Genomic DNA, 530447 nt, shown 5'->3' with positions numbered 1-530447 from the left:
TGACATTGATGAAGATTCAGTTCAGATTTAATTAAACATGCAACAGAAACCTTGAAAATATTCTTGCCAAATCTACACCAGACACTAGCAACCTATTTTTAAGCAAGTTGCAATTATCCGTTAGGTTTCAGCTGCCAGGATTTAATACTTTGGTGTGATCATGTGAGCATTGTTCAAAATCTTATGATAATTAAGATCTTCATGTTATCAGCAGGTCCAAGTTGTAATTAATATTTTTCAAACACATCACAGATTACATCAGATTTCTGGGGGAGATTGTATGCAACCAGTTCCAGAACGCAATACAAAATTACTGAAAGCCAAGTATGAATTCACAGGAGAAAGTCTCTGCAACTTATAAGGACAGTTTTAATTGCTGTGAACATAAGACTATTTTAGGGCTTTGGTAGTAGCTGGACTGACAGCGCTGGAATGTGAGGTTATTAGTGCATAGAATAGATGCAGCACAAACAGCAGCAGATCAAATTTGCCTACACTGTACTGTCTGTGCCTCAACACTGACCTTAGAGGGGCCATCTCTAACAATGCAAGGATGATTCAGTCTCTCTCTCCAATCAATCCTCGGTCTCAGCTGAGGTTAACACTTAGAGCCCTGCTGGATTTTATGATTAAAAATTGTGTGTATGTAACTTCTCCCTTTTTGTTTCACTTACCTTACTGAGAGCTCTTCAGAGCAGAGATATGTATTCAGGTGAGCGTATAGTACTGCGTATGACAGGGTGTAGATCCTGATTTGAGGCTATGGAGTCTATTGTAGTACCATTAGTAAACAATGGAATTAATATACCCTTTCATGCTGGAAAAAACAATCTGGTATGTCACAACATACTTTCTTACATTTACACAGTCAGCTTTGTGTTAGTGGAATTGGGGAAGTGGGTGAAAAAAGGGTTTACTTTTTAAGGATATTTTGAAAAAATGGATCCACTAATTTGTATTAAATATTGGTTTTGAGAGACTGCAGAGTGTGTTTTCCATTAATGTTTTCAAGGATTTCCATCAGGCTGTTCCCTGGAATCTTACACCAAGATTTTCAAAACATATTTACACACCTAAGTGAACTGATATTCAAATGTTTTGACTATCAGAGCTTACCTTGATTTCATGGGCAGCTATTGGGTGCTCAGCACTTGTGAAAATCAGGTGACATATAGGATCCTAACTTCTAAAAATCTTTCTAAAAGTCTTGGCTTTACCAACTAGTTTTCTATTTTTTCCTCATAAACTGTAAGGAATTTTAAGCTTGAACCTGACAGCAGAGGGTAGGTGCCTGATTGAGTGTTGCTCTCTCTTCTTGCTCCTCTCTGTCATGGCATCCTGTCCCTTCCAAAATGCAATTCCCAGGCAGGGACTAACAGTTATACCACACCGCACAATGAAATGATGCCGTCAAAGCTAAAAACATTTAATTAAGATTTAAATCAAGATCTCCTTGTCAGTTATTCTCAAGAGTGACCAATGATTTTGATTTTAAAATTTAATCCTTTTGCATTATTGAACCTGTTCCTGGCATGGACATAATATGTAGTTTGATAGGTCACGATATTGTCTTCCTTGCCACGCTTAGAATAGTTGAAAGTTTCTGAAACTGAACCTACTGTTGAAATGGTGCCTTTTTAGTTCGTAACTGTTTTATCCCGTTGCCTTCCTTTGCTTGAGAGAGTGACCCAGGGTGGAGATGTTGATTCATTTTAATATTGAACACATCAACAGGGCCTGAAAATAAAATTGGCATGTAGAATTAATTGTAGTTTTTCGGTTAGGATGCAGTTTCGAATATTAACAGCCGGTAACATTTTAATCATTCTGTGAAATCATTTATTAGATATTCATTTCAGAAATGCATGTTACTTCACTTTAACTGTGGTCCCTGTGGTTACATTTTTTAATGATGTGGGTTCTAACTTCTATTAATAATACCTAGCTTTTGTATATTGCAGGTTCCTGTGTGCAGCACATTCAGTTTTGGTGATAGAGCTTACTGATTTTTTGAATTGCACATGAAATAACTTTCCTTTATTCTATATTTATTTAAGCATATTTCATAATAATTAAATTGTATATAAAATGTGATTAGTATTGAATTGGTTTTGTTCTTTTCCTGCATACAGAATTAAGGCCTTTTAAAAACAAATCTGTTTATTAAATGAAAACGACAGAGGAAAACTGCACACTACAATTGTTAAATGCAGACTTACTCTGTATACCTTTTCATAATCAATGCCTATCTTATGAAAAGGAATCTTGTAGAAACAACATGGTCAAGTGGTTAAAGCACAGCTGGGAATCGGGACTCCTGGGTTCTTTTCCCAACTCTGCTCCTGACTCACTGTGTGATCTTGTGTAAGTCACTTTGACTTACACAAGATCACAATTCTTTCCATCTCTAAAATACTGATATCTCCCTACCTCATAGGAAGGTTGTGAGGATTAGTTAGTTAATATTTATGCACGGATTTGTAGATCTAAAGTGCTTTGCTAAATATTTTAAGGGGCAAAAATAAAGCAATGTTTTTAGTGTCTTCAGTGCAGCATTTTGGTGCTTGCATAGAAATGGCAAATGTCCCAATGTCATGACTAGCAGAGATTACTTATTTGTTTTAAATCGGATTAAAATCAATCATTAAAACCCCATTTATATCCAGGTTCATTCACTGAAGAATAGTTCCCTTGGAACAGGCATTTCCCTAAACACCCCCTTTCAGAAAATAATGGCTACTAGGAATTCCAATATTGGAATAAAAACCTATGGAAAAAATTGCCCTGGAGTCTCTTGCTAGTGATAAGGTGAAGCTAATTGTTCAGTTATGTGCAAAAATTGCCACAGGAGGTCATTGTACCCTCAGCTCTTATTTGCTGAGCTGGCTGGAAGAGCATTAGCATTTCAGCAGAGACTGGCTTTGGAAAAGGTAGCAATGGAAAAGGTCACTTTCTTGCTGTGCCAGAGAAAAGGCATTAACTGATTAGTAAATACTTCACTGAATGAGGGAAGTGTTTTTTGTGTGAACCAACAAAAAAGAAAAGAAGCCCTATTGGATTAAATACGAGGCTATCAAAGGCTGAGCTAGTGGGAGCTGTTTTGACACCAGAAGGTCTATGCAGCCCCCAGCTGGTTCTGCTGTGTGACTGGATGTTAATACATGGATAATATTAATCCTGGTGTGTCGTGTGATAACAATCTTCTAGTGCTGAACCATCAGGCCTGAATGCAGGCAACAAACAGTACTAATGCTGGCAGTATACTGGCAAAAATTAAGCAATTAGGAATGCTATTAACTGAAGCTACACTTTGTGGGCCAAATACAGGCCTGCATTAAGTAAGTAAGGCTCACCTGGAAGGATGGCCAAAGTCAACAGACAAAATGTAAGTTTCACGTTGGGTGGAAGTCGTAAAATTGTAACTTACGTTAGGTTTACATTCAGAGAGTGCATAAAATGAGTGTAATTCTCTCATTGAGGATGAAATCCTGGCCCCCTTGTCAGCAATGGGGCCACGATTTCACTGTGGGGGTGTAAGGAGCATCACAGGAAAGGAACTAATAGGACAGTGAAAGGTAGAAGTGGCCATCAACTACACCGTTCATGAACCTTCCTGATGGTTGCTTCTCCTGCAGTTCCATCCTGAGTGTAAGTTATACTTTTCGGTATGACCATGGAATATCAAATCAGTGCAGGTATGCTCCTTAACTATTTAGTATACCATGTGCTGGGAAAAGACTCCATGCTTATAAAACTGCATTGACTTTACTAAGAGAACTATTTACAGAAATGTTGCATCTGTATGCATTCTTGCCCTGTGCACACAGACTGAGTTCTTGGTGCCTGCTCTCTACTCTTCCCAGCAGCATCTGTGCTCCTCCCTACAAGTTCCATTTAGGTTGCTACATCTTTCCACTTAACAATTTTTGTTGTCTTTTGTGCAAGTGTTTGCTTACTTGCTCATGCCAGTGGTTACTAGTACATGGCCCACAGTAGGACAGGGACTTTACTGCCAGCCCATTGTGATCTTTTAGGCCTCGCTCTCTTTCAAGTGCTTTTGTCTTCTAACTGGTCTCCTGTTTGTTATCACTAATGGTGGCAGTCTTGCTTCCACCCTATTGCTACCTTCTTTATACTAGATATCCTGTTGGCCCTCTGTATTGCTCATATACCTTGTTTCTTCTGACTCTAGGTCAAGCCAGCTGATGGATGGGGGTCATTTTATGTCCTTCTGGGCCTGGCCTTGTCCCTGTCTGTTGGGATGGGCTTCTACTCAACAGTTATCTTTGATTTCATTTCTGTTGCTGTCCTGCATCTAGTTACCTCATATGGCATATATCACACTACAACTTGGCCTTGGACTGTTGTCTTTTGTATTGCTCTGTGTGGATATTTGATAGTTGGACCTAGACTTGCTCACCTGTGCATAGTGGCCTCAGGTGCTTGGCTCCTTTGTTGTGACAGGCTGCCTGCCTAGCTTTGCGTTCTCTTAATCGCTTCTGTGATTGATTGCTATTATTCCTCCCCTGGACTGGAGCAGACTGCTCTTCAATGGAAGAAGGGTATTAGTTCTCCAGTCCATCAGCCCCTCTGCTAGGCTACTATCTAGACCCTGGGATGAAGTATTGTGATGGTCCAACGTTGCCAGGCAGAGATCCCTTCTTGGTTGTCTTTGCTGCTGACTTTGCCTTCCCCTGCTTTGTGATGTCTTGTGCTCAAGTTCCCATTTGATGCTGAATCATTTGAATTTTGCTGCAGTGCTTATTATAGTCCAGTGTGTCAGGTACGCCAGACCTTGCAAAATAAACCTCTAGTTTTCTGATCACAGTTCTTGCCTGAATGTCTTCCACATAGTCCACCTCCCAGAAAATGGAGTAGTAATTTACTGTGACAAGATAGTTCTTGTTTTTAAAAGTGAACAGGTCTGTTCTGATCTCTTATCAGGGTCTGGCTGGGATTTTATGGTTTTGTCTGCATTACAGTTGGGAAGTGTGATTCCCAGCACGGCTAGACAGACATGCAGTGGCCCAACTCAAGCTAGTGCAGTGAAATAGTAGTCCGGGTGTTGCAGCACGGGCAGCGGCTCAGGATAATCACTTGAGCTCAGACCCAGGGGTTGAGCAGGCTTGGTCTTAAGTGGCTAGCCTGAGCTGCCGCTTCTGCCGCAAGGTCCACACTGCTATTTTTAGCACACTAGCTCAAGTTGAGCTAGCATGAGCCTGTCTACTCGCTCTGGAAGCTACCTCCTAGCTGCAGTGTACTTATACCCCAGGAGTCTATCATGTCTCCTGTTGATCATTATGCTCTTTGCTCTCCTCACGCTATTCCATGTATTCTCTCAATTGAGTATTTGTGCTTCGCCAGTAGATATACGCCCTGGCTCATCTCAGGCTTGCCTCTATCCCCATGTGCAAACAGTGTATCTGTCTCATGATGCCTACTCTTAAATATGCTGGGATGACTGATCAGAATGCTTTAAACCAAATGCCATCTTGAGCGCACATCTCATCCCGCACCTGCTGGTTGGGGGTGGTCTCCAGGGCTGGCCAGATCACAAGGAGCAAGTGCTTCACGAGTATGATCTGTTTTACTGCTTGTAGCACCCCATCCTGGTTGGTGCTTTGTTGTGCTGCCTGGGGCTTCCCATCGGAGAAGTGAAGGTAGTGAAGCATATTGTTAGACTGTCTCTGATCACAAAGCTGTACTCTGGAAGATGTGCCCCGCTCAGTGCATCTGCCACCAGTAATGAATTTTCTGGGCAGTACCTTATCCTTACATTATAGTGCGGGAGTCTCAATAACGTGCATTGTAGTTGCTTGAGTATACTTAGTAGTGGTGTTTCCAGGATGCTTTCTAATGGCTCGTGGTAGGACTGTACCTCCCCTTTGTGCCCAAAGGTAAACTGATGGAATTGTTCCATTCCAGAGATCTCAGCCAGTAGCACCTTTTCTATTCGCATATTGCTTTTGTGTCTGTCAAGGCTCTGCTAGTAATGTGAGTATGTACTCAGGATCCCAAGTGGGCTTGAACAGCCCACACTGCTGCATCTTCACCGCTCTTTTTAATGTGCTAGCTAGGTAAAAGCTACAGTCACACCTCTGATTGCAGTGTAGACGTACCCTTACTGTGTGGCTGTGGACAAGTCACACGTTCTCTGTTTCCATATCTGTAAAATGGGGCTGTGAAGATTGAACCACCTACCTAACAGTGGTGTTGATTAACTATTTAATATCTATACAGTACTTTGAACGTGCAAAGTACTGTAAGAGTGAAAGGGTTGTAGCTACAGGGCAGGAAGAGTGAAAGAGAATGTTCTGCAGAGAAGGGTCAATGTTTTTAGGAGTTCCTTAAAAGTGGAGAATGAAGGGGTTGAGAGGAGTGAAGTTAAGGGTCACCACAGCAAAGAAGCAATTGCCTATCAGCCAAAGCTGCCCTGGTCATGTTAAAAAGTGGGTAGAGCTGAGAGCATAGATATCCCTCAGGACAAGACTGAAGGAGGGAATCTGACCTAAAAGTGGAACTATTTTTATATACCCAGCGTACAGATAGGAGAGAACTATTAGAGAAGATGCTCACTGAAAGTGAAAAGAGCTTGTTTTATTCACTAACCGGACCAGAGCTGCAGTCAGGCCAAACAATGATACTTTCCTCGTCCTTACAGGGAGGTCAGTGTGCAAGAAAAGAACCCCCTGACCAAATTCTTCCTCCTGCATCCACTGAAAAATGCAGGGTTAAAAAAAAATCCCCAACAAAATTGTGAAATGTACTTGTCGTTTCAGGCTTCTGTTCTGGGTTTAATTCAATCAGCCCAGAAACTTCAATCAATCTTTATTCTGATTTGGGGAGTGGAGCAATCTGGGTCTTTGGGGGAGCGATTAAGATCAATGCAAGCTTTGGAAAAGCATGTGAAGGCAAAAATTGAGATAATATATTGTTAAATTGATTTAGTGTCTTTATCTGACTTATGCCAGCCACTTCATTGACTTAAATGGCATGACTCTCAATTTATGCTGATGTGAGACCAGAATCAAGCCCTGCATAATTGGTACTTAGATGAACTTGAAAGTAAGATTAGAGGGGGGGCATGGATCAGCATTCACGTCGCACTCCCCATCAGTGCCTGGCCTGGGCTGGAGAAGCTAATGATCCAACCAGCAGACTACATTCGGTGATGAATCCTGTTCACATGCCACCTGAGGTATGTTGCACATGTATTAAGAAGGGTGACTGGACAAGAAACAACAAATAATAGAACATAATTTCTTATTTAAAGAAGGCGTGAAGCTTACAGAAGGCAGACTATGTTCTCCATAAACAACATCTTGCTCCTCTTGAGGGAAAAAAAAAGGGGGGGGGGGTGTGGAAGAGGTTGTAAATGGTAAAATGTTTGCATTTGCTGCGGATGCCAGATGGTGTGGAAAGGGGGAACCCTGGCTTATCTTATTTGTAGGGATTTCTGTACCCTTTCATCTAGGACACTGGGGATAAAGTATCTAGGGTTGTCACAGCCCTTGGATTCTGGGAAGCCATCTCTGAATGATAACTGTTCGTTTTGCTGTCTCTTTGTATTTGGTAGTGGTGGGTTGGAATTTGTATTTTTAATTTGTGGGGAGGAGGATAAGGGGGTCTTTGTATTTTTAGGTGGTATATATTCTTTCCTGTGAAAGCTTGACAGTGAGAGGAGGTAAGGGCTAGGTACTGGAGCCTGCTTCGTAGGGTTGTAGCTATACAGGTGCTGATCCTGCAGTCAGACCCAGATGGTAAAACCCCACTGAGGCTCTGCATGAGCCAGAGGTCTGCCCCCATGGATCCAATTGCAGAATCTGGGCCGTAGTTTGCCGTTTTGTTTTTTCCATAGTCTACAATAAAACAGTTGGGTACAGTAAAGGGGCACAGAGTATTGTAACATTAGAACATGATAGGTGTAAAGAATGGGATTTTCAAAAGTACTTGTGTTGGCCTATTTTGGTTCCCTTTTTAAAATCAATGGGAATTTTTATCAATGACTCCAGTGGGAGCAGAGTTAGGTCTGACCGCTTTTGAAAATCCCACCCCAAATCTCCAAACTCTGGGGGATAAGTTCACTCTTTGCATGAGCCAGCATAGCTCTGTTGACTTCACTTGTGCACCTTTGACAGCGATTCAAGACTAGTGTTAAGAAGAATTTCTTTTGGAATTACTAATTGTGTATTTTTCCAGATGTACCTATGGACACAGTGCGGGGAAAAAAGAAATGGCCCCATTCTGCTATCTGAATTGCAGAAACTGATTTAAATTTGAGCAAGACCCAGGAATTGTTGCAGATTCTTTATAAATGTAATTAAATCCACAGTAGCACCCTAAAATATCCTCCTCGATGCTACACCAGATGCTGGCAACCTTTTCTTACCAAACTATACAGTAATTAGTCTTAGTGTTTCAACTTCCCAGAACTGGAGACTTTGGAATAGTCTTCGTATGTGATTATAAAATGGGTAAATCGGACCTTATTGGATTCTCTGACAAATTCAAATGTCCTGTTTATAGTTGTTGCTTTTCTGAGTTACACATATTTATCACCCAACAAAATGTATTACAAAAGTAATCTTAGCTAGCCTCTCAGTCCCCAAAACGTATAATAAAAAAAATTAGCAGCGTTCAACCAACTACTAGCTAGCAAGGTAACTTAAATGTTGCCAAATGGCAAGGGACCTGTAGTATCAGCTATTTGCCAGAAATTCCCATCAGTGGGCATGTCTATATTACATGAAGGAGTAGAATCAGTTGGATAGCTCCCTTACAAAATTCCTGAGGGCTGACTGAACATGTTCATGTTTTATTTCAATTATTACTGCAAGTTCATGATGTCTTTACCTGGCCATATATATTAGGCTGAATCCACCCTGAGTGCAACTGCATTACAATTAATGGCTTCACACCAGGGATGCATCTGACCCAATAATAAGAATTTATTTGGTGGTGGTATTTGATAATTCAGTGACGGCAGCCAAACCATTTCAAGATTCAATAATTTAACCATCCCCTATATAGTGGGATAGAAACACTTCTCTTAATCCATTGGATGACCCATAATTATCAGCCATATTCACACTCTTCTAGTGAGTTATGTTAAGTGTAACATAATTCTGATTGCTAGTGAGAGCTAAGAGGACACTGGAGTGCTATCTGTTAGCTGTAGTAATAAGGGATCAGATAACAGCAACTAGTCTCTAACTCTAGCCTCAGGATAACCAGTGAAAATGAGATGGTCATGAATGAAAAAGGCCTGGTTTTACACCTGGCCACAGCAGCAGAAAGGGGAGGGTGGACGGCTGTCTGAGCTGAAGAACAATTGCCCCGCAGGCTGGCACAGCATGGGAGAAACATGATAAGAGGTAAATGACTAGGTGAGGGTAAGGAGAAGAGAGTAAGAAGGAGGCAGTATAATGAAGAGATGAATGATGCAATGGTAGGTCACGGATAGGTCTGTGGCATTGGATGTCATTGAGGATAATTCAGAGAATGGGAATACACAATGCAGACCATCTGTGGCGCTAAACAAAGTAATATGAAAAGATACACTGGTTTTAGGAGCTCCAGTAGTGAGCTTGACTCGGCTTTCACTTTTACACTTGTGTAAATCTGGAGTAGCTCCATTGAAATCAATTGTTACGTTGACGTTAAACTATTATACACATGATCAGAATTAGGCCTGATGTTTTGTGCATAGGTATCTATAAAAAAAATTATAGAAGATTGACTAGCTCCTGGAGACAAAAGGTTTGCAGATGTTATAGAGAAGGCTGATGAATTAGTCCAGAGAATTGCAGATGAGCTTGCTGAAGTTGTGCATGTTGGAATTAACATGTGATCAGAGAGACAAACAGATATTGAAAAGGAAGATTGAGATATTCTAAACTAATCTCACTTGCACTAGTTTTACAGCATTGTAATGGCATCTGTTTCAGAGGAATTACTCCTGATTTGCACCAGTGTGAGAGATCAGAAACTGGGCTAGATTTCCAGCTGAATCAGTGTTGTTCTACTGAATTCCATGGAGTTATGCTGATTTACACCCACTAGGGATTTGACACTATATTTCCATTAACTAAGAAAAAATGCAGAGTTTAAGGTATTTGCTCTCTCTCACTGGCATAACTTAATTGATTTGCTCCCAGTTTACATTGGGAGAGCAAGAGGAGAATTAGGCCCACACAACTGTATTTTCTTGCATATGACTGGTAGAAGTGAAAAGCTCATAGGTTCTTGAGGGTCCACAGATAGTTCTGTCAGTGATGTCTAAAAATTCAAAACCTTTTAACCAATTGTGACCACGTTAGAGGAAAAGTAGAGTGGTATAAGAGAGACTGGGGTCATGACTGCATGGGACCAGATGGGCTTGCTGTGGATATGGAAAATTACCTGACTCTTTCTTTTGAACCAAAAATATGGAAAATAATTAATTTAGAGGAGACTTATTTAAATGTCAAGATATATATTCTCCCTGTTAACATTCTAAAGGGCTGCAAGATGGTGCAGCAAAAAAGGGCTACGTGTAAAGGCTAGGAGTTTTCTACACGTGTAGCCAACTAAAAGTACAATATACTGGCCTGGAGTTACTGGAATAACACCCAATTGAACAAGGAAAATGCATGCAGATTTCAGATACCAGGACACTCAGGTGTTAATAGCTAATATTTACATTTGTAAATTTCAAAGCACATTACAGTTCAAAGATGTTCTAAGTATTAGTATTTCCCTTTTTACAGATGGAGAGGCTGAGGAACAGAAAGATTGAGTGACTTGGCCCATGGCACACTGGAAATGGGAACAGAACCCTGACCTGACTCCCAGCCCTGTGCACTGGACCATATTATGTCCTTTAAAAAGTGACTCCAAAAAAGAGGAAGATTGAGAGATCACTTGAGATGGGGTGGAGGGAACAGATAAGGTGACAAAATGTTGTGTGACTGTGTATGGGAGGTAGAGCCAGTGTGCTAACTCACTATGTGCCCTAGGGCAAGTCATCTAAGCTTCAGAGGTAGCAGACTGTGTTTCAGGAAGCAGGTGGTTTTGAGTTCTAGTCTGGCTAATTATGCAGTTTGGACTTCTGTTTTGGGACCCGAATGTGTCAGTTCATTGAGCAAACAATGAGAGAAACCATTACAGGGGATCTGGGTTCCTGAGTATTCTTGATAGGCTTGCTCTCAGGCTGTGTATGGCAAAAACGTTCATGTGCTCAGCCTCCTGGAGAGGGCAGGCTCAAGATGTATTATGTATTTGCTTCCCACGAATGGAAGGATGGATCACTGGTGAGGGCACTAGGCTGGAACTTGGGAGGTCCAGGTTCACCACAGGCTGAGTCCGACGATCTAGCCAGCTTTCTATCCACCTTATAGTCCATTCATCCAGTCCATACTTCTTAACTTGCTGGCAAGAATACTGTGGGAGATTGTATCAAAAGCTTTGCTAAAGTCAAGGTATATCACGTCCACTGCTTTCCCCATATCTACAGAGCCAGTTATCTCATCCATAGAAGGCAATCAGATTGGTCAGGCATGACTTGCCCTTGTTGAATCCATGTTGACTGTTCCTGATCACCTTCCTCTCCTCCAAGTGCTTCAAAATGGATTCCTTGAGGACCTGCTCCATGATTTTTCCGGGGACTGAGGTGAGGCTGACCAGTCTGTAGTTCCTTGGATTCTCCTTTTTCCCCCTTTTTTTTTTTTTTTTGAAGATGGGCACTATATTTGCCTTTTTCCTGTCGTCCAGGACCTCCCATAGTCACCACGAGTTTTCAAAGATAATGGCCAATGGCTCTGCAATCACATCTGCCAACTCCCTCAGCATCCTCGGATGCATTGCATCCAGCCCCATGGACTTGTGCATGTCCAGCTTTTCTAAATAGTCCTTAATCTGTTCTTTCACCACTGAGGGCGGCTCACCTCCCCACATACTGTGCTACCCAGTGCAGCAGTCTGGGAGCTGACCTTGTCTGTGAAGACCAAGGCAAAAGCTTTGAGTACTTCAGCTTTTTCCACATCATCTGTCACTCGATTGCTTCTCCCGTTCAGTAAGGGTCCCACACTTTCCCTAACCACCTTCTTGTTGCTAACATACCTGTAGAAACCCTTCTTGTTACCCTTCACATCCCTTGTTAGCTGCAACTCCAATTGTGCTTTGGCCTTCCTGATCACACCCCTGCATGCTCGAGCAATATTTTTATACTCCTCCCTAGTCATCTGTCCAAGTTTCCACTTCTTGTAAGCTTCCTTTTTGTGTTTAAGCTCACGGAAGATTTCTCTGCAAAATGGATGCGAGACAGAATGAAGGGCTGGATATGACTCTTGTTTGAACACTGATCACTTGTCCCTGTTGTAAGAGGATGAAAGCTTTTTTAGCACAAACACCATTGCCAGGGATTTCTATAACACTTATCACTTGTGTTTCTGAGTACTTAAGGTGAAGGAAAACAACTGCTCAGTAGAAGCTTGGAGAATAATTATTTTCACTCCCAAACAGGATAATGGAGTTGGCCCTTTTTAAAAAAAACTTTGACCTAGTTTCGCTTTCCTTTCAGAACAAAATTACTTCCCCCTCCTCCCCCTGACTAACGCTAACTAAACAAGACTGGCTGTAAACTAGGATTTGTTTGTTTGTGACCATGCTGTACAGTAGAACTCTGGAAATGTTTAATGAAGGCCGATGTAACTTTGTTTTGTTCTGACATTCATACAGTTTAATGTGTTTGGATTCTGCTAGGTTTGAGAATGTAGCTGAGACTGTCAGAGCAAGAGCAAGTGACTTGGCCTCATATAACACAGTGAGTAAGGGGACAGTGGGAAATCCAATCCATTTCTGACAAATTCTCTAGCACTTTGAAGAGAGCCATGCATCTAGCTGCCACTTATTTTCCTAAATTTCCAAGGTGGAATTTTCAGAAGTGCTTGGTATTGGCCTAACTCTGTTTCCTCAATTCAGTGGAATCAGAGTTAGGTCAACGTTAAGTGTTTTGAAAAATCCTACCTTAGAAATGTAAGACAAGTGCTTTGAGATCTAGGAGATCCTAATTCGCTATGTAAATTAAAAGTATTATGGAAACCAATGTCTTAATTTCTAAAAGCATACATCACCATAGTATCTATGGATCTGTCATTCTAAAATTGCTTTACTTCTCTGGCTTTGGGAATTTGATCTAATTCAATGCTGTTAATAAAGGAAAGGGGACTATGATTTTTTAAAAATAATTAATGGATTACTTTATAATTCATGTAAAAGTTATTTCTTTATAAAGACTAGTACAATGATTGCCTTTTTTTGAATGTCTGATCAGTCTTTCCAATGTAAGAACTGTTCTAATTATTGACCACCATCAGTGTGCTCAATGCTGTATGTAATCTTACATAGAGAAAGGCATGGTCCCTGGCCCACAGCAATATGCTGGTAAAACTGATTTTAAGTGACTCAAGCACTGAAGCTTCCATCACTTCCAAAGACTGCCAGACCTTGCTCATATGAAGTTTTACCTATTGTCCAGCTTGCTAATTGCATTTTCATAACTTCTGCCTGTGCCCTTTTTAATCTTTTGTTATGACTCCCTCCCTGCAACTCCTTCCACATTTTGTTGCTTTTCTATGAATTTATTTCCGTTTGTTGATTCTTTTCTGGCTTGAGCCTCAAGTGGTCACTTTGAACCACTTGATGATTTCTGGTGATGCTTTCTGTTGTGACAGTCTTTCCAAGCCCTGCCTCCCAAACTGTTAATTTCAACCCTTCACTTCCCTAGGGTCAAATCCTGTACTCCTTACTTGGACAATTTCCCATTGACTCCACTAGAAGATTGCCTGGGTAGAAGTTGCAGGATATGACTAGTGGCTCCCTGTTGCACAACCTTCTCATCAAATTTCATGTCATTTGTAGCTGAGGTTAGTTTCGGGAATTCATGTTTTCATATGGGTTTTTTTTAATCACCCTGGAGAAACTGGTTATTTTCTCCTCCTGATCCAGGAACAAGTACTCATCACTTCCCATCATTTACAGGAGCTGGTGTAGATGGGGTTTGGGTTTCACAACCGTTGGACACAGACTTTTTTCTTCTACTGAAAAAGCCTTCCAACACTCTCCTTCTCTCTTAAAAGAAAAATGCAGCCTGTGTTGATATGCTGTTTCACTATTCTTTAGTCCTTGACTCTGCCTAATACAGAGCTGTCTTCTAGCCTGCTTCTCCAACCATTGTGTGCTTTGATTTACTCCCTCTGCCTACCAAGAGACATGGGATTAATTCTACTCACTTGGCCCTTTCTGCATGCTGGGCCAGATTTTCAAGTGCTCAACACCCATCATTGGGGCTGGATTTTCAAAGATGCTCAAGCATCCAGCAGCTTCCGTTGAGCTGCTTCATTTGGATGCCTAACCGAGAGATGCTGAATCCTGAGTTCTTTTGAAAATGTGGTCCTGCAACTTCCAACCAAGTTTGTAATCAGTTTGTGACATGGTTGACTCCAAACATGGATTGTGTCTACATATAATTTAGCTACTACTCAGTAACCACAGCAGTCAACCATGGCTTTGGCTTAGGCTGTCTCATAGTTGCCTTCTGCTATGCAGATAGAACTCTTCCTATGTAATCAGTCCCATCATATACTATCCTGCATTCATCTCTGTGATTGTTGTCAGGGCACTATCCCCTGCTGAGGTCATACTGTAGCTGTAACTTTGCCAAAATGTGGTTAGGAACCAGGTAGCTGGGGATATCTTAACTTGAGTGGTGCTAGGATGTGGAAAAAGCTGTTCTGTGGATACACCTCAACCCCCTTTGCTTAACTTGGACAGAAGATGGTGCCTCAGGGCTTGTCTACACTGGCAAGTTTCTGCGCAGGAAAGCAGCTTTTTGCACTCAACCTGCAGCTGTGTATACTGCCAAGCCACTTGGTGCGCAGAAACTCCTCAGTTGCAGCGCTGCAAAAAACCCACCTCGAGGAGAGTCGTGAGGCTGTTTGCACAGAGGCTCCAGGGCTCTATTGCCGGTGTAGATGATGCTAGATTGCTTTCTGCGCTGTAATTGGCCTTGGGAGCTGACCCCTAATGCCTCAAGTGACGGCTCTGCTCATTGCTTTGAACTTGGCTGCCCTGGAGTCATGCACCCCTCCCCTTTCAAAGCACCGTTTCTGACAGCTGTTGCATGCTGTGCTGATCTGCTCTGGGACACAAAGCAAACCATTAATGTGGAATGCTGGTGCTGTTGAACACAGAGGGGTGTGTGTGTGAGAGAGAGAGAGAGAGAGAGAGGTGGGGGCTGATGTTGGGATTTTCCCCTGCCTCAGGACTGGTTGCTTCCTGCCACTGTCTGAACTTACAAGACAGCATGCTGACACACATTCTGTCCCCCAAAACACACACACTCTCTCTCTCTTCCCCCCCCCCATACAAACACACACACACTCCCTGTCACACACACTCTCCCCCCCCCCCCTTCACTTGAAAAGCAGCTGGCAATGTAGTCAGATGCCCATGGGATTAGGAAACCTGCATCATGTGACGCTGTCCCTGCCCCATGAGGCATTGCAAACCCTCCCCAAACCATCCTGTGGCCAGTTACACAGTGGGAGAGCTACCATAATGCACTGCTGTCTTTGCCATTGCCAGAGTTACTAATGTGGATGCGCTCCAGCGTCACAAGGAGCACAGTGTGGACACACAAAAGTGGTTTAATTCCAGCAGTTTAATAAAAGTGGTATAACATGTGGTGCAGAAACTTGCCAGTGTAGACATATCCACAGCCTGGTTAAAAAAACATGGGGAGCCATGGAGAGGGCCTTGTAATGATGCATCTCCCATTGACTTCGGTGAGAGTCATGTCAATGTACCTCAGAGCAGAATTTGGATGAGGGTTATGCAAGACACTGACTGTATGAATAGATTCCTTTAACAAAATTAGAGGCTGTCTGAAGTCTTGGCTCTCTGTTTGAACTTCCCCGAAGGGGGAGGTTGGATCTGCTGTTCGCATCTGGGCCTCTTTCTACTCCAGCCATAACCTGATTATTCCTCAAAAGCAAAGACTATTTTCTACTATTTTTCTTGGCTGTCCTATCGCACTCATCCCATGCTTATTTCAGTTTATTGGGAACTGTAATAGGGTACGCTATTCATTTGGGTATCAAGAGGACTGTGGGCACTGGGGTCCGCTCTTTCTTTCCCACACTTCTTGTCAGGATCCTGGCACCGCACAGGATTTGGGATGTCAGGGCAGCTGGAGCTAACCAGGCCCCAGCTAGTTTATATACCAGGCAGGAAGAAGCAGCAGTGGGCCCACGTGGGAAGGAGGCTGCTTTGATCCCAGGAGAAGCGGAGGGTGTATCAGAAGGTCCAAGCAGGAAGGCTTCTCTGTATTTTTTCCCGGCGGGGACAGGACTGTATGCAGCTCAAAGGAGAGTCTGGGAGGGTCAGCTACCCTACAACCAGAGCCTGCATTTCCACCAAAGATGCTAAAGGGGGGTAGCAGGTCATTGTTTCTCCATGCAAGAAGCCAGCACCAAGTAGTGGGTGGGGGTTACTGAGAAAAGTGCTGTTGCAGTGCAAGCCGGGTGGAGGGAGACTACGTGGGGACAGAGGGTCATGGTTTCTGTAGCTTCAGAAGGGCATTCTCTTTCCAAACCTTTGGAGGTTCTCCCATTGCTAGGTTTTTGTTGTGTTTGGCTATCGTGAAGGAGTTTGCCGAGTGCTGCAATGTTAGTACTGTGGTTTGTGTGTTTGTTTTATTCCCCTCACAGACACAGTACACAGGCTGACAGGAAACAGGCTGACTAATCTGCTGCCTCAACTCAAAAGATAACCAACAATACAAACCGTTCCAGCCTCTGCTTCCCTTCCTTCAGTCTGACAGCCTGCAGTTCTGTTTTAAAGTCACACAATTTGCTCCCCCCTCTAGATCCTGTTCCATCATCACAGACTGGAGTGGGGAAGGAGTTTGCTATGCTAGAACCAGCAGAAGGGTCAGGGGAGCAGCCCAGTACAAGTAATGTAGCAGAGCTTCCTGCATAAACTGACTTTGCTGCCTATATCAGGTGCTAGAAGAAATCAGCCAGCTTCTGGTGCTCAAGGGCAGGGTGGGGCTCTGTCTCCTGACAAGCAGCCAGATCCCTCCCTCCTCCATGCCTGTAGAGCTGAGAACAACTACAAACCCATGGAGCCTGCTTCATCTGGCAGCTGCTCCCCCATACCCCTTAACAGCTGACGATGTTTTGGGACCTCAGTTTGACCCTCAGACCTGGCTGGGTCTTATGGACACAAGATAGATCCTTATACAGTCTGGTTCCACCTCCCAGATGTTCTAGCTGCTTCTGCCCCCACCTAGCTGGTGTTTGTATGTGCTTAATAAAGTGTAACTGCATGTGAGTAAGTGTTGGTCTTCCCTCCACAAGCCAAAGGAGCCAAAGCTGGCTGGCTGGTATGGAGTTGAGCAGGTGTGCTCCAGTGCAGTTGGTCATTTGGCTTTGAACAGAGCAGGTGTGCTCCAGCTGGCTGGTGGGGGGGGACTATTGTGCGAGGAGAACGTGTGCTGCCCTATGAACCTTGAGGAAGGTAGAATTGCATCTTAGGTTGCACAACTCCTGAGTGATACCACTTGAGGAAAGGACTGCTGATTGCTAGGGAGTATAAAACATCTATATAGACAGGCTAGATCTGAGAGATGGGGTGAAGTAGATCATGCTGATATTATAGAAGGGTTTTAACCCTGGAACCTGTCAGCATTTAATTACAGTAGGGTTTTAAACAGCTTTTCTGTATATTAAAACATAATTATTATTTGTATTGCAGTAGCACTCAAAGGGCTCATTGTGCTAGGCACTAGGCACCTTTCTGTAATTAACTTATGTAGTTCTCACTCCTGGTTTTCATGCAGCTACTGTGACTTTTTAAATCACTCTTTAGTTTTAAGTCTTAGAGCTAATAATAAACTCCTCTTTAATTCCCATAGTGCTGTGACTATTACAAGAAACCTTGGAGGAATTTAGCCTGACGGTGCTCCACCTTCAATAACATGTTACATCAATTCTGTACTCCTGGGGGAATTCTGCACCAAACAAAAATTCAGCATATTTTATTTATCAAAATACCACAATATAATCATGCTAGTTTCAATTATTTTGATAATTTATTTCAAAATACCTGTCAGTAAGCGTGTCTGTAACAATACAGGCAACAAAAAAGATTCAGGAAATGTTTTTTGATAAATAGATTCCTTACTAGGCATATTAATACAGAACTTTAAGTAATCATTCATTTAAACTACTATACAGAAATGTATTTCCTACACCCCTCAGAAGTAGTGCAATGGCTTGGGGGAGTCGAGGGTAATGAAGGAGCTAAGAGACATGCAAATAACTGCTGGGAAGGAGTCTGGAAGTGAAGCTGAGGGTTGTTGGGTGTGGGTAGAAGTGTAGAACAGTGGGGTTTTTTTGCGGGGGGTGGGGGGAATTGTTGGGGAGCCTCACCCATGCAGACCCTTGGCTGACCCCTAGCCTCTCCCATTCATTCAGGAACATCTTCCCTGTTCCCGTGTGTCCCTGCAACCTCACTTCACATTCAGCCAGGCATATCTGCCCCTGTGTCCCTGCATGCACACACCCATCCCCAGGTGGCCCTGCGCCACCACTCCCATTCAGCCCCGGCTCAATGTTATCACCTCTCTAGCTCCTATGCCCCTGTCCCAGTCTGTCTACCCCTCCACTAGCACTTCTGAACTCCACTGTGTATGACCCCTTCAGCAGCCTTGTGTGCCCCACTCTGTCCGTCCCCACCATAGCCCATTCCTTCTCACCTGGCCCTGTGGGCAAGATGCTATGAGGAAGGCAGCCTCTGCTCCCTCTCTTCTGTGGCTGGCTGGCTGCTCTGGCCTGTGAGCCAGCTGCCCTCTCTTCTGATGCCACATCAGCTCCTGCTGGGCAAAAGGTGTAATTGCAATATGACCCCTTTCGTGGCTTCCCTTTGCCTCACCACCAGAATCAATTATTCTGCAGGGGGTGAAAAATCTGCAGAGGGCATTAATTTTGGGCTTGTGCAGTGGCACAGAATTCACCCAGGAGTAACTCTGGAAGAATCAGGGGGTTAACCCTTTGCCTGTAATAATTTATATTGCAAGTAGAGCAGCATAAACAAACTTAAATTACCCTCTGACGAAAGAACAGCATTTGTATAGGGGCTTAATGGAGAGAGGAGCAGCTGAATTCAGAGCAAACTTTCCTCTCTGAGAAAGAATGAGAAGTGCCCCTGCTCAAGGATAAAACTTGGAGCCATCTACTCCAAAACCACAGGCTATTACCTCTTAAACTTAGGTGATTTGCCAAAGGTCAGTGGCAGAGATCACCCTAAAAGTCACACTGCTATTTGAAATGTTTTTGCCTATTACCCTGACAGCTCAGATTTACTGTAAGTGTAAGTCAGTGCAGGCTGACCAACTGGATCAGCAACGAGCACTGGTACAGAGACTCCGCTGACTCCAGGCCTGGCTTGTGAGAAGCTGAGACCATGCGCAGGTATCCAGCAAGGCTACTAAGCATAGAAGGTGCCACAGCCTGGGGCTGGAGGGATGCTTTGTATTGTGTGTTTCTCACATGCGTTAGAATGTCCTGTTATACAATTTCTGAAAATTACTATTTTTTCCCTCTTCTAACTGTGGCAGCATTGGTTATGGCCCTGTGTGCTCTGAGGGAAGCTAAATTCTCCAGCAAATTGGAAATTCCGTGGCAGATTCAGAGAATTTAAAAAGTTGATGTTTCTATTAAATTAAAAATGAAAAGGACAAATTCTCCTACTGCAAATATCCCTTCTTTTATTTATTTTGATGTTCAACTGAATTTACCTTATGCTGTCCCCAAATGTTCAGTTTGATACAGAATTTTGAGCTGACAACATAACTGAGTTGTAGAAACTGTAAGTGCCTCAGAGAAAAGCATGCATCTTTTCCTTACTTGCTTTTCCCCCTGGTGACCTGGCTGTGGTGACAACATTGTTTTTTTCTGCAAGGGATGGGGGTGGGTGTACCAGGCCCTACGAGGCCCCCTGCTGGAGGCCTGGTGATCCTAGCACACCCTACCCCAGGAAAAGGAGCAATGAAAATGGGTCCTCCAGGCCTGCCTAGAAAGGCTGCAGGGAAGCAGCCAATCAGAGCATAGCAGGCCAAGTTAAAAGGAGCTGCAGGGCATGAGCAGATTAGTTGCTAGTTGAGACTAGGAGGGTGAAGAAGGAGTAAGGGGCTGTGAAACTCCATAGGTAGAGCGACTGGGACAGGACTGTTACAAGCTATCTAGGCAGGGGCCTGAGAGGAGACCCTGAGAAATCAGAACAGAGACTGAGAAATTCTCTAGGCAAGGAGGTCTGGGAGAGAACCTGCTCAAACAGGGACTAGACAGAGAACCTAAAAAGAGGAAGGGGCTATATGGGAAGTGGCACAGGGATAACAGCAGCAATTTGTGCAGGAAGCAGCACATGGCTGCTATTTATAGGGTCCCTGAGTCAGGACATGGGGTAGTGGGCTGGCCCCAGTCCCCCATCTGTGTAGGCAAAGCCCCGAGAAGGGGATAAGGCTTGTTGAGAGGCCCAAGTGAAGGGCAGGACTTAAAGGGGTCAGTGAGAGCCGCTCAGGACTTAGAGCCTCCAGGGAGAAAGGAGGCACTGTTCTATACCAGGACAGACATGGACTTAAAGCTAGCCTGGAAAGTGCTGAGAACTGAGCCCAAAGACAGAGCTAAAGATACCAACATGGGCACAGTGATAAGCCCTGTTGGCCTTTTGTTACCCTGGAAGGGGTTTGTTTGTTCGCACATGTTGACTGTGAGAGACTCGGCCAGAGGGCTGAGCCAGTGAAGACCCTCCTGACGAGCAAAAGGGGGTACCAGGAAAAGGAGAGGGCAGGATCGCATGCAGCCAACAGTAGGCACTCATGAGAGGTGAGTGCACAGTCACACCACCTCACAACCCTTGACCGCATCCTTCCACCCCTCAGCCTCCCTGATACAATATCCCCCCTACACAAACATGTTACTGGTTACTGATGTTTCAGCAGTTAACTACCTTGCTGACATCTAAATTGCTACCCCAAGGGTTCAGAGTAACGCTGTTTTGTGATGAAAAGGTAGTTCACACTCTTCAGAGCTATTTTTCAGGCTGTCTAGTGTAGTGCTGTATTCTGTTCACTTGAGTTTCTTCACGATCGTAAAGACAAGAAACTTAATTCTTTTTAATGGAAGCTTGGATTCTGCACCAGGAAGTGGCAGACTGTATGGGAAGTAATCCCCAAACCACCCATGCAGGTACTACAGGTACAGTCCTACCATTGACCATAAGCATGTCACAACATCCCTTGCATTGATTCATTATTCCTGGGTCAATTCCACCTTCTTCCAAGGTATAGAAGGGAAACAAGTAGGTCATGTTGAGAGACTTGTACAGTTCTCTGTCTTTCAGGGCTGTTGTGTGGAGGTTGCTGATGGTGCCCTCTGTACGAGCATCCGCGCTTCACTGGTTATGGTTGTTAGGATTTAACATGACATGAATCCTATGTTTGACAAGTGCTTAAAGATTTAGCCCATGGGGAAACTGTGGTAGTTCTCTCTTGTGTGTCTGTGCCAGGGACAGAATTCTTGCTGCTCTCCAAAAGAGAGACTATGGCCTAAACTTTCAAAAGTGGCTACTGATCCTGGGCGCCTCCCTTTTGGGGTGTTAAACTGTGATGTGCCTGGGGCTTTATTGTCAGAGATGCTGAGTACCTGCAGCTCTGATAGAAGTCAATGGCAGCTGGAGCAGCTCTGCATCTCTGACAATCAGGCCCAGGTGTTGCAAGGTAGGAACCCGAAACTGAGGTACCCAGAATCAGTAGCCATTCTTGAAAATTTTGGCCTAGAACGGGGCCACTGGGTGGCACTGTGATCCAGTGGTTAGTCCTTATGAAAGGCACTACAGTATTCTAGAGCAGTGCTTCTCAAGCTATCTGCTGTGGGGGACTAGCAATTTTTTTTTTCCCCAACGTGCGCGCAGACCGGCAGCAGATGGCTCGCGGACCGGCACCGGTCTGCGGGCCACTACTTTGAGTAGCACAGCTCCAGAGTAATGGCTGAAAACAGTACAGCTTGCAACAGCAACACTGAGGAATTACTGTAGCTCACGAAAGCTTATGCTCAAATAAACTTGTTAGTCTCTAAGGTGACACAAGTTCTCCTTTTCTTTTTGTAGAAAACTAGTTCTTTAAATAACAGTAGAGATTGAGCAGTTGTGATCTTGATCAAGATTTTTTTTTAAAATGATATGATTTTTGGTTACCTCAGCCTTAGGGTGCCCAAGTGAGACACCTGAAAGTGGCCTGACTTTTCACCGGGGGCTGGAGGTGCTCAGCACTTTCTGAAAATCAGGTTCTTCAAGTTGGACATCCTAAATCACTAATCATTTTGGGAAATCTCGTCCCTTGTTGGTAACCCTGGTTGTGACAGTGGCTCTTTTGACCTTGTGGATGTCACCACATCTCTGACCCTCCATTTCACCCTCAGTTAAAGGAGGAGTCACTAGCAGTTACCCAGACGGTGGGATGTTACAAGGAACAGTTAAATATTTGTGAAGTGCAATATAAGTACAAAGTATTATAGTCTGTCATGGCAGAGAAGGGGATAGAGCTCTCTCCCACCCTTATGCTGAATCAACGAGAATGTGTAGCTTCACAGGGGAAGCAACAGTGACCTTTTTTCTTTTTTTAAACTATCCCCAAGTGTGGCTTTTCGTACAAGAGGCTTTTTTGCATATGTCACTGCCAAGAATGTTCATTATACCCACGATATTGTGAAAAATTTAAATTTCAGGGGTGTGAAATCAAATTGCAAAATGAATTGGTAAAAAAAAAAAAATTTGGCCTGTCTTTTTCCTGAACAGATTTTAAAGCCATTTCTGAAAGATGAGCATGCACAAGAACGGGGCAAGTGTCACTACTTTATTTGTGACATTAATTTAGAAATAAGCCATTGTATTACATACACGACCCTATCCCATGTTCACTGCATTGCATACATGCCCAACCATATACCATACCCACTGCCTCACATGCATTGCACTGAAGAAGCTGTCCAGAACATTATTGTACCTGTTTTTCCCTTGGCACGTGGAGTAGGTTCTAACTGGGCCTTTCATCTTATGATAGTTGTGGAATTGCCAGTTTAATTAAAAAGTCCTGACTCTGAGCAGCTGAAGCATCACATTCACGTCCATGCAAAGCCTTAAAAAAGCCATAATGTGCTACCGATAGCCAGAGGGTTAGCAAATTGTGCCTCTGAAGCTGAATGATTACATGGGGTAAGTTTCAGAGTAGCAGCCGTGTTAGTCTGTATTCGCAAAAAGAAAAGGAGAACTTGTGGCACCTTAGAGACTAACCAATTTATTTGAGCATAAGCTTTTGTGAGCTACAGCATCCGATGAAGTGAACTGTAGCTCACGAAAGCTCATGCTCAAATAAATTGGTTAGTCTCTAAGGTGCCACAGGTACTCCTTTTCTTTTTATGGGGTAAGTTGTTGCTCTTGTTGCCTTTTAAAGCGAGGTGCCAGCAATTTACCAGCCACCTCTCATTTCTGAGGGTGTTACTGGGAAAGGATACTGCTTGTTCCATTTCTTTACAAATGTGATTTAGTACAATAAGGCACTAATTCTTATTTCCTCATCAACTTATAAAACTTACATTTTCCCCTCTACATCCCTTCCCCTCTTCCCCAAATGAGTAGCTTTGGCTACACCCGCCCACATCTCTGTGTTTTCCATAATGTTGTAGATGAAGTGGGCATGTCTAACTTCCAGTGTAAATAGCTTAATATTGATATGGGACAAGAATTTAAATATAATATGTTTAGTGGGACAATGGGGTGATGGGTTAAGATCCCCTCAGCTGCCTAAAGAGACTAAATTAACACTTTGGCTAGGACATGGATTGATTTAGCACATCCTCAACTGGCAGGGCTTCTGTGGAGCTTCTCTAAAGCAAATTAAAGTTGATCTCCGGGCATAGAAGGTGGTATTGACGGTGCTGCCTGCTTTCTTCCTCCGCACCTAATAGTGCATCAGATCTTGCAGGTGAAGTACTGTGAAATTTTTATATAGGCTTGGCAGTATTCAGTTTTTATTTTTTTTATAATTTTAATGGATAATATTGATGTTTGTTTTAAGCATTTTAAAAATTCCTCTCATTTAAAATGTCACCGCTATGCAAAATTATGGGCTTTAGCCATTTTTTTATGTTTATCAATTTTAAACTTTCACAGTTGTGGGGAATTATGGGTGGGGTCAGACCATAAAGAGAGTCACATCATAATTATTTAATGACACTGAGACTCAACAAGTAAAGCTTGATAACAATTAAAACACAAATTGTCAACATCATATGTCGAAAAAATACAAAGCAAATATCCTTAAATCAAACTCTAAGTTCTTAGGCAAAGAAAATACTGCTCATCTATGTATTTTGATTATTGTTGATGGACATAGTTTTTCATTGGTTTGTGTGCGTATAGTGAAATCAACATTTAGCAATAAAAATCTAAACCTTCCAAGCCTAAACTTATACCTCTCTGTGTCAGCAGGAGGCCTGGCCCATACAAAAATCTTCCCCATGTACACTGGTTGCTGGTTAGCCTAGAGCTGTGTGGCTTTATAAATGGCAGTGAATGGAAGTATAAAGAATTTAAATGTGATATGGGTTCCATACTTTGGACTTGTCCTCACGTAGAATAATGCAATTCAAATAACAGTGCATCAAGTTTAGTAATGCCTTATATTTAGTAATAGCCCTATATTTTGGTGCTTGATTTCAACTGCACACCAAAGGTGAGTGCCAGTTAAGGGAAAATGGATAGCAACATCACAATCCTACGCAAAACAGTCTGTGTCTTAGCCATTGCTGACTACCACTGAGAGATCAGATTTGGAAGAGTCGATACACAGAGTCCATAACACATTTACGTTGTGTTGAGAAACATGGCATGATTCCAGCAATATATGAGAGTGGCAGTTCCCATGCTGTGGTTCATGCAGAACTTACTGGAGGTTAGATCGCCTCCTTGTTTACAGCTACAAAATTCCTTGTCCTAAACTGCAGGTACCTGGGATGAGTGTGAATAGCAATGCCTCATATTCCCAGGGGGGGGTGGGTGGGTGGGTGTGGGCAGGAGTAAAGTTAGGGAGGTTCATACAGTAGTATCACCTATGAAAATTTTATCCAGTAATATATTTCTATGCCTCTTGCAGCTGTAAATTATAGCATCGCGAAAGTAGTTGGCACCAGGATTAGCTAATATATAAGGGTTGAAAGATTTCTAAAAGGAAATTTGAGTAGGCAGGATTAGAAAGGGAGCACCACGATATGGGGAAGGATTGATTTTCAGCAATCAGTGGTTTTAAGATGGGCATGCATGAGCACATGCACAAAATGACTTTTCTGCTTCAACCTAAATGCTGATTTATTTCTTTTTTTAATTAACCCCACAGTTAGCTTTCCTTGCTACTTCGTGGAGGCCTCGCAGGAGCTGCATCATTAAGGCTGGGGTGAGACTTGCACTGTAAAGCAGTGATTAAAGCATTTTGTTAGGTATGAATAATGTAGCATGTTCTCACCAAATTTATAGCACTAAGAATACAGAATTAATTTACTGGAATTGACAAATAGTTGTCTATTTACATTGCAATGTTTGTTATTAAATGGATTTGTTGACAAATGTTTATAAAATGCAGTGGGGCTATAGTATATACAGAGCCTATAGATTCTATAGGGCCTATTACATCCAATTTACACTTGAAGACAACTTTTAGAAGCATTCAAAATAAAATATCCTTTTAAAAAAATCCTAGGAAATGAAATAAACAAACTTTGTTAAATGACAGTGGTTGCTAGGTGCAATTCAAAAGGGGACTTTAAGCACCTTCTTAAAAACTCAAAATAGCTTACACTTTCCATACTTTTATATAAGGTTACAGAAACTATTTGGGCACTAATCTTAACACTTGATCCCTGCACACAGACCATCAAACAAAAATATTCTCAGTGACCAGCACCCAAACCACCTTGACCCTGACCCTGGATTGATGTAGTATATAGCCCAATCCAACTTCCATTGATGTCTTTCCATTGACTTTTTAATAGATGTTGGACAGGACCCTTATGTGCTAAGGCTTCTGCTCAAGGAAGGAGGGGCGGGAATCCATCCAAATACTCCACAGTAGAGGTTCCCAAATGGTTTTTTTTTTTTTCTTTTTGCTGTGCATCCCTTGAGAGATTCTTTTCCCATGGGTGGCCCTGTTCTAAGAAGCAATAATTCTGCAGATGCCTGGGGTCCGACAGCCCATCCCAGTGGCCTCCCGTACTGCTCCGTGGCCTGCAAGCATCCTCTCACTGGGACATTAGCTGCACAGGTGTTTCTTCATCCTTCTTGTTCTTCCAGCAGCAGCACGAGCTGACATGGGAGACTCAGCTAGTGAGAGGACTTCTTACTTTATCAACATTATTTTGAAGAAACAAGAAAAAATTAACTCCTCAGGTCCCCCTGATAACCTGGCCATGCCCCCAATTTGAAAACCAAGGGTCTACAGTACAGTTACGGATGGACACCTTTCTCTCTTCTCAGGCCTGTGCAATCCTGTACCTCTGTCTTTCTTCTCTTCTTTTTGCTCTGGCCATGGTGCTGAATGGCAGGAGAAAATATTTGGGCCAGCTCAGAACAATAATCATGGGCACCTGGATTGGACACTAACCTCCCACCAGAAATTGCTGGGAGGGGAGATCACTCAGCACATCACGGGTGTTCTGGGTGTGCACAGCTGTCTGCCTATTTGGTGACTAGCTTGCCTTCCCAAGGGTATTTTGGGTTCGCCCGCTCCCTTTCGTCTAAATTGTGTTTGACATGGAGACTCTGGATCCTTGTTTAAAGGCTTAGAATGAAGCATAGCTGATTGAATGATTGAATCACTTAAGTAGATGGATCTCTTTGTTGTGCTTGGAGGGCCAGTGTAAATCAAGCAACAGTAAACAGCTCTATCTGAGGAAAGACAGCAGTGTCAAATGGCTGCTTGAATGCAATGGGACTTGAAGGCTGTAAGGAGTGCCATAGAGAATGATTGGGACATTGGAATTGTGCCAGACCTTAGTCTGATGTAGTAGAATTTCAGAGCACTAATTAGAGCCAGAAGTACAAATTCTCTGCCAGTGTAAACTGATGTAGCACTACTGACTTGAATAGAGCTCTGCCAAGTTACACTAGCAGAAAATTTGACTTCGAATGTGGAGAAGCTGTTTAGCTGGATGTTTGAGGTTAGGTCAAAGGGAAGAGATAAAATACTTTGACCCTCTTGTACCCATGTCCCAACAGGAATCAATCATAGAGACAGATTCAGAAGGCAGAAAAGCAGTCTATAACTCTGAAGCACCCCTCCAAAACGCTTTATAACTTGTCTGTCCTCCTGTCTGACCTAATTTTCAACCTGCCTGCACACACACACGTAAGTCTTAAGAATAGGGACCGTTATGGTGGTGTGAAGAAGTGTGTGGCTTAATACCTGCTGGTAAAAGGGACTTTGCAAGGCAGATCTTCTGAAATAGTCCCTGGGGAGCTCTGTTGTGATCAGGAGGCAAAAAGCACTCCTCTGTATAAAGCCCTGAAATCAGAGGGCACTGTCTTAACAGCTTCTGTAGGGTCTGAGCATGAAATAAACAGACGCCGAACACTATCTATTCCCTATGTGGCTTGCGAGGAATGGAACTGCCTGAACCAACTGCTCTTATACCAGCACTTCTTCTCCAGAAAGCTGAAAGTGCTGTAGGTAACACATGGAGTGCTCTGCCCACCACTAAAAGGCAGCTACATGTGGGGTGAAATGCTTAAGCTGTTTGACAGTAACTAACAAAACTACATAACTGTGTAGAGTTAGACGAGGAACTCTGTATGGGATTTAATGGGGAGAATTCAGATAGCTGGAATGCAGCCAGCTGAGTTAGATTGTGGCCAGGGCACTGGAGTTAACAGCAGTACCCTTGTAAAAGGGCTCTGGAATCTAATCTCTACAAGGGCCAGGAACTAAATCTTGTGGCTTCTCCCCTGGATAGCACCCCCAGCTCGCAGGAGGGAGCTGCATTTCAGTGATGGTCAAAGGGATCCATAGTGCCCACTTCAAGCTGTGTCTACACTTAGGGCTTGTTTTCACATACAGTGCTACAGGAGCACAGCACCAATGTAAAACGTAAATGAAGATGCTGCTACCCCGACAGGAGAGCTTCTGGAACAGCCTTCCAAGGGGAGCAGTAGGGGCAAAAAACCTAACTGGCTTCAAGACGGAGCTTGATAAATGTATGGAGGGGATGGTATGATGAGACTGCCTACAATAGCATGTGGCCAATCTGTGACTGCTAGCAGCAAATATCTCCAACAGCTCCAACTGGCAGAGACCCTGGGTTTGTTTTTGTTTTTGTCTTCCTCTGCAGCATGGGGCATGGGTCACTTGCAGGTTTAAACTAGTGCAAATGGTGGATTCTCTGTAACTTGAAGTCTTTAAATCATGATTTCAGGACTTCAGTAACTCAGCCAGAGGTTAGGGGTCTATTTCAGGAGTGGGTGAGTGAGGTTCTGTGACCTTAGATGTGCAGAGGGCCAGACTAGATTATCGTGATGGTTCCTTCTGACCTTAAAGTCTGAGTCTATAAACCCTCTCCTGTTGACATAGCACCGTCTACACAGGAGGTTCGGTCAGTATAACTACCTTGGTATGGATTTTTCACACCCTGAGTGATGATGTTATACCGATATAGGTCTGTAGTGTAGACTTGGCTTTAAACTGCTACAGCAGCACAAATGCACCTCTTCAGTGTAGACACCACAGTAACGGGAGGGGTTCTTCCATCAACTAGCCCTGTCTACACTGGGGGTTAGATTGGCTTAACTATGTTGCTCAGGGGTGAATTTTTCACATTCCAGAGAGACATAGTTGGGTCAACCTAACTTTTTAGCGTAGACCTGGCCTTAGTGTTGTTTGATACCAGTTTTGTTCAGGCTGACTCCAAAAGAAATGTGCCACTTATCAAATCACAGATCCCACTTCTTGTGGAAGCTGTATGCTCTTTTGAGAGCTTCCACCCTGTGGTGGGGTCCCTACTGCACACAATGCCTGAGTAGAGAGAAAGGGCCAATTAACCCTGTCACAGGCTGCACCTGGAGGAGAATCGAGGCTAGGCAAGAAAAAGGATTTTTCTGACCCCAAATGAAGTCATTCTGGAAACTGAAGAAGAGTCTATTAGAGGGGGAGAATGTGTACAAGGGCGGGGGAGAAAAGAGCAGAATCAGATGATGATCTCAGCAAAAGTGAGGAAGAAAATACACCAAAATGATGATGATGTAAAATCCCTAGCCAAAGAAATAAGATTAGGTGATAACCCTGTAAAAGCAGCTGACTGGATTAAAAAAGCATAGGGGATATTGGAAGAGCTAGGAGGCTGCAAGATGCAGATCTTTCAGTTGAATGTAGAAACAAAGAGCAAGCTGATAAATTGCTAAAAACTAAAATGCTGGGGCAAGTTAAAATAAGTTGCCAGCTACTGAAGTATTTCACTGAAATAAAGAGGGTAATATATGGAGTGTCATAAGCGTTGACCAGTGATGAGAGAACCAAAAGCATAGGAGAAGATTTAAAGGGTTAGTGAGCAAGCAAGCAACTAATTAGTAAAGAAGGAGGAGAAAGCAAGTCATCAACAGCTGTGCTGATTACATTTAAGGAGAGGCTCCACCTGAGAAAGTAACAGTAGCGAGTCAGATATTCAGGAACCATGCCATGTATTCTCCCCTAAGGTGTTATAAGTAAGGCTGCGATTTTGTCGATTTTGTCGTGGAGGTCAGGGAATCCGTGACTTCCAAAGACCTCTGTGACTTCAGCCCCAGTGGCTGGGAGCTGCAGGATCCCTCCGCCTCCCACAGTGGCAAGGAGCTGTGAGGTACTCCCGCTGCCTGAGGCAGCAGGCCCCCAAGCTCCCCGGCTGTTGCAGAGAGGGGGCAGGGGGATCCTGGCAGCTCTGGGGGGGCAAGGCAACCCTGGCAGCTCCCCTCTCCCATGGGGGACAGGACGATCCTGGAGCTCTGAGCCCCCACGGGTACAGCTGCCCAGCCCTTTCCATTTTATCATGGATATTTTTAGTAAAAGTCAGGGACAGGTCACGGGCTTTGGTGAATTTTTCTTTATTGCCCATGACCTGTCCATGACTTTACTACAAATCTCCATGACAAAATCTTAGCCTTAGTTATAAGTGCCAATGGTATGGGTATGTAAGTCTCAGTGAAGGGAAAACAAGATGTGGTAAATGTGGGAGAGAGCATTCCTGTGAAAACTGTATAAAAGGGATAGAGCATGGGCGGGGGGTATCATAGGCACGGGAAGGCTTTGCCTTCCCGAACAGCCTGATGTCCCCCCACCCGTGCTCCACCCCCAGGTCCCAGGCAGCCTGCTGTTCCCTTTGTACCAGAGGCTGGGGCAGGCAGGCTGGGGGCTGCGATGTGCCCCTGGGGCCATGCCACACTGCCCGTCCTCCCGTTGCTGGGGCTGCGTCACCTGCTCAGCACTGGGGCTGGGGGCTCTCCTTTCCCCATGTCATTAGTACCTACATGTACCACAACCACTGACTCCTTCCCCCCCCCCTCCCCCGAGCACTACACATAAGCCTGTCTAGCTGCAATTCAGACTAAGAGTAACCATATCCCAGGTCTTGTTGGGACTGACAACATAGTTAGAAGCTCTGACAATGAGAAAGCAGAAACTTTCTGAGGGGGTAAGTAATGATGAAAAACAAAATTAAGTTTTTCACCAGATTAAAAGACAATTAATTGTAGAGAATCGTGATCTATTATGTAGTTGGGGTAAACTTGAAGATTCTGTACCGTTTGAGTTAGTGTGGAAGGAAGCAGGAATTGCAAGACAAGGAAAAGCTGAACAAAGTCAAAACTTTTAGTCATGGGAAAATTTAGTTACGGATGGAATGTGGCTTTAGATTTATTTTATAAACTTAAAGGTAAGAAAGAGACAGTAGGTAATAAATGAAGTGTACCAATACATAGATGAAAAGCGGAGTCGTTTTGGTCAAATATATACAGATGGGTCCAAAAAAGAAAAAAAAACAAAAACAAAAACCAGGAAGAGTAGGGACAGCATATTATATATTGAAATTGGGAATTACTACATCTAAAAGAATTATCTGACTATGTGGCTGTCATGAAAACTGAACCAGGAGCAGTAATGCTAGCATTAAATTGGATCTGGGATGTATGCCCAGCAGCAGTGGTCCTTTTTTATTTTTTTTCCCCCCCAGATTCAATCTCTGGCCTTATGGCAATAAAAAAGGGCTTCTCAGTATATAGATGTGATTTAATCAACAAAATTATATTTCTAATAACAGAGTTAGTACAGGTGGGGATACAGGCAGCATTAGCTTGAATCCCAGCCCATATTGGGATAACAGGGAATGAAACGGTGGACAAAACAGCTCAAAATGCCTTAAGAAATGGAAGGGCTGACATAGAAATACCCTTGAGTAAACAGGAATTCAAATCCCGAGTACAGAAAAAGTTAAGAGGAATGGTAAAATAATTGGATTTATGAAAAAGGAAGATTTTTTGAGAGTTGAGGATTATAGCATACTTCAGGGTCTGGACAGGACGAACGAAGTGCTTTGGTGTAGACAGAGTACTAACTGGCTATTGTAGCTTAAACACAAACATTGTTTCAAGTAGATGCAAAGATGCACTCAGTAAAAGGTGGAAGAAACAACTGATCACCAGTTATGGTTCTGTCAGGACTTTGAAGAAAGCGAAAAGCTTTTTGAGGAATTCAAACGTCTTAAGGTAAAAAAAAAATAAATTATTTGTTTTTTAGTTAAAACGTCAAGGACATGGAGTACTATTAAAAAAGTACTGTTACGTTACCTGCAGGACACAGGGCAGACCGGGACAATATAAACTGCTAAGTACTGAGGAATTACAGTTGATAGTCGCTATATACTATTCCAGGGGTTCTCAAACTTCATTGCACCGTGACCCCCTTCTGACAACAAAAATTACTACATGACCCCAGGAGGGGGGACTGAAGCCCTGGGTGGGGGAGCCAAAGCTGAAGCCCAAGGGCTTCAGACCCAGGCTGGGGGGGGGCCTGTAACCTGAACCCTGCTGTCCAGGGCTGCAACTGAAGCCTGAGCCCTGCCACCCAGGGCTTACACTTGAGCTCAGGTTTTGGCCCTGGGTCCCAGAAAGTCTAACACCAGCCCTGGCAACCCCATTAAAAGGGGGTCACAACCTACTTTGGGGTCCCGACCCACAGTTTGAGAACCGCTGGATTATTCAGTCAAGTTTGCTTTGTCATTTAAAAAAAAAATCAAAAAGAGGGGGGAAAAAAGAAAGGGCTGCAATGTGAAGGCCTGCAGTCACTCAATGGACTTTGAGTGGGAAAGGTGGAAACCAAGGGAGAATAGAAGCCCTGGGATCTTGGTCCTGAGGGAAGGCTGTACCCAGAGGAGGGTCGAGAAGGATCTGATAGAGGCAAAGTAAGAAGCAGCCCAGGGAAACAGCGGATGGTGGGAGATGGTGCAGACCTTGGCCACTGATTGCAGGGTCCTTGGGCTGGATCCAGCCCCTGAGGAAGTGGCACAGTCTCGGCAGTGGAACAGAAAACTGCCTGAGGCAGATCATCCGGTGGGACTTTGATACACTAGAAAGGGAGGACTACAGTGACCTGGACAGAAGGCCAAGCCACAAAGAGGCCAGCACCATGATGGAGGGGGAGTAACCTCACTCCAGAGGCTCAGAGAGACATAGGGGACAAGCAACTGAATGAGGGCATGTCAGACTTGTCTAAAGCTATTCCCCGGATATGGCTACTAGAAGGCACCACAGCAATGAGTAGCCAATCCTGTGACGGAATATATCCTTGCGTTCGCACCCTATTGTAATAATGTTTGTACAAGATATACCTTGTGAAGTATCATTTAAAAACTCATAACTTGCTGATCTATAATATCATGGCAAAATGCACATAGCAATGTTATATATAAAGTTATGAGCATAAGCTGAAATCATGACTGAAATATGCTTCCCAGGAAAGTCTGGGGAGTGGCTAAACCAGTTTCTCAGAGACAAAGGGCAAGCTGATGCCTCAGCCAGGACTGGGCAGTACAGGACAGATATTTCTGTGGGGAAATTTGAAAGTGTGTTTGGGTCACCCTGTGGTAATCTCTGAGGCTACTAAGAGCCAAGGTGCGGCTGTCTGGCAGTAGCTCACAGACATAGCTGGGAGTGACTTACATGCTGGAGCCTGTTTGTGACCAGGCCAGGTTGAAGGCTAGTGCAGCCAGGCATTGTAAAGGGCACCCCAGGTCGCAAGGCAGGTGTGACACCGCTCACTACTCATTAGTCTGGATTGTGCACTGGTATGTCACAACAGCCCAATACTATTGTTATGCATTATTATTACAAAGCCCCATTTTTGGACCAGGACCCTGTTGTCCTAGGCTCTGGACAAACCCCAAACAGCAAGACAGTTCCTGTCCCAAAGAGCTTACAATCGAAGGACTGACCCTGTGAATCCTGCTTAACTCACAAGAGTTAATGGGCTCACCGCTGGGGTGTACATGTACCCCACACTAGCCTGCCATGCACTAAGTGCCCATGTGGACCCTGCTGCTGCCCACTAACAGTTCCCTAGTGCACTCTGATGCACGCTGCTTTGAAAGAGGAGTAGGTTAGTGCACGCAAGGGAACTGTTACTGCCCAGCAGCAGGGTCCACATGGGCACACACTGGGTGGCACCCTAGTGCAGGGCAGAGCTACATCCCAGCTCACCGTGAGTTAATTGTTTAAGTAGACAAGCCCTTAATATCATGGATAACTGTATGTTTTTGGGGAAGTGGTTGTGGGGGTTGTGAAATACTTGTGTTTTCTGACAATCAGTACAACATCAAGCTTACAATGAACAGAGCTAAATTGCTCTAATCGCAGTATAAAATGCAGATAGCATATTATTGAATAGGCTTATTGCTCCAGAGGGCATAACATTACCTAAGAAGCCAGCATGATTTACAGATGTACTCTGTTGAAGAGGGTTCATGTGATATCCATCACAAACAGCCCCCTGTTACTATGACACAATCAGCCAAGATCAAATAGCAAATAAACATTTCATAAGTCACCAAAGAGATCAAGGGACGTGTATAGCTATGGGATGGAACTAGTAGTGGTGTGTGTGGAAAAATAGCCTCAGACTAGATGCCAAAGGCCAAAAAGCAAGACAGAGGCAGGCAAAGTACACTGAAGATTCCAAAATAGGACCAAGTGAGGGGTGATGTGACCTTTAGGGGCCATTTAGTCAGGAGTGGATAGGCAGCCCGGTTATGAGTATGCTAGCAGATCTCTCATAAAGAATCTACACATACAGGATTTTTTTATTTTTTTTTGCACTATGATACATTAGCAGAAGGAACAGGGACCTTCCCCATCACATGCAGGTTCTGCAGACTTTTCTCGGAAAGAACTCCCAGCAGAAATACTGGAGACAATAAGTTGTTTCAGTAGTGAGTTGCTTTTTTCATCCTCTCCTAACTTATTGGTTTGTTTAGGTGACTTCTCTCCTTAAAAACCTGACCACAATGTTAACACCTCCCATCTTTCTTTGCGTGATGCAGCATTTCCTTGTGACAGAGCAACCACCTTCATTCCCTAAATCCATTCTGGTCATCAGTCAGTTTTTTCTCTTGTTTGTTTATACTGATTTATTCTGTGCCCATCCTCATAGCCTCTGGGCACCCTTACATTAAACTTAAGCCAAACTATTTAATGTCTGAAGTAGCAATCACTAGTTGCTCTGCTGCCTAACCTATCTTTCTCCTAGATGCACCTTACTTTTTCCCACATTCAAGAAAATGTTTGGGTAATAGATAAGCTTTGAACTGTGTCCATATTTGAAAGGTCAACAAATATGACAGACTGATAGAAGAAGTTATTTCCAGCAAACCACAAACTTTCCTGGGGCCCCAGTCTCCCAAAGTTCAGATATAGGGACCCTCTGTAAGAGGGAAACAGCTGAACTCAGCTGTTGGGTTGGTGCATAAAGACTGAGGCAGTATCTTCAAAACACATAAGTGATGTAATGGTGTCTGCCTGAGTTTTCAGAGAGCCAAAAACAAATAGCTTTGGAGGGGGTGAACTTCCCCATTTATTTCAATGGTGCTCACTCAGATTCCAAAGATTAACTAATTTCACACTTCATTAACACCCATAAGAAAGGAGAGAAAGTACCTACTATGAAGATCTACACAATCTGTTCTGAGGGACTGTTCATTTTGGATGGGCCTTTCACTACAAATGGCAGGCCTGAAGGGATTTCATTGGGTTTATTTTCCTTAAGTGGGGCTCAGTTTTCAAAAGTTGTCTATTCTTCTAAGTAATATTTACATTACACCACCAAGCTACTGCCAGAAAACCACTGATTTATAGGTGATGTGAAACCCTTCTCTGCATTTCTGTGGCTTAAGTTTCACCCTTACTGCTGTTTAATCTGCATTGTAACAATTGCACAAATGTAAGAATTGTGTATCAGCTAAGAAAAGTAGCATCCAAAACCATTCTAAAATGTCTAGCCTTGGGGTTGTTTTTTTTTTGATGGTTTTTAAACCCTTGTGTTTGAGTTTTTGGCATCTCTTATGGATTACTCATACCCCAACTGTGAAAAGAAATAGTACAGGGCTAATTATTATCCATTTTAATAAGATCTTGGCACAGTACATTTTAATGATTTCTCATGAAATAAAAAAGAATTAACCTGGTACCCATGATGACTGATCTCAGAGTGAAATTAGTTGGCAGGAAGGGTTGAAAACTGAAGATGGGAAAGACGTAACATTTGGATTCAGATTGCCTGGGGAATTTTGTATGACTCTCATTTCTTACCTTTCTATAATTGTCTTTAGAATGCTGTTTAAACAGTTGTAAGGGTGGAACTAAATGCCACAAAAATGCAGGTAAAAGTTTCACACACTCCTTAAGGCCTCAACGATTTGGAATTCAGCTAAGTAGACAACCTTCCCTTTATAACCAGCTTCCCACTACTTACCTGAAGTTGTCTTCAGATGGGGTAAGGGAATGGGAGCCTTGCCTATGCTGGCCCATCAAATGCCTAATAGATAATTTACATAACATTTGCATAGTCATAATCTGTTGCTCTTTCCTCCTCCCATGCGGTACCTTCTTCTCATACTGAAGCAAACCCACTGGTAACTCTTAGGAGAGATTTCAGAGGAACAGCCGTGTTAGTCTGTATTCGCAAAAAGAAAAGGAGTACTTGTGGCACCTTAGAGACTAACCAATTTATTTGAGCATGAGCTTTCGTGAGCTACAGCTCACTTCATCAGATGTATACCGTGGAAAATGAAGTGAGCTGTAGCTCACGAAAGCTCATGCTCAAATAAATTGGTTAGTCTCTAAGGTGCCACAAGTACTCCTTTTCTCTTAGGAGAGAGACTCACAAGTTAAATACTTCCACTATGCAGCTCTCTCCCCGTCCATCAATTCCACTCCCCCATAGCCATCAGGTATTCCTCTCCACACATGGCCAATCCTCCTGCTCCCCTGCACCGCTTCTCTCCAGCAATCCATTCTCTCCCTCCACTGCACAGTCAATGCCCCCCAAGAACCAACCACCAGCACAAAATTGGCCCCTCCCACATATCAATGTCCCTTCAAAATACTTCCTCTCCCCAAAATCAACTTGCCTTCCCCTCATCCCCCATTTAATTAAGAACATAACAGCCATACTGGGTCAGACCAATGGTCCATCTAGCTCAGTATCCTCAGACGTTAAGGCCCGAAGGAACCAACTTGATCATCTAGTCTGAGCTATTGTGCATTGCAGGCCACAGAACCTCAGCCACCCATTCACTCCTGTAGTACACCCCTCTGGGCTGCGTTATTGCAGTCCTCAGATCATGGGTTAAAGACTTCAAGTGACAAAGAATCCACCATTTTCACTAGGTTAAACCTGCAAGTGACTCGTGCCCCATGCTGCTGAGGAAGGCAAAAAAAAAAAAAATCCCCAGGGTCTCTGCCAGTCTGACCCAGGGGAAAATTCCTTCCTGACTCCAAATATGGCGATCAGTTAAAATCCTGAGCATGTGGGCAAGACTCACCATCCTGTCTTCGGACAGTGGCCAGTGCCAGATGATTCAAAGGGAATCAACAGGACAGGGCAACTTTGAGTAGTCCATCCTCTTTTGTCCAGTCCCAGTTTCTGGCAGTTTGAAGTTAGGGACACCCAGAGCATGGGATTGTGTCCCTGGGCATCTTGACTAATGGCCATTGATGCACTGATCCTCCACGAACTTACCTAATTTTTTTAACCCAGCTATACTTCTGGCCTTCACAACATCCACTGGCAACTAATTTCACATGTTGACTGTGTGTTTTGTGAAGGAGTGCTTTTGTTTTGTTCATTTTAAACCTGCTTATTATTTTCATGAGATGACCCCTAGTGTTATGCAAAAGGGTAAATAACAGTTCCTTATTCACTGTCTCCACACCATTCATAATTTTTGTAGACCTCTATCATATCCTTGCGTAGTTGTCTCTTTTCTAAGATGAACAGTCCCAGTCTTTTTAGTCCCTTCTCATGTGGAAGCTGTTCCATGCCCCTAATCGTTTTTGTTACTCTTAACTGTACCTTTTCCAATTCTAGTATCTCTTTTGAGATGGTGTGAGCAGAACTGCACGCAGTATTCAAGGTGTGGCCATACCATGGATTTATACAGTGGCATTATATTTTCTGTCTATCCCTTTCCTAATGGTTCCTAATGTTCTGTTTGCTTTTTTGTAGGCCACTGCACATTGAGCAGATGTTTTCAGGGAACTATCCACAATGACTCCAGGATCTCTTTCTTGAGTGGTAACAGCTAATTTGGACCCCATCATTTTAGTTGGGAGTATGTTTTCCACTGTTCATTACTTTACATTTATCAACATTGAATTTTATTTGCCATTTTCTTGCCCAGTCACCCAGTTTTGTGAGATCCCTTTGTAACTCTTCACAGTGAGCTTTGGACTTAATTATCTTGAGAAATTTTGTATCAACTACAAATTTTGCCCCCACACTGTTCAGTTGTCTCTCCAATTCTGCTCCCCTGCCTCCCTCCACCCCATTGCTTGTGAAGAATTCAACTCCTCATCACAAATGCCTTCCTCCCCACAGCCCATAGGCAGGGAGACAGAAGTAGTGAAAGCATATTTGTTAGAGAAAGTGGGGTTTTGTTTCTGGAGTGGGAGGACATTTATTGAATGCAGGTGTTTGAAACTAATAGCTACTGGTGAGTACAGGGAGGTGAAGTACGTATGCCAACAAGAGAAGCTCTTCACTAAGCACTACAGTGGCGCAGCTGGGCCAATAGTGCTATAAGCTAGAAAAGTTCTCAGTATCATCTTACTCACATTTCTCCTCCCTTAAGGTAACAAAGACTTATTCCTACCCCCCTTAATAGGGCAGTGTGACTCTCTGAACCTCAAAGTAGTATCCTGGAACCCCCATATTCACCCCTGTGATATTCTATGTTTTGTACAATGCATGCCCTGCGAGGTGTCATTTTAAAAGTCTTGATCTGTTGAACATTAATATCCTGTTGGATTGTAAGTGCTATTGTTATATGTGAAGTTATGAAGCATTGCTAGATCTGTTACTGAAATATATTGTGAGGTTGGGAAATGCCCACAGCCAACCTTTCAGTTGCAACAAAGGATGAGCTAGACATGTGTTGATGGCCCATTAAAGGGAATCTACTCTCCCAACGACCGTCCCAGAGACTTCTCAGAGAGAGCATGTATGCAGTGGGGACTGCCTGACCCTCACATCATAGGAATCTGGAAGAAAATTTAAAAGAGGGGAAGTGACATCATAAATAGGCCTCTCTCCTCTCAGACCTTTGTCTGGAGGACAAAGACTTTGAACTGGGGAAGGGTGGTCCCAGGCTGGAAGGGAGTCCCAGCCTGTGTATTAAGGAACTGTAACATTGTACCATCCATCAGGGTGAGAGAAGCTGTTCAGTTCAACTCTTGCTTAGACTAGAAGTTTAGGATTTAGAAAGCATGCTTACTTTTTATTTTCTTAAGGTAACTATCTCTGACCTTTTCTGCCTAGCATTTATAATCACTTACAATCTATCTTTCTGTAGTTGATAAATCTGTTTTATATTTTACCTAAAAGAGTGTTTTGGTTGAAGTGCTTGGGAAATCTTAGCTCATCCACTACCCTTTTGTCTGAGTGGTGAACTCGGTAATGAGTTTACACTGGCCAGGCTTCTGATCAGTGCAAGACGGTACAGTTCTAGGGTGCAAGGCTGGGGGGAATTGGCTGGAGCCTCCCTATTGATGGTATATGAGCGGCTGGGAGATCATTCCTATAACAAAGTTGGGTGGGTCCCTGCCTGTGAATTCTGTGAAAGTACAGTCCCTGTCAGAGGCTTGTAGCTTGACATCAGTGTCACAGTGTGAGAGGTTTCAGAGTAGCAGCCATGTTAGTCTGTATTCCCAAAAAGAAAAGGAGGGCTTGTGGCACCTTAGAAACTAACAAATTTATTTGAGCATAAGCTTTCGTGAGCTGCAGCTCACTTAATCAGATGCATTCAGTGGAAAATACAGTGGGGAGATTTAAATACACAGAGAACATGAAACAATGTGTGTTATCATACACACTGTAAGGAGACTGATCACTTAAGATGAGCTAATACCAGCAGGAGAGCAGGAGTGCGGGGGGGGGGGGACCTTTTGTAGTGATAATCAAGGTGGGCCATTTCCAGCAGTTGACAAGAACGTCTGAGGAAGAGTTGGGGCGGGGGACCACAGTTTGCAAATTAATTCCAGTTCAGCAGTCTCTCGTTGGAGTCTGTTTTTGAAGTCTTTTTGTTGTAATATTGCGACTTTTAGGTCTGTAATCGAGTGACCAGAGAGATTGAAGTGTTCTCCGACTGGTTTATGAATGTTATAATTCTTGACATCTGATTTGTGTCCATTTATTCTTTTACGTAGAGACTGTCCAGTTTGACCAGTGTACATGGCAGAGGGGCATTGCTGGCACATGATGGTATATATCACATTGGTAGATGTGCCGGTGAACGAGCCTCTGATAGCTTGGCTGATGTGATTAGGCCCTATGATGGTGTCCCCTGAATAGATATGTGGACACAGTTGGCATTGGGCTTTGTTGCAAGGATAGGTTCCTGGGTTAGTGGTTCTGTTGTGTGGTGTGTGGTTGCTGGTGAGTATTTGCTTCAGGTTGGGGGGCTGTCTGTAAGCAAGGACTGGCCTGTCTCCCAAGATCTGTGAGAGTGATGGGTCATCCTTCAGGATAGGTTGTAGATCCTTAATGGTGCGTTGGAGAGGTTTTAGATGGGGGCTGAAGGTGATGGCTAGTGGTGTTCTGTTATTTTCTTTGTTGGACCTGTCCTGTAGTAGGTGACTTCTGGGTACTCTTCTGGGTCTGTCCATCTGTTTCTTCACTTCCGCAGGTGGGTATTGTAGTTGTAAGAATGCTTGATAGAGATCTTGTAGGTGTTTGTCTCTGTCTGAGGGGTTGGAGCAAATGCGGTTATATCGTAGAGCTTGGCTGTAGACAATGGATCGTGTGGTGTGATCTGGGTGAGAGCTGGAGGCATGTAGGTAGGAATAGCGGTGAGTAGGTTTCCGGTATAGGGTGGTGTTTATGTGACCATCGCTTATTAGCACCGTAGTGTTCAGGAAGTGGATCTCTTGTGTGGATTGGTCCAGGCTGAGGTTGATGGGGGGATGGAAATTGTTGAAATCATGGTAGAATTCCTCAGTGTGAGAGGCAGCCCAGGTTGGTGGGTTCAGAGGGCTCAGCAGCCTCACAGTCAAGGTTGCACCCCGGGGACCCCATCATCCCCCCCCCCCTGTCGTTTTAAGGGATTTTCTTTTAAACCTGGCTATAATAATTAGTTCTTCCCAACATTTTATCTTTTGCTTGCCTGTGCAGTGCGTTGGGGTTTTTTTGTTTTTTTGTTTTTTTAACTGAATGCTCCAGCAATTAATGTATCATGGCGGAGAGAATTGGTTAACTATGTAACTCAAGAATTTTCTGTGATAATGTGGCATGATACATTTAATTCAGTTTGGAGTTCTGTGACTACCTTCGCTAGCTCATCAACATTATAGCAAGCAATTAACTTGTCCCTTCTTAATTTTTTGGGTTATTCTGTTTTCCTTTGGAAAGCCATGGTGGTATACTGCTAGATTAACAAGATTCTATTCAGGCATAAAGTCGAGATGATACAGTTACCAATCCAATAAGATAAAGTGCTTGATAAAATAGGTATTGTGGAATAAGGCTAGGGTAGGGTGACCAGATGTCTCGATTTTATAGGGACAGTCCCGATTTCTGGGTCTTTTTCTTATATAGGCTCCTATTAACCCCCAACCCCTGTCCCGATTTTTCACATTTACTCTCTGGTCACCGTAGGCTAGGGAAGGTGCCAACTGTGAAAATACCTGGTAAAAGTACACAGACCCAGAGCCTGGATTCATTAATCAATCAATCCTCCTTCTTTAAATCATAATGCCTGTTCAGGATATGGGCGGGGTGGAAGCAAGTAAATCCCTGCTCTTGTCTTTCCCCAATGTTCAAGCATGTTTTTTAGTCATTAAGTACTATTTAGAAAATGGTACATTCTAAATTCAGCCTGCAGCCATTGCTGATACTGACAAGAGTTCTAATGCCTAAACTGCAGGTTGCCATTCCAATTCCATGGAAATTAGCATCCGATGGGGGAGAGTGCTTTGAAATAATCTAAAGCTACTTCTAATGGAATGCAACTAGCTCTGGCTGGAACAGCTAGAACTTAATTGTCAACGAGCATGCAATGCTTACTCAAGCACGTTAGGCATGAAATACTGGCGATACGTCTCTTTTTAAAGCTAGATGAACCATAAAGGAAAAATAAAGTGAAGTGGACCCATACCCCCCTTTCTAGGGATCCATCTTAGTAGGGTAGGGAGGAGCATAAATTCTACCACTGCCAGGGCAGGTGCTGATGCAGGCAGTATGTGCAAGGCAGGCAGAGGTGGGGACCAGAGGCAAGGAGAGACATCTGCTTGTAAAGAGGGAGCTGGGTACAGCTGCCTTCTGAACAGTCCTGAGAGTGCCAGTAGCTCCTCTGGGACAGCATAACCAGGCACATGTCCAGGCTTCTTCTTAGCAGCCAGGAGAAAAGAAGCCCATAAGTCATGCCAAGTGCAGGGGAAAATCACTGCTCAGCCTCTCTCCGGTTCCCTAGTAGGACTCTTTGCAAGCACTTATGTACTTGTATATTGTAAAATACTTCATCACAGGAAGCTATACAACTACATAGCTATATTATATAGAGTTATTGACCACCTGTTAAAGGGGGATTCTTGCCACTAAACCAAATATCAGGATAGATATAATAATGTAAACTTTTTAAAACAAATGTTATGTTTGAGATTTTTTTCCAGCACCCATTGCTACGTCCTGGGACATTGTTCTGAAACTTCTGACAGATGCCAACAGAAAAACAGCCAGGTGCTTGAGGGGATAGTCACATCTTAAAACACATACTGTCAATAGGAAGAGCTGCGTCCCCTCAGAAGGGGTGGCCCAGGGCTTTGTTGTTAAGTGGTAGTGCAAATAACCCCCTTGGGCGCTGGGAGAAAGGACCTGAGTAGGGCATCTGAGATCGGCGAGGTCACTTCAGAGGCCCTGCAAATACAAGCCCCCTGAGACCTGCCTTTTGCCCAAAGGAGGAGCAGGTTGTGGTGAGTGTGAGAGAGAGACCCTTGGCCCTGAGGTTTGAGCCTGCTGAGTGGAGAGGGGTTGTTACAGGGAGGAAAAAAAATTATTTTCCTTAACCTCTGAGGATAGGACAAGAAGCAATTGGCTTAAATTGCAGCACGGGTGGTTTAGGTTGGACATTAGGAAAAACTTCTCAGCTGTCAGGGTGGTTAAGCACTGGAATAAATTGTCCAGGGAGGTTGTGGAATCTCCATCATTGGAAGTTTTTAAGAGCAGGTGAGACAAACACCTGTCAGGGATGGTCTAGATAATACTTAGTCCTGCCATGAGTTCAGGGGACTGGACTAGATGACCTCTTGAGGTCCCTTCCAGTCCTTTGATTGTATGTTTCTTCAAAACCCATTTTATTAGTATGGCTTCCAATCAGCATTAAGGATGGAACTGGCCTATCGCTGTTCTCACTAGAATCGCTATTTACCAGCTACTTCAATGGCAACAGAGTTGGCTCACACCAAGTGCTTGTGAAAGTCTAACCACAAAGGCTTTGGAAGGCAGTGGGGTTAAGAAAAGCTGGGTTGTAGCACAAAGATCGGGTGGCTTGTAGAATAAGAGAATCCTGTGCAGGAAAGAACCCTCCTGTCTGAAAGAATCCATGTTGGTAGAGAAGGGTGGGGGAAAAATCCTTAATTAAAATAAACCACAAAAGAGGAACGTCGAAACTACAGGGGTAACTCTGCAAAAGGAAGATTATCTGCCGCAACCCTACAGAAACAGCAGATGTAGGAATCCCTCACTTCTGGGATCAGGCATCTACAGTTCATGTTTATCGAAGAGGGTTGTCCTCACAGCATTAACTCTTGTATTATATTTCACGCATTGCTTCACGTTGACTCCATTATCTCAGATTACATGCAGGCAGCACAATCCGATGCATCAGAAAAGTGGCACTCCTGCTTGTTGCCATGTATTTCTTTACAAAATCCCACTAGAGAGGAAAATTCACTGGGAAAATATTCCTCACAGATGCCACCTGTGTAAGCAGTTCAGAGATGGGTAAATGAAGTGAAAGGAAAGGCAAGTCTATTGCCATCAGTTATTTAAGGAAGGGTTGTCTAGTGGGGAGGCAGTGTAGTATAGTGGGTATAAACGAGGACTAGGATTCACTAGACCCTGCTTAGCGGGTGGCCTGCTGGGTGACCTTTGGCAAGTCACATCACTGTTTTGTGCTTCAGTGCCCCCATCTGTAAAATGGGGATAATGAGCCCAACCTCCTTTGTAAAGTGCTTTGTGAATTACTAATGAAAAGTGCTATGTAAGAGCTATGTGGTGGTGGTGGGATTAGGAGTGAAATCGTGGCCGCCTTCAAGTCAGGCGTAGTTTTGACATTGACTTCAGTAGGGCCAGGATTTTACCCCAGTGCTCCAGATTTCTACTTCAGACACTGCCACTGAATAACTGTGGGCAAATGACTTAACTTTTCTATTCCTTGGTTTCTGTATTTATAGGTAGAGTTAATACCTACCTTGTAGTGCGGGACTAGCATCTGTAAAGCACCCAGCAATCCTGAGTTGAGGAGTACTCTATACTATTATAGAAGTGGTATCAGTGATTCCAGGGTTAAGACTGTGTTTAATCTTACGGTGCAGATTAAATTTTCTGGAAGGTTGGTGTTTGAGTTTATTTCACTAGTTTATGAGCTCAAAGCATTAAACGTTACTCCTTTTTTACATTTTAGGGCAGATGTCTCATTTTTCCCCCCCCAGCTTTGTTTGGACACTTGAAATTTTAGGTGGCTGTAGATCTAAACAAAGTCTCATGCTTTGGTGAGCATTTTTTAAAAGTAACTTTATTACAAACAAAATTATGTGCATTATTTGTCATTCTTTAGTTTATAAGCCTGCCATGGAAGCCAATGGATAAAACATTATTTGTGAAACACTGAGAGATAAAATTGTACACATTAAAACTCTGGCATTTAAAATCTTAACACTCTTCTAAGAGGAAGAAAAATACATCTGGTTAGCGGAGCTCAGAGACTTGCAGAAGCAGGGAGTTTAGAAATACAGTATTCTAGCAGCACCTAGAAACTCTCCCATCGACTTACCTTACTCTTCTCGGTTGGGGGTAGAGTACAGGGGTACTGGACTGGAGAGCGATCTGCTGTCGATTTGGTGGGTCTTTACTAGAGCCGCTAAATTGACCGCTGGTAGATTGATCTCAGAGTGTTGATCCCGGCTGTAATGTAGACATAGCCTTAGTTTCAATACCACTAGGTGATGGGATCAGCTTGCACATGAAGAGCTTGAGGCAAATAGTAGTGGAGGGAAATTCTCATTCATCCTGACCATCACGCCCTCTATTCATGGCTACAGAAACATTGTTCAAAGTTTTTTAACCTCCCCCCGCCACACACACACCTACTTGCTGGCTTTTCCCACTAAAACTGTTTTTTTACTGGCTACGTGACTGTATGCTTCACGTGTTCTCCCAAGGTTGATTAGCCAAATAAAGCAAAATGTCACAATGAGAATATTTTTGATCCCTTACACCCTTGAGAAGAAGGGGGCCAAAACAAATGGTGTAATAGGCCTCATTTTCAAAAGAGTTTCTCCAGCCTGGTTCATGCACGCTGGCCTCTGATTGTCTTTTATGAGCTGGGTGTACATGTAGCGTGAGTATTTGTGCTTGCTTTACCTATTGCACTGAGAAGTGACAGTGACCAGCTGGGTTTGAGGCTGGATTGGAGATGGGTAACTAAACTTTGTTTAGGATTGGAAGCTGCAATTCAAATTTAACTGGGAATGAAAGCAGCAGCTAAGAGTCAAAACCTGAAGCACTAAGCTCTTCCCACCACAGCCCCCCTGCAGATTTTTAATATTCCAAAGGGCTTGCTCAGTCAATATAACCCTCTGCTCTGGCTAAAAGCTCTTCTGTACCATCTTCTATTACTTTAATTCATGAGAGTCCTGTGTCCCCATATAAAAGTTTAAAGATCATGTCACAGCAGATACTTGGGTCTTTTCAGCTGACTGAAAAATCCTTGTGTCTCACCATTGAAAGAGTGCAGGTATTCAAATGGAAATACCTATCTTATCTTGTACTATTTCTGGCATATTAGATACTATGTAGATTATTAAAAATTGATTCAGTTTGATTTAATTTACATCCTGTATATTATCTGGCCAATGCTAGCATATTACAGTGACTGCTTGGAGAGCATCAAAGTAATGGTTTGTTGTCACTGGCAATGGTGTTACTGAGCCAACTTTTCGATCTGTTTTAACCATTAAGCTGAGTGGCTTGCCATGTTCCTCTGCACTGAACTTCATGATGGCATGATAAACTGAATGCTTGATGTGTGAGAACAAAATTACACCTCTATTTCCACCTAGTGTTTCTCAGAATAGTATAATTAGGGTTTTAGTAATCAGAATTTAAAAAATGATTTAGTCCTTAATCTGTAGCCATAACTGTGTGATTCTAACCTGCAATTATGGAATGGAACCTTTGGCAGCATGAGATGCAAAATTGGAACTGATATTCTGAGAATTATATAAAATAAAGCTGGGTAGTGCGTTGGTGCAATCTGTCTGTCTGCAATAGCTACACATACCAGAAACAATGAAAAGTGGAAGGTAATAATAGATCTATGAAATAGGCTCTATTTCTGAAAGGAGATCTAGCTTGAAAAAATAGGGGACAAATGTACCTTTGAGTCATTTGATGCTCCCTCTTAGAGAGGCTAAGAAACGTGTAGCTACAAAACATGCTGTAGATCTTAAATTTGATAAGATGGGCTTTATTGTATTATAATTGTGACACTCTTAAAGGGCATGTCTAAACACAAACATTTTCCTACTCCTGTAGAAATGCTAGCAAGTGAAAATATGCACAAAACCTTTATGCATATAAGCTGATTTCAGATTTGTCAATCAAAGAAATGTACAACTCTGCACAAAGAGAGTGGAGACATATTAAATGCAAAAAATAAAAACCTGGTTAATGCAAGGTTATGGCTGAGAGTTTAAAGGCAGAGTCCTTTCCTACACAGCTGTGCAAAGTGGGTGTAAAATGCTACCACTGGTATAAAAGTGTGAAGAATTCTCATCTGGTAGCATTATTATATCCATTTTGAACACAAGCCCCATGAGTGAAAATGACTTCCTAGGGCATTGATGAATCAAGTGCATATACCAGGAAACTTAGGGCCTGAGTCTCAGTTGCACTGAGTAGAAACGGCCCCCTGAGATGGCCTCTTGCACAGGGGGCTTCCTTGGATGGTGCAGAGCAGGCATAGGGGCTCCATACCTCCCTACTCCCAGCCTCCACCGTAGGTGGTGGATCAGGGTATGACCAAGGAGAGTGGCTGGCAGCATGCTCTGCACTAAGGCAATAATCTCTCCTTCCTAGAGCCCTGATAAGCAGATAATAAACTAGAGGAGCCCTGACCCTCCTCTAACTTTACCAGAGACCAGGTTGGCCCCTGAGTGGTCTTGCAATACAGGAAACATAAAGGTGGCTCGAGACACACTTTGTTTCCTCTTGCCCCAGGCACAGGAATGGAATAACAGAAAATCAGGTCCCGAGTTCCTAAAGTTAATTGTAACTCATCCACTGAAAATAGAGGCTCAGAATGAAAAAGTGCCCCCTCAGCCATTAGCTAGTGTCCAGACACTGTTTTTTCCTGAGCAATATTGACAGAGGTGAGCAATAATAATGGGCTTGTTGGCCTCTTACCAGCTGATGTTCATGAAAACCTCTGCTGCAAGGTTTTTTGTTTTGTTTTTAAATTTGATATATGATAAGTGAGTCTTAAAAGCCTCAGAGTTCGGGTTGACTTCAGATAACCACCCACACTCAGATGCTTTCTGGATTTGCAAAATTTGGCTGGAAATCTCATAGCAGCCTTTCCTGTTGTTATTTCTGTCACCTCCTGGTTCAATTTGGAACATGGGAAAGGAATGGGAGTGTACAGACAGGCAATGGGGGCACAGCCTAACCCAAAATTTCCAAAAGCTACAAAATACATTTTCCCTATATTTCATTGAAGGGCAAATTGTGATTTACATCACCACTCTCTCTCTCTCTCTCCCGTAGCAAAATGCAACGCCAGAAAGGTTGAGGAAGGTAGTGCTGCATGAGGCTCAAATCTTGGTATTGCCAATAGTGCCTCAAGAACCTGCCTTGTTACCATGGCCGTTGATCACGCCCATAAAACCGCTTTCTAAGGGCACTGCTGTGGTAACCTCCATTTGGTGAGGCCACGGCAGGATTATAGCAGTTAAACCTGGACTGCAGGGAGGTTGCAGGGAGGTTACAGGGAGTGGCCACATCCTGGGCCCCCTCCCTCATGGGGTGGGCCTGAGCGTGTGCATGAGGAGCTGCTGCCGAGCCCCTGGGCCTGCTTCATTCTCCACCTCCTGCCCTGGCCTGGGTAGCAGTGGCGCCAGAGTGGCGGCTCCTGCTCCCTGGCTCTGCTTGTGCTTCTCACCGATAAATACGGTAAAAGTTTTTAATAGCTATTAAATTACAGGTTGGGAAGGGGTGGAAAGAACTGTTTTTTCTGATTTGTGCCTCACCTTGTCTAAAAGGTCATGGGGGGTTTTTTGAGGGTGAGGGGAAGGCTTGGTATAGGAACACTTCAGAAAGGTTTGGTATGTATTTAGGTGGACTTAGAGATTTGGGGAGCTGATTTTTAAAAAATAAAACTCAAACCAGTTTGCCCATCCCTGCAATTAATATAATGAAGAAAAGTGTCCTTTGAAGTGATTTCAAACAAAAATGAACGTTCCTTGGAATCGTCCCATAAGTTGTGCGCGAATGCTTGAGGAGATGGAGCAGACAGCATTTTAACGTTAGGAAACAGGATTGAGTAGGAAGGTAGAACAAAGTTTCTTGATTTCATTCACAATAGAGTAAGGAAAATACCCCTCCTCCCCCTGGGCCCATTCTCCTTACTGTCCATCCTCCATATCCCTACCACATTGGATTCTATCTACACCTCTGCCTTGGATGTCCCTCCATGACAGCTTCCAGTCTTCTGGCCCAGGAGAATTCTCCTGGTTACATTTAAAACACTGGTCGAAGGACGACAGGGAATGACTGTGCACTGACCAAAAGAAGGACTAGGTCAGAAATTCTCAGATTTCTTCAGTGTGGGAACCTCTCCTAATGTTTCTCAAGCTCCATACCTCCCCCGACCCTGTCAACCCCCTTGACTAATTTTAAACTTGATAAGTTCCTTGCCCCTCCTTCAGTGGATTCCTGTGTTGTTGTGATGGCTTAGGATCTGGCTTGGCTTTCTTTAGTGTGTGTTTTTTGGCAGCTGCAAATTGGCCTGGATGATATGATTTGACCATATATATATATGAGTGAGTGATTTGTATTGGGCAGGGTGACCCAGAGGTATCCACTCCAGGCACAGCCACTCCACTTTGCTGTTTGTTTAGCACCTAGCCCAACGGGACCCTATCCTGATGGGCCTTCTGGGTGTTACCGTATTGCACGTGTTAAATACTACTTACAAATGGCAGGTAGGAATGGGGTTAGCTAGACTGGGGAGAGGGTTGGCTGGAGTTGCTGCCAAATAAGCCTAAGGACATCACTAGTGCTGAAGTCTCTGTTGCTGCTGGCTGTGCTGTATCCTTTATGCGGGGGAGGAGGAAATAGAGGTCTTTCCTATCCCAGACTGCCTTCCCCTAGCAATGCATTAATTGAAAATAAAAGAAGAATCATGTCTTTTTTTGTTTACTGAAAGGCTGTCCATGCCCTCAGCCCCCCAGGGGTGGGTGAGCCTCATGTTGCTCCACAGTGAAGAGCTGGCAAGGTGCCCTGAAGGAAGTCCTCTCCCTTGGTGGAAGCATGGGAGTTGGGTTGTGGGGCTATGAGGGTGGGAGGAAATGCAGGGATCTCAGGGCTCTGACAGATGTAGATGATCAGCGCGTGTTTATCTTAATGAAACGATGTGCAAGATTCTCCAAAGGAAATATTTTATTCTGGCACTTTGTAAGCAAAAGAACAAAGGCGTGCCCTTTGACAGCATCACTGTTTTCATGAATGTGCTATACCAGAACATCCTGTCCCTCCACGTATATCAATAGTCGATGGTGTCCTATTAGAGTCATGCAAAGCAAGCAGAACAGAATGTTGTCTCAGGGCAATGGTGTCCTATTGCTACGTAAATGTTGAAGTGAAGTCTCAAGTTTATTATTTTTTAAGGCAGAAGATACCAGTTATATGAATTTTTATTTCCGACAATGCTTTTATTTCTGTTATGCCGGCTGGCTGATGTGGTGTTGGCTATTTTGCTTTCTGGAAGCTGGTGTAATTGAGTCCGGCTGCTCACTTTGTCGTGTGTGTGTGGCCTTCTGCAGTATGTGTGATTGCTGTGGGCAATAACCAAAGAAACATCTATAGGTGGTTGAGACAATGGATAGATTGGGCCAAATTCTCTTCTTGGTTACACCTGTGCAATCTCTTTGAACTTGTTTGCCAATGGTGCCCAGAGGTTGCAGAGCCCCTCAGTTCTGGGAAGGAAGGCCAGTGTGTTTCAGGGCAGGACCAAGGAAGGTTTTAGCATCTGAGAGTATCTGGATGCAGGCGTGTGGTGACGGGACTCCTGCTTGACAAACACTGTGCAACCAAGCCACCTTTCCCTGTAACACCTGCTGGTTGGCTTTCTAGTCTCACCACACAGGCATTTAGTTTCTTCCCATCTCTCTCCCCAGCTGCCAACCTCCCTGTCTCAATTTGGATCAAGCTGCCAGTATGTTGGGCCCCCAGTGTGGTATCTCCAGCTGCTGCCTTTACATGATTAGCTCCCTAGCATGGGATCCTGGTCTTCTGCTGGAGTCAGAGCCCCTTCCTCCCCCACGCACACACAGGAATGGGCCTTTCTCTGCTGATCTGAGTTGGCCCTCTCATCTCTTCAAACTTGGGATGAATTCCTGAGCCTGTGGACCAGCTTGAATTGCATCATCCTTTTCTCTCTCCTCCCACACTTGTGGAAGCTGCTCTGCCATAACTCTGCTGGGCTGCGAGCAGTGTGCGGGAAGAGCAGCAGATTCTCAATGACACGCTTCCCTCTTAGCCTAGCACATATCTGAGCAGCTATGCAGCAAGCAGCGTTGATTTCTGTTTTATGCCTTTGGATAGTGAGAGTAGGGAGTCAACATCAGTAGGGCTCCATTGGGATCCTGCTACTTGGATAGGATGAGAGAGGGATAGTCACTGCTAGAGGCAACGTTCATTGGCACCCTACCGTCTTAGATTGCAGATCCACAGAGTCCCTGGGGTTTGGAGGCTGCATTGCCAGGACAAACAAAGTGAACCTCCCAGGTTTCTGGCTCCCTTGCCCCCTTTCTGCAGGAGGAGAGAGTATGGCTCTTCATTAATAGCAACTTATATTGTTTTAAATGAAATAATTCAATGAACTCCTTCCCATCTCTTTGCTATTTGTGCCATGCTTACTTTTCCCATTTATCTGAACTTGGACAATGAAACTAGATTAGTCAGTTCTTCACTTTTGATTTGCATCTCTTTTCTACCCAGCTTCACTCCTGAGGTTTCCCTGTGCTGACAGAATTTGGCAATGTTCTTTGGGTTGTAGATACATCAGGGGAATGCTGTTTGTTTTAAAAATACTGTTTCCATTAGAATTAAACAAAACCAAACTTTTTTTTTTTAAGCTTTAGATCTTCAAAAGCTTATTTATACAGAACCTACATTTTAGGTCAATTTTGTCTGACAGTGTCCCCTTTCAGTGTTTTATTTAGAACATGTTTGTATAAAAGAGCCAAGAAGGAGTGCGAGATGGAAAAAGAAAGATGAGTGACAGGCCTGCTACTTTCAGTCTTTAAGAGGAGATTGTATACATCAGGAAAACACCATCAATGATGATCCAGAACATGAGAGTGAATAATAGATTTAAACTCTTCCCAATGAACTTCACAGTGAAGTTATATAAATCACTGTAAATTATATACAACATAAAAAGATAATGAGTTAAGAAAGCAGACAAAAAGGGCAACATGGTAGAGGTAAATAGAATACCAAATGTATAGAAAACCTTAGGTGCACCCACTTACCTTTTCTCATAAGACCAGAAGAGGGCACCCAGTGATATTAAGAGGCAATACATTTAAAGCCAAACAAAAGAAATACTTTTGTACACAATGAATAGAGCCTGTGTTATTACTACAAGAGGCAAAGCTGCACTGGATGGGAAAAAAGGCATAACATTTACATTAATATCTGTAGTTAAATCAGCTAAGATATTATGTATTGGGGATGACAGCTCATGAACTTTAGTCCTTTAGTTAACCCCAGGGAATTAATGGTTAAGGAAGAAATTTCCCCAGGGGTATGTTATTGTATAACAGTCTGTAATGGGAGTTTTGCATCTTTCTTTTCAATATCTGGTAAAGGCCTGCCTGAGACAAGAGATTAGGAGGATCATTGTTCTGATCAGACATAGCTGTTAGTATGTAATTTACCCGATAGTCAGGGCTCCACGAACTTTCTTCTTAACCCTGCCTTCATAAACCGAGAGAACCACATCTTTATGTCGAGGCCCTAAGACTCAAACCAAACCAAACCAAAATGTTTATCAAGAGCATATGCTCATTATCCTAGCCAATTCCTCTGTAAATAGTTTATTACATAATATGCAGTAGCTATTACAGCAGGGTTTTATTTTGTTTACTAAGGGCTGTATACAACTGCCTAGTCAGCCCTATGGTGCTAGTGCTGGAATTATCTACATCTCTGCAAAAGTATTCAAGGAAATAACATTAGATATTTCATTCTGCCAGACAGTTTACCTCTGGATACCTTGCTAGTGGCTGTTGAACCAAAAGTCAAATCCAAGAAGAGGGAAGCAGTTGCAGGAAAAGGTCGGGGCAGAGGAAGAGGGGGACTAGGCGATAACTTCTCTCACACCACAGATACGTGTTACAAACTTCTAAGCAGTCTGATATTTTTTGTACAGATTTTGTTTACAATAATCAATTTTTAATGAACACGAATGTGAGGGGGGAAAAAAAAAAGATAATTACCTGAGTGGTAATTTCTGATCTGGAATCTCATTGTCAAGTTTGAGTCCTATACCTCAAACCAGGACTACCTTGTACAACTTGTAAATAATCACATGAGGAAGTGAGTACTGATACAGCAGAAGGCAATATTGTATCATCTTTCTGGTATATGGGGACTTGGCACCACATCATAGATTTGTATCCCTTTTTCTGTCAGGGAAGGAAATGGTCTCAGGCTAAGAGAATATCAGTGGTCTGACATTCAAGCTACTTTTCCCCAGAGGGCAGTGAAGACTCAAATAGAGAGGTGTGGGTTCCAATTCCAGGCTGGGAAACAGAACTTCCTTTTGTTAACATATTCTTTCCCCAACACCACCTGTCTCCATCTACTTCATGGAAGGATTCCTTGGCCAGAGGGGTAAAAGGGTGATTTCCCAAATCCTGTTTATTTAGGGTAGCCCATTGGAGGCTTTTTATATAAGATACCGGTGAAGTTGGTGGATTGGCTCTCAACACCAGTGTCTCATCAGAACACTGGAGATGCTCAACACCACTGGGATCACATGTAGGGTAGAACAGATTTCAGAGTTTTAGCCAGGGAAGAGCTTTTGGAAACTTCTTGGGGGAGGCAAAAGCTCTTCTTTCTTACTGCACTGTAGTAGCTACTTCACTAATATTATTTATTATTCATATTGTAATTAAGTGGTGACCAGAGGACCAAGTCAGCATCAAGGACTCATTGTACTAGGTGCTGTATAAAATCCTATGAAGGCCTGGTGCTGGCCCCAAAGAGCCACATTCTGTCAGGGATGCTAAGAAGTGTTCCAACGTGAGGAAGAGGCTGAGAGGGACAGTCAGCATCTTGACGATAATTTGAAGGGAAACTGGGCAAAGGAATAAATCTTCCTGATATACATATATTTACTATGGAAGTGAGATGCTACAGTCTCTCCACCTTGATCATATTGGTAATGTGGGGGTGGGGTTGATTTTGAGAGCAGGCTGAGGTTAAAGTCCTGTTACTTTTCCCCTTCCTGAGACAATGGAGAGTAAGAAAGTACCAAGAACCTCTACACTGAACTGCTTGCTATGTTCATTTGTTATGAGAGGGCAGAAAAAGGAGGCAGCGCAGTTAGAAAACCTAAAGGTACCTGAGAATTGGCCTGTTCTGTTCTTTTCACCCCACTCGTGTTTTATTTATTAGCAGCATGGGTATTTGTTGTTTTGGTATCCTGATAGTTGTGGGTGGAGGAAGTGTGTGTTTGTGTTCTGTCCTCTGATGCTTTTTGGGCATATAAACAAACACCCTTCCTTTTAACAAAGTCCTATGTTTTGGCTCGATGACCAAAGCCTGGTTTGGTCTCTCTTCCTCTGGCGCTGCAGCAGGGGGATAAAACTTACAGTATATAAAACTGGTTACTTTATACATTGCTGTAAGTGGACCTAGTGCTTTAGCAAGTCTACAAGTCTCCTCATTCGGTGTATTTCTGTATTTCACCTGGAGCTCATCCCACTCATAATACAAAATTAGAGACAAATGGGCTTTCATTCTAATTCCATGTCCATGTGCCTTTTACTACAGTTCATCATTTAACAGGATGGTAGATGATGGAATTATTAATATGGGGGTAAATTCTCCGGTGCCCCAGGTTGCATATTGTATGGCACATTCCAGTAGCGGGCTCCAAAGCTGCAGAAGCAGGACTTCAGAAATAGTAGTAATAATTTAGAGACAAGGTGGCGAGGTAGTATCTTTTATTGGACCAACTTTGGTTGGTGAAAGACACAAGATTTCAAGCTCCATAAAGCTCTTCTAAGCTCCTATAAAAGATATTCGCTCACCACCTTGTCTCTAATATTCTGGGACCAACCTGGCTACAACTCTGCTAATAATAATCCTGTGGCCTTCTCTTCATTGAACAGTCTTCTAGCCACAGCAGAGGAGTAGGAGGCATTTTCCCAAGTACCAGTAACTACTGAATTACAGGTAAGGTAAATTGTTATGCCCCACCTAAATTTTACAACTAGTACTGCCACCATCCCTGCCCTGAAGAGTTTACAATTTCTTTGTCTTTTTTTCACACGATTAAATTCTGCAGGGAGGTCAAAGCCATTTTTGCACCATTCCACTCTCTCTGGTGTAATGTTTCCAAAAGGTGATTTTAATCCCACTACAGAAGCAACAGGAGAGAGACTTTATTCTTCCCAACATATAGAATATGGCAATCAGACCTTAGCATTAACAAATATGAAGGTGTTTGCAAGGATTTTTCAGACCACCAACCAGGCCCACAGGTCACATCATAAACCTAGCAAAGCAGACAACCACTGCGTATTGTAGAGACAAAACCACTGCTAACTTTGAGTTCAAATCCAAGAAACCCTATTTCAGCATAGGGTCAGAATGCCACACTCCAGTGATCAGCTGCGGTATAGCAGGCCAACATTTACACAGGCAAAGGTTTAAGTCTCAGTACACTCCTTTTATATCCATGACGACACCGTATCTTTTATTAACACCCCCTCCTCTGATTTGTTTTTTAATAATTAATAATATTTATTACCACACATGAATCACCCAATCAGTTTCACTTCCTTAAGTGTTGTAAAATGTTTGATTACTTGCAAGCTCTTAAATAGCATATTTCTTGACCTAGAACATATATCCATAAAAATAAATGGGTCTGGTTTAAATCAAACTGTTTTAGACAAAGTCAAAAAACTCAGAATTATGGATAGGGTGCCTTCCTTAAATCATCTGTTATCCCTAGTTATTGCAGCACATGTAGTAGATGAATATGCTCTGCCTGAAATGTTTTAAAACGTTCAGTGTTGAGAGACTTGCAGAACTGAGGCATTCACTGAGGGTCAATTACTGAAGAAATAGAGTCCTTCACTGGGGCTGCCTGCGTTCTGAGTGGATGTGGGTTACACAAACCCGTAGTGTGTTAACTTTGCTGCAAGCCATTTTTAAAAGTCAGTTTAGAGAGGGTATGAAAGGTGCCCGGGAGAATAGTCCTATAGAGCAATAGACAATACACATGCGTACCTAAAGTTTCAGACATTTTAAAGGTTATCTTGTATTTGAAAAATAGCATATGATCATGTAATTAAGCTGTATAGCAGTGATTCTCAACCTTTTAGGTACTGTGACCCCATGTTACAGCAGAAAAGTTTTTTGGGACACATCTCCCATAAGTTTCAGGCCTTCCCTCCCACCCAACCATACAAATAAGACAGGGTAGTCACTACTTGTCATGGAGTGTGGGGGAGTCAGGGTCCTGCACCCCCCCACTTCCTGCGATTCACTGTGACTCAGCCAGCCAGTAAAACAGAAGATTTATTAGACAACAGGAACACAGCCCAAAACAGAGCTTGTAGGTACAGAAAACAGGACCCCTCAGTCAGATCCATCTTCGGGGGTAGGGAGCCCAGACTCCGGTGCTGGGCCTCCCTCCATTTTCCCAGCCAACTTGAAACTGAAACCCCCTCCAGCAGTCTCCCCCAGGCACACTCCCCCAGCTCCTCCTCCAGCCTTTGTCCAGTTTCCCAGGCAGAAGGTGTCACCTGGCCCCAATCCCCTCCTGGGCTCAGATTATGTGCTCACGTATCATCCCTCCAGTGAAGTCACACCCTGATATCCCACCACCATCCAGCACCAATGCAAACAGTACCAGTAAAACTCACACACAACATTCCCAGGTCAATACTCCCTACTCTGTCACACTACTCCATGAAACCTGATTATGTCCCCCATATTGAGATGCTCTGCTGTATGTAATGTAACTCTTGTGTGTGGACTAGCTGCTATTGTTTTGTAAGGATGTGGGGCATTGCTGCAATCACCAATGGTCCTCCTCCTTTTTAGAAGTGGGATCCTGGACTGTAGACAGCAGTTCAAATAGTGCCACGCTGCAGTTTACAGCAGGTTCTGGTTATTATAGGATAATGCAATTGTTAAATATAAGCTCTTGTTGATTTAATATGAAGACCACCCTACTTCACTTTGGCATTTCCTGTCTTCTGAGTACTTAACCTTGCAACCTTAATGTTCAATTACAGTAGGTTTTCTGGAACATGGAACAAGACCAGCTGCCAAAGTGACTGATCGAAATCCTGTATTCTCCATAGTAATCCCCTCAATTCATTCATAGTAATGAATGAAGAGACCACTCTAGGATATAGGGCTGTCAAAGTGCTCCGGGAGCAGTTTCTTCTCAAAATGGCACACTGTATTCTTGGTTACAAAGCACATCAGTATATAGCTAAATCTGTATAGTTCCTGCATGTGATTCCACTTTAGCAGAGCAGCATGGGATTTTAGCCACTATGAGGGCCTGGTCTTGTACCACTGAAGTCAATGGGAACTTTGCCATTCACTTCACTGGGCATGGGATCAGCTTTCTTAGTGAGTATGCAGATGCTCAGAATTAGGCCCTTGAAACAGGGTGCTTACAAAGGGCTTTAGCTGCACTTTACATTGAATGGTGTTCACAGCTAGCCAAAATACGTTGGACTAGGAGAATACACAGGACCTAATCTAGTTTTGAAAGCAAATAGGTTTAATCACATTATGCCCATAAAAGACTGTTATCTTGGTAGCAGGTTACTAAGAAATACTGCTCTGTTTAGATTTTCTTTCAGTAATGGAGGCAGGAGGTTAAAGGGATAGCTAAATTTCTGATTCTTGGAGGCTCAAACAATAGCAGACAGTACAAATATTCCTGAGACGCTGAAACACATCACATAGGTCCTTCTCAGAGGACTATATTGACTGCAATGTCTAGGTGCAATGGGAAAAATTCACCTGGGGATTTGTGTACTGGAAACCAAGAAATAAAATCCTTTTATCCTGTACCACACCCAAGGAAATTAACTGATTCATAGATATTAAGGTCAGAAGGGACCATTATGATCATCTAGTCTGACCTCCTGAGTAAGATGGGGGCCACAGGGAGGTGGCCCAGGGAAAGGCAGTTAGTTAAAGGGATGGGGCACATGGCTGCTACTTAGAGGTCCCTGGGTCTGGACCCTGAGTAGTGGGTGGGCCACCCAGGTTCCTCCTCCCCCGCATAGCCATTGGGGAAGGCCCAGGGCAGGGCTGTATCTGGAACTATTACCCCCAGAAGGGGCCTGAACTGAGATTGTCTCAGATGAAGAGCTGAGGTCAGTGAACTGAGTTCAAGAGGAGTGGTTCAGCTGGAGAGCTGGGGTCACTGAGGAATAAAGTGAAGGCAAAGAGTCTCCAGGGAAGATGGGGTGCTGCTCCATCCCAGAGCAGGAACCTTTGCCAGGTAGCCAGACTCCAGCTGAGGGTATCATGAGGGGCCCTGTTGGATGGACTGACTAAGGACTGAACTAGGGAGGGCTTAACTTCAGAAGTTAGTTTATTAAGGAGGGACACAAAGTTAAAGTTTGATTTGATCTAGATTTTTTATAGCACCCTCATCACTGTAGGATCTGAGCACCTTCCTGCAGCGGGTTAGGTGACTTGACTAATCTGGGAGTGGCTGGCTCATTACAGAAGCAGCTTTGCCTCTCCTGGAATTGACACCTCCTCATCTATTGTTGGGAGTGGACTACATCCACCCTGATCGAATTGGCCCTGTCAATACTGGTTCTCCACTTGTGAGGTAACTCCCTTCTCTTCATGTGTCAGTATATTTGTCTGCATCTGTAACTTTCACTCTATGCATCTGAAGAAGTGAGGTTTTTACCCACGAAAGCTTATGCTCAAATAAATCTGTTAGTCTTTAAGGTGCCACCGGACTCCTTGTTGTTTTTATGGATACAGACTAACACGGCTACCCGCTGATACTTGACTAACCTCTCTCTCTTTTTAGATGGTTTTCTCTCATCTGAGACTGGAGGAATGATAAAGAGGACAGGCAGCACCAAGAAGGGCTGGGAATTCTGCATGAAGGCTGCTGCAGCCTCTCCTTAACCTCCACAAATCCTGTGTACCCTCCTGCTACTGACTGCAGCTGCTTCTCTGGTTTTAGAGCTGGCCACTCGGTCTCCCCTTATGCACAGTTCATAAGGGCTACAGGAGGAGAGCGCTGCTCCTGAGCACTTTAGGAGATACACGTCTGAAGAAGGCAGATGCCATGTGACGATCCCAAGCTTTGCTGATGGAGTGGGATTTTGCACCACGTGGCAGCTTCAGCCTCGTGGTCATCCCAATTTTGATGTTCTTTCTGCTGCTGGTTTCCTGTTTCCTCACTCTTCTGATGAGCCACAGTCTTTACTACTGTAGAGTCCTTGAGCTTAGAAGCTGTTGCATGCCTCACTTCACCTCTGCCTGGACAGTAAATCTCAGCAGAAGACCCCCTTCTCAGAGAGAGAGAGAGAGAATTTGGGAAGGTTGGTGATCATTTTTATCCTTGCTCCTGTTTCAGTCTGGGAAGAGTTCTCTAGCACTCCATTAAAGGGGACTACGGAACCTTTGGTGCGCACCAGCAGGGTCTACGTGGACCAATTAATGTGCAATATATTAGTGCACTTTAGAAATCACTCCCCTGTAGTAGTCCACTCTGTGTGTATAAGTATGTATAAGTGTATAAGTCCAGGAACAGGGACCTCTCCTGTATAAACAAATTGCACAGGGAAAGGGGTGAAGTCAACACTAACTGAGTAACCATTTCTGGCATTTTTCCAGCATTTACTGGATAAACACCAATTTGATTTTTTTGTATTGGGGGTGTCGTATTGGGTGTTCACCTAAAATCAGAAGCCCTACCTATTCTACATGAGGCTTTCCTCACAATGTAGTCAAGCCGCACAAGGCTCCTGGTACAGTTGAATGTCTTGTTATATGTTGTTATCATTGCCATGCTGGAAATTAGAGACTGCTTTACTAGCACTTAAGAAATTTCTTTTTTCCGACGAATATTATTGTGGACTAACCAATTGGTGTTTCTTGCTTTAAACTAAATGATTGTGTTTTTTTTTTCTTCCCCTTTTGGTTGAGATGGTAGGTAGGCTGTGTATTTTCAGTGGTACAGTGGCTATGTTAGGACTATTGTATATCCTCTAGTGCATTACAGCCTGTAAAATGAGAACCCTTGAGTCTAGTTCTCTCTTGATACTGGCAGATCTCTGATCATGCTGCTACAGACAACAATCACTTTCTTATAATCACAGCTGAAAACCTTCACCGTTAGAGTTGTGGAATGTTGCAGTGGTGGGCAGGGGTCTCCTGCTTGGTCATCCTATACAGTCATTAATGTCCCTGCAAAAGTTCTTCCCTTTTGGTGGAAAACTGATAAATAGGGTACCTGTGAAAATGATTTTTGCATGTGATGGTAAAAGGAACAGGTATAAAAAGCCAACCAGCAAGGAAGAATTTATGTAGAGAGTGCCTTTGTCTTACTTCTTTCTGGGAGTGTAATGTGGCAGCCAGCAGCCCATTGTGTTTAAAGAGAGAGGGAGTGGGTGGAATGGGAAATGTAAAATTTTCTGATTAGAATTCTGAGATTAAAATAGGATTTTTTTTTTAAAGGTCACACTTGTTAGGCATCCGAATGGGGGGTTTGTTGATCCAAATGCCTTAGTCAGGTGAAGTAATCTGGGAACTAGATTGTGTCATATACACCTATTTTCCCCAGCATAATGCCAGCATTCACAGCTGCTGAAAGGTGGCCTTTAAAAATAAAAAATGAGCTTTTGGAAAAAATACAGATCCTTCCACACCTGCCCTGCTTGAGGCTATTGAATAAAGCTAAACATTGCAGTTTTCAATTCTTTACACTCAAATACTACATCACTGTATTAGGAAGGAAACACGCCTGCTATAATTATGCATGGCATGCTGGGGTCAGCAGCCCTTGAGGCTAGACCTTGAACCTCTTTTTGATTTTTGCTTATCTCAGTAACGTACCTTTCACTTGCCTTCCCTGTATCTTGTCATCTTTCACTAAACCATTGCGTGGGTTCCTGAAAACCAAGTTTTTTAAAAAAACCTGTCACTAATCTAGATGTTTAATTACCATAATTAAAAAATGATGTAAAAAATTAATTCTGCACCAGTATCCTGTACTCTCAATAAAATGCTGCCCGAGGGGGAGTGTTAGCTTCCTGTCCTTTCCACGTTCACCCTGTACAGTCCCTCCTGTAGAACTCTTCAGAACTTTCCAAGCAAGATGCACCCTCACGACCACCCCACCTTCTCAATAGGGTTGACACCTCCCCAGATTTGTGAAGGGGAGGAGCAGGAGACAGATTTGCATTTCCCCCCGTGTTCTTGTGCAATACTAGCCTGCAGGGTTTCATATTCAGAATTTTATGTAAGGGGGGGGGGATCTGCCTGTGTTAGGGGATGTCACACTTTTGTCCAACGTTATAAAATATGAAAGGTGTCAACGCCCTCCTCCCCCCCCCCGCACGCTTTATTGTGACCGCTGTTGAATGGTCTCACCAGAGGTAGCACTTAGTCCCTTGGGAATGGCATGGCTTGTAGGGTTTAGTAGCTTTAGAACATGGGGCAGCAGCTTCCACGTTTTGTTCGTTGTTTCTTTTCTGTACGCGCTTGATTTAGCAGGAAACTTTTTCCATTCTGGATAATTTCCCATGGGGGGGTGTGTGAACAAAGCCCCCGCGGTTGTGCAGTGTCTTAGATCCCACCTTTCCGCATGCCAGGACGAGAGGCATGTCTCTCCCCTCTGTTTTGCAAGGCTGTGGTTTGGTCACTTCACTTCAGCCAGCGAAGTGTGTGACTCTCGTCTCTTGTCGTCACCAGGCTGACATGCAATTGGATGAACTTAACGTGCTCCGACTCCAGCTGCAGGGGCCCCTCCCCGGGGGAGGTAAATGTGTCTCCGGGGGGAGAAAAAGGTCCGAGGCGCTGCTGCTCCTGCAAACCGGACCCCCGTTCCCGCCCGCCTCTGTTGGCCCTTCCCCAGGAAGGGAGCAGACGGCGGCCGGCGCACTTGATCCCCGGCCGGAGCCGGAGCCGGAGCCGCGCCCGGGAGAGCGGCGGGCAAGTGAGTGAGCCTGGAACACCAGGAGCCCGAGGCACCCAGACTCCGCCCTGGCCCGCCCGGGGCCCGGTGACGCCGCGCGGCTGCGATGGCACGCGGGGAAGGGGACGGCCCGCGGCCACTCTCGGCTTTAAAACGGGAGCGGGGAGGCGGGCGCGGCTGGGCAGTGCTGCAGCGCGGCGCTCGGACGCCGGCTCGCCCTTCTCCCGGCCCGCGGGCTGCCCAGCGGAGCGCCCCGCTCTCCGCCCCGGCTCTCGGCTGCCGCCGGCGGAGCTGCGGCTCCCGCGTGGGCAGCCGCCCCCGGCCCGGCCCGGCCCGCCGCCACGCTGGAGGAGCGGCGGAGGACGGAGCCGCGGAGGTGAGCGCGGGCCGGGGCCGGGCGGGGGGCAGGTGGGCTCCGGGAGGCGCTTCCTCCCCTTCCCCCCCGCGCGGGTTTCCCGCCCCTGCAGCGGCGGGGTCCCGGTGCGAGGGGCTCCGCCTGCGGGGGGACGGCGCCCGCGGTGAGCCGGGTCCGTGCAGCCGGGAGAAACCGCCCCCGCCCCGGTTCCTTCTTTGCCTGCCTTTGCTGGGAATTACCGGGCAGGGGCTGGGTGCGTGCGGGAGAGTCGCGTGGCCCCTGCGTCTGACACACACCGGGGGGGTGGGTCTGCTGGATCCACTCCCGGCAGCGTGCGCCCCAGAGCCGTGCGGGTCCCGGCTGGGGCAAAGCTCGGACAAAAGGAGGAAAGAACTTAACACGTGCATTTTTCATGTGTTTTGCTGCACGCCGGGCGTTTGCATGTTCGAAAATAAGTACAGGCGCTGATGTGTCCGAGAGCAAATGCATCTCTTGCACAAGAACGTGTGCGCGAGACTTGGCGTGCAACTGGCTATGTGTGCGTGCATGTGTGTATGCGCACACAACTTATGTGTATATTACTGAGGTATACAAGTTGTGGCCCAGATCCTGCACCCTGATGTGCACCCCCGGACCCTAATGGCCAGGCAGACTCAGCTGTTGAAGTCAGTGGGGCTCTAAAAGAGCGAAAGGGTCCGTTGGCACAACTCGCTTTGTGGGAACTGGGGCTCTTGTCTCTTGCGTGTGTACAGTTATTTTATATCGCTTTCCACAGTGGTTAAAGCAATTCTTCTATTAGCATTCAATTTGGCATATCTCTGATGAATGCAGGATTTTACTTGCATGAAGGAAACCATAGGCTTGCCCCTCTGAGAACTGCAGATGCAATCTCTTTTTCTGTGGTAAGTTTAACTGAAAGTAGCTGTCTTGCACTGGCAAAGAGTGCTGGATTGGGCCTAAAATGGGAAATGCATACTGCTAAGTCTGACTTTTACATTGGATAGAAACTTGAGGAAATTTTTTTTAAAACATCTGTGTAAAAAATGACATTGAATTTTATTTGGAAACTTCTGATAAATCAGTAAAGCTTACTAATTAAACTGTCAGCAAGAACCATTTCAGGCAAATCGTATTTCTTTAAATGTTCTTAGTATCTCATCTGGCATTTTGCTAAATGGGAATATTCCACTGCCATAAACTAGCTGAGCAATGTTTCTTGTCCAGTCTTCTCTCTCCTTTCTTTCTTGAACTTCCTGCTAAGAATTTTTGTCCTCAGGTGTTCCACTCTCAGTAAAGAACAGACATGGAAATGAATGTTAAATCATCCTTTCGTTCTCATAATCTTGTTTTCTGCTGCAACGTTAAGGATTATTCTATGTTTCCTTTGTTAGGAGGGCATTCTTTTAGCACCAGTATTTAACATTTTTTATAGTATTTCATAATAAATGTCCTTAGAGCTTCATGGCAACTTTGTTTAAAAAAATATGGAACATATCAGGCTTGATGCTTTAAGGAAGGTACTTACCACCCCTGAAAAGTGACAAGGATGTTCAGCTTTCACTGAAGTCAGTGGCAGTTCAGGGTGCTCAGCACCTCTAGAGGATTGTGCCCTTAAGCACCGAAGACCTGATATTGCAGACACTTATGAACTGAGTAACTTTACTCATAGACCTAGTTCCATTAACTTGGAGGGGACCTCTCATGTGTCTAGGTATTTGCGGTGATCCTAAGGCACACTGGTAGTAGCTTCACTGGATTTGTGTTAAGACATATTCCACAGAGTACAGACTCTTAGAAATAAGAGACTGAGATGTACAGTTTGCTTTGTATCTAAAAGCTACTTCATGCTTACAACATGCTTACTACGTAGCCCTGGTCTACACTGGGGAGGATCGATCTAAGTTACGCAACTTCAGTTACGTGAATAACATAGCTGAAGTTAATGTACTTAGATCGACTTACTGTGGTGTCTTCACTGTGGTGAGTCGACTGCTGCCACTCCCCCGTCGACTCTGCCTGCGCCTCTCACGGAGCTGGAGTACAGGAGTCGACAGGAGAGCGCTCGGGGGTCGATTTATCGCATCTAGACTAGACGCGATAAATTGATCCCCGCTGGATCGATTGCTGCCCGCCGATCCGGTGGGTAGTGTAGACATACCCTTAGTGACTTAATTGTTCCAGTTATGCCTATTTTTCCCATAGTTAAAGTTGGCTTGACGAATTTAGCAAAATGTTAAAGAGCCAAGCATTTTGTGTGGGAGAGAATTTTGCTTCTTGCTAACATGCTATCTTGTGCAAATATATCCAGTTCTTATTTTGTTTGGAAACCAGAAGTTATCTGCATATAAAAGAGGTAAGAGTCTCTCTACTAGAAATAGCTTAGTTGTAATTACCTTTAGTTCCCATTTAGATGCAGAATCTTAAATGGAATTGTGTGGTTTTATATATTTTGCACTGCGGGTTAAGGGACTTGTTCATTTGCTGTGGTCCGTCTCTTTCAATATCTTGCATGTATTTCAGTGCAGAAGTAAGTGCAGTGTCTTTCACAGTGACTTCTGTGGTTTTGTTGTGGAATCACAGAAATGGAAAGGCTCCACATCATGTCCAGGCTTTTGCTGACATTAAAGGATATGGCTCTAGGCTGTTTGTGGATGGCAGTACAACCCTGAGATTCAAGTGGTGCCTTGTTTCTTGTTCCTTCTATTTTTTTCAGACTGAAAACATGAAACAGTAACAGATTTTTATTTCACTTCAAAGAAAAACAAATTTTTTCCCCCTGATCTCCGCCACTTTCATTATGTGTGAATTTCCACTCTCTAAAAGAGTTGGTGGAGCTGACTGCCTGATACGTTGTTAGTATCATAAGTTGAAAATGTGGTGCAAGGAGAGCATCGGGGTGTGTTGCTTTTTTTTCTTTTTTCCCAAGGGGTGATGCATTAAACATCCCGTCTTGTTAGTTTTGTATCAGCTGGAGGGCATTTTAAGTAATTGGGTTTTAAAAGAAATACAGTAGGGGGAACCTTCCAAATACATTCTGATAATCTTACTGTCTGTCCATGTATGGCAAATACTAAAACTGCTGATACCTTGTACTGATAACTAAAGAGGAGATTTATGCACAAAGTGCACATTTATAGGAAAATGTCTCTTAAGAGTTGAAAATGTGTTCATTTGTAAATCATGTTGTTGTTCTCTGATTTGCCTGCCTGTCAATGAGGGCGCCATACTCAAGTATGAGAAGTTTCTTTCAGTGAACGCAGGTTACGTTTTCATCTCAAGGGGTCCCTGGCTGCAATAAGAATTTGAAGATGCATTAATATGACATATAGGATATGTCATATTAATGCATATAGGGTTTTAGATAATAATGGATATAGGGTTTTTTGTTAGTTTTATGAATGGAAAACTGGTTTTCTTAAGAATAAAAAGACATAACTTTTTTCTGAAATAGTAGAATGACTATCAGGCAGCTATTCTTAATAGATAAAATAAGTCATTTAGACTAAGATTTACTACCTGCCTGTTAGTAAATACAAAATATTTCTTTTGTAGACAATGACTTGCTGGACTAGCTATTTTCTCAGGAAGCTGGCTTTAATAAGAATATTTGCATCTGTACTCACTTTCATTAATGATCTCTGCAGTTTTTTATGTGCCATTCAGTTAGTGCAGATTGATGCTTCTTTGACTGAATCTTAAGCCTTTTTGTCACAGTTGCATAGGTAAAAGGATTTGTAATTATCAAGCAAACTAAGTCAGTTGTATCAAACTACAGCATGCACTTTGCCCATCTGTTGCAGTTCTGAATGTGACCAGGGATAGGAGGGGAGATATGATGCAAATGCCCCTCCATTTTGGAGTTTGGGTTATGTGCCCCTCTGAAGATACTTTATTGAAAATCAGTAGCCCCGATGCCTTTTCTATGGCCCTATTCCTTCCAGTCTGTCACTGTGCATCACAGATTATGGTGGCTTAATTGTAACAGATGGCTAGATCCTTTCCCTACTCTGGTGGCCTGGCTTTGAGGTATTTTTCTTTGTATATTAGCTTCAGAATCTGGACTCTTGTAGCCTGATTCAGTGTTTCTGTAATTGCCAGGATCAGGTCCATCTTACTATTCTGTGTCAAGAGCAATCATCAGCTGCTGTGTGGCTTAAAATTTGTGCAGAAAACTTGAAAAGTGCGAAATCCACACAGCCATGGAACTTTAGATTTAAGATTGCTAGAAGTAGAATGTCTGGATTACCTCATGTCACTATACTAATCTTGGTTTTGGATACAAAAGTGTGATGGGGAACCACATCTGCCTCTTCTATTTTTTTTTTTAAAAATACACACTCTTCTGTAATAAAGAAAACTAGGGTGGAGAGAAGAGAAATCCCTCTCTTAAACTTGTCCTATTCCTGAGTGGCTTGATAACAAAATAGAAATCTGCACCACTGGTGTAAAGATTGAGTGAAATCCTGACCCTATTGAAGTCAATGGGAGTTTTGTCATTGGGTTCAGTGAGGCCAGGTTTTCACCCTGAACCTTCCTCTGATCTATCCTTTGTCTTATCTGTATTTGCTTTAGATTTCAATTTCCTTGGGACAGGGGCATTCCTTCTTCTTCTTGTTAGCACAGTGCTGAGTCTGCTGATAGCACTTGGTTTAATAATAATAAAGCTGTAAATAAGAAGTTAGAGCTTTGTACTATTCAGATGAATCTGTACTGTGCTCTTTCCTCTTAATTATTTGCTAGCATATAAATATGTATCTTGAACTCTTTAGAACTTATTTACTCAGTATTGTATGATGGCTTCAAAGGAAGAATCTTGGTCTGTCAAGGCTTAGTATACAGACCTTTTAGTTCAAAGATGCATCTCTGGGTCAGTGTAGGTGCTGAGAATGCATTGTACGTTCATATCGGTAAATTGCTGTACGTGAAAACTAAGTACTCATTTTAAAAACCAAATACCTTGCTTACTCTATTGTAAAATAATAAAATTATTGTTGTTTTGAAAGGCTTTAGGGATTATTTTATTTTTTAATTATACATGTGCATCATACCTAACTGGGTGTTCTTCCTTTCAACAACGGGTGAATTTTATTATTTGCAAAAGTAAGGGTCTAAGAAGTGCACAATACTTGTGTGCACTATACCTGGTGTGAAGGTTAGGACTACAACAGAGTGTAAAAGAGAACTAGATAAATTCATGGAGGTTAAGTCCATTAATTGCTATTAGCCAGGAAGGATAAGGAATGGTGTCCCTAGCCTCTATTTGTCAGAGGGTGGAGATAGATGGCAGGAGAGAGATCACTTGATCGTTACCTGTTAGGTGCCCCAGAGGGAGTGAACCTGGCATTGGCTGGCCACTGTGGGAAGACAGGATACTGGTCTGGATGGACCTTTGGTCTGACCCAGTATGGCCATTCTTATGTTCTTATTGTATCCTATTTATCTGGACCATTCATCTAAATATTGACTTGAAACACCTCAGCAATTCTGGTACTGGCTGATAAGTGAGGATTAGGGATATGTTAAATAAGTTTAAAATAAATGAATAAAATAAGATGTGTGCAGTGCCACTAAGTAAGTTAACTATTTGTGACCTTTATTCCCCATCTATCCATCTAATCTTTTTTTTGTCTTCCCTCATCTTTTTATGTTTCTACTCAGATAATAAAAGCTGTTTGAGAAATTAGAAAAAGAAACTGAACAATCTTCAGTGGGGCACCAATCACCATACTGAGTTTTCAGTTCACAAATAAGACCCTAACATTTTAGAAGTGTCTAGGGGATCTCAATTTCTAGGTGCCTATCCTGAGATACTGTAAAATTGATTTTTCCAGAGGTGAATGCTCCACACTTTCTGAATATCTGGCCCCTGAGCACTGAACATCATTACTTTGTTCTGAAAATGTAACCTAATTTTTGCAGGATTTTTGTTACATTCAGTGTTGTAAATGCTTACCATGTAAATTTCAGGTTAAAACAGTCTCTGATGGCAAGATGTATATATTTGTTACTATTCTGAGTTAGATAACCTGTCCTCAAAAGCTTCTCTTTCAAATGTCTGCAAAGCACCATGTACACCTATGGCAATTAATACGTAATGTGTGAGATTATGCTTGAAAGATGAAACTGTTTTAAAACATTTTCAATACATGTCTTAACAATCAAACCATGTTATGTATTTTGATTAACTTCTCTATAAAACCAGAAAACATCCTTCTTCATGCTTTCAGGGTGTATTTGTTTGCTGGAAACCAGAGTCTTCCATTCAGGTGCACCTGGCTAGCTATGCTGCAGACAAATATAAAGTTTACACTTCAAACTGCTGCACAGATTCCTGCATTCCTGGGACCTACATAGACCACTGTCCTTTGGATTGTGAGACTAACACTCACTATAGGCCTGACCCAAACGCCACTGATGCCAATAAGAGACTCCCTATCAACTTCAGTGAGTTTTGGATCAGGCCTTAAACTAGCCCTTTCTTTCTTGTAATTTTATTTTGTAAATCAGTGGATGACAGGGGATGGATCACTTGATGATTGCCTCTTCTGTTCATTCCCTCTGGGGCACGTGGCATTGGCCACTGTCAGAAGACAGGATACTGGGCTGGATGGACCATTTGTCTGACTCAGTATGGCCATTCTTATGACTTAGAGTTAGGAACAAATCAAAGATTGCTATGCTTATTTCACTTATGATTGCAGGCATATGCAACTGTGAGATAAGCTACTTGTTATTTCACTCCCAGAATACTTAAAAAAAAAAAAAAAAAAAAAGTTTAGAAGTGTGAGCAGATTTGGATTTCTGCTTTGTTACAATTTAAAATGTTTGTCAATAAACTCTAGAGCACCTCATACTTTAAGTAATTCTTAATTGTCCTGACATCAAAAAATCCTAATCCATGAATATCGCATCTGGATGATGGATTGTGACTCCTGGAAATACAGATTTAAGACTGCGGATTACTAAAATCCCTTTACTTCTGCCATTTATCATAATTATAATTTCATTCAATTCTAATATAGTTGTTGCCTTAATAAAATGTTCTAATTTAAAATATTCTGAGATTTTAAAATGTTGTCTTGAAGCTTTATATAGTGCCCTTCTTCCCCAAAACAATCTGACTATCTTGAGGTACAGTCTATGACTTTTTTGTGTGTGATTAATTCTTTATTGAGTTTCATAAAGAAGCAGACAATGTAAGGTACAGAAAGGTAAATGATTTACAGCTTGTATAAGTTTTCAAATACTGCATGCTTCATGGGATCTCCATGGAATTGTGCAGCTTTGACAAGTTATAAAATGGCAAGAGCAGACAATACAAACCAGACAATACTGCGTAAACGTAACATGTTAGGCTGGGGGTAACAGTAATACAATGGGAGAAGACCTATATGAATAGGGTAAGAGGGTACTGGATGGGAGGGGAGGCGTTTAGAGGTATGGAGGCCTGGCATTCTTTAAGTTAGCTCAACTTTTCTATCCAAATGTACCTAGAAACAGGGTCCGAATTTCTTCAGATTCATGTAATTGCTGTCTACTGCAATGAGCTATTTATTCTTTGGCTGCTAACTAAGACAGGTCTGCATGCCACGCTCTATTCTGGGCATAAACCTGCTCTTCCATTTTTGTAAAATCATGTACTTGTTGATCATTGCAACCCTCAAGAACCCAAGTCTTTGTGGTGGAGTTAAATCCAATTTAGCGGGTCAGTCTGTGGAATTTAATTTCCCTTTGGGGTTCTGGTAAGGAAAATGGAGCGGTTTATGATCCAACCATAGGTTATGAAACAAATTACATTGCATTATAAATCAGTGCAGCTCATCTAGTTTCCTCTGTTATCTTCTATTTTTTTACTTTATTTAATTAAGGACCACCTTTCCCGTTTAGCCTAAATTGGGCTCCATAGTTGGGGACTGTTTTGAACGTGCACTTTGTCACTTTTACATCAAAGCTCCTGCCTGCAAATCTAGGACTTTGATATTCACCTTACCTAAATGGTGAGTGACTTAGGTGGAAAACTGTGCTTATAAATATGGAGTCCACTGTCTGAAATCTGGCTCTGAGAGTACAGTGCAGAGTGTAACCTTTTATTGGTTACAGGTTATTGCTACTAATCTGATGAATTAACTAAAATTTGATATGACTCCACTGAAATTCAGTCCCTACCGCTTGTACCGGAGTTTAGGTTTTACATTTTTCTGTATGTTAGCGCAGTGAGCCAGTATTAAGTCATAAATCCTAGTTGTTTGTATGTGCAACTGATTTGGATGGCTTTTTCCATGGTTTTTGACCCTTGTATTCTGCCCCTCTGGTTTAGGTCACTACTGCTTCTTGAAGAAAATGGCAAATAGATTATTTTGGATGATACTGATAACGTTATATGTTTCTGTGTAACCTCTAGGCAAAAGAAATGGATCTGAGCCCTAACTAGTATATTTTCAATAACATGTCTAGCTTTTGATTGTTTCTCATTGTAGGTACAGAAATAGAATTTAAATACCCTAAATAAAGTCATTTTCACCATTAGTGTATTTTAGTTTTTATCATCTCTGGAGTTTCCTCATCTCAGTGTTTCTAATCTTAGAATTTAACCTTGATCAGAAAGTTTTGGTTATCTGCTTTTTTTTATACCTGAAGCTATAAAACTAACTCTTCAGCTACATTATTTAAACCCTTATACTTGAAAGCCAAGCATTCTGGGTCAGTCACTGAGGTTGCTAAATATAATTGGTCTCTGTGTGTAGGTTGGAGTTGTATAATGCTTGCTTAACAGCCAAATGACAAGTAATGTTTCAGTCTATTGAATCACCTCTCAGTACACTGGGATTGGGTAAAACCCATGTGAGCTAAATGTGAATTCATATGAATAAGTGTTTGAAATAGAAATTTCACACACACAAATTTAACTTAAACCCCATGGTACACAGATGTTTTTGTAACCACAATGCTGTGAATTTTGCTTGTTATAAAATTAAACTGACACAGGTTCCATTTCGGACAATTGCTGTCCTCAGCTGTGACCGCTATCACCACTCTCGAACAGTAGCTCTGTCATACTGACTATCCTCAGGGATTGTCTGTTTCTAGCCAGAAACAATAATAGCAGGAAACAAAGATATGTAGTCATGCTCTCCAATACTTAATGAAGGCATTCATTTGGAAGTCTTGATGGCACAAACATAGAGTATATAGTGTCCTGAGAACGGCATTATATGTATTATGCAACAGCTCATGATCTATATGGGTGATGGTGTGTGACTATCCTGGATGAATTGTAAATGATGTGATCTACAGTAGCAATACCTCCCCGATACCATCAAATGAACTGTATAATGTTCTTGAAATAGGGGCTCCAAACAAATCAGGGAAATGGAATTTTCACACAGTAAGCACTTGTATAAACAAAACTATGTTGGGAAAGTCAAGGAAGTATAGTACAGTAGTCAAATTGGCTGAATGTGCTAGAGTGCTTTATTCATAATGTTGAAATAAAATGGGCTCAATTCTGCCACCCTTACTTATCCTTATTGGCACTACTCACATAGCCCCCAATCCAGAAAAGTGTTTTAAGCATCAGCTTAAATTTAAGCATATAACCCTATTGGAGTTGGGAAGGAATTTTCCCCCAGGTCAGATTTGTAAATACCCTAGGTTCTCCTCCCTCTCCCCCCACTCCTTTCCGTGACCCAAGCTGAAAAGGTCTCTTGCTGGTCTGGGCTAGAGTAAATGGTGGATTCTCTGTAACTTGGGATCTTTAAATCATGATTTGAGACTTCAGTAACCCAGCCAGTGGCTATGGGTCTATTGCAGGAGTGGGTGGGTGAGGTTCTGTGGCATGCAGGAGGTCAGACTGGATGATGACGATGGGCCCTTCTGGCCTTAATGTCTATGAGTCTGAGTCTGCTGCTGATTTCAGTGGGACTGCTCTTGCTCAAAGGGAAGCCTGTGTTGAAATGCTTTTCTGGATTCAAGCCTCTCTGAGCAGCCCCATTGAAATGAATGTATGAAATGCCTGGCAAGGGAATTGAATAAGGGTGGCAGAAATGGGCCCTTAGTAGGCATAAAAACGGTTCTCTTGACCAACATTTAGACCCTGCTATAAATTGCCTGTTTTCTGAGTTTGAAATTCCCTTTAATGCTGATGGCCTGCACATGGTCCTGTGTGTCACATACCCCTTAATTGGGGGCTAATTGTGGTGTGAAAGGTGTATGGGGCCTTATGCAGTGAATTTCACTTTGAAGACCGATCAGATGGCATCAGTAGTAATAGGAAAATATTTAGTAGCAAGATTTTAAGTTAGTGCTTTTGCTTTATTTCTCTAATACATAAGTGACACATCATCAGAGCAAGTATGAAAGGGGAAAATTAATCTTGTTTCAAGGCAAGTAGGCTAATTGCAGAAATACGGCATTGGGATGAATTGGGGAGTCTGTCTGTGCACCACTTTGGAACTGTGGATAATTTTATGAAACTGTGTTATGGAAAGCCTATATGTATGTGGACTCCCCATCAGTCAGCAGAGTTGTCATGCCTCTGTCAGGCCATAAACAATGGTGAGTGGTCAGCACTCAATAGTCACCTATTCAAAGTAGAAGATCTCGGGGCAATCGGTTTGCTCTAGCTGGGAGAAGACATTTTCTCCTCTTGTCTGAAAGGAAGGGGTTCTGAGAGCAGTGGAAAATTACTAAAAGCCTGAAGAAAAGAAGCAGGTGACCCCAGCAGAAGTCTATAAAGTGATTCACAGGGGAAACTGGGGAAAGAGAGTCAGATTAAGATGAGATGGCTGCAGGGGCAGGATAGGGGAGAAGGCAGAAGATCCTGGTGACCTTCTAGATGGCACACTCATGGTTCCCAAGTGATGGGTGAGCTAGTGAGGGACATTGTGTGTTAGGATATTTTATTTTGTGCTTTGCAAGATTAAGTATAAATGAGCATAAAGGTGTTAGACTGGGGTGGGTGGATGGACTGCCTCGCAACTGCTGTGGGCAGTTAACCTGTATCCAGAAGCTTTGCACCTTTGGGGTGGACTTCTGGGAGACGGGTATGTTTAAGTACTGGAGAGTCTGAAGGGTCAGTGCTGCACCCAGAGGTGCTAGGCAGCTGGCCAATGGGTTCCAGCACTTGGGATGGGGATATGCCAAATAGAAGGACTGCTCACTGAGAGTCTAGTGAGCTCAGACTGGGGCAGTGGCTAGCCTCTGTTCAGGAGCCAGGAGCTTGAAACACCCAGAGCACGGGGCTTTGATTCTCCTCACAGCAGTCCTCATGCATGTCCAGGAAAGGGCCCACTAGGATCTATGACATTGCTATGCATAAAGATTTCCCTATAGCTGCACACACGTTTTTTGTTTAGAGAGTTTAAAAATTAGTATCGGCCACCGCCCTTCCCTACTTTTGTCTGAATATTAACAGTGATCAATATGAAATATAAGTTATGATTGTTGGACTCATCTGATTTATGGAAGCAAGGACAGTCTGATTCAAACAACACATCTGTTTTCCATGTGATGGAAAACATTTTCAGAGCTTCTGTGGCCTTTGTTGGACAGTGTATTTTATATTTAGTCTTAGACTCATAGAAGATTAGGGTTGGAAGAAACCTCAGGAGATCATCTAGTCCAACCCCCTGCTCAAAGCAGGACCAATCCCCAACTAAATCATCCCAGCTAGGGCTTTGTCAAGCCGGGCCTTAAAAACCTCTAAGGATGGAGATTCCATCACCTCACTAGGTAACCCAGTGCTTCACCACCCTCCTAGTGAAATAGTTTTTCCTAATATCCAACCTAGACGTCCCCCACTACAACTTGTCCACATAAATGGATTTTGACACCTTTTTGAGGAGAAGCTGAGTTCCGGTGCTATCTCTCATTTCAGTCAAGAGTGATTTCATTTAGTGTGGTAGGAGAAAAGGCTTGTATTGTGATTTTTTGATGTGAAAATGCTTCCTTTTAGTTAATGCATTAGTGTGTGTCTCTCTCTCCTTTTTCAGTTTAATGTGGATAGCTAGCATAACTGGAAAGGATTAATATAAAAAGTGATGGAAAAACATTTTAATCTGAAAACCAATCCGAAGGATAGATTGCCTTTTTAAAATAGTGCATTACACAGATTAAAACATACCCTTTTTTAGAGAAACATAGGGTTTTGAATCCAAAGTGAAGGAAGAGAAGAACCTAGTAAGATCAGGTTAATTATTTGTGTGACTCAGAAATGTGACTTAAAACAATCCTAAAATGTTAAGTGGAAGAAGGGGGAAAGCACCACTTTGAATTATATTTTTTTGAAACTGACTTTCAAATGGTTACTTCAGAGAATGATCCATAGCACATTGATGTCAATGGAAATTTTTCTTCGACTCCACCAGGCTTTGAATTGGGCCCTTGATGTTCTCTGATCCTGCATCACAGACAGTCCAGTTTGATTGATTTATATACAGCTCTAGTAAAGCCAGACCTTGAAAATACAGTTATATGTGCAATACACATAAATTAATAGGCACATTACTTTGAATATCATTTAATATTTTCAAATGGGAATGGCGTACTAGACTCTTGAGCAAAATCATAGGCCCTTAGGAATCATTGCAAAACAAAACCTCTTTGTTCCTTAAATTTCGTTTGGGTCACCACCACCTCTCCATCAAAAGTTCAGTGTTTAATTTTGGTTCAAGATACAGAATCAGAAAAACCACTTTGTGGAAATCCTAGTCTACATCTTGTAATATCTTCTCCAGAGACTGAATAAAGAGAGGTCTTGTTTGTAGCTTTTACAAGTAAGTTAGGGGAGCTCAAAGTCCATGCAATTCACTGAAGATTAGCTGTACATCGTATTTTTTATTAAAAAGCAGTGCAATATCAACTCTTGCAAATCATGCTCAAAATGTATACACTGGTGAGCATCCTGAGTACTGTGTGGTTCTCAGGTGATGGTGAGATATGTGGGTCTCTGGGGTTGGTAGATTTCTGTACAAGTAAAACCAGCTGTCTTACACTGTTTTTGCTTTTTTACTCCTAACCATCCATTAAGACACGCTTGTCTTAAGTCTTCCTGGTGCAGTAATGGCTTGGGTTGCAAATATCTTCTGTTAACCAGAACAAGGGATTTAGTATTTTCTTGGGGCCTGATCATGTGAGGTGACAAGCACCCTCAATTTAGCAGAGGCTGCTTAATATCTTCCAGGAGATACTTGATACCTTTCAGGATCAGAACCTGGCTTTGAAAATTCCAGTGACAGACTTGAAGTCTTGAACTGTGGTATCAATCCAGCTTTTCTGGCTCTAGTCCAAAGATAATCGTTCCACTTAGTAGAGCAGTACAGATGCAAGATAATGGGTACAGATAACCAGGATTTAATATTATATTAGAGTATTTTCCTTTTACCTCTAAAGAGCTGTATTCTGATTAGATGTTCCTTTATAAAGCAGTTCATTGTTAATAGGTGTCTCCCAAAAACTGGCATATAGTATTACAAAGCTCAGATGGAGTATAGCTGGCTGTAATCTGGCAACAAATTTCAGGGTGCTACCTGCAACTGGCATTTTCAGATGTATATGTCTTCACCAAGGTCACCTGTTGGTAACTTTTACCTCTCTTGATATTTTCAAAAGCACAAAATTAGGAATCCAAATGCCATTGACGTTCAGTTGGAGTGGGGCACCGAGTTCTCATTTGTACATTTCAAAATCTCCCCCCTCTATTCTTAAAGTAGGTTCCAAGGTAAAGATGGTCAGCTGAAGTTTGTGGGAATTAATTTCTGGGTGCCCAATATTTAGATATCTATGGCTAGTGGTATAAAATATTTTATTGTTATGAGATTGGGATGATCCTATTAATTATTCGTGTGGCAATACCAAGAGCAAGTTACATCAGTTCATTCCAATTAAGTGCTGATCGCATGCTTCTGACTGTATGACCTGCCCCCAACCCACTAACCCATTTCCTTGGTAGTTACTGTAACATTGCAAACACAACAGCTTCAGAGAGTTGCCACTTTCTTTGTAATCAACATGCCAGGGAAATACTTCCCTGGTCCTCCAAGGATAGAAATGGAAGCATTATTTCGCACCATCATGTGTTCTGTATATGCCACATGGATTATAGAAAAGAATATTTCATAATTTTTTTTTTTTTTTAGAACTGTGGTTCTCAGACTTGAAGACCTACTTTGTCACATCTTAAAACTCAAAAGTACTTGGCCTGGCAACCTCTACAATTTTAATCAGTGTAGTTATAATGGGTTCTTAGTCTAACATTGTACTTTAGATCAACCTGCATGCCATTTCACTATTGCCCATGTACCACGAGTGGTACCTGTACCATAGTTTCAGAAATGCTGTTTTAGTGCATTTTTTAGCTGTATTGTGATTTTTTTTTTAAATGTTCCCCCCCCATTTCTAAAGTAGAATTGTGAGTCCTACTATACAGGGCTGAGAGAACTATTAAAAGCATTGTAAAATGACAAAATAATCTTTCTAAACTTAAAAATGTCCTGATTTGAAATTTCATGGCCCTTCCACGGCTAGAAGTGAGGGCTATGTGTCCCATTGCGAAGCTGGGAATCTCCCCTTTGGAGAAAAGTTTACAGGCATGTTGGGGAAATCTGTACATATGGACCAGTCCTTCTATGGGTTTGGAAGCAGTTGGAACTAGCTTAACATCAGCATTAATAGGGACCTGTTCCTCAGTCCAGCTTGCTTGAATACAAGAACCTAAATGTAAGTCCTCTGAAAATGTAGGATACAAATGCTCTCAATTTCAAATACATACACTTCATTCTCAGAGCTGTGATTTCTCATATATCTATATCTGGCAGTTCTGACTGCTGTAGTGTATTTGGCCTGGTCCGCAAGCCCATTAGTCCTTGCACTGACACCTGGATACTTTGGGGAGAACTCGGGCCTCCTGGGCTAGTGTGGTAAGGAGTATCTCTTGGCTGCCTTTCATTTCTCTCACACTCCTTGGCAGTAACAATTAGCAGAAACAGCATGTACCAGTTGGCTGTGGATGCTTTTAGACACAGTTTAGGAAGGCAGGAAGCTGGTCCCTGGTATCAAAAAGATTGAGAAACGTTGATTTAGAGGAAGGTCTTGTTGTGAGGGTTCATTTGCCCATCACTGTATAGGTCCTGCTCAGCACATTAGCTCTCTGCTTCTGCATGCCTGTTATGTGTATCATGACTATCTAGCTAGGTCCTGACAGTATATTGCTCCTATCACCATGTCCTGGAAGTACCTAAGCACAAGAATTGTTTCTCTGCTTACATGAAGAGTCTTACTGCCTCCTACACCAAAACAGTCGTCTTGTGTCCACTTCTTCGTTTACGTTCAAGATGGCAGTGAATTTATCCAACATTGGCAGTTCTGTTCAATGATTTCAGACCCTATGCGGCGTCCTGTTATTCCAGTCATCTTTTCTGCTGTTGCTGTTTTGGTGTCTGCTCTCAGCCCCTGAACGGAGAGTCTCTCTAGTTGGGTGTCCCTGCTGCCGAGGTTAGTGTTCATTATAACAGTTCCAGGTTTAGTGTGTAATCTCCAGGGTGATCAGTGCCAGCAGCCTAGAGAGGGAGGGTACTGCGGCTGAAATGGTTATTTTCTTCTCCTGGTGGCAGTCCTCAGTGGTTTAGTGTAGAACCACTGTGGAATTCTCAGGTGACACTTTGCGCAGGGACACATTTCGTGCATGAGGTCATTGTGCCAGTTAGCTGCAGCGGGCTTTGAATGGGATGATTTCTAATCTCTTTGATTTGGGGAAAGCTTACCAAAACTCTAGGGGCAGAAGCACTTCTGTGCTGAACTGAACTCCCAGGTGATGCAGGGACATATGATGAAATGGACATATGCTGCTACTCTTGAAATTTGTCATAAATCCATGGGGTGGTGCAGCAGACAGATTTGTTGCCTGGGAACATAAGAACGGCCGTACTGAGTCAGATTAATGGTCCATCTAGCTTAGTATCCTGTCTTACAACGGTGGCCAATCCAGGTGTTTCAGAGGGAATGGACAGAACAGGGCAATGATTGAGTGAGCTATCCTCTGTCGTCCACTCCCAGCTTCTGGCAGGCAGTGGCTAGAGACTCCCAGAGCATGGGGTTGCATCCCTGACCTATCCTCCATGATGGACCTGTCCTCCAGGTATTAAAATCTCTACTACTGTTTCAGTTGCTTTTTATATTTCATGGAGGTTTTCTCTTTACCTGCGGCAAAAATATTTTTTTTTAAACTTGCCAGATAATTCCACTGATAAACCAGCTGCTGCTTGTGTTTTAATTTTTTTAAAATTAAAATTGACAAAGAAATTACGGTTTTATAAACTGGCCATATTGAATGTTGAGAAACTTTTTATTCCCCACACATACTTTAAGCTACAAAAAATCCTTACTGTGGTAGACCAGAATGGAGCCATTCGTAAAATGTATAGTTAATAAATATTATGTCCTTAAATGTGTAAAATTTCACCTCCTTATCTGACCCATTGGGAACTTTACATGATCAGTACCATTATTTTGCCAAAGTATACTTTTAATGATTCCTATTACTATGGTGTCTGGAAAATGCCCTGCTATACTGAAATTATCAAGACAATACCTCTTTAGAGTTCTTGTGACTGCAGCTACTGAATGTAATCACTGTTAGTCAGGTCCCTGATTCAGCAGTGCACTGAGGCAGTGCTTAAATCCTATAATGGGGTGTAAGCATGTGCTTGAAGTTAACATACTTGAGTGTTCTGCTGAGTCGGGGTCCTGATTCTGATCTCTCACACTGATAGATTGCAACAAGTGTAGCTTAAGGTATTATTCCATGTGAGTAAGAGTTGTAATAATCTGATTCATGCGGGTCTTTTGAAAAGACTGTGTACCCCAGTGCTTTGCTCCTTCTGCACTCATAAATGATCTGAAAAAAGGGGTCAACAGTGAGGTGGCAAACTTTGCAGACAATACAAAAATTAGACGAGATCGTAAAGTCCAGAGCAGACAGCAAACAGTTACAAAGGGATCTCACAAAAATGGGTGACTGAGCAAGAAAATGGCAGATGAAATTCACTGTTGATAAATGCATATTGGAAAATATAATCCCAAATTTGTGTGTGTGTGTGTGTGTAAAAACAATGGGGTCTAAATTAGCTGTGTTCTCTCAAGAAAGATCTCTGAGTCATTGTGGATAGTGCCATGAAAACATCTGCTCAATGTTCAGCAGGAGTCAAAAAAGCTGACAATGTTAAGAACAATTTGGAAAGGGATAGCAAATCATAGAAAACCAGGGTTGGAAGGGACCTCAGGAGGTCATCTAGACCAGTTCCCAACTAAATCATCCCAGCCAGGGCTTTGTCACGCCTGACCTTAAAAACCTCTAAGGAAGGAGATTCTACCATCTCCCTAGGTAACCCATTCCAGTGCTTCACCACCCTCCTAGTGAAATAGTGTTTCCTAATACCCAACCTAAACCTCCCTCACTGCAACTTGAGACCATTACTCCTTGTTCTGTCATCTGATACCACTGACAACTGTCTAAATCCATCCTCTTTGGAACCCCCTTTCAGGTAGCTGAAAGCAGCTATCACATCCTCCCCCCCCCCCCCCCTTCTTCTCTTCTGCAGACTAAATAATCCCAGTTCCCTCAGCCTCTCCTCATAAGTCATGTGTTCCAGTCCCCATATCATTTATGCTGCCCTCTGCTGCACTCTTTCCAATTTTTCCACATCCTTCTTCTAGTGTGGGGACCAAAACTGAACACCGTACTCCAGATGAGGCCTCACCAGTGCCGAATAGAGGGGAACGATCATGTCCCTCGATCTGCTGGCAATGTTCCTACTTATACAGCCCAAAATGCTGTTAGCCTTTTAGCAACAAGGGCACACTGTTGACTCATATCCAGCTTCTCGTCCACTGTAACCCCTAGGTTCTCTTCTGCAGAACTGCTGCCTAGCCATTCGGTCCCTAGTCTGTAGCGGTGCATGGGATTCTTCCATCCTAAGTGCAGGACTCTGCACTTGTCCTTGTTGAGCCTCATCAGATTTCTTTTGGCCCGATCCTCTAATTTGTGTAGGTCCCTCTGTATCCTATCCCTACCCTCCAGCGTATCTACCACTCCTCCCAGTTTAGTGTAATCTGCAAATTTGCTGAGGGTGCAATCCACACCATCCTCCAGATCACTAATGAAGATATTGAACCCCAGGATCGACCCTTGGGACACTCTGCTTGATACCGGCTGCCAACTAGACATGGAGCCATTGATTGCTACCCATTGAGCCCGACGATCTAGCCAGCTTTCTATCTACTTTATAGTCCAAAATAAGACAAAGTATCATCATGCCACTCTGTAAATCCGTGGTATGCCTACATCTTGAATACTGCAAGCTGTTCTGGTTGCTCCATCTCAAAAAGGATATATTAGAGTTGGAAAAGTTATAGAGAAGGGCCACAAAAACGAATAAGTGTATGGAACCGCTTTACTGTGAGGGGAGATTAAAGAGACTGCGACTGTTCAGTTGTCTCTTTCCCAAGCTGAGGGGGGATCTGAGAGAGGGCTGTAAAATCATGAAGGGTGTAGAGAATGTGAATAAGGAAGTGTGTGTTACCCTTCACATAACACACAAACCATGGTCACCCAATAAGATGAATAGGCAGCAGGTCTAAAACAAACATGAGGAAGAACTACTTCACACAGTGCACAGTCAACCTGTAGAACTCCTTGCCAGGGATGTTGTGAAGTCCAAAAATATAACTGGATTCAAAAATGAATTGAATAAATTCATGGAGAATAGGTCCATCAATAGCTATTAGCTAAGATGGTCAGGGATGCAATCCCATGCTCTGGGTGTCCCTGAACCTGTGACTTCCAGAAGCTGGGACTGGATGACAGGATAGATCACTCGAGAAATTGCCCTGCTCTGTTCACTCACACTGTAGCATCTGTCATTGGCCACTGTCAGAAACAGGATACTGGGCTAAATGGACCATTGGTCTGATCGAGTATGGCTGTTCTTATGGTAGTAGAGAACCCCCTTTACCAACTGTCCTGCACTGTTCGTTGTGATAGGCGTATGTGACCAACAACGCATTTATGTGTTGTATACCAAAAGGGAAGCTGAGTCTCCAAGGTTTCACGTGTTCTTTGGGCAAAGATGTGATCCACAGAGGGAGTTCTGTCACACCGATCAGCGGGCCTTGTCTTGCTGGTTTTTGGCAGTGCCTCCAGCTGTTGGCTTCCCCAGTGTGTTTACACTGCAGCATACACAAGACATGAGCAAGTGTGTTCACTGCAGCCTGGTGACATACACCAACAACTGTTGTGGAATCAGTGAGATTGGGTCCATGTTTAATACTGTGAAATAAAAATAGTCCGTGCTACTTTGGAGTTGCTTAGGCTCTGCCATCTCAGCCTTTTCCTGGACAGGATACATGAAACCTCTTAGATTTCTGTGGGTTTTTTTTTTTTTTTTTTTTAAGTTTTTAGTTACATTTTATAGACAAGCTGGAGTATCTGACTAGATACTTACATGGCTCACTGTAGTATCTGAGCACCTCTCTATTTCACAGTGGTGTCACAAGGATAAGATCTGTGAAGTGGACTCCCCCATTTTACAGATGGGGAAACTGAGGCACAAGAAGCTGAAGTGACTTGGCCAAGGTGACACAAGAAATCTGAAACTGAGCTGGGAGTTGAACCTAGTTCTCCTAAGTTCAAGTCCAGTGCCCTATGCTGTTATACCATCCCTCATTCCCATAGCAGAAAGGTGTGTTTTTTAGGACTTCAAGCCAGTAGATTATAAATATTCCCTTTTGAAAGGGAGCTAGCTTTGTATTCATAAAGAAGAATACAATAGTTGGGGGACCTCTCTGAAGTAGAATGGAAGAGTTTTCTGTCCCTGCTGGTCATAGCCTCTTGTGTTCACAAGTAAATTGTTTGTTTTATATCCAAGGGAAAAATACATTTAAGATAACTATCTGATTTATAAACACACAAACCAGGCCATTAAGAGTGAAGAGAGATTGAGCAGCTCATACTGCATGTCTTGCAGGCCATATGTGAATTTCTGTTGAGAAAAGTAGACAAAATGAACCCAATGAGGAACTGGTCACATTATGTATAATTTTTTTTCCTCAACAAAAATTCAGATATGGGCTGCAAGGTAATCAATTCCTCATTAGGATTTAATCTAGTTAATTTCCCCTTTCATTTAGTATCTGAACCCCTCTCAAATCTTTAAAAGTGGGAATAATTTCTCTTCCTTCCTTATTAGCCTTTGGAAGAAACAGCTTGATTAGTTTGCAGGGTTTTTGTGTTTGTGTGGATAACAGAATGAGGAAAAAGCTCAGTCAAATCACTATGGTTTTGCCTTCAGCTCTGGGAGTGGCGAGGGCCAGAGTGACTCGCCTCTGCAGGGGAAGGGAGTGCCAGAATCTGAGTCCCACTCCAGTAACAATTTGTCTCTCTCACTTGGGAGGTCCTCTGCAGTGCAGGAGGTTCATCACAGTTTCATTGTTCCAGTGGAACGTAGCTGTCATGGAAGGAGTAGTGATCAGGTAGCCAGATCTGGTCCCATGGAGGAGCCAGTGCAGGGAGGGGTGTATTGTGATGTGCTCGTGGCAATCTGTGTTGCACCAGCTGTAGTCTGTTCAGGATATGTGGTGTCAGCTATAGATATGAGAAGCAGAAGCTTAGAGGTCACGAGTGCTTGGATCAGGATGGCCAGGTTTATGCCCAATAAGATTGGATGCTATCTGCTGGGAAGTCGCAAACGGAAGAAGCGTGTCTTTTGCTGCTGTTGGTGTTCAGATAGCCAGTAGCCCTGAGTCCAAAGGGACCCCAAGTCTGCAGACTGATATAGTCTGAAGGCAGCTGCCCTCACAACTGAGACATGTTGTTCTAAAGGAGGCAGACTCTTCAGCTGAAAGCTGTGTCTGAAGAGTAGAGGGCACGGTTAGCTTCTGCAGGGGACTTACTGCTTTCTCAAGTGTTAGTCCCCCCACCTCCCCATCAATGATGGAAATTGTAGGAAAAGAAGATCTAGCAGATTTAATGAAATCCAGGCCCTGCAAAGCAGATGGCCTTTATGAAGGTGCAGACTTCAGTACAGGCTTTGTTACCCAATTCCCACTTTTCTGTATACAGGTCTCATTTTGCAGTGAGTAGAGGTCTTATTTCTTAGGAGGGGGAGTCCATGTTTCACAGTCATTGCTGAACCGACCTCCCTTCAGAGTTCTGCTAATGTCGCTTATGTTTTGGCCAATAGGCATTGCTGTTAAGTGACTTGACGTTCACAATCCCCTTTCCTCCTTGGAGCCTTTCCATGCTTTCAGCCCCTACTGACTTCATTGACTACAAAGGGATTGCTGTTTTAAACTTGGTTCTCTCATTGGAAGAGCTGTCTGCCACCCACATAGGTTGCTTGAGCTGGCTGAATGTCTCTACATTAAGTCTAAAGCTTATTTGGGTTTCTTCCCGATTTTCAAAACATGTTTAAAATGGGAAGAATAATAAAGTCATATCGGAAACTTCTGATTTATTATCTGTGTTCTCTAGCAATGTTGTACATTTTTATTAACTTGTGTTGGTTGTGTCTCAGTCTGATAACCCGTGCTGTCACATCAGCTTCTCTGCTCTTCTTATCACAATCATCTTCTCTTCTGTCATAAATTATAAAGGTATACAAACCACTAGTAGTGTTTACTCTCAGCATGAAGGACTGAATGAAGTTCTTTGCAATAAACTATTTCAATTAAACGTGTAACAAGGCAGTACTTTTGCTCTAGCATGGCTTATTTGCATAAATACATTCTTCATCGCCTCTGTGATTAGGCTAAATAGCCAAGAGGTGGCAGCACTCCATCTGTTTAGTTGTTCTGTATTTTGTAGAGAAACAACATTTTTCTTTTAAAACATGTTTTAGAAACCTTCCTTCAGTCTTCACCTTCCCACTATAACTTCCGACGTTTGTATTAAACAGAGCTGTTCTGCATCTCGCAAACTTTCCAACCCTGAAAGTGATTCCATTTATATGTTAGGCAGGCTTTCTGAGTCAGAGGTTCTAAATGTGTCCTATTTTATGAAAACAAACATTCAAACAGATCGTCTTAATTTTAAAAGATTCCTTTCTTGCATTGTAGACTGAGCAGTGATTCCTAAATTGTAGACCTAAACTGTGAGTAGTATGACAAATACAATCTAGAAAAATTAATACTTCTCAGTGCTATAGTAACTTTCAAATGGTGATCTCAGAACACTTTATATACGCTAAGCCTCACTACATTACTGTGAGTTGGGCTTGAATTTTCCCTAGTTTAGTGCTGGGGAAACTGTGTCTGAGGCCTTGCCTACACTAAAGGGAAAAGTTGATCTAAGCTACGCAATTTGAGTTACGTGAATAGTGTAACTCAAATTGACGTAGCTTAGATCTACTTACTGCGTGGTCCACACTATGCAACGTTGACGGGAGACACTCTCCCATCAACCCCCCCCCCCTTACTCTTCTCGACCGGTGGAGTACAGGAGTTGATGGGAGAGCAATCTGTGGTCAATTTAGCGGGTCTTCGCTAGGCCTGCTAAATCCACTGCTAATGCAGTGATCATGTGTTGATCCCCGATTAAGTATAGACAAGCCCTGGGGTTAAGTTTGCTTTGCTCAGGGTCACTCAAGAAGATGTTGTCAGTTGGGACTTGTGCTCCTAACACTCTCAGAAGCTTTTGAATTCCACCCCAAATCCGCATCTCTTCTCAGTTAGGTACTTTAACAACAAGACCATCCCTGGCAGGAGCTTTAGAATGTAATGTGCAAAGTGGAGACCAGTAAAGAAACTTAAAAAGAAGCGTGGTCAGAGGTGAGGAACAAGAGTTCTGTGGTAGTTATAAAAAAAAAAAACAAAAAAAACAAAATCCATAAAACAAATTAATACTGAGGCACTGCATGTCCTTTAGGAAATAAGTCGGGTTCGATCATACTGGAACTGAACTTTCTGAGGTGCATCCCCTGGCATGGCTTCAGCCTCACTGAGAACTATGCAGAGTAAGGAGCCTGATTTACCTGATTATCCTATGGGAGGTCCTCTGCTTTCTTGGAATAGCAAAACCTTCTCAGGTTTTCCCTCCACTTCACACTACTTCCCTTCTTCCAAATTTTCCTTTTGCCCACCGTTAAGCCACTGTACCCTCCTGACCCTATGTTGTAGCTACCGTTCTTATGGATTTAGGCGTGGCTGAGACTCCCTTTAGACTAGTCAGTCCTGCTTCTAAATCAACTACTAGAGGGTTCCAGTGGATTCTAGCACTCAGCAGGTATGTACCTTACTGCCTGAGTTGGATGCTAAGTCCATGATGATGGACTTTTGTCAAAATCTCACTTATGTAAGGTGGGATTTTTCAGAAGTGCTCAGCTTTTTTTTTTCCTTTTGCTTTTTTTTCCTCTTCCTCCAAAGACCCAGCAGGGTTTATGGTTCCCAAGCACAGGGCTGATGAAGCAGCAGCTTGGGGGACAGCCGGCGGGGCCGGATTGGCCCAGCTCAGCACAGCTCAGCTCCTACTGAAGTCAACAGAATGACTTTTTTCTACGAAATTTTTTTCCCATTAGAAAATGTGGTTTCCCCAAATCTAGAAACTGAAAATGGAAAATGGATAGTCTTTTGGTCTTCAACAACTGACACAAAACATTGTAAGTCAAAATGAAAATTTTCATCCCAGCTCTAGCAATTGCTGTTGATGTCAGAGTTAGGCCAAGTGCTTTTTGAAAATCCCACCCATATGGCATGTCCTTACTGTGGATAGCAAGCCTACTCCATTCTTCCCTTTTTCTCTTAGAGTTGAGACCCATTCCTCTCTCAGGACTAAGACTCTCTGTTCCATCCAGTAGCTCCAGCTTTCTCCACTATGGGACAGCGTAGCTAGCTCTACCCAGCAGCCATGGTATGCTGGTAGGATGATAAGCAATTCTCTCCCTTTTCCTCATCTCCAATAAAACTCGTGAAGATTTTCACCAGTTTTGTTTCCAGTTTTGTTTCTTTATGCAACCGCTGTCCCAAATTTAACTTCCTCCCCCCCCCCCCCCAAAGTTTAGGAGTCTGAACTTTTTTTTTTAATGAAAATTTGCAATGAATCTTTCTGGCCAAAATTTGGCCAAAGGGAGTCTTTTGACAACCTGAGAAGGGCAGGAAAGTCAGAGTCAGGAGGTGGTGCTTCTGGTGTAATTGCTAGTTTCCCAGTGACATTGTCGTGTGGGTTCAATCTGGCGAATTGTTGCAGCTGATAGCTGATCGCTGATCTCGTTGAGCGATAAGCCGTATGCATTGGTTTGAACCCCTAGCCATTGTCATCAAGTGGCCTCCAGCTCTGCATTACAACCAGCTCAGTATCAGCCTGTCCAGGTGAGGCATTGAGCAGGTGGAAATTGTCCGATATTTGGGTAGGGTCATAGTGCTGGAGGAGAAGATGTGGATGTGGATGCTTCTATAGAAGCAGCTGCTGCCAGTGGCCTTTGTTGGGGGCTTTGTGACATCAAACTTGCCGTGAAGTTGAGGATCTGTAGCACCACCGTTATACAAATGCTATCGTAAGGCCATGAACATGGGCTCCGAGGAGGGCTGAAGAACACTGGGTTTACGTTTTTGATTCTTGTCGACTTTGTTAGCTGCTGCATATCAAGTGGCAGGACATGCTCAGAAATGAGGATGTTTGGAGCCAACCTCAGCAACTGCCTCCATCAGCACTAGTTTGGTTTGGATGGCTTTCTTGGTGTGGACATATTATTAGACTGGAAGACCAGCAGCTTCTGACACGTGTGTACCAAGGAATGTTGCTACATGGCTGGTGATCAGGTGGGCGTTGAAAGCTTTGGGGGTGTGCCAGTTCCCAGTGATGGACATAAACTGAGTTTACCAGCTGACCACCTTAGGCCTCTTTCCAGAGATGGATCCAGGTGCTGCTCAATTTGCAAGGAGGCCATGTGCCTTTGGGATTTGCCATGATGATGATAGCCAAGGTAACTGAAGTACTAGTTCTGGCCATTCAACCTGTATCTCCTTCTGCAGGTTTTGGTGAAAGCATAAAGGTTGAAATATGCTGTAAACAGTTAAGGATCCTCAGAAACTAGATGCTGTTACCGCAAAACCGTATAAAATGCTAAAGATATGAGCATTTGAGTTTGTCCTGAACTGTGCAATGCAGGTGCCTTGAATGGTAATATCCAAAGACAGCTGTTCACTGCAGTTTGTCTGCTGGTGGCTTGTCACTCGCTGATTAGCAGCTGGTAATGCTGCTCTTGGAAAAGCTCTGTAGTCAATCAGCAGCTGGAGGGGGACACCTGAGGGGAAGTGGAGGGAGATGTTTCTCTCCCTCTAATAATAGAAGTTCTTACAGCTGAAGATTTTCATGATGTTTCTCATGCGATCTGTATGTAATGGTGCAGTGTCACTCAAGGTAGCTTAAAGGGACTGTTGGATTAAAACCATATTTAAAAAGCCCCAAACTTGCCAGTGTTACATATGCTGTTTTAGAGTTATTCGAATAGAATTTTAAAAACTAAATCTTCCCTTTACCATTCATTTGCCTTGTCTGCATTTCACTCCTTGTGGGCAGTTCTGTTCTTTTTCCCCTAGTCGCTGTCACTCTTTGATTACACTACGTTACCACAATATTGCAGTGTTTGGAAAGTGAGGCAATGTTTAAAACTGGACGGGAAAGAATTTTTGAAAATATTCTTATTGATGTTATGTTTATAAAACACATTCATAAACATGTGCATCATATGCATCCGATGAAGTGAGCTGCAGCTCACGAAAGCTTATGCTCAAATAAAATTGTTAGTCTCTAAGGTGCCATAAGTACTCCTTTTCTTTATTCATAAATGCACAAACTCTGGGTTCTAAATTAATTGATGTTGCTTCTTTAAAAGAGGATCTTATCCTCTGACATATTGGCAGAGCAGTTTGTGAGGAAGCCTCTGTAAGAATAGACTTTTTGTGAAGTAATCAAGGGAGAAACACGTGTATTAGGTTTCTATTTGGTCTGAAAATTCAGTGCCATCTGTTCCAGATGTTTTCAGCTGCATTTATAGCAAGCAACTGCTGTGCTGTTTAAAAAAAAACCAGTTTATTTTACACTCTTTCTCTCACACCCATTGCATATAGACGACGAGCCATGGAATCAGTTCCTTTGTGTGCATAACAAAAGTTGCACAAATAGTGTTGAATAATTTAATGTGAACTCTGGAGCAAGGCTTTTGTGCGTGTGTGCTGACTTTGTATTTTTAGCTGCTAATGCTAGCTTGTAGAGAATGTTAAATCTTATCTCATCGTGCAGCGGAACAGCAGCTTGTAAAATGGTACGATGTTCATACATTGTAAAATCATAGGAATTTATTCTCCAGAACAGACTTCTGGTTACCTGCTACATTCAGTATGTGAGGAAACCATCAGACTATACTAACTAGAGATTGGGCCCTGTGCTGCAAAGTTCAGAATTGGATCCGAACTTCGTGGGTGCCAGGGTCTGGGGTGTTGGATTGGGCTCATCTCTAGAATTAAACATGTCAGATGGTGCTCTAGTAATTATTGTTCTACAGTAATCCAGAAGAAACAAATGCACTGTGGGTGTTCACTTATTGGTTTTGAATCTGGCCCCCTCTCCTCTGCCCCTCCCCCTATATGAAATATTCGTGCATCGTGCTGTGCGAAGTGAGCTTTTCTTAATTGGAAACTAATAGCTAAAGGCTACAATAATGTGGATGCTACTAACAGTCCAAGATGGAGGAAAACCCAACTGTTGATGGGAGAATTGCTGGTAAACTGTTAGCTGGAAAATGGAGAGACAAGGGGGAATTATGAAGCTTATTGGCTTATAAAATTCTTGGAATGGTTTTTGCTCCGAGAAAGCTTGACATCAAGATTACTCTGAGCTCTTGAAGAGCTAAATCAATTTACTGGTAGCTGCTATTGCTTTTAGAGCACCCTTTTGCGGGGCATGATTAGAAGACCTGATAATGTGTTAGTATGTTTTCCAGGGATTCTCCCACTTTGGGCTGGCCCTCTCAGCCTTTGCAGGAAAGGGTGCAATGTTTTATTTCCCAAATGCACCTGTCTTTCACAGTCGGTAGAAAACTTTAGGCCACAGTTCTGCAGCATTACACCCTCTGAAAAGCCTCATTGACTTCAGTGCTGCTTGCAGTGTGTAAATTAAGAATGTGTATTTGACAGTTATCACTGAATGGTTTCCCTATCCTAAGAATGGTAAAGGTTGACAAATGTTTACTTATCTATATTAAATATGATTAAAGTATTAGTATGTTACAGGCTTCCTTTAATTTTGACTGTAACTCTTGATATTTGCTAGTCAGAAGTAGGTTTACAAACACTCGCTTGGGAAGTTTCAGCAATCTTATTTAGTGGTGAAATTGTATAGTGAAAATCACGTTTAATGCAACAGGAGGGCTTCCTGGCATTGTTATAAAATTAGGAACAAATTGAGAGGTGAGGGGAGAAGGAAATGAAAGAGAGAAATTGAGAAAATCAGTACATGAATGAATGGCTGGCACACGCACACACGACTGCTGTGATGGCCTGACTTGCTGTAGCTTGGTCTCTGGATAATCCTCAGATGTCAGATTTCCTTAAGGCCAACATGTGACACAAAGCTTGCCTCTCCACAGAGAAGTGTGCTTTGCTGGTATTAAGAGGCTAGCTGATGCCTCATCTCTCATCGTGCATGAGAATGTGTGTGTCTGTCTGTATGCACTGTGTGTGTCTGTGTGTGTAGGTGGTTCTACAGGCAGTGTGTTTTAGAAGAGCTTTGAAGTGAAACCGGATTTCCACAAGCTATTGGCTAGTGTATAGACACACCAAACTACTATGGGCGTCTTTTTTTAAAGAAGAGACTGCTAGCTGGGATTACCTTTCTCATACCTGCCACCCCTGATGCCCTCTCAAGGTTAGAATTCGAGCTACATGGGACCAGCTTAATACCAAGCGCCATTCAAAAGGAGCTGCATGAAGGAACAGCAGACACGGAAAGAAGAGCAACTGCGCCCACCGAATAACATGAGCAATAGTTTGCAGGTTAACCTGCCCAAGAGTTGGGTTGGTTCAAATAGCTCACTGCAGGAGAAGTCTGAGCACTCTTTTTTTCTTTTCTATTACTACAGAATGGAGGATGAGGCAGTGCTGGACAGAGGGGCTTCCTTCCTTAAGCATGTATGTGACGACGAAGAAGTGGAAGGTAAGAGATCTATATTTCTTAGGTTAATGTGTCTCTTTAAAATGTATATATTAGAGCAAAACAAATGGCCACAGGCAGATGCAGTGAAAAGGGATCGTTCTTTTTCTGAACAATGAATCATAAAAACGATTGAAATGTTGGCAGGCAGAATTAGCATGGTCCTGACTTTTTACACCTAAAGAGTCCTGTTTTCAAAGTGAGAGTTAATACGCTGCTGGCATTCTTTCTTTATATCCAAAATAACATTCACGTGCCTCCACAGAATAACCCTGAGATGCTGTGTGGTGCTTGGTGGTGTTTTTTTTTTGTTTTTTTTTATAATATGAATGCATTTTGCAGCACTTGTGAATCAGTATTGCACCTTGTATGGCATACGTTGGCAGGGATCACAAATGGAGGAGACCCTTGCACAAAATGATCCCAAATGCTGGCTCCTGGGCACCAGACTCAGAACACTAAGAGGATCATTTTCTGTGGGATTCTTTCAGCTTAGAAGAAATACAGGCCATGACTTTCTGTGAGAAAAGGGACTTTTTTAACTAGGCCAAGAGTTGCCCCATATTTAAAGAAATGAACAAGAGTGTCTGAAATTTTTTGTTTGCATAAACTAAATATATTTGTGTAACTCCCCCAAAGTATGAAAATAGTTTTGGAAAATATCTGCCAAATACGGTGATTGGGTCTCTGAATGCAACTATCAAGCTTCCAGCAATTCAAAACAATCATTTAAATGAAAAATAGCTTGGAAACTGCAAGGTATGAGAAGCACAGAGTTTTGTTTCCTCAACTAATGTCAGCTGTGCTCTATAGCTATAAAAATCACCCTGTTGGTTTTAACTAGGCCACTTACTGTCCATAGGGGTTGGGGTGAGGGGGTCTCCTGTTAGAGGAGACTGACCCCAGGGGTGTGAAAGCTTTGGCACAGAACGTAAACATGTAATTTTTTCTTTAAAAATTTCTCCATATTTTAAAGCCTAAAATGGGGACAATCCCTGTAACTGCAGGTGGAAACAAGGTAAATAAAACCTGCCGTCTGGCCCCCGATAATAAATCACAGTTATAGCTGTAAGGAGTAGAGCAGCAAAAAGGTCATGCCAATCACCTAAAGGTGCATTAAAAATGGAAGGGTTTTGGGTGGTTGTTAAGACTATGATTTTCTATCTGACCCTTAATAATCTTTCCAGGCGAATATCCAAATTTGATCTATCATTAAAGAATCACAGTCCAATTGTTATCGCCTTGCTGGGGGCAGGGAGTAAGACGAGGTGAAAAGAGATGAAGTATCTATATTATTCCTCAGCACAGGAGGCTGGGAACTGTAATTCCATGTCTGAGTCTTTTGATAGACTCAGAGTTTGGGTTGTATAACTAACTCCTTTGTTCTCGTTAATGGCAGTGCCGAGGTACTAGAGCAAAACTTCGTAAACACCCCCAGATAACTAGTTAAGGAAGCTAGCACATGGACATTTTTAAATACTTGCAGTGTTGTATCGGAAGAGGAACAGGTGTGCTAATGTGAAAAGACTTCAAGTTGCCACTTTGACTTTCTGCTGTTCTTTGGGGCATGGGTCGTCTTCGTACGTGCTTTGACAGCACTGGGCACATTTTGGGCACTTTGCCCAAATAATTATTCGTGTAGTGTTGGCCTTTTGTATACGTTGCATTTGCCTAACCAAGAATGCACCACACATGCATGTGCCTAACCTACCTGTAACTGTAACACTGGTGGGAATTATATGAGAGCATATGCCCCTATGGCATGTCCCCAGACTTGGAAGATAATTTAAGACATCTGTGTGCAGCTGGCCATTTCCTGCTTATTGTCATGGTGAAGTTATCATTTCACTTCTGATGTTTATGGGTAAATGCTACCTGCCTACCTTGCATGAATATCAAAAGGGCATAAGTAATAACTACAACACATTTTTGTTATGAAGAGCTGCTTTGTTGGCGGCTGGCCGACATTGTATAGAGATGCTCGGAAATATGGCTCAGCATAGTTTACTGAGGTTACTTCCTGATTCCATTTCAGAGAATGGGAAAATGTAAGTATTATTGTGAGAATGAGGAACAAACAGAGCTCCAGGGTCAAGTTTTTTGAAAAAGAAAAGCAGCCCCATTTATCTACAGCACTGTACATTCCTTTCTTAAAAGGTAGTGATGTATTCCTAAAATTCCACTAAATTAGGAATCTAAATAGGTGTGACACACAGAATACTTAATAACCTGGTTTGGAACAAGGGAAAAAGTAAAGCTCCACCTTATCCCTTGTGATAAGATCTTGCCTCTCTAACTCCCCTCAAGCCAGTAGTAGCTCTGACTTCATGGTGGGGCGGAGGGTACTTGATTTCAAGTTTGGCAACTCAGTTAAACCTGTAAAGGAGGAGGGGCACTCTGACAGGGTTCAGGTATGTAGGGGAATGTGGCCTGCATTTCCAGAAGTTTTCCCCCACCCTGTATCCATCTACTTTAATAAGTTAGGGGTACCATGGATGTGGATGCAGTATTGGAACCTGACTAGAATAGAATTCTCTGTTGCACTGGAAATTTATGTCTGTGGATCTCATCAATGTTAAGGGGAGTTACCTACATAAACATCTGTACACATGACTCAGAGAAACATGTGGAACTTAATTAGGGACTTTGCAACAAGAGAAACTTTAATAAAAAACCTCCCAACCACTAAAACCATTTTCCATTTTTGCTAAACCCTTTTTTCTTTTGCTTGCCCCTGTTGTGATGTCTGTGGATTTGTGTTATCACACATTTGGGGGAAAAAGTTGTGTAATGTCATAAAATGGTACCCTTAATTTTGCTTCACTCAAAACGTCACTCATTTTGCAGTAACAAAGACTTTGTGAATTACTGATGTATTTATTTTTTATATAGTATAAATGAACAAGTGGAAATTAAAAATATAAGCAAGGAATAATCCACCACAGAATGTACTTTGCTGATTTGTTTTGATAATTTAGTTTAGTTTAAATTGGACAGTAGCAGAGGGAGCTGCATTTTTGTCTCTTCAAAACTGCCACAGACTTTGATTTTGCTGTTGCAGAATTAGGAGTGATTACTTAAATTATAAGCTCTTTGGGGCAGGAACTGTCTTTTTTGTTTTGTTTTCTATCTGTAGAGCACCTAGCACGGTGGCGGAGCCCCAGATATGGGCAAGGCCCTCAGTGCTACCACAATACAAATAGCAAATCATAATAGTGGTTTGGATTTCGATTCTGGTTTTTATGTGAACCTTCAAATGTTGAGAGGGTTCAGATAAAAGATTTCCATTTCGGCTCCTCTCTAGTTTTAATTCTCCGTTATGCTTTGTATACTATTAAATATGCTGTGTATAGCTCGGATAAGCTCTCAAGTCTTGATTCAATACAAATGCAGTAGGACTTGTCTTAAAGTGCTCTGCTAGGAGGTTCCTTGCCATGATACCACCTTTCTAACATTTGATAGCTTGACGCTAGTAAATCTACCAGCATGTTTACCATCTGTCTTTTTTCAACTTATGGCTATCTTCTTTATCTGTAGGCAAGATGTCATTCTAGTCTGCTGCAAATAGCCTTTTCTCTGTTGGCAGGGTAGTTGGCAGACTTCAGTGTTATCTTAAAATGTGCTGGTTTCGTGTATGACATCAGTGCTTTCTCACTTCCACTGCTGTGATGCTTTTAATGTCTTATTTGAAGGGCTCTGATTTAAAAGCTTGGGTCAAAATTTGGATGATTGTAAAATGATTTTATTTAAAATGGTGCTTGTCCAAATGTGCATTTTAAAAAGAACTATCAGGGTTTTCCGTTCCGTCTTTAAAAAAAAAAAAAAAAAAAAGTACACCTTTGGGAAATGTCATAGAGTTTAGGGCCAGAATGGACCACCAGATCATCTAATCTGACCTCCTGAATAGCACAGGCCACCCGCACGTTAAACATTGAAAGTCCTTTGAGGATGAAAAGGCATTGTATAAGTGCTGAGTGGCCTTTCTTTTAAAGGAATATTAAATTCTCCAGTGACAGAGCCTAGTAGTACAAATTATTTTACATCAAATCTGAGGAAAGTGTTTTGTAATATCATAATGGTAATGACATGGCTCTTTTAACCCTTGTTTTTAAGGGAGAAGATAGGAATTGCTGATTTCCTTAATTAAAGGCAAGGACCAAACACTCAGCCAGCATTAAATACACTTAATATGGTATTAAATGATCAATTTAAAAACAATCCATCTCTGTGCAAAAGTGACACGAATGAGATGCACACCTGCTCTCCAACTTGGCGACTAACCAAACTTGGCTGAAGGCCATGCTAGTTGAAATGGTGACAGTCAGACTGAGGCATTGTGCCCCTTGTCTGCTGGTGTGAATAAGCGTTCCAAGTGGAGGGCTTTGGATGTACTAATGGAGGCAAAACCAGAGCGCCAGGCCTGCCAAGGGAATTGCCTGCACAGACTCCAGCTTGAGAGGCAAATTTGCTGGGACTGTGCAGGCTGATCCCTTTTCAGGATCAGGGCCCATACTGTTTAGCTGTATGCGTAATAATATACATTTACTGTGTGTCGAGCACGGGTACTCAATCTTTTTCTTTGTGTTTCCTCCCCTGCAACATGCTATAAAAACTCCACGGCCCACCTGTACTGCCACAACTGGTTTTCTGCATATAAAAGCCAGGGCCGGCGTTAGGGTTTAGCAAGCAGGGCCATTGCCTGGGGCCTTGCAAAGCTACCTTGCTCAGGCTTCAGGTTTAGCCCCAGGTGGCATGGCTCAGGGCTCTGGGCGTCAGCCCCGCACAGAGGGGCTTTGATTTTCTGCCTTGGGCCCTAGTGAATCCAACACTGGCCCTGCTTGGTGGAACCCCTGAAACCTGCTTGTGGCCTCCCAGGGGGTGCCGGACCCCTGGTTGAGAACCGCTGGTGTATGGGACCGTGCTATGGTCAGCTTACCCCATCAGGTTAAGTGTCTGCTGCCTCAGTTTCTCTCTGAGAAGTACATGTAGACTTGTGGTTGATGTCACATCCCCTTCTTTGGCTCTGATTTGCTAAGAAAACATAACAGTTCAAACATAACTGACAGTACAAATCTACCAGCCCTGTCCCCAGGCTCTGGAGTTTCTTCCCCAAACCATTTCCTAGCTGAGACTTGTTCTGCTCCCTCTTGGCTAGTATTGATTCCACTGGCCCTGGGCTCTCCTCTTTCTGTGTGAATAGACGCTCTCTTACAATAAGTACTGCACCCCAGCTGTTCTCATGGGACCCCGGTCATTTGACTCAGCTGCAGGCCAGCACCTGGAAACAGGACACTGGGACATACGCGTACCCAGGAACCAAGGGTAACATTTGCTTAGCGGGATCTCAAATTGCTCTATGGGGATTTTGCAAACTCTTTCTGTTGGAATCCCTTCCCCGCTTGCTGGCATGTCTGCCTCTGGGGTGAGACACAACAGCTCTTCATTAGTGCCCTACAACACTACATGACCGCTTAGGACAGAAAATGAGTATATAAAATTTGCCTGTCTCTGCTGTGCATGATACCGCATCCCTTTCTGAATTCCTTCAGGTTATTTTTAAACAAAAAACCTAAAATGCATATAAAGGTCAGACTAAATGATCACAATGGTCTCTTCTGGTCTTGGACTCTGAATCTAGGTAAACTTAAAATATGGCAAGGAGGTCCAGTCATGGCTGTGGAATTTCTAATGGAAGATGGAGTTGTATTTTAGTGACTTTTCATTTGGTTCACTGCCATCTGGGCTCACTTTTTATTTCCTTCTCATTAATGATATAGAAATAAATACTGAGAAGTCACCTAAGCCAATAACTGCTAAAGGCAAAGAAAGACCAATTAAAACTGATAATCTGTGCAATAAATCAAAACCTATAGAAACGAAGTGAAGCTATTCTTAATTATACTTGATAAGTGACAAAACTTATCAAATAAATAAAACAAAAAAGCCTCCTGGGAAGCGAAAGGTAAAAATTAACAGACAATTGACTGACTGAATGAATAGAGCTGAGTAAATGAATGGAGTTTTTAATCTCAAAAAGTAGAAGCGATCCCAAGAAGAGTTTCCTAGTCAGAAAATTAGAACCCTGTGAGGAGTGGACGCTATGGAACTGGTCAGGTGACCTATGGAATGCTGGGGAGTTTCCATGAGAGGAGAGAATAGTAAGAGGAAAGAGAGGTTAGTGTATAAGATAAAGGGTATAGAGAGAAGGCCCAGTGGGTGCTTCTGTTTAACCATTCCTCGTGACGCAAGAATGAGAGGGCAAGTAGAGCAAAGACAGATGGAAAGGAGAGGCCGAGCCTGAGAGGTCAAGGTTGGAGGTGGAGAAGAGTGAGAGGAACAGAAGTAGAATTGGCCTAGTGGATAAAGTCAGATTTTAGGACCAATCCTGGTTTCTTGCTTGACTTTCCCTGTTTGTGTGTTCACTGGCCATTGGGAAAGAATCTTACTCTTCATTGGTCTAAGGAAAAAAGAAATATTCATTGCTTTGATCTATGGGCCTGTAAGCAGCAAAGCTGGGCTTACTCTGGTGAGTGCTGCCAGGGCTGCCTTGTAACTCAGTGGCGCTAATATGGCAGGGGTGGCCAACCTTAGCTTGAGAAGGAGCCAGAATTTACCAGTGTACGTTGCCAAAGAGCCACGGTAATATGCTCCCCAGCAACTCTTCTCCCCCAACCCCCCATTCCCAGCGCCTCCTGCCCACCAGCAGCCCCGCTGATCAGCGCCTCCCTCTCCCTCACCGCACCTCCTGATCGGCTGTTTCGTGGCATGCAGGAGCGAGGGCACGGCGGCTCAGGGGAGGGGGTGGGAAGGGGTGGAGTGAGGGCAGGGCCTGGGGCAGAGCCAGGGGTTGAGCAGTGAGCACCCCCTGGCACATTGGAAAGTTGGTGCCTGTACCAGGAGCCGCACGTTAACTTCTGAAGAGCCGCATGTGCTCCGGAGCCCCAGGTTGGCCACCCCTGTAATATGGGCTCTTTGTGTTCTAGAATTCTCTTTACGATTGCTAGGGGGTGTCTGTTCCCTTCACACGGGTCCAGTGCTATTCCAAGACTTTTTGGACAATATTGTGTGTGTATTTTGGACAGTATTGAGAGGCAGTGTAAAGGGACTTTAAAATGAGCACACTTCATATTTATGCTCAGTTGAAGGCCCCTTTACAGTGACAGATCAGAGTAAAGTGGCCTTGGTATAAAATGAGAATCAGACGATTGAGGGTACATCTACACTGCAAAAAAAAAAAACCTCAACAACTCTGTAGCAGTGAGTCTTGGAGTCCAGTTCAACTGACTTGGGCTCACACAACGGGGCTAGAATAACACTGTATACGTTCCTGCTTGGGCCGGAGCCTGGGCACTGAAACCTGGCAAGGGGCGGGGACCTCAGGGCCCAGGCTCCAGCCTGAGTGGGAATGTCTACACTACTACTTTTAGCCCCATAGCATGAGTCCCAAAAGCCCTAGTCAGTTGACCCAGACTCAGACTCGCTGCCATGAGTGAGATGTTTTTTGTGCAGTGTAGGCATGCCCTTAAAAACCACTGTAATTTAATAGAGGCCCATCAGCGTGGAGGGTGGACATGGGGATAAATGCAGGCCCTGTATCAAGGAGTCTGACCTTGGAGTACTCCAGAATGTAGGTGAAATCTCCCTTTTAAAAGAAAACTGCATCCTCAATATAGTAAACCATAATTGTATACCCAGAAGCAGTGTGCCAATAGGATGTACTAGTGATGTACAGTAGTACTGCAGAATTAGGTGCATAAGGGCTTTTATACCTTCTCTGAGGCACCCAGCATTTGCCAAAATCGGCGGCAGGGTACTGGACTAGGTGGATCCTTCGTCTGTTCTGATCTGTCATTTCGTGTGTCCATCTTTCTGTGTTATCCCTATAGGCATTTTCTGTACCTTTTTTCTTGATCATCCAGTGTACTTTTCCCAACACTCATGCCCCTACTTGCGCTAGCAGTGGCTTTCAATGATAGTGACTCACATTTCAGTCTCTAAAGCACGGGGGTGTGTGCCTTGGAATTTAGGCGTTAGTTTCACTGACAAACACTTCTGTTGCTCGTGCATGCATGCGTGCTGCAGCTATGCTATGACATGCAGGAGGCAGCTTCAGATCTCCCAGTCCTGACCACTTGTGCTTAAGTTGTGGGTAGCAGAGTTCTTGTGATGCCTCAATTGATATGCCAAACACCTGAGTAGGCACTGAAATGCTGGCAATTTACTCTAAGTGTCATGGGGACACTTTTAGTGGACTACAAACACTTTTTTTTTTTTTTTTTTTGAGGCGGTGAGATAGAGGCAAGTTTAAGTTAAACAAATTATGTATTAATTATGACTCTACAATAATAACCAATGCCCTGGTTTTCTCCTTAATCACAGGAATTATTAGTGCACATAATGGGGAGGAAAGACGATCTCCTCTAGACTTAATGGCATGCAGTTCATCAACAGCATAAGTCTCCTGTCCTCCAACACAGCTGAGTGCAACATACTTGCAAAATTTAATGTCCTTCCTACTCAGACAATTAGAAGAACTAGGGTCAAAATTTTCAAACTTTCATGCCTAAGGAAGGGGCTTAATATATTCCGAAGGGATGAATACTGAAAGCTCTCACTGAAGTCAATGGGATCCATAGGGTTCGGCAGCTGTGGAAAATCAAGCCACTTATTTATACCTAAATATGGCTCCTATCTGCATATATGCATCTATAATGCCAAACACAGTTTAATATTGGGTCTATCTGCTTTGATGATTTCCATACTCTGAAAAAGACAATTCAAGCCAAGGTTTTCAAAAGCAATACATTATTTTGGATGCACCACTTGAGACACCTTAAGGGAGTCTGATTTTTAAAGGATGTGTGTGAAAATCCGGTGTCTCAAAAAACAAACAAACCAGAGGCACCCAAAATCAGTTTTCATTTCTGGAAACCTTGGACTAACACTTTGTATAGCATTTTATAATGTATGTAAGCTGCTCTTTCAGAAGTCATCCTCTCCTTTGATTAGGATCCAAGTGGCGTTGACCTGATTAGATCAGCTCATGGCATGGCAGGTTCTGTAGGTTGTGTAACCTCTCACACTTGAAGAGTCAGAAAAGCTGCTTACAGGTTTGTGGGTAAGCGTCTAACAATAGATTATAAAAACCTCAGGTTGAATACCCAAAACATGCTCGTTGTTTTCTGTCTGAACGGTGTTGATCAGTTTATCATTTGCCAGCTATAGACATTTATCTGTCACACAGAAACTACACTCAGTTATGTGAGTGTCTTTCCCAGATTCCACCGCAAACATTCCCTTTCTTTCGTAGATCAATCCTGCATCTTTTGGTTGCTTATATCCGCTCTTTCATTTAAATGTTCAGGTTTGTGTATGTTCTTTTAAGATGCCTGATGAAGAATGCACTTTTTATTTTTTAGTTTAAGTTCTTCTCACTTCTTAAATCTTGATTTTACTTTCAGTGTGATGCCTCCCTACTTGAAAGGGATTGTAGGTGTCAAGGGACAGCACTAAACCACCTCTACAATAAGCTTCAGAAAAGCTGTTAAATCTTCTTAGGAATTTTTCAGTTTAACACAATGGTGATCAATAGGTATGGAGTGAGGGAGGGAAAAATCATGCTTTTGGAATTGAGAAAGCTTGAGATTCAGACATCTCCTCTATTCTACACTCATCCGATGAAGTGAGCTGTAGCTCACGAAAGCTTATGCTCAAATAAATTGGTTAGTCTCTAAGGTGCCACTAGTATTCCTTTTCTTCATCCTATTCAAGTGCCTTTCAGCACAAGCTGACTACAGTGTCATTACACGTGAACCTTTAAGGACTGTAGAGATCGTTTTTATATGAAGATTAAATTGACCTTTGGAAGACCCACAAGTTCCAGTGACCTGATGAGACATTATCAAAAATTATTTCATTTATTTACATGTTGTTTTCCTCATCTGTGCCCTGCATTCATGCTGTTGTCATTATATTAAACATCCCATTGTTAATCTTAATAAAAAAAGCGCGTAGAACCTTAGGTGGAGTTCAGCTAGTGTGTAACTGACTGGGGGAAGGTATTATGCTTCAAGAAATGTCGTAGTTGTTTGACAAAATGGGGCTTTAGAATAGCAAATTAGAAGTGTTGAAAAGTACCTTTTCCCCCTCGCCCCTTTAAATGTTTAGATATGTCTGAGCACATAGTGGAAAATGGGGGCACAGGGCACTCAAGGTGCCTCATTTGAGTTGTAGTTTAATTAAATGTTTATCAGACAAAAATTTATTTTTGCTTTGATTTTATTTTTTTCTGAAATGTGGAAAATTATCTTAATTCTGGCATTCCCTAACTTTTGAGTGCTTGACTTTGTAACCTGAACATTCTTTTACCATCAGTGGGTGATTGTTGTTGTGTGTGGTGGTGGTGGTGGTTGTTGTTTTTATATAGGTATAGATAGATAGTGGTGTCGCTGATCACTGGTGCCCTCTTGTATTATCAATAAGCCTGACAAATTTGTCAGCTTTTCTGCTGAGCCTCTACATCTGCTGCTTCAAACTTCATACACTCTCTAGTTTGCTATAGAGCCTGGGGTCCTTCACCTCTTTTACATTTGAAATTTCAAACTGAAAGCATATGAGACTTGCAAAAAACTTCTAGGCCTGCGTATCCCTTTCTGATACCATTTTGAAAGTGAAAGTGGTTAATAGAATTTCAGGAGGCTTTGCTGGGGGCAGATTGATGCACTGGGTGTGAAGGCGGGTCCGGAGAAGAATAATCTTACAACCAGGTGAAAATGACATGCTCCCCATACATATTATGCTGTTTTCCATACTGATTTAAATGCATGCATACTTAGGTATCTGCAAACAGTCTTAACCAGCTCTTTTTAAGATTAGCAAAGTGCCTTTTACTCATGGAGGGCTAGGTATGCACAACATTAGAATGTTTAAATCCAAACTGGGGTATTAGAGTGCAAAAAAGCATCTGAACAAGCTTCTTAGAACATTAAAAAAAGAAAAAAGCCTGTTTTCTTCCTCTGGTAACTTAAAAAAATCACCCTCAGACTGCTGTTCAACATGACAGAGTTAGACTCCTAGGTAATTTGTTGGTGCAAAATTATAATTAACCACTGAAAGTGGGGGCTTACAATGAAGCTCCCTACTGTAATGCTTGCAGTGGCCTTCAAGTTTATCACATCGTCATTCTGGCTGCTAGTGTGTGCTAACCCGCTGTAGTTGATGGAGTGAGTATAACTTCATGAAGGACCACGCAGAAAGAATAGAATTCCACTCTTACTGCTCTATCTTTGCAAAAGTGTTAGCGAAAATTCATTAGACTGAAGTAAAGAAGTTACAGAGTGTCCAGATCGAGCCGTGGAGTATAGTAATACTGCCCAATAATTAATCTAACCAGGAACACGTTAATAAATTAACTTGTCCTGGTGTGGCGTCTAGAGGTCCTGTTGTGCTGTGTGCAATCTCAGTAGACAAGACCGAGGATGGGAGGGGAAACAAAGACACATAGAAGTTAAGTGACTTAGCTAAGGTCAAACAGCAAGGTAGTGACAGAGCACAATTGAATCCAGGTCTCTGGACTCCCAGTCTATTTCCCTATCCACTGGACACGGTGCCTTCCATACATAGGAGCAAATGACTGAGGGGTGGCTTCCTGATGAGTATCATGGCTCATCAGTAGCGCCAATGGGTGAAGAGTCCAGAGAACTACAGAGCTACAGTAAGGACCAAGATCTATCTCCAAGGTGAACACAGAGTTTCGTGGCTTCTGTAGGGGTCACACCCATGTACCTGAAGATACAACTTAACCCTGATGTGTTGAGGCACCACATAAAACCTAACTGAGCATTTGGAAACGTGAGCCTGGGCTCAGTGAATAACCTCGATTAATGTGTGGAACTCTAATATCAAAAGAAACAGCAGGTGTAGGGTGGGGACAGTATCCACAACAGAAAGGGCAGTAGTGACTCTTGACAAGGAAATCTTATTGCCCTGACCAGATGCGAAAGTCAGATATAAGAGGGCGAGGCGCTTCCCATGGTGCGTTAAAGCAACCTCCTTCTTTGAGACACTTTAATTCTGTGGTCAGCTTGATAATAGAAATACATCATAGTAAGCTTGTAAGCTTAATACTTTAATATGCTGCCAACAGAACTAGACAATCTCTTTAATCCTTTTGATCACATGTGCACAGTGCAGATTTTGGTAACGTGAAACTAAATTGTGTATGCGCAGGCAAGCATCTGCATTACTTAGCTGCAGTTCCCCATTCTACAAGGGAGAGAAATGTTTAATGTTCCTTCCTCCTCCCCCCCCCCCCCCAAAGGGAGGTGGCTAAGTAAGAGATTTTCCTGTTCAATGTACTTGAAGGAAGTGGTTGGCATTTGTTTACATTGTTGTGAGTTCTGAGATAAACTTCTAGACTCTCCTCCCAGAGTGCCTGGCAGGAAGCAATTGACACACATTCTCAATGCACTATGTTTGAGACATTTCCGACTTGCTGGGATAATTTAGCTTTCCCATGAGAACCATTCAATGCAAATGGTTATGCCTGATAAATTTCACAAGATACATGTGCGGCATATTAGCATGCTGCAACTTAAAGGAGGATAGGAAGAATGAAAATGTCTGCTTTAGTTCTCCTGATGGCCTAGGTATTACCCAGCAGTCAGTATGGTTTTTCTTCGACACCTGTGTCAGTCCAGATAAAGGTTTCTTCAGGAGCACAGAGTGCTGGAAGTAGGGGTTCTGCAGGTGTGGCAGCATCCCCTGGCTCAAAGTGGTTTCCATTATATACAGGGTTTACAATTTTCTTCAATGGCTTTCAGCACCCCTACTATAAAAATTTTTCTAACGCCACTGCGGGAGCACCCTACCCTTCGTCAAAATCTTTTTCTTGGAGAGGATAATATAGTTTGTTGTTCCATGCAACTGTCCCCCTGCCCTCATTTCCCCCAATAAAACTGTCAGCCTGTCCTAAGGATCTGATTAGGTTTTAGAAACTTCCAGTAGATCAGAGTTGTGTATTGATTTAAAGTATTATAGGTGGCGTGTGTGTTGATGCCTATCATTGAAGTTTGCCTACACATTTCCATTCTGAAGAGCCTTTTCCAGTTGCTTACCACTTTCTCCAACTTTTCCCTGTTGGGGCTGAAATTTTTGAAGATGGATTTTCTGTCCAGTGGTGATCGCGTGCGCGTTTGTGTGATTTTTGAGCAAAAATGGGTCAGCTGGTTTTGAGTGTGAAGAGAATAGAACGTGGGTGAGAATGGTGAGAGGGACAGATGTTGCTCTTTTTTAAAATTTTCTTCTAGGAACTTTTTGTCACTTTTTTTTTTTTTTAACAGCTCTATCACCTTCGCAATTTGGGGTAGAAATTTGAGATTTGTGTGCTTTTCAGTGGTGAAAACCCATTCTATTCTACTGTGTTGTAATGGTTTGTTTAAAAACAGACATTGTCCGTGCAGACTGAGTTCTCTCCCTGCCTCTGACAATAACTGTTGATCTCCCGGCATTGCATTTGCACTGCACCTTTGTGCAGATAAGCAGTTTGAGTGGGTTCCTCAATGTCTGAAGGTGTGCACGGAATGAGGGTGCTTATTCTGATCGATGCAAAGTTTTGGAGTTGTGTAAGCAAGGTGACCAGGCTCTACAGCAGAGGTGGGCAAACTACGGCCTGCGGGCCACATCCGGCCCTCAGGACCATCCTGCCCAGCCCTTGAGCTCCCAGCTTGGGGGGCTAGCCCTCGGCCCCTCCCCCACTGTCCCCCCCCACAGCCATGCAGCGCGGCTGCAAGCTCCTGCCGCTCTGAGCGGCATGGTAAGGGGGTTAGGGGGCAGGAGTCCCGGGGGGCGGACAGGGAGCAGGGGGCGGTTGGATGGGGCAGAGGTTCTGGGGGTGTGTGTGGTCAGGAAACAGGGAATAGGGGGTCTTGGATAGGGCGTGGGAGTCCCGGGAGGCCTGTAAGGGGGTGGGGGTGTGGATGGGGTCGGGAGGGTTGGATAGGGTGTGGGGACCCGGGGAGGGGGGCAGTTAGGGGTGGGGGGTCCTGGGAGGGGGCAATCAGGGGACAAGGAACAGGGAGTGGTTGGATGGAGCAGAGGTTTGGGGGGGAGGGGGCGGTTAGGGGACGGTGAACAGGGGGCATTGGATAGGGGGTGGGGTCCTGGGAGAGGGTGGTCAGGGGACAAGGAGCAGGGGGGTTGGATGGGTCAGGGGTTCTGAGGAGGGGGGCAGTCAGGGAGTGGGAGGGGGCAGATGGGAGGACAGGTGGTTTGGGGGGCACAGCCTTCCCTACGCAGCCCTCCAGAGTTTCGCACCCCAGTGTGGCCCTCAGGCCAAAAAGTTTGCCCACCCTTGCTCTACAGGTATCCATGCTTCAATGAGGCAGGACTACCCCCTTTTTTCATTTGATCCAACACAGCATTTTCCTGCTGCCTTCCAAGTAGTCCCACACCATGGAACTTTTTGTCTGTTCTTTTGTTTTCTTTACTAATAACAACAAATAGAAAAAACCTTACCGAAAAACATGGAAAGAACATTAAGGCTGCCAGGATGCCAACATTCAGATAATCCAGTAACTCTTTTTTTTCTTGTGCGTATATGCATTGCAATACAGTCTTTAAAGGCATAGTTGCCTCCTACTTTTCTTGTAGGACTTCTGTTTCATTCACATGGTCATCCGATGCTTTTCGAAGTCCGTGAAAATCCCACTGAAGGAGTCAATGGGAGTCATCTGATCAGACCTGGAGTGTGCAAGTTGGATGGTTCAGTGAATGAGATGGCGTCCTGTGTGTCTGTCCCTGTATTTTGGCCTCAGCTTTATTTGAAATTTAGAGCAAAAGCCTAGGATAGATCTGGCTGTATATTTCTGTAACTGAGTGCATGTAGGCTCTTAGCGGATAAGATGGATGATGTGCAGTGAATGAGGCGGGGTCCATGTGCTGAACAGTGAGGATAAAAATAAATATTGAACAGTTGCCCCATTCACTGTGCATTGTCCAATCCAGGCACACAAGGGGAAAGGTGGCTCTGTGCAGTGCGCCAGAACAAGGCCTATGCACCACTTTAGGACTCTAGTGAAACTTAAATAATGCACAAGCCTTGTGCTATCTCTGTGCACAAGAGTGAATCTCACAGTGAATGAGGCAAGGTTCCTACAGAAATGTGTGTAATGTATGTGCACACAAGGGTAGAGTTCAGATTGCATGGACAACCTTACAGTTAGCATTACTTGTAAGCTCCATGTTGAAACGTTATTCTTTTAACGAGTATTGTTTTTTGGGATGTGTGTGTCTCAGCGCACACGTTAATATGAAATTGACTCCTATGGTGCTAATCTGAATGTGTTGTACTCTTGTGGAATTACATTTCATGAAGTGTGAATTGAAACCATAGATTTGATCTGAGAAAATCTGCAAATTACATTAGGTTATCTATTGTTCTGGTTTATAGAACTGTACTCTGCATACAGTTTTTTGGCATGTAACTATAGATTCCCCCCTTCCCTCCCCACCTCCCCCGATTTCTGTGCAAGAAATCACCCTTTCCTCAATAGATACAACAATCATTCAACAAAAATCTCATCCCTTTTTTTTACTGGTGCAGTTTTGCTTTGGCGTTTTCATTTATTAAACAATAGCTTTTTAAAAACATTACCAGTGAAATAACTTTTTGCTCAGTTTGAGAGTTGTGAATTAGAAGTTAAAGCATCAAAGGATAAATTCTTCCTGATGTAAAATATTTTGGGGTTCAGTCTTTCCTGCATGACCAGTTATGCCGAGACTTACAACAGCCGGAGTTAGGGAAGGAACTCTGGCATGTGTCTCTGAAGAAAAACGTTGAGTATTTTAAGATGTTTTCTATAAAGCAGCAAAAATGGGCCAAATTAACACACACTTTTCACTTGGCCTTTTGTTTTTAGTTTTAGTTCCAAAAGACCCCATGTAAAGAACACAGAGAATCTCGTTCATGTAATCAGGCTGTATATGTTCATCCGATATTGTTACAACTAACATCCACAAAATGGCAGGTTTCCCAGTACAGGTGTGTGCCGACTGGACTGTCCCCATCTACACAATCCAGGAAGATCTGGGTAGCTATCTGACGCTGGCTGAGTTCCAGGCGTTGGTCATCAAGAATTTCACATGGTGCCATGTGCTCTGGGATTTTCCAGCCCACAGGGGCCCGGGAGTTGGCTGAAGTGGCTAAGTTAATTATGCAGATGGGGCTAGGAATTCCCATTTCTATAGCAGAATCACTTTTTTTTTTTTTTTTTAATGCATTCACAGCTTAAGTCATGTCAGTCCTACTCATGAATGAGATCGGAACCTCATCCACAGCAGAAGAGATTGCATGTGACCCATGTTGTGTGTGTGGTTGTGAAGTGCAGATGGATTTATTCATGTTACAGCTTGGTTGCAAATTTTATAAAAGCTAGTAGTGCAGAGAGGCCTAAAATTTAGGAGTCCTTGTCCACTCTAATGCTGAAGCTGCGTTAGGCCATGTGTACACAGGGACGCTCAGGAAAGTAAAGAGCAAATTAACTAGAGATGTGAAGTTAACATACATTAGTTAAAGTGCATTAAACCATTGTGTGGATGTTGTCAATTCCAAAGTAAAGTGGCCTTAGTTTGCTATCGTTTAATTTTCCTTGAAGAATTTCTCTTTCTCCAACAGATGTCCCAGCTGAATTACTTAGGCTCCTGGGGTGAGAATTCTGGCCAAAATGCACACAAGTTGGAATTTCGAAGTTTGGGTTCCCACAGCAATTGCACCTCTGCCCACTTCTGCATAATCAGTATTTTTTTTCTTGCTGTATCTGTGGGTTAACTGCCAAGATTTAAAAGACTAAATATATGGAAGTCAACTGAGATAGATGATGGCTATCGGAAACAATAACTGAATTTCTGAGTTTAAGGGAAAAGAACTGATCGAACTTTCAGATAAATACATTTGTTCTCACATGTGACTAGGATCACCTCTTCAGATAAACATACTTCAGTCAATGGTCGAACAAGTGTGTTTATCTGAAGCTCTGCAATGGTACATTGTAAAATGAGTGGATAAACCAAAGTTGTTCAAACATATCAAAGGCACTTGTCTTTATCAGGAATTGAATCCATGGCAGGTGTGTCTGAAGCTTTTAAAAATAAGATGGTTGAGTAATCAGAGTACACAAGAAATGTCTGAATAATTTCCTAAAGTGTAAAGAATCTCTTTATTCTGGGCTGGTGTTGGAGGGGCAAGGAACTTGGAAAATAAAGAATCAAGAACTTTTTATCTAACTCAAAAAATGGACAAGTAGAATTTTATTCCATTGCTTTAAAAAAGGGAAAAAAAAAAAGATATGGGGAGTGAAGATCTTTATATTTGAGAACAAACATAAGCAATTTTAGGCCAAATTACAATTTTTTTTTAAAGTTTTGGAAAGTGTCAGATACTTAACAGACAGGAGCTTAAAAGAGAAGCCTCTTCTTTAACCATAACACTGCTGCTGTGATGCAGTAAAATACATGTATCTTAGCGCTTTTCCCCCCCTCCAGATTTGGGCTATTACTTGGCATATTGGACACTGGTCCAGATGTTCAACTGGTGTAAATCATCATAGGTTGATGGATTTCAAGCTATGTTGGTTTGCACCAGATAAGTGTCTGGCCCAACAAGTGTATTTTTTTAATAAAAACAAGTAGGTTCAAGGGGAGAGCTCTTTAAGAGTGAGACAGCAGAAATACTGAGATGATTTTTTTTTTTTTAAGCTGCTGCTTTGTATTTCTGTACTTTTGAAACTGATTCTCATGACTTTGAGGTCCATTTTAAAAAAAGAGAAATAGTCACAAATATGTAATAGCCAGCAGTGAGTCTACACTTGCATGTACTGTCAGTTGTGATTTCTTTTTTTAAACTACTTGACCATAAAAGAAATAACAAACAAACCAAACCCCACAACCAAAGGGGGATTTAAAAGCTGCTAATTAATGTTTGGGTAAAACAACAAGTTGACCCCCTGTTTAGGGATACTCCTACAATGAAATGTGATATAAACTAGACTTCTTGGTATTTCTGCAAATTGCATGGGATGCAAATTAATGCTCCTATTTTTCCATAGGCCATCACACCGTCTACATCGGGGTCCATGTGCCTAAGAGCTATCGGAGAAGGAGACGGCACAGAAGAAAACCTGGGCTAAAGGAGAAGAAGGAAAGAGAAAAAATCTCTGAGTACTACTCCGACAAATCCGATGCAGAAAATGCGGATGAGACGAGCAGCGGCATCCTTAAACCACTCAGTGAGTACTGTAGCTTTCTGGTATTCCTTGTGATACTCTATTGATGTGCAGTGCTCTTGTCCTGAGCATTGAGAGGGAATCTGGATCCCTGAAACAACATCGTCAGCATGTGTTTTATCAGTTGCCAGGGAATTGTTGTTTGGAAGGGACACCACCCACGTACCTCAGGTGAGCGCTTCATCTTTGTTCACCGTCGGGTGTCATTGTTGGGTTAGACACTGTCAGTGCAAGTTGTCAAAACCAAGCCAATGTGGTGTGTGAGGAGACAGCAAGCAATTTGAAATCTAATTACCTGTTCTGACTGATCCCCCTCCTCCTGCACACAGCATATGCACAGTCTCCCAGGGTACAAGGATAGTCACTTGCCCCGGGAGGATGGGGGGTGTTAGCTAGAAAAAGAGCTAGCAGTGGGATAACAGAAGAACAAATCCCCCTGTCAGAAGCCATAAGAAATGTTTTGATGTGGAATTGCAGAATTGTATACCATGGTGCATGCAGGCATGCCTGCTTTAGTAATTAGCTGCTGTATATCAGTTGCTTCCCTCTAACTATTTATTGAATTGTCTTAAGAATAAGAGTTTTTTTATAAACAAAAGTTGGAATGAAAATGTAACTTTAGTTGTATGAATCAGTTGTATACTGATAGATTGGGCATCTGATTTGGGATATTCCGCTCTGATCTGTTACTGCTGGGCTGGGGCTGGGAGTGTTAGAGATGAGACACCTGAATTGTCTAGTGGAATATCTTCTCTTGAGTACCTTTCTAGGGGGCTGTCTGTGAAGCCTGATTCCCAGCCCCTTTAGCCATCTCCTCAACTGGCTGCAGGTTCATGATTCTGAATTCGGAAAAGTGGTTGCTTAAATAAGAGGCTGGGGGGTTAAAGAACAGGAAGAGAGAGATGGTGATAAACTGTTGAAAATGGTGTCACACTGCAGAGGTTTGGCGATATGGGAAGAATATAAGGTGATAGTCTGCACTATATCTGCCTACTTTCTTCACCTTGCCTTCCCAACCCTCTCCAGTCTCCAGATCATTCCCAAATAGATTGCACCCCACCAGTCCTAGTACAAAAACCTTTTGGCTACTGTTTTGCCATTGATACCTTCCACGATTTAAAAACTGGCCATTTATTTCTACTTTTTCTGTCTGACTGTTCCTGATCCATGGTTACCTTGACTCTCAGACTATGACTACTTTAGTAGTCTTTTGTTTAGGACTTTGTCAGAGGCCTTTTGAAAACCTAAGTAGCTGGTTCTCCTTTACCTGCTATTTCATTAACACATTCGACTGTGGTAGCAATTTTCAGAACAGACCAGTTGCTCTCCACAGTAGCGGGGAGAGGCAGCTGAAATTAACCCTAGTGATAGGAATCCTCCACAATCAGATTCTCAGGCCCACAGTACTCCATTCTGTTACAGGTTCATAGGGTAATATTTTCCCCCCTCTCTTTCATGTTAAGAAGCGTTTAACTCAAGTTATGGTCTTTAGGTAAGGGTTGGTTGCAGTAGTTGACTAAGAATATTAGAATTAAAGAGCTTTGAGATTTTGAATAGTAATTTTATGGAGGTAGGTTAAGATAACGTGGACATGAAGTATTTCATTTAAAAAAAAGGGCAGGTGGTGTAAGAGACTGAAGTAGATATTGGATCTCAATCACAAGGTAAGAGTAGAGAGTTTTGATATGGAGCACTGGAACAAAGGGGTGTACAGATGGGTATGCTGGGGTCAGAGAAGAAAGAAACTGGGGAATACAGAGCATGAATGTTTCCTCGGAATGGGAGAAACGTTGGAAATAAGACAGTGGAGCAGGAGGTATCTCTAAAAATTGTTAGAGTACAGAGAGTGGGAATTAGTATACCAGGTCTGATTTTCATTTACAGTAACACACCTTTACACTGCCAGATATCTACAAAGGGGTGCTGTAGTATAGAAGAGAATCAGGCTGTGTACTGACTTGCTTGATGCTTGTATGAAGCGAAATGTTGTCAGAAGAGGAAATAAATGCCTTGTGCACCGAAGTGAAAATAAAGTTACAAATCCACCGTGCATTTTGACACAGTTGAGCATAATATTGTGTGTGTGTGTGTGTCTCTCTCTCTCTCTCTCTCTCAAAGAGGCCCAAGAATAGAATAGCAGGGGGTGATGCAGTTCACGGGATTAAGGGGCATTGGGACAGCCATACGGATGACACTTGCATAACACTGATTTGGATTGAGGCTGACTCTAACCAATTGTTATCCTTCACTGTAATAATACTAAAAATGGATTGTATTCACGCAGTTTGAAAGAGGTTGAGTGACTCAGACCTGGTGAATGTAGTGTAGCAAATACTGGATTTAAGATACCACTCCACAGATGCTTCATAGAGAATATGGTCTGTGTGTACATGTAATGAGAGAATAAAATTAAAACTTTTTTTTGGAAGCATTGTGGTCAATGCTCATGTATAATTTGATTGGTTAATGTTTGAGATGTGGTGCACTGGAGACTGAACTGAAGGATAAGTAAAGGAGTACTTGTGGCACCTTAGAGACTAACAAATTTATTTGAGCATAAGCTTTCGTGAGCTACAGCTCACTTCATCAGATGCATCTGAAGAAGTGAGCTGTAGCTCATGAAAGCTTATGCTCAAATAAATAGGTTAGTCTCTAAGGTGCCACAAGTCCTCCTTTTCTTTTTGCGGATACAGACTAACATGGCTGCTACTCTGAAACCTGAAGAATAAGTGAATCTTTTGTGTTGTGAGAAGATTTATTTTCAATTGAAACATTTAAAAATCACATTTTAAAATTAAAGAAACTCAAACTTCTTTCTTCTATTAAAGTAGATGAGGTTATTTAAAAAAAAAAAATCTGTTCTTTTGCTGCTTGCATTTCTCTAGTTTAGCTAATAAAATGGAAATGGCAGTGTAACGTATGTAGGTAGTTAGTTTGTAGTCATTTTCATGTTCAGGTTTCCAGGCACAAGCACAGTACTGCTTGAGTTTGAGTCACTATTTGTTAAAATAGTTTCCAAGAATTAATGGAAATATTTCTTAGAATCATATGTCTGGAAGCAACCTTGAGAGGCCATCTAGTCCAGTCTCCTGCAGACTTAATAATTTCCTGAACTGTCCCTGGTGGGCAGGTATCCAGTGCAGCCTTAAATATCCCCACTAAAGGTGATTCCATAACCTCCCTTGGCAGATGTCCTGAAATCTTGTCAGTTTGCGTTTGTGTGCAAATCTGCGTTGAATCACCAGGTCGGGTTGCTGTACCATGCTGATGAGCCCAGACAAAATATGTCAGTGGAGACAGGCAAGAGATTGAACAGGTCCATAAATGCAGACCTCTTCCAAGGGCACCTTGTTAATTTAGAACTGGTAGCATGGCACAGCTGGATTTGGGAACTGTATCTAGTAATCTTTTTATCTGTGTCCAGTTCTACAAACAACTCAAAATTTGTGTGATACAGAAACGTACAGTCTTCAGTTCCTCCAGCCACAGGAGGATTGCGTAGAAAAGATTTTTGTTTATATTATAAGTGCTATAGTGCTCATGAAAGGTGCCAATGTGATAGCTTTGGAGACTGAGGCTCCCTTTCCACAGAACTGGTACAGAATGGGCCTGATTAGTGTAAATTTTCCCCAGTGCAGTCTCATCAATGTGCCCCAGCTCTGCAGGAACTACGTTTAGAGATGGGAAGGCAAATCAGTCTCCATGCTGATTATTGCATCCTTAGCCTCTCTGCGCAGAATGTCAGTGAGGGTACCAATTGTGGCGTGGTTTCCTATCTGCCCAAACCTAGCCCAGGAACATCTTATTTCCAAAAATGATGACTCGCTAGCTACTGGCCTGAACCTCGTTTTTATATATATATATATATATAATGACCTCAAAGAGAGAGATGTTACATATTAACATAACTTAAGTCTTTTTGGGCTATCCAGTCCCTGATATATACATATTTTAACATTTTGGGGGGAAAATGTAACACTGAGTACAGTTGTGTTAAACCAGCTTTCAACTTCCTCTTCCCGCTTCCCTCAAACACGCACGTGATAATTAGAATGAAGAAACAGCTTTACACTAAAACAACTGCGAAACTCTGAATTTAGATTTCTAAGATTTAAGTGCTACTGAAGCACTTAGCCACCAAAGGGAGAAGGGTAGAACATTGAGACCACAATGGGAAATGCACAGCTGTAGGGTGGGAAGGTAAGTAATGATGTAACACTAATAGCAGAAGCAATATTGGGCAGAAATTTTAGGCTGCATCAGATCCATCAATCCAGGCTGACCCATTTAATGAAGAGAAGGAATGAATCCTGAATGGGTGGTGGTAGAGAAGCTGATGGCTTTGTTGCCTGGAGCAAGCTTGACAATGCTAGTCCGTCTTTCTGGATGCATAAAAATCTCAAGCCAAATTCTGCCCTCTGAAGTAATTGAGGCTAATTGTCTCTGCGTGCAGCTGGGGGTAGAATGTTGCAAAGAACAAGATAAGGAAGGAATTGCTTGGGTAGAGTACTGGTCCCGACCACCCCACACTTCTCCACTAGAAGTGTTTGAAGACTTTCCTGGGAGGAGGTGCATCTCTGCTTATGCTTTCCTCTTTTCTTCTTAGTGGAGCGATAGTCTGATTGTTCTGTGGTTTCAGTTGTCACTTTGATATTTGTTTGAGATGGAAAAGGCCACTGAAATTCTCCCTCTGGCTGAGTGCCCTGGGAATAGGGAGTATGAATGAGCTACATGTAAAAGCCACAAGCCAAACTGTGATGACGATATATCTCTCTTTATTTTGAGGCTCTGACATCGTAGGCTTTCCGAACAGAAATGTTCTGAATGTGATATGTAAACTATAGATGAAGAGAGTGACTTTAGTGACTGACAGCTTTGGCAGAAAGTAGAGTAGAAAGTTTAAAAGATTTCTCAGTGATGAAAATCTTACCTCTGTTGTTTGGTTTGTCTCTGGTTGACAGTATTTGAAAACCAGTAAAACAATCCATCTGGATTGATAGATGTGAATTTCATATACACTATTTATGTAATATTTGGTCCCATCTTGTAAAGGTCACTTGGGACTACCACGTGCAGAGGGGAGAGATCATCCTGAAATATGCAACACTTTGCAAAACATTGTAGAAAGTTTTGCTATCTCATAATATAGAAGGATGGAGGTTAGTATTCTTGCAAGCTATTCAGGACAGAAGTGATCTCTTTTTATATAGCACATGAGATAATAAAACTCTAATCTCAGATAGACATTACTGTAATACAGAAAATAAGTATAGAATGTTATGCAGATAAATATGTAGAGCAAAACTGGAAACTGTCTTCTTCAGGATGATTTTAAAGCAAGATGTTTTTTTCTGTGGTCTTGCCATGCCTAAAGAATGAGAAATCAAGATTAAAAAAAATTTGGTGTGTGTGGCAGGAATTAAATTCTCCTACTTTGATGCATATTGCTGGCTATATCCCCCAGCACCAAGAAGCTAATGAGGGGAGCATGGCTTGGTTTTTTGTATAAACACTTTGAGCCTGATTCTGCATTGCTCTGCACATTGTGGGGTTGTACACTGACTCCCTACCATTTTGATCTGGTAAGATTTTATAGCCACTCCATGCTGTTATAAATGGCTATACAAAGCACAGGATGCATGGGAATCGGAGCCCGAGTTCAGTGTGTGTACAGGGAAAGTGACAGGCAAATGGATTGAGAACACTGATGCAACAACAAACTTTTTTCCTCCCTGAAACACAGATTTTCGTAGACCGTCTCTCCTTAACACCCCCACATGGCAATTTTACACCTTGCTTATGAAAACCACAGCATGGTTACATGAAAATATTATTTTGGAACAGTGTTCATGAAACAAGATGTAAATAAATTTGCTTTGAGTGATATGATCCAGCTGGCTGTTTACATGTCCTCCTCCCATTATGTACACATGCGTGTCTCACCCCCCCCCCCCTTCCCGGAAGTAGGACTATATCTATATAAGGGACCAAGATGGGATTTTCAGGGATCTCTTTGTTTTTTGCGTGGGTGTGAGCTGAGTATATTGGTTTCAACCCAAAAGTCACTCAACCTAAAGTCTTGTTGTCACGTTATATGCTTTGCCCACTGCCTTTGTGTTAAAAACAAAGGCAGGCGTGAAAATGTTGGCACTCGTGCAGGGCACTCAGGTTCTGGCCTGTAAGGCTTCAAAGCTCTTTTTGACCCCAAGTTTTTCTCATGACATGCTATAGGCAGTAGTACCTAGGCTTCTCTTGTCAACCCTCAGAAAATATCCAAGAACTCCTTTTGCAGTATGAAGATAAACAAACGCACGCTCAGTGGCTTGCTAGAATTCCATACAAAAGCAGGCCTCAGCAAAGAGCCAAAAGGAGATAGGTTTAACAATTGCTGAATATGTAAGAGTATACCACAGATCTCCAAATTTCATTCATTACATGAGTTTCCCATTACAAACATGCTTAACATTATTGCATTCCTATCAGTCAAGTGAGGGCAATATGACTCACCTAGTTTGTGACTATCACATGCGACCCAGTTGTTAACTTGTGGCATGTTAACCAGTCAAACACACATAATTTGTCGCATTCTTCCCACCCTCTCCCTTTCCCCCACCCTCACTTGCATGCAACAGGCCAAACAATGCTCCCTCACAGCTTTCTCTTGAAACGCTCTTTCTCAAAGCCGGGAGATCTGACTTGACTCTGTGTCCAAACGAAGAGAGTGCAATTTTGGCCAGTGATTGATTGTAAGATCTCATTTTTGGAAAATCATCTATGTCGAGCGATAACTAATTGTGATCAGATTCATCGTTCAGTTTAGCAGTTATGACTCTCCTCTTCCAGCACCGATATAAACATGATTTGGAAAATGTTCGTCCCAATTAAGATATTCTATGTACAGTTGTATGAGGGCTAACCTTAGGAGTGGAAGTGTTCTTTACCAGTTGACAGAAGGTACTGTGATCTCAATTTACATGTAAATCTAGCTTCAGCTATTGACTGAATCAAAGGAGGTACAGATATGGCTCTGACTATGGGAGGGGTTTCCAGTAGACCCAGTGACAGATAAAGGAGCATATGAAATGAGATGAAGTGAGCTGTAGGTCACGAAAGCTTATGCTCTAATAAATTTGTTAGTCTCTAAGATGCCACATGTACTCCTTTTCTTTTTACAGATATAGACTAACACGGCTGCTACTCTGAAAATTGTCTTATTGGTATGCTTCTCTTTCTTTCTGTCTTTCTGTCTGTCTTTCTGGTTTTATTTAAAAAAAAATCTCTTCACCCTTAGGATGTGGGCTTGGTGGAACATTCTGTTGAGAGAGCAAATGTGAAATAAACATGCCATTTCAGTAAAGTGCCATTTGAGGTTTGTGCAGTGTAGTGCTCTGTTTAGATAGAGTGCAGCTTTCAAAATGAAGTTCTTGATTAGGTCTGGATGGATCTGAACACTGTACATCTGGGTTGTTTCCATTTTGGAAAAATGTCTCTCTTTTTGCATGAACCTAGTTCAGCTTCTGGTAATATTTGGATCAGCATCCAGTCTGTGTAGCCATTGTTACCTTTGCTAATGATAGCAAAGTGTCATTCAAGGGCTGGGTTAATGTGCAGCTTTTAACATTTCTGATTCAAAATGCAGCTTTCCCTCGAAAGTAAATTCTGTATAATCTGATTATAGTAGTAAACTAGAACTCTAGAGAATCCTGCTTTCATGAACCCTGTTATAAGTTTTGGTGTAGATGTTGATGCTAGCCGGTTAGTACCTGCCTCTAGGCAATGCTCAGTAAAACAAACATTTCACATGGAGAGAGAATGTTAAATACGTGGAATAGTGATCCTGTAACATCTCTCAGCACCACTTTTGAAAGCTGGTTAATCTGCACTTGGCTTATCCGTAAATCTGAAGAGCGAAAAGATTTTTGTGGTAAGTAATCTCATAGCATCACACCATAATGATTTGTTAAAGTGAAGGGCTATTGTCATTTTTAACCAAATAAAATAGTTTGCTCATTGATCCTGGCTGATGGGATCTTTTGGTATTTAACTCTCATTGTTTGCTACTTTGACATGGGAGCTCTGGCTCCTGCTTCTGGAACGGGGTGGTTATGCTGTGAGAATGTGTCGTCATTATCCTTAGTTGTCTTGACCACGTGCTTTGCTTTTGTTTAACAAAGAAATTGATACTTTCAAGGTTTTAAAAAACACTTGAAGTGGGTTTTAGCCCACGAAAGCTTATGCCCAAATAAATTTGTTAGTCCTTGGTGGTTAAGGAAACCAATTTATCACCCTCCCCTTTAAAATAGCCTTATACATACTTGTTTTTATGTCTCCCCTCGGTCTTCTCTTCTCCAGACTAAACAAACCCAATATTTTCAATCTTTCCTAAGAGGTCACGTTTTCTAGATCTTTAATCATTTGTGTTGCTCTCCTCTGGACTTTCTCCAGTTTGTCCTAAAGTGTGATGCCCAGAACTAGATACAGTACTCCAGGTGAGGCCTTATCGGTCCTGAGTAGAGTGGAATAATTGCTTACAATACTCCTGCTAATACATCCCAGAATGAAGTTCACTTTTTTTGCAACAGTATTACATTGTAGACTTATATTTAGTTTGTGATCCACGATAATCCTCAGTCATTCCCCACTTTGTATTTGTGTAGCTGGTTATTCCTTCCTAAGTGTAGTATTTTGCATATGTCCTTATTGAATTTCATCCCATCTATTTTAGACCATTTCTCCAGCTTGTCAAGATCATTGTGAACGTGTCCTCCAAAGTGCTTGCAACCCCTCCAAGTGTGGTATCTTCTGCAAACTTTTATAAATGTTTTCTCTGACATTTATCAAAATCATTTATGAAGATATAGACTAAAACTGTACCCAGGGCAGATCCCTGCAGGACTCCACTTCGTATGCCCTTCCAGCTTGACTGTGAAGCATTGGTGACAACTTTCCAAATGTGGTTTTACAACCGGTTGTACACTGTTTTACAACCAGTTATGCACCCAAATTATAGTAGGTTGATCTAGCCTATACTTTCCTAGTTTATGAGTAGGTCATGAGACCATATCAAAAGCCTTACTAAAGTTGAGATATTTCACATCTACTGCTTCTGCAAGGCTTGTTACCCTGTCAAAGAAGGATATTAGGCTTTTTGACATGATTTGTTCTTAACAATCCATGTTGACTGTTACTTATCACATAATTTTTTTTTAATGCTAACAAATTGTTTGATTATTTGCTCCATTATCTTTCTGGGTACCAAAATTAAGCTTGACTAGTTTATAATTCCCTGGGTTGTCCGTATTCCCTTGTTTAGGTAGGTACTGTATTTACCCTTTTCAAGTCCTCTGGAAATCATAGAATCATAGAATATCAGGGTTGGAAGGGACCTCAGGAGGTCATCTAGTCCAACCCCCTGCTCAAAAGCAGGACCAATCCCCAATTAAATCATCCCAGCCAGGGCTTTGTCAAGCCTGACCTTAAAAACTTCTAAGGAAGGAGATTCCACCACCTCCCTAGGCAATGCATTCCAGTGTTTCACCACCCTCCTAGTGAAAAAGTTTTTCCTAATATCCAACCTAAACCTCCCCCACTGCAACTTGAGACCATTACTCCTTGTCCTGTCCTCTTCTACCACTGAGAATAGTCTAGAACCATCCTCTCTGGAACTACCTCTCAGGTAGTTGAAAGCAGCTATCAAATCCCCCCTCATTCTTCTCTTCTGCAGACTAAACAATCCCAGTTCCCTCAGCCTCTCCTCATAAGTCATGTGTTCCAGGCCCCTAATCATTTTTGTTGCCCTTCGCTGGACTCTTTCCAATTTATCCACATCCTTCTTGTAGTGTGGGGCCCAAAACTGGACACAGTACTCCAGATGAGGCCTCACCAATGTCGAATAGAGGGGGACAATCACGTCCCTCGATCTGCTCGCTATGCCCCTACTTATACATCCCAAAATGCCATTGGCCTTCTTGACAACAAGGGCACACTGCTGACTCAATGTCAGCAAATGTGGAGACTAGTGCCCTCTAGATACCTGGATAATTTGAGAGTTGGGGGGAATTTATTTTTTTACTTGTATAACATGTATTATTTAAAAATCGTGCTAGATTGACAGCCCTAGATCATGCATTAGCATTTGTACATATGTATGTACCTCTGTATGCTCCCTTGTATGTGCACTCTCTTGCCAATGTACCTTGCTCTCTGATCTGGAAGAGATCACCTATAGGGTTGAAATACTGGTTTAGTCTCTGTGGCCCTGATTCTGCAAAGCACTCCAGCATATGCTTAAGTTCCACTGAAGTCTATGAATCTTAAACTTGCATTTAAAGTTAAGCATGTACTTTACTGCTTTGTTGAATCAAGCCTTAGGCTCACTTGCTCCTTTATTTCTGAGACTTCCAGCAAAGATTCCAGCATGAGTCTCTTCACTTTATGCTTTAGTTTCTGTTGGAAATCTCATTTTTGGTTCCTTTTTGCTCAGCCTTGTTTTTTGTAAACAGTCTCCGTAAGTAGGCTGTGATATGATATTTCACTTAGTAAATCTGTAACTTAAATGAAGGTCTGAAATATGCAAGTGTGGCTCAAAATAGATGTAAAGTATAAAAAAAGAGAAACGTAATAAGGCCCAAGAACATAGGAATGGCCATGTTGGGTCAAACCAATGGTCCATCTAGCCCAGTATCCTGTCTTGTGACACTGGCTAACGCCAGATGCTTCAAAAGGAATGAACAACAGGCCAATCATCAAGTGATCCATCCTCTGTTGTATCGTCCAATCTCCGCATCTGGAAATCAGAGGCTTAGGAACATCCAGAGCATGGGGTTGCAACCTTGAGCACCTTGGCTAATAGGCATTGATGGATCTTCCCTACATGAATTTATCTAATTCTTTTTTCAATCCAGCTGTAGTTTTGGCCTGCACAACATCCAGTGGCAACGAGTTCTACAGGGTTGACTGTGCATTGTGTGAATAAGTACTTCCTTTTGTTTGTTTTAAACCTGCTGCCTCTTAATTTCATTGGGTGACCTCTGTTCTTGTGGTATGTGAAGGAGTAAAAAACACTTTCTCCACACCACCTTCTTTCCCCTTAGGTGTCTTTTCCAAGATGAACAGTCCCAGGCTTTTAAATCTCTCCTCATATGGAAGCTGTTCCATACCCTTGATCATTTTTGTTGCCCTTCTCTGCACCTTTTCCATTTCTAAAATCTTTTTTGAGATGAGGCAACCAGAACTGTATGTAGTATTCAAGTTACAGGCGAATCATGGATTTTTATAGTGGCATTATGATATTCACTGTGGTGTTAACTGTCCATTTCCTAATGGTTCCTAACAGTCTGTTAGCTTTTTGACTGCTGCTGCACTTTGAGCTCTTGGTTTCAGAGAACTATCCAGAATGACTCCAAGATCTTTCTTGAGTGTTAATAGCTAATTTAGACTCCATTATTTTGTATGTTTTTTATGTTTTCCAGTGTGCATTACTTTGCATTTATCAACATTGAATTTCATCTGCCATTTTGTTGCCCAGTCACCTAGTTTTATGGGGTCCCTTTGTAACTCTTTACAGTCTGTTTTGGATTTAACTATCTTGAGTAGTTTTGTATCATTTGCCACCTCACTGTTTACCCCTTTTTCCAGATCATTTATAAATATGTTGAACAGCACTTGTCCCAGTGCAGATCCCTAGGAGACACCACTATTTATCTCTCTTCATTCTGAAAACTGACCATTTATTCCTACCCTTTGTGTCCTCTCTTTCAACCAGATACTAATCCAGGAGTGGACCTTCCTCCTTATCCCATGACAGATTACTTTGCTTAAGGGCCTTTGGTGAGGGACCTTGTCGAAAGCTTTCTGAAAATCTAAGTACACTATATCCACTGGATCCCCCTTGTCCCCAGGCCTGTTGACCCCCTCAAAGAATTGTAATAGACTGGTGAGGCATGATTTCCCTTTCGAAAAACCATGTTGACTCTTTCCCAACAAATCGTGTTCATCTGTGTCTGATAATTCTGTTCTTTACTCTCGTTTCAACCAGTTTTTGGGGTATTGAAGTTAGGCTTACTGGCCTGTAATTGCTGGGATCGCCTCTGGAGCCATTTCCATCACTAATCAAAAATGGGCAGTGTCCTAGCTCTGTTGTAGCCGATACGATCATGGGAACTTAAGAGCCCGTAAGTTACTTACTAAGGAAGTCCTAGGCAAGTGATAGGCCGTGAATCACTGTTCGTGAACTTAATTATAAACATTTTTTTAAGATGAGCTGGCAGCCCACACAGGAAGCGTTGGGAGGCCACATTTCACCTGCAGGCCACCTGTTGAATATCACTGTCGTGAGGAAGCTGTTGGTAGATCCTATACCATGTATAGAAATACCTGCTCAACCACCTGAACTTGTGTAGATCGTTTCTCTCTAAAAAACAGTGAGGAAAAAAAGCTCAGAGAATCTCCTTGAGCACACATGGAAGTCTACACTGAAATAAATACTAAATTTCATTGCAGAGAGTCACTCTAAAGTAAAATGAGAGCCTCTGCAACTGCATAGGTGCATCTTTCTCTAAAATAAAGAGGTTGTCTAAAGCTGCATAGCGAGAGAGGCAGATTAAGGGGTAAAGTGCTGGTGAGATGGTTAGAGGTGCATGGTAAATACAGATATATCACATGGACGTCACCATGACATGCGGATAAAGCCATAGTGTATCATATGATATAATAATATGAAGTAGATATTATGTAATGGAATGAGAATTCTTTAATTTTATTTACTGGAAATCTCACTAGGCAGAATCAGACTTACTGCTTTTTGGCTCTGGATATGTTGTTACCCTACACAGTAGAGATGTTTCCTTCAGGGTTTGATTGATTTGTCTAAGGCCGGATCCCACCCACTGCCTTCTCTGTGGTAGATGTTGTAATTCCATGGCAAAGAATCAGTTAAGAGCTGTGGAAAACAGGATGGTCAGGATAGTCTCTTGCCCTCTGAAAACTGAAGGGCTGGGAAGCTTGAGTCTTCGTTTGAGAGATACAAGGTGGGTGAGGCAATCTTTTATTGGACCATCTTCTGTTGGTGAGAGAGACAAGCTCTTGAGCTTACAGAGAGCTCTTCTCCAGGTCTCAGTGGAAGCTTGAAAGCATGTCTCTCTCACCAGCAGAAGTTGGTCCAATAAAAGATATTAACTCACTCACCTTGTCTCTCTAATACCCTGGGGGACACACAGCTACAACACTGAGCCTTTCTTTGGCATTGTTGTTTCAAGAGCCTAACCCATACATATGTGTAAAGAGATGGCTTAAAGGAGAGAACCAGAGGAAAAAGTGAGGGAGTAGGATAAGCAGACTGAAAGGAGTTTGAAAGTAACAAAAAGGTGGGTATTTTGGGGGGGGAGAAAACCAATTTTTCAATAAAACAAAAGGAAAAAAGTCTTTTAACTTGCTACCCCAAACCTCTCTCCTCTGAGAGAAAGTCTCAGGCAAGTATTCCATACCTTTCTTTGGCCCTGTCCTGCCAAGTGCAAAACTCTCCGCTCCCTTGAAGCTCTGTGACTGGATGAGGCCCTGTCCAGGTACAAGGTGGACCTGGCTATGAAGTGCCTTCCTGGGAGTCTTTTTTTTTTTTTTTTTTTTTCCTTTTTCTTCCTCCTGGCAAGAGCACGGTTTCTCTCACTGGGAGCTGTGTAACGCAAATGCTGTCTGCAAACACTTTTTTTTTTTTTTTTTTTTTAAAGTTAACCTGTATTTATAGACATCATCCAGGTCAGCGGATGGCTTCTTATTGCATTCTGTATTGATTTAAGCATCTGCACTCACATTATACTTTGTTCAGGCTTACGTCTTGCTAAATAAGGTCATCACTGATTCTTAGGTTTTTTTTTTATACATGCCAGTATTTTAAGCACAGATTATTGCAAACCAGAAGGGTGATGTTTGTTTTTGTTTTTATTTTTTTTTTGTAATGGGAAACCTATACATGTTGAAGGGTATATGCTAATGAGCACTGGTCCTTGAGACGAGAACAATGGATGCCAGTCGGCGATCCAGTTACATTCAGGAAACTGAACTAGAGGAGCGGGCAGCTGCTTTTTGTTCAGCATTTCCGGGTAAGCGAATTGTGCAGCTTTTCATCAGTGCCAAGACTGTTCACTGCCCAGTCACTCTTTTCCCCCATTATGCTTTCCTCTTCTCACACTAATGGATTTTCTAAAGTAATTATTTCAGTGCATTTTAATATTTGGGTTTATAAAGTGAGGGTTCATGGCCTCCAGCCATTCACTGCTTGATCTGAGCAGCAGGAAAGTGAGCTAATACGGTCTATGTTGGTGGAAGGGAGGCGTGATTTCTTCCCCTCTATTCCCCAAATTCCAGGTTTTGGGCGTGTGTGTGTAATATATATAATATAAAATGTTACATGATCTGTCTAGAAGATTGTGCCGCCTTGTTGGACTGTGGGAACGTGTGTGTACCCACACACACAGACACCCCTACCTGAAGTGATTTTTCTTGGCTGTGGTGGTGATCTCTCGGGAAAACAGCTAATATTTCTGGATTTCAGTTTTGGAGGATTAGCCATTTTCCTGTCCAGAATGAATTGGCTCACTATGAATCTCTCACCTCATCCTGAAATGAAGTCCCTAGGTCAGTCAATCTTAAATCCTCTTTGAAGAGGGGATGATGCCAACATGTATTAGTCCTCAAGCCAGTACTCACCATGCTACAATCACAAAAGGGGCTCCTTCTGTCTCCCTGTTGACCTGTTGTAACGGCCGGTGGGATTGAACCTGGGATCTCCGAAGCTTAGTGTATGAGCCTCTACTGCATGAGCTAAAAGCTGTATCCCTCTTAGCTAAGGCTGTAGCAGACTCCTCAATCTCTAGATCAGTGGTTCCCAAACTTTAATAGCCCGCGAACCCCTTTCACTAAATTGTGAAATATCATAAACCCCCTCCTAAAAATGAGTATTTCCAGGGATTTAAGTTTAAATGTACTCCACACTCCGTGGGACTCCTGCTGCTGGACCCCATTGACCGCTCCGGTCAACTGAGCTCCACTGAGCTTGGGCTGCAGGTCCCGCTGACCGCCGGGGCTCGGGCTGCCAGCCCCAACTGCCTGGCCCCGCTCTCCCTGGGGCTCGGGTTGCCAGCCCTGTGTGGAGCGCTGGGATTTGGGCTGCTGGCTCCCCCGCTGACGGGGGCAGGGCTCGGGCTGCCAGTCCCAACTGCCTGGCCGCGCTGTCCCTGGGGCTCGGGCTGTCTGCCCTGCAACCAGGTCCCACCTGCTGCTTCCAATGCCCAGGGTCCTCTGGCCACCATTAGTGAAATTTTTCTGCCGAATCCCATGTAATGTTCTGCGAACCCCAGGGAACCACTGCTCTAGGTGGTCTAGGTCCCACTAGAGGTGGGGCACAGAACACCACACCAAGCAGCCATGGGTTACGCTATCACCAGGTGACCCTTTGGCAAGTTATGAACGCCTGGTGTTGAAAGTCTTCAGAGGGACAGTTATGTGAAGGATCTAGTGTGAGTGACAAATCTCATTCTAATCTAGTATCATTTCCCACATTATCCTCGCTGCTTGTCATTCTTTATAGATAGCGCCTCACATCCGACACTGGGCAGGCCTCTGCTTTGGGAAAGAAAACAGAAGCGGTACAGACTCCCTGCTGCCAGCTGAATGCTGCATGGCACACAGGAGCCAAATACTTTTGTCCCTTCAATTTTCAGTTCCTTGAAACATCTATTGTACTTCCCTTTGGCCTGAGCATTGCAAATTCTTGTGGCAACGAGGGCAAGTGGCAAGCAGCTATGGTTGCTAATTTGTGTGTGAGTTCTTTCGTCAGCTGAAAATTCTCAACTTGCCTGCAAAGCTAATTTTGTTTGTATGGTATTAGTACCGTTTTTTTCTCTCCAACCGTAGCCCCGTGTTATATTTTCTACCATTCTCACTCCACCAGAACAGAAATTTCCTTCGAAACTAGATAAATATTAAGTCACAAAACCAAACTGCCTTAACGTTATGGCTTTGGCCTGTTTCCTCAAAAGAGCCAAGAAATTCACAGTTCAAGCTGAAATCCTATCTTCAAACTTCATTTCATCATGCCAGAGTATTGCGTTTCAGCTTTATGCGCTACCTACCCCGCAGCGTTCACCGGCTTACCTGTGTCTGTGCTAGCTGGTTCCTCAGTGAGGTTTCATGTTTACAAGGAATTGAATAATGTGAGAGTCTCTCTCATTTAAGTATTATAATACCTTTGCTATTTATCGGGCTTCAGTGTTCCCAGATGAATTATGTAGTCAACGTTGTGTATGTAGTGCTAAAAAGATGCTTTTGATTTGGGGATTGGAAAAAAGAGAGAACACATTGTGGCTTTGCTGTCGTGACGTAATGTCAGATGAATAGAGCTGGAATGCTATGAATACTTTGCAAGGGATCTTCGTCACCTGTACGCTAGCAAGAACAAGTTGTGCTGGTCTGGGTTCCGTTTGTAAAGCTTTCTGTGTGGAAATGCACAGAAGCCAAAGTAGACGAAGGAAGGAATGTGGTCACTTTATTCTTAGTAGAAAAGACAATCACTTTTGATAAGGATCATTTATAAGGGACACTATGAGCTCAAAACCTTTAAAGGCGCAGTGTCAACTGCTTAGATCCATTTTTTAGCTTTCCTCTGATTGTCTTTTCCCTTTCAAAAAGAATTCACAATCACCAGTGCAGTAAGGTCATTGGAGAAAGTGCAATTGATTAGGCACTTGCACCTGCAGTATTGCCAGCTCTGATTGCTCAAAAATGAGTTATTACATAAAACAATCATGAGATTAAGTTAAAAATCATGGGATTAAAAAAGGGGGATTTTTTTTTTTGCCTTTCTTCTGGTTTTGGAGCCTTTAAGTCAGTGGTTCTCAACCAGGAGTACATGGAGGTCTTCCAGGGGGTACATCAACTCATCTAGATATTTGCCTAATTTTACAACAGGCTAAATAAAAAGCACTAGCAAAGTCAGTACAAACTAAAATTTCATACAGACAATGACTTGTTTATACTCCTCTGTATACTATACACTGAAATGCAAGTACAGTATTTCTATTCCAATTGATTTATGTTGGTTAAAAATGAGGAAGTCAGCCATTTTTCAGTAACAGTGTGCTGTGACACTTTTTGTATTTTTATGTCTGAAAGGGGTACAGTAGTCTAGAAAGGTTGAGAGCCTTTAGGTCACACATGAATAAGGTTAAGATTTTTTTCAGTTATTTTTAGTAAAAGTCACAGACTGGTCGTGGGCAATAAACAAAAATTCACAGAAGTCCGTGACCTGTCTGGCCTTTTACTAAAAATAAGGGGGTGAAGGGGGATTAACAGCTATGGGGCCCCTGATGGTGGCTGGAAGCTCCGCCAACTCCCCCCCCCCCCACTCCGGTCAGCTGACAGCTTTGGATGTGCTACCCTAGGGCACGGGACTGAAGCAGACAATGTCAGGGAGGTCTCTGAAAGTCAGGGAATCCGTGGCTTCTGTGACCTCCATGACAAAATCGTATCCTTATACATGAGTCATGTGTTTAAGGTTTCCTGTACAACAATGAGGAATTCTTTATTTTTAAGTGAAGACTGAGGTACTCTCCTAATCACGGATTTCCGGGAGATGGGGCTTTAAGAAAAACACCAAATGTTGCAAGGAGAGTTGACAATATTGCACCTGGTTCATGTGGCCTACAAAATGGGGGAAACTGGAAGGGATGAATCCACTCTCCAAGGGACTGTCTACACTGCAGTTAAAAACCCATGGCTGGCCCGTGCCAGCTGACTCGGGCTCAAGGGGCTTGGGCTAAGGGGTGGTTTAACTGCAGTGTCGACATGTGGGCTTGTGCTGAAGCGTGGGCTCTAGGACCCTGCGAGCTGGGAGGCTCCTGAACTCAGACTGCAGCTTGAGCCTGAACTGTACTGCAGCTAAACAGCCCCTTAACCTGAGTCTGCTGGGACAGGCCAGCCGTGGGTTTTTAATTGCAGTGTAGACCTACCCTTAGAGAGCTGTGTTTCTTTTAGGTGCAAACAGTAACGTAATCTTCCTTTAATTGTCCCCTTTCTTTAGCTGAATCTGTGCTGTATAGTTTTCAGTCGACGCCGACCTTCTTTATTAATGGTCATTATATCTGCACTTTTCTTTACCATGCCGTTTTTAATAGAAACTTCCCACAATTAGAAGCAGCATGATATATCATGCCAGATGCAGGGGAAAGTAATTAAATCGTATAGACTCCACCCTTGCTTCAAAGCCACAGGGTGATGTAGCTATCTATCCTGTGCATTTCTAAGGTGCCTATCGCCTTCTTTTCTAAGTACAAGATAGATCTGAATAGAAATGGCTTCTCAATGAAGTTTTATAGTGTGCATACTTCCACTGAGCAATGTACCTTTAAAACAAAGGTTATGCTCAGGAAAAAATGAGGGCTAATTCTTTTCACAACACGTGGGAAGACCTCCTTTAACTGAAAATTCACTCTGTTAATCCTCTGTCTCGGACTGATAGCATGTGCAGCTATAATGACCTAAACCACCTTAATTCTTTGCCTAGTTCTGTTCCATGCATTCACGTGAAACTGCTGAGGGATAGAAAAGTCTAAGGAATGTGCTGTTTAAAAAAAACAAAACCTCATTTAGAAATGTTTCAGTTCTAAGCCAAAGATACTTTTCAGAGTTGAGAAGGGGTGGATTAGGTAGGTGATAGCTGGTACTAAAGAGCTACTCCTTTTTGGATTAAACTCTATCCAAATCTGTTGAAAAGTGTGGGAAAAAGCCATCAGATGTTTTTGTGCTCCTCTGTGTGTGCATGCAAGCAAGATTTTGGAAGCATGTAAGCTAAACCTACCCATGTGCTGTAGAAACTAATTTTGTGTTATATGTAGAATCTTTGTAGCTCTTACAGCATTCCACTAACATTTTGTATAAAACCTATTTTTCGTAGTGAGTTTTTTGGACTCCTGTTTTTCCAGACTGAGTAGCTTTGTTCCAAGTGAGCGCCAGTCAGTCAGCCTTTATTTTATTGATTAAACCAGGAAATGGAAGTGTGGTTTAGGCTGCTTTAATATGGAATCACACAGGTCGTGTGTGTGTGAAATGGATTTTAGTGGGACAGAGGGCTGTTGATGAGTTGTAATCACCACTCCAATAGAAATAGCCATCAGAGACACCCTTAATGTTTTCTAGGGAGTTTAGTGTATAAGAAATAGCTCTTTGAAGTCACTGAGGTAACTGTTGTTATTATCCCAGACAAAAAGGTCACTAGATGAAGTTAAAGTTGATCAGACCTAATACTAATATTAAAAAATTCAGAAATATTCCAGCTTTAAAAAAGAAAAAAAAATTGCACTCTAAAGCACTGGGCAATTTTTTTTTATATTTGCTTCATTTTATGGTCATCTTAACAATATTGTTTGCCTGGGAATTTCCTTAGTTTTGTGTGTTTGATGATTAAGGAATTGCTCAGACACTGGAATCTTCGTGAAGCTTGCAAGCGGTACAAAGGTAGATGCCTTTCTTCCCCAGAGTATCTTTGTCTGTACAATATGGTTCCCTGCACGATGCTCCCCCATTGTTGTCCATCTGTCTTTGATCTTTGCAGGTCTGTGATAAAGCATATTTTGGGTCCATGCAGACTTTATTAAGTATAGGAAGAATGCTGCTAATAAATAAATAGTTTGCTAAAATAGTTCGGCAAAACTAGTCAAAGGCACCACTTCATTCTAAAAGCAATAGATTAAACACATTTTGGAGTTAATAAACTGTTTTAGAGAGCTAAGCCCCCTCCCTCCCCCCCAAAACCCAAACAAACCAAAAAAAACCCAACAACCCGAAAACCAAAACTCCCAGAAGGAAAACTCTCTGCAGTTTGTGAACACCCAAAGGTCTTATCCCATGTACTTTTAGAGTATGAGAAAAACTGTATCCTGGGCTGAAATCTTGCATTGAAATTTTAGGCAGATAGGATGAATGGTACCAGACTTGGACTAATAATGGGAGGTTGCCTTTGACCTTAATTAAAAACAAAACTGTCTATAGCAGGAATGACCAAACTTACTGGGCAGCATACAATAATCTTCAGAAGTTCGAGAGCCGCAAGACATGCACAACCTTCCTAGCAGGGCAGTGCCTGCTGGAACGCGGGGCTTCTGCCCTGATGCCCCCCATGGGGTAAAGCCCTTAGACCCCCCTCCCTGCAGGGCAGAAGCCACTAGTTCCACCACCCCGCTGCAGGGTAGAAACCCTGAGTTCCTATCCCCCCTCCTATCCCCCGCCAGTCTGGTAGGTGGATAATGGGGAGAGGCATGGGGGTGTGTGTCTGCGAACCATACTTTACCTGCAAAAGAGCCACATGTGGCTCACGAGCCACAGTTTGGCCACACCTGGTCTACAGTCTACAACAGAGGTGGGCAAACTCTGGCCCACAGGCCGCATCCGGCCCTTCAGATGTTTTAATCCAGCCCTTGAGCTCCAGCTGGGGAGCGGTGTTGGGGGCTTTCCCCACTCCGTGTATGCCAGGGTGCTGCACAGCTCCCGGAAGCAGTGGCATGACCTCCCTCCAGCTCCTATGTGTAGGGGCAGCCAGAGGGCTCTGCACACTGCCCCCGCAGCTCCCATTGGCCAGCAACCAAGGCCAAAGGGAGCTGCAGGGGCAGTTCCTGTGGACGGGGCAGTGTGCAGAGCCGCCTGGCCGTGCCTCCGCAGAGGAGCCGGAGGGAGGTCATGCCACTGCTTCTGGGAGCCACTTGTGGTAAGTGCCGCCCAGAGCCTGCACCCCTGCCCCCCTCTTGCACCCCTGCCCCAGTCCTGATCCTCTTCCCGTCCTCTGAACCCTTTGGTCCCAGCCCAGACCACCCTCCTGGACCCCGAAGCCCTCACCCCCACCTGCACCCCTACCCCCAATTTCGTGAGCATTTATGGCCTGCCATACTATTTCCATACCCAGATGTGGCCCTCAGGCCAAAAGGTTTGATCACCCCTGGTCTACAAGCTATATGGTAGCCCAGAATGAACTCAATTAATGCTTTCCTGGCAAACTAGGGACTTTAGGTTTCATATTTATGGAATGCCCTTGTGAAAAGAGTACTCTCCAAGAGGTGGTTCAGAGGAAGGGATTGACCAGTGATATGGGAACCCTGTTCTCCGTGGTCTCTGGAGAAGCATTACTAGATCTTGAATGCAGAGTGTTGGAGAGGTTGCCTGAGGCCAAACTGCTACACGCACGCAATGATTTGCTAGGCCTTACCTTCATGCTCTGATGCTGGACGGGATTGGGGTGGCAAAAAGAGATGTTAAAATGAAAACCTGTGATTCCAAAGACCACTGTCTCATTCAAATCATGTCACCTCTGCAGAAGTTACTTGCTGGACATAACATGCCTCAAGAAGAGAGGCCTGATCATTGTGATCTGATGCAAGGAGAGATGATGATAAATGTAAAAGGAATATGTGTTAGAGACACTTGCAGTAATTTATAGTGTGGTTAAAATTCCAGGTGATCCTGCGGAGGACACTGTAACCCTGAGCAGCAGCTGAGAGATCCAGGTTTGCAGGCGTACTCCAATGCAGAACTCTCAGCTGGTGGGTGTTGAATTAACTGGTAGCCTGAGTGGCTTTTCTATGGAATAGTATTAAGACCCTGATCTTGCAGTGACGTGTGTGGGCAGACCCCCAATAGGATTCCAGGCACGTGCAGGGGGTTGCCAGCATACATTAGTGTCAGCCCTGTAGTGAGTGTGGCCCTGTCTGCAGTAGCGAAAATTGGCACTGGGTTTACACTCTTGCTTAGCCCTAATGTAGGCGCAGTATATTGTTGTAGAGTGGGGCTTACCCTGGTGTGGTTTACTGCTGCAATTTATACTTGTGAAAATTCTCTAATATAGATACAGGTTACGTTATTGTCTAGTGGTTGAAATGCTGCTGTAGATTGTCACTCTTGAAGCTACAAAGACTTTCTTCTCACTATGTAGGAAGACTTGATTGATCCGGAAGGAATCCAAGTTTAGACAAACACCTCTTCAGACAGGCAGGCCTGGCTCTGCTAGAGGGCTTTTACAAGGTTGTATCTTTCGGTTTAGCACACCAAAGTCTACTTGTTCATCCGCTGAGTTCTGTTTTTTCAGCTGTTTTCTCTACACCTCTCTACTCTTATGGGAGGGGCAGGTGAGCTGCCTTCTGCAGGGCTGAAGTGATGGTAGCTTCTTAGATCCACTGGCAATGCAGCAGGAAGGGGGCAGGAGCAAGTGAGATGGGATGCTGTGGGGGCATGGCACTGTGCGGACGGGTCTCTCCTCCTATCCTAGGAGATGATGAGAATTACCTCCATGACCTACTAACCTCCTCTAGTCTGGTTTGCAGTTTCTGAATACGGATGCGCAGATGGCAGGTCACTGGGCAGCAGCAGCTCTAATGCGTAGGACCAGTAGATGTTTTAGCAGAGTTGCAAGGAGGAGATATCTGTAGGAGAATTTCTGCAAAATATCTGTGCCACTCCCCCCCCCCCCCCTTTTTTTTTAAAGGTATCTGTTTGCATGCAATAAAATGATAGAAGAGATGCTGCAGATAATTTTGATTGCACAATCAAGTGGTAGGGAAATAATATAAATGGAAAAGAAATGTTCAGAGAGAGCCATAAATGTATATGCCAAAAAGCTGGTTTACCCAGAGGTCAATAGGTTGTTATGACAGGGTAGAAATATTACTGAAGGGAAAAGAAACTTATATAGTATAACTCTCATACAAAAGAGTCGTTTTCTTGTTTACCTACGGAACTTCAGGTTCAGGTTCACTTGCAGTCTGCACAGTAAAAGGCCTTAGAATAAAATTTCTTCCATGATAATTCACTGTAAGCAAGTTCCATTGTATTCTCCAACATTGTATTCAGCAGAGTCTTCTGCTCAAACTGTGTGTCCCCCGGCTATGGGCTTCACTGTGGGATCCACTCTGGCCTACTTATTTTGAAGAACTGTACTCCAGAAATAAAACTTTAATTAAAAAAAAACAAAAAACCTTGTCTTCCTGAGATGACAGACCTCCTGATGAGAAGTGTGAATTTGCTCATTTGTCTGAATGGGGTGCTAACTCAGTCTATTTCATTGCTGATTGTTTGAGCAGAAGGTCTGGAGGATTTGGAGCATGGGGGAAAAAGAGCCTAAAGGAATGGAGATCAAAACAAACCTAAATTGACCATGAATCAAATGGTAAACCTTGAAGAAGCAGAAAATTGATTGGGGTGAAAAATGACTTCTACAAACACATTAGTTGCAGAAAATTACTTTCCCCCCTCTATCAATTATTAAATAATAATAATAACCTGTATTCTAACAACGATAACACATTGAAAGATGCAGGTCAGCTAGGGATGTCCTTTTGGGGCCTGATCCAATGCCTATTGAAGTCCATTGGGTACTCTTTCTATTAGGCTCTTAGCCCTGGTCTACACTAGGACTTTAGGTCGAATTTAGCAGCATTAAATCGATGTAAACCTGCACCCCGTCCACACGATGAAGCCCTTTATTTCGACTTAAAGGGCTCTTAAAATCGATTTCCTTACTCCACCCCTGACAAGTGGATTAGCGCTTAAATCGATGTTGCCGGCTCGAATTTGAGGTACTGTGGACACAGTTCGACGGTATTGGCCTCTGGGAGCTATCCCAGAGTGCTCCATTGTGACCGCTCTGGACAGCACTCTCAACTCAGATGCACTGGCCAGGTAGACAGGAAAAGAACCGCGAACTTTTGAATCTCATTTCCTGTTTGGCCAGCGTGGCAAGCTGCAGGTGACCATGCAGAGCTCATCAGCAGAGGTGACCATGATGGAGTTCCAGAATCGCAAAACAGCTCCAGCATGGACCGAACGGGAGGTACAGGATCTGATTGCTGTATGGGGAGAGGAATCCGTGCTATCAGAACTCCGTTCCAGTTTTTGAAATGCCAAAACCTTTGTCAAAATATCCCAGGGCATGAAGGACAGAGGCCCGAAGTGCCGCGTGAAACTTAAGGAGCTGAGGCAAGCCTACCAGAAAACCAGAGAGGCGAACGGCCACTCCGGGTCGGAGCCCCAAACATGCCGCTTCTATGATGAGCTGCATGCCATTTTAGGGGGTTCAGCCACCACTACTCCAGCCGTGTTGTTTGACTCCTTCAATGGAGATGGAGGCAATACGGAAGCAGGTTTTGGGGACGAAGAAGAAGATGATGATAGCTCACAGCAAGCAAGCAAGCAAGCGGAGAAACCGGTTTTCCCGACAGCCAGGAACTGTTTCTCACCCTGGACCTGGAGCCAGTACCCCCCGAACCCACCCAAGGCTGCCTCCTGGACCCAGCAGGCGGAGAAGGGACCTCCGGTGAGTGTACCTTTTAAAATACTATACATGGTTTAAAAGCAAGCATGTGTAAGGATTACTTTGCCCTGGCATTCGCGGCTCTCCTGGATGTACTTCCAAAGCCTTTGCAAAAGGTTTCTGGGGAGGGCAGCCTTATTGCGTCCTTTATGGTAGGACACTTTACCACTCCAGGCCAGTAACACATACTCGGGAATCATTGTAGAACAAAGCATTGCAGTGTATGTTTGCTGGCGTTCAAACAACATCCATTCTTTATCTCTCTGTGTTATCCTCAGGAGAGTGAGATATAATTCGTGGTCACCTGGTTGAAATAGAGTGCTTTTCTTCAGGGGACACTCAGAGGAGCCCATTCCTGCTGGGCTGTTTGCCTGTGGCTAAACAGAAATGTTCCCCGCTGTTAGCCACAGGGAGGGGGGAGGGTTGAGGGGGTAGCCATGCGGTGGGGTGAGGCAAAATGCGACCTTGTAACGAAAGCACATGTGCTATGTATGTAATGTTAACAGCAAGGTTTACCCTGAAAGAGTGTAGCGACTGTTTTATAAAATGTGTCTTTTTAAATACCGCTGTCCCTTTTTTTTTCTCCACCAGCTGCATGTGTTTCAATGATCACAGGATCTTCTCCTTCCCAGAGGCTAGTGAAGCTTAGAAAGAAAAAAAAACGCACTCGTGATGAAATGTTCTCTGAGCTCATGCTGTCCTCCCACACTGACAGAGCACAGACGAATGCGTGGAGGCAAATAATGTCAGAGTGCAGGAAAGCACAAAATGACTGGGAGGAGAGGTGGCGGGCTGAAGAGAGTAAGTGGCGGGCTGAAGACAGGGCTGAAGCTCAAATGTGGCGACAGCATGATGAGCGGAGGCAGGATTCAATGCTGAAGCTGCTGAAGGACCAAACCAGTATGCTCCAGTGTATGGTTGAGCTGCAGCAAAGGCAGCTGGAGCACAGACTGCCACTACAGCCCCTGTGTAACCAACCGCCCTCCTCCCCAAGTTCCATAGCCTCCACACCCAGACGCCCAAGAACGCGGTGGGGGGGCCACCGGCCAACCAGCCACTCCGCCACAGAGGATTGCCCAAAAAAAAGAAGGCTGTCATTCAATAAATTTTAAAGTTGTAAACTTTTGAAGTGCTGTGTGGCATTTTCCTTCCCTCCTCCACCACCCCTCCTGGGCTACCTTGGTAGTTATCCCCCTATTTGTGTGATGAATGAATAACGAATGCATGACTGTGAAGCAGAAATGACTTTATTGCCTCTGCAAGCGGTGATCGAAGGGAGGAGGGGAGGGTGTTTAGCTTACAGGGAAGTAGAATGAACCAAGGGGCAGGGGGTTTCATCAAGGAAAACAAACAGAACTTTCACACTGTAGCCTGGCCAGTCATGAAACTGGTTTTCAAAGCTTCTCTGATGCGTACCACGCCCTCCTGTGCTCTTCTAACAGCCCTGGTGTCTGGCTGCGCGTAACCAGCAGCTAGGCGATTTGCCTCAACCTCCCACCCCGCCATAAACGTCTCCCCCTTACTCTCACAGATATTGTGGAGCACACAGCAAGCAGTAATAACAGTGGGAATATTGGTTTCGCTGAGGTCTAAGCGAGTCAGTAAACTGCGCCAGCGTGCCTTTAAACGTCCAAATGCACATTCTACCACCATTCTGCACTTGCTCAGCCTGTAGTTGAACAGCTCCTGACTACTGTCCAGGCTGCCTGTGTTCGGCTTCATGAGCCATGGCATTAAGGGGTAGGCTGGGTCGCCAAGGATACATATAGGCATTTCAACATCCCCAACCGTTATTTTCTGGTCTGGGAATAAAGTCCCTTCCTGCAGCTTTTGAAACAGACCAGAGTTCCTGAAGGTGCGAGCGTCATGTACCTTTCCCGGCCATCCCACGTTGATGTTGGTGAAACGTCCCTGGTGATCCACCAGAGCTTGCAGCACTATTGAAAAGTACCCCTTGCGGTTTAGTACTCGCCGGCTTGGTGCTCTGGTGCCAAGATACGGATACGGGTTCCGTCTATGGCCCCACCACAGTTAGGGAATCTCATTGCAGCAAAGCCATCCACTATGACCTGCACAGTTCCCAGGGTCACTACCCTTGATATCAGCAGATCTTTGATTGCGTGGGCTACTTGCATCACAGCAGCCCCCACAGTAGATTTGCCCACTCCAAATTGATTCCCAACTGACCGGTAGGTGTCTGGCGTTGCAAGCTTCCACAGGGCTATCACCACTCGCTTCTCAACTGTGAGGGCTGCTCTCATCTTGGTATTCATGCGCCTTAGGGCAGGGGAAGGCAAGTCACAAAGTTCCATGAAAGTGCCCTTACGCATGCAAAAGTTTCGCAGCCACTGGGAATCGTCCCAGACCTGCAACACTATGCGGTCCCACCAGTCTGTGCTTGTTTCCCGAGCCCAGAATCGGCGTTCCACAGCATGAACCTGCCCCATTAGCACCATGATGCATGCACTGGCAGGGCCCATGCTTTCAGAGAAATCTGTGTCCATGTCCTGATCACTCACGTGACCGCGCTGACGTTGCCTCCTCGCCTGGTATCGCTTTGCCAGGTTCTGGTGCTGCATATACTGCTGGATAATGCATGTGGTGTTTAATGTGCTCCTAATTGCCCAAAGCAAGCCGAGCGGCCTCCATGCTTGCCTTGGTATGGCGTCCGCACAGAAAAAAGGTGCGGAACGATTGTCTGCCGTTGCTCTGATGGAGGGAGGGGCGACTGAGGACACAGCTTACAGGGTTGGCTTCAGGGAGCTAAAATCAACAAAAAGGGGGTGGCTTTACATCGAGGAGTATTTCAGGCAGGACTTCACGAAGGGTTCCAATAAGAAATGGTGCACCTAAGTTATTGTTCTTATTGGAACAAGGAGGTTAGCCTGGCCTCTGATTGATACATGGCTAGATTTACCTCGCTGCACCTTCTCTGTGAGTGACTGCAGTGTGACCTAGAGGAATGAGTCCCCTAGACGGGGCGGGGGGGGGGGGGGAAGGCAAATGAGTACAAAACAAATCTGGTCTATTTCTTGTTTTGATCCTCTCCATCTATCTTTTACATCTTTGGCTGGCAGCAGACGGTGCAGAAGGACTGCACGCCATCCACATCTCTTGCCTGCCCGGCAGAAGATGGTACAGTACGACTGCTAGCAATCCGTATCGCCTGCCTGCTCGCCATAAGATGGTTCAATAGGACTGACTGCAGGACTAAAGAGAATAACCTGGTCAAGTCACTCCAAATTTAGTCCCTGCGCCCATGTCTGCCCAGGCGCTCCCAGCCGACGTGGCCAGGAGCACCTCAGACACGATGAGGACGGCTACCAGTCGTACTGCACCGTCTGCTGCCAGAAGGCAATGGGTTGCTGCTACTGTGTAGCAATGCCGTACCGCGTCTGCCAGCACCCAGGAGACATATGGTGACGGTTACCTGAGCGGGCTCCATGCTTGCCGTGGTATGGCATCTGCACAGGTAACTCAGGAAAAAAGGCGCGAAACGATTGTCTGCCCTTGCTTTCACAGAGGGAGGGAGGGAACGGGGGGCCTGACGATATGTACCCAGAACCACCCGCGACAATGTTTTAGCCCCATCAGGCATTGGGATCTCAACCCAGAATTCCAATGGGCAGCGGAGACTGCGGGAACTGTGGGATAGCTATCCACAGTGCAACGCTCCGGAAGTCGACGCTAGCCTCGGTACTGTGGAAGCAGTCCGCCGAGTTAATGTACTTAATGCACTTAGAGCATTTTCTGTGGGGACACACACACTCGAATATATAAAACCGATTTCTAAAAAACAGACTTCTATAAATTCGACCTTATTCCGTAGTGTAGACATACCCTTACAGTGGTTTTCAACCTGAGGTCCGCAGACTGTTCAAGGTTTCCAAAGTGTCTGCACCTCCATTTGACATTTTTTAGGGGTTTGCAAAGGAAAAAAGGTTGAAAGCCATTGGTGGTAATGGATCCAGGCCTTTACTACTGAATTCTCATCCAATAAGTCAAGGGGAAAAAATGACATGATGACTGGGAAAAGGGAATCATGCGCAAGGAAAGTGAAGTAATTGCTTGACTGAGGTGTTCGTATTCTGACACTTGGCAAATATCATCAGATTTATCACTCTAAAAAAATGCATCCAGTCCTTGTGACATATTTCCCTTTCTGGGTTTTATATTTACTGAAAAAGTAGTACTATAGATGTGAACAGAGAGATGGAAATAAAAGTGGAGAGTAACCAGCGCAGCCTGCCTTTCTTTTTGTAAAGAAATGTATGAATAGACTAGCCTCAGATTGAAGGCAGTGTTGTGCTTGTGTTCAATGCTTGCTTCCACCTAGAGAACTTGGTATTTAAATATAGTCATGCGAGCTGAGTTCATCCAACACATGAGTGGTGTTGGATGTAGCTCTAAGCTGTTGGTATGTAATACCCTGAGAGTTACAGGGATGGTGCATTAAAGGAAAGGTATTTTGAGCAGCTTCATCTGGCTGGAGAGCTGCAGCAGTTGTTATGTGTTGGGCTCATGCTCAACAGCTCCATAATGGTCTGACTTAGGCATAGGTTGCAACTCTGACTAGTAACTTAACCGTTACATTCCAAGCTGCATGGATGTTTCTCCACCATGTAAAGCACGTGTCTTTAATTTATACTTGCAGTTCTACCAGTGGGGGCTGGGATTGGCGGCAGAGGACTCCAAACACTTCTAGCTTGGTTCCAGTCAAAGGGGCAGTTGGAATATTCGCCATCTCCACAATTTGAAAGACCAGAGAAATGGGATTGATGTGATGAATAGTACAGTATTATAAAAGCACTTTGGGATCGACTGATGAAAAGCACTATATGAAGAGCTAGGTATTCTTCTTTTAGATTAGGAAAACAAGCCTTTTTATGAGCCAGTCAGGAATGCAGTCTAACCAGAGTATGCAAGTTATCCATTCTGTGTTTAAGTTATTTCTTACTAGCTAAGCTTTCAAATAGGAATCCTGAGGTCCACATGCAAACATGGCAGAGGCAGAAGTACACTGACAAGTTCTTGCAAAATTATTGTGATTGCAAGCATAACTACCCATACTCTTCTGTGCATTTGTTTCTTTTTTTGTTTTGTTTTTTTTTTGCTTGTTTTTTTTTTCTCTCACAGACCTGGGCTTCTACCTTTTTGTAAATTTAAGATTTAACAAAGCACATACAAGTCAATGGAAAGACACCCATTGACTTCCATGGGCTTTGGATCAGGCCCCTAGCCCTTAATGTTACAGTTCAGCGCTTGCAAGGTCTAGGGTCTGATTTACAAGGGGACCCCATTTGTGCAGATGGAAACAGTGATGCATTTTCTTTTCAAGCATTAACACTGATGCACACAGGCAATACAAATGGAAAGCTCATAATTGTAAAGCCTGTTTGCACACAAAAGAAAACCATCATCTGGAAATTAGGCACCACTGTGACCCAACAATACATTAAACCTCAAAGAACCACACATCACAAAGAAAGTACATCTTACAGTGTCTTAGCACTGTTACAGTATTGGACAAACATGGTTTGACAAAGGTGGGTGGCACTAGTTAGTAGACCTACTGTTATGTACAAAATAAATATAGTAATTTCAAAAACTACAGGTTTCAGAGTAACAGCCGTGTTAGTCTGTATTCGCAAAAAGAAAAGGAGTACTTGTGGCACCTTAGAGACTAACCAATTTATTTGAGCATAAGCTTGATGAAGTGAGCTGTAGCTCACGAAAGCTTATGCTCAAATAAATTGGTTAGTCTCTAAGGTGCCACAAGTACTCCTTTTCTTTTTTCAAAAACTACAGTGGTTCTACAATATTTTAGTCCATTGCTGAAGAACACTAATTTTTTTATATATATGGGTAAAGAGCTCTTAAGAGTTAAATCACCATGATTGAGAAAAAACAGGCACATGTTAAAAAAATAAATAAATAGTATAATGGAGAGAATACCCAAGAGGGCAACCAGAATGGTTCATTATAGAGCCTGAGGTTTTTATTTGCAAAAAGGCTAGAACATCCTTATGGAAAATGGGAGACTAAAAGATGAAGGCTTTGATTTGTACCAAATTTGAGAGGTGAGATATGACAAGCAGTTGTCTGAGCGAGGCATGGTGTAAGTTGTGGTGGGTCAGACAGGTGCTAAAGGAATTAAAACAGAATTCTTTCTAGAGCATTCTTTACGTAGTGGTGACGGGACTGAATTGAATATCTGATGCAAAATAAGTGTTGCAGAAACAAGGTAGTAACTACATCATAATTCTCATCTGGAAGCAGCATTAATACACAGTGAAATGTTTTACGGCTGCTGCAATTTGTGGATAATGGTGTAATTAACTACACTCTGAAGGTGGCAAATAATGATCTGAAAAAGTTGGACAAACGTTTGAAAGAAAGTTACTCAGCCCATTCCTTAGTATTAGGGAATACACTGAGACTGTCTTTAAGAATATAGCACAAATCCTTGTCTGGAGGTCCATGGAGACACCTGCAACCTTTTGGCTAGAAAGGAGTTGAGTTAATCAGGGAGGATTTCAGAGAATGTTTCTGGCTTTGCACACCATTCAGTTTTAAAGGGCCCATGCTGACAACCTGGCTTCTTTAAAACCAGCTAGTCTGCAAATCTGGATGGCATACAGTTTCCTCTGCTTCAGGTGTTGCAGATGGAGCCTTTCCTCTCTTCCTAGCTTTGGAACAGACAACTGATGTTAATTTTTCAGCTGGCCAGTGGCTCTTTGCTGGGCTTGGGATAGCTCATTCCTAGAGTATGTGATACAATCCTAATAAAAGGGATTCCATCATTCTTACTCGCATACTTTCTTGGTTTTCCCTTTCTGATTGTCTGAGACCTGCTGTGTGCAACCCTGTACTGCATTATTTCTTGTTCCAGCCTGTGTCTATGTAAAGGGCTTGGAATGGGACACTTCAGGTGGATATTCTTTGTAAAAATAAATGCAGAAACTGATTTCACTCCAGCATCCATCTCCATCTATGGGAATTGGAGCTCTCTTTGCACAAAAGAAAATGCTAACCACCAAGCAGTGTGAACTTACTTAAAGACTGCAATTATTCCTTGAGTAAAGTCTAGCTAAAGCTCTGTAGGGGGATTAGTTTAGGCTCTTCATGTAAGTTGCATTGAAACATGCTTTGCATTCCTGGAGGAAGAAAATGTGTACTGTCCGATGTAACTGTGCTGGACCTGCTTGAAGAAGTGTGGACCATTTAAATACGTGAAAATATGGTTAGAGAGGCCAAACTTGCAGAGTTATAGTTTTCAGAATAACAGCCATGTTAGTCTGTATTCGCAAAAAGAAAAGGAGTACTTGTGGCACCTTAGAGACTAACCAATTTATTTGAGCATAAGCTTTCGTGAGCTACAGCTTACTTCATCGGTGTGCACCAACTGGAGATGAAAGAAAAGAGTCTGCAAAAATGTATACAGCACTCATTTTAATTCTTGATAGGACTAGTTTTTAGAGTTACATCTAATAGCAGCCTTGGGATCCAGTCCCTAACTACTTCATACTGGAAAAAGCATTACCCTTACTTGGCTAAGGGTCTGTAGAAATGCTTGCTACTCCAGCAGCCAGTGTGGATGTGGAAAGCTTTATACTTCAAATGCTGAATGAAGGGACAGGATAGGACCTGCCCCAAAAATGTAACTGATGGAGGGTAAACGGCTGCACATCTTAGTACCTTCAAAAATAAAGGGTGATGTTTACACCTATTAAGCTGGGAAATGGTTAACATCCTAAATATGTGGGTTTGTCTTTAACTTGGTGGGCGGAGGGCATTTTGTATTCTTTTTACCTCAGTTTGTACCAGGTTTAAAAAACAAATTACTGATTTATACTTGCTCTCAAAAAAATAAGTTGCATTCTGTTTTGTTTTGTTCTAATGTGGTGGCATCTCCGATAACAAGGAGAAGGCTGTCCAGCTGTATACTCAACCACAGTTGCTGTGAAATGATGAGCAGTTATGACTTCTGGAGTTTCCGTAAGTGTAGGACAGAGCTAGTTCCACGTAGGGCTTGATCCTGCATGTATTGATGGCACTGGCAAAACTCCCATTAAAGTGGTGCAGGATCAGGTGGTCTGTGCAATGTCCATCAACTTATGGGTGGAAAAACCAGCACAACCATAGTGTCTGTGAGCAGAAATGGAGCGCCATCTTTGGCCCTGATTCAGGATAGCACTTAGGAACATTCTTCGCTTAAAGTGTATACTTAAGTCCTGTTGCTTTCCTCCTGAATAGAGATGCTTTTCCTGAATTGAGGCCTCTGTGTTTACATGGAGAAAGAGATGAGTTGCACCAGTATTCAGTGAACTCCTCCAGTCACTGTAAGTGGTATGACTTTGCCATACAACTGTTGCTGGTATAGATTCTTACTGCCCACTTGCCTTTTCTTTAGCTCTTTTACTGGTGACCACTACATTTCAGAGCTGATTAAGAATTTATTGCATCCCCAGCAGGAGAAGGGAAGGATAAATGAGATTACATTTTGAAGGCTGATCACTTCACTTCTTTTGTTGCAGTTTTTCCATTATGTCTCCAGTCATGCATGATGTCAGTCTCCTGAGAGTTTCCCTGCCAAGTTCAGTGTAAACTGATCCTAGAAAGATGAGCAGAGCTATCTTTTAACAGAAAAGTTGCCAGTAAGCTTTTTATAGCTTGTGGCGGCTTCTCACTGTGCATCGAGTAATATGAAAATCTTTCCGGTGTTTTCCCAGCATTCTGTTTTAGGAACAGACAAACTTCCGTGCTTCCCCTGTTATGTTGCTTGTCCTAGTGCCCCAGAAACATCCGTTGAACCAATATAAAAGAGTAATTAATGAAAATTTATTACCTACTGGTATGTGTTGGGTTCTAGAAAATGAATAATGGGAATGGCCATGCCACGACTGGCTGTGATGTTTCCAGAACTCTGCATCTGGGCTGGGTTAGGCTGGTCAGCCCTTGGATAACATCTGACTCTTTTGGAACATTCTCTGGGTTTTCCGTGGTGATTCAGTTGATGAAGATCTTCCATCTGAGTCAGCACTGAACCAGTGTCCCCACCCATTGTTAGGGGATTCTGTCCTGCTTCTTGTGCCATCTTACAGATAAAATGTTCACCGGGAGTTGTTCATCACTTTGGTCACTATCTTGCAGTACTTTTACCAAGAACTAATTTGGTCAATTACATGCCTCTTACTGTAGCTAAGATTTCCCGTGTAATTGGGAAAAATTAACCTTCATTTCTACTCCTGACAAAATCAAACCAATGAAATGCCCCTGTTGTGTAGTGTGCTAGTGTAGAAGAGTTAATATAGCTCAGTCTTAGTTCTAAGTGAACCCTATATATTCAGATTAAAAAGCACCTGGTGTTCTTTCAGGATGATGTGCTATATAAAGGAAGGTTATTTAATAATGCTCTGCTGGAAGATGATACTCATAAGATTTACTAGTGAAGAAAATGTAGCTTACTAAACTTCTGTGAAATCCTTTTTAGGACTGTCAATTAATCGCAGTTAATTTGCTTTGAGTTAATCGCTTGAGTTAATTCTATTAAAAATTAATTGTGATTTATCACCGTATTAATTGCACTGTTAAACAATAGATTACCATTTATTTAAATATTTTTTGATATTTTCCTACATTTTCAAATATATTGATTTCAATTTCAACACAGAATACAAAGTGTACACTATTCACTGAATTATTTTTATTACAAATATTTGCACTGTAAAAAACAAAAGAAATAGTATTTTTCAATTCACCTCATACAATACCGCAGTGCAATCTTTTTATAGTGAAAGTGCAACTTACCAATGTAGATTTTTTTTTTTTACATAACTGCACTCAAAAACAAAACAATGTAAAACTTTAGTGCCTACAAGTCCACTCAGTCCTACTTCTTGTTCAGCAAATTGCTCAGACAAACAAGCTTGTTTACCTTTATGGGAGATACTGCTGCATGCTTCTTATTTACATTGTCACCTGAAAATGAGAACAGCTGTTCCCATGATACTGTTGTTGCTGGCATTGCAAGGTATTTATGTGCCAGACGTGCAAAACATTCGGATGCCCCTTTGTGCTTCGGCCACCATTCCAGAGGTCTTTTTCATTTGATACATCATCTGCTGACATGCTAAGGAACTTTTCTTAGGCTGGTTGGCGCAAAGCTTTAGATTTTGGGTCTTTTCTAAACGAAATACGGTACAGTTGGTGTTCTGGATCCCATGTCTATTACTGTTTTCACAAACTGAATTGCTGCACCTGAAACAGATCAATGCTTCATCTCGCCCTGTGCATTCTCTCTGACCGTGGTTAATGCCAAATGCTTTAGAGAAAAGGACACATAGGCCATGAGAGCAATATGATCCTATTTGAGGAGGAGGATAGTAAGAGTTTCTTTCTGAATGGCAACTGGTATTGTGACCAGAAACCTGAAGAGACCGATAGACCTTTTAATATTATCTTAGCTGATTGTCTAATCTTTTAAAAACAAAGAATACGAAGATACTTGCTTCACTGTTCTGTGGCAAGGTTACTACCTGTCTTCCTTGACTATGAAACTACTGTACAAAACTCTCATATTGACAGCAGAAATGTGAAGAAATTTGGCACCGAAAAGAGAAGAGCAGAGAAATAGAAGCTGAACAGGTTCTCCCTCCCCCCCACCTTCCCCCCAAGTATTGCATTCCTATTGTCTCAGTAGAATATGGGCCGAACTGCATTAAAGTGTCTTGAAGATGTAAAGAGCTATCTCGGTGCTAAATAATATTAATATTCATGGTTTCTTAAATTATGATTGTCTTACTGATAATCTTTTGGGAAGGGGAGCAGGATTCCATGTTGTGTAGATGTCAAGAATGTGGTGTAGTACCTCCTTTGACAAATGTGTAAACATTCCGTTGATAAATACCTACATTTGCCCCTTAACCTTGAATCCTTGGTAACTGTCTTAAAGCATCCTTTGGCTTGGGAAACTGAGATACATCAGCAAATATGCCTTTATATTTCTCCATCTGTTTTCTTTCAGTGGAAAATCCCATGCATGAAAGACCATGTTGGCACTCAGGTTACTTGTGAATTTTCACAGTTTAAGATGTTTGTTTGTATTACTTTAGTTGAAACACGATAGTCTTGACTACACCTTGGGAGATGGAAATTGTGTTTGGTTTGCTTTGAGGTCTGTTCTGGGAACTGGGCCCTGTGAAAATTGCTGTGGGTGAGATTTTCAAAAGCACTCAGAGTTGAGCCTGAGTCGGTTCCCATTTAATCAGTGGTAAAACTCCCATTGACTTCAGTAGTTAGACCAATGCTGAGAACTTTAAAAATTTAACAATTTTATTATTACATTACAATTCTCTCTTCAGGTGGAAGCACTAGTATAATAATCAGCATATTTTTCCTTTCCAATGGAGTTAACAAATGTTATACCCTCATAACCAAACCTTTTCTGCTTATGAAATAAGCTATTTAAACATTTATTAGCAAATACAGTTTTTTTTTTTTTTAAGTTAGGCTTTTAAAATTCTTGCTGATTTTCAAGGCAAGCCAGGCTTTATTCGGGTAAAGATAAATTGTGAGCTGATCCCTGCATTTAAAAAAATGGGTACCACTTGGCTCAAAGATCAATAGGTTTATCCACGGCCACGATAACTCTGCTGTGATTGTAATCTGTTGCAACGTTATTTTCCCTGCGTCCCTATGTGACTGTAAGGAAAAGCAGCTTATTTCTTTGTCTATGCTTAGGACAACTAAATATTTTAAAGGGTTGCCTTGATGCTCCAGGTTTCACACTGGGAAATGTATGATCCTTCCTGTGTTTGTCCATAAAAAGCAGACAAACCAAGAGCTGAAGTCTCTGTTCCTACTTTTTCTCACCATTGGACCAGAATAAGAGGTTCTGTGGCTGCTGCGGGGAGCACCACTCTCTCACCTGGCTAATGTTTTTATCTCCTCCATCTTTGACTGATCACAGAATTAGTCATGAGATTGCAAAGGTGCACGTGTTGGCTTAATTTTGTGCTGATAAATAGTTGTAGGTTTTACATGTACGCTTACGATGCTGCCTTTTTGTCGGTTCAGTTTCAATTTTCCTCTCATTGATCATCCTATATGGGCGCGTGTCCTTTAATTAACTAATACCGGCAATTTGGCTGGTAATGGCAGGCTTCAGTGTCGAGCAGGGCTTTTATTTTCCTCTCCTGCCCTCAAAAGGAGTGTTAATTTACATGGCTGCTGTTTTCACTGAAAAAGAGAGAGCCTTGAACGCATCCACAAAACAAAAGGAGAAAGTGTCTTCCTAGCAGATGACATTGTAGCCTTTGAGACTGATACGTAAGAGTGATTAGAGACTCAGCTGGGATGAGAACTGCTGCACGGGGGGGTTGGTGTGTCGTGCGCTTTATATGCTCATGGGAAAACTAGATGAGCGTGGAATTTTGAAAACTACTCAGTGTTGGCTTAGCTGTGGTCCTACTGAAGTCCCTGTACGTTTTACCCTTGATTTCAATGGGAGTAGAATTAAGCCAAGACTTATATGTTGACTCTGTAATCAAGAGGTGTGATTGCAGCATGTGTGGACGTACCTGAGCTAGCTGATCTGGCTTGACCAGAGCTACCATCGGTATGTCTTTATGTGCTGCAGTGACGCCGCCTGGTAGCCATACCCTGAGAATATTTTTGAAAATCCCACTAACCTATCTTGTCCGATGTGCAGGGCAGCAAGCACAATTGTGTTTTGGAATCCGTTCTGCATAACGGCTGTGGGTTTTAGCTCTGCTGGTGTCAGCGTGCTGCTTTCCTTTTAGAAGAAGTTGAGAGCTCAGTGGCGTTGGTTCAAGTAAAATAGTAATACTGCCTTTTTGGCCTTGTGCTATAGAAACCAATCCCTGTTAAAAGCATTCGTGTCTGCAGCAGGCTGCTTTATCTGGTAAACTGTTAAGACTTGTGGAGGAGGAGACATTATGTTGATGTTTTAACAGAAATCAATGGCAAGTCTGATTTTATGTTTTGAAATGAAGACTTTAGAAGTTTGAGGTCACAGCTTTACTGCACTTACTTACATCACTCCCTGATGAAATCCAACACAACATTTCTCAGGGTTACATGGATTGTGTCCTTCATTAACCAAGAACAGCCAGATTTACAATTGCAATAGGAAGAGTAAATGTTTTGGAAGAACTGAAATATTTTGCTTACCACCAAGGTCATGTATTCTCTTTCAGTTATGCAGAGCATTTACTTACAATGGGACTCTCCTGTCAAGGACAACTTTCAAGTGCAGCAGGCTCAGAACAGAAATCCTTGGGGCTTGTTGCATGATTGCTAATAACTGAAGATGTTTGTTTCAGAAAAAGGTCTTTCTCCTTCCTAGATCATCTTTTCATCTTATGGCGAACCTGCAGTGAACTTTATAATACAAAATTTGTAATGGGATGTTAATTTCTATGGAAAGACTGAAGTCCTAAACTCAGGATTGTGACTTCACTATGGGATCAAGTAGGAGAATCTGGGCTGTGATTGAGGCAACAAATATCTAAAACAGCCATTCCCAAACTGAGCACTTGCTGGCTATCCACAGAGAGCTGAGGGCATGGCTTTAATTCTGTCTAGCTGCTCCTTTAGGCATCCACTGATTGTGTTTTTAGCTACCTTTGATACAAACACGTTTTCAGACTATTACTTTTCCATGTCCCTGTGTCATATAGTTGTTGCAGCCATGTTACATGATCATGCCTGGGAAGTGGGGGTTGTTCATCACAGTCTTTCAGTTTTCTTAGCAGATGTGTGTCTGCTATGAAAAATGTTTGGGCCCGTCTGCAACAAAGCTGATGCACACAAAACAAGTGGTTAATTTTTTTAACATAACCTTCTTCAAACTTGCTGCAGTGCAAAAGCTGTTATTTACAACTGAAAAGTAGAGAATGGGTGGAAAAGTGGCTGACCTACAAGCACATGTGCTGCCCTGAAATTGACTTCACCATATGCCTCTACATCAATCAAGCTTTAAAAACTTTTCTTAGCTCTTTTATGCATTGTGGAAAGCTAGTGCAAGATTCTCGGATGTGGTTAGTAATTTGCTCTGTACTTTTGAATGGATCCCTTCACGAGAGATAAAATTCAAGTGTTTAGCCTATGTTTCTCATGTAAGTAACTGAAAGAGCAAAAATCCATCCATTTAATTATCTCTGACAAAAAGTGGCTGATCTGTCTCTCATGCCATGTGCTCGCTCCAAAATGCACAAGAAAACCCCCCCTCCCCCAAAATAAGCTAACATTCCCTACCTTAAACTCCCTGAGTGTAAGACGTGACAGAATGATATGGCAATATGTCCTGCCAGGCAATTGTGAGAATGTGTAGTAGGGTTGCTGTTACTCAGAATTGTATCCATGGAAATGTTCTGTGAGTCACTTTTTTGTTAAAGGGAGACCAGTGGAATTAGAAGGTGCCACCATCTCTTCCGGGGGGCTGGTATCAAACATAATTTAAGAAAATACTCTGAACTGGGGGTATAGCATTTCAGTGCCTCTGAAAACAAACCTCTATTTCCTAACATAATTTTGGCATCAAGCTCAAGAGGATGTAAGCCATGATCCTCAACTGATCTTCTTTGCATTTTTAAAAAGACCCACCAAACCCTCAGAATCCGCTAGTCAGAAACGTGTGGGATTTTCCCATGTGTGACTTGGCAAACAAGCAAAGAAGCCAACAGATTTTGAATATTTTGCATTCTGAAGAGTCTCCTATCCCTCTTCCTCCATATGGCAGCACTGCCCCCTCAGGCTTGTTGAGGTTTTTCTTTACAAAAGCCCCCTCAGGCTTGTTGAGGTTTTTCTTTTGTCTCCTGATCTGTGACTCTTGGCAGCAGGACCCACTAAAGAGGCCTTCACTTTTCTTTCTCCTGTTGAGGAATCTTCTAGGAGGGTCCAGTCAAGAAACTTCTGATCTGTCTTGTTAAATGTGCTTAGGCACCCATAAAATAGACACTTTTTTAAAAAAGTTAGTAATTTTTTTTATTCATGCATGGCTTTTAGAGCAAATATGTTTTAACTTGTACCATGAAATTTGCACTCATGTAATTTTCAAGTGCTGTGTCAGTTTAGTATATTTGTCAAAGTACAGGAGCACAGGATTAGAAAGAAATGTTAAAAATTTTATTGGGTGCAGCAAGTAGTGTATTGAAGGAAATAGTTAACAATTGTCATTCCATTTATAAGGCTGGAGGTGGCGGGCAGAGGTGGAGGAAGAATATGAATTAAAATGCAGAATACATTAACTGGAAATACTAGGATCATTTGGAGCATAACCAAATAGCTAATATGGAAATTAAGCATTTAAAAAATACGTTTGACTTCTGTTCAGTAAAGCTACAATTAGTGCATATCGTTGCCATTTATACATACCGTAATGTTACATAGGCAAGAACAAATGAACAGATGTGACTGCAGGCGTTGTGTTAAATTGGTAGTGTAGTGGTGGTGTTGCATGTGCAACATTTGAAAATAGGAGATCAGCTTGCTAGTGTTGTCTTAGTTGTTGCTCGTAAGTCCCAGTTGCTTTTTGCTGAATTCCATGTCATGTGCCCTATGGAGTGCTCAACATTCATGGAGCAGTAGGGGAAAGAACCATAGTGAGTTGTTACCCCTGGATGCTGTGCTAATCCAGTCATTATGAACAAGCAAGAATTCTTAGTTGAATTAGGAGTGTGACCAGGTGAAGTCCAGAGATATAACACAAGTATTGATATTAGTAGATATTATGGCGAAGAGTGATTCTGCCCAGGAAATCATGTCCTATAATAAGTGTATCTTTGCCTGTGAGTAGTTCTACATTGCTGAACTTGGCACTTAAAATACAGACACAAACTGAAATTCCTTGACACTAAAAGTCCGCAGTGAAAGCTGCTGATATTAATGTACATTTTAGTTATGAGTCTTTAGATGAGAGGGCTCTGGGCGTTATTTAGTAGCTTATTTAAACTTTTTACTGACTAGAACAGAATAACATGGCTGATACTTCTCTGTGTTTTATTAAGCTCCTGGTACTGGGAGGAGGAATTAGCTGGCATTAGTCATAAACATAAAACATACTAGCCCAACAGAGCTGGCTACCCATAGAGGTTGGCATGGCATGCCATCAGGGTTACTATGTTTAGTAAGTGAATAACATACTGTAATTTTTGTGGTATGTCTTATCAGATGATTGTGTCATCTGGTTCACATTTTTAGGGATGTAGTAATGCAGAAAAGGGCCAAATGGCTGTTATGCTCAAATGTAAACAAGATGCTGCTCAGTATCTGAGCTACAGTTGTACTTATTTTAAAGTCCATTGTGTGTCTGTGTAAATCACAAAAGATCAGTGTGGCTTATCTATTTTATTTTACTTGTTGAGTTCCCTTCAAAGTACCTTGCATGAGTCCACTGGCTTCGATCTTTGGAATGTAAAGGATCCTGTATGAGGTAAATGTTGGGCCAATATAAAATGTACTTCCGAATGTAAGGGTGGGATCGGCATGGTGAACAGATTGCACTGATTGATAGGGGTTCTGGCAATAAATTACACTGCATGTAAATTTAGGATTATAAAGCAGGTTAAACAAACACAGCCAGTACTTAAAATAACTGGGCCTTGAGGCAGGAATGGAGATGGGTTACATACAGAGAGGGCAGTACTATATGTGAATTGATTTGGCTGTTATCAGTAGATAATGCCATAGCATTAACATTGGTCACTAAATCATTATCATTGTTTCCAAAAGGGTTGAATTAACCTTGTTCTAGTTCTGGTTTGAGTTCAAGCATTTCCATTCAGCGAATTTGTGGCCAAAGGGCTGCACATGAACTCACGAAAACATGGTAGGTGTTTTTTTGTTTTTTGTTTTCCCAACAGGCCCGGTGTTAGGTGGTCTTGGCTTTAGGGTCAAACTGTCTATCTAGCTGCAGTATATTTACATTCCCAGTAACAAATATCCCCACTATCCAGCACCCCAGACCATCAAATGATGATAAATATTGAAGGCTTGGTAAGCAATGAAAAGCTACAGGTACAGATATCTCTGTGTGTCTCCGTCATTCCTCCTTTCACAGTTTTAAGAATTAGTTAGCTACTTATAACAGTAGCAAGACAGATGCTTTACATTTTTTCCCCACTTGATGTAACCTGTAGTGTAAGTGATCCAGCCCAATAGAACATGTATGTCATGGCATCAATATACGGAATAAAAATTCCTCCCCCCCCCCCGATGCTTAATTCTTCTGTTTAATGGAAGTGTTCCACTACTGGACAGATATTAAGAGTGAAATCTGCTGTGTTCAAATTCATAACTTTGGTGTTTTTTAAAAATAGGCAAAGTCAAGACCTTGAACATATTAAGGATGAAACTTTCAATGGAACCTAACTCCCTTATTGTCCTTTGAAAAACCCAATCTAAACTATTATACAAGACTTAAAATTAGTATAGGTTCACATTTTGCTGGCTATGATATTTTGCAAGATGAGAATCGAATATCTGCATTGCTAACTGGAGAGTTAGTCTCCTATCCCGTTAGCTCTGCTCTTCATTGACCTAAGCGGGGGAAGTTACACATGTGGATGGATTGCAGGAGTGGATCTTTAAATTGAATAGTTCAGCACATCTTAACACCCAGGGAAAAGTTTTATTCACCGTCATCACAAAAGTACGCCTTCTGTGATCGCCAAAACTCTAAACCTGTGACCTTCCAGAGGCCAGGAGCGCTCCTGTATTGATTTTGACTTGCAGCCTTATTATAGACAAATTAATGTACATGATTGACAGTGTGCCAAAGAGAGAAGAGAATAAAATGAGTAATTAACATATATAGGGTATTACTGATTGATTTTATGATTATCTGGATTTTAAGGTATTAGCTGGAAAAATATCCCTTAATCCCTTATTAAAGATAAAAGGCAAGCGATTACAAAGTAGAAGGTTGTTTTTAGTACTGAGAAGTACTGAAAATATGTCTTGGCTCAAACAGCAAACTAACCTTGAGAGCTAATAATACCAAGTAGCTCAGTTTAGTTGTTCTCCATGGTAAGGGAATTTCTAAAGTTTCCCATGTGTTGGGAGGGGGGAGCCCAAGACAAAGAGACCCTTGTAAGACCCAACTAGATGCTTGGCACTGGGACAGAGTCCTTTAAATATCTGCATTAACTGGGTCCTGCTCAGTTGCTGTGCTTCAAACTTTTAGCGAGCAACATACAATGAGGTTGCTTAACTTCATACTGTAATTCTAGTAAGCGCTACCGGAAGGTCTGCAAGCTGACATGACCCATTGACCCTCCGTGTGTGTATATTGGAGCAATATACTGCATCCTGCTCCTGCTTTAGAATAATTTTTATAAATAAAGATCACATATTAATTATCTCTTAATGGTCTTGTCCTCTTAAAAAAACAAAATAGACAGAGCTCTTGGTTTATTTCTGTAAGAAATTCTAAGCTACTCTGAACAACTGAAGTAGGTGTGCGTAATAATTTTCTAAGCTTAGATGTGAATTTAATCTTTGCAGAATTTATTTTATTTATCTGAGTGTCTAAAATTTCAGAACAGGAAGTATCTGTGCTCCTGAACTGCAAAGGATCTAAAGTAAAATACAGTTATGGGCATGTATAAAATTTTTTAAAAATAATTTAAAAAATGTATTCATGAAAGTTAAGGAGACTAGTACTACTTAAGTGACTGTGTCATTTAAGAAAATGAAAAGGTTTGTTTTTCTCTTCAGGGGTTGTGTTTAAAAAAAGTGACTTAAGTTTGCTTTGCTTTTTCCAGATCATATTGGTTAAAGCAAGGTCATTAGATTCCTGAGCAAACACTTTCAAAAATGTGGGCTCCTAATCCATATGTAGAGGTACCTCAATAAAAGGCTTGATTTTCAAAGGGGAAGAGCACCCTTTGCAATTCCCAATAGGCTTTTGGATGTTCAGCACTTTTGAAAACCATGCCCCTTATTTATATGCCTAAATATGGGCTTAAAAGTCTAACTTTAGGTTCCTGTTTTTGAAAATCTTGGGTTTGGTATCCATTTCTGGTTCAAAGATGTGGTTACGTGTGCTAAAGACATTTTCTCCACAATCTTCCCACCTCCTCAGAGGAAATACTTGAGAAAAAGCCTGAAAGAAATCTGCAAAACAGGTATGACAATTGGTCAAGTACTTGTGGCGAATAGGGACATGTGCCTGCTGTTACAATAGCACCTGTTGTCTTCTCCTGTTGAAAACATGTACAAAGTGAACATTTACACACTATTAGGGAGTTATTTTTCTGCTATAGATGGTTAAAATTGAGACTAAAATTGTGGTGTTGTGGTTTGTTGTGTTCCCGAGCCTGTTCCCGTCTTGAGAGAGATCTTTTGACGTCAGCCCTGTGATGGTCTGACAGCACCTGGTATTGTCCAATGCACCTCCCGCATTTAAAAAGTTCAAAATGCAGAAAAAGGGTTCCTGTTTGTCAGCAAGAGGTCTGACGTGTACAGTAGTAAACATGGTATTTAGATTGTAAACTCATTGGGGCAAGGGAAGATTTCCAAGGCACTTCATTATATGTGTGTACGTGCCTAGCACAATGAGGCCCTGATTGGAACTGTGAGGTGCTACTGCTAGCCAAACTTTTTTTATTATTATTATTAATAACAACACTAGCTATAGACCAGTATTTAGGGTCCTTGTGGTCTGGGTGGGGGGAGTGAGTTGCTGAGTTCTCGTTGAGAGCTGGGGATATAGAGAAGAAAAGCAGAGTTGTTGTAACAAGTCTGATGCAATGTTTTTGTGTGAATATTTTTAAAACACAAAGTTGGCTTTTTCATTGCCACCCTTTCTGATCTCAGCTCCTAGACTTAACACTGTACAATACAGAATAGAGGTGTGGAGAGCGGCAAAGGAAGGCAGTGTTCTGAGCAGGGGCCAGGGTAGTTTTAGGATGGCGTTGGGAAACTGCGTTAAAGAATCGGGGTTTAGATTTGATGTCACTGGAATTTCATAAGCCGTTCCCATAAGATTTAAATCGTTTTGGGTTGAATTAGGACCATATAGGGAAAATAAGGATCTGAATTCCCAGTAGTCAAAGATGAAGGCCTCATTGTGATGCTGTCAAGCAGCTCTGTCTTTGGTCTTACGTAACCCCACAAATCCATCCGACTTTAACATTTCATTTCCAATCTATTTTGCCAGCAGCCCATAAACTGCTTGCCATCCTATTATGGCATTGTGTGCAGGCCATCTTTCATATCTTCCTCTCATATGTGGCTGGCCAATTGCCATGGTGGTTTCTGGACTAAATGTGATACCATTCACCTCATTTTGCTTTTTTAGCAGTGTGTTATAGAGATCTTTATTTATTTAGATGCGTTCATGGCATGGCCTTCTCTGATTACCCAGACATTGTTGATCCTGCAATTATCATTCTAAAATACAGAATGCTTTTTATTTTCATACGGGGGGGACAGTGAAGAGGGGACACTGTTTTACTGATGCTTTAAATACAATATTTCAACATAAAAACTAAGAATAGCATTGCAATATGTGTTTGCTATAAGTACTGTACAGATCATGTGCTAGAAAAACTAAAATCTGATTATGTTAAATGAAAATGACAATAACTAGAACATCAAAACAGTGAAGACGATGGACTTGGAAAGCAGACATTCAGGTTTTCTCTCTCTCTCCATCTCTCTCCATTACAAAAAATTAATCTGGAATCCTGGCAGAGCATTAATTTTAGGGTAGCAGACATCATAGTCAAAGGGGAATTAGATCTCACTAATGTTGTCCAAAGCACCATCCTGAAGGAAATGATGGAAGATGAGACAGGAGAGAAATGGAATAGAGAATCAAGGATGAATGTAGAGTAGGGTACATTGCTTTGCATCTGCAATGTAATTTTGGTCTCTGCTATCATGTAGCCAGATTCCAATACTCTTATTCATGCTGAATAGTTCCTTATTGTGTAATTAGACCAATTGTGCAAGAAGCCTCATTGATTTCAATGGACTTTTTTGCAAAGTAAGGTGATGTACAGTGTGAATAAGGGTGTCGGAATCTAGCTCTTTCCCTTTTGCCAGATTGGCTGGAATTCTATGTAATAAGGTGAGCATTTTTCTATTGTGTACATTTTGTTTTGAGTTTCCTTACAATAGGTGGAGGGGGAGGGTGCCAGGATAGAGGGATCGTATCACCATCTTTACAAGGGAAAGGATAGGTGAGGAGCCAATAAAATGTGGACCTTTTTCTTCCAGTGCCCTCTTTCTTATACAAAATATTACTTGGAGAGTAGGAAGATAGCTATCTAATCCAGCATGTAGGAACTAGGCTATTGGATCTGATAAGTGATCTATCTAATCTGGTATCTGATAAATTCATGGAGGATAGATCCATCAGTGGCTATTGCCAGGATGGGCAGAGATGGTGTCCCTAGTCTCTGTTTCCCAGAAGCTGGGAATGGGTGACAGGGGATGGATCCCTTGATGATTACCTGTTCTGTTAATTCCCTCTGGGGCATCTGGCACTGGCCACTGTCGGAAGGCAGGATACTGGGCTAAATGGACCTTGGTCTGACCCAGTATGGCCGTTCTTATGACAGTGGACAAGACAAATAACTTCCTGGGTGCTTCAGAGGGAAGTGCAAGAAACCCTGTCAGAGGACAGTGAGGGAATAAACTGCCCATAGTGAACGTTTTCCCCCTAACACTCTTTAGTTAGTAGCTACCAGATGCCTTGAATCATGAGGGTTTATATCCCTTATAATTCATCCTTTATATAGAACTGTTGATGATCTCAGCACTCAGATAAGTGTCTTAATCCTTTTTTGATTCTTGTTAAGCTCTCGACCTCGATGTCTTGTGGCAGAGAGTTCCACAGGTTAATTAGCTGTTTAAAAAAGAATTTTCCTTTTTTGTTGCCTTTAAATTTTGTTTAATTTTATCTTGCTCTTTCACATGAAAGAACCAGAATATCCAATTCACTGTTAATCATTTTGTGAACTTCTGTCAAGTCCTTTCTTATTCATCTCCTCAACAAACCAGAAAGTCCCAACTTTACTGTTTTTCTTCATAACAAAGTCTCTTAAATGTCTAATCTCTTCAGCGTCCCATCTCTTTACTCGTTCTGTTTTGATAGAGAGTTGTGTGAGGTTTTTGTTGAGTGGTGGTGTCCCGAACTGAACACATGAGATGGCCCAGGAGGAAAGCACTGTGCAGCCCTCCCAAATAAAGCAGGACTGAAACAAAGCCTTTGTATTTCCAGACCAACTGGACTTTTCTTTGCTGATGATTTCTGAACTTTGGTTGCACAATGAGCTTGAAAATGAAGGCTGCAAGAGCCACTGGGAAAATAATTATCCCCAGACCCCTCCTCTCTCTGTCGGTGCTTACGAAGTTGGACCATAGAGGTGGTAAATTTTGCTTCAAGTGTGAATTAATCGTAATATAATCTTGGGGAGGATTTCATGTAGGCATGGTGGGCACACTCATGGCCCTGCACTCTGGAGAGCCTGTAGTCGTTCGATTTACGACTTGGAGGCACATTTTAACTGGGTTCCGCAGCAGACTCTGCTCTGTCAGCACAGAGTGTTGTATGAGGGCCAAGAGAGGGACTATTGGATTGACACAACCTCCTCAGCCATAGGGGTGCAGAAGGGCAGCAGCTTCTGCGTCAAGCTAGAATAGCCATGAGAGGCCTATGGATTCCATTCCGACAGACCCCACAGAGCCCCCTGAACAGTGGCTGTGCAGAGAAGAGAGGAGTGAATGTCCCCCTAAATGCTTAAACAAGTATGTGTAAAGTACTAGAAGTTGTGAACGTAGTAGAAGATGGGTGAAGTATATTTTAAAGCTATCACATTTTAACTGTACGCAATCTGCAATGGTTGTAGATCCATGAAAATAACTTTTTGCTCCCTATTGACTTACCCTTTTTCATTCATTAGAAATTAATTCCCTCCCCTTTCTGCCTTGTGTGTTGCGATGAGGTTCCAGCTGTTTTGCTCAACAACGAAAAGCTCAATGTGTATATTCCTTTGTTGTACAAAAGCCTGTTTTTGCATCTGTGTAATCAGTTAGTGATAGCACTGTGCACTGGCCAGTGCTGAAGAAAAGATATTAGAGCTGGCCATGAGTACAGGGGACTGGACTAGATGACCTCTTGAGGTCCCTTCCAGTCCTATGATTCTATATTTGTACCAGGGCTTGGTAACTGGGGGTGCAGTTTCAACAGGAGCATTAAATTTCCTCTTCTACACTCACAGAAATAGTTAATTTTCTTTTACTTACACTTTTTTTTTTGGGTAGTGGGATGGGCAGATTGGAATAAGAGCTACTTAGAGTTCAGGCTTGAGGGTTGGTAGGAGATGGTGGGTGGTAGTCTCAGGGCAGAGACTAGAAGAGCTGGGGCATTGACTTCCCTTTTCCCTCTTTGAGGTAGAGAACAGACTGGGTTGGAAGTGTGGGGAAGCTTATACGCCCGCTACCCATTTGATTTGTGGATAATTAGAAGAGCTCTTTCTCCCGGGCCATCAAACCAGAACCTTTCATAAAGCCTTGAATTTCCATAGGGCCTGATCTAAAGCCAACTGAGTTCAGTGGAACTCCTACCATCGAGGACTTCAATTGGTTTTGGGTCAGGCTTTTTACATTCCTGAAGAACAGCGAAAAATATAAAACCCCAAATAAAACCAAAAATGTCTGGAATAAATTAAACTCACCAGTTTTGAAGAGAGGCTCCTGGACAGTTCCTTTACCTGAGCAATGACCCACTGGAAAAAGTCCATCTTGGTCCTTCTCACTGTCCCTATTCCTAATTATTACATTTTGTCTGGTGTAGCCTTAAAAATATCTTTTTTTCTTTCTGACATAATTTTTGTTCCTCTTTGCCAAAATGCACAGGGTAATCGTCCATATTTTCTCTCTCCTCCTTACACTCTCAAACCCACGTTCATTGGTCTATCTTTACCTTGTTCACACAAATGCGTGCATACACATGCTTTAAGTGATTAAAGTCAATAGGAAAGTCTTCCGATGTCCTTCCTCTGAAAGGTAGAATAAAGCAAAGGTCATGATGTAGTAAGCATATCCTACTCACTCATGACCTACCTGCATTAGGCCCAAGCAAAGGGTTGATCATAAGGTCAGTGCTTGTGCCAAGAGCAACCCGCATGCATTTCACTAATTACCCATAGCTGCTCCATGCAGTCCAAACTGCTATCAAAAATGACCTCCCAGTCATTTCCCCCTCACTGGTGTCTAATAATTAACAAACTGTTTAATGCATGACAAGAAGACCAATTAACCCTAAAGCGTTTAGAAAACTGCATGTAAATTACTTGTAATATGTTTCCTTAAACATTAAATGTTGGGCAATTACATATAGAGATAATTGCTAAAGTTTCAGTAAAGAGCTCAAAAGAAAAGGTTGCTTAAATACTGCTTTAATTATTAGAACCCCACTATTGCTTTTGTTTTTAATCGCAGCAGCCCTGGCCTGTGTGAGTTTAAACAAGCTGAGGCAGCTCAAATCCATTGTATTTTTAATAATGGAAGTGAGTCTGGCATCAAGCTCTGTGATGAAGATTGAAGTCATTTAGTCTCTTTGCAAAATCCTTCCCCTCCTTAATTTGCTCCCGTTAATTCCTGGTGGTCCAGCAGACCCACCAGTTCTCCCACAGGCTTCTTTCTGCTAATATACTTAAACAATTCCTTGTCATTTGTGTTAATGTCTTTGTCTGTTTGCTTTTCAAATTCCCTCTTAACTGTCTTAATTTCCATCTTACCTTTCACTTACTAAAGCTTTTGCTTCTTTCTATTGACTTAAACTTGGGTTGGATTTCTATTTGCCGAAGGATATCTGTGTGGCTCAAATTACCTCTTGAATTTTGCCATTTAACAATACCTTTCACCCTTTCTGGCTTTCTCTACTGTTTAGTGGAATGCATACTTTTTCTGATGCATTTATGGTTGCTGAATTAGACCTTTGTGCTGAGTCTGTGGATTTAAATTTTCTTATTTTTGATTTTAGGGCCTTCTGAGTAAGCTTTCTCACTTTCTTGAAATCCCCCTTTCTGAAGCTGAGAAATATAAATTGCTAATTTTTGGCAATATCCTTCCCCTGAGGGTATTGGACTTAATTATAATATAGCCACTTACTAAGGGCTGGCCTGGTCTATACTTAGTTTTACTGGTATAACTTTGTTGGATAGAGGTATAATGTTGGTTTGTTTTGTTTTGTTTTAACTGACATAGTTACAGGTAAAGTCCTCATGTGGACACAGTTATATAAATATAAAGGTGCCTTACACTGGTCTAGCTTGTTTCTGTTTCCCCAACTGGAATACGCTATCCATCCGGGCTAGGATTCCTTGCTGCTTTATCTATAGGAGTATAGTTAAATCAGCGAATCTTTTGAGTTTGTAGGAGCCCTCAGTGAATCAACTATAGTTACTTACTGAACCAGTTCCTGTGTGTTTATTCTCTGCTTAGCCCGAAGTAACTTCTCCTCCCCCATGCTGTAGAACCAGAGGTTAAAAACAGTCTGGTGTGTTCAGATTCACTCAAGGCAAAGTGAACATCCTGAATGTTTAGTTGTTATATGTTCACATTTCATTGCCCAAGGTTGGTTTTTTCCTCCATTTCACATGTCTTCCTATTATCTCAGCTCTTCTTCCTTTCTCAAAGGTGCTTTTTTTGGTGCTGACATTTGCATCGATACCTGCTGTGTGATACCCTGCTGGTTTATCTCCCTGACTCTCACTAATGAGTTCTGCAAGATCAGCCATCAATCAGGGACTTACCTAACAGGGTCAAAATCAAAATATATTAAGCCTTTGCTCTGTGTATGCCAGCATCTGTTGGGCAGATTGCTGAGTTCTCAATGACAGAGGTATATGGTAACTCAGGAGACGTAATGTCCTGTTCATGCAGTTTAGATTCTGCTTCAGGGTAGCCGTACATCTGAAGGCACAATCCCCTGAGCTGTACTCTTCAACAAACCAGCACACTTGCTTTTTCCAGTTTAATCAAGTTCTTTGGAGGTTTAGTGGGTGACAAAATAGATGAGAGAGGAGAGAGACTGTGGAGCGGAGAACAAAGCATGGGGGCAGAATCTTGAACTTCACTCGCTGTTGCATGGGGAAACCAGTGAAGAGCTGAAGATGCAGAAATGTCACCACGCTTTTGAGAACAAGTTAAATCCTGAGTTTCTTTATTTAAAGCCAGTTGGAGGTGGGGCGCTGCTGGCGGTGCTGAGCTGCTTAAAAACAAAAGTTAATGTTATTAATTTTTGAAACCACCAAAGCAGGAAGCAAAGCACTTCATAGTGTCAATGTCTCAGTAGGCACTGCTGTTTAGTGAACTACCGAGGCAAGAATGGTTTTTTTATTTTTTTTAAATTGTTTTGACAGAGAGAGAGAGAAGGAAAAATTCCCTCAATAAGATTTAGCCACCAGCAACTTCAGGGTTGTCGTACTGATTGGAACAAAGTGACACTTCCGTTACAGTGGCTGGACAGTCTCTGGCAAACGGCTTAGTACTGGAAGTAGCCAGCATGTGCATCTATAGAGATTTTAAATAAGGAATGAATGAAGGAATGCAATGCCATGCTACCAGGTGCAGATCTAAATAAGCATCTTCACCACATAGTTACAGCAAGGAATTATGTGGACAAATACGCCAACGCATTAAATTAACTTGGGGATTGCAGCCACCTTTGTGGGGCAGATCCCGCGGCCCTTACTATAGCAAAGTTCTCCTTGATGTTTGCATTGGGAGATTTGTGAGAGTCAGAGTCTGAGGATTTGGCTGTGTAACTCTTTCAGAAGTGGTACTTAACCTTCAGCAGCCAAAGGGGCAGTTTGTCACTGCCTGAGACTGCAGAAAGCTACAAAAGTAGGGAGGCTAAGATTTTTCTAAGGGCACTAAAGAAAGTTAGGTGCCTGACTCCTATTGACATTCGATGAGCTTTGGGTGCCTAACCCCCTCAGGTTCCTTTGAAAATCCTGGACTAAATCTATTTTAAACTACAAAATGCACATACAAATTGTTATGAAGGAAGATGCTGTTGATGTAACTGCTACATATTTCTGTATGTCTCTGGGTGTTTTTCTCCCATGGTAACTCCTAAAGTGTCACAGTGCGGTACTTTATTCCAGCTGTGCAAAAGAGCCACACGCAAAACTATTCAGAGCAATGGCCAGTATTAACTGTTACAGCTCTAGATAATTTCCATAATGAATGCAAAGAGGACATCACAATAAGTATGTTCAAGAATGATTTGTTGGCCGTATGATTAGACTTGAAATGTGATTCACCTCTGCATAGCCTTTCTTGGGTGGCTCTTCTGTTGTTCCATGTTTCTATCTACTGGAATCTAGCCTGAGCCTCTCACATCGGGCACCTTGTGCATCATTTGCACCTGTGCAAAGTCAGTGCAAAATGAAACCAAATCAAAATTCTCCATTCACATTGTGTGATAGCCTTCAATGCTTACTTTGCACTCTCTTGGTAATGAATTTGAATTGTTGAGTTTCCTCAGAGTTCCAGCTAGTGAGATACTATATGAAGACGGCATCTCTTTGCTGTGCTTTAAATTCGATCAGCTCAGAATTTCAAACCTCCAGGCATCATCACAGATCACACATTGTGATGTTGTCACACACAAGTAAGGCTCTTGGAACCATTATAAATAATAATTAACACTCCGCTTCCCCAACATGTCTGATGCTGATGAGATTTTGGCAACATTTAAACAATTAAAATGAGGGGGAGGAGAGGTGAGCAAAAGCTAACACATTGGGTGTGATAGACATTTAGCACTCCTGGAGATGCATGTAGTGATGCAGAGTGGCTCAGTTTCAGCAGGAGATGTTGCTTAAAACACCATGGAGCTCAGACTCAGCCCATATTAAAGATGTAGAAACAAAACTGAAAATTTTCCATGTGCCTGCAATTGGTTAAACAGTAACTAACGAAGACTTCCTAAGTGCTGAAGTGGTCAGGGCCTATGTGGAGACTGATTGAACAGGACAAATAGACACTGATGAGTTTGAGTTTATAGTGAGATTCTCTGAGGAATTAAATAGGCATAAAATTGCCTATTGCAGCCAGAGGGTTGGAGCTGGAGTTGGGTGTGTGTGTGGGAGGAGGGGAAAGAACCATTTCTTTTTTTCAGAGAAAAAGCCAGAAGTTATTTCAGTTCCATCTTTGAGTGTGTCACTGTGCTCTCATTCTTGTCTCAGAAGGATGAGACACAAGCAGCAGGTGAACAATTCCTGACTTATAGGTTTAGCAACTGCAGTTGTAGCCTGTAAGGGGAAAGATCTGATGTGCTATAGTGCATAGGTACTACAGTAAAAAGAAAAGGAGTACTTGTGGCACCTTAGAGACTAACCAATTTATTTGCGCCTAAGCTTTCATGAGCTACAGCTCACTTCATCGGATGCATCAAATAAATTTGTTAGTCTCTAAGGTGCCACAAGTCCTCCTTTTCTTTTTGCGGATACAGACGAACACGGCTGCTACTGAAATCTGTCTTTCACGGTGCTTAAGTTGAAACTTGATGAGTCTGGGAAAAAAAGTGATCAGGGAAGGGAAATTTCCCAGTTCCTAATAGCAATTTGGAGACTGGTAATTGCAGATTAACAAGTACAACATACACAAACTCATATCCATGTGAAGTGATGAAATGCCTCAACCCGTACCATTGAAATCAGTGGGAGTTTTGCCACTGACTTCAGTGGGCACAAGATCAAGCTCATAATGCATTAAATAGTCACTCTGGTGCAGCTTGATAATCATGTGCATGCGGGAGGCTATTAATAATGCATCCCTTTTGAAGTTGTATGCAGCTGCCTATGCACATGACATGTTCTACTGGTATTTTTATTATCTGCTCTGTGAACATGATAGACAAATTTCTAATTTCATTGACTAGGATCTCAATTAAGTAGATCTGTGGTGAAGATGTTTAGGGTTACTATTTCCCAGAGCCATATCCAATTGTGAAAGGAATCTGCTCGGATTAATGAGAGAGGGAATAGATGTTTGTGGTCTGCATTCTACATGGGAGCCCTTTTCCTCTTACTATGTCTTCCTCTCCCAGTCCTGACCGCACCTGAGGTGGCCATGGAGTGGGTGAAGAACTGGTCTCCAGGAGAAGTTATCTTGCTGTGCCTCTGAATCCCTAAGAGCATGGTGATTGTGTCCACCCCCCCTTGCCGTCACGCTCGTAGCGGAACCAAGGAAGGGGCATAGTTTCCACAGCTGGATGCCATTGTAGCATAGAAGTATTTGTGTGGTGGGAGTGCTGGTGAGGAGGAGGCATAGACTGTGCTGATCCCAGTATCTTAGCAAGCTAAGGAGAGACTGAAAAGGCTCTGTAGAAGTTCAGAGTCTTAACTCCAGTATCCTCCTCCTTCCCCCATCCTGTCTAGCCATTAACTCAGGCTGTGTGAGAAGCGATGGTATCCCTCCATTATTAGAACGGGAAAGTACAAGATGGCACATTGTAAAGGTACTGGATAGACCACACCAACTAGCTGGAAATGACGAGTCACTGGAGGAAACTGATGAGGAAGGGTGTGCGCTAATTGTATGTGTTGGCAGTGTGAAAAAATGTTAATGTTTGAGTGAAAAAAAATCCGTAACTTTCATGAAAACTGCCCTGTTTACTATGCTCATTAATAGAATCTGTAGCTGTGGCATCAGCTCCCAGTCTATCACCTTAACAGTTATCCTTAGTGGAAACTCAGAACCAAATACTTGCTTGACTCATGACCATATTCTACATGGAATAACCAGAGTACAGATCTGTGCTATTTTAACACAAATGCCCTGGAAACGCACATTTTACAAGTACAGCCATGCTTGGTGCATGTATATTAATGTGGTAGGGAGGGGTTCACTGGGGAACTTTCTGTCATTTTTGGAACCACTGATTAATACTTCGTATCAGGTGGCCTTTTCTGTAGGAATGCAATTCCCCTGGGCTCTCAGTGATTGGGTCTAGTGGAAGTATCAGACTGCAGGATCTAATGAGAGAGACAGTGAAAATATCATAGGCCTAAATAACCATAGAGCAAAAATCTTTTGTGGGGGAAGTTGTTAAATTGTTTCTAGTAGTGGGTAAAACTATTGTGACTTAGGAATGAGGTCAGTAATTTAGAGACAGTGTCTTTTGTTCTTTCTTTTCATTTGGCAAGGAGCTGAACTGAACATGTCAGAAAAGATCATGAACGTAATGCTATGCTAGTTTCTAAGCAAAAGTTGTCAGTGATTTATTAAACTCACTGCTCCTGGAACAAAACCCTTTAAAACATGTCAGTGATTTCCGCCCCCATTCTCCAGTGATTATACAGTTATAGTAGAAACCAGAAAAACTTGAAAACCTGTGACCTGCTCCATTCTGCAAACACCACCCTGAACTCTCAGAGCCCAGCCAGATTCTTTCTGTCTTGCACATCCTTGTCGGTAATACAGATTCTGTAGGTGAAATGACGTCACCCTTTCTATAGAGTGGGGTTGCAGTGGTGAAAATGAGGACAGAACTTGACTCTGCAATCAGAATGTAGTTCACATTTCTGTTGATACTAGGGGAGCCACAGCAGTGTGGACTCTGTAGGGCGTACAAAATAGTAAGATACTTTTATCACTGAAGTCAGCAGATGTGAGACTGAATACACACACAGGGAAATTAAGATTGGTTGATTTAAGAAGTTGCCATTTTTACTTTGTGATAGGAGAGTATAAGCCCTGCGCTGACAAAGCAAGTGCCAGAGAGGCCCATGGGACGGGGCTAGCCCTGCCCTTCTGGCCTTGTCAATCATGTATGATAGGGAGCAGGCCTTAAAAAAGGGAGGGAACTGTGGTCATCTGGGGAGGGGAGCAAAGCAAACGGATGCAATTGCCCTAAGCAGGAGACTCTTAGAGCATCTCCTGGAGCCATAGGGGGAACTCCCATCCAGTAGATCTTCACCCCCAACCCTGCCGGGAATACAGTGAACTCCCAGGGAGAGACTTAAGAAGGCCTGCCAGGGGTGGAGTCCCTGGTAAGAAGTAAGGAACTGGGGCCTGTGTTGGAGCCACTGTGTTCAGGTTCTCCCACCATCTGGGAGAAAAACCTGAGGCTGCTCCTTTTACATACGGACTCACTTGTCAGAGCAGAGTCGCACTTTAATACAAATTATCTCCCCAGCTATACAGAGAAGAGGCTTTAAACCCCTAAATGCCAGACTGTGAATGCCTGAATTACTTCTGAATTAATGGCGACTGCTGTGAGTAACAGCTCCTCAGTATGAGGAAGTCCTCCATAATCTGGCCCTAAAGTAACAGGTAATTTCAGGATAACTTGAGCTCTCTCGGTGCCTCTATGTATTTGTGCGGGTAGTGAGGAGAGCTACATACAAATGGGCTTTCTTCTTTACCAGCCAGGAATAGCGATGGAGGCTCCTAATGGCAGTAGACAATTGCAGCAGTGGTTACCTTGATGTTGAAGTTGTAAATTTAGCTACTGTTAATATGAAGTAGTGGTGCTAGAATGTGTCTCTCTGTATATCTGAGATTTCCCTGAGATTTCTGTGTGCTGATGGAAATTGATTTTGCCTTTGGGAACCTGAGGGTATAAATTGTATTCCTAATTGACCTGAGCTGAACTAGGAGAAACTGCTGATGTGTTCGCTTTCTTTAGCAAGTGATTGATTTATTTTATAAGCCATTACATGGGCCACCTCCAGCTGCTGGGGGCAGGGAGAATGGAGATTTTAAAAAAAAAACATGACCTGAGTGACATGTATATTTAAAAAAAATGTTGCCATCTGCATTAATATTTTAATTCCTTGCATGTTGAGGGAAAAAAGTATCCATCAGATTATGGATTTAATGCTTTTTCCAATGCTTACGTCTGTTGATCGTTGGGTTGTTTCAAGGATAAGACAGCAATACCCCCCTCCCTCCCCCGCCCTGCGCGCGCGCACCTTCTCCCTCCTCTGTGCCCAGGACTTCTGAAAACCAGCAGCTGTTCCTCTGGTTAATGGTGCTGGTTTCAAAGCAGCTTCTAAATTGGGTGGACAAAGGGAAAGGATTGAAAAGCATGGGTGAGGGTGGCATTCAAAGGTCAGACAGTAGGAGGCCTTCAGAGGTCAGCGTGGAGGTTAATTGCACTCTGGTACTCAGCCTGATATTGGGCTGTCCAGGGTATGCTTAGCACATGCTGTTTGCTCAGAGGATTAAGATGAAAATATGTTCTCCTTGCTTAAGAGAGCACATAAACAACCCATAAATGGCCCATTAACCTACAAAACTGCACTAAAGAGCAAGTGGTAAAGCAAGCCATAGGAGACCTGTGACCCAGCAAATTCCTTAATTGGATTGTGGACTTTATCATCCGTGCTAAATGCAGCTAATTTGAAATTAGCAAAGACAAAAGAAACAAAAGAAAAAAGAGCAAGAGACTTAGAAGGTCTAGTCTAATGTTTAACTACAGTATTTTGAGGCTGGATTTAGCGATGAGTACCTTGTAATCCCTGCTATAAAACAATCCTGGTGAATACTTTGGTAGTAAAAATTGCACATCTGAATGTGAAGTTATTAAGCAGTTGAATAAGACATAAAGGCAATAAAGTTTCCAAGTTTCCTCTCTCTAAATGATTTAAAAGAGAAAAATCTCTATCAGCTGTACAGAAGATAGCTCAGAACTTTAAGGGAACTGCTGGTTCACTTTTTAAAAACCTTTTAGCATGCCTAAACTCTAATAAATAGGTTTGTTACAATATTCATTTTTGAAGAACTGGCAAATCATTTTAACTTTGTCTGTTTTAAAGCTTTTGACATTTTAATTTTTTTAAAGACCTTTAAAAAATGTAAGAAGTGAAATCAGTGCAGATTGTCTGTACCAAAGATTGAAGTCCCCAGAACAGGTACATTACAGGTACATTTTAGAAGCACAAACTTCCTCACTCTACCTTGCCAGTGCATCTCAGTCTTGACCTGGAGTGGGAATGGATAGCTTAGTCTCTATACTCGTTCCAGAGACTGGCATCAATGGTGGTGACTGTCCAGTTTACTTCACCTAGACCACGACAGAGCCGTAAAGCCTCTGACAGGCGGTGAAATGGCAACAATTTTAGTTGCAGCTTCCTCAGCTGAATTGGAACAAGTTACCTAAAGGAGAAAAGCTAGGTCACTGAAACCTGCATCCCAGCCCATTGCAGCTGGATTTTGGGTGTGGGTGTGAGAAAGAGAAAGGGACCACCATTTTTGTTTGTTTTTTGTGCAGCGTCTAACACAGTCCATGATTAGGGCTTCTAGGCTGGTACTGCGACAACACAAAATAAATAATACAATACTGTTTCATTGTGCTAGGCATTGTGCGCACACATAGTATAGCATCCCTGCCCTGAATAGCTTGCAATCTATATAGACAGACATACTATTATCTCTGTCTGACTGGTGGGGGAATTGACAGACAGACTAAATAACTTGCCCAAGGTGACGGGAATTCTGTGGCAGAATGAGAAATTGAACCCAGACCCTCAAAGACCCAGCCCACTGCCACAAAATCATCTCTTCCCCCCCCCCCTCCCCGCCAGCTCATAAATACACACTTCCATTTTGCAATTAACAACATTTTGGCTACAAGGTCGTTTTTCATCTACAGTACAGTGGAAAGCTAAATACTTAGGAAGAGTTCTATTCTATCACTATTTAAAAGCAGTGATGGTAATGGCATTTTGGCTTTTATAATTTGCCAGTACCTGAGGAGGGAGGCTGTGGCTCTTTAGAACATTTTTTTTTTTTCTTTCTTCAAGGTCAGCATTTTTCTTCCTCCTTGGGGCCCTGATTCAGCAAAACACTTAAGCATGTGATTAAGTCCCATTTGATTTCAGTGGAACTTAAGCAGTTGGGGCATAGGGATGTAATTTTTTATTATTTACATTGAAGATTGTTTTGCGGGGTTTAATACAGCCCCAGATTTCAAAAGGTGCCTTTATAATTGCAATGTCAACTTCCATGCATAAGAACGTGCTTGTAACAATCTTGGAATTACTATGCAAATAGCAAAAACAACGAAGAGTCCTTGTGGCACCTTGGAGACTAAGGATATATCTACACTGTGCAGTTGTTGCCAAAACTTTTGTCTTTAGCAGGTACTTAAAAAAGCCCCCCCACGAAAGACAAAAGTTTTGCCAATGCAAGCAACAGTGTGAATGCGGCTTTAACGGCAGGAGCGCTCTCCTGCTGACAAAGCTTCTGCCACTCGTGGGGCTGGAGTATTTTGTTGGCAAAAGAGCGTTCACACTCGCTGACTTTTAGCAACAAGGGTTTGTCGACACAGCCTTGTCGCTAAAAGCTCCGTAGTGTAGACAAGCCCTAACAAATTTATTTGGACATAAGCTTTCGTAGGCTAAAACCCACTTCATCAGATGCATGGAGTGGAAAATACAGTAGGGAAGTATATATACGCAGTACATGAAAAGATGGGAGTTGTCTTACCAAGTGGGGGGGCGGGGGGTCAGTGCTAACAAGCCAATTCAATTAAAGTGGAAGTGGGCTATTCTCAACAGTTGACAAGAAGGGGTGCAAATCACTTTTGTAGTGCTAATGAGGCCAACGTAATCAAGGTGGTCCATTTAAAACACAAACCTATGCAAATAGCATTGTTGCGCACAAGTCACAAATTAAGTGGTCATTTTGCACATTGAAAACTATGATGGGAAATGCATTTGCAATTGTAGAGGGCAGGAAGAAGCCCCTATGAAGATGTGGCTTAAAAGGCCTATAAATATTGTGGGGGCAGATCTTCTGCTGGTTTAAATTGTCATAGGCCTATTGATGTCACCAGAGCTATGACCATTTACACTAGCTGAGGAGATCTGCCTCAGGGTGCATACAAACCTCCTCTTGATATCTAGTGAGTTACATGTATATCTCATCAGATACAATTTGAGATGAGTCAACCTTTAAAAAAGCATAAAGGGTAGCTTCCTAAGTGACTTTATTTTTTAGCATATAAATAGAAAAAATAGATCAGATGTAGAGATTTAAGCAGTCATGCTAGTTACAAAAGGGTTTAACCTATATTTTCAAAGGATATAACATGTACAATCCAATGTAAAGCAGGAAGCATTTCATCAACTCTGGATAATAATAATAATTGTTTTTCTCAGTTTGCCCAGGAGAATGTAAGGAACAATTGTTCCCTTTGTAGAAATTATGGACTCTCTCTCAAAAAGATTTGCTATAAAATAGGAAAACATTCGTGTAGCCACTTTGGAATATTACACGACAAGCCACATTATTCATAATTCAGTATGTTGGGAGAATCCTAGTTTGGTTGAAATTGGAAGGATTTAGGCTAATATTGATTTTGTTGCTAGTGTGGTTTGTTTTACATTTTGTATATGCATCTTGTGCTTTGAATGGTGTACTTCCAATAAACCCAAATAAACAATTGAAGTAGTTGGGAGTAAAGCGAATCCTCCTTTGGTATTCTACGCTTTACGGGTAAACACAATGAAGTGACTTGCAGTTCAAAAATGAAAGGATACATCAGTATGTCATCACATATATTGATACAAGTGATGAACAAACTGATCTACCTCACATTATATTTGAGGGAAGGTGAGAACTCATTCAAGTATAGTAACATTGGAGTGAACAGTTACACAGATCGGGTATAGAATGGGCTTCTAGGTGATCTACCTGGAGGATGGTTAACGTGGAAATGGGTCAGAAAATAGAATCACTGGAACTGTTGCTGAGCAGCAGGAGTATGGTTAGAGGGTTTGGGCTTCATCCATGAGGTATGTGCTAGAAGTCCAGTGCTCGGTATTGAAAGGGGGGGGGGGGCTGCACCTCATGTTCCTGCAGAGATCAATTGAAAGAGAAGCAACATCTCAAAACTGGGAAGGGGGATAAAACGGAGAGAAGATAAACGATGTATTTACAGGGACAAATTTGGAGCTACTCCCATTGACAGGGGCCCAAAATTTGATCCATAATGTAAAAAATGTATTATTGTCAATAAGCATTTATAGCTGTCACATTCAGCCAGAGAGGGAGAAAAGCAGTGCCTTGTATTGTTCTCTCGTGTTATCCAGGGTTACCCTTGATTTGCTCTAGAGCCTGTTGCCTTCCTGCTCAACAGGAAAAATAGGGGAGTCCTAAAAAACAAACAAGCCATAAACCAAACTGCAGTCCACCTAATGGACTATGTAGGGTTGTTAAGACATATTCAGAGAATGGCTTCTCCAGAGTTGGTATAGTGTATGAAATGAGAGGGTATTAAGAGAAGAATGTACAAACTTCAGATGAATGCTAAGGCCATTGACTTGATATTGGATTCAGAATGATGATGTATCCTACAGCAGATGTCTGGGATTTTTCTTTGAATCCCCCTTCTCATAACTTATATCAAACTTTGTTTTAGTGCCTTTTTTAAAACAGAGAAGTTACTCAAAGGCACAAAGAAATTCCCATTGAAAGTCAGGGGGAAGTGCACCTGTGTCTTTGAAAATCTTCCCCTAAAACAATACATGTTCATCCCCACACCCTTGCTTCCACCCTCCCTCCTGCTTTTCCCAAAAAGCCAGAGGAAATTAAGCAAAGATTCAACAAGTACAATGAAATTTCAGAGTCAAAGTTCAAAACACCATCCCCGCCTCACTCTGTTTTGCCTTAGTGTTACACAGATTTTGAAACATGGAGGTTTGGATAGCATGGTCTGATTTGATTTTATTAAAAGAACTGTACTCTGGGTCCTGATAGTCAGCAAATGATTCCTTCCACATTTTGTAGCTCTTAAACTTCCAGCTACCTGAGCTGCAGGCATAATGAGTAACTGTACAGTTAGCTGTCCAGTTGCTATGAAAGATAAATGCAGTTAAATGTGAGCAAAATTATTAGAAGCTGTTTCTCAAGATCAGGACTGATGTGCTGTCGAGCCCTGGCCAGCAGAGTAGGAGTTAGATGATGGTAAAGGTAAAGAAACTATATGTCCCAGTTTTACTGGGGCATTCCTGTTTTTTTTCACAAACTTCTTCTGGGGTATCATTTAATCATTCAAAACATTTTTTAAAAATAACTCCTCAACATTGCTATAGCAAATAGAATTTGCACTGTGTTTGCCAGGAAGAATAGAGTGGAACAAGTGCTCATTGTGATGATCAGTGTTTGGTATGAAAAGAGAAGTGAAATGAGTGTAGATTCCGTGATTGGTGATGTTTTGCTCAGTAGGTAACCTTTTTCAAAAGTGGCCAAGCCCCACTTTCAAAAGTGATTGAGAGGTCTAAATCCCATTGACTTGGCTCCTAAGTGATGACTAACTTTTGAAAATGGGGCTTAGGCTTCTAAGTCATATAGGCCTGGTCCACATTGGGTTGTGCTGCCCAGGGGTGTGAAAAATCAACACCCTTGAGAAATACAGTTAAACTAATCTAACCCCCAGTGCAGACAGTGCTAGGTTGACAGGAGAATTCTCATGTCAACCTAGCTACCCCCTCTCTCGGTGCGGTGGGGTACCTCTGTCGACGGGAGAAGCCCTCCCATCGATGTAGATAGCATCTTCGCTGAAGCTGCGCCACTGGTTGTGTTTTAAGTGTAGACAAGCCCTTGGGCACTTTTCAAAATTTTACTTAAAGTAACGGTTAGCAACACTTGTTCAGTGTTTCATGCAAAAAATCAATCCGAGATCAAGGATGTGATTTCTATGTATGCTAAGGCCCCTTTATGTTACCAAAGGGCTGTAAAGTGGTCTTACTGTGAATGAGAATCAGGTATTAAGTTACTGGAAAAAATTCTCCATTCTGAGCAATATTCCTAGGTTGCAGTACTACTGGGAGTTGGCAGTAGTGTTGACAGTGCTCATTTAAAAACAAAAGTTGACTTTTATTTTTTGTATAGTGTAAATAATGGCACAAGGGAAATATCTGGGGGGTTTTATTATAAAAACATGGCCACCTTAGTTAAAGGTGTAGCTGCAAATGAAAAATAAGTGCATTTAGGCCCACTTTTGCTTCAAAATGTATAGAAACCATGAAAAGTCTCTTTTTAGGGCAGGGGGAATTGTTCTTGCTTGTTTCTTTACATTAGAAGTTCAGATCTTCTCTACCTTGGGAGGTTTCAGAGTAACAGCCGTGTTAGTCTGTATTCGCAAAAAGAAAAGGAGGACTTGTGGCACCTTAGAGACTCACCAATTTATTTGAGCATAAGCTTTCGTGAGCTACAGCTCACTTCATCGGATGCATATATGCATGCAAAAATTTTCATGCTTTGTGTGTATATAATAAGATCTTCTAAACTTTCCACAGTATGCATCCGATGAAGTGAGCTGTAGCTCACGAAAGCTTATGCTCAAATAAATTGGTTAGTCTCTAAGGTGCCACAAGTCCTCCTTTTCTTTCTACCTTGTGAAACTCTTATGGTGACTGGAGAACTGGTTAAATATTTCTATTGCAAGAGAAGGAAAGCTGAGCTATTGACAGGGAAGGATTTTGTGTTTGTTTTTCTATTTGATTATTTCGGACATTTTAACAAGTTTACAAATCCTTGCCATGTAAATATCAGAAATAAAACCATCATTACAACAGTAGCTTTTATTTAAAGAGACTTTATACAGGAAAATAGTCATCAGGTCTGTCTTTTTAACAGGATGTTACCATATTACAGAGGGAGCATCATTAGAAAACCTATAATAGGTTGTTTCTAGTGATGTTATTAAGTTGAGTGAAATCCAAATATACATATAGTTAACAGACCAGGGGGTGTCTATCAAATGTTAATTGGACACGTGTGTTGGTATTTTTCCAGGTGAATGTACTTTGAGTATAGAATAAAAAATACTTAGATACTTGGTTATCTATCTGTCCTCTGTTTATTTTGTATGTAACTGGGGTGTTAATTTTTCCATAACCATGGCCTCCCATATTTTTTTAATTGTTCTTATATGGGAGAGGGGAGGAATTTTTAGTCAGACCGATTAGAGCTCCTACTTTGTAATCTTCTATTTAACTCCAAGGCCCAATAAACACTCAGTTGAAAGGATATCTTTCTTTAAGTTTCAACACTCCACTTTGTCATTTTAAAGTGTGAGAACTTACAAAAACTTCTTCAGTCTCAAGCAATCCCCTAGTAAAAGCGTAGGGGAGGACCAGACTTGACATTTGTGGTGATTGAGGTTTTTAAAAAAAAAAAAAAGTGGGAAAAAGCCCTTTCTCCCCTTTAAAAATCAGAACCAAACCCAACAACCGTCCTTTAGCCCTTCTTTATACACAAGAAAGAAGCAAACGAGCACAAACCACTGTTTTAAAAGTCTACTGCAGATTACATTTAAAGACCATTGAAGCATGAGGTTTTGTTGTTGAGGGTATAGTTGGACCTGTAAAATACCTAGGGTGAAGCTTTAAGTCCTTTATTATGAGGATAAGATAGCCACTCTCTTTTCCCCCTTGAACTGGCGAGAATTTAAGTTAATTTTTCCTTAGGTAACAGGTCAAAAGGAGCCCCACAGAACTTTCAATTATCTGCTTCAGCACAGGGCCATATGGCAAAATGAGTTTTCTTTTCCTTGATTGGACAATATTTTACCTGGGGGTTGTTGTTTTCCAGTGCGTTGATGCCTGACTAAATATGTTCAGGCACGGTCTTCATGGAAAGACGAGGCAAACTTTTCTGTTAAATATTCCTTGCACTAGTAATCAGTCTTGGAGGGTTACAGATTGGCTTGCAAACCAATTAAAAAGCCAGCTTCATCCAAAGGGAGGGGAAAGCTGGCAGTGGGATGCTGCTGCTTTTCCTTTGCTGTATACCCCCAAAACAGTTTGGCTTAAACTGGTTTTATACAATATAAAAAAAAAAAAAAGGGCTGGAGGACCTCAGCTGATCAGAGTACTAAAGGTCCTGGGCACGCACCATAGAACGTATTGGTTTTGAGCTTGGTAGTTCTCTTTTTACAAGGGGCTGTGGATTGTTGTAACACAGTTAGGGACTGTAGGAAGAGGCAAGTCTTCCTGAACTTTACTCCCAGCTTGAAGTTTTAAGAAGTAAGTGGGAGGAGAGGGAAGAGAGGGAACTATAGACAGAGAGAGAGAGATACACAGAGAGAGAATTAAAATGTCAAGAGAAAAAGGCAACACAGAGAAAAAGCTAAATGGCTTTGGGGAGAAGGGGAAGGAGAGGAGCCGAACATCCCTGATCATCATTCAGGCTGTTAACCGCAGTATTTTCACCTCTGCAGTCTCCCCCGCTGCTGAGCGAATCCGCTTCATTTTGGGTGAAGAAGATGACAGCCCTGCACCCCCTCAGCTCTTCACCGAACTGGATGAGCTTCTGGCTGTTGATGGACAAGAGATGGAATGGAAGGAGACGGCAAGGTGAGGCATTTTCCCTTTACTCTGAGAGGGAGGTGCAACTGCTTGGGAACCTTCATGGGAGAGTCGTAGAAAATAACATCCCTGTTTAGGGGATGGTTCAGAAGTTGTCCTCCTCTCAAATTCAACGAGGCTCTTCCATAAGGGAGACCTTAGTGATTCATTTCAGCCTTTATCTAAATCTTCCCTAAAACAGAAGATCTAGAGTACCGGATTTGTTTGAATTTATACTTTATCCAGAGCCAAAAGTGTACTTAGTGCTTTGCAAACAGGTAACTCATGCTGGCCAAAATTGGGTGGCGGAAGTTAAGCTTTAAAAGCTCCGTTAAAGCTACTTCTGTTTTGGTGCCTAAACATGAATCTAGGAGCCCAATATCAGATACAAGTTCAAAAACTTCAGTCTTGGACTTTGTCCTCAGTAGCTGCAAATGACCTTAATTTTAAATGAGTAAAAAACACCCAAGTATTTTTTTTTAATTTTTTTTTAAAAGCCAGTTATTCCCTCGGGGTATTTGCTAGAATAGATGGACCATTTTGATTTTTCTGATTTTATTCTCTGTTTTGTACTCTGGAGTTAATTCAGAGCTGCATGCTTTGTCTGATAGTCCAGGCAAATTGATTTTAGACCATTTTGTGAACAATGCATACAGATAAATTAGATTGGAATGATGATAGAAAATCATGATATCTGCAACTAATTTAGAGAGCAGTATTAGCTGTTTATAATTGCTTCTATTTAGCATCTCAGGCTTGCTAGGCTGACATTTTTCTGTACAGTGACAATAACTTTGGTCTTGAAATTTCATCTCTTTTGTGCTCTATGGGAAGCTGCATGAAGTATTAGATTTGGGTATTCCACTAGAGAGAGGAATTCAGAGTAAATATTTTCCAGAGCTTTTTCCTCTCCTCCTGCACCTTTTGAATATTAGCTTTTTGTTTTCCTTTATTGTAGCTCTGCAAAGCTCTCTCTCCATCTTCCAATCTTAAAGGTCTCTGACCATGTTCTGGTTAGTCCCTCTTATTTGGTTACCTTAATCGTCCTTTACCTTTGATTTTTAATGAGCCACTCTACCTTGTCCCCTTATCTTCATTTTACTTTTCAGTCTCTTGTAGAGGCTATTTAAAGACTCTTCACCTTTACTCTTTAAATTCTTGCTTATTGGTCTTTCTTTTCTCCCTGTATTACTCTTTTCCTTATTATTAGTTCAGTATTTGCATTTTGTTGTGTGCATCACCTCTCTGCTTTCTAAAGCTGATTATTCCTTTCACTGCCTATACCACTTTCCCCTTTTTAGAAGATCTAATGATAAAAATTAACAATTTATCCATTTTCATGTCTTGTATCTAAACTTACATTTCCTTATGTGGACAGAATGTGCCTTTTTCCTTCAGTGTGAAAATAGGCCAGGAGGTTTCTCTTAACTCCACAAATATTGCACATCTTTTAGGCTGCTCTTTAATTGTGATTATAAAGAGGGAGGCAGCGTATGCCTGATGAGGAGCTGTTGATGTGAATTTGATTTGGCTTAGTGGGTAAAAGACAGTATTTAATTGTAAGGACCCCCTTTCAGAGCCAAAGGAAATGAGTCTCAGCTAGGTTTTTCATGAGGGATCACTAAAGTAACTTGAGGGACACTTACCCACAGCTGTCACGTAATTTCAAAGCAGCCTTCAGGTAGGTATAACTTTGGAGGATGGGCTCTTCAGTTTGCTTTATCAAGTCACAGTATAATGAAGAGGAATAGTTTTCCTTTAAATGCTGTATGCTTTATGCAGTGCCATGCTGCTTTGCTGGAACTGCTAGATAGGACTGTGTATATGAGGCCCTTTAATGGTGACACTGTATGTAGCTTACATGCCTAAACTGCGTGACATTAGAGCCACTGCAAAAATTCCAAGCTTGACAGTCTCTTATTCAGAAAGCGTTTTTATTTTGCTGCTGACATCTATGATATGTGAAGTTTTTAAATGTTTCTCTGACAACTTGCAAAGCAAAATCTACCGTAAGCTGAAGAGTGACTGCTTCTGCAAGACATACTAGATAGGACCACCCAACTCTGTGCTCCAGCCTGTAGAGGAGCTGCCCAATCCACATCTCACCACTGTTCACTGTACAGGAACTCCTCATTTAAAGTCGTCCCAGTTAACGTAGTTTCGTTGTTACGTTGCTGATCAATTAGGGAACATGCTCATTTAAAGTTGCGCAGTGCTCCCTTCTAACGTCATTTGGCAGCCGCCTGCTTTGTCCATGGCTTGCAGAAAGAGCAGCCCGTTGGAGTGAGCTGGTGGAGGCTTGGAACCAGGATGGACTAGCAGCCCCCCATCAGCTCCTCGAAGTTCTCTGTGCGGCAGCCGCCCAGCAGGCTATCAATTGCCCACAGTTCAGCTGTCCCTCCCCCTACTGCCGTGTTCTGCTCCTGCCCTCTGCCTTGGAGCTGCTCCCAGGAGCCTCCTGCTTGCTGTGCAGGGGGACTGGGGAAGAGAGGAGCTAATGTCAGGGTGTCCCCCTCCCCCGTACTCCTGCCCCCCCGCTTACCCCTTCTCCATATAGACAAGGGTGGAGACAGGACAGGGCTCAGGACAGAGAGAGCTTGCTGGCCGCAACTGCTGTCTCAACTTCCTGATCTTTTTAAAGGCAATGTACATAGAATGGGGTCAGCGTACTTAAAGGGGCAATGCGCATCTCCCCCCCACAGGGGGTGTGTGTGTGTGTGTGTCTGTCTCTGTCTGCCATGCTGTCTCCCCTCCCTCCATTTGCGCTGCCTTGTAGAGTGTGAGGCTCCATTAACAACATGTTAACCCTTGACGGCTCAGCCAAGTGTTAGTTCATCATTTAGCAGTAAGGCATCTCCTGGGAAATATCCCACCCTCTGACTCCACCACCTCAACCAAGCTTCACAATCACCATGGCTGTGTACAGTATTAAATTGTTTGTTTAAAACTTATACTGTATGTGTGTGTGTGTATAAGTTTTTTTTGTCTGGTGGAAAAAAATTTCCCTGGAACCTAACCCCCCTATTTACATTAATTCTTATGGGGAAATTGGATTTGCTTAACATCATTTCGCTTAAAGTCGCATTTTTCAGGAACAGAACTACAATGTTAAGCGAGGAGTTACTGTATGGTATTAATCCCCAAAGGAGGTTTGAGGATTGAATTGAAACCGTGTCCCCATCAGAACATAACATTTGCATTCAAGAGTTATAGCAAATCGAGCTGCTGTCTCCCCAAGGCCGTACCTATATAAAAATAATTGGTAGAGGTCATAAAAAATTTCTAGCCGCGAGTGAAAAGATATGAATAAAATGTATATGGTGTCCCTGGCTGCTTTAGCAAATGTTGCCGTCAGGTTCATTGATGTTACCTATATTAGGAGCACTAAAATAGATGGGCAGCACCATTCTGAGTGTCGTCTAACCCTGCTCAAAGTATGGCTAGCCAATCCAGGACTTAAAATGATTTGGGTAGAGGGAGCCCGTGTACCTGTGGGCTCCCAACATTGTTCAGACTGGTGGAGTTAAGCCATTGGTAACAGTAGAAGCTTTTTGAGGAATGTTCCTAGTGTAGCCAAGGTTCACATGGGACTGTGTGAATTCATCAGAGCCGTACAGTAACAGCAAAAGTCATGGCTGTTGAAAGGTAACAGTTGAAGGTTGGGTCATTAGCAGTTTTTGTTCATTGTGTTGTTACAAGCTGCAATTAACTCAGTTGGTATGGAAGTCAAAGCCATTGTGCTTCCAGGCAAACTTCTTTGCAGTTCAGCAATAGTTAAAGGACACATTGTAAATTGGCAGCAAAATGAAAAGGCCTGAAACCTGAGCAGTGGCCTGTGGCTACTACTTGAATTTTTGGATCCACTGCCGTATGCTCAGGAGCTAGTCCAGTTTGCCAGTAATGAGGCTGTCATACCAAAAGTCTGATCCTGTGATTGCACCAAAAAGACATGAAACGGTTTTGTGGTCTTTGGAATTCATTTTGTTCCTTGCTCTTCTGGTGAGCAATGTCAAACAGTGTGTTACCTCCATTCAGTATGTTCCAAGCTAGGATTGCCAGGCATCTGGTTTTTGACTAGAACGCCTGGTCGAAAAGGGAGAATGGCGGCTCCAGTCGGCACCACCGACCTGGTTATTAAAAGTCCAGGAGGGGGTCTGGGGCCAGGGAAGCTCGGTGTGTTGCCCTCGCCCTGAGTACCGGCTCTGCGGCTCCAATTGGCTGGGAACCATGACCAATGGGAGCTGCGGGGGATGGTGCCTGCAGGCGCAAAGGCAGTGCTCACCGCGCAGAGCCGCCTGGCCACCCATGCGCCTAGAGGCCACAGGGACCTGGTGGCTGCTTCCTCCAAGCCACAGTAACCGCCGCTGGGACCACCCCCTCCCCTGCACATCCCAGCCTCCTGGCCCAGCCCTGAGCCCCCTCCAGATCCCCAACCCCCCCAGCCCCAACCCCAGGTGGCGTCCTCACTCCTCCTTGCACCCCAAATCCCTCATCCCTGGCCCCACCCCCTGCCTGAGCCCTCACCCCCACCACCCATCCCCCCCTGCACCCCAGCCCGGTGAAAGTGAGTGAGGGTGGGGAAGAGTGAGTGATGGGGGGGGGCTGAAATGGAGCGAGTGGGGGTCCAGGGCCTTTGAGAAGGGGCGCAACATGGGTGGGGCCTCTGAGAAGGGGCGGGGCAAGGATGTTAGGTTTTGTGAGATTAGGAAATTGGCAAACGTATTCGTAGCCGTGTGATGGACTGTCTAAGAATTGTATACAACAAGGGTCCTTGAAGAAAAAGAGGCTCCTTCACCCACTTTTTGTGGACACGCTAGAAATAATTTCATCCCTTTCTTGGCCTACTGACCAGTGCAGTTGTTAGCAATGTTACACCATGGTGGGTATTGAACTGCCCCCTAGTAGGTTCTCAAACCATGATTAGAGTGTAAGGAAATGGTTTGGGGAGCATTTAAATGCAGCCACATCAGATTTTTCTAATGTATGAGCAGCTGGCTGTTTGTACCGGGACCGGCAGTGTCATTCTGAAATCTGAAGCATGCAGTGTCACTGCGCACTTCGGGGAGTCTTCAGATGCTGCATTTTCTAAATCTGGGACAGTGTTGAGGGCCCGGGAAGCATAACTGAGGTTTTAAAAAAGACTTACTGGTTTATTTTGCTCTGAATTAGTCAAAGTGATCCAAACTGGGTGTTGGATGGGAGTGAGGTGCAGTGAAGCCAGGTGTGTAGAGGTCAGGAGTAGAACTGGACTGAGGTGATGAAAAAAATTTCAAATAATCAAGCCAGCAACCTCTTGCCCTGAATTGATTTGTTGTTATGCTACTTTTATAGACGTTCTCTCTTTGAATACCAGGAAACTCCACAATGCTGAATTCACACCACAGTAAATATTAATGGGTACATGTATGGTAGACCCTTACTGGAACACGCTTCGCAAACAAACCTTGAACCTTAGCAAATGGGGTCCCTGCATCCCACCTCTAGCCCCGCCCACCATGTGGAGGGCTGAGATCTCCTCCAGTCCCACGGCTGAGAGGTGGAGAGGTGACAGATCCTCTAACCCCAGGGCCACTGCTGGACAGAGTGCTCCCCTGGCCCTGGGACTGGAGGATCTGTTTCTCTTCCTGCCGCCCCGCGCTATAACAAACCCCGGCTATACTGAACACCTGGTTTGTATCCCCTGCGATTCATTATAGTGAGGGCGTACTGTAGCACTTAGGCACATCTCCTCCCCTTTGATCCCCTTGAAAGTTCTTCCCTTGTCCGAGAATGTTCTCTTTGCTCAACCAACTGCAAATGCAACTTTCTGCATTTGACCTCCAACGTTATTTTATCAAAAGTGATTCTGACACCTAAAATCAGTTCTAGCCTAGGCCTTGGAGGATTGGGTCCTTGGTTATTTTTAATAAAAGAGAGTTTTGTGTCCCAAACTGTGAGAGCTTCTTTTAATCTCATCTTTTGAGACTTGATATCAAGGTACATAAATATCAGCTGTACTGAACATATTTGTGCTACCTGGGTATCTGCTCAGTACTAACTGAACTACCAGTGTTCTGCTCCAGCATGCAAAGGGCTCACTTTATAACCCCTAATAAAATCTTCAGGGATATTCCAAGAAGAGCGGGTCCTACCTAGGACATTACTTATGGGAATGCAACTGAATGATTATAATATTATTAGCAATTCTGAGATGGCTGAATTATTTAAATGATTAAATTACAAAAATTATACTAGGACTGAATCTCAATCAATTGTAGTGTTTTTTTGTTTTTACTCTGATGGGGCTTTAACTTGGTGATTTTTAGCTATGCTAATAGTAACTACAAGTAATGAGCACTGACTAAGCACTGAATTGACCCAGGCAACTTACTGTCCCTCTGGGCTATTGAACACTAACCTCCAATTTAAGGGTTATTTTAAGTCACCCCTGAATCAGAGCTAAATATGACTAAAACTTGAATTAGCTGAGATTTTTATTTTTCTGCTAATCTCTGTTCATCCTTTCATACCATCAGCAAACAAAGCCAGGTGAATAGGTGGAAATTAAGAGCTCTACAGTATGAGGGAATGTGAAGGGTAAATAACCAAAAATATAACTAACAAGAAATTATTTAAATGTATCAGAAGCCTGAGAGATTTGGAAGGTGTGCTGGACTACCAGGCAGTAAAGGGAATAATAAAGATATGCAGAGAAGCTAAATGATTTCTTTGCATCAGTCTTCACCACTCAGGATGTTGTGTGTGATACCTATCTTGAACATATTCTGTTTTCAGGTATCAAAGAAAAGGCATTTTCAGAGATTGAAGTGTCAAAAGAAGAGGAATTGGAACAGATTGCTAAACTAAATAAATTTCCAGATTAGGTGGTAGACACTGAAGAATTCAAAGGGAGTTTAAGAATGAAGTGATTGGGAACCAGGTTTTTATAGGTATTTAGATGCCTAAAGATGCTGATAGGCTTTTAGTGGGATTTTCAAAAGCACCTAGGCACAAGCTTCCATTGATTTCTATGTGACTTGGCTTGAACTGCAGGAAGTCTCCACCTAGGAGAATGTTTGGTTTGTGAAACAGAATTTGCAGGAAGATCTATTCAGTAGAGCTTTAGGAGTGCATTAAATATAGCAGTTAACAGTTCAAACACTTATAAAAATAAGTTAAAGCTTGCTTTATCAAAGCTAAATATTGCAGATTATATGGAGAAAACCAAATAAAAAACAAATCCAAATCAAACATGGGAAAGTGCTTTATTGTGAATTATACACCTTCAACAAAAATGTCAAGGTCTTTTTAATTTTCAGGATTTATGTTCATGCAGGGTAAAATTCAGTAAATCAAAAAACCCCAGCCTCTGTAGACCTAACAGTCCTCCTTCAGTATTTTCAGACCAAAGTCACAACATTTTGTTTGGGTAAAAAGAAGTTTTTTAAAAGTCTCAAAATGTTTATTCTCAAAATCTGTTAAAATAATATCCAGGAATAGCTTAAATTAAGCATGTTTCTACTCTGAAAATCGATTATGTAAAAATGTCATCCTTACTCATGGTTCCCTGTGTACACCAGTTACATCTGCTTTCTGTAGAGAAAGAAATTAGTTTTTATGAGTTTCACTTTCTTTTGCTAGCACTGTAGTGTTAACATGTCTAAGGAAGAAAGCTGATTTTTTTCCTCCTTATACCTCCTTGGAATTGTTTACTAAGTTCCAATCAGTCACACCTGTGCAAACCAATTGAGGGTTAGGCAGGGGCTGTTGAGGGCAGAATTTGACTTGCAAAACTTTGTTACCTGTGTTGTATGAGAAGGAAAGAACGCACCTGGCTGTTGGTTGCGCTAAGTATTGGCCTGCAGGTCACACTCTTTCTGTATGATCTGATACACTTAGGCACAATAGTGAGAATTGAAGATATTTCTTTCTCTTTGCTTTTGAAGGTTTAGGCCTGATGCTTTAATGCTTTAACCTGATGACATGGTTTTAGGTGTGTAAATAATGTTTTACATGCAATGGTATTTAACCTTTGCTCTAATCTTCTACTAGGGAGATGAGCTTGCAGGTTTTCCCCCCCAGGAAAATGCCATTGAATCATTAAACAACTAGATACAGAATGTAGAAAGCTAATAACTTTTTTTTTTTTTTCAATTAAGAAGGGCTTCATGCAAACTGATTCCTCCCCACCCCATCCTGCCCAATTTTGATTTTGGATGTTTCAGGCGAGTTAGTGAGTTTTCTGACAAAGGACTGTCGTCTTTATTTATAATTTGAAAATTGACTGTACATGGTTGTCTTTCACATAGTATCGTGAGCAATAATGTGCCAGAGACAATGTAAAGTGGAGGTTCTGTGTTTCTTGACCCAATGGACAGCCTCCAAACCAGGAATTAAGAGACCTGCATGTTGATCCCAGTTCTGCCAAAAGGGCTGCTGAGTAACTTTGGACAAATCACTTCATCTCTTTGTGCCTCAGTTTCCTCTTTTGTCAAGTGTTTTGATGCCTATGGATGAAAAGCACGATATAAGAGCTGGCTGCTTTTTATTGATTGATTGATTGATTGATTGGCTCTTCCCCTCTTATGTTCAAAGTGTGACCAGGCGTAAGAATAATAAAAATCCGTGAACTAAGATTCATTAGTAATTTCTCTCTCATGATATATTTCAGTCATTTTACTTTTCTGCTTGTCTCAGCTTACCTGGTACCTTTAAAAACCATGGCCAAAAATGTTCAAATTTAGGTGTTTTAGGCATCTAAATGAAAGTGACCTTATTTCCAGAGGTGTTGATAATCCATTGTCCTTTGGGGGCTCTGGAGACTCAGCACCTCTGAAGATCAAGCCACTTTAATCTAGGTGGCCCACTATGGTTTAGGTGGCTAACTTGGAAACGTTTGGCCTGTTCAAATACTGGGTGGCATTGGTGTAGTTGTTGCATTTTATTTCCTTTGTCTTAATTTAAAGTGATGTGTTCATGACCTCATGTACGTTTAAACCTGTCAACATCCTGTCAACACCCGGTGACATTCTGGCTGTTGTGCCTCTTTCAGAAACGCCAGAGGTAGCATTTTTAACGTATTCTTGCTGCTCTGCCCTTCCATAGGTGGATAAAGTTTGAAGAGAAAGTGGAACAGGGTGGAGAGAGATGGAGCAAGCCTCACGTCGCTACGTTGTCCCTGCACAGCTTGTTTGAACTGAGGACGTGTATAGAGAAAGGATCCATCCTGCTGGATTTGGAGGCCACTTCTCTCCCTCAGGTAGTGGGTAAGTAAGCTTCCATGGAGGCTCTTTCAATAATCCTCCCTCACCACCCCCCCCCCCAATGCTCTCTTCCTCAGAGCCTGAATAATGGCTGTCAGTGAAAGTGAAGGAATGAACTTGTGGTTGTTTTGTCAACATCCAAAAGCCAACCATGTCCCAGGCTTTCCGGAATGACAGGAGTAGCTGCGACTGGGTGGCCTGGAAGATACAAAGTCTTTCACCTGTAGCATACCGCCCTGCTTGGTTTGGTTGTGACTGAAAGCTATGGCCATCTGATGGCTCTTCAGTTGCCTATGCAAAACTGTTGGTGCTTTCAGTCCAGCTCTGAGTGAATAGCCGTCCATGTCATGGGAACCACCGTTACATTTGCCATGAACTAGCACTTCGGTTGGCCATCTCACCTGAGAAGCGAAGCAGTGGATGAGAATGGAGAGTGACTTATTCTCTTGCTCCTAGAGGTAATTGCTCCCAGTCAGGGTTCAGGCACATTAGAGCAATGTGGGGTAGCTTGCATCACTGCTACCTGTGTTGTCACTGTTCTGTGCATGAAGGGGGATGCACGTTCCACTGCTGTCAGACCTTATGTTTTGGGCTTTGCAAAAGCACTTAGTGTTGGCTTACCTCTGCTTCCAATGAATTCACTGGTAATAGTCCCATTGACTACGGAATTAGGCTAATGCTGAGCGCTACATTCCACAGTTCCTCTTTGAGGGACTTACTCTACTTGCTTCTAAAACGACTGTAGCGAATTCAGGGTAGAGCTGTTCCAGAGCTAAGCATTCAAAAAACATGAGTTTGTCCTCAAAATATCATGGAATTGATTTTTAAAAAGAGATTTTAAAAAATAATAAATCTTAGGTTATTTTTATTTTCTTTCACTTTTTTGTAGGGTTCACATTTCCAAGACTTTCTCTGTAACCATGAGAAGTAGATTTTTTTTTTTTTTTAAATCTCTTACTTAATGACATGGCTCCAAGAGCTGAGGCTTGAATTAAAACAGCAAATATCATTAGCGGGCAACACTGCAATTTAATCTTTGAGAATATTTACCGTCTCCTTATTTAAGGGAAAAATTATAGAGACATTTAATGAGAGAAACTGAATTCTTTTTATAATAAATTACCCATTTATAATAAATGAATTGGTATTCCTCTTTCTGTTTATTATTAATTCATGGTGTAACAGAATAACAGAGAAATACAGTTTCCACATCTAAGGTGATATTCAAGCACGTCACTTGCTTTCCACATCTAAGGTGATATTCAAGCACGTCAAGCATAATACCAACTATAAGAGCATAGCAGTGACAGTCCCTGTTAGTTAAACCTTCACCGGGGACTTTTTGCTTTGCGTGGCATTAAAGAATTCATAGATTGGATCTCACTTTGTAACAGCAGAACTGAGCATAGTTTTAGTGGTTCCGTTTTACCTCTTTGCTGATAGTGGTGATACTTGCTTGAGGACTTCTGAGCTCTCCTCTGCTCTGTGGATTCTTTAAGATTCCTTTTTCTCATTGCTTGGGAGGAAGAAATACCCTTGAGTGAGATGTTTGTGACTCAAACCAGTGACCTAAGTCTGTCTAAAAAGCACGTTCCCCAGCTCCTTCCTATAAACAAAAAATAAATGGCAGCATGATTTTATCTAAAAAGATGTAACTGGCAACATCAGTAAATTTCCCCAGCATCCTCTTCTGCCTCAGCTCTAAGCCAGGGCTAAATTCTTTGCCAGGTTTCTTTAATATGAATTTTTAACTTCCTTGTACTCTGGATTTACTCTTAGTTAAAAGCATGCACTTATTACCTCTTCTTGACTGAGGGAAATTCCTTAGCCCAATCCCTTATCACCCAGAAATCCATTTTTGTTTCCACACCTTTGTTCTTACAGGAATCCCAGTTAAAAGCATTTCCCTAAGTCGTCTTCAAACCCAAACTGCCTCCTGTAACTTGAAACAACTTTAACGAAGATTTCTCCCCAAAACTTTGAGCATGCACTCCTCCACCCCCAAGAAACTGGGCTTGTCTACAAGTGGAAGTTAGTCCAAAATAGCTAGGGTATGAACTTAAAGAGCAATAGGTATTCTGCACTAACTCCTTCTGTGGATTCTCTTATTCGGCACGAGGGGTGCCCTTTTGCGGTTTAAGGTTAATCCACTTCTGCATTAGCTATTCCAGGCTTTTCCTCTGTGTAGATAAGGCTCATCTGAAAAATGGCAGGAATAATGGGTATAGGTAGGTTTGTATGATTATTGCTGAAAACAGAGCCAAAGCAAGTACTATATCGACTTGACTTGGGACATTAGACATCAAATAAAGAATACCCTTTAAACTAAGAAGCACCCCTTATTTTAAGTTCACCTTGCAACTAGACTGATCACCAGACTGTAGGCCACCAAATAATCTTCCGTTGGTGTCAGCTTTTACTTGCTACTGTCCTGATTGGATTCAGGCTCTGTATGGCAATACTACTTCCATAAGCCATATAGAGCCTCTTAGCAATTTAATTTAATTTTAATTTATTAATGCAAGAAGGTGTCAACTGTATTTTGATTGACACTAGGTGCTGGGTGGGAGGAATTTCAAATGTCAAGTGTTATCGTAGTCTCCAATCATGCAAAGACCCATTGAAGTCCTGTATTTGCCCTGTTATCATTAGAACAACTCAAAGCTTATTTTCTCCATTGACTTCAGTGGGATTACTCACTGCATAAGGTCAAGCATGTGTACATTTCTGCAGGATCACGATCATAGATTGTAAGCTTCTTAGGGCAGGACCGGTCTTCCTCTGTGTTGTGGATAACACTGAGCAAACTATTTGTGCTCCTCAAATAACAATTTATATTTATAAATAACTTGCATACACCTACAGAACAGTGTACAAGAGCCATTGATGATATACAATTATTTGTCCAGCCACAGCTTGCAAATAATAAACCATTAAAAAAATAAAATAAATTGCACTTGTTTATACACACAACTGTCATCTTTGATGTTTGGAAAAAAATTGATACAGTCTGTGGCAATCTGATTCTGAAACAAGAATAGTAACCAAGAGTGCACCTGACCAATGCTCTGTGCTCTCCATGGGTCCTGTTTTACCTTTTGGGTCCAATTTAAGGTCTTGATCTTAATCTTCATGGCCCTCAATAGTTGTGGGCCAGGCTAAGGCTACACTGGCAACCACCTCATCATCCGTGATCCTCCAAGACAGCTTTGCTCATGAAGGACATGGAAACTAGAAACAAGTGCTGGTTGAAAGTAAGAGGAAGAAGTGTCATGAATGTTTTCTTGTGCTTTTATTTTTATTTTATTTCAAAGGTCAAAAAAGTGCCCAGCTCTATAATTGGTTGAAAAATTGGGGGGGTGGAGGAGAGAAGGGGAAATGAGCCTTCCCTCACCTCCTTTCTATGGATGCCAATATTTGAAGAGTGTCAACCAGCTCTATTAGAAATGCTGCAGTGGCCTTTTGAGAGCTAGAGGCAGAGCTTTTGTGATGCTGGGTCTTAGGTGGTGGAGCACCTTACTGGAAGAGGTTAAAATGAGAGAGCGCATCCTTTCGCAGAGGACACCCCAGTGCAAAACCAACCTTAGCAACCCTATTAGCCACAACAGGAAAGCAGGAGGTAGAAGGAGGATTGGAAAAGAAGGGGAAGAAGAGAAGGAAGGAAAATAAAGTTGTAGCACCAGAGCATAGGTAGGGATGAGCAGACTCCTCCACACTGATTGTTATGCTTATCCTTGTATTGTATTTCATATTTAGATACTCCTGTGATTGGAATGCTAAAAATAGCTAAGGGCTTGTCTACGTGGTGCTGCAATCTGGACTACAGGGTTGTGAAATGTCGTGTGCTTTAACATGTTGCCCTCTGCCCCATATAGACCCCGCTGCCGTGCACTAAAAGGTTTCTAGTTCACGGTGATGTAGTTCCGTTTTGAACAGGACTAAGTTCACATGCACTAGGTACCTAGTCGGCTATGAATTAGCAGCCTTCTCTGCGTCCGTGTGAAGGGAATTCTACAGGCTGTGTGTCGCATCGGAAACAAAACTTTCAAGTTCACATCTGTTAGGAAAAGACTACATCACAATCGCTGCTGCGTAGAGAATGTTTCTCAGATTTTTGACACAGCTGGCGAGACCAAAAATTGATTTGGCAGGCCAGTTTTCAGAATAGGGTGGTAAAAGGGCATAGGACTTGGCCCACGGTGTGAGTGCTCTGTGCCTACAAAGGCGGGGACTGAAGGGAAGTGAGAGGATTTGCTCCACAGAGCTGCTGATGTCTTTTGAGCACTATGGCAAGATGTTTTTTATATGAAAAGAGCTATAGCATTGCATGACCTATGCTGTCACTGCTGACTGCTGTAAATACTATATTCTCACTAGTGTATGAGAATTTTCAATAAAAGAGGAACAGAAAACAAGCTAGTTAGAGTAATCTCTGGTGGAAGCACAGTTAAAGTAAATAATAACTTGGTTTCAGAATCAGTAAAAATAGCATAATTGATTATTTTTTGAAAGTTCTCCACATAAAAACAGTGAAATATTGTTTTGTAGGCTAGGCTCAAAATGCATCCTAGTGTAAAGTCATCATCAGCTAAGGCATGTTCCTTTATATTCGAAGAGCCAGATTTACCAAAGCTGCCTTTAACATCAGGCCTACAATTTTGAAACGCCCCAAGTTTTGTGTGCTAATTGGGTTAAACAGCTGCTTTTACGTCTGTATCTCGTACGACACCAAGCACAGTCTCTTTGATTCATAACTAATAACTCTGAAATTTGTATGCAAAAACTGGAGATAAAATACCCAAAGACATCCACTAAAACTGGAGACCCGAAACTTTAATCGCCCAAAATGAGAGGGCTGGTTGAGGCTACTTTGAAAATGTGGCCCTAAATATTCTTTTCTTCCCCTTAAATCTATGCTCTTATCACTAATGAATTAAATAAAAAATGAATAGCTATGGTTGATATAACTGTATTTCTTGCTCTGCTGCTGTAGAAGCCAGATAGGGACAACTAGTTAACTGCAAACACTATTCCTGGAGTTTTTCAGTCACTGATGGCTTTGTTCATGGTGATGACAAACAAGAAAGTAAAACTCAGATTTGTTTCTTTGTACTGTATCAGAAACATGGAAGGTGGAGAAGAGTAGTTTGCCAAGTGGGGAAAAAAAAAAAGATAAAATTGACAGGGAAAGAAAAGTTGAGTTTCTCAACAGGTGTTTAAAAAAATAAAATATGAATAGTAAAAATTAAATGGAAAAATTGCACAAAGCCGCCTCTTTACAAAATGTCTTTTGTCTGCACACATATGTACACACATGCACTCAGGTGAACTGGAGTAGAAATTTTAGGCCTTTTTCTTAGTGATTTGAAAAAGTGTTAATTCTAGGTTGGCATATGAGATCTGACGCCCTGAACTATTTGAGTTGGCAATTTTTGGCCCATTGTGCTTCTAACTTCCGACCTTTTACTTGTGCTAATTAAAAAAAAAAAAAAGAAAAGTAAGAGCTGACACCTTCCCTCCAGGAACCGAAACATTGACTGAATTAATAAAATGGGTAACTTAGTATATGACTTGGATGGGGAATAAAGATTTTCAGTAAATGTGTCTATCTCTTTTGTTTTTATAAGGATTTCCCTGATATCGGAACTGAATGAGAGGGTTGATGAGAAGGGGGAAGGGTTGGAATGGGGCTGGAAGCAGTTTTATGGAGACTCAGTTAAGGCAGAAACATGCAAGTGTTAAAACAATACATTTTTGCCTGAACTGACAATACTGATGATGGTCAGCAGAGGTGATAATTCCAATGCTGGAAGGGTCCCTCCCTTCTGCAGATAATTTATGAATGAGGCAGTGGTAGCGGGTTGCAGGAAGAGTCTTAGTAAAGAGCAAGAAAAAGAAAATGCACTTGGATGTGAGACCCCATAAATCCTGGAATATTTGCCTTTGGATGACTTTCCCAAGTTCATATTTATAACAGAATCTCTTTAGGGATCATAGAATTGAGAGTGAGTTCTACCTCATGTGGTTGATGTTAATTTACTGTGGATGTAGGGGTGAACTATGGTTTAATTGTTCAGTCATTCCCAGGAATTTAACTTCATAGTTCTTGTTAAATTGCATTTACCTGGAAACCTATGGAGTGAAATACCTGCCCTATTGAAGTCAATAGGCGTTTTGCCATTGACTTCAGTGGGGCCAGAATTTCACCTGTGGTCTTGCTGTCTTGATGACCGTACGTATCCATGAGCATTGTTCATTCTGTAACGCAGATTCTTTCCCTTTCTGGATGACAGAGAGCATTCCTTACCTCTGAAGTCAATGCAATTACTCGTGTGAGTGTTGTGGGATCTAGCCTTCTATTGGTATGATAGCAGTGTTTCTTCTAGGGACCTCCTGGAACAGGGCTAGTGACTTTTGGAAGACAAACATACTTAAGTTTTGTTTCAAAAGAAATTCTTAAAAGGGAAACCTACTTTTAAAAATAAAAAAATCACGTTATTAAATAAAAAAAAGTGTTAGAAGAGGGAAAGCCCTTGAACAAGTAGGGTGAACTCAAGAAACCAGACACTTAGCTGAAGGTAGCAGTCTCATAACTGTTAAAGTAACTTTGCTCTTTGTGATTTTCTCCCCCCTCCATTCCCTTATTTCTTATTGTAACAGAGATGGTTGTTGACAATCAAATCGAGACGGGCCTGTTGAAACTAGACATGAAGGACAAGGTCACCTACACGCTGCTCAGGAAGCACCGGCACCAGACCAAGAAATCGAACCTACGCTCTCTGGCTGACATCGGGAAGACCGTCTCCAGTGCAAGTAGGATGTTTACCAACCCTGATAATGGTAATGCAGAGGCCAGTTGGCTATAGCCTTCCCTTTGAAAGAAACCCACAAAAAACTAACTCCATTGCCATCTCATGACCATGCTTTTTCTAACACACAAGTAGTGTAGTGTGCCCTACTGATGATGCATCAGTTATGGGCTCTGCTCCTGTGGCATGTTGCTCTGTCCATATCTTCACTGGACTAACTGGGTGAACACGAGAGGGTACAGTGTGAGGCATCTGATAGCAAAATACAATAATCCCTGGGGCTCACAGAGTAATACTTGCAATGACACTTTCAGACGATGTTGGGGAGGTGATACAGATCAGTGAGTGTGTTCAGTATGAGAACATATAGGGAGAAAAAAGTGCCTGAGACCCTAAAGGCTAGTTGTGTAATCTTATATAAATATAGACCATGTTTTTATGTATATTAAAGTTTCTTATGGAAGGTGTACATAGACTTTTAAAGCAAGGCCCCTGAATATTAATATAAGATAGTAAAAACGAGCTCAGTTTTTAGTACACTATGACCATTGTTCGGTGTGGTGAAAGCTGATTTTCATGAAGCTTTGTTCATCCTAAACAAAATCATCCTATGAAAATGTCTGTATGTATATAAACAGATATAGGGGCATGTGTGTCCCTTAAACATGCATTTGTATGTGTGTATTTGTAGGCACGTATGTGTGTGTAGTTTATACTTGCACTTTATGCATAAATAGCAACTCCATAGCTAAAAGTGCATTGAGATTTGAACTTCGTAAAGAAGACCTGTTAGAAATAGTATCCAGAAAAGCAAGAATAACACGTTAAGCCAGTGAGAGGGCTTCGGCATGGTTTGGAATTTTGCAAACTATCTAAGTGTTGTATGAAGAACAGTTACAAGTTACTGTTTTAAAATAGCAGGAAGTCAAAGTGAGGTGATGGTAATAATACTGTACTAATGGCAGTGAAGTCACTCCGCTTTCTGCATTCTGCCTCCACTTGCATGCCAGCATCTCTCTCGTCATATTTTATTATTCAAATAACTATTCCTCTTTCATGCTGTCCTTTATTTTTGAGGCTTATTTGTGTGTATTTGTGAGAGAGAGCGAGAGAGAAATACTTGCTTTCAATAATAAAAAATACTTATTGCATACCAGTGCCTTGAATAAAGCTGCATTCAGACAGAGAAAATTAAGGTGGAGTAGAATCAATCATGGGAGTGTCTTTGATGTGAACTTTACCAAATTCTCAGGCAGACATTCTGAAAGAGTGAAAAAGGAGGCTTTGGTTCCAACAGCACTGTACAGAAAATTATACTTGTGCTAAACTTAAATATAAAGGAAAGAATGATAGGATTTGCCATGTTAAATTAGATGGTTGGTTCATCCCAAAGAATGTGGGGCCTGATGAAAAGCTGTTGAAGTCAATGGAAGGACTTGCACTGACTTCCGTGGGCTTTGTTTCAGGCCCATACTGCAAGTAGAAATGTCATGCTATACCTGATGCTTCAGAGAAAGATGTATAAACTGCTGTCATGCGCCTAACCTACTATGTAATGTACATTTGGTTAAGGGTACTTAATTCTTTTATGATCCCATAGACAACCATTGAGATTTGATTACCTTTATCTTAATGTACATAACTGTTCAGAGTGTAACCTCTTACTATGAGCTTGGGACCTCTAAGTGCTACTGTAATTCACATAGTAATCAAACAAATATTTTTATTGGTTACAAATAAAAGTAATCCAGCCATAGTATTTAACTCTGGCCTCCAGTGTCAGTGAATTTCATAGGTTTAAGTCTGTGGTGTCGGGAGTGCTAGAAACCCTTGTGATAATCTGATATTACTGTAAAAAGAAAAGGAGTACTTGTGGCACCTTAGAGACTAACCAATTTATTTGAGCATGAGCTTTCGTGAGCTACAGCTCACTTCATCAGATGTATACCGTGGAAACTGCAGCAGACTTTATATACAAATATAGACTTTATATATAAAGTCTGCTGCAGTTTCCACGGTATACATCTGATGAAGTGAGCTGTAGCTCACGAAAGCTCATGCTCAAATAAATTGGTTAGTCTCTAAGGTGCCACAAGTACTCCTTTTCTTTTTGCGAATACAGACTAACACGGCTGTTCCTCTGAAACCTGATATTACTGTGTATGACATGGTTAGGATTGGAGACTCTTCAGAACTGGTAAGGGATTCATTGACACTAAAGGGTGAAAAGTACATTGTAGAGAATGTGCATTCTTCTCCCACACTTTGTTTTCTGTTTTTTTTTAAATGTTTACAGTCCCCCATATGTATGAATGGTCTCCCTCCTCTTTTGTGCCAGCTCTTCATTCAGTCCTTCACTTTTGCAGCTAAGCCCTTCGGTGATGAAACACCAAAATCTCCAACCATTTAACAGAAAACCCAGCCAAACAAAAACCAACCCAAAAACCCTGCAACATTATGAGATTGAATTATCAGCAGATCACTTGTGTATTATGTATCTTAACAATATTCTCTGTCTCTCGTAGCTTGTAAGCCCCTGGGGCAGTCATGGTGTCTTCCTCTATGTATTGTAGAGAGCTGAGCTTCTTGTCAGAACTGGTTAAAAAACATCGCTGATATAATTTGGAAATTGTGTGAGTTAGGGATAAGCACATAACCCTCATCTTTGTGTAAATTAATTTTTAGCCTAAAAAAACAATGCTTACTCAAGTTGGGTCACCAATATAATGGCTAGTTTTTTCATTCATTTCTTTTTAGTGTTGGAAGAAGCATTGTGGTCCAGTGGCCCCACTGAACTGGACTTGAGACCCAGTCCTGTTCCTGGCACTGTCACTGATCTGCTGGGTGACCTTTGACAAGTCAGTTAATTGTTCAGTGCCTCTGTTTCCCTACCTATACAAGGGGGGTAATAAATAATGAAGTGTTATAAATTTTAAGTTAAATAACTTAAACTTTAAGTAAAGTACTTTGAGTGCTGAGGATGAAAAGGGTTATATAAAAACTACGTATAATAATAAGCACTATTATTATTTATTAATGCTTTTATGAAAAAAAAAGTAAAACCAAAAGTACCTTTGGATGCATGTATGTCACTGCTTGGATATGAGTGGGTGACCCACATTTACATCTTAAGGCAGAATTTTGCCTTTAAACCTATAGAAATGTAATGAGAACAAGACAACAGCTGTTTTTTGTCATGCCTGATAACAATAAAAGTGCCACCAGCCCATAGTGATTTCTGCCAGATAGATGGTTCCTTTCAACAGTTCCATTTTGTTTGCATTGTTTTGAAGCTTTCATACACTTTAAAATTTTTATTAAAGCTAATGTTAAAATTATATAATACATAAGTTAAGAAAAGTTTCAGTACATCTGGTTATAGTGCTTAAATTATTCAAAAGTACAAAGGTTGGTTTTAAAGTAATACAATATGTATAGTACATAATCAGCAGTAACCCAAATAAGATTAATAAATTTAATGATACAATTACTACTACTGTGTATAGGAGGTTAATGAGAATGGTAGTGATAGTTCCTCCATAGAAGAGATTTGTGCCTTGCCTACTTCTCAGGTCTCTGTGTAATAGGTTTATAGGCTGATAAGATATTTAAACAGCTGCTCTGTGTTCTGCCAATATTAGAACAGATAACTTCTAACCTCCAGTCCACCCTTAAAACAATTTAAACTAAGTTACCAAACTGAATTTAAAGTTACCATTAATTTGACTGTGCTTATACAATGATGTGTATGTTCATTAAAAAAGTTTTGAGGAAGTGACATTTAATGAGGTGTAACTAGATTATATAACCTACTACATGTCGGTTAAACCTCAACATTTTATATAACTTATTGGCACTTAATGTGCAATAAAGATTTTTAAATGTGTGTTTGGAACCCGTGATTTAACATGTTATCCGATCTTATTAAATTGTTCCTCAAAATAGTTTTCTTTACTAAACAATATTTTAACTGTATGACTATGCTCTTTTTAAAAAATGTAGATTTCCTATCTGCCACTGGATTTCCAATAGCTTTCTTTGGAAACGTTACCTTTATAAACTAAAAAACAGAAAACAGATGAGCGATTTGATTGTATATATTTCATTTGATAGTCAACAGGAATTTATCTGAGGTTCCATTAAGAGCTGGCCCTGTTGTCCACTCTGTGTGAAGTAGTCATACTTTACAGCTGACTAAGATTCCTGACATCTCTCCCCCACTATAAACACTTTAATTTAGGAAGTTATTAAAAAGCTCATTCATGTAAGTTACATTTTAAAATAGTTATCTCTACTCACAACATCTACACACTTTAAAGTAAATACTTAGAACAGAGCAGCGGTTTTTACAGTGTTTGTGTTCTTGAGTGTGAGGGCTACACTAGCAGTTGTGGTGGATCCTAGTGATTTAGGATCTTCCTTCTGTGCTACAGCTCCCCTGCTGTGTTATCTTCACACATCACTATACCGTGGCCCTGATCTTGCAAACACGTGTCAATCACCATTGTCCTCAATGGGCCATAGATAAAATTACTCACACATGTAAGTGTTTTCAGGGTCATGGGCTATTCTTGTTAATCGCTGCTAGCTCTAGAATTGAACTCTGTTCTATATTTAATGGGACACTGTCAAGATGAAAGTTTTATATATATATGGGACAGTGTCATATATATATATATATATATATATATATATATATATAAAAATTGTTAAATGGAAATAATTTTTGAAAATAAAATTTACCTGTTACCCATTTTGCTTTTTGCCCTTTGGGTTGGAAAATAAAACTAGGCTTAGAAGTTTCACTTTCTTTTGTATGTCCTTCTCTTTAGCACTAGGTCACTTACTATCCTAAAAGGAGGAAGAACAGTAAAAAAAAAAAAAAAACTTGAAGGTAAAGCCTCTTTTAGGATTATTGCCAATTTTTGTTGTTTAAAGAGCATTTTGTTATTAAACAACTGCAATGTAATTCTCCTTTAATTGTCACATGTCTGGAATTACAAATAATTTTGTTTTGAATCATTAAATGGTATGAAGATTAACATCCGATAACTCACTTCATCTGGAAAAGGGTTAACTTTTAAAAAAACTTACTTTTTATTCTTTTAGAACAAGGGCATGAGCAAGTTTAGGATTGATACACTTTAACCTGTATGCTATCAAAGGTAGCAAGAAAAACAAGGAATATAGAAATAATTATTAGAAACTAAACAGAGAAACAGACTATTTGTTTATATTAAGATTGAGATAGCAAAATCCAGTTATGTAATAAAACTAAGAGGGACTCAATCCTGCAAACCCTGCATATTCTAACAAAGGAGTTGGTGACATTACCAGCATTGACACATTTAGGCTTCTGTGAGGTTGATGATTATATATATCTTTGGCGTATTTGGTTTTGTTCGTGTCACTTATGGGGAAGGAATCTGGGGAGTTCTGTATACATTTCACAGTAGGAAAACTTGAATGAACAGAAGTTTAATAATTTCTTAACTCATAAATTAGTTGTTTTTGTACTCTCACTTTATAATGTGCAAGTCCCCGTGGGATGACTCTTAAGAAGCAGCTCACTCAATGTGTTCGACTGTTGCCCTGTATTGGCTAGCCCACAGAGGAGCTCTTGCTTCTATTGCTGATGTCTCATGGATAATCTGCAGCTCAGGTGGTAGAGGCCTATATGTTTGGAGCCAAAGAACTTGGGTTCTAGCTCAGCTAGTGTCCATGATGTCTTTAAATTGCAGAATACGGGTTTGTTACAATTTGATGTGATGCACAAATAGTTTGGAAAAGACCACGGCGGTGTTTTTAAAATCCATTTTCATATTCGCTTTTATTAAAATTACTTGGAGATATGTGAAATGTGTGTAAAATTCAGCATTGTAAGAAGGGGAGATTTTCAAAAGCACAAATAGGAGCTAGGTTCCCAACTTCCATAGACTTCCAATGGCAGCTGGTTTGGTGCCTTTTGAAAATCTCACCCAGGATGACCATCTCTTCATTACAGGGGCTGGCACAATCATTCTGTTCCCAATTCATTTGTTTAATTACTTCTCTTAAAACGACAGATATTTAAATTGGCCAAAACACTTTTGAAGTTTAAAATCCTTCGATGGCAAAGGTATGCAATAAATGTTTTTATTCACAAATGTATAATTAGGGTTGAGACTTGGTCTTGCCCAGCCAACATTGTTTACAAGAGGAACTTTCCCCAGAAATCATTTTGCTTTGTTTGGATCCACTGATATGAAAGAGGCTGTGCAAATCATAATAATTTCCTAATCATCATCATAATTTGATGGAGGAGAGTAAATATGGGCTATTCATTTCAAGTACTCTGTTGCTTGAACAAGAGGCAGATGGTAAGCAAAAGTAGACAAGGCAAAGATCTTCTCTTGGATCTTGTTGGCTGGAGCTATCAAAAGTTGCTCTTTCAAAGGCACTGTCCTTCATGTCTCTTCATAAAATCTGCAATAATTTCAACAATAGCTTCAAAAATGTTTAATTGAAATGTTGGTTTCCAGCATGAGGAAGAGGACTGCACTATTGCATCTCATTTTGTAAGTTGACTCTGAGTGTTCATCATGTTAATTCTGAGGTTTCCTTTCTGGTCACTGAATATGGCATTATTAAGAAAGACGGAACAATAGTTTTAGGCACTGGATTTCACAACAGTCTTTGGCTATCTGGCAAGGCATTCCAGTCCTGAAATTTTAGAAGCTTTTGAAAATCTACTTAGTGTATTGGGCTGCACACAGGACTAGAAGACCAGAATTCCTGAGTTTTTAATCCCCACTCTGACACTGACTCAGTGTGTGTCACAAATCTTAGTTTGCCAACTTGTAAAATGAGGATAATACTGACCTTGCATTATGCAGGTATATGAGGATTAGTTAGAAAATGCTCATCGGTGTTTTTTGAAGCGGAAAAATGCAATGCACTATAAATTTTAGCCATTGTTAGAGGGCTAGTTTTCCTTCTTGCTAGAATCTTGAACACCGACACCATGCAAGCCGACAGCTCTCCTGATAAATGAGTAAATCAGTCAAATGAGCAGAAAAAAGGCAATAGAAAATTGAGTGTGTGTGTGTCCTTAATACATAGTCATGTTACAAAGCACGGTGTGTATTGTGTATGTTTTTTAAATACCTAGTGCACATTATATAGAGGGTTGCCAGGAGGAGGATGCTGAGTTGGTTGGTTGTTTTTCTCTGAGCTGACACCAGTAGTTTGCAAGTAGAAGTGTTTAAAATAACCACGTTTGTTATAATGCTTCTTATAGGCTAGAACGTGTTCAAGAGTACAACAAAGAATGTTGAATATTGACAATGGAACACTTTTATTTAGCTTTATTTTGTACAGTGTCTTTCATACACACTGTGTCCCAAGTCTCTGTAGAGTTGAATAATACAGGAACAGAGTTAAATAACAGCACAGGGAGACAGAGATTTAGGAGGAAAAGAGATGTTTTCAAATGATATTTGAAAACAGCAGGAGAATTAGTCATTAGCATTATTTAAGGTACCACAAAATGGAGTACATTTACAGAACACTAATTGCTGTATATCTGGCTATGTGCAGTGGTCAAGATGCTCAAAGCTGTGGTCTTTGAGAACTGATTAATTTTTCAAAGATGCTGGCCACTTGCAGCCCCTATAGATTCCCCTGGGAGCTGGGGCTGCTCTGTAATTCAGGCTATTTAGGTAAGTGAATTTGGATTTAGATGCCTAACTTTAGGCACCCAGGCTTAAACTTTTTGACCAGTATGTATTAACCTACAAGACACAGTGACCAAGTGCTGAAGGGTGAAATTGGAATGGGGTTTTTCATGTCCTCCTAAGAGCTATTCCCAGAACAATGTTGCTATGTGGAGAGATGGGTTTGTGTGTTTAACAATGTGAATGTTCGAACACTGTCTTTCCTAACTTGCTTGTGCAATTGCTTTAGCTTTTTTACTACTTAACTTTGCTCTCTTCCTCCTCCTCGCTGCTGCTATTGTCTCCTGCTCTGTCTTCTGCTTTCAACACTAAAGCACGCAGCCCACTTGAGAGTTCTGTGCCCTGCCTAGCAACCCGCACGTTGGATGATGAAATCCGGGTGCAGCGCAGCCCCAGCGTGGGATGGCTAAGTAAGTCAATGATTGGGAACATGGTGGGGAGGGCAGAGCCACTGCAGGTGAATGAGTTAATTTGGAGAAACATAGAAAGGGGGAACACTTAGCACTTAAAATTCTTAAATATATGCACTACCATATTAATAGCCAGAGAGAGAGTGGAACTCCTCTCTGCATAGACTAGATACAGCAATAGCTGTTCATGTGTCCCTGGGATGCCCCAACAGTGTTTCCTGCTCTTTTCTCGAAGTTCCATCCTCTAGTGGTAGTTCCGGTTCCATTCCGATTCAGACTCTTGTCTCTCTCCTAAGTCAGCCACTGAAATTATCAATGAGAGGCAATGGATATGGTGGTTTTTTGATGGAGACGCCTTCCTACTAGGGACCAGACCAAGACCATGAACTCATTCACTAGGTCACTGAACAGCCAACACATGGTAACAGCTTCCAGTCTGGAACAAAGTCAGATTGTCAAACTACAGGTGAAAGGCCCCATAATCTCATTACCAATCCCTCAAAGCAGCTATGACTAAAGAATTAGATTTAGTAAGTTACCTATTATTTATGTATTTAAATATCTGATATTAAGAAAGTTTTTAATAAGGTTTGCCAGTTGTACAATGTTTTACAAATGCAAAGTTTAATTTCAGTTCCTTACAAATGAAATATGCATCTATGTAGGTTTCCATATATCACAGAGCTGGCAAATGTATTGTTCAGTGATGAGCTGAGCTTTGTTCAGGACCTGTTTCTACCACTGCTCTTCATGTTGTCTTGCTGATTTCAGTGGAACTGCTTTCAGAGCAAGGTACCATCAATACAATGATGATAGAATTGGGTTCTTTACAAAGTTACATAGTTGTTTTTAGTAATCTTCAAATGTTTGAATTGTGAACATTTAAGTTGTCAGAATAATAAAAGGTAATTATACATCCTATTAGTAGAATGAAATGTCAAGTTGAAGAGGTTTTGATTGGTTTATTTTTTTGTGCCAGCACCTGATTGTATAAATCCAAGGGGTAACATTACTGATATCACAGAAATGGTTAGTTGATTTGGCCCATATTCAGGAAATTATTCCTATTTAGCAGAGCACTTAAGCATATGCGGCACATACTTTAGAGATAAACATGTTCTTCAGGGCTTTGCTGAATTAGGACTTTAATGCAGAAATTATTTTCTTCCAATCTAATTGCGTAGAAGAATGAGCTTCTGAGGATTGACATAGCATGGTTTCTTGTTCCTCTGCTCCCAGACTCTTCTTTATTTGCATCTGAGTAGTGTATTAGCTGGGCTCTTGAAGATTAAATTTTTTTCCCACCACTCTATTTTCTGTTCTTTTTCTCTTCTTCTGAGTCAGCGTTGCTAGAATTTCTAGCACATTGCCTCTATATTGTATTTATTTCAGTAGCAGGACACCACTGGGGGGTGAATAACATTGTGTTAATTCACGTCATTTAAAGAAATTTCTAGGGCCCCATTCTTTTTGGTTGGCACAAAGCCATGGAACTTTTGTGCAGTATTGGCAATTTCCCAGGAAAAACTAGTTTAGGACAGGGTGCTGGTAAAAACTGGCTTACATCTGGATTAAACTGGGAAACGGGGAGGGAGAGAAGGGGAAGCATCCCTGTTCAACATGCATGGAATGAATTTTTTCAAGCTTTGGATACATCCATTCAAACCTGAGGAATAGGCTTGGTCTATCCACTGCGTCAAAGTCGGTCTGCTACAGAATATTGCGTGGCCAAGTGGACCTGGACCGGCAGTCTGCAACTCCGCATGCTTAGTGCTTCAAGCCTACCCCTCTGCATTACTGTCATGTTCATATAACCAGATGTTTTTGACTTTTATATAATATTGAAAACGGAAATGAGTCATGACATGTATACCTTCTTGGAGGAAAATACTGAACCAAATATATGCAGACATTCTGATGTTCGGTATAATAATTACATATATTAGCAGTACACCCACTGCAGTTGTACTTTAATTTAGGGTTGTACAAATAAAATCGATGAATCTACTGCCTTATGTAACCACAATTTGAATATGTAACTAAAACTAAATGTAATGGGGTGTGCATAATGAAACAGTTTTTAAAAAATGCCTTGAACTGGGACTAACTAGTTTTTCATGGTAAAAACTGCCTCTGGCCATCCCTGCTTTTGTGGCAACGTTGTTTAGCAAGGATGCCACATGCTACTAACAGAGTCTACTCAAGTTTGTATTTCTCCAGCTGTTGATGTCTACATGCTAGGTGGGATCGCTTTTTAGTTGCACACTTTTTTAACACGAGGCCGTTTAAGTGCTGCTGGTTTTTTGCTTGCTTGTCTTATAAATCATATTTCTTCTTCTTCTTCCCTCTCCACGGTTCGTCACTCGTCCTTTCCTCTCTTCAGTATGCATTTTTCTTTCTTGTAGCAAGTGACTCCATTCATATCTTACAGTTTTGTTTTTCCCACAAGGAAACGCTCTTTTTTTTCTGTGAGCCTATGGAAAAATTCCTAGATGTAACTCCTGCCAGTACTGGAAAAGCAGCCTGTAGGAAATGGGATCTTAGCTCAAGGATAAATAAAGTTTGGCTTAAAGATCTTTAGTGACTTGAGGTCAGGGTCACCTCAGTTGGAGTTGGGAGGTGCAGACTAGAAACTGCAGCTCCCTGAACCAGCAAGTCTTGCTGTATTTCTTGAGTGTGAATGGGTGGGAGATTGGAATCCCAACTGCTGCTTCCTCTTAGGTATTCCTCTGAGGAAAGGCAACTTCATCTTCTGCTGGGGATTTTACAGGAGCCGGGCCAGGGGAAGATGTGGAGGAGGGGAGACGCTGAATCCGCACATTGCCCTGGTTACCATGGTCGTGTCACCATGACCCTGCTCACTTTTTGGGTCAGCCTGGCCCTTTGCTGGTTCCCTGGGTGGAAGGGAGGTTTTGGTAGCATTGTGACATCCCATAACCTCTCCCTGGCAGTCTCTAATGCAGTGAGCCTGCCATGGTGGGGATATTGTTACATTCAGACAAGAAGCAGCTGCGTTGGGACTGATGGCATTAAATGGTGGGTGGTCTTGCTTGTCTTTGCGACAGTCCATGCAGCAGTGCTGCTTTTTGACAGAGAAATTTGGTCAGATCCGTACATGCTGCATCTGTTATGCTGTTCTGGGAGTCCTGAAGCATCCATGCCACATTGCTCAGCCATCGTCTTGTATTGAGAAGCTTTTGGGTAACTTTTAAAAGCAGGGCAGTGCATGCTGGGATGCAGTTCAGAGGGTCAGGTCAACTGGTACAGATACAATGCTTGCAGCTTCCCATCCATGCTCTGAAGAGGCCAATGCAGCAAGTGCTCATTTGTGCCTGGCCTGAACTGAAGACCTTGTCCCAGAGTTTGACACCAGTGCTTATAAAATGTCTTGGAAGAATGTGGTGTGTGGATGTGAAACTTGCAAAGTATTGCAAGCTCAAGGTGTTGGAGCCTATACTCTACCTCGGCCAGGTGGCTAAAAGGAGCTGAAGATATGCGTCATCTGTACCTGACAGCTATATTCAGTCAGGATTGTGAGAAGCTCACTTCTTCCCATCGGCTACAGGCACTTCCTTAGGCTCTGATACACAGGTCTAAGGGTGAACAGAACAGTGAGTGAAGACTTTGTAGCTTGTTGTGCCAAGTGAAGATAGAAAAAATAGGCCTGAATTTAACAGGTGGTGTGTTTCATCGTTAAAGACCCAGGATAATTAGGAGTGATAGCTGCTTATACCAGGTCTGAATGTTGCCCTTTACCTCCTGCACTCAAGTTTTCTTATCTATGAGGAAAGTCAAGGAATTGTGACTCCCTCGAAAAAAGAGAAACACGAGGAGTTAACCTGAAGATGACACTTGCTCTCCATACAGGGTTCCTTTAAAAGAAGATTCAAGATCCAAGAACCTAGTTGTGGCTATCTGTTGAAACTATTTACATGCTCCTTTAGGGTCAGTTCTCAGTGAGAGTCTGAATTCAGGAGTCTGGTTTCTTGTGCACTTAGTATTTCCAACACCTGTTACTCCTAAATTTCCAAAAGTAGCTGGTGATTTAGCCACACGGCTGTTACTGAAAGTAAAGAAAAAGGACTTGTTTTGAAAACGTAGGGAATTAGGGTTAAATCTTTCCCCTGATATCCAGTGGGTTGGGATGGGAATGAGTGTGAAGGTGTTGGGAGCTGTGCATCCTATAAAATCAGCAACTGTGCATGCAAAGTGCACTAACTGCTGTGTTATAAAATGCAGAGTGATGTGCTAGCAGGATCAGGCATTAAGTCTCCATCAGAAAGGATTCATAAACGTGAAAATGCAAGTTAATGTACAGCCAAAAACATTAAGAACAAGTGTTCATACTTGAGATTTAGAGTAAATGGTTATTTTATTGGTCCTTTGTTTTCCAGCTGTGACTGTTGGCTGTTCTTTAACGCTGAGGTTAGCCAACTGAAGATTGGATTACCTGCAGTTTATTTTGATGGAAGACGAAAGCCTTTCTGCCTGAAAAAAAAATGCCAAGGTTAAACCTATTTATTTTTCACAGCGGTTAGTAGAACGTCTGGACTTAGTTTGTGGCTAAAGTAAGTCATCATCGCATCACAAGTAGCGATGCCATAGTTACAGCTGAGATGGCTACAGCTCTGCCTCTCAGAAACAGAAGGTGGTACAGAATATGACTTTTTCTTTAGGGTCACTTTCTTCCCCCACTGACTTCAGTGGGACTTTTGCCCCTGACTGAAGTAAGGCCAGGATCACAGAACCCTTTTTGAGAAGTTTCATTTGGAGGAAACCTAGTGTTGTTACTGTGACGTTGCTGTTGTCTCCCCACTTTTGATCTGAAGGCCCCTCACTAGCAATATGAGTGGTAGCTGGAAGGGCAGGTTTTTTTGGAGAGCCCCTCTGATCTGGAGTTCATTTACCTTGTTTGGATTAACAGTTTTTTCTACCAATGTACTTCAATCGTAAATCAAGACTGGATGTTTTCCTGAAAGATCTACTCAGGTTCAAACAGGAATTAATTAAGGGAAATTCTATGGCCTGTGTTATACAGAAGGTCAGACTGGGTGATCAGAGTGGTGCCTTTTGGCCATATAATCTATGAATCTGTTAACCTAAAATACAGCATTCTGGGCATGTTAGTTCAGTCTTGGGCATCTCATAAGAAAGATCCCACCAAATTTTGTGATGTGGACAGATATCTACTGCTGAGTAGCTGGAAATTGCCCGACTCAGTCCATGTGTGGCCCATTCGAGGTTTGGACCTAGAAATCCAGATGTTAGTTCATCAACAGGACCATCTTTTTGGCCAGTGCAGTCAACAGAAAATGGAATTACACCTTGAGCAAATAGCCTTCCCCATAACAGCACAGCAGAAATCAGCACCAAAACTTTTCTGAGTACTCTCAAATGCATTAAAACAGCTTGGAACATTGTTTTAAATAAAGCAATTGGCAAGTTTTTAGGTTTTTTTTCCCACCCCAAAGTTTTTTTCTTTGTTTGTTTTTAAATTTGAAGCCACTCTTGCAATGGCCTGTCTCAGTGACCATATGAAATAGTTGCAGCCACTGCCAAGATTTGGAGATCATATGACAAGAAGAAAAGCTTCTTGGACAATGAGAAATCAATCCCAACATCTCCCCATATGCTGCTGCAGCCAACAAGCATTCCGGGCTACCCAGCCCAATAGCAATGGGTAGGTGGTGAATGTGGGATACAGCTATTCTGTGCCCTACCCATGAGCATTCACATCTTCGACGGTATGTGAACTTCTTCAAAGCTGTTTAGCTCAGCTGTAGTCAATATTGTCTGTTTCATCTCTCATTTAATGATAGGAAAGGCCACTCGGTAGAAACCTTTTGCTTCAATTCACCCAGCTGTGTGATACCAATTATTGGTTTGAACAAGTTCTATATTTACAAAAAATGGCTCCCTGTGTCTTTGCTTTCAGATGATCAAAACTCCCCTCCATGCTTCTCCACACTGTTCCAATTTTTCTTTTTAACCCATATGTACATTATGTACTTGTGTAAAAAATAATTCCCAGAATTGGCAGCCTGTCTGTAACTTTTTAAAACTAATGAATCAACTAAATGCAAGAAGAAATATCACTGGGTTTTAATAATGCACTATAGGATTCAAAGAATCCAGCCTTATTTTGCTTCTCCATTTCTTCTATGCTCTGTGGCAAATATTTCTTTACGTTTTTTTCAAAATGAGGAAGGTTGTTTTCAGAAACCCAAAGCAAAGGTGTATATTGTAGAATAGCCTTAAATATGCCATCAGGCAAATTTGATGGATTTTTCCCCTCGTGAATTTGTTTATCATGTATCATACATACACAAAGCACAAATCAGATACTTTACTGAAACTTTAGGGGCACCATTAAGGTTGGCATACTGAAAGTTAAATCAGGGAACATTTGAGGCTGCACATAACTGGTCTCAGGCATGTAATTTCCCCCTTACGGGTAGGTACTCTGGGAAAATTTTATATGGGGTTGGCTTGGATGATGGGAGGAAGTTTGCGGGTCTCCTTTCATAGCATCTATCCAAGCTCAGCTGCTTACTGCTGGTTTTTTTAGCCATTCTTGTTCAAAGTAATAATAAACGATGTGAATATTGTAATTAAAACTGGATCAGGAAAAAAATATCTTGAGTCTGTCCATTTACTTTCCTCCCAGTGAGTCCAAACCCTTTTGATTACTTGCAAGTTGTCTCAATATGTATAGATAGCCTCATCTTAAAAGCGGAGAGGGGTGTGTGTGTGTATATATGTGTATATATATGTGCATGCTGTATACACAAGTAAGGTTAACAATGGAGATAAAAAGGAAAGTAAATTGGAACTTCCCTAAGCACTGGTGACCCTCTTATAGAACCTCTAGGAAATCCCTACTGAATGTCATTTAAATTTATGAAATTTGAGAAGACCAGAATAGCAGTCTGCTGGTCCCCGTCCTGGATAAATAAGTTAGGTAGACATGTTCTAGGACCCTGGATTTTGTTTTTTAACTTGCACCACTTCAGTGTCACAGAAGATGAATAGAATCATAGAATATCAGGGCTGGAAGGGACCTCAGGAAGTCATCTAGTCCAATCCCCTGCTCAAAGCAGGACCAATCCCCAATTTTTGCCCCAGATCCCTAAATGGCCCCATCAAGGATTGAACTCACAACCTTGGGTTTAGCAGGCCAATGCTCAAACCACTGAGTTATCCCTCCCCCTTACTTATTGGAAGATGAATCAAATTGGTGCCATAATATCACTTGTGCCCCAGAAGTTTTTAATTGAATTCCTTATCAGAAAAGGGGGCTTGAGAGCAGTGTTGTTGCCTTAACAAAGGGTGTCAGTTGCTTACCAATCTTGGCACCGGAGTTACTTCTCCAGCTGTGCGAAGGTGGTTGAATATCGTAACATTAGGAATAGATTTTCAAAATAGCTCATTTCCTAATTGTGCACCTGAATGGAGTAACCAGGTTTTCACAGAGTGCTCCGCTCCCAGCAGCTTCCAGTGTGAACAGTGGGAGCTGCTTGGTACTGATCTCTTTTGGAAACCTGGCGTTTGGATTTTAGTTTGAACAAACCTTCATAAATTAAGAGGCTTATTTTGAGACCTATCCCAACCGAGAGTCTGAAAACTTGGTTGGGAAATCTTACAGCAGCACTCTGAGATTTTTCTGTATCTCCTCTTCTGGTCCTGACTAGAAAAATCTATGGTAACAGGCAGCCTCTCTTGCTGTATGTCAGAACTTCTGGTTCCAGCAGAAGTTGCAGAGAACATATCCTAACATTTCAGAACCATAAAAAGAGCATACTTGGAAACTGACATGCCTTTCAGATTGAGGGTATTATATTTGTCATCAATGTCTCTCTTTGGCTTGCTGTTTGATTTTTTTCTTCTTCTCCTCTCTTGTGGTTATGACTGTTCCTGTGTGTGGGTGGTTTTTTTTTTTAAATAAAATATTAAAGGGTTCTAATAGAATTTTAGAAATGGGTGAAGGTTTGGTGGCTGCTTATTTTTCTAAGGTATTTCCTCCTCTCTGCTGCAGTGCCTGAAAACATAAGGTTCAACTGGAATAATTGTCCATAAGCTTGCGCACAATTACTCTCTGGCTTTGCTGCCTTGAGGTCTGCTAGGTTACTTCACTGACATTTTAAGGCTGAGCAGTGTGAATCTTGTCAATCACCTCTTTGAAAGAGAGGTTAAGTCCACCTATTTAAACTATTGGCCTCTGTCTTCTGGGTAACTTCAGTCCGCTATCCTTTTGATTACAGTGGTTTACACCAAGTTGATGCGCAGTTAGCTTTCTCTTTTGTTTAGCAATCTCAGAATTAGCCTATGGTTGACAGGGAGGATGCCTAACAAGGTAATTGGAAGAAAAGGAATTTCTTCTAAACAGCATCCGCTGATACTATAGACAGGCTCCCAGTAAGCATTGTTGATTAAACCAGCTGTTCGGTCGGCTTACTTAGAAAGCTTCCTATTCTATTAACTGGGGGGACGACTGTAGGAGGTGTTACCTGTCAAACATGTCCAGGAGCAGCGCTCAAACTCTGTTTGTTTTTTTGGAAGTGCCTTAACTTTTATTTTATTTGTTTCATACTTAACGTGGTAATGTTGTGGATCAGATCCTATGAAACTTTAGTTTCCTTCTACCCGTTTTGCCACTTTGAACTCCATAAGGCACCCTGTATCAGGCTCTACAATTTTTCCAATTTGGCCCACTACCCTGCCCTCCTTATGTAGCCCTTTGGAAGGTTGTGCTATAGCCAGGCCCTCTGTGCCCTTTTTGCAGGGTTGTAACAGATGCCTTAACTGGTATTGACCTTGTCCTTGCAGGCAGTCCAGCCATGACCCATAGAAACCTGACTTCCACCAGTCTGAACGACATCTCTGACAAACCTGACAAGGAGCAGGTAAGCTTCAAATTCTGACTGCATTTGAAGTTGTGCCGATGGAGTGGGTGAGTTTGGAGGGAGAATTTGACCATAAAACTGGAGTGCAAGAGATGGGCAAGAAACAGGTAAGTAGATGGATCAGGTGCTCTGCACAGCCCACTTACAAAACGCCTCAATTGTAAGTATCAGCCATTTATAACGCAGCAGCTGTGGTAGTATCAGAGATGAAGCAACCACTGCTTGCGGTAGTTTGTGGTGTGACTAAGAGATCTGGCAGCCATATTGCTGATTGACTGGTTAAGCAAAGTATGTTGTCCTTTTCCTTGAGAAGTGAATGGATAACATCTAGCTTCTGATTATCTCCAGCTTTCCTCTTCATGTTGAAAGAGAGATGCATACTTTTAGCCTAGGTTCCACAACACACTTCATAGTAGATGGTATGACTTGGAGCTGCTTGTACCCCAGGGTGTGCACTCTCCTCTATTGGGTGATGAAGTCCTTATCAGTGATCGCTTCAAAAATGCATATTTGACCAAAAAGGTCTTAAAAGAAAACGAAGATGATATATAAAAGTAAAATAAAAGTTGGATTGGATAGACCTGTGATGTCAATGAACATAACATCTTTGTTACTAGCCTCCAATAATTTGCCTGTTTGAGGTTCTCTGAATCGGACAGTGTTTTTGGTGCCTTTGTACATGCTGAGGGAATCATACTCATTTCCTTGGTGTGTTTTCTCATCTTTTCAGAGCGTTTCGGATATTAAAGAGTAAGTTTATTTGAACACTTTGAAAGCTAGTGTCTGAATAAATGCTCTGTGCAAATTTCAATCATCCTTCTGTTACAGATTCTCAAGGTGTGACTGTTTCTCTGGTGGCATCTTTTCTTTCTTTTTTTCTACATTGTTTAGTCCTTTTTATTTCTTGATGCAAAGGAGAATTATACAGTTAATGTATTTCCCTGAGAATTTTATGATCAGCCAGGTGAGAATGGCTCAAGTCCTTCACAGTGATAGTTGCTGGCAATGTTGGTGCTGCTTATTTGGGTTTTTGTGTTAAAGGGGCACATGGACACAGTCGCTATAAGAAAAAGAGTTCAAAATAACTTCAGGTTCTACAACTGCCTTTCAGTGCCCCCAGCCAATTTTTGTGTTTTATGCTATCACATATTTCTCTGATTTAAAACAAATTCTCTCCCTGTTTGCTCTGTGGAAGATTCACACAAAAGGGGGAAAGAACTGACTGGAGAAACACCGAAATGGACTATGCAAAAACTGCAGTCAAATGCATGTAGTAAACAAAGTAGAAAGAATAGAGAGAGACGTTTTGCCGTCTAATCTTAGTTTTAATAATCTGTTAAAAATTACTTCCAAGAAAGTTATTTTTTTTTCTCCCCCCAAAATATCCAGTTTTGTCAAAGCCAAATCATTTTGTGGAGATAGTTTGGTTTTGAGAGAGCAAGACACCCCCGCTGTAGATGGGTTGAGGTTCTGCCTTGGAATCTTTTAGACCCAGGGTCAAGTCCTTGTTTTGCCTGAATCAGAAGAATTGGGGATGAAGAGCTCTGCTGTAATTCAGGCAGAGCAAAAACCTGAAACTGAGTCTCTCACATCTCAGGCCAGCTCCCTAACCAACAGGCAGTGGAACAAAAACACAACGGTGTTTTTCAGAAAAATGCTTTCATTCCCACGTGGAACAAAAACCAATTGTAAAACCTCAGAAGTTACCACAGGATGGAATTGCCATCCTCCGTGCTCTGGTTGGTAATGTCTTTCAAAGTGTGTGTGTGTGTGTGTGTGTGTATTTACACATACACTCTCTCTGATTGTAAGGAAGCCTTGATGAATATTTTTATTCATAGAAAGAAACATGAGGCAAAATTCTGTATTTAACAGGAAAAGCAGCAATGTAATATAGTATAAAATGTTTTGTAATAAGGATCCCATGTACTCAGTAGCAAGCTGGACCTAAATACTGCAACAATTTCCTCAGTTTTCTGCAGCAAAAACATGCTGAATTGTATGTCACTGAAATTTCGGTGGAAGCATTAAGCAAATCCAGAAAATTAGGTTTTTTTAAATTGCATTTAATATAAAATGAATAACACAATCAGTTATATTAATACTAACAGCCGTGTTAGTCTGTATTCGCAAAAAGAAAAGGACGACTTGTGGCACCTTAGAGACTAACCAATTTATTTGAGCATGAGCTTTCGTGAGCTACAGCTCACTTCATCGGATGCATACTGAGTGAACTGTAGCTCACGAAAGCTTATGCTCAAATAAATTGATTAGTCTCTAAGGTGCCAGAAGTACTCCTTTTCTTTATATTAATACTGTGTTTATTCCCAAAGTGAGATTTGAAATGTGCAGTAGAATTCTATATGGATAATGACTGTCTGTTTATAGTGAAACACTGCTGGGTTTCAACTAACGTGGTCTAAAATGTCTGTTAGTTATTTAGCAGACATCCTGCTAATGAGCTTTTCACAAGAAAACTCTTGCCACATAAGGTTGTCAAAGTTAGCCCAAGAAATCACCTTGGACCTGAACTTTAGTTACTGATTGGCTCATATGCCTACTTTGATAAAATCGGTGAAATTGTGATGTTGCCTTGTAACTTTCTTGAGCTAAGCACTTACCAAGCAGCCCAGGAAGCTAGGAAATAAATTGTGATTTAATACATGTAAAAAGAGCTGACTTTCTTGCTGTGACAGCTGAGTAGCTGGCTCTCACTTTTTTGGTATTCTCTCTGGAGGTCAGTCAGTTCCCCAGGCTGTATGTTGGAACGTGAGCCTACTTAAAAAGGCTCCCCTGTTTTTATTTATTTGTTTGTGTGCATCGGAGACCACCCTATCTTTAAACGTTGGCATACTGGAGTTTGTTTATGGCGGGTTAGTTAGCTCAAGACAGGAAATAACTTGCAAATAAAAAGCGGAAAATTATGTTTACCGGTACGTGTTTTAAGTGACGAAAAAGCTTTGGACTAGCTTGTGTTTTCTCCTGCCTATTATCTTTTTCTGTGAAATACAATGATAGAGTTAATAACATAATAAGATTATAACCAGAACTTGGGTTAATCTGTGTTCCAGTAGGCTCTTAGTGAGCAGAAAAACACCCGGGGAGCATTCAAGGATCTGGAAAAACGTATACTGTTTGCTCTCTGTTCACGGTGAAGCTGTTTGTTCCTCTGAAGGGTGTTTTTTGTTTGTTTGTTTGTTTTCTAAAGGGAATTTAGTGTTGGTGGAAAGCATTTGAGGGATTGCACTGTATCCCCAAACAGTCACTACACATGCTAATGTCTGTCAGTAACTGCTAGGCTTCATGTGAAAGGCTCCTTATCCTACTACCAATCTCTGGAACCAGCAGGTATCATCTTTTTCTATACTGGGACCCTGCAGCAGTTCCCATCCATATCTGGGATGCCCTCCCATTTTAGTAATATGGAAGAAGAGAGAGTCATGCCCCACCGACACCGATTTCTGCCCCTGCCCCCGTGGGTTTGGACCCCTCAGGTTGAGAACCTCTGCCTTAAACCATACAATCTCCCTATTTCTCTGAAGTTCTCATTTGGAGACTGGCTTCCTCTGGGCAACCAAAAATGGAGAGGACCCCCTCACATATTGATGTACACACCACACTTCCAGTGGGTCTTCCTAGTCCATTTTGACTTTCCAAGTTGGAGAAAAGTGGAAACTCCTCTCAAACTTCGGGGAAGCATTGAGGCGTGGGCAATGGGGAGGTGAATTCCATCACACAATCCTCCTTTTGGAACTCCAGGCGTGTAACTGTCACAAATACTTTACTTCTGCATTTTGTATTTCTGACAGACTGAGAGGTTGTATACACTTCACAGTGGGAATGAACAGACTAAACTTAGAAAGTGCCAAAAGAGGACACTACAGTGGGGACAAATGCAATCTGCAACATGTTAAATATGCTGGTGCTTTTATTTAAGTGCTGCTTGGCTGCTTTTCACTCCGTGGAGACATCCTGCCTCTGGCTGCAGTGGTGAAGAACTGTCGTCTGGGCCTGGGCTTTCAGGTGACCTAGGTGTTCTCAGAGACTTGGGAGAAAAAGCTGCGGAGAGGCTGTTTGCTGCAATTTGATGAAGAGCACTAAGGAGCAAGGACCTTGTTACAGCGACACAGGTGCTGTAAGAGGCAGTTAGTCCTGTGTGTAATGGCGGCATTTGTGGTATGGTGAGCTCCTACTGTCCAGAATACCCAAACAAAGCCAGAGTTAATGTATTTGCCAGAATAGAAAGCTAAACAGTAGCTAGGCCAGGGCTCTCCAGGGCAGCATATTAGTGGGATCCAGGTACGTTTTTGAGGTTCTGCTGCAGCAACATTCAGGGCTGCTCCCTAAGGCTGCCCTCCTGGCGACTGCAGGGTGCTTATTTGCTCCTGCCCATCAAGAATTCTAATGATAAATCAGGGAAGCTAGCCACTGCCCAAAGAGAGTGAGTTGAAGGCAATTGGACTGCCCCTCCCCATCCCAGAGGGCTAGTGAAGGGAAGGAAGAGAAGAAGGTTGCTCCCCGTTTTCATTGACTGAAACAAGTGTAACTCTGATGCAGACTTCACTCTGATTCTCATGTGCTTAACTTTACACTGTGAGCAGTTCCATTCAGCTCAGTGGGCCTGCTCAGAGTTCTTAAAGTTAAATGTGCATATGCCTTTGCAGGACTGGGGACAAAGATAGGGAAAGAACCTATCAGCAGGGGCCGGGACACACAGATCTGCGCAGACACAGGCTCCAGTAATGTCAGATGGAGGATATGTCTACACTACAGCAGCACAGCTGCAGCTATGCCTCTGTAGTGTAGACACTTCCTATGTTGATGAAAGGGTTTTTCCATCACTGTAGTAACTGCAGCTCCTTGTGGTAGCTAGGTTGACCATGGACCTAGCAGAGTCTACAGCAGGAGTTAGGCTGACCTGACTACGTCGCACGGGGTGTGAAATTTTTCACAGCACTGAGTGATGTCACTAGGTCGAGCTAAGTGTTAAATGTAGACCAGGCCTTGTTCTTTAGCTAAAAGGTCTATAACTGAGATTTTCCCATCACGTGCTAGCAACGCTGGTTACACAGACAGGAGGGTCGGTAACGTTCCATGCTGCTTACCTTGGATTTGCTTTGTTTTTTCTTCTGATTGTTTTCATTATTGCCTTCTTTAATCTACATTTCAGAATTTAGTCTAGCTGCTGATGGGGTAAACTTTAAACTATTTCCAGAGAGAGAGAAAATGAACTTCTGACCTCCAGTGGAAGGCTAAAGTGGAACGTGTGGGGAGTGGCGAGTGGTCTCAGGGAAGGGCAGAAGGAACTCACCCTGGAGAACTCATTCAGAAGTGTGGAGCGCATGCTGCCCTTTCCCCAACTGCCAGTGTAGCTAATAGTTAGTGGGCATGGGGAAAAGTTTGTTGTCTGAGAGGAATGAAAGGAGTTGGATGCTGCAGATTACAGTTACACAGTGGGATTTTCAGAAGGGTTCAGCATCGGCTTCATTGCTTCCATAGAAGTCAACAGTAGCCAATGCAGAACCCTTTAGAAAATCATCCCACCCATAAAACTCTGCTTTCAAATGATCATAACTTGGTGAAACTTACACCTTTCAGGCTGAAGTTTTTCCATGCTCAGTGTGAGCTTAAAGGTGACTTTTTTGGGATGTTTTTGAACTCTGACCACAAGTGACTTGAGAGTGAAAGGAGCTTGGAAAATTTTTTTTGAGGGAGAGCGCACTCTTAATCTGAAATGTTTGAGGTTTATAATTTGAAATGGAAATAGTTCTTCCGAAGGCAATGGTAAAAGGCATTGGTAAAATTCCCTTTAACTTTAGTGGGGATGAAGTTTTACCAGCGATAAGTATGACTGTCAATCCTATCTCATTGCTGTATTTTTGTCATGTCATAGTGTAATGTAGTAATCTAACAGCCTAGCTATGTAACTGTGTAATGAAGTGTGCTTGGTTTGTTTAAGTGTTACTTTTGATTCCATCTTCTGATACCAGTATCCGTGGTGTAAATCATCACTGACCTAAAAAAGGTATATATGCCCGCCTCTGAAGATGTAAAGAGAAGAACCTTTCAAAGGCTCTGTTCAGAAATGACACTTATCGAAGTCAACAGAACTTATGCACATGCTTAAAGTTAAGGACATGTTTATGTGCTTTTTTGAATTGAAGCCAAAATGTGTAAACCTCACAAGTATTCGATAGTTGCAAAATACCTGTTTTATTTTTATGGTTGTTTGTGATCTAAATGGTTAATTTTCCCTTAGATAATTATAGACTATCTTTGCACTTTATGCTGTGATCTTATCTTTGGAAAACAAATTGCCTGCCTTTATCACCACTTACTTAAAAAAAAAAAAAACTTGTCACTAGTTTAGTGAAAATCTGCCCCTCTCTCTCCCAATACAAAAATATGCTTTATTGACTGCAGGTTATTGACTCCATGTGATAAGCAGTCAGATTAGACCTGTATCAAAGAACAGGTTGCTCCATAAATAGTGGCGGGGTTAAGAAATTTCTTTTGCATAATACTTTATCCAAGGTCTCTTTCTTGTACTTGGAATAGGATGACATTGTCATCAGAAGCAGATACAGCTGATAATAAAATGATGTGGAAAGCCTGAAGTGATAAAGCTCTGTGCTGGGTTTCTAAGATAGAGAAAAGAGGAGTGTCTAGTTTAAGTTTAAAATCATACGTTTCACTCATTTTCCTGCACGTAACTCATGGAAAATGGATTATTTTGAAGCCTCAGTAACAACAAGAATAAGTAAGGTCTGTTGCCAAAATGGTGAGTTCGCAGAAAATCTGAATTGTGGATCTTAAATGCACACAAAGAACAACCTGATTTTAGATCTTACGTTTCCCCCACAGACACACACGACATCCTATAGAGAGACTGTGTACATATCTCAAACTTGTATATTTGCAGATGGTGCTGAGGCTGTGATTATGGTTTTAGGCTACACTGTGTAGCGGCTTACCTGCCAAAGCAAGTCCCTTGTGACCATGCAGAGTCTGTCCCTGTCAGTGGAAAGGTGTTATGTTGGCATCTGGCAATGAGTAAAAGGTGTCCCATTATTTGGCATTTCTCGCTTTTTACAACGGGAATGTCAAAGTCACCATGATCATAACCAGGCTAAAATTGTGAAACAGTCTAATTTGCGGCATGCTGGGTCTCACATAGTTGTGTTTGTAGTATAGAAGGGGCCTTATTGCCTCCCTTTCTCATTTTCCTTTTCTTCCTATTATAGCTGAGCCACAGGAGTGGGAATGTCTGTAACCTTCTAGAGGGAAATAACTACTCCACATCTCCCCCTGTCAGGGGCAGGGCGCTGTTCGCTTTCACAGATTTTTAAGGCCAGAATGCACCATTGTGATAATCTAGTCTGACCTCCTGCATAACACAGGCCATAGAACGTCATCCGTTGTTTTCTGCATCCAGCCCGTAATTTCTGGCTGAACTAGAGCATATTTCTTTTAGAAAGACATCCAGTCTTGATTTAGTCTTAAACTAGCACTTATTAGGGCACTGAAGCCTGAGTTCATTGCCAGTGGGCTAGAGTGCCCCTCCCGGCAGTGACAAAGTGACTTATTGTACCTTGTTAAATTTAGATTGCACAAGTAACTGCAAATTGATTCTGCATTATGAGCTTCTTTCAGAAGCAAGCATGGTCCTGAGTCAGTCACACCTCTCCACTAGAACCTATTAGTGCTGATTATTAACCTGAACTTAAATGAATCACACAAAATGCTATTTTTAAGCATGATTTATCGGTTTTACTTTTTCCCCTGGCAAATCTATAAAAAATAATTAAAGGGGAGGCGTGTTCCATTTTTAGCACATTCTGGTGTTGACAGAACACCCATTGCTTCCCTCCTGATGTAGGAGCTTCCACAAATCAGTTGCCTTCATTTATCTTATTTCAGAAGACACCAGCTGTGGGCAACATAGCAATTATTTACAGTTAGCCCAACAAGGAAAGGTCCTGGTGCTTTTGGACAAATGTTGTTTTTGCTTTCTGTTTTCCAATTTATAAATAAAAGTCCGAACTGATGTTCTATGTGTCCCAAGAGCAGAGCATAGTGATGGGGGATTCTTCAGACGATATGAAGAAAGAGAGAATATTTCTTGTCTTTGTTAACACCATATCGCAATTACACCAGTGTAAGGGACATAATTAACATTTTGAGCTCTGTCAAAAAATACCAGCCTCGCAGATTAACTTGGATAGATCCTTGCAGAGTTTGTTCTAGAAAATACAGGTGAATCCTTTTGGAAAGGAAAACCATTACTGAGATTGTTTTTGCTTCCTTCCTGTGCTCCACCTGTTTGGGAAGTGCTCATGATGAAGAATCTGACAAGCCTTGGAGTGTATGGTTACCATTAACTGCTTACATAGAAGAGAACTCTTGGGTACGCTGGAATCCTTCTCCTCACAGTGAACAGACCATAACCTAGTGAAGTAGAAGGACGACATGGAAATACTTTCATGTTCATGGTGTAGTTAAGGGGGAACGCCTGCTAATAATATATGTAAGGATAATTTTTAAAATATATTACAAATAATGCGTGGATTGCAAAAGCTGATATAACCTGAAAAAACTTCTCAGCATTTAGCCAACCATAGAAGGAAAAAACTTTAGTCCATCCAGTGCATTTCCCTGCCCAACAATGCATGATTGTTCTTCACAGCAAATATTCTAGTGTTTTGCCCAGCCTAGTTTGCAATGTCCCAAGGGATGGAGCTTCCACCACTTCAGATGAGAGGGTACTCCACATGCTAAGAGATTTCAGTGAATGTTAGGAAAAACCTTCCAACTACCCAAACTTTACCCCATTTTTGCTAGTTTTATCCCCCACACATCACCCTAAATAATTCCTCTTCCTCCTTGGTGTTCAACCCCTTTAAATTGTCCTATGCTTTCTTATGGCATAGTCCTGCTTCCATTGAAAGCAATAGGTGTTTTCCCATTTATTTAAATGGGAGAAGATTGGGCTGCTAGTCATCTGTGAATCAAGTTATACATACTGTATATTTAGCACTTTTTAAAACTTTCCTTATACGTTTATCCCCCTTAACCACTTGATCATTTTTTTATTGGTCTTCTATGGATGACACCAGCTTGTCAACATCCTTCTGGTAACGAGATGCCCAAAAATAAATACAATATTCCAGGTGCTGTTGCAGCAGAGTTGTAAAGAGAGGGCTATTAGATCCCTTCTCTGGGATGTTTTAATGCTTCTGTGTATGCAGCCCAAAACTGGAGTGACCTAGTTTTACTGCTTATGGGCATTGCAAACTTCATTCAGATTTTCTGTTTAACACCACCACATGAGGGTTTTCTCAGCATTACTTCTGTCCAGCTTTATCCTTCCCACTGAGTGTATACCAGTTACAGACGATATGTCTTCAGAGGTATTCGCTCGTGTTCTTCTATGTTTGAATTTATACAGTAATAAAATGGATGCCTATGCCAAATGAAAAGCGCCTCTGCCAAACATTGAGTCTCATCTTATTGTTTTCTGCCTTTGGTTTTAATTGCGATAGATAATTTATGTCCTCTTTCTGTCATCACTGGTGTTTATTACTCTTCCCAGTGTGATGTCTCTGAATTTCACTGAGATTCTCTTCCCCTCTAGCTCTGATTTTCAGTGAAAAGAGACTAGTCGTTTTCACCATTGTAGTTACTCGACTTTGTTCTGTTTTGTTGTAGGCTCTCATGCACTGGCATGTTCTTGCAATATTTGAGTTGCCAACATGCAGGAGAACGTTTACAAATGCGCTAATGTATGATTAATTCAAGGAAATGTTATAGGACTTACATGAAAGCTTATTTTTACAAGATCCAAATCTAGGCTCTGTCTTCATCTGGCAATGTCCCTTAAAATCTAACTTTGGCAATCCTTAGCTGGAAGGGGGAAAGTGCAATATACCTATAATTAATTGTCTCCCACCCCCCCTGTTAGGAAACTGATGCACAGTAGTTGAGGCTTGCCTAAGGTCATACAGGTGGTTAGTGTATAGAGCTCTGATCCCTTAAATCCCTGTCTCAGGCCTCATTCATAAACAGATCCTTCCTCCCCTTTGTGCAGCTGACTCCCACAGAATTTGAGGGGCACAAGCTTACTCACATTGTTAGTGACATGATATGGAGTTGGGTCATACGTCAACTGCCTATATTTAATAGTTTCGTCTATCCTGGGGATTTTTTTTTTCAGTGGCAGTTTGGCTCACAGGACAGATCTTTGTCTGCAAACAGAAGTCGAACTCAATGTCTTGTATGTTTCATGTGAATGCCTTTGTCAGTCTCTTGAATCTCATAATGCTACCTCTGTTTGAAGAAATAGTGAATACTCCACAGGAACCTGGGAATCTGATGCTCTTTACCACATAATAGTGCTGGCATTCCCAGTACTGTGCAAAATCTGTTGGTCCTTCATGCTTTGTTAAAATGAGCTTGGCAACCCCTAAAGGCTTTTTTCTGGTGGCTTATATTTGAAATAGAAAAAAAGATGGACAGATATCTTATTGGAGGTCTGTTGGGTATGTTAACAGTAACGTATTGTTGAGTATGTGCAGTAACGTATACATAATGGAATATGTATTGATATATAGATAATAGAGTGAACTAGTGTGTTCTCGAGCTGACAAGACTTGTGTTCAGGATGGAAAAAGGCTTTGAATGAGTGTGGTCAGCTGGAGTGCTTAGTCAAAGAGATGCACAAAACCCTTCTTATTTGGTGTGATGTGTGCAGTGCTTACCCAAATCAGTGTTTCCATATCAACAGAAGCCTCTGCCAAAGCTAATTCTAAAGTTAAAAAGAAATTGGCTGGATCAGAGAAGCACTCATTCTCTTCCTGGGAGGGATGGGCTGAGGACTTCCTGCTGTTTGGAACTCAGTCCATTGATTGATTTTTTTGTGAGGGTGCTTGGCTGATTTTTACTGTTTAAACGGAATGGACTAATCTTCCAAATCACCAGCAGGGATTCCTAATTTCTAGATCTGTCAGCATGGATGACCTAGTTTTACTCCATGGGTCTCAAATGCAAATGACTTTCTCTTCCTGTACATTTAGCTGACGCCTTTTTAAAAAAGGGAAACAGACATTTCCAGGAAGGGCTAGTTAATGCCAAGACTTCATTTATTTTGTTTATACGCATAAATACACAGATTGCCCAACAGACTAGTTTTTACTTGCTCAGTTTTTTCCCCACTATTCAGCAGTAAAAAATAAAAATAAAAACCCCAACATTTCTGTGTAACGGGTTTTGAGTATGGTCAGGCAAAACATGTAGCACTAAAGGAATTCCAGAATGATTTTTTTAAAATTCCAGTGAGAACTTTTTTTAAACAAGTACACTTGTGTTGCAAAATATTGGTTGCTTGTGCTAGTGGGCAAGAATCTGAAAGTGAAATTGAGTAGAAGTAAAAGTGAAATATACTATGCTCTGATTGCCCAAGCTGAAATACAAAAAGGAAAAAGGGCATAAAGTAGATCAGATTTTTAAAATGCGCAGAAAGGTGTTGTTGGTAGCATAGGCAAGGATGTTTCTTTCAGCAATGAGTCTTTTTAACTTGACAGCATCCCTTTAAGTAGCCGTAGATACTGTCCTCCTACCATTGTCAGAAATGAGAGTTTCAATATAGCATAATTTGTTCACTTTGGAAGTGGAAGGAAGCCAGGTCCTTTCTTCTTGCACCCACAAAACATTTAGCCTTCCATTAGCCATCCAGAGAACTGATTAGAATGTTACTATTATTGAGATTCATGGGGAAATACATCTTCAGGATGTTTGTTTTGGCCTCCTTCTGATCAAATTGTAACTGTATCATTTCACAGTTTGTGTTGTGTTAAAATCTTGTATGACTAATTGAACTGATGGCACTTCATGTGCTGGGGTGATTTCAAAACACTATCCACATCTGTAACAGGGTCAGACATCTTGTGGCCAGAGGTCACTCTGTGGCACCCTGCTAACAATTCCTCCCCCTCTTCAGAGCCCTTTACTAAAGTTTGGTCTACACCACCAACTTATGTCTGTATAACTAAGTTGCTCATGGGGGTGGACTGCTCACTCTTAGCTGTCTCTGCTGTCCCCAAGCAGCCCGCTTTCACTGCAGCTTCATGCTGTTTTTATAGTGGAACCGCCTGATTCAACCCAGCTATGGCACCTCCATAATCAGGGTTGGCTAGCCCTAGGCCCCCCAGCCCTAAAGAGCAAGCCACTCTATTAGAATATCCCATTGTATTGAATTGTTTAAATTGGTGATGTGTTTCTAAGTGCCAGAGGTAAATGGTGCTTAATTCAGAGACCAGCTCCAAAAGAATTCCCTCTAGCTGGGGGAGCTGTTTTGTCTAGAGTTCGGCGATCATACCATGCTGATGTTGCTCTCCTTGCTAAAACAGCACTTACAAGTACTTGCAGGGAAAGAAAGATTCCCTGCTAATCTGCCAGGAGAGCCAGAGATTTAACTGCTGTGACATTTACAGGGGGTCAGTGCGAATTCGAGTCAATATTAGGGTATCTAATTGATGCCCTCTCCTGCATAGAGGCTTGGACAAGACAACTGTTGGCCACATCTCATCAGCTGTGAGGGTGGAAACTCCAGTAATATCTTCCTCTCGCAGATCCCAAGCCATTGCCCATTAAAGTCAATAGGAGTCTTTCAGCGGACTTGAATGGGAGTTGGGTCAGGCCAAGAAAGATAAAGGGCCTGATTTTGCTCACGCAGTGTGTGAATTGCCAACAACTCCATGTAAGTAATGGAGTTACACCATGGTAAAACCAGCGTGAAAGCAGAATGGGGTCCAAGGAACTGGCATGATGGTGTTGGTGAGGAACTAAGCACTAACACTAGACAGCAGAGTCCTCTTAGAGGCCCTAAACCAAAGTTGATAGAGGTCAATGGAAAGACTGCTGACTTCAGTGGGCCTTGGGTCAGGCCCATAGTGAAGTAACCTTTTTTCGACAAAAGCTCATGCTCAAATAAATTGGTTAGTCTCTAAGGTGCCACAAGTACTCCTTTTCTTTTTGCGAATACAGACTAACACGGCTGTTACTCTGAAACCTTCTTTAAGCTGGAGTACAATTTGTTTGTTGTCCTTTAAGTGGAGCTTCTGTCCATCTAAGATCACTATAAATAGCTTTCAGTGCTTGGGTTTTTACAAAAAAAAATTACTTTGGGCATTACTCAGTGAACTGAGTTCTGATCTGACCCAAAGTAAAGCTTACATGACCTGCCCTTCCCTTAACTGCCCTTCCTCCAAAGTGAAGCAGCAGGACCTTGATGGAGAAAGTACACGTTTCTGAGAAATAGTCAGTGTAAAGTGTTCTATAAGGTAGAATTTTGCTCTCTGCGTAATGAGCTGGCCTTGGTAGTTTTGCTTTTCTAGAGCATGTCTTCCACAAGGTTACATTCTTGGGCTTTTGTTCCTTCACTCTAACTATACAATTTCCTCCCCCACTCCCCCCAAGTAAGCAACATTCTTGATGGTTAAACCCAGTGGTGTTTACTTTGATCATGTCATTCCAGTGGTGATGGTGACTGAAAGATTTTAGCTCAATGGGATGGGGAGCTGTAACCTGCATTTCAAAGATGACAGGAGGAAGGCATGTCATGAAGTTTACTGCAGCAGATGAGTTACAAACAGCATGTAGCGCTGATCTTGTTTTATTGATGCTTTTGTTATAAATCTGGCCCAGCATATTAATGTTTCCATGTACCTGTGTAATGGTATCAGTCTTGAATAATTGTGTTTTGTCTCTCCTCAGTAAAGCAGCTGGGTCTTGGGGTAATGGTTTTTCATGCAGAGAGCTGGCCTGTGTATACGGTTAAGGATAGGACAGCATGTGCAATCCTTTCCTTTTAGGTCAGATCAAACAAGTGACAGGGACTTAAGTTTACAGAAATTTTTTTCTTTCATGCTTCTGTTTGGGGCCAGATTTTCAAAGCAGGGTGTAACTGCAAAAAAACCCATTGGCACAGAAATACAGGGAGTGAAATGTGTGCAAGTACAGGTACAATGTGTGTGCATATTTTTGTGAGAATGCTACTTGTGCCCTGCTGATATAGCATTCATACCCTCAGCTGTTCTCAGATCATCAGTAAGTGTTGCTCTCGCTATTTGCCTGGTAGCCAAAGTCAAGTAGCAATAACAAGAAGCATCAGTCATAGTTCCTATAAAGTTATCCTTTGCAAATGCATGCATAGTAGGTATTCTGTTGACACCATCTGGCATCAATGCAGCACACAGTCTCAAAGGAACAAGCAGTTTAAGCTTTTGCAGGCCTTCAAGTTCTGAGAGAGCTGCTGGCAGTTGTTCTGCAACTGGTGGTGTGGTTTACCTTGACTTTAGCTCATGTGACAGAGGTTTTTATTTGGCAGCTTCTCATTAGGCCAGAAGTGATCAAATATTAATATACACACACACACATGCAAACAGGCTCTTCTTAAGATTAATTCTAAGTATTATTTACAGGCTGCTTCTCAACAGCTGAAACGTCATTAAAATAATGTGATTAGCTAAAGGGCTTCTCCATTCAGCTTGAGGGGTTCTCCATGAAAAGTTTTAGTTCAGCTGTATAGGTTTTTTAAACGCCGTAGTTAGTGACTGACTTATTGAAATTCCTGCTTTCCCAGAGTCGTCTTCTGGATTAGCCTGTGAAATACTGCCCATATGTGCCGTGCACCACAGAAGAAGAGCAGTGTATCTTGGGCAGTTCCTTCCCCTCTTCTGCGTTCAGTGTTTTTGGTTTGTTTTTTGCAGTAGCACCAAAGGCCTCAGTCAGAGTCAGGACCCCTCTGTGTAGGGTGCTGCACAAACACCTAGGAAGAGACTGTTCCTGCCCCAAAGAATGTAGGCCAAGATTTTGAAAAGTGATGAGTGATTTTTGGGGATTTTAGGGGTCTTGTGCTTCTAAGTCACTTACGGCCGTGTTTCACAACCTTTTCGATACCGGGGACTGGCGCCAGTCCACGGGCAGGTTGTTGAGAAACACTGACTTAGGGTAGGTCTACACTGCAGCTGGAAGCATGCCTTCTGGCCTGGGCAGACAGACCCTCGTTAGCTCTGCTCAAGCTAGTGTGCTAAAAATAGCAGCGTGGATGCTGCAGTACAGATGGTGGCACAGACTAGCCGCCTGACTTCAAGTCTGCCTGACTAACGGGTCTGTTCTCGGGTGGCTGGCCCAAGCCACTACAGCAGCGGGTCCTTTAGCACTTTAGACAGACAGACAGAATGCTAGATTTCAAACCACTTAAGTTGTCAGTACAGGATGGGAAGGCAGATGTGAGACCAGAATCTCCAAATGTGCTTGGGGCCGCCCTGCGTCCAACTGCCATAGCTTCCCCCTCCACACGCTTCTGCCAGCTGGCGCTGTCAGTAGCAGCAGCACTGAGGTAAGGCCTCAGTTTCCCAGTACCCTCCCAGGACCTGCAGACAAATGCCAGGGAATGAAGACCTACCATCTTGCTGCCCCTTCCCCCCTAGGAGCCCAGTGCTCCATAGCACCACGCAGGAGCTGGGAAGCTAAGTGCTCATCTGGCCCACTGTCCCTGGTGCATGTGGCTGGGATGGGAGGAATTAGGTCCCCTCACTGAGAGTGAAGGAAACTGTTGACTGACTCCACTTGCTTCATGGCTCCATGCAGGGCTCTGGGAAATACACTTACTGTGCTGACCCAAAACTTGGAAACCTCACTGTGGTGGTGGCTATTTATTGTCTGTATTAGTGCCAGAGTGGGAGATGTGGGAATTGAGTTTGGGACCCCATGTGCTAGGCACTGTACATTTCCTCCCCAGGACTTACCGTGTAAATAGAAAAGACCGCCAAAAGGTAGGAGAGAGGCAGTGATGCTATTTGTATTTTACTGAGGGGGATCTGAAGCACATAAAAATTAAGTAATGTGCCCAAGGTCACACAGGAAATGTGTAGTGGAATAGGGAATTGAATCCAGGTCTTCTAATTTCTAGGCCAGTGATTTAACCACAAGAAGGTTATCCTGCCTCCCTGGAAAAAGGCAGCGTCTCTGCTGTTGTGTTGCTGGCAACCACATTCAGACTCTGAGGAGGAGTGTGCATGTGAGTTTCGCTCAGTGTAGTGCATGACCATGATAGCCTTGTGCTAGTACGAGAGGTAGAAAGTATAGCTGGTCATCACCAAAACAGTCAAGCCGACGAGACACGTCGTGCTATCAGATGCACATTGTAAACAAACTGACCTAATAGAAATAATGTTTGTTCATTAATCTCTTTCACTTCCTGTAATCGGAGGGGAGGCTTGTAACAACAGTTGGTTAAAAATATGTCCAGTGGAAGTGTGATTTTTCTAGTTGACTGTGCCCCTTTAGAAGTTCAGTGTTAAAATGTTCGATGTCTAATGACCTCAATGGTCAGATCAGAAGAACGTGTTCAATTTAGCAGCGCATAGAAAAAGTAGCAGGAGTTGTTACGATTGTGATGATTTAATTTTTTTAGGCTGTTTCTGCTGAGGACTTGGATCTTTTTAGAAGCTGCTTGGGGGAGAGGTTCAAAATGGATCGTAAGCACCGATTTGCAATCGTCCCATCATTGAACTTGCTGCAAATGAATTAAGAAAAGGTTTGCACGCTGCTGCAATGCTTAGCTATAGTGCTTTCATTTTAAAAGAGTAGGTTAAGGATAAATGGGCCTGATCCACCAAAATGACAAACCCTCCCAAACATCAGGCCTTGAGCTTCCTCCCCGAGGCTCTGACTTGTCAAAGCATGTACACATGCGTTTCAGTTTCTCTATTCAGCAAAACACTTAGCCACATAGACGGTTAGGGTTGGAAGAGGCCTCAGGAGGTCATCTAGTCCAACCCCCTGCTCAAAGCAGGACCAACAACTAAATCATCACATGTTTAACCTAGTGGCTCTCAATCTTTCCAAACTACTGTACCCCTTTCAGGAGTCTGATTTGTCTTGCGTACCCCCAAGTTTCACCTCATTTAAAACTACTTGCTTCCAATATCAGACGTAAAAATACAAAAGTATCTCAGCACACTATTACTGAAACATTGCTGGCTTTCTCGTTTTGTTTGTGTGAAATTTTAGCTTGTTCCGACTTTGCTAGTGCTTTTTATGTAGCCAGTTGTCAAACAAGGCAAATACCGAGGTGAATTTATGTACCTCCTGGAAGACCTCTGCATAACCCTGGTTGAGAACCACTGGCGTAACCTGTTTAGCAAAGTTTAATGTGGGCTGTTTTGCTGAAACACAGTCCTAGCCAATCTCTTATTTTCAGTCCCAGTGCCCTGGACAAACAAACAATTCCATTTTCCAGCCATCCCCTGATGGAATCATTGATTCTTACCCTCAGAGTCTAGCCAAGGGAATGTCTACACTGCCGTTAAACACCTGGGGCTGGCCCAGATCAGCTGACCAGGACTCAAGGGGGTTGGGCTGCGGGGCTGTAAAATTTCAGTGTGCACATTCAGACTGTCTGGAGCCTGAGCTCTGGAACATTGTGAAGGGTGAAAAGAAAAGGAGTACTTGTGGCACCTTAGACTCACGAAAGCTCATGCTCAAATAAATTGGTTAGTCTCTAAGGTGCCACAAGTACTCCTTTTCTTTTTGCGAATACAGACTAACACAGCTGTTACTCTGAAACCTGTGAAGGGTGAGGATCCCAGAGCCTGAATATTTACCCTACAATTTTACAGCCTGAACCCTGTTAGCCCAAATTATCTGACACAGGCCAGTCGCGGGAGTTTCACTGCAATGTAGACATACCCTGAGAGTGAAATCTTGAAGTCAGCGGGACTGGGATTTCACCCTCAGGTTCTTACTGCTGAGCAGAATGTTTAAATCAGCTTTTTTTTCAATCTCTCTACTTTCTGGAGCAGCTCTCCAAAAGGACGACATAGTGCTAATTAGGGATTCATATCATGGTTTCATGTTATCGATTGCTTGTTTTTCAAGCAGGATCTCCTCCCTTGCCTCTGTTCCCTAACTAGTCTGCCAAAGCTTCCCCAGACTTACTGGGACAGGTATACTTCTGGGTTTCTTTTGCCTATGAATTCCGTGAACTACCATGCAGTGCCTAAAATCTCCCTCTTTCTTTAATAATTAAAAAAAAAAAAAGTCCTGTTATTATTTCATAGTAACCTCAAAACTGCCAGGAGCAGCAGTAAATATAAAGGGCTAGATTGTCAGAAGGACTCAGCATTGGTCTGTCTCAACTGTCACTGAAGTTGATGGTAAAAATCAAAATTAGACTAAGACTGAGCATTTTGGAAAAACGTGTCAGAACGGCTTGGTGTCCGACTGATTTGGGAGGCTGCATAGTAGGCCACACTACCAGCTTGTGCTGATCTCTGCACTTCCCACTGCTTTCCCACACCCCCATTGTTTTTTTATTTGCCTTGCCCCGGCCAAAAACGGGCACAGCCGCCAGTGGAACCATGGCGGCAGCAGTCACGTGAAAATGGACGTGCTGCTCCAGGAGATTTCCTGCTGCTGTCACTGGGGAAGTGTGATGCGCAGGACTAGTGGCTCGGGTACAGGCCTGCCATGCAGGAGTCCCTCTTGGGCTAATTTAATAAATGCAGCAGAAGTGTGTGCAGTCCAGTGCTAAACCAAAGCCTGTGCTCGTAGATTTCTACTGCCAGGAAGATACAGGAAAGCAGCCAAGAGATGCTTTTCTTTAATTAGACTTCTACTGCAGTGTTTTCCCACCTAAGAAGTCAAAAGTAATTGATTATGTTGTCTACGTTATTTAGCCTACAAACTTACATTTTGTTGCCTAGACAATGCCTGTTTTATTGCGCAGTGGGTATTCTCACATCCTGAGTGGTGCAATTATGGGATGTAGGTGGAGAGATTAGAAGAATAACCTGCAGGCTCTAAGGAACTATTTTTAGTCTGAAGCTATAGCTGTACTTTCAGGGAAGACACATAAATGAGAATAACTCTGGCAGTTGGCTGATCAGGGAGAAGCTGGTTAGTAAAGTCCCTCTGGCACTCAGATACAACGGTGATGAGCATAGTATAAGACCTTAGGTACAGTCCTGTCTTGTTTAAAGAACAATTACAGGAAACATATAAATAAAACGTCTAAACCCCATTAGGCTTTTGTGTGTTTTTGCCACTTTGTTGAGTTTCTAGAGTCACTGCTAAGATTGTGACTGAAATCTCAACACTTCTTTCCTTACTGGTGTCTTAACCCTATGTCACCTCATCTAGCACTGCTCCTGTCTTTTAGGCTTTATCTGTGCTAATGCTGACCGCAGCCAGTATTCTTAAAAGGACCTTTGAGGACAGGCTTTGTGGTTACCCAACCTTAGATGGAATGCAAAGACCAGAATTTTTCTCCCTGTTTCTGATCTGATCAGATCAGAAAACAGGGTTTCCACCTCTGGGGCTGCCCCAAATAGATTATCCCCTTATGTAACAGTCAGCAGTGACCATTATTGTAAATGAAACCAATTTTATTTGGCATTGGAAATAGGAGAAAATATGAAGAATGTGTAAATATTCTCTCTCTCTCTAATATGTGTACACACGTACGCATGGGCACAATCTGACCCTGGAGCAGGGTTAGCTCTATAGGCTAAACGTTAGGGCTTGTCTTCACTAGAAAACTACATTGAGTCAGAATATAGCTAGGAGGCATGTGCCATATGTGATTGCTTCAGGTTCTTCCTCTCTCAGCGCTTCCAAGTCCCTGGTATAACTTGAGAGTCACTGTTTGTTGTCCCTTGGTATCTTGTATTCGGGTGTGAGATCCCTTCAATATAAAGGACATTGTCTGAGTAATGCACAGCATAATCACCACCTGGCCCCTACATGGGTCAGAGTTCAGGTTCTTGGGATTGATTCTGCACTGCCCAGCACTTGGCACGGTCATGTACCCCTGGGTAAAGTGAGTGCAAAATGGGTATAAAGTCTTACTTCGTAGCATTTTATACCCACTTTACACTGTGGTACATGACTATTCAAGGGGCTGGGCAGTGGAGAATCAGGCTCCTTGTATTGTGATTATGCATATTCCTACGTGATGGGAATAACACCTCTGTTTGTTATGTGGATAGTACAAGATTGATGGTGTCCTTAACAATTCATTCTCTTGCTATTAAAGTGCCTGGGTTTTATAAATGACGTAGTAGAGTAGGTAGCTACATTGCTCTCAGTTTAACTGACTTTATTAGAAAAGTTTAATTTGCTTTGTTTTTTGAATAGCCTAAATTTTAGCCCTGACACCACAAGTGAGGGTGACAAAGAAAAGGGAGACATGGAACAAGGAAGGATGAAGATTACAGCAATATGATTACACAGTGACTTAGGGAGTTGCATGTGCCAAGTGCATGGTTGTGTTTCAGAGAGTAGTGGTCCATTTATTTTGATCCTGTTTGCTGTTCATGCCTTCAGTATCATTTAAAAAGGCACCCCCATCCCTAGAGAGCAAACATCTGCTGGGAGAATGTCTGTGAGCATGTTGTGTCTCACCATAGATGGTCTTTCTGCACACTTGATATTGATGGAAAGATATACATCTTAATACTTTCATCCACACACCAGGTACAGTTGGCAACATTAGAGTCAGAATCACAGAAGTGTAGGACTGGAAGGGATCTCAGTAGGTCATCGAGTCCAGTCCCTGCACTCAAGGCAGGACTATGTAATAACTAGACCATTCCTGATTCCTCCATTGCTGATGTGCTACATCACTGTAAAGTGAGGCACGGCAATGTGTCTTACCCCAGAAGTTGAGAAAACATTGGTTACAAATACTAACAAACCTTTCAATGTTTGCTGTGCCTATAACCTCCAACTTGACACTCCCCAGAAATTAGTGCACAAACTAGTTTCAAATCCGCGTTGTGAAAGGTGGCTTTGCTAAATCCCTGTTGCACAGCCCCACAGGGAGCAAGTTGCAGGTCCTGATTCCTGAGCCGCTATGATTTCCTCACAACTCCTCCTTGGGCAGAATGGAATCACTGTGAGAGAGATAGGGTTTGATGTCCTGTGTGCTAAGGAGAAGGAAGCATGTTGCCTGGAGAAAGAGACCTGGGAAGCAGGTATTCCCTTGTGCTGCTTGATCGGAGGCACTAAGTTTCCGAGCCTGCTCCTCCCCCCAGCAGCGGGTCTGTCCCTGCTGGATTCTCCTCAGGGCCAGCCTGCAGGAAATGCTGTGCTTCCATGCACCAGTGGACCCTGCTCACTACCTCTCCCCAGCCCTTCCTGGCAGTGTAAAGCCTTCTGGAATTTACAGACTAGCTAGAACCAGGGCCAGAGTTACACCTTACGCGCCCCTCAGCACAGCATCTTCAGGAACCCCTGCCTACAGCTGACCTTCATGTTTTCCTTAAAAAATTAAACTTTTAACCCACTTTCGACTTTTAGGCGCCCCTAGGCACATGCCTACTGTACCTAATTGGAAATCCAACCCTGGCTAGAACTCAGTGAGAGGATTCCTTGACGACCTCAGCAGAGCATGTCCTGACTCCTGTGTACGTGTTGATTCTTCCAGCGTTGCTTTAACAAGCAGGGAATTATTTAGCAGCCTAAATTTAAAACGAGCAGAGATTTGATTAGGGGAATTAGCATAAGCCTCATGTTTTTCCCATGCATTTAATGTTTTCCTGCTTATAAATATTAAAACATGCTGTTCGCATGTACTCTGGGGCTTTTGGGAGGCAATGAGGCCAGATCCTCAACTGGTGTAAATTGTCATAGCTCCATTAAAATGAATTTCTCCACTGAAGTCAGTGGAGCGCCACTGACTCACAACAGTTGAGGATTTGGCAGAGTGGTGTTTATGGTTTCTCTAAGTACATATTCCACATTAACAGTGTATTTATTTAGCTTGAAACTCCCATGCAAAGTTTGGTTCCGAGAGGAAGGTATTCTGAGCCAGAGGAAGGGGGGAATGGAGTCCATCAAGTTGGCAGTTGTTCTGGTGGGATAAAACTTTAACTGGGATGGCTTGGTTAAGAAATAATGGATGTCTGCTTGGTTACGGGAGCATCAGAGGATACTTTAGTTGCGTCGCTAAAGTACTACCTGCAATGACATCTGTTCGGGCTGGGCTGTGTTTATTTTCATGTTTAAATAATGTGGCAGGAATAAGGGAAATGTGTCTATTATTAGGGTAAGGATGGGGGAAGAACAACAGTCCTTGCCTAACATCTGCTGCCTTTTAAATACAATAGTTATGTACAGTTCGATTTTTTAAAAATATCACATAGACACTTAAATACAAGCTGAGTTTTCGTTTTGTAACGTACATGAATTCATTGAGGGTATGCATGGCTGTTCTTGTCCCCTAAATTTAATGGATTAGCTGGTCTTGTCCCCTAAATTTCCATCCTCGCCTTGACATACACACCTTTGCATATCATCTGTAATTCTGCTCAGACCCTCACAGATAATATTTCATACTCACCTGCACATTAAATGAGAAATTCTGCTTGTTGGACTCACTCTGGCAGGTGTTATGCCAACAGAATACTGGGAGATTGTTAGTGAGTGAATCCGTTAACATGTGAAAGCGGGGTGGGGAAAAAGTGTACGTTTCCAGAAGCCTTTTATTCACCCAAATGCAAACAGATTTTCACTGGGCTTCCAAAGGGCATGCTGGCGATCTCACGCAGATACATCCCTGCCAATTATGAAGAGTAGCTTTTGCTCAACCTGCACCTCTCTGTGTGGGAAAATGGTCTCGCTTGGGCTGAGACCAACCATGGCAAATCTCAGCTCAAAAGGCAAATGGTTGAGAAAGTTTTAAAAACAACTGAAGAAAATTCCATCGGGGAGATGATTAGGCAGCCCTAACTGTAGGCATCACTATGTGCCTTTAAAAAAAAAAAAAAAAAAAGTTTGTAATTACACAGAAGAAAGGAAATAACTCCTGCAGCACATCAATGGAAGAATCACCTGAAAAAAACTGAACCCTCAGGAAAACTACTCAGCATATGATAATTTCTAGACTGTTTTCCAAATTATATATTTATAAAACTATAAAACTCCTGCAGCTCCACTGGAGAGTGGGTGGGTGAGTAAATAAATGAGTGTGTGTGTGGTTGGTTGGTTGGTTTGTTCGTTCGTTCCCAGTCGCAGAGCTGCAAGAGTTTTGCATTACAGGGACCGCAACAGGATAGTACAACAGTTGTGGGAGAGATGGGAATATTGTCTCTGCCAATCCTGCCATCTCGAGCAGCTTCACCTCGGCTTCTCAGAGGGCTTTGTGTGCTTTCTGGGGCGTAAAATGGGGATACTGATACTGACTTCCTTTGTAAAGCCCTTTTAAGATCTACTGCTGAGACTTGCTGTAGAAGAGCGAGGAGTCACTACTAGAATGTGATTTAATAGGACTGTTTTCAGATCCTCCAAAGGTTTGGGATATGGATTAAGATCTAGAAGTTTGGATGTTTATCCAAAACTAAGGAGGCAACACGCGCAGGAGACCTTTGATCCTCCAGCGTCACTAGCCAGCCCGTACTCGAGAACTGGTAAACTGGGTCTTCATTAGAGGAAGGTCAAGGGGCTTGCTCCCCCTTTCTGGTGTGTCTGGGGGAGACTGGCAGGTGTTTGAACAGCTGCATGAGACATCTCCCCTTCTCTCGTTCCTTCAACAATAGAAAGGGACTTTTCCTCCTCTGCATTACATGAATCCTTCCCCATCTTTCTCCTGCTCTGCCTTCCCCCACCCCAGTCGTCCTGCTTCTCTCCTCTCTGAAATTCTCACTCATTGCTTTCTCCCCCAATTTTTACCTCTGCTCCTTCCCCAGAGTTAATGATGTCTCTGGTCCCTTCACCCCTTTCTTCCCCAGAGTTGAATGTGCCTTTGTTCTCCTTGGTCCCTTAAAGTCATGGGGGAAATAGGCCACATCTCTTTCCCACCCCCCATAGGATAAGCCTATGGGTGGATGCTGCAGCTGTGTTGCACTGGCTGCTTCTAACAACTGCTCCCGTCCTGGCTGCCTCTTTGCTATTCTTTGCCCTGCACTGAGACTGCAGAGGGCATTGTGGAGAGTGGAGGGCAATTGCCAGCTAGCCTCCTGCTTGCTTCAGCACTCCACCCTAGGAGCTGGGGCCAGCAGAGCAGTTACAGAAAACTCCTGCAGTAGCTGCCACAGCTCCCAGTGGGTCAGTGAATGGGATGGCTCTGGAAAGTTGGGATTGGGGAAATCTGGGTTATCAGCATCACAGCTCTGCTCCTAAAAGTCCAAGGTAGGCTAATAGAGTGCTCCATCCTTCCATTAACGCTTTCCCACTGTGCCAAGGACAGAAGGATATATACTATGCAAATACTGACTGGTTCTACAAAGAGGTAGAAGTGGGCCATATTCCCCGTTGGTGTCATCAGATCCTGCAGAATGTAGGGTTTCATTTGTTAAAAGTTTCTAACCTTTACGGTTGCAATGAAAACTTCAAGGTGACCTGATGCAGTGTGTCTTCCTGAAACTAGAAGTTCAGAGAAACTATAGCCCGAAGAGGCATGACCTGTCCCCATTCATCCAGAAGCATCTTGGCTCTCCACCCTAAGGGTAGCATTGCTAACTGTTTTAGTGGGGAGAACTATCTGACTTCTTTTAGCTTGTGGGGGGAAACATACTACCACTGTGGGTGTTTTTTCCCTGTCTTACCTCTGCTTGACAGTTGTGAGTGGATGGGGGTGGGTCATACAAAAAACACTGTGTGCGTGTCTATACTCAGTAGATAAAATAACATGGCTATACTAGATATTGGCTGCAAAGAAGTGTTGGTGATATGTTCAGGTGGATGTTCTAAGATCATGGAAGTGTAACAGGAGAGGGGCTAAAATTGGATTAGTTTGATTATGTAGTCATATTAATCTGCCTAATGAGAGAACCCATTTTTTTCCCTTTCCCTCTCTGCCGCAGCTGAAGAATAAATTTATGAAGAAATTGCCCCGGGATGCTGAGGCCTCCAATGTGTTGGTTGGTGAGGTAGACTTCTTGGAAAACCCTTTCATTGCCTTCGTCCGGCTGCAGCAGGCAGTTATGCTGGGTGCTTTGACTGAAGTCCCCGTTCCTACCCGGTAAGACAGCCTCCCCCAGCATGCAACATAAATCAGAAAAGTGTTTTCACCTTTAAAATAATGACACCATCCCAAAAGGGAACCTTCTCCATTGCTTTCCATAATGTAACTTGCAGTGGATTTATATATTTTTACCAAGACTGTCAGAACTATGCTAACGGATCACCCCTTCTGCTGCTTAATCAAATTGGGATCTTGGATTTATTGAAATATCTAATCTATAAAAATAATCTTTAATCTATGAATATACATAAGCACATACTAATGTAACACTAAAGGGACACTATTAACTTGAAATCTGGTGGGGGGGAAAGAAAGAAAGTACTACGCTCATCCTTGAATTCCCTGGTACTTTTTTCTGGTTTTATAAGTACATTTTCTTCCTCTTAAAAATGCTTTTCTCTCCCTTGTTGTTATCTCAAAGAACCCTACAAATAAAAGGGGGACAGTGAAACTGATAAGATGCAAAGGGTGAAATCCTGGCGTTAAAAAAAAAAAGTGGTGTCCTATATGAAAAGTGAATAAATTGGACAAAATATTTCAATAATAGTCATTGTAGGTGTTCTTTGTTATTAGAAGGAGTGCAGATTTTTCAGGCAGAAGTGTGATTTTTTTTTTAAAGTAACCATGTCCCTTTTTGTGTTAGAAAATGTAAACCCTGATCCTGTAAATGTGAACATACTTAACTTCAAATATGTGGATGAGATTGCTCATACGTTTAAAATAAAGCATATGCATAAACATTGGCAGGATCAGGGCCATTAACTCTCAAAATGGAATATATGACAGTTAAGGGTCTATTCATACACGTAACAATACAGTCTTTAATTATGCAGTTACATACTATTTCTCTATGCAACATACGGCAATGTCACTTTCAAAAAGTGTAGAACCTTAGATACATGTGCTGCATTTTTTGTGTATTCCAGACAGAAACCAGAAAGTAATTAGTATTAAAAGTATATAGTAAAATGTACTTAAATCACCAGTGAAGCATAATAAAGTTATAATCAAAAGACTTGTCATCTGCATACAGATTGAATTGCAGTTAAATCATAACGTTCTTTTTCAATTCCACCTCACTAGCAGAGGTGCTTCATTAATATACATTACTGAGAATACACAATTACCACTTAATACCATTACATATTAGCACCTGACAACATACAAGTGTTTTAATATCAATTTTCAGATTTAGGTTACATTAACTGTAAATACTGAGTTTGAAATGTCCTGATAACTTTTAAAGCATTAGTGTGCAAATACCTATTTTTACGTGGACATTTAAAATTTTTTAATGTGCATCCACTGTATGATGCAAGTAATATTTGCATAGTGCTGAGAAAGTCTGAGGATATATATATCATATGAAATGTCATAAGAGGAGACATAAAGTACTCACATGAGCAAAGAATAACAAACTATTAAGACACAAGATAAAACTGATATGGGAAGATAAATCTGTCAAAAGTCCACAGGTCTAAAGTTTATAAACTTATATTACTAACATCAGAAATACACAGAATCAAAATGGCCCATATTCAAGTTAAATAATCATGGTTAAGTGGCAACTTGTCAGTAATTGTCATGAACTGGGCTCAAAGAGATTTACCTGTGTCTGATGTTCAGGTAACATTGCTTATTAACAATGGTGCAATGTGCATGTCTGAAATCTATTTCACTGGAGCATTAGAATGGAAATGCTAAGAAATGTTTGAGTATGTTTAATTTGTTTATATTATGGGGTATTTTTTACAGAATACATTGGGAAAAATAGGGTGGATTATTTTTAGCAATAACTGTTTTTGCTGTCTCAGCATTACTGGGTGCTGTACATTTCAGTACTTCAGTCACTAGCCTGATCCTGCTTTTATTTTTTTTTAAATACACGTCTGATTGTTTCTCAGTAGAGGTAAAATTAGACATCCTTTGTTCTGATAGTGAGAGCCGAGAAGTTGGAGGTAGAAAAGCTTAATAACCTCACGAAATTATTCCAGAGCATTATTGAAAACAATACATCCTTCCATGTTAACATTTTTTCCAGGAAATAATAATATCCATTTGCTGTCCTCCAAGCCAAATGGTAGTTGTAATCAGAGTAGGGAGGCTCATTAACTTGCTTCTGTGAGGAATGAGGAGCCATTTGCAGTGGTTGCATCCTGTGAAATCTAATAAAGGAAATCCCAGAAGAGCCCGCTCTGGCTGTGATGGACTAGCTCATCATTCAATCGTTTGTTTTAACCTCCCTGTGCAGTGAGCATGCCTGCCGTAAAGTGCACTTCAGAACTCTCAGATCCTAAAAGGTGCAATAGGTGGGACCTTTTTCTTTTTTTTTTTTGGTTTCCCTTTTATGTTATCTGATAAAGACCGCAGCCAAAACTTTCAAATGTACGTGCTCAAACTTAGACTTCCTCAAGCCATATTTAGTCTCCTACGTAGAGTGGCCTAATTTTTCTGAGGAGTTGGGCTGCAGTTGTACCTACACAGCAATGTAAGCCTAGGGTTAGTGAGACTCGAGTCAGCTGACCTGTATCAGGGAACCCCGGGGTTGAGCGTCTGCATTGCATTTTAACCTTAAGTTAAGGATTTTCTGACCCATCTCAAACCGAGGGTGCTGGTATCCATACTGCAGTGCACAGACCCAAGTCAAAGTAACCCTGTCTGGACTTACATTGCTTTGCAAACATACCCTCTCACGGACTTCAAATGTAGTACGGAGTACTGCAGCCTAAGGCCAGTTGCTGATTGCAGTGGGAGCTGCAGCTGCTCAGTGCCTCTAAAAATCAGCCCATTTCTATTTAGGAGGCTAAACATGGAGTCAGAAGCCTAATTTTAAGCTCCCAGATTTGAAAATGTTGGTCTAGAACTGTGAGCGATGATTTATTTGGGGTGTCTGTATAATTTTGTAATTGGAAATGTATTTACCAGGTGACCCACTCATTGCTTCTTATGCTCTTAATTAATTAGCCTATTTTTCTTGAGCATCCATAAATATGCTGAGTGCTTCTTAGAACCAAGTGATTGCCCCAAGGAGTTTACAGTCAAGGATGCTGTCTTATCCTGCTCCACTGAACTCGATGGGAGCTGGATCAGGGCATAAACTGAGATCTGACACAAGTAGTGAACGTCATAAACAACAACCTGGGGGAAAGCAAGGGAAAAGAAAAAGTTCCTAATAATAAGATGACATAACATGGCTACTCAGAAAAGTATGTTAGACATCTTGGTGCTTCCACTTTCAAAGCAACAACAAAGCAAATTAATCTTGATTCCCATGGACAACATATCAGCTGTAACTTTTCAAGGAGGCAGGGGGCATTCGTTGAGGAGGAGGATGCAAGCACCAAAGTCTTATGGCTTATGGGTAGGCTTTGCACTGAGCTCTCCACAGGGTGAAAAGCTAATCTCTGCACCCCTTCATCCTCATTCCTTTTCTTCATGTTGCTTTGGAAATGGAGAACAAACACATTTTACTGTATAGGTTATTTAGACTGTATCGGGCAGACTGATTGCCTGTTATGTATTGGCTCTGTATTCCTTTTTTATTGCTTCTAATTGTTGTTTGGTTTTGATTTCAGAATAATGTTTAGTTGCAGAGCAGCTGATGCTTAATGGAAATCTTTGAAAGATTTTCTATTTAGAAATCATTCTGCCTAGGCTTCGTTACTAAGAATATTTACATGAAAACAGAACTTTTGTTTAAAAGTAAGTAGGAAGAGCCCATGAGCTCTGGCTGAACAAAGACCCTGTTCTTATGCCATCTTACCATCCTTGGCAATAAAAAACAGGGGAATTGAAATCCAGATAAGGAACTGTAAGTACAGCTGTTTTGCAATAGAATGTTTTTCAGAGTTTTCCATGAGGCATCATTAGCCCTTCACCCTGTGCTGTCTGCCCATTAGTTTGGATTTCCCAGGCTTTTAAAATCGTGTCTATTCTGCTCACTGTTGTCTCTACTCATTAATTTTAAGTCTACAGTGCTATGAATTTCTCACTTTCACAAGCACTTATTTACCACATTTACGCTAATGACTTGGGTGGGTCTTAATGAAGCTTCTAGACTAAAATTCTGCAGATTACCTTCAGATCTCCCCCCTCTGCTGCATTAAGATGAGGGGAGATGGTCAAGAAACACCAAGAGAGGAGTTTTAAGGGTATCTGGGCGGGGGTTATCGGTACAGAACTGCATAGTCGAATTTGTGATTCTGCAGCACCATTATTATGCCTTGAAGCCTCAACTGAAATCTAGTGACTTGTTCAAGATCACACAAGAAGCTTGTGGCAGTTGAAACCTGATCTCCAGACTCCCAGTTCATTGGTTAATAATGAGATCATCCTTTTCTTTGGTCTGATTTTTTTTTTTTTTTTTTTTAAGTGTAGACACAATTTGTGTGTCTTGCTCATTGTTCAGAATATTAGCCTCGTCTCAGTGACTGCATCTCACTGGAACTTTTCCAGGTTTGGGGCATTCTCTGGGGAATCCTGACTCGTGGCAACAAGGGTTTACATTTCTCAGTCTCTGCTGCTGTATAACACCATGCAAGCAACCGGCTGGGTGGCATGTTGATAAGGTGCCCAAACAATGAATCTTCATGTGTGGTGAAGGAGGAAAAAACAAACAACTTCACCTGTCTGGAGTTCTCATTTCCTTCTCCCAGAGATCAACCACAAATAGCGCCCCAGCCATCAAGCAGTGTCCAGTCCAGCGTCCATCGGTTTCTGATGGAAAACTAACCCAGCTGGCCTTTCCCTTCCGCTAAGGAGGCATGTGCAATCACTTTGTTGATCAAGGGAACAAAATATATAGCAACAGTGAAACAAACTAGAAAACAACACCCTTTTCTGAAGTAACTGCCTTTAACCCTTAAGGAAATTCCTGCGTTGGCTTTTTCCTGCTTTGGCGGGAGAGGGGTTCTCCCCATGTGTGGGCAGTCCTGACTTTGTCTGTGATACTTCCTGCTCTGCCATGGCTTTTTATATATGGAGTGCCCAGCCTCCTGGATTAGCAGCTACCACACAGGGATTGCAGGCAGGCTTGGCCCAAGGACAGTGTGGCTCGCTCTTGCCTCAACCCAGTGTGGGGTCTCTACACCACATCACAAGTACATTTCCCCCTCAAATTGAACTCTGATGCTTATTTATGCCATTTAGTAGAGATTTCGGTCCATATTCTTTAGCATAAGCAGGCATGGCACCTGACCCCTCATGTATCCCTCTAGCAAGCTGGGTTTAATTTCGGCACCAAAATCTCTGGTGTTGACTGCCACTGAGATGCACGAGGATTGTGTCCATTTACATCAAGCTGAGTTTGGTCCTTAATCTCTTGCTAGAGAGCAGTGCAGTAATATGGCTGTTGTGCCTGTGTTTGACCCCTTTTCCAGACCGAATGGATTTACAGTGCATTTGCGCTGCTATGTAGTGTTTCTTCATGAAACCCAGGGTGAGACACAGGATTTGCTGAAAATTATTGTCTTTTTTGCAATAATTCCCATGCTCTGCTAAGTAAACTGAAATCCTAAAAACAGGTCGTCTGTCTTGTCTTCTGTTGCCACGAGCTAAGGGAGTGGGTTGGTAACTGGATAACAGCATCTTTCATGTTGAGGTTGCATTGGATGCCAGATTGGCATTGTCTGGCCTACATTGTCTCAAATCAGTTCCCATGGAACAGGTGGCCATATCACAAAACTGTCATCAAAATGAATGGGCATTCTTCTCAGCAAGCACAGTGGAGATGCCAGTGGTCAGGCCTGGGGATTGAACTACCCTTCCATTGCTCAGCTGTGACCCAGCTCATTCATGGGTGAGCTACAGGGGCAGGGTGAATGTAGGAAGCTAGCATTCCTGCTGCCTAGACTGTGGCTGTTCGTAGATAGACAGCTGTCAGTCTGGCACCTTTTAAAAATAAAAACATGGCTGCAAGACCTAGATAACGGGTCAGCAGGTTGTTTGTTAGCACCTCAGCTCTGGCAGCCTGAGCTTTCTGGATGCTACTTTCTCTCATTCAAAATACATGAGCAGTGATTAGAAGCAAAGGCAGAGAAGGTAATGAGCAATGATTTCATATTGAAGATATTATCAAGTAAGTGTGCACATAGTAATAAGCAATTGTTGTCCAACAGGTATCAAATAAAGGATTAACACTTAGTATATTGTAGATAGTGATCCCTGCAATATGTGTAAATTAAAAATATAATCCATTTACATGAATATCTGCCATGAACTGTGGCTATGAAGCATTTACTATCAGCAAGGCTGTGTTGTGTATCCCCACCAGGAACACAAGGCGTGCCAGGCTCAATCAGTTTAGCTAAATTATTAAGAGTTAAAGGCTGATTTAAAAGAATAGTTTTCCTTCACACATGAGTAGCTGTCCTGGATGCTGAATCCTCCAGATATTTCATCCCCAGAGAAGCACTGATGAGCAAATGCAGTGCAGTGTGTTTCTGAGCTCTGTGGGATTGATGGCTCTAGAAAGGAAATATTAGATGTTTTCAAGGATATTGTTTTTAATAAATAATTTAAGAAATTGAAAACAGTTTCTTACCATCACAAATGCACCCCACACTGCCCTTCTAGCTCACCTGCCTTACCTGGCCTGGATGCCTGCTGCTCTCCTTCTAAGGTGACCTCAGGAGGCCAGTCTGCTTTGCTGACTGATGGATGAGGAGAGTCGTGGTCCCACCCTTTTTGGGAGCACAGGGGAGCTCTGAGGGATAAGGGAGTGAGCAGTCCATGCACCCCTCCCTGAGCACAGGGCTAGAACTCTGCCTTGCTTGGGTTCCACAAATTGAGGGACTCTCTTTCCATCCCTTCTCCAGCCGTTGCAGTGACGACACCCATCATATACAGGATTATCTAGGAACAGGAACAATGTTGGGGAAATATTTAACGTAGCTGTCCTTCTAAGGGAATTTAGCAGCGGGAAACAAAAAGGGGCCAGCATTATGTGACCATCAACAAGCGCTTTCCAGACTTCCAGAGGTTTGCAGAGTCCAGTTTGGGAACCTCTGGGCTATATCACACTTGGACAGTATTGCATTTTAGCTGCTGCCTGCACCTGGCTCATGACTTAGATTGCATGGGTTGCTGCTGGGGGCCAGACCCCTCTGTGTAGTGCCATCACAGCACTTGTCTGATGAAGAAAATACAAAGAAACCTGCTTGATATCTGAGCCGGGGTGTGTGTGTGTAGTGACCTAGGTCTTTAGAGGAAAGACTCTGAGGACCACATAAACGGAAGGAAGAATTTGATCCCCTAATTTGCTAGTGTAGCCAGTTTTGATTATCTGAAGTGTGTGAATCTCAGAGGAAGAAATACATTAGTTATGCTGTTGACACAAAGGCCTTTTCTCATTCTTCCTGTGGGCCAATGGCCTATGAAGGGGGCTGAGCTCCCATTGAAATCAGAGGGAGCTGAGGTGACTCTGCAATTCTGAAAACCCAAGCCATACGCTTAAAATAATGCATTTTGCAAATTTTCCTGGATTCCTCATATTTCCTGCAACTTTTACCTGAATTTACTGTACACTGAAACAAGATTCACCTTGGTTCTTTGATTAAATACAACTGCGTTGTGGGTTTAAAGTGAGGTCTTCAAATGTGCCCAGTGCTAGCCTACGTCTGGTCCCGTTGAAGTCCGTGAGAGTTTTACCACTGATTTCAATGGGAGCAGTTAGGTCAAGGTGGAGTGCTTTTGAAAATCTCACTCTTAATATCTGATTATATCGTGGGTGTTTTACAGGGAAGTGGAATGGATTGCATCTCTAACTACTACAGTATGATCCTTGTAAAGATGAATCTCTGTGTTCACTCCTTTTATTTATTATAGATGGATTTGTGGTACAATGAGTAAATGATGCAGTTTGCTATCCTGAATGGTAACGATCCGTTTGTTTTTGGTCAGATTTCTATTCATTTTGCTGGGTCCGAAGGGAAAAGCTAAGTCCTACCATGAGATTGGTCGATCCATTGCTACTTTGATGTCCGATGAGGTAGGCATCTTTGCATATACCATGTCCAGTTGTTTTCTGTTGTTGTTTCATCGACCTAGATGGTAGCCATCCTCTTCTTTTTCTGTATAGTAACTTTTTGGGTTCCATATATCAGTATCGTACATGAGGCTGCTTCCGATGGCAAATTGGGTGATGGATCCATGAGTGCTGAATTTATGTACAGCTGAGATATCAAATTCTGATTATCTTTAAATTCCTTTTCTTAATTATTTAATCTGCCTCCACGCTTCTGTAAATGTGTAGAACTAGAATGTGTTTCTTTTCTGCATCTTTACCTGTAATCTGTAATTCTTTCAAATACATTTGAGTTAACGTATAAACTGTGCTTCTTTATTCACATTCCAAGATCACAGGTACCCCACAGCAACTCTGACAGTGCATCTTATTGTCGAAATAGTTACACTCAGCATGTGGTGCCCTGTGTCCCAGAGCACTGCTTTAACTAACTAATAATTGTACACTACCCCTTTGTACCTAGTAATTACTTTCTAATAATACACATCAATAATGTGACATGATGCTGTCTGCATTAAGGTAAACATCCTTCTTCACAGTGTCTCTTGGCCTCTGCACAACTGTATTTCACCAACATCTTAGCATTTTCTCTTTCTTCTTGTCCTCCTTTGTTCTCTGACAATTCCCTTGGTTTCATTTACCCACTTCAGACTCTCTGCCTTTTATTATATTCCACCCCTGTGCTCAGCACAAAGTGCCCTCTCTCTCATTCTTCCAATGCCTCTTTACAATCCACCAGTTTTCAAGTACTTCTGTATGCTGATCTCCCCCCTACCCCCAACCTGAATTGTCATTCTGGAAGGTTCAAAATATGTTTATGAAAATAAATCTTAGTATTCTTTTGTCTCTCTTTAACCACTGGCTACAGCCTCACTCATTTACTTCCAGTTGGCCCAACTTGGTATGTCTCACTAAATTATTTCCCTGTGTTGCAGGGACCTTTGACAATGGTGCACCTCAGTCCCTCTGTTCTCTGCCTATGGCCCACAGTGGTTTAGTCTCCTGTGGGCTGTAATACTCTGGTCTAGTTTCGGTTGTTGGGTTTAGTGTGTGGATGCTGGGTTGCCTGTGATATGCAGGAGGTCAGTCTAGGAGAGCTGGAGGTCTCTCGGGTCTTAAACTCTCTGACCCTATCAGTAGGGGTGGCTAGAAGACATTTCATTAAAAATACTGAATAAAATGTTGAAGTTGTTTCTGTTTCATAGGGTTCAGAACTGACTCACCCTTTCTCCACCCCCCCCGTTTCTTTTAGGTTTTTTTTTTTTGGTTTCTTGACATTTTTAGTGACTTTGACTTTTCCCGACCCCACACAAAGTGTTACTGAAATGTCTGTTGAAATTTTTTGGCGACTGAAAGCTGGCTTTGTGGCAAATGAAAAATTTTGCTAACATTTTTCATAAAAACGTTGTGAAAAACAAAGTACGTCAAGAAAGTCACATTTTTGGGGGGCAGTTTTTTTTTTGTTTTTTTTTAAAAGGCCATTTTTGTTTTAAAATCTTTTCGTTCAAAAAACTTTTTGGCCAGCTTTGCTCGGCGGTTCGTATCTGACTGGCCCAAGCACCACTGATATTATCTTTTTGTAGTGTGTTGAGTGGGAGTTGATTAAAGCTTTTCTGAAAGATCTGTTGTAAGTCTTGGCTGTAGAAAATTGCAAAACTCAAATTGGTTAGTCTCTAAGGTGCCAGAAGTACTCCTTTTCTTCTTGCTGCATTGAGACTTTTGCTTCTCCTGCAGGTGTTCCATGACATTGCCTATAAAGCCAAAGACAGGCAGGACCTGATCGCTGGAATCGATGAGTTCCTGGATGAAGTCATTGTGCTTCCACCTGGGGAGTGGGACCCAGCCATCAGGATAGAGCCCCCCAAATCTCTCCCATCTTCTGATAAAAGGTAACAGCAGGGAGTAGCAGGGCTCATGTCAGTGACAAGAGAGTAGGATATTCTGGGCCAGCATGTTAACTAGAGAAGTTGAAAGGAGTGCGATAGGTGGAACCCAAGAACATGTGTTACGTTAAAGCAAGCGATGTTTATGTAAGCAGGGCTGACTCCCATTCTCAGTTATGAGAGTGTGCAGGGCAACTGGGGTTGAGTATCTTGAGGAAGACAGGCCGGGCCACGTGGGTTGGGTCCACAGCATTTACTCTCTGAGCTTGAGGAACGAAAGCAGGTAAATGAGGGTTGCAAGTGCAGTAAGTAAACATTGCAGTGGGAGGGGAGGGCAGTAGGGGGGTGGGGAGGGAGCAGAGGAGTTGTCATTTTTTCCCCTTAGCATTGAATTTTCCACATGAGACGATAGAAGAGAATGTGCCTGAAAGCAGTGTCTGAGAATGTTGAGTTATGCTGTAATTTCAGGTCTTTGCTAATAGTCCTGTGGGGAATGTCCCTGCAGCACTGTGCTTGTACCAGCAGTTTAGAGGGAGAATGGTGTGTCCTAATACAGCAAGCCATTTGTAACTGTAGTTAAGCTCAATATTGAATTTTATTTTACAACTTCCAGTATGCAATGAGTTAATCCCTTATTTGCAGCATGCCAGTCTGGCTGCTTGTATAGCAGGAGCATTCTGTGTTCATAAGGCTTGTGTGATGGAGCTGGGTATAGATTTGCGTCCTATAGTGTGTAACACAGTGAATCCTCAGTGTGACTTGTCTTTCTGCATAGGAAAAACATGTATTCGGGTGGGGAGAATGTACAGATGAATGGAGACACGCCTCATGATGGGGGCCATGGAGGTGGGGGCCACGGCGACACTGAAGAACTACAACGAACTGGCAGGTCAGTGATGAATTCTCTGACCTGTTCAGCATGATGCTTTGCCCTTTTATCCCCTTTAACTTTGCATCTTATAATATTGCTTTCACCTGCTATACACATGGCCACCACTTTCAGAAGTGACCTGTGATTTTTGGGTGCCCAGCTTGAGACGTTTTAAAGGATCCCGAGGACCAGCAGACCCCTTCAAGGTGTCTTAGATTGGGACAAACAATGAGAACTCCCAAATTGCTAGTCACTTGTAAAATGCTTGGCCTATGGATGTGTGAAATTACGCTGATTGTTATGAAGTACGTTCATCCTAAATACCAATTCTTTTCCATTCATATTTGTGGAAATGTTTTAGCTGTTTGCAGGCTATCACAAGTTTATACAATAAATGTTCAAAGCCATCAATTGTCAATAAAAGAGAGATCCTGTTTCCTGACATTCCCATTACAATGTAGAAGAGCTCAAAAGAGAGATTTAATAGAAACAGAGAAGATAATGTTGCATGAGGCCTGATTCCCTGTTCTGTTACTTCAGTTTTGTGCCAGTGAACTCCATTGGTTTCAATCTAATGTAACAGAACATAGAATTAGGCCTGGTTCAGTTCGGCAACTCAGTGTCAGTGTAGTGTTTTACTGTAATTGAGAGGTGTAGCTCAGGGAGATATCTCAAACTGTTCTCTTTTCCCACTCAGTAGACTGCCAGACTGGATGGGAAGCCGAAGTAACATTCCTCAGTTTTTGAGATGATGGTTCCAGGCTATTACTATTTCTTAGCAACATGGTGCTTTATAAAGTGCTTTGAGGTCCCAAGACTATTCCCAAATATAAAACTTTGCTGAGATAAAGTTAAGGTTATAAGTTAGATATCAGTTAAAACATTATTAGAATGTTTGTAGGTATTAAAAGTAGTAATAATAATAAAAAGCTGAAAGCCTGCCATTACAAGTTAGAGTTAATGTTCCTTCTTAGAAAGGCAAGAAATCCATGTTGTCACAAAGAACCATAACAGTAGTCCTGTGTGCTTGTCTGCCATCACATCTCTTTAATGTGCCGTGTCTGAATCGCCTGAGAACATTACAGATTTGTTATCTTCCAATCAGTAAATAGTTTGGAAGGTAGATGGGTCAAATGCAATTATACCGATGAGGTTGTCTTGGTGGTGGACTATATGTGAGAGGATAAGAAGTGAGATTTGTGCTTCTCATGCTGACTGTGGGTGATTGAAGCCAATGGGCTTCGGTACCAAAGTCACTCTTGTAGTGTGACGTTACTTACCCTATCCTCTGTAGAATGCCCACCGGAAACTTATACAAACCAAATTCTATTCAGTTCCTGATTATTTAAGAAGAATGTACTTCCTATAGCTTGAGTGTTCCTTGCCCTCCAAATCAAGGAGGAGCCACTGGACTTATGACCCCCTCTTTCATTTGTCTGTACTGTTTTACTCCCAATTCTACTTCTGGTGAATGTTTTGAAGCATTTTCCATTTAGCGGTTATGTGGCTCAAACACCCATTGATTTATGCCTTATGTAGAAATAACTGCAATGACCCATATCTTTTCGGATTGCATAGCCCCTTGTTTCTGATAATGTCCCTGATTAGTTGCTCATCATGGTAAATGTTATTGTAAGACTTTTTTTTCACTTTCTTCTTCTCTTGCCTAATCCTCAGATTTTGTGGTGGTTTAGTCAAAGACATAAAGAGGAAAATACCTTTCTTCGCCAGTGACTTCTATGATGCTTTAAATATCCAAGCTCTTTCAGCCATTCTCTTCATCTACCTGGCCACAGTGACCAATGCTATCACTTTTGGAGGTCTGCTTGGTGATGCTACAGACAACATGCAGGTTAGAAATAATTTCAAACTCATACAAACAATGCAGGCCCAAATTTCCTCATTTCGAGAGTAACAGGGAAGCAGATGGGCCATGTATAAAGATTGGTTACTTAGCACAAGATTTATCCTGCTGCTCTAACTAAAACTGACCTCACTTCTGTGCCTGTTGTTGTACTTTGGTTCTTTTAGCAATTGCAGATGCAGTTATATTAAATTGTGTTCGAGCAATAGGTAAGAGAAAAGGGGGGGCATTTCTGTATCAAAATTACTGGTGCTCTTCAAGTGTGCTAACTGGTTTTGTGTGTTATTTAATTTGAACTAGGTGTATTAATTCTGATTCACATTTTCCATGTCCTCAGAGCTTAACAGGGCATGTTCTGCCTGACGCTTAACTTTGTTGGGTTTTCTGCCTGTCTCAAAAAAATACTTCTGTGCGGTTGTCCACTGGAAACAGAAGGGATAAGGAAGTAGACTGAGGAATTGTTTAGAATGTGTTTTGAGACGGACACTACAGACAAAATGTAAGCCGTTTAGAATGATTAATAAAAAAGGGTCAAATATGACGCTTTTACTGGATACTCAGGCAGTTCTCCATTGAAGTCAGTGGGAGTTTTGCATGAGCAAGGATTAAAGTGAGAGTGTTAGGATGTGGCTCGATAATATAAGAAGTCCAAACAAAAATAATTGTATGTTAACATTACTGTCTATTGCTTATCTGAGACCTAACTGTGCTTACATTTCAACTGCGCTTGAATTCTCCTTTGGCCTTTTTCAAATTGAAAACCCACAAATATTTATTTTATTTATTTAGATTCAATTGCAATTAAATAATTCCCATCGAGCAGCTCTGAGTGCCCTAACAATAATTAAATTTACAATAACAGTAATGAATTTATTGATTTAAAAACAAACAAATACCAGGGGGTGCCTAGCCAAGGTTCTAGACTCCCCTGCCATAAATGACAGAACCAAATAAAATACAGCAGCCGTAGAGCATCAAACTTCCTTTCTTCATACAAATCTGACTAACCTCAAAAGCCCATCTCCACAGCAGGCCCATAGGGTAAATTGATAAGAGAAAATAGATATAGAAGAGAAGGACCCACAACCACCAATGATAATCTTTCTGTGGCATATGCCCACTGGATCAGAACAAATAGCCCTGCTCTGCTCCAGAAGAAGGTGAAATTTCCTGAAAAAAGGGATGCTGATATCCCAGAGAGTTTAATGCACTGGAGAAGAATATCAGCACAGCCATTTATTTAACTCAGGCGAAAAACCTTTGAGGTTAATGCTTAACTTTTTACCTAGGGAACAAAAACTGCATTAGCAACTTAAATGCTACAAAATTCAGAAATCCACATGAAGGTTCTTGATGGAAAATGCTAATGACCATTACATATAAAAAGCCCCTCTTACCTATTAAACCATGTCACATGTTCATTACAGATAGATTTCTGGAGAACTCATAGATTTACCATTCCTTTAGCAAATAAAAAAGTAACATTTTGGGTAAGCAAAACAACAGCAGCAATAACTGTGTGCTATCCATCCTTTGAGGACTGCTACTGATGTAAGATTGTGATACTTTGGGTAAGTTTATTGTGCTTTCACAATGAATTTTGATAACTGGGCAATAACTTCTCAGTGTTGGGTCTGATTGGGTCTGGGGCAGAGAGGTATGTCCATTGCCACTCTGCTCTGAGGTTTCCATCAACAGAAGGGCATCTCCAGAGCCTCCACAGAAGACCCATATGTGGGAGTTGCTGAGGAGATGCATTGCATTGGCTACCCCGGTCATACTCCCATCCCACACTTTGCTGTCCACCTTTGGGCCTACTCTGTCCCGGCCATTTTTTGTTGTCTCTGCCTTTTCCCTGGGAGACTTTCTGCTGCCTGGGGCCCAGGCTGTGAGACATTGAAACAAAGCAATGATAGAATGTGGGAAGTTTCCAAGAGAAAAGTTGATCATCTTTATTCTCCAGTAGGGGCCCTCTGTTATCTTTCATCATATTGAGACTGCCAGGTGCAGAGAGTGATAAACACATTTTGTTTAACACCTTGCGGGCTGGGCTAAAGGTATTCTTTCAGGAACCTTGTGAACCTTCTTTATATCTGAGCATGTTGCCTTCCTCTGATTTAATCTGGAATTTGTTTGATGAACGTGACAGTCTTTTGTCTCTGAGAATCTGAAGCCATGATTGGGCACGAGGGGCGGGGTGAAGGAGGACAGAGAGGGAAGAAAAGAGACTTCGGTGCTCTGGTTTATTGCTTGCTCTGTGTTATACCTAATTCAGCTGTGACAAAGAAGATGCCCATAGAAAGGCAACAGCTACCAGATTGCACTTTTCAGTGCAAAATAATTTACTTCTATTTTTGAAAAAGGAACGTGCTAGTATCCTGCATTTAAAAAGACTGGTTTAGTCACACAGCAGTTCTGTGGCAAACATAAATGAAATGGAACGTCTTAGGACAAAACTCCAGGAGAAGCAGAGAGAACCCATGACTGAGTCCTATGAATGCTTTCTCTTGCTTGTTTGCTTGTCTTTCAAATACCTCTTTCACCCTTTGCATCTTCCAGAGCTGGGAGAGCGCCCTCAATGTGTGGCGTGGCCTTGTTTACACTGGCACTTTTTAAAAACCTCTCTCACCACTGCACCTCTACACGTGGTAGCAATGGTGGGAGAGTAGTGTGTTTAGCCATCATTAGATTTGATTGGAACAGGAGTGGACAACATGGTGGTATTAACACCAGCTACCTCTCTACACTAATGCTGCCACCAATGAAATCACACCAGGGTTCATATACTGTTGGAGTATTTTTAGAAAATTGCTAGTGTGGGCACAACCTCCGATATCCGAAGTGTAAATCACTTCTCCAAGTGTTCTCTGCCTTTAATAGATTTCCCAAGTTATCATGAGTGAGTACTGGCAAAACTCAGAAGACCAGGATCCCTTCCAGGGATTTGTATGAAATTCTTAGCTACTACACACAATGCTAAGTTTAACATCTCTAGACGGTGTCATCACTGGCTTGATTTCCAGCATGCAAACTGAATGGGAAAAAGTCTGCAATCCTACTTAATTCCACCAGAATTCTGTCTTGCTGTCTGCCTGGAGTTGGAGAAGAGAAATAGAAGCAATCTGAACACTTGTTCTCATAAGTTTCTTTGGGTCATTCTGTTGGAGAGTATGTCCCCAAAGTCTGATAGTTCACTTTCTCCCTCTTCTAAAAAAAAAAAAAAACTTCTGTCTTCCTTCTCCATCCAGCGAGGACTCTGCTAGTGCCTGGCAAAGCAGATTGACACCAACACCTGCGTGGGGCAAAGTCAACATAGACATTACCCCACAATGCAGCCTCTTATCTCTTCAAAAACTAGGTTCATTCTCTGGGCTGCTCCTGCTTTGCAGATTCCCTTGAGCAGCACCACACAGGCCAAGGAGTTGTCTGAGATCCATGCTTGCCTGTCTCTTTTTATACTTGGAGATTGCTTCTGTCTAAATGAGCGGCTGGGAAGCTCACCAAAACAGAAAAGGACAACAGAAGCCACAGCTGGTTTTGGCTCTGGGAAGCAAGAAGGGAGCTGATGGTTTCTGCTTTGAATTAAAGCAGCCTCACCCTGACCACAATCTTCCTGAGTTATAGAAGTGTAAAGTATGGGAAAATGGCCTGAGATTGCTTTTTCCAAATCTCTTTTACTGCTCAGTGAGTAACCCTCTTTCACAGTACTCTGACCCTCTGAGCTGTTCAACATCTGATTTGATCATTCTCCAGTCAGACTTTCAGCCACTCTCTATGCATACATTTCAATGCACTCGGGGCTTTCCCAGACAAATGCCTTTTGTACTGCAGAAACGGAGCACTGACACTGCAAGGGATGTTGCATGTACTATGCACACCAGCCTGGGTTGGTAATGCCTTTAGTAGATTTAGACTTTTAATTTTATTTCACAAATTTGGCACAAAGCACAGGAAAATCATTACTGAGATTGTGCCACCAAAAAACACCACTCTAATAAACCGAAGCTGCCCAAATCTGCCTGGGCATCATATATTGGTGGATCAAGCGACTAGAGAGTCTCAGCAGACATCCCAAAGCAGTCTGTCACCACCTCCTCACACTTCAGATAACCTGCAGGCTGTCGTTATTTGAAAAGAGTGGTGCATCCACTGGTCAAATAGTAGGATTCCACATGAAGCAAAATGCCACCTTCCAGTTCCCTTGGCTGCTTTGTAATGCAGAGGCATAGTGGAGCATTCTCTGTGCTCAAAGTTTCTTCAGTTACCAAGGAGGTGATTTTTTCAAAAGCAAGGAGCCCTGGCCCAACGTTGTTCCTCCTGAAGTTGATGGTAATTGATGTCTGTGGGTGAAGAGTCCTTTTGAATGAGTGCTTTTGAATACCCCACCTAAAACTTCTAAAGTTTCTGAAGTGGCTACAGGTTCATTTACTTCTCAGAAAGTGCAGATCTAATTGAGCAGATGTCAGCAAGGCCCTGGGCCACTTTGAGTAAATATTTGGAAGCTTTATTTTCAGGAAGAAACCTTTAAGTATGAGCAATACCTTTTATTATCAAAACCAGATGTGTTATGGGTCAGAGACTGCTGTGGGAATTGATTCTTCAGAAGAGAGAGGTTCCATCTGTCTGGGTTACCTGAAAAGAGGAGATTTGGTCAGACCTTCAGCTGGGGCATCAACTTGGTTGACTCCAGTGGAGCTATGCTGTTGTACACCAGCTGAGGATCTGGCCCTGAGAGTTTTCCAGTAGTTTGTCACCAATACAAACTATGTTTCAGGAAGTGAGATTCATGCATATTGTTACAATTTATGGCTTTTATTTCTTGTGGATAGTTAAATAATATCACAGGGCCTGATACTCCGAATCAATGTTTATCATCACAGTTTGTAGTATTTGACCCAGGGAGCTGGCCAGAAAAGAATAGCAGATATGCAATCTTTCTTTGGAACCTTGCATCAAGGTTTTTGTTTCTAAGAAAACACACTATTCTTAACTACAGCCATGTTAAGGAATGTTGAGGAAAAGAAATTCCAGATGTGTTGGAATCCATGCCGTGGGCTGTGATGCTCTTGTTGTAATTAGTGCTGAAGGAGAGAAGAGGAGTTAGTTGTACAAATGCCATTCCTTCTGTTGAGAGGAATTGTATCATTCTCACGAGCTGCTCAAAGGAAATGGACAAAGACTCATAAATTCCCGGGACCCCTTGTAATGGCCGTCTGCTTTTCAAGGAGTCTTGCAATAACTTGCAGGACTGGGCAATAATGAAGTCAGAGAGTGCAGCCAATAATGCCTGCTATTAGCATCATTCTAGAGGCTGGACACATTTTATCTGTGGAGTCATTCTGAGGGAATAACAGTGGAGTCCCATGTTGCAATGGTTACAATTAGTGCTCAGAGTATAACCACACTGTAAAGTGGAACTATGAATGAGACATACAAGCTAGGTCCTAATCCTGCAATAGGATCCACTAAGGTGAACAGTCCAATTGCAGGAGCTAGACCATGACTGCTATTTAGGTGGGCAGGGGCAGAGATGTCATGATGCTTGCTACAGAGTTGAATATAAAAGCTAAAGAACAGAACTGCTTTATAACTCAAGTAGACATTATTTTAATAAGAATCTTCCAGGCATAAGAATATTTCAGAATTTCTATTTTCCAGTTTAAAGAGCAATATATTAAAATAGCTCTTTTATGAGAGGCCCTGAAAGTGTTTCTAAGTTTGGGGTTGGTTTTTTTTTTTTGTTCTGTTTTGTTTTTGGGTTGTTTTTTTTTTGTTTTAAAATTTCCAGTGCAGTATTTGTAATAAATCAAACAGCTCCATTTTAAAACTGTAATCCACAAAACTGGAAACTGTAGCTCCTTTTAACAGAGTGCAGAAATAAAATAAAAACTGGTCTGTAAAAGCTGCAGTTTGATCTCTATAATAAGTCAAAGGTTTCTGTGTTCATCCAAGAAGGAAAAAACCTATGTCAGAGTGAGCTGATTCCAAATGGAAGATCTTGTCTGTAACTCAGTGGTGGTGGGAAGTTTTTGTTCAGCTGTGTTAGTGCTGTTTCATCAGTGAAATGTGGTTCCTCCTGCCATTGAGTCCCTCTCCATGGTAGTGAGGATATGAATTAGGTAGCATATGGCACAAGCGATAGCCTTGGACGTGTGCACTAACTACCCTCTAAACTATGAAAAGGAGGTGTTGAGGAGGATGGAAAGGGAAAGTAGGAAGTAAATCAAGGCCTTCTCCAGTGAGTATAGAACCATGCTCTGTGACGTAGAGAGGAGAGGAGTGATGGTCTTGTGTTTAAGGCACTAAACTGGGACGCAGAAGATCTGGATTCAAGTCCTGGTTATGCCACAGACATCCTGCCTGACCTTGGGCAAGTTCCTTAATCATTTCGTGTCTCAGTTCTCCAGCTATGAAATGCAGATAGTAATATTTCCTTTCCTCTACCCTTTATCTGCCTTGTCTGTTTAGACAGTACGCTCTTCAGGGCGGGGACTGTCTCTTACTGAAGAGAAACCTTGCTAGAACCTTCTAGCAACCTGTCTAAGCTTCAGTTCAGTCCTGGCTAACATGGCTCTGCTTCCATGCTTCCAGTTTGGACACGTTTTTTAAGAATAAATGAAAAGAGCCATTGATGAGGACTACAGCAGGCAGGGGCCTAAACTGAGCTTTTTCTGAAAACCTTCCCAAAGTGGCTGTGGTATGAGCAGCTCCACTAGTGCTCGCGGTGGTGGGAGCAAGAACTGGCTGCTGATGCTCTTGCTGCTGTGTCACCTTGGCCTTCTCAGAGCGGGGTGAAACAACAGAGTGGCTAAAGAAAGCTTCTAGCTGGACTACATTAAAGTTCCCACCATTGAAGAGTGGGATATTTTCAGTGTACTCAGGGCCACCATTATAAACTTCTACCCCAGATCAAATGGTCGTGTGTAAAACCCCTTCCAGACACACCATTACTATTGGGTGTAAAATGTCATGGATAAAACTTGGCAAAACATTTAAAAGCCTTGATAGCAATAAATTACTCCATTGAAATACAGTTTGGGAAATCACCAGTTACACTAAGCCAACTCCACACCTGTAGGGAGTGTGACATTTTTAAGTAATGTCCATACATGTTGCAGATGAACAATCTTTGATCACGGATGTGACAAAATACATTGACTTTTTAAAATTAGTTGGAGTCACATAATGGCATAAACAATATCCTTCTATTTAAGAAAATCTCTCTCTTCTTGCATAGTTCAGCATGGTACTTAAGTAGCAATTTTCATGTGACATACAAATATTTTTGTCTGGGAAAAAAATTATGAATACTCCTGCTTTGTTTCTGAAAGGAATATTAATATTTTTTAAAAGTAGACTTAAATACCATGTTTTTAGTCCTTGGGACAGTGGAAAGAAAATGTACTTTCAATTAAAGACAACTTTTTTCCCTATAGTTGTTTTTTAAAAGCTCATACGTGCAAGTGTATATATGGGTGGGGTTGACCTAACTCTGCTCCCGGTGGTGGTTGAGTGCTTTTTCCAAATTCCATACAAACAGTAGGTTGTATTGTCAATAATACTGTTTACATTTTATTTGTAAACAAAACCTGTCACTAAAGTTGTACTTGTGCTTTGCATTATGAAAAATAGATATTGTTTAGTAGTAACTTACATGAAAATCCAAGGAAATTTCTACGGCATATTCATTTATCACTCCTCAGTTAGGCTGTTTCATGACATGTACCAAAGGAAATGATGGAGACCATAAAATGTGGCATGTATTACTTTCTGATGACATCTGATGAACGTAGGTCTTAACACTTCAATGCTGTATGAGTTAATCTTGTTTGGTTTGAGTCTCACTCGTTAAAACCTGTTGTTATGAAAAGAGGAATCTGCTTTTCTTAAACCCATTTCTTTATTTGTAAAATATTCTGCTCCACCACAGTATGGGCTAAGCTTTGTAGAGTAACCTCATTGCTGTAACCCTGACACAGTTTTGTTGTTCCCCAGCCCTGTTGTACCATGTTTAGAATTATGTGTATTGTGAAGCACCTTGCAAAATAATGCATTTGGGCTCTGTCATCATGATGTGGGAGATTGCCAATGGGATTTGTGCTCCTACATCCTTCACGCCCTTTTCGAACGTCTCCGCGGATAGCAAAAAAAAATGCTAAAACCCTGGGTATCTGCAGTAACCACAGTGGGGTGTGTTGGGTCGTTGATTGTCACAAATAACTAAAGATTTTATGAAATCCGTAACCGAAGGCATGAATTTATGCTAGATACCAGCCCTCAGATGAGACCCTAATCTCATGCCCACCTACATACAGTCTGTAGGTATCTGATATAACCCCACACCTTCTTGCATTCATGCTTACAGAAGGGAGAATGAAGTGACGTGTCCGTTGAAATTAACATCTGTACTGTATGTTTGCCCTAGGGCGTGCTGGAGAGCTTTCTGGGCACAGCAGTCACTGGAGCGGTCTTTTGCCTTTTTGCTGGTCAGCCACTCACAATTCTGAGCAGCACAGGACCTGTCCTTGTCTTTGAAAGACTCCTGTTTAATTTCAGCAAGTAAGTAAAGGGGGAGAGGAGTGTTGCCAGTGCTAATACAATGTTAGCTGGGAATGAGATTTTTAAAGGGGGGAATTAAGTGCATTGAAATTGAACATTTACTTGTGTGAGGGTGAGAGAGCTGTAAAATGGGGGCTAGAATTTTCCAAGGTGCCCATAGAGTTCCACTGGGATTTGGGTGCCTAACTCCCTTTTGTTCCTTTGTTAATCTCAGCCAGCGTCCGATTACAAGAGACATTTTGCCGAGCTATAATGAACTGGACAAGATGGCAGTGCATGGTATTATTGACTACAGTGGAACTAGAGTGGTTGGTACAGTGGGCTTCCTTAATCGCTCTGTTGCTCAGAAAGATGAGCAGATTTCTCCATACGATAAAGGCAGAATCCCATTCCATGAATTTGGTGGCAAAAGTCTCATTGACTTCACTGGCAGCAGAATTTGCCATTAAACTGGTGGTCCATTGAAAGTGGCTATTTATATATAAAAATAAAAGTATCCCTGGCATGCACAGATATTGTCACCAAATCCCCTGGATGGGATTTTGTTGCATTAAATAGCTTTGTCTATCTACTCTGAATTCAAATAGGGCTTTTTCTGTGAAATGTTTAGGTGCTACCCTAATATAAATAATAAAGTCCACAACCAGATTTACACGCCTTTGTGTTAGGTGCTGGACCAACACAGAATTTTCATTTGCTATTCCAATAAATAATACCAGTAGCATGACATATTGGGAGATTGCTGTTCTAAAGTAATCAGGAGTACACTTCCTTACTGTTAATATTACCTGCTGCACTGTTGACATTTTTGATGCCATACAAAATGGGAGTGTGTTAAGTTAAACAGAACCAACCAAACCACATCTGTTTCATCTCCCCATAAAGAAAGAACCCACAATATTATGTATTGTTAAAGATCTGAATTTCAAAGTACAAAGACATTCAGTGTTAAGAAAATAGTGGGTTCCCTCCCAAAGCTGTTTGTAATATGGGACAGCTGTTTAACTGATTGTAGTTATACATGGAAAAGGCCTAATAGATTTGCAATAAGAAAGGAGGCATAAAGTGAGGTGTCTAGGTAGCTAAAGCGTAATTTCATTACTTCCTTCATTATATCGAGGTTTCTAGGGAAATTAACCTTTGTGGATTTTGAGTAATCTCGCTTGATAATTCTAGCTATTTTCTGGAGGCTATTTTAATTAAGATGATCTAATATGTCTCTCTTCTGCACAACCTAGAAAATATTAAACATGTTTGTATATGCTTTTGAGATATAGTAATGCTGCCATGCAAAAATATATTTGTGATCTATCTACGGAGTTCTGTATGATGTTCATTTAGAAGTGGGATGAATCCACTTGATTTCATCATTAACCTTACCACATTTGTGGTGTTGTGACTGTGTCTGAAAATAACATGATACAATTTAAATGAGGGCCTCAAAGCACGGCATGATCTCAGAGTCTGTCTCATCACATTTAGCAGTATTTCAGAATCATTAGTGTTTGAAGCATGTATGATCACTCACTGTTTTCAGCCTCTGTGAGACAGCGAGCCAGATCTATTTCAGCACAGTGAGAAGTTTAGTAAAACATAGTGTCCATTCACCCTTTTGTGAGTTCAGCCATCAACTTTTGTTCTTTCCTGCAGTAACTTTCCCCAAAGCTTAGTAGTATACAACTGTGCAGTCATACAGAAATCATTAGTGCAGGGATCCCATGTGTTTCTATAATACAAGCACTATTGTATGTGTTAAAATTCATAATCCGTTAAATTACCTCCCCAAACTCTTTTTGTTATCGAAAGCTTGTTCTCCCAAGTCCTTGGTTCTTACACACCACAGATTTAGGGCTGGTCTACGCTAGAAGCTGATGCACCAGTGCAGCTGTGCTGCTGTAGCGTGTCTGGTGGAGACGCTCCCTGCCGATGGGAGAGCGCTCCCGTCAGCATACGAAAACCACCTCCATGAGAGGTGGTGGCTATGTCAGTAGGAGAAGCTTTCCAGCCGACCTGGTGCTGTGCACACCGGTGCTTAGGGTGGCATAACTTACATTGCTCGGGGGGTGGCTTATTCGCATCCCTGCGCAACGAAGGTTATACTAACACAACCTGTAGTGTAGACAGGCCCTTAGTTGTGGTGCTTCCTGCTGAGGCACTGAAACACCAAGTTTATTTTGTAGGGGGAGGAGGAGAAAATCCACGTTCCTTTGCAAAAAGGTCATAGATAAAATCCACAGCTATTTCTGAAGCTGCCAGTTTCTTCCCTGCCTGGCAGTGTGAGAGGAGCTCAGGTGACAGAGCCAGGTCAGCAGGAAAACCAGTGGATGCTCTGCCTGGGAGCTGGGTGCCAAACATAAGCAGAGTGCTCCCTGCACATCCTTTTCTACAGGGGGAAACTCCCCTCTCCCCCGCACCTCCACCCCTGATTCCCTCTATCCACTGTGGGTCTCCTGCCTCTCTCCCTCATACAGCCCAGCCCTGCCAAGAGGAGAGAGAGGAGATTAATCCTGCGGCCCATCTCTTTATCTTCCTGGAGCATAGGCAGCAAGATGCAGGAGAGACTGGTGTGCCTGTCGAGAAATAGATTAGATGGGCAAAAGCAACTCCTTTGGACCTCTGTAGGAGGAGGAGAAGGGCATCCTCTCCTTTCTCTTTCACTGGTGTAAATTAGGACAACACTTTTTGGTGTCACAACATGCCTCTAGCCTAGATGATCTGATCCAAATCCAGGTACTGTGAGCAGCAGGAATAAATAGGAGGTACAAAATATTGCTCTTTTTCCCTTAAAGAGGAGGTGGTTTTCAAACTTACTGTGACTAAAATCTTTTGGTGTGTAGCAGTGGGATTTATGGAGAGCCACTGCCACGTGACAATTGCAGTCATACGCTGACTTTTCAGTACATCATTTCAGTTCTTCCTGCTCACAAGAACGTCCTGTATAGTGGCAACAAAATTAGAAAGAATTCCATGGACCCATGCACAGAAAGTTCAAAAGTCCTTTGTGGAAACCACGGATCTACTCCAAACAGGCATAAATATCAGCAGGCCTTCCCAAAAGATTTATAGAAGGCAGTGTGATCAAGGTCTTAATCTACAGAAAATGTCTGCATGGTTGCTTTCTATGGAGATATCTGGATTAGATGATATTTCATTTTATGAAATAAGTTTCTCTCTTCTCCTCCCCCCAAACCCACTGTGATTAATCAAGCAAACATTAGAAAACTGGTGTGAATAAGTCAATTGGTGGCATGAAGTAAAACAGATTTAAAGGAGGAAAAACATCAGAAATGTGTCCCTTTTCAGTAATGGGGCCAGATAAGTACCTCAGTATCTGAGCCCCTCATAATCTTTAATGTATTATCTGTCCCTAAGGGTACAGCAGCACGGAGGTGTAATTCCCAGCTCCGGTAGAAGTACATATGCTAGCGCCTAAGAACAGCTGTGTGGCTGCAGCAGCTTGCTGGAGTAATGGACCCAGGGGATTGAGCAGAATTGCACTTGGGAAGCTAGCCATAACTGCGGTGGCCACGCTGTTATTTTTTAGGTGCTAGCTGGGAATTATATCTCCCAGCTGCTGTGCAGACATACCCTTAGTGACTTGCCCAAGGTCCCACAGGAAGTCTGTGGCAGAGCAGCGAATTGAACCCAGGTCTCCTGAGTCCCAGCCTAGTGCTCTGACCACTGGGCCATTCGCCTTCTCTATACGTAGTCTCCAAAGACACCACTATAGCACATTCTCTGTAGTTGGCTGCTCTTTGCTAGCCCTTCAGTTGCCCCTTTTTGCCTGTAGAGAGAGACATGGACTCGTGCTCTGAGCAGAGGACCAGGAGCCAGGAAATCCTGGGTTCTGATCTGTGCTGTGTCGCAGGGCCTAATTTTCAGGATTGCTGAGCACCAGTAGCTCAAGCTGAAGTCAGTGAGAGGCTGCAGGCGGCTCTGAATATCTGGCTCCTAACCTCTCTCTGTCTTGGTCCCCCCCATCTATAAAATGGTGATGAGGGTAAAGTTTACCTCACAGGGGTGCTGTGAGGGACAATTAATTAATCATGGTAAAGTGTACTATGCTTATTGTTGGCGGAGTTTATGAGGCCCTGTGTTTAACTTGTTGGTACTTCTCTGGTTGTGAGCCCCAGGCATGGAGTGGGAGAATGGTATGCAGGGAGGGGAATTTGCAGGGGACACTGAGCCCAGGTTTATGGTATAGGGGTGTGGGTACAGGGAGTCCCTGAAATAGAGAGGGGTGGGGGACTGGCACACAGGGAGCTTGTGGGGGTGGACATTGGAGGGACACAAGGAGCCCCAGTGTATGCAGTGAGCTTGGCTGCAGAAGCTGGTGAGTGATGCCCAAGTGGTGCTGGAGGGCCGGCGTGTGATGAGGAGGGCTGGGGCTGTATATGCCATGTTCTGTTCAGACTATGCTGGGGAATTCTGCGCTATGATTGTGGGACTTTGGTTACGATTTACGTGCATTCACCCCACAAGGGCTATTTGCCCTTAGAAAGGCTCTGGGGACTATTTCTGGGGACTCTGAAGCAGGGAAACCAAGGCAGGGAAACTGCCTGTCATGCTATGGCCTGCTGCAAGGGGACATGCCAGTCAGGCCTACCCTATAACTATTCCCTTGTATCCGTCATCTGGTGTTGAAAACCATTCAGCTACTAGTGTAGATATGAGGAAAAGGCATTTTCAACACGGTTACACAAAGTATAATGATGGTCTATCTACATAGGGGAAACCTTCTAAAGGGTAGAACCCAATGCAGCTAGGTCCATAGAGACACCGTTCTTCCAGGACTCTTGCAGTCTTACAATAATGGAGTAGAGGAGACAAAACTGTTTAACATTAGCAGCTAACCTGTTTTCACCATGAGTATTGCAGAGTCCAGGGGGGCCCTGTTGCTGACAGTCGGTGTCAGCAATCGGTCATTTTCTTAGCCTACACAGGTCCTAGAGATTAGCTTGACAGTGATCTAGTAATTTCCCCATTCCCTTCACTTTGAAAGTATCTTCTCGTAATGCTGCCCTAGACTGTTCTTTTAGGGTTCTGGGCTATATGTGAAGTGAGTCCTGCATTCCTAAGGAGTCCCTGAGTAGAGCTCCTTTCTTCAAACGACACGAAAAGATTTTTACCTGTGTTAGAGGCAAGCTGAGTTTTTAAATCCCCTTTTTGAGATCCTCTCAGTTGCACTTCTCTGGTGCAAGTTCCACTACCTTCACCCCTTAGACTGGGTCGGTGTGTTTGGTACCTGTAAGTCCAGCAGCTGTTCCAAGTGACTCGGAAACAACTTCTTCAAAACAAAGTGTTATTTTATTCACCCAAAGGCACGTAGCAAGGAGAGGGATAAAACAACAGAAGGCCTTTGCCTGGATCTTACCTAAACTTTATTCTTTTCTTGCAAGTTTTGCATAAGTTTCACTCAGTCCAGACCCCTGTGCTCCTGGCCTGGGAGAATCAGACAGCCTCTGTAGCAGTCTCTCTCTCTCTTTGTCAGAGACTCATCTCTAGCTGCTGCGTGCTCACCTCCTCCCTTTCTCAGCTAGGGTTTTTAATGGTTTAGGGCCTCTTTGATCCTAGGCTCTGGGAAAAATTAACCTCCAGCCTCGCTGGAGCCCAGTGGGTGGACATTTCCCAATTAATAGCTCCCCCGTTGTTTCCTTTAAGATTTTGGCAGGAACTTATCTTTGTTGTTGTTTTTGTTTCCTATTTGCTTCCTCCTAATAGCCTCTTTTGATTAATTCCATGCAGTTAGGCAGGATAATATTAAACAGGTACACTGAGGTGTATATGATAGTCATAACAAATACTATATATAACTCCTTTGTTCCCCACAATTTGCAAGCCTTGAGTTCAGACTTGTGTATTTCTTCTTTCGATAATATGATTGATTTTTAAAGGAGGGCAGGTCCTGCATTCCCTTCGCTGCTGCATGGGAAACTCTGAATCCTGATCTTGATATTTATCAGGGAAGTTAATTTGCAATTGGTTTTCTAAGTTATGTTGTAAACTTTGGGCCTGATGGTCAGCTGGTATAAACTGATGTCAGTGGAGTGACACTGATTTTCACTAGTTGGAGGATTGACCTTTTACGCCTCCGTTTATATTTTCTCATTGATCTTCTGCAGTGCTAAACCATGTTATTTATTCTAAAAAGCACTTAAGGTCACCTGTAATATACAGCAATGGAGGTTGAAGCAAAACTGAACAACCCTAGATGTTCAATTGCTAACTCAGCTGTTAAACTAAACCCCATCATTATCACTGGCTAAAAAAATACAGAGCCTACTGGTTTAAGTGTTACAGGAATTACTGCTTTTTATATACCCTAATAAACTCAGCTCTTAAAATCCATACATTTCCCAGTTTCACTTTGGGAAGTTCTCTAACCCTTTATGGAATTATCCAGCCTCTAGTATTTTTTTCCTCATTGTCACCTATTTTAAAACACTTGTTTTGCAGAGACCATGGGTTTGATTACTTGGAGTTCCGTCTCTGGATTGGCTTGTGGTCAGCACTCCAGTGTCTCATTCTGGTTGCTACTGATGCCAGTTTCCTGGTCAAATACTTCACCCGCTTCACAGAAGAGGGATTTTCCTCCCTGATCAGCTTCATCTTCATTTATGATGCTTTCAAGAAGATGATCAAATTAGCAGACTATTACCCAATCAATTCCAATTTTAAAGTGGACGATATCACAGTTTACTCCTGTGTCTGCATGCCACCAAAGCCAGGTAAGAGAATACCATATTAGCTCATTGACTTTCAAATATAGGCTCTCACTTGTGCACTCTCTTTCTGTCACGCTATCACTGTGACATCTAATTTAACTGTTAAATTCACCCTATGCAGATGAAACCAACACAGAGGGCTGAGCACCATGTAAGTTCCAGTAAAGCCCTCTATTGAGGCTTTAAGCGGCACATAGGTCTTGTGAATTGCACCCTAAGTGCTGATCTAAAATTCTCTCTAGGCCTGGCATCTGAGGGCCATCATGTACATCATTACCAAAAAGGGGAGGTGGTCTCCTGTGTTCTCATTCCTTCACACATCCTTAGTTTTGAATGACATTTCTCTAAAAGCCTGGGAAAGGACAGAAAGCGATCATTACATCAACAGGCTGGGGACACACAGTCTCTGTATACACGGCACCTTTCTTCCAAAGTGCAGGGGATTGGCTACGCAAGGCTGGTATATGAATAAGAGGGGTGTGTGTGTAATACAATATTTTTACGTATTAATTGTAGGGGATCCAGCCAAACAGTTTTGCCTGTTACTGTAGAATGAGTGTAGTGCAGATGAAGTTTTAATAGGCACAGATTAAAGCTTGGAAATACAGGTGGAAGCAACCAGCTGAAAAACCGCAAATACGAACAGGATGCTTTAAGCTGTGTGCCAGCTTTCTTCATTATGGGTGAGTTAGTTATTCCTGAGACATTTTAAACAATGACGACTGAGTAAGAAATTTGGCATATAGACAAAGTAAACGGAGTGTTACAGCATTGTACCTTCCAGACAGGAAAATAATCAGGTCAGTGCTATCCATGTGTCTGCCACGGGTTGACTGTAACTGGATCCATTAAAATTATGTATTTGTTATCCATTAAATGTAGATCTGTTAAGGGTGGGATTCTCAAAAGTTCTCAGCATTGGCCCAGCTCTGCTCCCATTAAAGTCAGCAGGAACTTTATTATTTATTCCTCACTGGGAGAAGTGAGGAAGTTGAGTTAGGCCAACACTGAGTGCTTTTGAAATCCCACCCTAGACAGACAGTATTTTAAGATGTCCATTTAAATGACTTAGATTTTAAATTAAACGGATCCAGGCAGAGTGGGGAAAGGAAACGGTGCAACTGGAATCTGTATGTGAGTCTGTATGTTTGGGAGGGAAACCCTCATGCTTATGTAAAAACAGAGATTTGTGCCTGGAAATGTGACACTAATCCTAGCCTTTGTGGGGGGAGAGGAGGGGTGGTAGTGTTTAATTCAATCACAGTCATTAAATCCTGATTTTTAGAATTTCCATTTCACCTTGTTTACGTTGTAACCATTATATTTATTGTAGAGGAAAAGGCAGAATAAATGAATTACTGGTCTTTGGGGACAACTGTAGTATGCGGTTGCTCACATCAGCCCCAGAGAGATTTCCACACCAGACTCTGGTGAAATTCAGGCTTTCTTTAATTCACGAGTGGCTGTGTGCATGTGGTCTCATCTTAGCCCTTACATTTTGGTACACACCCTAAACTCACTGCGTAGTTCGGCAGTCTCACATCTTGGGGAAGGGTTGGTGTGTAGGAGTCGACGCTATTGCCCGATTCGCTTCACAACGGTGAATCAGGCCCTCTGTCTGGCTTGATCCCATGCGTCCATGTTCCGTGTTGTTAGGAGCACTGAATTCACACAGATAATTAGATATGAAATCCTGGTGCACTAAACAGTGTCTATAAAAATTCTGTCAAATACCTCTCCATGTTTTCTTGGTCTCCTAACTTGCCCAGGTGTGTTATTTCCTTCGGGCTCCATTGCACCTTTAGGGCACAGCACTGCCCCAGGAAGAGCACTGGAGGCATTCTGCCTCCCACAGCTCAGTGCGCAGGGGAACTCACAAGCTGCTACGTGTATTTAAGAGATGTTGCATATTTCCCACCCCTTATGCCACCTGTTGTGTAGGGGGAACAGAGCCCTGGCTCTATCTGCCTGCCGCCAGGCACCATGCTTCCCTTTTTGATTGTCTTGGATAAAATCCTGTTTCTCCATGAGCACACAGAAGCTAGCCAGAACTAGCCCACAGCTAGAAGAGTATTCTCCACATTACACCAGTCAGAATGATCTATAGGTGGGATTTTCAAAAGCTTCTAAAGGAGTTAGGAATCTAACCTCCATTGACTTTCAGCGAAAGTTGGGCATCTAACTCCCTTAGGCACCTCTGAAAATCCCATCATATAACCTTAATGCTCCTTGGGAGAAAACGGAGACATTATTTTGAAGGAATCCAATTGTTTTTATGGCCAGCGTATTCTTATAACAATAAAAACCAGGTCTTTCATCCCAACATGCTTTCCTAGCAAAAGAATGTGGTCCTTGAGTAAATAATATTTTAACTAGCAGATTACTTGTTTTTCAGCACCAGGATGGTATGTAATGTTGTAGTAACTGCACACAGGGAGATTGTGACATTTTGAACCAGGAAGAAAAGTTATAGGAAAAGAATTAGGAAAATCTCATGAACAATCCCCCTTCCCCCCCCATTCCTAGCATTAGCACATTCCTTATTCATGGGACAATCTTGGAATTTCATGGAGGATACTCTCTCATGCTCCTCCAGATTTGCACATCAGTCCATGTAAACGCCTGTAGGACATTACCAAGATCTGCATCAGAAAGATAAGGCCTTACCCTTCTGCCCAGGCATAAATGGAGACAGCCAGTCCTGACCATGGCTGTAATGTGGTTATCTCCATGCCGTCAATAGTTCAGTCAGACCTGCAAATTATGAAATCTGGTACAAGCATCAGGCCCTGCCCCTTCACCAAGATGTAATCACTGCCATAGCTTCTGGTTGATTCTCCAAACCTGCCAGTGTTGTCTCAAGTCTTCTCTGGATTGAGCCTCCATCTGCTAGTTCTCATCCATATTCCTCTACACATTGGGTCAGTGACTATAACACGCCTGCTGGATCAGCTGAGATTGGAGCCACAAAATTGGGTGTCACCAAAGCCCCGCTCCTGATGTTCCTTGCTCCCCTCCCCTAATAGCCCATCTAAACCTTGAACGAAAAGGGTGACAAGACAGCACCTGTGGTAACCCCCATCAGAGTGCTCTCGGGGCGGATGAGCAATCTCTCAGTATAATCTTCTGGGATCTCACAGCCTAGAAGGACGGGAGCCACTCCTGCATATACCTGCTGGTAAATCTAGAGTACCCGAGGGACCGCTGTGTCACAGGGCTTTTGCTGGAATGTTGGGAGTGGAACAAATCCTGTGATTCAAAGGCTAACAGCGTGTGGGGGAAGGACTGGAGAAATTTCCCATATATAGCTGTGGTGAACAATGGAAAGGAGAAACATCATCTAGAAGGAAGAAGAAAATAATCTGCTCCAGGTTTTACACTAGGCTCAGAACAAGCTGGGAAAGTAATTTGCAAGTCTTGTTCCTGGAAAACAGTGTCACATGACAAAATTCCCATCACAACTGGCATTAACTGGCACCCTTCTAGGTAGTGTCAGCCAAAAGGCCAGGGGTTAAGTGGGCATGCCAGCTGCGCTACTCTTATCTCTCAAAAAGAAAAGGAGTACTAGTGGCACCTTAGAAACTAACCAATTTATTTGGGCATAAGCTTTCGTGAGCTACAGCTCACTTCATCGGATGCATTCAGTGGAAAATACAGTGGAGATTTATATACACACAGAACATGAAAAAATGGGTGTTTATCATACACACTGTAAGGAGAGTGATCACTTAAGATGAGCTATTACCAGCAGGAGAGCCGGGGGGACAGACGGACGGATGACGGGACCTTTTGTAGTGCTAATCAAGGTGTGCCATTTCCAGCAGTTAACAGGAATGTCTGAGGAACGGTGGGGGGTGGGGTGGGGGAATAAACATTGGGAAATAGTTTTACTTTGTGTAATGACACATCCACTCCCAGTCTCTATTCAAGCCTAAGTTAATTGTATCCAGTTTGCAAATTAATTCCAATTCAGCAGTCTCTCGTTGGAGTCTGTTTTTGAAGTCTTTTTGTTGTAATATTGTGACCTTTAGGTCTGTAATCGAGTGACCAGAGAGATTGAAGTGTTCTCCGACTGGTTTATGAATGTTATAATTCTTGACATCTGATTTGTGTCCATTTATTCTTTTACATAGAGACTGTCCAGTTTGACCAATGTACATGGCAGAGGGGTATTGCTGGTACATGATGGAATATATCACATTGGTAGCTCTCCAATACCACTTTCTACAAGCCATTACCCTCTGATCCCACTGAGGGTTATCAAAAGAAACTACAGCATTTGCTCAAGAAACTCCTTGAAAAAGCACAAGAACAAATCCGCACAGACACACCCCTGGAACCCCGACCTGGGGCATTCTATCTGCTACCCAAGATCCATAAACCTGGCAATCCTGGGCACCCCATCATCTCAGGCATTGGCACCCTGACAGCAGGATTGTCAGGCTGTGTAGACTCCCTCCTCAGGCCCTACGCTACCAGCACTCCCAGCTACCTTCGAGACACCACTGACTTCCTGAGGAAACTACAATCCATCAGTGATCTTCCTGAAAACACCATCCTGGCCACTATGGATGTAGAAGACCTCTACACCAACATTACACACAAAGATGGACTACAAGCCATCAGGAACAGTATCCCCGATAATGTCACAGCAAACCTGGTGGCTGAACTTTGTGACTTTGTCGTCACACATAACTATTTCACATTTGGGGACAGGGTATACCTTCAAATCAGCGGCACTGCTATGGGTACCACAGCATGGCCCCACAGTATGCCAACATTTTTATGGCTGACTTAGAACAACGCTTCCTCAGCTCTAGTCCCCGAATGCCCCTACTCTACTTGCGCTATATTGATGACATCTTCATCATCTGGACCCATGGAAAAGAAGCCCTTGAGGAATTCCACCATGATTTCAACAATTTCCATCCCACCATCAACCTCAGCCTGGACCAGTCCACACAAGAGATCCACTTCCTGGACACGACGGTGCTAATAAGCGATGGTCACATAAACACCACCCTATACCAGAAACCTACTGACTGCTATTCCTACCTACATGCCTCCAGCTTTCACCCAGATCACACCACACGATCCATTGCCTACAGCCAAGCTCTACGATACAACCGCATTTGCTCCAACCCCTCAGACAGAGACAAACACCTACAAGATCTCTATCAAGCGTTCTTACAACTACAATACCCACCTGCTGAAGTGAAGAAACAAATTGACAGAGCCAGAAGAGTACCCAGAATTGTCCCATGAAGAAGTCACCTACTACAGGACAGGCCCAACAAAGATAATAACAGAACGCCACTAACCATCACCTTCAGCCCCCAACTAAAACCTTTCCAACGCATCATCAAGAATCTACAACCTATCCTGAAGGACAACCCATCACTCTCACAAATCTTGGGAGACAGGCCAGTCCTTGCCTACAGACAGCTCCCCAACCTGAAGCAAATACTCACCAGCAACCACACAACAGAACCACTAACCCAGGAACCTATCCTTGCAACAAAGCCTGTTGCCAACTGTGTCCACATATCTATTCAGGGGACACCATCATAGGGCCTAATCACATCAGCCACACTATCAGAGGCTCATTCACCTGCACATCTACCAATGTGATATATGCCATCATGTGCCAGCAATGCCCCTCTGCCTCATTGGTCAAACTGGACAGTCTCTACGTAAAAGAATAAATGGACACAAATCAGATGTCAAGAATTATTACATTCATAAACCAGTCGGAGAACACTTCAATCTCTCTGGTCACTCGATTACAGACCTAAAGGTCGCAATATTACAACAAAAAGACTTCAAAAACAGACTCCAACGAGAGACTGTTGAATTGGAATTAATTTGCAAACTGGATACAATTAACTTAGGCTTGAATAGAGACTGGGAGTGGATGTGTCATTTTACAAAGTAAAACTATTTCCCCCCACTCCCCACTGTTCCTCAGACGTTCCTGTTAACTGCTGGAAATGGCCCACCTTGATTATCACTACAAAAGGTTTTCTCCTTCTCCCACCTTACAATGTGTATGATAAACACCCATTTTTTCATGTTCTGTGTGTATATAAATCTCCTCACTGTATTTTCCACTGAATGCATCCGATGAAGTGAGCTGTAGCTCACGAAAGCTTATGCTCAAATAAATTGGTTAGTCTCTAAGGTGCCACAAGTACTCCTTTTCTTTTTGCGAATACAGACTAACATGGCTGCTACTCTGAAACTACTCATATCTCTGTCACTAGGCCTTTGGGTCAGGTCTGAGGCACATTAGCAGAGAGGTTTCCACTGGCCATATCTCATTTATTAAATAGCTTGTTTAGTACTTCAGTCTTGATGCTGGCCAATTGGCACCTTTCAAAAGCCTTAAATTGATGTGTTATTTCTCTCTCCCTCACACGTGTGCGCCCCAAAGGGAGCGTTCTCTTTTTTTCTGAGTCTGTTTATAAAAAAAAAAAAAAGGAATACATTTGCATTTAAATGAATAGTTTTCCAACTCAGCGGCTCATTGTGGTTACTAGGAGAGACCTTTCCCCTGCAGCTCAAGAGTCTGCAGCAGCAAAGTCATGGGGGTGTGGGCAGGGAAGCACTACACAGGAAACGGTACATTTTCAAGGTGTGCAGCCTCCTGCAGTTTGCTTACATGCTGTGGCTCACTGTTGACTTTTCTGGGGTGGGCGTGCTTAAAAACCGGAGGATGATTAAAGGAAAAGCGAGAGAATGCGTCATTGCAGTTTCTCAGGGTTTGTTCATAGTAAAAGTGCTAACTCGTCCCCAGTGTGCCATATTCAGAGAGCTGCATGTGACTTGAAGAGGTTATATGTATCCAAGCCCCTTGTACTATTTAAAGCATAAATGGTTTTCTGCAAAAGAAACTGCCTTTTTTTAACCACAATATCTGTAGATCTGCATGCTCCATGCAGTGTGATACACTATCCTGCTGAATTTTACTTGACTCTGTCAGTCGTTTGAACGCACTAGCTTGAGCAGTTCAAACTGGTTTATACTGCTGTTTGGGATCACCTATGAAAGACACACAACCATAGAGCGTTGCTGGAGATGTGCGCCTTGGAATCAAGAGGGAGACATGCTGTGTAAAGGCAGGGTATGGCGGGACACCCTTGCTTCTCCTCATGATCATAGAATATCAGGGTTGGAAGGGACCTCAGGAGGTCATCTAGTCCAACCTCCTGGTCAAAGCAGGACCAATCCCCAATTTTTGCTCCAGATCCCTAAATGGCCCCCTTAAGGATTGAACTCACAACCCTGGGTTTAGCAGGCTAATGCTCAAACCACTGAGCTATCCCTCTCCCTGATATCCCCAGGACAGAATTCCTGTCAATAGGGCACCTTGTAATAAGTAACCAATGACAAACAACAGATTGTTTAGTTTTCTCTTGATGCTTCCTCAGGGGCTGTCCTGGGCATTGCAGTCAACTGGCTTTTCTGCTTGAGAAAAGTTAATATGTAGGCTAGGAAGAATTCAACCTTAATTTCTTTTATCATTTTGACTAATATTGATATTTATTTTTTCAATTTTTATTGATTTTACATTTTCACAGTTGTGGGAAATTACGGAGGGGTCAGACAATTGGGGGCTCAGACAATTATTTAATGACACTAAATGTCGAGATTCAGAAAGAAAAGGAGTACTTGTGGCACCTTAGAGACTAACCAATTTATCTGAGCATAAGCTTTCGTGAGCTACAGCTCACTTCATCGGATGCAGAAAGTTTCAGATTCAGAAATTCAGAAAGTTAAAACTTGATAAGCATTAAAACATTAAATCGTTAACATCACGTTAACATATGCAAAGTAAATATCCTTACATCAAATTCTAATAAGTTCTCAAGCTGCATTTTTCTCACTTTGCCTATCTGCAAATTTTGATGATTATCGATAGAAATATTTTTTCTTTTGCTGGTTGTGGGTATGTCCGCACTACGTGCTGCTTTCAGCGGCGTGTAGCATACATACGAGTGTAATGCCCCTAGCACAGGTTAATACAGCAGTGTAGACCATGAGGCACAGCACAGGGGAGTAAGGACATGCCTGAAGGATGTGCTTGAATACGTACCCTACATAGCTCTCTACTTGCCAGAGCCATGTCTCTCTGTCTATGCCATTATTTTTAGCAGTGTCTCGCTTGCCTTTTTTCAGCTAGAGCCCTTCTCCACCGTAGAGAGAGACTCCAGCAGTGGGGAAAGGTGTAGTGTAGAGGTGTATGGTGAAATTGACGTTATCGACATTTACCAATAAAACCTAATCTTTCCAGGTCTCTTAATACGTATGACAATTGTGCCTGTAGTCTCACGGGGGCAGATCCTGATACCTATGATGAGTAACACTTTACACTGCAAGTAGTTACGCTGAAGTCAGCAGGGTGACACGTGGAGTAAGGTGCATTTAGTGAGAGTGAAGAGTATTGAAAACGGATCCACAGTAATTTGAAAAGAGGAGCCTTTTGTAAATGGAAAAAATAGGCATGAGATTTAAAACTTTCATTTTGTGAAAACAGAATTCCGATACTTGGTTGCTTCTATAAAGCCACTCGATAGGCATTTTATTGCTTCCCTTCCTAGGCTTCAATTGGTAGTATTGATATGCATTTTACCAATGAAGAAGTTGACTACAGAGAGATTCAAGGTCAGTTTCTGCCAGCCTTATGGTATCTTTCTTTGTGAATGATCCCATTGATTTCAGTGTGACTACCCATAAGGTGCTATTTAATAAGAATTAAAGTGGCAGGATCTGCCCCGAAGGGCTTTGACCAAGACTACTTGGCTAGTCATTAACAGAGGAGGGAGCAAGCCCAAGTCCTGGCTCATGGTTCCCTTCTGTAACCGCTACTGACAGCATTTTCCTCTAGACAGCCTTACTAATACCAGCTAAAACAACACCATAATCGTCCTGTCTTTAATCCGTGTCTGCTTCCTTTTAAATTTGTCATAAATGACACCACTGAAAGGTGTTTAATCCTCTTATTTAGTCTTTATGTAACACAGAAAGGGTAGGTTACAAAGGCAAAAGGTGGCATGGTCACAGATGAATAGTTTGTTTGAAGGAACGCTTGATGCAGTCTCGGCTTTCGTTTGTGGTTTCCCTAAGCTTTGCACCCCTTTTGCTGTTCCTTTGTCTATTGCAAAAATGAACCCCAGGTCACTGTAAACCTTCCTGCTTAGTATCTTTAATACTAAGTGAAAGTGAAAAGCAGTGCAGTCATGGGTGAAGTGCAGCTGAAAACCCACAGCGAGGCTGTTGTTGAGAGGAGACATGCAGAACAGGAAGGGCCAGGATGCAGGTTTTTGAAGATCTAGACATTTGCTTATCTAGTTTGTTTCTTTACTTTGAAAACGTATGTGTATATGGTGATAGGATTCGCTCTGTACCACTAGGCTCATTAAATGTAAAAGGTCTGACACTCTATTGTCCTGCACCTTGCGTGGTCACCTATACCAGCGCAAAATAGGTGTGATATGCTACCATTATGATTTTGTAGCATTTTACACCCACTCTGCACTGTATCAATGACTGTACAAGGTGCAGGGCAATGGTGAATCATGCCCCAAAGCAGCAGATTACGCCTCTCTTACTCATCCAGAGAGTTAGGTAAGTGGATTTTTCACACCCGTGAGCGATGCAGCTTTGTCAATGTAAGTTTTCAATGTAGACCAGCCCTTACTCTGCAGGAAGTTCCTCCAAATTCAGTCTAAGGAGGAAGGTGCAACTCAGCATGAGCAAGGGGATCAGACTTTGGCCCAAAGTAACTTGGAATCCTGGTGATACTATCAGTGTCTTCATAACACATCTCAGGGCTATAAAGCCTCATGGCAGAAAGTATCATAAGCAGGACTAGGACACCTATTAAAATACTTTGTTTTGTCAGCAAAAAACTCAGTCCCCCTAACCTTTACCTTAAGCATCAGAAGATGGAATAAAAAGACAAATGGCAAATTAGCTAAAAGAGATTCCTAATTGTAGGGGATTTTGTGTAACTCCGTAGTAAGTGATCTCTTCCCAGTGTACTTTCCTATACATATAGAACATATCAAATCCTACAGGGAGTGAAAATACAAAAGGGTGATAAATTGCCAGTGACTGTGGTGTTGTGAGGTTTGTTTTTGTAAAGTAGGTTCAGATAAGGTTTTATTGACTCTGTAAGTAGTCAGTTCAGCTGATGGTGAGAGAGAGGTCTTTGCTCATGCTGAGATTTATACTTTCAGTTGTTTTTGTTCTTGTTGCAATTAAGATTTGGCTTCAGAGCTGTTGAACCAGTGCTATGTTTGCGTTGTAAGTTATTACATCCTGCTCTGCACATGGCAGCTTCAGAAGGCCACAGAACAAGATTTCCATGGAATTGTGTCTCGGACCTTTTGGCAGGGCGTTTCCTGCAAAGAGCTAACAGGGAGTTTCATTGTCATTGACTTTTCTCCTTCACCATCCCTGTACTCTTCTACCTACACTTAAATCCCCCCGCCCCCACCCCCCACCTTTTAAACTATCGCAACTTGGAGCTAGTAACGGTAGGTCCCATTCACTAAGTTGCCCCTGTTAGTTAGTTGACGGGGTGATTGATGTTTAGCCTAGAGTTCTGCCTTCAGCACACGTAGCTGATGCCTCATGGCTGCCTGTGCTCTGTTCAGTTGGCACAGAGCCTGCTCACATGTTGGGCAGGCTGTAGCTCTTGGGGGTGCTCTACGTCCCAAACAAGGACTTGTTTTAGGTGAGCAGGCTGCATTATGCTGCAAGTGACGTCTCTTCTGTGGAAATTTCCCCCATATGGTGGCACTGAAACATTGGCATACCGTGCCTACCTTCACAATGGAGGATAGAGAGATGTCTCTCACCGCAAGCATGATTGGCCTTGCTCTAAGGGACGGAGGAAGAAGGCGCACATTAAACCAAAACAAAGCTGTTGAAATTGTCTGCACGATTTTTGGTACCTTGGAGTCACTGCATGTCCCCGTACATGAGAACTGCCCTTCAAGAGCTTGATCCTCTCACTTGACCAGTCTGGATATTGTACAGAAAATGTGCCCCAGCATGTAATCTGGGGGGTGGGCAGGTTGTGGGGAGAGCGGGAGGTGGTGTTTAAAAAAAAACCTGTTCAGTTCCTGGAGGAAAGGAAGCCAGGCTGGCCTTGATGCTCCTGTGCTTCCCCCTGATTGTCGAGGCAATGTTCAACCTTACTGCTCTTCTGGACTCTGCTGCTGGGCAAAAAAAGGCTCCTTCCCTCTATGGCTAGCTCTGAAGCTGCACTCCATCTTGACAGACGCAGCCCTGAACACAACCCACCTATGCTACTCATGACCTCCTTGCTTGATTACTGCAAAGCCCTGAATCTGGGAATGAGTAGGGCTGCTCTGAGGAGGCTCCAGCTGGTTCAGCGTGTGTCTGCCTGCTTCCTTAGGCCTTACGTGGAGACATGAACGCCACCACTCATGCTCCAGACTGCACTGACTGCCACAGAAATTTGGATTTAATTCAGTCTCCTGGTTTGGGTCTTCCAACGGCCCAATAGCCTTGTGTCCAAGTTATCTCCAGCAACATCTCTCCAATAACAGTGTGGTCTTACTGGTACCACAACTGCAGTCATCAGGAACAAGAGAACTATAAACAGGGAAAGTGAGAATGGCAAAAGCAGGAAATAGGGGTTTCTCTGTGGTTAGCCCATAGCTGCTACTAGAGATTAGAATAGGCTTGAATTTTACCATGTTCCAGACTCATTGTAAGACCCATCTCTTGACTATAGCTTTTCCCCATAACTACCGCCTCAGGGAAAGAAATGGGGAAGAAAGAAGTGTGGGGCTGGATGAGACTCACTGGAGGAAACAGAGCAAAGACAATCCATTGCTATGTATTCAGGGATAGGTGGGAGTAGAGGAAAGAAATGCAACATGTTTCTTTTAGATGTTGCTGGCTTTGTAAATTTTTTGTAAGGCTTCCCAGTACCACAGTGATGAGCACAACAAACAGGTAGGTAGTGAAGTCCTTCAGGAATGAAGCCTGAGTGGATATGAAGAGTGTGTGCTGTGAAAAGGGGAGAGGTTTCTGAGTGGTGGAGCGTACTTCAGGTTTACAAGATTATAACTTGTTGGTTTCAGTTCAGTGCAGTCCATCAGTGCTGGCCTTCATCTTAGGATGTGACAGTGCAGTGGTAATTGTTGAACTCTACCTTCTTGTGTGTTTCTGCTCAGGGGGAACAAACTATTCTGTGCAATAGACCTTCTACCTGGTATGTCAGGTCTGCACATAGGATTTTGACATGATTGGAGATGCTGAAAAAGGAACTGTGGTGCCCGAAAAAATGCTAGAAGAGGCATTTACTGCATATTCTGTAGTGCTGTTGTTGAAGGAGGGAAATATTTCATGTATTCATGCCCAAATCCTCACTACACATTTCTTGATTGGTATATTTTTCATGATTGCATTTCATCCCCACTACCAAATAGGTTTGAATTTGAGATACAAACATGTTTCCATGCCAGACCTGTATCAATAGGGATGAAATATGATCCTGATGGAAATCCGGTTGCAAAATCTGGAGTAAAATTTTAGGGCAAGAATACATGACATTTCGCAAGTAGGAGGAGGATAACCCACTTGTTGTGGGACTGGAAATCTTCTCTAAATGTAAATATATCCCTTTAGTTATATAGTCCACCTTGCTCTCATAGTGCTATAAAACAAAATCATACCTGTTTAGTTTCTATAATGCAGTACAATTTATACGATGCCCTATTTTAATGTCATTGAAATATTCTTATTGATGATAAAAGTATTTATTCGAGTTTTGCAAAACACTGAAACGTGCTTGGAAGGCACAATCCCCTGTCTAAATGAACCTTAAAAACCCAACTGACTTATGATGCTACAGTGGTACAGTTCATAGGGTAGGGTATGTCTGTGGCACAGTGAGAGGTGTGAGTATGTTTCTTTACCAAGCTCCTGGCTGGTATTATCGACTGCTCCTTTATTTATTTTTTAGACTTTAACAGTTTTATCATGTCATGTAGCCACGAGGTTTAAATTTGGAACAAGTGGGAATTTATGAATTCTGAGTTTACAATGAAATACCAGTGAAGCTCCATAGTCTTGTCCTGTGAAAGCAAAGTAATCCACTGTGATTACTTTTTTTATTTTACTGTAAATGCCACAAGCAGTTGTACAGTTTTAATTATGAAGTGTTACTGAGGTTTCTTGTGATGCTATATTTTTTAGGCCATGTCTTCACTGCAATGTTAGCGCAAGCTATGACTTGAATTTTCCCCCTAACTTGATGCCTGTCCAGTCCCCACTCACAAATTTGTATCTCAGATTCAGGAGTCCTTTAAGCTCAGCTGTCCTGGCAGTGGGGGGAGCCTGGGGGAGGTGTGGAAGTTGGAGTACTGCTGATGCTCAAACTTCTCATGCTGTGGGGATGCAAGAGCTCGAGTTACAACAACTCATCAGCTGCTAATCCAGTCACTCTGAGACGCTAATGAAATCATTCTGTGTCCTCCAGTGTCATTTTGCCATCTGGTTGCTCTCATTTGAGCTAGGCATCTCCAGTGGAGTAATCTGAGTGAACTAACTCAAGCTAACTGTTGCAGGCAGGCAAGCCCTCGGGACTTGTGGGTCATTTGTAAGCATTCATTTGGGCTAAGAAGACAGCAAATATTATTTGCTACTACTTTAATAAATTATCATAGTTTTTAACATCTTAAATTTGTTCCCATTCTTAACTGTTTAAACACCACGTTCACAATGCTTCGTTTTCTGTCTTCTCTTTCAGATAATGGTTCAGTATTGAATGAAACAACGGCAGCGTCCATTGATTGGCTGACCAGTTCCCCTGCTGAGAAGGTAAGTGAGGCTTACAGGAAAGCAGGCATTGAAAACCTCAGTGTGCTGTTCAATTATGTGTTTGGAATAGATTGACACCTCTGCACTACTGGTGCTTTTTCTCCAAAAAATGGATTAAAAATAGAGGGGTGGTTTCTAAGCAACGTTCTAGTCCCATTGCAAAGAGCCAGAGAGGGAGTTATTCCTCCTTTTATTAAAAATAATCAAACCACAGTCCCATACTGGATAGTTACTCCTCCATTGTTTTTCCAGTCTTGCTTTGGGAACATGTGATGTATAACCTGTTGTTTGTGACCGTGGCCTTGCATGGGAAAAGGTGTTACAGGTGTAAGTGAGCTTACCATCTCACTTTCTCTCCCATAACTGTGATGCCGTGGATCCTGTACTTTACAACTGAATTTTATTTTAAGTATTCCTCTTATGTGTAGTGCCATTTGTGCACCTATGGTAGGTGGTTTGCCCTCAGAGATACTCACTTCTTTCAGCAGCCTTTTCAGCCACTAGCAGTGCAGACATAGGAGTATAGGTGCATAATTTTACAAAATATATTATAATTCTGGATACCCCAAAAATTTGAAACGCTGGTGGAACTCACACGGTGTGTGCAGACTTAAACAATTTGAACTGCATGATTTCATGTCACTTCCCTCTTCCCTGTCCGTTGTATGTTTATTGTCCATCTTAGATCTTAAAAACTTTAGGGCAGGGAGGTTGCCTTTGATGTGTCTTTATGCCTTGCTCTCCTATGGTGCTATGGAAATAGTTTGGACGCCGTTAATATCTTCACAGTGTTGTTACCTTTTGCCTAATTGGTAGTATGATGCTGTTCCCTATGTTAATGCTGCAGTATTGTTAATTACTTGCAAACAGTAGGCCCCATCCTTGTGATTGGGGCTGGTCCTGCTTTGAGCAGGGGGTTGGACTAGATGACCTCCTGAGGTCCCTTCCAACCCTGATCTGCTAGGATTCTATGACTGTGTAGGTCAGCACTTGTGCCCATGAGGTCAATGGACTCCTTGTCGCCGGAGGGACCTTCCCATGCAGATCTGATCAGAGCTATAGTTCTAAAGATGTTAACCTGGACCACTGTACTAGTTCTCTCATTACAAACTTTAATTTGCTGTAGTTTGGGTACAAGAGAGCTCACACGGGAGGCAAACTTTTGGACGAGAAGGAGAAAAGAAATAGAACTTGGTGGTTTCAAACTTTGGTTTGGTTTTCCGGAATGAAGACTAACTTGGGGTTTAAAACAGAAAATTATACCTAAGAATGCAAAGCTGCTGGCTGGATTTTCTTTATTATTATTATTTTGTTTGTATTATAGTAACACCGAGAGACCTCAACTGAAATTGAGGCTCTGTTGTGGTAGGCACTGTAGAAACACATAGTGAGAGACAATCCCTGCCCTAAAGTGTTTACAATCTAAATAGACAAGACAAAGGGTGTGTGGAGGGAGGAGACAGAGTCCAAGTGACTTGCCCAAGGATACCTAGCCGGTTGATAGCAGAGCCAGGAATAGAAGCTAGGTCTCCTGATTCCCAGCTAGTTGCCCTGTGCACTGGACTACACTGCCTTCCTGGTGCCTCCTTTTCGTCTTCTATGATTTTGTTACTGTGCCTATGTGTAGTCACTGCAGTACTTCAGCAGCTGCGTTCTGCTCTTTCACTGGGACTGAAAATTAGGTCCTAATTGTTCAGCTTCCCTTCATAGTAAATGATGCTTTTAAAAGTGATGAGCAGCCCCAAGCACTAGTACAATACTACCTGTCAAGGCTCTGGAGGCCGCCTGCCAGGAAAAGAATGCCAGTTGCTACTTCAGTTTCATTAACTGAACAGCTCTTCTCGCTATTTGTGGAGTTTGCATTGGATTTTCAGGCTTAGGGAAAGGCTGGAAAAGTGCATAAGGGGAAAGTGACCGACTAATTTAGGGGGGTGAAGATATAAAAAAAGCCCAGTTCAGAAGAGGAAGCTGGTGCAAATAACCCAGCAGATCATATTTCCAGATGCTCTTCTGTGGGACAGGGTCCACAGCACCGGATATCCTCCACCCTTAAAGCCCCATATGCTAACATCCTTCCTGCAACTGAGTAGGACTGGATGGTGCTCCCTTCAGAGCTGATGAGCATCCCTCCTGAATCAGTCAGAGAGAGAGACATCAGGCGCACTCTCCCCATGGGAGCTGAACAAGTAGCACTCCCAGCCAGGGGGAGTTGGACACTGGACCCAGGGATTAATACCTGTTCCCTTGCATGTGCCAGTGTAGAGAAATAACTCCAGGACCAACTCAGTGTTTTCCCTCAAGCACTAAGGTTCCTTATAGTTTTAGAACAAAACAAATTGTTAGGGGCACATGATGATGTTAAGAATGGGAAGAACAGTCCTATTCTAAATCCTTGTAGACAGTTACCCAGGGAAGCAAATGTGCTGAATCTTTGAATATACTGTGACAAAGTGAGAGAGCTTCAGGGTACTTCTTGGAGTTGACATCCCACTTGTATCGGAAAATGGCATATCTAATTTATCCGCTGGTGCAAGAACCCTTACCAGTGTACTTCCACTGACAGCCAGCCACTGTGGAAGGTCATCTTGTTGGTCCGTGTGTTGCCCTCTTGGTGCTTGCGGTCTAATCTCAAAGCTGGAAAAGGAAACCTCTGTAATAAAACATTAAAAAAAAAAAAAAAGAAAAGAAAAGGAGGACTTGTGGCACCTTAGAGACTAACCAATTTATTTGAGCATAAGCTTTCGTGAGCTACAGCTCACTTCATCGGATGCATGTAGCTCACGAAAGCTTATGCTCAAATAAATTGGTTAGTCTCTAAGGTGCCACAAGTCCTCCTTTTCTTTTTGCAAATACAGACTAACACGGCTGCTACTCTGAAACCTGTAATAAAACGTGATTCTTTGGGTAAAGACAGTGCAATCAAGTAGTCCAAAAACTTTTCATCTATTTTAAATCTATGAACAGGCTCTGGTACTTCAGAGAAGAGAGCCCTTCAGTGTACCTGTCAGTTTCAAATGTGCTGCCTTTTGAATGGTTTAGTTCATGGCGAATGCTTCTGATGATGGGTGTTTGTTTTATTTTAATGACATGATAATGGGGAAAAGGCTCACGAGGAAACCCTTTTTTCTCTTGTGCTTCTGGTGACCCAAACACTCATTTTCTTTGAAACATTCAATTAACACTCTACAGTTGTTTATTTATGAAGCTATTGGCGTCCAAGACCTAGTGGTTTTACCCTCCAGGAATACACATTCAAAATCAGTATGTGGGAGGCAGGCATAAAATCTTACTTCTGTCTTTATCTCCCTGCTCCGAAAACATCCTCCCACTTAGCCTTTTGTTCCAGGCTTGAAGTTAGCGGTCCAGGCAGATAGGCAGAAATCCTTTTAACAGGGAACCCGTTTTTGCTTCTTTGTGTTTCAGAGAGAGAAAATGCTGAGAGCAAATGTGGTGGCACCTTGTCAGGTGGATAAACTGATAGTTTTCCCCCTTCCCCACACCCTCCATCATTGTCAGCAACATCACACCTCAGTTCAACTACAACTTTCCGGATTGGTGAAATTTGCTGAGGAAGCTGCAATATAATACAAGCAGCCTTCCAGCACAATTTGATACATGGTCACTGTTGAGTTGCATGCCTGATGTATATTGATACATGTATATAAGTGTATGAGATACTAACAAACGCACACTGTGGTTACGTGTGTGTACCCTCCAACAGTAGGCATCTCCTGGTCTTAAATTAGTACTTTTAAAGTGTCTCCAAGGTTTCTAGTACAATTTTGTCCGCTCACTAGTTCAGCATTCCACTTCTAAGTAACTGATTCCCCCCCCCCCACCCCTGCCCCCCGACTCCTTGTGTGGTCGCTTAAGGGAATGCCTTCATATTGTATCTCCGATTTCCGTCTGAAAAGGTTGTGACTACCGTAGTAATAAGCAACATCTAAGATTCCTGTAACGAAACAGATGAATCGTCTTCTTCTCTTTTTCCTTGTTTGTGGGTTATGTGCATTTGACTGCACTTCGTAGATAGCTCATTTCGCTGCTTCTGCTGTTATAGTCCATTTCCTCCATTTGGGTTTTTCTGCAGCATAAGGCAGAAAACGTGTTTGAAATAGGAAAATGTGACTGTAAACTCCTCCCCAGAACTGGCAGGAGGTTCGGGGATAGGTGTAGTTACCTGAAACGACTTCAGTTTTGTTTAACACTGTATTTTGAGTGGGCAGTGTCCCTTTAAACTGCCCACACCTGTTTTTCACAAGTTTATTTTGATGATGCACATACACACTTCGTATTCTTCATTCTTTATGCATTCAGATTTGTTCTCTCCTTCTCACCGCACTGGCATTGCTGGGAATTATGTATACATAGGGAGAGGAGACAAGAACTCCATAAACTCTGCTGAGTATTAAGCAATAGATCATTTTCTGACATAACTGCACAAGGAAATGAGGGGGTCTATCATGTAATTTTAAGTACAAATTGTGTTCCTTATTGGGAATTACAGGGTTATGATCTGGTTTAAAATATTTGAATCCATGTGTACGCAATTCAGATTTGCTCACATGCAGAATCTTTCCCAGTGCTACTATAAATAAGGGCCCAATTCAAGTCCCACAGAAGTCAGTGGAAATATTTGTTTTCAGTAGGGGTTGTACTGAGTCCCAGGTGAGCTGGTGCTTTACAACATTACTGCAGTGAATGCCTTAAGACTCAATCCAGAAACGTTCCACTCCTGTGCCTTTTTAATGGCCCCCAAAAGGAAAGTCAAACTGTATCTTGTATATTGCCACTAAATCCATGCAGGGTCTTTATGTATGGTACAATAGACAGCAGAGCTGAACGTCGGGGTGTGTATGATGGATAGATATAGGAGGAACACTTTTCTGTCAGGTGTTGGGTAACTCCACTTGGGAATAATTCCATAGATTTTTTTTTTTTTTTTTTGGCCAGATTTACGCAAACTTATTTTTATGTTCAATTTTTCAATGGTAATTAAATCAAAATTGGTGAAATCATACATCCCCTTTTCTCAAAGGAGGTTGCAGTTTTATCGTTGGCAGCTACAGTTTTCTGAACAGTTCTAAATGCAGCAGTGTTAAAAGGAGTCATAAGAAATACAAGGCTCAGATTGCCTGACGATGCCCAATACGAAGTCTGATAAGGGAATTGTTTTGCTGTTCTGTCCCTTGCAATTTAATGTGATTACCGAGATGTGCATTTTGCGGTGGAGTCTGGTGTTCTTTGGCCATTTTGTGCTCTGCACGCGCTGCTAAACTGAGGGCTTCTATGAACTATATAGAGGGACCCCAGAACTGAATTAGAGCTTTGTTCTCAACATAAAACCAGGAATGTGTGAAGGCCAGTGTGTTGGTTCACCAGGAGGGCTACTCGTTACCCAGAATTAATCAGACTTTGCATCAGTAGCTCACCATACTTCTCATATTTTAGTGGTCTGGGTAGAACTTTGTGGAGGTGATGCTCATAACTCCGTTACAGAGGGGTCTGAACTGCTACTGCCAGAGCTGGCTCTAGAGTGGAAGCCTCCTGCTGTCAAGTGACATCAGGCAGTCTTGGGACCCACTTTGAGGAGGTGCATGGGGTCTCTTCTGCCAGAAGGCCAGTGTGTTGTGCCTTCTCGGATAGGAATGGGTTTTGATTAGGTGGTGTGGGCAGGGGGTGAACTAGAAAAAGTGAAATCTGAGTGTAAAGTTTGGGTCTTGGGCCAGCTGCTCCACTTGCACATCAGAACTCTGTATCTGGTTTCCAACTTGATCAGGCAAGCCACAGGGAAGCTAGACAATGATTGCCAGGTTGGGGAGGCCCTGCCAGTGGAGACAGAGGCAGTTCTCCATATCCAGTGGAGGGAACAGGGATGAAATGATGGTCTCACTGAAGAGGTTTGTATTGTTGGTAGGTATCACTGACCTACATTTTAAATTCCAGAATCTGAGAGGGAATCAAGCTTTGCCTTTTGTTTGTGCACATGCACCCGCTCTGCCGCCCAGTTCACATTCACTTACCAAACAGCCACACCACTGCAGAAACTTTCATCCTCAGACCATAGCATTGTAGTTCTGGGATCTCTGCTCCAGCTGCTATTTTAGTGATGAGCAGAGTTATGAGCTGTAGCTCACGAAAGCTTATGCTCAAATAAATTTGTTAGTCTCTAAGGTGCCACAAGTCCTCCTGTTCTTTATACCAGAGCACAGCTTCATGGGATATTTTCTTTGCTCTTTAGTACAATAACACGATCGCCTGGTCATCTCTGACAAAGGAGGAGTGCTGGAAATATGGAGGCTACCTTGTGGGCAACAACTGCAACTACGTCCCTGACATCACCCTCATGTCTTTTATCCTCTTCTTTGGCACCTACACCTGCTCCATGGCTCTGAAGAAATTCAAAACCAGCCGTTATTTCCCAACCACTGTAAGTATCTCTGTTTATCACCTGGGGGAATTGGCTTATTCAAACAAGAGCACATACAATGTACTCTTGTTTGCAACCCCTTCTTTTGCAATAGATACAGCGCCGAAGGACAAACACCACTACGTGGGGATGCACGCACTGACACCAGATGCTATTTGTTGAAGTAAAACCAATAGTATTGAATTTAGGCAAGTCATGGAATTGCTTATTTTTCAGCTCTAAACTTCCGAACGTTTCTGGAGGGCACAAGTGAGCTGGCGGAAGAATTGAAAACTGGCTGGAGCCTGTAGTGACAATAACGCTTACACAGACAAGAATTCCAAGCTGAGGGGTGCAGTGATGCAATTGATTAGTACAAATCTCATCAGAGCTTTTGCTTCCAGGGTTAAGAATTCACCAATGCAGAGCCCTTAGTTTATACAGAAAACTGAGCTGCCAGTAGTAGCCAAAGATCATTTTCAGTGTCCTGATAGTAAAGCTGAGTCCTGCTCCCATTGCAAGACTGGATACCTGGTGATAAACAGTCTTCTGTGTGGTATGCCTGAACGTATAAACAGAAATCACTTTATCGAGTGACACACAGGTGCAGCAAAAGCATAAGTAAGCAACTTCTTGTCTGTACAAAAAGAAGTTATTTTTACAGAGTAAAAGTAGTCCAGTGTCTCCTAATGCCCTAGAAATAAATCTGTCTAGAATATAAAAACTGACACCTCATAATATTAAGGTTGCAAATTTTAAATGCTCAGAAGTCAGAATACTAAAAAGTTATGGTCTTAGTAGTAATGTTACCTCAGCCATGATGCATTTCCTGTATATTTTATGGTATGCATTTAACAGCATAAATTCTATTGACTCTTTTAGGGTCTCATCTAAGAACAGACTTGATTAGTGGGAATCTTTTCATTGACTTAAACAGGCTTTGGATTAGGCTGCTTTTACCAGATTCTGCTACCTTTACTTCCTGAATAATTCTAGTGGAATCAGTGCTATGACTTGAGGAGTAAGATATTACTCAGTGTAAAGATGGCAGAATCTGGCCCTTAGAGAATAAGACAGGAAGAAACAATACAACAACCGATATGCAAAGAGATGAGCGAACATGAATGAAAAAGCGAATGTTCTCATAGCAGTGTTTGCTCTTGGCCATATTTTACATCTTAACAGCCTAGATACTGAAGTCCTCTCTCTGTAGATCAGGCACAGCATGGGCAGGTACAGGAGAGACATCAAGCTTCCTCACCATGCAAATGTGCTTCTGTCTAATCAACAGAAGTTGGTGATTAAAAGCTGTATCTCGCCCACCTTGTCTCTCTCTACCTAGAACAGTCAGTTTAGGTTTTTCTGTGTATCTGAGTACTCACTTGGGATGAGAGACTAGTTCAATCTCCATTCCCAGCTGGTCTTCAGCCACTTTGCTGTTTCAAGGGAGATGTGACAGCTCCCAGAAGGCATCCTACTTCTTGCAGTGGTGGCCTCTAACAGTAGCGGCAGCAGCACTGGGGCTGTCTCAGCTGTCCTAGGAAAACGGCACTACTTCATTTATTGTCAGTTTGTATTTGGGAGGTTTCCTTAGTGACCATAAAGGGCTAGGGACTGAATTTCGATTTTAAAAAGGAAGCATTGGTTCTGCAGAAGTTGACTGCACATGCCCAGAGCTCTGCAGTCTTTGAGCTAAAGATTCCTTCTCCTCCTACATGAAGTGGATTTCTCGAGCCATGCACAAATAGATATAATAAGTTTTAGTGCAGATTGGGACTCTTGCTCTTCATGCTGAAAGCAAACAGGGAGATATTTGATCTCTGAATAGAGGTGTTTCAGTAACACACCTTTTAGCTCCTCTCTCCCGACAACAGACTCTTAGCCAACTGATACATAGCCCTGGTGGGTCAGCAAAAGCTGCTTGTTCTGTTTGCCCAGCTAGTGTCACAATGACAGCTGTCAAAGGTGAGAGAGGTGGTGAAAAAAGTTCTACTCCTTCCCTCTTAGAGAACCCAGTTTGCAATATTTTGGACAACAGCGGTCCCCATCCCCAAGATCCAACCCTAATTTCATCCGAGCGAAAACCTGAAAAACAAGGGCACTAGTTTCAGGTTTCTGTACATAACAAAACTTTTTCTCTCTCTCTCAGAGAACCCCCCTGTGGCATTCTGACTGCAATAGGATTTATAGTACAGTGATGTTTATGCTCCTGCAGCACTGAAGTGGAACTTTTATTATTTTTAATGAAAAGAAAACAAATTCCACCATGGCAGGAATGTAGTTCAGTTTATCTCTAACCATGTGAAGCTGGGGAGCCTGGGAGGAAGAATTCTGAGAAGTTGACACAATAGCATATAAAAGCCCAATGTGATCTGGCTAGTTAAATTTCAAGGGTCAGACCCTCAGCTACTGAAAACTGTCACAGCTACGTTGACTTCAATGGAGTTACAACAGTTGACACAGGTTGAGGATCTGCCCGCAATTGCTTTTCACTTCAGTTTTGTGGTTCATTTATTACTTTAACACCATAAAAAAGAAACATCAGGATATGATTTTAAAAACTCTTCATTTCCGTACATGGCACCACACCCACATTGAAATAGTTTTCTGCTCCTTTCTTTTGAGTTCCTCTCTCTGACCTCCCCATATGAGTCCCTTGGTGACTGTTTCCATTGCTGATGTGAAATCTTGATTTTTTTTTTTCCTTGCTTTTATAGTTTCATATTAAAGGCCCAATCTGCCTTGCCAAATAGGCTATGTTAAAAAATTGTTTCGGGAATCAGTGTTGCTAAATATCTTTATTTTTATCTTGAGACACATGATCACAGGAGAAACTCAACTTTCATGGGGGGGGGGGGGGGGGAGTACGTTTCTAGCCCTAATGGGAGCAATGAAAAGCTTGAAAACATGAATGCTAAAAAAACCATCAAACATCAGGAGGCAAATAAAAAGAGCCCAATATTTATTTGTTTAAAATTTCATTATTTTGGAGAGACCTGACTCATAATTTTTGAACCCTCATTGGCAATACTGGGAGTGATCTTGAAACCCATTTAATGTAATATGGTTGTACAAGACAGTGTGAACAGGATGTATCTTTTACACACACACACCTCTCTTGCACATGCACGCAAACAAAGATCGGGCCCATCCATGCTGGTTGGTAGCAAGTCAGCCGAAACATTTTAGTTCATCCTGTTTCCAGGATCGGTTCTTCTTCGAGTGATTGCTTATGTGTATTCCACAATAGGTGTGTGTGCTCACCGCATGCACCAGTGCCAGAGGTTTTTCTCCTAGCAGTACCCGGAGGGGGAGCGCCCCAGCGACCCCTGGAGTGGTGCTCCATGGCGCAGTATAAGGGGAGCCGCGCGCTCCCCCCACCCTCAGTTACTTCTTGCCACCAGTGAAGGTGCATCGGAACTACTCTGCTTCAGCTTTGCTGTAGCTCGTCCCAGAACTGCTTGTTCGTTCAGTGTTAGTACCTGTAGTTAGTTAGCTGTTCAGTTAGTTCAGTTAGAGTGCCCGGGCTGGGGCGTGCCCCGCGCCCCGGGTTTTAAGTCGTGCGGCACTTGTAGCTGCTTTATGCCAAGGAGTGACCTGCCCGCATACTGTTTACGCTGTTTGGGAGAAACCTATATTGTTATACCAATAAAATAAAAACCAGCAGGATCTTATAAAAGGGGATAAGACAAAATGTCACATTTATTTAGAAAGAATCATAGTCAGCAGTCAGTTTTAGCTATAACATTCCAACTTTGTAACCGCCACGGGGCACGAGTACCTCTACACCCACCCGGCACCCAACTCCCTAGTGGTCGAGTCGGTCAACCATAGGGAGTGGCAGGGCCAACCAGCCCCTACCCTGAAAAATAAAGATTCGTGAAGGTTGGACTCTTTTGGGAGAAAGCTTTATTCTTCCTCGAGTTTTCAGTTGTGGGTGGCAAACCACCAGGCGCTCCTGGGCAGGTACAAATTCGATTTGTGGAGTTCCCTGCCCAAGTTTGAGGACTCCCTCCAGGAGCACAATAAGAAAGTGTTCAAGGCGCTGGTGGAGGAAGGTACAGAGGCTGCAAGCGGCTTCGGATGCAGTGGACACAGCAGCACGGTCCATGGCCTTGGCGGCATCCATGAGAAGGGCGTCGTGGCTCCTGCTGTCTGGGCTGTCAAGTGAAGCGCAAGCTGCCATGCAGGATCTCCCATTTGACGGCAAAGCTCTGTTTGCGGAACAAACGGATACAAAGCTGCATGGCATGAAGGGCTCCCGCACGACCCTCCGGACTCTGGGTCTCTATCTTCTGGCTCCGGCCAAATCTAAGTTTAAACCGCAGCAGCCGAAGTACGAGGCCACCTATAAAAAGTCGAGGGACTATAAAAGGTGCCCTCAGAGGCAATCGCGGCCAGCCCCGCAGCCTGCGTCCTCCAAGGGCAAACAGGCGGGGAAAAGGCAGTTTTGACGGGACGCTCCGGAGTTCTCTGCCAGTTCTCCCCGGGGATCCCCTCTCAATAGGGCTTCCCTTCTACAGTCGGTTGTGTGCTTTCCTCCCGGAGTGGTTGCGGCTGACCTCAGACTGATGGGTCCTCAACACCATCTCCCAGGGCTTCGCCCTCCAGTTTACTTTGCCCCCGCTCCTGTCCATCTTGGGGGACCCCTCACATGAAGCCCTGCTTGAGCAGGAAGAGGAGCGGCTCCTGAGTCTAGGAGCAGTGGAAACGATGCCTGGGGAGTTCAAAGGCAAAGGGTTCTATTCCTGCTATTTCCATATCCCGAAGGCCAAAGGGGGACTCAGGCCCATCCTGGACTTGCGGGATCTACACCAGTTCATGGTGAAGCTTAAGTTCCACATGGTCTCACTGGCCTCCATCATCCCCTCCCTGGACCACGGGGACTGGTACGCTGCCCTCGATCTGCAGGACGCGTACTTCCACATTCACATATTCGAGGGGCACAGACGCTTCCTCTGTTTCCTGGTGGGGCAGAATCACTACCAGTTTATGGTCCTCTCGTTTGGCCTATCCATTGCCCCCCGGGTATTTACAAAATGAATGTTGGTGGTAGCGGCCTCCCTCAGGCACCGGGGGGTCCAGATCTTTCCTTATCTGGACGATTGGCTGATCAAGGGCAGCTCCCAGTCACAGGTGAGGGATCACGTGATGCTTCTGCTGTCCACATGTGCCACCCTGGACCTGTTGGTAAACGACGCCAAGCCCACGTTAGTCCCGGTCCAACACATAGAGTTTATCGAGGCGCTCCTGGATGCTTCGACTGCCACAGCCTCCCTCCCACTGGACAGGTTCAAGACCCTGAAAGGGCTCATCGACACAGTTACAAGGTTCCCGGTGACTACGGCCAGAGCGTGCCTCCGGCTCTTGGGTCACATGTCGGTGTGCACATGCGTGGTCCGCCACGCCAGACTCCGAATGAGGCCCCTCCAGCTCTGGCTGGCCTTGAAGTTCTCCCAGGCCAGGGACAGGATGGACAAGGTCCTCACCGTGCCCGACTCGGTGATCGCCTCACTGTAGTGGTGGTCCACCCCAAGCAACATGCTCCAAGGGTCCCGTTCTGGGACAGGACCCCATCGCAGGAGCTGGTGTCCGATGCGTTGGACCTGGGTTGGGGGGGCCTATGTGGGGAATGTTCAGACACAAGGTCTGTGGTCGATGCAGGATCTGAACCTACACATAAACGTCAAGGAACTCAGGGCAGTATGCCTGGCGTGTGTGGCCTTCTGCTCGCACCTGCGGGGCAAGATGGTCAGGGTCAACGCCAGTTATGGAAAAGGTAACTGCCTTTTCCTGAAGGTGGTTTTAACATGTTCTGGTAATGGTATTTGTAACACTGTTGCACTCAAGAATGAGAGAATTTCCTCTCTCTCCTTTCTTCCCTGACACCTTCCTTCACTTGTAGACAGAGCATGCTTGATACAGAAAATTATTGAGACACAGTAGAAATGAAACCCTGTGATGATGATTTTTTTTAATCCTTACGACCCCAATTCAGGAAAGCATCCCTACTCAATTTTTCTCTGCTTAAAGTTAAGCAAGTGCTTAGGTGCTTTCCTGAATTGGGGCCTACAGCTGTACTTTAAATTATTGTGGTCTATCCTGCAGCACACATGGGCTTGTCAGCCTGCTTACTGGCACCTTTACAAAATGCCCATAGGACTGTGGGGTCATTGAAGTAACAGAACTTGCTCAGCAACTGAAGATGCTGACGGACAAATGTCTAGACAAAACCTGCGGCTGGTTAATTGAAGCCCTGATGGGGGTGGCTGCAGGTGTAAACTGAGTCTGTCTCGGAAAATCCATTTTTTCTCTGCTGGAGGGTTATTCTTTACCCAGCAATCCATGCACATGAGCCATAACAGTTAGGTGCCTCAAGCAGGATTGTGTTCTTAAATTTTAACTCTGAGGCTTGGGCTGTGCATTGATCCATACCACACAAGGCAGGTAGCATGAACCAGGAGTTAAGATGTTGCATTAAAGATGACACAGCTCCTTTATTTCATTCAGGCATGCAGAACGTACACAGTGTTGCACTTTTCCTTCTTTAAATGATTGGCTTTCTGCAGTTTACCATTGTTTACAAACTGACAAACAGCACTAGAGATATACCATCCAAAGATCCTCAAACATCCTTATTCATCCCAGCCACTGTCTTGCATCTAATATTGACAGCTGACAAATAACCCTGACAGCTGACAAACAATCCCAACAGTGAAGGAGTACTTGTGGCACCTTAGAGACTAACCAATTTATTTGAGCATGAGCTTTCGTGAGCTACAGCTCTCTAAGGTGCCACAAGTCCTCCTTTTCTTTTTGCAAATACAGACTAACACGGCTGTTCCTCTGAAACCTGTCATTATGCAAATCCCAACAGTGTACCACTAAAAATCTTACTATGGCCGCAGACACCCTTATTCATCTCCGTAACTATCTTGCGTCTCATTTGGAGAGCTATTCAGAGATCTGTGATCAAAATCTCCTCCCACCACCTCTTCTTCCAGACACTTCTCATCTTACTTAAGATGCCTCTTGTTTTAATAAGAGGCCCGTTTTTCTTGATGGAATTGTATCACAGCTTTTCAGAAACCATTCCTATGGGAAACTGGGTCTGGATAGTGGGGATTGTTAGCCGACGTGGATTATCAGTAAAACTGCATGGGAGAATTTTTGTGGGAGTATTCTGCAACAGAAGTTCCTTTCCCTCGGGGTTGTTCTTCTAATCGTTCGGCTTTCAGACTGTGTAATCGAGTACCAAAGCACATTTTTTAAAATCACTTCAGCCACTGCACTGTGCCCCTTTTGTCCCTGCAGAAAGGGAAACGTTTACCCTGAATTGCCACCAAATACAAGAATAAGAGGATCACGTTGAATTTAAACAGTTGCTCTTGGTACCAGCCCCTGTTATGGTGTCACCTTCTGTTTCAGGCCAGGAAGCTCATCAGTGACTTTGCCATTATCTTGTCCATTCTGATTTTCTGTGGAATAGATGCCCTAGTAGGTGTGGATACACCAAAACTAATTGTGCCAAGTGAATTCAAGGTAGGTAAAAGTGATCTCTCAACACACAACCGTTATTTTACTCTGTGGCTTCTGTCGCACTTTGCCGTTTCTGTCTTCCTTCTGTGAAATTACCAATCATCAGACCAGCAATAATAAAAAAATAAGCTATCCAGAAAGGATTGTATTGCTGAGCCAGTTAGAAAGCAGTTTATTTAGAAGTGCAAATTTATGTCGTTCCCATTAACACCATGTCAATTGACTGAAACGTTTTCTAAAATGCAATGACAGATCCTGAATGTAGAGCAGGATCCTGCCAACCTTGCTCATGCTCAGTAGAATCATAGAATATCAGGGTTGGAAGGGACCTCAGGAGGTCATCTAGTCCACCCCCTGCTCAAAAGCAGGACCCATCCACACTTAAATCATCCCAGCCAGGGCTTTGTCAAGCCTGACCTTAAAAACTTCTAAGGAAGGAGATTCCACCACCTCCCTAGGCAACGTATTCCAGTGTTTCACCACCCTCCTAGTGAAAAAGTTTTTCCTAATATCCAACCTAAACCTCCCCCACTGCAACTTGAGACCATTACTCCTTGTCCTGTCCTCTTCCACCACTGAGAATAGTCTAGAACCATCTTCTCTGGAACCACCTCTCAGGTAGTTGAAAGCAGCTATCAAATCCCCCCTCATTCTTCTCTTCCGCAGACTAAACAATCCCAGTTCTCTCAGCCTCTCCTCATAAGTGATGTGTTCCAGACCCCTAATCATTTTTGTTGCCCTTCGCTGGACTCTCTCCAATTTATCCACATCCTTCTTGTAGTGTGGGGCCCAAAACTGGACACAGTACTCCAGATGAGGCCTCACCAATGTCGAATAGAGGGGGATGATCACGTCCCTCGATCTGCTCGCTATGCCCCTACTTATACATCCCAAAATGCCATTGGCCTTCTTGGCAACAAGGGCATACTGCTGACTCATATCCAGCTTCTCGTCCACTGTCACCCCTAGGTCCTTTTCCGCAGAACTGCTGCCTAGCCATTCGGTCCCTAGTCTGTAGCTGTGCATTGGGTTCTTCCGTCCTAAGTGCAGGACCCTGCACTTATCCTTATTGAACCTCATCAGATTTCTTTTGGCCCAATCCTCCAATTTGTCTAGGTCCCTCTGTATCCTATCCCTGTCCTCCAGCGTATCTACCACTCCTCCCAGTTTAGTATCATCCGCAAATTTGCTGAGAGTGCAATCCACACCATCCTCCAGATCATTTATGAAGATATTGAACAAAACCGGCCCCAGGACCGACCCCTGGGGCACTCCACTTGACACCGGCTGCCAACTAGACATGGAGCCATTGATCACTACCCGTTGAGCCCGACAGTCTAGCCAACTTTCTACCCACCTTATAGTGCATTCATCCAGCCCATACTTCTTTAACTTGCTGACAAGAATACTGTGGGAGACCATGTCAAAAGCTTTGCTAAAGTCAAGATACAATACATCCACTGCTTTCCCTTCATCCACAGAACCAGTAATCTCATCACAGAAGGCGATTAGATTAGTCAGGCATGACCTTCCCTTGGTGAATCCATGCTGACTGTTCCTGATCACTTTCCTCTCATGTAAGTGCTTCAGGATTGATTCTTTGAGGACCTGCTCCATGATTTTTTTGGGGACTGAAGTGAGGCTCACTGGCCTGTAGTTCCCAGGATCCTCCTTCTTCCCTTTTTTAAAGATTGGCACTACATTAGCCTTTTTCCAGTCATCCGGGACTTCCCCCGTTCGCCACAAGTTTTCAAAGATAATGGCCAATGGCTCTGCAATCACAGCCGCCAGTTCCTTTAGCACTCTCGGATGCAACTTGTCCGGCCCCATGGACTTGTGCACGTCCAGCTTTTCTAAATAGTCCCTAACCACCTCTTTCTCCACAGAGGGCTGGCCATCTATTCCCCATGTTGTGATGCCCAGCACAGCAGTCTGGGAGCTGACCTTGTTCGTGAAGACAGAGGCAAAAAAAGCATTGAGTACATTAGCTTTTTCCACATCCTGTGTCACTAGGTTGCTTCCCTCATTCAGGAAGGGGCCCACGCTTTCCTTGGCTTTCTTCTTGTTGCCAACATACCTGAAGAAACCCTTCTTGTTACTCTTAACATCTCTCGCTAGCTGCAGCTCCAGGTGCGATTTGGCCCTCCTAATTTCATTCCTACATGCCCGAGCAATATTTTTATACTCTTCCCTGGTCATATGTCCAACCTTCCACTTCTTGTAAGCTTCTTTTTTATGCTTAAGATCCGCTAGGATTTCACCGTTAAGCCAAGCTGGTCGCCTGCCATATTTACTATTCTTTTGACACATCGGGATGGTTTGTCCCTGTAACCTCAACAGGGATTCCTTGAAATACAGCCAGCTCTCCTGGACTCCTTTCCCCTTCATGTTAGTCCCCCAGGGGATCCTACCCATCCGTTCCCTGAGGGAGTCGAAGTCTGCTTTCCTGAAGTCCAGGGTCCGTATCCTGCTGCTTACCTTTCTTCCCTGTGTCAGGATCCTGAACTCAACCAACTCATGGTCACAGCCATGGAGTAGCACCTTACTCCATAATTTCAATGGGCCAAACTGTATTGTGCTTACTCACACTGGTGAGCCTTCACTCGCCCATGTAGTTTCACTGCTTTCAATGCTTGAATGTGCTCACGAGTGAGAGAGAAGCTCCACAATCTGGACCAGCAGGACTACTTGAACAAGGATGGCAGGATCTGACCCCTAATAACCACTTCCAGGTTTTGAACTTTAGCTGATGTTTGTATATGGGAATAATTAATCCCAAATTGTCAGTGTCCTCAGTAATCTTGCTTTAGTCAGTTTGACATATCAGTGTTTCGGTCCTTTTGTCACCTGGATAAACGTGCTTTGGTTGGGGGTTGTTCGTTAATATGTCTCCACTCTGATGCCTGTTTTCCTCTCTTTGCTCTTGAAGCCAACCAGCCCTCAAAGAGGCTGGTTCGTCCCACCCTTTGGAGGGAATCCCTGGTGGGTGTACCTCGCAGCTGCCATCCCTGCACTGCTGGTGACCATTCTCATCTTCATGGACCAGCAAATCACAGCCGTCATTGTCAACAGGAAAGAGCACAAGCTCAAGGTGGGTGCCTTGTACCTTGCATGAGTGCAGCAAAGTAGAGCCTGTCCTCTGCATGACAGAGACGGAGAGAGAGCCTGTGGTGGTAATGGACACCTGCTCCCTTAGAAATGCTATGATTGGTGGTTAGTAATAGCATGTATTTTGTTCTAGCACAGATTATTATTGCAGATTTGAAAGCAAAGTCATCACTTCAGCTTGAAAACGATAGTATTTCTCGAACAACTTTTGTTAAAGCAAAGGACACAGACGGTGGGCCAGATCCTGATGTTTTTACTCTGTCACAACTTCTTTTGACTTCAGTAGGTGTTCTTTCTGAGTGAGGATGGAATAAACCCCAAGGACCAGATTCTTGGCCGTCACCAAAGGCCCCAGTGCAGGGAATCCTTGTAGGGCATAAAGCTGGCATCATCATTGCCAGCCACATACTCCTCCCGCCATTGGAGTAGGGGCCTTGTCAGGGCATGGCTTATCCACACAGCACTCCTCCTACTGCTTGGCTTGCAAAGAGGTCCCTAGGGAGCTGCTCTAATCACTGCAAATTAGAGCAGCCTTATGCTGTGAGCAGATACTTTTGCTTACACCCACCTTTGATTCCCCAAGCATGAACACGGTACATCTTCAAACAGCCCTGAGTGAGGCTTGAAATACTCTGACTCTCTCCCTGCAGGAAGTGGACTGTTAACCGAACAAACTTCCAAGTAATGGAAAAAAAGGTTACTAGATTTCATATGTGAATCAGTTATTCCAATAATTCTCACCTGTGGCTTCTGCTCTTAGTGCTATCTCATTGGTTTTCAGCACCACTGCCATGGCATGAAAGGAAAAGATGACAAAGCAACACAGAGGGGGACTTAGGAGAAAAACAGTGAGAAGAAAAATGGTTTTCCCTGCATGGATGCCCTTCTTAACTTAGGCTGGGGACTCTGGTGTGTCCTGCAGATAGAGCACAACAGCAGAGCACAGGAAGCTGGCCATCCCTGTTGCAAAGGTGTTTCTCATTGGATTTAGTGGTCATAGTTTTGGGGGAGATGGCTTCATTGTTTCCACCTGTTGTTTGCTGTCCCCGTGGTCAGCAAGTGAGGTGCAGGTGAACAGGGCAGATACATAAGGTGAGAACTTTTCCGAATTCATCTTTAACTAACAAAAGGCAGCACTGACTGCTTGGAACTGGCCTCTCTATCTGCAGTAGTGCTCTCAGCAGTACTAGATGTCTATGGTAGACAGTTCCTGTGGCGGAGGGTAAACAAAGCTCATTCCAGAATCTATCTGCACTGGTCCCTGAGTTGGCCAGAAGTATTAAAAAGCATTTCCTCCCACCGGGAACTGAACGTCCTTAAATCCCCAGCCCGTACTGGCTTGGAGCTCAGCCAAGAGCTTGGGGGAATAGTAGTAATTTCTAACAGAGCTGGTCTCAGCTGAGTTTTCAATTCCTTGTCCGGTGAAGGATCAAAAAAGGTCTTTTATCACGGAAAGATTTTTCAGTCTGAGGACGCCGTGATTTGAGAAAAGGGGGAGGAAGGGTACTCAGATATGTGCGTCACACCAGCAGGTGCTGGGGCAGGGGTACTACTACTGCTGCTCCTTTTTCACTTGCCGCTCCTGGGTTTTCCACTAAGCCAGTTAAAATTCTGGGATTTTTCCAGAACCTGTATGCTGGAGAAGAAAAATAAAATGCTTAAGAACATAAGAATGGCCGTGCTGGGTCAGACCAGTGGTCTGTCCAGCCCAGTATCCTGTCTCTGGTAGTGGCCAGTGCCAGATGCTTCAGAGAGAATGGACAGATCAGGACTCTTGAGTGATCCACCCGCTGTTGTCCAGTCCCAGCTTCTGCCAGCTGGAGGTTTAGGAACACCTGGAGTACGGTTTTATGTCATGCACTGTCTTGACTAATAGCCAGTGATGGATCTATCCTCCATGACCTTATCTGATTATCTCATTTGATCTGAATATGCAGGATAGAAGTATGGTGTCCACTTAGCCTTTGAGACATATGTGATGGGACCCAAACCATCCCTCTGATGGAAAGGCTAATGAGCATTCCTGCAGTCATGCGGTGCCAGTTAGGCACACTTGCAGAACTTGCTCCATCTGGAGAAGTGGGGCTTAAAATGGTTTGAGTGGCTGCAGAGATGGGGGTTTGTTTTCCCTGGAACAGGGTAGCTGCCAGAGTCTGCTAGCGAGCTCCAGTAACAAGGATGCTCAGCCTGAGGCAGTTGCTAATCTTTTCCTTCAAGCCCCCTCTTTGAGGCAGACAGACACTACAAGCTCGGTATGAGTGAAGGCTCTGGAGGGCTGCATCCAGCCAGTGCCCTGTGGTGGGTACTGGGAAGCATAGCTAAGGGCTAGGAACAAGGGGATTGTAATTTGGGCTCTGAAAGGGTGCTGGGAGTGAGCTGGGCTCCTGCGAGGAACAATAAGATTGCTCAGGAGTTGGGGCAAGAGACTCAAAGATACTATGGCTTGAGCCCGGGCAGAGGGTTGGCTGACTACAACGTGGTTGAACCAGCGTTGCCAATACCTACCATTCATCCTTCTGAAGCATTCCTGACTGTGACATCAAGAGGCACCTTGGAGGATAGGATTTCTGCCAGCATGGCTGCACTGCTGCCTTCCTGGGTTTCCAATTCGCTTTCCTTTTATTTTTTCCCAGCAAGAAATACAGATAGTAAATTGAAGCCAGCACCATGCTGATCCCTGCATGAGAGATTTGTGAAACCTGTAGGGTGTGGTCCGCCAGGGTGTTTCTAAACTGCTGCTTGCATCACAGGGGTCAGACCCTCATGGGTTGGAAGCTAATCAAAGTCGTGACTAGCTCTGCCCTCTCTGGCCCCCACTGATTAACAACTTTCCCTCCCCAGAGAAGCTCAGGGACATCCCCTCTTTACTGTTGCTGTGTCTTTAAGAGGAAGAAGCTGCTTTGTGATGGTGGCTGGCTTTCTTCGTGTGTCTTCAGGGGATGTCGAGGGGCTGCACCCCCACCTTGTATCTTAAGGACCTGCCAGACTGGGCTATAATTTCCCCTTCTCTCTTCTGCCCCCGCCCCCCAATTCCCAGAGTCGTGTGATGCAGGGGTCAAGAAACAACCTGACCCTGTTGTCCCACAGGGCAGCGGGAAAGGAAAAGAGTCCTGCCCCCCCAGAGTGGCTGTTACACTCAGCCCAGAGAGCTACATTGCCCCCTAAGACTTCCTTAGCCACTGGGACTTCCCTGTCTAGTGTGTGGCAACTAAGCAATGACTTAGGGTCCTCGAGGTACCACACTAAGTTTTCTGGGTTGCTGCTGCTTTTCTTGGGGAGCAGCCACTGGAAGAAGGGACTCTTTTCCTCTTCCCATGGCCCTGTGTGTGTGTGTGTGAGATGGGTAGAGGGCAGGGGTTAGTTGTCAAGTCAAATCCTGACCTCTACGCTACAAAACTTAGTAAATCCTAGAGTTTGAAGGGATGACAGGACACTGGCTCTGCCCTGTGGGCCTCTGTCACCCCCTGTACTTACAAGATCAGGGAGTGGTGACCCATCCGAGAGAGGCACTGGGCCCACCAGGCGATGACAATAGGGAGTCAGAGTGTTCTGGGGTTTGTTGAGAGGGAAGCCAGCTGAGGGAGGTTCTTATGGCACATTAGAAACATGTATGATAGTGAGACAGAGCTGGGTGTGCAGATTTTCCTGCTGTGCATGCTCTTGCCACCATGCTGGAGGAGCATCTTGAACCCTGAACACCAGCTTAGTATGGGTAGGTCCGAGATTCAGTATAAATACCTTTGTACAGCTCTAATTATTGTCACTGACATCCACCGTCTGACCATTTCAGATGGGAAGATGATGTGAATTAACTGAGCAGTAATTAGAATCCAGTGGATAGAGTTGAGGATACCACTGTGCCGACTGACCTTATGCTTGCTGATAGGTTCACGTGGAGGGGGGTTTGTTCCTTCTAAAGCCTGCCTTTCTCTCAAGCAAAAGGATCCTTAAAGCTGGAACTTTAGACTGGAGCTGATTTTGCTTTGACAGTTTTATTTTTATTACAGCATAAGGGTCAGGGTTTCTCTTGCCTTATCAAGACGGGCAAAGTTTCTGTAGATTTGACAAGCCCCTATTAATATCTATTTAATAGCATGGTTATCATACAAGGAAATCATTGATAGATAGTTTTAAGCAATATGGAAAACAAGGTTTGTTTGTATAACCGTTACACCTGAATGAACTCAGCGTGTTGGTCTGACTGTCTGATACTAAGAACCTAGGCCTTGGAGACTTCGGGGTGATGAGATAATGGGGTATATCCACTTTTGACTGGAAATGCCAACAGGCAGATCCCAGTGCGACAGCTGATATTTACTGCAAAGGAGACTATAAGGAAAGAAAGTGAAGAGACTATATAATTAGAATCAATAAGGAAAGGTGGCCTCAAATGCACATTTTTGAATGTTCTTTAAAGAAGAACTTTGTAGTCACTAATATAGTCACAATATGGTATGTAATGATATTTTTAAAATAAGCTCTCTGAACTGGCCATTTACAGTTTCTTGTGCCCTATAGAGTTTTGCCTGCCCTGCAGGATGAATTCCATTGAATAATATTGAGTTCCTGTAAAAAGGACTCTCCCTTCCGCAGGACAGGAGGCATTTTAAAAGGGCTGGAATGTAGGAATAAAGACTGATTCATAATGAGGGTTATATTGGGGTCATTATTTAGGTGTGAACCTAATAAATAATATAATTACCATGATATGGTAACGATTGGCATTATTTCACAACACATGAAGATTTAAGATCAACCTGAAATTGACCTGAAAGAGTGGGTTAGGATAACAAGGGAAAGGTTTTTTTGGTTTGTTTTTTATTAAAAGATGGCCTTTGTTTGGGATCTGGATCAAGAAATGCTGGCTGACTGCTGAGATTGGCATAAAATATACCTCTGGACTCCTTATTTCTTTAGCAAGGTGAACATCAGTCTTAGTTCATCGTATTCCAGGCCATCCTTGTATTATTATTCTGCACACAGCTTCCTAAAGGTTAAAGCCTTTCTTTAACCTTAATTAGAAGAACATAATAAAAAGAAAGTGAATATAGAGGCTGGGTGCAGCCATGAATTGTACAGTTTTTTGGAAGATCCACCAAATGGTAGAATCAGTGTCCATATGCTTATTCCCTCACCCTGTGCAGCTGGGTGGATTGTGAACTTCCTTTCCATAGCCTCCATTTCAGACAGTGTCTCTTCTCGCCAACCCGGCATTTATGCTGCTTCACAAATTTAGCCATTTTATTTCCATTAGGAGTAAGCCTCAGGGAGGCAGTGGATGACTGAAAACAGCATCCTTTTATTGGTGGTGTCCATCTCCTCCTCAGGACTAATGTCTCAGCAGTATTGGCCATTCAGGCTCCTTGGTTTCCTGTACATTTCCCTGTGAAATTGTTGTTTACCACTTAAATAATGACTAGCAGTGATGTGCTGTGGGTGAGTGGGGGCTGTCTCTCCTCGGAGCTCATTAAAATCCTCCCACCAAATCGAAGGGAAAGTTGGGGTAATCTCCCTGCCTCTGACAGAGACACTCATTCTGGCTACTGCTAGAGAGACATCCCTGGGTCTCATTCAAGTATCTCTGAAGAGCTAAATTTTCTTTCTTGCTTTTGACTAGATTGAACCTAATAGGCAGGTATTTAAAAAAAAACAAAACAAAACCTGCTGGGAAAGAATTCCTACCATCCCTCTCTGCAAAGTCGACACCTCCACGCCAACGTTAGTTCAGTTTATACAACCTGAACGCTCCTTTACTAGCAACGCACTGTCTATTTTTTTCAGTAACAAAGTATAAACATTTGACCAAAGTGCTGTTTAATGTAAAAATGTGTTTCCTGCTTCCTTTGTTGTGGTTATGAGAACATGTTTTTGTTTAAATGGGGGTAAAAAATGAATGGATTTGTAGTACCTCTCTGCTCCTCGGCAGCAAACGTGGCCCTGGTACACAAAATCTATTGGCAGGCGAAAGTGGGGACAGTTTTCGTGGGTGTGCCTTGTTACAATATTGGCAGTGCATCACTGGCTAGCAGACTGAATTGTGCTGGCCTGTTAACCAAGGCAAAGTGGTACACATAGTAGGAAAACAATGGACAGTATTCAGGTCTTGCCAGGTAGAACATCAGTCAGCAGGTCTGACTCACCTGTTACTGCTAAAAAGCTCAAATTTAACAGATCTTAAAACCTCTAATCTTCAAAATATGAAATTTTATAGATCCTGTTCTTAAAAATGCTCCCTCCTTTCCTGTCTCACCCCTTATGGTTCAGTGATTTGGAGTTTTTTTCTGTTCTCCTCTATTAATTGGTGGGAGGGGAGGGGTATAGTGTGTGTATGATTCAAAAGGAGCCTTTTTAGTCTGAACTTGAGCAAATTATTGGCATACATAAAGAGCAAGCAATTTCCAAACTAATTTCATCAAGTTATCAGAAAAACGCATATTGAGATTTTAAAGGAGCCTGGAGAATTTGGACACCATCCTCCCTTTAAAATTAATTGACCCCCCTAGATTGCTTTGAAAATCTCAACAACAGTACACAAATCTGGAGGTGGTTCATAAAAATAAAGTACCGTGGTGGCCATTTATGAAGTCAGTATTTTCCCACTGCAGTCACTAAAATCCTGCACTTGCTTCCTGTTCTAAGTACAGGATCTACGATACCACAGTGTGATAACTGTTGGTAAACATAGACTTTTGGCACTGTTTGGCTTTGATAACCCTTCTAGTTCAAGTGTGCTGTTAGGTAGACTTTAGTAAGTCATTACGCTCATACTTATTTCACAATAGGTTCTTAAAACTAATGTTAAGCTGGGGACTGGTTTTATTAAGGTTTTATTTATTACCCTGGGTTTCTAAAGGTTTGCGATGTCCAGGGTGTCACTTAAGCTAGCTGGGGGTGACTTTTCAGAAAAAGACACTGTCATGGTTGTTAATATCAGATGAAAGGATCTTTGCAAGGAGTAAGGGCTTGCATTGTGTGGATGGGTGTATGGAATTTGTATTATGAATAACTGTCTCCTTCCTAAAGAACTACAGCCTGACTTTCAAAAGTGCTGAGCCTCCACAAATGGGCATTGTAGATGCTTTGTAAATCAGACCACAAGAGCCCAAGAAGAAGAAAATGCATGTCATGTATTCAGCCAGAGGATGATTTGGGGCCTTCGTTTCTATGACGGATTTCCAAGTAACGAGTCATTTCATTTCTGCAGATATTTGTTCAGCATTGCATTCACCTCCATGCTAATTGACGTTGTACTGAGGCTTTCCTGTAAATGTGTTCTCTGTGATGATGACTAGACCAGAGGTGGGCAAACTACAGCCCGCAGGACTGTCCTGCCCGGTCCTTGAGCTCCTGACCGGGGAGGCTAGCCCCCGGCCCCTCCCCTGGTGTACCCCCTCCCCCGCAGCCTCAGCTCACCGTGCCACCAGCGCTCTGGGCAGCTGGGCTGTGAGCTCCTACCAGGCAGTGCGGTGGCAGGGCTGGCTCTGGCTGGGCGGCGCGGCTGCCAGTCCTGCTGCTCTGAGCGGCATGGTAAGGGGGAGAGAGCAGGGGGGTTGGATAAGGGGCAGGAGGTCCTGGGGGACAGTCAGGGGACAGGGTTGGATTGGGTGAAGGTTCGGGGGGGGGGTGGTGGTCAGGGGATGGGGAACGGGGGGGTTGGATAGGCTTGGGAGTCCCAGGGGGCAGTCAGGGGCGGAGATTCTGTGGAGGGGGTGGTCAGGGGATGGGGAACGGGTGGGTTGGATAGGCATGGGAGTCCCGGGGGCCCTGTCAGGGGGTGGGGGTGTGGATAGAGGTTGGGGCAGACAGGGAGCAGTGGGGGTTGGTTAGAGGGTGGGGTCCCTGGGGGACAGTCAGGGGTGGGGGGTCCCAGGAGGGGGCGGTCAGGGGACAAGGAGCAGGGGTGGGTTGGATGGTTCGGGAGTTCTGAGGGGGGCAGTCAGGGGGCGGAAAGTGGGAGGGGTTGGATGGGGGTGGGGGCCAGGCTGTTTGGGGAGGCACAGCCTTCCCTACCTGGTCCTCCATATAGTTTCGGAACCCTGATGTGGCCCTCAGACCAAAAAGTTTGTCCACCCCTGGACTAGACCCATACACACAAGCAGGATATAAGTCTTGGCCTTCTGCTGTGTCTAGAGAAACGCCCTGTTGTAACTGGGTTTGAGGATAACGGCTAACTCTCCCTTGTAAACCACTGTCTTGCTTTTTAGGTAGTTGCACCATGCCCCCCCCCCCCCCCGCACTTTCTGAGTTCTCTTGTTGCCATAACAATCTCATGGGGTGCAAATGGACTGTTCTGTTTTCTAAGACTCTGCTGCAATTTTGTAGGGGTCTTGGACATGTGATTGATAAGAGCAGGATTTCTAAGGATGGGAAAGTGGACAATGTCATTACAGATAATTTTGCAGGAGTCTTGGGCATGTGATTTCCTTGTCAACACAATAGCTAATAAAGTAAGGGTCACAGTTAACTATAAAAATAGCACTGTACAATGGTGTGTTTGGGGGGTTGTTTTTTAAAAGGGCGCATTACCAAGTGAAAGAATGGGCAGTCTAGAGCAGCGTTGAAATACCCTGCAAGATTATACCCAGGAAATACATATATTTTTAGTACTTGAATATAATATTGTTTGGATCGTTTAAATTCCTGCCAAGATTCAGTGTACATCCAGTCTAATTTTTGCCGCTTTCTGCAGCTGTTCTCAGCCCATAGTTTGATTTGACTAATACCCTTTGTATGGAGTTATTTTGCTGGTGGGTGGGCTTGAACTCCATCAATTTCACCCCTTCCCGCATATAGTATATATGCATGTTTTGTAAATACGGTGATCAATTAATTACTGGTGGACTTTCTGCAATTTTGATCTCTTCCGAAATTGCTCACAAGGCTGCCTACCCCCTTTATTTGTTAAGTCACCCACCACTGTAATATATACCTGTGTGCAGCAGCTACATTGATAATTCAGCCTCTAAAGATCATCAGGTCATACTCTGCTAACGTCTGATCAAGATGATTTGTGTGCCATTACCATCAATCTAGAACTATGAGAAGGTCCTGGTGTTCTCAAACATTTGATGATTAGCTGAATGCTATAACGTTTGTTGCCTGTGTCCCTCCACAGAAAGGTGCTGGCTATCATCTGGATTTGTTTTGGGTGGCTATTCTGATGATTATATGTTCCTTCATGGCCCTGCCCTGGTACGTTGCTGCTACTGTGATCTCCATTGCCCACATCGATAGCTTGAAGATGGAGACCGAGACCTCAGCACCTGGAGAACAGCCCAAGTTTCTGGGAGTGAGGTATGGCAAACCAAAAGTGGCCTTGTTTGCATGCAAAGATCAGTGTATGCTGTAAGTGATCTAGCACCAAACAGGACAAAGGCAGAGACACTCGGGAATAGATGTCAGATTTACAGCACATTTTCAACTCAGCTGAGATTTCCTTAGAACTCTTTTAGTCCTCATTGGTTTTATTCACTTAGAAGTTTGTATTGAGTAGACCCTCTCCAGGGTTGTTTCCTAAAAGGGAAAAAAGTTGTCTTAAAACTTGCGTTTGTGTGGGAGTGAGAGAGAGAGAGACTGAAACTTTTAATAAGTTATATATTGTTTTTCACTGCTTTGGGAGTGAAATACGTAGGCTGAGATTTTTCAAAGCTGACTAGGAGACTTGGCCACAAAACTCCCAGAGGAGTGTGGATAATTTTCCTAGTTAGCTTTGACAGCTGATCTGTAATAAGAGCCAGCTTTCTGAGGATGGGAAAGTGGACAATGTCATCACAGATAATTTTGTAATTGGAAATTAGACAGACAGACATGATCAAATACAGTGGCCAAAAAATTCAAACTTGGGGTGCCTAAAGCAATCAGCTCTACCTAATCGGGTAATTTAATGCAATATTTAGGTACCCAAACTGAGTGGTCTTAAGTGACTTCAGCAGGAGAGCTGTGCATCTGAAATTCAGGCCACTTACTTAAGTGCTTAAATGTGAATTTAGGTACCTAACTTTACATACTCGAAAATGTTTGCCAGTGTATTTTCAGACTTGCTGAGCAACCCTGGCTCCCTCTGAGGGCAATGAGAAGTGCAGATGCTCAGACTTCCACAGAAAGTCAGACCAATAGTGCATGACTTCCTTCTGTACTTGTGCTGACCAGCAGACAGAACTGTGGTTTCCTTCTTAGACGAGGATTCAAAATATGCCACCAACTAATGAGTCCATAGCAAATGATTTATCACTGATATGCATATAAGACAAATTGCCAATCACATACAAAGAATTTAGCCTGCCCATTGATGGCTTGTGACATTACATTTTCAAACATGTTCCCCTAATATTGATTTGTAACATCCTACTGATTTGCCAGTCATGTGTTTGTTATTTAGCTATCTGAGTAAAAATGACACTCTGGGAATAGTCTCAATTTTCAAAGGAGCCAGATTTTCAAAGATGGGTGCAAACTGCTGTACCCACAAATCAGGCACTTGGAGAAACATGCAAATACGTTTTTTTTGCATTAGCAAACAGTGTGCATGTTCAACCTGTGCGCATGATGTTTCTGGCCATACCATTGCCACCCACCTTTGAAAATCTGGCCTGAAAACCTAATCTTTAGAGTCTATGGTTTTTTTGGAGAGTTGAACAGAGAATGAAACCTAGGAGAAAGCAGGAGCTAGTCCGGTAACTGTCTGATTTGGTTTCAGGGAGCAGAGAGTCACTGGAGTCATTGTATTCATTCTCACTGGTGTGTCAGTCTTTATGGCTCCCATCTTGAAGGTAAATATGTTAAATTTCCCCCTTTTCTTTCTTCTTGGGACACTGAAAGATAAAGAAGCTGCCCACACTGCAATAACAGACTGTTCGTATGATAAGACTGTCATCATAGCAGTATGGAAAAGGAGATTAGGGAGAATTATTGATGTAGTTTTATAATTTAGTGAGAGCTTAAAATACATGATTTTTCCTCCTAAAAAGTTTATCTGTAGGTTGATACAGTGTTGCCAAGAAATTTCAAGGTTGTTTTTTTTTGTTTTCTTTTAATATAAGAGTTGCTTTAAATGTTTGTGTGCAGCACTGTTGTTCTACTTCATATGTTTCATGCATCTGCCAGATACATGTGCTCATGCAAAATATACTGCAGACAAACTAGGAGAGCTTGTTGAAGCCATGCTGGAAGCATGGTTGATAGCACAATGTATTTGCTCCATGGAAGACACCAGTTTACAATGAATGTATAGTCAAGAAAAAGAAATTTGAAATTATGTAAGTGTATTTGTACAGCCATTTACATACTGCTTTGCATCACTGGCGTGGGACAAAGAAGTCAGAGTATACCACTGAATCTGGTCCTTGCACCTTGAGTCAATGGGAGGTGAAGGAACGGCAGGATTGTGGTATTGATTATCTCAGCTTGGGGGTGACAAAGAAAGTTTCAGATTGATTCCCTTTCCAAACTTCCCAGAGTGACTTCACTTTATAGTCTTGGAGGAGGCTGCCAGGTGAAGAATGAGGATTGTTTCTTCAGCATGTATCAGAGGGATGGATATGGTGTGAGATGTGCTTTATGCATGCATCCAGGGCATCCACATATCGTATGTACCAGGAAATCAATGAGCATATCCGAAATAAGACAATCCTTTAGTTCATCCTGTTCGTACCGAGGAATCCAATTCTTGTAGTAGATGTTAGTTGCCATGAATAACTTTTCAGTGATCTCACGTATGAGTGTAGAGAATTTTACATTTGGCACCCAGCTCATGGTGTGTGTTTACGACTCAGAGTGCAGACATGACATAGATGATGAAGAGTATAAAGAATTCCTGGCAATCCATAAAGTTCAGCTGCTCTGAGCTAACAGAGCTACTCCATGGGTAAAATTCTGACCCCACTAAAGTCAATGGAGTTTTCTCACTGACTCCAGTAGGTCCTGGATTTAAGCCCATTAGGTCCAGTTGTCAGAGCACGCATCTGGTCCATGCTAGGTTCATAAAACTTGCTTTGCCTTTGAACAGAACAACCAAGAGAACTGAACTTCTAGGCTTTCTCCTCTTAAATCAGTAATATTTCCATCCCTCAGAAATACTGCCCACCTGAGCAGTATGCAAAGTGTGTGCATATGAGGAGGAGGATATAGAAATGCAATTTCTTAATCTCCTTGTTTTTCCTGATAGCCAGCCAGTAGCGTTCCGCCCAGGCACTGATCAGCTCTGCCTCTGACTTCTTTCTTTAAAACTCATTCCCCTTGGGTTTTTGTCAGTTTGCTACAGCATAGATGTTTGCCTGTTTTTCGAGATCGGGGATTTATTTGCATACATATGTTACCATTAATACATCATTAGATCACAGAACAACACTAGGGAAGCTAGTTACACATCTCTGGTGCAGGAACTCTTCCATTTGCATATTAGACTTTTGTGGTGATGATTATTTATTTATAGCATCCAAGATACAGGCAGTAATGGGGAACACGCCCCAGCCCTGCGGATTTAGAGTTTAAAGGCACAATCGAGGGCAATGCAGAACAGTAACATACATTATGCTATAGAAACAGCAGCAGGGGCCATAGTAATTGAATGATGCAACAGATAGGTATTGTAAGGGAGAAGGCAAATGAGAGCTTTACGTATATTAATCAGAGAGCAGTGTCATGGAAAGGCATGAGTGAGCAAAGGGGAAGATGTGACCCTGGGGTGGAGATGAGGGCAGGAATGTGGGGAGGGGCAGGTGGTACCAAGTGCCTTGAAGGGGAAGAGAAGAATCTTATCTTTTTTTTTTAAATAATCAAAACTTTCCTATTCTAGATTTCAGTGGCTGGTTTTACAAGTAGTAAATTCCTCATCATGGTTCTTCTTAACTCTTCTCCTCCTCCCCTCCCCGTCTTTAATTTCATGCTTAGTTTGATGCATTTGGTTGTTACTTTGTGGCCTTTCCCTGCAGAAATCTGTTCCCTTCCCTTGCTGTGCTTTTTTATTTCTAAGCAAGGATTGCTCTGTTCACTGATCTATTTTACACACTTGCCTGAAGGACGCGTATGGGGTAAAGTCTGTGGGATAGAGCTGTATGATTCCCATTAAGGTCAGTAGGAGTTACTTGGCAAAATTCCAAAACCTTTAACAAAACTCAGCAGTGGATTCTGCTCTTGTAAGAACTGCCTCGTGGAATGCCTTGTCAAACCTACACACCTTATGATGCCAACAGTAAACTGAATACTAACAAGCCCAAATTCAATAAAACAGTCAGTGAAATGAATAACTGCAGGTTTGGGGTTTTTTTTATGTCCCTGATTCTTCCACTCAGTAACTGCAGATCTGAGTTCCTGCTAAGAGAATGATAAGCAGTTTCCTATAAATACATTTTTTTTCTTTAGTTGGCCAGCAACAGGTTTGCTTTGAGTCTGTCAGCTAGCAGTCCCTTCCCTTCCCAGAGAATACATTGCCAGCATGAAATCTTCCAGAACTAAAGCACTGTACTTTTCCTACACAACTGGATTAGGTTAAGCATGATACTGTACCTTGACTTCACTGAGGAGTGAGTTACGTGTTTGTTTATCCTGCAACAGTGCAATGATACTCAAATACTTTTTATTTAAAAAAAAAAAGAGAGAGCGAGAGAAACAGCACAGAAAAACTTAAGAGCTGAACTAAGATCTCCACAAACTTTCGACCCATCTTGCTTCAGGAGACATTGTCTTGTCTTATCCCTCGGACGCCGCAGTAATGCAAACAACATAAAGTGAGACATTTTTTTTCTTTCCTACAGCGCACTGTCAGAAGGTTGTGGCAAGCAGGCTGCAGGAAAATCATTTAGCTTTTAAAACGGAATATAAATGAGTCCCACTCAGTGAAGCAAGTGCTGCAAACAAAGCCACAACAAGGATTAATGTACAGCAGAGAGACTTGCAGAAGCTGGTGGGGAAATGAGGCACAGTTGAGAAATGGGCAGCACATCCTCATTAAGGCCTTGATCCTGCACAAACGTATGCATGCTTAACTTCAGGCGCATGCTTAACTTAGGCCCATTGCCGTCAGCACAGCTATTTTTCTTTTCAAAGTTAAATGTGTGCATAAGTGTTTGCAGGATCCAGGCCTGAAGAAGTACTTGTATGCCACTGTGTTTATAACCTAGGAAAGGGTGAGTAATCACGTAGTGGGAATACAATAAAAAGTTCTGTTGTCCTGCTCAAAACTTGTGCATTAAAGATGTTAAAGAAATGCGTCACTCAAAAGAAAAATGGAATGTACTCTTAGTTCAGTGATGAAGTGAGCCGTAGCTCACGAAAGCTTAGGCTCAGATAAATTGGTTAGTCTCTAAGGTGCCAGAAGTCCTCCTTTTTTTTTTTTTTTTGAAGTTCAGAGAGGCATTGGATGTGCAGTGCCTGCCCTGCAGTGGTGGTTGCGAGTCATTACACTGACTGCTTTTCTCACCGCAGGGGGACTGATGCAGGAACTGCTCTTTTGCTTGGTGTCAAAGAAGTTATATTAAGGATTTCAAGCCCATCTTGTATTTGGACCATCATCTGATATTTTGATTAACAACATGTCATGTTTATTACAAATAACTTTGCTGCTCAGCTGAGGGACTCTTTCATTTTTGGCAAGCTGGGCGGTTATTTTGCTGCTGATAAAGGCTTTTTGTCTGCAGTTGGAGTGCCAGATTTAAAAAAAAAAAACAATTTCCCATGCACAGCCATCTGTTGCACAGTGTGGTTCAGTGCTTTGAAACAGCTCCCATCCCATGCTAGGGGGATTGCGTTCAATGGGGGGTGAAGTGATCCCTATGTATCACCTGCCTGGGAAGGGTATTGAGTTTGTACTAATCAATGAATATTTATAAAGCACTTTGAGACCTTTCGATTAAAGGTAGAGCCTGACCAAGCAGCTGGGCTGGGAACTTGGCAGATGCAGGGCAGGTTGAAATAGCCTATATTGCAGGGAGCGGGATAGCTACAAAGGTGGCTCCTCTAGCATTGATCCCTCCAAGCCATGCAGAGGGACCCACTCCCTGTCTGGCTCCCCAGCATCCAGCCTAAACATTACCCATTCCATTGCAAAGGGGCCTGTTGTGTCGGGTGGGCTGGGCTTGCCACTTATGTGAGTGCAAAGTGGTGGTGGTGTTTGGAAGGCAGGTTTGGCAAGTGAGATGATGACTCACAATTGTTAGCCCGTGAGTAGTTATGAATTAACGTGGGTCAAGGATTGGACGAAGAATAAGAGGGTTGGTTCACATCATTATCTAATCTCTGGTTTGGAACTCTTATGAGAACAACCTTTCTTTCCAGAGACTGGCAATATGATGGGAATATAGTCTCTTTCCTTTTGGGAGGCAGCATTTCTGCATTCAGTCTTATTCAAAACCAACAAGTGCAGGGACACAGGCTCATTTTACAACTTTTTAAAAACTTTTAACCTTATTGGAACATGTTTCCCACCCCCTGACTCTGCCTCCTGGTTGGGCCGGCTTCACTTCCCTTCTCTGCTGGGCAGATTTTTGTGTTGTATGAGCCCTGTTCTCTCCCAGTGTAATTACAGTTGCCTTTTAGCTATTTATTTTTAACACAACAAGTGCTCTCCCGTTCACTAAAATACAGTATAAAACTTGCTAATTTCTATGACTTGGCATTACTCATATGCGTATGAAGTTCAGGGTTAGCACAGGATATGAATTCTGTTACTCTCTCTGTACCAACTAGATGATTGATTGAGGTTATTCACTGTAGTTTTTTCACCACTCTTTTCCTTCCCCTAGTTTATTCCTATGCCTGTGCTCTATGGAGTGTTCCTCTACATGGGTGTCGCTTCCCTTAATGGAGTGCAGGTAAGTTCCCATAGCAACCAAACCACTCTGATATTTAAGGGTAGATTCTTTAAAGGACCTTGTCAAGAGGATGGCAATCATTAACCATTGCTCTTGTTTTAACTACTCACCCTTTCCCTCCTCCTCCACCTCATTTTCATTCCAAAGGCTCTTACCAAGGCTTCACAAATATTGTGTTGTAGATGATATCAAATAAAAGCAACCTTTCCACAGGAGAGCACCAAGTTCCGGCCTTCTGAGCCAAGGCAATGCCACAAGAAGCAATTGTAACCTTTTAAGTGTGTTCTCCGAGCGTGATTTAAAACCATCTCTCTGGCCACTTACTGACAAATACTGAGAACAGTGCTTGTTCACTTGCCGTAGTCCTGCTTCTTAGATGGCTCGGGCCTGTAACTGGGCCTGCTGCTTTGCATTAGAGAATCAAGTTAACAGGATTTATTGAGGTGGTATTATTCTCCAGCATGAACTGGTGGGAATAACTGAGCAAAGCCGAATGCCCTTTCTTTGTTATTGAGGAAATGTTACGTAAGGGAGCCTTTCTCCCAGGGCAGCCACTTTAATTGGCATTAGGAAGCTGGAAGTGGTTTTGTTACTTTCTATCACCTGCTAATTGCAAACTTCTTTTCCACTTAGCAGTATTTTAATGGGAAAAGACTACATGTTCTGTGGATGCCATCAGAATTTATTTTAAAAATGGCCCTGTCTTTCACCCCCTAGATTAAGATGAATCTGGTTTCAGAATCAGCCAGAAGTGGGCAAGAGGCCAGTGCTCTGGCAAGGGACAAGCAGTCGATTGTAATATTCACTACCCCTGGTTCTTCCAAGCAGAATTTCTCAGTGCTCTGGCCCAGGTGACCAGTGTGCTACAAAATGTTTGTTTTTCAGCTGTCCAAGGACAACTTCTGAGTGATAGGAAATCCTGGCTGGGGATTCACTCCAACCTGTCTCTTCCAGTAGGGCTAGAGGCACTTCCCCTCTTACCAACTCCTCAGTCTGGTTTGTTTTTGACAGAGTCAGGTCCTCAGCTGCTGGCAATCGATGCCATTCCTATAGAACTATACCCTTTGCACCAGCTAAGGATCTTGCACCGGGGCTCTCATGTTATACACTGTCCAACATTTCCAAACCTAATGTTAGGCACCTAAATCCATATTTAGGCACCTTAATGTAACTGGCTTGACTTGGAGAAGTGCTGGGCAACCACAAATCCCATTGATATCCATGGGAGCTACCGGTTTTTAGCACCTTTGAAAATCAAGTAAATCCATATTTAGGCAGCTAAATAGAAATTAAGAGCCTACCTTTAGGCACCCAGGTTTAAAAATTTTGCCCATTGTGCAGAACATAAAGATTACTTAAAAGGGAAAGAACTCAGCCACAGGGGGCAAGGGTGTTTGGTTGTGTGTTGTTTTTGCAAGAAGAGCAGGTCACCATTGGTTCACAAAGTAAGGGCCAACAATGCTTTATCACTCCTTTTTGTGTATCAGCTACTCTGAATATTGTATTATTTAATTTTTTCTTCCCTCTCCTGCTCAGTTCATGGATCGTCTGAAGCTGCTTCTGATGCCTCTGAAACATCAGCCTGACTTCATTTATCTGCGTCACGTCCCGCTGCGCCGGGTCCACCTGTTCACTTTCCTGCAGGTGGTGTGTCTGGCCCTCCTCTGGATCCTCAAGTCAACTGTGGCTGCTATAATATTCCCAGTCATGGTAAGTGGAGCTGTCGAGTTTCTTCTTCATTTCAGGCTCCCTTTACTTAAACCACCCCACAAAACACATTACAGCACTAAGCTGCTAGACGCTTAGCAAAGAACTTTTCTCATTCCATCCATCACACATCAACACTCTACTCTTTGTGTTAGTGGCTGCTTTTTCGCAAATCCTTTTGGGGAAAACGAGTCCATAAAGTTAATTTTTTTTTCCAGGAAACCACAATTAATTTTGACCCATTTTTGTTGCCACAGTCAGATTTCCCACACCCTCCCTCTGAGCTATGTCCACATGTAAGACATGCATTGTTTTCCCTTGATAGTTCACATTAAATACTGCACAGAAGCCTTCTTCCGTGCTTCTCAATAACACAAACTGACAAAAGCAAAGGAATTTGAGGGCAGAGCTGTCCTCCGTGTCCTTTGCTTGTGTGCTGCTGTAACTCAGGATGGGGAAATTGAGAAAGTTAATTGGCTAAATCAGGAATGAGAAGTCGGCTTTTCTTGGAACTGTATGTCATAAAAATTAACAGTGGTTCATTTACTCATTCCATCTTTGGGGAAGTGTTTTTTGTTTTTCAATATTACATCAGATTCATTCTAAAATGTTGAGTAAATGTTGAAGGACACATTATTCACCCAATATATCATTGTGTAAACGTATACGGCTATTGTATGGTATTTTACTCATAGAAAAGAACCTAGTGCACCTGGTAACACCACAGACCAGAAACCCCAACACTCCCACACTTTGGGGGAATTCAAATGCACGCTTTGCAGCAGTTTCCCTCTTTTATAATGGGTCAGAGCAAATCCCCAAACCTGAAGACAAGACACACCTACACAAACACATGATCCTTGGAAGAGCTTGGCTGCAAAACCAAACAGCACAGCTCAGGCCCTTCTCTATTATGCGTTTTCTCTTTGGTATAACTAGAACCCTTGGAGGTGAGGGTTTCATTCCAAACCTACTGTGACCGAAACAATACCTCCATTAATCTATACTCCGTAGAGTCTAGCCTCCAGCTTAAAGACAGTTCAGATTTCAGCTAGGCTCATGCCGAATGGCTCGTCATGAAACCGGGGCTAAACTTACCTTATTTCAGGCTTAATTAATAGGTGAATCAAAGCCAACTGTAGTTGCACAATGTATGGTTTATCTAAAAAAGGGAGAGAGAGAGAAACAGAGAAAAAAATAAAGGGACGTGTTTACTCTTCTGTTGATGCTGTTAACTGCATCAGCGTTGTTCCTTCTAAGAACATTCACTGTGGTTCCACTGTGGAAACATTCCTATGTAGAAAGATACCTTTAAAATCAATATATCTGGTCTGCTGGCATATTAAGAGCCATATCTTTACAAAACAGTAAAAACATTTAGCAAAGGCATCTGAGAGAGACTGAGCTGGATTCTCTTCCTCGTGTGCACAATAAGCAGAGATCTGAATGGACTCCAGTTACAGACCCCCGGTTTGTTACACCTGTGCAAACCCCTGAAAGGCAGTGGGGCTGCACAGGGGTAACTGAGAGCCTGGATTGGCCTGCAGAACTTCAGTTGCTGGTGGTGATTCACAAGAAGGCAAGAACCCAGCTAGACTTTTAGTTCCCAAGTTGAGTTTGAAGAACTGGCAGCTAGAGAGATCAACCCTGTTTACTTGTAACCTAAGCACCTTTTAATACAGAAATAACTGTAACACAGTAACCATGGAACCACTCAATGCCATCTTTTCCAAAGTCATTTTTCAGGGTAGAATTGTAACTTACCTGTGACAGGTTATAGTGTAAACCTGTATATTGTTCCTGTTTACACTGACTTGTGGTCACCTAAGACATTGAAACCTGGAGTCCAAATCAGCTACAGGGTTTAGATGTCCAACCTGACGTGAGCTATTCCAGTAGCCTATCAGATTTCCGATGTGTTAATTTGCAGACAGCACTCAGGCATCCGGGGAGAAGAACAGTGTCAGATTGAATACACAGAGTAAAGCCAATATCCCTGACTAAAGGTAATGTGCTGCCTGAGTAAGGGGAATGGTAACATTTAAATACGGGAATGCTGAATTTCTGTCCCACCAGATCCTGGCACTTGTGGCGGTCAGAAAAGCCATGGACTACCTCTTCTCCCAGCATGACCTCAGTTTCCTTGACGACGTCATTCCAGAAAAGGACAAGAAGAAGAAAGAGGATGAGAAGAAGAAGAAAAAGAAGAAGGGCAGTCTGGATAGTGACAATGACGATGTAAGGAGCTTCCTGCAATTGTAAAGTAATAAACTCTAGCTTGTTAATACTGGGTGTCCCTAGGTGCACTCCCTCCTCATGGCTGGGTGCAGTGGCGACTCCTCCCTGCCTAGTTTGACTCAGACTCAGCATGATCTTTACCTGCTGCAGGCACCTGGCCCTGAGCATGTCATCTTTCAGATGTCCCTAACCTTCGCTGGTGGCGCTTTCATTTCCGAGAACGAAGAGTCACGTTTCCACATGCATATTCTACTCTGTGTCTATTGAAATGTTATGTGTTCTGAGTGCTCTCTCTTCCCCCAGTCTGTTTATGCCCTGACTCTCTTTCACTTTTGTTTTGCTCTTTAGGATGTACGTGCTCTGGGCAACCAGCTCCACTACCAGTGAAAATAACACACTTGTTTGGAGTATTCCATGGCTCTTTAATTAATTAATTCAATTTTTAAAAGCACACAAAGATGTGACTTGCTTAGTCACATTCTGCAAGGTCTTTTGTTTGTGGTTGGTAATCCTGGCTTGAAAATTGAGAGAGGATAAGTGGCTGTCTAGAGTGTGATTTACTCGGAGCTCTAATCTCTGATTGTCGTGTGCATTAAAATAATGAAGCATAGCTGCAAATGTTGTTCTTAAGCGCTGTGACCTGATCCATGTGCCTTAGAATACTTCAGTTGTTTTTTTGGTTCCATATGCACTTAAACAAAAATATTGTCCTTGTGCCTTTAAAGCATTTCCCTACCAAGGCTTAATTTGAGGTCACATGTCTATTAAATCACTCTCTTTCTCTGGGGGAGTTGGCTCTCTTTACCCCCAGCTGAATGACAATGGGGCTTTAACTACTTCAGCACAATGATGCGAAGAGTTTCGGCTGGTGTTAGTGGAGTTACTTCTTCCTATGCTCTGTGAAGAGCCTGACTACTGTAGCTGGGAGCAGAAGGATGGTCCCTTGAAGAGGAATGCTGCCATTCCTCCTAGGGGAAGAAAGAGGTGAAAAAATGGCACAAGTTGCACATTCAATCTAGAAATTCCATGCAGGTACTTGTACAGTGCACCCCATTATCCTACCAGTCAGCCCGTAGGACACAAGTTTCAAAGCTTCTTCTAGGATCCATAATCAGTTGATCCATTGGACCAGCCCATGTCATACAGCTGCTAAGAATATTCCCAGAAGGTCCTACATTGCCCCCAGGCCCAACAACATTCCCTATACAGCACGGGAGCTGGACACATTGTGCCTGATTAAAAGGAAATTACTGGATTGATTTCTAACACTTTCAATGATTATAGCAATACACCTGCGTGCAGGGTGGTTGTGATGGTTGTGTATCTAGTTATTGACATTTACAGTATTTGGTTGTATGGGAGGCTGGCTTACATAACATTCCTTTTAGTTAACATTTCTTAGGACATTTTTTCAGCACTCATTGCAACCGGATTCCTGCAGATAGTATGTGGTGGTGTATTTTTTCTTTTATTCTATACACCTGCCCTTGGGAGATGGCACAAGGCAGGTTATGTATAATGTATCAGTGAACTGGTGTTCAAAGATGACATTTTAGGGCATATATAATATACATGGCCTTAGAGAGAATGAACGAGGCAAGACCTGATGAGTTCTAAGTCAGGATTTGTTAGCAATTAGGTGCAGAGGCGGGAACAGCTCAAAGCACATGCAGGTATCCCATCCCTGGTTCCCTAGCCTACACCTTCAGAAGTGTCTAGTGATTTTTGGGTGCCCATCATGAGACACCTTCAAGGCGTGCCAGAAGCGGAGCATGTTCTGAATGTCAGACCTCATGAAAGTGTTTCAAGTTGGGCTCCCAAACATTACTAGTAACTCTTAAAAAATTTTGGGCCACTATGTTTAGATCAGGATTCACATTTAGTAACCTTGTCAGAGCTGCCAAATGCTGAAGATGCAAAACCTTTAATGCTTTTCCTTTTTTGCATATTGAGATTTGAGATCTCTGTTCTTGCAGATGGTAATGTATAAAGAAGAACCTCTAGTGTCAGCATTTTCATCACATTTATTATATTCGTTTGCCTGGAAACTGTGTTTTGTTGGAGGGGGCTATCGGGTAATTTGTGATGGCTTCACTACCTCTCTGGACGTTTGCTGTTAAACCATCCCTGAAGCTCACAAAAATATTTCTGAAGAGCAAATGTTTGGCCGGGTCCGTCAATGCAGGACCTATATCTTTTCAGCAACAATGTCTAAACATTTCTAGCAAAGTGCAACTTAATATTAATTGCTTTCCCAGGTGCTGGTATGCCCTTCCTCCGTTATGAGAAAGTGTTTATTTAAATGGGTAACCAAGGCTTTTAACTTATAAGCATGTTCTTTAAGTTCCACTGAAGTCAATGGGACTTAAGCATGTGCTTAAGCGTTTGCCTGAAAGGCAATCCAAATTAATAGAGTCTAGCCCTTCCTGTCGGTACACAATTCCTGGAACATGGTGTTTATCAGTTGCTAAGGGTCTGGGCCAAAGCCCATTAAGGGCCCTCAGGGAGCAAACATGTGGGACTTACTTGCTAAAGTACTGGCAACCCCTCTCTGAACTGAAAATACCTCAGAGTGCTGCCTGATGGTGCTAATTGCTTCGTCATGGTTCTGTTGGATTATAAAAGCCTTTAAAATGGAGAAAAGGAGGACTTGTGGCACCTTAGAGACTAACACATTTATTTGAGCATAAGCTTTCGTGAGCTACAGTTACATGCATCCGATGAAGTGAGCTGTAGCTCACAAAAGCTTATGCTCAAATAAATGTGTTAGCCTCTAAGGTGCCACAAGTACTCCTTTTCTTTTTGCAGATATAGACTAACAGGGCTGCTACTCTGAAACCTGTCTTAAATGGAGAGTGGAAGTAGGGAACTAAATTAAATGTAACTTGAATTTTAATTGGGACTGGTCATTTTTTTGAAGGGGGGGATAAAAAAGCCCACCTGACAGGATGCAGTGGGACTCTGCCCATCTCAGTTATAGAAACTTCAGAGGAAAAGAAACACCCCTGAGCTATTTCAGAAAGAAATGGCAGCCGAGGGATACTTCAGATGGGTTTTCACACACCTCAAGAATGCAGCATGCGTCTGTATGTTCCATTCAGCTTGCGGCAGTTGCCCCTCTGGCATCTTTGAGCTGGACACAGGGCAGAGTTTAAATTGGGGACAAGGGGAGTGGCAGAAGGTGAAAAGCTCCACTGTGTGTCTTTAATCTGTCTTGCTTTTGTAGTAAGGGAAGGGGAAGTATGGTGTGTCAGGGCCGCTGAGTGCCTGGAAACAACTGAGGTGGACGATCCTTTTTCCCTTTCTCACTCCTCTCCGCCAGTGGCTGTGTGAAGGATGAATTTAATATGTGGGGGACGCTAAGAGAGAGAGAGCAGTGGCAATATTCTAAGACCTTTTGCACGTTTCTTTCACAGTCCGACTGCCCCTACTCAGAAAATGTCCCAAGTATTAAAATTCCAATGGACATCATGGAACAGGAACCTTTCCTAAGTGATAGCAAACCTTCCGACAGTGAGTAGAACTAACCTCTTGCATGCCTGCTTGAGTGTGACTTGCACTGCCAAAAAGATACACACAAATATGCACATACGGATTGAATTTAAAAAAAAAATCTGTCCTATCCCTTAGAAGTTTTCTCTTCTCCTTTTTTAAAACAATTTCCAGGCCTCTAGTTTTTTGGGGGAGGTTTGTTTTTTTCTTTTTCTTTTTACAAGTTTTGTGTTATCCTTCTTGGTGCCTCCACCTTAACTGCCTCTACTCAGCTACTAACAGGTCTCTCGCTAGCTCTCTCTCTCTCTCTCTAACCCTCTAAATCATCCAGTCCATTTCTGCCTGTTGTTGTGTGTGTCTTGGTGTGGTATCTACTTGGTTTCTCTCCCTTGCTGTTAATGTTCTGGATTGCAGCGGGTAGAAACAGCACCACTGTCCATTACTGTTTTGTTTCCTTAGGTCCCCAAAAATCAGCACTTAACAAATTAGGCCTGTCATTGATCTTCTTAAATCATTTAATTGACAAGGCGGTGATCATTTAAACCATGCAGCATTAACATATTTGCCTTCTTAGGTGACTTGCGTTTGTGTTACATCTGTTCCTTCTCTTTTGGTTTTTTTATTCTAATATCCACGATTGATTGTATTTTTTCCCCATTTTTAACCTTTATTTATAGCCAGTCGCATTGTCTAGTGTTATAATGTGTTTGATAAACCTGGAATTTCAGATTAATTGCCATGAGTTATCTTGGGGTGTTTGTCAGCTTTTTAAAATGACAAGCAGCAGACGAAAACGCTGTTTGGGAATAATGGAATTGGAGGGGAAACACAAATTATTGTATTAAAACAATTATTGAGATGCTGGCAATGACCATTTAAGGGTCAAATAGTGAATTAACTTTGGCTTTATTTATGTTCTCTGTTGATGAAAGCTTATGGCTGCATTGTACTGCAATTTGAAATTTCATAGCTATCCAATTTCCTTTTTGTTGAAAAGGAATCCTGTCAATGTATAGGCCCAGAGGGTATCATTTTAAAAAGTGAACAAGTGACTTAGGCTATGTCTACACTATAATCTTAAATTGGCCCATTGATTGTAATCAGTGGGATGTAGGTGCTTTTGAAAATTGTACCTATAATAGTATGTGTGTGTGTGTGTGTGAGAGAGAGACAGAGAAACCTTGATATGTATAGAAATCCAAATACAACAACATTATTGTGATCATGAGAACCAAAAAGTGATGCAGACAACTCTTGTTTCACTGACCAAATGGACTGAAATGCTAAAAATTAAGAGTTTCACAACTTACTCCATCTGAATAATTTAAAGTGGTGTTAACGTGACAGGCAAAAGCATTTTTCAAATATGATTTTTATTTGGACATTGCCCCAGTACTGTAGATGTAAAATCTGATTCAGCCTCCCTGCTGATCAGATACATGAGAAAAATAAATCACCTAATATGGTGAACTGCACAGAATTGCAGGAGGGTGGCTTATCATGGCTCTCAGCTGAATGATCCCACTTTGACCCCCTTTGCAATGTCCGTGCATGTAAAAAAATAATGTAATCTCTCACTAGCATAATGCTGTATTACTATAGTTCAGGGTCTGTTGATATCTTCATAACAAATCAATTTATTAGAGCACTTCCCACTCCAGTGGTGAATTGCTAAAACTTAAAGTAGCTTGAATAAATACTTTAGATGTATTTTTACATTTTGAAAAATATTGATTGAATCTTTTTGATTTAGAGGCAAGGCAAAAATTATAATGGAGGGTTTTCTTGCTCTTGAGAGAGTAGCTGGAATCTGTCTGCACTGTGGTATCATCCTGTGAAAGGCTTTGTTCCAAAGTATAATATAAATAATACTTGGAACTTCTGCAGCATGTTCACAAATATTTAATTCATCCAGAAGGATGAGGTTCATCAGTTTTCACCACACACACACAAACCAACAAATAATTATTTCCATTGATAACTGAAATTTGCAGCTAGGCGATGTAAGGAAAATGCTGCTTGAGAACTTAGTTTGCTTTAAGGATATTTACTCTGTACACTTTGACAGGGGATGTTGACAACTTGCGTCTTAACAGTTACAAAGCTTTAATTTTTTTCCACCTTCATGTTTGCGGTCATTAAATTATTCTGACCCTCCTATAATTTTCCACGAATTTAAATCAATAAAAGTTGGGGAAAAAAACTGTAAAATCCACATTATTATGAAAATTGAATTCTGCAGCCCTAACTACACCACCCTCCGGTTAAGTATGGAGTGAGTTTTCATGCCATATTTGGTTGGTCAGAACGTTAGAGGTGAAATTTCAAACCGTGCTGGGCCAATGAAATACACATGTAGTGGTATTGGATGTCTACCTCTTTACATGCACAGAGGCAAGTTTTGGTTGCAGTTTAAGTGACAACGTTTGAAAATTAGCGTTTTGTGTCCCACTGATGGCAGAGGTTTTCCCCCTCGAATTGACTGTGTGTTAGCTTGATTCAGCTGATGTCTTCCATGCTTTTTAGGAATCTGTGAAATTCCATGGTTTAATATTTGGGGACTTGCTAGAGGGGGAACGTCATATTTATAATGGCTGAATGCTGTGACAAAAGACTTTTTTTTTCTTAAACAGGAGAAAAATCACCAACATTCCTTGAACGCCATACATCGTGCTGATAAAATTCCTTTCCTTCAGTCACACACACTGCCAAGGTAGGTGCTTCTTCAGCATGGTCTCATGAGATGTACTGTATGCTCAGTAAATACAATGGAGGTGTGGCTCTCATGAGGTATATGATAGATCCAGGCTGAAAGGGAGGCTCACTTCGTAGTAGGGCAAAAAAAATAAAAATCTGTGTGGGGTTCAGTCCAGTTCCCATTCACTTAATTGTATCAGGACACATAAATAATAACAGCTGAGTTGCTATAGCTTAGCAGAGGGACCTTGAGGAACTTGTCATTACCCTGAAACAACTGTTGCCGCAAAAGTAGTCTCATTGACAGATAGGATTTTCTTTAAATTTTAGAATTGTGTCTCGAGACAGACTGTGTACCAGTAAGGAATTATGCCAGACCACCGTAAGAAAGCTGAGATACTTGCTGCTGTTTAACTGCATCTATCTCCATGGGTGCTCATGCCTAGTAGGCGCAGACATCTGGGAAATGGTGATGCCTCTCCTTCATATCTTTGAGAGCATTCTCCAGAACAGGAGGAGGGTGGCCCAAGCAGTACTGCCTAACATTCCTCCCTCCCAAACACCTTCACTAGCAATGGAGCCACCTGCTGTAGTGAGGTTGCTCCAGGATTGGGTTTCAGGGGAGTGAGGTGGTCACAAGCACTTTACACAGGTGCTATGAGCGCAGCAGCAGATTGTGGGATAGCCCATGAAGAAATAGTCTGTAACATGAGTTTCATATGCCCCAATTCAGCCAGGTACTTACACACATGCTGCAGTTTAAGGAGTATGTACTTGACCAAACTCGGGCCACAGACAGGTTTCCAAGATGAAAAAAATCCTGTCCACACCAGAGTGGGAACTGTGATTAAAAACTCTTAACCATCACCCTCTTTAAACATGGCTGCAGTAGCATGGTTCTGAGCCCAGTGCTGCTGGTGAGAGATTTTGTCCAAGAATTCCCAAAGATTAGCAAGTGATCTCTTTATGTGGTTAAAATAAAAGGCTGCTGCATGACATGATGGGTCTCATGTATATTTAATTTCATTACACACCTATCTCTAATTATTCAGTGCAGGAGAATTGTTAGCTTCTTGCAGGATCAAGCCCCCAAGTTGGATTGTGCTAGGAATACATACCACAGACCGCAGCCACCACTGAATATTTGAGCTGTTGAATAGACATAATACAATATTCAGAAATGTAGTCCTCTGAATTCAGTGAGACTTGAATATTCATCCCCTAGACTAACAACATTTTACTTCTTACTGGCCAAATAATGCTTAAGCTTCCCCAATGAAAGTTAAGGTTTTCTCATGTGACTTGTCAATAGTTGCATGCACTAATAATGCAGCAGTGGTATTCTGTAATGAAGGAGTTGGGGAGAAATCACTTGACCCTTTCAGAATGCACTAGAAACAAATTCAGTCCATATGTTTTTACCTTCTTTTCTTTTTGCATTCAGCCCTCCACGAACTCCAGTGAAAGTTGTGCCTCAAATTAGAATAGAACTTGAGCCTGAAGACAATGGTTATTTCTGGAGGAGCAGGGGAACAGAAACTACTTTGTAACTTTTTTTGTTTGTTCAATTTTTTTTTGTCACCAGCCAAATATTAAAATGCTCTCTGCTGCATAGGTAAATCTGAAACACACTATACCTTGCCTTCTATCACTCAGACACACACACATCTCTCATTTTTTTAAGCAGAGGGCAGACGTATTAAGGATATATTATAAATACCTTTGTGAAATGTCAGAGGAACTGACGTTATCTTAGTTGTGAATCAGTGTGTCTTTTCTGTCTGGCAGAACAAAACTGACCTCCAGGCTAATTCAATGTCTTTACTACACTACTGGACAGTGCTGCTACACTAACTTGCTCTTAAAGGTACTTCACTCCCAGCACAGACAAACCAGTGCCAGCGTCGTAGCTTGTGTTCTGAAATGTCCCTTTCCTATGCAACTTTTTGTTTTAAAACACTTTAATGGACTTATCTGTCAGGTACACTGAAGAGTGTTATTTTCCTAGATTATTTTGTTTAAATTATGGGGCCTAACCTGCAACTTTTGTCAATTTTTTTAAACTTTTTTTTAATTACTGTAAAGAAAAATGAATTTTTCCTGCAGCAGGAAACATAGTTTGGAGTAGTTCTACCTCTTATTTCTAGATGCCAGGCTCTCTGTAAAAATGTATTGTACAATATGTGATTTTTACAAAAATTACACAATCTCCAAGTCATGGCATAGGGCTGGATCAGTTTTAATAATACCTTGCATCTGAAGCCTCCGTTTGTTAATTTGTTTTTAAAGACTCTAGCTGTACATGAAGGTGACAGGATGTAAGTTAACTCTTGTGTGGTTTAGGAAGAGACTTACATTTAATGGCAATAACTGATGTGCTGATTGTATTAATTTTGTTGCTTTCCAATGCAGTATGGTTAGAATTATTTCATGTACAGACGTGTGTGTGTGTGTGGCTGTACACATCTGCATGTAATACAGCATGGACACCATAATCATATGGTTAAGGGGAAGATAGTTTTTAATCTTACTTATCAGGATATATATCCATAACATTTCCTACTTACTTAGGAAAGCCACCAATCGGTCTACACTCTGAATGCAGATAACTGTACTCCCCCAGATCCATTCACCATTGTGTATAGAACTTACCCTACTTCCTTACAACTTAGAATCCACAATGACAAAGATACCATTTAGAATGCATCTTTTTAAATAGATACAATATCCACACGCATTTGTCTGTTTGTTCACAAGCAAAGTAGGCAAAGGTCTATACTTTAAAGAATAGAGGATTAAAAAAACTCAAACCATTTTGGAAATTGGGCATTACACTGAAATTTATCCAGGTGACTGTCTGACAAGGTTCCATTGCTTTGGATGTGCATTAAATGTAGCACACAGTCAAGGCATCATTTATCTTCCCTGGGGGAAATCATCCCAATGCAGGGATAGGACTTAGTTGGTACTCAGCTAGGGGTCTGCTCCACTTTCAGGGCCTGATCAACTGCCCAATTAAGTCAAAGGAATTTCCACTCCATTGTTCCTTCAAGGGTCAGGGCCCCACTGTCAGATGCATATCTTTCACCTCCAACCCTCTCTTCTCTTGGGGAATTTCACTCAGTAAGGAAATGCTGACCCAGTCGACAGCATCTTGTTACGGAGACTTGGCACCAGATAGTACTGTTGCAGGCAGAGACTTTTATAAGGTCAAGAAATCTGGGGATTGGCACTCCACTTTTATTGGCCCCTAGCCCTTGATGGCATGCAGCTGCTCAATCCTGCTCCTGTTGAAATCTATGGGGGTCTTGCTGTGGGCTGAGTTTATTCTTACTGGCTTTAAGGGGCTGGCCCAATATTTGATACCATATGCATTTTAAAAGAAATTGTACGCCCCCACAAGCTACTTTCTAACACTTTGTACCTCAGGGGAAATGAAACTGCTGCAAGAGGACTACTAGCCTACAAAGCTGTAATGAAAAGAACACAGCCCATCGTAAACATAAATGTCATGATAGTACTGAGACCTGATATGCCAAATTTTAGCCTCCCAAGCCACACCACAGGCATAGTAGAGGGGTTTTTCTCTTGTCCAAATGTGCTACAGAAGTCTCTGGAAATGTTATTTTTAAATAAAATGCTGTATTGAAAGACATCAGAAATATGGACCATAATAATTGCAGCCTGGCCCTATTGAAGCTACAGCAGTTTGCACCCATCCACAAACCAGCCCCTTCTTATCCCACTGTCACTAGTATTATTTGAGCGCTACACCTATAACCCAGCAGTGTATCATGTTTAGCAACAATATTATACATAGTGGGGGGAGGGATGGTAAATACATTAAAAAGAAATGCCAAATACAGCAGCCCACCTTACATCAGCATTTAAAAAACAAATGTACACCCTCCCCATCCAATATCAGATCTAAATTCCAGTCCATGGTCAGTCCAGCTTTAGAGGGACAAAATAAAGAGTAATTTGCTGTCACTTGGAAAGTTTGACAAACGGAAGGAAATGCAGCATTTCTTCCTTGGCAGATCAGCATACTGTAAACAGTCCAGCCCTGATTCTCCTAAGTGACATCTAAACCAGGAAGGGAGTGTATACTGCCTTCAGCTAACTGGAGGATGGATAATCAGGGTTGTGCTGTGTTAATTTAAAACATAAAACACTTTCATTCCTCTATAAAAATCACAACCCACTATAATGTGAAACAACAGAGCCATGTATGCATGTGTAGGATTTTGGTTTAGAGAAACGCAAATGTGCTGGCTGAGGAACGATTGAAATTAGTGTTGGACAACAGCGGATTTCTTTAGAAAAGCACTGAAGAAAGAACGGCTTACAATGCACCCTCCTGTCTCACACCCCCAACAGAGCAAATATTTACATTTGCTATTACCTGGTAATCCATCTCCAGCAAATGAGGTCTTCCACTTTTGAACCATGTTAAAATGTACTTGAAATGTATTGACTGCTGATTTCTGATTGAGCTCTTATGCAGAGAGAGCGACATTGTTTGGGGATGGGACCAAAAAAAGTTGGTATTTTTCTCATCTATATACACACAATTCTTTTGTGGCAGAAGCTTGGGACTTTTCACGACAGAACACTAAACTGAAGGGTTGTTTGTTTGTTTGTTTCAAACGAACAAAAGACCTGCTTGCTCCAAAAGGTGAAATGCAGCAAAGTGGCCCTTTGATAGCCTATGTAGGGTCTCATGAAATAGCATTTCATTGCACTTTTTCAGCCTTGTGACAATAAATAGCAATTATGTCAGAAAAAAATCGGGGTGGGGGAGAAGGTTTGAGAGTGCTTTTAGGGGCTGAATTAAAGTCCACTGAAATCAATGAGCACCCTTAATTAGATGAGCTTCTAACAACACTTACAAACCTGTTACTCAGGGCTAATATTTAAAAAAAAACTACAGATAACTTTGTCCCAGACCTACAATGTGAAACAACTGGTGATTGTCTCATCTTTGTAGCCATTCCTATGGCTGATACATATATGTATTCATTACATTTTTGGAATCAACACGCACTTTCAGATACTTGTATTATTTTTAATCCTCTTAAGTCTGTATTTGCTTTGGAGGAGAGAATAAAAACTTATTTTAAAATGAAGTAGATCAAGATGGTGGAACAAAAAGGAAAAAAAACAGAAAACATTTCAATATATTAATGATTTTTTCCAGTAATATAAAACATGAAATTCCTTATAACAGTATAGTATTTTACAGTTTTATGAAGCTTTCTATTGTGACTTTTATGGAATCAAGAGATGAACAAGATGAGATATTTTAGCATTTATATTTTTCAAAATTAAATGTGTACTGAAAATAAAGTAACTTTATGCATTTGTTCGTTTCTGTTGTGATTCTCTCAGTTACTTCATTAAAGAAAGATTATTAGTATGCACAGGGAAATGTGTTTATCCTTTCTGGGCAAAATGTTTGACAGCAATTACCCCATTTTTAGGCTCATGGAGATAAACAGTTATTGTGAAACTTAGGCCAAGATCCTCAGTTGGTGTAAATCAGCATTGATAGAGGAAGATATGGCCCTTAGAGTTTTAATAATGTGCTTTAATATGATGGAATCATCATCCCTTTAGGACACTTTAAAACAAGAATCTTTCAGTATAGACTCCATATAAAATATTCTATACTACAACAAACCACAGGATATCTGCAGAACAGGTTCAGCATAGGCAAGCACAGTGTGAGCTTCTGCATAGCACTCCGCCCCTATGTCTGGAGAGGCCATGTCTAGGAGCAAGATTTTCATTCACTAACTTCTAATTATTAAGATAGTTTTTGTGTCTTGCACATGGCTACCAAGAATCAGACTGAATGCCAGCTGCTCTCATACAGGCCACCAAATAGCCTCAAGATGTTACTGACTCCATTACTATTGACATAGCAATGAGTTTTAAAGTCTCCCAGCAGTAGTGTTGGTCAGGAATTTTTCAATCCAAAAAAACCAAAAACCAAGTCCCTGATTAGTCAAAATTCTTTGTGAAAACAGCATTAGGGTTCAACAAATTTCAACTTGAAAAGCTAATTCCACTGAAAAAATAACTGAAAAGTCAAGATCAACTGGAACGTTTTGAAATTATCAAAATGACTTTGAGATTGACTCTTCCCCCGCCCCCTTCAGAATAAGGAAATATTCATGGTATGGGAAAACTGTTTGCGCCTATCAGTGATAATAGATTGAGAATCACTTTTATCGTAGCACTCCCTGCCCGCCATTGCATAACTTGGGGATAGTCTGGTTTGCTCAAACCTAAGTTATACAAGTAAATCAACAAACAAACCATGTGTTTTCCTTTTGCCATAAACCACATATCAGAGTTCCATCATGACCCCATATTCATTTGACTTTTTTACACTCCCCAGAATGACTTTTGCTAAAGTATTGACATTTTGTTAAAGTAATTTGGAGGAGGGGAGGAGTTATTTGGGTCCATTTCTCTCCTCTCAATGATGCAAATCAGTAGTGACTACAGTGAACTCGAGGCTTACATTGGTGTAAGTATAATCAGAAATCAGGCCCTGTGGGCCATTTCTTTATTCCATTACACTACTTTAACACTAGTGTAAGTGCCCTCAAATGTAACAAAGTAGAGCATCAAACCCATTGTCTTCAGTGTTTGAGACAGAGGGATCCCCACTCCCCAAGGAAATACAACCCTATGTTTGTGGGGAACAGGGAAAAAAAAACAAAAAAAAACAATGGTTTGCTCACACTTTCAGTCAGTTCCTGGATTATTTAAATGACTATAAAAACGAGACAGGACCATTTAGTTTGGCTGGGGGCTCTAGATGCTCCTGCAAAAGAGAGTCAGGGATGGTTCCTGCCCCAAAGTACTTGCACTCTAAGTACATAATGTTCAAAACTGTTCTGAAAGGACAAATGGGAAAAGCCAATTCATGACCAGTAGAAATAAAGGACAGAGAAAGCCCATCCTGCCCTCTGGAGCCTTGCCGTCCTGATAGGCTGAGAACAGAAGGGGTGACTTTAAACACAATCTCCATTTGATTGCGCTGTCAGTAGTAAAGAAAAACCTTCAGTTTTTCTACAGCTTTTCCCCCAAGCCGCCCCTCTGAAGTACTGCATTACGGTGTCTGTAGCTGTGCTCTGCCTGTGCCCAAGACTGAAGTGTTTAGCACATGCACAAAGAGTGCCGTAATCAATTTCTTAGACAGTGGTGTTCAATTTATCATTTGCAGACCCCCTAAAACTTTCAAATGGAGTTGTGGACCCCTTTGGAAATCTTAGACATGGTCTGCAGACCACTGGTTGAAAACCACTGTCTTAGGACGTTGCTGGATGCTGGAAACTCATCAGATGTTAAAAAGGCAGTTTGAATTTTCCACTAGCATGGATACCATCATCCTAAAATCACACTAAGCTGTGTTTACATCACACCTGGTTAAAAAAACAAAACAAAACACAACCTAATACTAAAAATATTTTATTTACTAAGTCACCATATGGGATATAAAGCTCCTTAGGAATAACAGAATTCTTGCTATAGATAGTGTAAATATATTGAGCCAGATACTCTGCTGGTGTAAATCAGTGCAGTGCCATCAAAATCAAGTGTGCTCATTTACTCCACCTAGAGTCCTTGCCCACTGTTTGCTGAGTTATACACTGTAGGTACAAACGTAAGTAAGTTGTATAGGGTCAAATTCTACAGCTCTTCATGCTAAGTGCTACTTGCTTACCCAGGTGTCCCCACTGATGGCTATGGAATAATTAGCATAATTTAAGTCATGCTCAACTTTACCAACTGGATTGTAGAACTGGGCCCACAAGTACATCCTAGCAATGCAATGTCTTTAATTTGATGAGCAGAAGGGCCTTGATGCAACGAGCCAATAGCAGTAGGATCTGTGGCAATAAGTATGCAACAGAGCAGTCTGTACACAGTTTAAGGGGCAAATTTTCAGTCACAGAGAGTAGTTTGTAAGTCAAGAGGAGCTGGGTTCCTAGCAGCCCTCTGGACCTTTAAAGTCTCCACCCAGCCTCAAAGACAGGCTGGACTCCTCTGAACGTTCTTAGCCATCAGTGGTCAGAACACCTGCCTGTAAAGACAGTCAGCAGGCAAATACAGACTGCTGCTGCAGGGAGTAGGCAGAATGTCGGGCACCACACCGCGTCCTCCTGTTGCCAGTTGCTACTTTATATATTAACACCACAGTGTATGTAAGTTAGTTTACATAACATAGCCCCACAACAGGAGCCTAAAGCCTGCAAGCTGCTTATCCTGTAGAGCTGGCATATAGTTGGGTGTGCTGAGTTATGCCTTGTCTGCCAGGAGAGCTTGTGATTAACAGTGGTGCATTCAAGAGTCTAATAGCTGCTGGGGAAAGTCAGGAGGGCTCACAGGAACCCCTTGTTAAAGAAGCATTTTATTACTAGGTTTTTCCTAACTGGCACCAGACTGAGCTGATGCACAAATCCACTTCTGGTAATTACAATAGCCACACCAGTCACAGACTCTAAATAAGCTCCTGGATGCTCCCCTTGACCTACAAAGCTCTGCAGAATCTTGCTCTGATTTGGTCACTCCTCCTGCCCCCTCCATCGTCAAGCACCACCCCCTGAGTCCCAGTATAGCCCTTCTTTCTGGAACTCCCTGCCCGGAGACTTCTGACCTGCTTTTCTCAGAGCAGAAGACTCTCGGTTATCCCCTTGCTTTGACTCAGGAGCTAGGCACTACTGACTGCATTAAATTATTCTGCACATTATAACAACACATCCCAGGATGTTTCAAAATAATTTGTGGCTTTGGAAGTCCTATTACAATACCTTAAGCATGAGAAGTGCTATGTAAAAATCAAGTTCTATCCCCTTCTGCCCAAGTTGAGCCTGAAAGCAATCGTTTGATTGGGAACAACCCTGGGTCTAGTGTCTTTAAGGAAAAATTGCACTTTTTTTTTTCTATTAAGCACAATACTGATAATGACCCGTTGATTAGAGAAGTGCAAACTTTGACAATTTCAGTTCAAGGGAATATGGTGAAGGTTGTATGAGTGCTTTCTTTTGGTCTGTTTTTGTGGGTTCACGCCTCAGGTTGCATTGCAAGTTTCAGGTGAATTAACTCAAAATTCTTAATATGATTCTCGCCACCTAGTTTGGGTCAAAACCACTAAGTTTCTGACTGTTTTAAGCTGCAACTTTAACTCCCAGTGGTACCTGAAACTTGTTGCAGGTTCACTCAAAACTCAATCCACATTCCCCGTCCTCAGCAAATATTCCAATGAGCCTATTTCAAATCTGGCACTGTGTGAAATCTTCCAAGTGAAATCCAAGTTCTGATCCTTGGCATCAGACAACAGCAACTAGACCTCCATTTCTTAAATGAAAGCTGCCCTCCATTGGTCTTTGCCCCAGGGATGTGTTTGTCCTCATTACTGGAAGGATTAGCCCATTCTGATGGAACTGCAGTACAGCACACTCAAACCTTTCTCCGGTTTATAGACACTCACTTTGAAATTCATGCCAGCTCTAATAAAAGGAGGCACAAGGTAGCCCATGTCTCCTTCAGTGTTCCCAGACCTATTCCATTTCACAGAGGAATTCTCCAATGACAACAGGAAGGGAGGGTCAATGATTGACATGTTTTTGTGAAGATAACCCGAGCTTCTTGTGTTATGTTAGCTGAGACACCCAGCTCCAATTTAAAGAGCAGTTGGGGACAGAGGCCAATGAAAATCACTAGCAGAATCCTTAGAAGAATTTCCGTTTACTATGGCATTAAATTACTCCGGCTGTTAAAGGCATAAAAGATTTCCGCTACAACCCTTGTTTTCATATCGAGGCCATCAGAAACTATAACCATTCTGCTAACTAGAAATCGTCTCAGCCTTGCCAAGAATCCCTTCAGTGGAAACCCAGAGCATGGCAGGGACATGTCCTTCATTTTCTTTCAAAGGACACTGGATCAGGTGTGCAGGCTGTTGGTTACTTCCTCAGTCACGGTGTGCGAACAGCGTGTTGCGATGCAGATTAGGCTGCAGCACAACGGAGTTTTGTCTGGTTTCCGAACTGCAGGCTCCTTTTAACTCCTTCTAGAGAAGGGTATAAAGAGGCAATCAAATGAGGAGAGGGTTAGGGGATGAACAATGGAAGTGAACCAGAAAACCAGACAAATCTCCTGTGTGGTGTATGGCTATTCCAGTGAGTGGGGCCAATGGACAGGTGAAAGGCTGGGAGAGGTGCAAAGACATTGCCAAACACCCTTGTATGGTATTTTTATACCATTTCCTAATGATGCACTAGGAGAAATAGAATCCAACTCAAGCTTACCTGCAATGAATGCACACACACACCCCCACCCACCCACCCACCCCTTGGTAAGAAGGTGTCACTTTATGCACTCACTTGTTGAGTGGAATTGAAATACTGAGATCAGCAACCTTTTTTGCTGCTCCGTAATGGGCTGGGGGAGAGGGGAGTCAGACCAGGAAAAGCCAGTCACCCTGCTCCTGCACCTCATTAGGGGCTGTCCATAAGTTACATAATACATGTTTTTGGTGAGTTTTGAAGACCCACCCACCCTCTAACCACTGAAACAAACACGCAAAGGATCCCCCGCCAATTTATGGACAGCCCCTTACTTGGGAAAGGCTCAGCATGCTCGGGAGACCCTACAACAACAAACCCATGTGCAGCCGAGATAGTGAAAGAAGATTTCCCTAAGGCAACAGATTTTGGTTTCAAGGACTCGCTAAATAGGGAAGATAGGAACTCCTTTAAAAAAAAATTCAAAGTCCCCTGAGAGAGTCCTTTAAAGCAGTGTGTGTGTGTGTGTGTATTTATAGTCTAGTGGTTACAAAATGGATGGCTTCTGGTCCCCAGATTATAATTTGCAGAGGTATTACACTGTCTGAATCCCTTAATCTTTTAAAGTAGGTTTTTCATTATCTGGTAGGCAATTCCCTTGCATAGGGGCATGAGCTCAAAATCCGAGCTAAAGACTGCTGAGCAGCCACAGACACCCTTGGTGGCGGCTGGATGTATCTGAATGCAATATAGTAATGCTGAATGGATCCGGGCCCATCCCATGTTGATCCACTTCATGAGTATTGCATCCCCATTTATTGAACAAGTGAGGCTTCATTCACAAAACATTCATGGGAAGCAAATGCAGGGCGAATACAATCAGTACACTTGTAAGCATATGGACATCAGCAGGGTAGCGGCAGCCATTTTGAGAAACACTTGGTATTGTGTGAGCAATAGATTTGTTGAACTGTGCACGTTCACTGATCATTTGTGAGCAGAAGAATGACCTTGTGATAAAGGACATCCAATTAAGAATGCGACTGGCTTGAGTGACTAATTTCAAGGAGCAAGTAGAGCTACATGATGACTATGCAATTACACCCAGAGGTTTCACTCAGACAAAATATCCTTTGAACAACTCCACCTAGTGAACAACATTGTAAAAATCACAATCTACTGTAGATCATTCATTCTCCAGGGAAAAGGGCCAAATTCAGCTAATAAATTCTTTACTGTCAATAGTTTATTCATTTCTGGTTTTCACTGTGGGCCTCAGAAGTACAATACCACCTCTGTTAAGTACCTGGCTTAGCCAGCAAAGTAGAAACTGCAAAACTACAATGACCATTGTGCATGGTGTTCAGCACTTACTAACTGCAAAAACTTAGAATGATTCTGAGCAGCAAATTCACTTGTCTTCATGTGAGCTTTAGAAGAAGCAGCAGCCCTGCATTGCTTATGCAGCAATAGTTCTCAAAATGCCCTCGTGGTAGAGACTCAGTAGAGCAATTGTCTCAGGAATCCCCCTCCTCGCATTCATAACTGCGAATGGCACCTCTCCTCTGGCCTGCTATCATACAGTATCCCTGTGGCACAGGGAATAGAACATTAGAGAAGGATTTAGTGTGTTGTGCGCTGCCTTTCAATGCAACTTAACTGCTGGGAAGAAAGAGAGCCAGTGTCATGTGACTAGCAGGTGCGCTGGACCACCAGCAAGGGTTCCCTGGCCCACAGTGCAATTGGCCAGGCCAATAAAGTGCCGCTGAGAATGGGCTTAATGATACACCTGAATTACTATCTAAGCAAAAAGCCAGCTCACTTCCTGCCTTGAGCTGCACGTGCACCTGAATACAACAGAAAAGTTACTTTGCTTGCGAGAACGGGCTGAACCAGTATTGCAGATTGATAGCACACCCACGGGGATTACAGACATTGCAATTTCTCCCAGCGATGGGACGTTCCACGCCCCAGAACACCCCAGCCTCGCTCACCACAGAGGCTAACACAGTTTAATATTTACTGAAGAACTGAGCTATGCTAAGAAGTTTTCCTGCCACATTAAGCAGCAAGACCCTGCATCTCTAGTAGCGCACACAATGTGTGCTATAGCTTGAGTTGTCAAGCGACACCTTGCTGCAAAATAAGCGCCTGTGGACCGGATTTTCAAAGGTATTTAGGCACCGAAAGATGTGGCTAGGCACCCAATGGGATTTTCAAAAGAACCAAACTGAAATCAACTCACAAGCAAGGTAATAGCATGACAAAACATGGCAGAACACAACCTCCGAGTTAGACCCCTGTTATCTCGGAGATATCCGGCCACAGCCAGTGCACTGCTCTCTATCCCAAAAGAGAAACTCACAAGTCAGAGTGCTCAGTGCTGAGGTGTTGCCTCTGGGATTCGACACCATTTTACGCATGAGGCCAAAAGAGTACACATCTGTTGTTAGTGGAAAGCCTGGACAAACTGCAGTACTTCAAGTCTCCTCACACTTACTTAGACTCTATGACAATGGTTGAAACTATCTGGGAATTTGGGGTTAAGTGTCACAGGGTTTTCTACTTTATATAAAGTAGAATGGTAACAAACAGAACTGATTACCTTCTATACAGCACGAAAATGGCCTTATAAAAACTGGCCTCACTTAAGTGCAGCCCCCTCTGGAGTAGAATATGGCAGCTGGTTAACAGCACGCAGTAACACTATAGGACAGCGGAGATCACATGGTGAAAGAGTGCCTTTATCACAGCCGCCAAAAACAGGGATATAGGATGTATCCCCTCTATGACCCCTGCCTCTGACTATTACCTGGCCTCTGATCTGCACCACTCTGTATTCCCTTTCTTAGGTGCCAACAATTCAGGGACATCACAGCAGGGCTATGTATTAATTGGTTGACTTGATAAACAAAGCAAAGGTGCAATGCAGAACAAAGAATTACTTACTTCTGTCTTAATGGCATCATATTTAGCGTGCAAATAACCCCCATGAGCCAAATTAATTCCTGGTATAATTAAATTGAAGTCAGTGGCATTACACCAGGGATGCATTTGGTGCTAAACAGCAAACTCTGGCCCTAATCACTGGGGAAATTAGTCATTAGAAAAAAATCACACACAATAGAGAGAACTTTTATAGCACCCGTGGCACAAGAATTGGCTAAGAACAATAAACGTTTTTCTTTTTAAACACCCGTAAACATTAAAAAAAATTCCTCAAACCAATCTTTGCAACTGATTAAAAAAGTATTCATCGTTTTAGCCCTGACCTACTAAACTCCTCGCCAAAAAGCATATGTTGAGGACTAGTTTTAATCCACTAAAACAGCATCATACGTAATGAAAGTGGACATGATCCTAGTGGGAATGGTGCTGATGACTAATATGCATTAGCAAAATGTACAAACATTGCAGGTTCTGTTTTTTATTCTAGAGATAGAAACAAATGAGTATTGTTTGCCCAGAGCACAATGTGTGTTTTTCCACAGGGACAACAAGAAATTTCATTTGAGTACAACACCTGGTCAATGCACCGGAAGCATTTTATGCCCAATTGAATAGGCCTAATTTATTTGGTGTATGCAATCCAGCCAAGCCAGTGTTCTTATCCACAATGTTAAAGGCACAAAGACCTCCAGGAAAGTAGCTAAAACTTCCTTTGCCAGAACACCAATGGGTCTAATATATATATATAAATACACACACTATTTGTTTAAAGTTGTATTGTTGAATCAATTACACAAATGATATTTAATTCATCCAACTTTTCACTACAGTCGGAGCTTGTAGTGATAGCTAGTGAAGATTGCCTGACACTTCTATTTGTAAGACCCTATTGCAGTTCCTTATAAAATTTTGCCAGTCTAACTTTCTGGGCTGAAATCTGTCATGCCAAGGAGTCTGAAACTTTCAAAAATTTCAGCTTGAGGCAACTAAAACAGTTCAGTCATGTTGGAACATAAGATTAAAGGAAAATATTTTGTCCATGTTAAAAAAAAAAAATTCTTACAGTTTCACTGAGAAGCTTTACAGCCTCCATGCCTTGGAGCATTGACTTGAAATTTGGCATTGTGATACTGCTTTTAATTACTTAAAGTAAATAGTCTAATTACATTAATTACTATTTTTTCCACATCACTTCTGCCTCAATTTGTGCACAGGATGGACAGTGTTCAATGAATGGGTAGTTATTCACTATCACCTTTCATCCTCATCATTCAGTATGTGGCCTCAGGCATTATTTAACGTACACCACTCAAACACTGTACTGAATACAAAAATTATTCATTTCCTCCTGGGCATTTCTATGGTGATCTCACCAGGGTATCTGAGTGTATCACAGACATTGATGTATTTATCTTCACAACACCGCTGTGAGATTAGCGGATATTATTTTCCCCCATTTTATAATGTGGGGAACGGATGCCCAGATAGACTAAGGGCAAAATGGTCAAAAATATCCACTGAATTCAGGTGTCTAATTTGAGACACCTAGGGCCTGATTTGTCAGAATACGTAACTTTTTACAGTAGAAGTTCAAAGCACAGCTCCCATCAACTTCACCTGCAACTATGAGTGCCCAGCACTTCTGCATATCTGGCCTTACGCATCTGAAACTGGACACCCCATAAAATGAGGCCACCAATTAGTAGCCATCTTTGAAATATCTGCTTTAAGTGACTTGCCCAGCATCACATGGGATCTTGGTGGCACAGGCAGGGATAGATTCCAATTCTCCAGGGCAATACTGACTGCCTTACCTAGGGGACCCTCTTTTCTTTTGCTGCAAACCCCCCCCCCCCACACACCTCATTCACGCCACACCATCCAACTTCTGCAACAAAGCAGGCAGGCTACTGCTATAAGATGGCACACTCACTCCACAACTCCAGTTCATTCCTTAGACTGGCCTTTGACTTTAATGGGAGTTGTTTCGGGTGGGAGCACTTCCATATATGTCAATTTTGTTTTCATAAATAGAAAGTAATCATTGGGTCGCAAACTGCTACTGATATGCCACAGGGTACCGGGGGAACTGGAGGTGGGCGAAAGGGTCCCAAAAGATTAACAACATAAGGACTCAACATAGTAGAAAAGCTTTTCCTACCACATTCTGTTCTCTTAATGAGGAATTACTTTTCGGAGCAGAATGTCACACTGCATAGAACTCCCCTCACAATTCACTCAACCGCAATGCACACCCCAAGTGGACTTACTGCTACATGAGACTACTGAAAATTGAATGAGGAGATGGAATTTCATAGCACTTTGCATTGGCCTAATGCTTGTTTACCACTGACATCAATGAGGGCAGATTTAGGCTAAGGCTGAACGGCGTGAAAATCCCACCTACTGCGTATGAATCTCTCGGGTAGCAATGTGTCATTAGAATCCCACAGTGGTAGCATTTTTCTATTTCTGGTTCATTTTTCCTGTTACAATATGATTATTTCTATTGTGGTAAATTATGCTTTTATTACATTAGATTATTCTGCCTTTCAGGCAAGGGAAAAATTTGAAACACTGTACAAGAGGTTTCTAAACCTTACAGCGAATTATGTCTATTGTTACTTTTGTCATGAAAGTGCCATAATTATAATCATGACAATATAAATACTGCTATGCCTGATGGTTAGTGGTGAGCGAAAGAACCCTTGCTCTAGAATTTTTATTTATCATTCATTACCACTGTGAAACCCAGATAAGCTGATTGTTGTATCTACTGGTACTTTTATGGCCTTTGTTTGAAAGTACCACCCTTGCCCTGCCATATGCACCAATGACAAGATTGATCCTTTTTTATAAGTAGGATGTTAATATTAACTGCAGCGTTTGTGAGAAATGTTTACACTGCAAAGGCATTTTTCTTGTGGGTCTCTCTGTGGTCTTCCATTTATTAATGTGCAGTGCAATCCATTCACCAACTGGTACCACGCCCTTCCCTCTATTTTTTGTATTTTTACAGAAATCTACCAGAAAACTTGCCCAGTCTTGACAGCCCCATAAACCACAATTGGAAGTGTAGTCTTTATGCACCTTCCTATTTCTGCTGCCTGAAGCATTTTAGGTCTGCTACAGCAGTGCCGCTGTAAGGTACACAGTGCAACCACCCCTCGTTGGCAGGAGAAAGCTCTCCTGCCGATAAAATAAAGCTACCCCAACGAGGGCTGGTAGCCTTGTAGGCAGAAGAACAGGAAGATACATGGCCCTGCCCTTTGCTGGCAGGATAATACGTTGGAAAAGGTCTCCTGTACCACAACTGTTAACTACATTAAATCCTATTTCTGTTTTCATTATGAATAATACAGACTATGGAGCAGGACCAGAGGAATAGAGTGTTAGGCCCTGATCCAGCAAAGCACGTAAGTGCATGCTTAACTTTAATATTGACTCCAATTGAATTACTCCCATATGCTTAAAGTTCGACATATGCTTAAGTGCTTTTCTGGATCAGGGAGTTAATGGTCCTTCACCTCTAGAGACTTGAGACCAGATATGGATGAAGTCAACTATAAAATGAGTTTGATGGGCTCAGCCTACTCTTGTGGAACGTACTATCGTCGGGAGAAATTGGAATGTCTGTAATCCCAGTGAGTGTGCTCTGGTCACCAAAGGGCCATTAATCTGCAATACTGATTCAGCCCGTTCTAGCAAGCAAAGTAACTCTAGTAAGATATTTGACCACATTACAAAATCATCTCTACCCCCAAAATATTGGGATAGCGGGGGATGTCCACCCCATCCCCTCAGAATAGGTGGTCAGGACAGAAGTACATTGGCAGATGGTCCAGCTATTGACATCACCTGCATGTCTGGTTCACAAAAGAGGACGTTGTAAAGATGGTACAATAAAAGTGTCCTAACATTTGTAGCAGCCATAAAAGAAAACATGTTTCAGAGGAGAAAATGAAAGTGTTTTCTGCCCTCTTTGGAGAAGAGAGGAATATCGTCGCTGGGGTATTTTGCATGTCAGAAAAATAAATAAATAAATAAATATTGCTTGTTTGCACAAAGGCTAAAGAATATTTTGGGGAGAAAGGTTACCGCTAACAGTCTCTGTTCAGCGACTAGATGTTCTGTCCATTCCAAAGGAGCTCAGAAGCCAACAGGGCTTAATTAAAAATAAAATAAATAAATAAAAACACTGGAAAAATTAAATGGTGTGAGCCCTAGTCCCTTGAGTCATTTGCAACTAGCCCGATCAAAACACTTGCGTAATTACCACAGGGAACAATCCTGCACTGGAAGGGAAGAAATTGACCTGATGACCCAGTATTTCCACCTGTAAGGTCGTGGATTACCATTGCATAAAGACAATAGGGAAATTCACCCTGCACAAGGTCTGTGCGTCACTGGCATCCTACTCAAGCTCTCCAATAAGGCTTGCCTTAATTGGTGCATAGTCTTGTGAGGGTCCTCCACACAGGGATGAATTTCACCCCGAGTCCGAACAGCACAAGGAACGGGGTCTGGATCTGAGTTAGCGTTTGACACAGGTTAGCATTGAAAGAAAATCACCTTGATTGGCCAGCTGTTTTGTGGCCTTTGTCAAAGGAGCTGGCAAATTCAGTCCATTCTCAAGGGACAACCTGTCCGCATTACACAAACAAACAATAAGTAAATGTGTGTTTTCCAAAGCAGTCACTACAAAGCTACCCTAATACGGACAATCAGATAGTCCACAAAGGCTGCTAGCTGGGACTTTGGCTGTTTTCACTGACAGACTAAACTGTCAAGATGCCGACTGACTCGCAAGTCTTCTAGTGAACAGGCTTCTCCCCTGTGGGCAACCAAAGCTTAAAGAAGTGACTAGAAGCCCCTGAACGTCTCAGCAGTCCAACGTGTGAAGCAGCAGGGGACCATGCTGGGAAAGGTTCAGGGCCAGACTAATTCTGAGGCCATGGACCATGCTGCAGCATGTAGGGAGTGGCCGCGTGCTGAGGCCAGTGCTTCCTGGAGGATTTCTGTCAGACTCAGCCGGTTTCACAGAGGGCTCCCATGAAGCAATGCCAAGGTGGCAGTTCTGCTCCCCTTGCAAGGCACGCGGAGTGTGCTCCAGACCGTGCCACTGTGCAGCATGCCAAGCCATCCCTGGCTGTGCTCATAAAGGGCCTGTGCACCCTAATGGGACTGTGACTAACCCCTTGCACAGGAGTCAGAGGGGAATACTCCTTGCTCTTTTCACCTTCAGGAGTGAGCTCAGGGGGTTATCGTGGATAACCAGCAACCAGCATAGGCAGTGAGTGGTGGAGGCAGAATGGGGGAAAACCACTGGGCAGAGCGGCAGGGAAGAACACAAGAAGCTCTTTGTTCTGAATCTCTCAGAAAGTGTTTACAGCCTTGTCGTTCCTTACTTTGTACCTAAGTGAATGCTATACATGGGGGATGAATAGCAGGAAGCATGAACAGCATTCTCCTTGCTCACCTGAGTCACGTGTACAGAATCTCTAGGTATCCTTCCTGTCCCATCTAGCCTCACACACATGCCAAATCAGCTCCTTTGCTTAAGGTAAGTGGAGTACACTATGCCTCTTCATTTTAAAAGAAGTGTCCAGATACCAAACCAATCTAACTGAGGGAATTTCTAAGGCTCACCTAGCACTTTGTTTCCTAAGTACCAGAGCTAACAGAGGCTACTAGAATTTCCACCAGGGTCGGGCCAAACCCTGAAGTCCTCACTCAGACAAAAGAAACATTTTCAAAAGTGCTTACATGACGTAGGACCCTCAGTCCCAAATTCAAAAATAGGAGTTCAGCCCTTATGCGCCTAAATCCCATTGACTATCAGTGAGACATAGGAGCCTAAGATCCATTTTGAAAAGAGCCTAAGTCACTTAGGACAAAATTTCTAAAGCACTGAACAGGAGGAGGATTTGACCCCATGGGGGAAAAAGTGTGATGGGTGAAACTCTGCAATGGCCACAGAATTCTGAGTTGCAAAAAGAGTCCATGTGTTGGTCTCTCACTTTTTTTTTATTTTATATATATATATATATATATATATACACACACACACACACACACAGAGTACATATAACTGTAGGCCCCAATTCAGCAAGTCATTTAAATGTGTTTAGCATTGAAGTCAATGGGACATAAGCCCAGATCCCACCACCTTTACTCCCTGAGTGACCCCATTGACTAAAGTGGAGTAAGAGGTTAGTCAACCACAGTGAGGGTCTCAGAATCTGGCCCATTATGCTTGTCAAGTGCTTTGACCTTGTCAAGCACATGACGAGTGCTAGGTATTATTACAGAAAGTATCTGTGAGGGCCTAAGAGACCCATCCCCCTCCCAGCACAGACCTGTTACTTACAGTCGATTTCAGTGTAGTCCCCAGGTTAGTGTAAAAGGCATGACTTTGATATTAAAAAAGCACCATGTGCCTCCATGTGCACATACAGTGACCGTGTAAGTCACAGGAGCTGCACACAGGCATGGAAACCCTGAGCCTCAAGTCGGTCTTTTTAACATGAAGGCCCTGAATAGCCTTACATCACTTCCCCTGGGAGCCTATTCCACAGCCACCTAGATCTCATTGCCAGGAAACATGTCAGATGAGTCAGTCTAGGTGTTTCCTTTCTGAATATCACCCCATTATTCCTGGTTTTAGGTCCACATACTGCTCTGTAAGTGATCATAGTCTGCCTTCCCACTGCAGTGTGCTCTTCAGAAAGCCCAGGAACACCCACACATACTGCATTCCCCATCTTGCAAGGGTTTCTTCCCTCCTCCTGCGAAGCAGTTGGGCTGGCCAATGTCAGTGGAGTAGATGGCTCACCAGTCTGGCGATTCCTACATTTTATTACCACGTATTATTAACCCGAAAGAAGAGAGATCATGAATATCACTGCTTTACCGTGGAAAACTTTTTGTGGCACAAGTGTAATGGGAAAGCCTTCCTTAGGGTTCATTCCAGTTCCCATGCAAGTCAGTCCGCTGACTTCCCGAGGTGCTAGAATTGGACCCTGATGCAAAGCCCAATAGGAAGAGCCTACTGTGGTTTTTGGATCAAGTCTTGAATGTGGAGCAAGGCTCCTGTGTATTCATCTCAGATACTAATGCAGAGTAATAGGCTTCCCTCTGCTTGTCGACTATTTTGTATACTTTAATGAACCCTTCTCTTTTCCCTTAACAGCACTGGCTAAAGATTGCATAGCTTGGTGCTGACGAACTCTCACGGAAGGTACTAAAGAAAAGGGTATTTTGGATAAGGGTCCATTTCTAAATGAAATTCTCAATAATGGATGCAATCTCTTTAACTGATTTACATGATCACTTGTCAAATCATTCCCTTTGGCGTATGATAATGAAAGCTAATGGAAGCCCACATACCTCAGATAAAAATAAATAAAGGTAGGAGTACGTCTGCCATTGTTATGCACAGCTGCAGAGGACGAGCAGTGGGATGCTAGACTGTAATTCTGCAGCATTTTTTCCATTTGCTTTTCTGAGGCATTAATACCTGTGAAAGATGCTGCATCGATAGCCTGCCAGGTGAAGTGCTCTGCTCTGGAGCAGGTATAGGACATGAATTCAAGTGCAAGCTTCCCCACCTTGAAGTATTTAAACCACGGTTTGAGGACTTCAATAGCTCAGACATAGGTTAGAGGTTTGTTACAGGAGTGGGTAGGTGAGATTCTGTTGCCTGTGTTGTGCAGGAGGTCAGACTAGATGATCATAATGGTCCCTTCTGACCTTAAAGTCCATGAGTCACCTGTAGCGAGCAGGCCTTAGGGGACAAGGGGCTTGTTGGATCCCCATGGCCCATCTAGGGTCTGATCCAAAGCCAAATGGAGTCAGTGAGTGCTTTTCTATTGGCTTAGCCTAATCAAAAGCCCATTCAAATGGCTGGAAAGACTCCCGTTGAAGTCATTGGCCTTTGGCTCAGACACGTAGTCCTACGCTCAGACTGGCAGCAAGGTGGCCAACTAGTGCTAGTCACAGTGGTGGGTCTTATAAAGTTGACACCTACCATTACTTTTGGTAAACACCCACCTCACCTGGCCTGGAATGTGTGGCCCTGCCCCTTACCAGTGCCCTGTCTAGCAGGCTCACTGTACAGTAGGTTTGCCAGTCAGGTTCAGATTAGTCCAATATTTGCCTTTTCATTTTCTGAATTATTTTACCTTAAAACAGTAATGTTATAATAGCCTCTGAAGTTTCCTCGTTCCTCCCAGCTGCAAGGAGCTGTTCATGTCCGCTCCTGAGGCGAGTGCAAAAATGGGCACACTGGGGTTGGACCTGGATCACCTCAAAGGCCACCTGGGTAGTGCTGTACCATGAGCATGGATGGAACTGGATGGATCACTACTTGCAGCCCTGTCTAGCCTCCTGCTTTCTGCTAATAACTGCACCCCTTACCGGGTGCCCCCAGGAGCCTTCGGCCCTGGGGAGGGGATAAAGAAGGAACTGCTGCTGACCAAGACTTGACTGAGCGCAATAGCAACTATCACTGCATCTGTTGGCTCCTTCTCAATGGAGGCATCAGGGGCTTTGAAGAGTTCCCAAGTCTTATATTGTACCTGACCTCTTAATTCCACCATGATTTCAACAATTTCCATCCCACCATCAACCTCAGCCTGGTCCAGTCCACACAAGAGATCCACTTCCTGGACACTACAGTGCTAATAAACGATGGTCATATAAACACCACCCTATACCGGAAACCTACTGACCGCTATTCCCTACCTACATGCCTCCAGCTTTCACCCTGACCACACCACACGATCCATTGTCTACAGCCAAGCTCTGCGATACAACCGCATTTGCTCCAACCCCTCAGACAGAGACAAACCCCTACAAGATCTCTATCAAGCATTCTTACAACTACAATACCCACCTGCAGAAGTGAAGAAACAGATTGATAGAGCCAGAAGAGTTCCCAGAAGTCACCTACTACAAGACAGGCCCAACAAAGAAAATAACAGAACGCCACTAGCCGTCACCTTCAGCCCCCAACTAAAACCCCTCCAACGCATTATCAAGGATCTACAACCTATCCTGAAGGATGACCCAACACTCTCACAAATCTTGGGAGACAGGCCAGTCCTTGCCTACAGACAGCCCCCCAACCAGAAGCAAATACTCACCAGCAACCACATACCACACAACAGAACCACTAACCCAGGAACCTATCCTTGCAACAAAGCCCGTTGCCAACTGTGTCCACATATCTATTCAGGGGACACCATCACAGGGCCTAATAACATCAGCCACACTATCAGAGGCTCGTTCACCTGCACATCCACCAATGTGATATATGCCATCATGTGCCAGCAATGCCCCTCTGCCATGTACATTGGTCAAACTGGACAGTCTCTACGTAAAAGAATAAATGGACACAAATCAGATGTCAAGAATTATAACATTCATAAACCAGTCGAAGAACACTTCAATCTCTCTGGTCACGTGATTACAGACATGAAAGTTGCGATATTACAACAAAAAAACTTCAAATCCAGACTCCAGCGAGAGACTGCTGAATTGGAATTCATTTGCAAATTGGATACAATTAACTTAGGCTTGAATAGAGACTGGGAGTGGCTAAGTCATTATGCAAGGTAACCTATTTCCCCTTGTTTTTTTCCTAACCCCCGCGCCCCCCCCCTTCTCAGACGTTCTTGTTAAACCCTGGATTTGTGCTGGAAATGGCCCACCTTGATCATCATACACATTATAAGGAGAGTGATCACTTTACATAAGCTATTACCAGCAGGAGAGTGGGGTAGGGGGAGAGAAAACCTTTTGTAGTGATAATCACCAATTTTTTCATGGTTTGTGTGTATAAAAACGTCTTCTGTATTTTCCACAGTATGCATCCGATGAAGTGAGCTGTAGCTCACGAAAGCTTGTGCTCAAATAAATTGGTTAGTCTCTAAGGTGCCACAAGTCCTCCTTTTCTTTCTGCAAATACAGACTAACATGGCTGCTACTCTGAAACCAATCTTTCTAATCAGACTCTAGCCAGGACATGAACTCTACAATGTGTGTTGGCAGGGCTCCCTCTGGTGGAATATTGTGGAAATTGTAGTGGCAACCAGCAAAACATCTTGTTATAAGGTTTGAGGCCTAGCATTAAGTTCTCCGTTTACTTTAAACCCTAGCATTTTAGACTGTTGTGAGCTAGTGAAATCTCAGCCAGGAGGAATTTATTACAGAGAAGAAAACTGGCTTCCTTCCTCTGGGTATCAGTATCCCCAATTACTGGTAGGCTATTACATGCTGACGAAAGCTCTCTCCCGTCAATCTCTGTTGGCACCAACTGCCTGACAAGATTAGGATGTTAGGGATGTTCTCCATTGTGCTGCATGAAGACTGCATTGCATATGATCTTCATCAACGACCACCACCTGTGAGTGACTAAACAGCAGACGTACCCACACAGCACCAAGCCATGTCATTCTCCCCACATAAACAGCTCGGAAACAGTTGTGGGAAGAAAGAGTAAGGCCCTCAAATCAGTTTTCCATCAAGTTACCTAAAAATCTTGTGGGCTCAGACTTAGTGGGGAGTCCCTATGTGGGTCCATTTATGTGTCTATACAGGAGATGGGTGCACAAATTCAGGTTTGGCTCCAAATCCTGATCCAATCTTTATGGCTCAAGCCCATCCCTGTGCTTTACTTCTCAGAGTGCTCCGCTCCTCTCCGCTGATAAAAGGTGTGCCCCTTCCCACTGGGTACTTGCCTAGCAGCTTACTTCTGAGCGTCTCAAAGAGCTTTGCAAATGTTAATTAAGCCTCACAACACCCCTGTATAAGTAAATATTATTGGTGGGTAAACTGAGCCACAGAGCTGCCATGTCCTAAATTTTCAGAGTGGCCTCAACCCAGATACCCAACTTCAGACTATTCAAACCTGGTTTTCAGAAGGTGCTGAGCAACCACAGTGCTAACAAAAGTCAATGGGAGCATCATGATTTCTGGGGCTGCTGAGCAAAGTATTTGAATCTCTCAGCAGCCCCAGAAAGCGATGGCTTGTGGTGACCTATGTGCTTAAATCTTGTCCAGCAGATGCTTAAAACGGTTGGAAATGTTCGAGTCTAAGACCAGAAGGGGTCACTGTGATCATCTAGTCTGACCTCCTGCATAACATAGGACACAGATCATCATCCAGTGATCCCTGCATCAGGATATTCATTCTGTTGTGAATTGCTAGCATGTAGATGCAGCACGTGATTACTTTCCATGGTTGACTTCTCCCTGTGATGTCAAAGAGGAGATGGTCTGTGTGTTTTGCACAACATCAGTTCATGAGTATGGTTCCAACATCCTAATCTTGAATGTACTGTCGTATATCTCAATCAGCACCTTTCAGAGCTGTGTAGGCAATGATATCATGTCCTCTAGAACTGCCTGTTGGCATCTTGACAATCCCAGTTGCCTAAGACTTGGCATTTTGGAATGGCAACTAATAGGATATTTTGATACCCCAATCACACCCTCTATTTCAAGCACTAAATATGGTGCAAAGTCTTATCAAACCAACTCGAAATAATGGTAGAAACATAAGCCCAGACACAAAGTTACAAACCTGGGTCTGGATTTTCCTAGATTTTGGGTTGTGGCGACCGGGGTTTAGTTTTAGGCCCATTTCTGATCTCAACACATCAAATGTTCTTATTGATGGGCTTCTCCTTATGTCTGTGCCACGTAGTTACAGTTGAGCCCATTTTCTGAACTTGAAGTCCCCTGTGTTATCCAAAAGTTCCATCTGGTACCACAACTGAAATGTGTATAGAAACCAAAATTATTCATATTTACCGGTTCTATAAAGGCTTCAGATAGCCTCCGTAACATGGCCACACACTCAGATTTAATCTCTATTCTTGTCGTTCTTTGAGCTTTTAGGATGTCACCAAGATATCTACCAATCCAGCCCTTCAAGATACTACTCCACACATATGCTGCCTCTGGAAAATCTACCGTTTCTGAACAAGAGATATAGACAGGCTAAATTTCAGATGATGGGTAGAAGTTATCTACATTTAGTTCTGCCCCCTTACTTTAAACACTTTTCTTACTGGCAGGAATGAAAGTCTTCTATAGGGTCGAAATTCCCTTCAACCCCACAGCACATGCTTCCCTAAGGGCAGAAGCACAATATTACGAGAAATACATTCTGTCCCCGAAGGTATGTAGCAAATCCGCTTCAGCGTGTCCAGCTTGTGTGACATTAGCACTAAGTGGATTAATTATTTGACTTTTGATCTGGATCGTGAAGGGAGAAGGCCTTATTTTATTTTCTCCGCAGATTTAAAGAGGCTTAGTTGGGTTATTTAAAATGACCGTTTCTTTCTCTGTATCAGAAATGTGTTCTCAGAGACACTTTCTTGTATTGTTCTTGCCCTGGCAGGTGTCAGGAGATTTAAATGTGGCAAATCCACCGTAGACAAGTTACAATATTTTTTTATCAATTGCCAGAGGATAAATTTCCCAGGATCGAACAGTTTATGGAGGAGATGTCTCTCTGCCTATTTTAACAGATTCCTTTCAATTCTTTGGAAACCCAAACGCCCGCTTGGATATATAACAGGTATCTGCTTTGGGAACAGTGGATGTGAAAATATTAAAGGCTGCAAAAAGAGGACATCTTGGTCACAGTACAAGGCCTACTTTTATTCTCTCTGTTATTGGTGACGCTCTATGCTCAAACAGAGGGCCAAATTGGTGGCAGAGGAGTCAATTTACACCACAGTCTGCTGGGTGGGAGCCTCAGTTAAGGGTAAAATGCTTACGTAAACATGGGTAAATTACACTCCTTCTGGATCTTATGAAGGCCCCTTCAGAGGCCTTGTCTACTCAGGAACAAGGTATGAGTGGTGGTTATCCTATTTTATGTCAAACCTCCCAGGATGACAAAGCACTGTGTCACAGAGATTACTAGGGTACTAGGTTGAAATAAATGAAAGAAAAATGCATACGGAAAGGGAAGGAAAATTTGCTAGAGTATGCTGCCGGCAACAATCTTGTATTGGCAGGGGGGACGAGCTAGAAAGGAGGGATATAAGACATATTAGTTCATCTCTGATTATGATGCAAAGAGGAAAATCCTACATTACACAATTTGGTCCCCACCTGTGTGTTATCAAGGAGTGAGCTTGTTTCATGTTCGAGTAAGGAGATAAACCGTGTCTGTCACAGAAGTCATGGATTCCATTACTTTCCGCGACCTCTGTGATTTCTGCAGCTGCTCAGGTGGCCCCTGGGATAGCCACACCAGCTGCTGCCGGAGCATCCCAGGGGACAGCCACCGCGGTCCGGTGCAGCTGGCCCTGGGCGTGCCCCCCCCCAACAGCAGCTCCCCTGCCCAATAGACACCCCCACTCCGCGAGGTCTCCCTCCCCCAAGATTTAGTCACAGGTATTTTTACTGTAAGTCATGGACAGGTCACTGACCGTGAATTTGTTTATTGCCCATGACCTGTCCATGATTTACCTGTGACTAAATCATAGCCTTACTTATTAAGCGTATGTTAAATGTTTCCGCTGCTTCAGTCGCATTTTCTTGCTCTGCTTTAACGAGACAGATCAACCTTTTGAATTATGTGTACCCAGAGTTGAAATCTGAATAAGTGTTTGCAAACCACCAAGTAAAGTCGGCTATTAGAGGAATTAGGATTTATAATTCCAGTGGGAACCAAATTCTGCACTCAGCTGCATGAACGTGTGACTTGTCTGAAAATTAATAGGCCAAATCCTGATGTCGTTATTATGTGTATTGTGGTAGCACCTGAAGGTCCTAACCAAGATCAGGGGCCCCATTGTGCTAGGCGCTGTACAAACTCATAAGAGGCAATCCCTGCTCTGAAGAGTTTACAAGCCAAATAGACAAGACAGCCAAAAGGGAGGGAAGGGAAACGGATTCTACTCAGTGTGTATTCATCCCTCATTCAAACAAAACTCCACTGATGCCAATGAGAGTTTAGCTCAGTTAAGGGTGGAGTAAAATACTTAGAACATGCTTGCACCCGAGGGTAGATTTTGGACCCAAGCACCCTAAATTAGTATCTGATCATGCTGCCATTAAAACCAATGCTAACAATGCCCATTGACTTCAACAAGAGTAGGATCAGAGCAGTATTGTGTCTCTAAACACTCACGGCCTGATCTTGTGATGTGCCGAGTGCCCTTGGCTTTCACTGAAGTCAATGGGAGTGCATGGCATTCAGCACCCAGAAAGCCGGAATGCTTACATTACAAAGTCCTTAGATAAATCTGCCAGTAAATATAATCATGGTCAAAGGTGGCTCTGAGATTATTTTTTGCTTGGAAGTCATCTACAGAGTGAGTAATGATATTAGCTCTGGTGTTCTTTAATGTCCTCGATATGCTCTAAGGAGGGCATAGGAACAGGACATTCTAAAACAAGGGACACCGATTAAAAGGAAATTATTTTGCTGTAATGAAGGAGCTCTTAGTAATACTTTAATCCTGCAGAAGAAAATGATGGGTAATTAAAATGTATATAAAACAGAGAAATCAATGTTAAAGCTGCTGAGTACAATAGAAACGTACAAAATAGCAAACTGGGAGGTTTATATACTTAGAGGTATGCAGGGACAGAGTCAGATGAGTAGAACCATTGTGAACACTTAGTCTGACCTCCTGTATAATACAAGTCATTCACCCAGTCATTCCTATATCGAGTCCAGTAACTTGTCGATATGCCATACCGCTCTCTCCAATCCAATACTCTGCCTTGGGCAGTGGCCAATGTTTAGCACTTCAGAGTAATGAAGGAACCCCTCCTAACTAGTTATCAATGCTGTACATATGGAGGGAAACTTCCCTCTTGACATCTGCGGCGAGGTGCTTAAACTCTGCAGCACGACATCTGAATACCTGGATCTCAGACCCCAATCCTGTGCAGAGCTCCATGCAGGCAGACCTCCTGCGTCCACACAGAGCTCATTACAGAATTGGGGCTTTAGCGTTCTGAGTTGGGGAGCAGAAGGTGGAATTATTTCACATGCTGGGACTTGAGGGTTTTGCACACTTCTCAAAACGATTTTTCATAGCACGGAGATAGGCAACCCAATGAAGGACGACAGTGATGGGCCCTAGCCACTCAGTTCAAAGCCCAGATTCAGCTCTGGATTTCAAACATCCAGTCCCTCACTGGCTATGGGAGACCCCTAGCAATCAGGATAGAACCCCCCATTGTGAAAATCAAGAAACACACTGCCCAATCTAACCTGCCCACCCCCTGAGGGACTGAATCCCCAGGCCAGAATCCCCAGCATGACCTGCCCCTACCAGAAGCGTAAGCTGCAGGATATCAGGCTAGCACCACTGCTCTGAGGAACAACTGTTCAGCTACTCATGGAAACGCATCTGCCTGGAGGAGGAAAAGCATGATGGATTGTGAGTGGCGGGGACAGACGGCTGGATGGAATTTTTGTGGGGAAGAGGAAGCAATGCGTGGATTGTGTTGGGTCTGTCCAGGAGGGGTGTTAACACCACATTGTGGACTGAGCTGAACATTTGGCTAAAGTTTTGGCAGCCCATCACTGTCCATGAGCTCTGGGGAGCTTTGAGAAAGCCAAAGGAGTCCTTTTGGGAATGAATGTATCATATGGTGGCACCCAGTCTCTTCCCTGCTGGTGGCTTCAGGTGGCGACTGTCAGTGACAATCTCACTGGGGGCACTTATGAAGCAGCAGCCTGTAATGGAGGAAACAAGGTGGGCTCCTCCTCCTTTCCAGCTGCCTCGCAAGCATCTTCTCTGCCATGACATCTGTAGCAATAGCTGGAAAAAGGAGAAGCCAGCAACCCCCATGTGACTTGCTAGCTTTCCTGTGAACATGTCTGAGAACCAGGTCTAAGCTGCTGTAAATAATTACAACAGTTTAACTTTAAAGACAAAGCTTTACTTAAAGGAGTGTCAAACCTCCACTGGGAGTACCTGACTAGACCAGCTCAGATGTGACTTAAGCCAGATGACTCAGGTTTGCTTTGATTCCCTAAAAGAAGAGACACTACTGTGAGATTCAGTAACACATACCCTCCCTCCCAATACCATGGTAGGAGAGCAAGGATGCGGGTAGAGCCAGAGACCCTGGGTAGGTTGCTGGAGTCTGCAGGGTCATGATGCACAAAGGAAAACAGTTGGCCTGGAGGTAAAACTTGCCTGACTAGGCAAGGGGACCTGTGAAGGGCTCTGAAGGGGAGAGGGTGTTGCTAGCCAGCCGTTACCCACAGCGAGCTAGCGTTCCAGCTGCAGTCCGGCACATCACAACTGACGCTCTCCTGCGTTCCTGTCTCAGCCAACCAAGCACATTCAGGTTGCAGAAGAGTGAAATGCAATAGCAGAAACATCTCTTGGAATCAACTTTCCTAAATACAACACATTGCAGAGGTGATGGATCAGAAGGTATGGAGCAATCCATCGCACTGATGTCCGCCCGAGCTGAACAGCGCACAAACAAACTCCAGCAGAACAAAAGCAGCCTGGGGGAAGGCAATGAATATTGTTACTATTAATGGGACGTGGGTGACGGATGCCAGCCATTCAGTAATCTAGTATATTGCACTGAAATGTACAGCTGTGTTTCCTCAGCTGAAAGTCACAAGATCAACTGAAGCGTAATAATTTATACGGATGACAAAGATGGAAACACAAGGAAAATGATGCAATGCCCCAGATTTCGACTTGCAGTTTGTACGTCATGCACGGCAGAGGTTATCATAAAACTCTCCATGCTGTGCTTGAATCTATTTCAATGGGATAGGTAGGATAGGGGAAAAAAAAAAGACCTGTGAGGTCAGCAATGGCACCTCGGTGGAGGGACGTAGTGGTGCTGGTGGGCGTGTGTGAGTGAGAGGGAGAAATTTAAAATGAACACCTTTGACATTTTGGTGCTACGCTGGTTGTCTATTATCACCCGGTTGTTTTGTCAAATTCGACCGGAAGGGGAGGAATCGTGTCTTTCTACCTGTTTGGACAGTACCTAGCAGAGTTCGGACCCGATCCTGACTGGGGTCTGTGTGCACTCATGCTAAACAAATTAGCAACAATAATTCTGGGTATAGGACTCCTATGGACACCAGTGAGAGGTTCTTCACAAAGACAGAGGGAAAAGGCACATTTTGAGATGGAGTCTTACTTCGTGTTCTCAGGCAAAGCTGGGAGCAAGTATCTTGTCTGTCTGTTGACTTCAGATGAGTCAGTTTCTCCCCCACCCCACAACAAACAACCCTGCCGCCCCCCAACCCAACAGCAACAGAAGAATAGGAGTGACAGGACTACCCATGTGCACATAAAGGGCTGGATTCTGGCTTTTAAGCCTCAGACAAGCTACACTGGGAGATCACACACACACAGAGCGGTCAAACAGAGACTCTGGCTTAACATTGCTGAATTGCTAAAGCAGAATTTCTCCCAGTTGGAAGATTGTTTTTTCCTCCTCTCAGCTGAGTTTTATAATTTGTCTTCAAAGTTCTCTGCTTTATTCTCTATCCCGCACTATAAGTGATGGAGAAACTACAGTATTATCCATACCCAGCCAGATCTGATGGAGTAATTTGAACTCTACTGTAAGGCAAATATCTCAAGCTACATGCCTGTTTATATTAGAAAAATAGTATTTCTCTGATGGTTTTAGACAAATTTCATACTAGACTGACAAAGTCCTGGGTAATATACAGTAAGGCCCTGCAATACAGCCCTGCATTGCTAGAGCTGTATGAAATGACCAAGAGCAAGGGCTATTCAGTCTCTAATTTCTAAACCAAAGACGCCACCCACCCAAAGTGGGTGTAAATCTACATAACCCCATTGACTTCAATGAAGCTAAACCAGTTTACACCAGGTGAGGATTCATTACCACAAACACTTGAATTTCATGAACAATTTTTTTACTTTGTGCGCACACAGTTTGGGCTGAACATTCCTAGCGAGCCAGAAAACAGCCTCCGAGTTTGAGGGTCAGATTTTATGCTGGCATAAACGGAGAAAGGCTCCATTCACTTCAGCAGAGTTATGATTAAGGCCAGCTGGAAATCTAGCCCACCCATTTTGCATGGACAACCATTTTTGCTCATACAACTGCTACATTTGTGCACACAAGTCACTTAGCTGGGTCTTTAACATCTGTTTTGCATTCAAAAATATCCATTTTGGTGTGAAAAAACTAGAAAGGGTGTGTGCAAACTATTGTACATGTTACGTATGCACTAGTACAGCAAAGGTCATGTTGTAAAATAATTAAATTTTAGAAAATTTGATAGATGAATCACAAATGAAAAAAAACCCCACCTCTCTCCTTACATACAGTATACACGGTATAATCATTGTGATCAGTTATGCTCTCTCTAATCGGCAGAGTGGTATTTTTGTGTCCCTTGAGAAGTCATTCTTTTGCTCACTATCATTATGTGGTTACGTACTGAACAATTGCAATTATTGTTATTCTAATGCCAAAGTAAATACGGCCATTTCCCAATTACTGATGTAGACAGGGATAAATCAGAGCACAGGCTTTTACTTTATTTACTCACAACATCGGAGATTTTTATTGAATGGTCTAAAACTGGTGAAATGTTCAAAATGATTTTAAACTATTTCAGGCAGCATGGCTTGTATCTTCCCATGGTGTTTCCTCATCATTTGTGAGGTATGTTCCGAGACAGACCGGGTGAAATGAGACATTTTGCCACCAATATGCAGATAAGATTTAAAAAAACAAACTTATTTTCCTTACTACAGATTCGGGGCCCAGTCCTGCTAGGTGTCAGACACCTTCTGAGAGGTGCCAATAGGAGAGGAGGCTACTCAGCACTTCACAGGATAGAGCACTTCACATGAATTAGCTTTGAACCTCGGGGTGTGTGTGTGTGTGGTCACGCGGGGTTGTATTAATTTGTAACATAGCATCTGAAGCTGGAATCAGCCCTTCTCTCACCATTAACACTTGGAACAGAGACCGCACTATACAATGTAAGGTTGCCATTGTCTTTGCAAAGTCCCACACATCCCTAAGAAAACACTCAGATGAGAACATGCAACAGCATCTGGAATGACTGGCCAATGCTTGGTTCACCTCACAGACGCTCACATCTTCCTTCAAGGCAAACAAACAATGTAGCACTTGGAATACAATACATAACATGACCTCTCAGGGATTTGGGGCTAATTCACACCTGCTGCTTCCCCCATTGTCTGAAATTGATCATGCAGGGTTTTCTCACCAATGAAAGGCATTTGGTAACCCTGTGAGGCATGGTAGAGTACACAGGACTTGCACACATTTTAATCACCTGCTGACAGCTTGTGAGACTCCTGCCCGAGTCTAGCAAAATGAAATAATAAATCTTGCCGTGCAAGAGTTCATTCAGGGAACACAAACCAGATGGAATTGTACCTACCACATAACTCAGTATTCTCAGAATCAGAAAGTAGCAATCAAATACAATGGAGAGGACATAGTTGTTCATTCTGCTTAAATAACCAGGCTGAAAAATCTTTTTCAAGCTCTTGAAAGCCCCTTCTGATATCCACCAATGGAAGTCAGGGTTCAAGAGACCTTCAGAAGACAAGGTAGCCACTCCTCCACATAGAGGGAGTGGAAATCCACACAAAATCAGGAAAAAAAAAATTGAATTCAATTCAGTCCCTGCCTTACATCAAAAATTTGCTTGTTCATTGACAGCTGATAAAATGGTACTAGCACCAGAGGAGGTTGGGGAAGGTTACATTTTTTAGATACTTGCTTCCTGTACAAACATGGACATGGAGGACTAAACAGCCAGCAAGATACCCGCATCCTATTTACCAAGCCTGGTACCTTCTACCCCCTTTAGGATTGCAATATCCATATTGAGAATGCTCTCTAGGATCACTTAAATGAAACAATTATCAAAGGGACATGTGCACTGCTACTACGGGTAGTTCATTTGCTACATGGATATTCAAAAAAGAAAAAAAAACACATTTAACAGCCATATGGGTCAGATCAATGGTCCATCTAGCCCAGTATCCTGTCTTCCGACAGTTGCCAGTGCATCAGATGCTTGAAAGGAAATGAACAGAATAGGGCAATCATCAAGTGATCTGTCCCCCATTGTCCAGCCCCAGGATCTGACAGTTGGAGGCTCTGGAACACCCAGAGCATGGCGGTTGCATCCCTGACCATCTTGGCTAATAGTCATTGATGGACCTATCCTCCAGGAACTTATCTAGTTCTTTTTTGAACCCAGTTATACTTTTGGCCTCCACAACATTCCCTGGCAAGGAGTTCCACAGGTTGACTGTATTGTGTGAAGAAATACTTCCTAAGTCCTCCTTTTCTTTTTGAGGTCAGAAGAGTTGTTCCTATACAGGAAGAGCATAATCTGGCCCATGATGCTGTGGCGGATATTTTCCACAGCGCTCAGCATTGGCCTAACACTGCTCCTATTGGGTTCAATGGAAGTTCTACCAAGTATTTGACAGTTGTGCTGTTTGTTTCTCCATTTTACATATTTTCATCAGAACTAGTCCACAGTCAGCCAATAATAAACACTGGAATACTATTGCGACCACGCTATCCTTGTGGAGGCCCATTTCCTCAGATCTCCCCCACCATGAACCAGAACCACCCCTAGCGTTTTGTGTGGCTACTGTAGTATTTCTTATTTCTCAGAGTAGCAGCCGTGTTAGTCTGTATTCGCAAAAAGAAAGGAGTACTTGTGGCACCTTAGAGACTAACCAATTTATGTGAGCTGAAGTGAGCTGTAGCTCACGAAAGCTTATGCTCAAATAAATTGGTTAGTCTCTAAGGTGCCACAAGTACTCTTTTTCTTTTTGCAAATACAGACTAACACAGCTGTACTCTGAAACCACAATGATTAGTTCATCGCAAAGTAACTCTGGAGCTGGTCATCTTCTCACATCATTAATGCAGCCTCCTTCACTTTATCTCAGGAGAGCAAAAAGTGAGTTTCAGATCTCCATTTAAACCAGTTCCGTAGACCCACTTTTATTATTTGTATTGAAGTAGCACCTAGGAATTGTAATGATGGACACAGAACTGTTTGTGCAAATGAAGTGTACCTAGGCTCCCAGTGAGAGGGAGACAGTAGCATTAGCCACACGACACACTCTAACTTTATTAGCGTCTTAAATGTCGAACAGAGGTGCAAGATGGATTACAGGACACAGAATAATAGTCCTCATGTGATTTCAGGATCTCTGCACAAGCCAATAAAGTAAGAATTCTATTAGACGGATCCCTGATCCTGACATTAAGAAACATGGCCCTAAAAGAAATGAGTAAATACAGATCTTTGTGCTTTTCTAATTGAGTCTTGTGCATCAGCCCGGCACTCTTCAAAAGCAGGAGCGGAGTTGCAGCTTTAAATAAAAAGGATTGAAGGCTCATTGCAACATTTGTTCGCAACTGGCTTGCAAGGGGTATTCACAGCACGGTACACTTTATCGCAACCATTTTTATTGTGCTGACGTACACTTTAGCATTTACAACTCTGGGGCAAACCCACAGAAATAAATCCCCAAGACAGCAGAATGGCCTGCTATTTGTAGACCTTACAGAAGAAGATGTAGATTTTCAGAAGGAGTTAGAATGACAAGACCCGATACAACAATTTACCAGCTTACAGCTGAGGGTCCTAAATATGACGTACTCGGCATACAAGTTGACTTGACCATTTGATGACCTGGCCTACTGGATTAGGTGTCCCAAAGTGTGCCTACTATGCATCTCAACTGTTGACCTAGCATTCCACATGCCCCAGTGTCCTAGACCAACTCAGTGGGAATTTTGCTTGAGCAAGGAGCTTGTGAAGAATGGGATGCTGGAGGAGAGGTTTCAGGGATGTGCAGTTTCAGCAACATTGACGTGGCCTACTATGTGTCCCCTTCCTTCCACATCCTCACGGTCTGACTGGTGAAGAGAGGACTTATCAGTTGGCGGGGGGGGGGGGGGGAGAGAGGGGGATCTGAAGTGGGAGCATAAGGAGCAGCTATCACATTGCTTGGGCCCCCAATCTTCCTGCCAGCAGGTGGAGTAGCAGCAGCACCCTGGGAAAAGAAGTGTCCACTTAGCTGTAGAGCGTGTGGGGGAGATGTGGAATAAATTAAGCTAGGGTGACTAGACAACAACTGTGAAAAATTGGGGCGGGTGTGTGTGTGTGGGGGGAAGGAAATAGGCACTTATCTAAGACAAAGCCCCAAATATTGGGACTGTCCCTATAAAATTGGGACATCTGGTCACCCTAAATTAAGCACAGGTAAAATAGAAAAATCAAGAGAGATGTGGAGAGAATTAAGGAAAGGAAGAGGAAGAACAGAAAACTTGAGACTAAGGCTTTGTCTTACAGACTTTCTGCTACGGGGATCCTTGTGTGTGGTCAAGTCAGCAGTAGGCTGGTGGGTATATAGCTATCAACTGCAGGATAGCTAATGATTGGCAATATTTTTTGCAAAAATGTCAAGCTGGGTTACTGGATGGCTTACAGGATAAGTAGTGGAACAGTGACCTTTTCATTTGAACTGGCTTCCCCCTCACATTATAAGAGAGGGCGCCTCTGGCAGGGCACCCTCTGTGAAGGCTCCCCAGACTCTGAATTTACTCACCATCTTGGTCCAAACTAACCCATATTTGGTGAATTTCTAGGCATGCTCAACACAGACCCAGTGGGTGGACAGAATGAGTCATTTAGATGCTGCTGCTAACGGTACTGTTTATGGTACATTAGGGTGCTGCGGATAGACATCTTTTAATATTTAAATAAGATAAAAATAAATAATTCTGGGTCACTGGTTAGAATGAGTCCAAAGGCTGGTGGTGACTGGAAGTTTGCTGCCAACTAACTGCTGTTCCATGGCCTGTGTTAAATGAACTGGTGCCCCAATCCAATTCTTAGTGGAGGCATCCTGTTTTTAAAATGGGTAGTGCAGTTAGCATTCTTGTTGTCTTAGCTGATGGACCATAGATGTTGGCGTGGAAACTAAACTGTTCTCTTGCACACCTGGAGATGGTCTGTCAAGATTAGAACAGAAGCAGATGCCAGAAGCTTGCCCAACCTTTGCCTGTGTTATACCTGTTATGTCTCTAAATAGAGGCCCTTAGTCCCCAGGCATGCAGATACTATGGTGGTAAGGACCATTAAGAAGAGATGGCCAGAGGATGCCAATTTCATTTCATGACAGCGTGAAATGAAAACAAAAACCTTTCAAACATTTTTGCAAAAAACAGAATTGTCAAAATATACAGGTTTTGGATCAAAACCTAAGCTTTTCACTTCAGGAAGTTACACATGGGGGCAGAAAACTCAGATTCAAGCCTCTGCTCTGGCTGATTCAGAGCAGTGTTTTTCAACCCAGATCATGCTGAATCAGGCAGAGCAGGGATATGAATCTTTGTCTCCCACAGTCCAGGCCAATGCCCCAGCGACAAGGCTAGAGAGTCAGCGTATAGGTTTGTAGCCCTCTTTGCACCCCACCCTCCAAAGTTTTTGCTGAAACAGAAGTCTCCTCAAAATGCTGCAAACCACCTTCATTTTGTCAAAAATGTTCCAACCAGCGCTACATACAAGAACTTAGACAGGGTCGGGCGGTCGTAGCTTATATAAATGGTAAATTCGCTTGGAGACATCTTGAGTTTTCAAACCTGAAGTACTTTATGAGGAGTCTCTCACGACAAGCAGCTAACCAGTTAGTGAAATTATGTAAATACATTTCTGCACAAAAAATGACACTATGCTTCTGAGAACAGAGGGAACCCTCCCACTCATAATTTTAAGAAAAGCTACTACCCTTTCAGTTGCTTAAATCTGTCCACAGCGACTGCCTATACTACTACCTGGTCTATAGGAAGCGTCTGTTGTGCATTGAGGGCCCAGTTTCACCACGACTGCTCAGGCGGAGTAGTGTCTTACTTGGCAATTAGCCCCACTGAAACCCCAGGCATCTACATCATCCTACCCTCATTAGGCCAGTTAAGCAAGTTTTATGGCCCCTTTGCATTGCCATAACGAGGCTGGAAATCTGGCCTATTTAGTGTTAATTTAGGTCCCAACAACAACAGAAGAGCATTTGAGAAAATGCACTAATTCACATTAAAGAGGAATTTGTGTTGGAGATATGCAATAGTTGATGCATACAGCAGGATTTTAGCTGGAAAACGTATGGCACATTAGACAACTCTTACACAGTTTTATCAGTTTATAAAAAAGTAAGGGGTGGAGCTATGCCCTGGATCTGGTTTTCCAGAGGATGTACGGCAGCCTGACTGGGTTGCTAGTGCCCATTACAAGTCGTCATACCTCCTCTTGTAGGCAGCATGTAGCTACTCACAACCTCTTCTTCCAAGCATAAGTCAGATGCCATTTCTGCAGGCTGAACGGATTTGTATGGGGCAGCCCACAGGGAAGTTTAACATTTGTTGCCAGATTGCCACAAACTCATTGTGACATTGCTGTAACTTGAGAAGATGGTCCCAGCTGCTGCCATTATGAAGTCACCAGCAGCAATTTTTGCCACTGGGCATCACTCTGACACACTTGCCTTACCGTGTTTACCATGACTGGCAGTATTTGGGCTGGAATGTATCACTCCCTTAACAACTGTTATTAAGCCGACAACCTTAGTCTTCAGCTGCACCATTGCTAGATTTCAACCAATCCTGCTACTTGATGTTAGAAGGTGAAGTAGTATTTTAATAGATACAATATGTAAAAGGATTCATCACACAGTCTATTGTAAAAGCGGTCAGCTCTCGGCCAGGTTTGAACTGAACACTGAATTTGCAGTCAGCATTGATATTAGTTCCCTAAATAATATTCAAATGAATATTCAATAATATTCAAATATTTTGCAAAAAAAAAAATCTAGCAGCCAATTAAATATATATTGTAAAATGTAAACTCAGCAGATTACTGGTTTCCTTGTCTCCCCTACCAGCCTTAACTTGCTGTCACATGTCGGACTCTTGGATTGTAAACTGTTCAGGGCAGTGACAGTCTGTTTGCTCCGTGTTTGTACCTCTGGCACAATGGGGTCGCCCCGATCCACAACTGGGGCTACTAGCACAAGACAATTATTCCAGGCCAGATTCTCCCATCCTTACACATGCTGAGAAGCAACCTACTCAGCAAGTAGGACCATTGAGTCCAAGGGCTACTCACCAAGCAAGGGCTGGTAAATTGGAATTACAGAAATACAGGGTTGGAAGGGATCTCAAGATGTCATCTAGTCCAGCTTCCTGCACTAAGGCAGGACCAACTAAACTGGTCTTAGACCCCGACGGGTGTTTGTCCAACCCGTTAATAAAAACCTCCAATGATGGCGATTCCACAACCTCCTGTGGAAGCCTATTCCAGAGCTTAAACTACCCTTTAGAGTTACAAAGTTTTTTTAACATCTAACCTAAATCTCCCTTGCTGCAGATTAATTGCATTACTTCTTGTCCTAGCTTCAGAGAACAATTGATAACAGTCCCCTTTATAACAGCCTTTAACATATTGGAAGACGGTTATCAGGTCCCTCCTCAGTCTCCTTTTCTCAAGACAAATTGTGCCCAGTTTTTTTAACCTTTTCTCCTAGATCAGGTTTTCTAAACCTTTTATCACTTTTGTTGCTCTCCTCTAGATTCTCTCCAACTTGTCCACACCTTTCCTAAAGTGTGGCACCCAGAACCGGATGCCGCATTCCAGCTACTTCACCAGTGCCAGGTGGAGCAGGACAGTTACCCCCCCCCCCCCGTGTTGGACACAGGACACTCCTGTTAATACACGGTCATGGGCTGGTCTGCCGAGCATCTTTTCTGGCCCTAAATACAAAGCACTCCACTTCAGGTCTCCTTCACCATGACCATGTTTGTTTTGTTGTTCCACCAGGCTGCTGCCTGTAGTGCTATGTATGTATATTTACAAGCCCCAGCCAGGAGCAGCGGAAGTGCCCTAGAAGTGAGTGTGTGTGTGTGTGTGGGGGGGCAGCACAGGCGTCCAAACCATGGCCCTGCCCCTTGCCCCCAAACCCCCGTCTCACACCATCTCTTCCCCTGGAGTCCTGCCCCCCCCCCCGCTCACTCCTCTCCACCCCCTTCCCAGTAAAAAGTGGGAGGGCCATGCACCCCCCACCCCTGTTCCGGCACCACTGGCCCCAGCCAGCTCCCCCACTTGCTTCTGGGAAAGGGAATAGAGCTCACAGCTTACCTTCCTTCTGGCTCTTGGCTCCCCCACTCAGTGTGCGCCCCCAGGTGCTTCCCCCTCTAATGAGCCCCTCAGCTGTAGCTCTGGTCTGTTGATTGACATTCCAATCCGGTCTCAATTAGCCAGTACTGGTGGGGATTTGAGTGACAGGATTCTGAGCCCGCTCCCAGCTCAGCACACTCTGTCACATACAGGAGAACCTCAAAGATACAAAACACCGGCGTTACCAGTCAGCCGGACACCCTGACGAACCAGATGTAATAAAAAAAAAAAAACCCAGACAAAAGCAGCAAATACTGTACTGTCCTGAGGGCCTCAGCTGCGGGGGGTGGTTTGGGGCTGCAGAGTGTGTGTGTGTGTGAGTGTGTACACACACATCAGGGCTCTGGGCAGGGGGTGGGAGTCAGGGCTTCTGATCCTCAGGAGTACCAGGGCTCTAGACTCACGAGGGGTGCTGGGGCTCCAGCCCTGCAGCTCCACTCCCGACTTCAGCCCCATGCGGGGGGGTGCTGGGGCTTGGGGTTTCGCTAAAAGGGGGAGAGCCGGTTTCAGCCTCAGCAGTCCCCCTGTAGCTAAATCCCCAGCATGCCCCCACACTGAAACCAGGAACAGAGACATGGGGAAGCACAAGCCCCAGCACCCCCTGAGGGTCAGATGCTGGGAACAGGCCCCCTCACAAGGCTGAAACCAGGAGCTGAGGCGCAGGGTTGAAGCCCCGTGCTCCAGCACTCCCCCCAGGTCTAAAGCCCCGAGCCCTGGTGCCCCCGTGGGGCAGAAGCCCCGACACTCTGCCCCCTCACCCCCGTTCAGAGTTATGAACCACCTCCATTCCCCGAGGTGTCCGTAACTCAGAGGTTCTACTGTCCAACCCCAATGACATTAGCCTCTTTTGCAGCTGCATCCCATTGTTGACTCGTATTCAGTTTGTGAGTCACTGTAACCCCCAGATCCTTTCCAGCAGTACCACTGCCTAGGCAGTTATTCCCCATTCTGTAGTTGTGCATTTGATTTTCCCTTCCTAGGTGAAGTACTTTGCACTTGTCTTTATTGAATTTCATCCAGCTGATTTCAGACCAATTCTCCAATTTGTCAAGATCATTTTGAACTCTAATCCTGCCCTCCAAAGTGCTTGTAACCCTTCCCAGCATGGGGTCATTTGCAAAATTTTAATAAGCACACTCTCCATGTCATTATCCAAGTCATGCATAAAAATATGGGCTAGTAAGGCACCCAGGACGGACCCCTGTGAGACCCTGCTAGATACACCCTCCCAGTCTGACGGTGAACCATTGATAGCTACTCTCGGAGAACAGTCTTTCAATCCGTTGTGCCCCCAACTATAATAAGAGTGGTGTGGATCATAGTAATTGGGATGCTTGCTGGAATTCACATCCGTGTTGCCTGTTACTTTGTCAGTGACATGGCAAAACAGAGTGGTTGAAACGGGGTTATTTTCTAGTTGTTCTACATCATACAGATTCAGGGAGCACTATGAGTAAGTACTCTGAGTGGTGAGGGGCTGAGTTATTCAGTCCTGAAAGCTTCATTTTAGGGGGAAAAAAAACCTTTGTTATGTACATGCACACGACTCTCCATGTACTAACCACCCTCCAGCCATCACATGGATTTAGACATTCCTGGATGAAGGAGGGGTTTCCTGATTTGATTTCTCCCTGTACATGGTCAGTGTTCAGCTAACAGTAAATCCTCTCTCCGCTCCAAAGAGCGAATATAAATCTTGTTCCTCAGTTCTCCCTCTTCCGAGTATACATGGATTCTTACTATGCTCAGGGCTCCCTGAAAAAATGGGTACCCCCACTCCACTCCCCAGCAGGAGCGCTGGGCGGGTGGAGCGGGGCAAGCCCCCATGCCCTGACCCCATTTCCCCAGCCGGAGCACCGGAGGGGAGTGGGGGGGACTGCAGGCAAAAATGGTCAGGAGGGGTCCCCCATTTGCTCTGGCCCAGGGCCCAACAAAATTCTAACCTGCCTCTGGTGAGGGATCTCATTTCTTTGCTCGACACACAGTATATGATAAAAATCCAGAGAATAGTAAGGTTCAGTGGCAACTGTATAGATTTTTGAACCTTAACTACAATAAAATGTACATTTAATACGCAGAGCCAATGCTGCCATTAGATATTGGTGAAATGTACATTTGACTCACTTTGTTCTTGTTACTTGGGCAGGGGGGCTGGAACAATCTGCAGAGTGGGGGTGCTGAGACCCACTGAATCAAACTGAAAACCCTGTACATAATCGAAACCACTTCAAGCCAGGGAATGCGGGAGCACACCCCGCACTCCTAGTTCCAGCACCTATGTACTTGTGTATTGTGTTTTGAACTGTATCTTCTGTTTTATCTTGCAGTATGCATTATCTTGCTTCCTTATACTTGTGTTCTTATACAACCTATAGGAATAGAATTAAGAGTTTGTACTTCAAAGGAGTCACATTAATGTAAGACCAGAGTAATAGTTATGAATCAGGCCCGATATGTCTAATCAAACTGCTCCAGCTTTGAATATCAAATACTTGTTACAAGCTATTTGCAAACAACCTATAGGCTAAGAATTATCTTGAGAAATGATTCACCAATTAATTAATGAATCTGAGAATTTCTGTGGACCAAGAGAGGCACACTGATGAAATTATTAATTCAGTCAGTCCTGTTTGTATTCTTTCATATACTATATCAGCGGTAGTCAATTACTTTTAGTCAAGGTCTAAATTTCTTGGTCAAAGCATAGTCAAGGTCCAGATTCCAGAGAAAACAAAAACAAAACAAACAAACAAGATTTCAATGTCTGTTCAAAAGCATCTAGTGGTCGGGATTTGGCCTGTGGTCTACCCATTGACTACCCCTGTACTATATCCTTGTGGACTATCTTGTGTACTTTATTTTGTATGAAGATTCAACCACTGAAGACATCTTGACACTGATTTCATCATACTATAAAATTTGTATTTCTGCCACCTGAAAAGCTTAGAAACTTCATACATTTCTAGTGATATTGACCAAGTGACTTGAGATTCTGTTGAGGAACAAGTACAGTTTTCTAGTCATGAGGCCAGATACCTATAAACCCATAGTCCCACTAAATAGTATGGGATGAAACCTGTGACATATCTCAGCGAGAACTTTATTAACCTATAGCATTCATAGAAAATAGAGGTGAGAGAGAAACCTGTTATAGATCATGTCCTTTCTCCTGCACAGACAGGATAAAGTTTGAGAGCATATCTCAGATATTAAACAGACATTGCATAGCCCCTCAGTCAAAACACTCCTTCAGCATCAGATGCAGCAACCATCGACAGTGACATCTTAGACAGTAGAATTAATTCCGCTAAGATTTAATTTAAAATGCTGTACATCTGAAGGCCTGAGAAGGTCCCCTCCAAATAAGTTTCTTCCATTGCTTTCCATGGATAGACAGAACCTGCGCAGACTCAATGCAGGACAAATGACGGCAGCTTAGCAGTATCCTGCGTAAGCGTGTCACTTTCACCATGGTAAGTTACTCAGGGCTTGTCTTTTCCCATTGGTAATGTTCTTACATACCTTTACCCATTGGTAATGTCACACTGACCTTGGACATGGGAGATAAGTCTCTGCTTGTTTCAGTAATTATGACACATTAGCACACACTTTGATCTAGCATTGCACCCACCGCATTCCCACGCTGTACTCCACTGGCATTTTTAGTAGAAAGTTCGTTAATGATAATGTTTGCAAAAAACGTAACCAACACTCTGCTGCCTTTTTTTCCTTTTAAAGAACTCTCTCATGGTGCATCGATTTGTTTATTTTTCATGAACACTAACTGGAATTGGATCGGCTGACCATCCCTGAACGGCAGAGTCTGAAATAGCCATCATTCTTCCCTCAATACACATCTCGGACTTCCATGAGACTCAGCAGGAGTTATGTACACATATCAATATGTCAAACTGTAGACCACTTCTTGGAGACAGCATTAGCACAGCGTCCATTTTCCAATCCACACTTCACTTTGCTCTCTGTTCTGCCAACATCATATTTGTACCAACGGCTCTATACTTTCTGTGATGGCGACTCCTGTACTCAGAGAACCCCATAAGCAGTTAAAGTAGTTTACCGAATAGCCAACAAATGGTAACAGCTTTTACTTAGTACTGCCCTGAGCCCTTTCCAAGCACATGTGGACATAATCATGATTGAAAAATATCTTTGTTAGAAATGAGTTGTTCACAAAGGCAACCAATCTTTTTGGCCTCTCTCTTTTACCATGAAGTCAGAGTCAGATGTATGGCTACAACCAATAGGTATGTGATCAAATGAGCCTTTCAGAATAAACACCTTTATTGCTGGATATGCCCACTGAAACCGGCCAGTTGTTCCAAAGGGTTTTCTCCTCATCTTACTTTTGTTTTGACAGCTAAACTGAGATGGTGAAAGGATGGTGCTTTTTCCTGTGGGTTCAAAAATATCACTTAGGGCTTCATTTTCAAAGGTATTTAGGTAACCTAAGGTACAGAGAAACACCTTATGGCATTTTGAGAAGTGCCTAAGTGCCATGGAAATCTTTTTGAAAATCCCACTAGACACTTACCTGTATCTTTAGGCACCTAAATACCTTTTCCCAAATAAGGGACTCAAATTGTTCAATGTGATTTTCAACACCAGCTGGTGCTCAAATACATCCTTATGCTCCTTCAGGCATGTTACAGGCAGGCAGAGTACATCTTTTCTCATGCATCCACCTTTTGTGTTGGCACACTAGCTAGAGTGAGGCTATATTGCCACTAAATCAATCATTGCATGTTTCGTATTTTTTGTGGGAAGGGAGGAAAAATATGATGTCAAGTCCTTGCAGTCAATTCTGAGCACAAGACAGGTTTCTACCCAAGGGAAAATGGGCAAAGAGGGCCCATTAACTGAGCAAAGATCACTTTCCCATTAAAAATATGCCAACATTCATGTTTTGAGAATTTAGTGATTTTTGTCAAAATCGTGATATGGTCAAAACTGTGACTAAAGCTAAATCTGGGAAGTTATATGCAAGTTGTGAATTTTGCACAGCTTTCCACAGCAAGAGTAAGAAGTGTCCAAAACAACTCACAAGGCAGGTTGGTCTTACGGTTAAGACACTTGGACAGGGACTTGGATTTGGGGTCTGTTGCTGGTTCTGCCACAGACTCCCTGTGTGACCTAGGGCAAGTCATTCAGTCTCTGTGCCTCAGGTCCGAGGCGATAAAAGGATTAGTCCCTTTACCTTGTCTACTTACGCTGTGATCTCTTCAGGGCAGGGACTGTCTCTCACTATGTGTACGTACAGCTCCTAGCACAATGGTGCTCCTTATCCCAACTGGGGCCTCTAAGAACTACCATAATCCAAATTAATAATGTGTTTTCTCAATGTCTAAGGCACTGAAGAACCAGAACAACTTTTGTGCCAGCAGGAAGTTAGAATGTGATATACATAGGATGAGGGATGGATTTTAGGAGGCTCTGCTACATTGTTGACCACACTGGCAGCCCTGGAGAACGTAAAGGTAGTTAAGATCGGCTCTGTCTCCCCTCCCACCAGGTCCTGCACTGAATTCAGAGAGAGCAGAGATCCTGGCTCAACGTGGATGAAGTGTATCTCCTGCTATTTGGAATCTGTCTTTTGCCTTTTAAGCAGAATATTTAAAGGCAAATTAGCAAATCCCTCCTTCATGAGAAAACATGATGGAGATCATGAAATCACTTCAAGGTCATGCAGGGGAATTGGTAGCGTGACTGCAGCTTTGTCTTTATGGGAATTTTCTATTAGGGATTAATGAGGTGCCATGAATGTTCCATGTATCTGTATTTCTGGCAATTAACTGTATTCATGGTATTTGGAGGCGGGGGTCACATCAAGAGGCCAGAGGTACCTTGGAAATGTTAGCTGGCTTTCATTAGAAAAGTTTGTTTTCTCTGAAAGGGCAGCCAGCATACACCTGCAGTTGTAAAGGATTGTTGGGGACCCATTTGTGTTTTTCAAATATGCATCCCCTCTCTCACCTTTCTCAACATAACTGCATCAACAAAAGTAGTGTGACTAAGCCAATTAAATGTTTCAGACACTCTGCAGGTCACTAATACGCAAAGCTGGGTGCAAGCAGAGAAAAGCAGACAGCGACATTCTGCAGTTTAATTTCCCCATGCAAATAGCTATAATTCTGTGCAAGCACCAGTCGGGCAACCCTTACCCTCTTTGTGTGGGACATCAAAGAGACCTTTCATCTGGCTACGAAGCCTTTAAGGTAGAACCTAAGTCCCAGATAAGCACCAGGCTCCTAAGTGGTCAGAAAAATATTTGATCCCCATTTTGACTCAGGAATAGTTTCAGGCACTTAGAAGGTATTCACTCATTCAATAAGAAATGTATAGTTCTCTTGCCAGTCAACTCTGAGATCTCATTCCTGGTAAGCAACATTAGAAAAATAGTTTTATAAACTTGTAGAAGTATATTATTTTTTCCATTTTTAGCAAAAATGGATCTCTGTCAGGTACAATCAGTGCTATTAAAAATGGACATTTATTAACACTATTTAAATTTAGAGTTTGCTATTCTTTGGCTAGGGAAATAATGCAAATACCAGAGTAGAGATAATTACCATGGTGTGGTGTGATAACTATCCATTTTTAATGGTGTCCAGTATAAATGGACAGCAGGAACCATACCATAGGCTGTGTTGAACAAAGGCCAGACGAACACACCATCTACTGGATGGCAACACAAACAAACACTGGAAAGTAAGTGCACTTTTATTTTGCATTGTTTATAGAAAGAGAACATTGACTTATCTGCCTCTGAGTAGTGAATGGTTCAGATTTACTGTACACTTACATCATCTTGCATAACTGACTGTTTTACTTAAGTTCTTCAATAATAAAATTAAAAGCACGTTGGGAAGATACTATAAAAATGTAATGGTCTTATAATTTGGATTTATTCATGGTAAAGGCCCCCAGGTAACACATTCCAAGGCCTTTGTATAAAAGGGTGTTACAAAAACTGGAATAAAAGTAATGAGGAATAGATTCCTCAGACATTTCTCACACACCTTAAAAAGACAGAAAATGCTTATCAAGGAAACAATGCGAGCTATATACTGCGTATGCAATTCCCACCACTGTCATGGAGGGTTATGCATGCAGACTGAAGGCCTTATATAACAATCAACTCTACATAAGTAGGACTTCTACAATCAGTTCCGAAGACAGCTGAACCAACCCTTTATGGCCGGGGAGAAATGGTGTTATTGGAAATACATTTACAGCACTGACGGCAAGCAAATTCAGTACTGCAACTAGATCAGACCTCTTTCTGCATGTTTGATAAGAGGTTCCCTCCTCACTCAACTAACTGTGGATCAATACAGGCATCCCCCTCTCACCAATAAATGGGATTCAAAGGACAGACAGGGGTCACAATGCTGAGAGTAATTTCAAGCAGAGACTTTGGCCAATCTTCCATCTCAAAAAGCAATATATGCCCCAGCTTCAAACTCAAACACCAGCACACAACTTCAAACAGTGATGTCATCTGCTTTGATATCAACAGACCAGCCCATCTACGATCTGTGCATTGCAGTGGTTACCCTACCTTCACATTGCTGAACTCACGGTTAAGGTTTCGCATTAGAGCAAGAGTCCAATGGAACTGGGTACGTATTGCTTTTTGGTATCGGTTGGAGACGAAATATGGGCCAAATTCTCTGCTTGAAGTTACTCCTGCTGTTGTGATCCCAGTCAGTACTGCTTTTGGATGTCACAATGCTAACAGTAACTTCAAACAGAATCTGGCCCATCTTCCTTCTGCAACGGATACCACGAAGCAATACAGACTGTTGGAGCAGGAAATGAACATCTTATGCAGTTCTGGAGGGTGTTCTTGCCAGCATGACAGGCAATATGGAGGAGGAAAGGAATGCACAAATTTTCCCCCTTAATTTATTTGTGTTCTTGTAACATTTTGAGTGCATAAGGTATCTTCTGCCACAGCCTTAACTGCCGCTATAACATATTTTGCTAATATTCACTCCCATGAGGGAAACCACATGTGGCGGGAAAGGCTGTGTTTAGGTAATTTACACCTAACCAACCAGCATCTGCTGGGATTACTACCACTCCATCACTCTGCACTACTCTGTTGGCCTGGTTCAGTTAAGAACTAAGCGAAACCTGTCAAGACGAGAGCTCAAGGTTTGAATGGGGATTTTAAATAAAATACAGAGCCTCGATCAAATTTAGCATTTTCAATTGTAAGGATTCTTTTTATTTGATATTTGTAGGCAGTGAACAGTGCAGCACAGACCTATTAGATGTAATATTGGCTAGGATAGTCCGTTGTTTTTACTGTCTGAACTCAAGCCTAGAGAAGTTAGGATTTCAATGGGCTTTGGATCAGGCCCCGAGAAACGACCCCAGGGAAAAATCATGTAATTCCCCTCCAACTGTAAAATAATCCTTCTTTTCTCTCATCCTTGTCTATTTAGAGCATACAATCATCCAGACAGGGACTCTCTCTTACTAAGCATACCTGTGCCTAACTCTATAGGGCCTTGATCTCAAATGAATCCCCTTATTATTGCAATATTTCTACTACTAATGGTTATAGATTGCACAGTGAATTCTCATTTTGAGACATAGAGGCACCATTTGAGAATATTAGACCCATGTCTCAATTTTCATGCACTATCTTGACTCCAACAGGAGCTGGGCTAAGCCAATTCTCTGAATGCTCCTCTGAGGTTAAAAAAAAACAAAACAAAAACAGGCAGCCAGTTCTGAGGCCACATAACACACGTGACACAAAAAGAAAAAGTTGTCCCCCTCCCAACACCACCTGCAATCACAACTGTGCAGTCTGTAGTCACTGAGTAGGTTTTTTTAATCCATGTTATCAAACCACAGGAAGGAAAATACACCTTGATCACCCATTAGATACAGGGAGTTTGGAAATTCAGGAGGAGAAAAGCCATTTTACCCACAGACATCTTCCTAGTTTCCATTATATTTAAGGCTCTTCCTTTACTGAATGGCTCAGGAGAATGCCAACGGCCTAGAATACGGATCATTTTCTCTCAAGGGCACTGGCTCAAATTCAGAAGTTAGTGGCAACCAAATTAATTCACTGCCACCTGAGAGCTGTTCAGTTAACTGCTTCTAGAAGCACTTCAGTCCCTAGCAGACAGGTGTTCATCCTTGGCCCTTTCAGCACTGAGGCCAAGGATTGACTGTACTTGAAGACCACGATACCCCCCCACTAACAGACTGTCCTTCCAGGCCAAACACTGGTAGGTTACTGTGGGCAAGCGGCCTGTGCTGTAGCTGCATGTTCTGGACCCATTCTGTGGATTTATAGAGGAGTTCAACTTCCAACCCTGTCAACCTGCATCTCTTGCAAGTCTGGAGAGTACTCTTCAGTTCTGCACGAGAGACAAGGAGCCAGCCTCCAGTGAACTCACTAGGCTTGCACCAGGGATGAATTTCACTCAGAGAGTCAGAGGCACAAGTGAAAATTCACTGAAACCTCCCAAGCATGCTATATGTGGCTGCTGCATTTATCAATGCCTCAGTGTCCCCTGCACTCTGGTCTGTTCCAGGAACGCAGGAACTGCCTTACTGTAATAGTGGCCACCACCAGCTGCCTCAGTAAGAGATGCAAAAAAACCAAACAGTCAAGTCAAAGGAGAAGCCTCATCCTAGCTCAGTTTGTAAGTAGTTGCTTCATACCCAAAAATATGAAGAATTTTATCCCATTTTTTTTTAAATCTTACTGCCATAGAGTGCCCATCTCTGCAGCGTCCCTTGAGGTTGCTGCCTCAGTTTCCTATCTAGTCCACAGTCTCCTTCTGCTGGTAGGTTGCATGGGTGATTTAATTTATACCTCCTACTACATTAGTAAAATTCCACCCCTTCAGGATAAACAGAAGTCCAACAAAAAGGCCAAAATGAATGCTGGTACCAACCAGCTGTTACTCTCCCCTTATGGGTCACAATTCCTCTCCTATGATCTGTAGGGCCTTCACGTCATTGTAGCAGGGCTCCTCAAGGTTCTTACTCCCTCTGCTACAGGGTCCAAACCAGGCTGCACACAGCTGAGCAGCTACAGAGTCTAGTCCCAGCTGCTTTGCTAGGGATATAATCAGCTCCCACCCAGCTGCAGAGGGGACTGGGTGAAAGGGGGCTCTCTCTGCAAAAGCACACCCCAGGCAGCCTGCATGCTTTGTGTCAATGCCCAGGCTCACTTCCTTCACCGGTTTGTGCAGCCTGTCTTTAGGCCTCTTCCCAGCACTGTTGCAGGCTTCTGAACACAGCTGCTCTTGGCTGATTTCTGTAGGTCTCACCATTATCATGTGCGCTCCCAGTCATGAGGCTCTTATTTAGGTGGAGGGAGTTCTTGCAATTCCTGCCCTTTAGGAAGCCAGAACCTGTTGTTTCCAAGGCTCTTTGGCACAAACTAGGCCCTTTCCCAATACTCACATAAAAGGAGAACCACTGCAGAACCTCCTCTCTCCCAACGAGAAACAGGTGACTCTTTTAGTTACCTGACCCCACTTTTCAGCATACATTGCTGTCCAGCCTACAATGCCCAGGAAACTACTCCTCCCAGAATTCCATTGTTCCTGGATGAGCCAGGATCTGGGCCATGTTTGACCTAGAGCCCCTTAAAGGGTCAACAACCAGCTAGTGTAACTGTGCATGTTCTCATTATGTCAAATCCTTGTTCTGAATCCTGCTAAGAGACAGGTGCCAAAGATATCTTGTGGCAATGAGCTTAATTCATTGAATTAAAAACACTATGTTTTATCTGTTTAAAATTTGCCCCCTTTTAATTTTACTAGGGGTCCCCTGTTTTTTAAGGGCATAGGAATGGCTATGCTGGGTCAGACCTGTGGTCCAGCTAGCCAGTATCTTGTCGTTTGACAGTGACTGCTGCCAGCTGCTTCAGAGGAAGTGAACAGAACAGGGCAATTATTAATTGGCTGATGCACTGTTGTCCAGTCCCAGCTTCTGGCTGTCCGAGGTTTAGGGACACCCAGAGCTTGGGGTTGCATCCCTGACCCTACTGTCTTATAGCTATTGATGGACCTATCCTCCAGGAACTTATCTAATTCTTTTTTGAACCCAGTTATACTTCTGGCCTTCACAACATCCCCGGCAATGAGTTCTACAGGTTGACTGTGCATTGTGTGAAGAAGTACTTCCTTATGTTTGTTTTAAACCTGCAGCCTCTTGTGTTATGAGAGAGTAAACAGGAGCACCCCACTTACCTTCAGTGCACCTCTCATTATTTTCTCTGCCTCTATCATGTCCTTTCTTATTTTTCACCTCTCTAAACGAAGCAGCCCCAGTCGCTCCTCCAACAGAAATCTTCACATGGCTCTAATCATTCTGGCCTCCCATCTCTGGATCTGTTCTCTTCCTGCTGTATATTTCTGGAGAAAGGATGACCCTCAATGAATGCAGGGTTCTAAATGAGGGCCCACCATTGATTTTCATTATGGTATTCTAATAGAAATACTATTATTTGGTGCCCCATTCTGTAGACAGCCTACCATTTTATTTGCTTTCTTGGCCGTTGCACATAGAGTAGAGGTTTGACTTTAGCAGCAAAGATGGTCTCATGGTTAGAGCACCAGACCAGGACTTGGGAGACCTAACTTCACCATAGACTTCCTGAGAGACTTTCACTTCATCCACCCTGATTCCCAATCTATAAAATGGAGATAATACATCTGTATCTCACAGGAGCATTGTGAGGTTAAAATCCATTAATGATTGTTAGAACTGTGGTGATGGGGGGCCATATAAGTACCTAGAAAACTATCTTAAGTGATTTAATTTTCCTGACCCCAGTACAGTGCCCTAGGGTTGACCATTCACCTAGCTTGGTTAGGTCCCTTTGAAACTGCTCCTAGTTTTTACTGGTCTTGACCAACCTGAATAATATTGTGTCTTCTGCAGATTTACCCACTTCACTGTTCTCCCTCTTTTCCAGATTACTGCAAGTCCTTCAACAGAACTTCATGGCACCCTCTTGTTAACCCGCTGCTGTGATGTAAATGGTCTTACTCTTTGTTTTCTTAAAAAAAGCAACGAGGAGTCCTTGTGGCACCTTAGAGACGAACACATTTATTTGGGCATAAACTTTCGTGAGCTAAAACCCACTTCATTTCTTAGCCAGTTTCTAATCTCAGTTTCTAAATCAGCACTTTGCCTCTCATTCCTTGTGTGTTTAGTTTCCTTAACAGCCTTTGGAAAACTTTCACACCTCATCCTGAGAAGTAACAGACACAACATAAGAAATGCTTATTTTTGTTGTTTCAGAAGGTTTCCTTGGCTTCCATGTAGTGGAGGAGGAGAGAAACCTACATACAGTAGCTCAGGGCACTTCGTTTATTAGAACATTCCTTCACTAATCCAGACTGACCCCAGGTAGGAGCATGGTTTCAATTCTTCCCTAGAACAATAAACCAAGCAGTATTCCAACGTGTACAGCCTTTGTTGTAAGGATGACATTGTGACAATGGCAAGCTGACCCACCTGCTCGATGTCTCATTTGACCCCTGACCTCTTGGCTGCTGTGAATTGAACATGATGGACCAGGCCACTGCTCCTCCCATATTCTCTTTGCTGTTTTCTAAATACTGAGGGCAAGACAGAGTCTGCCCACTATATGGATGCACTAAGGAGGATGGAGCATAACAGGCCTTCCCAGCATTCATCCCAAGAGAGAGCCTGCACCCTTCTAGCAAAGGTCAAAGTCTGAGGCCCTGCCTCCGCAACTGAATAGCCTAGCACAGCCAGCTAGACCGATGGGGAAGGGGGACAAAGTAAGCTCCCCGGAAGTGAATTGGATAGGGTCATGGCCTTACACAACAACCCTAGGAAAGTCAGCAGCAGCAAGGATCAACCCTGGGACTTTACCACCCTAGGGGTCTGCTACTTGAGCTAAATGACCCAGCTATGCTAGCTATTGCTGTAGCAGGTGCCTCAACCTCCATCTGCAGCCCAGCCACCAGGAGAGGAGGGCAGAGCACCAGGCTGAGCTGGTTACACCCTGAACAGTCCCCTCTTGTTAGAGTTCGGTCTGCTTTGGCTAATTGTCAGTATTGTGCCATCAGTGATGATGCCAGGGTGAAACGGGCATGCGCTGTCCTCCTGCATATCTCCTCAGAAAGCATCCTGAGCGTTCTCACTGAGAGAATGCTCTGAATACAAGATGTATCAGGTCCGGGCTGCAGCATCACGCTCCCACAGATTTGACCATCACGGGATGTTTTCACCTTTGATGGCAAGTGAAATAAGTTCTTGCTGAATGCCTATCACTTGCAATGCTGCTTTTCAAGCAACTCCCCCTCTGTTCCTGTTCAAGAGCTCCCATCTTAACCAGGAGAAGAGTTTGCCAAATAATTTAAATTCTTTTGCCCAATATAAGGGTGCAGCTGAAAACCTTTTTTTCAGATTTGTAATCAGTGGCCTTTAACACTTTTATTGCTTCTACTAATGGAGGCTGGAATAAAATGTTAGGAATGTCAACCATGAATTATGAGACGAGAAGACTGCCTTTAGGCAAATGAATATATTCCTGAGAAGATGGAAATATGTGCAATGGGAGTTATTGCTAGAGACCCATGCTCATTGCAACACAGCATAGTTCTTTGGCAGGCGTTTAATGCTATGGAGAGCACTGACTGAATGCTGCTATTGAGGTAACAGAGCATTCATAGACCCAGACCTTACAGATGTGATCCATTTTTTAAAAAAAGTAAATAACTCCTTGAAATGAATTTTTTTCTTTATTTTAGATCAAGCTCAAGCAAATTGCTGTGAATCACAGCAAGGCTAAGAAGATAGGATATAAAATTAAACATGCATGTGATATTATATAAAATAATTGAGAAGAGCAAGGTTCTAATGTCTCAGCACAGTCTTATTCTGGTTCTGAGACTGGCTCCCTCTGGAGCCATGGGCTACACACTTCACCTCTGTGTATCAGGGACACCTCTTCCAGAGTGCCCCTTCATGCCATGGGGGTGACACCACCCCGTGCTCAAATGTTTCCCTCTTGGCTAAGGAATTCCACAGTTCTCTTTCCAAGGCTTGTGTGTGCTTCTCCCTGGTCCCTTTAAATTGCCCTTCATTGGTTCTACCTGAGCTGGCCACAAAGTCTTTTAAGAAACAGAACTCAAGACCAGAACCTTCATAACAACAGTCCCGCCTTCAAGGCATCTGTGCTGGGGTACAGTTTCCCAGCTTCCTACCCAGTGTGGAGGCCAAGTAAGGTGACAAGATAGAAAGTATGAAAAATCGGGACAGGGTAGGGGGTAATAGATGCCTATATAAGAAAAAGCCCCAAATATCAGGACTGTCCCTATAAAATCAGGACATCTGGTCACCCTAAGGCCAAGTCATCTCACCTCAGTCCTTTCTCCACTGGGCTGTCTCCCCTAGTGCCTCCTGCAGAAGACTTCCTTCTCGTCTGGCTCAAGCCTCTCCTACATCCAAAGTTTTTCCCCAGGCCTCTCCCTTCTCCTCCCCAGAGGCCTTACTGGGTCACATGAACTTTCTTTATTTTTGTTCACTTCAGGAAGCAAGTTAATTGTGTCACAGGTAGGGCTGAGACCTTCTCCTCTTAAAGGGCCAGACACTCTGTGACACCCTGCCTCAGCTTCTCCTTCTGTAAAATGGGTACTATGGCCCAGCTCCTCAAAAGTATCAGTTGCCGTCTTCCAATTAAATTAATAGGATTTAGGTGCCCAAACACCTTTCAGGATCTGGGCCAATTAGTCTGACCTACCTCACTGGGATGTTTTGAGTAAGAGCCTTATGAAAGCTGCAATATCCCCCCCGGCCCCGCCAATGAATTTGAAAGGCAAATATAAACCTCACTGTAAAAGTTAGACTCAGTCATTCAGGAAAGACAAAACATAACACCTGACCCATTTGTCCATTCAAAATTAACTGTTACAGCTTGAAATTTCAAATGCCCTATACTCGCAATATACACAATTAACAGCCCAAAAATTACTTGCTGAAATTATTCAGTCAATAATTCTGAATAGTGAATAAATTCAAGAAAATTATGACTGTCTGGATAATTTGGAGACAAAAAAAAAAAAGGGGGTAATGAAATTTGTCAGAATAAATTGTTCATCAGTTATTCACTAAGTTCTGGCTGTGGGGGTTGAAAGTCAGCAGGCCCAAGCAAGCACTCCTTACTATAGCAAAATTCCCATTAAGGAATTGCTCTTACAAGGTGGAATTCAACAGCAGAAGTTTTATGAATCACATAAGTTACACTAAAGTCATATGGACTTAAGTGGTATATAGGCATCATACAGGCTTGAATTTTCCTCTTAGGCCCAATCCTGATCCCATTGAGGCCCATAGGAGTTTTGCCACTAAATGTCCATGCAGTTAGGTTATAAAAACGCAGCATATTGAGATACTTGGCTGCACCCAGAGTGCTGAACATGAACCACTTATTCTAGCACCATTGTAAGTGATAATTTGCAGACCAGGAATGAAATCCTGGCCTTGTTGAAGTCAATGGAAGTTTTGCCACAGATTTCAGTGGGGGTCAGGGTTTCACCATGTTATATTCCATGACGGGTGGGATCACGCTGTGACATTTTAGACACACTGCAAGCTGCACACAAGGTGCTGCTTAATTTGATCTCTCTGAGTTTCTATTAATAAAACAACTTTATCTCAGCTGTGCAGATCATTCTTTCCCCCCTCAAGCTGGTCCAGAAATAGTAAAACTATAAAATGGAGGAGCAAGGCACTTATGGGCCTATGGTGTTAAACACATCGCTGCCGGGTTAAAAAACAAGGCCCATATCAACATCGGGCAGAGATTAGTATGGTTCTCTGGAGTGAGCTGAATGAAATGTACAGTGAGGAATTCTGAAAGTGCTATTACGTATCATTGTAGCTGACAGGGTGGCATGTATCCCATTTAACCCTTTAATCAATGTTCACTTCATCGTTAGGGGACACTTATAAATACGTTATGCTTACCTGTTCTAGTATATGGCACTTGAAGAAATAAGGGACAATGACTACAAATCCCCCTGTCCCCAAACACATATGTTATTATGGATCATAAGGTAGAGAGGAATGCAAAACTTATGTAAGCAGTATCCTGCTGGAATGCACAGGTGCGGGAACACTGCAACCATTTTTCAAATGAGTTTGCTTTAACTGTGTTGCAATCCATTTGCATTTGCTTTTGGCCGATATTCCAGTGACCGAGTTCACTGACAGGAATATTCACAGACATAATGAATTTTAAACTGATATAGGAAAATAATGAAAGAAAATGAGTTCTGAATTCATTAGCATTCGTATTTGTGTCAGAAATCTGATTCTAACATATATGCTCATCCACACAGAGAACACGGGTGAAATCCTGACCCTATCAAAGTTAATGGCCAAACTTCCATTGACTTCAGTAAGGCATGATTTCACTCTGTGGGCCAGATCTTCAGCTGGTATAAATTGTCAGGGCACCACTGAAGTTTTGGCCTCATATATACAATCAAAGCAGCTCTAGTTTCAATTGTTTTATTTTTATTTTTTTTTGATACAGCTACTTATGACCAACCTGCAAATGAAGAGTTATTCACAGAAAGTATTTGGTGAATAATTTCAAACAACAAATAGCTCTAAAAGAATTTTGATCTGCCCATGAACAATTCACCAACAGAAAAAGAGGCAACATTTGTCACATACGTTATTCGTTAGGATGCAGTTACCCAGTTTTAATTTGAAGCATTACAATTAGAATAAGAAAGCTGAGAACATGAGGTATTTCCTACTATTTCAAAAATAGTTTGCTTGAAGAAGTAGTTTCTTTTATTGTTATAAAAAGGACTTTTGCACATAAAACAATAAGATTTGAAATATTGGTGTGCATAGAGCTGGGCCTATTGTATGTAGAACAGAAACAATGGGTTGAACTGTGTACACACTTTATTCAGTGTGTGTTGGTAGGTATGTGGTAAGAAGGGTTAGCTCCACAGTGGCAACTGGTTTTATTTATTTGGTAATAGAGGCAAGGATGTACATATCACTCAACCCACATGAAGGCCCCAGATCAGCAACATGCTTAAGCAGGTGCTGAAATCTGAGCATGTGAGAAGCCCCGCTGAAACCAATACAATTCAACAGAAGTGCCTAAAGTTAAGCATGTGCTAAAGTGTGTTGCTGGATCGGGCTCATAGGAGTCAGCCCTGCAGCTGCTCCATGTACAGAGCTCCCACTGGCCTCACTGGGATTTCAGGGCATGGAATAATTGCAGGATTGAACCTTTAGATTTAGCTTTTGGATTGAGTGGACAGAATGTAAACTGGTCAGCATGGTTATACTCCATATACAGCAGCTCAGAAAAGTTGATATGAGTCACTCTCCTACACTTTGAGGAGTAGGCTGATAGCTAGAAATCCTAACACCTTGTGGTCTCTGCCAGAAGTTTTCATTTTGGTTTCCTTTTTCTTGGACTTGGATCCATCAGATTTCTGTGATCTTGAGTAACAAGGAGTCTTAACTGACGCTTCAGAACAATTTGACCCTTCAGGGGGAGCATCTCTGCTCTTTCATTGGCCAGATTTTGGAATTTGTATTTTCTCGCAGGACACATAGTTCTTTGAGTTCGTCAAGTCTCTAATCAGTTTGTAGAACAGAGCCAGTGAATTCAGCCAAATATCTCTAAGGAGTGGCTTAGAACTACAAGCTAGCTATCTGGAAAGCAAGGGATTAGCTAATAGCTGCTCACTTTGTAGAATCTGCCATATGAGCAGGCTTATAAGAATTTAAGTTTTTTAATGAATTTCAACAGATAATATAGCAATGTTTCTTACTAGGTTTTTAAAAAAATGAATCCCATTTTGGGCATGCAGAAAAAGAACGCTTTGATACTAAGTATGCTTCAAAATTGAATCAGAAGGAAGTATGTGGTGAAAGCACTGAGTGGGGACATGGGAAAACTTGGGGAAAAAATTACACAAAATACCAAGGCAAGTATATTAAGTACGCAATAACATGTGAGTGGGTGAGTGTCGGGCTGCCAGCGTTATGCCCCAATGCTTTCTAATAGCATTTTTATACAGCACTTTTTATTCACATTGAGATGCATAGCCATGCCTACAAGCTATAGACAAAGGGCCCAATCCTGAAGCGCTCACTCAGTTTTTACTCCAGTCTTACTTAGGAAACACTTCTATAGATTCAAATCCTGGGACCCTTACTCAGAGCACCATTCTCCCCTGTGTGGAAAGAGGAATTGTCATGAGTTTCCACAGTGTTTCCTTCAAATCCTTCCAAGGGAGTGGGGTTTGTCCTTCCCCCATTGGAAGAAGCTCATGGCCACAGAGCATTAGAGAGTTGCACAGGCTGGGGAGGATCCATAAGAAGTAAGCACTATTGATGTAGACACCTCTTGCCTCTGTTCTGCTGCCCAGCCCTACAAGCGCCTGCCTGCCCCTGGCCTGCAAAGGTCCTGCTCCCAGCAGTTCCCTGATGCAGCTGTCCCCAGAACTCCGCTTTGTGAGAAGGGAATTCTGACAGATTGGAAGGGAAAGGGGAGGGATAACTCAGTGGTTTGAGCATTGGCCTACTAAACCCAGGGTTGTGAGTTCAATCACTGAGGGGGCCATTTAGGGATCTGGGGCAAAAATTGGGGATTGGTCCTGCTTTGAGGACTAGATGATCTCCTGAGGTCCCTTCCAACTCTGATATTCTATGAAAGCAGCGAGCAGAGTTATGATAGCATCAAGCTGTATGGGTTCTTCCTGTACCTTCCTCTAATGCATGTGGGACTGGCCAGTGTCAGACAGAATGTTGGACGAGAAGGACCACTGGTCTGACCAAGTATGATTATTTCACCCATGCCTGAGATTTCTGAGGCAGAAGATGGCAGCTTTTAGCTAGAGTGCAACACTTCAGGCTTTATAGTACATTTATAGCAGTGACCCAATGGGAATCTGGCCAGAACCCTGGGCCTCACATCCTTACCCTCACAAAAAGCCACTAAGGATACTTAACCACTACAAGCAATCAGTTTTACACCTTGTCCAAAACAATGTGCACCTGTGGGTCAGATCCTCACTCAGTGGGTCTTGCCAATTTATACCAGCTGAGGATCTCCATGGCTGTCAATAAGAGAACGCATCTAATCAATAGAATGATTGGGCATATATAGAGATTACATCTTTTTGCAGAAAGGCTTTGATGTCATGGGGAAGAAAAGGCCTGTAAACACTTAGATTAGTACAGGGATCTTTGCTATGGCAGAGTGACGCTGCAACACTTTGCCTAACGCTGGGTAACATGAAGAATGGCACATGCATCTTAATTTCATGCTCCATTCAAGCTCTGCAAATCATTACACCATGTCAGAGTTCAAAGACTGTGGGATTTACAACTCTGAAAGTTATCGTTTACTGCCTGGATAAGCAGCATCATTCATCTCAGACTTTGAACTACCTTTATGTGAAATGAGATTGCGGGAATATCATTATTTTAGTAAACGACGATGACTATTTACTTACAAATGGAATTTTCTTTGGGAGCACGGTTGAGACTGTAAATAAACATGACTCAGTGAGAACTTATTTCATCTTGTATCTCAGGTAATGCATTATTGTCAGGAAATGTATTGATGCCTGAACAGTGCAGTTGTAAAATTTATAACCAGTGGCCTTCACACAAAGGACTTGCTCTACAAACAGTCTCCATTTTGCAAGTGCAATCTCCTGTAGTCTTAGCAGTTTGAAATCTAACTATCTAATTACCAGGTAATTAGGAAGGAGCCTAAGGGCTTTAAGTGTACAAGTCCCACTGAAAGTCACTGAGAATCAACACATAACTCCCCGATGGGCTGTTTAAGATCTCTCCCTGTATGTCTAACTGCTAGCACTTGCAACCAGCATTAATTTCAGGTACAATTAATTGCATGGGCCAAAATACAAGCCACTTGGAAAGATTAGGCCCAAAATGTCTTGAATGTCAAACTTTTCTTTCCATAAACATTTTGGGGAGAAATATCGTTCTAGAAAACAAATATCCACTTGGGAACGGGGCCAGTTTATAGTGCTCTGGAGCCCTAGAACACCTCTAGAAGGGGTAGTGTTTGCAGGGATCACCCACACACACTGTCTGCTGAGCAAGAGGGGAGCCAACCACAGCTCCTCTCGAGGAAGGCTGGGGCTTCCCACCTCCCTGGATTGTCCAGGCAGGTGAGGTTTGTCCTGGGGGCAGGACTTAATCCCCACCCACCAGATTAGAGTTGTCTGTGTTTGTACATGCTGCTCAGCAACAAGAACAAGGGAATTACAATCTGTTTTACAAACACTGGAGCAAGGTCACAAGTAGGGGGGGTCCCATTCCACACAGTTACTCCCTCTGAGCCCTATAACCGGTGTCAACTTCAATCGTCACCCCCCTCCCCAGTGCATTCCCCAGCATCTGGCAGACAAATTAGGACAGTTTCATGCACTTGCACGCTGGGGTGGAAGTAGCTCCCTGTGCCCTCTTCATTCTGTGCAGGCCCAGCCATTGCCTGAGACCTGATTTACACTTAAAAGTTCCCCAGCGTAGCTATGCTACCTTCTGTGTCTATGGTTAATGACATGTGACTGCGCCCTTAACACCCCCTTGCTATTTGTTTTGCTCCTGGCATGGATGTTGGTATTGTTCCCTGAACCATTCCAAGATGCTCACTGAGGTTTAGATCTGCTGAGCAGGACTTCTGTTCCTGCTGATGCTATCTTCTACAAAGTATTTACATGGCTCTTTCGTTAGTTTTAAATCAATTCTCTAATTCTAGCCATTATTCCTATGCGCCTTTCAGAGTTTGCCTCTTTGGATCAAATTCTGTCCTCTTTGTTCTTTGTTCTCTGTGAACAGGCAATGCATATTACCACCTGTGTGTCTGTTTATTTTATTTATTATTATTATTTTATTTATTATTTTATAAAGCAGATCCAAATTCAGTTACATTTTGCTTAATGCAGTTTTCCCATCTGTTATGCTGACTCATCTGGGTTTAATCGTTAGGGCACAGAGTATAAATTTACAGTTGTAGCTGTATAATTACAGGCTGAAACAGTGCCGGTCCAGGGCAAGCCCTGGGGAGATACCTTTTGAACTAAGGCTGGGTAAATTAAGGCTAGGAGCTAATCTGAACCTCAGCCCAAGCACAGAAGTGAATGTGACTAAGGCCACGATTGGTTAGGTAAGTGCTCCCTCCAACCCTCCAAGAGTCCCTGGATCTTTCTGATATCCCATAAAACCCATCATGGAGTCTCAATAAAGACAAAATCCTAGTCCTGTTGAAGTAAAAATAACTTTTCCTATTGATTGCAATGAGCACAGAATTTGACCCATAATGAAACACCCTCTGATAGTCCAGTTGGTATCTTCAAAACTTGTGTGCTCCTGTCAGGGGTTCCGAGGCTCAGCAGACAGCTATGCACTCGGGAACACCTGGGGAAAACAGAACATGTGTGAGGCTTGCCAGGAACAGCCAGACCTGCTGAGATCACATGATGGACTGACTGGATGTGAATGTCAGCCAAAGAAGTGGAGTTTGGTGGGAGCAGTGAAAGAAGGGGCAGAGGGCTAGAGAGGAATGAGAAGCACTATTATTGCTGGGAATGGTAGGAGGCAGAAGTTACTGGGTCCAGGGAGGGAGGGGGAAATCTGTCCAGAGAGCTAAAGAGGAAGGAAGGAACAGGGAACGATTCAAAGGATTACTTCTAGCTTAAGGTTTCAGAGTAGCAGCCGTGTTAGTCTATATCCGCAAAAAGAAAAGGAATACTTGTGGCACCTTAGAGACTAACCAATTTATTTGGGCATAAGCTTTCATGAGCTACAGCTCACTTCATCGGATGCATTCAGTGGAAAATACAGTGGGGAGATTTATACACATGTACATGAAACAATGGGTGTTACCATACACACTGTAAAGAGTGATCAGGTAAGGTGAGCTATTACCAGCAGGAGAGTGTGGCGTGGTGTGGCGTGGCAGGGGGGGGAAACCTTTTGTAGTGATAATCAAGGTGGGCCATTTCCAGCAGTTGACAAGAACGCAGTAGTTGTGGAATGGGTGAGTGTGGTTGGGAGGAGGAAAGGGATTGGATAGGAGACGACTTTAAAAGGTTTGGGTATGTTTTATGAAACAATTGGCCTGTGGTGTGCTGAACCCTGCAGACCTGTAGAGGACCAGCTGGCACTACCTGTGTATACACTGCATTTTCACAGTGGTGCAATTTAATTGGAGTCAAATGGCAAAGAGAAGTAGCCTCTGTTTTCAAAAGCAACTAGTGATTTTGGGTGTTCAGAGTTGACACACCTCAAAGGGGCCGGGTTTTCAGGAAGTCCTCAACCTCCATCATCAGAAAATCAAACCCCTTTAAGGGCTCAGTCTGGCACCAAAAACAGACGCATCCAAAAACGCTAGTCACTTTTGATAATTTAAGCCAACAAGTCACCTCTCTGCAACTGTGGAACTTAATATCCCCCTTGGGATATTCACAAGCTTGCTTTTCCCTGGCTGATCACAAATTCTGTGTTCGGTCCTAGTTCCAACACTTATCTGATCCCTCTAGCTTAGAATTTGAGAAGAGGACAGTCACTTGGAACTTTATCAAAGGCTTGCTCCTTACACTGGATCATATGCACAATATGATCTGCCACAACAGCAGTATCAACGCTTTCTAACCTCCTTATAATCAAGAGGATTAGTTTCTCTGGTCCTCTCTTCCTCCTGCCGCTGGTGACGTTTGCGTTTTTATTTGGTCAGATTCCTGGGCTGTAATAATAAACCACCCTTCTTCTGAGGTTGGAGGCTTAGCTCAGTTGACTTCAGTAAAGCAGCTCCAATTTGCATCAGCTGAGGAGCTGGCTCCAGGACAGTCATTTTTCACACAATGCCTTGCTCGCACACCTCTGCTATGGGAGGCAAACAGGGCACAGGTCTGGGACTCAGGACACTGGAGTTCTATGCCTGAATCTGCCATGAGCCTGCTGTGTGACTGAGCAAGTCATGGTGCCTCCATGTCCCCACCTGTCAAATCAGAATAACGCTACTGATCATCCGCTGGGAAGTGCTTTGAGATCCATGGATGCAAACTGCTGTATAAGATCTAGGTATCAATTTCTGTAGGTTATTCATTCTGTTTTCCCAGTCGTCTGGTAGCCTTTAAGTGTCCACTCTTGTCAAGGAAACCATGCATTTCCACGCGTAAATTAATCTATGTAATTGACTCAGATTCGTAGACTTTAAGGTCAGAAGGGACAATCACGATCACATAGTCTGACCTCCTGCACAGTGCAGGCTACAGAACCTCATCCACCCACCCCTGTAATAGGCCCATAAACTCTGTCTGAATTACTGAAGTCCTCAAATCTTGATTTAAAGACTTGAAGTTACAGAGAATCCACCATTTACTCTAATTCAAACCCGCAAGTGACCCATGCCTCATGCTGCAGGGGAAGGTAATGCCCCATCCCCACCAGGGTAGCTGCTGATCTGAACTGGGGCAAAATTACTTCCTGACCCCAAATATGGCGATCAGTTAAACCCTGAGCAGGTGGGTAAAACCCACCAGCCAGACAACTGTAAATAATTCTGTGTAATAACTCAGACTCCTTCCTATCTAGTGTCCCATCGCCAGCTGTTGCAGATATTTGCTGATAACAGACATGGATGGGCCATATGCCATTGTAGGCAACCTCCTCATACCATCCCCTCCATAAATTTATCAAGCTCAGTCCTGAAACAACTTAGGTTTTTTGCTTCCTTGGAAGGCTGTTCCAGAACTTCACTCCTCTGCTGGTCAGAAACCTTTGTGTAATTTCAAGCCTAAACTTGTTGATGGCCAGTTTATATCCATTTGTTCTTGTGTCCACATTGGTGCTTAACTTAAATCACTCCTCTTTTTGCTGGTATTTATCCCTCCGATGTATTAATAGAGAGCAATCATATCTCCCCTCAGCTTTTGTTTTGTTAGGCTAAACAAGCCAAGTTCCTCAAGTCTCCTCTCATAAGGCAGATGATGACTGGATACAGTATATGGTACTACATTAACTTGGGACTGTTATCGGGAGTGGTGAATTCAAGTGAATGTAGAGTTTTTCATATGGCCTTTTAACCAGGTATATTCGAATTCTCCCCAGTCCCTCCAGAATGGTGAAAAATCCATTATATTTGTCAGCAGTAAGTCCCAGGAAGGATCCCCCTGGTCACAGTGAAAGCTGATTGCACAGAACTTGTTGAAATCCACACATACTTGTGTCATCAGCAAATCTCCCATAAGTAGTTTAGTTGCTCAGTCACTGTAAAGTATGGGGATTAGAAAGAACAGAAAGTAGAAGATTAGATGGGAAACTGCAAATGTCAAGACTACAGTCTTGTGCATAACCCCAATGACGCCCTGACCTCCCCTAACCCCTCAATGGGACTAGCAGAGACAGGACCCTCCAATTGTAATGTGTTGAAGTAAAAATCCAGTTTGCATGCCATTTGTGGCCGTTGAGTGCCACTTGACTAACTTTAGAAGGGGCTAAAGTCTCTCCCCCAGAAGAAGCCAGGTAAGCCAGAGAGGAAAAAATATATATACCCAGCTTTTAAGACAACACAAAGAATTCTTTATGCATCCAGCACCTCTAAAATATAGCATCTGATTCCCCCTTGTGGAGTCATTTACAGCTCTGCACTGGGTGTGTGTTATTAGCATTTGGATAGTGTTGTACATTCATTTTTGCTCTGGTGTAAATGACACCACAAGAGGCAATTGGGAGGAGAATCAGGCCCACAGAGCGCGTTCACTTAACAGCAAGGAATGAGAGGGCCTGGATCTTCCCAGCAGTCTGATCCATGGGCTCCCTTTCATTCCCTGCTTCCTTGCCTCAGGGTCAGGCAGTCATGTGGGGAATAGAACTTCTGCTGCTGGTCCTGCTTAAAGACACAATGCAATTCTGGCCCAAGCCTCACACTCCTTCATTCAGGTGACACCAGCGAGGCAGATAGCCCTTGTGATCCGAGTGAGAACACTGGTGAAAAGAGGAGAGGGGATGGGTTTGATCTCTAGTCTAAAAGCTCTCCAGCATGAGAAGCCTTTAATCATCCCTACACGATGAAGGCCTACAGTCATGCTTTGTATGTTGATCACTTGATAGGCTCTAAGAGCTGTGTGGCCTATGTGTATGCGGCAAACCAATCACAGACCAGGTTTCTATAGAAAATGGAGAGCAGCATGGCAAAGGAACCAGCCCCATGCCTGTGGATACCTACGAGAGAGCTCAAACTCTGTTCTAAGCACACACCCATAAGAATCTTCAGAATGCCCCAGCGCTAGAGTTTGCGGTGCTGGCCCCAAAAGGGGCCCCCCTGGAGAATAGCTTCGGGCTGATTGTCTCTTAGAAAGCAAGCCTGTATTCCATATTTTGTTTTACCCTACCCACACGGGACGAGAAGGCAGCAGGCATGGCCTCCAAGAAAGTTGGTGCTGTCCTGGTGGACCCGTCAGCTGCATACGACTCAGTTTGGGGCTGACTGCTAAGTTGTTGCAAGTATTTGTTGTCAGTCAATGGTGTGGTTCATCATGGAAATAATAATGAATCAGAGCTTCATCTTGCAAGCTGGAAACAAAACCAGCCAGCTTAGGCATCTCTGTAATGGACTCCCACAAGGACTCATTCTAGCTCCTTTCCCCTTTCAACATATATACTTATGACCTACCAACAACTAAGGCCAATAAGTACATATATGTGGATGACATCTGTCTTGCTGATGTGGGTAATTATCTACATATATTGAAGGGTCACTCAGCTAGGACATGAATGTTCTGGCCACTTACCTTTTCAGTGGAGACACATTAAGTGAGTCTAAGATAGTTCAGGTGGAAGGTTCTAGCCACTGTCTCCTGGCCACTCAACCCCATTACGGTCTGTGCTGTCCACTCCCTTTCCAGCCAGTGACCACTTATTTTGGAGTCAAACTGGACTATAATCTAATATACCGCTTCCATCTAGTGCATGTAAAGAAAAAGATAATCTCCTGCACTGCTTTGGATCCAGAAGCTAGCAGGAACCTCCTGGGGAGTAGAGGCAAATGTTCTATGAATCTCAATCCTGGCGCTGGTATTCGCTCCAGTGGAATATTGTGCAGCAGCTTGGGGCAGATGTCAGAATATTTATTGTGTTGATTTAGAACTGAACACAGCCACCCATATCACTAGTGGTTGCCTTAGCCACACATTAACATCTGCTTTTGTGTGTTGGCTCATATAGCTTCTCTAAAAGTTTGATGAGGTGCTATTATCCTAAAAATTATCTGGAGGGCTACAATGGATTCAACCAACCTGCTGTCCACAAAGCTGACAATGATTCCAACAGGGGCAAATAAGCAACGCACACTTCCTACAAGAAGATGAGCCCAAAGCCAGAAGAAAACACCTACACCTGCAGTGCCTATTGACCTGCCATGATGACTTCATCACATCCTTTTGCAGTGGCCATTCATTTTCAGTGCTGCCATTCTCGGATGAACAATGGCGTATCAGGGCCAATAGCTATGTCCTAGCAGAGTGTCAGAAACCCAGGGACAGAGAGGCAAACTTGCTGATGAACTTTAGAAGCCCTAATTTACACCCACTTGTTTGCAACCTGGGATGCAGATGCTGGACACAGCTTAACAGGTTGGAACTGCCAGAATAGCTACCACCATGTAGAAATTTGGCTTAGCCCAGTCTTCACAGTGTGATCACAGGGCAGCCATGTAGCCAGTCATACATGATGGAAGAGTGCACAATTGGAAGATTGGCAGGTGGATGGCAACACCTTGCTACCCTTGATGATGCAGCAGTTAGATGGCTGAACAATCTAGATATTGACATGTGATGCAAACAAAAGAAGATGATCTATAAAACATTCTCATTGGTCATGAAGTACCCGTATGGCTGTTGGACATTGTAATAAATCAAGCATATGTACAGATGATGGATGGGGCAGGAACTGATAAAACACCCAAGCTGTCAGATGTACACAGTACAGGAAAACGCCAGGAAGGGGACTACTGGCAATGCCGCAGGCTACAGTGCACGTTATCACATTTTGCTGCTGGCCTCCATGTTGGGAGCTTACCTCCAGAGCCTGAAGAGGGGAAAGATTTTGAGGTCTGGCTTACCTGAACTTGATTGTTAACATACCTGACTCCAACCTTCTCTGGGTTCATCTATCTCTAGTGTACACCCTCCAGCAAGTCAGACTGTAGCAAGCAAGACACCACAAACCCTTGAGGAGCTCTGGTGCCACCCATCCTACTGCAGTCACAACAGACAAGGAGCCAACACCCCTTCTAAAAGCTGCTCTACAGCAAGGGCTCAAGGACTGATGCTTCCTAGTGTTTGGGCTACGGTTATGGGCTACATGTCTATTGTGACGTATAAGGGTGTGACTGAGAGCAGGGGGCTACGTGTGGCCTGTTTGTTTCTCTACTGCATTTTACAAATGCAAGGTGCAGACATATTGCTGTGTTACAGGTTTTGATAAAGGAAAGTATTTTGGATTGTGTCTAGCGTTTAATGGGGGTGGTAAGTCCATCATAGCTAATCTCCCATCACACATTTCAACGCATGCACCACACTGGCCGATGAAGCTAAGGGACATCTGACTGTGTTTGTCTTATACACAAAGACTTTTTCTTTGAGAAAATGTTAGAGAGAGACTCAAGCCACAAAATCCTGGGTCTCTACTTTGAATTGCCCCTAAATCTGGGGTGTTCAGAATCTGCTCGTGTTTTGGGCCCTGCTTGGGAAAATATGCCCTTATGTAATACATTTGTCCAAATGCTGTTGAGTGACAAATGAGGTTGGATTAGTATTTAACTTTCTCAAAGTAAAGTGCTTATCCCATTGCCAAGTGAAAAGAAAATGCACATGGATCAGCAGTAAAGAGAGCTCTAACAGAGGAAATCTATTGCCATCTAGCGGACAAATCGATGATATTACAAAGCTAACAGGATGCCTCTGGGATAGTAGGGGCATTGTTGTTGGAACTAATGAGTTTCCTTAAGTGACGGCTCTTATCTAGGGCTGTCGATTAATGGCAGTTAACTTAGCCAATTAACTCAAAAAAAAGTAACTGCAATTAAAAAAATTTCTCTCAATCGCACTGTTAAACAGTAGAATACCAACTGAAATTTATTAAATATTTTTGGATGTTTTCCTACATTTTCAAATATATTGATTTGTATTACAACACAGAATACAAAGTGTACAGTGCTCACTTTATATTATTATTTTTATTACAAATATTTGCACTGTAAAAATGATAAACAAAAGAAGTAGTATTCTGCTGCTTAAAAGATAGGAAACAAAGGGTAGGAATAAAGGGTCAGTTTTCAGAGTGGAGAGAGGTAAATAGTGGTGTTCCCCAGTGATCTGTACTGGGCCAGTCCTATTTAACTTATTCATAATGATCTGGAAAAAGGGGTAAACAGTGAGGTGGCAAAATTTGCAGATGATACAAAACTACTCAAGGTAGTTAAGTCCCAGGCAGACTGCGAAGAGCTACAAAAGGATAACCTCACAAAACTAGGTGACTGGGCAACAAAATGGCGGATGAAATTTAATGTTGATAAATGCAAAGTAATGCACATTGGAAAGCATAATCCCAACTATACATATACAATGATGGGGTCTAAATTAGCTGTTACCACTCAAGAAAGAGATCTTGGAGTCATTGTGGATAGTTATCTGAAATCATCCACTCAATGTGCAGCGGCAGTCAAAAAAGCTAACAGAATGTTGGGAATCATCAAGAAAGGGATAGATAATAAGACAGAAAATATCATGTTGCCGTTATATAAATCCATGGTATGCCCAAACCTTGAATACTGTGTGCAGATGTGGTCGTCCCATCTCAAAAAGATATATTGGAATTGGAAAAGGTTCAGAAAAGGGCAACTAAAATGATTGGGGTATAGAACAGCTTCCATATGAGGAGAGATTAATAAGACTGGGACTTTTCAGCTTGGAAAAGAGGCGACTAAGGGGGTATATGATAGAGGTCTATAAAATCAAGAGTAGTATAGAGAAAGTAAATAAGGAAGTGTTATTTACTCCTTCTCATAATACAAGAACAAGGGGCCACCAAATGAAATTAATAGGTAGCAGGTTTAAAACAAACACAAGAAAGTATTTTTTCATGCAACGCACTGTCAACCTCTGGAACTCCTTGCCAGAGGGTGTTATAAAGGCCAATACTATAACGAGGTTTAAAAGCGAGCTAGATAGATTCATGGAAGATAGGTCCATCAATGGCTATTAGCCAGATTGGGCAGGAATGGTGGCCCTAGCCTCTGTTTGCCAGAAGCTGGGATTGGGTGACAGGGCATTGATCACTTGATGATAACCTGTCTGTTCATTCCCTTTGGGGCACCTGCCATTGGCCACTGTCAGAGGACAGGATACTGGGCTTGATGGACCTTTGTCTGACCCAGTATGGCCATTCTTATGTATTCAATTCACCTCATACAGTACTGTAGTGCAATCTCTTTATCGTGAAAGTGTAATTTACAAATGTAGATTTTTGTGTTACATAACAGCACGTAAAAACAAAACAATGTAAAACTTTAGAACCTAATGTCCACTCAGTCCTGCTTCTTGTTCAGCCAATTGCTAAGACAAACAAGTTTGTTTTCATTTACAGGAGATACTGCTGCCTGCCTCTAATTTATAATGTCACCTGAAAGTGAGAACAGGGGTTCACATGGCACTTTTGTAGCCAGTGTTGCATGGTATTTACGTGCCAGATATGCTAAACATTCATATACCCCTTCATGCTTCGGACACCATTCCAGAGGACATGCTTCCATGCTGATGACGTGCGTTAATTAAATTGGTAATTGAACTGCTTGGGGGAGAATTGCAGGTCTCCTGTTTGGTTTTACCCACATTCTGCCATATATTTCATGTTATAGCAATGTTAGATGATGACCCAGCACATCCTCATTTTAAGAACACTTTCACAGTAGATTTGACAAATGCAAAGAAGGTACCAATGTGAGATTTCTAAAAATAGCCACAGCACTCGACCGAAGGTTTAAGAATCTGAAGTGCTGTCCAAAATCTGAGAGGGATGAGGTGTGGAGCATGCTTTCAGAAGTCTTAAAAGAGCAACACTCTGATGCAGAAACTACAAAACCTGAACCACCAAAAAAAGAAAAATCAACCTTCTGCTGGTGTCATCTGACTCAGATGATGAACATGAACACGCGTCAGTCCGCTCTGCTTTGGATTGTTATTGAGCAGAACCCATCATCAACATGGACTCATGTCCTCTGGAATGGTGGTTGAAGCATCAAGGGACATATGAATCTTTAGCGCATCTAGTACATAAATATCTTGCGTCACTGGCTACAACAGTGCCATGCAAACGCTATTGTCACTTTCAGGTGACATTGTAAACAAGAAGCGGGTAGCATTAGCTCCTGCAAATGTAAACAAACTTGTTTGTCTGAGCGATTGGCTGAACAAGAAGTAGGACTGAGTGGACGTGCAGGCTCTAAAGTTTTACATTGTTTTATTTTTGAATGCAGTTATTTTTTGTACAAAATTCTACATTTGTAAGTTCAACTTTCATGATAAAGAGATTGCACTACAGTACTTGTATGAGGTGAATTGAAAAATACTATTTCTTTTGTTTTTTACAATGCAAATATTTGTAATCAAAAATAAATATAAAGCGAGCACTGTACATTTTGTATTCTGTATTGTAATTTAAATCAATATATTTGAAAATGTAGAAAACATCCAAAAATATTTAAATAAATGGTATTCTATTATTGTTTAGCAGTGTGATTAATCACGCGATTAATCAAGATTAATTTTTTTAATCACGTGATTAATTTTTTTAATTGCTTGACAGCTCTAGTTATCTCGGATGGAGTTTCCTTATCTAGTAATCAAACTGATAGTGGAGTAATTGTCTAGCAGCGGAGAGCATGGGAAAGGCAAACCGGAGCTCTTCAGGTTGTCATAAAGACCAACTAGATCCCTTGCATGGGAAATAAATCGTTTTTAGAAAGATAGCTAGATCTCTCCCTTAGCCGCTAGTAACCTGCCTGTCCTTTATGCGAAGGTCAATTGTGGACATGGAATCCACTGTGGAATGCAAAGTGCCTTTTCATTCCCCTGCCAAATGGAAGTGAGCTCCGGAACAGACACTGATTGGTAATGCTGGTGCTTTTCAAATTAACTGGCAGGTTTGGAAAGGGACAGCTCATTTTACAAAGCCTTGAAGGGGTGGGTAGAAGCTGAACAGGAACCCATTGGAAAGGCTTCTGTTAGCCCTAAAAACTGATTATATAATGGGAGAGGCTGCTGATCATATCATTTACCAGATCGCTGCCTTCTCAGTCTCCTGGACCACTGCTTTCTTCTGCTGGGCTAACGTGCTGTGGCTCCCACGATAGCCCTGCAGTGTCAAACTTAAAAAAAATATTTTTTTTAAATTTTAGATGTAAGCAGGACACGGCTGCATCATGGGACTTTTCATTATCTTTACGTGACAGTTTCTTGGCTTTTGCTATGCTATTCCTAGTCAGAGAGACACTGCACAGGGCCAGGCAGAGACTGTGGGGCACCTCTGTAACTTCAGTGCTCTTGGATAAAGTGATAACATATTATGGCCAACTGTTCTAAGCTTTGGTGGGCACCTAAATACGTGGCTTGATTTTCAGGGGTGCTGCCCGCCCGCAATGGCCAGAGCGGTCAGTGGAGCTTCCCTGGTTTACTCCCACTGATGATCCAGCCTTTTTATTTATGCCACCTTATCTTATTATCTTGTGATAATGTCCTGGGAAGGGGCACCATGAGCACATCATCTCCCTTTCCATCAATAAAAGCCCTTCTCAGGGCTATATGATGGGAGCAATCTGATGACTATGTAGTCAGCCGCACCTCCCAGTGTTAGCCATTTTAGTGCTAGCAAAAGCCTCTCCCAGGGAGTCCTGCTCAGAATCATTGAAGAGCTGTGACTCTTCATGCCAGCAGAGAGAAATGCACAGCATCAGCCAAGCAGTTGGAGAGGAACAAGTCAAAGGTTAAAACACACCACAGACCCTTATGGCTCACTGTAGGAGTGCATGGCCGGCTCTCCCTGTCAGTCTTGGAGGGAGGCCACAACTCCTTGCTGTCTCGTTCCTAAGAAGGCAGTCTGGAAAAATGAGAAATTAGCTGTCTCTAGTGCCCAGGGCCCCAATCAGGCTCTGGGGCTCAAGCCCGCAGGCCAGGGGGAGCCCCAGTCAGGCTCTAGGGCTCTGGCCGTCAGGCAGGACAGAGCAGCTGGGAGCCAAGCTCTCAGTCAGGGTGGGGCACCTAACAGTCTGCGGGGCTCAGGCCTCAGGCAAGGCAGAGCACTAAACAGTTTATGGGGGCCCAGACCTTTAGGCAGGGTGGGGCACCACACAGTCTAAGACTCCAGCCTGCAGGCAGGGCAGAGCAGTACAGGGTCTAGTGTCCTATCTTTAGTGGATGGTAGACTAACACAGGCCTCCTGGCTTAAGGTGGCGAGGCCGCCACCCCAAGGGGTGGGGTGGCAGGGGAACCCAGGCCCACCCCTACTCCACCAGGTCTGAGCCCAGGGCTGTAACAGCGGCAGAGGTGCTATGTTACCGGGTCATCCATCCACGGCACCCTGAGCTAAATTCAGGCAGCAACACAGCCAGGCTACAGTCGGCTGTTTCTGGGCTATTACCGACCCTCCCCCTCGGGGTGTACCTGGATCCAGGAGTCCTCCTCCATCCCCCCAGGATAAACCACCAATGGCTGTCCCAGCTGCTCCTCGGCATCTGGAGTGGCGGGATGTTCTGGAGGCTCAGGCAAATCCTTGGAGCAGCCGAGGTCTTTCTTGGCATCCCACTCTGGTAGCAGGGGAGAAGTGTCTGTCTCTCTTAGCAGCTCCAGCCCAACTAAGCCACCTTTTATACTTCCTGTTCCTGTCCCGCCCCTCTGCTTCTGGTGGGGTGGGCGGGAACTTGCTGCTTCCTCCCACCAGGGTGTGCGTGGCCATCTCCCCTGTTAATTTCTGAGGGAGGCCACGCCTCCTTGCTATACTCACCACTAATTCTGTCCTGGGCTAACTTGAGGGCTGACCTTTCCTTTCAAGGGGTCATTTGATAGTCAACCAATTCTGTGTGGGGACTTTAAATAGACCCCACCTCTTAATATGTGAATAGCGTTTCGGCAGATTTTAGAAGAAGCTCAATTTTAAACTACTGACTGTTGATAACGTTTTATGTTTCAAAACACTGCCAGTGTCTTCTGTTTGTCATCTGGTGACACTCAACATTTCTTGGGGACTTGAACCTTGGTTTGGAGAATGCCATGGTCAATTCTTGAGTCTGTGGCATCTTCTTAAATTGGGTGAGTACCATTACATGGCTCATATTCAATATAAAGTGTCTGTGTACCTGCTTTCATATAGAAGATCCCAAGAGAGGACTGCTAAGGATAACATAGCACTTCTGGGATGTCCATGTAATGTATGTGCTCTGAGCAAACCATATCTACTAACTGACTTAACTGCGAAGTAGATAAAATAATTGCAACCCACCCAGTTTGATAACTGTATGAGAAGCATAAGTTCGTATTAATAGCTCCTTACTTTTCCAGTGTGGATTTTCCTCTTTCTTAAAGTGTAAGCGCCATCTGTTGGATATCTGGTGAATTATTCTGGATAGTTTTAAGGGCCAGATTTCATTTGTAATTTTTTTCCTGGAAATTGTAAACACACACTCCTTCACTTTGAACATTTTGATTGGGCTTTTGGCCCTAAGTTTGCTTTAATGGGTGAGGAAATGCTTAAGTGATTACCCGTGGACACAGGTAGGTAAACTCAAGAAGTCTGGGCTGGAGCTCTGCTGTTGTCCACAAAATTTGGCAGCCCCACACCTACATTTATGTCCATTCTCTGCAGATAGATGTGATGTTGCACTCCATATTTTTTATGGAAATATGCTTATGAGTGTGAATATGATGTAACTGGAACATGCTTTATGCAAAAGATCTCTTGTAAGGTATCATAAGAAAGGTTATAACCTACTGAATATATTCCTCCTATTTGTATGCATGTATCATTCTTGTATCTGAAGCTAGAAATATGATATATAACTCTGAGGTTCTATTGTAATTATGCAAAGTGTGGGTCATTAATGGTGGTTTAGAATCTTGATGGCTCCCATTGACAAGGACAATTGGTTGTAAACAGTTTGTTTACCGGCAAGGCTTCTTGTGTACGTGTAGGCCAACCCAGGAAGAATGGAGACTAGGTGTCTTACAGTGACATGTGACGATGTCACATGACACTGGAATCCATCTTAATCTGGTACTTTTCCATTTAGAAGGAGGGGTGGGGAGCCAGAGAGACAAAAGATTCCTGCCTTGTGCCAAAGCTATAAAATGGGGTGCCAGTCATGAGAAAACCTTGAGTTACCACTGGAGATGTTTGCTGGAACTAACAAGGACTATACCAGGGGAAAGGATTGGGCCCAGACTAGGAAGGAGTCTAGTCTGTGAAAGAAGCTTATTGGAACATCTCTGAGGGGAAGATATTATCTGTAATCAGTTTCTTAATGTATCAGGCTTAGACTTGCATGTTTTTGCTTTATTTTGCTTGGTGACTGACTTTGTTCTGTCTGTTATAACTTGAAACCACTTAAATCCTACTTTTTATACTTAATAAAATCACTTTTGTTTATTAATATACCCAGAGTAAGTGATTAATACCTGGGGGAGCAAACAGCTGTGCATATCTCTCTATCAGTGTTATAGAGGGCGGACAATTTATGAATTTACTCTGTATAAGCTTTATACAGAGTAAAACGGATTTATTTCGGGTTTGGATCCCATTAGGAACTGGGTGCCTGGGTGCTGGAGATAGGTAACCTGCTGAGCTGTTTTCATTTAAGTCTGTAGCTTTGAGGGTGTGGACCAGACTCTGGGTCTGTGTTGCAGCAGGCTAATGTGTCTGACTCAACAAGACAGGGTTCTGGAAGTCCCAAGCTGGCAGGGAAAATGGGCTCAGAGGTAATTTCAGCACATCTGGTGACAGTCTTGTGGCTAAATGTGGTTGAATGATGTGCGGTGAGTAAAATATCCAATTAATTAGTCCTTTGTCCATGAACAGTTTGTGATTTGTTTTAAATGGTGTTTTGTTTGTTTATTTGCCATTATCTGACAAATAGTTTTTGCAAAAGAAGTTCAGCAACAAATGCCTTCCAGACTGCTTCAATGACTTAGTCCCACGCCTTCCAGGGTACCAGTGTCCACAGGCCTTATGTCAGGCCTAACTATTTCTTCCTCCCTATCAATACTTCTCCCCCACCCCAATCAGGACACACAACATTCCTTCTTCCTTTGACTCGAGGGGTCCTCTACAGCCTCTCATTAGGGTCTGTGCATAGTCCTCTTTGTTCCCACCTTAGCTACAGAAGTCCACAATAGTCCCATGCAAACCCTGGCCCTCTCAATTGGCCACTGGACCTGGGCTAGAGTCCTTCCCCACACCCTCGCCAAAAGAGACCTGACAGCTGCATATGCTTTCCCTAAGTTCTTCCAGCAGAAGAGTCTCTGCTATCCCCTGGGTCATTTCCTCAGGCAGCCCAGTACAAAGGGCTCTGGCTCTCAGGAAGGAGTTGTCAACCCACACTCCTTCACTCACCCCCTTACTGCTGGGCTTTCTTCCTCTGCAGTCCGACACCCTGTTCAGCTGTGGTGGGGTGGGGCTGGCCAGCCACAGGCCTCCGAGGGCTTGAAAAGGGCAGGCTGCCGTTACATTCCCATCTGCCATGGTCCATCCATTGCTTTATCACTGCTTTGCAATGGTGGGACAGCACAAGACAGGTCACATCCAGCTAGGGATCAGTTTCAGAAAGTCTAATGGGAGCTCAGTACTGTACGGCTCCTTGACTGGCACTGTTTGCTGTAGCAATTAATAAGTACATGTTTCATAAGACAGGCTGAGCTTCTTTCCTGACACTGATTTGTATGGTACAAGTCAACACGTATTTAAGCGCCTGTGCACTGAGCTGATTGCCCTTGTTGGAGGCAAATGAAAAAATGTCTTTCAAGCTTTACTGTCAAGCTGCCACCCTGCTGATAATCTTCCAGTCAAACACCCTGATGTGGAGAAATGGACTATAGCTGTGCTCTGTTATGGGTTGTGCTCACCACCGTGGCACCTCCTGCTGGTTGCTCTGGGAATTAGCTCTGTCCATCAGCAGGGCGTCCTCCACTTGTGGTGTCTCACCCTCCGTCACTGCTTCTCCACTGTCTCCACTGTCTTTGGGGACCCACATTGCTCCTGGATCACAGCATCCTCTTCAGGGCATGGCCCTCCAGCTATGTCCCAACTCCGTTGTCTCCCCACTTCTGGGGGAACTGGCAGTCCTTCACCCAGCCTTTTGCCGCAGTGGCGAACTGCAGCCCCTAGTCCAGCCCCTCGCTCAGGGGCAGTCCTTTGGCTGGCCATTTCCTTCAGCGGCCAGTGGGGCAAAGGGGGCAGGGCCCAGGTCCACCCACGACTCTGGGCCCCGACCCAGGGACCTTATAGCCGCTCACTGCCTCTTTTTCCCCTCTGCCACTACCTGCTTTCCCTGGGCCACTTCCCCATAGCCCCAGCACCTACTCGGCCCCTGTGTCAAGGCCTCCGCCTGGGAGCCAGCCAGGCTGGAGTTCTGCTTGCTCCCCTGACCCTGCCCAGCACTGCTCTGTCCCAGGTCCTTCTCTCTACAGGCAGCCAGTCCTTCTCCCTCAAGCTCCAGAGAGAGACTGGGCTCCTCTTTGCCCTGCAGCCCATCTTACAGGGCCCAGCCTGGCCCTGATTGGCAGCTTCTAAGCCTTCCTCTGATTGGCTGGGTTCTGTGCCACTGCTCCAAGGGCTGCTATTAACTCTTTGCCAGTGAGTGGCAGCTGCCCCATCACATGCTCTGTTTTCCCTTGAGTTCCCTTGGTTTTCCACGAGAAAAGTTCTGGTAGAAGCTGGAATGGAACCTGGAAAGAGAACTTCTGTCCTCAGTTGGGACAGATCATCAGCTGATGTAAATGGGGGTGGCTCCACTGAAGTCAGGGATCTGATTTATAGCAGTGGGGATCTGGTCCAATCTAACTGAAAAGACACTTCACCTCAGTGTTTGCCAGTATGTATTTTCCATTTAAACATGCCATTGTGTTAACATGATCACCTGCGAGGAGGTGCTATTGAAGCCTTTATTGAGGTTGCAATAAACACTAGTCACATTGCTGTAATAATAGATAAGAAGCCATGAGACTGATTCACGGTTTTAGTTCTTGTGACTCAGGAAAAGCAGAGGTCCTCATGCATCACCATAAATGGAGGATCATGCTTCCTTTTAATTGCTGTTTTCACTTTGTGCCTACAAAGGTGAAACAATTACCAAAGGTTATGCTTCTTCCAGAAATGAGTAATCCAAAGGAATTGATTCAGCGTTCTGTTTCTCTCTAGTGTGTAACCAGGACTACAGAGTTGTAGGGCTAAAAGGAACTTGCTGGTACAGTTTGCTGGGTAAAGTGTAAAAAGGATTTCCATGTATCAAATATACGTTGCTTAGTTCTGTAAAAGGCCCAGGAAACATTACATGAAAGGGGAAAATAGTCAAAGGGATCAGTGGAAGTTAGAAACCCAACTCCTCCTGAAATTTACTGGGATTTGGGTGCCTAACTCCCGTTGGCTGCTTTGAGAATCCCATCCTGAAATGTCAGCTGCCAATTTTGAGAGTTGATTGATTAACAATGGAGAGTGTGGCACATTTACCTTTCATTTCAAAAACGGTCACCCTCATAGAGACAGTTAGGTTCTAATCCCGGATGTTCTGCCCTGCAACCTTGAGCCAGTCGCTTACCCTCTCTATCCCCATTGGTAATAATTATACACCTCCTTCTCCTCCTCTTTGGTTACAAAGGCTTTGAAACCTTTGGATGAAAGATTGAACAAACACTAGTAAAGATCAGTAAAGGTGCTAAAAATGGAACCATTGCTTTTAAATCTGGTTTAAATCTCACTTCTAAACCAGGATCAAAACAGGCTAGAAATTCTTTCTGCTGTTGGTTTTTTTCAGTGTTATCTTATCAATCAAACTAAACAAATGGTCAAAATAATTATAAGGCGAACATTGAGCTGAGCCGTGATGTTTGGATTAGGATACAAACTTCCCCAAAGTTTGGGTGTGTTAGGATCAGGGGTTAAGTTTGGGCCCATCTCAAGTAAAATAGTGACGGGAACAAAAAATAATGGTTGTTTTTCTCCAACATGCAGTCACATAGACTGAGGTGGAAAGAATGATTATTACATTCTAACAAAGTAACTCAACCAGTCAATTCATCAGATGACTCTTGACTCAAAATGCTTCCTTGCAAACTCTGCATTCTGTCAGCAAAATGATCAAAAGAAAAAAAAATCAGAATTGGTTTTTTGCGTTTGTACAAGGAACAATATGACCCAAGCACATTGTTTATGTTATGTCCCTTTCAGAACATAAATGTTAAGTCTTAAAAATAATACAGACCTGTGAAGAAATACATTTGATGAAGACAGGAAAGATCTTGATTCAAGTCAGGATTGTGACAAAACACCAACAATGGTTATTCCTAAGCTGATGTAAATTGGTAGAGCCCTATTGAATTGTATGGAGCTACAGTGATTTACATCAGCTGAGGATCTGGTCCCATATGTCAGCTTCCTCTTTAGCATTACCCTCGGAATGTCTTCATGGCAGACTTCACTTAAGTTACGTACACGTGAGTTACTGGTCTGGAGTTAGTCTACCTGGAGTGAGAATGGCCACACTGAAATAATACTTCAGTTCTGCATCCAGAGTGGCACTGTATTCACTGACATGCAGTATGACGGCTTCTGGGGGCACATCCCATGGTTCTTAGCACTGCAGTTAGCTGAATTCTCTCCCAATGAATTGTGGAAGAACTTTGAGTATGGACAGGACTTGAGTTATGTGCAACAGATAAGTTATAACTCTAGTTAACTTTCGCAGTGCTCTGTTTTGACTGTCCTTCCCCGACTCCCAGGTGCACTGGGCAAATGTATTACTGTTCACCAGTGCCGAAGCTCACCAGCACTGAAGAAGAGGCAGGATCAAGTGCCCACTCCAAATCACACTCCCCTTGCTCAATCCAAGTGCTTGAGTTTAGCTGCCAGGAGCCTTCGGTGTTGGTGGGGGATGGGATAGGGCTTATTCCTTAGGGATACATACTAAATCACATAACGTGTATTCAGAGTTCATATAGTTTTTAAACCTCTTAAACTGTAAAGACTAAGCCTAAAAACTGATTTTAAAATCACACTAATTGCACTAAACACCATTCTAAGGCAAGCAATTTATTTACTGAGCTCTCTAACTCTCCCAGTCTGTGTAAAGACCTGACAAATAGCAGCACGCAGTATCCATCTTCAGTAGCCCTGTCCTTGTCCCACAGATCATTTACCAATTAAATCACGCACTATAAACTGCCTGCATACAAAGTCCATGTCGGATTTGACACCTACCTAGGGAGGTTTTTTTTGTTTGCATTTCCACAGCTAGATCAACATGCAGGAATCGTGGTCACATGTGTGTCCAACTTCAGTGTTAATCTGCAAATAGGGCAAAAGATTCCATTATTATTCTGTAGCCTATTTAAAAAGCAATAAAGGAATGTTGTAAGGAGAGTCCTGGCTGTGATGGAATTTCATATTAGACTATGGATGAAATTCACTCCTGTGTAGAGCCCAGTGCCAGGTCTATGTGTCACTTAACTCCCATTTAAGCTCTATTTTGAGGGAAGTAAGCGTTGCCTATGTGAGGTACTGGCCCTCTTGATTGGGCAATTTCATGTCCATGAAGGGAATGGATGATCTGCCTGACTTCTGACCTCCTGTTCTAGTACTGGAAGAAGGTTGACCTTGTGGTTAAGGAACCGGCTTGGTGCTCAGGAAATCCAGGGTCAACTTCTTGGGTGCCCTTGGGTAAGTTAGTTTAATCTTTCTGTATTGCAGTTTGTGAAGTGGAAATAATAATACTTTTCTTCTCCCCCCGACCCCCGCCGGGTCTTGTCTAGTTAGATTATAGTATGCAGTGTAGTTGTAGCTGTGTTGGTCCCAGGATATTAGAGAGACAAGGTGAGTGAGGTAATATCAGGTCTCCTGAAGAAGAGCTCTATGTACGCTCAAAAGCTTGTCTCTTTCCCCAACAGAAGTTGGTCCAATAAAAGCTATTACCTCCCCCACCTTGTCTCTCTATTTAGATTGTAAACTGTGTGGAACAGGCATTGTCTCTTACTTAGTGTGTGCTCCCAGTACGACAAGATCTTGGAGTCTCTAGGCATTATTACAGTAATACAAATAATAAATAAGATGTTACATACAAACTAAAATTTGCAAGCCTTTAATAACCCAGAGCCTCAGCATCCTGGTGTGACAGCAATAGATGTGCAAAAGGAGCAAATACTGATCAGCTCCACTTGTGGTTTTTGACAGACTTTTTTGAAAAGAGAAACATATAACCCGTCTCTGTCCCTCACTGTGAGGCAGAAAATGAACCATAATGTTAGTTTGCATCCCATGCTCACGGCGGAAGCATAAATGCATCTGAGGCAATTATCCACCTACAGAGCATGAAATAAAGAGGACGGATGCTTACAGCTATTAGAAGAACATGCTTATATTTATTAAAAGTGATTTTAATACTGCGAATTCTTAATAGGAAATCCTACACAAAACAGACTGACTGACAATGAGGAGAATGGTTTATTCTGAGCACGCTTCTATTGTTGTTATAGAGCAGCAGAAAAGTGCAACAGAGCTACACAAAACACAGAAGAGAGGAGATCCAAGCACCCAAGTGTTTACAATCTAACTCAGCTACTATGCTCCGGAGAACACTGTGTTCAAACACAAGGGGGCCTGGAGACCTCACCAGTGATGGGATTATCTCAGGAGGGGAACCATCAGCCAGAGGTGCCACCAGAAATGAAGTCTGATTGGAAATCTCTCTGCAGACTCAATGAGAGATGGCAGATAAGGGTAATGGAAAAATACAGAGGAAGGGCACAATCAGTGGGAGTCTTGTCGCTGGCTTTGGCCCCATGAGGAATTTAGGGTAGCACCATTTCTTGTCTCACCTGCCAACGCTGTGTGGTATGGCAGCCCCTTACATCACTGCACAGGCTGTCTGGGTCACAGTACTGTGGGGAGAACAGCTTTGCTACCTCCCTTCCAAAGCAGGTGAGCAGGAGTAGGCAGAGCCTTGAATCTGCCCATCCTGAGCAGCTCAGCAGATGCAGAAGGGAAATAATTTACTATTGGTATTGATCACTCACAGATTACTTCCCTGTCCCCCGCTGCCCCTTTCCACCCAAGCCAGGGGAGGGAACCAGAAAATGAATCGTGATTCTCCATCACAGTTCACTGCTTGGTGTGCTCACAGGACGGCACACCTATTGGGTGCCCTGTGCTCAGGGCAGATACGTAGTCGTTACTTACGAGGCCATAGTTTGGCCAGAAAAGTAGTAAGGGAAAAAGCTGGCAGGAAAAGCAAAGTACTCTCTAAGAATGCAGGGAGATTTAGGAACACTACTATATAACAGAAACAGACCCAACCACACACTAGACCCTAAAATAAAGCTCATTCTCATGCTCATAAAACAATTGTATATTTTAAAGCTCCTAAAAATTGCCCTCTTAGCTAGCTATAGCCTTTGGGTCTATATGATTTTAAAAGTTAGACGTACCAGGGAAAGGCATCGTATTAAAAAAACACTCCCCCCAACCAATGGAGAGTAACTTAGGCCTGTGTTTCATGTGTGTGGGGAAGAGGTGGCAATCCGGTCCTAGATTTCAGATCCTACGGGAAAGGACTGTGGAAGTCCCCCTGTCGAACTGGATACTCATCAATACCCAGCCAGTTTTAAATGGTTGCCAAGAAGACAAAAAAAAGACATAAAACAAAAAGAGGTGGAAAAAGTAAATTTTTAGCAGTATGAATTAGGGAATAGAAGGCAAATTGGTTGGCAACTTCCTACTAATCAAAGCCATGAGAAAGTGATCCCAGGAAGGATAACTTCAGGACAGGGACATGAGGATACACACACAGGAAAATGACCAACCAAAAGGACTTTATAATCAGCTCAACTGACTGAGCTCTCATGGTTTATCCTCCAAGCACTCACAATGAGCTCAACAGGAAGAATGGACTGAACTTATAAGGAATTATATAAGGAATATATAATATTTGGCTATTATGCTGTCACTTAAAGCTGTGATGAAGGTGGACAGATTATCACCAGCTAGAATGCTGTCAGGTGGCAATCAATTGATTGATCGATAGGATTCCCAAATTAGCTGGCTGCTCTGGTGCTTCTGGATGCAAGAGGTCAAGAAATTAACCAAGTTTTGCTGGGGGTGTATTTGGGCGGATGAAAGACATTCTCTGAGGACCTGTCTCCCAACCATGCAAAGGCAAGACTCTGACCACTCACTGCTCCCAACCGCTGGCCCTGATCCTGCAACTTGTTATGGGTGAACACACCCCCTTCATCTGTGTGGAGCCCCAGTGACTTCAGTGAGGTGTCATTTGGGCTCAGGAATCTCCCTGCATGGAGCCAGTTTCAGAATCAGGGCCTTACAGAGTATGCGTGATGAACAAAATCTTAAATAATTTCTCTCTGCTTATATTTGAATTAATATGGGCCAAATCCAGGTGTTTTTACTCAGGCAAGCTCTCATTAAAAGGCAATAAAACCAGAATGTTGGGCTTGAGATTTCCCCCCATATTTGTGAGGCATGTAGGTAAGTATTGTGGTCAGTAGGTTTCCGGTATAGGGTGGTGTTATGTGACCATCACTTATTAGCACAGTAGTGTTCAGGAAATGGTCCGCTTGTGTGGATTGGTCTAGGCTGAGGTTGATGGTGGGATGGAAATTGTTGAAATCATGGTGGAATTCCTCAAGGGCTTCTTTTCCAGGGTCCAGACGATGAAGATGTCATCAATGTAGCGTAAGTAGAGTAGAGGCATTCGGGGACGAGAGCTAAGGAAGCATTGTTCTAAGTCAGCCATAAAAATGTTGGCATACTGTGGAGTCATGCGGATACCCATAGTAGTGCCGCTGACTTGAAGGTATATACTTACCTACATACCTCCAGCTTCCATCCAGGACAAAACCACACGATCCATTGTCTATAGCCAAGCTCTAAGATACAACTGCATTTGCTCCAATCCCTCTGACAGACACAAACACCTACAAGTTCTCTATCAAGCATTCTTAAAACTACAACACCCACCTGCTAAAGTGAAAAAACAGACTGACAGAACCAGAAGAGTACCCAGAAGTCACCTACTACAGGACAGGCCCAACAAAGAAAATAACAGAACACCACTAGCTGTCACCTTCAGCCCCCAACTAAAACCTCTCCAGCGCATCATTGAAGATCTACAACCTATCCTGAAAAATGATCCCTCACTCTCACAGATCTTGGGAGACAGACCAGTCCTCGCTTACAGACAGCCCCCCAACCTGAAGCAAATACTCTCCAGCAACCACACATCACACAACAAAAACACTAAGCCAGGAACCTATCCTTGCAACAAAGCCCAATGCCAACTCTGTCCACATATTTATTCAAGTGACACCATCATAGGACCTAATCACATTAGCCATGCCGTCAGGGGCTCGTTCACCTGCACATCTACCAATGTGATATATGCCATCATGTGCCAGCAATGCCCCTCTACCATGTACATTGGCCAAACTGGACAATCTTGACACAAATCTGACATCAGGAACCATAACATTCAAAAACCAGTAGGAGAACACTTCAACCTCTCTGGCCACTCAGTAACAGATTTAAAGGTGGCAATTTTGCAACCGAAAAGCTTCAAAAACAGACTCCAACGAGAAACTGCTGAGCTTGAATTAATATGCAAACTAGATACCATTAACTTGGGTTTGAATAGAGACTGGGAGTGGCTGGGTCATTACACATATTGAATCTATTTCCCCATGTTAAATATCCTCACACCTTCTTGTCAACTGTCTAAATGGGCCATCTTGATTATCACTACAAAAGTTGTTTTTCTCCTGCTGATAATAGCTCATCTTAATTAATTAGCCTCTTACTCCGCTTTTTTATGTTCTCTGTATGTGTCTATCTATCTATCTTCTTACTATATGTTCCATTCTATGCATCTGATGAAGTGAGCTGTAGCCCACGAAAGCTTATGCTCAAATAAATTTGTTAGTCTCTAAGGTGCCACAAGTACTCCTGTTCTTTTTGCGGATACAGACTAACACGGCTGCTACTCTGAAACCTTAATCTTCGATTTGTTAAGTTAAATAGATTGAGTTCATTGAGTCTATCACTATAAGGGATGTTTTCTAATCATTTAACCATTCTTGTGACTTTTCTTTGAACCCTCTTCAATTTATTAACATCGTTTTGAATAACTCAGTATTCCAGCAGTGGTCACACCAGTGCCAAATACAGAGGTAAAATAACCTCTCCACTCCTACCTCGAGATTCCCCTGTTTACACATCCCAGTATCACGTTAGCTCTTTTGGCCACAGCATCACACTGGGAGCTCATGTTCAGCTGATTGTCCACTGTGACCCTCACATCTTTTTCAGAGTCACTGCTTCCCAGGATAGAGTCATCCATCCTGTAAGCATGACCTACATTCTTTGTTCCCAGATATATACATTTACATTTAGCCATATTAAAATGCATATTGTTTGCTTGTGACCAGTTTATCAAGTGATCCAGATAGCTCGGAATCAGAGATCTGTCCTCTTCATTATTTACCACTCCCCCAACTTTTTGGTCATGTGCAAACTTTATCAGTGATGATTTTATGTTTTCTTCCAGGTCATTGATAAAGATGGCTTACTTGTAGAGCTACCGCCTATTTGCCAGGAAAGTAAGAAGCATTAAGTGTAGCCGTTGAGTCAAGAGGTCTTAATCACCAGGTGATCACTGCTGGGTGCTGTCTGGACACCAGCTATAGGTGCCACTTTGAGGATAACATCACCCCTTGTTATTCTCAGATATTGCTGGAGCAGTTCCTCCACCCAAACCCGCCCAAACCTTGCTTTTGTCCTGAAATAAGACATTCAGTGGGTATCCTGAAAAGCAGGCTAGATTGTGCCCAGGCTAAGCAAGTTCACAGTGCGGGGAGAGGACACTAGGAGTGTTCTTTTGCTTGGGCCCCTGTACAGAGGCTAAGCACAGGCCCCATCATGTCCACTGGGCCATGCTAATGCTGTAGTACTGCTCTCCAGTGGGCCATGGGGTGACGGGGAGTGTGGGCAGCACAGGGGGAGTACGTGGTGCACCCAGTCAAAGGATAAGGGAGCTTCTCCTCCCGGGTACACCCTGCTTGGTGCTCCAGGAGGAATGTGGCTTTTGCCCTGAGGGTGGAGGTAGTACCCTGGGAAGGACTTTGGAGGTGCCATTCCGGGGTACTAGTTCTGCAGGAGCTCTTGTTGCACTCTCAGGAAGAGATGGGGTAGGAGGTCTGGGAAGGACCTCCTGGGGAAGAAGGTCTGGGGTAGGTCTGGGAAGGAGAAGATGCAGGGCCAGAGAACTCCCTGGCACCTGCATCCAATGGTCATTGCCCTTCCAGAGCAGATATGGAATCAGTAAGGAAGCCACGGGAAGCGTAGGGACTCCATGACCTTAGGGGCAGGGAAGATTCCCTCCTCCGTGGCCTCGTCAGGGATCCCTAGCAAATACAAAAGCTGGCTTTTTGGGCTGTGTGGTCATTTGCAGGATTTGGCCCTAAATGCAGAGTCACAGCAGCTACAGGAGGAGTCACATGACAGATGAAAACCAAATAAATATCCCCTGAATGTCACTGAAGAGAGCAGAGAAAGAGAGGGCACTTTACCTTCACGCCACAGTACAGTGGAGGTGCATTCATAATACAGCACGTGGAGGCGAAATTGGCTCTCTGCTCCACCAGCTCGGCAAGGGAGGCTGGGGTTGCATCAGGCATTGTCTTGCTGAAGCTTTCTTTTAGTCTGCAATGTAGTGGCAACAGGTCAGATTTTAAAGGATGCGTTAGTGACAGAATAAGCACTAAAAATTACACTGATCTGTTTAATTGGTGTACAAATACATGTCTCAGCTACTAGCAGCCCTGCCCGGGGGTGAGTTATATGGGCCTGTGGTGCCCGTGCTCCAGGAATATTCCGGGCCCCGGGGCCTGGCTCCACCAGTGTTCGGGGCCCGGTCTCTCTCCTTGCCCCTCGTATAGCCCCCGCATGCCTCCCCTGGAGTGTCTCCCGGCCCCGCCTGCCACTCCTGAGTGATTTAAAAGGGCCCAGGGGCCCCCGACCGCTGCCACCGGCAGCGCAGCGAGGCTAAGCCGGCTTCCTGCTCACTCTCGCTCCACGCCACTCCCGGAAGCGGCCGGCACGTCCCCGTGGCCCCGTGGGGGTGGTCTTCTCGCACTGCCCCTACCCTGAGCACTGACTCTGCAGCTCCCATTGGCCGGGAACTGTGACCAATGGGAGCTGCAGAGGCGGAGCCTGCAGGTAGCGGCACGTGGAGACCCCCCCCCGGTCCCCTCGCCTAGGAACCACTGCCAGAGGGGTGTGCGGGTTACTTTCGGGAGCCACCCAAGATAAGTGCCGCACCCCTCACCCCCTGCTGCACCCCAACCCCTTGCCCCAGCCCAGAGCCCGCACCCATCATCCAAACTCCCTCCCAGAGCCTGCACCCCTCCCGCACCCAAACTCCCTCCCAGAGACTTAGGTAGGTGTAGGTTTGTGTGTGTGGGAGGGGGGTGGGCAGGCAGGACTTGGACCCATTCTGGACACCACCAAAAATTGTACAGATCTGCCACCCCTGGCCCTGCCTCAAAACTAAAGCGGGCAGAAGAAGTCATTGCCTTGTCCCCTTTCAAGAGAAATCACCTCTGGGCCACAGATAATTTACACATCCCTTAATTCTGAACACTTTTGACTGGACACAGGTCACACGGGCTATTTCTATGCTGTGAGTTGAGGAGCATAATTCTCTGTGAGGTTTCTGGTCCAAATAGATCTGCTTTCTGTGAATATCCTCCATGATTCACTTCAAATTTCTATGTTTCCCAAAACACTCGCGCCTGTGAACTTGGTCACTAGAACATGTGTAGAAAGTGAACTTAAAAGGCGCAAAGACACAGCTGAAATGAAGTTGTTTAAAAGGGCGTAGGAATATTCAGGACATATTGCAGGCAGTGCCCTATTAGTCAAGAATGGAGGAGAAGCTTTAGGAGCAAATGGCGGAAGTAGAAGAGCTTACAGGATCAGGAATGTGTATTCTTACCTCTGTTTGAATTCGAGGAACGTCAGGTCATTATATTCTCCGCATAGCTCATTGGCCTTTGCTAGGAATTTGAATATCTCCCCCCTCAGCTGTGGCCTCTGCAGTGCAGAAAAAAAGGAATATTTCTATAATCAAGAAATCCCCTTGTCTGTCACAATGCATTGTCCTGATCCGCTAGCTGTGGCTGGCGCATACAAGCTCTGTGTGAGTTTGGGAAAGATTTTAGGGGAAGGAGAAATTTAAGAGCAAGGCAGAGGGCATCTGAACGTGTGAGAGAAAACGATTACACTTGTTACCTTGCTAGAGACACAAGCAATGGAATCCGCAGCAGGACAGCATCCATTGACAAGATTATGGGTAGCATCATACACCTTACTTAGGAACACCTCTGGGATGCTGGTTTGCCTCCGCGCTTTCTCAAATATGAATCTGCAACAGGACAAGAAAAACATGGTACCCTCTAGTTTGCGTGTTCATCATGGGATGAAACCAGATCCCTCCTTTCAGCATTGCTGACAAGCTTTAGATGATGCTTTCTTACAAAGACAAAACCACCAATTTCTCCAGTGTGGATCACAGGCAGGGCTCGTAGTGCCACCTATTCTTAACATTTCCTAAGGTGCCACAAGTACTCCTTTTCTTTTAACATTTCCTGACACTTCCCATCATCATTACATTTCTGCTTATGATTGTAAGCTGTTTGGGGGAAGGGACTGTGGTCCAAATCCTCAAAGATACCCAGGTGCCTAGCTCACATTGAGCTGAATACCTTTGAAGCTCCGGGCCTATGTCTTTGTGTGTCAGTACAGCAACATGCACAATGGGACCCTGATCCTGTTGGGAGCTGCTGGGTGATACCCCTGAAGAGAGGAAGGATGGTCTTGTGGTTAAGGCACAGGACTGGGACTCAGGAGATCTGGGTTATAGTCCTGGCTCTGACACTGACTCCCTGCGTGTCCTTGGGTTAGTCACTTAATCTCTCTGTGCTTCTTTTCACATCATAGTATTTCCTCCCCCCCGCCCCCCACACACTCTGTCTGTCTTGTCTATTTAGATGGTTAGTGCTTTGGGGGCAGGAACTGTCTCTTATTAGGGTTATGCAGCACCGAAGCATGATGGGCCCCTGTCTCAACGAGGACCTCTTGATGCTGCTGACGTACAAGTGATATGAATAATCATAAACCAAAGGCAATTAACCCAGTGCCTTTCAGAAGGGTTAGAATGAAACTAAGGCTCCGCTTGGACAGTGGTAACCATTGTTCTGTCTGGGCTGGGGAAGGAGGGCAATGAGACTATGTACCGATCCATCTGATGGCTCCCATCACCAGTGCACAGCTGTTCGTCTGTGGGCCTTTGGAGTTCCGGCAGTTGAGGGGATTTAGCAGGTTGCAGTGAATACATGCAGAAGTAGTTTTCCAGGAGATTTTTTCCTTTGCAACAATCAGAAAATTTTTCGTCCTTGGATGATAGTTTAGTGCAGATTTTTGTGGTGAGTTCTGACAACTATAAAGAAGACAGCAATGAGTTTAAGGGCTGAAGTATAGTGATACCTGACATTTTTACAATGGTTTACCTGTCTTAAGCAGTGTGCAGACACTGACTACTAAATTCCCGCTATGCCCTTAGGAGGCATGTGGATAAATATTATCAACCCCATTTACAGATGGGGAAACAAGCAGGAAGGTGAAATGATTTGCTCAAGGCCAAATGGTGAGTCAGTGGCAGAGCTATGATTACTACTCAGGACCCCCTGACTCCCAGCCCTGCGGTCATTCCTCCAGTGCCTTATCTATTATTAATAATAAGTCTGTTGTGTTTGGACCAGCAGCATTTCCAGTTACTGTCTGGGCTTTGGATCTGGTTCCTGGAGTTCAGAGTGAGAAAAACAAGTGAGTTCATAAGACCTTAAGTGAATTTCACAAGCTGGAGGGAAATTTAGCTCTGTGCTGTCAAACAACTCTAGATCCCAAACGGTCTCAAACTGACAATGTGTCAAACAATAAACACACATGGTAGAAGGATTACAATATCAGAACCAATTCCTGATGGTTGAGATACCCAAAAGGCATGACTCTGGCTTTTGCAGCCTCTGAAAACTGGCTTAACTTTTCCTACCTGCCAGAAACATCACAAAGTCCAACTAGTGAACTTTGGTATTGGACTTTGAATGTGCAGGGTTGGGTGCAATGCTCAGGGTTACGTGTCAGTTTTCAAATGCTTAGAGTCCATATCATCTTAACAGTAATCAGTCAAAGCCAACTTTGTTTGCACACATGGATCTTACTGTCACAAGGCATCATTGTAAAAGCTGAGTCGATTTTAGAAGAGGATTAGACATTGAAGTTAAGACACTCAAAAGTAACTAGTGAGTCCATGTTTAGGTGCCCAACGTGGGATGCCATCAAGGTGATTTTTTTGGAAAGCTTTGAATACTCACTCTCTGAAAGCTGTAAGTATCTGATGCTGGACACCCCAAAATTGAGATACCCCAGATCACTAGTCACTGTTGAAAATCTTGGCCCAATCTGAATAAGAATATCATCCACTATTTGACTATCTAGGATAAAACTGTAGAACTGATATTAATCCCCAAACTTTAGGACATAAAACCTAAAGACTGAGGTTAGGAAGACATTTCCCCCACAAATACATTATTGTCTTGGAGGGAAACTAATGGGTGAGTCAATACAGAAACTGAATAAAAGAATTTTCAATGGATGTATTTACTCAAACCCCACAGCAGTGTGATGGGCACCTATCAAATAGAGAAATCCATCTGTTAACAACTTCTTCCATGAGGAAGAGTAAATAAAGAAATAGGGGAAACAATTAGCAGCACAAGTGATTATTATACTAATAAGTTAGCTGGTGATTTGGAAGCTCAATTACCAATACAGAAATAAATACATGAAATGGGAAATTGAATGGAATCACTCATGCTACTCTCTAGAGATCCCATTTCAAAGAAGTTTTTTTAATTAGTACAGTCATCTGAAACTAGGGCTGGATTATACTACCACAGTAAATCCATCTAATTTATGCAACTTCAGTTACGTGAATAACGTAACTGAAGTCGATGTAGTTAGATCCACTTACGGCAATGGCTACACTGTGCTGGGTAGACAGGAGAGCATCTCCTGTTGACTTCCCTTATGCTTCTCGGGGAGGTGGAGTACACAAATCGACGGGAGAGTGCTCTCCCATCGATTTAGCGTGTCTTCACCAGAGCCGCTAAATTGATACTCGCTGCATCGATTGTAGCAGTTCCAACCTACCGGTAAGTGTAGACATACCCTAAAGGAAAAGAAACCCAGAGGGAATAAGCAGCAGAAACAAAACAAGCCCCTTTGAAGACTGAAATGATAGCACTTACGAAGCTTATGCACTTCAGGCGAGATTATTAAAGGTGTTTAGGTTCCTAACTCCCATTGGGCAGCCAAAATACTTTCAAACTCTGGCCTTCTCCTAAGAATTTTCTAAGGGAAGGGATTGTGGAAGTTCAACTACTTGAGACATGTTAAACAAAACACCAAAGCACAACCAAGCGTACAGTGTGGTATACTACTGCACCAGCAAGGAGTCTGGACTAAGTCAGTGTTTCTCAGTCTACAGTGTGTGACCCTTATTTTATGGACTGAGGGGAAAAAAGCCAAATCCTGCAGTTTGTAGGATCCAGGGAGCACATCTTGCTCTCTCCCTTTTCTCTTCTGCTGCTCCTGCCACCTTAGCCCTTTTCCACCTCCCAACCCAGTCACCACACAGCTCTCTGCCTTCCCCTCCTCCCACTTGCCTAGAGAACCTAATTCTGGGGTAGCGGATGTGCTGTTTCTAGAGGCTGCAGAGCCAGCATCCCAAAACAGTACTCATTGAAGTGAGTACTAAGCAGGCAGAGGTGGGAGAAGAGAAAGGAAACAGCCCACCATCCCACAGGCTCCCAAACCCCCACCCAGCATCAGACCCCTGCCAGCCCCACTGAGCGTCCCCAGCACCCCTACACACAAGTCCTCAAGACCTGACAGTTTGCCCAACCTATTGCTCAAAGCATTCCAATGCCTCCCATTGTTTCTCCCTTTGATCCAAATCCCACAAGCTTTTGTGGCATGACTTTCGGGGCCATTTTTTGGCTTGTGGGCTCAACAAAGTGAAGAGCCACTGTGCTAGATGACCTAAGAGGTCTGCTCTGTCTAGAATTCTGGGATTCCTACCTCCTTCAGCATGCAGTCTTCAGTCATGGAATTACAGCACTTGGAAAACACCTCAGCAGAGTCTTCAGCTAGTGGGGAAATGTCCTCAAATGAGGCAGAGGGTATCTTCTGAGCAAACATTGTTAAGGTGCTAGACAGTCACAAAATGCAAAATGGAATTAGGTATTTTAGCCATTCCAAAGTCTGCCTACTGTTCTTAAGTCCTGTCTATTGACATTTGTAGGATAAGTGCCACAAATTTTGAACACGAGTAACTAAAAAGAGATTTGCTTGTTTCACACTATGGCTGCAGAAGGTCTGAAAAAACAAATACGGTAAATTTTTTATTGAATGTTGAACCAGGAGCAGGTTCAACAAAGTCTTTTATTGCCAATACTTTAGCTCTCAACCTACTAAGATGACCCGCATATATCTTATGGCTTTTTAAAATATGGACTAAAAATAGAAAAGCAGTGTGATGGTGTTTCCCCATCACCTGCCAGAGAAAGGGAAGAACCTCAATTAGAGACACAACCAACACCAGTGGGGTGAATGACTGATTGCCTCCTGGCCTGAGTTAGGTGGTGATCCATCAGGCACTTGGGCCTTAAAAGCAGGCTGTCAGGATCCTGGGTGAAGATAAGCTGGACTAGTGGCAGGAACTCAGTAGGCAGGAACAACCGCTGGGCTTCAGAATAAGTACCAGGGTCAATAGTCAGGCAGCGAGTCAGGCCAAAGAACAGAGCTAGAGACAAGTTGGAGATCAGGCCGAGGGCCAATACCAGGTATCGGGGGCCATGTGGGTATTCCAGGGTTCGAATGGGGGTCAAGATTCAAGATCAATACTGGGAATTCAGGAACAGAGAATGTAGGGTGGTTATGGCAGCCAGCTAGTACTCTGCATTATTGCCTAGACACTTCCTGGAATGGCCCTTGGGTTTATACAGTGTACGGAGACAATCAGGTGCCATGAAGCTGTTGTCTGTCAAACCCCTAGAGGTGAGACTTCCTGGGGTTGGTGTCTGCAGTGGGTCATGGGTTGGGGTGCACAAGCTGGTAACAGGTGTCAGTGTGGAGCTGGTGTTCACTGCCTAGCAACCCTACAGGCCTGTGTATAGACCTGCTGGGCTTTACACAGGCTGAGAGAGCTAGGTGTGGAAGAGATTGTTGTGGGAGAAGTATTTGTCTGTGTGGGAAGGCCTATGAATTTGGTGTTGTCTATGGCTGAAGAACTGAGCCACAGGAATAGAGCTAACTATGTGGCGGACCCTTGGAACAAGGGGCCAAGTGTCCAGGGAGACCTTCTGAAAGGGGACTAAAGAATAGAAGAGACCCGCAGAGCAGGCTTCTGTATCGGGGAGGCTATAAGGGGCAGGGAACTGAAGAGAAGTCCAGTAAGAACGGTGAGTTGAGCTCAGGAGCTTGTGTGTGTGTTGGGACTTTGAATGCCCTGAAAGGGGATTGAACTTTGAACTCTTAGGTAACTTGCGTGGAGGGCCAGGCCATGGAAGACCCACGCAGATGGAGATGGCCAGCAGAAGGGGTTGGAGCTGGGCGTACCTGCAACATTATGCCCTGTTGCAAGTGGGTGTTCTAATGGTGAGTACACCACAATGAACTGGAAGACTGAAATGCTTTAACATGCTTGCATAAACCAGGATCATTGGGCCAATTCCTCCTCACGTGGTATATTGTTCTACTCTGACAAGCTCCCTGTGAAGTCACTGGGAATGATGCCTGAGCAATGACTGAGTTACAGGTGAGTAGAGATGTCATACTTTAGCCCTCTCTAACGATGGACTAATGTTTGAAAGAATCTCATTAAAACAGTGTAGTTGGGAAAGAAAAAGACAAACTTTTTCAAGCATGGGTGGCTAAATTTAGGTACATCCTTCCCTGTGTAAGTACTTAAATAAGTAGTCTTGATTTTCAGAGGCGCTGAGCACTTGTGATTCCATATGGGTGCTGAGCAGCTCTGAAAAGCAGCACATTAATTAAAGTGCCAAACCTGAGACATCTCATTTGAAGATGTTGGCCTAAATAGCTGGAGTTGGGAAATCCAGAGGCATGGCTCCATACCCAAATTTAACTCTGAAACCAAGAGTATCCATGAGCACTTGCCACCTTTATCCTTGATACACTCTTATGTTATCCCACCTTCCGGCACTAGTCAAGAGCCCGGAACATTAATATCTTGCTCTCTGTGCTCAGTACACAAACAACACTCTCGCTGTTCACAATGCCACTACAAAGCCGAAAGCCCAATCTACTCTCTTATCTCTGCAGACTAGAAACAGTAAGTATATGCCTCTTGAGCACCCTTCTAATTGGATGTGAGACTCCACCAACCATACACAAGAGAGATCTGTAGCCATGTCAGCTGAAATAATCTTGGGTTGAATGGGAGCCCATCTAAACAAGGATTTCACAGTTTTGACATGCTACAAAAGAACGGTAATAGGTTAGACTGGTTGCTTTGCACCTCTACCAAAACAGTACTTTTCCACAGAATACAATAGTGCACTTATTTTTCAAATCCTGCTGAATCTTATTACAAATTTACAGGAAACAGGAAATTCAAATATGAAACACCTTCACTTCTGAACATATAGTATTGCCTTCGTACCTGAACTTTGATTTTTCCTTCCCATATACTGCATAGCGGGAACAAATTCTGTTTGACATGGTGGTGAGTATGGACAGAGTCTTTCTTTCTAACCTCTGGAACAGAAAGGAGAAGAACTGCATTAGGCACAGATTGACTCCTTTACTTGTAGTCTACGGGAGCATTCCTATCAGTCAGTTTTCAGAGTAGCAGCCGTGTTAGTCTGTATTCGCAAAAAGAAAAGGAGGACTTGTGGCACCTTAGCGACTAACAAATTTATTTGAGCATAAGCTTTCGTGAGCTACAGCTCACTTCATCGGATGCATTCAGTGTGTCATTCAGTTTATTATCCTAAATGAATCTAAATATCCCCATTAACCCTCAATGCAATGCTGAAATTACACACAGCTTTCCTAGATGTCCACTATCACTTGTGGTCCTTCAGTTTTGCGATGGTTCAAGGAGATATTTATATAGTCTTTAGGCTCATGTAAGATGTCTTGTCACCTAGGGTACTCCAACTGGAGCCCCTTCTTCCTGTCATGAATACCCTTTTTACTGGTTTCAATGCTGACGAACTGCTGCCCTCTTCTCTGTCCTGAGGAGTGTCAGAAATTCAGGTCTGAATATGTTAACTTGGCAGTTCTCAGTCATTTGCATTTCTCTTCCTAGTAATTCACTCCTTTTCAAAAGTGGCTTTTAACTTCCGAATCTCTTTATTTTTATTTAGAGTTCCAAACTTACTTCCTTTCTCTTAAGATCACTATCATCCAAAGGGGGTGATTCTCTATCTTTTACAGTCTGGGACCTCTGCTTCCCTACCAGGACCATCTCTCATCGAGCCAGGCCTGCTTTACTATTTAGCAATATATGATCCCCTGTCACCAATTTGTGATTCCCCACCCCTGGGAGATCCTGATCTCCATGTTGAGAAGGTCACAGCAGTGATCCTCCATCTGTGGCTCTGGACTGGAGCTTGCAGTGTGCTAATTTAGGAGTGCTGCCATGTGGGGCCATGTGGGTACCCATACCAGTGCCGCTGATTTGAAGTGCCGCATGGCCCCACAATATGCCAGCATTTTTATGGCTGACTTAGAACAACGCTTCCTCAGCTCTCGTCCCCTAATGCCCCTACTCTACTTGTGCTACATTGATGAGATCTGCATCATCTGGACCCATGGAAAAGAAGCCCTTGAGGAATTCCACCATGATTTCAACAATTTCCATCCCAACATCAGCCTCAGCCTGGACCAGTCCACTTAAGAGATCCACTTCCTGGACACTACAGTGCTAATAAGCGATGGTCACATAAACATCACCCTATACCGGAAACCTACTGACTGCTATTTCTACCTACATGCCTCCAGCTTTCACCCAGACCACACCACTCGATCCATTGTCTACAGCCAAGCTCTATGATACAACCGCATTTTCTCCAACCCCTCTGACAGAGACAAACACCTACAAGATCTCTATCAAGCATTCTTACAACTACAATACCCACCTGCTGAAGTGAAGAAACAAATTGACAGAGCCAGAAGAGTACCCAGAAGTCACCTACTACAGGACAGGCCCAACAAAGAAAATAACAGAACGCCACTAGCCATCACCTTCAGCCCCCAACTAAAACCTCTCCAACGCATCATCAAGGATCTACAATCTATCCTGAAGGACGACCCATCACTCTCACAAATCTTGAGAGACAGGCCAGTCGTTGCCTACAGACAGCCCCCCAACCTGAAGCAAATACTCACCAGCAACCACACACCACACAACAGAACCACTAACCCAGGAACCTATCCTTGCAACAAAGCCCAATGCCAACTGTGTCCACATATATATTCAGGGGACACCATCATAGGGCCTAATCACATCAGCCACACTATCAGAGGCTCGTTCACCTGCACATCTACCAATGTGATATATGCCATCATGTGCCAGCAATGCCCCTCTGCCATGTACATTGGTCAAACTGGACAGTCTCTACGTAAAAGAATAAATGGACACAAATCAGATGTCAAGAATTATAACATTCATAAACCAGTCAGAGAACACTTCAATCTCTCTGGTCACTCGATTTCAGATCTAAAGGTCACAATATTAGAACAAAAAGACTTCAAAAACACATTCCAACGAGAAACTGCTGAATTGGAATTAATTTGCAAACTGGATACAATTAACTTAGGCTTGAATAGAGACTGGGAGTGGATGGGTCATTACACAAAGTAAAACTATTTCCCCATGTTTATTTCCCCCACCCCCCACTTCTCCTTGGACGTTCCTGTTAACTGCTGGAAATGGCCCACCTTGATTATCACTACAAAAGGTTTTCTCCCCCCCCCGGCTCTCCTGCTGGTAATAGCTCATCTTAAGTGATCACTCTCCTTACAGTGTGTATGATAAACACCCATTTTTTCATGTTCTGTGTGTATATAAATCTCCTCACTGTATTTTCCACTGAATGCATCCGATGAAGTGAGCTGTAGCTCACGAAAGCTTATGCCCAAATTAATTGGTTAGTCTCTAAGGTGCCACTAGTACTCCTTTTCTTTTTGCAGATACAGAGTAACATAGCTGCTACTCTGAAACATATAAAATAGTTTTCCAGGTTGCTGGAAATGACTGGAGTGATGTTTAGCAGCTGCCGCTTAGTAGGAAATGAACATCATGTTTGTGATGTTTACTTAATTTCCCTACAGGCTGAAAGCAAAGGGAATTGGTGCATCTGCCTCCACTGCATTAGCAGCAAATCCTATTCCAGTCTGGGTGCATGGTGATGCTAGGAAACCAAATAAAAACTATAGACCCTAAATGCGATCTTCCTGAAGTGCACAGTAAGACAGTGTATGGAGGCTGATTCAGAGCAAACCCCCTTTTTGGTACCAGTGGCATAGTAAACTTCTCTCCCTCCTCACTAATTTCCTAGCTCCCTCTCTCCACCAAGGAAATTATTTTGCATTCTCTCATAGTTTCCCTTAAGGGACTGTGCTGCCTATTACAGTGAATCTCCATAGCAATAGATCTCTCACAGAAAGACTCTACACTATTCGGCCATATCTTGTTTGATGGGTAGCCTTTTTTTAAACAAATGAAAATGAATGAATGAATGGCAGTAACCATCTCCTCTTAGACAACTTTGAGTGTAATAAGACTGGCGTTTACATAAGAGGGATATTGTTTGATTGTGGTGCAACCAAACCCCTTGTGCTCATTTTCATGTGTGGCAGCATCTCATAGACAGTTGGTAAGATGTCGAGAGTTGTGTGAAACCTATGGAGTAGACTTTGGACAAATTTAGATTTTCTATCAAAATTCATGATTTAGCAAGGTCCTGATATGAAACTTAATAGCTTTAGCTGAGTTTCATTGGGAATGTTGGGTTTGACTTCAACAATTACATATTAAAGGAGTGCAAACCCAGGGGGATCAAATGCAGATCAAATGTTCCCTTGCTTCCTCATGGAGCAAAACTGGTGAGAGTCGCACAGCTTAATCATGATTAAAAGTCAGTGGATGCCAGGGCTGAATTGCTACATCCTTCGGTAGCCTTCCAAATGGCACCCTGAATGTTCTAAGGTAACAAGGTAATACTCCAACATTGTTCTATACGGTACGTATAATTTACGATGTGTGGCACTGCATTTTGCGCACACGCTGCCATGCCATTGTGACAGGGACAGTGTCAAGCTTAAAGAACCAATAGAAGAGACATCATTTTTTAAAAGGTTTTAGAATTGTAGTGCTATAGAAGTTGGTAGGAAGCAAGTGAAGGAGGGACACACTTACCTCTTTCAAGAAGCACACAGTAGGGCTTGGTGAAATGCAGCAAGTCCCAACCATGGATAAGTAACTCTTTATAGAACCCACCAATACTGGGAGTGGGGCTTGTCCATAGTTACTGGAATACTCATGAGCAAACCTAGAAAAGAGACAGTACTTGGCTGGAGGATTTGTTAACTCAGAGGGATTTTCAAAGACATTGAAAGGAATTTGGCACCTGAAGAAAGTCAATGACTTTCGAAGAGAGTTGGGCACCTGACTCCCTTATGGGCTTCTGAAAATCCCATCCCAGTGTTTTTGCAAATGTAACGTATGCTATTTTCAATTTTTTTTTAAAATGCCAGGAACATATAGCAGGCTGCCTGCATAAACCAGTTCACAAAAATGGGCTTAAACCCATGTGAATGCGTCACTGCTCCACCAACTGAAATCAGAACAGAAATACTCCGGCAAGTTTGTTTATTCGTATGCATTTTTTGACAATCATTACAGTTCATAAGGTCAGCCTGACCTTACAGAGTCTTCATAACTCTCATGGTATAAAAAATATTAAGTTGGCTATTTAGTAGCATCCTGATGAGTTTCAGATAAATTAATAAATGGTTTAATAAATTGCATTTTTGTCATGACTGGCATCTGCCAACCCTGATGAGCAAATTAGGTTGGTTAGCAATAAAAGATAAATACGTAGAGCTAGGGTATGCTCTGTGCATCCATGGAGTGCAAAGTGGGGGAAAGAGGAGAGATTCTGTAGTGCCTAAGTCATATGGAGGGAGAAATATATGTATAAAGCATGATGCCGACAGGAAGCTATGATCACGCCCCTTCCCATCCACCATAGGCCTGTGAGTGCGGGCAGTAGTTCTAACTGCCTCTCCCACACAACTGACTGCCATATTATTGTGTTACAGGGATGTACCCTCTCCCCAGCCTAGCTGTGCACCCACACAGAGGTGGCCCTAAACATAGCACATGAGCTCCAAATTCTCCCTGGTTTTGCTTGGGTGAAATGTCAGAGTTAATGGATCTCTCTTTTATCCCTGGCGCATGAGACAGTTGCTTCTTTTACAGGCAATCACATTGGACACTTTATCTTGTAGTTTGGTTACATTTTCTAAGACTATTAAACAGCTAGCGCCAGGAGAAGGAAAGAAATAATAAAAGTAAATGTGTTCATAAATCTAACAATAAACAGCGGCATTAAGTCCAAAGTTGGCAAACTTGGGTGCTTAACATCAGACAGCTCTTTTGCACATTGATGTGTCTAGGGAGAGATTTGCAGAGAGATTTGCAAAGACAATCAAATACTTTTGATAGTCAGTGGGAGTTGTGTGACTAAATCACTGTTGTACCTTTGAAAATCTCTCTCTAAAGTATCTAAAAAGAAATTTTACTATCAATCTCTACAGAGAGATTCAGGGCCAGATTTTAGGGTTTAAAGATGCAGACAGGTGTCTAGCAGAATTTACAAAAATGTCGTACATGGTTTAGGGGCCTATCTCACATTCATTTCAATGGGAGATAGGTACTGGAGTAAGCTAGGCATTATAATTCATTTGTATTAGGTGCCTATCTGCAGGTTTAAGTACCTAAACGCCTTTGAAAATCTGAACCTCAGTCCCTATGTTAGTCCCTTAGGAGAACCCAGGAATGAGACAATAAGTCAGAGATTCAGGATCTACAGAGGGCTCTCTGCTTTTCCCCTCCTTACCTTTTCCACCATGTCTCCACCATATGAGTCAGAACAAACAATAGTCCTAACTTCCTGAACCAAGAGAAACACAGCCTTTCCTGGTGCCTTCTGACCCCCAACTACTGCAATCCAAGCAGAAGATACTCTAAAAACTGCATTGCTGAGAGGCACCACAGAGACCCTTCTTCAGATCACACAGCACCCAGAAAGACACTCCGACCCCATTGTCTTTAAGAACGTTACTGCTACACCATATAAGATTTTATTAAGCTAAGCCATGGTCCTCTTTGTCCCATTATGAGTGGAGCACGTCTCCAGGGACTGTGGTTCTAACCCTTGTGCTTGGCACACATAGTGGGTAGGGGGAGAAAGGTTCTTTGTACCCTGGCAGCTTTGTGCATCCATGCAGGAGCTAGAGACAATAAAGCACACAAGATAAACTTCTATCAAGTGCTTAACCCCCATTTAATAGCACTTACACTTGTCTGCATCCCAACCGTTCGTCAGAGAGAAAAAACAGAATCTAATGGAGACAACCTGTTGACTAGTGAATGAGTTTGTTTGAAATTAACTAAGGGATTTAATGTTGTTCTCAGGATACATTCAAGATGTGTAAAGTTCATAAGCTAAACTCTTAGTGCTTATGTAATGCTGACAGACCCCGGTCTTCCGTGGGCGGGATTGAACCTGGGGCCTCTGCAGCTTAAAGCATGAGTCTTTAAAAGCCTGACCTAAAAGTGGGGGCAAAAGACCTATCTGGCTTTAAGATTAAACTCGATAAGTTTATGGAGGAGATGGTATGATGGGATAACATGATTTTGGCAATTAATTAATCTTTAAATATTCATGGTAAATAGGCCCAATGGCCTGTGATGGGATGTTAGATGGGGTGGGATCTGAGTTACTACAGAGAATTCTTTCCTGGGTATCTGGCTAGTGAATCTTGCCCATATGCTCAGGGTTTAGCTGATCGCCATATTTGGGATCGGGAAGGAATTTTCCTCCAGGGCAGATTGGAAGAGGCCCTGGAGGTTTTTCGCCTTCCTCTGTAGCATGGGGCACGGGTCACTTGCTGGAGGATTCTCTGCTCCTTGAAGTCTTTAAACCACGATTTGAGGACTTCAATAGCTCAGAAATAGGTGAGAGGTTTTTCGCAGGAGTGGGTGGGTGAGATTCTGTGGCCTGCGTTGTGCAGGAGGTCAGACTAGATGATCATAATGGTCCCTTCTGACCTTAATATCTATGAATTTATGAATCTATGAAAAAAAGCCAGCTGGCTGTAGAGTAAACTCATTAATCTCTCTCTCTCTCTTTAAGTAGTTTTGGTGACACTAGATGGGCCAGAACACCACATCCAGGAGGTGTGTGGGTTACACTTACCTATCTGCAAAATCCTGGGGGTCCTTCTTGAAGGCCTCACAGAGTTCTTGATTCGATGGCTCCACGTATGTAGGGAACTCTTTGGGCGGTTGGTGCAGGGCGGCCAGACAGAGCTTTCGCTCTAACCCTTGCTGGGTACAACAAGCCGCAATCCCTGGGTGATCAGGATAAGGAGAGTTTTCATCACAGGACTTGGCAGACAGAGCTGAAGACTGGGGTAGGGTGGAATGGAAGAAAAAGAAATGAGAGAACATTAATGTCCAAGTTCTCAGTCTAGCAGTAATTACAGTTTTCACATTCTTTAAGTAAAACATTGTCTCCTTCTATAGGTGAAATCCACTTCTGCACACAGCTCAAAGAAGCGGGCTCTGTGGAGGAGCCCTGTGGGGGGTTGGGCTGGTGATACCTATCTTGGGGACATAAGCACAGGTATGTTGTACAGAACCACAGTGTCACTACCTTATTCCTCTGTGCTGGCTGCAACCCCTCCCAGTCACTTATGGAGTTTATTGGGGCCACGTTAGTTAGTAATTCATTGCATACCCATGAATGTACCACAGAATACTTGGTCAATGTAATACAGTCTTAGTAACATGAGATTTCCCCTTCTGCTATTCATTCTCTGGTGAGAAGAGGGACAAGATAACTCTTTTGGGGGGGAAGGAGGGATGAATGAGTTGTGTGAGAATTTTGTTAACCATCTTGCTTAACCACTTGTTAAGCACTGTAGCTCTGGCCAACTTCTGACTTTTGTTAAGCCAACTTATGTTCAGGGTGCTTCTAAGAAGGAGATAACACAAAACATGCATTAAAAGGTATCTGACCCAAACGTCTTACACTATCAGCAGTAAAAAACCCAATTGCTTAATGCATAAAGCAAGCACCAGAAATAGTGGGGGCTCCAATGCAAAGCAAGAAAAGAGGAGAAGGAGAACTACAGTGGCTGCATTACAAAGTCAGTGTTAGCAATGTGGTCAGTGAAGGCTATCTTAGCACAGGAGATACCTGCAGTATTTCAGACACTATGGTGTGGTAATTGTGGGAAAACATTCCATTTTTAATGGTAAGCACTGTAGAAAGGGATGGATTCTGGAGCCCTAATGAAGGCAAAACTCCCATTGACTTGTTTTAAGTGAGAAGACTGCAGGATGTAGCTCAAAGTGGATGTGGTTGTGTTGCTTAGTGTCAAAATTCTGCCTCTATTGTTGCACAGGGTCTTCTGGCAGTCAATCTGATGCATTTCTGCTGTAGGGAGGAAAGGTAGGATTTGGGGGGCTGTAGTGCATGGAGCCAAGGAGGCTGCAGGGCACAGACAGGTGAGAGCAGGCCTGTGGGAGAGGTAGAAGCGGATGATTGGCCATTCATGGTCCTCCAATTCTCTGTCCCATGTTAGGAGCACGTAACTGGCATGGAGAGCTACTTAGCCACATAGCGGAAGTAGCCTCCACCTAATGGGTCTTCTGTGGCTGGGTGAGAGTCTGAAGATTCCTCACCCACATCGATGCACTGGCCTATGCCCAGTCCACACACTCAGGCTTGGTGCTGGCATGATGGAGTTGGTCTGAAGAGGAAAGAGGCAGGTGTAACTCCAGAAATGGGTATTTAAGTTGGCAGAAGTGGGCCACCCCGTTTTGATGAGGAGTCGGTCTCTTAGATATTAGTCATCCCAACATTTGTATTTCTCCAGACGCAATTAAACCAGAGCAGTGATCTGTGCACAGGAAATGTGGCCCAAAACTTTTTGGGGCTCCTCATCCATACTCTGAATATGATTTGCAAAACCACTTAGCCATTGGCGCTATATAACAACAACATTTAGTTTTTATATAGCACTTTTCAGTTTTAGATCTCAAAGCACATTACAGAGGAGGTCACAATGATTATCCTCATAGTACCGTTGGGGAAACTGAGGCACAAGGTGGGACAGTGACTTGCCCAAAATAAAAAATAGAGATGGCCTCAACCCAAAAGCTTGGATCAGCATACCCCAATCTTTTGGCAACATGAGGGTATGTGTATTGTTCCTTTAAATATGTAGCAAGACACCAGCAGCAGGTTTTAGGCAGAAGCTCTGAACCAAAGCATAGGGTTGGAGGAAAGAGGGGTCACAGTGACTTTAGGGATAATACCATTTCCTTTATTCCAGGAAAATTTAACCCTTTCTGTAACTCTTAATCACATGACAAGCTGCTTGAAATCTGGATCCAGACCTGATTTTTGCAGCTGGATCCCAGCTCTATTAAATTCCATTAATATTAATGAGAGTTACATGTGTGCGCTGAACAGACAATAAACCCCTCCGCCTTTCAGCCATAGTCAGCGTTACCTTTTAAATTAATTTCAAGATGCTTCCATACGTAGTCACCTCCCCCCAGACTTCTCCACCATTTTCACTTGAAACTTTCATTGGAATGTAAACAACATTGCATGTACATAACTGTACATAAATTGGAACCATCACATTGTTTCTCTCTGTTAAGCATGTAATGATATGGTTATGTGCAATATATTATTCAGCCAGTGGATGCCTCTGTATGCCATTCAGAATTCCAGATAGTGCTGTTGGGAAACTGCATAATGAATTGTGTCAGTCAAATATATATATACTAAATAACGTTAGAGACATGAATATTATATATAGTACTATAAGACAGTAGAAAGGCATTTGTGTGTTGCTCTGCTCATGCAGCATTCCTGAATGTAGCTGGAAAAGCTTCAGGGTTGTATAAACTCTGAAATCTGGTTTGTGTGTCTTGCTTTGTAAAACCTTGGTCTGTGTAAATAGCAAAGTGAAACAGAGCCTCATGAGGGAATTGTTAATTTTAGGTGCTCCCAAAACAAGCAAAAACCCAAGGCCACAAAAACAGACCAGTAAGATTAAAAAAACTGGAAGGAGCCAGTGGGATTAATAGCAGAGAACAGACGATACAAGTAAGACAAGTAAAAAGAAGTTTAAGCAAAAATGAATTAGTTTGGGTTAGTTATTGTGATTTGTGCATAAAAATGTTTAGTCAGGGGTTTAGAACGGATAGGTTTACAGATGAGGTAACTTAGTCTGTGCAAAGCTACAGAATAGGGTATAAAAGATAGTGACTGACAACAAGAGAGTGGAGAAAAAAAGGGGAAGAACACAGCAGAGACCAGAGACTTGGAAAACGTCTCCCTCCCCTCAGAAGAGGTAATTTATAGCTGGTAATAGCGTAGTCTTAAAATGTGCAAAATAAATGCTACAAGAAACTATTTAAGCCTAAATTGGAATGGGTCTCCTTTGTCGTCATACAGGATGGAGCCTGGTAAACAAGGGAGAAAAAGTTGAGGCCAAAGTTGCATGGAAGCCTGTTTGTTTGTCTATAGTTAGAAGCTCTTTTCTTTAATAAATGCATCGTGTTTAAGATACTGTGATTCTACAGAGCATGACTTACCCCAGTTTCATAGCAGCTGGGGTGAACCCCTTTGACACAACATGTTTCTGCCAGGAAGACCACCTCTTTCACAAGGTGACTGATCTCTTCAAAGGTGGCATTGGAGAATTTCTTGCTGTTCAGGATGATTGCTCTGAGAACAAACAGGAGGCAAAGCTCTTATGGCCGGTTTGGGGAAGTATTTATTATTCACTGAAACCCTATTGAAAGAAATCTGTCCAATTGCAGTTACAAGTTTTACATGAAGAATAGCAGCTCTGGGTCTGAAATACAAACAAGCGTTTTCTTTTAAAGCAACATTTTGACTTCTTTAAATGTCACCGGAATCTGTGCTATAGGCATAGAGCCTTATTTTCAGCATGCCTGTATCCAGGCTTCCAGTTTGTTCCCACAGCTTTGCAGCCAGAAGTAATTGTGGACACAGATTTCCTTCTACAGTTATCTATGGATACATCTGGTGTCACATACATGCCTAAGTACTGATAGCAGCTGCAGATCAGGCAGTTAAATGTCTAAGGGTACATCCAAACTGCAGCTGGGAGCGTGCTTCCCAGCTCAGATAGACACCTGCTAGCTTGCTAGAAATGGGGTCAGAGAGACAGATGCTGCCATTCAAGTAGAAGGCTGGGATTTTCAAATCCTAAGGGAGCTAGGTACCGAATTCCATTAAAATGCAATAGGATTTAGGTAATTAACTTCTTTTGAAAATTCAAGGCAGACAAACAACTTACAGTTTAAGTCCCTGATCCTGCAAACATGCAGGTGTTTAACTTTATTCATGTGACTGGTCCCACTGAAATCAATAGGACTCACCATTTATAGAATTTAATTATAGTTAAAACTTATAACATTATTTTTTCTTTTTATAATATTTTTCTTTAACTTGGTTTGTGTGCTGTGTCTTAGCAGTATGGGTTCAAAGTCAATGCTTCAGTGTTCTGGGGGGTACATACAGAGTTCGGAAGTTGTCTTTTCCCATGGTGTTGAATTCTCGACAGATTTTGTCCCGTACATAGTCTCGACCTGCAAAATCAGTCACAGGAGGATTTATGATCAGTTACTTGTTTTGATAAAACAGACACAGAAGAAAACAAAGCATATCTCACTCTGTCCTCTTGAAGACAAAGACGGGCTTGAGTGACACCAAAACAAAAAACACACCATAAAAACCCTACCCAAACATGTTCTCTGCACACATCTCTCCTTTTGGGAAAGGATGAAAGACCAAACAACATGACAAATCTTAGTCACGTCCCTTACTGAGGTTCTGGAAGGTGCTCAGATCCATGGTGATGAGCATAGTATAAAAACCTATTTAAAATAGAATCTGTATGTTCTTGAGGGTCTGGTCCAAAGGCCACTGAAGTGCATAGGAGTCTTTGTTACTTCAGTGGGCTTTTGATCAGGCTCTTCTTTCCAAAATGAGAAGATGAGAGAATTAATGACAGGTTTCAGAGTAGCAGCCGTGTTAGTCTGTATTCGCAAAAAGAAAAGGAGTACTTGTGGCACCTTAGAGACTAAGGTTAGTCTCTAAGGTGCCACAAGTACTCCTTTTCTTTTTGATGTTGGTTTATTTTTTAAATAGAAAGGGGATGGACATGTCTATTCCCATATTCCAGCCATCTCTTCTGGAAAAGCAAAAACACATTTTGCCACTATTATAATTAGAAAATAACTGTCTACGTGCACATGTTGTTTGGGTATCTTTGTAGAAAAGCAGTGGGGTGAAATTCACCCCTGTGCCGAGGGCCAGCATCAATTTTCTAAGTATCAATTAATTCCCTCTTAAGCCCTCAAAATAGGATTCTAGTGGTGCAGAAAGCTTGTGCAGGCCCGCTGCATGGGGATGAATTTCATCCCTATAGCATTTAATACAAAATAACATAGGATGGTTCAAAACAGCCTATAGAGTTCAAAACAGAATTATATCTCTGCTGCAGAATTCCACAGAATTGTGTAAAACAAACCAACTCCTCAAACCACTCCCTGAAAAGCCCCACAACTCTAAAAAGAACATATTTCTCTGTTAAATTTGACACTGTAGGCTCAGAGTAATTTTCACAGCATTCCAATTAATTTTCATAAAACCCTATTGGTTCCACCCCAATGGAATGCGTCACTGAACCGAATGCGTCACTGATGTTCTGTGACACTCTCTTAGTAAACACTTCACCTCAGGGTGAATGCACATGGCGTGACTAAATTCTTCTTTGTAAGTCACTTAGCAGGTACTACTGGGCATTTTCAGAATTTAAACGAAGCTTGAAAAAAATCAGAGGGAAAATGACAACATTTTTAACCCTCATCTTGTTTGTCTGATGAGATTCCAGTTTGCTCAGTGCCTGAGCCGTCTTCATTTGAATAATTCAAGCTACTAGTAGGGCTGGAATGATCCAGTCGTCTCATCTGCCTCTTTGCTGCGTTACACTCACATTTATCTGCTTTAGACAGCAGCAGAGAAGGATGCTTGAAACTCTTCATGCTAGAGGTCATTCTTCATGCACAGATGTCATGAGGCAGGGAACATTTCTTTAAATAAAAACAGGCAGACAGAAATGGCCAATTTCCAACTGAGGTAAATATAGAATAAGGGCATCTTTGTCATGCAAAGCAGTGTTTACTTGTGGCGAACACAAAGTTAGTGTTTGTGAAAATATTAACTTGGCCATAAAATGAAAAGTGGAGAGCTTTGCATAATGCTAATTGGAACCTGTTTTACTGAGAGCTAGATTTTTGGCTTTGCCACAAGCCTGCGGAATGGGGTGTAAAAGCAGCCCAGGGAAGTAAGAAAGGCATAGTTCCTTTCGACCACCCCCATTTGCTTCTGGCAGAGAGTCATTTGTTGCTGGCCTCTATCAGTAGCAATTTATAACCTCCCCCTGCACCGATTCAGCGGTGCTGGCTTGTGCATTGGCTTCGCCCATTTCCCTCCCATCCCCACCTACCCACTTGGTGTTTCCAATGGCTACTCGTGGAGTTATGTACTACACAGTGCAAGTAATGGTGGCAGAGTTGGGCACTTGGTGTACTAGGGAAGGGCAAGGATCCTAGTGTGGGTGGGGAAACCAGTCTGGAAATAAATGTATTGTCATTTTGGTGAAAGACTTCTTTTAAAATCAGTGGGAGACCCATTCAAGAGTATAATTTAGAACTCAGTTTCCAATATGATAGATTTAATTTTTTTTAATGAATTTTTCTTCATCCCTGGCTGAATTTTAAAATACATGCTCAATATTTCCTACAAATAAATGATGTCTCCCTCTCTTTCTTTTCCTTTAGCCATCAATATACAATGCCCAGTGCAGGAAACAGGTTATTAGCAATCTGAGGGACAGTCCCATTAGCCTGACCACCCACAAAAAGGCTTTGTCAGTATGCGGTGAAAGCTGCAGGCACGTATCAGTGATCTGAGTGTATAGAATGCTTCATGAATGTTCGAGTCAGAAAACCATTTCAAGATACGGTGAGTCACCAAGTGATCAAATCACTGAGACCCAAGGCTTATAGGAGTGGGGGGGGGGGAAGGAAAAGAGGATCACATGACCTCTCCCTTCTCTCCAATTCCATCCTCCTCCCTGGGCCCACACAAAGGACAGGAGCTCAGGGATTCTTCACTGTCAGGGAATCCCTGTTCTCGTTGGGGCCGGGGAAGTAGTAGGAGGTGGCCAGGCTGAGAAAGAGTGGAAGGTGGTTGGTTTTTTTTGCCCATTAAAAATCAAAACAGAACATACACTAGAGTGTTAGAATATTTCTTCAGGGAAGAAGAGCAAAAAGAAATAAAGAGAGAAGAAAGCACTGCTGCATTTTCTGTTTGTTACAGAACTCACTGGCTATATTTGATCAGGTTTCTGGAAGACCCATTCATGTTTTTCATATGGTATGCAGTTGTAGCTCTAAAGTCTGTGTTTACACATCTCAATAAAATTACAGCCCTAGTTTCAAAGACTGAGAACCAGAAGCTCCCATTCACCCCTAAAGAAAACTGCATACAAAATGTGGGCACATTACGATTTAATGTGTGACTTTCTTTTATCCTACTCTGGCTAATCCTGAAAAATTTTGTGGCATGTCTGATAAGAAAAGGGATAGAATAGCCTTCTTCTCTTACTTACTGTGGTATAAATAAAGAGTAGTAGTTTGAAAGAAAAACAAAGCCTAACGGATCCGTTCTTTTATCACAAAAACCTTATAAAACTTGCTTTACAACTTAGAGAAAAATTAGTATATATGGGAGACTCCCACTGTAGTCAATGTACAAGAGTCAGGTTTTTTTCAGTGTGTCTTTCAGTGAAAATGTAAGTTAATGAAGGATCTGCAGATGTATCTGCACATCGGGCAGACATGCTCACTTGTTTTTGCCACAGCCTGCTTTCTTTGCTTGCACTTCTCTTTGTCCAGGACTTTGATGTTTTGTGTCCTGTCTAATCACTTGATGTTACAGATGAGATGCAGCTAGCACACGTGAAAACACAAAATATATACACAAAATACACAATTATAAACTGGCCTATGGAAGTCCCTACAACTGTATCAATGAGACCTGCTACCAGTCAGTTTCTGCAGCTTTATAATATTAATCACATATTGTGGTTGATGCTTTTCTACTCTTAGTCTTCTTCTTCTTCTATCCTGTCATGTGATAGTGTCAATTAAGGTCTTTCGTTGTTTCATGTTTAGGTCCAAACTTGTGTTTTTCTTACATTAAGGTAGGTAACCTGTTCATTCATGGTCCTATCAAAACTCTGTGATATCAAGCTCTTCTCCTTTTTCCTCTTATCTATTTTAATTTTGAGTTTAATAGTGACTATTGTTGAAGGGTTTCTCCTTTCATTAGTATTAAAAAAGTTCTTAAATTATCAGGTTGGGTGGTAATATTTTTTATTGGACCAACTTCTGTTGGTGAGAGAGACAAGCTTTTGAGCTCCACAGAACTCTTCTTCAGCGATTATCTGACAGCTGATACCCCATTAGTAGTTCTGTTGAAATCAATGAAGTTACACCAGTGTAAAGCCAGTGTGAAAGAAGAAGCAGGCCCAATTAGAGTTTTAGTTAAAGAAATTAGGTAGACGTTCACTTCTTACTTCATCAACTCTATCTATCCATCTGTCTTTGTGTTTTGTATAAAGAAAAGGAGTACTTGTGGCACCTTAGAGACTAACCAATTTATTTGAGCATGAGCTTAGTTAGTCTCTAAGGTGCCACAATTCTTTTTGCGAATACAGACTAACACGGCTGTTACTCTGAAACCTGTGTTTTGTATAGTGGCCATCACTGAAGACTAGGATTTTTAAAAGGAATTAAGGCTCCAACTCTCATTGAAAAAAAAATTAAAAGATGCTTCTGAATATCTCCCTCTAGTTGTCTAGAGACACAATTTTCAAAAGTGCCTAACTAACTTAGGGCCTAGGTCCCATTGTCTTTTAATGAGACCGAGTCTGCTAAGTGCCTAAGTCACCTCTGAAAATAGGACTCAGTCTTCTAAGTCATTTAGGCACTTTTAGAAGAAATTTATCCTTGTTTTATTGATGTTAGTCTTTTTCTGTATTGTCTTCTTTCATTTTTTCAGCTGCAACACTGGCTTCACAAAGTTGTAGATTGCACCAGATACATGGAAATCAATTCCTGTTGTAATAAGAACCAATAGAGGGTGCTATGAACCATATCTGTTTGAAGTAGAGAGCACTCAATCTTATGTTCAGTCTGGAAAATGCACAGGATTGAATGAATTTATCAAAAGAAATGTCAGGTATCAGGACAGACAGAATGAAAAGGAATTACCGTTAAGTCTTTGCAATAGGTGAACATTAATGCTAAATTGCAGTGGAATTGCTATAAAATGATACAGCGTGCCCATATTACCAACCCTCAGCAGAGAGCACTATAATTCATGTAATTACAGCAAGTGCCAAAGGAATGGTTAATAAGCCACTAATCCCTGTAAAGTGCCATTGGTTTTGCTACAAACTGTCTGGGTTGGGATGTGGTACCAGCAGGTTAAATATCAGTATAATTTTAGGTTTCAGAGTAACAGCCGTGTTAGTCTGTATCCGCAGAAAGAAAAGGAGGACTTGTGGCACCTTAGAGACTAACACATTTATTTGAGCATAAGCTTTCGTGAGCTACAGCTTACTTCATCGGATGCATCTGATGAAGTGAGCTGTAGCTCGCGAAAGCTTATGCTCAAATAAATTTGTTAGTCTCTAGTATAATTTTAGACACTCTGCTGTAACATTTACATTATTTTCACAGTGACTTTAACACCCGGAAAGGTGTTTGTAGTGAAGACAGGATGAATCCAGTTACTGCGAAAAGCTGAAAGGGTAACATTTCAAAAAGCACCAAAGTGACTTAGGAGCCCCAAGTCCCATTTTCAAAAGTGATTTAGGTAGTTAGGGCCAGATTTGCAAAGGTTTTTAGGTACCTACAGATGTAAATAGGTGTCTAGGAAAATTTCAAAAGCACCTAGGGCCATAAGCACCGAGTCCATGGGTGCTGTGGGGCTGGAGTACCCACAGGGAAAAAAAAAAGAGTGGGCACTCAGCACCCACCAGCAGCCCCATTGCTCAGCTCCTTCCGCTGCGAAGCAGCTGTTTAGCTGTGTGCAGGAGGTGCTGGGGGGAGCAGGAGAAGTGAGGGTGGGGCGCACTTGACGGAGGGGGAGAATGGGGGTTGGAAGAGGCGGGGCGGGAAGGGCTGGAGTGGGGGCAGGGCCTGGGGCAGAGTTGGGGGGTCATGCACCCCTGAGGAAAATGGAATGTCGTTGCATATGCCAAAGGCCCAGATAGGTGCCTAAATACCTTTGACTAACTCCCATTGAATTTACTTAGGCACCTAAATACTTTTGAGGATCTGGGTCCAAGTGCCTAACTCCCAACCTAGGCTCTTTAGAAAATCCCACTAGGCATCTATTTGCATCTCTAGGAACCAGACTATCTTTAATGTCTGGCCCTACATCCCATTTATAAAAATGGACTTGGCATTTATGAGCCTTAGTCTGATTGACTTTCGATGAGACTTGGACTTTTAAGTCACCTTTGAAAATAGGATTTAGGCACTTTTGAAAAAAAAATTCCCATGTTCTCTTTTACCCTTAAGCTGCCATTTCTGGAAATACTTGCTCCAGGAGACCCTTTAGAAAATCTGAATCATGCAAAAACACGGGGCACCAGTGGGCAGTGAGAAGTGTATAACCCAGATCACCACTTGATGGAAACCACTGCAGTTCCATTGGAACATCAACAGAACTAATCTGATTTAGTTGATCTGGCCCACAACATCTAGAAACCAGCTAGACGTAAGGAAGTCAGGGTCTGGTTGGAGATATAAAAGTCCAAGATATACACAGACCCCAAATGGGAACATACTAATATTAGTAATGCTGGACATTTACCATGTTGTAAGAACCATTCATGTAGCGAAATTAATGCGCTCTCAAACCTCCCTGTCATGATACTTTATTTCTGATGCAAACAGTTTCAACAGTAAAAGTGAGAGGACATCAGATGTGCATGGAGTGTAAGGATCTTTGGGATTAAAATGAGTGATATCCCTTTACATGAACTAGAGTTGAGTGGTAGGCTAAAATTCATATATTTGAAGGCCAGAAGGGACCATTACCATGATCAAGTTTCTGCTAACCCACTGTCTTCAAATGATGCTCTCAGGGGGAAATGTACAACACCTTTTCCTTCAGTGCAGTTGCACAGATGTAACTGATTTGAAACTTAAACAATTCTGATGGTGATTAATCGAATTTAGCTCACTCTCTCTTAACTATGTGGTCTCTGCAGAACAAAGCAGATGGGGCGGCAGGTTTGCATAATTTTTGGTGGTGCACAGAACCACCAGCCGGGAGATGCTCCAGGGGCATTAGGCGGGGCCGGGGGATGCTCCAGGGGAGACGCGTAGGGGTGGCAGGTGGGGCTGGGGGAGAGACATTGGTGGAGCCGGGCCTCCAGGCCCTGAAGATTTCTGGAGCACGGGCACCACAGGCCCATGTAACTCGCTGCCCCTGAAAGCAGAATAAAAATCAGTAAAAGCTTATTTTCATCTGAATGCACATAAGTAGCATAGCTGCTTAGTAAGAAGGTGGCATTTTTAGAGCAAAAGTGCATTTTAATGCACCAGCTGCATAGACTTTGCAGGACTCAAAATTAGAGAGATGGATGGGAAAACTCCTCGGTTTCCTGAAATGCTTCAAAGTGCTATCGTTTGCTTTGTGTTTGACATTTTTGATGGTATTAAAGTCTCATGCTATCTGACTATGCTCATCGGAATCTTCCCCAAAAGACAAGTGATGATTCTGCTGGTGTGGTGTCCAGCTAGAAGATATTATTCAGGCAGTATCCTGTTAATCTATTAGAGTCAAAGAAGTTTGACCCCATTCCCCAGTTAGAACAAGTAGCCTCTGAGGGTGAACAGCTCTTTGTTAGAACACTGTCTCCTCACAACCAGAGTAAACAAAATACATGTCTTTTTGACCTGGAATAGCTGCTCACTGATACCCTGTGATATTGTCACTTAAATCAGCTAAACAGACACAAAATAAATACGGGATTCACCTGCTCAGCATATTCAAAACCATTTGATATGTGCTTATAAATAAGGTGTTAATGATAGTCCACCAGCTGTGAAAAGGACACAGAAAGTTATACTTCAAGTGGAGGCTTGGACTCGAACAAAACATACAGCCATGCTAGGTTATTTCTATATATGAATTGGCTGCTCAGCTCAGTCAAATAACCCCTGCTCATTAAGAACCTGATCCAAAGTCCATTGAAATCACGGGGGGAAATCTTGTTATTGACTTGCGATCAGGTCTTTAGATTAGGCCCTAGAAGACTAGGAAGACATCAACACCACAGCCTCTTTTCCTGCCTTCAAGAGTCAGCTCCATTCAGCTCCTCCTTGCAGATAGAGAGCTACCTCTGAGCAGCACCCTGGGCCTCCTCCTCTCTTCTGTGACATAATAGGAGGGAATGAGCATGTTTACCTGTCAAATGTGGTCGGGAAGCATGGGTGGAAGAGATTGGCAACAACATAGGTGAGGGGTTTGTTACAGGAATGGGTGGGTGAGATGCTGTGGCCTGCGTTGTGCAGGAGGTCAGACTAGACGATCATAATGGTCCCCTCTGACCTTAAAGTCTATGAGTCTAGATGACTTCCTCCAGCCCTGAGCCAGTGCCAACCTCTTGGAGGGAGCTATGCCTGACTGGGGGTATGCGTGGTTTCAGGGGTATTGCCCACTAGTTAGGACAGAGCAGGGGAGCAGCTGCTATAGGCAGTATGACCCCCTCAGAAATCCATAGAGTCGCTGTCAGGAAACACTATGGAAATTAACGCTTCCCAGAGCAGCACTGATGGTACGTACTCCACTCAGGGAGTGTCTGCAGCTTAGACTCTCCCCTAGAGCTCACCTTGACTAGCTAATGGGTCCACACTATAACTTGTCCTGTCTCCACTGGGTTTTTAAACATGTTAGCTCTCATGTTTTAAATACACACCTTTTTGCTAGTGTAGATGGTGCTTTAAGAGGGTAACGGCGGCGTGATGCCAGTGATCAGGGCTCAATTGTCGCAGGACTACAGAGCAGGCTGTGTTTTAGGGGGAAATAGTTTTCATCCCAGAAGATCTCAGAGCGTGTTACTTATTTAAACAGACATGCTAACACATCACTTCAGCTCTCATTGAAAGGTAGCTGGCTCCCTGCAACCTGAAACACATCAGCTGTTTAAGAGGGCACAGAAACACCACCAAGAAGATGATGACAGAAGTGACAAATCTCTTTTCCAGCTTAACGACTGTGAGGACCTCCAGATAGTGGAATGGGAATGATCTGACATCAGGACACATGGTTACAGCCTTAGTTCTTGTGAAAAATGCCACAGTATCTTTAATGCCCACAAGAGGGTGAAGCGCTCAGCTTTGTTTATGGCATCTTTTCGTCAATTTTAAAAATCTGACTGGATTAACAAGGGTATGAGATGGATGTGGGAAAAAGTGGATGAGTGGGTTGGGGGGGAGGGGGAATTAAGCCTTGCTTGTAGAAAGCGTTTATGTACAGAACGGCCTGACACTGCCTTCCAACTCTTGCATTACTGAAGCAGCATTGAATGCCCTTCCTTCAAACCCTATTATTGCTGCTTTGGATTACCTTGTGAGATCACCGCAGAGCATTGTTAGGCATTTGCTTAACTGGGACTAGGCCTGCTTTCACCACCACCCTCCCCAACCATGGGAATTGGGCTTAAATCTCTTATGGCACAAGTCACAGGGTAAGCCTGGAGATTACCTTTTTATTTCTTTGTAAGTATGATGTGAAATGCTTTCAAGTGAATGCATCAATTGCGAGCCTGATAGCTTACATGACTGATACAAGCTGTCCGGCTGTGGCTGTTTGAAAGAGGGAGATAAGGAAAAATGGAGAGTGAGATAATTCAGTCTTTTGTGCCCATTCAGATCTTGGATTTTCTGCTGAGACAGCCACTCAAAGCCGCAATGAATGCTAGCGGTAGTGGTAATTTTGTCAAACAGGCACGTGTCCACTGTGACTGGGCTGAGACCAGCGACTCATTTTATGCAGTCCCCAAACAAGGATGAGATGATAACTTTTAGTCATGACTCAAGCTGTGTGAAACTCACCAGTTTTACTTTGCTAGGGTCATAAAAACTTTTTCTTCATTTCTGATCTTTGCAGTTTTTACCTTTTGAATTCTAAGGTCAAACAAACCCTGGAGCACAAATGAAACTCCGTCGAAGCCCTCAGGATCATGTCAAAACACTAGGAAAGGATGATTTTCGACACAAAGGCAAAACTCTGTCAAAGTTCACACAAACCATTGACTAATATTTGAGTGTATAAGACACCTCTGGAAGTTTCATTGTGAGCATTTCATACAGCTCTTTTCATTACTGACCTGGAGACTTAGTAAAGCTGGTATCTGAGAGAGGGCAGAGAACTCATGAGCCTTTCAGACTCCTGATCTATCCAGTCCCTACCTACAAGTTTAAGTTGTATGAAGAGAAAGATACGGGTCAGGTTTTAGGCAAACACTTCAAGGTCAGATGGTCAGCTGATGTAAATCGTCGCTTCAGTGAATGTTGATGTTGATGTACACTAGCTGAAGATCTGACTCTAAGAGTTCACAGCATCTGAAAATTTTCTTATTTGAACCTACTGAGGTATTTTCCCTTCCCATCCTTTTCCCAAGCCAATCTTCCTTTTCCCTCTCCCCTGGACCCTATCCGCGATCCTATTTTCCTGTCTCCATCTTTCACAAAACTATAAACTCTCTGGACAATTCCTGTTTTCCCTTTTTACTCCTTCTCTGGTGCTTCTTTCTTCAAGCCCCTTATGTAGCATGCTAGCACTTTAAAATCTTGGAGGCTCTTGATATTTCCAGGATCAGATTATCCTCAGAATTTGTTGCATCCAGCTTTGTTATTTCTCATATCAAGAATCCAGTGAGTGCCTTATACTAGAGAATATTGCCTCTGCTATTTCCCAGTTAACCAAAGTAATTACAATATTAATTGCTGGGTAACCTGTAGCATTCAGATCTCAAGATAATACTTTAGATTTTTGAAAGGGAAAAAAAAATCCATCATGGGCCACAACCTCAGATAATGTAAATTTATTGCAGTTCTATTGAAATCAGTAGAGTTACACCAATTTACAATCAGCTGAGGATCAGGCCTCATGTGATTACAATGGCCAAGGCTGTACAGAGTTGTTATTATAGGACTGATTGTCCTGTCAAAGAGAGGGAAAAAATCTCTAGTTTCCTGCATTTTTCATTCCAACAGAGGTTTTGTAACACTTCAGCTTCTGGGGCATTGTTTAATTAAATCAGCTCTCAGGTTGTACATTGGCATCAAAGGAAAGGTTTTCAATCATAGAAGCAAAAGAACTCTGGTTCAGCAATGTGAAATAACCACATATTCCTTTTTACCTTGCAGTGTTAAAAATTTAAGCAAGAAGTCCCTGTGAATCAATACAAGCAAATGGCAGTAAGTAGAATCTATTAATGTCCAGTTTTCTTTTGTTGTTTTGTATGGCGATTAGCCCTTGGGAGATATTCCGAACACGATCAAGGATTAGTTTTAATATCACCACTCTGTAGCTTTGAAGGGCAAGGTTGCTGGAATTCATTTTCACTTTCATGAATTGGTGTGTAATAATTATAAAATACATACATATAGGTTTATTTATTTATTTATAATTTACATTCTTTTTGGCAGAGCTTCATTTGTGAGTCTGCAAATACAGATCAAGTAACCAAAGTGAGAATTTGTGGTTTTGCCCTGCTCTTTCTACTCAGTGTCTTTCATTTTGTAAAGCAAATAAAAGCATTTGCGAAAGGTACCAGACTGAAAGCCCTAGAGAAAGTCATGTTCTCCACATGAATCATGGCAGAGTCAAGGCCTTGAACTAAAGTTCCTTCCCCACTCACCCCCCAAACAGGCTGAGCTTGGCCAACAAAAGCCACGCAATCAATCTCTCCCTTCACATTGTTGAGCACTGTGCTCCACTTCTGACAAAGAGGATACTTCAATCTTCGTGCCCGATCGGAACTTTGCTTCCCAGTTTGAGACTCCCTGCAAAGGTGGCAATTGTGTTGTGTCATTTTTTTCATGACACTCTGAAGCCCACTCCCCCTACCCCCAGTCTTCAAACCCCAAGCCCCAGCCCAAGCCACAACTTCAAAACACCGTTTACAAAGCCCTGCAACCCTGAGTCAGTTGACCTGGGCTGGGAGGCTCACTGCCATGGGGTGTGCAGACAAACCCGCAGAATTGGAGAGAGCGCAGCAATCCATTTTGGACAGGCCATATAACAGCTATCAGGTCATAATGAGCCAGATCCTCAGCTGGTAGAACGGTTGTAGTTCCACTGACTTCAATGGAGCTGTGGCAATTTACACCAGTGAGGAGCTGGCCCAGTCAGTTTACTTCACTACCAGCCTTGGCCTCATATGCAAAAGGTGCAGAGTTCCGTTGCCGACACAGAGCCATACCAAGATGTTTTCTATTTCGTGCGTTCTGAGTTTGTGTTGCAGTGAGAAACTCTCGTCATAGTGGAAGTCCAATTAAAAATTCAGTTCATTAACACTTTTTAATAAGTGATCATGATTCTATTAGTTATGCCAATCAATTGTGTGACTGCACTAATCACTACAGTGTCTGAAGAGGTTCCTGTTAGCGCCTGTTACTGAAAAATCAAACACCTTAACAGCAGGGGCATCATTTGCTCTGGGGTAAAAGGGGCAGTTGCCCCCACAACCTGGGTTTGCCCCCTGCCTCAAAGTCTATAAAAGACATAATGGACCATACCTTTTGCCTCCCACCCAGTCTTTGCAAGATCTCATATAAGCACACCGTGTTCCATATGCTAACACAACTTTGCCACCCCTAGAACTTTTCTCCCAGGCTGAACAATTCCATTGTCTTTATCTAAACGGTTCTTCTGCTTGAGGACTTGACCTAGCTTTCATTGAAACTGACAGAAATCTTTCCTTTGATTTCAATGGAAGTTGGATGGAGCCTTTCAAATGGAAAGTTTCACAGGAGAAATGCAGAGTGCAAGCCATCTTACCTCTATGTTCAGCATGACCCAACGATACTGCAGCAAGCAGCAGGACTGTTACTACCTTCATTTTGTAATTACACTGGATTTAAAGGGATGGTTTAATCACTTTGTCTTCTGCAGATTGTTTCCCCAAAGGTAGCACTCTAGAGGTCGTTCTGCCATTTATATCAATCAGATGACGGTAAATTACCCAATAAATGATTAATCTAGGTCGAGGAGCAGAGGGCATGCATCCTTGGTCTAGTGGAGATAAAATGGAATGACTAGTAAAGACAAATAGACATTTACCGATGCCAGTGTGTCCAAAAATCTCTGTGGTTTTATTATTAACTCTGCAAAACTGGGGTGCAAGCTATACAATTCCAGTCAAACTTTTTATCCTACCAATATTTTAATGCACAAAAAATGTAACAGGAATTTTAAAAGAGAGAGAGAGAGTGTGTGTGTGTGTGTGAGAGAGAGAGAGAGGTGGAAAACATACATTCTATGTGTCATCTTATTGCATAGCAGTTTTAACCTTCAAAGTGCTTTATGGACATTGATCCTGACAGCACCTTGTGAGGAAGAAATTAAGATGGTTGCCTATTGCCCGCCAAACTGGGATTTGGTCAGCACTTCCTGATATCTAGCAGTCCTGCGCAGACCATTACACAACAAGGTCTTTACTCACCATTTTTATCAGCTGGAGAATTAAAGGTGACTTGCAAATATAGTAAATAAGGAATAATACATAAATTTTACCAAAATAGCAAGTGATGGGAGTCAAATTAAGTGGTTTTGCCAAATTACCTAAAGATCAGCAATATTTGGGTATTTACAGAATATTTTTTGAGTGTGCTACAAGAAGCGGAGTCCATGTTGAGGTTGCTGATTTGTGCTCAGTTAATGGAGAACTAGGGATGTGTTCATCGGTACATTCCTCAAGCTGCCCAAGAAGACGCTGTTCACCCTGTTGAGCTGAGGATCCTAGTCACCATCTCTTTCAAGAAGAGAAGAAAGAGCCTTCCCTCCTGGCATTCTCTCTCTCTGGTCTCTGTGGGGAGGAGAGTAAAAGAACATGGCTGCTGTCATTTCCAGGGCCTATGGGATGGGGAAGGGGAAAGACACAAGGCTCCTCCCTTGGCCTCCAGGATGGGGAAAGAAGGCAGACTTCTGTAGGCTCCTCCTCTCGCCCATGGGGAGTAGTGAGAGAGAAGGGAAGGGTCGGGGAGGTGCAATGGCATCCAGTGCTGGATAGCAGCTGCTGCAGGTAACAGAAGTTTGGCTGCCCAATGCCCAAGGTTGCATTCATCCCTCCAGTAACCCCATTCCAATTGAATTGCTCCCAGGATAACTTAGGTCCCCTCTGTGCTTGTGTCTCATATGTCGAATATGGATAAATGCCAAACCTTGAGTCCCCTTGCACATTCCTCATAAGAGGTGCACATTTAGCATATCATTTTCTTCACATTTGTTCTTTAAGGGCCTTCCAAGCTATCAGTCACTGGCTCCTGCTTGATGCCCCACCCAGGGCTTGAACTGAATAAAAAAAGCCTATATTTTTTCTCAGATGACTTCCCTGTTCATATAATTTCCCGCCCCCCCCAAATAAAAACCCTAAAACTAACTGCTTAAATTACTAGTGACTGTTTCAGATATGGTGGCCTTCACCACATAAATGGGAATGCTTAGCAACTCATTAGGCTGTGAAATGAGATTTGAGTTATATTCAAGATTATGGCCCAAAATTCTGAAAATAAGTAGACCCGCTCTCTTCCACGTGCTATTGTTGGCAAGAATGGACGGCACTTTTCCAGTGCAGTGCTGCTCTCAGGCAATGCAGTGAAACACTCTGGTATCCTATTCCATGTGTCACATGCACTAATTCCCAACTTTTGGGCTGCTGAAGGATATACAGGGAGCTCCACATTGAAGGCCCCTTTGAGTACGTCTGGTCTGGGTCAGCTGACGCGGGGCTCAGGTTACAGGGCTGTACAATTGCTGTGTGGACATTTGGGTGCAGGCGGGAACTGGAGTTCTGGGACCCTGCAAGGGGAGAAGGTGGCCCCGGAACGTGGGCTCCAGTCCAAGCTAGAACATCCACACAGCAATTTGACAGCTCCGCAGCTCCATGAGCCCGAGTCAGCTGAGCTGGGCCAGCCGCAGGTCTTTTATTCCAGTATAGACAAACTCATTGTCTCCACGTTGCTGCCCAGCCAGCCCTGAACCACTTCTAGCTCAGCATGGGGACTCTACAGCATAGGCGCAGAGAGAATCTGTCAGACCTTACGGCCCACTCCCACTCTGCCTCCTCTCCAGCCCTTCCCTAATTGTAAAGTTCTTCAGGGTTGGGGAGAAGAGGGAAGCATGCCAGGGAAATGGCAGTTCCTTCTTCGACACCCCCACAGCAGGGATCCAGACTTCTCCCTGTAAACATGCGGAGAGGGGAGAGCAAGGAAGCCACATTTTGACATGACCGCTGTCAGAGCAGAGTTCAACTTAGGGATGGATTCCGTGAGGAATAATTGCTGCATTCCCAGTGCTGATTGCTAAAGCGTTACAGAAGACCATGCCAGGAAGATTTCTTTTCTATGCTCAGCCACGTGCAATCACATTGCTATTGCTAGCAAGGTAACACTGCATTACATTCACACCAGTTATCAGACATGGTTTACACGCTTTCCCCCTTCCCAGATAGGACTGTTGCAAATAATCAGTTTCTGAAGGACTAAAGAGGATCTGAAGAGTTTAATAATGGCAACTAGGGAAAAAAAATACATATCCACTGAGAGCCAACAGCAGCCAATTCTGTTAAGTTAAAAACACCTAGACACCCACCAACAACCTCCCTCCCATTCCCATAACACAAAAAGCTCTCTCAAAAAAACAAACAGGTCATACACCAAACCCAAACCAAACCCCATTTTTACATAGTGATGTAGAGATTTCTCAGGAGGAAACCTTAATGAGTCTGCCTCACAGCTCTCCATAACTTTAATTATATTATTATATGTATAAAAGGGTGAGGAGAATTGTAAGAGGGATATTAAAGGAAGATCATCAACCAACATAAAAGTAGACACACATCTAATATTTAACAGGAGCAAGAAGAGTGTGGTGCTTCCAATATCTAGCAATAGAGAGAGGCAGAAGCGGAACTATACCTCCCCCCCACCTTGATTTTAGGACAGTAAAAGGTGTAGAAGAGGTTCAGATTTGAATAATTTGCTCCAGACCCATAAAGGGCCTATTTTTCCTAAATAAAGCCTTGCCAGTTAGCAGCTAGATCCACAGCTTGTGTTGACCTCAATGGAGCTATGTTGATGAACACCAGTGGAGGACCTTCCCCTCCTAGATTCTATCTTTCTATGTGACAAGTATATTTGCCGGGTTTCTAAAAGAACAAGTGACAACAAGATGCTGTTGGTTACTTCTTGTGGCCGGTGGAACCAAGGGGTTTATAACCCCAGCCCTCTAGTAGATCTATGGATTCCTGGACATTGTTGTTTTGGGTTGCAATAAAATACATAAACCAAGTCCCGCACCCTCAGGAGCTCTCTGTCCCTAATTTTCTTCCTGTGGTTCCAGAAGATTTGTACCATGAAGTGGGGACATCGCGCACCTATCACACGCACAGTCTCAAAGGTAAAACGAAAACCAAACAACATAAAAAGGTACTTAAAGTAGCAATAAGGGAATAAAGCCTTCGGTAGCTGGTCATCCTTCCAGCGAGCACTGATAATACTTTAAAAGCTGCCACTGCTGCTCTTTACTGGACTCAGAAGACCACTAATTGTTTGAGCTTTAGTCAGTAGTTATGTGCAACCAAAAACATCTCATATATCATCATTACAAGCTGTTAATGTAGCACCATAAACTCACTCACTGCTATAAGAATGTTGTGAACTGAGCATTTTGAGCAAAATCAAAAGGCTGCAAAGCAAAGGGGAGCAATTCAAAGCAAATTTAAAATGTAATCACACTGATATCTCCAGGGCCCAATTCTGAAACCAGATTCTACGGGTGTCCAAAATATTCTGACTTTGGTAACTAGAGTTGGACTCCCAAATTCATGTTCAGGCTTCTGGTTCAAGTGCAGCTAGAGTCCATTTTGAAGTTTCTATTTTGGTGCGTAACTATAGCTTTAGAAGCCCCCCTTGTGGCACCCATCTTTGAAAAAAATTTTCTGCATTTTTAAACTGTGCTCACGGCTAGAATAGCAGAACACCTCCAGGGTAGAAGTGCCTGATCCGTATACATGATCCTTCAGTCCTCAGAGGAGTCTCTGAAATCAACAGGATTCCAAGCAGCAGTAAGAGTTCTCAGGTGCAGATCTGGTATCAAAGAGTCCGGTTCTGCACACAAAGCGCCTACATGCTAAGGCAATAGATAACTTGTCAATACCATAGCCCTTTGCCAGCTCTCCTGATTTTATCAGGCCTTTCACAGTAGCTGGTGCTTTTCTTAAAGCCCCAGCTCCTGGATGCTATAATTAGATAGGAATTTCAGCTTTCACCCCAAAGGCTCTAATGCAGAAGAAATACTGCGACCTACTATGTACAGGAGGTAAAAAACACAAAAACAAGCCCCCCCCCATGTTTAGTGTTTTTAAAATCTGATGGTTTTTCAGGCACTCCACACTGGGAGTTGGTATTACTGCCATAGGTAGGTGGACAGATCCAGCTAGATGGAAAAGTTTCAGATTTCATTACAAACCTGAAATTCTGCCGAGGGCTGCTGCTATTTGTGAACATTTTGGATGAACCTGGCCTAAATTTTATGCACCCCATGGCTCCAAGGAAGGGATTATCCAGTGATGTGCAATCTTTGCAGCACTCATATCGCTGAGTGCTAACGGACACGAATAGTCCTACTGATTTCACTTTCCACGTATGTAACTGCTCGCCAAAAATCTTATCCTTAATTCGCATCTGGATCCAGAGCTTCCCCCAACCTCCAAGTTTTGTTCTGAGGTCTCTTTCTCATAGGTGTTGAGAGGCTGAAAGGCAGTAGTCTGTGATTTCCTTCAGCTGCTGGGTGCTATCCCCTATAATGCCCAGGATGAATCTAGCGCCCCTCTGGCATGGCATTGATTAACCTTCCTCATCGTTCAGAGTAGTAGCCGTGTTAGTCTGTATCTGCAAAAAGAACAGGAGTACTTGTGGCACCTTAGAGACTAACAAATTTATTTGAGCATAAGCTTTCATGGGCTACAGCCCACTTCATCAGATGCATAGAATGGAACATATAGTAAGAAGATATATATATATATCCACACACATACAGAGAAGTTGGAAGTTACCATGCAAACTGTGAGAGGCTAATTAGTTAAGATGAGTTATTATCAGCAGGAGAAAAAAAAGTTGCCAACAGAAAAGCTTCAAAAACAGACTCCAGTGAGAAACTGCTGAGCTTGAATTAATATGCAAACTAGATACCATTAACTTGGGTTTGAATAGAGACTGGGAGTGGCTGGGTCATTACACATATTGAATCTATTTCCCCATGTTAAGTATCCTCACACCTTCTTGTCAACTGTCTAAATGGGCCATCTTGATTATCACTACAAAAGTTTTTTTTCTCCTGCTGATAATAGCTCATCTTAACTAATTAGCCTCTCACAGTTTGCATGGTAACTTCCAACTTCTCTGTATCTATCTATCTATCTATCTATCTATATATCTTCTTACTATATGTTCCATTCTATGCATCCTATGAAGTGAGCTGTAGCCCACGAAAACTTATGCTCAAATAAATTTGTTAGTCTCTAAGGTGCCACAAGTACTCCTGTTCTTCCTCATCTTGGCTCCCAATCTTCACCCACTTCCAGACAGCTCACAGTCCTATCATATTCACTTTGGCTCAACCTAATGAGGGGTTTTATTTAGCGGTGCTACCTTCACAAGGAATCATCCCTCATTCACAAAGCATGGCATATTAAACATGTACAGCATGATTTTCAAAGATGGGTGCATTGGAACTTGGAAAACAGCCTACTTGTGCATCAACATGCCATGAGTGTATGCAAATACATGATTCAATGGAGTTTGCAGGCACCCATTTTTGAAAAGCAGACTCATGTGGTTAGGGTACAGTAGTTGCAGTCATGTCGCTGTCAGCATTTCAGCCTGCTCTAGTGTCTCTGGTTACTCTTTTCGGATGACAAGGCACTCAAAGACGTAAATAAATATTTTATTTATAATTTATTTAAATGATTATAAATCACAACTGGGAAATTAACATGCAATGCGGCACTGAGAGAATATGTCCTTTCTTGTCCATAAGTAATCTGATAAATATATTTCTAATTCGTTTTTGCAGTGTAATTTGATTAACTATGTTGGCGGCTGTTTATAATAGCGTAAGTAATTTCTTATGCAGAAAATGAAGTTAATAAACCATTCCTAACCACTTGCAACCGTTGCTTTCTTTTTGACAAGGCTTTTCTTTTCAGAAACTAACCCTTTTAGGATTTATTGTGTTAACCAGATCTGCCTCATTTTAAGCCCCTCTGCCCTGCAGGCCAAGTCCAACTCATTTTTGCTCTTATGTATTCCTGCTAATTGAATAATTATGTATTACAAATTTGGATGGCCTTAATCTAATTTCTGGCACATTATAAGGCATTCTTTAAATGGATTCAGTGTGCTAGAGACAATAGGGATCCTGTTTTTAAAAACATAACTGACATTTTTACAGACCCTTTAATTTGCTGGTGTTTTTCCTTAAATCATCACCTTTCCACATTTACTGAACAGTATATTCCTCTTCTGCCATTGCTCACGTACTGTGGAGCCCAGAATTTTACAGATAGTAAGGTCCAAGTTATAAAACCCTTATAGAAGTTAGGGAGCACTTCCTCTCACTAGTAGCCTTATTGACTTATTTGCTGGAGTAAATCTTCACCATTGTAGGTGTTGCATAACTGGCCTGACTCTCCTCTTTCTTACATCAGTTTCATCACAATGGAGTTCCAGTAGAACCTCAGAGTTATGAACTGACCGGCCAACCACACACTTAATTTAGAACCAGAAGTACGCAATAAGACAGCAGCAGAGACAAAAAACAAACCCAAATATAGTACAGTACAGTGTTAAAAGTAAACTAATAAAAAATAAAGGGAAAGTTTTAAAAAAAAAGATGTAACAAGGTAAGGAAACTGTTTCTGTGCGGGTTTCAATTAAATTCAGAATGTTAAAAATAGCATTTTTTCTTCTGCAATAATAAAGCTTCAAAGCTGTATTAAGTCAGTGTTCAGTTGTAAACTTTTCACAGAACAACCATAACGTTTTGTTCAGAGTTAGGAACAACCTCCGTTCCGAGATTCTACTGTAGGCACAGTTGTAAATGAGAGCATGAGAGGAGAACTGTGCCCAGAGCTGTGGCTCTGATTTACATTAAATGGCTGTAACTGCAGAATCAATAGGGCTATTGACATGGGTAAGCGTTGACCAATGGGGGGTAAGGATTCATCAAATGAGCTCTATAGACTTCTGCATGTGCTTAAGGTCCTGTCTGCCTATGAGAAGGGGAAGGCACATTCTACAAAGGAGCAGAAATGTATTGTTTAAATAGGCATGATTCTTTTCTCCTCTCTTAAAATATTGATGATTTTTACCATAGATCAGATTCTCCCTTACATAGATGCACATTGGGAGGAGATGAGGGCACCAGGAAAATACACTGCCTTCTGTGGGCCTGGCTAAATTGTAGCGTAGCAGGGAGAAGTTGGAGCCATGGCTTGGCCCATAAAGAAATTGAAACTAGAGCCAGTCCCTTGCCAGGGGAGTAATTGTAACTTTTTCTCCTTCCTGAGCCATTTCTGAACCAGTCCCGGTATTTGCAAATCAAGTTGGATGTGAGAAGTATAACCTAGTGGTTACTGCAGAGTCTCTCATTCTCTCCCTGGCTCAATGAATATTTAAGTATTCAATACAAAAAGTGGAACAGCTTCAACAAGAGAGATTGAGAGACCCACTCCAGCATGCCCTATGATCTAGTGGCTAGAGCACTCCTTGGGGAGGTGGGAAACCTGGGTTTAAGTCCCTGCTCCTTATTAGGCAGAGAGAGGATTTGAACCTGGGTCTTCCAATATCTGTGCGAGTGCTCTAGCCACTGGGCAATTAGGTATCGAGGGGAGAGGAGAGGGCATCACTTCTTCCTCAGAGCCTGATCTGGTAGGTGTGCTGTAAGGCAGCTTCAGAACACACTTTCCCAATAGGCCCCCCAGGTGAGATAGGCAGAGGGATGTCTAGTTTGAGGATCATGCTGGGGCTTAGGCATTAGCTAGTCTCTGGACATCAGGATATAGGAAGCCTTTCACATGCCCAACAGCAGAAATTTAGATCCTTTGGGAATTTTACCAGTGGGAATTTAGGCACCTATGGGGTTAGGCAGCAGCTATGCAGAATTTTTGCAAATCTAAATTTTGGAGTTAGGTGCATAACTGTTAGGCACCTGAATCCCTTTGTGAATCTAGACATACGGGGCTTGAATAAAACCGAGTCAAGCCAAAGGCTTAATATCCACACTATTGGCAAGTTTTCCCACAGTATTCAACCAGCTCCAGTTTTTTCTCTCGTTCCACTTCAACAGAATATTGGTAGCTTTCGGGAATCCCATTTCTCAGTTACCATTTACTTTCACTTAGGTTTTGCTGAGCTGGTTAAATATTTTGCCTCTTTCCAGATGTCTAGTTTGACTCCAGGAAGCTGAGCTCTCTGCAAACACCACACAGGTCAACGTGCTTCCATTGTTTGCTCTCTTGTCCTTTTGGACTGTTTAGTTAGCAGCATGCTCCTCATATCTAATAATGAGATAACATATTTAAAAGTGGAGTTTAAGTGCTTGGGCTGATTCAACCCGTTGAACTCTTTTGGCATTAATCATCTATGTATTACAGTCACACTCCAGAGCCAATTGCACAGAGAGAACCAGTCTTTACAAATATATTTAAAAAGTGGAAAGAAATTGTTGGGCAAAACATGAACAGGCAGGATGTGAGGAGGTAGTAGAGAGTTGGTGAGACCCGAATGCAAAGTGCATATGTGGTTGGTTGTGGAATGGCCCCATGTAGCTGACAAGCCCTGATGTAATGACATGCACTGATTTCAATGGGAACTGGATTGGGACCCAAGAATGCGAGTGACACAGCAGAAAAAAGTTTCAGAGTGGTAGCCACGTTAGTCTGTATCAGCAAAAACAACGAGGAGTCCTTGTGGCACCTTAGAGACTAACAAATTTATTTGGGCATAAGCTTTAGTGGGCTAGAACCCACTTCATCGGATGCATGGGGTGAAAATACAGGAGAAGGTATTCACTCCATGCATCCGATGAAGTGGGTTCTAGCCCACGAAAGCTTATGCCCAAATAAATTTGTTAGTCTCTAAGGTGCCACAAGAACTCTTGGTTGTTTTCAGTAGAAAAAGGGAGGTGACTGCACGAATGTCACCAATGTTACACAATTGTGATAAATCTTGTACAAAGCATGCCTTGTAAGGGATTATTGGAAAGGTTATAAATTGCTAAGTATTATTATCCTGTTGAAATGTGGGTATCACCATTGTGTAGGAAATTATGAAATTTTACTGTATGCGTATTACTAAACATGTGTTCCTGGGTAACATCCACAAGACAGATTTACATCAAGACTAGCCAGCCATGTGTAGATGGGCCATTAAAGGAGAATCAGCTCTTCCGTTGGGCCCCTCTAGAGGATACCTCTGAAAGTGCATGGACAATGGATGCCCATTACTCAGCAGGACAGGTAGAACGTGATCCATGACTCCATGTTTGAGCCAGTACTTTTCAATGCAGATGGACTAGGGGTATTAATTGGAGATGGTGACATCACCTCCTTGCCTTTTTCCTGCTCCATATCTCTGGACTGTGATTTCTGACAAAGGGAGCTTTGAACAATGGACTGAGGACCCCAATCTTTTGCATGAATCGGAGACTCATTACAAGGTAGCAGATTCAACATCACTGCTATTATCCTGATCTACAAGCTCTGAAATCAACTGTAATGTATATGATTCACTGTAACCTTTTAATAACTCTCTTTTTTATAGCAATAAACCTTTAGTTTTAGTTTACTAAAAGATTGACTACCAGCATGGTTTTTGGGTGATATCCTGAAGTATATTTTGACCTGGGGTACGTGGTTGGCTCTCAGGAGCTGGAAGAGCCTTATATATGTGATTTCTGGTTTTAATAATCATTTATCACAGAAGTCTGGTTTGTCTGGATGGTGCATGAGGGACTATGAGAGAGCTTGTGGGGGGTGGGAATGGAGGTGTGGGGCAGAGGGAAAAGGGTATTAAGGCATTCTCCCTTCCAAAGGCTCCGATTCCACATCTGCATATTGAAAAGCACTGAAAACAAAGAAAAGAAACCACCGTAAGGGATCTATTTTCTGTCAATACCAGGTATTTACATGGGATGAGTTACATAATATTAGTAAAGTGCTTTTAAGATGGAGGAGTGATGGGTATTAATTCAAACTAACCCAAATGGGGAGTCTCATCCTCACAAGTAGGTCTTCACATACCACTATGGTAGGAGCCATACAAGATAAACAGATGTGAATTTTTAGTGCACTAACAGGAAAACAGTCCTCTAAACAATATATATCTGGGTGTTCAAGAGCTTCAGAATATGGGGCTGAGTGGGCTTCTCTTAATGCAACCCAGCTAAATGCTGAAGCCCTGTTTGTGAATCCTTCACTTGCACTAGCAAGTGGTTCCAGATAAGTAAATGGGACCACACAGGGAATTGCTCTCCACTGTGAGTAAGGGATTCACAGTCTGGCCCTGTGTACAAACTGCAGGAAGCCAGACTAGGGCAGCCAGTAACCTAGAGCACTGATTATACAACACTGTTTGTATTTTGTGGGCATTGTACTTTGATTTTTTTCCCTTTCATACTTCATTCATGACCAAACACTGGGCAGAGCACCCTTCGGTTGCACTTAACTAATATTTAATGCAATTTGCTTTGGACTGAATTTTAGTCCAAAGCAAATTGCATTAAATATTAGTTTTGCATTTCTCCTATAATCCCTTGGGACTGCTACTTAGAATTATTCAAGCTTCCGGAAAGATTTTTTTGTGTATTTATTGAGATTCAAGAAGCTCCACATCCCCTCTTTGTGTGCACACAGGTGTTAAGAACTCAGGCCCAGCTCCCCAAAGAGATTTAGGTGCCTAACTCCCACTAATTTGATGGAATTTAGGGACCAATCTACCTGTGGGGATCTGGTCCTCAGAGCCTGATTCTGTGAAGTGCAGCACCTCCTGTAAAGTGCTGAATGCCCTTAGGCTGAGCTCCTCAAAGGTGTTTAAATATCTACCATCAATGGAGGTAGGTGACTAGATACCAGCAAGAGTTTTGACAGACATATGGCAAGGATACTGGTGTGTGCACTGAAATTCATATTCAGACAACACTGGCTTGCTGCCTCAAAGAAATAGTATTTTAATGGCATCACAGTAGTGACCAGTTTAGCCCTGCCAATCTCAAAGAAAAATAATGCGTCTGATTCAAAAGTGATAACCCAGATTAAAACATGTGATTTGATGGTATATTTTAAATCTAATGATTTTGGGGGGCAATCTCATGATTTTTTAAACTTTCCTCTACTTCTCTGTTAACGTGTGGGATAATTTCAGGTTGAAAAATCCACCTTAATACACCCGCTCTCTTTCTCTCTTCCTGGCTGCTGAGATGGAGACTTCACTTACCTTCTCCTCATGCCCTAAAACATGGGAACCTCCATTCATTTCCTAGTACTCTCTTGGGTCTCTCCCATCCTACTTTCCCTCCTTCCACATCTCAACTGCTGACAAAGAGGCCATGTGCCCTGGTAAAAGTAATGGCTGGACTGTGACCCACAACTCATTTCACATAGGTTTTTCCAGTGGCTAGCGGACAGCAGTGACATTTGATTACTTTCTACCTGGGCCAGAACTGAATTGCTACCCGGAGGCTCTGTCTCATTATCAATAACCTAAGTCATCCAAAGTCCACATCCCACCACTTCTAATCATTTAGAACAGATATCCTTTACTGCAGTAAATCAGCAACAGATCTGGGGAACGACTTTTGTTGTCACTTTAATATATTCCCAGAAGATATGCATTGTACAAAGAACAGCAAAAAGTCACATAAGTTTCATTCTCTGGTGGGTTTGACCTCATTTCTGCTAGAAAAATGGAAACTTAAGGGCATCTCCATCAGAACAAGTGTAAAATAAACTCTAAAAGCCTAGAACACTGGCAGCCATTATTCACTGATCATGCCAGATCTTCATATATACTAAGGTCAGAAGGGACCATTATGGCCATCTAGTCCAACCTCCTGCACAACGCAGGACACAGAATTTCACCCACCCACTCCTGCAAAAAACCTCTCACCTATGTCAGAGCTATTGAAGTCCTCAAATTGTGGCTTAAAGACTTCAAGGAGCAGAGAATCCTCCAGCAAGTGACCCATGCCCCATGCTACACAGGAAGGCGAAAAACCTCCAGGGCCTCTTCCAATCTTCTTGGAATGCCTCTATTTTAGCCACAAAGGGTCAAGAAAAGGCTGAAAATGTCAATGTTCTCCTAGGTCTGGCCCTTCACTGGCTCTATAGATGTAATTATACTTAAGTGCTTGTGCTGGCTATTTTGTTCACAGCTGCTGGCTGAAGTGCCATGCTGAACTGCCTGCAATGACGTATACAGAGGTTCATGGGAACTGAGATATTGTAGGGGAATCTGGGGAAATTCTTCCTGCCCAATGGTTGCCAATGTGGGCCATCTGAAGGTTGGTCATTATGAGGTTTCTGGTCACTGAGATGGTAGAGGGGAGTCTGCGAACATTTCTCCAGCCCTGTTAGGTAGCAGCCTGGGTGATATAAAATGGTGGCTGTGTTGACCACAGTGCCCTGGAGCTCTAGACAATCCCAAAATGTATGAGAACTCCCCTTCTGCCCTATTCCCCCCCTAACTGCTCTAGGACTTCTCCACCCAGAACTCAGCAGTACTCCCTGACCTCCTCCACCCTCACCAGCTCCTGCTGCTCCTGGAAAAGCAGTTGATGGGTCTTTGGCAGAGAAGGTTCAAGGTAGTGGGAGGCAGGGAAACAGGAAAATTAGATAAGACAGATCATAATGCCACTATATAAATCCATGGTATGCCCACACCTTGAATACTGTGTACAGTTCTGGTCACCTCATCTCAAAAAAGATATATTGGAACTGGAACAGGTACAGAGAAGGGAAACAAAAGTGATTAGGGGTATGGAACAGCTTCTGTATGAGGAGATATTAAAAACACTGGGACTTTTCAACTTGGAGAAGAGATGATTAAGAGGGGATATGATAGAGGTCTATGAAATAGTGACCAGTGTGGAGAAAGTGAATAAGAAAGTGTTATTTAGTCCTCATAACACAAGAACCAGTGGGGAGGGGTCACCCAATGAAATTAATAGGCAGCAGGTTTAAAATAAACAAAAGGAGGTACTTCATATAATGCACAGTCAAACTGTGGAACTCATTGCTAGTGGATATTGTGAAGGCCCAAACTAACAGGGTTTTAAAAAGAACTAGATAAGTTCATGGAGGATAGGTCCATCAATGGCTATTAGCCAAGATGGTCATGGATGCAACCCCAGGCTCTGAGTGTCCCTAGCTTCTGACTACCAGAAAGGGGGAAGATCACTCAATGATTGCCTGTTCTATTCATTCCCTCTGAAGCATCTGGCATTGGCAACTGTTGGAAGATAGGATACTGGGGTAGATGGACCACTCGTCTGACCCAGTATGGCTGTTTTTGTGTTATGTTCTTATATTAGGCCCATTGAGCCTTAGTATAAGTAAGCTGACCAACAATGACCCGAAGTCACAAGTTGGCATAAGATATGATTTTGCAATAAAAAAATTCTGCTGATGTTCTGCATAAAATGCTGACATGGAAACACAAAAGTCATTTGATGCCAGTTTGGGTATTTTAGGATAGGAACATCATCAGATGCTTAACGGCAGGATTGCTAGTTACCAATTGACATATATGCTAATAAATTTGAGATAATTAACATACTAACCTATAGAATAAGGACACACCAACATTTTTAGTGTGGGAGGAAGTGAGTTATGGGTAATGGGGGCTGAACACCTATGAATATTTATGGCAGCCATCAGACCCTATAATTGGTCTAGGCCATGGTTAGCCCTTCGAGACCTTGACCACTGAGATCACTTGACATGCCACAGATAGGCCAGGACCCTCGTGGACCACCAGCACCTCCTAGGGCTCCACAATGTATGACATCACACTGGACAGAACGTTAATACTGCATTACTGTTCCAATGCAAACAAGAATGTAACACTCACGTGTTTTCTCGCTTTGTTAACACAACTAGTAAAAGCTCAAAACCTTTCCCCCCCACCAAGTATGACTGCTGCCATGCACATCGGGGTTTCCAAGTTAACTGCAATTCTAATAACTCTTGGCCTGGTCTTGAAACAGGAACCTGTCAAACCTCAGAGAATTAGTTAGTCTATTGGGGATTCTTAAATAATCAATACACAATCCATAGATCAGGCAACACTTGGTAGCATAAAGACCCATTGGAAAAAAAAATCACACTGAACATGCACAGGACACTTTGGGTGTGGAGCTTTAGTAAGGTGGCATCATGTGAGTGAGTGTAATTTAGATGCCTAGTGAAAAATGAGCAGTGAATGAGCAGGCCTCTGCTGCAAAATCTTGCCTCAGAACATGGCACATCTTGCAAGCGCAATGTTGCACAGCTCCTGGGGTACACAAAATGTACTCCTTAAGGAAACTGCACATGGGGGGGGGGTGCAAGAGGCCATTTTTGATGCAGTGCTGATAAAATGTAGCATGGCAGAGGTAATATAGGTTAATTAGTGTCACCAGTTACAGGATTAACTGCAAATCTGCCCTCTCCATGGTCTGCTCAAGGGCATCCCTTGAGTCTAAGACCTCCAGGCATCATCTCTCTGCATCCCTCTCCCTATGGGCCAGGGATTGAGGCTTGAAGTCCCCCTGCAATTCACTGTGACTATCCTAGCAGGTCTGACCTTAGTCCAGCACATGCAGTTTGCTCTTTCTCAAGGGCGAATGACAGAGTTACTAGTGACCAGCCAGGTTTCACAGAGCACAGTATATGTATTTTAGGACAAAAGCATTACAAAGAAAATGGTCCACATGCATGCTAAGCTTACCAGCAGCCACCCATCTTCCACATGGAGACCATGGCAGATTTCAGTCCTTCCAAACCCTCCAGAAGGGTTCTGCCCTCTTAATTACAGTTTCATGTCAGTTCTTGGATCCAAGAGATGGACTCTGAGTCAGTTCACACTGACTGTTTACACCAAATGCCCTTTTGTCTCCTGGGCCTCTTGTACTTGGTCTGAACCAATTCCCTCCAGGCATGGTACTTTTCCAGAGTCGTTTACCTGTCCTGGGATTTGCAGTAATCACCCACCACTGATTTTAGTCTTGAGAAGAAGTTTGGTAATCCTTCCTCATGGAGCTAGGATGCAATCGCTAGCTCACCAATATACATGTGACATTTAAAGATACCCAAATTTGTGAATAATCTCTGGGCCCACAGCATCTGGCACATCTCAGTTAATAGCCTTGTGAAGTTTCTATGCTTCCAAGGTCTCACATCAGTTACACTTGTCTTGTACATTTCCCTTTCTCATGCCATGAGACTGTGTTACCCATGTCAGCAGAAAATTGTATTAGCTCACATTGGTCAAATGTGAAATTTAGTTGGGTAACTTTCCCAAGGGGAAATGGCTAGCTAATGTAATCTTCCCTAATATCAGCCATGTATCATGCTTCTGTTCGACTTCCTCAGGCGCCGTCTAGCTCCGCTCATTAATCAGCACTTCTCATCTGTTACAATCAGAAGTCAATTCTTGACTGGCATTATGAATAGGGAGACCATATTTCCCTATGCTCCATATGGGACATCAGTAAAATTACTCATATTCAAGCGAGTTCAATGGCAATCAAAAAGAACTATGCAGTACAAACATTCAAATTAACATCAAGTTGACTGAGCCCCTGTTAAGAAGAAATACTGCATAGTTGGCCTCTTTTTATTTACCTTCTTATCTTTAAGGCTTTAGGGTTGATATGGAAGGGTGACACCCCACCTAAAGGGAGAGGTGATACACACTCCCATACACTTCTCTCACAGAGGGTGGATGACCAACAGACCTGACCCTCCCTGCCCGGGGCTCTCTGTCCTCCATGCCTGGCCAGGCCCCTGGGACGGACCCGCCTCTCCTGGTACCACATCTTTCTGAGGCAACATGTGGGTTGGGGGCACACAGGGTCACAGGCCTCCCCTCCAGATTTCTGCCAGGGTTCATACCAGAATGTGGTAGGACCCAGGGTTGGGTGGGTGAAGAGGGTGCTATGGAGCCTGCAGGGTTGGGGTACAAATAGGCTGGAAATCGCTTCCCCTGCCCTCCCCCCCGCCACTCCAGAGCTTAGCTGAGGGACAGAGAGGCTTCCCCATGCCAGCGCTGTGTGCAGGGCATTGGCACACACAGGGCTTGGCTCCTCCTGGCCAGCACCCTGGGCCAGAGGGTCTGGGGGTTTCCAGGGGCGCTGTACCAGTCAGAGCCAGTGGGGGAAGGAAGGAGCCTGCCGGCTAGGCTGTTGGTGAGCTGAGTGCTCCGACCAAGGGCTGGTTCCTCGCACAGTGCTGGGAGCAGGACACGCCCTGCGGGGGGGGGGGGGGGGAATATGGAGGAGCAGCAGGGTTGTGGAGGGTAAAGGGGCAAAGCAGGGAGAGGACATCAAGAGGAGGAGCATGTAACGGGCTGACGGGTGGGCAGTAGAGGCGACACGTAACTGGTTGCCATTGGTGCCTGCCCACACTCACCAGCCACCACAGCTCAGAGTGCTGGCCAGAAAAGGGACCGGGGAGGGGAGGAGGGGCTGCTGGTTGAGAGCTGGCACACAGCGGGGACTGTGTTGACAGACCAGCAGGGGGAGTGGCTGGCCCTGTACACTGCAGCCTTGCACCCCCACCCCCATAGTCAGTCACTGCACCCCCACCCCACTCACTGCTGATGGGCAGGCAGCTGGCGAGTGGGGATCCGACCAGCAGCAGGACCTGCCAGTACTGATGGGGGGAGACAGAAAATATGGGACAATTTGCCCGTTTTTAAGAAAAAGTTGGGACACTTACAGGAGAGCCTTAATACAGGACTGTCCCTTTAAAAATGGGACGTCTGGTCACTCTAATTATCAACCTCCACGGAATGCCTGCCAGCGCTGCTCAGGCTGCTATGAAAGCCAACAGAGTTGGCTATGAAAGCCAACATTCCCCGAAGCAACTGGAAGGCACAATTGATTTTCCTGTGTTTGTACTGAGGAGCTGTAATGCCCCCACCCCCACATTGTATCTGTAAGCCCACATATTTCCACAGTGAATTCAGTCTGCTTTTAAGGTAATTATTGCTGTAGCATTGTCCAGGTCTGAGATTGCTGAGAGGAACTACTTTCATGGAAAAAAAAATACACCATCTTTTTTAAAATAAGGAGACAACTATTTAATATAATCTTTATCAGAGTTTTAATGGTTAGATAAGCCTCTTAAGCACAGGAGGGGGAAAAAAATCACATCCATAAGTCACTGAAGTGGAGGAGAGAGTTATGGAATAAATTAACTCGACCATTCTTTTCATGACTGGTAAGTGCTCTTTGGGCGTTGAGTGCACTGAACGTTATATGAATCATTTGTGCCTTATCTCTGGGCTCTTGAGATGGACATCTTTGTGAAATCCCTCATAGGATATGAGGGGAAGCCAAGGAGCAAGCTGTGAACATAATATTTAGTAGGATTAAGCAGTGGAAACAGATACCGTCAACTATTAAAAAAGTCCTTGCTTGTTCTTTCTATTTCATTCACTGTGAAATGCTCCCTGGACCAGCCTGCTTCTAAAGAGAACTTTACTAAAGCCAGGTTTTCCACCCTGTATACCATGGGGGTCTATTTGGCTCTGAAGTTGAAGGATCTCAGCAGCTACAATTTCAGGATAACAACGTAGTTTAGAAAATTCTGTTTCAGTGTTGCCAACCCCATGCTGTAGGGAAGGAATTTTCCTGCAATGGCATATTAAGAGATCTTGGGAGTTTTCTCCTTGAGCAGGGATTATATGTGTAACCCTTCTGCCCGTCAGAGTTGGCAGCAACAAGGGCAGGGTTCAATATCTAGGGGATTCATTCCAATAACACAATGCAAACCGGCTCGAGCCCCCACCCAGTGACCTGGGACAAATATATACCACCCCCGCTGGGCGTCTCCAAGAGGCAATACTTCCCCTCTCGCAAGCACATAGTCTGAGTGTAGCAAAAAGCCTTTTAATAACAGAGAGAAACAATGTGGCATTATGTTGGGGAAACACCACCAACAGGATTCATAACACAACCCATGAGCAAAAAAACCACCCCAAGCAAATTGAGGCGTGTCCTTTCCCTTTGGTTCTTGAGTCCAGCAACCCCAAATCACCCAAAGTCCCAAAAGTCCAATGACCCAAAAGTCTGTCCCTGGTCAGGGCAGCCCCAGAGTTCGAAAGTTTATCTGCAGAGCTTTACCTCCCAACCTGGGTGGAGAGAGGTAAGGGGCACCTTACATGATCTGAAGCTGACCGCCCCACAGCTCCATAGGCCTTCGCTCCGCCAGCCGCCCCACGAACTGCTTCTCTCGGCTCCGCTCCGCTGCTCTACCAGCCAGTCCACAAACTGCTCCGCTCCACGTCCCACAAGCAGCTCCTGCCATCCCATGAACTGCTCCACCAGCCTGTCCACAAGGCACTCCAGCCATCCCACAAACTGCTCCACAATATATCTTCAGGCTCCCCCACTACTTAACACAATGCTCAATGATTTCAGCTCTTAGTCAGTTCAGCTCTTTGGTGAATTCAACTTGTAGTAGGGGAGCTTCAGTGCTAGTGCACCATTAGCCCAAAGTGAGCTCAGCAGCCTGTAACTAGACTCCTAAGGGAATCAAAATTAGCTCTGATATGCCACAGTAGAGAGAGGAGGAAGTGCAATTAGCATGTAAGGCCCTCACCCAGGGGCCCATACCACCAAGTATTAATACTTGTCCCCAGCTTCTCTCAATTCACAGAGTTTTGGAACCCATGACCCTTGCCTAGCGAGTGCTACTTAGTTGATGGTGAGTCCCTCCATCATAACAAAAGGCCAAGTACAGTTCCAAGCACAGTTCCCATAATCAGGGTAATAACAATTTATTCTTTCTGCCCCAATAACAGAGACACTGGGGATCCCACAGCAGCCAAAGTGACCATTTGGGGCAGCTATGGCCTCATTCTAGGCGGGGTGGGTGTGCCTATGCAAATGAGATCAGCCCCTGAAGTTCTTTTCCACAACTTGCCACACCTCACCACCAGATGTCAGGGTGGAGCTCATCCTGACACTGCTTACATCTGCTTCAACCTTATCCCTTGCAATCAACTTCTAGCAGTTAGAATCAGAAGATTAGGGTTGGAAGAGATCTCAGGAGGTCGTGTAGTCCAACCCCCTGCTCAAAGCAGGACTAACACCAACTAAATTATCCCAGCCAGGGCTTTGTCAAGCCGGGCCTTAAAAACCTTTAAGGATGGAGATTCCACCACCTCCCTAGGTAACCCATTCCAGTGCTTCACCACCCTCCTAGTGAAATAGTGTTTCCCAATATCCAACCTAGACCTCCCCAACTGAAACTTGAGACCATTACTCCTTGTTCTGTCATCTGCCACCACTGAGAACAGCTGAGCTCCATCCTCTTTGGAACCCCCTTTCAGGTAATTGAAGGTGGCTATCAAATCCCCCCCCTCACACTTCTCTTCTGCAGACTAAACAAGCCCAGTTCCCGCAGCCTCTCTTTGTAAGTCATGTGCCCCAGCCACCTAATAATTTTTGTTGCCCTCCACTGGACTCTCTCCAATTTGTCCACATCCTTTCTGTAGTGAGGGACCCAAAACTGGACACAATTCTCCAGGTGTGGCCCCACCAGTGCCAAAGAGAGGGGAACGATCACTTCCCTCAATTGGCTGGCAATGCTCCTGCTAATACAGCCTAATATGCCATTAGCCTTCTTGGGAAGAAGGGCACACAGCTGACTCATATCCAGCTTCTCATCCACTATAATCCCCAGGTCCTTTTCTGCAGAACTGCTGCCTAGGCAGTTGGTCCCCAGCCTGTAGCGGTACATGGGAGTCTTCCTTCCTAAGTGCAGATTTCTTTTGGCCCAATCCTCCAATTTGTTTAGGTCACTCTGGACCCTATGCCTACCCTCCAGGGTATCTACCTCTCCCCCCAGCTAAGTATCATCTGTGAAATTGCTGAGGGTGCAATCCATCCCGTTGCTGAGTGAGGAGTCAGGTATTGCTGAACTTTGTTTTCTTCTGTTTTTATGAAGTATTTTCCAAAAGCTTTTCTATTAGCCTACAAGTAACCCTTTTCTGAGTCTCTTAACTCACACCATATCCTGTAGCCTTGATCCCTGCTGATCCTTTCTTTATTAAAAATAAAATAAAAAAATCCCATGCTCTCTTTTACTGTTGCAATCCTCGATTCCCCAGAAATTATTCCCCAGAAACTAGTTTCTCTTCTGAGTAGCACAATAAACTTCCTCATACACAATGCTATGATGGACGGTATAAGTCTGTTGCTTATTTCTTCCACCCACCCGCGTTCTACTTACTCTTATGATCACCCTTATGATTACTCTTAAGTCACCCGTCTTTCACTGCAACAAATAGAGACCATATCTCCAAGAGTCTTTTTAAGTTGATTTGCGGCTACATAAGTTAGGGGCTTATTCCTTCACCCACTTACTTCCTTGGTCCTTCTTGCATGAACAAAGAGCAACAATACCCGAAGTCCAAAGGTGCAAACAATTTCAAGTTTATTGGGGTGAACTTCCAGCAAGCAGGATTCCAGTTTCCTTCCTCAGTGTCCCCCTTCCCAGCTCTGACACCACAGAGCCTTACCTGTGTCTGTGTTCCCATTCCTCACCTTAGGAAAACATGATTCCAATTTCCCCACCCCCATTCCCTGTTCCCATTCCCCCCCTTACTTCCTGATTGACTGCAGACTATATAGTAAAACTGAGTTCCGCTTAGCTATACCTTAACCAATCATTTTACTGACATTTAACTAACCAATCCTAACATATTATAACATGATTATTTAACCAATTATATCCCATCACCTTAATTAGTTTACACCCAGCAAAATTAATTATACAGCAGACAGAAACAATCACAGAACCAGACAGAGATTATACAGACAAACAATAGGGAAATGGGGACTACAGTGACAGAACAAAGAAATGAGGATTTCACATCCCAGCTATTGATAAGTGAGTTCTTGCCAGACAGGATGCTATCAAACTAAGTTTCCTTTTACATCTTCTAGGCACTTCCCTTTCTCTGGAGGTGATAGGAATACAATCCTGTCCTGATAATGCCTAACAGCCCAATAGCACCTTATTTCAATGTGACCAGTTTGGAAAGTAAAGATGTGACCGGTCGCTTCCCAGCTTATGGCTGCCTCTGCTGCTTAGCCAGACGCCTTAGTCGAAGCACAGGGCCTCAGACTGTCACAGTGAGAAAAGGCCTTATACAGTCAGACAGTGATTTTGATTCTTTCTTTTATACCTCTATAACTAGCTAAATAATAAACATATACCTAAATTCTTAAAGTATAGGCCTTTGCAGACAGGCCTGAATATCTATATCCTAACAATATACAAGGGAGACGTCATACAGAATGTTAACATGTTCCCACAGAGTTTTAACTTAAAAGTGAAAGGTAGGGGCTGGGTTCCTCCTAAAGGTCAATTTATAGCCAAAGACATGGTGGGGGGTGAGTATAATAGGCCACGGGAGGTTCTGCCTCCCCTGGCACTTGCTGTTGCCACCGGTGGAAGGAAGTTTTTGCTTTATTATGCCCCACGCAGGTTCCGGGGCATCTGAAGAGGCGGTATGTGCTATTCAGCTTCCCGGGTTCATCAGTCATCTCCCTGGACTCCAGAGAGAGATGACTGATGAACCCAGGAAGGTGAGTAATGCATACTATCTCCTCAGCCGCCCTGGAACTGCATGGGGCATAGCAAAAGCTCAGGGTTCTTCTTTGGGAAGAAATGCTGTCATGCTGTACCTTTTTCCGGCAGGCTTGGGGTCTGGGAAGGGGAGAGGAGAGAGTGCGGCACAGTGGCAGCTGGCCCGGGGCTCCTCTGGGGAAGGGGGGGGGGGGGGGCCTCAGGGTTCCTCCAAGCAGGTGATGGGACCTTGGGGCTCCTCCACACAGGTGTCTGTGTGGGGGGTCTCAGAGCTTCGGCTGGCCAGGGGCTCTCCTGGCTGAAGGGGGACACACTTGGGGCTCCTCTGGGTGGGGGGAGGAGGGGAGCTTGTTGCTCCAGCTGCGGGGAGGGCCGGGGGGCTGTAGGCTGTGGGCATAAGGGGGCAGAGGCAGCAGCTAGCCTCCCCAAAAGGGGGCTCCACCTGCCTCTCACAGTCAGTTAAATGCAAGGGAAAGGGCAAAGGTGAGAAACAGCCTGGGAATAGTTCAAACATTAAACATCGGGCTGGGGGAAGCTGATAAGATTTGAAGCCCAGAGCTAGGTTACACTGTAGATCCAGGTTGTCCTCTTGGTTTTGTGGGGTGTTGCAATAAGATAAAGTATTAGAGCTAGTCAAATACCTTACTATTCCCTTGCTCAAAAACCAAATACACATTGACTGTGTTTGCACAATGTGTGTGTTTGCTTTCTGCAAATATTAGCTAACAAGTTCTTTAGCAGGAATATTGATGAAACAGTCAATCTGAAGTGAATATTAAGAATAGTCCTGAAAAGTGAATTTAAAAATAAGTAGTCACATCTGAAATCTTGGGAAATAAAAACTATTCTATGTGACCTATGTGTCCAATCAAAACCAACTGGTAGCCCAAATTTTGAGGTCAATATGCCAAGGAGTATTCAGTGTATAAATCTGAACAAGTAAATTGAAGAAAAACCTTAAGTTACCTATGGGCAATTCAAACAGAAAAAGAGAATAAATGTCCAATAAGTTTGTGACTATAATTTATTAACCCAGCTCTATAACTGGAATCCAGAAATCAGGTGGACAATGCTAAAATCTGTGATCCAAACTGATCTATAAAAGCCAGTGATCAATTATACATTTGGGGAAGCAGTACTGCCCCAGGCTGACAAACCAACCATAAAGACTACAGAATCTGTTAGAGCCCATTGTGTCTCTGTGCTTTAAAGCTGCTCCAAATTGATCGACTAACACTAGGTCCATTAATACCAAAAGTTACCAGAGAGTCATGCAAATATATCAAATTACATATTAGTTGTATTAAAAAGTAGTGCTTTTTATGAGTAGTGCTAGGAGGTCTCAAGTGTGGTTCCAGATGGGATCTCTTCTGGATCTGGTGTTATTTAATATCTTTATCAATGACCTGAGTTAGGGCCGGCTCTAGGATTTTTGCCGCCCCAAGCAAAAAATTTTTTGGCCGCCCCCGCTTCTTTTCGTGCCCTCCTGCCCCTGGCTCTGCTCCAACTCCGCCCCTTCCCAACCCCTTCCCCAAATCCCCGGCCCCCGCCTCCTCCCCCGGGCATGCCGCATTTCCCCCCCTCCGCATTTCTGCCCCTTCCTGCGGCTCCCCCACCCCCAGCAACTCCCTACCCTAGCTCACCTCCGCTCCACCTGCTTGCTCCACTTCTCCCCCCTCCCTCTCAGGTGAGGGAAAGGCAGCACGTTCAGGGGAGCAGGTGGAGCGGAGGTGAGCGAGGGTGGGGGGGAGCGCAGGAAGTAACGGGGGGGGGGGCTAGAGGAACCGCTCCCTGCCCCAGCTCACCTGCGCTCCACCACCACCGCCGCCTCCCCCAAGCGCACCGCCGCTCGGCTTCGTCTCCCTCCCTCCCAGGCTTGCTGCACGAAACAGCTGTTTCGCACACGGGAAGCCTGGGAGGGAGGGGGGAGAAGCACAGTGGCGGTAGTGGCGTGCTCGGGGGAGCTGGGGCGGAGGTGAGCTGGGCGGGAAGCAAATTTGTAGGGGTGGCATGGCCGGTGCCGGAATGCCGCCCCTAGAAATGTGATGCCCCTGAGTGTAGGAATAGAGAGCATACCCATCAAATTTGCAGATGACACAAAGCTGGGGGTGGGATGGGAGAGGAAAGTTGTCAGCACTTTGGAGGACAGAGCTAAAATTCAGAGGGATCTTGATAAAAATCGGAGAACTGGGCTATCAACAACACAATGAAATTCAGCAAAGACAAAAATGTCAGGTGCTACACTTAGGGAAGAAAAAACAAAACGCACAAATACAAAGTGGGGAATAACTGGCTTGGCAGCAGCACTGCTTAGAAGGATCTAGGAGTTGTGGTGGATCACAACCTCAAAGTCAATCAGCAATGCGATGCTGTTGCAAAAAAAAAAAAAAAAAAAAAAGGGGCAAATGCTATTTTAGACTGCATTAACAGAGGCATGGCATGCAAGTCACGGGAGGGGATAGTACTGCTGTACTCGGCGCTGGTTAGGCCTCAGCTGGAGTACTGTGTCCAATTTTGGTCACCACTGTATAGAAAGGATGTAGAGAATCTGGAAAGGACCCAGGGGCAAGTGACAAAGATGATCAAAGGGATGGACTCAAGCCATATAAGCAAAGTCTGAAGGAACTGGATATATTTAGTTTGGAAAAGAGGAGATTAAGGGGGAACGGGATAGCTGTCTTCAACTACTTGAAAGGCTGCCATAAAAAAGATGGAGAAAAGTTCTCTCTTGCCAAGGAGGCCAGTACAAGAGGCAATGGGTTCAAACTACAGCGTAGGAGATTTAGATTAAATCTCAGTAAAAACTTTCTAACTGTAAGGACAGTAGGAAAATGGAACAGACTGCCTAGCGAGGTTGTGGAAGCTCCTTCACTGGAGGTTTTCAAAAGAAGGCTGGATAGCCATCTGTCTCTTGGATGGTTTAAACACAACAAATCCCGCATCTTAGTAGAGGGTTAGACTAGATGGCCCTTGAGGTCCCTTCTAACCCTATGGTTCTCTGAAAAGGCAACAAAAATAGAGAGACAGAGAGAAGAAGAGGAGGGGAGAGGGCACTGGAAGAAATCAGAAGGCAACCCACCGATTTATTCCATCATTCCTATAAAATCTGCCTATATATCAGTGAATTTCTCTCTATAATTTTTATTACAGAAAGATTCTTTCCATTGCTGCTGGCATAGCCATATCAGCAGGGGCGGTGCCAGGCTCTTCCCGGGGCAGGGGGGGGCCTTAGCTCCCCCACCCCTTGCCACAAGGCCCACCCCCTGCTCTTCTTCTCCCCCTGAGGTCCCACCCTGGCCTGACAGGAGGCTGGCAGACGGAACCAGGCAGTGTGTGGCACCGCTTTCAGGGAGTGGGGGAGCAGGGACTGGGGGGGGGGCAGGACCCCAGGCCGTAGCGGATCAGTCACCTGCCCTGGACGAAGAATTACCTTTCTAGCAATGTTAAGCTAGCATTTAAATGTGAATATTATTCAAGACTGAACAGTTACAAAAGAAAAAAGAAATAAAAACACATTTACTACCCATAAAAGAAAAGTAATTTGAAATGCACTTATGGAAGGTAGGCAGCATGCCAACTCTTCAAGCAGATTAATGGCTGCTCATCTTCTCTCTGTGTTTGGGAAGCAGCTTCAATGACTGAACCTTCCTCCCCTACATTACAGAAGCCTATTTACATACAAAATCTACAGGGAGATGGGAAGTCAACAGGGAGACAAGACACCAGAGAGACTCAACCACATGGGATTATCCCATGTCTGGAGGCAGACAATGAACTTTGGGGAATACACGGGAAAGGCAAAAATACATCTTCCTAGCCTGCCCCAAGGAAGTAAACAGAACACTTACATTCATAGAAAAGGGATCTCAACCAACCTTGGTTGAAAATACGGAAAACGGCTTTGGATGGGATAAGACTGCTTTAGACGCGAGGTTAGCCTGAGCTGAATTTAGTCTCTAGAAAACGTGTATTGATTGTGTTCCATATAGAACCCTTCTGTATCCATTATTTTTACTGCTTTCTCTCTTAAATCTCCGATAATAAACTTACAATTGTTTTTCACTATAAACATACCTTAGTGCTGTGGTATTGTACAAGGAGCTGATCTTGAATTGAATAATTGAAGCTGGTGTGTGTACTGTGTTATAACTTGTTTAATGGACTTTGTAAAAACTGCCATGTACACTGATGGCCTGGTGTACAAATAGAGCGATAGATACTTACATGCAATGTTTGTTCTAAAAGGTTCAAGCCAAACCAGATGCTCAAGTTTTGGTTAGTTCACTTTCCCCCGCACCCGCAACAGGTGGCATTAGCTTGTAGTAAAGTGAGCGATCAAGACATTTAAGTAGGCTTGCTAACAGATGGCACAATGGGGCAATCAAAGAGGTCAGCTGCGTCAAGACATTCTTGCTGGAATATTTGACCATGGTCAAATAGGTGGTTAATTGACTAGTCAATTAACATGATTTGACCTGTCTATTGGCTGCCTTGCCAAGTCTATTTTAAACTGTACTCCTCCTCCAGTGTCACAAAAGGCATAACATCATCATTTTCTATTAGGATTGTTAGGGTTAATACATCCTAGTAATCCAGTTCTTCCACAGTACGGCACGTCGAGCAACACAAATATTGGAGTTTCCCCAAACTGAAGATTCCATATGCAGAAGAGGATGTGTCTTAAATTGAGTGAAAAAGTGTCCTGCTTTTTGGGCTGCCTCTAACTCTGGTGAACATTCCTTAGGAAAATGAGAGTAATCTGAATTCAAAACTCCCTACAAAGCCAGGGGAGATATCAGTTTCTTGTCTATCCACTGCCACGGGAGGGCCCTTGAGATAATGATTTAAACCGTCAATTTAAACCGTCAACGGCCATTCCTAGGATAACTTAATATTGGATCATTTGTTTTCACAACAGCTATAACAGCTCAAATGAAATTCTGGCTTTTCTACTCCCCAGAGAAAAAATTTAAGCATATTATTAGTTTAGAAAAAGGGGATGCACACAGGGCAATACGCTCAGTTCAAAAAAAGAAAAGGAGTACTTGTGGCACCTTAGAGACTAACCAATTTGTGCATAAGCTTTTGTGAGCTACAGCTCACTTCATCAGTATGCGCCGATGAAGTGAGCTGTAGTTCACGAAAGCTTATGCTCAAATTGGTTAGTCTCTAAGGTGCCACAAGTACTCCTTTTCTTTTTGCGAATACAGACTAACACGGCTGTTACTCTGAAACCTGTCAGTTCAAAAAGTAGTCTGGGTGACATTAATTGTAATAGCATTAATCTTCTTCCATAAGGAGAGAGGTAAGCTCTGCCATCTGTTTAAGTCATTAGTCACTTTCTAATTAAATGGTTAAGATTAGTTCTAACAATTTAGTTAATTTTCTTAGGCGACTGAATACCCAAATCTTTCAAACTAGTCTCTTGCCACTGAAAAGGGCTATTGACCAAACTGATCTCTCACTCTCCTTGGGAGACTTCCATTGTCTCAGATTTAGTCCAATTGATTTATAGCTTGAGTATTTCCCAAAAGTACCTACCATGTTCAATATATTAGGGGTAGATGTTTGTGGGTCTGATATAATTGTATTTATATGATCAATATAAAGTAATTTTTTAGTCTAATGTGTTCCTGTTTTTAATACCTTATATTTATCATAACCCTTATTTTGTGTTGCCAACATTTCAAGGGCAATGTTAAACAACAGCGGTGAAAGAGGACCACCCTATCTTGTTCCTCTGTTTACCTGAAAGACTAGCCTGTTTGTGAGTATACATGATTGGCAATCATTGTAAAGCAAGTGAATCCAGGAGAGGAAACTCTTACTAAAGCCCAGTCTTCCTAGAACTCCAAACAGGTACTGCCAGCCAATCCTGCCAAGTGCTTTTTTAGCATCTAAAGATGCCTCTGCTAATGAGTTATTTGAATATTGATGAAAAGCATTAAATATATCAGTAATCTTGTATCATCAGTGCCTTGATTTTTCTTTATGAATCCCATCTGATAATAGCTGACAGCATCCACCCTCTTGTTTAGTGTGGTAACCAACTCCTTTGATAGGATTTTTATACTAACATTCATCAGAATTAGTCTGATTCTTGCGACTCTTTCCATGGCTTGCGCATAATAGAAATGAGAGCCTCTCTCATGGACTAAGGTAAGGGCTTTACACTGTAGGCAGCTGTATACACTACTACAAGGAGTTTAGGGGTCACTTTCCCAAAACTGTTGATAAAATGCTAGCTGTAGCCCAACCATTCCTGGTGCTTTTCCCTTCTTCATATCTTTTAAAGCATTTTGTATTTCATCTAGCTGAACAGGGGAGCCCAGTCAGGACAGCTGGTCTACTGAAATTGAAGACAATTTCAGAACCTGTCTATATCTTGTTGTCTGGAGGTTGATTCATCCTAGTATAGAGCCTCATAGAACTTGAGGTTACTGATCATTATTGTCTTTTTGGGATGTGATCAGGGGCCCTGACCATTTTGAATTGTACATATTTTGCATGTTTGTGCTCTCATTTTCAGGTGGCATGCTAACAGTTTACCCACATTATCTCCCAACTCCCCAAAATTGTTGTTTTAACCTGAATAGTGCAAATCAACCTGGGATGAGCTAATTTTATTAACCTCACAGCATATGATAATTAGCTTCTGCAATTTTTCTGGGGGTGGGGATTCTGCATATTCAGTATTCATCAGCTTGGTCACACAAGCTTGACTCACTTTTTTTTTTTAATTTTAATTAGATGCAAATGCTATACTCCTACCACTTCATTGTACCTCAAAGAGTAGCAGGAGAGGTTTCAGGTATATTGTTTATGCCATGAAAGAAGTTAATTTCCTTTATAATGTACCTCTGAAAATACTTATTTAACAGCAAAGGGTTTAATTTCCATTGTTTACAGGTTTTGTCACCTCCATGTGAGGCAAGTTGAAAAGAAATGGGTGCCCAATCTGAGGTCATGATTATATTGATAGTGTTATTGATAACAGAGTTAAATTCTTGGATACTAAAAATATTCAACTCTGGAATATGAAGAATGGGGGTGGGGAATGAAATGAGTGTCCTGCAAAAATACTACAATGGCTTTCAGTTTAAAAAAAATAAATGATTCATAATATTTCCTTTTGATCAGTAACTTAAGCCCTTGATAGTCCATGACACTGTTAATAAACTCACTCATTACTGCCAGTACATAACAAAGCATGCCACAAATGGTTGTGTTGGGACATGAATTCCTGAAGTGCCATAAAGCATTTGACCCATGTAAGAACTCATTTGAATGAGCCATCAAATCCGTAATTAGAAAATTGCACTGATGAGTCAGATCACACACACACATACACACAGAGTGGCCATGGAGGGTTATCAAGATATAGGATAGTAGGAAGTAGGAGAAGGGGGGGAAGGAGAAGAAAACTACAAATGGTAATAAACAAGAAAAGAAAACTAATGGAAAAAAATCCCTTCTCAAAAGGGGCAATACAAATGTTCTTTACACAGAGAGGACAATACCCAGGAGGTCAGAAAGGGGCAATCCCAACACATACCCCACGACCTAACACGTAAGCCCTTCCCAAAGAGGGAGTCACCTATAATATATAACTCAAAAGGCTATGGGTCTATAACAGTCCCATACCCAATTAATCACAAATAGGTTTCAATGATAACTAGGACTGCAGATTTCTCACAACTTCTTTTTCTTCCCCAATCAAAAAATCATGAGCAGCCATGGTAAATTTAGTAAAATCATGGGTTATGGGGGAAATGGTGTCTAAAGTCATGGGTCATGACAGAGGGGCAGTTGGGCCAAACCAGATGACCCCATGCACCAGATTGCAAAGATCAGAGCAGGGCCCAGCCCTGAGTGACAAGAAGCACAGCTGCAGGGCAAGTGTGGAGCGGGCTTTCTTGCCCACCCCTCCCTCCTGGGCCTCCCCACCTCACTGGGATGGCGCGAGGGCAGCGGTGCCAGGGGGAAGTGCTGCCATGTGGGGTCAGTACTCCTTCACTCAAATGTGAAAAGACAGGCACAAAACTAGAAAAGTCACAGTAGCTGACATTTTTACCACTGTGACAAACGTGAAGCCCTATTTATAACCAATATACATCAAATACAGCTGAAATTCTTGGTCTACACTATTGTACCCTACCAGGGGGAGTCATTGTAGGAAGAAAGAAAGCCCCCGACCCCACCAGTTTCCCCTAGTGCCCACATCCAATATAATCTATTTAGGTACTCATTAACAAAGATCATATCCAACAAATTCAAAAACAGATAATACATATATTATTTTACTTTAACAGGAATACCCTATTCGGTGAGGTGTTGCACCTTACATACATAACAAAGATTGGCAGTCCTCTAATTATCCGCACATCATAGCGGAGAGAAGGGGAAGGAACCATCCTACAACCGATGTTAACATGTAGTAAGACCGTGGTTCTCTCATCATTCTCCTCAGTCAGAGTAAAAACACAATATAAGTAACTGGAATCATTAACAATTAACCACCATATCCCAAATTTGGACTCTATATGAAAAGGGAGGAGGGAAAAAGTCAAGGGTTGAGGCTGCCATATAGTAATAAATTAAAAAAAAAAGAAGACGGGGGGAGGAAATAAAGAATTGCACAGGGTGGGGAGGTGATTTATACAGGTCCAGATTGGGGCATTCACTGAGAAAGAAGGACTTGAGAAGCCGTGGTGTGGAGAGATGCAGTTCCCAGCTCACGTCTCACATGGTAGTTTGTTCTTAGCAAACGCATGCTGCGTGAACAAGCATAGGTTGTCTAAATCAGTTGTACACAGGTGCTCACTTTCATAAGATGCAGTTTCAGTCAAAGGGAAGTATAAATTTATTATCAAAGTCCTTCTTTTTCAGCTTTTATTTTGTTTAAAAATTTTCCAGGGATTAATTAGCATTTATTAAATTTAAAAAAAAAATGGGTGAAACATCTCAGTGCAAAAAATTAACTTTACAGTTTTCTGGGTAAATATTGGAAGACACGCAAAAAGCAACAGAGAAAAGTAAGAGTACTGAAATTAAAAGCAGTTTCATGCAGTAGTTTATTTCATGAACAATACAAATACACACTCATACACATGTGTATCTGGGATAATTTGACAGCCTTGCATTTACACTTAAACTTATTTATTATCAACATAATTCATCTACCAAATGTAATGGATTGGATTTTCTTAATGCAATCTGTGTTTTCCATGTACTTGATTAGTCTAAAATTTGGGTGGAAAAAAAAATTGGTAAAAACCAAATAACTTTTGTAAAACCTGGGAACTTTTTGGTAAAAATAGTTAAAAACAATACAAAAAATGTAGTAAGTGTTGCACCTTCATAGTCTCTCCTAGCAGATGTGGACGTGGGTATCATTGTGGATCTGGATAGCAATCACACTTCTGCTGATTCCACAGGCATTCCCTGAGCCTGTAGGCATTTTACATGTTCAGTGCAGGAGAAAGGGGTTTTAAAGAAAAAAAACACAACCTCAGAAATTGTTTCCAACAATCTAGACAAGGAAGAGGGAACTTTGTTATCTTGAATATGGACATCTGTGAGAAGGGAAGGGAGCGTAAGGACTAGTCAATAGCTCTAAAGGTTAAATAAAAGATCAATCTCCACAATAGAGAGGGTGCCAACCTTGAGACTGTACAGTGAAGCTCCCTCAGAAAGACTCAGTATATTTCTCAGCTTCTGTTGCCATGACAAAACTGGGGAATTGGCCTTCATTTTTAACCTTAAATGTGGCTGGAAGTGAAATGTAGTACACTAGCCCCTTGTAGCTGGCCATTTTCCTGGCCTTGTTAAACCAGGCCCTTCTCCCTGTCACTTCCTAAGCATACCCAGGGAACACCATTTCCTTGTTGTTTCCCTATGTTAGATTTTTCAATTCCCGAGCCTTATGCAGGATCTTCTCTCTGGTGCCATGTTGTAAAATCTTAATGATAAAAATGTCTCAATCTGGCATCTGCCAGGGGATCTGACCCGACATCTATTAAGTAGAAGACATAAGCAGCTGCTCCATAGGCTCTTCCTAGCCAGTTTTGAATGAGCTGCATTGTGACCATTACTATTAGAAATTGGTCGTGTATATAGATGCCCCCTCCTACCCGTCTTTTACTTGCCACCCCCAAATCTAACAGAAATACCCCACCCCTAGTCGAGCTTTAACCCCAAAAAGAGCAGAGACTTCATAAATAGCAGAGATTTCACCATTGCTATCCACTTTATGTGGGAAGCACTCAGATACTATGGCCATGGGCAGCAGTGTAAAATGCTAAGATGGAAAGTTAGATATTCATGACCTGACATACAGGAAAGCTCAGTTTTACTGCTGTCTCTGCCACTGGCCTGCTGGTGACCTTGGGCAAGTCACTTCATTTCCCTGTGCCTCAGATCCCATCTATAAAATGGAGACAAGGTTACTGACTTTCCTTTGTAAAGTGCTTTGAGATCTATGGAGGTAAAGTGCTATACAAGAGGTGGGTATTATTATTACTTGCAATGTTACAGCTAGAACTAGGCAAATAGACTCTTTAGTCTAGCAGTCAAAGGCATAACAAAAAATTAATGGCTGGAAATTAAAGCCAGACAAATTCAAATTAGAAACAAAGGATGCATTTTTAACAATGGTGATTCACCATTGGAACAATCCACCAAGGGGAAGTGGTGAATTCCCAGTTCCTTGCCATCTTTTGATCAAGCCTGCCTGCCTTTCTGGGAGATTTGGATTAGTCAAACACAAGTGATTGGGCTTGATAAAAGGGGAACCTAGTGAAATGCAGTGGCTTGTGTTAGACAGGAGGTCAGACTAGATGACCTGATGGTTAATTCTGGCCTTACAACCTATAAGTGAATATAAAAACCAGTGTGTGAGGAGGTGAGCGATCCCTTTGTCGTCCCCTGCCCTGTTCTGTGAAGGAAAGAACGTTTTTCCCCTGGCCACCTCTCCTGTCCTGACTGGAGGAAGAAAACATTCCAGGGCACAGGGTGAATGTGGAGTTGGTGGGGCAGGAGTGAATGTATGAGGGAGTCAGATGGATGAGTGTATGTGGCACTTTCATTTCATTTAGAACCCTGGAGAGCACTCACTATGTCACAGATAGAGATTATTCAACCTGCTGTAAACTAAAGGAGGAAGGGTGTGGGGTTCAGGCAGCAGATATGTATTTGGGCTAGAGGGCTAGCAAGGAAGATATATTTGAGGGCTATGGTGCATTAGGTCAAGGAGGCAAGATTTTGATGGATCAGGAATCCACTTAGCTTAATCCATCTTGTCTATCTTTTAGGATTATTCTCATTGTTTTGGTTTATTCTAATTAATAAGAGAGACTGTAAACCTACTGTACACATTCTGCTTATTTCCTAAACGTACTGAGCACATTTGATTCAAAAGATTTCTCCAAAGTGGTATTAAACATTTCCATGTTGATTCTTTTCTGATACACAACTTCCCCTTTCAGCAATGCAATACCTCAACCTTCACACCACAGCCTCCCCCCCACTTGCAGTATTTCTCGTTTTGTTCATTGTGCGATTTCCTTTGCCAACAGGAAAACAATTGGAATAAAATGCAAAGCCCTTCAGTTGGTTCTAAATAAATCTATAGAATACAATGAAGTGTTAGAGATTACCAGGATCCGAGGACATTCTCATATTAGGTGGAAATAGGTGCCTGGCATGGTTTTACAGATATGACAATGCGTATGGTCTATGGGGTCATTTAATTGTGGCAGCAGATATTCTGTGTAAAAACCTAAGGGTTTTATTTTGTGTGGCAGTAGTTTCCTAATTTTTAAACCAACCTTTCCCCTCTTGCAGCTCAATCTTGTTCTCTTCTTTGATTAGAAAGAATAACTTGGACAGGGCTAGGCTGTGACCTACTTATGTTAACAGTACCTTACAACATGAAAAGTTCCAATGAAGTCAACGGAACTGCTTGAGAAGTAAGTCTGTACTGAAAATAAGTGAGGCTATTGTAATCTGGTTCTTAGTTTTCAAAGTTTAGGATTTTTAATATGTAATTTTCACTGTAATCTTTCCTGATTTGTCTTATTTTCTAGACTCGTTAGTTTTGTTGCTTGGCTTTCAATACTCTGTAATTTGCCTGTCTTTATAAAATGCAGAGCTCAGATTAAAAGGCATTAATCTGCCTGACATGTAATAATCACATTTTATTAACAAACATTTGTAATTTTAGACCTAAATGAGAGTGGACTACTTTGAAAATTTAGACCCAAGTGTGGGATCAGAGCACTTTCAAATATCTAGTTCTAAACTCTTTTGGGCAAGGATGTGTCTTAGTCTATGCCTGTTTAGAGCCCCAAGATATTTTGTATGTAGTTCCTAACAAAAGTAAGGATAGCTTATTACTTATTATAGGGGTAGTCAAAGGAACTTGAAGGGAATTGGATGCCTAAATCCTATTGAAATTAAATGGAAATCAGGTTCTTAAATCCCTTAGATTAATTGCAAAAAGAAAAGGAGTACTTGTGGCACCTTAGAGACTAACCAATTTATTTGAGCATAAGCTTTCGTGAGCTACAGCTCACTTCATCGGATGCATACTGTGGAAAGTGTAGAAGATATTATTATATACACACAAAGCATGAAAAAATACCTCCTCCCACCCCACTCTCCTGCTGGTAATAGCTTATGTAAAGTGATCACTCTCCTTAATATGTTATGATAATCAAGGTGGGCGATTTCCAGCACAAATCCAGGGTTTAACAAGAACATCTGAGAAGGGGGGGGCAGGGGTTAGGAAAAAAACAAAGGGAAATAGGTTACCTTGCATAAGGACTTAGCCACTCCCAGTCTCTATTCAAGCCTAAGTTAATTGTATCCGATTTGCAAATGAATTCCAATTCAGAAGTCTCTCGCTGGAGTCTGGATTTGAAGTTTTTCAGTTGTAATATTGCAACTTTCATGTCTGTAATCGCGTGACCAGAGAGATTGAAGTGTTCTCCGACTGGTTTATGAATGTTATAATTCTTGACATCTGATTTGTGTCCATTTACTCTTTTACGTAGAGACTGTCCAGTTTGACCAATGTACATGGCAGAGGGGCATTGCTGGCACATGATGGCATATATCACATCGGTGGATGTGCAGGTGAACGAGCCTCTGATAGTGTGGCTGATGTTATTAGGCCCTGTGATGGTGTCCCCTGAATAGATATGTGGGCACAGTTGGCAACGGGCTTTGTTGCAAGGATAGGTTCCTGGGTTAGTGGTTCTGTTGTGTGGTATGTGGTTGCTGGTGAGTATTTGCTTCAGGTTGGGGGGCTGTCTGTAGGCAAGGACTGGCCTGTCTCCCAAGATTTGTGAGAGTGTTGGGTCATCCTTCAGGATAGGTTGTAGATCCTTGATAATGCGTTGGAGGGGTTTTAGTTGGGGGCTGAAGGTGACGGCTAGTGGCGTTCTGTTATTTTCTTTGTTAGGCCTGTCCTGTAGTAGGTGACTTCTGGGAACTCTTCTGGCTCTATCAATCTGTTTCTTCACTTCCGCAGGTGGGTATTGTAGTTGTAAGAATGCTTGATAGAGATCTTGTAGGTGTCTGTCTCTGTCTGAGGGGTTGGAGCAAATGCGGTTGTATTGCAGAGCTTGGCTGTAGACGATGGATCGTGTGGTGTGGGCAGGGTGAAAGCTGGAGGCATGTAGGTAGGAATAGCGGTCAGTAGGTTTCCGGTATAGGGTGGTGTTTATGTGACCATCGTTTATTAGCACTGTAGTGTCCAGGAAGTGGATCTCTTGTGTGGACTGGACCAGGCTGAGGTTGATGGTGGGATGGAAATTGTTGAAATCATGGTGGAATTGCTCAAGGGCTTCTTTTCCATGGGTCCAGATGATGAAGATGTCATCAATATAGCGCAAGTAGAGTAGGGGCGTTCGGGGACGAGAGCTGAGGAAGCGTTGTTCTAAATCAGCCATAAAAATGTTGGCATACTGTGGGGCCATGCGGGTACCCATAGCAGTGCCGCTGATCTGAAGGTATACATTGTCCCCAAATGTAAAATAGTTATGGGTAAGGACAAAGTCACAAAGTTCAGCCACCAGGTTAGCCGTGACATTATCGGGGATAGTGTTCTTGACGGCGTGTAGTGCATCTTTGTGTGGAATGTTGGTGTAGAGGGCTTCTACATCCATAGCGACCAGGATGGTGTTATCAGGAAGATAACCGATGGATTGTAGTTTCCTCAGGAAGTCAGTGGTGTCCCCATGTCAAGAATTATAACATTCATAAACCAGTCGGAGAACACTTCAATCTCTCTGGTCATGCGATTACAGACATGAAAGTCACTATTTTACAACAAAAAAACTTCAAATCCAGACTCCAGCGAGAAACTGCTGAATTGGAATTCATTTGCAAATTGGATACAATTAATTTAGGCTTGAATAGAGACTGGGAGTGGCTTAGTCATTATGCAAGGTAGCCTATTTCCCCTTGTTTTTTCCTCCCCCCACCCTCCCCCCCCAGACGTTCTTGTTAAACCCTGGATTTGTGTTGGAAATGGCCCACCTTGATTATCATACACATTGTAAGGTGAGTGGTCACTTTAGACAAGCTATTACCAGCAGGAGAGTGGGGTGGGAGGAGGTATTTTTTCATGCTTTGTGTGTATATAATAAGATCTTCTACACTTTCCACAGTATGCATCCGATGAAGTGAGCTGTAGCTCACGAAAGCTTATGCTCAAATAAATTGGTTAGTCTCTAAGGTGCCACAAGTACTCCTTTTCTTTTTGCGAATACAGACTAACACAGCTGTTACTCTGAAACCTGTCATTAGATTAATTGAAAATACTAGCAACAGGTTTTATGGTATAATGAATTATGAAAATCAGCTAAACAAAACTAACAGAATGTAGTAGGCAGCTGGAGAAAGCCATGTATTATCTTTAAATTAGAACTATTACAAAGAGTATCTTGAACATCACAGTGGGTTACATATTGATGAATTTACTGCTGGAGGGAGGTGCAAATCAGTTCTGAAGCAAAGCTGATCCAACTGAATTCGTATTATGTTCATGCCATACACACAGAGAAGTTAGATAAAACATAAAATACTCTTGCTGGAAGGTTGCAGCGTAATACTACGATGTGTCTTAGAATTCAGAACCTTAACACACAAGAGCTGTAAATCAGAGCCACAACTCAATATACTGTATGGAGAGCTAGTTGGAAAACAAACCACCCAGCATAAACCCTTCACACTCTAGCTCAAAGGTTAGGTATATGCCTACACCCTTCTCACTCCCCCCCCCCCTTATTTTAATGCTTTTCAAAATTGTCAAGAAGCATTTGAGAAATTGAGTCTAGCTCTACAGATCTGTAGCTGGTTAAAAAAAGAAGTAGATGAGAAATTTTTGCTCAAAATTCTTATGTTTTTTGACCAATTCTAATGGAAAAGTTCATTATCAAAGGCCTCCCTCTGGCTGGGGCAGGGGGACCTCCGTGGTGGTGGTGGTCTGGGACTGGCTGGGCAAGGGGACTTGGTGAGAATCCCCAGGAGATACTGGAGGAATTTGAACTGAAAGGTTGATGCAATATTAAGAAAACTAGAGAGGAAGGAATAGGAAAACACAACCATGGGTTCCCCCGACTGATAACATAGGGTTCTCAAGACCTAAATGCTGATCCCCCACAACTGTCCATCTTAAGTGGGCTCAAGATGGGATGTTTTTCTCCAAGATATGCTGCAGTTCAAACAGGAAGTAATTCAGGGAAATTTTCTTGCCTGACAATGGTCCTTCAGGCTTTATAGTCTATACATACTTTCCCCTCACATCTAGCCATCTGTTTGCTTGCTCAGTGGGAGATTGTTGCTCATGCAAACCCTGCTCACCTGTCCATAACCAGAGCCCTGATCCAGGCAAGTCCAGCACTGTTACGTTGGGGATGGGTGGGGGTATCTTACTCCTCTCTCTACTCTCCTGGGTGGCTGCATTAGATCATGGTACAGTCTAGCCCATATGGAACATGGATGATTGCCTGGGGGTGATCTCTCCCTCAATTATTTGAACCTGAAGAAGCTTTATTTTACATCAGCCATTAAATACAACTTGGACCAGCACAGAATTGCTGTATCTCGGTCCCACTGTTACTATGCCCTCTTTGCTTAAGCGAGACCCCAGCTGTACTTTTCTCCTAGACTTTATCCCCCTTCCCATTGATCTCTGAATCCTATACAGTACATTTTACACCTCAGCATCATTGATATCACCATATCCAGCCATAGCCGCTTGCCTCCTCTCAAACCTACTCCTTCCCAACTAAACCAACTCTGAATGTAGCCTATTGCTTGGTGTCCTCTGGTAGAAGCGACTGAATTAAATCATCTTTTGTCCTCTCTTTCCCAGCATGCTATCAAGGGAGACAGATCTGGCAGATTAGTATTGCTTTGCAGTCAAGTCAAAAATGATACAATAAAAATGTCCTCTTGCAATGACAAACCAATGAGAAATTTTAGTGTTCATTTGGTTTAGTTTTTTTTAAACTCACTGTTGCATGCAATTACTCCAAAGATATTAAAATGATATCCATAATACAAATAATTTCTCTGGCTGCTGAACGCATCTCAGAACTGATAGACCATCTTACACAAACAGAACCATTTACATTCTCACTTCTACCTTTCAAAATTGCATTTTAATATCATGGTCCTATTTCTTTTTTCATTGCAATAGTCTCTAGCTGCTTTGAATGGTTTCCCATCCTGTCCTCAAAGATATTTGCTGCTTCCCCTCATGACATTAGCTCAGATTTAGGCTGGTCCAGCCATGCTTTAAATGATTTACCTCCCTGTACATTGTGGGCATGTATTTTTTGTATTGTTCTCTCCCCTGGGTGGAAAAGTTTGGTTGGCATAAGCCCCAGAATATTGACATGCTCATCCAAACGTAGCCACTTTTTTTGTCTTCTCACTTCTCTTCCTCCCAGCCAGTCAGTCTCATATTGTATTTGGTCTCCGGTGCTACTCTGCCTCCTCCCTGGTCATTTTCACTGTTTCCAACCCAATATAGTATCTAGTCTGTCCCTCCCCTACTCCTCTCCCCCCACCACCTTTGTTGATACAGTCGACAAAGTCCATTGAGTTGTCTCAGCAGGTTTGGCAGTCTCTACACGATTCAGGGTAGCTGCTATTCGCTAACAACTATCATCAGTGGCACGATATGAAATTGTTATCCTTGCTGATGCGTCATCCAGGAGGTCTTCTCTTTATAACTCCTGCTAGTAGCATGGTGGTGACATGGCCCCTCCGACCTCGAATCATGTTCCTTGAGCACTGCTCTGTGACACCACCTGCTGAACGCCTATTGGGTTTTTCCAACAAGAGAAAACAGAAGTTTCTTCTACATAAAACTGAAAGGAAAAAGGAAACATTTCCAGCGTACTGCTCGCTTTTTGCCCTCTCCTTACAGGCTCTCAGTGGCTTTTGTTCTTTTGGAAATAAGCAATGAAGGATCATTTAACTGGACTCTGTGCTGATGCTAGGTTCTCATTAGTTTAAAAAAAAAAAGTGGGGTTAAAGATGGCCCATAATGATTATTTTCCTCACTCCCTATACATTCTAGTCCAAGCTTGTCCATTTTCTATGCTGAAAGGCTGTAAAATAGGTGGAAGCCAGTGTTTCCAATAATTTCAGCTCTCAGAAGCATGTTTCGAAGCAACAGGATACATCTCATGCTGGTGACTAAGCTGAAGGGTAGAAGAAGTAAACAGGTTTGTACTCCCTTAAATGTCCAAATAGGTGCTGAATCACTCATCTATTAATAATGGTATTTTAAGAGTGCCTGATGGCCAAATTGTAATTAGAAATCTGTCAACATTTCTATTAGCAACTCAGGAGTTTGTAAGACAGCCTGTGCTAGAGATATTGGCCTGGAAAAATATGCATCATGATAACCATGATTAATTTTTATTTAAAAACTAATTTGCACTGATTTTTGATATTTCCAAAGCTAGAGCATGATTTAAAAAAAAAAAGACAATCAACATGCAATGCAATTGCTAAGACTAATATAAAATTAATTGTCTTGATTGAAATGGGAAGCTGGATTTTGAAAGACCTTGAACAACATTTGTAACTACACATAACAAGAACAGTAACTTTTTGGACACCTCCTCTCCAAGTCTGTTCTAAGCTCTCCCTTCTGTTGCCGCCTGAAACAGAGGCGGCAACAGGGAGACAGGGAGTTACACACTAGTGTAACATTAGCTGGCTTATTTGAATTTGAAATAAGGGGACCCCTGAAGTGCCGAGGTTGTGATTCCAATACCTTGGGCCCAATTCTCCTCTGGATACAGGTAATCCCACTGAATCTCTCTCAAGGCCAGGAGGTGGACCAAAATGAGGATCATGTATTGAGTTCAGAGGGAGTTACTGGTAAGAGAATGGGCCCTCTTTTTGCTTCTCTGGTTAATGTAGACGAGTGGCTCTGCCAGGAATGGCCCTGCTTTGGAAACATGCCATGAAGAAATGCACTGATGCGATGCCCCAATTGCTGTTAGAAGGTGGTGTTACAAGAGTTCTCTCCATAGACAAGTATTTATATGTGCATGTATAGAGAGACAGATAATACATAGAAAGACCACCATTTACTGGCATATAAGAATGAGGTTTGCAGTACTCTTTATAAGTCTACAGGTTCAATAAAGTACACTAGAATCAGCTTCCTGACTGCAGTTCTTAAAGGGTGGCCTACTTTAGCTTACACATTCTCCTGTTCATTTCTTTTTTTATATACTCCTCTCATCTGGCGCCCCAGTGCATGAGTTTACACCAGTTTACACTCCCTTAAGCTTTATAACACTCACGGAGATAAATTCAGGGTTGACATGTGAGAGGGACTCTAAGATATACATTGAGAAGTGTGTATGAGTCAAAGTCTAGAGTGTTTAAGTAAATCTAAAGGAGATTAGAGGGGATCATGATCGTGTATTATCCATGTTGAGGAGGTGGTAATGGAAGGTGGTATAAATAACACCAAAGCAAACTCCTTCTAGTTTTGCTCAGACTTGTTTAGCTTTACTAATTTAATCTTGAAAATAAACTTCCTTGAAACACAAGCAAAAGCAGTAAGTTCACTACGTATTTCACACCATTTGCAAGGCCAAAACTAAAGGTCCTTATTTCGCACTGGAGTTGTCATGCTCCAAGTCTTTGCTCGGTCTCAGCTTTTAGCTACCACGAAGGATCCCAAATCGTGCTGAGTCACAGCTCATCTCTTGGACAGAAAGAAGTTTGTTAATTCACAATATGAAGAATAACTGTTGCTATTGCTCCCATTTCCTGCTATAGTCTCTTGACAATACCACCTCTCTTTCTTAGGGAATACGTGCAGCCTGATCATGATCTCACAATAGTTTTAACAGAGTAGACAAAACTGGTGTAATGCTTCAGTCACTGGAGGATTTCTGGTTAAACCCGCCTATGACAGTCTTGTCATAATTTGTCTTGTCATAATTGTATTTGCACGAGGCGTCTTCATTGCTATTGCTCATCTTCATTTTTCAGAATAAATATTTGCCCTGACTTATGAAGAGCGAGGTAATAAAACAGGGCATGCACGGAAATAAGACCTGCATTAAGCTAATCTGTGTATGTAGGCCTGTGTGACGGGGTGATCTACTCACCACTAGTCTGGCACCTCCTCCTGGCCACTCCGGAGATTAACTCATCAGGTTGACGGCCCTTCCCACAGTTGTTCGCTGAGGCTCCGTTGCTCTCTCTGCTCTGCAGTGCCTCTCACTCCAGAAACCGCAGCGCCCTCTTCATGACTCAGCCCTCCAGCCAGGTCACTCAGCGTCCCCCCGCTTCCAGGGTATATCAAAGTCTTTCTGTCAGCAGTCTTCCCACTGACTACCACAGGTGCCTCTCCTTCAATAGCAGGTAGGTGAACCCAGGCCTGCCCCCTACTCCAGGTTCCTGTCCACAGACCCTCAACCCAGCAGTTCTGGGCTTTACTCTCCCAGCCCTCACTACTCCCTACTTTTCTGGTCTTCCCCCCGCCCCAAGTGTACCTGCTCCAAACCCTCTCCTCTTCCCAGGGAGCGACTGCTACCTCAGTGTCTGTTGCCAGCTTTCTAGGCCCTGCCTCTTCATTCCCAGCTGAGCCAGCTTGCATTTAAACCCTGCTTCCTCCAGGTGCAGGCTGTGGAGTTAATAGACCTACCTGGCCACCTTAACCCCTTCCTGTCCTGTGTGGGGTGGACACCCCATCACAGCCTGACAAATACATTACAATCATCGAATACTTTGCTCTTAATGTAGTCAGCACAAAGTGCTTTCCAAACTCATGCATGAATGTTAGAATTTTTGCCACGGGAACAAACAAGCAGAGGAACAGGAGAGTACTGCTTAGAATGTTCAATGCCTCCCCATCTGTCTGCCCCCAGTCTGTGCAGGCTCTCTGGTAAGGCAGAACACATCTGGGCTCAGCCAGCATTTCCTTCCCCCTCAGTTTGGCCCCAGCCGTTCTGGTCAGTATGTAGCAAACTGCCAATACGCTGAATGCACAGCGCATCGCCTTCACCCACTCCTGTCTGGCCGCTAACAGGACGGTCCTGCTAAATGATCAGAGTGGAGGGGGTTAAGAGCCGTTAAATAAATGACCGTAGCGCATCACCACACCACGTGCCACCAACCTGGATGTTTGGGGATCACCTGGACCTTCCTCAGCCCAATGATAGTGAGAAGTCAGAGGGGAGATCCTCTCTGGTAGCTGGGATGAGGGAAGGGAGGAGAGTGCAGGGGGTGAAGAGATGGGGTGGAGACAATCAGTTCGAATGAGTATCTGAATTAATTAAACCTCATGGGTATGTTCTGGGGCTAAGTGAGGGGATATGCAGTATTCCAGCATAGCCTGTTCAGGGTTTCTATTTCTTACTCCCTTTTGAGGATGCATAGTCTAAGTAGCCATTTCCCCCTATGACTTAAATTGTTAATCACAGAATCACTATTCTTCACCCCTTCACCAGGTTAAGTGTGTTCAGTAGCTTGCATCTACTCAGTAAGAATAGAAATCTGATATGTGTTTTGTTTTTTTTGGCTTGGTTTTGCAGGGAGAGATCAGCTTGCTAGAGAAATGAAACCAAGAGCAGCTAGAGAGAATACATATCCACTGCACTGTTAGATACACTGTGGATCAGTTAAAAGACAGGAAACAAAGGGTAGGAATAAATGGAGAACGGAGAGAGGTACATAGTGGTGTCTCCCAAGGATCTGTACTGGGACCAGTCCTATTCAACATATTCATAAACGATCTGGAAAAAGGGGTAAACAGTGAGGTGGCAAAATTTGCAGATGATACAAAACTACTCCGGATAGTTAAATCCAAAGCAGACTGAGAAGAGTTACAAAGGGATCTCACCAAACTGGGTGACTGGGCAACAAAATGGCAGATGAAATTCAATGTTGATAAATGCATATTGGAAAACATAATCCCAACTATACAGATAAAATGATGGGGTCTAAATTAGCTGTTACCACTCCAGAAAGAGATCTTGGAGTCATTGTGAATAGTTCTCTGAAAACAGCCACTCAATGTGCAGCGGCAGTCAAAAAAGCTAAGAGAATGTTGGGAATCATAGAGAAACGGATAGATAATAAGACAGAGAATATCTTGTTGCCTCTATATAAATCCATGGTACGCCCACATCTTGAATACTGCATGCAGATATGGTTGCCGCATCTCAAAAAAGATATAATGGAATTGGAAAAAGTTCAGAAAAGGGCAACAAATATGATGAGGGGTATGGAACAGCTTCCATATGAGGAAAGATTTAAAAGACTGGGACTTTTCAGCTTGGAAAAGAGACGACTAAGGGGGACATGATAGAGGTCTATAAAACCATGACTGGTGTGGAGAAAGTAAATAAGGAAGTGTTATTTACTCCTTCTCATAACACAAGAACTACGGGTCACCATATGAAATTAATAGGCAGTAGGTTTAAAACAAACAAAAGGAAGTATTTCTTCACACAGTGCACAATCAACCTGTGGAACTCCTTGCCAGAGGATGTTGTGAAAGCCAAGATTATAACAGAGTTCAAAAAAGATCGAGATAAATTCATGGAGGATAGGTCCATCAATGGCTATTAGCCAGGATGGGCAGGGATGGTGTCCCTAGCCTTAGTTTTGCCAGAACCTGGGAATGGGCAACTAGGGATGGATCACTTGATCATAGGCAGCGAATCCGTGGATGCTCCAGGGTCCGAGCACTCCCGGAAAAAAAAATGGTGGGTGTTGAGCACCCACCAGAACCCCCCCCATCAGTGTCTCCTCCTTCCCCCAGCAGCCCCGCCAATCAGCACCTCCCCCTCTCTCCCAGCGCTTCCCACCTGCTGTGATCAGCTGTTCCGCAGCATGCAGGAGGTGCTGGGGGGGAGGAAGAGGTGCGAGGGCAGGGCACGTTTGGGAAACTGAGTGGGAAGAGGCAGGGCAGGGGCACAGCGGGCGGGAGGCATTGTGGGGGAGGGGAGTGGAGCACCCCCCGGCACATTAGAAACTCGGCGCCTTTGCACTTGATGATTACCTGTTCTGTTCATTCTCTCTGAAGCACCTGGCACTGGCCACTGTCAGCAGACAGGATACTGGGCTAGATGGACCTTTGGTCTGACCCATTGTGGGCATTTTCATATTCTTATGTTATGTTCTTATGTTCGTATTGCTGCTAATGAGTTACCTGTACCTCATTAATAGGCTAACAGTTTCTTTTCTCTCTTACAAAACAGGCTTGCTATAAACAAACTTATGGGATTGTCTTATTTTGGTGTGAAGATGGTCTGGGTTGTTTTTTTTTCCAGAGGGGGGAGAATGGAAGATAGTTTAAATCCATAGGCCTCCTTTTTTGATTCTGCAACTATTGAGAGTTGAGAAAAGCACTGAGACGTTATTTCAAGCCATTCATTCTACTTCACTTAGGATTATAAACTTGACAGGTGCAATTGCACAAAGTTATATTATTAAAGCTATATTTAATAAACAGCAGACTGTGCACTGGATGCAATCGCCATGTGAGCAAGGGGTGGGTGGAGCGGTGGAGAAGCAAACGACATGGAAAAAAGATGGCCTTCCTGGGGATTTTTTGCCCTACGCCTTAGGCTGTTTGAAGTTTCACAACATACTGAGAGGTCAAATAAATAGATTGTAACAAACTATGATGAATATTGCTAGGTGAGTTTTTCATAGGAGACCTTCCAATAAGCATTGAATGAGCTCTGTTACTGTTGCATATTCTGAATAGACCCATGATTTACATATAATCAACCAAACACTTTCAAAATTAAGCCAACAGTCCAGGGATGGTGTGCAGAATAAGATGTCCACTGTTTCACAGCTGGATGCGTCCTCAAGAAGGCACACATTTAATAAAGGAAATCTCTTTTAAAGGCAAGCAATTTCCTATTAATAGTTGGCCTGCAGGGGAAGAGAGGGAGCACATGGGGGCTTGTTCAGGCAGGAGTGAAAACTTGGCAGCATGTGTAGTTGTTGGGAGCGAGAGACCCTGGAGCTTTTGGAGAATTTCTGAGGTTAGGGGAGACTTCCCACATCCTGCCGTGACTTCCCTCTGCACCATTCCCCAGCCTGTCCCCTTCTGCCATGCCCTCTCTTCTCCTCTTTCCTTTCCCCAGCCAGTGCCCTTGCTCCTCTCCAAATCTGCCGAAATCCTTGCCTCAGCATGCACCTGTCTCCATTCTGTTCTTCATGCACTCCTCAGAGAGTCACTGGTGCAGCCAGCTGTGACACCTTTCCGTCCTGTTACCTCCCCTTCCTTATGCAGTGCTAGTCTCATATCACATTGCTCCCTCAACAGACCACTTGTGCACTTCTCCCACAACCATCGCCATGATTTCTCCTACATGGCCTACAGGGAATGCCCTTCCTGGACTGAGCCACAAGGCCACTCCCCTCAGTTCTGGCCATTATTGCCGAGTTGCCCGCTTGTAATCAGCCAACTCGTTTGCGAGGCTGTCAGGGATAGTTATTTAACTCAGATCATCATCAAGACCTAAGTCTAACTAGTTCAGTAAACTAGTCCAGTGGCTTAATTACCTTTGTTCTGCCATCACCAAAAGATGACGATTCCTATTTTTCCTGAACAGACTGAACCCAGACCTCAGGGATGGTGATTGTACTCTGCATCAGTAGGCTGGAAACTGGCCTTGAAGCTATGAGGGAACAGGAGATTGTGGGAAGCAGAAGGCCGACTGAAGGAGGAATGATAACAAATAAATCACCACCACGACATACAAATATAGCCACTTAATGAAGCACACGACAGAGATGTCTAAGATGGAGAAGTTGCCTGATCCCATGACAAAGGAGAGGATTATTTTGTTTCTTAATCACCACTATCTACTAATTTCACAACTTCCTGAGCACACATCCACTTCTTGTTCTCAAAACAGTTCCTTGAGGTGGATCTGCTCACCACGGCCAATGTTTGCTGCTCCCGGTGACTTTAATTGCAAATTACTGAGTGGATGGGGGTTACTTCTATCAGCAGCATTCCAGATACCATCATGAAAGAGAGCCAGTGTCCTCCTTGGTTTTGTTTAGGTGTCTTTTATTTACATGTCATTACATGACTATAAATCTAAATTGATACAATTGCATATAGAGAGGGATGGAGAAAGGTATAAGTTACAGCAGTTTATATTCCCCTATCATCAAATTCAAAGGGGAATCTAAGTCTCTGTCTGTCCATTATAACTGGCCAAGACTAATCTCTGCTGTCAGTATTGGCATCGTTATCAAAACTTTTAGTTTTTACCTTTTATAGACATTTTGACATACAGTAAAATTAATAGCCATATAAGGCCAACTCCAGTGTAGCTCATCACTGGTGAAACACATGTTGTTATCCTATGTCACAATTAGCAGTCGCATAATTTGCACCCAGTGCTGCCAGTTCAGCTCACAAGCTCAGAAACACACCACCAAAGACAGGCTGGTTGCCTCAAATCAGAAGTGCTGCTCCAGCTGCCAAGAGCTTGCAAGTCAAAACCTGAACAAGCAATGGCAAGATACAAACGCAGCAGGAGCAAAAGTAGGAATTGTCGCTGGAGGCGACGAAGGGGAGGTCGTGGAGGAGGATATAGAAGGAGTAGAAGGAAGAAATACGGTAGAAGAAGGAGAGGTAAAGGCTTTAATAATAAAAATGTCTCGTATAAATATATTTCATTTATATATTCATAAATTCACTACATTCTTGTAATATATCATTTATTTCTAAGACAAATCAGAAAAAAATGACATTTCATTTCTTTAACAAGAACTGGACACATGAAGTAACAGCCAGTTATACTTATCTCTAGGTCGCAGAGGTCGATCGAGGAGGAGAAGCAGTAGGAGGAGGAGAAGGACAAGGAGGAGGAGGATGAGCTATTAAACTCCAGGTGGCTTCCTGTTCTTCTGTACTCATAAATTTGAAAGTCATTGATCATTGTTTTCAACTTCTGCTCATCAAAATGGCATAAAAAAAATCCTTCCATCAAAATCCTCGCAATGACCTCCCAAGATGCAAGCAGCCTGCTACAGTTTGAACAACGCCACCTGTCAATAAATTTGTGAAACTTCATTTCTGTGTTATCCAGTTATTGGATTATTGTTTTATGGACAGGTTTTGAAATATAGGGGTCAAAGGGAATAGTCATGGGGAAAACGGCCTACTATCATTGATGAAGACATGGGCTAAGAGACGAAAAACAGACTAAAATTAATGGCCAATTTTCATCATGGCAGGAGTAGTGTTTAATATGTTGATCTGGAAAAGATGAGTGAACAGTAGAGTGGGAAAATTTGCACATTACACTTTTTGGGGTTAGTCAAGAATGGAAGAGACTGAAGAGCTCCAGTGGCATGTGCAAATTTTTTTTAAGGTGGCCTAAGGGATGAGCTGGAAAACATAATGCCTTTGTAAATCAATGAAATTCTTTCACCTGAAATGCTGTGTTCAGCTATAGTCAACCTATCTCAACAACTATGAACTAGAAATAGAAGGCGGGTACAGAGACCTGTGTGAATAATGACTGGAAACAAAACTGGAGTGGGGTGAGGGTTGGAAAAGATAGGGGGTAAAATTTTCAAGTGCACCTAAATGTTAGGAAATTCCCACTTCAAAAGTGACTTGACTTTAGCATATCTTTGGGCACCTAAATCCCTCTAAAAATCTGACCCTTAGGCTCCTATGTCCCATTTCTTTCAGTGAAACCTAGGTTCCCAAATACCTAAATCACATTTGAAAATGGGATGTAGGCTCCTAAGTCATTTGGGTGCTTTGGAAAATTTTACCAATGTTCTTGTATGTGTAAAGCATTTGCTTTTTAGAATTTAAAGTACATTGCCTTTTAAATTCATTGAATGTCAATTTCACTTTGTTTTTAGGATAAAAACTAAATAGAAGTTCCCAGTCTGTCTTCCAATTCATAATTTTCTCTCACTTTTTTGTCTTCGCTGTTAATTAAACAGCCTCATCCCTATCTTATCTCTTTTCATTCAGAAAAGTTTGGGACAGTTTAATTTACAGAGAAGACTAATCACTATGAACGTGATAAAAATACACCAGCTATGAGGTAATGTTCTCTTCTTCTGGAATCTTGAAACAACTAATCCCACAAGATTCAGATGCTGTTGTGGCAGGGGCAGGCAGAGCGTTCCTCCTACCAGAAGTAATAGGAGAAACAGCAAGTGCTGCAATGAAACCACTGAAAATGAAGAAAGGTAAAAATCAAGCCATGTGTATTTTTTTACTCATTAAATATGAATTATTTTGGTGTGTAATATATACTCCTGCCTGTAAAAATATCAGCAATTAATCACTAGGAATGATTTGCCTAGCTCTAGTGATTGCTAATACTTAGCCCTTATATAAGGGACACACCTGTTAGTGCTGCTGTGAATAAAGCTGTGTGGCCCCTTTACATCTAGAATCCACCAACTATGTAATGCAAAGTTGACCATGAGACAGTCAAAATCACCCCATTGTGACTCCTCCTATTCCAACTACAAAGATGAGTTCTCTGCCTGCCTCCACAGCCGTGGCAGCTTCTGCATCTTGTCATGTTCCCTTGAGTTTCAGTTTCAAAAATCCACAGGAGTCATGATCTCTTGGCTGAACTAAGCCAACTTGTCTTCTCTGATGGTACTGCTGAACTTGTGAAATGTGCTGCAGATGGTCTATTGATTTAAAGGGTCAGGCACTAGGAACATAATACAATGTACACACCGAATGGCTGTTACAAGGGTCCCTTTTGTTGCTGAAAAATTACTGTAGGTGGTCATGAAACTGAAATTTTATTAGGGATCCCTAATAACCCACAATTTATTTGTATACTAACTCACTAGGTAGCAGCCACACCTAGGATGGGCCTAATCAGGGTTGCTCTCACACTTAGCTTCTCATTCCTTTCTGCTCCCCTTCTTCCATACTGCCTTCTTGTCTCAGTTGCCCATGCTTTATTCTTCTGTTGCAGCCAGCTAATAAAATAACGATCAGTAAGGAGCATTCACACTGCAGGGTGAAGTATATAATTATACAGCAACACCACTGAACTGTTTAGGACAGGAATCAAATGACACTTTATCAGTTGAAACTATGACAGGTTTATTGCAGGAAAGAATCTCAGCACACAGAGATGACGGGCTGACTATGTACAGTGAAGTTTCTTAATTAAAATGGGAATGAATGTAATTTGCTCAGAGTAAGCCCCTTAACACTATTTACTCATGTAGACACAAATATAGAGAACGCTCTCCTTTTGGCTCCTGCTTTTTTTCTACTAAAAATTTAAGCTTCTTGTCCCCACCTTCAAGGCCATTCACAGCTCTGCCCTTCCTCCCTAATTATGGCTGTCTTATAGTACACAGTCCCAAAGCCCTCCGATCTGCCAGTAATACCAGCCTCAACCACCACTGTATCCGCTTCTCCCGCAACAATCTTTGCTTTCCTTCCCCACTATTCTTCCAGTGGGAACACCTTCTGTGAACTGATCTGCAAGGTCACTGCCACCTTTAATGCTCTATTTGTTTCTTAGATGGCATGATGGGTAAGGGATAAGAGCTCAAATAGAACAGCATAGGACTTTTAGCTAATCCATCTTATTTCTAACACAAATTGGACAAAATAGATGAGTCTGCAGTTCCTCAGCACAAATTCATAGAGGGTTATGCTCTTCTTTTATCTATACGTAATAAAGGTTGATCTCAGAGGAGAATAGTTTAAATTCAGATATCTTCCTGTTCTCATATGGTCTTAAATTTATAGTCAGCATTCAAATCTATAATTTGTGCTCCATGAAGATTGAACAGCCGGTAAGAAACCAAACAACCGCCTCCCCCCATCAAAACACAATGGAATGGCTTTCCCAAGTTTCCCAGAGCTTGCAACAATTGCACCTGTCAATAAACTTTGAAATACCATCTCTGTAACTATCTATCATATTGTGTCATGTAAATATTTAAGTTTATCGGACAGCGTAGTTTGAAACACGCTTTGAAATTGTAACACTGAATGATGAAGCAATATTGGAACAGAGGCTGAAAAGTGTGGTCATGAGGTATGAGAGGCAAAATACCGTTATAAAATCCGAGACATACAGGGCTGGAAGGGATTTCAAGAGGCCCCACCACTACCACAGAAGCAAGACCGAGTAAATCTACACCGTCCCTGAGCGGTGTTTGTCTAACCTGTTCTTAAAAACCTTTCCCATAACCTCCTTAGGTAACTTGTTCCAGTAGTTTAATTATACTTATAATGAAAAAGTTTTTCCTAATATTCTAACCCAAATCTCCCTTGCTGCAAGATAAGATGATAGCTTCTTGTCCTACCTTCAGTGGACACAATGAACAATTAATCACCACCCTCTTTATAACAGCCCTTAACATATTTAATGATTGTTATGACCCCCCTCAGCCTTCCCTTCTTTAGGCTGGTCTTTCAACCAGTTGTGCACCCACCTTATACTAATTTCATTTAGAGCCATATTTCCCAAGTTTGCTTATCAGAATGCCATGTTGGACAGCATCAAAAGCCTTACTAAAGTAGAGATAGCATATCTGTTGCTCCCCCCATCAACTGGGCCAAAGGAAGGAAATTAAATCATGCCAAACCAATCTGTTCTTGGTTGGTTTTTACTTATATTAGTATTAACCTCCAGGTCTGAACAAATTAGTTGTTAAATAATTTGCTTAAGTATCTTTCTGGGATCAAAGTAGGAAGATCCAGGGAATTACAGACCAGTTAGCCCCCCCAACACTTTTTGAAGATGGGCAAACATAATACCTTTCTCCAGTCCTCTGGGATCTCACCCATCCTCCAGGAGTTCTTGAAGAGAATTGCTAATTGTTCAGAAATTGCTTCAACAAGGTCCTTAAGTACTCTAGAGTGAATTTCATCAGGCCATGCGGACTTGAATACATCTAATTTATCTAAGGCTATGTCTACACTACAGCCTACGTTAGCAAAACTTATGTCACTCAGGGGTGTGACTATTCCATCCCCCTGAGCAACCTAAGTTACATCAACAAAAGTGCTTGTGTGCACAGCGCTATGTCAGCAGGAGAATTTCTCCGGCCAACATAGCTTCTGCCGCTTGAGGAGGCGGTTTTCTTATGCCCACGGGAGAGCTCTCTCCCATCAGCATAGAGCGTCTTCACCAGACATGCTGTAGGAGTGCAGCTGCATTGGTACAGCTGCGCCACTGCAGAGCTGTACATGTAGACGTGGCCAAAGTAGTCTTTAATCTGTTCTGTCCCTCTTCAGGCCCAAGAGCCTTCTCCCTTACTGTGAATAGCGTGTTAACCATCAGGTCACAATTAACTTTTTTAGTGAAGACGACAGTAAAAAAAGGCATTAAAACTTCAGCCTTCTCTGTGATTCATCGTGTTATATATGGTTCAATGAATCAGGAACTGGTGCAGAGACAGAAAATAGTTTAGGGATAAGTCATCATTTTTTGTCATGGGGAAAGGTTTACAGTGGGCTGCTACCAGGTTCTGTGTCTTGGCTGGTGTTCTTTAATATGTATTAATGATCTGGAAAAGTGGTTGACCTACAATCATTCAAGAAAAAGACCTTTGTGTCATTGTGACCAGTTCAATGAAAAATTCTGCTCAACATGCCTCTGCAGTCAAAAAAGTAAACAAAATAGGGAAAGACAAAAAATGCTGAAAATATTAAGTCCTTATTTAAGTAAAGGGCATTCACTCACCTTGAATACTGTGTTTAGTTCTGGTCAGCTACTATGTCTCAGAAAAGATTTATCAGAAATCAAAGGGGTTCAGAGATGGGGAAGAAAATGAATAGAGGTGTGTGGAGAGACTTCTGAAAGACTGAACATTTGGGACTGTCTCCAGCGATCAAATGACAAGACTGGACTGTGATAAAATATACAAAACAATAGGTTGAATTCAGAAAATTTATCAGGCCCTTTCATTTACCCTCTCATAACACAAGAACAAGAGGACATTCAATAACAGTGAAAGGAAGCACATTTAAAACTATCATACGAATTTCCCCCCCTTCAATAAGCTTGTGGCACTCACTGCTCTGAGATATCATTGACATCAAGAGCTTTCCAAGATTCAGAAAAAGAGTGGTCATTTGTACTAAAAGATTGATGTCACAGACCTGGTCAAAATCTCCTTGTCAGACAGTCACCAGGCAGGCGTATTAGATCCAAGCACTGGACCCAGGCACTTCTAAGCTCTTTTTGGTCTGGGTAGTCTCCAGGCACTGTTTTTCTTTGGCCTCTAGGCTCAGTCCCTGAACATATACTCTCAGATTGGCACCCATCTTTGGAGGTGGAGTCCTGCAGTCCAGCTGATCTAGCCCCCTGAGAGCAGTTCTGAACCCCCCAAGACTCCCCAGTAGTTTAAGTGCAGCTTCAGGTCTTGTGGGTACTCTGGATTATAGTTTAATGCTCCAGAGACACATGATAATTGAAGGAAGAACACACAGACTTTGCCAAAGGAGCTCTAAACCAGTCACTCTTTACTTTTAGACAACACACGAGATATACAGATCCATAAAAAATAAATGCACATATGCGCCCAAGGTCCCCTCTTCTGGACTGCCCTTCTCCCTCTCAGGTTTCTTTTCCAGGCCATGGAGTTTCCTCTCAGTCCTGCCAAGGGCTGTTTCTACGCTATGGAGACTGGACCAGCATAGCTATGTTTGTGCAGCTATGCCAGCATAATGTTGCAGTGTAGAGGCCACCTACACCGACAGAAGGGGTTTTTCCATTGGTGTAGGAACACCACCGCCTAGAACAAAGTTAGCTACATCAATGGAAGCATTCTTCTGCCAACATAGCTGCCTCTACACCGGGGATTAGGTCAGCATAGGTGTGGGTTTTTTCACACTCCTGACTGACGTTGCTATGTTGGCTTAACTTTTAAGTGTAGACCAAGGCTAAGTTTACTCACCAGGCTTAAGCATTTCTTGGGATTTGGTCAGTATACTTCCCACGCCCAAGGTCCCCTCTTCTGGACCACCCTTCTCCCTCTCAGGTTTCTTTTCCAGGCCATGGAGTTTCCTCTCAGTCCTGCCAAAAGCTCCTATTTTGTTGTCCTCTGAACCTCTCAGTTTTTAAAGGCCAGTTCTAACACCTCTGTATGTTCTCTTGTCCAGCTGGGGAAATTCCACTGCTCCAACTCCCACTCCCTGCAAACAAGCTGGAAAAAACTGGTATTGCCTAGGTTACAGTTACCCCATTGTTCTGATAGGGCAGGCTATTCCATTGTTGATGATCCTTAACAACAGACTCATTCAGGGCAGACACCCAGATGACGTTCCCATTCTCCTCCATCCAAGAGGTAGGATGCAATATTGCAGTACAAGACAACCATGTGGTCATAAAACACTCAGAGTTCATAAAATCAAACTGGAATTCAGAAGTTAATGAAGAGGATTTCCAACATCGTCACAATTAGAAAGGATATAAGCCTTCATGCTTCAAGACAAAGGTTAACCTGTGACTGGGAAGGTTGGAAAAAAGTTTAACTTTGGGCATGTCACACCACAAGGTCCTAGTCCTGCTTCCACTGAAAACAGGAAAGCTCCCATTGATTTCAAGTATCAATTGCCTATTTTAAAGCGTTTCTTGCCTCTTTCTCTAAAACAACTGATAATGGCCACTGTCAAAGACAGGATACTCAACTTATCAGGCATGACAACACTTCTGTTCCTATTGCAGATGACTGTTTACCCTCAATAAATAACAATATGCTGTCGGAAATGTGTTGGTAACACAGAGTAAATATCGTCCTTAGACTAATCTTAACCCTGGAAAACTAGATCATCTTAATAAGGAAACTGAGGAAGACAGTTTGCAAACAAAAGCAAAAGTCACAGCAAGAATTGCAGTGAGCTGATTTATTGGTCATCAGCTTCTGTTGAAGGGGAAGGGCTTGGATTTTGGCAAGTTGTCCAGGTCTTACATCTGTTTTGTTCTGTGATGAGGTGGCAGCTCATTCATAAGCTGCAGGAAATGGAAGAAAGGATGTTATTGACCATTTCAGAACATCACACTAGTGTAATAGTAATGGGGTCTGCCTGGGAAGAAAAGTGAGAAAGGTACAAATACAGTGCAACCAGAAGAAATGTGGCAGAATTCCTGCTCAGGTTCATTGGGACAAATTGCTCTTGTTCACCACATGAAACACACACACCTTTCTCTCCCCCCTGCAGTTTTAAATAACTTCAGACAATAATGTGAAATACCAAATTACCATCTCCTGAATATCCTTCTCATGGCTCTCCTCCTGCAAGGCCTTGCTCTCCTTCAAGGCCTCCTTCACCTGCATGTGCTGAGGTAGCATATGTATCTGACCATTGTCTCTCTTCTGGTTCTCAGCCTCAAGTAGAGCCTGTTAGCCTTTTACAGTGGTTGATGTTTTACTGCCTGAGCTAGTGAAAATAAGCACAACTGGTCTTTAAGAAGGGCTTGTTGCCAGCACCCAGTGCCGAGAGGCAAAACAACAGCAGGGGTTGGTTCGCTACCCGGTGTGCTTCACCGAATAATCACAATGGGGTGGAGAAGCAGAAAAGTTTATTTGCAGCTGCAAAAAGGTACAGGGAGAATAAAATCTCAAATCCTGCACCCAGAGCAGGAAGTTACACAGGCTTTTATACATCCTTTCTTCAGCATACTTATCCAATAGCAAGCTGCCCTAAGTATCCATATAGCCAGCCAATCCAGTTCCCAGCTAGTTCCCTTGTTTTTTGTATCATTTATTAAACTATACATAAAGCTGCTTTATTCAGCATTGTTCTTCCATATCTGCCCTGTTTGGCCTTGCTTAGTTTCAGGCAGTCTGACTCTGCAACATATTGTTGCAGATTCTCAGCATAACTGCTGTGAGTGCCTCCAGGCAGGGGGGCCAAGGACACTTGGGCCTAGTACGCAGAGCTGCTGCGAGTGCCTCCAGGCAGGCGGGGGGGCCAAGGACACTTGGGCCTAGTGTGAGGGGGCTTCATCGACACTCGTGGTCTTCCATCCCCTCGAGTTACCTAGTGGCCATGCCCCAGTGTCCCCAACAGGCTTAATTATTGCTACGCATTATTCCGTATGGATATAAAGCCTGAAAGGAAAGAAGTGTAAAGTAGATGAAGGTGGCGAGTAGCCGAGAAACTTCTGGGAAAACAGATAGCTGGGGAAGTGAGGAGATGTGTAAGGCCAGGTGACGCTTAGCTGACTTCAGTCTGATATCACAATCCTATTGTGTTCGTCTGTCTCCTTTGGCTTTCCATGCCAATTATTAACAGGAAATTGCTTGCCTTTAAAAGAGTTTCCATTTATTAAATATTTATTCTTATTTAATAAATAATAAATAATAAAATAAATAATAAATAAATAATAAATAATAATAAATTAATAAATAATAATAAATAATAATCTAGATTTATAAATAGATTTATAAAGAAATTTAATAAATAAATATTTATAAATCTATTTATATTTATAAATTTAATAAATAGATGCTACTGAATGTGCTGGGAAACCATCAATAAACAACAATGGAATTCTACAAGTCCACTGTGATGCTTCCCGGGGTAGCCAGAGCGGCGAGTCATCTCACTGTCACCTACCCTTAGCCCAAACTTATCCCAAGCTTTCCTATTTAGTCTCAACTTTTTTTTTTTTTTTTTAAACAATAGGTTTCGTCATGTTGACATTTTAGTAGGTTCTGAGTGTGATGAAAATAATTAGGCCGGTCAGAAAAAAGCAATGCAGTTTCAGGTTTAATGATGGGTTTGACCATTGCTCCTTTGGTAGAAGGGTTCCTGAATCTTGGAAAGATTGCCTTGATGGTGTTGATTCAGTGACTTTTCAGAAGTCCCTAGGTATGAGAATGGGAAGTTATCTGTTTTTGCTGGAGGAATATACACTGTGAGTAATGATTGCTAGGCAGAGGGAAGAAAGAATGAATAAGTAAAAAAGGGTTTTGGAAGTTCACCTGCTTACAATTCAAAAGTTTAAAATTCTAATTAAAAATCAGTAGAGCACGTGGGAAATTAAACAAATTAGATAGAAGCTATTTTTTTAGCCAAGAAATTGCCAAGCTAATTTCCTGGGTTTAGTGAGATCTTTCTGCAAAATTATCTAATACCTCTCTCCCGCTGTGTCCATAGCTAGAACAAACAAATTAAATACATTCAGTCAGATTCTCTTTACTTCTTTCTCTTCCTTGCTAACCTAGGTCTCTTCCTTCTTCTCCCACACTGCCGCCATCTCCTCCTCTTCCTCCTACTGGCAAGAGGAGGCCTACAGGGGCATCCTACCATTTCAAGGCAGCTGTTGGAGTAAAATGGAGAATGCATTTTAGGCAGGGCCACCCGGGGGGGTGGCAAGAGGAGCAATTCGCCCCAGGCCCCGCAGGGGCCCCCACGAGAGTTTTCGGTGGCACTTCCACGGTGCGTGGTCCTTCAGTGCTGCCGAACACACACGGAGTGAAGGACCTGCCACTGCTTCTTCCGCTCTGGGTCTTCGGCGGCAATTCGGCAGCGGGGGACCTTCCGCTCCATGTCTTCGGTGAAGTGCCCCAAAGACCTGGAGCAGAAGGACCGCCACTGCTGAAGACCCCAGGCCCCCGAATCCTCTGGGGTTTTAGGTTCAGCCAAACCAAACCTGCCTTTCCTGATGCAATTTCTGAGCCTCTGAGATGAACTTCAGCTGGTTCTCATTTCAAGGGGCTGGCACCTATGAATAAATACAGTGCTTGTGTAAGTGGGGGAATGATCCCACTGTTGGGAACTTTCCTGACTTCTGCACTACCCCAGTGGAATTGGATAGTGAATGAGCGGACTCGCTCCAACTCCCGTTAGCTGGATGCCTGCCTCACCTTGAGGACTCCCCTTCCACTCTCCTCATAACCCTGACAAGGCTGGGCTTAGGATTCTTGGGAAACCTCACCCCCTAGTCTCGTCGTGGTCAATTAGGACAGGAACTAGGGCGTCCCCACTCTGGGGTACTTGCTGCACACCGGCCACTTCCCTGACCCCCTAATCACTACGTTAAGTTCAAACCAAATACAATGTATTAAACAGTGACTGTAAGAAAAATAAGGACAAAAAATGGAAAAGGTTGAAGGAAACAAGGGACCCCACCCTGGGCACTGGGAAGACCACAAACAGTAGTTCTATATGACTTAAAAATAAGCCTCCAAGGCCCTCTTGTCTGGCGACGTCTCCCTGCACTGAGTCCTCTCTGCCCAGGGTCCTCACCTCATTCTCCCCAGCCATTCACTGTGCTCGGCTGTAGTGTTACTTGTGTCACAGCCGGCGTCCACTATCCTGGCCCTGGCCCCGGCCCCGCAGCTCCCTACTATAGCTTAGCCCTGCATTCCTGACTCCCTCATTGACCTACCTGCCCTGTCAATCAACCTGACCTAGAGCATTGTCCTCTCCCCATTGGCCCTGTGTACGGTCAGTCTCAGGATCGTGATTTGTCTTCGGCTCTTCCCCTGTCTTTTGATATTGGAAGAGTGCCAACCAACCCCCGCCACTAAATTTCAGTAAGGGGCCCCCTTACATCTGTATCATCCTATGTCATTTTAAAGTGACCACATACAGGAAAGACAATTTTAGTTAATCTACTAGGTGGTAGTCATGAGATACATGATTAAGGGTTAGATCGTACTTTAAGAAGCATCTTAAGATGGGGCAAGGAATGAAGACTTAACTTTACCACAGGTTTTCAAAAACATACTTCAAGTGCTTGCTACATTTTACATTTTTTAATCTGGAAATTCAATTATTAACTGACATGGCAAAGCAAAATGCTGTGAGTAACACAATATCCTGAATACATATGCTGATCCCAAGCTTGCATCCTATCACCCATTATTACCAGATGATCCGGTTGCAAAAAGGCAAATCCAAATCCAATTTAATTACACTTCCAAATGGATGTCCACACCTTGGAAAGGGTTCACAAAAGAGCAACAGGAATGATTTGGGGTTAGAATACCCTCCCTTATAGCAAGAGACTTAACAGGTTCCATCTCTTTAGTTTATTCAAGAGAAGGTTCAACTCATAAGCTCTATAGTGAACAACAACAGTGACTAAATTTTAAAAATAGCAGTGACTGAATTTGGCCAAGGGGCCAATGGTAAACTGTTAGACCTCAGACCTGCATTTTGTTCTGCACGTGTTCGGTGGTCACCCTGCATGGATCACAGAGTAGAAATGAGATAAGAGACAAGGTCAGAGATATAGGTTGGGCAGAAGCTACAGCAAGGATTTTGAACTTGATACCAAGGGCAAGAGGGAGCCTAAAATATCAGTGATGACAGTGTACAACAAAACAAATGCATGCCAGGCCAGATTCTTGGCCCTGGCTCCAACAACTCAGAGTAGGCAACCAAGGATTCTCTCTCTCGCAGAAAGGAGTGTTCAGATGGTGTTGAGCTGGCGTAACTAGCTTTATGTCACATGCCCCTGGCTCTGTGTCTGAAGGGCAGGTGAAGGGAGGGGGTGAGAGGCAGAGATGAGGCAAAGTAATGATACTTGGATGTTGCAGCGTTCCCTGTGATACTGATTTTGCCAGGGGCCAAAACAGCTCCTGGTTGGCTCAGGATCAGGAGAAAGTGAAAAGGTAGCTTAGCCTTTCCTTCTGCTCTCCTCAGCTCAATCAGGTGTAAAGTCCACTCAGATAAGTATATGATTCATCAGATTTTTAAGATGTTTGATTTTTCATATTTGATTGTTATATTTATTTAGCACTTATCTAAATATTTTGGATTATATTGGTGGAATAATTGTATCAGGGACAGGATAGCTCTTAATTCTGTAAGTGTTGTGATAAGGCTGACGTTGTGAAATGCTGAGCACCTTCATTCATTATATATGTGAGCACTTGAGAAAGACATAACATGTTAAGGTTTTCATACTATGCAATTCCTTAGATGTCCATTTTGGATAACAAAGAATCTTCTGTCATTTGTGCGTAATTTTAGACTATTTTCTCCAACAAATGGGGGATTTCACACATCACGTCCTCAACTGTTGTAAAGTGTTGATACACCACATTGGTTGTGAAGTGACAGCAGTCTGGGATCTTCAGTTTAAAAGCTTTTCATTTTTATTATTATGGTTCAGCAACAGGATAATGAGGAGAAGGCAGAACTACAGAAGAAAAGGAGTTTAGAGAAACAAGGGTATAAGGGTGAAAGCAACACTGATCACATCCAACCTGGTTCTGCCTACTACCTAGTAAATTAGGGTTATTAGAGACTACTAATAAAATGTCTGTTTAATTACCATATTTGGTCATTTTTCAGCAACAAAAGGGACCTCTTGTGTGTGTTCATATTACCAGACCCTTTAAAATTACATACAGGCTTCACTTCACTTCACAAGCTCAAAAGTACCATCAAAGCAGGCAGGTTGGCTTGGCTCAGCCAAGAGATGGTCTCTCTCTTCTTCTGAAATCTTTAAACAACTAAATTCACTGGAGGATGGCAAGATACAGAAGACAGCGCCGTACCTGTGGCAGAAGAGAGAGGAAAGTTCCTCCAAGTAGAAGGAACAGGAAGAACAGAAAGTTCTATAATGAACCACTTGGAAAGAAGAAAGGTAAAGGCCAACCCACATTAATATTCTCAAACAAAACTATGTTAAAATGGAGTTGCGGTCAAGAGTTGCAAATAAAAGATCTCTCTCCCGCCTATAAATCACTGGAGTAATTGTTTGTTGGATATAAACAAGCCTCACGTATGGAGCGTCAATATAAAGAACTAAAGTAGCTTTATGAAAAGATACAGTTTCCATTCGGTGCACTGCATATGGAGTCATCCTGTGGCATTGCCACTCCACTTTGGAGACCTCAACCTCAGTGACCTCAACCTCAGTTCCGATGAACCATCCATTGGCCCTATGGACTTTTACTTCCTCTCACCGTTAACTTTTGGTTTTTAGGGTAAAAAAAATAAAATAAAAATTGAGAGATGGTGTAATTATCCTCAAACCAAGCCTTATAAACCCAGGAGATTTAGAGTTAAATTTACATTGAAAAAGAAGTTTCAGCAAGTTACTGTAAGGAATCCACAGTGAAGGCACTACACCACCTTAACTCTGCCCAGTACTGACTATATCTCTGTACTGTTGTGAATAAACATGTGATTATGATTAGGGCATTTTAGAGTTTAGGGTCCCAGATTAGATTAAACTGATTTTTAAAGACATATTTGATTCTCTGCTTCTCCCATATTTTTCTCCTCATGGCATGTTAGCAGTACAGGAAGAATGATTGACTGAGTTATCTCTGATGTCACAATGGCTCCATTTAAGAGTAACCTGAGGCTGTCAGTAGCTTTTTATAATCATGAAAATTGGACAGAAGGCCCAATAAGTAAACTTCATTACAGTCTAATTTCTTCAAATAAAGCCTATGCATTAGATTTCAGTGAATTTTGACTATAGGGAAAGTTTGATCTATATATATATAATTCCATTAACACTGACAGAGATGCCACATTTCTTTAAATACATTCATTGTAAACGTAAACTACTTGAGAGATTTACTTGTACAGACTAAAAAAAGTTATATTTTTTCATGCAAAAGAGATGTTGAATCCCTGCTTTAAGTGCAAAATAGAACTCAGCCTTAAATATAGAGTTGAAACTAGCACCTCCATAATATTGTCTTCTAGCCACTTAATATGAATTATTTTGGTGTGTCATATAATTTCAGAAGAAGCCACCAGCAAATATGTGATTTGGGAGGGTCAATTTACCTGTCTGAAGGAACACTGAATAGTTTCATATCCATGTGCTTTAACTTCCCACACACTGTTTACCAATGAGTCACAATTAGTTAAATTTCCTCCTCCTATTTTCTTAACAGGGTACATACGTGTCTGTGCCACGTACTACTACTGGAAAAGAAGTAGATAACCTCCTGCAATTCCTTTCTTCATTCCCATTGATCATCATCACCATCTTCATTGTGAAAACAAGCAGTTCCATTGCACAAGACACCAAGAACCAGATAACCAGATGGAAGCCGTGGCAAGTTCCAGGAGCCCTCCTAGTATAGGACAATGCCAGATCTGCCAATAAACCCATAGAACGCATCTCTTCTGTGCTGTGGCATGTCACCTCTTACAGATTTTATTATTTTCTAATTGTCTGAACTATTTAAGATTTTCCAGTAATGTTTCAGTAAGATGTTTTGTTTTAATTCAGGTGAATTTAAAGTTAGTTTGAGAATAAAATCCAAAGCCATTATTCTTGCTACAAACGGAAAATCCCTGATTTTGATGTAGTCCACTTTCCTTCAGATTTCATAGATAGTGATATCTTTAATGGCTCTGTCATAAATATAAAGGGAAGGGTAAACCCCTTTAAAATCCCTCCTGGCCAGGGGAAAACTCCTCTCACCTGTAAAGGGTTAAGAAGCTAAAGGTAACCTCGCTGGCACCTGACCAAAGTGACCAATGAGGAGACAAGATACTTTCAAAAGCTGGGAGGAGGGAGAGAAACAAAGGGTCTCTGTCTGTTGGTATGCTGCTTTGCTGGGGACAGAACAGGAATGGAGTCTTAGAACTTTTAGTAAGTAATCTAGCTAGGTATGCGTTAGATTATGATTTCTTTAAATGGCTGAGAAAAGAATTGTGCTGAATAGAATAACTATTTCTGTCTGTGTATCTTTTTTGTAACTTAAGGTTTTGCCAAGAGGGGTTCTCTATGTTTTGAATCTAATTACCCTGTAAGGTATCTACCATCCTGATTTTACAGAGGTGATTTCTTTATTCTATTTACTTCTATTTCTATTAAAAGTCTTCTTGTAAGAAAACGGAATGCTTTTTCATTGTTCTCAGATCCAAGGATTTGGGTCTGTAGTCACCTATGCAAATTGGTGAGGCTTTTTATCCAACATTTCCCAGGAAAGGGGGGGGGTGCAAGTGTTGGGAGGATTGTTCATTGTTCTTAAGATCCAAGGGTCTGGGTCTGTAGTCACCTAGGCAAATTGTTGAGGCTTTTTACCAAACCTTGTCCAGGAAGTGGTGTGCAAGGTTTTGGGAAGTATTTTGGGGGGAAAGACGTTTCCAAACAGCTCTTCCCCAGTAACCAGTATTTGTTTGGTGGTGGTAGCGGCCAATCCAAGGACAAAGGGTGGAATATTTTGTACCTTGGGGAAGTTTTGACCTAAGCTGGTAAAGATAAGCTTAGGAGGTTTTTCATGCAGGTCCCCACATCTGTACCCTAGAGTTCAGAGTGGGGGAGGAACCTTGACAGGCTCTATAACTAATGACAGAAAGCAAGAAGCATAAAGAACTACAGTAGAACCTCAGAGTTATGAACTCATCGGGAATGGAGGTTGTTCGTAACTCTGAAGAAAACATGATGGTTGTTCTTTCAAAAGTTTACAGCTGAACATTGACTTACTACAGCTTTTGAACTTTACTATGCAGAAGAAAAGTGCTGCTTTCCTTTTATTTTTTTTTTAGCAGTTTATGTTTAACTCCGTACTGTATTATATTTGCTTTTTTTTTTGGTCTCTGCTGCTGCCTGATTGTGTACTTCCAGTTCCAAACGAAGTGTGTGGTTGACCGGTCAGTTCGTAACTCTGAAGTTTTACAGTATGTGCTTCCATGAACAAAGGATGGAATTAGTTATAACAATAAAAGGGCCTTATATCACAGCACCTTTCAGTAACAGTCTCCAATAAATCACTATGAAATATTTGCTCAGTTCTCGTGATTGCTAAGGTCTCTATGGCCTATGTAAATAGCAATGGTGATAATACTTAGGCCATACATAAAGGGGCAAAGCTGCAAGCACTGCTATAAAGAAATCCATTTAGCCCAGATGTAGGGGGGTAGGGTGCAGCTACTTTGCATCGCACCACCGGTGGATTCTAGACCTAACATTGGATATGAGACAATCAAGGTTACCCCCCAGGGTGTCTCTTTTTTTCTATTCCTCTTACGAGGAGACAGGCAGAGAAGTCCTTCGCAGTAGTGAGGTAGATAAATAACATTATCCCCATTTTACAGATGAGGAAAGTGAGGCAGAGAGCATTCCCAAGGTGTGGCAGAGACGGATTTAAAACTCAGGAGTTTCTAGCTCCCCATTCGCAGTCTGGTCCACTAACTATAATGCTTCTGTGCCTCTTGCACTGCCATATTTATTTTCACGATGAACTGTACTATGTAACTCAAGATATCATTCTCCATCGTCTAAGGAGGGGGTTGAACTTCTGCCATGGGTTAATTCCCTTTTGGGAGAGAAATGAATGCACACAAACTGAGGCTCTTTTTCCTATCCTAGTCAAACAATTATTTACCATAGCCCTATTTCAGCACGAAAGCTAAGCACATGCTTAATGGTAAGTCACATAAGCAGTCCCTTTAAAGTCAGTGGGACTACTCATATTTAAAGTTATGCATGTGCATAAGTACCTTGCTGAAAAGGGACCATATGCACATATGGACTGATCCAAAGCCCATTCAAGTCAATGGAAATCTTTCCATTCTGCTTCTCTTACACAAACAGTCCCCAAATGCTGTGCAAAACCCCTGTTTCCACCCCGACACTTTAACATCCTTTGGTAAGAACATGTACTTGGGACATCATTTAAAAAGCAACTACACATTCAGGGCAGGCAGGCTTAAGCTTAGGGTTGCCTGGCTTAACCAACACAAAGCAACTTTATCCTTTTACATTTGAAAGGCACTTGTGTGTGTGAGACAATGAATGTGCTCCCAATCTCTCTTGCCTCCCCAGACTCAGGAGCCGCTACATTGAAAGGCATGCTGGGAATACCATGGTGTCTGATGGGACAGAAATTTCCCTGTGCTCTCTATCCTCCTTGTACTCCTGAATCCAGCACAGTACAGTCACATTCATAGCATTTCTCCCTTGTCCGTCTTATAGTGTTGCTTCCTCTTCCGATTTTCATGTAACTCTGGAACATGGGTGGGTTTAGCTCTGTAAGGTAACTCTTCGGGGATGCTGCCACCTGTAGGGCAATATCGATACAAAATAAAGTCGCATTGCTCCTGCCAGCACTGTTGCGGTTATAGCAGTGTTCTCTCAGGGAACAGCCAGAGCCCTGGTGCTTCCGACCCGTGACGGAAAATTGTGTGTGTGTATGTGGGGGGTTGTCATAGACTATAACAGGCACGAGTGCACTGCACCATTTCATCCGGGGAAGCAGTGTATTCCCCTGTGTACCCTGTAGGGGTATTCTACCTACCACATTTCTCCACAGGCAGAATGCCTATAGCCATGCTGTCACTGCTGCAGGGCTCCCTGCCTCTAAGCAAGTTTGGTTTTAAAAGCCACAAGATATACCCCAAATGGAATGACTTAGAAAATGTTTTGGACTGGTTTCAAAGAGCAAGCTGTTCAGATGAAATGATTGCATTTCCCTGCAGATCTTTGCCCAAGCTCAGATACCATATTTACACAGAGTTAGCTTACCACTGTGTTCACTTATGTACTACTGTGCTGGACGTCTGCACCAATTACACACTTCCCATGTTTTACAGTTCAGCTACAGAATGCAAGATTCTATTGACCAGACAGCTGGCTGCTTCCATTTTCGATAAAATTAGAAAAAGTCACACAAGTCCTGGAAGTTAGGGGGACAATTTAGAAGATTTTTCAGTGCACGCTTTCTAATCACTATTACATCTACTGTAGGGTTGGAATTTCCAAAGATGTAAAGAAAGAGTTCCATTTTTATTCCGAATCTCAAAACATCTTCAAACTTTTTGGTAGCAGCTCTGCTGTTAGTGCTTGGACATAGCATGTAAAGAAGACTTGCATTTATATGTGAACAGCTCAAGGTGAATGTGCTTAGGAGCACTTTTGATTTTTCTTTGTACAAGTGTGCGGGAATATATAACACCAAAACTGTTAATACCAATACAGTATGTAAGCAAGTATAGTGCACAACTGCCTGCTTCTGTATTCTATTGCCCTTATCCAGGGAACAATATCATAGAGAGGACAAGACAAAAGCTGCTTTCTTGATGTTTTATCCTGCAACCTTTGTGGGGCACCAGAACACAACAGCTCATCTCAGATTGATATTAAAAATGGAAGTGAACCCAATTTCAATAAAGGCTAATAGATTTGCTTTCAGCAGCATCCAGAAATGTCAGGTAAATTGATCTATTAATATGTGATTTATTATATACCCCCAAATATAGAAAGCTACCCAAATATAGCAGTCTGCAATGGATCTGACAGTATGATGGCTTATTATTTAACAGCTGTATAATGATCCCTGTGCTTTAAATAACATGTTAGACAGCGAGGACCAAATTCTTCCACGCTTACATCCAGTAGCCTTAATCTGTGGATAGTCCCTTTAACTTTTTGAATCTCAACATCTGTTGTTACTAAGGTATTGTCTGACCCCTGCATAATTTCCCAAAACCGTGAAAATTTAAATGTATACAAATCTAAAAAAATGCTTAAAAACAAACATTGATATTATCTGCCAAAACCATTTAAAAAAATCTAATTTTCCAAGCCTATACACAACCCACTACGATAAGACTTAGGACCTGATCTAAAACCCATTGGGTCAATTCGTGGGAGTAGCTCCATGGATTTCAATAAGTGGTTGATTGGGCCCCCTGGATCTATATGAAATGCAGCAGTTTGCTTCACATAGATTCTGGCAAATATTTTCTTCAATTTCAGTCCACGTGGATTGACACCACTTGAGTTTGTTTCAAATGGACCCAAAAATCTCAAATCCAGAACTTAGTCAAAACCACCAAGTTTCACCTATATATATTGTCAATATCTAGAATTTCACATTATTTTGATACAAAATCATAATTAGCACAGTTTCTCTTGAAAGATCAATGAACCTTAGCAAACCTTTTCATGAGTTTGGTCTGAGTTTTGAGTTTGTTAACAAAACTTGAAGGCATGTGAATATTATATGTGGACATTTTAGTTCTCGACTATGAATGCAAAATTCACTTTCCACAAATAGCCTCCTGTCATAAATATAAAGGGAAGGGTGACCACCTTTCTGTATACAGTGCTATAAAATCCCTCCTGGTCAGAGGCAAAACCCTTTCACCTGGAGAGGGTTAAGAAGCTAAGGTAACCTCGCTAGCACCTGACCCAAAATGACCAATGAGGGGACAAGATACTTTTCAATCTGGAAGTGGGGGGAAACAAAGGGTTCTGTCTGTCTGTGTGATGCTTTTTGCCAGGAACAGCTCAGGAATGCAGCCTTACAACTCCTGTTAAGTTAGTAAGTAATCTAGCTAGAAATGTGTTAGATTTCCTTTTGTTTAATGGCTGGTAAAATAAGCTGTGCTGGATGGAATGCATATTCCTGTTTTTGTGTCTTTTTGTAATTTAAGATTTTGCCTAGAGGGATTCTCTATATTTGGAATCTGATTACCCTGTAAGGTATTTACCATCCTGATTTTACGAGGTGATTCTTTTACCTTTTCTTTAATTAAAATTCTTCTTTTAAGAACCTGATTGATTTTTCATTGTTCTTAAGATCCAAGGGTTTGGGTCTGTGTTCACCTATGCAAATTGGTGAGGATTCTTATCAAGCCTTCCCCAGGAAAGGGGGTGTAGGGCTTGGGGGGATATTTTGGGGGAAGACATCTCCAAGTGGGCTCTTTCTGTGTTCTTTGTTTAAAATGCTTGGTGGTGGCAGCATACGGTTCAAGGACAAGGCAAAGTTTGTACCTTGGGGAAGTTTTTAACCTAAGCTGGTAAGAATAAGCTTAGGGGGTCTTTCATGCAGGTCCCCACATCTGTACCGTAGAGTTCAGAGTGGGGAAGGAACCTTGACACCTCCAATAGGTGCTTAAAATTCATTGTTTCTGCAAACATTCCTGCCAATCAACTCATTGATGTAAAAAGTGGATTGCCTTTTTGCAGTATTGCACACCAGTGTCTTATTAGCCAGAAAATTTCATTACAACTTAGTATCAGTGTTCTGAGTAAATAAGGTTTTGTTGATTAGCACCTGTGACAAAGTTCCTCCTCTGCCTTGGTGAGTCCTGCGCTTATTGGCGGATTTGCTCGCCTCAGAGGTTCACGGTAGCCCTCAGTTTGGCCACTTTCGTGGCTCAAATCTCCCATTCACTCAGTTAGCCTCTTCGCTGGCCAGGATGGGGAAAAGGAAGAAGAACAATCCCCGCAGTCTCTGCTGATCCACCTAGTGGATTGGGGAACAGGCCAGAGACCTTCCCCTGTGGTGGAACCCACAGTCCAGGTCAACTCCAGTATCAAGACAGGAGCTGGGAGGATGGAGGGATGGGGGGAACCCAGGCCCGTTCTCTACTCTGGGTTCCAGCCCAGGGCCCTGTGGATTGCAGTTGTCTAAAGTGGCTCCTGTAACAGCTGCGTGACAGCTACAACTCCCTGGGCTACTTCCCTGTGGCCTCCTCCTAACACCTTCTTTATTCTCACCACAGGACCTCCCTCCTGATGTCTGATAATGCTTCTATTTCTCAGTCTTCCAGTAGTACGCCTTTTCACTCTCAGCTTCTTGCGCCTCTTGCTTCCAGCTCCTCGCATGCCCACCACAAACTGAAGTGAGCTCTTTTTTAAACCCAGGTGCCCTGATTAGCCTGTCTTAATTGAGTCTAGCAGCTTCTTGATTGGCTGCAGGTGTTCTAATCAGCTTGTCTGCCTTAATTGTTTCCAGAAAGTTCCTGATTGTTCTGGAACCTTCCCTGTTAAGGAGACGGAATCGTTCTTCACTCGCTCCTGAGCTATCTGCTTTCCTTTCTTTCCTAAAGCCCCCCGGCCCGGATTTTTCACACTTTTCCTTTTGCTTAGTTTCCCCCCCCGCGTTTGGGCCGGACGCTTTGTTTTTTTGGTTTCGTTTTTTCCCGTTTTTTTGAGCTGCGTCAGTGTGCTGGCCGGTTGCCAGCACCCCCCCCCCCCCCCCGATGCCTGCTTTTGGACTTTGCTCTTTGCTTATTTGAAACCCCCGGAGGAGGGGGGGAGGACTGCCGACCTGCTGTCCGGAGAGGGGAGTGGACCCCCCCCAGATCCAGCTGTTTTGTTTTTTGCCTGGACTTTTTCCGAGAGCCTTGGGACAGAGCCAACAGCTGTAGCAGACGCCAGAGGCCGGAGAATTTCGCCCGGGCAGCTATAAATCACCGTGGAGAGAGGCCGTAAGACTGAGGGATTTCTTTTGAACTTCTACCCTCGGGGGGGGGAGTTGACTGCATTTCAGCTGCGTCTGCGGCGGCACAGGGGTGTAGCAGGGAGCTACCCCCAGATCCAACGGTGCCCCCAACCCCCCCACCACTACTACGACTATCACGGCCCCCGCTGCTTCGTCCCTGCTGGCAATCTGCCATCTGCCTTCGGATCCAGCTGTTTGCTTTGGACTTTGCCTTTTGGACCGGCATAATAACCGACCAAGCGAGACTCTTTGGACACTTGTGGTGGGTTGTCCTCCCTCCACCCCCCCCCCCCGGATTGTTTACCCCATAGCCTACCCCTACTACCGGACCCCGATTTTTGCCCCCCCTCCCCCTCCCAGTGTTTTTCTGTCACTCCCTGCTTACAATGGCAGAGAAGGAGGGACGCAAGGCCCCTCCACCGAAATTGGTTGCCCCTTCCTTATCTACCCTCCTGCCCACCCCTCAAGATTTCCCCACCGCCTCCATTGTTAGAACCCCTGCCACCGCCCCCGCTGGGGCATCGGCAGTAGGAGGCACCGGGGCGCTTACTACTGCTGCTCTGGTTTCTGCCCCATTAGATTCTAGGAACCCCCCCCCGGTTAGACGGAAAAATCGAAGCGGGCCAAAAGGGAAGGGCCCCGCTAATGCCGCTGGACCCTCCGTGGCAGAGGCCGCCCCCACCACAGTGGCCTCGTCATCGATCGCGGCACCCCTCCCAGCTGTTCCCTCCACCAGCTCTGCGATTATCCCTCCCCCAGCCCCCAGGACGTATGCCCGGGTGGCGACAGGCCCCCCCTCACCTGCCGCCTCCTCATCTCGCCCACCCACTGCCTCCGCTGCCATTACTAGCAATCGGGGCCCCTTTCCCGCCCTGACCAGGAAGCACGGTGTCCGTTGCCTCCTAGTGCCCGCCTCGCCCCACGTGGAGGTATACGTGCAGGCGTTGGCGAAAGTGGTAGGACCCATGGCCATTGTGGCGGCCTCCAAGATGTATGGGAAGGTCGTTTTTTTTCTGGCCTCGGAGACTGCCGCCCAGGAGGCGGTGGAGAAGGGCCTAGTGGTGGGGGGGGTGTTTCTCCCCCTAGAACCGCTAGAAGATCTGGGCGTTCGCTTCGTCCTCACCTCCGTTCCTCCCTTTTTGCCTAATGTTGCCCTGTTACCTGCTCTTTCCGCCCTGGGGAAGCTTGTCTCTGTTATTAGCCCTCTCCCGTTAGGCTGTAAGGACCCCGCCCTCCGTCACGTCCTTTCGTTCCGCCGGCAAGTGCAGATTTCACTGCCGGCGGGGGTGCGTGACGGAGAGGCGCTCGAGGGGTCCTTCCAAGTTCCCTACCAGGGAGCCCGCTATAGGGTCTTTTATTCCACCGGAGAGGCCCGGTGCTACCTCTGCCGCTCGGCAGGGCATGTCCGCAGGGACTGCCCTTTGGCCCGGGGGAGAGGGGCACCTGAGACCCCCGAGACCCGGCGGGATATCGGCCCTGTTGTTGCCGACACCCCCGGCCACCCGGCACCCGACACCACCCCCCCTCCCACCCGATCCACCGCTGCCCCCGTCCGGGCCCAAGAGGCGCCCCTCCAACAACGCCCGGGCGACCACGGGAGTCCCACTCTTGCCGTAACCACCTCGGCAGAGTCCATGGAGGGGGGTGTGGCAAAGCTTTTGCCGGGTGCAGGAGAGGGCTCGCCCCACGGAGAACCCCCCGCCCCTAATGCTGCCTTACCGCTACCCCCCCAAACCCCTGAACCTCTGCCTCCGCGCCCCGCTCCGTCCCCTGCTACTCAACCCCCGGACGACGCCATGGAGGGCTGGACTGTAGTCCAGGGGAAGCGAGGCAAGCGGAGGGCTCGAGCACCGCTGCATTCATCTGACGCGGAAGCCCCCCGGAAGACCAGGAAGGGAGGTACCGACCTTGAGCCTCCCGCCTCGGCCACGAGTGAGATCCATTCGCTGGTGTCGGGAGGTGAAGATAGACCAGCATTGGAGGGTGGAATCCCCCCTCCGCGGGGGACCCTCCCCTCCGAAGCCCCGGGGGAAGCCCCTTCTAACCGGATACCACCTGAACTCCCAACGAACCCCGACGTGACCGTCGAGGCGGGCCCTAGCGGAGAGGCCCCTGGGGTGGTGGGAGTTGGCCTCTCCTCTGTGTACGCAGAGATTGAAGCCCTTGATTTGACCCCGGTCACCCAGGGAGGGGATGATCTCCCGCCGGCCGGCCTCGATTTGGGCAATCTCACCCCAGGCCCCCTCTCCCCATGTTCCTTCCCCCTGACCGCCTTTCCGGGTGAGCACCCCACGGAAAGTGGTTTACCACCTGAGGCCATGGCTGCCACGACCACCCCGGAGCCAGTACCTAGCATTCCTCGGAGCCCCCTCCCTTGCCCCTTAACCTCCGACCCTGCTCGGGAGGCACCTTCTTTTTGTTGCTCGCCTCCTGAAGCCCAGGGCCTTACCTCTGCCCCTGCCCCCACCCCTATTCCGGTTCCGTTTCCCTCCTCCTGCAAGGCTACCGCCGCCCCTGGGGTTATTTCTTTTCCGCCTTTTGCAGATTCCCCCCAGGGAGCAGTCTTTACGTTTTCTAGTTGCGACTCCCCAGGAGTTGCACCTTTCCCCCTGCCATCCCCGTCCACCCCAAGGCATGAGATGGAGTTAATAACCCCAGCCTGTCAGACACCCCGTCGGCGGTCCGCACCCTGCCTACCCGCCTTAGCGGACCACGAGGCTGTATCAAAAGCCCCACCAGGGACTGCTCTGGGAATTGTAACCCTACCCCCCCATGAGCTGCAGCACGCACTACGGGAGTTCTTAAAACAATGCCGTGGTGCCCGCGATAGGGCACAGCTGGCTCTCCAGCAATGGGGGGACTTTGATCGACTCCTCCGAGCCGCGAGAGCCCTTATGAGGGAGGGTAGACGGCAAGGGAAGGGCGGTGCCGCGGCCTATGAGCGGGCCCGCAGCTTCCGGAAAGATTTACTTACTCACGGGATGGGACACGGGTTGCTACGCGACCCGCCGGGGGCCTTGAGTACCCCCACCAATGAGAACTCCCCATTCCCCCAGCCCTCCGCATGACACCTCTCACTATTGTAACCCTGAACACCAGGGGCTGTAGGATGGCTCTCCGCAGGTCCCAGGTGCTCTCCTACCTTCGGGAGGGGGGGTACTCTGTGGTTTTCCTGCAGGAGACCCACACGGACCCAACCGCCGAGGACAGGTGGCGGCTGGAGTGGGGGGACGGGGTATACTTCAGCCACTGCACGGCTTGGCAAGCTGGAGTGGCGACCCTGTTCTCCCCCACCCTGCGGCCCGAGGTGCTAGGAGTCACTGAGGCCGTGCCGGGCCACTTGTTGCACCTCCGAGTTCGTCTGGAGGGGCTCGTGGTCAATCTTGCTAATATCTATGCCCCGCAAGTGAGTTCACAGCGGCCACAATTCTACCAGCAGGTGTCCGAATTTCTCGACACCCTAGATTCACACGAGTGCCTGATCCTGGGAGGGGACTTTAACACCACCCTCGAGGAACGGGACCGCTCGGGGGCCGAGCCGAGCCCGGCCGCCGCGACCATTCTCCGAGACATAGTCGACTATCACTCCCTAGTGGACGTCTGGCGTGACCATCACCCAGATGATACTTCCACCTTCACCTTTGTTCGGGTGGAGGCCCGTCGGTCACACCGCTCTCGGTTAGACCGTATTTACCTATCCCGTCTCCATCTCTCACAGGCCCACTCCTCCACCATTCGGCCGGCCCCTTTTTCCGACCATCATTTAGTTGCCGTCACGGTCTCCCTCCGTGCAGAGGGACCGGGGCCGGCTTACTGGCATTTTAACAACAGCCTGTTGGAGGACGAGAGCTTTGTGATGTCCTTCCGGGAGTTTTGGCTAGCCTGGCGGGAGCAGTGGCGTGCCTTTCCTTCGGTGCGGCGCTGGTGGGATTTAGGGAAGGTACGCGCCAAGCTCTTCTGCCGCAACTACACTCGGGGCACCAGCCGACGGAGAAATGCGGCGATAGAGCAGTTGGAACGGGAGGTCTTAGAGCTGGAGAGGCGCCTGGCCGCCAGCCCCGGGGACCCGTCCCTCTGCGGAGCGTGCCGGGAGAAGCGGGAGGAACTTCGAGCCCTCGAGGACCACCGGGCCCGAGGTGCCTTTGTCCGGTCCCGCATCCGCCTCCTTCGGGAGATGGATCGCGGCTCCCGCTTCTTCTACGCCCTGGAGAAAACGAGGGGGGCCAAAAAACACGTCACCTGCCTTCTAGCGGAAGACGGCACCCCCCTCACGGATCCGGAGGAGATGTGTGGGAGGGCCCGTGACTTCTACGCAAACCTTTTCTCCCCGGATCCGACCGATCCTGGCGCTTGCGGGGTGCTCTGGGGGGAACTCCCCACGGTCAGCGTGGGCGACCGAGACCGGCTAGAGCTGCCTCTCACCCTGGCCGAGTTCTCGGAAGCCCTCCGTCGCATGCCCACCAATAAATCTCCGGGCATGGACGGGCTGACCGTGGAGTTTTACCGCGCGTTCTGGGACATCCTTGGCCCAGACCTAGTCACTGTCTGGGCTGAGTCCTTGCAGGGCGGGGTCCTCCCTCTCTCGTGCAGACGAGCGGTGCTCGCCTTGCTGCCGAAGAAGGGGGACCTCCGCGACTTACGAAACTGGCGTCCCCTCTCACTCCTCAGCACGGATTACAAAATCGTAGCGAAAGCAATCTCGCTGCGGCTAGGGTCCGTGATGGCGGACGTGATTCACCCAGACCAGACCTATACTGTCCCGGGTCGCAGCATTTTTGACAACCTCTTTTTAGTCCGAGACCTTTTGGAACTCGGGCGGAGAGACGGTCTGTCGTTCGCCCTCCTGTCTCTCGATCAGGAGAAGGCGTTCGATAGGGTAGATCATGGGTACCTCCTGAGCACCCTGCGAGCGTTTGGATTCGGACCTCAGTTTGTGAGTTTTCTCCAGGTGCTGTACGCCTCCGCGGAGTGTCTGGTTAGGCTCAACTGGACCCTGACCGAACCGGTCAGCTTCGGGCGAGGGGTGCGGCAGGGGTGCCCCCTCTCAGGCCAGCTGTACGCTCTGGCGATCGAGCCCTTCCTCTGTCTCCTCCGCAGGAGGTTGACGGGGTTGGTGCTGCGGGAGCCGGAGCTGCGGCTGGTCCTGTCGGCGTACGCCGATGACGTCCTCCTCGTGGTCCAGGACCCGGGCGACTTGGCGCGAGTGGAGGCATGCCAAACCATCTTTTCGGCAGCCTCCTCCGCCCGAGTCAACTGGGTCAAGAGCTCTGGCTTGGCGGTGGGGGGCTGGCGGCAGGTAAGCTCCCTCCCACCCGCGCTTCAGACCATCCGGTGGAGTGCCGGCCCTCTGCTCTATCTCGGCGTTTACCTTTCTGCCACGCACCCTTCTCCGCCGGAGAACTGGCAAAATTTGGAAGGCGGCGTGATTGAGCGGATCAGGAAATGGACGAGGCTACTCCGATGTCTCTCCCTTCGGGGGAGAGCACTGGTGCTTAACCAACTAGTCCTGTCCACGCTCTGGTACCGGCTCAACACCCTAGCCCCGGCCCCGGGTTTCCTGTCCCACCTCCGGAGATTGATTCTGGAGTTCTTTTGGTCAGGATTGCACTGGGCCCCTGTTGGAGTTCTCCACTTGCCCCTGAAGGAAGGAGGGCAGGGCCTGAAGTGTCTGTACACTCAGGTCCGCGTTTTCCGCCTCCAGGCCCTGCAGAGGCTCCTTTATAGTGCAGGTAGTTCGACGTGGAGCATATTGGCGCATGCCTTTTTACGCCGCTTCCATGGGCTCCGATATGACCGACAGCTCTTTTATCTTTGTCCGAGAGGTTTTCCGCGAGACCTCTCCGGGCTGCCGGATTTCTACCAGGACCTCCTCCGGGCCTGGAAACTGTTTTCAACGACCAGGTCCGTGGCGGCCATCGTGGGGGCAGATCTCCTCGCGGAGCCCCTGCTACACAACCCTCAATTTTGTGTGCAGGCGGCGGAGTCCCGCACGGTGCGCCAGAGGTTGGTCCTGGCGGGAGTTACGAGGGTCGGGGACCTCCTGGACTACGACCGGGGGGACTGGCTGGATCCCCTGACGCTCGCTCGACGCATGGGGCTCTCCAGCCTTCGCACCCCCCGGCGCGTGCTTCAGGAGGTGGAGGCCGCTCTGACCCCCGCCGCTCGGGCTTATGTTAGCCGAGCCTTGCGCGAGGGCGCGCCCCGCCCATCCCTTACCCCAGGCCCGCCGGACCTTTCCATCGGGCCCCTACCCTGCCGATCCCAACACACCCCTCATCCTTTCACTGCAAGCCGGCTGCATGAACTGCAACCGGTCGGTTTTCAAGTTGCATCACGGCAATATTTATATACACTCACGCTTCATACCCTTCATGCCCGCACCCTGGTGTCCCGCCCCGATACAAAGTGGCGAGATCTCTTACCACCTTTGGAGGGTGAGCAACCTCGGTGGGCCAGCCTGTACTCCACCTTGGTCCCGAGGCCCGTCGGGGACATCAGTTGGCGGCTCCTTCACGGGGCTGTGAGCACGGGCGTGTTTTTGACACGTTTTACCTCCCTTCCGGAGACTTGCCCTTTTTGCAACGTGAGGGAAACCCTGGCGCACGTCTATTTAGAGTGTGCCAGATTGCAGCCTCTTTTTCGGCTCCTCACAAATATTCTTTTGCGCTTTTGGCTTCATTTTTCCCCCCACCTCTTTATTTATACACTCCCCATCCGTGGCCCCACCAAGTCGCGGGATCTCCTGGTTAACCTCCTCCTAGCTTTGGCTAAAACAGCCATTTATAAGACCAGAGAGCGGAGGTTGGCTCATGAGGCGTCCTGCGATTGTGAGGCCGTTTTCCGACTCTCAGTACATTCACGTATCCGGGCGGAGTTCCTCTGGGCAGCGTCCACCGACTCCCTTGACACCTTTGAGGAGCGGTGGGCGCTGTCCGGGGTTCTCTGCTCGGTGACCCCGTCCGGTTCCCTCCGTCTGACCCTCTGATTGAGGGAAAGAGCGAGAGCCTCCAGCCACAGCCGTTAGTTGCTGTGAATACCATCATTACTGTCTTCTAGGAGGGGTCCTATAATACATGGGTGTACCCCCCTCCCTCCCAACCACCCACCCCGCAGCCGTGCCCATCTTGTCGGGCACTCTCAGGAGAGGGAGGGTCGGTGACCCTGGGCGTGGCACTAGGTAACTCGAGAGGGTGGAAGACCACGAGTGTCGAGGAAGCCCCCCCGCTCTAGGCCACCAGGTAACTCAGGAGGGTGGAAGACCACGAGTGTCGAGGAAGCCCCCCCGCTCTGGGCCTGGGCTAACCTGAACACCTCTCCCTCCTGAAAGCTGTTGTGTTATACCTTCTGATTGCGTTGTTTTGTTGCTAAGTTTTTCTTTATCCTTTTGTACTCTCTGTAACTGTTACAAATAAATTTCTTTTCTGTTTCAATAAAAAAAAAAAAAAAAAAAAAAAAAAAAAAAAAAAAAACCTTCCCTGTTACCTTACCCAGGGAAAAGGAACCTACTTAACCTGGGGCTAATATATCTGCCTTCTATCACTTTCCTGTAGCCGTCTGGCCTGACCCTGTCACACACCATAGAAGAGGACATATTTAAACAATAAGCCATAGCAGACAGCTAATTTCCTCAGTAACTAAAAAATCCAGACAGCCTGTTGAAGCATAGAAGAACAGCAAAGGAAAAGGTGACAGGACTCCTGGGAACAAAGCACAAATCCCAATTAAAACAAGAACTTCAAAGGCTTGTTCAAGATGTGGGCCAGTCTTTGAACTCACACTGGTTTTATGTCGGTGTGACTCCACTGACTTCAGTAGATTTATTGCCAATTTACACCACAGTGAGAGCCACCTCAGGCTTGTAATTTTCTGAGTAGAAAGGAACAAAGTGGAATTGATTTAATATTGCAGTATTACTTTTCTCATTGCTACAGAATAATACTTTGCATTTCCATAATGCCTTTAATTCAAGGATATCAATGTTACAAACATTTAACCCTAAAATGGTTTAACAGAGGCACAGTGAAGTTATGGTTCAGATTTCTAAACCCGAGCACATATATTTACGCAGTTATGTAACTGGGGAGCAGTCTGATTATCAGAGGTGTTGGGCACCTGCTGCTACCAGGCCACTTATTTAGTTGCCTAACTTTATGCACTGGGATTTGGAAGTTTGATTAAGTCATGTTTCTCCCAGGCTATTCATCCATACAGGTACTGATGAAACTTGCATGCTGCAAAGATCACTCCCAATTCTTCCATTTTAAATTTGTACGAGTTGCTTTGTGCTTTGCTCAGTGCCCTTGAAACACAAGCAAATGGTTTTCCTGTTGATATCATGTGGGATGACTGCTCCCACCCCATATAGGGAGGCATCACAAATCCACTGTACTGGGAAATTGGAATCAAAGTGTGTTAACACCCCATGCCTAGCAATGAGTCCTCAGCCTTATACTCATCAGTTTGCATCAGCTGCTGGAGTGCCTGAAAATATTTCACATTTATGTTTGGGAATTCTTAGGCCATAATCCTTCAGCGTAAGAGGAGATGCAAAGAACTTTCTTGTTCCAAGTTATTTGTTTCATCGGCCTGAACTTGATGGCTACTGAGCACCCAAAACTCCTGTGGGAGCTAAGGAATCTTAGGAATCATACTGTAACATCTTTCTGATTCTGCTGCAGAGAATACAAACCTTTTTTTCCCCTTGCCGCACCACTGTTCCAGTAGCCAATGGAGCAGTGGATACTAACTCCTGCTATCAAACAGGGACATTAATCTTTTGTAAATCTGACTCATGTCATGTGACTGGGGCAAAGAATTCTTCCATTGACTTAGAATGTCGACAGTGGGGCTTAGATCAGGTTAACTAACTAATTTTTCACACCCCTGAATGATGTAGCTAGGTCATCCTCACTTTAAGTTGAGACCAGGCCATATTCTTATTACAACTGGTTCTGTTTTGTTTTTAAAAGACAGTCTTTCCTGCAGTCAGTCTTTATTCATTGTGCATTCAATGGGACCCTTTTCACCATGTTGCTGGCACGTCTGGTCTTTACACCAGCACTTTGCATCTGAACTACCTAGTTTGCCACATTGGTAGCATTCCTTTGCACCAGACATTTTGCTTGACGATTCAACTGTCCTCTTGTACATTTTGGAGATACATTTAGCTCTCAGAAGTCTCTTGTAGCGGTTTCATAGGCAGTGCAATTTCTACAGCCTTCTGGGATGTAAGACCAAAGACAGGCATCTCTGTATTACCAATTCTGTACTGTAGAAAATAGACCAGCCTCTCACAGCATCATTTAACACAGCACCTCACTGACATTTCAAGAAGCTCACTGTATAGACTGTCATGCATTGTAAAACCAGTTATTCTGTTTTGTTTTCTTTAATGAAACTGATCTCTCAGCAGTTAATGAATCCAGGTAAGTGACCAGAGTACTTCCATAAGACCAACATGTGTTTGTTCCAATTCTGTCAGCTCATACTAGGATGAACATTTTGTCTCCCATCACAATATGGAAAGTGAAAATGTAGATATCAAGACCTCCATATGGAGTTTGCAGCTGCAAAGTATTCAAAACATTCAGTTTTGAAGTTCCACCATTATAGTGACTTTCATTTAACTCAGGTTCTTTAATGTATCTCTCATCAACTGCACCAATAAACTGTCTTTTCTCTCAGGTTCTGGTCAGTTGTAGCCAAAGTGGGTTTGCTTTGCTATTGTTACTCGTGTTTTAATCTGTTTTTCTCCCCATATGCATTTTTTTTTTGCCACAGATGCCATACTCCCAACTTTCTTTTCTCTTCAAGAAGCTTTCTTTCTCATACTCCAAAGTCTAAGAGACTTTGGGACAATGACAGTGAAGATATTCACTCCCCTGTGACAAAGTAACAGGGGAGTGAATATCTTCAGAGTAACAAGCAACCCCTACAGCCGCTAAGACAATACAATTTATAAGTACAGCAAATCAAGGATATCAAATGAACAAGGATCCAACCAATGCCACAGCTGTCCCCTGGCTCCTGGAGACCTACCAGGCCAGCTGGTAGTCAGTCCTCACATGAGCAGCACAATTTTGAGCCTCCGTCCCTTCGTGGAGCTGGGGATGCCAGGTCAGTCTCAAGCCCCTTTGGCTGAGAGAAACAAAATGGCATCTGCCCGTCTGTTGCAGGTAAAACTCTGGGGCTGCTGCTGTAACCCAACCCCAGCAACTAGCTCTCCCACATGCAACCGTCCCTGCTCTGGCTCAGCTCCCACTTTGGCGCAGTCCCAGCCATGTGCAGGCTGTCTGGGGCCTACAGCTGGATGCCTCGCTTGTCCTTTGGGTTCCTTGTCCAGCCCCTGCAGCCCATTTGTGCTCCTTCAAGAGCAGGTGAAGCAGCCAATCTCAGTTCCAGTTCCTGCTTTTATAATGCTGGGAGCTGCTCCCATCAAAAGCCCAAAGTAGCCAGGGGGCTACATAAGGCATTCCAACACCTTGAATTTCACTTGGACACTGACTGGCAACCAATATTGATCCCAGCGTACGAGTGTGAAACTAAATGTCATTAGCAAGCACCAGCATCCTGCACTAGCCCCAGAGTGTACTCAGTATGCAGCCCAATATTGTGCACTTGCTGAAATTATATGCTGTGGCCAAGCTTTTTAAAAATGGGTGCTGAGACTCCTAAATCCATATTTAGGAATCAATGGTCCTAAAAGGTGCTGACTTCCCAAAGTTCAAAGTAAATTAACTAGGAGCTGATGGGTGCTCAGCAAGTGTAAGTGTAAATAGGAACACTTGATTTGCCTTCACTATATTACTCATTAGTTTGTACATATAGCTTATGTCCTCTCATTCATCTCCCTTCAATCTCTTCTCCTACAGAGCTCTGTCTCTAGTCTTCTGTTCATCACATGTCTCTGCATCCCTTCTATATCCCCTCTACTGGTTTTCACATTTACGTATTCCCCTTTCTAAAGATTCCCTCCTCACAATTGTTTTTCTTTATTTTATTTTTTTTCTAAAAAGAGAGCACTCTCTCCATGTTCCCCCACAACAAACAAATAAAGTAGGCACACTAGAAGACAAGGGTAATTGAGAACCGTCTCAAACGTTAATGAGCGAAGCAACAATGTGTGCCAAATACAAGGGAAAAAAAAATGAACAAGCATTAGCAAAAAGCATAAATAAAATAAAGTTAGACAAAAGGGTAAGCAATGTCATAGAGGTTTAGTAGTTCCCAATATACTGGTACTTAAAAGCCTGATCAGCAAAGCACTCAAGTACATGCTTCAATGTGAGTAGCTGAAGTAGTTCAACTAGTTAACTCATTTAGGAGCTGAGATGGAGAGGGTAAGGAAGGAGAAGAGACAGGAGGAAGTGTACAAATCCTTCGGTTTTCAGAACAGCTGCATGATGGAGAATAAATCCTAAATAAATTTGATCATCAATATTAAAACAATCAAATAAGCTGTTTGCAGAAAGATATTGAGTCATTTACAGAGTACTAGAGTAATGATAGAATTCATAATTTTTTGAAGAAAAAATACCAAAATGTGATGGAAGTTATTAACAAATAATTTGACCAATTCCAGTTCTAAGGATTCAGGAAATAAAAATTGCGAAGGAGGAATGATTTGAAACCTGATTGTACATATTTGACATTACTCATGCTCTCATTTGAGAGGCTATATTAAGGCCTGCCACTGTGCACAGAATCCTGTTAATCAGTAACAAGAATAAATGTATTTACTGAGTGGAAGAGGGAAAAGCACAGAGAGCAATGAGCTGTGAACAGTAAAGACATGGAATCCTTTCCTTCATGAGTATTGAAAATCCATGTCCATTTGTTTTCACCTGTGAGTAATGGAAAAAGTATTCCACACAAAATATACATACAGCAATGAACTAAAGCATATTTCTCTTACATCTTAAGGGTTCTTTTTGTCTTAACTCAGTGCCTGATCCGTCTCCCAGTGAACTCAATGGGAGCCTTTCCAAAGGGTTTAATGAGTGGTGAATGATCAGTCCCTTGGAGCATATGAAATAGACCTTCTAATCTGCACAAGCTTGTGCCAGGTGTATTGCAGACAGAGACATCTGAGCTTCCTCATGATTAAACCTTTGGCTTCCTCTGAACAGAGCTTGCCAATCATCATGAATTGTGCCAATCTGTAAACTGATTTAGTGGGATTGCCAACTGGGAACTAGTATGAGAGCTTTAAGTTTTCAACACAAGAAACCTACCAAGAGCAGCAGAAATTAGATTTGTGCCTAGGATTTGACAGCATTTTACATCCACTTGGAACTGGTATAACCGACTACATAAGGTGCAGAGCAACAGCGAAATGGGCCCATGACTTTTAACTTTCTGCTAACTCATCGGCGTACGTCAAATAAATATTTGTGGGTGTGCCCTGAAACTCAGAAGCAACCCTTAGATCGGGTGTGTTTAGCAAGCACGTCTTTAGTATTTAAAGCCTTTCAAAATGTATATTTTCATATACATACTTGGAGTTAAAGGCTGCTTTTCTACATTTTATATATATATATATATATATAAAAGAATCAGGGGAAAACAGCTAACTTTGGAGGTCAAGCTTTATAAATATGACACAATAGGACATGTACTGTATTAAAGGCTTCACCCACGGGGGACCCAGGGGCTGGGCTACTGGGTTCAATTGCTTGGCAAAGTCATCACAGGCTTTGGGACCTGGCCTTGACTCCCGCAAACAACCAAGGTCATCCACGGAGCCACTGGGTTGTCTCCTACTCCTATTTTATAGCTTCTCTCTCCCGCCACCCCCAGCTCTTCTTGGCTCAGTTCTCCAGTTATGAATATTTATGACTCCCCCCATGATGGAAACTTACTCTCTAGCTCATGGAGAAACACTGATCTGCCCAGTAACAACCAGCCATAGTTTCTGGATAGTTCAGGATACATCAGGTAAATAGCCTTGTTCTGTCTCCTTGCAAGTGTACACAGACAGATACAAACAAACAGGAATCCATTAATTTCTCAACTGCTTCCCTCTGTGTCTAAAAAAAAATAAAATACTGCAATGCAGTTACATGAGCAGAAGCTTTGAACTGTTAGTTCTTTTGTTTTCCTGGGGGTGGGGTGGGGCTGGGGAGTTATATCACAAAGGAGAAGGAGCAGAGAGTGCAACCAGAAAAAGGAGCCACAGGAGTGGTGTCAAAGCAGGACACTATGGGAAGAAGGGACAATATTCTTCAAAGTGCAGCACCTAGCCCCAACACCTGGGAACTGGAGAAAGAACTGCCATGGCTGCAAATCCTAAAAAGAGATCCTATTTGGAGATACTTTCAGCAAATTCCTGTACCTCTGCGTAAAAAAGGAACACATGCCAAATATAAACAGTGCAACAAAGGGATGAGAGGCCAGGCTGTCAGAGTGAAACATATTTCTCAGAAGGCAATGACTCAGAAGATGGTGTGGACATGTCTGAACAACCCGGATCAACTGGTTAGTATACTTATTTTTGTACCGTCCTTGTAGACTGCCTACCATGTCAGTAAATGATAACATAGGTGGTCCTAAATTAGTGTTTTGGGTGGATTGCTTATGATTTTCAAAATATTTGTGTCCATATATATTGTTGGAGTATTTATCAATTATATTTTTATGGTTTCTGCTGGACTTTTGAAATGATTTTTTTTATTGTTCAATATAATCAAACATGCTAGGTGAAGATTTCTTATTTAAAAGTAAAGTTTGATTAGGCATTTATGAATGTTAACATTTAAAATAATTTTTCTTCAAGCTGTTTGGTATGTTGCAAGGGATAAGGGTTTAAATACATGTAGGTAACCCTTATGATTAACTAATTATTTTCCCTGTAAAAATGGATTTAGAATAAAATTAAATAATTTAAATAGTGGTACAAACAGCTGCTAAGTTATACTCAGTGAGTGAGAATGACTTTTTGTTCAAAACCATCTTGTGGCCGGGACTAGTTTAGATATATGTGTTATGAACGTCCATCATCTGTAATATCTACAACTTCAGAGTCATCTGCTAGTACCACCAGCAGTGCTGTAACTAGAAGTATGTCAGATAGTAAATTACTTGTGTATATATAAAAAAAAATTTGTTCCTCTTCTAGTAGAACCATGGATGAGTTCGTAATTGGAACTTGCAAGATTCCATATATGAAAAGATTGCTCGGTTCATTTATGAAAAATTTCTACCTTTTGTCTTGTTCAGAACAAAAATTTCATTGACGTAGTTCAATCATTCTGACCTGGCTAGACTCCACCTGGCAGAGCAGACACTGGTGAATGCAATGTAAGAGAAGGAAATTGAACAGTGTGCAAAAAATATTGACCAGAAATTTGTTAATCTGAGTCTTGATGGGTGGCGCAATACACTCAATAATCCAGTAATGTGTGTTTGTGTGACAACAGAAGATGAGACTATGTTGCAGAAATGCCCATACTGCAGAATACTTAAAAGAAGTAGCAGTCAAAGCTATAACAAACTGTGAACAAAAAGTCAGGTAAATAGCTTTCTCCCAGAAAATGCTGCAAATGCAGCAAAGAAGCAAGTTAGAAGAAGATAATGAACAGAATCTGAAATTAATAATACATGGGTGTCGTACTTATTTGATGTATGTTGTAACCAATGGCTTAAGTACAACTGCAGGAACAAAGGAAAAATGTTGACATTGCAAAATACTTCCATAGCAATCACTTTGCTTCAGCTTCAATGGAGAGAGCAGAAGGATCCAAACGGATTCTCCTCCGAGACGTATGATGGAATTCAGTGGTTGACTGTTTTGAGCGGTTTAAGAACTGACCCATTCTGATGACAATTTGTGAAGAAAATCGTGACTAAAGTAGATGAGATGATCACAGCCAAAGTAGTAAACACTGGACTAAAGAGAAACGTAGAAGTTGTGTTGAATCTATTTTCCATGGCCTTAGACAAACTGCAGAAAGATCGCTGCTGTATTGCTGATGCTGCTGAAATTTGAAAAGAACTTCAAGGGACACTGAAGAATAAAATACCCAGTAACAAAGTTAAACTGCAGGCAGTAAAGAATTGGATGGATCAAGCACTTATTCCACCTCATTTTCTTGCCAATATGCTTTACCCAAAGTACCAGGGTAGATACCCAACTAATGCAGATGCTGCTGCTATGACATGGGCATTTAGTGGTCACCTTTAGTCATGCCACCCGTAATACATTTCAGGGCTGGAGGTGAAGTATTCAAGCAAGCAACACATGTTTGAGAAAGTCACACCACTGAACTGGTGGAAGTCACTCACTAACGCACATGGAACCAGAGTCTGTTGAAGTGCTTAACCAGCTTTTGACAACAGTAGCTTCTTCTGCAAGCACAGACAGAATACTTTCTTCATTTGGACTAATTCATTCAAAGCTGAGAAACTGATCCGATGAAGTGAGCTGTAGCTCACGAAAGCTTATGCTCAAATAAATTTGTTAGTCTCTAAAGTGCCACAAGTACTCCTTTTCTTTTTGCGGATACAGATTAACGCAGCTGCTACTCGGAAACCTGACTGGGAGTTAAAACACAAAGTTTTCCTGCCCTTTCTCATCCAGCCTGTGAATGAAAATGATGGAGGGAAGGGATGAGATCTACTGATTTTAAAAGTTTGAAGGACAGCCTAAGTAACTAAAGAGACTGCTGTCTCATTTTCAAGAGACTTAGGCGAGTAGGAACTTAAGTTCCAGTCACTTCCACTTAAACATATTTCAAAATGTTCCTGGGCTGACCTGAAATAATCAGTTTAATTCACTGAGTCTGGTTAATCCATCTGTTCATTTAATAAGTCATTTAGTTGTAAATGTGAAATGTGCTTTGATAAAAGAAGTTTATCTATCCAAAACATTTAAGGTTGTTTTGTTTAATAAAAATAAATTTTATTCGCTATTGTATGCTTAATTAAGTTCCAGTTATCCTAATGCAGCTTGACACAAATCATAAGCAAAAAGTTAAGCTAGTAAATAAGCAATATATCATTCACTGTTTTCAAATATACTAAAAACATACCATTAATAAGAACCTAAAAATATTAAGCTATATAATTGCTTAAATAAATGTACATAGTTATAGTTTTCTGAGTAACAGCTGTGTTAGTCTGTATTCGCAAAAAGAAAAGGAGGACTTGTGGCACCTTAGAGACTAACCAATTTATTTGAGCATGAGCTTTCGTGAGCTACAGCTCACTTCTGCTAGGTAGTAAAATGATGTACCAAACCTAGTGTAAAGGCTCCATTTAATTGTAAATCAACATGCTTTAAAATGGCTATATTAACCAATGAGAATGCATCTTTCTTTTGAAAATAACTGAAGTACAAATGAAAAAATGTATTCAAATTGTTTTAAATCGAGGCTTTCCACTGTGTGGTTTAAATCACTTTGATGTTAATCAATCCACCCTGCTCTTAAGTGGGTATTGACATATTGCCCTGGAGTGACTGACTCACACAGATGTTAAGGAATGGAGATCACTTTTAGCTCAAATAGTAGATCAGTGGGTTTAGTCTCTGTCTGCCTGTGTCTCTGATTTATCCAGTATCTCATGTCTGTAGCCTACAGCACATGGATGGATTACAAAATGACACTAAGATGTGATTTGAACTTCTGTAGCCTTCAGATGTTTGTCTAATAAATGATGTACATAATACACTGGCTAAGTGTGCATAATCATGTCTCTGCTACTGCCACAGAAAACGAGAGCCTGCTACTTACTATTAAATAAAACCGTTGGCTCAAGAGGTTTGGAGTGTGGGAGGGGGCTCCTGGCTGATTCTGGGGCAGGGGGTGTGGGGTGCAAGAAGGGCATGCGGGGTGTAAGCTCTGGGAGAGAGTTTGTTTGCTAGAGGGGACTCAGGGCTGGGGCAGAGGGTTGGGGTGCAGGAGAGGGTGTGGGGTGCAGGCTCCAGGAGGGGGCTTGGGGCTGGGGCAGGGAATTGGGATGCGGGACAGAGTGAGGGCTCTGGGAGGGATTTTGTTTGCAGGAGGGGGCTCAGGCCTGGGGCAGGGGTTGGAGTGGAGGTGAGGGATGCAGGCTCTGAGAGGGAGTTTGGGTGCGGGGTGGGGGGGGCTCAGGGCTGGGGCAGGAGTTTGGGGTGTGGGAAGGGGTGAGGGGTGCGGGCTCCTGCCGAGTGGTGCTTACCTTGGGCGGCTCCCGGGTGGCGGCACAGCAGGCTAAGGTGGGCTCCCTGCCTGCCCTGGCCCGGTGCCACTCCCAGAAGCGGCCGGCACGTCCCTGCGGCCCCTGGGAAAGGGGACAGGGGGCTCCGTGCGCTGCCCCTGCCTGCTGGCACCACCCCACAGCTCCCATTGGCCCCCCTGCGCTCCCGGACTTTTAACGGCCTAAAATCTCCTGGTTTGGCTTCAGAAGCCTCTGGGAGATAGAGCCCGATTCCGGGAGACCCCCGGCAAAACCGGGAGGGTTGTTAACCTTACTGCTCCTGTGCAGAGCTGGATTAACCTTTTGTGGGCCCTGCACCCCCACCCTGCCCTGCGGCCCCGCCCCCACTCGGCCTCTTCCCCTTGAGGCCCGCCTGCCGCTTGCATGGCGGGGACAGGGTGGAGAGGAGCAAGTGGGGGTGTTATGGGGAACAGGGCAAGGGGGGGCGGGGCCCCAGGGCAGAGTGCAGGTGGAGCAGGGTGGCCACAGTCTGGGCGCTGAGGCCCCTTCTGAGTGTGGGCCTAGCAACATGGTGCCACTGGCACCATTGTAAGCCCGATACTGTTCCTGTGGCAGGAGCTGACCGCCACTGCTCCAGCCCCAGAGGGGCTGACCCAACCTCGACTGCTGCTTCATCCATGGGGCTGCTTCTCCAGTGGCCCCAGGGTCAATCACTGGCCAGCTCCTCCGGCAGCCCCAGGGCTGGCTGCAGATCTGCCACAGAAGAAGTCATGGAGGCCCTGGAAAATCACAGAATCAGGGATCTCTGTGACAGAATCGCACCCTTAATCATATCACTAAAGTGCAATTTGAATTAGAATGTATTTAATCCTTTTCTGCAGGACTTGGTATTTTTGGTCAGTTCAATTGCTACTTTCAACATATATAATTTCACCCCTCATAAGTAAAGTTTCTTCCCTTCCTCCTCATCCCCACTTATGTTTCAACTGGACTTTGATCAGTGGTCTTAGTGGACACTGATGAAAGCTTTAGAAGGTCAATCTTAAATTTCCTATTAAATCAAATGACCTTTGAGAGTGTAATTTGGAATGAGTATCTTCCTCATTATCAGACATTACAGAATACATTGTCACAAATCAAAGAACTACCTGACAATCACCACTGAATGAGGGAGCATTTTGTTCTTTGATACTTACACCATTAAATCTGGTAAAACTAAAAAGTTAAACCTTTTTACATACCATAAAGCCAAAGAGCAAGCGAGTGAACGTGTAGTCAGTCTACATTTGTTAACTCAAACTAATCCTACCAGGCCAGATTGTGAGACCCTTACATTGCATAGCACCTTGCTTCACAAAAGTCCCAACTGAAGGCAATGAGACTACTCATGGAGTAAAGGACTACTCAATGTGAACAGAGTGTGCAGAATGGAGGGGGGCAGGGAAGTAAGCAGAAAAGACGGGGAGACTGCTGAGGCCACCCCTCCACTGTCAGCAACCCCTGAACTAAGAACTGTGCAGGGAAGAGGTCCTCTCCTCTCTGGGCACACTGGGGTCCCACTCAGGGCCCTGCCATATATTTTTTGTAGCCATTTGGGTTTAGGGAAAGAAGAATCTCCAGGCTGGAGCCAGACAACAAACCAGAAAAATTCAAGCCAACAGGAGCAAACACAAGTAGCAGCCTTCATAGGGACCATCAGACACACATGATGTCAGGTAGCGCGTTACAGTTTGAACTTGCTTTCTCTATTGATTTGACTGCTGGCTCCCAGCCCCTCCCCAACAGTCTCTTCATACCAACTTTCTTCCATGCACCTCTGAAGCCTTTCCTCCCCATTTCCCAAATAAAGTTAACCAAACCCCAAACCAAAGCCAAGTTATTTAAAAAACAGACCAGCCAAACAGAACGCCAGCCTTCAGCAATTTTTGGAGAACCTAAGGGAAATCCCCTCTGATTGGCTGCCTTGTCTTGCCCACCACTTCCCCACCTCCCGGGAAAGGACAGCCAGTCAAAACTGCTATAGGAGGCAGGAAGAGCTTTCTTGCTCTCCCTCTCCCTTCAGCAACTGAGAGAAGCTTTGGGGTAAAGGGGTGGGGGGAGGGGAGCGAAAAGGAGCAGCTGATATTATCACAAAAGGGGAGAGCTCATGGTGGCTCTGCTCCCTGCTTAAGCCTCTGCAGTGCTGCAACACCCGCCCTGGCAAGAGGGAGAAAAGGAACTGCGGGAATTGCCCCTCCAAGTCCAGGAGAGGACCGGATCAACCTTTGGAGCTGGAATTTCCCACCCAGGCCTGGAATTTCCTAACTTTTGAGAGCTTGCAGCCTTCACATTCTTGTAACCGTTTTTTTTAAATGTAGTAAGCTGTATATACCTATGAAGGCATACTAATCCACCCCAAATAACTGCTCCTCTGTTTCCATTCTGCTCCGTGGACTAGATACCTGTATGTAGCGACCAGACTGGAACGACTCCATGAGTCTGTTCTGTCACTCTCATAAATATGTCTGATGATTCCATCACAAATACTTTTCTTTCCCTGTCTATTGTTTGCTTGAAAAACTGAGCAAACATTTCTTCCTTCAGAAGGATGAGGCCGGGCTCAGCAAGATTCTGAGTCAGACTTGACTGAATTCTTATGGTCAAGTCATAAACCTGCAGGCAGGGTTTATAATGAACATGTTGATATATAGCCTTCACTCAACCACTATTGCCATGTGACTAGAATGTAGTTAAAAATCCATTACTCTAGACAGCTGCCACACTGTTACCATCTATTATACAAAGTAATAAATTTAAATTAAAATAATAAAGTGTCTGGCTAAATCTGAATTGGATATATTTGCTGAACAGATTTGTCTACTCTTTTAGATCTTTATAAAAATTGCCTGAAGGGAGGAACTTCAAAGTAAAAATCTCCCTCTACATTTCACAATGTAAATTTGTTTTAGTTCGTTCAGCAGCTGCACGTTAATCTTTCTTCAGCCTGGTCTACACTAAAAAATTAGGTTGATTCACCTATGGTCACTCAGGGGTGTGAAAAGTCCACCCTGTGAGTGACATAAGTAAGCGGACCTACTTCTTCCATCCGTCTAGCTGCTGCCTTTGGAGAGGTGGATTACCTACACCAACAGGAGAACCCCTCCCCTCGGTGGAAGTAGTGCTCTGCTGGCACATCTCCAGAGCTACAGATGTGCCACTGTAGCGTTTCAAGTGTAGATAAGCCCTTAGTGTCAGCGTTGGAAGGAAGTCTTTAAACTAAGGCTCTGTCTACACTACAGCCTATGTTGGCAAAATGTATGTCACCCAGGGGTGTGAATATTCCACCCCCCCAAGCGACATAAGTCACACAGACATAAGCGCTCGTGTACACAGTGCTGTGTTGGTGGGAGTGCTGGCATAGCTCCTGCCTCCTGCGGAGGTGGGGTTTTTTATGCCGATGGGAGAGAGGTCTCTCCCATCGGCACAGAGTGTCTTCACCACACGCGCTTCAGCTGTATCGATACCTCTGTGCTTCTGCAGCACTGTGCGTACAGGCATACCCTGATACGCTATTCCAAGAGATGAGCACCGCGTCAGTAGCTACTTAATGGTGCCGACTCCACAGAAAACCCCACACAACTGGCTCAGTAGAAAAAGGCCACGAGGTCCCGCATCACAGTGGAGTCGTACCCTTTGTGATATATGTTCTCCTGTGCTCCTTGAGGGCAACCTATGGGCATGAGTCCCGTCAATGGCCCAGGCAGAGTTTGGAAAGCCCACTCTCTCAAAGCCAGCAGTTACCTCAGCAATATCTTTTATGCCTGCCACCTTGGGGTAAACCAGATGCCTGATTTCCTCAGAAACCTCCACTCCCACTTTCCACACTATCAACTTTCCAACGCCAAAATGGACCTTTAGCACTCTGGGGTAACCAGCTTCCAGATGGCTATAGCAATCCCACTTCTGGACCAGCAAGGGTGTCCTTGTGTGTCTCTTTATGCTGGAGGGTGGGGGCAAGCTGCTAGATCGAGTCTGCCATGTCTGTGTCCTCCTCCTCCTCTTCCTCCATCATAACCTGTGTCAGGTGCATTCAGTGGATCAGAGTTTAGTGGGCGGTGCAAACTTTCTGTGATGGGCAGGGTGGACAGTCAGGTTTTCCCACCCTGCATGAAAACCAAAGGGCTAGAGCAGCCACATTTCAGGAGGGCACTAGTGAGTCTGGGATATGGTTGGTTTGCCTCAGGTCTGTGTGCTGAAGTGCGGATGCTAGATCCCCTGGTTTGAAAATTCTTAACTTTAGATTGTTAATCACTTAGATACTCAAGACCTCAGTTCTCTAACTCAAGGTGAGCTGACTTGAGTACCACTAGCCCTGGACTAACACTTGGATGCTGGCACTGCGTCTTTGTGTTTGTAAAGTGCTGTATAAAGTTTATGATGCTATAAACAAACTTCCATCTCCTTTAACACCTGTGTGAGCTCTAATCTGTTATGCAAAGAGATACATCGATGATGTCTAATCCTGTTTGGTTAAAATCATTTTGACATAAATGTTTACCAGTCAGTCAGAGGCCTTATGAAAAATGTAATGTACCTAAGGAACAAAAATTAAGTTATTTATGTATAAAGGTTATACGAGTGTTCAAGCAGGTAAGATGACTTGATAGTGAAACACTTGGAAGTTTAAATCTTTACCAATTAGTTATAACATGAGAGTTACACTCTGACTAGGGTTCTGTTTTTTAATTTTATACAAATATGATCCCATGCTTTAAACGCTGAAATGGATGAAGCACAGGCTCCAACTTCTTTGGAAGTTAGTCACACATTTTAAATCATTCGGGTAAATTAAGTTTATAACTTAATCTGTTTTTATTTGTCATTAGGAAATTTGAAAGTCATTCTAAATGGACAAGCTGACTAATATAAGACCATTAGAGGATTACATGCTGAAAAACTCTGCTGTACACTGTGAAGAAATAAATGAAAATAATGACACTCATCTTCCTAAATTGCCCCAGTGACATTTACTGCTAACATTTATTGACTCCCGTGGCAAATATGTCAGAAGATCAAGAGATAATTAGGCTATTGGCCCTATCTTCCTCCAAGAGATCATAATCTCCTGGAGAGAGATCATAATCTATCATAATTACTGTGTCTTTCAGTTATGGTGTTTTTTTTAAAGTTCCTTCATTGCAGCATGACATCTTTATTATATCATAATGGTTTATTGCACCTCTACTGAACAATCTTTTTAACAGAGTTCTTAAAATGTTTAAATTAAAGTGAAGTACTAAGAGCCTGGATGAGCACAAGGTGCATTGCAAATTAAAATATTTTACTGTGTTCATCATTTTACAGAAAATCACCTTGTTTCCAGCACACCTTCTGAGGTCCATTTCCTTAGTAATGTTGCGTCAAATATCTCTTGGATACAAACAAAGAGAGAAAAATTCATCAGTCCTAATTCTAGCACAGAGAGCTTTGTTTCAGACAGCTAATGTTGTTAAGTGACAATGCAATCCTCAATCAAATATTTACAAAGCCCACTTAATAGCAAGGAAATAACTGAAGGGCATTTCCTTTGTATAATGGAAATCTGCTGGTGGCATATACCCAATGTTCTGGCTCTGTGGGGACATGGTGGGAGATAAGTTAATGTGGCCAAAGTGCCACTCCGCTCTAGTGATGACTGATTTCCGAAACAGTCTCTAGGGGCCACTGGCAGCTCTTAGTTGTGTTGTGGTCCAAATTGGCCCCTGGAAGTCCCCTGGCATCAGGGACTCACAAAGATAGCATAAAGCCACCTTTAGTGCCTCCAATGACCTCTCCTGTTCTTGGACTGAGCACAACTTGGTCAGCCCAGAGAACCTGAGCTATTATCATCAATAGAACAAAATGCGCATTTCATCAAAACTCTCACTAAAAACATTTGAAGGGAATTGTCAGGGTTCCCTCCAGACTCTGAACTCTAGGGTACAGATGTGGGGACCTGCATGAGAGACCCCCTAAGCTTATTTCTACCAGCTTAGGTTAAAAACTCCCCAAGGCATAAATTCTCCCTTGTACTTTGGATTAGGCAATGCTGCCACCACCAAGTGATTTAGACAAACTCAGGGAAAGGACCACTTGAAGTTCCTACTCCCCCCTAATGTCCACCACAAGCCCCCACACCCCCTTTCCTGGGGAGGCTTGAGAATAAACAAGATGACACAGACCAAACTTGGTTTTTTTTTTAGGACACTAAAAAAAACCCCAATCAGATTCTAAAAGAAACAGAACTTTATATTATAAAGAAAAAAGGTAAAAGAAGCACCTCTGTAAAATTAGAATGGAAGATAATCTTACAGGCAATCAGATTTAAAAAAAAAAGAGGATTTCCCTCTGAGTCAAACTTTAAAGTTACAAAAAGAAAACCAGGAATACACCTTCCTCTCAACACAGAGAAAATCATAAGCCAAAACAAAAATAAGTTAACACATCCCCTTAGTACTTATTTATTCTAATGGAGTTGGATTGCTTGCTTCCTTGATCTGTGTCCGGCAAGCACACAGAACAGACAGACCAAAACCTTTCCCCCCCCAGATTTGAAAGTATCTTGTCCCCTTATTGGTCCTTTTGGTGAGGTGCCAGCCAGGTTACCTGAGCTTCTTAAGCCTTTACAGTTAAAAGGATTTTGTGCCTCTGGCTAGGAGGGATTTTAATAGTACTGTATACAGGAAGGTTGTTACCCTTCCCTTTATATTTATGACAGGAGTGATTCTCAGTGAGGTCCAATCCATCATACATGCAGTGCTTAAATTATTTTACTTCACATGTATTGTATTGCGGTCATGAAGATAAGTTTCATGTAGGTATAGCCACAGAAAGTACAAGGCTAATAAGTAGGACTGAGCCACTCCACTAGTCATTTAAACTGTGGTTCAGGAGAACAGGAAACCAAAACACAATCTTCATTCAAAATCCCTCTACTTAGATACTTTGCACTAACCATGAATAATACTTTCTTTAACGACAGATGCCATTAAACTCTATGTGCTATAATATTGCCCTGAAAAGGAAACCTACAGTGAATTCTAATGTGTAGGAACAAACAATGGATTTATGGGTACCTACCAAAACTAAATGTCTCCACAGTGGTTTGAATAGCTAGCATATGGCTCATAATACGTTGCAGAAAAAAAATGACCCAGACCGATGCCACTGACGAACAAAAGATCAGACTCCTTTATTTTTTGCAGCAATTTAAACTGCTAATTAATGTGCATTGAACGAATATTGCTCATCAATACTGTTTGTTTAGTACACAGGTATTTTAGAGCCAACAATGTAATTTCTTCGGCCCTCTGTCTCATCATTAGCAATGATGGCAGGATATACAGAAACAGTTTGTGTTGTGTCAGTACATTAGCTGAAAAATGAAAAGATATCTGTGGTTCCAGCTGTATTGGTAGAATGAGTTGTAAAACTACTTCCAACAATCAATCACAAGTATACTGTTGGTCCTTGCCTCATCACCGTGCATGGGCAGAACTGTTTAAGGGATTTCTGAAACCAGCTTTTTTAGCTGATACCCACAGTAGAGTATAATCTTTAATTGAATAGTGGCATCAGTTGATGTTACACTTCTGCAGTGAATTATGATTCCCCTGAGTCATATGCCAGGTCTTTGGAAATCTGTATTAGACAATACCTAATATTATGAATGCTCTGCCCACACTGGTTGACATTCACCAACACAACTATGTAATAAAAATTGTTTTTAAAATCTGTGATGAAGATGGGATGCAGAAAATGGATGATTTCGCCCTTTAATCGTGACCTAAATTGTCAATTTCCCCTCAGTAATCTCCCCATCTAATATTGGTTCTTTTTATGATTCTCTATCATCTGCTGCTTGGAATATCAGACCTGCTGAAATTAATGTGATTAGCATTCTGCCCAACAAAGACATAAGCCATGCTTTGTAAAATGTGATTGTTGTGCTTGGCAACTGAAGACAAAAACAAAAACCCCATAACCACTGTTGGTCTTCCTATTCCCCATGATTTTAGGACACCAGAGTTTTGCTTTAACTTTGAATTCATACAACAAGACTCACCTGGAGCTACATTCTCAAAGGCAGCTCTCCTAACAGGTCCTGTACATTTTACTTTAACCATCCTTGATCATGGGGTCGGGGTGGGGCACACCGTGGAAGAGGAGACCAGGTGGTGTTCTCTCTGTTCACCATCACTTCAGCTGTCATCAGGGGAAGCCAGCTGTCTCCCCCCGCCCATCATCTCCCTCAAGTTCCCCATTAGCTTCTTCTGGAGGAAGACAATCAACCCATTTCCCCTTTCTGCAGTAGCAGGACCAGATAGGCTCCCTTCTGGTCCACTGCTGCCATTACAACTGGTCTTTTAACTCTGCTGCTGAGACACACTAGAGTGCCCTAGGCTAAGGAAATCCCTTTCCCACACAAGGACAAAGTTTTCCAGGATTAACAGAAAACTCTGGCACACCTCATCATCATAATAATAGAGGAACAGCTGCAGGATCGGAGGAACCTTATAACTACAGAGAAGAGCTGAGACAGGGAGCTTGACTGGCTGCTGCAAAGATCCTTCCTGGAAGATTTAGAAAGGAATCAGGGTTACCATGTGGCCCCTCAATGGATCAGGATGGGGAAATGGGCCAGTAAGCCATTCCTGAAAGGCCAGGAGAAGAGGTGCATTGAAGACACTGGGGCCACCAGACCTCGTCTAAGAGCTGTCTAAGGATTATACACACAGATCATGAAAAAATGGGTGTTTATCACTTCAAAACGTTTTCTCTCCCCGCACCCCACTCTCCTGCTGGTAATAGCTTATCTAAAGTGATCACTCTCCTTACAATGTGTATGATAATCAAGGTGGGCCATTTCCAGCACAAATCCAGGTTTTCTCTCCCCCCACCCTACTCTCCTGCTGGTAATAGCTTATCTAAAGGTTTCAGAGTAACAGCCGTGTTAGTCTGTATTCGCAAAAAGAAAAGGAGTACTTGTAGCACCTTAGAGACTAACCAATTTATTTGAGCATGAGCTTTCGTGAGCTACAGCTCACTTCATCTGATGAAGTGAGCTGTAGCTCACGAAAGCTCATGCTCAAATAAATTGGTTAGTCTCTAAGGTGCTACAAGTACTCCTTTTCTTTTAGCTTATCTAAAGTGATCACTGTCCTTACAATGTGTACAATGTGTAAGGAGAGTCAGGTTTTCTCTCCCCCCACCCCACTCTCCTTACACATTGTACACATTGTAAGGACAGTGATCACTTTAGATAAGCTATTACCAGCAGGAGAGTGGGGTGGGGGGAGAGAAAACCTTTTGAAGTGATAAACACCCATTTTTTCATGATCTCTGTGTATAAAAACATCCTCACTGCATTTTCCACTTTTATGCATCCGATGAAGTGAGCTGTAGCTCACAAAAGCTTATGCTCAAAAAATTAGTCTCTAAGGTGCCACAAGTACTCCTTTTCTTTTTCCATTGACTTTAATGTTTCACCATTGTCTTTCCCTAGGTTGTAAAATGGTAGGTGCTTGCAGTTAGTTCTGTGTAAAAAACAAATCTAGGCGGTGACCCTCCCCGCCTGATTTCTTCACCCCCTGTGGTAAGGTGATGGTGCAGTTGCATTCTAGGTACCATTACAACGTTCTACACACGGACATTTGTAACCTATATACAGAATTCCTAATGACCATCAGGTTCAGAACATTACAAACTTTTATAAAAGACCTTATTTAACATATAACTGTATACAACTGGATGATTCAATTCCTTATTCATTGAGGGTTCTGATCCTCTGTTCTTCCTTTGAGGCGTCCGGACCCTGATTGTCATAGCTGGTATCCCTGATTTCATATATGCCTCCAGATATTCATTACAATGCAAGTTCCATTAAGGCATGTGAATCAAGAGGGAAGAATAGCAGAGGCATTATTTCAGAAATATTCAGGTGGTGGGTAAAGCTGTCTCAATATATTAAACATTATATGTGATGATACTGTAGTCTTGAAAGTTGGGGAGGGAAGTAAGAAGTGGAAGACATAATGAAAGATCTAGATCTACGAACAGTCAGGGGTACAAACAAGTTTGGGGGGGCAACTGCCCTGCTTGCCCCATAGCAAACGATGGCCTCAGAGAATGGATCCATAAAAGAAAAAAGAAAACCAAAGGCATTATTTGCCATTTTATTCTAGTGTTGCAAGTCTTTTACTGGAGATTTTCCTTCAGCTCTGACCAATTGCCAGCTAGAAAAGTAGCAGATAAAAGTAGTAATTGCTCCCAACTCTATTATTCCGCATGCCATTTCATGCTTTAATGAGCCTGGTGGAATCTCTGCACAGCCCAGTGTCAGTTATCTCACCAACAAGGTTATCTGAATACCTATTGTACGGGAGAGAAACACTCACAGGGTGGTAATTAACCAAGCGAATAGTAGCAATAATCTGGACTCTATTATCCCTTACATTACATTATATATTTTCCACCCTAAATTACAAGCCTTAGTATCATTTCCTCTTTTTCCCCCTAACATGTACTTAGCATGTTTTTTTCCCTCATTTTCATTGGTACATTGCTGTAAAGCACTATATAGACTGATGCTCTGTGTAAATAGTTAGAAAAAAGAACGTTTCTTCCAGATTATTTTTCCCAGTACACCTCTACCCCTATATAACGCAACCTGATATAACATGAATGCGGATATAACATGGTAAAGCAGTGCTCTGGGGGGTGGGACTGTGCACTTTGGCAGGTCAGTGTGTCTGGCTCCGACACGCTGTTCTGAGCGGCATGTT

The 530447-nt window shown here is 43.1% G+C and overlaps 2 protein-coding genes across 9 annotated transcripts; one reads left to right on the top strand and one right to left on the bottom strand.

Moving 5' to 3' along the window:
* Positions 1-61681: 61681 nt before the first annotated feature.
* SLC4A4 (solute carrier family 4 member 4) lies at positions 61682-321588 on the top strand. 8 transcript variants are annotated; one of them, XM_048846799.2, is made up of 27 exons: positions 61683-61832; positions 90291-90364; positions 108463-108642; positions 173208-173343; positions 182419-182579; positions 189237-189416; positions 197415-197510; positions 206337-206413; positions 231280-231437; positions 239340-239427; positions 241198-241352; positions 242122-242235; positions 243895-244069; positions 252507-252640; positions 259097-259368; positions 273158-273228; positions 279470-279658; positions 287066-287179; positions 290106-290267; positions 299400-299578; positions 300981-301053; positions 306022-306090; positions 307627-307800; positions 309874-310035; positions 313452-313548; positions 316161-316240; positions 317669-321588. In XM_048846799.2, the coding sequence occupies exons 2-26, from the start codon at positions 90292-90294 to the stop codon at positions 316202-316204; spliced, it is 3333 nt and encodes a 1110-aa protein (XP_048702756.1). In that variant the 5' UTR covers positions 61683-61832; position 90291; the 3' UTR covers positions 316205-316240; positions 317669-321588. The 8 variants fall into 8 exon arrangements, with proteins under 8 accessions (XP_048702754.1, XP_048702756.1, XP_048702762.1 ...); XM_048846797.2 differs by lacking the exon at positions 313452-313548 and having other exon boundaries at positions 61682-61832; XM_048846805.2 differs by lacking the exon at positions 197415-197510 and having other exon boundaries at positions 189237-189389.
* Positions 321589-392944: 71356 nt separating this feature from the next.
* On the bottom strand, positions 392945-433863 carry GC (GC vitamin D binding protein). Its single transcript, XM_075127331.1, has 13 exons — positions 433758-433863; positions 421117-421186; positions 420164-420296; positions 416742-416953; positions 413675-413807; positions 409910-410004; positions 407305-407434; positions 404400-404602; positions 403396-403528; positions 403100-403197; positions 401673-401805; positions 395299-395385; positions 392945-393154 (listed from the first exon to the last, which is right to left on the bottom strand). The coding sequence occupies exons 1-12, from the start codon at positions 433816-433818 to the stop codon at positions 395332-395334; spliced, it is 1455 nt and encodes a 484-aa protein (XP_074983432.1). The 5' UTR covers positions 433819-433863; the 3' UTR covers positions 392945-393154; positions 395299-395331.
* Positions 433864-530447: the final 96584 nt, after the last annotated feature.

This window comes from Caretta caretta, chromosome 4 (assembly GCF_965140235.1).
Source record: "Caretta caretta isolate rCarCar2 chromosome 4, rCarCar1.hap1, whole genome shotgun sequence".
Lineage (NCBI taxonomy): Eukaryota > Metazoa > Chordata > Testudines > Cheloniidae > Caretta > Caretta caretta.
Note: the sequence above shows the minus strand (reverse complement) of the source record. Positions and strands in the feature narration are given on the sequence as shown.

Excerpts from the sequence above, each read along its gene's own strand:
- SLC4A4 (XM_048846797.2), top strand. The coding sequence starts at position 90,292 with ATGGAGGATGAGGCAGTGCTGGACAGAGGGGCTTCCTTCCTTAAGCAT. Across the intron at positions 182,580-189,236 it reads TTCTCTCCCTCAGGTAGTGG|AGATGGTTGTTGACAATCAA; the intron begins GTAAGTAAGCTT and ends TTATTGTAACAG. Across the intron at positions 242,236-243,894 it reads GAACTACAACGAACTGGCAG|ATTTTGTGGTGGTTTAGTCA; the intron begins GTCAGTGATGAA and ends CCTAATCCTCAG.
- GC (XM_075127331.1), bottom strand. The coding sequence starts at position 433,818 with ATGAAGGTAGTAACAGTCCTGCTGCTTGCTGCAGTATCGTTGGGTCAT. Across the intron at positions 410,005-413,674 it reads CTGTGTGCTTCTTGAAAGAG|AGGTTAGAAAGAAAGACTCT; the intron begins GTAAGTGTGTCC and ends TTTCTGTTCCAG. Across the intron at positions 407,435-409,909 it reads AAGGAAAAATCAAAGTTCAG|CACCTTAACAATGTTTGCTC; the intron begins GTACGAAGGCAA and ends GTGACTGTCTAG.